The 477,707-nt window shown below is 43.7% G+C and overlaps 33 protein-coding genes and 2 long non-coding RNA genes across 64 annotated transcripts; 17 read left to right on the plus strand and 18 right to left on the minus strand.

Moving 5' to 3' along the window:
- The first annotated feature begins 5,728 nt into the window (after positions 1-5,728).
- LOC133169143 (procathepsin L-like) lies at positions 5,729-7,752 on the plus strand. 2 transcript variants are annotated; one of them, XM_061301076.1, is made up of 9 exons: positions 5,729-5,857; positions 5,976-6,080; positions 6,205-6,347; positions 6,417-6,614; positions 6,685-6,876; positions 7,049-7,214; positions 7,291-7,396; positions 7,480-7,591; positions 7,680-7,752. In XM_061301076.1, exons 2-8 carry the CDS (start codon positions 5,981-5,983, stop codon positions 7,577-7,579), a joined length of 1,005 nt encoding a protein of 334 aa, XP_061157060.1. In that variant the 5' UTR covers positions 5,729-5,857; positions 5,976-5,980; the 3' UTR covers positions 7,580-7,591; positions 7,680-7,752. The 2 variants fall into 2 exon arrangements, with proteins under 2 accessions (XP_061157060.1, XP_061157061.1); XM_061301077.1 differs by having other exon boundaries at positions 5,815-5,857; positions 5,971-6,080.
- Positions 7,753-7,809: 57 nt separating this feature from the next.
- Positions 7,810-23,411, minus strand: LOC133169147 (uncharacterized). The gene is made up of 4 exons (XR_009718374.1): positions 23,254-23,411; positions 21,375-21,437; positions 8,889-8,979; positions 7,810-8,813 (listed from the first exon to the last, which is right to left on the minus strand). It is a non-coding gene; the product is annotated as an uncharacterized LOC133169147 (long non-coding RNA).
- Positions 23,412-29,186: 5,775 nt separating this feature from the next.
- Positions 29,187-76,899, minus strand: qkia (QKI, KH domain containing, RNA binding a). 6 transcript variants are annotated; one of them, XM_061302127.1, is made up of 8 exons: positions 76,416-76,899; positions 60,861-61,003; positions 54,987-55,103; positions 50,975-51,118; positions 39,976-40,063; positions 38,439-38,879; positions 36,755-36,829; positions 29,187-34,979 (listed from the first exon to the last, which is right to left on the minus strand). In XM_061302127.1, the coding sequence occupies exons 1-8, from the start codon at positions 76,558-76,560 to the stop codon at positions 34,963-34,965; spliced, it is 1,170 nt and encodes a 389-aa protein (XP_061158111.1). In that variant the 5' UTR covers positions 76,561-76,899; the 3' UTR covers positions 29,187-34,962. The 6 variants fall into 6 exon arrangements, with proteins under 6 accessions (XP_061158111.1, XP_061158114.1, XP_061158113.1 ...); XM_061302130.1 differs by having other exon boundaries at positions 38,580-38,879; positions 76,416-76,898; XM_061302129.1 differs by lacking the exon at positions 29,187-34,979 and having other exon boundaries at positions 35,004-36,829; positions 38,580-38,855.
- Positions 76,900-82,557: 5,658 nt separating this feature from the next.
- pacrg (PARK2 co-regulated) lies at positions 82,558-193,217 on the minus strand. Of its 2 annotated transcripts, XM_061301873.1 has the most exons (6): positions 193,079-193,217; positions 192,492-192,589; positions 140,911-141,045; positions 113,930-114,101; positions 109,964-110,113; positions 82,558-83,221 (listed from the first exon to the last, which is right to left on the minus strand). In XM_061301873.1, the coding sequence occupies exons 3-6, from the start codon at positions 140,989-140,991 to the stop codon at positions 83,061-83,063; spliced, it is 564 nt and encodes a 187-aa protein (XP_061157857.1). In that variant the 5' UTR covers positions 140,992-141,045; positions 192,492-192,589; positions 193,079-193,217; the 3' UTR covers positions 82,558-83,060. The 2 variants fall into 2 exon arrangements, with proteins under 2 accessions (XP_061157857.1, XP_061157856.1); XM_061301872.1 differs by lacking the exons at positions 192,492-192,589; positions 193,079-193,217 and adding an exon at positions 150,014-150,140.
- LOC133169562 (uncharacterized) lies at positions 184,491-186,697 on the plus strand. Of its 3 annotated transcripts, XM_061301870.1 has the most exons (6): positions 184,515-184,619; positions 184,687-184,740; positions 184,846-185,130; positions 185,402-185,527; positions 185,632-185,659; positions 185,991-186,697. In XM_061301870.1, the coding sequence occupies exons 1-6, from the start codon at positions 184,574-184,576 to the stop codon at positions 186,115-186,117; spliced, it is 666 nt and encodes a 221-aa protein (XP_061157854.1). In that variant the 5' UTR covers positions 184,515-184,573; the 3' UTR covers positions 186,118-186,697. The 3 variants fall into 3 exon arrangements, with proteins under 3 accessions (XP_061157853.1, XP_061157854.1, XP_061157855.1); XM_061301869.1 differs by having other exon boundaries at positions 184,491-184,619; positions 184,687-185,130; XM_061301871.1 differs by lacking the exon at positions 184,687-184,740 and having other exon boundaries at positions 184,516-184,619.
- On the minus strand, positions 185,953-190,641 carry ptafr (platelet-activating factor receptor). The gene is made up of 3 exons (XM_061301867.1): positions 188,911-190,641; positions 188,521-188,566; positions 185,953-188,243 (listed from the first exon to the last, which is right to left on the minus strand). Exons 2-3 carry the CDS (start codon positions 188,533-188,535, stop codon positions 187,071-187,073), a joined length of 1,188 nt encoding a protein of 395 aa, XP_061157851.1. The 5' UTR covers positions 188,536-188,566; positions 188,911-190,641; the 3' UTR covers positions 185,953-187,070.
- Positions 193,218-193,249: 32 nt separating the features above from the next.
- luzp1 (leucine zipper protein 1) lies at positions 193,250-219,382 on the plus strand. 2 transcript variants are annotated; one of them, XM_061301862.1, is made up of 8 exons: positions 193,250-193,524; positions 205,453-205,510; positions 210,113-210,438; positions 210,505-212,698; positions 212,882-213,447; positions 213,516-213,677; positions 216,732-216,935; positions 217,011-219,382. In XM_061301862.1, the coding sequence occupies exons 3-7, from the start codon at positions 210,316-210,318 to the stop codon at positions 216,930-216,932; spliced, it is 3,246 nt and encodes a 1,081-aa protein (XP_061157846.1). In that variant the 5' UTR covers positions 193,250-193,524; positions 205,453-205,510; positions 210,113-210,315; the 3' UTR covers positions 216,933-216,935; positions 217,011-219,382. The 2 variants fall into 2 exon arrangements, with proteins under 2 accessions (XP_061157846.1, XP_061157847.1); XM_061301863.1 differs by lacking the exon at positions 205,453-205,510.
- kdm1a (lysine (K)-specific demethylase 1a) lies at positions 218,868-226,331 on the minus strand. 3 transcript variants are annotated; one of them, XM_061301865.1, is made up of 22 exons: positions 226,288-226,331; positions 225,675-225,711; positions 224,893-225,192; positions 224,613-224,781; positions 224,395-224,519; positions 224,224-224,304; positions 224,066-224,168; positions 223,867-223,973; positions 223,714-223,795; positions 223,514-223,608; positions 223,360-223,377; positions 222,931-223,073; positions 222,767-222,857; positions 222,558-222,692; positions 221,977-222,050; positions 221,783-221,894; positions 221,579-221,711; positions 221,327-221,514; positions 220,837-220,951; positions 220,573-220,700; positions 220,359-220,505; positions 218,868-220,270 (listed from the first exon to the last, which is right to left on the minus strand). In XM_061301865.1, exons 2-22 carry the CDS (start codon positions 225,702-225,704, stop codon positions 220,067-220,069), a joined length of 2,580 nt encoding a protein of 859 aa, XP_061157849.1. In that variant the 5' UTR covers positions 225,705-225,711; positions 226,288-226,331; the 3' UTR covers positions 218,868-220,066. The 3 variants fall into 3 exon arrangements, with proteins under 3 accessions (XP_061157849.1, XP_061157848.1, XP_061157850.1); XM_061301864.1 differs by having other exon boundaries at positions 224,395-224,528; positions 226,288-226,330; XM_061301866.1 differs by having other exon boundaries at positions 224,066-224,158; positions 224,226-224,304; positions 224,395-224,528; positions 224,613-224,778; positions 226,288-226,328.
- A 449-nt stretch (positions 226,332-226,780) lies between these two features.
- Positions 226,781-229,490, plus strand: tmem30b (transmembrane protein 30B). 2 transcript variants are annotated; one of them, XM_061302167.1, is made up of 8 exons: positions 226,781-226,882; positions 227,133-227,331; positions 227,425-227,532; positions 227,700-227,807; positions 227,959-228,052; positions 228,120-228,257; positions 228,316-228,507; positions 228,743-229,490. In XM_061302167.1, exons 2-8 carry the CDS (start codon positions 227,143-227,145, stop codon positions 228,919-228,921), a joined length of 1,008 nt encoding a protein of 335 aa, XP_061158151.1. In that variant the 5' UTR covers positions 226,781-226,882; positions 227,133-227,142; the 3' UTR covers positions 228,922-229,490. The 2 variants fall into 2 exon arrangements, with proteins under 2 accessions (XP_061158151.1, XP_061158150.1); XM_061302166.1 differs by having other exon boundaries at positions 226,795-226,882; positions 227,136-227,331.
- A 264-nt stretch (positions 229,491-229,754) lies between these two features.
- On the plus strand, positions 229,755-252,942 carry dync1h1 (dynein, cytoplasmic 1, heavy chain 1). Its single transcript, XM_061302165.1, has 77 exons — positions 229,755-230,134; positions 230,781-230,868; positions 231,013-231,186; positions 231,257-231,512; positions 231,580-231,766; positions 231,858-232,129; positions 232,217-232,444; positions 232,516-233,169; positions 233,275-233,697; positions 233,766-233,945; positions 234,007-234,156; positions 234,238-234,384; positions 234,448-234,588; positions 234,669-234,845; positions 234,938-235,048; positions 235,129-235,248; positions 235,329-235,568; positions 235,646-235,801; positions 235,881-235,994; positions 236,086-236,196; positions 236,283-236,492; positions 236,567-236,713; positions 236,779-236,945; positions 237,022-237,195; positions 237,579-237,933; positions 238,018-238,212; positions 238,298-238,580; positions 238,653-238,753; positions 238,847-239,006; positions 239,088-239,328; positions 239,397-239,580; positions 239,663-239,875; positions 239,963-240,201; positions 240,323-240,479; positions 240,551-240,775; positions 240,836-241,066; positions 241,146-241,286; positions 241,370-241,603; positions 241,688-241,894; positions 241,978-242,099; positions 242,308-242,473; positions 242,556-242,719; positions 242,817-242,946; positions 243,012-243,145; positions 243,220-243,334; positions 243,412-243,573; positions 243,663-243,877; positions 243,947-244,151; positions 244,228-244,401; positions 244,484-244,603; positions 244,683-244,803; positions 244,931-245,126; positions 245,771-245,888; positions 245,959-246,174; positions 246,273-246,485; positions 246,563-246,690; positions 246,789-246,942; positions 247,042-247,188; positions 247,257-247,407; positions 247,496-247,749; positions 247,820-247,954; positions 248,019-248,113; positions 248,198-248,372; positions 248,457-248,532; positions 248,612-248,772; positions 248,847-248,958; positions 249,071-249,255; positions 249,364-249,477; positions 249,550-249,720; positions 249,809-250,026; positions 250,125-250,228; positions 251,207-251,415; positions 251,555-251,708; positions 251,780-251,922; positions 252,003-252,171; positions 252,313-252,437; positions 252,523-252,942. Exons 1-77 carry the CDS (start codon positions 229,885-229,887, stop codon positions 252,649-252,651), a joined length of 13,923 nt encoding a protein of 4,640 aa, XP_061158149.1. The 5' UTR covers positions 229,755-229,884; the 3' UTR covers positions 252,652-252,942.
- Positions 252,943-254,770: 1,828 nt separating this feature from the next.
- On the plus strand, positions 254,771-264,230 carry wdr20a (WD repeat domain 20a). 4 transcript variants are annotated; one of them, XM_061300636.1, is made up of 3 exons: positions 254,771-255,051; positions 255,821-256,003; positions 264,198-264,230. In XM_061300636.1, the coding sequence occupies exons 1-3, from the start codon at positions 254,788-254,790 to the stop codon at positions 264,213-264,215; spliced, it is 465 nt and encodes a 154-aa protein (XP_061156620.1). In that variant the 5' UTR covers positions 254,771-254,787; the 3' UTR covers positions 264,216-264,230. The 4 variants fall into 4 exon arrangements, with proteins under 4 accessions (XP_061156620.1, XP_061156617.1, XP_061156621.1 ...); XM_061300633.1 differs by lacking the exon at positions 264,198-264,230 and adding an exon at positions 256,240-260,344; XM_061300635.1 differs by lacking the exons at positions 254,771-255,051; positions 264,198-264,230 and adding exons at positions 255,602-255,747; positions 256,240-260,344.
- LOC133168925 (MAPK/MAK/MRK overlapping kinase-like) lies at positions 260,034-264,591 on the minus strand. The gene is made up of 12 exons (XM_061300638.1): positions 264,185-264,591; positions 263,320-263,434; positions 263,162-263,251; positions 263,011-263,081; positions 262,863-262,941; positions 262,726-262,774; positions 262,414-262,592; positions 262,122-262,223; positions 261,835-262,023; positions 261,628-261,778; positions 261,367-261,558; positions 260,034-260,944 (listed from the first exon to the last, which is right to left on the minus strand). The coding sequence occupies exons 1-12, from the start codon at positions 264,327-264,329 to the stop codon at positions 260,864-260,866; spliced, it is 1,443 nt and encodes a 480-aa protein (XP_061156622.1). The 5' UTR covers positions 264,330-264,591; the 3' UTR covers positions 260,034-260,863.
- Positions 264,592-264,630: 39 nt separating this feature from the next.
- On the plus strand, positions 264,631-271,236 carry LOC133168921 (ribosome quality control complex subunit NEMF-like). The gene is made up of 32 exons (XM_061300627.1): positions 264,631-264,815; positions 264,931-264,999; positions 265,315-265,417; positions 265,548-265,673; positions 265,749-265,897; positions 265,992-266,059; positions 266,129-266,218; positions 266,286-266,359; positions 266,429-266,499; positions 266,572-266,647; positions 266,704-266,844; positions 266,907-267,115; positions 267,178-267,357; positions 267,420-267,483; positions 267,551-267,639; positions 267,719-267,822; positions 267,917-267,979; positions 268,045-268,157; positions 268,265-268,322; positions 268,385-268,443; positions 268,512-268,632; positions 268,693-268,891; positions 268,973-269,015; positions 269,093-269,142; positions 269,329-269,467; positions 269,749-269,826; positions 269,902-270,090; positions 270,274-270,309; positions 270,478-270,584; positions 270,657-270,700; positions 270,762-270,841; positions 270,907-271,236. The coding sequence occupies exons 1-32, from the start codon at positions 264,757-264,759 to the stop codon at positions 270,982-270,984; spliced, it is 3,129 nt and encodes a 1,042-aa protein (XP_061156611.1). The 5' UTR covers positions 264,631-264,756; the 3' UTR covers positions 270,985-271,236.
- A 1,474-nt stretch (positions 271,237-272,710) lies between these two features.
- rps6ka1 (ribosomal protein S6 kinase a, polypeptide 1) lies at positions 272,711-290,888 on the plus strand. Of its 4 annotated transcripts, none has more exons than XM_061300630.1 (22): positions 272,711-273,131; positions 277,151-277,195; positions 285,498-285,614; positions 285,701-285,782; positions 285,909-285,989; positions 286,073-286,152; positions 286,226-286,332; positions 286,406-286,443; positions 286,514-286,656; positions 286,718-286,788; positions 286,853-286,941; positions 287,131-287,195; positions 287,381-287,483; positions 287,556-287,686; positions 287,759-287,884; positions 287,957-288,046; positions 288,110-288,268; positions 288,363-288,524; positions 288,703-288,779; positions 288,863-288,980; positions 289,048-289,185; positions 289,311-290,888. In XM_061300630.1, the coding sequence occupies exons 1-22, from the start codon at positions 273,069-273,071 to the stop codon at positions 289,431-289,433; spliced, it is 2,208 nt and encodes a 735-aa protein (XP_061156614.1). In that variant the 5' UTR covers positions 272,711-273,068; the 3' UTR covers positions 289,434-290,888. The 4 variants fall into 4 exon arrangements, with proteins under 4 accessions (XP_061156614.1, XP_061156616.1, XP_061156615.1 ...); XM_061300631.1 differs by lacking the exons at positions 272,711-273,131; positions 277,151-277,195 and adding exons at positions 283,654-283,815; positions 284,604-284,657; XM_061300632.1 differs by lacking the exons at positions 272,711-273,131; positions 277,151-277,195 and adding an exon at positions 283,653-283,815.
- Positions 290,889-291,242: 354 nt separating this feature from the next.
- On the plus strand, positions 291,243-295,172 carry pole2 (polymerase (DNA directed), epsilon 2). Its single transcript, XM_061301099.1, has 19 exons — positions 291,243-291,378; positions 291,688-291,788; positions 291,849-291,924; positions 291,996-292,073; positions 292,155-292,248; positions 292,328-292,402; positions 292,617-292,700; positions 292,801-292,857; positions 292,934-292,982; positions 293,123-293,195; positions 293,296-293,468; positions 293,540-293,629; positions 293,704-293,758; positions 293,831-293,890; positions 294,054-294,131; positions 294,194-294,302; positions 294,369-294,545; positions 294,727-294,794; positions 294,866-295,172. Exons 1-19 carry the CDS (start codon positions 291,305-291,307, stop codon positions 294,882-294,884), a joined length of 1,590 nt encoding a protein of 529 aa, XP_061157083.1. The 5' UTR covers positions 291,243-291,304; the 3' UTR covers positions 294,885-295,172.
- A 758-nt stretch (positions 295,173-295,930) lies between these two features.
- On the plus strand, positions 295,931-306,851 carry cnksr1 (connector enhancer of kinase suppressor of Ras 1). The gene is made up of 21 exons (XM_061301503.1): positions 295,931-296,203; positions 296,805-296,962; positions 297,491-297,693; positions 297,772-297,856; positions 300,364-300,408; positions 300,490-300,609; positions 301,242-301,301; positions 301,431-301,499; positions 301,581-301,709; positions 301,824-301,936; positions 302,560-302,684; positions 302,784-302,959; positions 303,061-303,094; positions 303,156-303,331; positions 303,397-303,470; positions 303,553-303,624; positions 303,885-303,955; positions 304,054-304,115; positions 304,189-304,276; positions 304,350-304,531; positions 305,096-306,851. Exons 1-21 carry the CDS (start codon positions 296,152-296,154, stop codon positions 305,561-305,563), a joined length of 2,562 nt encoding a protein of 853 aa, XP_061157487.1. The 5' UTR covers positions 295,931-296,151; the 3' UTR covers positions 305,564-306,851.
- A 282-nt stretch (positions 306,852-307,133) lies between these two features.
- On the minus strand, positions 307,134-311,396 carry cldn23l (claudin 23-like). Of its 3 annotated transcripts, XM_061301260.1 has the most exons (4): positions 309,615-309,746; positions 309,242-309,291; positions 309,092-309,165; positions 307,134-308,860 (listed from the first exon to the last, which is right to left on the minus strand). In XM_061301260.1, the coding sequence occupies exon 4, from the start codon at positions 308,810-308,812 to the stop codon at positions 308,036-308,038; it is 777 nt and encodes a 258-aa protein (XP_061157244.1). In that variant the 5' UTR covers positions 308,813-308,860; positions 309,092-309,165; positions 309,242-309,291; positions 309,615-309,746; the 3' UTR covers positions 307,134-308,035. The 3 variants fall into 3 exon arrangements, with proteins under 3 accessions (XP_061157244.1, XP_061157242.1, XP_061157243.1); XM_061301258.1 differs by lacking the exons at positions 309,092-309,165; positions 309,615-309,746 and adding an exon at positions 311,128-311,396; XM_061301259.1 differs by lacking the exon at positions 309,092-309,165.
- A 150-nt stretch (positions 311,397-311,546) lies between these two features.
- On the minus strand, positions 311,547-318,331 carry grhl3 (grainyhead-like transcription factor 3). Of its 2 annotated transcripts, XM_061301257.1 has the most exons (15): positions 318,171-318,331; positions 317,117-317,294; positions 316,990-317,054; positions 316,412-316,667; positions 316,106-316,345; positions 315,620-315,731; positions 315,453-315,547; positions 314,684-314,842; positions 314,482-314,557; positions 314,281-314,402; positions 313,674-313,699; positions 313,361-313,446; positions 313,212-313,297; positions 313,066-313,130; positions 311,547-312,379 (listed from the first exon to the last, which is right to left on the minus strand). In XM_061301257.1, exons 1-15 carry the CDS (start codon positions 318,185-318,187, stop codon positions 312,262-312,264), a joined length of 1,701 nt encoding a protein of 566 aa, XP_061157241.1. In that variant the 5' UTR covers positions 318,188-318,331; the 3' UTR covers positions 311,547-312,261. The 2 variants fall into 2 exon arrangements, with proteins under 2 accessions (XP_061157241.1, XP_061157240.1); XM_061301256.1 differs by having other exon boundaries at positions 313,212-313,446.
- A 9,797-nt stretch (positions 318,332-328,128) lies between these two features.
- nipal3 (NIPA like domain containing 3) lies at positions 328,129-331,429 on the plus strand. The gene is made up of 11 exons (XM_061301580.1): positions 328,129-328,348; positions 328,518-328,586; positions 328,846-329,017; positions 329,160-329,219; positions 329,325-329,470; positions 329,557-329,653; positions 329,732-329,867; positions 329,951-330,039; positions 330,219-330,282; positions 330,391-330,485; positions 330,569-331,429. Exons 1-11 carry the CDS (start codon positions 328,313-328,315, stop codon positions 330,751-330,753), a joined length of 1,149 nt encoding a protein of 382 aa, XP_061157564.1. The 5' UTR covers positions 328,129-328,312; the 3' UTR covers positions 330,754-331,429.
- Positions 331,430-331,576: 147 nt separating this feature from the next.
- rcan3 (regulator of calcineurin 3) lies at positions 331,577-349,867 on the plus strand. 2 transcript variants are annotated; one of them, XM_061301581.1, is made up of 5 exons: positions 331,577-332,025; positions 332,639-332,901; positions 346,218-346,391; positions 346,644-346,815; positions 347,617-349,867. In XM_061301581.1, the coding sequence occupies exons 2-5, from the start codon at positions 332,695-332,697 to the stop codon at positions 347,769-347,771; spliced, it is 708 nt and encodes a 235-aa protein (XP_061157565.1). In that variant the 5' UTR covers positions 331,577-332,025; positions 332,639-332,694; the 3' UTR covers positions 347,772-349,867. The 2 variants fall into 2 exon arrangements, with proteins under 2 accessions (XP_061157565.1, XP_061157566.1); XM_061301582.1 differs by lacking the exons at positions 331,577-332,025; positions 332,639-332,901 and adding an exon at positions 337,505-337,725.
- Positions 349,868-350,912: 1,045 nt separating this feature from the next.
- ncmap (non-compact myelin associated protein) lies at positions 350,913-353,312 on the plus strand. The gene is made up of 5 exons (XM_061301311.1): positions 350,913-350,959; positions 351,142-351,238; positions 351,867-351,964; positions 352,042-352,126; positions 352,659-353,312. Coding segments are annotated over exons 1-5 (522 nt in total). The 5' UTR covers positions 350,913-350,958; the 3' UTR covers positions 352,900-353,312.
- Positions 353,313-353,697: 385 nt separating this feature from the next.
- tmem234 (transmembrane protein 234) lies at positions 353,698-360,769 on the plus strand. Of its 2 annotated transcripts, XR_009718387.1 has the most exons (7): positions 353,698-353,854; positions 354,148-354,299; positions 354,380-354,446; positions 354,647-354,739; positions 354,836-355,037; positions 360,160-360,273; positions 360,631-360,769. XR_009718387.1 is itself a non-coding variant. In XM_061301312.1 (5 exons), the coding sequence occupies exons 1-5, from the start codon at positions 353,842-353,844 to the stop codon at positions 354,925-354,927; spliced, it is 417 nt and encodes a 138-aa protein (XP_061157296.1). In that variant the 5' UTR covers positions 353,698-353,841; the 3' UTR covers positions 354,928-355,656. The 2 variants fall into 2 exon arrangements, 1 of the variants encoding a protein (XP_061157296.1); XM_061301312.1 differs by lacking the exons at positions 360,160-360,273; positions 360,631-360,769 and having other exon boundaries at positions 354,836-355,656.
- Positions 355,602-359,703, minus strand: dcdc2b (doublecortin domain containing 2B). Its single transcript, XM_061301306.1, has 14 exons — positions 359,533-359,703; positions 358,747-359,047; positions 358,588-358,639; positions 357,937-358,007; positions 357,743-357,874; positions 357,536-357,670; positions 357,355-357,394; positions 357,113-357,178; positions 356,904-357,045; positions 356,720-356,832; positions 356,561-356,629; positions 356,407-356,487; positions 356,237-356,323; positions 355,602-355,901 (listed from the first exon to the last, which is right to left on the minus strand). The coding sequence occupies exons 2-14, from the start codon at positions 359,016-359,018 to the stop codon at positions 355,842-355,844; spliced, it is 1,320 nt and encodes a 439-aa protein (XP_061157290.1). The 5' UTR covers positions 359,019-359,047; positions 359,533-359,703; the 3' UTR covers positions 355,602-355,841.
- On the minus strand, positions 360,274-361,998 carry iqcc (IQ motif containing C). The gene is made up of 5 exons (XM_061301310.1): positions 361,918-361,998; positions 361,305-361,448; positions 360,950-361,229; positions 360,707-360,828; positions 360,274-360,425 (listed from the first exon to the last, which is right to left on the minus strand). Exons 1-5 carry the CDS (start codon positions 361,957-361,959, stop codon positions 360,390-360,392), a joined length of 624 nt encoding a protein of 207 aa, XP_061157294.1. The 5' UTR covers positions 361,960-361,998; the 3' UTR covers positions 360,274-360,389.
- On the plus strand, positions 361,446-383,754 carry fancm (FA complementation group M). The gene is made up of 25 exons (XM_061301298.1): positions 361,446-362,945; positions 363,247-363,419; positions 363,563-363,640; positions 363,713-363,871; positions 373,011-373,142; positions 373,333-373,465; positions 373,537-373,626; positions 373,731-373,835; positions 373,917-374,095; positions 374,209-374,415; positions 374,529-374,769; positions 374,849-375,000; positions 375,206-375,367; positions 378,706-380,080; positions 380,242-380,333; positions 380,553-380,618; positions 380,688-380,777; positions 380,897-381,062; positions 381,151-381,257; positions 381,335-381,744; positions 381,831-381,921; positions 382,012-382,336; positions 382,413-382,701; positions 382,770-382,893; positions 382,980-383,754. Exons 1-25 carry the CDS (start codon positions 362,291-362,293, stop codon positions 383,007-383,009), a joined length of 5,631 nt encoding a protein of 1,876 aa, XP_061157282.1. The 5' UTR covers positions 361,446-362,290; the 3' UTR covers positions 383,010-383,754.
- soul3 (heme-binding protein soul3) lies at positions 364,639-370,525 on the minus strand. Its single transcript, XM_061301309.1, has 5 exons — positions 370,001-370,525; positions 367,189-367,283; positions 366,432-366,573; positions 366,179-366,362; positions 364,639-366,103 (listed from the first exon to the last, which is right to left on the minus strand). Exons 1-5 carry the CDS (start codon positions 370,221-370,223, stop codon positions 365,932-365,934), a joined length of 816 nt encoding a protein of 271 aa, XP_061157293.1. The 5' UTR covers positions 370,224-370,525; the 3' UTR covers positions 364,639-365,931.
- LOC133169269 (uncharacterized) lies at positions 376,299-379,468 on the minus strand. The gene is made up of 3 exons (XR_009718388.1): positions 379,327-379,468; positions 378,974-379,233; positions 376,299-376,751 (listed from the first exon to the last, which is right to left on the minus strand). It is a non-coding gene; the product is annotated as an uncharacterized LOC133169269 (long non-coding RNA).
- Positions 383,327-388,474, minus strand: LOC133169264 (mitochondrial basic amino acids transporter). Its single transcript, XM_061301308.1, has 4 exons — positions 388,334-388,474; positions 387,277-387,320; positions 385,506-385,589; positions 383,327-385,051 (listed from the first exon to the last, which is right to left on the minus strand). Exons 1-4 carry the CDS (start codon positions 388,365-388,367, stop codon positions 384,281-384,283), a joined length of 933 nt encoding a protein of 310 aa, XP_061157292.1. The 5' UTR covers positions 388,368-388,474; the 3' UTR covers positions 383,327-384,280.
- A 943-nt stretch (positions 388,475-389,417) lies between these two features.
- On the minus strand, positions 389,418-392,620 carry LOC133169260 (tryptophan--tRNA ligase, cytoplasmic). The gene is made up of 11 exons (XM_061301301.1): positions 392,527-392,620; positions 392,147-392,254; positions 391,815-392,040; positions 391,563-391,671; positions 391,355-391,474; positions 391,110-391,292; positions 390,926-391,026; positions 390,693-390,805; positions 390,363-390,536; positions 390,122-390,262; positions 389,418-390,049 (listed from the first exon to the last, which is right to left on the minus strand). Exons 2-11 carry the CDS (start codon positions 392,252-392,254, stop codon positions 389,891-389,893), a joined length of 1,434 nt encoding a protein of 477 aa, XP_061157285.1. The 5' UTR covers positions 392,527-392,620; the 3' UTR covers positions 389,418-389,890.
- Positions 392,621-392,683: 63 nt separating this feature from the next.
- On the plus strand, positions 392,684-436,878 carry wdr25 (WD repeat domain 25). Of its 2 annotated transcripts, XR_009718386.1 has the most exons (14): positions 392,684-393,144; positions 393,226-393,849; positions 396,372-396,519; positions 399,515-399,645; positions 399,838-400,008; positions 400,093-400,233; positions 400,803-401,056; positions 407,090-407,305; positions 407,409-407,534; positions 414,517-414,606; positions 429,521-429,634; positions 432,870-433,041; positions 433,509-433,627; positions 436,726-436,878. XR_009718386.1 is itself a non-coding variant. In XM_061301302.1 (7 exons), the coding sequence occupies exons 2-7, from the start codon at positions 393,268-393,270 to the stop codon at positions 401,022-401,024; spliced, it is 1,395 nt and encodes a 464-aa protein (XP_061157286.1). In that variant the 5' UTR covers positions 392,684-393,144; positions 393,226-393,267; the 3' UTR covers positions 401,025-401,517. The 2 variants fall into 2 exon arrangements, 1 of the variants encoding a protein (XP_061157286.1); XM_061301302.1 differs by lacking the exons at positions 407,090-407,305; positions 407,409-407,534; positions 414,517-414,606; ... (2 more) ...; positions 433,509-433,627; positions 436,726-436,878 and having other exon boundaries at positions 400,803-401,517.
- LOC133169259 (brain-enriched guanylate kinase-associated protein) lies at positions 402,959-416,219 on the minus strand. Its single transcript, XM_061301300.1, has 6 exons — positions 416,039-416,219; positions 415,270-415,431; positions 413,740-413,806; positions 407,850-407,957; positions 405,698-405,781; positions 402,959-404,665 (listed from the first exon to the last, which is right to left on the minus strand). Exons 1-6 carry the CDS (start codon positions 416,107-416,109, stop codon positions 403,157-403,159), a joined length of 2,001 nt encoding a protein of 666 aa, XP_061157284.1. The 5' UTR covers positions 416,110-416,219; the 3' UTR covers positions 402,959-403,156.
- A 68-nt stretch (positions 436,879-436,946) lies between the features above and the next one.
- LOC133169262 (protein delta homolog 1) lies at positions 436,947-441,260 on the plus strand. 3 transcript variants are annotated; one of them, XM_061301304.1, is made up of 6 exons: positions 436,947-437,088; positions 437,328-437,409; positions 437,522-437,579; positions 437,783-437,913; positions 438,303-438,444; positions 439,319-441,260. In XM_061301304.1, exons 2-6 carry the CDS (start codon positions 437,358-437,360, stop codon positions 440,109-440,111), a joined length of 1,176 nt encoding a protein of 391 aa, XP_061157288.1. In that variant the 5' UTR covers positions 436,947-437,088; positions 437,328-437,357; the 3' UTR covers positions 440,112-441,260. The 3 variants fall into 3 exon arrangements, with proteins under 3 accessions (XP_061157288.1, XP_061157289.1, XP_061157287.1); XM_061301303.1 differs by having other exon boundaries at positions 437,088-437,409; XM_061301305.1 differs by lacking the exon at positions 437,328-437,409 and having other exon boundaries at positions 436,991-437,088; positions 437,522-437,913; positions 439,319-441,259.
- Positions 441,261-444,303: 3,043 nt separating this feature from the next.
- dio3a (iodothyronine deiodinase 3a) lies at positions 444,304-461,814 on the minus strand. 2 transcript variants are annotated; one of them, XR_009718371.1, is made up of 4 exons: positions 461,714-461,814; positions 459,927-460,002; positions 444,811-444,915; positions 444,304-444,701 (listed from the first exon to the last, which is right to left on the minus strand). XR_009718371.1 is itself a non-coding variant. In XM_061301032.1 (3 exons), exon 1 carries the CDS (start codon positions 448,730-448,732, stop codon positions 447,944-447,946), a length of 789 nt encoding a protein of 262 aa, XP_061157016.1. In that variant the 5' UTR covers positions 448,733-450,546; the 3' UTR covers positions 444,304-444,701; positions 444,811-444,915; positions 446,293-447,943. The 2 variants fall into 2 exon arrangements, 1 of the variants encoding a protein (XP_061157016.1); XM_061301032.1 differs by lacking the exons at positions 459,927-460,002; positions 461,714-461,814 and adding an exon at positions 446,293-450,546.
- Positions 461,815-463,480: 1,666 nt separating this feature from the next.
- On the minus strand, positions 463,481-473,203 carry ppp2r5ca (protein phosphatase 2, regulatory subunit B', gamma a). Its single transcript, XM_061301031.1, has 14 exons — positions 473,008-473,203; positions 470,110-470,309; positions 468,631-468,741; positions 468,420-468,512; positions 468,145-468,275; positions 468,010-468,069; positions 467,806-467,914; positions 467,620-467,673; positions 467,362-467,532; positions 467,158-467,285; positions 466,822-466,923; positions 466,667-466,739; positions 466,032-466,148; positions 463,481-465,456 (listed from the first exon to the last, which is right to left on the minus strand). The coding sequence occupies exons 1-14, from the start codon at positions 473,099-473,101 to the stop codon at positions 465,322-465,324; spliced, it is 1,578 nt and encodes a 525-aa protein (XP_061157015.1). The 5' UTR covers positions 473,102-473,203; the 3' UTR covers positions 463,481-465,321.
- A 1,631-nt stretch (positions 473,204-474,834) lies between these two features.
- Positions 474,835-476,607, minus strand: LOC133169115 (serine/threonine-protein phosphatase 2A 56 kDa regulatory subunit delta isoform-like). 2 transcript variants are annotated; one of them, XM_061301034.1, is made up of 4 exons: positions 476,419-476,607; positions 476,270-476,330; positions 476,128-476,190; positions 474,835-475,242 (listed from the first exon to the last, which is right to left on the minus strand). In XM_061301034.1, the coding sequence occupies exons 2-4, from the start codon at positions 476,294-476,296 to the stop codon at positions 474,985-474,987; spliced, it is 348 nt and encodes a 115-aa protein (XP_061157018.1). In that variant the 5' UTR covers positions 476,297-476,330; positions 476,419-476,607; the 3' UTR covers positions 474,835-474,984. The 2 variants fall into 2 exon arrangements, with proteins under 2 accessions (XP_061157018.1, XP_061157017.1); XM_061301033.1 differs by having other exon boundaries at positions 476,270-476,334.
- Between the last annotated feature and the right edge of the window lie 1,100 nt (positions 476,608-477,707).

Genomic DNA, 477,707 nt, shown 5'->3' on the forward strand with positions numbered 1-477,707 from the left:
GAGTCAGTCATAGACGGATGTAACAGAGAATCCGGTCATTTTTCAAAATAAAATATTTTTTAAACTCCCGCAATGAAAACCCGGAAGTGCTGTAAAAATATATTTGTGCGGCCGTTCCTGTAACAGACACATTTATTGCATATATTGACACCGCTCCTGTCAAAGAGACATTTATTGCCTATATTGACATTTATTGCCCATATTGACATATACAATTGATAGTGTATTGAAAATTGGTGTTATTATTTGCAGCACTGTTCTTTGTGTTTTGTATCACCGGGCCAACGACATGACCCCTCCTTGTACGGACTTAATTGCCTTGCATGCACCTTGTTACCTCCTGGCTTCCCTCCATTGCCTGACCCATTTTCTCACCTCCCGCTGCCATCGATAGCAGGAGCTAATAAGGCAATTAAAGCCTAATTAAAGGAGTCTTCAGATGATGTTACTTATTTCTTTCTCTCTCTCCATCTACACGGACCAGTGCAACAACATTGAGAGGGAAAAAAATATATCATGAAGGACTAAAAGGTTTATTCTTCATTGCCTCTCACCTCAAGGTTGCTGGTTCTGTGTGTTTATCTAAGCGGCCCACTCGTCGTCCAGAATCAAAGCGCTCGGTACATGATGTCAGACGGGGTTACCGCGCTGCTCGGCACCCTGAATCAAAGTTGCGGATTAAAAAGGAAGATAAAGGTGGCGGTGCAAGTCAGATCATTTATTTGGGAGATAGATTTGTCCATGGATTTATGTATGTTGTCGTGTACCATCGCAAGGTGTTGTTTGTACACTGAAACAAAATCTTTGGCCCTAAATTAAAAGGCCTTTAGAATGCATTAGCCTTGTGGTAATTACGAGAAACTCGATTCGGAGGAAGACGCCGGCCAAGCTGGATGACTTAAACCGCAATGCTGGTAAATGGACTGAGAGTTAATTTAGTGAGCCGGAGGGTGAAACAGCCGTCACTGAATGGGGACGGACGCGCCTCCATTTGCAATCTCGATACCCTCACTTTGCTTTTCAAGCCTTTCAATTACATCGCTATTGCTAGATTATTAGGGGTTTTTTTTCCCCCTCAAGTGAGTACTGTTTTTAAGGGTAACCATAAACAACTGCTCTTTTGGGTTCATTTCAACATAGTGATCAGGCTCAGTGTTAGGCAAGATTTTCTTTTTAGTTTAGCACTTGGTGTGTATTTGAAGTTCAGCTCCAAATGTGTGAGTGTGTTCGTGACTGCGCGTGGAGTGGGCGTGCATCGTGATGGCGCTGCCGTGACTCTCATCCTCTGGGAGCCAGATGGAGATGGAGCGAGCATCTACGACCAACTCCAATTGACATGTCTTCACACAAAGATCTCAAACCGTCCTAATTCCTTCTTTCATTTTTACAAATCACTCACAAGTGAGACTGGTCGTTTGACTTAATGACCCTGAGTTCAACCAAATCTCAAATGATCAAACTTCTCCAGGATAGACTCCAACTCAGCCAGGACCCTGGACAGAATTTTACGATGTAACTCGTTACTATGGTAACAATAGTGGCCCTGTGATTAGCACGGTAGATTGTTGGGAAGAATGTTCGTATTGCGAAATGTTGGCACTAAGCCGCTAAGTGCTAACAGGCCGCCAGAGAAATAGCAGATGCCGTACAAATTGTTACCATCAAGCGAAGCTTTAAGAAATGACGTGCTCATAAATCTGGGAATCGACTTTCTGGAATATTCCCATTAACCACAAAAACAGCCTACTAATCAATCTTTCATGCTTGTATACAAACATGAATTAGACTCTTTTTTTTGCACCCCCCTGGTGATAAGTAGTCACTGAGAATTGCCTCGTTATTTTACAATCATTCTTTCATCACCTGGCATTTATGTGTCTGCTCCAATCCTGCTGAGTAGGTATTAGCTTGTTCCTCATTACTTTATAATTGCTGACTTTTTGTGCCCCCTCAACAAGAAATGAAAAATGCTGAGTAAGTTGCTTAAGCGTGGATTAAGTGTCACTCCTTGAAGTCCAATAGCCTGCCTTCCCTCGGCTCTGTTTTAGCTTGCAATCAAGTCGCGTACGCGACATGCTTAGCAACATGCTACATGCTTAGCAAAATTGCTTATTATTCTGTGTCAGGGCAAGGAACTTATTCATTTTAATCATATTTGCTCCGACTGGACCGAGCACGCAGGGCGTACTACTGATTGCTAACAAGCAAGATGGCTATTAGCTGGTGGTCAGTGCTAGCTAGTTTTCCGCTAGCTTGAATCCTACTCAACATTATAATTACCACCGTGAGTGACTCTGACATGTCACTTAGTTTTTTTGATGAAGCTAAACCATTTTTTTCTTTTTTATGTGAACTATATTTAGGATTTAAACTATTCCTATGGGCAATTCTAATGATTTTGTTGGTTCTCAACCCTGCTCTGTCTTTACTAATAGAGCCAAGTCAATAATTCATGTATGCATACTACATTCCAATTTATTTATTTGTAAATCAGGCTGTGATGACGCAAACTTCCAGGCCAGCCCGGTGTGCGCTGCAAAGGCCAATCAAGTGATCACACAAAAGGGGTTAATTACCATATTCACAGTAGCAAAATGGCTGCCTTAATTGCAGCTGTGTTCTTCACACCTCCTCATCACCATTTTCTTCTCCGCCAACAGCCCTTTTTTGTTATTCTTTTGCATTTCACTTCATTCCTACTCCAATCAGTCATCAGATGGCTATTGTGTGGATGCGGGAGGGGGTGTGAGAGCTTGCAGGGCTCGAACGAAGGCTGTCATCGTCGTGGCGATGCACACAATGAGAATATCAGACCGGCACACTTGGCTTGTCAGTCTTTCTATTTTGCTGCTCAAACGGTCCCCGTCGTGACAATTCTGTTTGTTTCTCGACATCTTTTGTTCAAAAGTTCATCTCCATTTTTCAGACGGCTCGCTTGTCACTTTGCGGTCCCTAAATTGTTCGTCTGTGAGCCAAGGAAACATAATAGTAACTTCAATTTGAAACCACAAGACAGCTCTGATAGTTCCAATATGCATTTATCGTCATAACCTTAAATGATCAATTTCCAAGCTGAATGTGAAAAGCACTTTTTGTGGTAAAATTATCGCATTTTTCAGAGTCAAGCAATTTGATCATTTTAAAAAATTGCTATTTGATATTATGGGGGATGTAATTAAAGGATAATTGAGCAAATGGTGTGAGAAAAGTTCCAGGACTTTTCTGCCATCATTACAAACAATCTCAGAGCCAGGTTTGCCGTCTTCCATTGTTGCTCATAGTTTGTCTTTTCTCGTTTGCATTGCGCCAACGATGTAATGGCATCAGTCACGCTTGTGGGAAGAAGGAAGCTGTGAGCGCAAGAAGGGAAGGAAGGAGCTTGTAAAAGAATACGGAATACTCAACGGCAATTTGCCGCGAGGAGCAGCAGGAGGTTTTCTCTGTCGGCTTAAACCGATCCACCCCGTTGTTCAATAATTCAAATTTATATTTACTTTTAAATTGGACATGGCTCATAAAACAGCAACTAGGTGAGTTTTGTAAAAAACAGAATATAAAGCAAATTTGCAAATACTGAATACACTGTATCCATTGTTTTTATAAATTAACAATTTGTTCACGTGTGCGGGCGCTTCGTTACAAATGAAAGCTTCCTGTCACGTTTTTTTACCCCAATTGTCATTAGCTAACGCTCAAATACGGATTTCTATGGTACACTGACAGTGCTAAACACACTAACCCTGCTTGCCTCATAAACAATAAGCGATTCAACGTGCCTTGTTCCCACTGACACTTTAATGGTGTGATAAATTCAGTTAGGAAGATGTGATTTAAAAAAAAACAGCCCGAGGATATTTACAGCGCGCCGCAGCGACGCGACTTATTATTATGTATTGCAGATAGATCTAGTGGAAAACAACAACAAACACGCCGTAGCCTTTTTAAAATGTGAGGCTGAATTAACAGCGGTGCACTTTGTTGTGCTCAGATTGTGAGGCCTACATAAAAAAGAAATTAAAAAAAACTGCTTCTTAATTAATAATCCTTGATGGGGCTTCTGGTGGCAAGCTAAAGGCTCATTAGCAGACGCTAACTAGTCCCTGGTAGCTGGAGATGTTGCTCTCTGATAAAGAATAGGCTTATTACATTCACAGGCAACGCTCACCAGCGACCCGCACGCTGACCTCGTTTAAGGAGGTCGCTGTTTAGAATACGTGTTGGCAAACTGAGGTCACGCTGTGGGAATTTTGTCGCATAATGCCCGGGCCCGATTTGAATCGTATGTCGTGGGCAATGGAAAGGTCTCCAAACAGAATAACTTGTGAGCTAAATAAAGGAGAGTGATGAAGAAAAAAAAATGACAGTGAGGTGTGGCTTATATGAGAAAAAAATATAGGAATTTGATAAAGTTCAGTGTTAAAATAAGCACTTTGTATACTACAATACTCTTGTAATTTCCTAAACGAAGAGTTTGCAGTACCTTGTTGATTTTGCGTATGAATTGTTATAAATCAGGATATTGTTCTATATTTTTTATTTAGAAAAATAAATAAATAAATAAATAAAAATATCGATCGTGGAGCACTATATCGTGATGTATCGTGAATGAATCACAGCAGGCTTTAAGATATCGGCAAATTTCGTACCGCGGTCCTTTGTATCGATATGATATCGTATCGTGACAAAAGCCGCGATTTACACCCCTAAAAATTCTCACAACCTTGCAACTTGACTCCCACAAAGTTAATGTTTCATTTTCACAATAGCAAACCAGTTCTCATGACAGTCATGTGCAAGTGAGAAGTAGAAAAATGATGTGGGAAAAGAAAAATGTATACTACTGGGGGAAGTCTCGGAATCCTGCAACTTTCTACATTGCGCCATAACAGTTTATGGTAAATGTTTTTTTTTTTTTTTTAGCAAAACAACAAGAGCTACAGTGTTGTACTTGACCCAATTCAACAGCCCATCTACCTTTCCCACACAGATATAAATATAAACTACACTATAAAATAAACTACCGTTATTTTCCATGTATAATGCGCCCCCATGTATAATACGCACCCTAAAAATGGCATGTCGATGCTGGAAAAAAGCCTGTACCCATGTATAATACGCACCCAAATTTTGACTCCTACTTAAGTCGGAAAACGTAAAATTATTTTATTTAAAATCTTTGGGAACAACCGGATGTTATTCTGCCGGTCAGTATCACTGCGCATGCGCTAGCAAACTTGATAGCGAAGAAATGTTTCGGATTTGTGTAGGGTACATTGTGACAGCAAACGAGCAGGTGATCGAGCAAGCGTCTGATACGAGAGCATTGTGTTCGTATGGAGCGTGTTTGAAGTGAACAGCAGAGAAGAAAGCGCATCTGTAATGGCGGCCTCCGTATCATATCCGGATTAAAAAAAAAAAAAAAAGTAAAACGTATAATGCGCACCCCAGATTTTAGGATAATAAATTTGTTAAATTTTGCGCAGATTTAAATATAAACTCTAATGCAGACTGGCTTTTTTTCTTTTTACTCGGCATGCCTTAGTAAATTGAAATGCCAACCGCATTTGCCAAAACTGAAAGTGAGAAAAAAAAGACAAAAAACAGTTTGGAGTCATAGTTCACTGTAATGACCGAAACATCTGCTGACTTTCTAATAATCTACTCTAGATTCCCCGAAAGAATTGCACAACAATGACCAGCTTCATTTCCCCATTTCAATGATTGATTTTCATAGGCTGCTGACAGCCACCAGACTGGACACACCGCAGGTCAAAAGTGAGGTATATAAGAAAATGTCCTGATGCCTAAATTGCTGGGTACGTTGCAGTTATCGACACAAACACACACACCGAGGCAGGTAAGCAGCTCCAAAAGCGCACACACACAAAGTGCTGGCGGGTGACCTTTGACCTAACATCGTCCTTTACTCCAGCAACTTAAAAAAAGATTTTTAATTTTTTTTCATTTCATGTCAGACAAGATGAAGCTGCTTCTGCTTTCTGCTGCCTTTCTGGCTGTGGCCAGTTGTGCGAGCGTCTCCCTGGAGGATCTCGAGTTCCACGCATGGAAGCTCAAGTTTGGTGAGGCATTAATTTGTCTTTACATAGCATCCAGCTACCTAAATACAAACCGAATCCAAAAATAAACTTGCCTGACACTCACATCAGAATCAGCGACGGTAGCTCTTCTTGTTCTGATTGGCAGGGAAGTCCTACAGTTCGCCGTCAAAAGAATCTGAACGCAAGGACATCTGGCTAAACAATCGCAAACTGGTGCTCATGCACAACATGCTAGCCGAGGAGGGCATCAAGTCCTACCGTCTCGGCATGACCTTCTTTGCGGATCTGGTTCGGGAAACCCGCTCGCCGCTTCAAATGCAAATTCTTACGACTAATACGTTTTTTTTTTTCAATCAGGAAAACAAAGAGTACAGGCAGTTGGTTTCCAAGGGGTGCCTGCTGCACTTCAACACTTCTATCCCACGGGAGGGTTCCACCTTCCAGTCGTCGTTCCACGAAGCTGACCTGCCACACACGGTGGACTGGAGAGACGAGGGATACGTCACCGATGTCAAGGATCAGAAGCACTGTGGCTCTTGTTGGGCTTTCAGCGCAGTACGTAAAATGTCAGTTGCCTCCCAGATTGCCTTATGACAATTAAAATTATTCCTGCCTCTTTGTTCAGACGGGATCTTTGGAGGGTCAGACCTTCAGGAAAACGGGCAAGTTGGTGTCTCTGAGCGAGCAGCAGTTGGTGGACTGCTCTGGTGACTTTGGCAACATGGGCTGCAAGTACGGCTCTACGGATCGCGCCTTTCAGTACATCCAGAAAAACGGGGGAATCGACACCGAGGAGTCTTACCCTTACGAGGCTAAGGTAAACTAAAAGCCTTCACGTTATTAGCGCAAAAAAGCTACATTTAGCCGGTATCAGAGACATTCAGAGAGTCCTGACCGGTCCACGGCGGCCATTGGGAATTTGGGCAGATTCATGAACGGCCGGTCAAATTTTTTAAGCATCAGCGGTTTTTGTCCCCTCATCAAAATAGGATGAAAAGTGCCGCTACAACCCGGCCAACATCGGTGCCACCTGCACGGGATACGGCCAAGTGAAAACTGGCGACGAACGCGCCCTGAAGGAGGCAGTGGCTGAGATCGGACCCATTTCGGTTGCCATTGATACTTCGCCTCACTCCTTCCAGCTTTACGAATCAGGTGACGGACATTAATGGGATCCCAGTGATACGTACAAAATACTTCGATCCGAGACTCTCTTTGCATTTGCTGACAGGCGTCTACGATGAGCCACGGTGCAGCAGCTTGAAGTTGGACCACGCAGTTCTGGCTGTAGGTTACGGCACGGACAACGGACAAGACTACTGGCTGGTCAAGAACAGGTAAATTACTTGCCAGTGTTATTGTTATCCAAGTCCTCGTGTATGTAGTTTATTTACATTGTTAATGGCGAAATATTTTCTAGCTGGGGTCTAGATTGGGGTGACAAGGGCTACATCATGATGAGTCGGAACAAACGCAACCAGTGTGGAATCGCGACCGCAGCAAGCTACCCCATAGTGTGAACACGTTTGGAGGTAAAAGAAATAAAATTAAAAAATTCCAAAATACTCCCAAGCGATTACAATTTGTCATTAATAATGTTTTGTTTTTTTGGATTCTCAGGGAAGGAGCCAGAGGAGAAGAAAAATCACTGTGCTCTATTAAGTTTCCACAAATAAAACCGCAAAGCCTGAAAGGATTCATTTTATTTGTCAAAGCCAATCGAGTTTGAGTGCTTTTCATTTTACTACCTGCTATCAAACTTGAGTGCATATCACATGACGTTGAGAACATAGAAACACGTATTTTTCAAAGTGCTGAAATGAAAAAGTTTGTTATCTACATGACACCGAGGAGGCTAAGTTCAAACTTACACTGTGGGCTTTACAAGTGGCTCCTCCTAACTCTGCCCCTAGTTGTCATGATAACAATATTTATTCTCCTGTTGGCACACTTTATGAATTTAAGTGGCTAAATTGACAAAAAGGTTTCACTTCAGTGGGTGTTTAACACGGATGAAAAAAAAACCAGCTAGTTGGGCTCATTCATAAAATTTCAAGTGACTTAAGTCCTGACCTCATCACCATTTTACAAGCAGTCTGTTAGGGATTGAAGAAGGATCATCAGTGACCCCATATTATTATTATTTATATTTTAAAACTACATTTTTAGCGCTATCAACGAGTGTAATAAAAGCGGCCCACTCTTCGTCCAGAATCAAAGCGCTCGGTACATGATGTCAGACGGGGTTACCGTGTTGCTCGGCATCCTGAATCAAAGTTGCGGATTAAAAAGGAAGATAAAGGTGGCGGTGCAAGTCAGATCATTTATTTGAGAGATAGATTTGTCCATGGATCTTTGGCCCTAAATTAAAAGGCCTTTCACTGTTTAGAATACGTGTTGGCAAACTGAGGTCACGCTGTGGGAATTTTGTCGCATAATGCCCGGGCCCGATTCGAATCGTATGTCGTGGGCAATGGAAAGGTCTCCAAACAAAATAAGTTGTGAGCTAAATAAAGGAGAGTGATGAAGAAAAAAAATGACAGTGAGGTGTGGCTGACCCGAAAGAAACTCTTTGACGGGGGGCCCACGTGGCGGGCGGCAGAGGTGCAGGACTGTGACAGCAGAACTGAGGGCTGTGTCATCCATCACTGTGGCAACCCGGGGGTGTCAGCGCCGCAAGCTTGGGGGCCGTGGCGGCGGTGCCGGGGCAGATGGGAAGGGAGGACAAGACCCAGTACCTCCTTCAGCGCCAGTCTGAGGTAGGACGGAGGCCAGGATGAGCACACGACACACACACAAGGTAAAATAGAGGCTAAAATGTGTGTTGACCTTCGACCTTCACTGTCTCTGTGTCCACTCCGCAGACAAAACTGTCTGGAAGAAGAAGTGCAGCACATCCATCATCACAACCCTCACGACTCTGCCGACAAAAAAAAAATGACCACAGAGGCTTGCTAGTGAATTAAATATATCATCAAGTACTGTACGAGCAAATAAGCAATGGGTAGCATCCCGTTCAATTAAATTATATCGGTGATTCAACAGTTCATAAAAAGCTATTGCAGTTAAACCCAAGTCCCTCAGGTGCAACCATTTTTTTTTTCTTCTTCTCCCAAGTAATTACTTTTTGTTTAACTCCAAATAAACAACACGGCGCAGCATTCGATTACTCCCGCGTCAGATGTGCTTGCGTCACATAAACGGGAACGTAACACTTCATTTCATTTAAACGCGTTCAAAGTCAGTCGCCGTTAGATTGCAAGGGGGAGATTAAAATGTAACTCAGTTTGTAGTCTGCGTGGGAAAAGGCAACCATCCCAGCGGAGAGCAACGTTGTGATATCACAAATTTCTTATAATCAAGTATTTTGCATTGAACCCACTCAAGAACAATTTACCCCAAAAAGTTACTGCATTGACTTAATTAACTTAAATGTATTTGGTGCCTTTTTTTGCAACCCTGCAGAACACTTAGTAGTATCAAAAAAAAAATGGAATTGGGAAGTTAAACACTGTGCAAAAGTAGGTGGCAAGCCCTGTGGAGAGCCTCCCAGCAACATCTAATGATAGACTCATCAGCTCTTCTACAACACTGCTTGTTCCAGCACATTTTAAACTGCGAGCGGCGACACTTTTTTTTTTTTTGCATACAAATATGCAAATATGTTTTGAAGTCCCTGTGACACACTTTGAAATGCAGCGACTGTTCAATTCCACCATTTAGCACACTTGAGTTATTTGGCCAGAACATATTGGAGCACATGTTGCCAACAGACACAGAGAAATACTTGACAGTCCATTAAAGCTCTTCACAAATTCAACAGGCTCCATTAGTGCAAAAGCAGGCTCGAGGCGGTTCATGTTTTTGTCTTTCTGGAAATTTCTCAAGGAGGCCAAGCGACACATTATGGATTGGTAGGTCACTAAATACAACAGCTAGGGGTGAGCAATCTTATTCCCTAAAGGGCTATGAGAAAATCTGGAATGATGGTTCAGGACCATGTTGCATAGTATATAAATATTTTTTGCAATGACTATTCGAATCCACACTTAATAAAAATTGCATGCAAGGCAAACAGAGTATGGGACAAACGACATAATGAGTTTGATTGATTGGTCCTCTTTGCTAATTGCATACAAAATGAAAACCATCTCCGGCTATTCCTGGGAGTGATTATAACACTTTGTGGGGCTAGGTGCTGGCTGAAGCATGAAAAGCTGTGAAGAAAGTCTGCTTTTATTGCGACATTAGTATGTGGCTCGCATCCTGCTGATATGCTGCTAATTAGCCTCAAGCTCACGACGGGCACGGTTCCAATTAGTGGTCGATGTGCCCTTTTCAGTGCACAACAGTCATTCCCGTGTGTGTGTGCGTGTGTGTGTGTGTGTGTGCAGTGACAAGCGGCCAGTTCCGGGATGTCAGCAGAGAGGTGATTTTTATTTTATTTTTTCCAGGGCTGCAAAGAAACAAGAGTGTCTGAGGAGCCGATTTAAAATGAAGAATTTGGTATACAGAATTTTTTCCCCCAGAATGTTTTAAAAATACACTGTAATCTATCAGTTATTATTTTTTCTTTGCAAAAAGTTATATATCAATCCCTTGCTGTTAACTTGAAACTCGTAGCCAAATGCTAATTATAGCATCACCTTGCACTGTAAATAAATTAAGTACAGAATCCCAATTGCAATCGATCTCAAGAGGAAAGTTTGTTTTAAAAGAAAGAAACACCACTGTGACACAAAACCTCAGAGATTTCCTGAGCTTTGCTTTTGCTCCTCTTCTTCTTTATTCTCGTCAGTGGTAGGTCAGCTCATTTGTCTTGAGGCCTTCTCAGATGTCAGAGCAGAGCGTGGCTCAATCGATCAAGGAGACCAACTGCCCTTTATATGTGTGTTGCCTGTGTCTTTGTGTGTGAATTCTTTACCAAATAGCTGAGGCTAGGTACTACAAAAAGTGATATCAAGCAACTTTTTTTTGTGTGAAGACTTTTTGGAGGACATTTGAGACCATCTGTTTGTGCCGTTTGGCAAGAGCACTGAGTAAAGACCCAGATTGCGAGGTTACCATCTCTCGCTAGTCATTATCCGGCTTGAGTAACATTTCTACATTACCGATAGATTTGATTTTATACTTCTGTTTGACAACCCAATCCGTGGACACAGCCGTAAGCGAAATGGATGTTTCGGACGATGGATCATGTTCGAACGTGGCCGCCGACTGTCATGAGAACAACTCCCTGGCAACTCTGATTGCAACTCATTGTGTCGATTTGAAGCCCATCCAGCAGCAGATGCACAGGAGGGGGGGGGAACTTCCTTGAAATAACTGATTTGGGTGATTGTGGCGCCTTGGCAAAAGGTATGCAGCCACTGAGTGCTTTCCAGATTAGAAATGTGGCAGGTGATGAGGCTGCAGGCAGCTCTTTCGCCCATCAAATCAGCCTGAGAGCTGCACAAAAATCAGGCGAGCCCCGCGGTGCAAATCACCACTGAAAACGAGAGCGGCTGACAAAGCGCCCGCTGGATAGTCAACAATAATAACACGAGAGAGAGAAAGAAAAGCAATAAAACATATTTCAGTATATTACTAAACACAGTTCAATGTTTTTGCTAAGACACCTAAAAAGGCAGCCTGGCCAATCAGAACAACAATTTGATATCTTACTGGTTACAGTACATAATGAATAATAATAAAAAAAAATACCAAGGCCTTAAATTTTCTTACAGCCAGTTGAAGTTTCCTGCCAAACTAAACATAAAACAATAATAGCACATAGAACAGAGAGAATAAAAACAAATGTTTATATCCAAACCATCATGTGTAGTTTCACATTTGACCACTAGATGGCGGCCCACCTATATTTGATTTGTGATGAAGTAAATAAACACAATTTATTTTCTATAATTAACTGGATTTATATCCTTAAAGTATTTGCACAATTTTTTAAAATTATTCCTGCTCTCTGTTAATATTACACTGTATGTGTTTAAATGTGTATGAATTATTTCAAAAGCTTGTTTGATGACCTTAAAAACATAAGTTCCATTAATAATCATAAAAACTTGCCAATGGGGCATTTCTGTATCGCTGATTTCACTTACGGATATGTAAGCCCTAGCATAGCAACAGTAACCAAGAAGTTTTAATGAAAGGCCAATTAAAGCAAATGCCTGCTGCCCTCAAATTGTCCGACATGTTGTTTCTGCTTTTTGCTTCAGCGTGATGACAACAAAGGCACACAATCATGGTCACGCTCACTCAAACTTAAGTGGCAATAAGATGTTAAAGCTTTTCAGGTGAACATTATTTTGCCGTCCATTATTGTTAAGGACATACATAAAGGAGCAGTGGGCGAAAAAAAAAAAAAATCTATTCGGAATGTTTAACCTTTCCAAACGCCTGCCTGGTTCTCTGGAGCGGATCGTACCTCCACTCTAACTTCTGTTTATTCCCGTCTTGTTCTCGTGACTGTTTTGGGGGGAGAGAGAAATGTATTTTTTTTTCTTTGACAGGAACCCCGTAACAGCTGTCAGAGACATTCGGCAGCAAAAAATAAATAAAAAAATAAAAATGCAACGTCGTCTAGAGTTGAAGTTGAATAAAAAAACTAAATACATTTTGTTTTTGCTCGCTGACTCGGGTAAAGACGAGGCATAAAGCAGGAAGTTGTGACAGAACTGGGCTGATTGAAGGTTTATGGGAAAAGCATTTCTTGGAAAGCTCCCAAATAGTCTTTTCAAAGATGCACATTTAATGAGGGACTTGAAAATACATTTAAACTTTTATCCTGGGCTTAGTCTTGTCTGATTGCTGCGACGCTTTCTCACACTGTCATACCATATGGTGAAATTTACTGACATCCTAAAATAGTCTAGACAAAATGTCCTTTAGAGATGACGGACGGGTGGCAAAATTTATTCTGGAAATTTCTCAATGAACTTGGAAGTCAACCAGGATCCTGCAATTATGTTCCACTTCTGCTGTGATCTTTCTTCATCAGACTTTATATGACGATTGAAGCTAAAGTTTGTTTCTTTTTGGCAAGTGCAGACTTTTGAGGCCCGTTACAGGAAATTGATGCGAGCGGGTGTATCATCAATGACAATTGAAAAAGAAGAAGTGGAAGATGAAACACCGCGAGGAGACGTGGTGGCACAGCAGGGCACAATGAGATGAAGAGGAGGCAAAGAAATCAAAAGTTGGCTTGGTTCTATTATACATGAGAAAATAACATGCGGCGCATAACTGGATTTTGACGGAAGCTTATTTCTCTCAAATGGTACAGAAGACCCTGTTGCCGTGCAGTTCATCACTGCACGGTAGTCACAAAAAACACACCAGTGCTTTGAGATACTAAAAATATATATTACCAACCGTTAATTCTGTTGATTTTGTAGTTCGTCTGCCATGTCAATCCTTCTAACCCAGTGCTTCTCAAATAGTGGGGCGCGCCCCCCTTGGGGGGCGCGGTGCTATTCCTGGGGGGGCGCGTGTGACCCTGGGGAACAGACTTTTTTTTTGGCAGTACTAGAATAAAGTGTAATTGCGAATCTTCACAGCAGGGGGCAGTGGCGCTCTCATTGTTACTTCTGTGACGTTTGCGACAGTACAACATTTTACGACTTACAAGACAAGTTAGGATAGTCACGGTGGGGAAGGGGGGGCGCGAATAGTTTTCTTCTTGCTAGGAGGGGGCGTAACAGAAAATAATTGAGAAGCACTGTTCTAACCCAATATAATGTTTAAGACGCCAGGGTACGTCCTGGTGGGATTAGCATGAGTACCTTCCACTGACGAGATGAAATGATGACAAAAGCTTCTAGTTTGAGGTTTTGCTGCTAGAATACCCCAAAAGACTGCGTTTTTTTTTTTTTAATCCAAAAGAACCTGGATTCTGATCATGTGTCAAAATCCATATTTAATGACATAAATCTGCAAAAAGGCAGCGAGTTGGCAATGATGTCCCGGGTCAGGTGCAGCGGGTGACCGGCAGATGGAGTCGGACCGTACCGACCTGCTGACCAGCTGCTCCTCCGCAGCGGGGAGGCCTCTCAATCCCACCGCCGGTCCGCTAATCCCTCTTCTGCCATTTTGGGCGACCTCGTCCATCGCTCTTCGATGTGACCAGGAATGTCTCGGAAAAGGAAACGGGTTGGATAGCAGAAGGTTGGCGCTTCAATCGCAGGCAGGAGTTGGCAACGTGATTTGTGACAGCGTGATACTCCCTAACACGATTTCCCGTCCGCAAGCCTCCTGCTGCGTCAACACTAAGCTCCTGCTGCCACCGATACGGCATCTTGATATTTCCCGATTTACCATTGCTCCGCGTACACCAACTCGGTCACCACTTTTTCACGCATAACACCTGCCTTCATGCTGCTTTGTTATTTCGCTCGCCTTAATACGCCTGTCCAGCCTCCCGCCGAGGCCTCGTATTGCAATCTACTCCACGGAGATGGAGCGTCAAATAAAAGTGCAGAAGAAGAAATGAAAGAAAAGAGAAACGAGTGAAAAATAATCTTGCTTTATAGATTTTTTTTTGTAATCTTTTAGCAAAATAGGTTGCGAGGTGATGACAAGCTAATGTTGCTCATGGTAAATTGATCAAACTTTGCTCCAGCCATACAAAAATGATATTTTACAGCAGACTTGCACTTTGTCACCCTTGTCATACTAAAAGTGCTGACACAACAGAAACAGCAGTACTTTTGTATTTGTTTCAAACGAGTCTCACAATGGAAATGAGCGATTCCGTTTTAGCTAAATATAATGGCGCCATGTCAGTGCTCATTAATAGCAAAGGGTGGCAACAATTTAGCCTCTGGTTAAACGTGTCTCCGAGCAAGCTTGAATGCAATCGGAGGCCGCGCGCCGCCTGACTGACCGGTCGGGTTTAATCGGCCATGAATGACGTGCGTGAGGCCCTCAAGACTGGCACATGCTAATTTAGGACCACACTAATGCACGCACGCAAGCAGCAAAAAAAATAATAACCCAGTTGTTAGCAAATGGGAGACGGACTGTGAATTATTATCACAACTGTCGTTTAACATACAAAAAAATCTATTTTGATCGAGAATAGCTTAAACATGGCTAACCTCTGGAGCCCCCGTACAACAGAACATTTTAAAATAGTTGAAGAATGACATTAAATATATTTTTGACGCTGCCAAAACTGCAACTGAGCCCAGGTTGACCTGAACACTTGAAAAGATAAGCATCTTTTACGTAAATTTTTTGAGTTATGAGTGGACGGCCGGTTTTGCTCTTCATTAGAGCCTAGCATGTGTCAGAATGTTAACATCATAAACACATGTTGATTTTTTTTTTTAATAATATTGCTTGAAAACCTTTCGTTTAATGACTCCTAAAAGTGCACATGATTTCAACTCTCTCTTGCTGGATTTATATTGCACTTCCAATTTAGTGCCTATATAGTTATTTTTATTTTTAATAGATTTATATTACCATTTACCCAACATCATGTTAAATATAATAACCCCCGAGGCATCGTTCGATTTTACTGCCTTTCGGCTTGTTTGTGGCCATCTCTGGCCAAGGACGGACATAATGTGTAATTTGTTTTAGCATTAAACTGATATTCTTTGCATCTTTCACTTCATGAACTCAAATCAGTTTTTGTCATTAATATAAAAGTTGTTTGAATATTTTTTACTTGATTTTGACCTGAGAACAGAAACAGTGAATATGTAAGTTTTTTTTTCAATTTTGCAAGAGGTCCAACTGACTTGGTGTGAGTCCCACTCACCTTAAACAAGAGCAACAACTCTTACAAGTCATTTGGAGGAGTTCACATCGCCATTGCACTCTTCACCTTCAAGTTGGAGAGCCTTTGAAATGAGAGGCTACTCAACCATGAACGCTCAGGCACCTCCAACCCATCAACGAGTCCATTTTAATTCTCAACACAGGTGAACAGAGAGGCACTTCTATTAAAATTGGAAATGGCACGGTGGAGGGGGGGGAGAAAACAAAATCACGTCGAGCCGCCAGCTCAATGTCAGGGACGTTTGGTGAACCGTTACCGGGGTTGTCAGATGAAGGGCAAACCTCACAGGTAGAAGAAAATAAGCTAAAGCAATGTCATTTTCCAAATTCTGCTAAAAATGCAAAAGGTCAGTCGTCGCTCCGCACAATGAATGCGCCACCGTTGGTGATTGCTTTCCATTCGTTCATTAAAAACCTAACATGCTTCAAGGCGCAAAGTGAAGATTAAGAACCATTTTCTCCAGCCGCCGTCTGCTCGCCGCTTCTATTTTTTACGCTCCGGGCGCACGCCATTCTGTTTCATTATTTAGTTTCTAATTAAAGCACCTGTAGTTATGCCCGGACTGGCTTCACTGTCCACTGGACGTGGCGGAACTCAGCTTATCTGTCCTTGCTCGAAACTTCCTGTGGAACATTCTCTTCTAAAATTGTCCATTTTTTGTATACTGTTACAATTCATATTTAAGAAAAAAAATCAGCCAGCCAACACAAACTAAACATGAATAAGGGGGCAAGCATCTCCCCAATAAATGACGTATCTCGAGATATGGGGTGGGATTCGATTCAATTTAGTGGGGTTATGATCCAATTAGATCAAAACCCATTCAAATCGTTTTATGTTACACCGCTAATATATACGGTGAGATACATTTCGATTTGATGATAAAGCACAAAAAAGCCAGTTTGGATTTTATCCTGAAGAGAAGAGCCACTCAGGATCCAAACAAATGAAAATCTCAGAGACGATTGACTTATCGGCATTTGTTTGTTGCAAGCAACTGGTCAGCGGGCACGGTTCCACACAAAGCGCGACAGACGCACGGATCAATGGATCATGTTTGGATCGTGCCGAGTGTTAAATGCTGACAATGTATCCATCGATTAGGCTCTTTCTGTAGCCATTGATGAGTTGAGCAATAGGAAGAGTAGCGGTAACCTTTAGATCGGGGATGGTGAACCTTATTCCTGTCAATTTTTATAAAGTCAACCGAGTACCATAAAAAATAAATGCAAAATATGTTTTTGAATTTTGGGGCTTATTAAAGGTTACTCCGAGATTTTAAAATCCCAGTTGAAAATAAGTCAGTGGCTACATGCTAATAAGGGAGACGGTCATTTTGGTTTGAGCCACCATTTTTAGAATGGCTTCCTTGTTATTCTTAGACCAACCAAATCACTTTTAGAAGGTTCAGAAACTCACCAAATGAATGATCTTTGTTAAAATGTACATTTAGATAAATTTAGGAAACCTACATGTAATTTAATAGCCATGCCGAACACACAGATGTACCAAAGGTTTTCATGGAGCCATAATAAAAAGACACATCCTGTAAATTCTCCAATTTTGGTTTAAAGCAGCCATTTTATGGTCGATTACGCCATTTCCTGAAGAGGAACTTGCCCTTGAGATTAGTCCATTTGCTACCAAACTTGAACAACATTTACGAGACAGATGAGTAATTCGCGACAGCAAAGATTTTTGAGTATTCAGCATTTCATTTGAGCCGAGCATGGCAGCAAAATTTGACGACTAGTCATAAAACTCACTTCCACAAGGTCAGGGTTGGACCAAATGTCTTGTGTGTGAAGAAGGTTCTGATAAGATTCACAGGCTGCCGCTACTTGCCGTAACTCCTTATTAAAGGACGACACTTGGTATGAGGCCTGGCATAGCCGATGAATATTTATACACAATGTAAGATTTGTCTGCAGATTATTATGCGTATGGTTTAATGATATCGGTGGACAAATGATGCCCCAAAGAAATTGTAGCTACAGGCATATGCAAATATGCCAACAGAAGAGCCATGTGTCTATGGTAACAATAAGAAAAAAATGAAAATCAGAGGGTGTCTGTAGATGACAAGTGAATGCTAAAATATTTAAGTGGCACGTGTTGAGAAGAACTGAATAACAATAAACAAGATTATAACGGACTGTGATGATGATACAAACAATCTGCTGATCCGACGAAACGGATGACTTGCGTTTCCGTCGTGCCTTCCTGGCATTTAATGTGCTGTCGCATCACCTTCCGCTAATGAACTTAAAGCGAAACCGTCAGGGACGTGACCAAACTTGATAGCCAGCTTGGAACGAGCGCAACCGCAAAGGGGGTGGGAAAGGTCACGCGTTGTCCGAGATGCTCGCTAATGATGCTGCTAACTGCCTAAATAAAAGGGGGGGGGGGGGGTTTGGTGCTGACGCCGAGAGTGAAACGAAAACAAAACAGAGGATTTGCTGTAGCCTCCAACTGCCTCTAATTTTCACTTCCAATTTCATTGTATTTTTTTTGCAAAGAGGATGAACACACCGTTTTGTAATTGAAATTTTGGTGAAATGTACAGTAATATTTTAACGCACACTACATACTGTATTGGTATGGCTGGATTTTTCAGCCCATGTTGATATCCCAAAAAATCTGATCTTTCCTAGGAACATAATCCACAGCGCGTTTGCCTATCAATGGCCTTCTGTGGTTTGGGAGCGTTTGTTTGTGTCGCCCTGGCAAATCGTCTTCCTGTCGTAGCCCCCTGATGATTTTCTTCCTCCGTGCATTCATTAACCCGCAACCACTTCCTCCGTCTGCGCACCCCTCTGACCTCCTTCTATTCTTCCTCTTGGCTTCCGTTCGCTTTGGCTGGTGTGAAACAGGAAGCGAGGCGTCGCGGGATGCCAGCATAGACACACACACACACGCACACTGGAAATGGGCGCCTGCAGGGATCTGTATGGCCTCTCAGATGCCCACAAAAGGGACGTGGACCCTCGAAAAACAATGGTCCTCTATATTCAAACATGCTCAGATGTGCCAGCAGTGGCCACCTGACCATTAAAAACACACACATGAGACAGGGTCGGCCCCACAAAAAAAATCTTATTTCAGCAAGAACAAAACCATGTCACAGAGATTTTAAAATATAGGGGGGGAAAATATATAATAGGTCTCCTTAAAATATGCTAATCAAATTTTCCGAGACGCTGCGGTGGCACACAAAGCGCATCTCAATTTGCACGCCGTTTAAAATGTCAAGTTGTTTGTTCATTTTCAAAGCGAAGCCAACCATTTGCTTAATTCGCCGCATGCTCTTTTGGTCACGTCGCAGCCGGCAGCTGACAATGACGTTTAATGCTAGCCGCAAACGTGAGGCAGATCTCTTTTTTGATCCATTTGTGTCAACCTCTACACTATTTCTATGTTGTGTGTGTGATGAATTTGATGTTTTGCCAGGATTTGTCAGGTCCAAAAAGCAGCCGTGTGAGGATTGATAGGGGTTATTGTTTGAGAACACATCATTCATCAAGACTTGACAAATCCATATCTGACAAAAAAAACCATCACCATCGTCACAAAGGGTCACGTCGACCCTGCATGCGCGCGTGTTTCAATCCTGATGAAATCGGAGGCACGTTTGTGTGTGTGTGTGCAGTCAGGCTGGCGGTGTGGTCGGGTCTCCATTTGGACGGCGAGGCGGATTGACAGCGGCGGATTGGACAATATTTATCTACAACTCCACTGAGGAAAATAGTTTGTCCCCGGTGACATTTTCATCGATTGCAACATGTATCCCGCAACAACTGAAAAATGTCTAATCTCAAGACTTGCGTTCTCCGTCTGGGTCAGGATGTCTGCTGAACAGGATATTCTCAATTTCACACATGGATCCACTTTTCCATATCTGATTGAATCCCTGATGAGTTTCTATTTGCAGGACGATACGTAATTAGCAAAATTTGCGTTAAACTCAACATCATAAATACATCAAAAATAATTTAAGTAAAGCCTAAAAAAAACAATGTGGCTAAAAAATGTCAATCTGGTGTTAAGCCCCGTCGACACATCTGTTAGTCAATGCGCCCCCCCATGAGGAAAATGTCTCACTGGACTCAAAGGTAAATGCCAAACAGATGTGGCTGCGGTCATGTGAGCACAAAATTTTAATCTTTTCAAATACCAATTGTGTTTGCCAAAAGGATCTTTGGTGACTTATCGAGAAGTGTCTTACGTAATGGGAGTGGATATTTTATATCATTATATATGTCAGACTTTGGTATCAGCTTTTTTTTTTTTGCGTGGGTGGGGGGTCTACCAGGGGGGGTTCCCAGCAGCGCCGCCGCAGGCCCATCTGTTCTCCATTGACGCGCTGACCCACACCGCAGCTGCCCTGTCACAACATTGTTATTTAAAGATACAGCGCGACCTGCCATTTGCAAAGCAGTCGCCCGAGGAGCTTGATTAAGATGGCGGCCTTGCCACGGCAATTGTAATGAATCTACGCTCATCGCCATTACTTACTGTAAGTCCGCATTGATCTGCTAGACTCCCTGAGAGGCAAAGATGTGGGAGGCCAGCGGGATTGAGGATTTGTATTCATTTTGTGCGTCTTGCAACTCAGTGGGTGGTGGTCAAGGTCAGGGAAGTCCTGCTAAACTTGATCAGAAGCACTGACCTATATTTACATTTCTGTAGGTTGTACTGTGAGCGTTTTTTCATTTATTTATTTAGGAGTCCGATTTTGGCTTTTATGTGCTATAATGTTGATTTTATCATTTACGTGCGGGGGATTATTCATAGATTTCCGTCTCTAAACTCTCCTTCACATCTCAGTGGAGATATTTTGGCTCAGTAAAAAATTGAAATCGCAAAGTAAATCCTTTGATGCTTGGCTGAAATCAAGTCTTTTGAGGTCAGACAAGACGACAATTTGGAAGCATATTATTCTGGAAGATTTTTTTCGTCCTACTCCAAATTGCTGAACTTTTGAAGCGCTCTAACTTCCAGGCAGCTTTATACAAAGTCTCCGGAATGTGATGTCATGGCCTCATTTGACTTCAATGCTACACTCAGTTCGTCTGTGGATGAATCCCCACGAAAATATCCTCATTCAAGGGAGAAAAAAACCCAGGCAGGGAGTAAAAACGAGCAGCGAGATGGTTTCTCCGCCCTGTAACAAATGATTGCATTTTATTGTCTTTCTCCAGCCATTTCCTTTCTTGCCTCCGAGTCATTGGTGAACTAAACTACCTTAAACGTCATCGGACTCAAATAATCAGTGACCGATGCGGACTGTAAGGTGAAAGCGTCTCCCCTCGGGAGGTCTCCCGCTTGCTTATTTTAGGCTTTTTTTTTTTTTTTTTTAATGTTTTATTGACAGGTTAGCGACAGTGCAGAGACTACTCTGAAAAGGAGCCACTGTGCTTATCTATGGAACATTAGAGGGCATGAATATAGATTTTTTTTCTCTCCATTCCTTCCACCTGGCTTGTGCGTGTGTAGTTGTGTTTGTGTGTTTTGCCCTGACTCACCTTCTCCTTTTGAGTCCATTCTTGCAATAATCACAGCCACCATTCATATTGGATTTCGCTATTCTGTGAAGGTGACAAGGGCAAGGCGTATAGAAAGAAAGTCAAAAAACAAAGGAAGAAAAACAATATTGGTGCTTTGCAAAAGACAGAGAAACATCAGCGGAAAGAACGGACCGACCGTCTCTTCCCCGCATTGATTCCCGGCGACAAAGATGGCGAGAGGGGTAGTATGAGGTGAAACTAAAGAAATACCCGACCAAAACGTGGCGAGCGCGGTGAAGCAAAACCTGAAGGGCGAGGGCGTAGTTGAGAAGAGGTCGAAAGAAAATTCACTGCACTGAATACTCGAGACAAGCTAGCGTGTGTTTGTGCATCCTTCAAGCAAGATTGCGGGCCTGCTGCGAAGGGCTCAATAATGAGGGGGAAATCGATAGACGAGTCTTCAAAAAAAGGAAGAAAAGAAAAATTGCAGGGTTCCAACAAACAGCGCAGTGTATCTCACAAGAAGAGATCTTTCGACAAATACCAACTACAATAACTTCTAACATAAAATGTCATATGGTGTTCCACAGGGTTCCATTTTAGGGCCCCTGCTGTTTTAATTGTATTTTCTCTTTGACGAAAGCATGGTGTTTCTTTTTAAATACGTCCTGCAAGGCAGAAAGTACACAAACGCATGAAATAGAACTCTTGGGGTTTGTTCAGGGCGGCTGCATTATTACCTTTCTTAGCCAAAACAACTTTTGGGTCAGAAATATAGACTTTTTGTGCCAATGAGATTCCATGATGTCACGGCATTGCCTCAGTGCGCTTAGATTGCTTTGATGTCATTGTTATTGCTTTTGAAACGTACGCGGAGGGAGCTCCGCTTACTCTCACTGGGAGCGCTGCAGTTTAATTGCAACCATGTGCCTGCGCTACGAGCTCGTAGCCATCAATAACCAGCTTTGTAACAAAAAGACAGCACAAATACAAATCACATTTAGACAAGAGGAGTGAAAGTACATGACTTTTAGTTAGAAACGGAGTCATTCCTAGCTGGGCCACATGTTCAGGTTTACCCAGAAACAGGTGGAGAGGAAGTCGGGTTGTGGGAGTCATTTCCCCTCTTGTCCAAGTTATTGATGACTAGTGGGAAGGCCGATTCGCTGCTTTCTAGTTCCATCTCTTGATTCCACATTCACTTGTAAGGTACTTGGGGAATGTCTTGCCTTTGAGAACATCGGAACTTTAGTCCCAACAGCAGATTTTTGTTTCTGCAGATTGCTACATTTCTAAGTATGTCAGAAAAGTTCCAGAACTGGTGTCACAAAAGAGGTTTTCCAGGATTCTCTGGTGTCCCCTTGATGGGTCCATTTGAAAGATGGAGATTCCCAGAAGAACTCATTTCTCCTGATGACACTTACCACAATAAGTGTCGACTTTTTGTTCGTCAAGTTTTAACCCTCAAGACTATAAGCTCACTGCCATCCTCTGGCTTTTCCTCCAGTGGAAGCCATTACAGCGACTTTCTCTAAGCGCGTTAGGCTAATTAATTTATGGCACGGCACTGTGACATCCTTTCAGCAATTACAATGTGGTCAAGTCGTTCTTAACTCAATTCATTCAGGTTTCTTGGGGACACGCAGAGGCAAGTCGAGGCCTCTGGAGAACCACAAAGCCATGAGTGCTAATGTGTACAGGAGGACAGTTTTAGAAACATAACCTGTGTCACAAGTAGCCATTTAATATTTTTCTCCTATATATATGTGTGTGTGTGAATTTCTGTATTTCCAGAGCATGCATGTAAGAAGGGCGGGAGAAACAAGTTGCAGTGTAATGGAAGTATTCATAGGTAACATTTTTAAAATATGGCCCGTAAAAAAAAATGTTTGCTTACCAATGCCGCAGTTACGGCATTACTCCCACAGGCGAGTCTTTTTCCTCACTTGTTGTGCAGAGCGCCGTCCGCAGACTTTGCGGTAATTAAAGCTGGATGGAGCCCTATCAAGTAAAGCCGCTTATGTTTAATGCAGTCGGCCATGCAGACGGACGAGGGTGACGGTGGCGGGTGGGGGAGATGGCACGCCGCCTTTGCACATATAATCCCCCCCCCCCCCCCATCGTCCTTCCCTTGTGTCCACATGGGAGAGGGATGGAAAGTGGATGTGGGGGTGTGAGAGGGAAGTTGTCACGCTCTGGCATTCAGAGAAGTTAAAAAGCATTTGATCGTGTGTGTGTGTGTGTGTGTTGGGGGGGGGGGGGGGGATTTCCGAGGGGGATTTGGTTCATGGCAGATAGACTTCATTGGGCAACGCCATTGTGCAAAACGCTTTGTGTTGCACAGATCGGCTACAGTAAGTAGAGCGACCATGCCACTTAAACACAAGTATACACACACTTAAAAAAACACACTTGTTTGTTGACATGGCTAGAATGTGAGGTAATCACAAAATAAAAATGTGAATCCCCCCAACATCCTTACCTGCGGCACCATTCCCATGATGTGCCCCCCTAATGAGCCAGGGAAGCTTGCCCTCAACATTTACGCCAACCTGAACACTTGAGAGGAGCTTTTTTTCAAATGCCGACTCGTCTTTGATGCTATCCTCTCACTTTTTCGGTGGAATATTTGATATTCCTTCCCTAGTGCGTTTGATCCGTGAGCTCAGTATTAAACTACCCCGGGGATCAATAACCCCTGCCTGGTCAATTCATTAGAAGCGGGCAGTGATTAATTAAGCTGTCCCGGCCATCGGAAAGCAGGAATTAACAGTTAAAAGAAGAAGAAGGAGGGTGGCGAAACGTGAAGCTCTGTTGGGAGGTCGACGTGTCCTTGAAAGGGGCAAGGACATCTGACGGGTTAGCCGTTGGCAAACCCTTACACTGAATTTATTGCATTGTCTTCAGCTGTCCTCAACAGATGGATCAAAAATGTAAAAAAAAAACCTGGTGTGACATTTGGTGTACCCAAATAAGTCATCATTTCCTTGACGTCAACGCGGTCTTCTCAGCACAAGCCGGTTTCAAGCTAGCACAAAGGTGCACGCGGCAGCGCTATGACATTAGCATAAAGTTGAAGGGATCCAAATTACGGGCCCTTTCAAAGCCTCGCCAGCCAAATTGGGGAGAAATTACGAGGTGGCTGTCGCAGAGGGCTGACGCCTGCATAATTGCAGCGTGCGGCCTCGCTTGGAACACTGAAGACGAGCGGGAGGAAGAGGCGGCGGTGATGCATCTCCACTGATTGCTGCTATTTAGCTCCTTCATCGTGATTGCGCTCACGCCGCCCAGGTGACAGGTAGCTGTTAATCCTTTCACGTGGCTCGTTTGTCTTTCCGCCGAGGCGGGCGCGTCTTGTCAACTCGACGCAAAGTCAAAGGGCTTCATTTGGACCGCGACAATAGGAGATGAACCACTAAACGAGTCCGTGGCGGTGTTTGTCGGTTAAGAATGCAAACGGTCGTTAGCAAAATACAAATAGTTTGTGACTGCCTCAGTCCTTTTGTTCCAATATGTTCCAGATTAATTTTGAACAGGGCCAAGAATATCACCATTACACAAATAGGATGATTTAGGTTAGAGTGGATGGAGCGCATCCTCACATGATGGCGCAGGACAAAGAGACAGGATATAGTTGTAAGTGCTGGCAGAATGTTTTAAATAATAAAGGCACATAAAATAGAACCTTCATGAATAGACTATTATGGAGACGTGAATGGAGGCTTTTTTCGCTTTCTGCCTCCGGTAAAAACCTACCCCCCCCCCTAAAAACATTGAGCGCATTTCCTTTGGGAAATAAAGTCGAGAGGAATGGGAGCAATATGGCCACATAAAACTTTTACTTTCTGATTTTGAGGCCAAAAATGTGACTGGATTGAGAGACTGGAACAAATGTAGAATGTACAGAAAAAACAATTATGGAAGATTTGGATGCTTTGCCAATGGTTTCCGTAACATATTTACGATTATGATTGTGCATTTATATGGAATGTGGCGATAGAAGCGTTTTATGATAAGCATTTACACGAGCGTCAGTATTTCAGTCTAAAGACAATCCAATGGGCAAAACATAAATAAAAAAGCAAATAGAAAATAAACAAGTAATAAATAAATACATTTTAAAAATTCATAAATTAACTAATTTTAAATTAATTTTAAAAAATTCAACATTATTGGAATTAAGAAAAACTTTTGGGAAATAATTTGAGGAAAATAAATAATTTTGAGAATGTCAAAAAATTAATAAATTGTTCACAAGGTTGAATGACATCAGGAAAGAGTGGACGGATGGACGGACGAACGAACAGATGGACGATGTAGATGTTGACTTGCTACCTGGGAAATGTTCTCCTTGTTGTCACCTACCCCTCTGGCCAAATTCAACATTTGCCCAGTTGATAAGCAGCAGTGACAGAGTGTGCAGCATGGCACCTGGCCAAACTAGCGTGTTTATTTTTAGCCATCAATTTTTAATTGAGTTTACTCTAATCTTCCGTCAGCGCCCGCGCATGAGTCTCGCCCCTTCAAGTAAGGAAATTAATTGGAGTGCAGATACTGTAAGGAGGCTCATCTTAATTGTTCGGGGAAAGCAGGTAGCAGCTCGAGTGTGGACAGGCACAAACACATGCACACTTTTACTGAGTCCCTCCTTAATGCATTTTTTCTTCAACTGCTGTGGGTGTCCCTTATTCATGTTTTTACATAATTTCTAGGAAACTTGCGCTGACAGCAATACGCTGCCTGTTCAAAATAAATAAATAAATGTTTGTATTGCACCAAAAAATACTTGAAGAAAAAATATAAATTAAATAAATGTCATCAAAAATGGAAAACACTAATACTAAAAATTCAATTAAAAAAATATTTTAATTAAATATATTTTTATCTTTTGAATGTAGTCATGCATTCACCTTTTAATGTTTTTGTAGTCATACATTGTATGTTTAAATTATTTATTTTTTGGATTCTGAATGTTAGCAATTTGATCCTAACCGTTATCCAGACTGCCTATTAAGCTCACGGACGTTTTCTACATTTATCCAATTAGTGAATGACTGTGTGCAAGCATATTATGAAGCTTTTTTCTCCAGCTTACAAACTTAATCATGGTCTACCTTTTTCAAATGCTTATTCCGAATACTTTGGAGGATAATACATCCGGCAAAATCTCTCCTGATAGAAAGTATCCAACAATAGAGCGAGCGGCCTTGGAAGACAAGAAGCTTTGCATTCACGTTGTCAACTCGCAGGCCTCGCAGACAGTGCACTGACTCGACATGTTTTTGGCGGGGCGCTTTAAGGCGGATAACGATCCATTAAGGCGACAAGAATGGAGGATGCGAGTAGGCAGCAAAGAGATAAGATATACGTGCATTTTTACAATCAAAGATGCTGTGCGTCCTGGAGATGTTTTTTTTAAATTAGAATTTTATTAAGAGTCTTTATATCATCTCGGCTAAGCCACCACGATGAGCGTAATCCTCATCCGAACAACACACCATCAATCTAGGCTCACGGAAGCACATGGAAGCATGTTGCCAGCGACAGGAGGGAAAAGTGCACAAATGATTGGATTTAGATTAGCGCGGCTCTACTTTAATGGCTTTGAAGTAAGACTACAACGCAAAAGTCGCCTGAGGCTTTTACAACACTGTGTGTGTGTGTGTGTGTGAAGGGAGAGAGAGTGCTATTGCTTCTTTCGTTCTTTGTCTTCTTAACAAGTCATTAAAAAATCCAGTTGTTACTTGTATTATATTTACTGAGGGAACATTTTATCAAGCCATTTGTCCATTTTTATGAGCAGTTTATTCTAATAAAGGTCATATTTAATCTCATGTATTTTTTCCCCCAATGGGGTTAGAAAAAAAGCATACACAAAACTTTTTATTGATATTCATGCAATTATTTTTCTAGTTGGCACGGACATTTTGAAAGAGTAAGTTAATATTAAAATTATTGTATTTGCTATTTCTTTATTTGTTTTTTATTTGATTATATATATTTATTGTTTAATGCAAAACATTTTTATTATTCTAACCATTCTCATTTGTTTTGAAAGGTACATATGAATTTATTTAAAATTTTTAGGTTATACATTTAAAATAATGTTTCCTGAGCTCTTTCAATGCCAACTTTAGGTCAGACATGCACACAGGACAATAAGAAACTTATATTATTCCACCAGAAGGTCAGTGAACAAGTGCTCTACAAGCACCGTAAAGGCCACTTGAGTGTCCAACCCACTCTGGTTTCAGATAAGTTACCCAGCCGCCCTCAAAGGTCATTTTACGCGAGTACGAGGAATATAAAAAGTTTGCAGTTTAGTGAAAACATCATTCAGCCTGTCTTTATATGTATGCTGCTAGCATAGATGACATTGTTTTAAGAAAATAGTCAATGATGTTTGGTTTGATTAAGTGCTTCTCCCAAAGCACGGTGGTTGGGAATCACCGGACCTGACAACAGTTGGCGGGAGTCCAAGTGATAAGATGGTCAATTCCACCGTGGCCTCTTTCTCCATGGCGGACACGCGCGAGGCACTAGCAATTATCTCTGCTCACAAATACTCTTTCTTCTCCTACGGGAGTAGAATGTTTGGCACCATGAAAAGAACATACCATAACCACACTGCAGTGACTTTTATCTAAGTGGAGTTACTGGAGCTGAAAAGGACAAAAACGTACGGGGTTGAATCTGTAAAAATAAATAAAAATAAATCAGGGCAACGTGGTGCTGCTTTTAATTATTGCGCAATGCCCGTCTTTCTCTTTGCTGATGCAAGTGATGAGCTCCAATATACGCGGCTGTCAGCTTCAATTAGACGCCTAATGTCTTGCAGTGGGCATATAGTATATACGTATATATGAATAAATATACATGCATCTATTTATGAACTGCTACTGATGAAACGAGCTACATGAATGAAGGTTTGACTGATTGTGATTGTCGCTACGTAGACAAAAAGTTCCCGGAAATAACTGCGGGATGCAAATGGCGGAGGCACACAAAGATAGAAGGAAACAGCTGCACTGTGATGAATGCCCCGCGTTCATTCCACAGGAAGCTGGTTCATCTGTCACTACTGATGCAACCCCTTCCACTCCAGCCTTTCAGACACACACATGCGTGCAAACACACACTCACACAGCTGGGCTCGGCGACAAATGCTCCTTTGATGAGTCTTTTTGCAGGCCAAAGGGACTTCCTCTCAATTTTTTTTTTTTTGCTTTTTCTCAATAGTCGTCTCAGTCCACGCGTGCAATCAAAGCCCACCAACAGCTACCCTAAGTCAGGGCTCTGGACACCTTTGCCAAATGGTCCCAGATTAACGGCCATCTACTTTTTTTGTGAAACGTTCTTCCGCTTGCAGACTTCTTATTGATGAATCGGAGAAAAATTTCCCAAAACGTCCAACTCCAGAATCTTCCCAAAACAGCTGTCGCATTGGTAGAATGGCTTGGTGTCCCAATACTTTAGTCTGAGTCATGGATGACGGCTTTAGCATATTTACCTTTTTATAGCTTCTTTTTTTTCTGCATCAAATTTTGAATTTTGGTTTTATCCATGTCCATATATTAAGGTTACCCAATATATTGTTTGAATGAGCATCATCCCGATATTTCTTGTCTTCTTGAAAATAGGTGTGTATCTTGACAGCTAGTAAACAATTGTCCAAATAAGGTGGAAAATGTTGACCTTCTCTTGCTAACTTACTTCAGCACCACTGAACATTTCATTTCCTGCTGTGTCCCGGAAACCAAATGACCTCTGTTGAAAGTCAAATTGTTACCACCACATTGTGGGAAAAGACAAAAAACACACAAAGTCCAGTTGAGCAGTCAGATGAAACACACATTATTCTTTATTGCACACATTTTTTTCCCTTTTTACTTTTTTTTGGCGGGGGTTGAGCAACAAAAAAGTTTCAATACATGTTTTATTTACCTCTTCAAAATTCTCAGTCTAGTCCCTGTATTGTCAAAACAACACAAAACAAAATCTACTGCACAATTTAAAAAAACAAAACATTTTAGTGCACGATTATACTGATAAGGAACTTACAGTAAATATATACCATAATATTCAATCCTATTTTTAAGGCATAACACTGGTGAAGCATAAAATGAAAATCCAATGGGGCTTATTTTTTTGACAAGTAGTTATTTTTTTGTCATTTTTTGTCGAGTGCGACCAACCTGCCGTTGAACTCACTGAAGGAATGTTTGTTAGCCAGAGACAAGGCAAGATGGACAGATGGGAAACGTTAGTAGGTCAAAAAGACACTCAATGCCCTGAGATGCGTTTTTGTCGCAAAGAGACGGACAGCGGCAGTGGAGGCGGCATGTCATTGGCTGACCATGACATACGCTGGTCCAATCAGAGAGGCACAAAGTTGGAAAAGCAATCCCTTCCTTGTGCGTCAATATTTTGTCATACTCCACAAAAAGGAAAAGGAGATAAAAAGAGACAAAATAAGCACTTCATTTGTCAGGAAAAAAAAGAAACACTTTTGCGATAGTTTAACGATAAGGCAGGAATATTTTGTGCTTTGGGGGACAATTTAGCACTTGAATGTAACGTGTATTGAATTTTGACTGGACTAAAACAACATTCAAGGTCATGGTTCTGCAATGGTTCGAATATTTTGAGTTTTGAATTCACCTTCCATTACAAAAACATCTATGTTAGGTTGATTGAAGGCTCCAAATAATCTAAATAGTGCCTTGCCATTGTCTGGCAACTAATACAGGCTATAAATTGGACGGACTAGCTGTCCTCTTGAGATGAAGGCACTATTTGAGGAAATGTGGCACCGAAAAAAAAAAAAACCATCAGATTTGCGATTATTGCCACTAATCCAGTCTTGACAGGAGTTCTTAATAATTCACTTAATTTCCTGTGAAGATTCTAACGCTGATGTTCGACGCATTTAATCCCTGTGCGTTTATAGAGGACAAACTGAGTGATCAAGTTTTTTTTTTTTGCAAGGATTTAACCCAAAAAGAAAAATGAGGTAACAAAATGCGTAGGCGTCCCTGGCAATGATAATAAGGATTAATAATGAAGTTAATCTTTTCCCGTGTGTGTCGTGACAATGTGTCGGGCGGCGGAGGAGGAAGAATTATAATGCCAGGGATGACGCAGCAGTAGAATGACACGCTGGCAGTTTGAGACAAGAAAATAAAAACACTTCCACTGGACAATAAATATAAGATAGCTGGAATCCTTATTGGGAGTTTAGTAAAAAAAAAAAAAAGAAGGCTGTTTTGATCCCAAAGTACTTCATAAACTCTCCCATAATGCTGGTTTGGTTTTAAGCTACGCTGGATTTTTGTTTACAAACAGTTGGAACATCAATTACAGCTTCAGGAGTTGTTTTTGGACGTAATGGCAGAAATAATTCATTCCCTATTTATGTGTGTATTTTTTTTTTGTCCAAGATACGTATGCGGACACATGGAGTGCAATTGGACTCAAGGACGGTTGAATTTCAAAGATTCGTCTCGATTCAGTGGGATTCGATACGGCTCAATTCGAGAGTTGCACGACTGACCTTATCTAGCATTTATATCGCCAATAAAATACGATTCAATAGGTTTCTTGAAATATTTTTAAGTGGAACGATTCGGTTCAATTTGATGCACTTGGATCTTCCAAAATAAAAAACTATTTTCCGATTCGAATCGTTTTTTGTTACACCCTATGCCTACAAAACTGCCTTCAAAGTCATGTGCGTCCAAATTGATCCTGAAATAGTTTCTTGGAAGCATAATAGGACTCTTTTGATGTCTTTATAGGCATGAGTTCTTATGACTTTTTTTTTCTCCTGGATATGTCGACCAAATCCAGGGAAACTGGATCCAAATAATCCGAGACTACACGACTGACCCTAAGCATTAAGCATAGAGGTATAAACTGTTCTATCAAGAACGCAAATGATGCAAAGCGCTCACTGGACAGCTGCAATGTCGACGTAACAAAACTCCCTTTGAATACTTTCATCTCGACCGTTTGAGATTTTGTGACTTTTATTGCCGGGCGGGAGGCGGAGCTAGTCACCGGCCTGCTACCTCGCAGTATTGCGTGAGACACAGAAGGACAACAAAAAACAAGAGTGGTCTTGAGCGGAGACAGCAGCGGTGTTGCTGGCGAGGGCAAAGGTATGAAGAGTGTCAGCAGATTTCGCCTTTCAGCACAGAGGTGAGCAATGCGTGAGGAGTGAGGGACGCGTATCAACTCGTGCACTTTCCAGTTAGATGGTGCTGGTGTCTTTGTGGGTGAAACCTGTTCTCATGCTAGCTTAGTAGGATTTCCAAAGACAACTCTTGCATTTGAGGAACATCTTTTACATAATAAATTTCAAATTAATAAAATTTTAGATCAAGGCTTTTTTTTGGATGTTATATATTTTTTGTGGGGGGGGGGGGGCAGCATTTCACTACAATCATGTGGATGACTAGATAATATTAGAAAATGGCAGTTTTTTTTTTCTTCTTCAAAGCCAACAGCAAAATACTGAAAAAAAATCTAGGACTGAATTACATTTGAGTTCCATGCAAGTTTAAATTTCTTTGACTCGTTTATCGGTTTTCTGTCAAGTTACATTTTTCCACTTGCATTCTAAATCGCCCGCAAAATAATCACGGGGGCAAAAATATACCCTAACGACAGGGGTCAAAGAATCGTCCAGATCGTAAGGTAACGCGCCATCATTTTGTACAATTTCCTACCAAAAAACCTCATGAGAACACGTTTGTGTGTGCACGTGTTTGTAGCGTCCACGAGTCACCAGTTGTAATTAATTCTGTTAGTCCGTGAACCAGACCGAGTCAATACATTCATGAGACTGGTTAAAAACACAAGACTAAAATATCAGCGCGTTAGTAAAATTCTTACTAAGAATGTTTTATTAAAATAAATGCCAAGAGGTTAATAAGGAGAAAAAAATAACAGCATACACCATGTAAAAACTAAATAGCAAGCATGTAAAATACTTATGACAAGAGAAACTAATAAAAGTAGCTCATGAGTTAAACAAGCTGGGCATGAAAACAAAATATAACACTTCCCGATGTGTAAAAGTGAAAGGGGGGTGAGGAAGGGAGGAGAGTTGGGCGGGGTCATAAAAAAGCACTCAGAAACATGATTAATACACATATAAAATGAGATTAGAAAAATACATTATAAACCTGTAACAATGGCTGTTAATTACATTATTATACATGTATAGTAGGCAGGCCAGAGAGAATACGTTTTGTTTTTGTCCCAACTTTTTCACCACCTGATGATGCACACAATTGCAGCGCGTAACATCGAGAGGGATTTCTCGTAATACTGTCAAATGCTTTACAGCCATCTCCACTTATATTGCATTTCAAATTTTTCAAAGAATAAGAGTAACACTGAAAATAAAACAATTTCATTGACCTTTTCGGCTCGATGAGAAAGCCATGAACAGAATTGGTAAAAATCAATTTAAGCGATCATTTCATATATATATTTTTTTCAAACGTCGCAACGGTGATTATTTATCATCAAATCGCGGTTGTTTAAACAAATGCTGCTAAACTTGAACAAATCATGGATGTATTTTTCTCAGCTCACGATGCATCCGACTGCAGTGCTACTATCGGCGGCGCCGTTTTTTTTCTCCCATAGGAAGTACGGCGCCCGCACAAAACAAAATCAAGGAGCTCAAAGCCTGCTCACACAGCAGAGTAAAGGGCTGTCGAGTAAAAAGAAAAAAAAATGTCAGGAAGACAAAAAAAAACATGGCACATATTTAGCTGAGTCAGCTAATTCGGGTTGCATAGAGTTAACGCGGGCCGCTGATGCCACGCTCCGCTCTGCGCCATCTAGGGTGGGTGCTGGCTTTTTTTTTTTTTTTTTACTTCTCGGAAAAACCGACACCACTCTCGATAAGGCACTTTTTGTTTTTATTTGATTCCTTCCTTTTTATTTTAAATAAAACTCTTTCCAGTCAAGTCCAGGCCAACGGCACTTCCTCGCCAATCTTTTTTTTTATTGTCTTTTTAATCAGATTTTGTATCTGCAAAGTATCAAAAGCTAAAATTGGCAAAAATAGAATTCCTTTTTTCCTCTAGTCCAGCACCCTGTACTGTAAAATTATCAATTGTTTTTTTTGTTCGCTTCTGTGTATGTATTTATCTATGCAATGGCGTTATGTACATTTTATATATATTTATATAGTGTATATATAAGACGTATGTATAAAGCAATTTGAACAGGCAGGCATGGCTTTCACATCCTATTTTTTTTGTTCTTGAGAGAGTTCAACAAAAGAGCTCAGAAGATACGAGAGATGTGACACATTGTGGATGCGCTTGCACGCTGGTGTGACCCGAAATGGCCGACGAAAATTGGCAAAAGGTGGCAGGGACCCTTCATCTAAATGATAATCCAAGGAGTTTTTCCTAGTATTATTTTGCTCCTCTGGAATAAAAAAATAAAATAAAAATATTCAAAATGCTAACTGACTGGCTTTAAAGGCAGGCACCGCAAATTCAAACCTTTCCAAACGTTTTAAAAGATGCATAATGGCAAATATAAAATCATCGGGAAAACCTTTGGCTAAATACGCACACGTAATACTTGTTTTTGTTTTTTTTGTCTTTTTGATCACAGCTCAGCAAACTCAATGAGATCTAGTTTGTTCTAAATACATCAGGCACTGTAACGTGGATGTAGTGTGGATGATAAACACCCGACTTTCAATATAGTAGAAAACAAAAAATTTTTAAAAAGATAAAAGCACACACACACACACATACGTAAAACCCTTCGTCCCAAGTTAGGCCCATCCCTGGCCTTAGCTTTAGCAGCCTGCGTCTTTCTTTAGTTTAGTAAAATAAAATAATAAAGTGTGAACAGAAGAAAAAAAAGACACATAAATTGTAACCCCAAAAAAAGGCAAAGAAAAAAAATGAACGAAAGAAAAGCCCATTGTTTGCAATCGTTACAGCCATGCGGTTTTCAAACAAATCAAGTCAGAAAAAGCTTCTTCTTTTTTTTGTTGGGCTGGGCGAGGGTAAAAGGGCAGCACACCCAGAATGTGTCATGATTACAAATCGTAATGACAATTTCAACAAAGTTAAGGTGAGTGTTGACATTCTCTTTCCTTCTGTTTCTTTTTCTTTTTGGGGTGGGTGGCCATTTTGTTTTCTTTTGAGGCGCATTGCCATCTAAAATGGTTGTGACAAAATATTGGGGTGGGGAGGGGCAATGAGGGGGGCGGGTGGGTTCTCTGGTTGGCATCTTATTGCTATTTAACATCAGTGCACATGAATGATTAACACCACAAACATCCCACCCGCGGCGTGTGACTGGTGAAGAAAAAGAAAGAGAAAGAATGGGAACGGAACTCAATGAACAGAAGAAAAATGAGTAGTACACAACTTCATGTTGGTGTGAAGTTTTTTTTTTTTGTCGGCGTGTTAGGGTTGGCGCCTCCCTTCTCTTTCTTTCTCTCTCTTTAGCCACTGGGAGAGAGAGGCTAGCAAAAGGCAAATTACCAGTTAACTGATCAGCAGGCAGGCTGGGGGGCGGCTCGTCATTGGGTGAAGGTTCAGAGGTCAGAAGGTTCATGTTAGTTGCCGGTGGCGGCTATAGGTGGTTAGGAACAAAAAAATAACAAACAGAAAAAACAAAGATAGAAGGGTATTAGTGTCAGCAGGAAGAGACTGGAATGACATCATCAATAAAAATGAATGCAATTTCTCTGATGTGTGGAACCCCCCCACCCCCACCCAGCGCCACCCATGAAAGGGGCGACCAATGCCCCACAAAACATAGAAGCAAAAGAGATGGACAGACAAACAGAAAATAAACGAGTGTATGAGGCCATGTCCACACGCAAACGGCAAAATTCTCATGTGTCATTTCCGACGTCACGATGAATGAAACGACAACGTATCGGCCGGTCAGGTGTTCACTTTGACCGATGGAAATGCTGAGGGGAATTTTAATACACAGCAATAAAGCGCTTCACGTAACACAGCAAGCAGACACCAGCTACCGTTAGCATCAAGCGTTGCTGTTATGAGTGAGGCTAGCTTGCCTTGGCTAACTAGCTAAACGGAGAGAAGAGACTTACTGCTGCCCACAATAAAGGGCCACTGTAAAATGTGCGGTTTTATTCTTTTGGGTGAGGTGGAAGGGAGTGGGGTGGTGGTTGAGCACACTTCCTTCCGAAGTACGCATGTGAACATGGCCCCAGTGTTTTTTTTCTGTGATTAGTGCAATATAAGCTAATGTTATAAGACTAGTGTTAAAAGTGCAATAAAAGCCAATCAACCTTTTTCCGATTTGATCTTTTCCTCTTTATTTAGCAGTATACTTTTATATAATATAAATATACACAAGAACCATAAATACATTTTGATATAAAAATTGTTCCTATATAAAATGACAGTACCTCGTGTACAGGTGAAATATTAACGCTATATCTCGCGGTACACTAGAGGGAATGCAAGCGACCTAAAGCTATAGGGCGTCGATGTGACTTTCGTAGAAAAATAAATCCCCTCCTCCCCCCCCCCAAAAAATGGCTACGTTGCTCTCGGGAGCGCAGTGAGGAATTATTTCCTTTGCTCCTTGTGAGGCCAGGAGATGCATTTTAGGTGCCAATCTCCCACTTTGAGGAATGTCTCGTATCATTGCCTGCTAAAGTACAACCTGTACTGGCTTCACAGCTGCATGAACCAAAAAGCTGCTAAGATCACTTTTTGCCTGAGCTTTGGAATATACACAGTGTACAAATCCTTTAGTAAAAGGCTCATTTGCAATCGGAAGGCATTTTTAAAAGGGGTTGAAAGCATTTCCTCATATAAGACTAACTCATTTTTGTTTTGGTTAGCAACCAAGACTTGAAATAAAATGTGTGTGAAGTTTTGCACAGGGCACGTAGGCGATAGTCGTCCTGAGATGGTGAAAAAGAAGGCATCTACTGTATAAAGGGTAAGGCGCTCATTAGGCCAATATGATATAACATATGTCCATCAATAAATAATGGCACTCAGTGTAAACCACAAACTCAAGGGTTTTTGGTAGGTCCCCCTATTTAGAGGGAGGTGTTTATTTTTGTCACTATTTGAGGAAATGCCCAATTTAGCCCTTTTCAAAAATGTCTTCTGCAAATAAGTTCTTTCGAAGTTAAGGACTGAATGTAAACAAAATGTGCACGCCACAATGCACCATTTAGCTGGTGCGCGGACATATACGGGGTTCGGCGTGGGGCGAGGGGAGGAAACACAAACACATACAATAATACAGACAACACAATAGAGATTCCCATCTAAGGCATCATCATCATCATCATCATCATCATCACTGAAATGCATCAATTGATAGCAAGAGTGTAGCTAAGAGACTAAACTGACCTCTGTCAGCGGTCACAATCCTTTGGTAAGGATGGACCCGCGTGTCATGCCGTCTCACTTTAGTAGCCATTGCACCTAGATTGTAACAGGTCCACAAGGTTAGAAACCATTCACGTTCAACATTCACATTATTCTTTGAACCGTTAGCATAACGCTGGGATAGTACAAGACAATACGACAAACCGGATAACAACACATATGCACGTCACATAGCTTCCATAGAAAAGAATACAGTAGAACAAAAGTAATGCACGTATTTTGGGATCGCTTTCAAATATTAAGTCGTTAAATTCCGCAGTGCTCAGAGTTCTCGGATGGGGCGGCAAAAAAAAAAAAAAGGGGGGGTAATGGCTGCCGGGTTGTCTGGGGAACATAATGCGGGTTTTTTTTCCCCGTAGGGGTCCTGATAGCGGATTTGGAGAAATTTGTCTCCTTATTTTTAGAGGTGGGGAAATCCAATCCAGCTCTGACAGGAATTGAATAGCGCAAGACGCCACGTGCCGCATGCCTCTTATTCATCCCAACATTGTCATTTTCCAATCAACCCAATGTGAAGGACTGAAGGACCCAAGCTTACATTTTTTTGGCCCAAAAACCAGGCTAAACTTTATATCCCCACCATTTTGATTTTGTTACATCATAAATTAGCATGTGCAGGGATTAAAACACATGCAAAATGCATGTAAAGAAATTCAGTGTGGCGGGTCTTGGCAAAACATCTTTGCAGCCACCTACACGTGTCTGAAGCGCCAAATGGCCCAACATTTCCCTGCTGTCCAACGGCGGCGAGATAGAGTAGTGGCTGGCGTGCGGCAACGTGTGAGAAAGGTGCGTGCGCCTTCCGCAACGGCCCCCCCACCCGTGTTGCTGAAGGCACCGATCGATTGAGCGAGTAAATAAAATGCACTAAGTCGCTGTAACCCTGCGAGTCAAAGAGAAAGATGCTGCACACGAGTCCCAGAGGCAGGCGCAACATGCAAAGGTTAGCGCTCCACACATCATAAGTGTGTCAAATTAAAGCGAGGGGTGTGGGGGGGGGGGGGGTGTCCTTGATTTGTTTTTGTTGTTGTTGACATTTGCCGTCACTGTTATTAAACGGCTGCGCGTGACTTGTCTCTTTGGTCACGCGCGTCATACGAGGAGGGGCTTCGTAGCGGACCGGACTACCGGTACCGAACGGAGGGGAAGCTCAGGTATTAGCACAAAGCTCAGGTTCACGGGGGGTGAAGCCGAAACAACAAAGGGAGGCCAAGGCGAAGAAGAAAATAAAGGACGACTGGAGGAATTTAATGAACATCCCCAGTGGGAGTGACAGAGGGACTATCTGCAGGCATCAAGGCCTACCAGCAGCACGGAAAAATCATTTCAGAAGCTGCAGAAATCCAAAGGGATCTCCTGCCAGACTGAATCTGCCTCCAGGCCAGTGCATGAAAGGGTTAGAGAGCGGGCTGTGTGTACGCGAGCTTGTTTCTGTCGGGCTGCCTCGTTTCAGACTTTGCCGAGTCCGCCTGCGTAAACCGTGCCGTACCTGGAAGCGCGGAGCGAAACTTAACTGTAAAGTAACCTTCTCGTCAAGAGGCTAGTCACCCCCCCCCCCCCCCCCTTTTGACCTTTCATCAAAATGTCCACATGAGCTACAACAGCTTCACCACCTTGGTTCCTCAGGTGGACACGACGTATTTACCTTTCAAAAAGTCTTGACCGTGGCTCACGGAGGATGTGTCCAGCACCCCGACAGCGGGGTAAAACAAGCCACCCTCCTGGCCGGGGAGGCTAAAGTGGGCCGTCGTGCCCGCCGCGCTCACGCTCCCCCAGGCCCGCTTACCTAGAACCCCGCTGTGCTCGATGGGGTACTCCAGCAGGGAGGTGGGCGCCAGGGCGTAGGGGTAATCGTAAGGTGTGGTGTAGATGAGCCCGCCGTCCGGCGTGGGCGGCACCAGCGTCGGGGTGCCGTTGGACAGCATGGCGGCCATTTGAGGGGGCCGGATGAGGTTCATGAGGGGGGCCCCGGCCGGAGCCGGGGGCCGGAGAGCCTGGGGCGGCAACACCTGACCCGCGGGTGCCGCTATGAGCCGGGGTCCCTGAGCGGCGGCCGCCGCCGCTGCAAGAGAGAACGCAAAGGTGGCTGCCATAAGCGAAGAGAGCGAAGGACAGAAGAGGAAAGAAGACAAGAGAGGACAGACAAGAGGACAAGCCAAGTGGCGTCGACGGTTATCACAGATGAATAGTGAAGGGTGAAAATATAAAAAGAGGAAAAGAAGAGAGTTGGCAGGGAGAGAGAGAGAGAGAGGGAGGGGGGGGCAAAAGGTCAAATTAGTCCATGCAATGATCATGGTGGTGGACCACAAAGCAAAATAAAATAACCCCTCACACCAAATGCAAAGCATACAGAATCACCTGGCCAGCAGCTCAAACATTTACAGAAAAACGCATGAAGAGTGACGTGAACATCACGCACACACACACACATTCGCGCACACACACACATACATACACACACACCCCCAAACTGAACTGGCAACTTAGCAGAGGTGATCATGATTATTACATACACATTTATTTTTAAAAGGACTTTCATAATAAATAGCTACTTGCAATTTCTCAACATAAATCAGCTTACAATTTTAGCATTTATTTCTGCAACAAACATGGAGAAAACGCATATACCGTATTTTTCGGACTATAAGGAGCACTTTCTCAAAAATCAACAATGCGTCTTATAATCCAGTGCGCCTTATAGTCTAAAAAAAAAGCGGTAATTATCTTCACAAGTGACACAAGCTGAAAGCACATTTTGGGTTATTAGCATGGTTATTTGATTGACTGATGCCTCTTGAGTGAGCGGATGCGTGAACGACATGGCCACATGCAGAGCTTGAGCAAAGTGAGCTCCAGCGGCAGGCACGCTGCAAACTTAAGGAGCAAGTGAGACACCGAGCGATCACGGATGAAGAAATAAAAAAGATGAATGGAGAAAGGACGGATGGAGGGGAAGGACAAAATGGAGGTCCTCCAGCTAATCGTGATGGAGTGGGTCAACAAATTATTTGGTCAGCTTGAGAGAGGTGTGCACACAAGCCATCTGATTAAACACCGATTTCGTGGCTGCTAATTAATAAGTCGTCAAATGAGTAAACGGTCTTAATTGAATGTGTCGCACGCAGGTAAAAATGTGCGTCCTGCCGAATGTCCATTAGTGGTGTTAATGGTAGTTCACTTACGCGCTTTGATGTTGCTGTCTCGGTATGTGCCGTTGAGAATGGCCAACTCCATCAGCTGGACCTTCTTCAAATTGTCTTCGCCCTCCGCCTGTGGAAAAAGGCATATTTTATTTATTTAGAAAAATACATATATGTGGAATTAACTGAAGGAACCATACAGGTAAAGCAAAGCATTCACCATGGCAACCATTTCACCAAAATGTTCGTGTGGGCGATGTTAAAAACAAAAAACGGTCAGCAGTTCTCAAGAATAGTTTGGGCAAACAGATGAAGACGAGCTTAATGTAGTACGATTGCATATTCATAAAGCACATCAGAAGGATAATTAGCGTCATTTTCCTGCCTCCCGTGTGCGCGATAACCAGCCTGGCGAACGTCAATTAATTTTGGGATAAATAAATACAAAAGCGCCAACCGTTTTCATTAAAATTAAGGGACCCAAATTATCCACGCAAACTAATTAAGATAACGCTCCTTCCTCCCCCAAACACCCTTCCCCCCAATTTCCTCCGTCAAGCCGGCGAGCACTCAACAACACTGTTGACACACAACTCTCTGCCAGGTAGTACGTCTTCATTGGAACACGGGTCAGGGTAAATTACCCGTCAAAATGGAGGCCGCGTCGGCGCTTAGCTGACCCCGGCTCGATGTATCGACCCGTTGCGACTTTATGAACAAACACATCGTTGTGAAAACTTTTTTTTTTCTCAGTCGGACAAAAAGAACAAAAAGTGAAGAGGTGACTTATGAGCATGTAAACGCGTCACGCGTCGTCACTGATGTTAAAAGGAGAAGCATGAGACAAGCGGGTGGACTTAATTCTCGGACTTGCAAACACTTTGGCAACAGTCTGCTGCTCTATTGAGGCGCTGATAAGGAATAAAAGGAGGAGGAGGGTGAAGAGCTAAGCCTTCCCCTGAGATTCCTCTCGAATGCGACAACAGTGAATGTACGCAAGGTTAAAGAGCAGAAAAAGTGACAGGTTAGTCTCTCTTGGCTAAATATAAGGCTGTGAGAAGTCACACTTTTGTGTTTAGTGGAGCAACACTTCCAATTAAAAAGACAAGGAAGTTCTCGATAGGGCCGACGCCTCGCTCGTTCCCCCGAGGGGGCTGCAACTAAAACCCTTCGGTTGGAAGACGAAGCTAAAGACGACGGACGGGATAGGAGCGCGAATGCTATTAGCGGCGACGCGGCGTAAATCACTTGAATTGAATTATGATCGAACGCGTCACAAAGTTGAGGGTGTCGGTTTCAATGTGAATGGCAAAAGAAAAATGGCACCCGGGCAACTGATAATAATATTATAATAATAATGATAGTAATAATAATGATAAATGATAATTATAATAAAAGATTTCCCTCCATTGCAAAAATAAAAATAATATATGTTGGGTTGTGGTGAATCCAACGGTCATGAAATGGGGATCCTTTATCGAGAGTTAATCACGCTAAGCAGGCATGTCCAATTGATGTTAGGCATGGTCATAATGCTGACTAGGTTCGCTTGTTATCAGCAACCCCGCCTCCCCTTCGAGGCCCGACCGAGAGTTGCTGTTCGACATGCGTTGTTGACAATAATAACAACCACAGAGCAGTAATTGAACAAGCGTCAGGTCATCGGCTACCAAAGTAAAATCCTCAACAAAGAGCGGCGAGCACCACCAAAAATCATTACCAATTACTTTTTGCAACCCTTGAAATGCGCATATTAATTAACAAGGCCAAACAACACCTGAAAGACTGCAAAGTAGACAACGTTTAATTAAAATTCATTACCTTTGTACACGAGTAAAGCACAAATTAAGGCGCCTGCTTTTATGTCTCTCTCGTGTTTCGGTGAGCTCAGCGGCAGGTTGCGGCTTGAATCGACGCACGGCGGGATTTGAATACTCGAACCGCTCGCGTTGTAATGGATTTGTGGCGGGTTAAACGGGGACAATTTTCTCCGCTTTGCCTAGGTGACTCTTGACACTGAAGAATATTTTTTCCTAGCCAAGCTACTTTGACCGCTGCAACAGTTTGACTTTTTTTCCCAGATGTCTTTTTAACGTTATTCCAGAGCTCAGTGAGTACACCTGCCAGCAGCGCAAGTGTTGGGAGTTTGCTCGAGATAGAAAAGATGACAGCTCGGCAATGTCTGCAGACGCCATGTGGGGCCCGGGATAATACGGAGCGGGAGCGAAGTCGGATCGTTTAAAATCATGTAGTGCTGCGAACGCTTTCCGACCGCAGAGGCCGCTTGGATCAATGTTTGATGAACGCCATCAGGGAGCACAGTTTAACACTTTAATCTTCCCACAATTAAGAGGCTCCTCCTCAACAGCTGTAAAACATTCACGCTAAAAGGAGAGCTCAGTCTGTAACGATGTGCGAGCGGGGATCCCCCCCCAGAGAGTAGCCGGAACTAGCGAGACTAGCCAGATTAGAAGAGGAAGTTATCTATTCGGATTCCTAACCTGCACACATGTATGGATGTACAAGCAACATTCACCCGTCTCTCTCCTGTCCATCAGTGATGGGAGGGGGGGAGGGGGGGATGCCACTCAATAAACCGGCTCTATCCACGAGAATCAGATTCAATCAATGAGGCCTATTTGTGCGATCAGCAGAGCGGTAAAAGCTATCAGGGAGGATAGCAAGACACGGGGAGGGAGAGGAAGAAGAGGAGCGGAGTGAAGGTAGACAGCAGTGTGATGAGATAAAGTAGGTTAGCCATGTCCCACTGCCTTCCTGACAACCTTGCAATGAGGTCACCACGTGCATGCTAAATTGTGAATGCTTCGAGACACCGGGAGCTTGAGTGAATGCGTAAAAACTAATTATTGTCGTGTTGCGGTGACAATGGTGTCTCACGTGTGATGGCACCAGAAGCAACACTAATCTTTTTAATAATGACTTGTTAAATTAAAGTATACAATTCACCCCCCAAAAAGTATTGGCGAACAATTGGTGATAAGTAGCGACCTTGATCGAAGCCAGACAAAAAACGTCCGACTTATCTGTAACAGCCCGACATACCTTCCCAAATAAAATCAAACTTGAAATCACAAAATGCAACAGATGGGTTATCTGTCTATTTAAAAAAAAACAAAACAAAGACCGGCACTCTAAAACGCTCGAGAGCAAGGATGCAAGGAAGGGGTATATCCTCAGCTGCTCTATTTGCCGACACAGCTCGGAGAAATTAAATAACGGGTCGGCAGGAAAAACCGTGAGAAAGTATAAATGATGGAGGAGACAATGCAGGAGGAGAGGGATGATACCCAGAGAGAGTACGAGACAACGCGGCGAAAACCAATTTGTCTCCTCCCCGGTGGGCCCACACCGGTGACGTCTCGCTTTCCATCACTGGCCTCGCTGCCAGTCACTGCCAATGCGCACGCACTTGACCGCATGCACATAATCTTGGACCTGAGCAAGGACAGGGGTCAGCCTCCCCGAACCGGCGCAATTACCTCCGAGGTAAACACAGTATGCCCCCCGGGATAGATTGTGAGGTGGAATGTGGGAATGGACGGGGAGGGGCCACCCTACGGGGAGGGAGGAGTGGATGACTTCATGTGTCGCCGAAAGGGTGGAAGCGGTAGCGGCGGCAGCTGTTTTTACTCCCGTCGCGTGCCAAGATGACTAATCAACAATTCCACACTCGACAGGAAAAGTGGCGCGCTAAAGGGGGGGAGGAAGGAAGAAAATGAGCACTTGTAATGAGCCTCAAAACATTTCAACACCAAAGTAAACAAAACGACGGAGCTAATCAATTTGAGGCGACCGAAGCAAACTGTTTCGGGGCAGACACAAAAACTGGAAGTGTTGTTTTTTTTTTTTTTATAAAACTTGCACGGAAACCAAAGTACAAAAAAATGAACGTCAACGAGGCTGTATTATGTAATCAAGGCCTCGGTTTATGATGGCCTTGATGGAACCTGAATTTCCTTTTGTTCCGATTGAAAATATCAAAGTCTTGTAAAAGCTCAACTTCCTTTTTCCAACACTGCGTGAAAAACGTTAATTGATAGCGTCTGTTCCTGTAACCAACAACCTATTTCAGACAACACGCAAAATTCTTCATTGTGTTAAAACTAAACGTTTGACTCTTATTAGCTCGCATTTAACCAATCACACCCACAGATAAATGGCTACAAGCAGCTGGGGGGGATTAACGTCTTGTTCAAGGACATTTCAACACACAGATTAACAAACATGCGTTATCGGATGTAGCTGACGTGTTCCCATCATACTTAACATGACAAGATTCAGCGGGAGAACATGGCTGGAAGGCCGACAGAATTATTCGTTTCCCAAATGTCGCGATCTCTGGCAAATCTCGGTCGTGACTCGATGCAAAGCTTCTCGATTTCCCCTTCACACCTTTAGCTCACTGGCGCAGTCTGAGACAGCTCCGTTAGCCACGGGCTCCATTAGTCATGCTAAACCGCCAACACCCTTGCTCATTAGCATAGACGCAAACTTGACTCAAGTCAGATTATTACAAACACTTTGCAGCTGCTCCTCCCCATTACAGTCAATCAAACGGCTTAGTGAAGTACAGTCGAAATTTCCGAGTTAGCGTTCGTGCTAACACTTCATTTTCTGCTACATAAAAGATTCTTTTAGCATAGGGCTAAAAATTCCGAGTGATGTTGTTTATTCTCAAAGCGGGCTGGCATTTCATGTAACATAACAGCATTAAGAGAGGATTAAAGTCCACATGAATAACCTTGAAAAAATATAGAGAGAGATTTACCAGCACGATTATTCCAGCTTGTGGAACTGCATGGGTTTTTGACAGATAATATAGCGGACTAAGATGATGCGCTTGTAAACTGTGTTGTACAAGCCGAAAAGCAAGCAGCTGTCCCTTGTCTCTTGTTCCCGGTTGACCCCTTCCAGCCCTTCTGCCAAATTTGTACCCTCGTGAGCTCCCTGATTCTTTCCCTCCTCTCCATTCGCATTTATCCCCGATTCGACCGGGCTGCCAGCCGGTGTATTGTTCTGTCACTCGCGATCCTTTAATGCCCTCCAATCGAGCGGCGAATATCTTGAGGGGATTTGGCTAGGGATGATTTGGCGGGGAGCTTTAAATACTGGCAGAGGATTTGCATCAGATTCCGAGATCCTGACTCAGAGATGATCACCGCAGCTTTAGCAAAGGACAAAAATGAAAAGTACCTCTGGCGAGAAGCGGGACTCTAATAGGGAACCTTGCTAGTCCTCTACTGTCAATTCCAGAAATGAAGTCTTGACTACAAATTTAAGTGGTGCCTTTGATTAAACACTTATCAAATAACGGGACAATTTTACATTTTTCTGAGGCCATCGTTGTTGAGGTTAACAAACATGGAGAAGAATGGGGTTTAGAAACTTAAGGAGCTAGCAGGTGCTAGCAGGATCTGAATTCTATCAGCAGACTTTAGGTCATCCGGAGCTAAGCTCCCAGCAATCCCATTTCCTTGCGTGAACACTGGTAAACATGGTTACTGGGGATACAGAGATCAAAGTATGCTTGCATGTGTGTGTTTAGACATTGCAGATGTTGAAGCTTGGCCTTCCTAAAACAAGCAACCCTGGAAGGACATCTGCTGCCGTGTCTTTCGTGATGCGTGGTTTTAATTGAGACGATGGAGCGATGAACAATGGAGCCACGGGCTTTTAGATTTATGCACACTCAGCATTTTGGTGACTGTCTGTAAAAGGGATTAGGAGGACTTTCAAAGTGAAGCAGAGATTGGCCTAGAGCTCACAGGGTTTTCTCTCATGACCAAAGGAGGACCAAGCCAGATTAAAACAGCCAAGTCTTGTTACCAGCTTCTTCAAACTGACTATTGCATTGGGCCACTTGAGGAGCCATCTGAAGGACAACCAGGCCAGGTGGATTAAGAACTTTATTTTTTTTTAAAAAAACAATGATGGAAGGCACCTTTGTGGTTGGGGGTTAGGAGACCGAGTGGGTGTGTGAAGAGAAATTGACAGGACAGTGCTGCCGGCGAAGGTAATTTAGCCACCGGTGCTCAGGACTTGTGTACAGAGAGCACGTGTTCACTTGAGGGAATGGTAGCAGGCTTGAAAATTTGAGTGAACGAAATGGAAAAAGAACCACGACTAATTCCCAGGCAGACATGATGGGAAAGATCAATTTACTACCCGATGAAAGTTGAAGGGAAAACAAAGAGCGAGATGCACATACGAGAAAGCAGAGAGAGGCTAAAAGTACTCCAATTTCGTGGACGGGGTTATCTCCGCAGGGGTGCTGGTTCTTAAGGGCGGGAGCCACCTGTCTGCCTCTTAGGAGGCCATTAAAATTCGATACAAGCGGGGATGGGCAGATGGAGAGTGTGGTGGGTGGAAATAGCAGGAAGATTCCTTCAGCCGACCAGATCAAGTCCCTCCTGTTGGATGTGGGTTGGCAACGACGGTATTGGCGTACATGCAACTTATCCAAACATGTTTATAGTTAGTATTTGTTACCTTTATTAAAGGCTGGCTAAGTACTAACCAAAAATTATCGGATTACTGGCAAACTAACTGTCAACATTGTGGAAGCTGCAGTTGAAGGTCCTCAGACTGATACAGTTGGAAGATCCAAAATCTGGGAGAAAAAAATATGCCGTGTGCAGTGTGATAAGAGAAGCGGAATAAAAACTTATTGTGACACAGAGACTATGGTCTCTTTTCTCTGTTTTAGTTTTATTACACAGTGGTTAACTTAAGGCTTTAAAATAGTGACAGCTTGAGCCTGGAACAAATTCTCACATTTCCTAAGGGAACATTTGTTGTGAGCGACAAGCACTTGGAGCTTCCATTTCTGGCCAGTCTTGTGGTGTCTGCACTTCGCTCTATTGCTCGCCTCGTACATACGTACGACCTCAAATATGAAAGCTGGATAAATGAGCCACGTCGTGCCGGTAAAACCATTACACACATGGTGACTACGCCTTGGTAAGCACTGAAGGAGGAACACTGCATCTTGTGGAGAGGTCGAGCAGTCGAGGAGGCAAATTAAAAGCGTGATTAACACGCACGCGTACACACACGTGTACTGTGCTGCAACGTAATGTAATGCGCCAGGTTCGTTTCTATCGAGGGAGGTGCAAATCACCTTAGGTTAATATGATCTGGCGCAACTCTTTTATTAGCCTGATGAAGGTAATAGTAGTCTGGAGGGAAGTACGATGCCAAGTAGGCAGAAAAGACCAACCCACAATGACTCAAGTTCTTTGTATTCATTAAAGAGGGATATTAAAAGGGAATGGAATATGTTCTATATTACTGTAATGAAAAACGGGAAACACAAAAAGTTGCCGGTGTAGTTAAGCCTCCTTGTTAAGGCTAAACCAGAGGATCATTCTGAACATGAATTGTTTACATTTGGGCAGCATGGTGGGTTAGCGGTTAGCACTTCTGGCTGTGCGAATAAGCTCCGCCTCCACCATGACCGTAGTGGAGATAAGTACTATAGAAATGGATTGGGGCGGGGGGATATTAACTGTTGGTTAAAAGTTAGCTGTACGAAGTCCATTTTAAGACACGGGAATGCACATGCCCGTCAGCCATCTTTGATTTGATTGATATAGTTAACAATGCTTTGCTATTGGATTTGATTCATTCCATTTGAAGAAACATACCGGCAAATGTGTATATATATATATATATATATATAGCCTAGCCTAACTTTCATTAAATTGCATCCTGTTGAGCGGGAAAACCTTTTCCGAGGATTTCCCATCATTTATCATCGAGGAAGCCTAGCTGTTGACGGGAGATCGATTACATCGCAGTGTACGAAATAGCCTCTTCTAATTGAGGTGGGGATAAGCAAAAGCTAAAGCTTGAATGTTTTTCGCCTCCTTCAAATGGATAATGCTCAAATATCATACATGAGGTATATTGAGAGTAAATAAAGGGAAATGACAGTGATGGCTTGGACCTAAGAAAGTAAACCTCATTAACTGGAGAGCTACACATGGCTGGATACGCCCAGATGGTGTTCCCTACTCATTTGTCATACACGGCTGACAGAGGAGGAGGAGGAGGAGAAGAAGATGATTTGAAAGCGAATAAAGACAAAACTCGTGATTAGCGAAGAGGAATATTCAGTACGGACTTCATTCACCCCGCATTATTTACTTCTCGACACCGTGTCTGCGATGCGAGGAATTCTGTAAAAAGTACGACTGAAGCAAACGCACTTTTATGCCATAAACCGAGACGATCCCGTGAATTGAAACACGTGAAATTCTAAACGAGGCTTATTTATCTTCATGGCGTAACAATTTAATCTGTCAGGGAGCAAAATGTGCCGCGCTGTGAAATTGTCTCCAGGGCAACATGTTTATATTTACATTTGGGGATTTATTCTCTGTTCCTTTACAAAGCGAATGATATGCTTTATTCGTCGTGTCGACATTAGACGTGAACATAATGCAAGTGCCCAATGGTGCACAATTATTATTTCCATATATTAAAAAAAAACCTTTTATTTTCCCTGAAAAATAATACATTTAGAGATGCAAGGTCGATTTTAGTGAGCTACTCGCAACACAATTAAGAGGAAAGTGCCAGATATTCAAGTTTTAATATCCTTTCAGCTTGTGAAGTCTGAACATGATTAAAGTCTGAAAATGCAAACTCCACACAGGAAGGCCAGAGGGGAATTCGCAAAATCACAACTGTGAGTGCACTGGCTCACCATTTTGCCTCGAGCTACCATTAGATCAAATTTAGGCGTAAGGTAGTGCCTCACTCTAGACTTGGACTGTTGTTTTATACAAGCGTGTGAGTGGAGGTTACCCAAAGTGCAGTGTGCCTCAACGAAAGACTCAAGTGTTGAGCTCGGCAATTTTGTCTAGGGTGTGTGTTTACGTGTGTGTGCGCATGTATGTGGATGCAGGTTGAGGGTGTAGCACAGGCAGGATCAACAGAGGAAATCCACACTTGAAAGAGAAGCCCTATCAAGCTCTCCCGGGCATCTCCCGACTGCCCTCCTCTGTCTCTCTCATCTCGCAGACGTTATCTTGACACCAGGTTTATGCGGGGAGGGACGTTCTAAAGTTCACGGGACCGAGGGCGCTAAAGACCACGACCGAGGGCAAGGGTGAGGAAGCACTAACATGGAACAACAGAATTTTATTTTATACCTGTAGCTATCACAGGTGTTTGGATTCACATTTTCATCCTGTCGATTAAAAATAAAATGAATGGATAAATAAATGTAATAATTGACTTTGCATTACTAAATAAAATGGGAATGTGAGGTGAATCTATTTTTATGTCAAAATGGAGTCGCCATCCACACGTTCTACAGTTATTATATCTGTAACCTTTAGTGTGTATGGCTTTTGTAGATGATGTTGCCAAGCGCGAAAGTGGCCATAAATTAACTTACCTGTTAATACGATACTAGCAATTATTGAACGTGCTAACAACGATACATAACCGATGGTAGGCGTGCTGTCAGCGGAAATATTACACTTTATTTTTCTTGTGAAGTGTGAAATGATGCCAAACAGCCTTTTTTTTTTTTTTTTTTAAACACACACTTGCCTCCTGGCTGATCAGTTTACATTGGGAGTTTAAAAAATGACAACTCCAATGGCTAATGTCCCTTCTTTCCTCCTTGGGTGCAATGTTAACACCTCTTTAAAGGGTACACAAGGATTGACATTTCTTTGAGATTCTATCTTAATTTATGGCTGAAGTAGCAATTTTTGTACAAAGGGAAAACAGGAGGCTAATGTAATTTTTGCTGTTCCCTAAAGCCTGTTCACTGAAAGGGAATAAAAGCACGACCTCATTTTGTTTCCTGTGTGATTTTTTTTCCTAAAGGGGAATTTTTACAGCGGCAGATGTGAGGAAGATGCCCTTCATTAGTACAATGCCCATGCACCAAAAGCCGCGATTCAATTCAGTTCGGCGGAAAAAGGGCCGTTGCTGCCAGCCAGCAGTGCGGACCACCCATCCACCCACTCGTGATGCGTGTCAACTGACACGACAAAAATGTGCTAACCCCCCCGGGGGAGTTCTAGCGGATATAAAACACACCGCGCGAACATACAGGGGGCATAGAAACACTTTTTCTAGTTTATTAAAAGAACGATTGACATTTAGTCCCAGTGTGTCGTCATGTGAATTAAAAGTAAATCGTATGACTTTAATATGGATTTATCTGATGGGTTTATTATTTGGGTAAAGCCAGAATGACCGAGTGGTCAACTGTCACCATCGAGGATGGCTTCATGCTTGGCTTTGTGGGGACTCACAAACACGTACACATTTGATAGTGTGCGCGCACAATAATGTTCAACTGTGTCAACATCTTGTGTGTGCATACACGCTGAGGAAACAAAACAAGTGCCTAAAGAAATAACTGGCGGCCGGGATGCAGACAAGCAGTCTTGACAAGAAAAAGCACATGAGGTGATTTCCAGGCTGGCGGGGCGATGGGAAGGCGATAAAAACCAACATTACGGACAGCAAGAGCCGCCAGCAGAGAACAATAGTCGTGGCAGGCCCTCGTAAAAAAATTTTTAGGCTTCTAGAAAATCCACATTTCTTAACCGAATAGGTCATATCCTGGCACACCCCCAACTTCCCGAGACCAGCAAGTCTCTCTGTGCCGCCGCCTGATGCGAAATCTGGGCCTTCAGCTGCCTCCTCCACCTGGTCACGGCAGTCGACATGGAAAACACTCGCCATTCTGGCGAGCGGCGGCTAACGGGGGGAAGCGGAGATGGAATGTGGCAGTCACAGTGGGGCGACTGCCGCGAGCGTTTTTTTTCCCCCCTATCTCAGTACTCGGCCAAGCTGTTCATGTGATCTATGTAGGCTTGCGGACAGGATGCTAACAGTGAGCGGTGTGCCATATGTACTTGTGTTGTTCGGACCAAGATGGCCAAGAATAGAAGGCGGGTCACGTAGGACTGTATCATCTTGTTGCTGATCTTCATTGAACTTAACAGAAAAACAAAACAAAACAAAACAAAAACAGAAGTGTACTTACAGCTGGTACGAGGAGCTTCTTCACCTCCTCCAAAGCTCTCTTCATTTTGATCTCAGCTCTGGTCTGAGTGTCTTCCACGGCGATCAGAACATGAAGGTCCTCGTTGAGGTGCTCCCAGTTTGGCTTTCCTTTGTTCTGCTCCTCCTGGAGAAAGAAGATAGACGCGTGAGGGAATGTGACAGCGTGGGCGCGGCGCCGCCGCCAAACGCATCAGAGGACGACGTGGTCCTTGTGAAGAGAGGCGGGATGACAGGAGGGCTCTTATAGTCAGCCATTAAGGGTTTGCTTTGAAGCGACATCCTTCTTTAGTGGAACACACACTTAACAGAGGGCGTGGGGGGGTGCCCCGTAGCAATTAACACCAAAAGAGGGCGAGATTTGATAACAGGTGGAACTACAAAAAATTAAATAATTGTGTGTCATAATTGTTTGATGCAGAGCAAAGTCAATTTAGAAACAAGACACTATTTTTTTTTTGTAAAATTCATAGACGGTTTAGAATAGCCGCATCTTGCCCACTCCACCTGAAATTGGGGCAATTATCGTCCCGATCAATCCAAAGCGGCCTTGTCGATCACAGCCGTTTTTCACTTTTGTGTTCCCCACAATGCACTGTGGCGAGGGTGGCGTCCCGCGGCGGACCTGACGTGATTTCAATGGAGTCGCGGAACGCCGAGGAGAGGCACTCGGAGACGAGTGCCACCCACCCGCTTTCTACTCCGCAGAGAGCTGTTGCCATGGCGCTGCTCTTTACCACGCACGTACAAAAAATTTCAATATTCCACTCTCGTTTTTCCCTTTTTCCACATGGGGCTGGGACTTGCACTCAGGCCATTATTCCACCATGGCTGTTTGCTTGTGGACCATTAGGGGACCCAGACTGAAAGGAAACTTGGCATATTCAAGATGGGACACGAGCAGGGCGGTTCAACTTATACTACAGCTACTCTTCTCCAAAAATCTTGAGTGCTTTTCAGAGTGTAATTGTCAAAAAAGGTGAGGTCAAAGTGTGCTTTCTGACAAAACGTGATAAATATGAGATTGGTCGGTTCAAGGCGGAAGTTTGGAATCACTGCGGAGACGCTTTGCACCAGGTAGCGACCTCCGTGTTCGAGTCTTGCGACGCTATTTCAAGTGAAGGTTAGTCCGACAATGGATTTATCCTGCAACGGTTTGATGGCATTTTTATTTTGAGTCAAATGGCTGCTCTAAATAGAGGCTAAAGGTCAACAGTATAAACAGCTGCAGTAGAGAGCTGAAGGGTACGTGGAAGGACAACAAGCCAGGCAGCGACATTCAGGAAGGATTTTTTTTTCTCCCAAGACTGCACTTCACAAAAAAAAGTCACACAGGTACCACAAAATGAGGAAAATATGGACACTTCACGAGAGTAGATATTAAATCTTACAATCAACCGTTATTTTACCGTACTGCTATGTCTGATGGAATGATTAATCGCAATTTATCAGTCTAGCCGACTTCCCCTCAGGGCAAGTTCTTCAGGACATGGCTGACAACAACAAACTAGGAAGACTACGAGAGTGTGGCGATGATAGCGACACAAGCGTCCTCTGAGGAATTGGCGTGCGATGCGTTCTGTCTGAACAAATGCGTGGCTAGGAAAAAGGTTGTGAGAGGCTTTTATCGATGTTAAGTGCAATCCGAGGACGAGTTATTATCCTTTAATAACTTCTGTCTCCTATTTAACTTGACTCCCCCCGAATGCTTTGCTGGTTTATCATCGACGCCATATTTGACCCTTCACCTCAACGACAATTGTGTAAACATCCTGCACACACAAAAAAAGGATGGAATCCAAAGCACCTATGTGAAATGTGAAAGAAATACAACTTCAGACAAGAGCATTTAATTTGTCTTTGTACTTGGCAGGCAAGGCAGATGGTGTGTGGGGGTTGAGCTAAAAGGCTGGCTTAAGACAAATGGGCCAAGAGACTAACTTAACCAAGGGGTAATATTTCAACACTTGTTTGTTTGAGGAATAAAGTGAAGACAGTCCAATCCCATTAAGCCACTTTCATCCACATTAAAAAAAAGAAAAAGAAATCGCGGCATACGGACTGGTACGCATAACCGCATTTCGCCCTTCACCTTCCTCTCGATTTTCTAGCCGAGCTGCTTTTCCATCTCTTGCCATTGTTCTCCACTGGCCCGTGATTCACTCAGCCTCCCTTTCTCTCGCACTCCAACACGGCCATGCAGGCTTCAGTGAACCCGCCCGCCAGCCAGCCGCCGTCAGCCGGCGCGGTCCAGGAGCAACCAGCTGAATTATTGAGAGCATAAAAATGCTGCCGCTAATGGATCCTGAATAAACACGCTGGCTAGAGTTGCTGCCGTGGCTTCCTGGGCTGCCACGGGGCATGAGGCAAACAATACGGGAGGGTTGAAGATGCGATGGAGGAGGTTACCAAAGGGGCCGTGGTTTCGCCCCAGACTGAGCTGTAATTAAGTAACACCTCCAAAGACTCTGAACCCCTCCCTGTAAAAAAACTGATCCGGCAGAATTTTTAAAACATTCTGAAGACAAGGGCCAAAACAGTAATTCAGTCCAGACAGATCTCAGTTTTTTACCCTTTTACAGTTCCCGCTTCTCCAAATAAAGTTTAAAAAAAAATAAAGACGACACTGAAGGGCAAGGAGAAATTTGTGTAATTAGATAAGTCGGGCGATCCAGGAATGCGATGCGCACTGGGAATTGTGGACGCTCCAGAACATGTTCGCTCCTCTCAAACTACTTGTGGATCTAATTGTGACGAGAGAGCCGAGTGTCCTTATTGTCTCCTCTTCTAATGAACACACTCCGAGGGAAATGAGCGCAGAGAGCAAAATTAAAATAAGAATGGGAGGTTGCCATAAAAATAAAAGAACAAGAGAACGAGAAGAGAAAAAAAACGCTTGCCGGGAGCTTCTAAGATTATGACTCAGCCTCAAATGTGCTCGTCTGCCAGCGTGAATTGTTTGTGCAGCGAATCGCCGTAGACTTTGTGTGCGCAGATAAGTTGTATTCCCACAATGAAAAGGGATCAAATACATTTCCTTATGTAAATGGAATACAATAAAGCATCCCCGACTGACAGCTCCAAACTAAAGAAAGAAAAGATGGAGATGTCAAGAATAGACTCCTCATAGAAGGGTATTTACTTAGACTTACAGACTTTATTGTCATTTTGTAGACACTCAGTGCACACGAAACGAAATTACGTTGCATACGGCTCTCAACAAAGGAATGACATTTCGGCTGGATAAAAAGTGACATTTCTGTATAAATATGAAATAAGATAAGATAAATAAGATAAATATAAAGTGCAGCAATGAAGGAACAAAAACTAATCCCGGAGGAAAGATTTTTCATCACAAATACGGCTGAGGCCATTCAATTCTGGGAAAAGAGGAAAATGCCTTCTTATTTCACCAAATGTGTCGCTACATCGTTTTTCAGGACAAGTCTGAATGGCTTAGGTCAACTTGCTTTTTTTGACCTGGGTCACAAATGAAATGTGGCTATGAAATGAATTTTAGAAGCCCATAACCCGATTGCAGAATAACGGGGTAGAAGTAAAAAAAATGGAAAAAACAGGGATTATGTCCAGCCCTGGGATGTCGGCACATAAACACACGTGGCATTAGCCCTTTATGCCTCCAACTTCGGCTCGGTGGTTCCCAAAATAGAGGCCGCCCCTGGCCTTGGCCGTCTGCCCGCTTTTCCGCCTTACTACTGCCGCCTCCTTTACTTTCCACTGCCTTTTGCAAACAGATCACATGTCAGCATCCAGCCATCAGGCATCCGGGTGCCGCCGCGTCGAGTTTCCGCGTGGCGACCAGGATGCTATCGTGCGAGGAACTTTAAAAACGTCATACCACAAGGAATCTTGACCTCAAACGACCGCGCAAAGCATGCGAGATCAAAATGTTTTTTCCTGTCATTTTTCCGATGCGCCAAGGGAGCGCGGCATGAAAAAATAATGTGGGGTAAAATACACCGAAATGCGCTTACCTTCTTTTTGTCTCTCATGGAGCTCTTGCCTCGCACCATGATTTTACATCCCGTTTCTGCTTCCAACTGTTTGGCCGTGAGTCCCCGCGGGCCAAGGATTCTACCCACAAAGTTATACTGCAAAAGAGAGAGGAAAAAGGTGTTAAAATATGTCAATTACCAAAAGCTACAACTAATAACACTGACTCAGCTTGCGAAAGTCACATGACCAAATCGAGAAATCAAGTGGGCCGTGAATGTTTGTGACCTGGGTCTTACCAACTCTGATGTCATTAGACTGTCATGATGACAGTCCATAGCCAAGAGGCAAAATGGCCGCCCCCATGATTGGAAAATTGTTCGAGGTGTAAAAGAGGCTTTTGATTACGTCGGGATTGTAACGAGTTCGGAGGTTAGATGAGGTTGCGTGCAAAATAAAATGTCTTCTCAAGCGCTCCTTTTGTGTTTTTGAATTGCTGTGTGACTTTGTACTAAAAGGAAAAGGGATAAACGGAGGTAATCCTCTCCACTTGGAACTGCCTTCCAATGGGATAAAGGAAAAATGTGTTGAAATAATCCAACGGGGTTCTGGTCCAAAATTAAAACGGAAAGAAAGGAAGCGTGCGCGGCCATGCGTGAAGATAAGATTAAAACGACGAGATGCAGCGCGGGCACGTTCAAATGTTGCTTTTAGTGCACAACGGCGGTGCGAGGAGAGCGACTATGCCACGACAGGGACGCCGCCCGCCGTTCGTCTCTTGAGCTACGGCGATGAGCCTTGACACGGACGCATTGAATTCATAAAAGGCAAGTCACACGCGCTTACTCACTCTGCTGCTCCGCAAAGTACGAGAGGGCCGTGAAAGGAGTCACGTTTAATTACACGGGGATTACACATTTAAAGAGACATGTAAACAAACACGGACGGGGGACGGTCAGGAATTCCCGTCTGCCATTTTGAACACGTCTAGCTGGAAAGGCGCGCCCCGCGGTTGCACGGGACATAGAACACGCGACTTTTCTTTAATCGTCTGGGTGACGAGTGCAATGGGCTACTTATGAGCATAACCGCCTGCTGAAGAATGCGTGCGGCCATGCGGCCGACACTACGCAGCACCCCCTCCTTGGAAGACATGCTGGCACAAAACAAGACTGTCTCAAACTACCTCAATGAATTCATATTTTATGTTGGAATGGGCAGAAATGGTTTAATGGTTAGACATTTGCTTATTGGCATTTTGTTTCTTTTGTAAAGACTGCACCACTTAGTTTAAAAAAACAAAATGGCACGCGGCTTGTCTGGTTTGTTCTGTACTGGACTGGACGTGTGTTCTGGTGGCCCCGGAGATATAAAAATAAAAACACGGACTTGGTTGATTAACACAAAATAAAACCTAACTTCCCTCTAAACGCCTTGTCTAAGAGGTTTGGGTAAAGAGAGAAACGACGTGTTGCTAAAGAAGCTAACTGCTAAAAACACCCGATTCTAAAGCATGTCGGCATTGGTTTATTGAGATCGTTCGAACTTTTATTGTCAACAATTTAGGAGCCTTTTGACAAGTTTGAAGTGGCCCGTGTTCTGAAGGACGCTTCTGGTGGCGATTTGATATACTTGATAAAACATCTTTACTGGTTGTTTAGCGACTTAGCTTTCAAGCGGCAGAACGGAAAGAATCCATGAAAGACTCAAATTCCCTTGTAGGATGTCGACAGTGACGTTAAATTGATGTACAAAGCGTGAATAAATTAACTACTTTAAATCACAGCGGACATATGACATGTTTAGAAGCCCATAAACTGAAAACGGTTGGATGGATTCAAAGCCCAAAGCAACGTGGAAAGAGCAATTCAATATTTTATGACGCCGGCTTCTCTCTTCCTTTCCCAGCGACACTCGGCGCTCTCCGAGGACACGGATATGTTGACGACAATTGTACTTGACAGAGAGCCCGTCGTTCTCATTAACATATTCATGACGGAGAAGAGCCGAGACAAATAAAGAGTGAAAAGGTTAAGGAGTGGATGACACGCAAGTGGAAAGGTAAAAGACACTAATATCTTTGTTTGGTTGCAAGCAGCTGAGGGAGAGAAAGAAAGAACAAAAAAACATTCCAATTCTGCATTCTTTTGGTTTGACCAGTCGGGTGTGGGCCGGTGTTTTTATGGAAACACATACTTGAAACATGAAACCGACCAGACAGAGGGGGGGGAAAAAAACCATCCCTCAAATGATAGATTCAACTTGTGGTATCTGTCACCATATTTTAGAACACGGAATAAAACTTGATGCTTCATCTATCTATGATAAGTGTCAACCAAAAAACGTATTTTGGTATTACATGAAAAAAAAATTGAGTCATCAGAAAGGAATCGAGCCTGGCAGGAATTCTACTCCCCTGCCGCCAATAGGAATATGACGGTTCCAGCGTCCTCTTTATTACACATTCCAACTCCTCTTGTTGCCTTACTATCATATTTAAAACGACAAAAACTATTTTGCTCTCGACAGAAACTCTACAAGGCACTCGACACGTGGCAGACAATACTTGAATTCACCGAGCCTCCTCACTTGTGCCTTTTCATGACTTCAAAGTTTCGACCATTTTCCAAAGCATACAAACAGAAAAAGCTCCTTGCTGTGCGCCTACAAACTGTGTGTGTATGTGAGACAAACACACACACAAAGCCCCCTTCAGGACAAGGGCTTACAATGACATTAAAGGGAGGGTTGTTTTTTGGGAGCCCCAGTTATCGCTACACCACAGGCGGGTTATGCTGTGTGCATATCTACGCTCGTGCCTGTGTGTGTTTGTATGTGAAACCGCAATGTGGCCTGAACTCTTGCAGACACCCTGAGCTGATTGTCACGGGTGTGTGTATGTGTGTGTGATGAAACAATAGCAGTTGGACCCACTATGTCCAGAGAAGCAGGACAATTGTTGCGTTTGTTTGTGGCAGTGTGCAGACAGGAAATGAGATCAGGACGAGTGAGTGCTCTCTGTGTGTGGGGGGGCTTAACGGGCTGTGCAGGGAATACCAATGACATATTAGATCGTCTCGTGGGTTTATGGAAATGAGTAGCGCTTCATCAATGTATCAGAGCGAGGTAGAATTGACACTTATTGCAGACAATGCTTCCTTGATTTCGATCATCTGAATTAGGGTTGCATGCGATACGAGATCATATTTCGGCCATTTTTAGTTGACGGCCCCCGATCGAAAGAATCGAAAGAATGAACGTATGGCTCCCATTATATTTTCCTTCCTGTTCTATTCATAGCTTGCAGCAACTGAGAAACAATACCCGAAGTCGTCGGGGGGTCACTCGCAACACAGAAGCTCACACGCCACCTGCTGGCTGGCTGCCTGCCCGCCTCCGGTCGCACATTCATCTTTTCGAAGCCACAATGCACAGCTACTGGCACGTTTCCGACAGGACGGAGTGCAAAATGGAGATGAAGGGTGGACAAAACTGCGGCGGTGTGAGCTACATGAAAGGTCTGAGGGCTCGAGTGATGGAGGAAGGTAAATTTTGTTTTGATTCCAACGGTGACATTTTTTTTTTTTTGCCTGAAAGCCCCGTAGACTTCAAAGCTCTCTTTTTAGCACATCCAGCATTTAACACCTAATCCGTGGCCTCCTTTGATAATTCTGTTAGGATTTATTGTGGGGTTGCAGGCATAGGGGAAAAAGGTAGAGGTGGGGGAAAAAAAAATGGGAAAGCGTTCAAGATTGACATCGGCTCAGGTTTTGGAGCGAAGAAGCGAGAAGAGTTCACCACTTGCCAAACTTTGACATTAAAGTAAGAGTGGGGGGAAAAAACATTAAGTGAACCAAATCTATATGAGCTCACTTTTTCTTTTAAAGGTGCGTATTCACTTTGTTTCACAATTACGTTTCAGTTCTAATTTCACACTATTTCTTGAGTGTTAAAACAAATCAAGATGTCCTTGTTGGAGTTTAACACCTGTGGTTTCTCTTACATGACCGTCAACTCCCCCACCATAGAATTCCGCAGGCGCAGAGGTGAGATGTTAGGCAGCGCGTTTGGAAGCCGGGTAATTAAGGTGGGTCAGAAGGATATGAGCTGTCAGCACGATAAGCGATGACACCCTCCCCATGGGAACAATCTTAATGACTTTCCCTTTGCTGGGATGTGGCCGATTAATTTCGCAGCGGCGACGCAATAAGGCCCAGGACGTCCGGTCTTCTTAATCCAACCTGGCCTCTGATGTTTATCGCCCACAACTGCAGTAGTTGTGAAGTTTCGATGACTTTCCATAATCCCCCAGATACACACACTTCATTTAAATGTTATTTTGCCGGGTGGATATTTTAGTCCCCTTTGACGCCGTCATTTGCGTCAAAAGATCGATTTGAACTGGGAATGGGTTACGTGTACTCAGCAATTCACTGCCTGAGACTTAAGATAATCAGTGGAAATATGACAGAGAAAGAGTCAAAGCAATCGAGTCTGTCCCTAAACGTTTTGAACCCGAGGCGACTTTTCCCTCAATCCGACTGGACGTCCACTGAACGGCTAATACGTCCAACAAAGGGAATAAACGGGCGCCGTGTTTAAAGACGCCCATCCTATCAGATGCCTGAAGGTCAGCTTAAATGACGTCGCCATCTGTCATTTGGCTTTCCCATGTGTACGCCAGCGTGCGCTGGGAAGAGAAGCGCCACGGCGGCGCCAGATAGCATTTAATTGAAGGTGGACGCAATCAGATAGCCTGTGACTGAGCTGTCAGTCAAGATACGGTCGCCACGGTGACGCTCAAAGCAGCTCTGTGCACCGCTGGCTAACTGCTTGCCTTTTAAGTACGGCGGATGAGAGAGACGCATGACTGGACACAAACGGGCAGACTTGGACTAGTGAATTATGTCAAACGGCAAACAGGTCAGGTGCTGTACAGTAAATAAACGAAGAACCTCCAAATTTTGTGAATAATAATAAAATCATACAAAAATAATTGATGCATTTGTAAAACCTACTCATACTTTTAAGATGTCTAACAGAAAAGTAATGGTGAGGAATGCGGAAGGTGTACCTCAGGGACGGTTTATAGGTACCCTCCAAGCGTGTGCCGTGTAATGAGCGTATTTATTTGGGCATTGTAAATGAATTTGTGAGTGTACTTTCAATGTGGCAATGGAAGCGAGGACGCGTGCAAGTGATGGAAAAACAACGATAAAGCTTTTGTGTCAGGTGAGTGAGAGAGAAAATGGCGTCACCGTTCTCCAGTTTGTTCCCCCAACGGGCCTTTAAGGATGAGGGGAAATCTGGTGAAGCATTTGGAAATTTGAGAGGTGGAAAATGTTCCCTGGTTCAGGTCCCAATCATCATTACTGTTTCCTTAAGTGCTGGCCAGACGGCGATAAGCATTTTTTTTTTTTGCAGTTCCTCCGCCATCTCTGGCCTTTCAATTTTCACCCTGACTCACACCCCAAAAAAAGTGATTGCTAAGATACTGGACATGTGGAATCTCAAGGTATATCCTCTAAGAATAGAACCCCATAATTCCATCAAGACCCACCGCTGATTTCCCTCGGTCCCAATCACCATACCTAATTATAACATCGCTATCTGCCGCTTCTTGGGGATGTAACGAACGCACGTGTGGAAACTAAAATAACAGTGACAAAGCATCGCGGCTGATAGCTTTGCCGTTCCTGCTGCGTGGTCTGTCCTTTTGAACGAATGTGCGTGCCTGCTGAGGACAGGTCATTACTGAATCATCTCAACCACCAGGGGAGGGGGGGGGCTAATTAATTTAGTAGCTTTCCTGGCAGCTTGCAAACAGAACGCTGACTTACCGGCGCTACTCGGTCAAATGAGGACCCGAAGCATTTAATAGACGCCTATACAGAATATGAGATGTTGGTACTTACGTCTGGGTACTCTTTGACAGGCACAAACAGTTTTTCCTGCAGGTAGACCATGGGTCCCATAGGCTCAGGTAGCTCCAGGGGGTGTCTGTCCACAAGGCCATTGACTGTATCGCTGTACATGTGTTTGCGCACTCTGTTGATCTCTAGAAGAGGAAAAAAACAAAGAATGGTCAGTCGAATGGATCTCTTGTATTGGTTCTTTTGGGGTTTTCAATGTTAAGATAAAACTTGATGAAGGAAACCAAAGATAAACAGTTTGACAGAAGAATAACCAAAGTTGGCCTGGTTTTGACTAGTTGCTGTGAATAATGGAGACAAGCATGCTGCCTAAAAGGCAGTGCAGTCAAATAGTAATCTGCAGGGGGGTGGTCGGAGGGGTCGGTTTATGTGGGCAGGTCATAGTGGTGGTGGAGTGGGGGTTGGTGTGTGTGTGTGGGGGGGGGGGGGGGAATCAATGTCTGTAGCCATTACTAAGTGACACACATTTTGGTCACGTGCTCGCTTGTTGTGCCACCATTTAAGCTAGGGGTCTTCAGCTAGTTTTGCCCAAGGGACCATCATTATAAGCAAGAAGCAACTCGGGGCGGACTATTATTTTGTATTTAGGAATCCTAGCTACATTATTTCTAAAAATGTTACAATTAATTGCCATTTCACGGACCACCTGCAATACCACCACGGACCGCTAGAGGGCCGCGAACCACCGGTTGATAACCACGGATTGAAGCCATTGGGAGTCGAACCATGCGGGATGTATGGAGGGATTGCGCACGGATTTGAATTATCACACGGAATGACATCAGGGCAGTTGAGAGAGCTCTAAATTAAAACACTTGCAAGGGAACTTGACACTTGGCTATATTAACATTTTGAAAAGCACCTCCAAGTCTTAACCTTGGATTGGAGCTCATTTGGAAGGTGGGTCAGATCTATATACAGTCATCCCATACGCAAGGGGACACATTTTACACATACTGATGGATACAGTCACATCGCTAAATAATCCCTCAACAACTAGCGGAATTACGTTAACTGCGAGGGGAATTCCCACTTCAAACCACGTGATTGATGGGCTGACGTGAACATCTGGCCTGCAGTTTTAGCGGACCACACCTTAGGGACGTATCAGTTTTGTGCCTTCGACCCTCCCATCTTAAGTCATCGCAGATTCCTATCGTCATCCAAAAAAAAGTCACAGAATTGTGAAACTAGTGGACTGAATTCTGCGCCGATTAATCGACTAATTGCATTTACCGTATGGCACCTGATGATTTTACCAACATCGTCGTCACAAACCAAGAAGCCAGACGTTTGTCGTTAGGACGAAAATTCTAAGATGTACAATTGGGTGCCGGTCCAAGGTTTGCAACATTATGTACGTCCTTGTTGAAGGGATTTACGACAAGCCTTCCCATAAAAGCGCTGACTGCAGAGTGGCCAAATGACAAAGCCATTTTCCCTGGCTCTTATGATTGATCGCCGCTGTGCACACGGTGGGACAGATGTTCATTCGGCGCCGCGTGTTTGCAAAAGGCAGCGCGTGGTTTCTTTCCTGAAATGAAACCGTTCCAAAATGTTTGCAAAAAAGCGGATGATAAAAAGAAAGTGATCTGTAATATTGACCATCGGCAGCAACATTTTATAATGGGAAAGAAAAATGTGAAAACAACCACTCGCACCTTCATTCCTTGCCCTCCCTCCGCCCGCTGTTTCTATTTCCTCCCGCCGAAATGCCACATTAACATAACGGGCCGCGCTAGGCTATCAGGGGAGACGTGTAGCATTTGACAACCTCTAATTTCAATGCGGGGAGTCCTTCCTGAAGCGCCGCACTCACCGCAAAATTACCCCACACCTCGCCGGAGTGGCAAAATCATTTGTCTAGCTGTCCGGCGTGGCAGAAAAGCCTGATTGTAGGAGAGGGAAAAGGGAGGGGAGGGGTCCAAAAGAGAGATAAAAGAAATATTAACAGACAAGGGCAGGCCATCTAATATTCTTCAAACGGCACCAGATGGGATCGCTCGGTGATACCTCGATTCTCAGACGCCTTAAAGCAGGGATGTCAAGCAAATTTTTGTCGCGGGCCGCATCATAGTCATAGTTTCCTTTGGAGGGGCAGAACCATTACAATATTTTAAAAATGAATGAAACTAAAAACTGCGAGCAATAACTTTTTTGATTTAGTATTGACACATGAAGTCTTCGCGGGCCGCATACAATGACGAGGCGGGTCATATCTGGCCCCGGGGCCTTGGGTTTGACACCTATGCCTTAAAAGGTACACGCTCCATATTATACATAAATGCGGGTTTTATAATGAACTGGTTTGGATGGATTCATTCCTAATAGAATTGATCCCAATGAGAAATAAGTAGGAAGCGCAACAGATAGTGCCCCGACTTTTTTTGAATTTCCGTTATTTGATTTGTGCTGTGGTGTCGTCTGCAAGCTGACTTTGCAAACGCGTTCAAAGATATTGCCTTGCTGTCACGAGTTGTCTGTTTAGCCAAAAGGGATGCAGGCAAAATGCACACAAAGTCATTCTAATTGTCCACATTTCCCTCAGACAAAAGGAGAGGGAGAGGGGGAATGAAAATCGCCCTTGAGAGTGGTTATAGGGTAACGAGGAAGAAGAAAAGAACTGCTGAGCCAGCGGACTGCAGCTGTATTCACAATTTATTCCTGCCGACACCCTCGACGTCTGCTAAAACTGCTCATTTTATTCTTATCTCTTTGTTTCTCGCAATCACTGCCCTATCGCCTCCAATCTGCGGCGACAAAAAGGACACGCCAGTCGGTGGAGTCGATCGTTAACTGCTGAAGAAACCGCTTCGTGAAATATTCTCAAAAGCTCATCTGTCGAGGGATTTTTGGCAGTCGACTATTGAGAGTTGGAATTTTGTGTTCATTCAGCCAGAAATGTGATTATAAACAAGGCCACATAGAAGAAAAGGATAAGATAAAAAAGAAAATTGGGTTAGGGATCTTTTTTTTTTTTTTTTTTTTTTTTTTTATAAACGCGCCGGTCCCTCAGATCTAATGAAAGTAAACAGCGTCGGGATGAAGTTGGCGGGCAAGGCGGAGGAGAGATCAAAGATGGAGCAAGTGATGGGGGGTTGGGGGCAGTCTGACAAAGGTAAACAAATTAAATTAAATCAGTTCCACTCGAATGAACGTGACTCCTAATTTAGAGCACAGCATTCATTAGGACAAAAATAAAACCCAACAGCTGCAAAGAGATCTAATGGTTGCATTGTTCATTTTCCAACGATGGGAAGATTTGAGACACATCTGTCTATACATAAAATTAAATAAAAAATGGAGTCAATCACAGACACGGGTGAGGAACACGCCTTTTCACCTAGACGTTGCAAAGTCTGGCTACGAAGGGGATCGGGATGTTTAATGCATCGCGGCACGGATGACTTTATCCCAGACAACGCTCCACTTGAACAGTTGACGAGCCGGGCGTGTGAAAGACGGCAATTTTTTTTCATTTTTATTTAATGCAAAGAGCAAAAAGGGGTGCATCGGTGGAGTTGACTGAGCCATGAAAACGGATGCATTTCTGGGGCTTATCATCTCTTCACAGCTGCCTCCTCTCTCCATCCAGCCTCTCCTTAGAAGGATTCCTCGCGTCCGCCCGCCCTCGTGCCTGTGTCTTATTTTTACTTGCTAATCTTTGATTTAACAGTAGACCAGACGCAACCCTTTGATGTTAGCACACAAACTATTCCGAAGCCCTTAATGAGTGTGATGTACTATCAGCGTAGTTAAGGCCAAGAAAAAAAAATTCCCACATTGGCTCGTAAAGTTCACGTCCCTGGAGCTGGCGTTTAGGAAAAAAAGTTGGCTTTGGCCAACTTTAACACCCACGTGCGTTTTGAAAAGTCTAGATTTCTCGGAATAGCTGCACCAAACAATTATTTGGTAATGTGACCAGTAGAGATTCTGTCAGCCACTGACATAGCTTTGCTAAACTGAGTCATCGGCAGAGTTCCTGAATCCAGAGAAGATGTGGATTGAAGCGCTATCGCCACGCCGGATGGAAAGGTCTAAACGGCTGGAGAAAGAAATGAGAGTGCAGTTTGCTGGCATATAGGGGGCGAGATTTATGTGTCAGGGATTCGCCAAAACCTCCAAAGTCAAGTCTTTAAGTACATCGGCCACTAAATAAAAGACCGGGCGTAACTAGATTTCCCAATGCGTTCCTCTGGGAGCTAGGTGAGGAAAGTAATAACGTGGGTGGGTACACAGCAAACAAGACAAAGAGCAAGTGCTCTCATCTGGCCTGTCTTGGTAATAAATGGACGCTTTGGAAGAAGAATGCCAATAACAATCAGAGCTAGCTTAATGTTTGTCCAGGTCTATAATGCAGATTTGCATTGAGTGTATACAAAGCGGGTGTGCGCATGCATATTGCAGCCAACTAGCTCCAGAGAGCAGCACGTTACGCTCTGTGATCATCAATAATGAGGTTGAAGCAGGCCGAAAAAACACACACAAACACACACACACAACACTTTGGTTCAGCTACAGTTCAAGCCATGCACAGGAATGCACACCCTGGTACCAAATTAACTAAATGTAATATATATAAAAGCAAACACCTAGCTTGACATTACAACACCCACATATCCTCGCTAATGAGCCGCTGCGTTTGAAGGCAGGGATCCCTCGAGACCAAAGCTAACGGGAAAAAAATGTGCCGAAGAGAAAATATCTGTTAAGCAAATATCGCGGGCAGGAAAGATAGAGTCACACCTCATTGCTTACTTGCCCACTAACCCGGGTCTCGTTGCGAGTCTGGTGACACGGAAACTGAAGATAATCAGATTAAGGAGAACCGGCTGATTTCTATCAGAGGCTCTTTCTCAATGAGATTTTGCAAGATTGAAGGCCTTTGGCTAGAACTTGTCTGTTCGACTTCATACCTCCATTCCGTGTGTTTAAACTGAATAGAGACGTGAAAACTATGTTTATGGGTTGTGTAAAAACTTTTATGGGAGAGGTTTAAAAAAAAACGGTACATTGCTGGAAAATTAGCCTTGAGGTCAATGGCGTTTTATGTCCATCCAGAGAGCAGAACAATCACGCCGCCGTGAATGTGTGCAAACCTGTGATTACTGACCTGCTGCTTGACCTGCTCGGTCAGCGACTTTAATTTTTTCTTTAAAAAAGGAAAAACACTTAAACGTACATGTTGAAATGAACGGCTTGACTTTACTCCTTTGTGATGGAAGACAGCTGTACAAAGGATTTCTTATGTACAAAGAGAATTTTAAATCAAAGCAAAATGTATCCTAAGGTAGCACTTGTGTGGTCCTTGGGGTATAATTTAATCAATTAACAATTTGCAAACATTAATCGTGTCATCGCAAACAAAAAATCAAGCAGCATTTCCAAAATAGTGCCGTTTTTTTGGGGCTGCAACTAGAGCTGTCAAAAGTAATTGATGAATCCACAACTAATCCATTATATAAATCGACAATTTTTCTAACAATCCCCTGGAGCCATTGTTTAACTTGGAATGGTCCAAATGTTCTGACTTCAGCCTCTTAACAATAATTGTTGTCTGATTTCTGTAGTCCTTCATGAAAGCAGACCGATTGTCTTTTGTGTTCATAATCAAAACAAGGCATTTGCAAACATCTGCTTTTACTTGGGAAAACCATGTTACAAGGAACTGAATCGGTTTCAAAATGTGAGGACATTAGTCCCACTCCTGTAATATTGCTCAATTGTTTGTTTTTGTCACTAAATACATACTAAAAACATTTTGCAATCCACAAATACAAAGTAGAATTGTATCCGATTCATCGATGAAATAATCCATTCTAAAAATATTCCAACATTACCGCACTCGCTGCAACTATGTAAAAATTTAAGAATCCGATACCGATTGGCCCATCGATTAATCAATTCCATTTGGATTAGCTCGGATTTCCTGCAAGAACCCAAATCACAGCAAAGCTACTCCGAAATCGTCATCCGTCAAAGTCTCATGGAACACAACGAAATTGATTGAGTTGTAAACATCAAGACATGAGGCATGGACAATTTGCTCGCCTATGACGAGCCCGCAGAGAGCTGCGTGGGTGTGACGGCCTGGCTCAAAAGAGCAATCTGCAAAGTCATTTTTAATTTATATAATCATTTCCGTGGGTGTCGGCGAGAGAAGTTGAAAAAAAAAGCCAGCCGGAGAACGACTTTTTGCAGCCGCGGTGACTATGCGCTCCACCGTCGGCCTTGTGCTGATTAAACAGAGCACATGGTCAGACGCGAAGGCGCGCTGGAGGAAAGGCAAAGATGATGAAAGACAAATACAACATGGTGAAATGCGGCGAGGAGGGCGCCCAACAAAAGCACATTTAAAAGCGGCGGAAACTCAAAAGCATGTGTTGAGCTTTCGTTGGAAACAAGTGCGTGTTTTGTTTATTGAATATTCCCAAGGCCCCCTGAAAGCAAAAAAAACAGTTCTCAGCAGCAAAACAAGTGCCTTGTCATTAAGACCCCCACACTAAAATTAGCACGTTTAATGATGCGTAACCTCTCGATGGGGGTTGAGTTCTGGCGGCTCAATGAGCCATGAGCGCCGGTTTTGTGCACTCGCCAGGGTTCTGCTATAGGCTGAGGTAAAACTGTCAGGGGAAGCTCAACTGTGACATCTTAATAGCTGCCAAAAAAGGCAACGGACGTTACTATACTACTATGTCATTAGAGCGACTTTAATTCCAAATGCTTCCTTATAACTTCTTAATACCTTTGTAATTACATTGCACATTTGGAAAAAGTCCGTTTGAGCTCAGCAAATATCTCCTCGCTGCACCTTTATCAGTCGCCAAAACACGCAGCTCGGCTCAAACGGTAACGCGCGAGATATGCAAAACTCAGACCTCACTCTGGAGAAGGGGGGGAAAAAAAACAGCTCATTTTTATGCTGCGCGAGTGAGCGACGGGGGAATCGGATGTCGTGCAAGTTTCGTAACCACAGCACTTGTCATTTAACCTCAGACGTGGGTGTAAAAATCATACTACTGTAATAGTAAGATTGACTAACTTCCCCTGCCAGTTGAATGGAGAAGACAAAAGTCAAGAAGCTCTAGTCCTTTACTTGAACCTACTACTAAGTAGTCAAAGCTCTTGATGTGTACACAAAGCAACAAGCTGCATGCAGCCTCGGGCGTTGGCTCGCAAAACGACCACCCCAAACGCACAACAATGGCCGTGTTAAATAAAGCACAGGATGCCTTCTGTAAGCCACCACATGGGATGTGACAATGCGTGATAAGGAGGAGGAAGAATAACAGGATGAAGACTCAGGATGCGCTACGACACGATTGGAAGAGCAAATCGTGGTCAGGAGACTCGAGTCAACCTCTAGAATGTTTTCTGACCTGGAGCACAAACAGCTGTAACGACGCCTAAACACGGTTGGGCCTCTTTGGTCCGACAACAATGGCCGGAAAGGTCTGGCGGTTAAAGGGGAGCAAACGTGAGAAGGAAGGAAAAGCTCAGACTGTGGATGCAGGTGGCCAAGATAACAACCCTGCTTCCTGTCCACAACCACGTCCTAATATGGTAGGTGGTATCGGTGTGAGTGTATCTGAGGTTTTTGTTTGGATTTCACAAATTCCATCGCAACAAATATGCGGCGTCAATCAGTCAGCGGTTGGTAACATTTAATTGTAATTGTAACATCAGTAGCCTGCCAAAAAAGCGCGGCGCCGAGAATGTGAGCAAACATGACGGAATGAGGAACGAGCGCATTCCCTTCATCCCTTCTCATTACGAGAGAATGAGGTCACTCGTTTACCACTCCGACGCTTTGATGCCAGGAAAAGGGAGACAAAAGCCAGCCGGGACTGTCTGCACCTTTTACGTACAATTTGTTGTCCGTCTGGTGTTTCTGCGACAGATACAAAATAACACGAGAGCTCCTGAATAGCGTGTCAACCGCCACCCATAGACAACATGCCTCATTGCTTATGTCTTTGTGGCCTTAGACAGAAGACAAACAAGTGACATTACAAGATAGGTGTGAGCTAGCTAGCGCCGTGTTTTGCTCTCCCCCATCCATCCGTCACCACAAGGCCTGTTGAAGCCTGCAGCTCCTGTCTGTCAGTTCCAAAATAACAGCTATTGCTCTCTGTGTGCAAAACTTTCAGCGCAGCATTTACAAACTTCACTGTGTTTCTTTATTACTGAACCAAACAACACTACCGCACAATATAATGTCAGGCGCTACATCTGTTTTCAAATCAACTTTGACCGAATTATTGGCTGGACTGAGTTTGGGATGGAAACATAAAACAAATGAAATCCTTTGACTAAAATATCAACAAAATGATCCCATACACAACAACAGATTAATTTGATCAAAGAGAATATTGAGATGACAACGCTGTAGGTTACAAAGCTAACAGAGCTAAACTAAAAGTTAGCATGTGTGTTGACAGTGGCAACATTATCCCAGGCAATTAGTAGTGAGGGACACGAGACTGGGAAAAATGTCAATAGAAATATATGGAGGTACCATACATTGGGAACAAGGTCAGGGATCACAAAATGGCGCCCGTTGGCACAAGCTAGCCACACAGGACTACAAAGGTATCGTTTATAAAGTGGGAAGGGGAAAAAAAAACCCCATAAATCTCTTTCACGCTCAAGGTTTCACCAAGCTTTGCGAATCCGAGCGAGGAGACGGCACACAGGATTGCAGACGGCGTGTTGTTCTCGAGCAACATTTAAGCCTGCGAGTGATTGTGTCAAGAGCTGCGCGCATCGCTATCGTCCCCGAGCACAGGCGGGCGAGTGCCCGGGCTGATGCGAAGCGACAGGCCACGTTGCGGGCCTTTAACGTCACCACTGGTCCTCCCATGGAGGAGGCGAAGGCACCTCGGGGGCGGAAAAGCTCGCACACAAGTGGAGAAAGAGAAAACATATGGAAGGAAGAGGGCAAAAAAAGAAAGGATGATGAGGAGACAGATGAGGGGAAAAAAGAGGGCAATGCGAGTGACTCGGGTTAGCGTGCAAATGTTAGGACAAAGCCAGGAAAATGAGTCACTCGGGACGGGGCAATTGTCTGCTCTGGAAAACGTGATGACCAAGACGGACGGAACGTGCCATGTGTGGAGCGGCACGCTGCCCACCGGTCTTGGCGGGTGCGTGAACACGACGCGGTAAATACAAACGAGTAGCAGGTGATGGGTGAGAAAGTCAAATAAGAAGTGACGGCAGGACTGAGAGACGAGTCCATCTCCGGGAAGACTTTAGCAGCCCAAGGTGTCGACAGCATCTGGCACCTTGACAGCTAGCGCCGGTGCGCGGCTGTAGCTAGCTGCCAGCGCTGTTTAGCTTCTTCTCAGAGACAACTTTTTGTCTAGTTACGGCGGAACCTCGACCGAGTGTGTAACCCGCTTTAGGAGACACGAACTGGTGATGGTTCACGTCGGGCTCGTGTGTCTGGCTGAATAATACACAAAAAAGCCCATTGTGTCTCTGCGGAGGAAGGCCGGGCTAGGGGGTAGCGTGCCGAGCTGAGCAAGGGGTCAATAACCTTCCCCATAGCAAACAAGATGACCTCATTCACATCACGAGGGGAATTCTTTGCCCCCCACCTTTCTTTATAATACTATCCAAGAGCAATTCATCGAGCTTAGGCTAAGTAACCCTTTTCAGAAAGAGTCGAAGAATTCTTTTTTTCAAGTCACAAACTGTGCTAAACAGGCTCTTTGTTTTGCCAATTAATGCCTCATTATACAAAACCCCTTCGCGTTTTTTTTTTTTCTGGTACTGCAATCTCTCCCGCCCTCCGACTTCTACACTAACAAAATTTACATACAGTCAATATTCAGGGTAAAGGCCAAAATTCTCATTTCGGAAACATTTGGAATAACATGAGTGTGAGTGGACAGAGTTACTTCTGCATTTGAATGCCCTGACTGAAAAAAACGTTTCAGAAAATAGTGACGCCGCCGCTGAGGCAGAGAAGACCCTGTTGCCGCCACTGAAACATTGCTGACTCGGCATCGTACGGGTGGGACGGTGGATTAATGACCTGCGTGAACAAAGTGTGTGCAACGGGAGAAAATCTGCTCACGCTTCCCTCTGGATACGACTGTTAGCGGTGTGTGGTGGTGCAGGTGTTAACACTGCCACCAGTCTAGAAAGAAATGCTGCACTTGCTTATTTAACAAGCAACTTAACTCATTCACTACCATTGACGGCTAAAGACGATCATTTGAACTGGGCTGGCAGTAAATGAGTTGGTGAAAGTCTTGCAGAAGAATTACGTGGACCGAAGCAATCCGGACTGTTACTTCAAATCCGAGATGCATTTATTGGCACGTATGAAGTTTGTTACACAAATCGAAATACCGCCAATGAAATCAGGCCGGGATTTGATTAAAGCAAAAACATGCAGCATATTGACTGAGTTTGTGATCTTGATTGATGGCAAAAGAGGACTGACAGCGCTACCGATTGCATTAAAATTAAAGCAATGGATTGCCCAGAGCAGAGAAACACGAGATGTGACATGCTCGCGTAGATTTCAGACAACCTGCTGACAAGCAAGGTTAGCGAGTACGCCGCCTCATATTCGAATGACGGCGGGCGACAGAGGAATCAAACTGACGCACTTTCCACGTCCCCCCCTTAGGAGAAGGTGACTGTCGCCTAGCGTGCTCCGGCCAGCACCTCACAAGAACAACACGGGCGGCGAAGGACAGCTAAATTATTCATCTTTGATTTATCGGCCCACCGAATGCGAATGAGACAACACAACGGAGGCTTCCGAACCGCAGGGAGGTCCGAGTACGAATGGCTCCGAGCCAGGATGAAGTGAGATGAACATGTATCTGCCAAATGTAAAAATTGAAACTGCTAGTGGAGTTTAAAGTCGCTTGCTGTGAAAGAGCACACATATATTTCCGCGCACATTAAAAGCCCAAAGTGAAACCTGCCACCAAAGAGAGTGCAGCTGTGCAAAATAAACAAATATAACAGGAGGGCAAGGCAGAAATTCCTTCGCCGGTTGCCAAAACTTGTTTGCTATTCCTCCACTGAAAGGACGCAGAGAAAATTAATGCAGAGCGGGATGGGCGGGTAATAACAAAACAGAGTGAGCATTCAGTTCAATTTTTTTTCCCTCTTGCCCATTTTGGGGGATAAAAGGGGAGGAGACAGAAAGCCCTGCCAACTAGTGTGATTTGTGTTTCCCGAAGTCTTTACACACTGTAGTGTATTTGTGACTTCAAAAAAAAATAACTGGAGAATATATGGCATAGTCAAACAAACTTGTGGAGGACAGGCGGCATTATTATGCAATCTTAATTAGTCAAATAGAAATTGCGTGGATGACTCCGCCGCGGTGGGAGAGGGCGTTTGGGGAACAGGCGTCACAGCTGGCTGTCTTCACTTCATCTCAAAAGAGGGCCAACAAACCACCTTCTCGACATATTGTGTCACTTCCTGTAGGTTTTTCTCGCAATGAGACGCAAATAAAACAGAAGAACTTTTCTTTTTTTTTAAAATACATGCTGACATGACATTAGCCAAGTCTTGCGGTGAAGCGCAAGTTGGATTCCTGTAATATTAGCCAAGATGGCTTATCAAACTTTTGACGTAAAATCTCCAGAGTTGGCCCGGTAGCCGCTACGCTTGTAGCAGAACAGTGTTTAGACGACGGCGACGCGAGATACTAAGCCAGGCAGTCCGAATGACGCTCAGCGACAGATAAGCAGGCCCCGGCACTCGTGGGATTGAAGCTCATGATAAGCGCTCGGAGCTGATGTCGAATGACTTTATCGCGCGACGCCCGCTGGGAGGTGCCATCGCCGATGGGGGCGCTCAGGGTCCTATAAGGGGCGGAGTTTAAGGTCAGGGAGGATGGTGCGAAAGCTCAACCAGGCCATGTGGCGGGGTCAGATCCTATAGTGGAGTCCCGCCTTGTGGTCTAACTGAACTTGGTTTAGCAGTGCAGGAAATGAACCCGAAATTCCAAAGGAAATGGAGTATAAAGGTAGAATGGGAGTCCATAATCCAGGATAAGGCAACTGCTCTCCTGTTGGTATTTTTCATTTTCATATCATTGCATCTACTTTGGCGTTGTGTTCGAGTCTGCACGCTCTGCGAAAAATAGAAAATGAAAACCACAATAGAAGAACTGAAAACGGAACTCAAAACTAAGGTTTGTTATCTTAGAAGTTCCACCATAAACAATCATACTTGTGTGTTACGCAATCCACGACCTTTGCCACATTTTCAAGCTTTTGGAATTCAACTTGTGAACTAATTAGGTTGACTTTTTAAAATATTGGTAACACAACAAGACTAAGCATAAAGCCTCCTTATTGCACCTCGACAATGGCAGCTCCGGCTCACTAAACCGGCACGCAGAATGGCGCTCGTTAATTAAATCCCGGCTTATAAAGCGGCGCTTGGGGAAAGGATGCGAGGGAGGGAGGGAGGGAGTGGGGGCTCTGCAGGGGATGAAACAGGTTTCGACTTGCGACGACAACCCGGCAAAACGCCCCCGATTGACTTGTTCTGTCAACCTCTGTCGGCGCACTTAGCGGCGAGGCGCTCTATCTTAATGGATCCCGCATCGATTGTGCGTCGGAGGTTAGCGAGGGTCTCTTCCTAGAAAATGAACTCTTCTATCAAAATAAAAGGAATAAGGGGCGAGTTTATAAAACCACTGAAGGACGTTTGACATTGCCCCGTTTGTCAAACTCTCCAAACAAGCGTTCCCGAAGGGACGGCCGCCGTCTAAAGTTGTCCTCCGACTGCCGACAGCTCCCTCTGGGAAAGTCGAGATGAAAAAAAAGCAGACACGATGGAGGAGATGCAAAGGCGGACGAGAGGAACCATGCGTGGCGACGGTGGCCTGTAAAAATCTATTAAACAAACACCTCGAAAAACAAGTCCCCCCCCGGAGACAGGCTTGCCTTGATTGAACACTTCAAAATCAATACAGGTAGATAGAAAGATACCCCGAAAACAAAATTCTTCCTGCCTTATGTTCTGCTAACTTCTCATCACAACATTGCCGCCTGTTAAACGGGCTTGTCTTCTCCTGCCAAGTGAAAAGATAGCAATTTGAAACTGTGTACTGGCCGGCGGCCTGTAAAGCTAAATAAATTTGAGAAACACCATAGCAGGTGTCACCTCAGGGAGACGAACAACTGGGAATGCAAAAGGGAGGTGTGGTGCCAAAGGGGGGGAGCATGACGCTGTCAATCTGCCACAATGACCTTGAGGCGCTACATACATGTCAGCAACAAAATGGGTGCGCATGGACGGGTGTCCGCCAGAGCAGGGCGGGGGAGAGGGTGGGCTCTGCTTTCCTTTCCCCCCTCCTTTTCACCGGAGCAGCTGTGGAGGCATGCGCTAAAAAATTGGGCAGGCGAGGAAGGGGAATTCACGCAGCTGTCAGCCTGGAATACTTCAGACGAACACTTTCAGAAAAACTATCCGACAAATTCTGTTTAACTGGTTCACCACGGGTGGGAGGGCGAGAGAAGTCCCCCCCATGTCACACCGGGACGGCAAGTCCGTCAACGAGCGGGGCAAGACAAGCAAACAGCCCCTAACGGGATCCAGACGTAGCGGCACCGGGGCGACTCTCATAGCACGCACACGTGATTTCTGGCGCTGGGGTAATATTTGGCCTGGTGCTGTGGAAACCCCTCGTAAACCTCGACACGACTTGGGGGGTGAGGGGGGACTCGGGAGTCGCAAATGTAGCGTCATTTATTTCTTGAACAAGGTTGAAATTTACTTTTTGGGTGCGTCCAGCGTGTTTCCACGTATGATGGTAAAATTCTGACTTTGTTTCAGGAAATGATACAAAGAAACCTAAACATGTATGATCATAAATGCATGCCAGGACCAGGAGACATTAAAGATTTTGAAAGTAGGTCAAGGCGACAAAGTCAGGCCCAAAGAACAACTTCTTTCAACAACTACTTGATTGATTTGGGAGGTTTTGGGATTCTCGGTAAAAGGCAAAGTCCGGGGAATTTTGAGGCACATCTGGACACCGTCGTGTTTGTTAAAAAATGGGGCGTGGGAGGTCTGCACCCCACTGAGTACTAACCAGCCGAGAGCAGTCCAGATCGCTTACGGTACTTTCCTGCTGTTTGGGTCACAGTATTCAGATTTAATTGAATGATTCAGGCACATTAAAAGTTTTCCATGTTGTTGTATACAAAGACAGAAACCTGATACACTCTGAAGAAAGACAGTATGAACCTTGTTGCGTTGTGAAACATGTACCCTGGCATTTTCCCAGCAGAAAGTCCACTTTTTCATCTAACTTTAGCTTATCATCCATCTTTCGGGGAAACGACAAATCTGTGCAGACCGGTTTAGCTGCTGCATACTCGAGCACCTACGCAATACTGGCAACGTCGAAACTACGAATATTTTGCGGAGTCGGGCGTGCAAAATAAACCCATAATACAGGGATTTTTGTGTGTTTTTATTTAATCGTCTGAGAATGTAAAGCATTTTTTAGATTGCAAATGTCACCGTCCCGTTCACTCGTGGGGCGGCTGTGGCGCTCTCTAGTGTCCCGTGCTCGGTTACATAAAACCCGCGTCGCCTTGCTTCTCACTCCGGTTTAGGTTGTTGATACTACCGACATAGTGGGTCTGATAATCCACTGTTGTGTGCCAAAATACAGATCTATACAAGATAGCAGGCGGGCGTTTTAGTGAGAGACAAAACAAAACAAAACGTGAGGGTGTTTTTATTTCGCCGACTGGCCGCAGTTAAACGAAGAAAATAAAAGCAGAAGTAAAACCATGCTTGGTTCCATTTGATTTCGTCTTTGGGGGACAAATGAGGGGAGACAGACCAAAGAGAAGTGCTGGAGGTTTTCCAAGCCTCGACTTGGCCATTGTTTGGGCAAGACGCACACGACATTCCTCCGCGGCTGGAGCTTGCCCGCTGGGCAACAACTCTCACAAGGTTCCAAACAACTTTTTTAAAAAAGAGGAAAAACATCGCACTTTACGTCCCTGCGTGGCCGAATAACCCATCATTTGTTTTTTATAACGCGTTTGGTGAAAAATGTAACAACGTTAAAGTTGAGTGGGGTGACTAGCTTGCCCCCCCCCCCCCACACCCCCCCCCCAAGCTAAAACTACTGGAACATGTGGAGGAACAAGGGCCCCGGCCAAATGAATAGCACGACGCCCCTGAGTGACCCAAAGTTCACATTAAAACCAGTCTAAGGTTGTTAAAACGCAACACGCGGAAGGTCGCGTGTTAAATAAGTGTTTTGAACCAGTTGGAGAAAGTTTTCGTCTAGTCACAAAGTCAACAGGACAGCCACTCGGATAACAGCCACTTGCGACACTTCTTTACAACATGTTGCAATAGTAGTTTATTTTAAAATAATCGTGGCGGAAACGAGAGGGTAAAAGCTTCATATAGGGGGGTGATTTATGTACGCTTAAGCAGTCGAAACGGTGCGGACGCCGGACGGCGCCTCCCTCCCTCCCTCTCCCTGGGTAGCAGCAGCACCACGCTGCTGTCGCTTACCTTCATCGAGAAGCCGCTCGAGGTGCGTGAAGATGCCGCAGAGATTGGGCAAGCTGGTCATGAGCTTCTTCTCGTTCAACAATTGCATCAAATAGTCGGGACTCGGCCTCGGTCGCTCCTTCACTTCGACCTCTCCGACCATCATCTTTGCGGCGGGGAGAGCGGAACACGAAGCACCGCCGAACACAGAATCCTTCTTTTCGGGGGGCGGGTGGAGGGTGAAACCAAGAAAAGAGAGAAAGGGAAAAAGAAAAAAAAACTTGCGGCTCCCGATCCCTCGCTTTCCTCCTCTCCTTGTGAGAACAATACTCTAGAATGTCCCCAGTTTCCCAAATTGTTGCAGCCTCTGTGCGTTCGTGTTGTTTGAGCGGCGGAGGAGGCGAGAAAAAAAACAACACAACGTTATTTCCTTTCGCTCGTGGAGACGGTGTGCGCTCGGGGACGTTCGATTCCTCCACTGTAAGTGCGAGGGACTGTTCCGCCGGAACGGGTCCGTCCTTCCTCGTCGGCGATTGGTCGGTGTACTTTCATTGGGCTAATGGCACAGCCAATGAGTGTCAAAAACCGAGGGCCCTGGGGGCGGGTCTGTCGCGTGGTGAAGAATGATTGACAGGAGCGAAAGCCAATCGCGCGTGCTGCGCAGGAATGCACGTCCAGCTCTAAGAAGTGTCAACAAGAAGGTCCAGGGTGGACCAAAAACTTTGTTCTTAAAATTGTTTTATTACATTTTGTAGATGTTTATAACAGTTACATTTACTTAATTTTAAAATCATAAAAGCTCACAATATCCTCTTTTAGCCAGGGTTCTACTTTCAAGGTAGAGTTTCAAGCAAAAGTCAGGGTTTCGAGACAGGGTTTTGGTTTTAGCTAAAGTGAAGGTAGTTAGTAGTTCTAATCATGGTTTCAAGCCAGTTTTTAAAACATGGTTAAGTAATTAGGTAAGCTAGTTAGCTGTCATTGTCAATCCGCAATGTCTATACAATCTGCATACAAATTGAAATTTACCTCTTCAATCCTGAAATGTTATCTTTTGTTATCCAATGTTTTTATGATATCTTATCGCTTTTAGGTTGGCTACATGCCAAGGAAACTACAGTATAGTTTGTTATCTTATCTATTCTATTCTTAACTTCCAATTTGTCTCCAAAGAAAGACTATGACTGTCATTAGGAACCAGCATTGGTGAAATAAAGATTTAGCTAGCAGGTAGTGTCATCCCAAATCCACTGAATGGCTCTGTGTGCTTGGCCACTTTTCACGATCATTTTGATTAAAATAAACCAACACATTTTGTGTCCTTGCTGACGTTCTGTGTCGCCTAATTACCGTCTAATTTAGTTTGTCTCTGCAAGAACGTCCTCGGGTATGCATTGATGGATTGCTGGAAATCCCACCCCGTCAATGTGATAGACCTGGCGAGGCCGAATCAGAAGAGTGCAGCAGTAAAAATCGTCCCTCAGCGCGATCGTAAAAATACATTCACGCTATTGCGAGGTTATGCGTGGTCATCTGCTCTGTCCTCTTGAGTAGCCGATGCGGCGCGATAACGCTGAACGATTTGGCAGCGTGGCATACCCATTTGGCACTCGCTTAATCTTTTTAGAAATGAATCTGTTTCCATTGATTTGGACGACAACGTTACAGGTTAGCAACGGGTCGGGTCAAATTACGTGCACAAATATGACATCAGCATGTGCGGTCCACGTCCTAACACGACGCCTATTGTTACCCAAGACTTGTACATCTTGTTATCCGTCTTGGGGCCCATTGATCAACGGCGTCGTAATCAATAGAACCTTTTCATCGTCCTGTCCTTGAGAGGACCTTTCTACGTATCCCCGGAAGATTAACATGCTTGATCAATGGGACAATCGCAAAAAAAATAAAAACAAAACACAAGCTACCTCTGCTTTCTCACAGGAAATTGGCCAATGTTTTTTTTATATAAATTTCATATAGGACACAATTTATGTAATCTGACTTTTGTAGGCCTGTAAATGTTATATTTGGGCCAAAAATGTGTGGTCTGTGTTAACACAGTTGCCTTAATGAACATGCCCTCCCTGCTACGATGCCCTTTAACTAGTCTACATATAGCCGAGTTATGTTATATCTGTAATTACCACTGAGCTTCATTTAAACCTCTACGAACAAGCCTGCCTCAGAAATGATCACATTTTATAACAGGCTACAAAGATTTGACCAGTGGATAGATATACAAATAGAGAAAGAGACCACTAAACAGGTAGATGGACCACTAGCTAGATAGCTAGCCCCCAATGTGTACTTCTAAGAGCTCGTCAAAAAACAAACCAAAAAGTTCTTGCAGACATCCAATTTTAAAAGGTAAAAAATCAAAGACTGCATCGAATGGAAGCTGAAATTTGTCGTGGGCTTTGAAAATGGTTTTAGTTCTTATCTCTAATGGTGCGCTTGGTCATTTGAACCTTGACACGTGCGCACGTGCTGATACTCGTACGTAAATCTTCACTGTGTGTGAACACACAATCGGTAGACAAACTTAAATGTGTGTGTCACAAGTGATACGAATCCCCACTCCTGCCTTAGTGGCGTCGTCGTTTTTAATAACACGCTTTCTATTCAATAATTAATCCAATTAATATCCAGATAATTACGGAACATGCGTCGAGGCTGTAAGCTCCCTGACAATGAGCTCACTAAAGTGCCCTGGGTTTTCTACTGGAAGCGTGCCAGCGGCGCTAGGTGCCTGGCTGTGATGCAAGATGCTTTGTGGTACCAGCCAGTGCCGCGGGACTCGAGTCTGACGACATTTCTGATGTGGCGCTCAGAGCCCAACAGGCACGTTTAGGAACAACAGCAGCTTTGTGCTGTTGTTTTTCACCGCTAACTGCTTTTACAACAAAACGAGACAGAACATTTAAGGGGAGTTTTTCTTTAACAGCCTCGGATTTTGGTCGTGAACTGGCTCTCCAGAACTGAAAAGTGCCACATGTCTCAAGGAGAAAGAGAGGGTGGGCTGGGAGACTTCTATCCATCATGTTACATTTGACACCTAGCCGCCGACTGGATTACAGGGTTAAGGAAGGCCAAATATGTTTTCAAGTTAAGCCAGTTTCATTTATGGGCCAGAGGAATGATTTATCCTGGCCAGGTAGGAATGCTCCCTCAGCAGCTTCCAAGGAACTTGGTGGAGTATTATGATGGCAAATTTCAGTTCATATCAGAAGCTTCAACGCCTGTGAAAGATGGCACCCCCCACCCTCTGTGTGAAAATTACATAGACAGAATAGGGAGTTGACCTGGATATGCCCTAGCTTGGAGGATAGAATCAGAAGCCCCTTTCGAGTCAAAACTGACACTGTTAAAGGGACTGGCAGAGAGAGAGCTGGCATCGGAGTTAGTATCGGCAAATTGGGAGGATCGAGTAGTAAATTCATAATAATTTTCGTGGTGGACTCGAACAGTGGCTCTGTGAACTCTCAAACTTTTGTTTATTTTGCACTCCCAACAGGGTCACACAACCGCGTGTTTGTGAGTGATAAGACTCGGAAGAGGGAGCTTCCGAATTGATCACGCCGGTCTGAGGGAAGATTGACCTGGCGGCGTGGTTTGCAATCGAAACACACATAGCACACCAACATGCACGCACACCTAAACACAGATGGAAGGGGTATTCACAAATACTGATATTTGTGGATTTATTGATATATCTACAAACTAAGTCGACAAATAGTTTCCATAGTGACAATCTCACAGTCAGTGCGAAAGCTGCAGAAGGAAAAGGGAAGGAAGCGATAAAAGGGAAGACTTTAGTTGCTGACTCGGCTTCTTCTTCTCCTAAATCCTTCTTCTAGATAGATACACAACAACATTGCCGTGTTAGTGTGTCGGTCACTGCCACTCTTTTGAAAAAGAAAAAGTTGGCTGCCACTTACAATTATTTTAATAATCAATTAACCTTTCGATTTTTTTTGTCAATCTTTGATATTTTTGGCTCATTATCGGAAAAGTGAGATTTTTTTCATTCAATTTGCTATCACTGTGCCAACGTATTTTTTTTTAACATTCTCGCTCATTCACTTTTTGCGAACCAAAAAGTTTGTCCTTGGCAGAGGTCTGCGGTGTAGCCAACACCATTCCAGTAGAGTTTGTTCTCTCCACTGAGCACACACACCAGACAAATATTACATTGGCGCTCCCTCTCCTCTCTCATGTGATTATATTCTCTCTCTGTCTTTGTCCCCTCTCTACTCTTTCTTCAATCTCATTTTCTCCTGCGTCAACACAACGCTATCAGCGTGTTTGGACAGCTTTGGCATCTCCGCCGGCCTGTGACGACGGAGAAGGACAAACTTGAGCTTTCGGGAACTTTGCCGCGTTTTCACTCCCGAATGACTCGCGCCAAGGAGAGTCAGGGGGGCGGGCGGCAGCTGTCGCTAGCGCCGGGCTCGCCGTGCTAATAATAACGCCACCCCGCGAGCTAAGCTAGGGGCCCCTGCGTCATCTCGACTCGACCCCCGGTGTCCGGTTACAATGAAGAGTGAGGATTAGACCAGTTTATGGATTAGGGAAAGCTATTTTACCCCATGAAGGACAAATACGTGCACTCGGGAGTTGACCCGACTCTTGGAAGTGACTGGACATGAAGCTTCTGGAGTCATGTGAGGTCCAGAAATCTGGCAAGTGGTCACTGCCACTCAGACGTCATGGTTCGGCTAATTTTAACCGCACAGTATGTATGTACGGGTGTGGATAGATTTGGATGACATTTGGTGTGTAGTTTCATCATGGCCCAAGGACAAATTGATTAAGGACTTGGATGCAGGTCAAGATTCAGATGCTTTTGGTTGGACCTCACCTAACTGAAATTCTATTTTGGTGAAAGCGCAGCTTCAATGTGACCCAAAGGGAAAAAAATATTTGGTGAGTGGTTTCAGACAAACAGAATCACTTAAGATTTCATTGATACAAAACAGGTCCACTTATTCCACCCGAATCCAAAATCCCCTTCAGCTGAGATAATAAAGTCTTATCAGCAACAGATATCATGTGCTGTTAGGAAGTAGAGCATGAAGCTAAGGTCTGAAAAATGGAGGAAGTCTGCACACTGAATGGGAAACCTTTCCTCGGGCATGTTCGGCCACCCGCAGCCCAGAAACGCTCATCGTGACCCCTCCTCCCCTACGGAAAAAAAAAGAGGTCACAGAATTTTAGCTCAAGTGTCCTGATTCGTATGCTAACTTAGCTTGCTGTCGCGAATGATTGGGTACATTTGCGTCAGTGCTCTTTCCAGTCTGCGGTTTCGGACCGATCACGCATCGATGCGTCTGGCGGCCCCAACAAACCTCATTGGTTGCTCGTTTCAATCTGGTTACTTGCATGAGCAACCACAACTTGCTGATGTCGTTTGGCGCTGTTTGACATGTGTGTACGTGTGTGTGCAGGCATGTATGTCAAAGAGTGTGCATGCTCATTGTCCCTTTTCCAGTCGGCCACCTTTTCCCTAATGAGCCGCACCGGCTTCCGCGAGAGGTCGAAATGGACACAGTTTAGCATGTAATGCCCATTAGCGGCTGTGATGTAACTTAATGGAGCCATCAGACTGCCCGGGCCCTTTAAGTGAATCGCACCGGAGGCAGTAGCTGGACATTATGGCTTTTGTGACATTGAACGTTAGCTAAAAGCAAAAAAAGTGACTTCAACATGTGAACCCGCTTGCTTTTTTTCTGAAGTCCACGTTGTCTCCTTTAGTGACTATCGCCAGGCCTGATTTCAAAACCAAATGTTTTCAGCCGGTAGTAGATAGAAAAAAACGTACGTATGTGTGCGCCCGTCTTAAATATCTTTTCGGAAGTTTCCACTGACATTGTACAAGTAGAAAAGTGATGTCAAGTATAATTCTTAAGACGCAAGGTCGTAGCGTGTGGAGTTAAAGGGAACGTCTCAAAGAAACTGCTGTTTTTATGAGCGCAACATTGTCCTGGAATGCTGAGGGCCGTCATTCCGGACGGTCTTTCCCCGGCATGTTGCGACAGATTCCGACTCCAGCTGGCTGCGTTGAAGAATGAGTGCAGTTGGACAGCATAACATAGCAAAAGAATAGCGGATGGGATTATAGTCGAGGAAGGAAATTAAATCACAATGTCATGATCTGGCCAACTGAATGTAAATAAACTTTTTAATAGACATTTTGCATTGATATTCTGACAGGACAAGGCTTTCATTCGGTTATTGCATAGCTACACAACATTATAAAAATCGTACATTCATGTCCATCAAGGTTAAAATGCGAATTGGAAATGTGAATGGTTTGAATTATGCAGGATTATACTCCATAGTCTCTATTTTGCTGCAGTGTTCTGTTGTCAATACCCTTAGTCTCCTCTTCTAGCAATAATTGCACCTTTGAAGATCATTTTAAAAATGACAAAAATGCAACTTACCCTGTTGCAGTACCTCAGCATTAGACTCCACAGTCTCCACTTTTGGTTTTGTTCTGTCCACAATCTCATCTTGGATAAAATGTATTAAATAGGCGATCCTACAAGCAGTGAGTCCTACTTTGAAGTGGAAACCTAGATTACATCAAACCAAGCCGAGCTGGTGAAAAAGCGTCAGCCCCGACGACCTCCTCCACCCCCCACCCCACCCTCTCGATCACCTTCAATTAATCAAGCAGGACTCATAGGTGGGCACCATATACTTGATGTTGATGAAGGCGTCCTCTCCGCCGTAACGCTCCAACACCTCCAGGGTCTCCTGAATGAGGTCACCAACGTTCTCTCTCTTCTGCTGGCTGTAGACGATGCCGTCTCCGGAGTTGACTGCGAGACACGAGAGACACACACTAAAATGTAGGCCTGACCTTTTTGTGTTGGCTTTTCGATCTCTCGGTGTGAAAGAGACTTTGGATTAAAATCTGTATTTTCACTCCTCGTCTCACCATTCTCTTTGCTCTTTTATTACATTGGCCTGCTTGGATTGTTTTGATGCTATTTCGGATTGCGCTAACTAGCAGGGTGCCTGCAATTCAAACGCACACACAACTACACTACCGTGTGTGAGTCGGGGAGTTGAACGCTGGCCCTTGCTTCATAATACGTGGCTGGCCACGAGTTACTCGGGGAGCAAGAAAAAGTGCTCTGTTGCCAAGGAGGTGGGGTAGGGTGGGTGGGGTGAAACATAGTTAAAGTCAAACACGTCAGTGAGGATTTACGTGGCCATCCAGAGTCAAAAGCCGTGCGGTTTCATGTTTCCTCCTCAGCAAAGTCTAATTAGGAGCTGCTCATTTTTCCATATAACAGGTGTTTTTCATCCAGGCCTGCTCTTTCGACTCGCTTGGGAGCCATAGCACTTTTACGACAACAAAAAAGAGAGATTAGCATGGAAAAGATACTTTTTGATTGGAATGAATGAGACATCAGTGGTTCTTTTGTTTTGAGGTCCGGCCGGCACAGTGGTTTGTGAGCATGGCATTTGACTATGTTGATAAGGCCAGTGTGTGTGTGTGTTGAAAAAATAGTTGAGAGTTGGATAAACTGGATACCTCTGGAATGTTTTTCGATAACAAGTTCCCTCAGCGCACTGGAACTCTGTTGTATGTTTAACTACCGTGTGTGTGTGTGTCCCAGGGGAGGGCCGTTTCCTCGCCATGTTGTGATTGGCTGGAAGCAGAGTATCGTGTTTCTGCCCAGCCCACAAACACTGTCGACAACGAGTCGGCACAACTTTGAGCTCAAGGGTTAGGGTTAGGGTTAGGGTCTGATATTTAAATTATGTGAATTTTTTAAATTTTAATAACAAAAGTAGATAAGATTTTGTTTAAACTTTGTTTATTTTATGATGAATATTAACAACAAACCTCTGCAGGCGGCCTCATTAAACTCCTCCGCCGTTGACTCCTGGCAGACAAATTGAACCCACAACGTCCATTTGGGAGCCATTGACACAGCACAGTAGAAAACGGGGGAAAAGGCCTGTCGTTTTTGTTTAGATGACATCCCAAAACAAAACTCAAAATAGCCCCATCACGCATGGATTTTTGACGTCTATAGCCGTCAATGGCAGCGAATGAGCCTTCCCGTGCTACTTTGAAATGTATGTCAGCAAACATGTAAAACGGTGATCCGTTCTAATCTTAATAAAATCTCCTCCCCATATGACACAAGGAAATTATCTTGACAGGAGTCCTCTGAGGAAGAGAAATCGGTCGATGACGACGAGCAAGAAGAATCCCCCGCTCGGTGACATTTGCGGCGCGAAAGCACTCGTTTTGTTTTCCTCTTTTGGGATAATCCCCAGCATTCCCGCGTCTTTAGCGCGTCGATGCCAGAGGAAGCTTTCGCGTGACATTTGGTTGTTTATTTCATTCCATCGACAAGACGCATCAAAGGAAATGTCTTTGGGAATGGACGGAAAGCAAAACACCGTCTGTGTGTGTGGTTTTCTCCCCATGGGTTCCTATCTAAATATTGATGACCCTATTGATTATTTTTTTGGGCCCCAAGTAGCGCTGATGCAATGTTGTGGTGGCCTCCATCATCAAAGTTGCCCATCCCTGCTCTCCTGCTGAGTTTGTTAGTCATGTGCACTCAGGTGACACACACACCGCACGGGATTTAGCGAGTTCAGCTCCAAATTCCCGAGCCGATTCAACGCGGTGCCAGCCAAGCGGCCCATTGTTCCTAATCAATTTAGCCTCGACTGTGGAAGTTGCGGGTGAAAGCAGCTTAGGGTGGAGGCCTCCTCGCACAATAGCGTCTTTGATGCCGACTGCCTCGTGCATTTTTGCTCGGGGTACGGTCTCGGAATAGAGGAATGCAGATTGCGAGCGGACGGGCTAGTCGGGAGTTCCAGGAATACTCTGAGCGTGAGGTGGGTTGGAACAGTACTTGTGTTCTTATCGCCAAAAAACACAGTGATAACTCAGCATGTCTGCGCATTGCTCAAGTCGTGCTGCTAATAATTGTTTTTTTTTTTTTTAAATCAACGCTTCATCTATCATGCACCTTTTGACTATTTATTGGAGAATGAATGTTTTTATTATTACCATTACTATTTTTCTCCTGATTTTCAATTAGAGGGGAATTAAAAAAAGATTTTTATTCAATCCGATTAATCAATACATTGAGAAAATAAATCCAGCTCTACAATTGCTGGACAGTATTGAGGATTTTTCAATTTCCTTCCCGATTTTCTTAAAAATATTTACAAATTTTCAAGTGATCTAATGTTCTGGTTCTTGTTCTAGTTGTGATGGGGGGTTGATGGTAGCAATGGAGGGCACGTGGTCAACAGCAGGCGTCTAATTAAAAGCGCCTCACAGTTGGGGAGCAGGTCGACCTTCCATACACACATAATCCGCCGTTGCATCCATGTACGTACACGTGTGATATATGGAATACAACCTTTTTGATGTAATACAAGAGTCCTATTCATTTTGGCGTATTATATTAGCCACCATGCCCGCCCTTTTATTTGGGACATTGTTATCGGTAGGAACTAAAAACAACGAAAGGTTTTGAGTGTGTGGGCAAACAAGATCAGGCTGCTACGCTCCCATCGATCGGCCTCCCGCAGGCCCGCTCGTCAACATGGCTACAGGAGAATTGAATTCCAATTCCACGTTTCCAACTGTTGCGGATTCCCAAACTACGAGGAAAAAAGACGACCTCCGGAATGTACAAACTCATATTGTAGATTCAAAACTACATCGCTACATCCATAGCGAGCTAAATAGCTAGCTACACAGCTGGCTCCATACATAATTCTGTCTATTTTAGAGTCCATTTTGCAGTTGATTCATCTAAAAACAATACACATCAAATCTTTCCCACTGTGTGTCGGCATCCGGGAGGTTGCATTCTTTTGTCAGCGCTGTCAGGTGTGAGTCAATGCCGTCAGATGCGATCTCATTACGCCAGTTTACCTCAAGGTTAGCAGTGGGCTGCGAGCGAAGCATAAAATCAATTGGCGCACCGGGGTGGGGGACAGACGCTAAAGGCCTTGCGCTGTCTTGCCATTCGCACATGAGTCAAACAAACAATGGGCGTGCTTAAATGTTATCGTGCAAACTTTTACAGGTCAAACAAAGCAGAAAAAAATAAATAAATAAAACAGAATAACATTTAAGGACACTGATTCAAATTTTCCGTTGAGCATGCTAATGTTCCGACATCGGCCCATGCTAACCATGACCACTTTTTGCACATCATTGTGAAGAGAGACACGTGGTGAAGAAATGCAGAGAATGGGATGAATGTTTTTCCAAAAGGAGTGGGAAGTGGGCCTCAAATGACACCTGTAAAGAAATGCAGAAAACAGATGGCCCCAACCGAAGTCAGAAAATGGAGTCCAAGGCGCTCGTTGTGATGGCGGCGGCGTGCGTCCAGCCAGACAATCACGCTGCGCTGTGCTCTTCTTGGAAAAACTGACCGAGTAAAACAAAGAGGAGCAGGAGGAGTGACGCAAACCTGTTGGACGGATGATTGAAAGTGATGCAGGCTTTTGACTCAAATTGGAGCGCTGACGAAGATGGACGTCCTCACGATTCTTTTCAAACTCGTGCAAGTAACAAGATGGTGTGATCATCAAAACAGCGCTTATTTAACTACTTAGGCTCACCCAAAATTACATTTGAGTTGGGGTTAGGGTAGGATTAGGATTAGACAATTTTGGTTAGAGTACATTTACGGTTAAGTTGAAATGACTTTTCTTGGAAGTGAAGCCCACATTTGAGTGTCCTCCCATTTCTTTTCAAAGTCATCCGAACATCAAAGTAAGGCGCACCGCTTTCGTTCCTCACTCCCAAAACGATGTCATTACTGCACATTCTATCTTTCTCTCTCACACACACACACCCACACACAGACACACTGTTGCGACCATCGACAGAGATGGGCCTTGTGCCCAGCTAATAAAATCACTTGAGTCTTCATAACCACTTTAGTCTTGGAGGCTAGCGTCAGTGCATGTGCACACACACTTATGCAGCCCATCCCTTCCATTAGCCTAATGAAGTGGCCGTAAGATGGATGAAATGACATCAAAGCTACCAATCACCATTTCACCCCACCCCCCCCAAAAAAAAAACTTCCTCTAAAAGCCCCCCCCCCATCCAGGACTCTGCACCAAATGGGCAATGACTATTCCAGCCGCTGCCCCCACCCTTCAAAAAGACTTTTATTGGTCTGCTTATTTATCCTTGTAATGCAATTGGCTGGAGTGGATGCCTATGGATGCGCAGGGCTACTAAATCATAGCAGGCGGACGAGGAAAGGCGCAAGAGAGAGCGCCGTTACGACAACTCGTGCTCAACAATGACAAAGACACCCAGAGAGACTCTGTCTGCATTCACATGAGGTGTGCGCACAAGCAAATCAGTTGGAATGGAATTTATTTGCCATCATTTGTCATTGGAACAATTACAAGTCTCCCAGGAGGGATTTCTTGAGTGGCAATTGTGTCGTTTCAGATGCTCGTTCGTGTGGAACTGTCCGAGGCGAGAAACCATTTTGAGACATTTTTTCCGATGTTTGTAAGCATAATAATAATATTAAAAGCAATCATATGAGTCCAGACTGGCTGCTGTTCAGAGGTCATCCTTATTTAAGTCAGTCCGCCCTGCCGAGGAACACAAGAGTGTTTACGGCTGCAAGGACAGGCGTCCATAAATAGTCCGTGTGTTTTACAGGCGGCGGCACGGCCCGAGGGCCCGTCAAGGTTTACGAGAACCCGAAGACTTTAAAAGAAGGGTGTTTAAGTGTGCCATTTACATAAAGAAGGCCGGCATGTGCGTTGTGGAGCTCAAATGGCAGCGAATACTGTCGTCATGTTGTCTCTTTTGTTGTTGTTGTTTGGATTTGCACAGAATTTAGTTGGTAATAAAATAGTTACATTTTATTGTTGATGTTGGACAATCATTTTGGGGCATTGGGGTACAACATTTATTGATTTACTTTCATTTGTTTATCATTTTAGATGACGTTAAAAACGTATGATAATGTTTTATGGGTTCGGTTGAAAATAAAATGTATTTCGTTGTTTTATTGCTTTTGATTGACGCGGACAGATTTTGGAACTTAACAGCTCTCAGACCTGTGAAATGCCAATTATGCAGCGATATAGCTCAGCTTACATAAATGTGGAACACTCAACAGCAGTTAATCCTAATATAAAAATGTATTTCCACTACATTTATCATTTTTATGAACAAGGGACTTTGATTTGGATCTTATGTGCTTATTAGGAATGTCACGCAAAGGAGAGTAACTGTGCATGGTGGGGGGGGGGGTGCAATGTGCTGGTGCAGCAGTAGCATTTGTTGTTACTCAGACACAAACACACACACACACACACACACATGTGCACACGTGCTGTCAGCAGACATCCGGCGTCACACGTACTGACTCATTATAGGCCGGAGGAAAGAAAATGACCACAGAGGCCGGCATCAAGGAGAGAGGAAGCAAGTGAAGGGGGCGCCAGGGATTGATGACGAAAAGGATGCAGTCAGCGTCAGTGACTGGATGCGTAATTAAGAAGAAGAAAAAAAAAAAGCCCATTGATGTCAGAAAGGGCAGCCGATAGGAGAGATTGTTGGCGGATAGAAAGTGAGCATTATTAGCGTAGCTTATTTTTGATACAGCTGTCGTATTGAATCTCATAAGATATCCAGATGGATTCAAAACCTTGGCCAGAAAGAATATAAATTATAAACTCCTACATTGGAACATTTACTCAAGCGACCAAATTAACACAGTTACACAATTAAAACAGAGTGACACAAATAACTATGAGCAGCTTCTTTTTTGTGTGTGACGCAAACCGTGCCCTATTTCTGCCACTTCCTGCGACAAGAAAGCGCAAACAATCGAGGCTGGTTCTGAAATTACCACCTGGTGAGCGGAGCATGGACAAATTTAGAACATACGCCAACAAATTCGCCGCCCAGAGTGGGAGGCAAATCAGAAAATTCCATTCGCCAAAGAGATGCTTCCAGTATTTTGGGATTCTTAGTTCCTTATCATTTGCGGTATTATCTCGCCGTGTGACAGAAGTCGGAGTAGATGAAGGATGGTCTCACAGGCACGGACAGTTTTGCTTGGCTGCCAAACTGGGGCAGAGAGAGAGAGAGAGGGAAAATTGAGAGGCGGGGTAAAAAGCAGGTACGAGGAGGATGAACGCGGCAAAGTCTCGGCTCGCCGGAGGACGCAATTTACGGCACCTGTTGACTTTGATTGATTAGGGCCAAAGGACGCCGCGTAATGGTGTGTGGTCAGACACTGAATGGAGTGATGGGATGGTCGCAAGCACACAAAATGGAGTGTGCCGAGGAGCAAAGGAGGGATTTGGGGGTCGGGGAGTCGAATGAATATAAAGTGAAGCCAGAGAGGACTAAAGACTTTCACATAATGGTCTCCCCCCCTCAAAAAAAAATGTAGGCCAAAAATGTGTGCTTTGGCGCCGAGCTCAGTGAAGACTTTTCCGTGTACGCTTTCACACAAGCAAAGTCATATCACCCGGACCGGTGTCCCACTCCAGGGCTCCATCAAATGATTCTGCGAGTCATTTTTACTCATCTCTACTCCAAATCTTCTAGCAGGATGCTGCAAGGAATCTCCTCGAAAAATCACACACTAAATCATCTCCCCTCTGAGAAGACACCTTGGAAAAACACTCTTACTGTTTGGGGTGAGGGTGGGGAGGGGAGGGGGGGTTTTCATTTCCGATCCAAAGGGCGAGGGTGGGCGCGCATCTGTGCTTTGAGAGGAAGCCTCACCAGGAAATCAGCATTCTTCTGGTGTTCAGGCTTTTGCGCATTTCTTGACAAAGTGGAGAAATTAGCAACAGTTTTGGAGGCCATAACAGTTTTGACGTTCTAATTGTATTTTTGACACTTTGGGATTGTTTTCTAGCCAGAAGTATTTAACGAAGACGATTCCGTGACTATTACATGATTTGGTTTGGTCATTCATCAAAGTATGTACCCTGAGATAACTCACGGAAATCTGTACACAGAGGAGAGAGAGAGTTCATGGAAAACTTTGGGGACATGATGACAACTGGAGTCAGATGAGAAAAACAGGATATAAAGAAAAAAAACACATTAAGTATATCAGAATAGATGGGTAGAACTGAAGAACCTTGAAAAAATAATGTACACACACAAATAAAATAAAAAAAAGAGAACCAAAGGAAACTAAAGAGACTCAGAGAAGAAAAACACCTGAATACCTAAAGAAAACCAGAGTATAAGTTTTAAATGGAGAAAACCAGAGTACCCAGGGAAAGCTAACAACGTTAGCGAATGTTGCGTTCTCGCAAAACGGTCGCCAGGACCTGTTGCAAGTCAATCGAACACGTTAAAAAGTTTCTTGCCACAAAAAAACAACAACACCTAACAACTCTAAAGCTCAACATTTGCGACCTTGAACGAACCTGAACGCGCATTTTGTTCCAACGGAAAAATAGAAGATGCTAGAAAATTGTGTGTTGCTACAAATTGAAGCGTTTCTGGATTCATTTGGACACTGGCCTTCACTGTTGATGTCGGGATTTTGGGGGATTACGTAAAGTGTGTGCGTTACACTCGAGAAGAAAAACATCAGATGTATTATTGAACCCTGCAAAGCTATTCCTCCCCCTCACTTTCCTGGGCTTTCAGTGCAATCAAGCCGAGACTTGAAAGGGACATAGCTCCTGCTTTTTCATTCTTGCTCTATGTTTTATTTGTTTTCCGGACGGATAAAGTTACAGAATCATCCAAGGCCGAAAATGATGGAACAGTGACTTTGGCATTCTTCAATTGGCTCATTTAAACCATCGCTCTTCCCTCACCGCTGTTGTTTTGTCGTGTGACAAATGGAGTGCGATGACACTTTTGGTGACCTCGCACAAATGATGGTCAACTTAATCCTCAGATGAAATACTTCACTTTGTTAAACGGCGCAGTTTAAACCCGAATAAAGTGAAGAATGAGGGCAGTGGAGAAAGAAGGAATTTTGTCTGAGCTCTGAGTGGCTTTTTCCAAGAGAGTGAGAAAATAGTACAAGGAGAAGAAATTGATGTTGTCATCAGTCGGATAATTTAGCTTTTCAGAATTGCAATGGAATCACTGGAGTCTGGGCTTGCTTCCAATTTTTACTCATCAGCCATGAGCAAGAAATTAAATTTTCTGTGCTATTATTATTGGATTTTGCTTCTTTGCCTCAGGTATTGTAAAAAAAAAAAGTTAAAATTAAAATGAAAATCAGAAACAATGGTAAATGTTGACTTTGATGCAATGTAGAGAGTTATTAAACTAGTACATTAATAAACAATGGATTCATAAGATTCTTGAATGTGGCATTAAATTTACATTCTAAATTAAAAAAAAAAAATCGATTTTCTAATTTTTCACCATATTAGCACATTGTCAGCATTCTTAAGTAAAATCGATGCTTCTCATCTTTTTAATGTATGATCATCTCCAGATGAGAAGAGTCTAAGAAGAGAAGCTGATTAGTCATATGATGAGAAGGTCATTCATATCAATTAATATTTTTTAAAAAATCCTTGATTGGTTGCCGTCCAATCCCGCCTGAATGTTCATTACCCGTGTGGTCTACATGTGGATTTTATGCCTTCGTGGCTTTCAGCGTCCGTTGAAAATCATTTTGATTTAAGAGAAGTGCTATAATGACACTCGCAGAAAGAAAGTGTCATATGTATGAAAAGTTATGCGCCAGATGTTTCCACAGGAAGTTGACTGTCGAGTAGAACCGGTTACTAATACGTATAGCGACGGACGGACAAATGCTGCCGCTTGAATAAGAAACATCAAAAGATGTGAAGGCCAAATTCACCCGCCAGAGACGAAAGGTGAAAAGAGCATCGTCTCCAGACTGCAGCCGAGGAAATTAGCAGCCCTAATATGAATCCCGCTCAACATGACTCGTGTCTCTATCGCCGCCTTAGTGTCAGGCGTCCAATGGAGACAGGTAATGCAGTTGATCCCCCCAAAAGATTGGATTCAAATATCAAATTCAAGGTATCTGTTTAACGCAGTTTAAGAAGCAAAAGCTCATTACCGGAAGAACTTGTAGCTAAGTTAGCACTGCAGTAGAAAGCTAGTCAGTCATAAGTCATGAAACAAGCCCGCGGAATAATCAATGGCCCAAATCAATTTGTTCAACGTCCAAGAGGAGTGGGCGGACTACAGAGGAGGAACGTGCGGGGCGGGCACTCTCACAGCGAGCGTCCATATCTCAGCCAAACACACGGCAACAAGCAGAGCGCCTGCCGGAGAGTGCACAGAGATGCCCGCGAGGGCAGGGACACGCGTTGAGCGGCGCTTCATCTTGCTTCTGCCAGATACTTTTTGGAATTACTTTGGACTTTTTTTTTTTTTGGGTCAATATTTGCTTATTTTACTCTGTTTATTTCATATTCCAAACAGGATGAGATTTCGGAAGTGGCAGAGTATTTGCACAGTCTCACTGAATATATATTATTATTATATAGTATATATACTATATATATATATATATATATATATATATTTTAAAAATAATTTCCGTATGTTAATAAATTGAAGTTTCTACTTGTTCAATCTCACTTGGAAAGCAAAGTGAATGAGTTGCAACAGAACGCTGACTAAACAGATTTACAAGTATCCTGTTACTCAGGTTGACAAATTCATTTCCGTGCAAACGAAATGAAAGAAGACTCCCCAGAGAATTCCCCAGGAAATTAAAAATGGTGTTGTTCAATGAAATAAAAGAACAATGCCGCAAAGGCAAATTAGATTCAAATCAAATCAAGATGTAATTAACAGTGGAGCAAGGTGGAGAAAAGGTAGGCTAGTCGTTTTGGTTTTTTTAACTGCGGGCAAAGTCAATAAAAGTAGGGAGGAAATAGTTAACATCATCTTGACGGAGAAAAAGATGGATAAAGAGGGAATGAGCGCGAGTGGCGGGTGAAGGCATGAGACGGCAGCATCCGCGTGGCATTTACAGAGCGGACCATCATTCTCGGCGCACGCTTCGTTTGAAAAGTTCACACCGCAGCCGTGCGCCGCGCTGACGACATTTGCTTTTACCGTGGGAATGAACGGCGAGCACAACAATATTTGCATAATGGGGAGGGGCTAACTTTAACCTGGGTTGTTGGTGGAATTTAAGAGAGTCTTAATGAGTATATTACCGGGGCCAATGGGGAGTCTGGCTTTGGTTACCATGACGACTAGAGGCGGAGCCCTGACTGATTGGCTGGCTTCTTTGTTTATTCACCATTCACATGCAATTTCTCAAGAAATGCATTTTTTTTTGTATTAAATATACTGCTTGTTATTTTTTTTCCAATAAAGAGTTCTTATGACTCACTAAACTTCTGTATTTTATAGTTGGCTATTATGGTGGGTACTTGGAGAACTAAGTACTTATTGGTGTGAAAAGTTGGAGTTGTTTACACACCATTGTGTGAGGCCGAGGGCGACGTTTATGACAAATGATTAGCGGCGCTCCTGACCACCGGTAAAACAGACGCGCTGATTGGATTCGATTGCGGGGAGGCCGTCGTGTAAACAACAGCGGTTGCACATTATTAGGAAGGTAATGTCCACGATTAAAATGCGTGTCTGTGTTTGCAGACAATACAAAATCAACAGGTCGCCTGTTAAGTCGGGTAATGAACTGCTGATTAGGGTCTATGTAATGTAGATTTCATTATCTAAAAAAAAAATCTGTGGCTCTTGTTGAAAGACATGCCACCACGTTGAGGATTTTTTATTTTCCACTTTTTTTTGTTTTGTGGGTTGTTGAACGATGTTGGACAGGCTAGCGAGTCGTACGTGGTATCCACAAAGGAGCTGAGCATCCAGAGCGTGAACATTTCCCTTTTCAGCAGTGAATTCTTGAGCGACAGTGACTGAAGTGCACGCAATTAAAATGAGAAAGTATGAGTGAGGCAAGAAAAAAAAAGAAAAGAAAACGAGGCTTCTTTCATTTTGTTGCATGCCTGACAGTTTGAAAATCTTGGCTGTTGCCGGATGACATCGAAAACGTCAACACCTTGTCAGGTGTGTACCGCGCAACTCTTTGGTTCCACTTGGGTGCCTTGCACGAGAACAAATACACACACACTCACACGCGTGTATACATACACCTATACGTGCAGACATCACACTTTCATTTTGTTTCTGTTCCCTTTAACCAAATTTTTTGCTTCACAAATGACTGATTTGTATTGATGGTATTTTTATGGACCTGTGCAAATACACGCAAGTCCTCGCAAAATAAAAAATGCCAACAAATAATGGACGTAGCAGATTTTGAATGTCATGTGACTCATTTGAATGGATGGGCCATGAACTGCAGTAAGCCAAAATGTTATCTGTCTGTTGACAATTGTTGACTCGGATTGGCTGCTAGTTAGCAAATCAGCACAAGAGCTTTCTTACGTTACTAAGTTACAAGAGTCAGCGTACCGCCCGATGATATTGCGCTGAATCATTGCCCCGAGCAACGTCAGCTTTTCAAAAGCTGAGGCAATCAGAGAGGTACTGGTCGTTGAAGAGAGTAGATGACCAGACCCCACCAAAAAAAAAAAAAAAAAGCCATTTGCCGGTGAAGACGAGCTCCTCCATTTTCATTAGCTGCTTGACTTCTAGATATAAATATATATACTCTCTATCTAATTGAGGTTGAAACCTTGCGCATTGTAATGGAGGGATGGAGGTAGGGAGGGGGGGGGGCTTTCCGGAACAATCTCTTTTCCCCAAATGACAGCCCTGCTATGCTTGTCGACTGTGAGCGTGTTGCTTCTATCAAACTAATCACCGCTCGCTTGCTTTAGAATAAAAGCAATAACCCCCCAAAAAAAGTCATTCCGTCAGTATCTCACACACCAAAGATTTCTTTGTTGGAGAGATGCAAGCTTTGAGATGTTATGCTTATTTTATTCCGAAATTAAAAGGTTTGTTAAGAATTTGCCTTATCTTGACTTCATTTTAATCCTTTTTTTTTCATGTCGCTTTCACGCTTTTCCCTTTAAATGATGCCTTACAGTTTCTGTGGCGGCGTGATAAGATGCTTGTGCATGAACCAGATTAAGACATCACTAATTTAAAAACACAAAAAAGGCCGGTAATTAATAGGTTTGCTATATCTCAATAATAGAATATTCTTAATGACAGGCTGCGAGAACTCAATTAGAAATTATATTGAAATATTATATTTTGATACACGGTAATATTATGAAGTTGCTTAAAAAGTTTTTATTTAATCAAGATAATGATACTGTAATAATGTACAGTAAAAGTTGATTTTTCTTTTTTTGTCCAATCAGATTTTATCCTCTATCTAATGCTATATAAAAGTAATTTGGAACCGATTAACGGCGTTCCCATTCATTTTTAATGGGGAAAGATGATTTGAGACTGTGTGTTTTTAGTTATAAATGCAGCAAGGGAACAAGGCACCACTGCATGTGCAATTCCGGTTGCTCCCACGCACACATACAGTGGGGGCACAGTCCAACACGCCATAGTGTGTGCGAGTAGAAGCCAGATGAGAGGCTGCGACCGCCGATCGATTCCTTTGCTGTTTTTCAAACAACCGGGGAGGGATGAGACGGAGAAGGAAGAAGGCAAGGATGCAAACGCGGTGGCCGGGGAGTGGGGTGAAAAATGACAAACGCTGACCGGAATCCAATTAAGTGTCATGACACACACAAATGTACAGAAAGCTTCCAAGGACACACACACACACACAATTCTCAGGGACGTGATGGCATGGCTACATCATTCCTGAACTGTACACTAGAGACGCAGGAGTACACATGTGGAATATGCGTCAATCTCCACATATGATGTCAACGTTCTGGAAGGTTCTGACGTTTTGCTCAAGGGCACGTCGGGAAGCAAAGGCGGTTGTTTGCCTCATAAAGATTTGTCGACGACAACCTTTGGACTAAAGCGGAGTAGAGTCGAGTAGAGAGTGAGAGTATTCACTGGGATTAGAGGGGATGCTTCGTGTTGACACAGAGCAAAGTGCCACGCTCACATCGCCGTGGAGGGAGGAAATCCAGAACAAAAAGGTCCAGGCGCAGGGTCACCACTGAGAGCTTTTTGTGCACAATGCAAGCAAACGGTGCACAAACGGAGAAAAACCCGCCGTGCACTGTGACAAATATAAAGGGGTAGAAAGCAGGACAGAAATGTCCCGGGCCGCCCACTGATTTAATCTCAGATGCAAAGAAATCAAAGGGTGTGTGTTGAAGAATTGGTTGCCACGGAGATTGCGACACCCTCAGTCAGAAACGACTACTTACCTCCAACAAGAACAACCGTACCTCGACTTTTAAGATTAATTCCTTTGGGGCCAAGCTCGTAAATGACTATCATCGCACGCCGGGTAAATTTCCTGATCGGAATAAATTGAAATGTTCACTCCATTATTGTCCACCTTGTTTGGTTTTTCAACCCCATCTCCAACTCCACTTTGATCTTTGGTAGGCCCATGAGTCCAGGACCTGTTCCTTTTATTTGGCCAAGGCCCAAAAGGCGTCTTGTCATAATTAGTGTGGAATTTTAAATGAGCTTATCAGGTCAAAAGCAGCTTAGTCCTCCAGGACCCTTAGCGGTCTAGAAATTAGCCGCGCTCGCTCGCTCGCAGACATAACAAAGACGGGCCCCGAATGCGCGACGCGCAGACGTACTTTAGCGAGCCGCCTTCAAAAACAAACATGTACAAATAGGATTAGCCTACATTTTATCAGACAGTTAGGTGGGGAAAGGAAATTATTAATGTGAGTGACAAAGGAGGGAACACAAGTGATGTGTAAGGATGTCAGGGGGATGAATGAGCAAGAGGCTGGAGGGAAATAAGAAAAGAAACAAGTCAGCAAATAAGTCACTTCAGTTTCGTTTGCTTTGTCAAGAGTACAATTCGCAACGGAGATTCAGACTGAACCCAAAGTCTAACCATACGGCGTCAAAGCAAACTAAAACTAATTCTAAACGTAGCGTTCCAAAACAAAGCAAACTAAATCAGGCTTACCGTACTGAATCTGAATCAAACCGTACTCAACCCAGACGAATCATTTACCGTAACTTGGACATCTATAGTAATCTCAAAACTGAGCTAGCACAAAAACTGGCATGATTTGGATATAACAGATTAAGATAGCTTCCAACAATCCAAACACAAGTACTGAGTGTTAAAATACTGAACTGCTAAAGCAACAAAAATAAACCGACACTAGTAAATATCCTCAAAAATCTCTCGAGAGTTGACGAGCTCGCCGGGGTTTAGGAATAAATCGATTTTGGATACCCACACATTTCACCGAGGCTAATGTCATCATCATATGACACCATGTTGTCACCTTTTTAAAATGTCAAAACACGCGTGCAAGTCAGCGGCTTATTTCTTGTGTCGCAACGCTCATGGTAGCGAGTTAATTAGGTCATGTGTCTTTATGTAAGAAACATTTACATAGCAACTCCGGCGTGCTCCCGTCTGCCTCTTCTTTACAGCAAAAGAAGGATTGCATAGAGCAGACACTCTTGCAATAGACACTAAGGTAATTAAGTCTTTTTTTTGTTGTTGTTGCTATTATCGCGAATTGTCCCTACTCGTTTCATCCTTCACTAAGCACATTGTAAAAGAACTTAAATCCCCAGTTTCAAGGTAATACAGGACCTTAGACTGACAAACACAGAACAGGCGGGATTAAAAAAATATATTTCCGTCTCGCTCCTATCAGGCGCTTTCTACGTGATTCTATCTCATACTATTCATCTCTTCATTTTTGAATCTCCGAATTGTGTAGCAATATGCTACAATTGCTACGAGCAAATGTGCGAACCACTCAGCCAACGTACGGAATGAGCTGATTCGATCTTTGTTAATATCATTTGTGGAACTTGAACAGCTGTCATGTCTCATTTTTATTAGGCGCCATGTAGAACGGCATTCCTTGTGACTCTAAATGAATGTGGCCTGGTTTGTTTCGTCCTTTGCGGCATGCGGCTGGGCAACATGCTGAATGTGATGGGTATTTCTTTTTATCTTTTTTTGCAAGGGGAAGGGGGGCGGGAATTTTGGAGCACCCAGCAGCATTAAATACAAAAAAAAAATTATATATGTACCCAAGATGGTACAACTTTGTCATTGTTTACTTTTTTTTTTTATTGGACCTGCCACCAAAAAGGTTGACTGTCAATGTTCGCTTTAGCACCTAAATGGACGATTAATCCCTTTTTATGTTCCTTGACGCCCATCTGACTGTCAGATGATCCGCGACACGTTCAAAGCCAGGAATAAGCTCAATTTCACAAAATCACAGCTCCTGTCTGGACGCCTGCCTGTCGAGAAGATTTCAATCTTTAATGCGGCTAATGTCAGACACAGAGCAAGGGAGAGAGTGAGAGAAAGAGCATCAGACATGATGGGGAGAAGAGAAAAAAAAAAATCGACAGTGACTGGATTTGAGGCGGCAACCATGAGAGACGAGGCGGGAGAGGAGGGAAATGTCACGGCCAATCTTTAATGAAGGGCCTGGCGGGAACTATAGTTAGATAAATTATTTAAAGCCTTTCATTTAGCACGCCCCCCTCACACCCCACACCAAAAAAAAGCAAAAAAAAAAACTTGTGCTACTGCGATGATGTGCGTGGAAACTGGTGAAAGGTCAATCGTGTGTTGGGAGCGCTTCATTAACCTCCTAGCACCTTCCCCGCCTCAATTATTTTTGTCAAAGAGCACCTAAAGGAGGCTCGGTGGGCGTGAGGAGATACGGGAGCTGCTGCTGTGGTCGGAGCTGATACCACCGCTCATGAGACAAGAGCTGAGGGGGCACGAGGGAGGGGAGGGGGGGCTTCGCTCACCTTATCTGGGAGCCCGGCGGCGTTCCGGAGCAGGTGGTGTGTCTGGGCAACTCGAGTCAAGTCAAAATCGCCGGAGGTGCAGCGGATGCATGACTGAAGCGGGCAGAGGGGAAGATGGTGGATGCCAAGGCCTGCGGAGTCCTCGACACTTTGATCCTCTAAAATGTTTTCTGCTCCCCGTCAGGGCGAAGAGGAGGTTGGTTTCGTCCAGCGACTATGGAAGCCCTTCCAGTAAATCATATCCAACCTGTCTCTTTTGTTTGTGCAAATCGATGGACAGATGGGATAGCTAGATGGAGTAGAGGCCATGGCTCAGGCGGTAGAGCAGTTCGATTCCCGCTCTGTGCCGTTGTGTCCTTGGGCAAGACACTTCACATGCCTTGCCTCCCGTTCCGCTCACACTGGCTGGGATTGCACGTTTCGGAGGGGCCGTAGGCGAACACTTCCGTCAGCTTGCCCCTGGACAGCTGCTGCTGTAGTTTACCCCCGCCAGAGTGTCAACGTTTGAGCGCATGAATAATGGATCCGACTGTAAAGTGTCTTTGATTGTCCAGAAAAGCACTAAATAAATCTAATGCATCATTATTTATAGATAGAGAGCTACAGAGCTAGCCAGATAGCTAGTGATCAAGCTAGATCGCGAGATAGCTAGCTGGAAAGAGAGCTAGCTAGCGAGATAGATGGGTCATTAATTGACAGTCAATCCCACACAGAACTCTCAACAGTCAATTAACGAATTATTATACAGAAGAGAAAATCTTATGTGAGCACTTTTTCAAGTCATTCAGCCTCAGACCTCATCTCTACAAAGAGATTGTTAATTGGTGTTTGGGTGTTTAAGCATTAGCAGGAAGGCTGCTTTTAATAGAGCATTCTCACACAAAATGCAATTGTTTCTATTCTTTTGCAAGCGGCTTGTTGCTAATCCCGCTGGGATTTGATCAAAAGCTTTGTTCTTTTTTAGTACTTCCCGGATCGCAAATGTCGAGATTTTAGGTTGTTGAAAAATGTTGCAGCGCTCCTTTGACACGGTATATTAACTTGTTTTAATGAGTGTGTGAACAGTTCTAATGGAAATAGCCTTGATTGAGAAACCCTGACTTGAATAAATTAAAGTATCTTCTCGGAGAGGTTTTAAAATGAAGGTTACGTGCTCTTGTGAGGATTGGGAACTCTAATTGAGACATACTGGGCATTTTTTTAAATCACAATTTGAGACCATTTTAGTGGACAACTGAACCAGTCCTCATCTGTCTTCTACACTTTTAGTTAAAACCCAAAGCCAAGTCTGGAGACATTGTGATTTTCTCAGTAACAAACGGTAATTATGCATGTTAGCCCGACGGATAACACCAAGATGATGATGTGAGACGTCTGTTCTGAGAAATGATTTAAGTGTTACAAAGGAGGTGAGAGAAAAAAAAAAACTGTGCAAAGTGAGCTTGATGTATTTAGGTCAATTTCACGTCCTCAACTATTACTTGGTGAAGCCTATTTCAAGAACTTGAGAGTGGTGGCAGTAATTAGAGGGTGATAACGGACACCTTTAATTTCTGAAATCAAGCCGATGAAATGAGAATAAAAGCCCACCCTGCGGTGACTGGCGCTTTGGCGAGGAATCAACACACGTTATCGCGTCGCCATATTGGAAAGCAAATCTCTGTTTACACACACATATTGGTGGTGTGCGTAACACGCGTGTCGCTCAATACTTATCATTTCTACCTAATGCAATAACATGATTCATTCATCCGTGAGCTCTCTGACACATCCTGGCGATGAGGAGCGTTTTCAGAGGAAGGGGGGGTCGGGTGCGATCAATATGCGAATCAGCTTTTTATTTTTTTTGATGGAAGCTGAAAATGCGAGGAGGGTTTGGAGTAAAGGTGACACGCGCTTAAACGAAGCGATCGATGCTCGATGCGGCTCCCGCCGAACAGCAGAGTCCAAAATGCCTTTGTTGAAGTTGTGTCAGTTGAAATGAATCCGAGATGCTTCACTAGCATGTTTCGCTAGTTCAATGTTTAGCCGCCAGCTTGATGACATCACGGCTAGCAACAGCGTTTGGTGCTGAATATTTCCAATTTTATAATACCCAATGGATGAAAGATGTGGTCAATAAAAATTGTCTCTCGGCTGTTTTGCTACGATTAGAAACTACGAAAGAAAATGTCAAGTCAGGTTTCTCAACATTGTTTTCTTTCCAAAACAAGCTAACAGCGCTGATGTTGCAGCAGTCTCAGCAGCCCGCATGGAGAGGAGTTACCTAAATGTTCCAAGCGCTCCTCGCCTTGAAGGTAGATTTAGCAAGAGGAGCACGGCGTAGCGTATGAAAGACAGGCCGGGCCATGTGCGACTGACTCTCCATTCTCGCTGGCTAAATATTTGATAGGTAGCGAGAGGGACCGAATGGCGGTTGTGGAAGCTCCTTGAGGAGAGTGTAAAGTGTCCATCCATGGGAGGGCTGAAGGTCAGGATGTTACAAGAGGTGGCACAATGCGCCGGGTGAATTATTCATGCCGTCGAGGTTAACGATAGAGCCGGTCCGGCCTTATGGGTGGTCTGCAGAGGAGCACAAAGCTTCTCGCGCTCCCGCCTAGGTAGGTGAAGAAGGTAGGCTGTGCTTATGTAGGATGGGACAAAAGAGAAGGAGGAGGCAGAGACAAGTCAAAGGGGAGACAAACCAAAAAGGGAAAAGATGATGTAAGAAGCATTTTTAGACAAATGGATCTCTGCTGAGGAGCACACCGAGAAAGCCAAAGAAGTGGAAACGGTCTTTTTTTTACCTTGTGTTTGCCATGTAGTATTTATTACAGATGATTTGCTTCCCCTCGAACGCATTTTAAAAGACACCTGTGATTACGCTTTTGTTTTCTTTCCGCTTCGCAGCTTTGCCGTCACTCCGATCGGCAGCTCATCAATAAATAGCCATCCGCTCATGATGCGAAGGCCTATTGAACAGACAATAGCTCCTCGAAGAATGCAAAGCGGAAGATAAACGCTGCTAGGGTCCCAGAACAGCGATCGACAAACTGGGACAATAAGTCCTCTTAAAAGAACCCAGTAGCTATTTATTGAATGGCTACTATATTATTGATTAGCTACCGACGTATCATAAAGCCAGACATGCATCGTGCTGCTATATGGGCTGAGTAACGATGCGATGTTTCGGAAAGCGAACCTGTACATAATACAGGCCACACTTGGTGCTACAACGGTGATGAAAAGGGGGAATAATCCTCACGATAAAGCGTATAAACACTGAGTCAGTGGTGGAGCTCGAGGGGGGGGAGTGAGGGCACTGCCCCACCTCCCAAGGTAGCAGTGTTTCCATTTGTTTGCTAACGTTGTGAACTGACTAACAGAAAAATGCTAAATTAGCTAATGACAACTCGAGGGAAAAAAATGCTACAATCATAATAGATTTTTTTCAGATTAGCCAAAACAAAAACAAGCTAGAATGACAGAAAAACCCACATTTGCCACATCAAACAATCCTCTCAAATATCTTGACTTCTCCAAATCAATTGCATCAGTGTTGCTAATGCTCCCCAGCTCACATTCCTCCAAGTTCCTGATGTCCCAGTTTTATCCCGCCAACACTTTCTACAATAAAATAAAATACAATTATCTGTTTCCAACAGCTACATCGAAAATAAATGCTCCAAAGGCAATATGATGAAGATGTAGAGCTCCTCCTAAGGGACTCTGAACAGGCCATCTGTTTATCGCACATGATTGTGAACCCTAAGTCCGGGTCTTGACATGGTCCAGGGCGGTCCAACATAACATCTGTTTTAATGGACCGCCTTCGACTTGGTGCCAAATGCTCAATTCATGGTCACTAATTACTATTGCAACAGTGACCTTTTGACTACAATAGCGAGACGGGCTGCAACAAGGATCAAAATGAAGATCGCAAACTCAATTAGATACAAGTACTTTACGATGATATGTTCCTTTTAACGTGTACACCGCATGATAAAAAGCGACGATATAATGTGTAAAGTTGAGGAATCCGAGACCGGCATTGGACAAGACTCGTAAGGATTTACGATATGTGCATTAAGGGGATTTTCAGAGGGAGTGTGTATGAGAAAGGGATTGGATTACATTCATCGGATGTAGTGAAGACCGTGACGGACTTTTGATGACATGGCGACATATGAGGGGGGTGAGGTCACGTCGATGCGAGATACAGTTGCAGGAGAAATGATGGGAAACATTCGGCGTGACCTGGATTTCTGCAGAGTTTGGTCATAAAATGTGAGAATCTGTCATCTAATTCTATTTATTTCCCTATCAGGAACAACACACCCAGTCACTATAGACCAGGGATGTCAAACTCATTTTTGTGTTGGGCCGCATCATAGCCATAGTTTCCTCCGGAGAGCTATTATGACTGTCAACGCCTTCTATTATATACAGCAAAGGCTACACAACAAATCGATAACTAGTTTTGAAATCAGAGACGTGAATGATAATAAAAATTGCTAGCAATAGCTCTATGACGATAATTTGTACTCGATGCACAATTTGTCTTTGCGGGCCACATAGAATGATGTGGAGGGCCGTATCTGGCCCCTGGGCCTTAGGTTTGTCACATATGCTGTAGCCGAATTAGTTCATACATAGCCGTAACAGATATTAAAAGTCCCCGCTAAAGTGAATTCCTTGATGTTTTGACATCCATTACACACGATTGAAGAATTGCTAACGATTAAAATTAACTTCCACTCCGGGAACTGCAATCATTTGCCTAAAAGTCATTCAAAAGCAAATTGTCCATAATCAGTCCCTTTTAAATGGACTAAATTAGGCATGGGACTTTGTGACACTGACAATCAGTATCAAACGCTCTATTCGGGTGCCCATATGGGACGATGATGAGTCGCCCGCACGCTGGCCAATATGCGGAGGTGCGTCACTTTATGGAAGCTGACAAGACAACCTGGCGCACGGTGCAAGCGCTCGTCGAAAGCCGGGAAGGACAAACTGTGTCTCACACGCAACGCTCGAAGAGATGTCAAACCTGACGACGTGCTCGAGAAGCGCACGCGTTCATAAATAAACATGCACACATGCTGCCATGGGTGGCAAAGTCTCCAAAAGGCAAATGGATGGCTGCTCAAAGCGTCAGAGTAGACTCCACGGATTAGTGACAAAGCGTGTTGGCCTAATGGAGATTAAAGCCAATGAAGAGAGGAGAAGCACCCTCTTAAAACCTTCACTTTCGTAATAGGCCACTTCTGGGATCAGAAGGAGTCCCGCAGAGACAAAAGTGGAAACGACATACTTCGGAAAATGAAATTCAGAGACTTCAGTATAGCGAGCGTTAAGCGTGCTCACTTTCAAAGGCACTTCGGGGTAGTTTTTACAGTGGTTCATGTCAGTTGTCACAACCATTAAGGCTTTAAAAATGAAATAATAATTGTGGTTGTATTCTTTTTATATTATTAAAAATATATATATATATTGCTATTATTCTGTGTTGGTTTGTTTGCATTGTGTTGCGAACTAACGCTGTTGTTAGCTTGATGCTATCACACAACGGGTATGAGTGCCAATCATTGTTTTACATTACTGTCATGCTTTCCGTCACAAATCAAAACAAATATACGGATAAGTTGAGTGATGAGTCAGTCCCTCCCTAACTTTTCAACTTTATTTTCTAAGATTACAAAAAGTCAAAAGTGAATTGCCAGGAAGAAAGAAAGAAAAAAATCGTATAAATCCAACAGTCCCGATGTTTGTCCGTTGAGTGAGGGGCGATTTAATTGCGCCGCTGGCCTGCCTCCACACGCCGCAGCAAGCAATCAAAGTAGTGCTTTGTCGGCCTTTCAAAGCTCCGGCACCCAGACACCACATTCTATTTCATTTCAAGTCTGCTCGCTGCCAGCCTCGGGGCTCCAGTTCGTTCCTCTGTTGCCATCCACGAGCGTGAATATACAAATTAATGAGAACGACATTTGAAAAAAGAAAAACATTGCTCCTAACGAATGGGCTAAAGTAATTATGCAAGTTGACAAAGAAAACAAAAAGGTGTTGTTTTTCTTTGACAAAATGAGACGCGTCCATCTCCGTCAGCCCCCGGAGTGAAACGTTTAAGAGGGTCAACAGAGTCGGACTGTCTGCGCTCAGATTATGCATGAATCTGCCCGCTTATCGTCTGACCTTTAAATTGAAGCCGCGGAGGCCCGAGGGATGCCGCTCGTACCCGATTGGACGTGGCGGACCCGCTGACCAAGAAAATTAACAGAGTCGGTAGGTGCGCTGAGCCGCAGGGCAGCGGGAATGAAGGGAGATAGTTGAGGAAGGGTTGATAAGAGCACACAACTTATTTCTGTCTCTCCAGGGCTTGGAACTACTAAAGTTACTGCCAAATCTCTCATCCATGTTCCCAACCGTCTCTGGTTGTTGCTTCTTCAACTATTTTCTTCTCGTTTATCCTCAAACAAGTGTTGGTGCTGTCTTGAGTTGTTACTTTACGCTGTTTTCGCTAAGCCCCAACACAATTTCCAAAGTGACTGTTGTTTTCATTTGTCTTTTTTTAAAAAAAAATGATTTTGCATCTTCGGATTCCCCAACCAGGTGTTGGATTTTGTGATTTGTTGTTTGGCCCAGTACAAATTTGGTTACAAGCTTAGCACATGAAGTAGCCTAGCATAAACGACTGTTGTGGCGTGCTAACGTTTTCATTCTGCTTTCTTTTTAGCTTGTTTGAAATACGTCGGTTTTATTTTCTCGTTTCAGTTTGTTTATCTACAAGTGCCCCCAAACATGTTCTGACATGAAGTCTTTGACACCATGCGAAGCCCAAATAAATAAAAATAAATTCGCGATAAAACACAAGTAGACAACCAGACGACTATCCCGATGACATGACTAGGTTAATAAAAAAAAAAAAGACATTGATATTCTCCAAAGCTTGAGAAGAGGTGGAGAAAGTCATTATGTTCCGTCAAGCATGCTAACGCAAGGGAGCAGCTAAGAAGCCACCAGTGATGTATGAGCTGGATTCTCTGGCTGTCCCCGGCCTTTGGCTTTGGGCTTGTTGCTGTATTTTTTTTTGTTAACGGCGAAGGGGGGGGGATGTCGGTGGTCCGTGATTGCCTGATAGATAGATATCTCCGACTAGAGAGGGTGCGAGGTGGAAGAGGCGACAGCGGTTGAGGATGAGGTGTGTGTTTTGTCATCCGCAGGGACAGCGGGGCTCAGCGCGTCTGTGGAAGATGATGGATTACATCGAGGGCCACGGGTTTATGTGTATGTTTTGCAAGGATGTATATACGAGTGTGTTCACGTTCCCTGGCGTGGGCTATGCAAACAAAAGAGAACATGCGAGCGAATTAAGTTTTCACGACGGCAACGGGAAAAGGTCATTAAATAAAGCAAATGTTTGCCAATGAGAATCCTTGGGAACTAGAACTCGAAGAACCAAGAAATCTGTGGGTTTATGGAACCACTGACGCCGTTTCGAGGCAATCCGCAGTTTTCTTTATGAAGCCATCCAAGTACGGCCTGTGAGTGTGCGATGCTCAGATAAAGACAAGGGCGAAGACGGAGTGGCTGACCCTGGCATCGCATCTGTCACCATCGGAAAAACCTCCCAAGTCGGACATGCACAGAGAGCTACTATCACAAGCTGTGCGCGTGCGGAATGCAAGTGCTTGAGACCTTATCATAGCTGGCCACATTCCTACAGCAGGAAGATAAAAGAGGCTAAATGAAACAGATCACCCCGTGTTTCTCCGTGTGTGTGCTACTGCGAGACTATGTCAGTGATGAATTGGGGTTTAAGGACCTACACCTTCCAGATAAGCAGAGAAAACTGCCACCGGGACAACACAACAATGCCACAGTAGCAGCTAAAACGTCCAAGGAGCACCAACGCCATTGAAAGCGTCCAATAAAAAGTAGAGGGCGCCTGATCTAAAGTTGTTGGGCCGACCAAGATTCCTGTTACTTTTATTTTTTTCATAAATGGCTCTCAGATGACAGATGGTCTCTAATAAGAAAAAGGCTTTCCGTCTTCTCTAAATAAAGACACACAGTTCTCACATCAGCAATGATATAGTGGTGGACTCCAAATCCGTCGTCCCGAATGTCAAAGGGATAAAATTGTAACGAAAAATGAACCGGAGCAATAAGAATGTGAGAAGAATCACTTGTGTGTCCATTCACCCGCCCATCCATTCAATGCTTTTCAACTGCTTGTCCTCTTCAGCCTCGGTGGGAAGATTGAGATTTATCCCAGATGACTTTGAGGGGTGAGGTCGGATACACCCATGATGGATACACCGTGACGACACCATTTTGAATCGGTAATGATAACATTGGGACATCTGCGTTGACATTCCCTAAGATTTTTAACCCTCAAGAGATCCGAGAGACATTTTTTGGACAAAAGACAATGATGGAGTTCTTGGAGTTTCACCTTATCTGACATTTTGTGCAGTTCTGCTTTACCCCTTTTCCCTTCCCAGGTTGACGTGCGGCAGATGAGTACCTTCCTCCTCTGAGCTCGGAGGAAGAATTTTCCAGATGAGCGAGCACGTCTCCCTCCACTTTATAGGAAATGTTGTTGCATTTCATTAGGGCCGGGATTCATCACAGCAAGCAAACAAGAAGAGCGTGCAAATCACACCAAAGGAATTCCGACGCCGTCCTCCACGCGGTTCTCACGGTTAATGCGCGGAAAGGCGCAAAGCAAACAAAAGACAGCGAGAGATGATTCGGGAGACAACAGGCTGCATGGAAGATGCGGGTGAAATGTGATTGCTTATTATTGTGCTCTTCAAAATGATACATGAGCGTGTCAGTCGAATGCCTGCAGTTAAACAGCTGGAGTGTTTTTTTTTTACTTCCTCACAGAACAATAGAGCTGTTCCCGGAACCGAGAGTCTGTTTTCTTATCGGGGGTCCAGCTCTCGAGTGAAAGGACACTTGAGAGTCTGTTTTTGGCAGTGGCTTAGGGTCCAGCTCTGACAGCGGAAAAATAGCAGCGATAAGGCCCCGTATACAGGGCGATTTAACGGGTCGCAACCTTGTCTCGGAGCGGGGACGACACTGTCGGAGTGTGTGAACGCGGCCTGGGGGGATGTGTCCCGCGATGGGATGCCGGTGATATCTGACTGTAGCCCTGACCCGCCACAGCAGTGGGTGTCAGCATATTGATTCATAGCCAGAACAACGGAGGAGGAAAATGGAAAGGGTCAGGCCACGGAGACGTAAATGGGGACAGACTGCGATTGTACGTTTTTTTTTTTTTTGTGCGTGTAGAAAAGAATCCAGTCGGTGGATGGTGGGCATTGTACGTGAAGTCAACAGCTGCATGAGTGGAGGAAGACAACAGCTGCATTCATGACAGATGCACAAACACGTCGACATATAGTGGACAGTGGAGCTCTTGTGGAGATTAGAGAGATGCCATGCAAGTTCTCGGAGTCAAAGTGTGGGAGAAGCAAAGGGATTAGTTAGTCCTTCAGCGCTAACAATGGCTGGGCCTGTGTTGGCGAGAGGCGACACGCTCGCTCGTTCCGCGACAGCCGCCGACGGTATGAATGACGTTGGGCCTCAAAGGTCTTCACTTATGAAAAAATTGCTAGATTTTTTTAGTAGCATTCATTCTTTTAAAATATTTAAAGTTTATACTAGTCTCTGAATTTGACATCCCTGACGATGAGCCATCGAACTGACCATACATCCATACATCCATCTATCCATCCATCCATCCGTCCGTCCATCTATTGTTCCAGAGCTAACTTTTCTACACTGTACACCCCACCAAACACTCTGACCTTGTTGAGCAGATTCGGTTCTGTGCGCTGGCAGCCGCACGGGCCGCTCCCCCGGCCCAAACCGAGAGCGGTCAATATCAGGGACGCCTGCCAGGTGAGAGGTTGGCTCAGGTTTAATTGTTGCGCAGACGAGCAGAGGAGAGGCCGGTCGCTGTAACTACCGGGGCCGGGCTAAACTATTCCTGGTGGGCTTCACTTGGCCGACCGCTGAGCCTGCGCGCTAGCGGAACAGCTCGTGCTTCAAAATGGTTTAGGGGATTGATTTGACAGCTAATTTACCGAGAGGATTTGCATAAGGCCTTGTGCTAATAAGGCGGGCTTTTCTCTCCACCGCCCCCCTTTTTGTCTTTCGCAGATATCTTTGAAGGCTCCTTCCTTCCCTTTCAACAAATGGTAACAGATTATGTACGCGAATTAGGAAGACAAGAGATTTAAATTGGATATCGATTAAGGGACTAAAGCCTTGTGTCTTCTCCTGTTAACGCCCGTGTTTAAATGATTGATGACAACGTCACGCTTTTACATCCGACCGTGTGTGCGTCGAGGTACGTCTGGGGTCGCCGCTACCTGTGAGCTTTACACGCCGCTAAATACTGACATTGCCGGCACAAAAAGAGACCCGCCGATCTGATGATAATCTGGCTGGGTCTTCACGCCATCCAGGTGGAGGCTTTCACCGAGGACAAATCCTCGACACACACTTGGACACAACTGGGATTCTTATCTCCGAGGACAAAGAAAAACATTTTCTCTGCCTCGTACTCTCAGTCAACCAAAAGGAAACACGGGAATTGAGCAATATCAGATTATCACAATATTTTCTTTCGTTTGAAACACCATTCTCAAAAACATTGTAAATATATTCAAACACACAAACGGGAAGAGTCGGTACTCACTGTTCTTGTTCTTGAAGATGTTGAGGATGGGGAGGATTTGTCGATAGTAAGGCACCAGAGTTTCTCCCACCGTGTCGCCGGACATCACCAGATGCTGCAGAACTTTCAAGGTGGTGCATATCACTTGGCGGTTCCTCGTGTTTAGAGCGTCTGGAAGCCAGAAAATAGTATCAATTTATATAACTTCAAAACTATTATGACCTCATCTATGGTGGCCAAACATGCTAGTAGGCTATACGAGCAGTTCTCTGCAATGGATGATCTCAATTTCTCAAGCTAAACAACCGAAAATCCTTTCCTTCCTACCTTGTCTGCAATCACTGAGGCCAAAGCTAATAAGAGCCAATCACAAAGCTATTTGGTCTTCAGCAGCACTTAACTCCATCTCCACCGACCCAGAAGAACAAAAGGCGGTGGGAGAGTCGAAGGGTGGGAGAGATCACTGGAGACAAACTCAGTGCGAGAACGAAACAACAAAATGTCAAGGGGGGGGAGGCATATCGAACCAACACTTTCATGGCTTTGCTGCTAAATATGCGCGAGAGTGTTATGATATGAAAACCCGAAGGGGTCCGGCACAAGCGGAAGGATTTGAGCCCCCTGAGTGATTTTGCAATACAAATTTTGCTAGGAAGATGTTTGCCATTACGGTTGAAGCGATTTTGTTCAACTGCTACCAAACTGGTATTATAAAAAACAAAAATTATAATTCTGCCCTCTAGGACGACATACGTTAGCCGACCAAATTATTTCTCGTTGGGGAAACATTGCATTGTCATTTCGAGCACACCTCTGTGAAGAGACTCCTTATGCATGCGTAATGAGAACTTGCTGCAAATGCATTACAGCTACAACAGCAAAATAAAAAAAAAGGAAACAAAATAAACAGTCAGGTCAAAATCATAAATAATTTATGGACTAAAGCTAATAAATCATGTTTGTGGACATGGTAGTTGCTCAAAGACGTAGCGTGAGATATTGGTCTAAGTATGTAGTAACATGTTCTACCTCAGACAAAATGGCCGCAAACACACAAAAGAGTCAAAGCAATATCCGCAAAATGCTATTACTCGATGAATAAGAGTATTTAAGAGGCAGTTTGGCTCATGATACCGGTTGACTTCTTGTTATTGTCAATTCAGACCTGAGTGAGGCTAAGCTGGACAGAGAATGGACGGAAAGCTTGATAGATGTGTTTGTCTCGTTTACAGGCGCTGTTTGCCTACTCTTTGCGGCCGTGGCTCCGCATGCCGACTCTAATCCTCAACGACGGAAGATGAGCACGTCATTAATTAAGACTTGCGGGCGGGGAAGCGTGGTTGTAATAGACTTGCAAATCTCCGACATGCTGAGTCAAAGCCGGTTGATGTGAGGCAGCGCATGAATGTGCCAGAGGTCAAATGGGTCAAGGTGAGTGGGGTCCAGAAAACACCAAACCTAAAACTCTATCTTGATAACATAAGATCAGATTTAATACTGTACAGGGAAGTTGTTTATTGACTATGTATGCAACAAGGTAGGTGCTGCTGTTTTGGTTAGCAATTGAATTGATGGAGACATACGGTATAAGATAGCAAATAGTTGACCGGAATGCTAGCTGCGGTTAAAAAAACCATCTTCATATAACATATGATCTTTAACAATGGATGAAAAATTTATATTGACTCCTCTATGCACGTGTCCCGATAGGCGCTGCTGTTTTGGTTAGCAATGGAAATCGAATGGGCTTATTTGAGGGAGGCTTTTATTTTCAATCCAGTATTTGCTGATGAAACGAGAAGTAGACAATGCAGAGTGACTGATTCCATCACCTCAACCTTGGCATTCACCCTCGCCCCCTCCCTTACCGGACGAACACGCGTGTAGATATCCGCCATCGTCGTGATAAGGTGGAATGTGCGATGACAGGAGTTTGAAACCTACATAACAAACGATAAAATTCTAATTACCAGCCAGCGCAAACAATTTTCCCTGCTGTGACATTTGGACCGCAGAACCGTTCAATTATTCATCAGCATTCTCGCCTTGCTAGAAGAGAGGTAAAAAAAAAAAAAAAATGTAGAAAGCAGGAGGTGTAGGAGGGTACTGATGTTTTATTGCGGCTATAAAACCTGCGTGTGGACATATCTGAATCGCATAATCGAGCATTCACGTCAGGCCCTGTTTCATATTTAGAGTGAAAATAAAAAAGCATTCACTAGTTACTGTGGAAAAACAAACCCAGTGTCATCCTGCGTGAATAAATCCCCAACCAGAGCAACACTCCTAATTTGGATCAGCACCAAACTACAACTTTGTAGCCCCACCTCCTGCTTTAAGATTCATGCATTATGCACATAACTTTTTTTTTATAAGATTTAAAATACATTTTGGATGCATATCAAAATAAAATCTTTTCTTCCCATTTTTTACCTTCAAAAAACATGGAAAAACGTAACGTTGTTGTCAACGAGTTATTAAAAGTACACAAACATGTTTTGTTTAGCAACAAAGCTACCTGATGTATTTATTTATTTATTTAAAAATATATCTAAATTAAATGAAATAATTAAATTAATCATTCATAACTTATTAGAGATTATTATCGTTTGAGGGAGGTGTTTATTTTCCTTCCGTGATCTGTTAAGAACAAGAATACGACTGGTTGTGGTCGTCTACCATCACGCGTTTGAAGATTTAACAGGAAATGATCACATAATCGCAGCTTTAAGGCAAAAGAAAAGCATACGGCGGTGGGAAAGTGGAGTCTTGGAGAAATCATGATATTGTAACGTCAGCCGGAGACTGCTTCATTGTGTATTCTCACCGGATGACCTGCATTCATCATCAAAATTCACCAGAGCCTGACGCGACTCGTGGCTGTGCAGATAAGAGGCTGGCAGCCACATTGAAGGTGTATTAACGTCAGCGAGGGGAAAAATATATATGTTGCCTTCTTGGACTGGAGACAGCTTCTTTTTTTTTTGGGCTATCCTCCTTTTCCTCCCTTGTAATTAATCTGAAACAGGGACACAGACTGCTGCCTCGCGGATGCCGAAACAAGGCGTGTTTTTTTTCCCCTGTTCTTTAATAACCAGGAAAGTTAATAAGGAGTGGGTCATTTAAAATTCCATTATCAACGCAAAGTATAGGCAGCGGCAGTCACCTTTGCTCGGGCTCCACCAAATGTAAACGAGCAAATCTGCTGAAGGTTTGCAATACATAGACTAATGTGTGTGCAAAGTGGGCGCATCCAGAAAGCCCAACGTGTGAAAAGACGGAACATTAACTACTTGATGCCACATTAGAAAATGGCGGCATCACGCCGACTGTCACAATTCAGTGTTTCAAAATAACAGTGCTGATTTTTATGCCTGATTGTCTATAGATAATACAATTTTTGGAAAATCAACACAAACTAGGCACAACATGAACCCTGTGCTTCACAGGCGGCCATTATGAGAGTGACACAGTGTTGCCCTATAAAATAAAAACCTGGATCCTTACAACCGTTTTGTCCACACACTCTGAACTACCCTGCCCACAAAGTTATATTGTCTATTTTGGAGGCGACCTTTCCCTCTATCGGACAACTCGAGCGTGTACGTGTGGAAATGGAAAACACGTGAGGGCGGCAACAACGGAGCTAAAAGTAGTAGGTGGCACAATTGGCAGCAGATTATCAAGTATGCTTTTAGAAACAGCTTGTTCCGGGTGACCCTCACAGTTCACGTAAGTATAGAAAAATGTGCGACCTCACATGGTCGACAGTCGCGCTAAGATTATAATATGAAATTGGGATCGGCTTCAGACCAGAGCAAGCTGATTAAAGGGTGATGCACCACATCAAAACGGTGAATAATTGATTCATGAAACGCCGCATTAAAGATGCAGTCAATTTTTAAGCAGATCAGCTGTCAGTCAGTCAGTCATGAAGAAATGCTATTTACTACACTAAGGCAATTTCATTTTTTCAGTAGCCCTTACTTTTGATAGGGATGATGAGCTGCGGGACGACTGGCTGGATCTTAGGTCCGCCGTGCTCCAGCAGGTCATGGATGCCCTGGCGAGCGAAGAACTCATACGGGTGGGTCGTCTCGCATAACCCGTCAAAAAGCAGCGGTAGGAAGTGGTGGTAGTCCAGTTTGTCGATCTCCACCTGATGGGCACATTTTAAAATGATCAAACGGTGAAACCACATTCAACACGATCGATATTAGTTGCATATCAAAAATTGACAGATGCAAACACACGGGCGACATATGCGCACGCTCCAGCTGGGGCCCGCTGTTGGGGATCAGCACACAGAAACATGCGGCCTTGTGTGAGTTGACACGCTAACACCTGTTTACACCATTTTGCAAGACAGACGCACGGAATGCAACACGATATGCCTTAATTAATGCCGTGAAGAGGGGAAAGTCAGCAAAAGGAACTATTGCCGAAATATTTCATATATTTGTTGCGTGAAGAATGCAAACACACAATAAGGACAAGCGGCAACAGCTGCACCAAAGTCCTTGAACGCGGCACGAGGAAATAACCCGAAACGCGTCAGTTGGGCCGTACGGCGGCTTCAGTTACCGAGTGTGTATTTTTAACGCGGCTTCAGCTGTGGCCAAGAATCCCTGCGGCACAATTGTTGGGCGCGAGGGTTGGAGGTGGAAGGGCGGATGCTGTTTTTGATGTGATGAAAGGCTATCCCTCTGCTGCAAAAGCAAGTGGTCCCCCTTGAAGGCCCAGAGGACAGCTGAATGAGCTATGAGTAAACACACACATGCACACGTACAAAAAAACGAACACACGCATATAGCCTGCAGGGTCACACTGCTCCTTGCTCGAATGTCACCCGGGCAATGACGCTTTCAAGTCATCGGGACTTCAAAAGCAGGGTGAGCAACGTCGCCCAACCCTCCCTGTTCACCGTGAGGGTAAACACCAGAGATGACGGAAAGCAGCCAGGATGGAGAGATGGCAAGATGGCGACAATGGCTTATTGCTTAGAGGCAATTTGCTGGCCAACCTTGACCTTTCTCTGCGCTTGGTCAAGACTGTCACTGTGAGTCAGGATGAGAACAAAAGCAAACACGAGTCCACGGAGTAGAAGTAGCAAGATGACGAAGCGAAAGCTGCTCAGCGATGAACCCTCCATTTTCTTTTTTAAAACTGGCAATAAGCAAATTGAGTCCACATTAAAAAAAAAAATGAATACATAAAAATGTCTTTTTGGGAGTGTTGGAACGGATTAATTGTATTTCTATTCATTTCAATGTGTAATGTTGACTTGGTGTAGCAAATCTTTGGAGATGGAACAAATCCAACTTTTAAATCCAGCTACCAATGTACATTTAAGATATATTTTATCTCTAGAATTTAGTTTGAACTTGAAGATGAGCTAGAGCTAGGTAAAGCCTTTGCGCTATGGCGGCGAGCTGCTCATTTAACACTCACGGCGCGTTAGCAAAACACTTTTAAGTCTCTGCTAGCATGTTGCAAAGCTGTCACGCTATGGGAATAATTGCTCAAGCGCCTTCTGAAGACACCTCTGGATCCGCCAATGCTCTTCATCAAAATCACATCAACAATCCACTCTGGGAGCATGCGCACATTGGAGTCGGCACGCGGACACCTTCGCGCGCTCTTAATCAGCAGCGCTTGACGGCCTCGTCTTGTATCCGCCATCGATCGTTCGCCCCAGGTTTGTTTGTCTTCACATGCCTGTGTGCATTTCCCATCGGAGTCCAGCGGGCGTCAGTGGAAGCGCTGCGGAGGTAGGTAGCGGCAATTAGCCACTGGACACACAAACACCTGCAAGTCCGCAGTGGTCAGAAGGCGCCACGCTTTCCGAGACGCGGGATGCCACTTTTAATACACAACGGCTGGACGGGATGGTGTACAGAGGCGTGTGCAAATGCGCGCGTGGGCGGGTGAAAATGCATCGCCTTGTCGCATACTTCTGCATGCATGTATGTGTGTGTGCGGCCATGCGATAAGCTACCGGCTGCTTTGCCAGAGTCGGCGTGAGTCACGTCTGTTAGCAAGGGAGGCTAGAAAAACAGGAACAAGTACATGTGTGTTTGCATTTGGTTTACTTAGTGGATCCTAATTTCCGCTAACAACCCAGCCTAAATTTGGATCTCTCTCATTATCATATAATCTGCTTTTTTTCATTACTGAAATGAATTTAATTTAATTTAATTTAATTTAATTTAATTTAATTTAATTTAATTTAATTTAATTTAATTTAATTTAATTTAATTTAATTTAATTTAATTTAATTTAATTTAATTTAATTTAATTTAATTTAATTTAATTTATTATGACTTCTCTTTCCTCTCGTTATGACCGATGCTAAATGTTAAAAAGTTACTTCCAACGTTATGATCGTGACTGTTTGACCCGGGAACTGTTTCATTCACTTTCCACGATTGCCTAGGAGGCAAAAAAACATATGAAATCCCAACCCTCATTTGCAGCCATCCACTGAAGTGTGCCACGAAAAGACACCTAAAAAGAGAAACGCATTGAAAGAAGCTAACAAAGGAGAAGCACTAAAAATAACAACCTCGACACCACGCGGATTCCCATCAGTCAGCCCTGTGTACTTGAGAAAACACCAATGAGCAACGCTGACACTTTTCAGAGTTCTCTTCCCAAGTGGGGACCTGAGAACTTGATACAGCTATCAATGTTTCTGTATATATTTGACTCCCGCCGCTTGACGCCAGTTGGAGTCCTGATTTCAAGTCTTGGCGAGAACAGTGCACGCTAACTTGATTTACAAAACTCATACTTGCATTTACACAACATGTCCGACTAGGTAGTTTCACAGCTTCCGTGGAGTTTGTCCCATTACATAAACAAGACACATTTCAAAGTGTCTCTGTGAGTTTTCATCGTGCGGCACATAATCTGCGAAAACCCCGGTGACACGGGCTGATCGGAGTCTCGAGCGGGGTCCTGATGGTGACAGTGATTGAAAGGAGCGTAAACAAGAGGTGCTTTGAGGGGAGCCTGAAAACAATAACTTGTAATGCTAGGAAGGGAAGTGGATGGATGGATGGATGGATGGAGGGAGGGGTGGATAGGAAGGAAAGAACGACTGTTAAAAATCCTGCTCCAGATTTCAAGGTAAAGTACCTTAGTGATAGTCACATTACGCTCGAGCAAGTCACTAACGGTGGCCATCAAGGAGCCCATCGGAGTGATTAAAGAAGCCCCGCCCTTGATCTCAGGTTCCACTGATTACAGCTCAACAAGCAACACACGGGAAGAAGCGAAATCAAGTCAACCGGAGTTAGGCGTAATCAACATTTTCCCTTCCAATCAAGCCCTCGAATCACTCGCTCTAATCCGCGGCCTGCCATTGACAAGTCTGATTGATACGAGGGCTTTTGTTATCTAGCTTTGGGGGTCTTGGGGGGGGCATGACAACAAACAGACACCGTCGGCTTATCTGCTCTTTCTACATTTGTTACCGGCGAGCCGGACGACTTGGAACCTCGGAGGCTACGAGCGTAGCCCGCCTCACATTTATCATGCGGAAGAATTAAATGCGGAGACGCCAAAGTACTTCCGCAGACAAAAGTCCCGGTGGACAAATGGTATTTTTTCCCTTTTAGCGATGGAAAAGGAAAATCTGTCATGGGTTGATTGTGACGAGCGGCGGTAGCTGTCGCGCGGATTTGTTTTCCTGCAGGGATGTGGTAATTAATGGCACGACTGGATCGGAGAGGCTGGAACAGCCATGAAGAAGGAGAAGAAAACAAAAATTAAATAAATAAAAAAAAAAACCTGAATAAGAAGATGAAGACGACGAATATGAAAATGAAGCTGAAGATAAAAAAGAAATAAAATAGACGAAAGAATGGAAACAGATGAATTCAACTTCCATGATTATCAGTGGGAAGTGTACGGATTATATGAAAAAAAAATGGAAACACACTGCTGCTTTTCCAGCAAACAGGAGTTACGTCACCCGGCGCGCACAATTGATAAATCTCACTGGCGTGGCTCAAAGCGTACAGAAAAATCATCATAAAACGCTCAAACAAATGTGCTCATTTCCAACGTCGCGCGTGATGAATGAGCCCCGACCATTTTGTGCATGCGGCCCAAACAATAGCGACCAAGACAAATGCACGCTCTGTTTACGATAACGTGGCAGATTTTCTCAGGCTGGGCGGAAATTACAAGATCGGCGAGGTTGGGGAGGATGTTGAGGTGCAAGTCCAGGAGAAATGGATCACTCCCCACCCGAATGATACCCCATTGGAAATATGTAATTTTGCTAATACACGCATATCGGAAGGTTTCAATCAATCCTAAAGGGAGATTTCGGGCAAGCGGCGCTATTTTCGAGAGGGGCAGCGGCATTTGTGTCCAGCCCGTAATGAGATGTTCTTGTTCCTGTGAGTGGATGAGTCTCATCCCGTGTTCTGGACACCTGATCAAAGAGGGCTCGCTAGCCACAATTCACGGATGGAAGCGATGGATCCTTAAAATGGGCTTGGCTGTGAATAAAACAGAAGCCGGAGCTAATTTCCCATCTGTCGGTTTTCGAACACTGACAGAGCCGTAAAAAAGTACATGTGAAATGGACCCCCGCATCATCCATCCAGTGACAAGAACAAAAAAACGGATGACAGCTGCATTCATCATTTTTCCTTAAGACTTTGACAAACTAGATCTAAAAGCAAAAAACAAAAAGCCTTTTGTTTCACACATCTGACTTCTGTCCGTGAAGGCTTTTTTTCCAGGAGATGAAAGGTAGCTTTAGAAATGTCACAAGAACTAAAGCCTCATTCCAGACACACTTAAATTGAAAGATTCATGACTAGGCACCATCTTGTGCGATCGTTAATCCAGAGCAAAGTAAAGTCTTTGCAACACATAAGGCGCCCGGTCCACACGTGTCCTTCCGCGTCCATTTGCATCTCTCTGAAGCAAAATCTACATCCCGACATCCTCCCAGCAACGTCTGCTGTCAGCTCTCTGGCCTCCAATTCCGGAATAATGTGTTTGGCCGTGGGCCTCGCTTCTGCTTCCTTTCCAAGTCGCAGTAAAAAAAAGAAAGCTCGCCTCGCCTCTTTCCATACCTGGCTCGGGTTCTTCATGTGTCAGCTTGAGCTAATTTGATGGAACACAACTCCATAGAGGAACGGCCACTCTTGTCAGCAAGACAAAGTGTCGTACGGAGACGTGTGCGCTACGTTCTTGGGAACGACATCAAAATCGCATTTAATCAACCATCACGATCCAGAAAGAACAGCTAAACATCAAATGTACAAGTTCTCGTTGGTTTGTCGAATGTATTGTATCTATTGTATACGTGGATTTTCGTTCATGTGCCAGAACAATCGTACCCACGCGTCCGCAACGGAAAACTGGAGCGAGAACGAGCCGGGAAGCGAGCAGCCGAACAGATGTAATTACAAAAGGCAATACAAGCCGTGCGTCTCCCAGTCTGGCTGACCCACATGTAGGAAGTAAGTCAGCGCTTATCGCCGCGCTCCAGGATGGGCCTCGCCGTTCCCGAGCTCCTTTCAGACGCGACACTGGGAGGATGATTGCGCCGGAGCTGGTGCTTAGGGTTCAGAGTGGAGTAGGCAGCAAATTTGGAAATTGCCATCGCGGTGAGAAATCTCCGCTTGGAAGATTGGACATAGATGTGCCAGATCTCGGTTTCATTCGAACATGCAACTCGGATTGCTCGACTACCCTGGAATGGAATTTTAGCTTCGACCGTACGTGTGATGAGATCAAAATGTCTTTTGACTTGGTGAAGCAGCGTTTGGCTCCTGGCCCAAGCTTGCTTTTGTACTTTGTGTTCCAATTATTTGTCAACAATTGCAAGGTTTGTGGTCACCAGGTGGCTCTTGTTTTGTGTAAGACCTCGTGCATGACGTTGCCAGAACATTTTGTCCTTGAAAATAAATGTTACCACTGAAGGACCAATAAAGTGTTGAGTGAATCGACTTTGAAGTTTTTGTGTATATGAGCCATCAATTGGCCTATTTTTTACTTTGGCTTGCCCGTGCAAAGTTCAAAATCAGCAGCACTAATGCTAACAAACAATAAAAAAGGCCATGCATGCGCTAGTGATTAGCATTCACACATTCACAACAAGGTATGAAGCAGCCAGGCTAACCGTTAGAGAGAATTCTCCCATACCATTGAAATGATTATTTAACAATAACTGGATCAATCGATAATGTTTTATTTTATTTGATTAAAGTCAAAAGTTACAATCAGCCTTCAAGGTATCAACATTGTTTCCCTGTGCTGAGCCAGCCGATATAAACACCAATTCGGCTGGAGGAGTAATCGGGATGAGGCGGGCGACGAGAAAGGAAGGAGGATACACGGCGGCCTTTGAATGAATTATGGTTCGTATTATTTCTTCCCGCTTTCTCGACAGGGCCGTCTATCATGGCCAGAAAGGGGCCGCGGAAAGTGGGCTAAGTGGTCATGGCCATTTTATTTCGCCTTTCCGAGCCGCTGGATGGATATTAGGATTTTACAGGCTATTACACATGGTAATTGCAACGCGTATAGAGTATTGGGTAATTTTCTTGTCTATTTTTTTTTTTTTAAATCTGCCGCTTCCTTTTCTATAAATACACATTTACAGTATGATGGTGTCATCTTCCAAAGGTTGTTTGTGGCATTTGTGGGAATTTGATAACAGCACTTGAGGAATTGCGTGGCTTAAACGCAGCTTTGCCTCTTTCCATGTTCATCCAAGCCAATTTAAGATGTGAGGCAGGTGAGGGAGAGGGCATAATACTTGCTCGGATATTAGAGCGCGCTCTGAAAAGCCGTGGATGTCAGTGGGGGACCGGTTGTAAAAAAAGTAATTCAGCTCATGTCTTGTAAAAAGTCTTCTGAACTTAATTGCTTGCTTTGGTATGTGACGGGAAAAATGTCACGTTTCCGCAAATTAAGTCAATTCCAAATGCGACAATTATGTTGGGAAGAGATTGTTAGACTCTAATTAGATCATTATTTTTTATTCTAATGAGTAGATTTTAATAGTAATTCTTGGGTCAAATAAATTGCTTTCTTGACATCTACTTAATTCTGCTGAGAACACAATCCACAGTTACATTGCGTTAATTAAAACCGCACTGAAATTATTAATGATGATTCGGGGGTCTTCGTTGTACAGGTCTTTCGTTGTACATGTTACAATGACAAATAAAGATCTATCAAGCTATCTGTCGATTTAATAACAATCATTGTGCCCGATTAATCACCATTTGTTGAGGGTTTAGGAATGTCAAGTTTCCACTACAACAAGGTAGGAACAGACTCCATTGTAATAGTAGATTTTAAGAGTTTACAAATTTTGGGGTTAAAAAAAAAAACAATTGGAAAAAAAATTAAGAATGTCAAGTAAACAGTCCTACTAGAATCTGCTGAGAACCGATTTCACTGTTTACTTTGGTTCAATCTTTGCACAAATTAGAACAAAAAAAAAAAAAAAAGATGGAAATCCACAAATAAGCCTTATTAAAAAAAAGTCATTATATTTGTGCTGCTAAACAGGTATAAAAGTTGTTTATACGATCGGCAATAAAACTTTTTTTTTTATTGAAGAAAACTTGGCCAATGACAACTGGAAAACAATCATCTTATATAACACGGCGGCCCAAAATACAGCCCCCCCAAGTGCGCCGCATCTCCAGCCAGGTTCTTATTACGCGGGCTTGATCCCATCGCCTTCATCCATTATTAACTGGCCAATGCAGCGAGGGCCATGTCGGCCACTTTACAGCGGTTTAAAAATTTACTCACTACAACACTAGAAAATTCCGAGCTAATTTGGGTCGGCGCGTTAACGGCGGAAAAGTGAATCTCAGGCGGACTTCAAATCACGTAAGGGCATTAAATAGGTCAAAAAATGGAGTACAGCATTTCTCGAACCCAAACGTTTTAACTCCAAAGACGAAATGTCCCTCTTAAAGGTCATGACCCAGGTCCTGACCCGAGGTGCCCTTTTTTAATTATATCCCCATTTCCACCAATCGGGTCAAGTGTTCTAGCGCAGCGGTCCGCCAGAAACTAGTCCCCTCTGACCTTGACCTTTTTCTAGAGCTAATAGAATTACACCACAATTAAATGAAACCCATACATGGAAGACAAAACAGGCGAATGAGGACACGGGGGTACCATTGCCATAAAGGCCCTGAAGATAAACACATGTTCCCGCCGTGTGTGTGTGGTGACAGGGTGAAAAAAAAGGCCATGGGCAAAGGAGTCAAACAGGCAATGCAGGCTCACTTGAGAATGTTTTGTTAATTACGTTTCGTTAAAATTAGCTCTCCTGCTAGAGTATGGCGAGGCCAGAGGGAACATGGGGGGGCGAAGATGGGAGGGGGGGGGGGTTTATTGGCAGACTGTAAGAGACTATTAGATTGGCTTGGCGACTGATGTCTTCGACCAGCAGCTAGGTCCCGCCACTCCCCCACCCCACCCCTCCCCCTTCTAAAACGCCACAAGGTAGAACATGAATTCATATACACCCCAGTGCCGGTTATTATCTCCCATTCTCTGCATTTGTTTGTAATTTATTTCGTTATTTCTCATCTGCCCTCAGTCTAGTTTTAATTAAATCATCCCTTTTTTCCTCTTTCGCTCGACATTAAAAAAAAAAAAAAACACACACAATAACAAAAGGTGCAATTTTAAAATACTTGTGACTTTCTCGCTCTCCGCACACGGATGCAAAAAGCAATTTATTGGACTCGTCTGTCAATCAACAATTTTGTTTTGCTTTTCTGGCAGTGTTTGTGGCTTCTGTGTGAGTACAATTACAATTAAACTTGTAAGTTTGGTGGCTTCTTGTCGACGACCTCAACATTTTTTATCTGCCTTTAGTAGTATAATGGAACAGTTTCACAAGGGCCTTTGGGCGCTAAAAACGGAGGTCGCGTTCAACATTAGAAGTTCGTCTGTCCGAGCAGGTACGTAAAGAAATGTGCCGCCGCGGCTTACAAGGTTGCGCTGGAGCAATAAAAGCTGTTTTATGTCAGAACAATCTTTGTGAGGACTTTGCATGTGATAGTCAGAAATAAGTTAGCCTCTACGCTACACCAAGCTTTTGAGAATTGTCACACTCCAAAGACTTTTTGGAGTGACCTCGCTACTCCACTTCCTTTTGTTGATGTCGGCGACGCGCTCTCCTCGTGATTGACTCATCCACTCAGATACACTTGCTTTTGCCGTGGCTGGACGAGGACAATTAAAAAAAAGGTCAGAACCGCGGCAAAGCTGACAAGCCTGTCGCTTCAAGTGCTCGGTAATTGGCTGGTGTGCGGCGCGGTGCGTTAATGTGTCGCCGCTGTGGGTGAAGCTACCTGCAAATGGAGATAGGAACGCTGTCTGGTCTCCTGGTGGGAATTTTTTTACGCTAAGCTATACATCCTCTAGATCTCCGAGCGCCTCTCGCCCAAACATCGTTAAGCGACCCTTCCAGCGAGCTGCGGGGAATTTCGCCCGACATGGCGGCAAAGCGATTCCCGGGCCGAAGCTGCGTTTTCCCGCAGCCCGAGGACGGGCTACCCGTCCTTTCGTCGAGCCTTTTGATCTGCTAACTTTGATCGCACGCCGCGTAGATGCCGCCAATCAATTCGCAATGCAAGCGTGCCCCAAGTACAGACTATGTTTTTCATATTTAGTTTCCTAAAACACAAGGCCGTAGCTTTGAAGGAAGGATGGAAGGAAATACTTTTTTGCACTACAGAGAAAAGTTGCTTAAGAACTAGAAAAAGTTCTTGGGGAGGAAAAGCGAGGCTCGCAAAAACAACGAAGTGTCCACATTTAGGGTCTTATTGCATCATGAACGGCGGGGGGGTTTGGGTTGGGGGGGGGGGGGGGCTTTGAGCCGCTGAGGCGAAGCCTCCGGGCTCATTATTCAAATTTCAGCTAATGTCGGATACCAAATATAGAAGTGGTGAATTTGCCGGTCTCACACACAAACTCGCAGTCGGACCCGGAGTATCAGAAGGCAACGAAAGCTCAAGGCAACTAATTGGCTCCCCTTTTCTTTTCTTTATGCTCCAGAAAAAGGACGACTGATCCGATCTGAAAAAGGCCCGACTGGACGCACTGCAGTCGGCACTTCAAGCAAATACAAAGAACCTTCGCTGTAGAAAATCAAAAGACAAGTCTCAAGTGTGTGTGTGTGACAGAATGAGGATGAGTTGAAGAGCACAGTCGTAGCGCAATCTGTGAAGGACGTCTACTGTCTGATGTGTGACGCTGGGTGGGGGGGGGGCTGACGCCCCCTCTTGCCCCCCCCCTGCCACCGCCACTGTAAAAACTGATTGAGGAACACATCACTTAGAGCTGAGAGCATATTCGCAGCACTCTACTTCATTGTGAGGGTGTGTGTGTGTACCTTTTAGGAGGGACGCAGTGTCTCCCGCCGTGAAACTGCTAGCCTTGATTATAAAAGAGGAGTGGCGCACTTCTTCTTTTATTCCTCCATCCATACCGCAAAGCCAATTTGCTAATGGATGCAGCAATCCTTGTGATTTATTGTTGTCCGTGGTGGTACGCTTTAAGTAAAACGCGCTGAATGATTTAAGTTTACAAGCTAAATTTACACTTGAAAGCCGGCCCACTCCGGAGAGAGCGCATTAGGAATATGCAAACTTGATTAGGCCGAGTATCTATTTAGTGGCGTTGAATCATGGCGGGAGCACTCGCACCGATATTGAAAAACGGTATAGATTTTTGTCTGCGTGCGGCTGTGTGCTCCCTGTCTATTTGTGGTTTCACTTTGTGAAATGAAAATGGAAAGTGTTTGTTCCTGGTGAACTTAGCGAAAGGTTAAAATGACTTATTAAAAGAATGACGAATCAAGGTTACGAATGGAATGCATTGTTAGGATTATTTTAGCGGCTGCGTCAAGAGATGCTAGCTCGTAATCACGTGTTATTCATTTATTTTCTTAAATGTTAAATATTAAACAAAATATGAAGTTAAATTGATTTAAAAACTGCTCTAATGTAAGTTTAATAACCTCAGACTTCGGGACTTCTAACACTGCTCTTGGCTGACTAGCGTCAATTTGAGGTAAGCCTAGCAATTAGCATGGCTTCTCTGTCTTTTCTTGTCATTCCTTCCTGAGTTGTCATCAATTTAACTTATTCGATTCCAAATAAAAGTTGAAAATGTTCCGAATTTGAAATCTTGCAACGAGCTGATTTTCTATAGGAACCATTTTGTTTACAAATAAGACCAAGGAAGTCAACCAGTCCATACCACACAATATTCTTTGTGTGTATATTCAGTATCATTTCCATGCATCCATCATGATTTTACTCGACCTGATAGTGAGGTATGCCAGGTTCATTTTTACACCCACTTGTGTTCCCAAGCCAAAACTGAAGGGTCAGAGCAACTTTGCTCATTTAAATTGGCGTTTGTCCCTGCCCGCTTTACTTTACGGGCGATCAACTAAGAACTGAAACAAGTGACTCCCTTCCTTTCCCCCTTTTATGTTGAGAAACTTCATTAAAGCTGAAGATACAACATGGGAAGCGATCTCCCATGCTTTTCCTTTTACAACAGACGGGGTGTCAAGAGGGGGGGGGGGCGGTATTGTTGAAAATAGGGGGCAGAAAAGTCTGTCGAGGCTTCATTTGGATGAGATATCATACAGAGCTGCACCTTGCGCCTATGCGGTGTGTGCCAGGGCTAATGGCGGGGTGACCTGCGATGGAGCTCTCTGGGAGCCATTTAAAAGGCGGGGGTGCTGGAGGGGACAGAAAGAGAGGATGGGCAGCAGGAAAAAGATAAAGAGAGGTAAGATGGGAGGAAGAAAGAAACGCCTGGCAGTAATTGTTCTTGCAGTGATAAATGGTGTCCCATTGTACAGTGGCTCTCCGTGTCCTTGGGAGGCAAAGGGATGACGAGGAGGAGGGGGAGATGGGGGGGGGGGCAAGCAAAGTAGCATTTAACACTGGCTCCAAACTGTCAACTTTTTTGCCAATGTTTATAGCACAAAAAAACAATGTAAAGACATTTGTTAAATGAGCGTTAAAAATATGTTTGGGGACACAATGTCGTTTCTGCACGTCTTTGTGTGTTGTAGGCGTAGTAGCGAGTGGAGTATAGTGCGGCGACGGCTGCTGCGGCTGCCCTTGGGGATGCGCTTGACGGCAAAGACACCTATCATAACGCCGCAGTAATATTCGCTTGACAACACACTCGCAGAACACTTTGTGCCCCCGGGGGACACCGTTTGTTGCCATTCCACAAGGGAGAAAGACTTTTATTGCTTAATGTATCTTCTTTTTTTTTTTTACCTCCACATTCCAGATGTGACATTTGTTTAGGTTGATGTGTTGAGCTAATGTGGTTTAAATGCTTTGTTAATTATAGAACAGGATGACTGGAGATGGCAAGGTCAGTTAATGCTACTAAGTGGAAACAGTAACAAGCATTTTCGTACAGTGAGCAGTCATACAAGACGTACTGATTTTCTTTTTCATTAATTAATGCAATGACAATGGGTTGAAATAAGTAAGTATTGAAATTGAAGATGGTATCAGTTTGAAATTGATGTATAGCTGCAATTGGAATTTATCCAGGGGCACAGCTAGACATTTTTCAGCGGGGTGGCCACGTTTACAAAAGGTCTTACTGAACCAACAATTCATTTTCTATAGATTAATCAATGATGAAGTGATAGACGGACGGAAAAAATATTTTATAATCTATCCATTCATTTTCTATAGTACATAGCTAGGTAGCATAGCTAGCTAGCTAGATACCAACAGTGCCTCTCATACATCGTGTTTGTATCAAGTCATCATGTAAACATTTTCCAACAACTGTTCCTCCGCCTGAGCCATGTAAGGTGTCTTAACGTGCACACGTTCCATCACGCCAACATCCCTTATTTAAGAAGCAGACTAATTCCCGCAGCCCAGTTAATTGGCATTCATGTCAGTTACGATAATTGGCAGTTGAGTCATGCCGCACAGCAGGGGGCAAAAAAAATAAATAATAAATTAAAAGACAATGACGAGCGATAACAAGGATGAGTGTCACGGGAAAAAAAAACTTAAAAGACTGCATTTAATACCATTCACAGTCATTTTGTTAATTTATCGATACTAATGTAATTAATTTCATCTAGAGTGAGGCGACCGTGGAGCGAACAAATGAGTAACAGTGGAAGAAGATGACTTTTTTTTTTGCTACACGCACAGACACTGTTTGGTAAATGTTCAACACTTCCTGTTTTTACAACAGCACATTCAATTGATCCCATAACCTCCCTCCCCCTAGCCTTGGGAGGCAGAACGCAGGTGGTTGAAAGAAAAAGGTTAGACTCATTATACAGATTAAACCTGTAAATGCCCTGTCATTGGCGTAATCGATGTGCCACTCCATTGTGCTGACTTATTGATCAGTCTCGTCTGGGGGGTCGGAAACAGTGCATCATTATAGCTTTGCCAGTGGAGACTGACTTTCCATTCAGAGGCTGGCTCCTACCTCAACCTGGTGGGCGGGTGAAGGATTCAAAGTAAGGGTGGGGGGGGGGGAGGGGGACACAGCGAGGAGCCAAATTAGCTTTAATGCGCTTGGCAGTTTGGGTGGAATACACAAAATAAATGGCTGGAACGTCTCGGTCCGAATTCGGTAACGGTACGGGGGACAGAGAAGGTTATCGGACATCGTTTAATCCCCGGGTTTTTAAGCTTACCTTATTTTACAAATCCTACACTTTCTTTTGCATGTTATTTTATTTCTTTCAGATTAAACGCTTGGCTGCCGTGAAAGAAATCCATTTCATCTAAACAGGACACACCCACCCATGAATATAAAGGAAGCCAATTTGCGGTTGGAAAATAACGCCGCCGCCCTCTGTCCTTGCGACACGGGTCTGACAGCGGAGGTGGCAGGTGCACTTTTTGGATTAAGAGAATAATTGGATTGAGAAAATACGGAAGTGCGATTGGCCGAGTTGGAACGCGCAGCTGCACACTTCAGGGAATCTTTGATTATGATTAAGGCCGATTACGTTGTTGCGCCACGTCAAAACGATTCGCCTCGATTGAACTGTCTTGAACAACTTCTTTCCGTGCCCACCTTTGGCAGGGAGATGTGAAAAAATAGTTAAGACTCGAGTGCTGTCTTGGGGGGGGGGGTTCCACTGTGACAAAAGGTGAAGGCATGAGGCAAAAATGAACGGAATTCGAAAGGGAAAATCTTTCATGCAAGGCGGCTCTCATTTCAACGTGACACACCTTCCCAGAGGCACAGTATTCTCCATCCATCTACTTCGCTGCTCTGCTCACAACAACAACAGGAAAAAAAAAAAATCGACAGGGCCCCTTCAAGTCTGAGAAATACGTCAGCGGTAAATAGCACTTGAAGGTGAGGGGCACTGGGCTGTGGTATTTTCCACAGGGGTGACACTTTTAGATTGCTCAACCTGCTCCTGATTTATCAACTAATTTAGAGGAAGTATGCTGCAGCAAGAAAACATTTCTGAAAGCTGATAGGACCTTTGATTAGATACTGCATCACCGCTTGTCTCTCACTAGCGATTGACTGCTGACTAAACCCGGGTGGCCCTGGGTCGGGTTTAGTTTTCCTCTGAACCGCGTAACTGGATGAACTGTCAGCTTCACTGGCTGTTACGAAACACGTCATCTCATAGGACTGCAAAATAGCTGAGGTCTTCGCAGGCGCAAAATATCTTTGGCAACGACAGGCCCCGGTTGGCAGCAGAAAGTATTTTAACACCTGACACGACTAAACTTAATTTGACCCGTTGCCAAAGCGATGGACTAACCTTGGGAGAGATATTGCAAGCTTATCATCACCCCCCCCCCCCAAAAAAAAGAAGAAAAAAAAAGAAGAGGAAGCTTCAAGAGTATGAGGAGCCACATTTAAGTGTCCATCACTCACCATCTTTTTCCTCACCTTGAAAAATGGATGGAAACAGATGACCGGGAAATTGCACCCTGTCTGACAAATGACAGGATGGCATCGCTCCACGGGCTGCCCACCAGCAAATCTACTGCCACTGAGCGAAAGGACAGAAACAAATCGCTTCCAGCCGCTCCAATTACTGCGTACGCTCATCTCGCTGGGGGGGGGGGGGGGGGGGGACTGCCGCTGCTACCGTCTCCGTAGGAATGGAAACACATTCGCGTATGAAGGCCCGTGATGGGGTCAAGGGTAAGACGGCGTAGCATTCCAATCAGCTTTCAGTCCTAATTGGTTATCTTGCTAAAGTGGGAAGTCATCAGACGGGGGGTGGGGGGGGGCGGTACGGTTAGGGCATTGCTGCATAATTCAAGTGGGTAAGTGGTAAATGACGTTACATTAAAAGCAAAAAAGAAATCGGCCATATAGATACTTAATATTCTAGTGAGACATAGCCAAGAGTTTTCTAGCCAAGAAGGTTTGCATTAAAGCGATATAAGAGGGAATGTGGAATCGACTACCAGCTTAAGTCACTTCAGGTGTAATTCATGACCACAGCCATTACGGGTATTAGAAAATGGCCGCCAGTCAGCTCGCGTCAAGTCTCGACAGGGGGAGTTGTGAGATGTGACATTCTCGGCGACTGACATTTTCACATCTTAACTCAAAGTTTACCGGCCGCGTTTCAATTAAATCCCGATAACATCCATTCCTAACCTTTGCTCGGAAACTTTGTACGATCTATATAATCCACAGAGTCGTAAGATCAACGACGTGACGGGGCCATTTCCCGGTGGACTGATGGATGAAAATGAATGGCGCCATAAATAAACTTTATCACGTCGAGCCATTATAAGAGACTGTCTAAATGATAGCTATTTCTTCCGAATAATGGCGACGGGGAAAGGAGATGTGAGATGAAGGTATGCGGCAATGTACTTTTTCATTTTCAACGGAACGAGACCGGCGTGTCATATTTCACTCGGTGACCCGGGGAGACTAATAAATGGCTTCACTTCCTTTGTCGCAAACCAATTGAAAAGGTGACACGGATTTCATCGAGGGGGGGGGGGGGGGGGGGAGAACGTCGGAATTGTAATGACACAGAAATACAAGGACGCCAAAAGTTGCAGTACGACAAAATGATGTAAGTAAAACTAGATAATAACCAAATATTCAAACGAGAATGTTGAATGGAAAGCCTCGTCTTGTTACCCTGACAAACATTCCTGCGAGAGCACTACTGTAGCCGTGAATTGCAAATGTAACGTCACATTAGGAGAACCGCGTGGGTAATGGTAATGATACAGCGCTGATAGCTCTCGGAATTGTGAGTCGTGCCAAGGGACACGGCAATATACGTCCGCCGATTTCTTTGCTCAGAAAGCAGAAAGCCAATTGTAGGATATCAGATGAGATATTTCCCGCGGTCCTCTCGCCTGAAAAAATACCGAGAGAGGGTCTGGGGCTTTCGTATTCCGACATGTACATTCTCCACGCTATGTGCCTTCATCGCATTGCTTTGGCGGAGGCCAAGGTTCAAAGACGGGGGGTTAAGGCCATTTCGTGACGGCCGGCATGAGAAAGTGATGCTCCGTGCTGTAGATCACAGTGTGTCAGAGCGCCAACTAACACTGGCTTATTGGGAAGCCGGCACGCTCTGTTTAACCTCAGCACCCACGCATACAGACGGTCTTACAGGATTCCCGTCCACGCCGGAGTCGCTCGACATCATCGGCTTAATTGAGACAGCTTCTCCCAAGACTTAAGAGTGGCTGAATCGCTACCCACCAATGCATGTAAGAAGACTGCTTAATAAAGCCCTTGTGTGTGTGGATGGTCGTCTTCTTTGCTCAACCTTGTCTGTCTTGTCTTTCTTCCACATGGTAGCTCACTGAGTGGGATACGCTCTTCATGCTAATTGCCAATAGGGAACTGATCTAGGGTTTGCTCTTCTCGTCTACTGGAGGCAAGGACTTCAAAACTGTGGCCCACCCAAGAGGGCTTTGGATCTGGGGGTTTGGGAAAATGTGTCAATATCATACCAGACAACAAAAAGGATTTGCAGAACAAGTGTGTTAGCAAAAATGCTGATGTGTGGATGTCAAAGGGTAAGCGGGGTGCTCTGGGGGGGTTGGATTGAGTATGGGAGCCAAAGGTAAATCCGTGGCCTCAGCTATTCTGAAAGCCCGACCTGCTCTGAGTTGACACGGACGTCCAGATTGCAGGCAGAGGTCGTCGCCGAGAGGTGAGGCGGAGCCGCGGCGGCCGTCGTGTAACAAGGTAATACTGCCGGGTCAGGTGGGACCCGGATTGAAGTCAAGACTTGCTTGCTTTTTCTTTTGCTCAGCGGTCTGAGTACATGATTGAGACGAGTGGGCGGGGCCAGTGTTAGCAAGCCATGCAAATTCTGCACTGTGTCCAATTTATTATTTTTTTTCACGTTCTCACTTTTTCCTGCCTTTTTTCACGTCATCCACAGACACACACACACACACACACACACACACACACACACAAATGTCCCTCGATCCATTCTCCTTTATCAGTGGCACGCTGGAAACAGCATTGAGATAAGGGGAAACGCCAAAAGCTGACGCGAGAGGTGTGCTGGTCGAACACCCTCGGAGATTAGTCATTGACACGTTTGTCAACTTAACAATGCTCCAAAAACGCAGCTGAGACTAGAAACAAAGAGATTGTTTAAATAAGGCTAAATAAAATAAAATACAGACAAAATGATTTGTCCTGTCATTAGACCAACAGACAACCTCCCTGAAAATGTAATTAAAGGATTTAGACAACACGAAAATGTATAATTATTTCTTGACAGAATATGGCGCCGAAGAAGTTTGCTCAAATCCATTCTAATTCAACTAAAATCTTTCACTTGGATGTTTCTCGAATTTGGTAGCTAATGGGCTAAATCTGTCGGAAAAATTCATTTCGGAAGGAAACAGAAATGGAGGAATGAAATTCCCTTTGCGCTTCTATGAAAATGAGAAATGTAACAATGTTACATAAAACAGCGCTCGCGTTATTAAAGCTTTTATGATGGTGACAGATTAAGCCTAAATTCACTTTACATTATTTCCTATGGGAAAAATAGTTTTGAAATGAAGTCGGCGGAGGTTGTGGTTTAATTGCAGCGGCGTACAGTGGCATTATTTTGTTCTATTTCTTGTGGCGCCAAGCCAGGTAACCAAACCAAGAAATGTTTTAGCTACACTGGCTATTTTAAAATGTCTACTGCTGATATGGATGGCAAATATTCCGCTGCAAATCCAAACTATCAAATCTAACCAAACTTTATGACTGATGACTCTAAAAATATTGATATGTTGCCACGAGTGTACAATAATGTGTCTTGAAGTCCTGTGAATATCTTTCTCCATTATGGCAACATGGCAGACACATCTGGAGGCTACCATTAGCAAAGCATGGCAGCCGCGCGCCGTAGCACACATTAAACCATGTTTACCAGCATTAAATCAAATGTGCATGACACCAAGCTGCTGTGAAAACAACCTCTATTTTTATGCTTGTTATTATCTGTTCTTGGGTGTGATGGCAAGAGGACAAACGTTTCCGTCTCGGAATGCATCAATTAGGATGCAGGGTATGCTAGCACCGGCTAATGACTCGTGATGCACCGTGTTGTCACTGTGTCCCGTCGAGACAATCACATGATTTGTCGTGAGCGGTATACGTCCCCGAGCGGTGGGATTCGATGCTTTTACAGGCTGACAAGTGTGTTTATTAATCGCCACACACTCGGATCTATATTCCACTTCACACGCTATCGCAACGGCCCCATGGGTGAACGTGTGACAGTTGATATGGAATATTAATATGATTTGTTGCTCCGCCGGGTCCACTGGTCTGGGCTCCGGATCTTCTTCCTGTCTGCCGCTACTGGCGGAGACCTCAGAGGGTAAGAAAAGGCTGAGGAACTGCACAGTCGGGCCACCCTTGGGGTATTCATGACGCGAGAGGTGTTATGTCAGTATTTATCGCACGTCCCTATGGCGTCTCGCCGCCTGGTAGTGGAGACTTGACTAGTGTTTCATATCGTACAATAGATGGTTATTTTTATTTTAGACCAAGATGTAATGGCGTTAAAATTGATGCTTGTGTGTATTTTTTTTTCCTTTTAAATATACTAACCCAAATAAAATGTCATCATATTATTCGATTAATCATTGGAATAATCGATAGAGTAATCTATTCTGGAAATATTCAATCGTCACAACCTGACGATATTTTAGACTAATACCCGAAATCCACTTACTAATTTTAGTATTATGGTTATTAGCGTATTTCAACTCCTATCGTTAAGTCTTTGACATTTATTTCTAGTGGCCCCATTTTAATAGGTGAGAAAATGGTTTGTTTACTCTCCTCGTGCCGTGTGATCGTTTACTCTTCTCCCCAATCGGGTTCTGTTCCTTTGCATCCCATATTTGGGTTTATTTTGTCCAATTTAATAGACATATTTATTTGAGCGATGCAAATGTACTACTTAATGTCGAAGCAGATGTGTGCGGTGCGGCGGATTTACGGCGGCTCATTGCTTACAGATGTATGCCAACTCCGTATAAACGTACATATGGGCCATTTGCGGAATGGCGTTGTGCATGCTTTGATAAATATAGATAGAGGCCCCGCTGAGGCTTGTTTTTCTCTTCTCCAACCGCCCAGCTAAAACAAACACACCGAGTGTTTTCTATGCAGCCACTTGGCTTTTTTTAAAAGGCACTTCAATCAAGGGAATGGCTGCGAGTTTTCCTATTTAAATGTTGCCGACTGGAGCCGCTGCTGGGAACGGGACTGGAGCGTGAAGACATTCAATGCGTCTCGTGAGATTTAACTGTAAGCCAATTAAAGCAACAAAATGTCATTGCAACTATGTGAAGGGGTTGAGGAGACTGCTCTGCCAGGTCAATTAGATGTTCGTTAAATTAATGCAAATGATGAATAAAAGTGGAGATGGCATCTGAAAATGACTCCGAAAAGAAAGATGGCAGGAAGGTCACGGAGGTGAGTGTCCAGGCTTATAATTTTTAGTTTTACTTTCATTTAGAAAATCTTTTTAATGTCGTTAATATTGGGATGTTAGTTTTTATTTTTTCCAAAGTCCTTTATTTTAGTTTAATTCTATTTTTTATTCGTTTTATTTTATTTATCTATTTTTTTTATTCGTTTTATTTATGTTGCAATGTTTGCTGAAAGATTTAGAAAAAAAAAGTTACAATCATGTATTATTATTTTTGTTATATTCTACATCCAACAATCCATAAACCAAACACATGTACAATATATTGCAATATAATCATATTCTCCTATAATGAGATAAAGAGGTGATAGCCTGGCTGTGTCCAAGTCACGTCAACGTACGTGAAAAAAGAACACATCGGATATTAAAAGACCGCTTTCGCCGTAAGACACAGTTTGAAGGAATCAAGGGTCGGCCACTTTTGCAACCCCATTTGAATATACGTGCTTGTGCACACATCTGATCCGCAACTATTCCCCGCAATTATTCCCCACTACTTTGTACAGTACATTAATCACAGGGACCCTTGAGCGCTCCTTGGGCTCCGAATATTCTGACCTTGAGGTTACGAGAAAGACATTAGTCCCGATCCATTCAAAGTATTGGAGACAGGGCGGGCGGGACGGGGAGGAGGCGGAAAAGCTTTCAAGGTAATGAAATTCGCCCATAATTTAAAGGAAAAGACTTGCAGGGACAAGCCTGAGCCGGAGTTGAGGGAAAAAAGAAAAGATTAAATTGGATTTTCCTTTATTTTGAATTATGCGTAAGTGCGGCGGGGGGGGTAGGCGGGGTTTCTTTTCCCTTCCCTTTTTCAAACAAAAGCAACGATAACAGCATTAACATCCAGAATGAATCGAATCATTTCCAATCCAATTAACCTTTGACAGAATGGATGAGTGGCCAGGAATGAGAATGAAGATTCCAAGGAGGGGGCTGGAAAGGGAGGCGACTGAGTACAAGAAGGTTTGACCTCAAGAGACTTTTGGCAGCAAAGTCCAAGGTGGATCTTTGAAAGACTTTTTATTATTGCGGCTTGAATATGAAAAATAGTTTCCTTTGAAAGCAGCCCAAAAATGTGCAATGATGATGGAATGAGGAAACGATAACAAGGGGCTCAGAGGACATCAGCATCCTCTCCCTCCCTCCCCTCCTCCGTTTTGTCTGTCGCGACCGCTCTGACTGATCGTCGGAGTGGTCCGCAGTTAACCCCACTTATTGGCGATGCTGGCCGCCGCCGCCGCCGCTCTCCCCTTCCATCTATTCCTTTCCATTCCTCCCTCGCTGTCTCACACACAGCAGCAGCCGGTCCATTAAGTTAATTAAAGGCTCCATTTTGAGCTGGAGCCTGCAAGCAAATACGAGTGCCAATCAATAGATCTCGGGCTTATTTTGTGGGAGGCAGGGAGGGGCGCGGCTGATTTGTTGCCTTGGCAGACGAGGCATGTCCCTCTCTGTCTGTCCTCTGTCTCTGTCTCATTTCCAACTGGCCCCTCCCCTTTCCAGTCTCCTGTTGGTCATCTATCACTTTGCCGTCCTGTCTCGAGCTTTCCACCGTCTTTCCCATCTGCAACTTTCCCCCCGAGTGTGTCGCCATCTGCACAACGGGCGGAATAGAACGAAATAGGGGCGGAAAGTTCGCAAATAAAGGGGATTACTGAAAAAAAAAAAAAGTATGATGAGAACCGGTTCACATTTCCAAGCCAGGACCAAACAAGCGAAGGAAATATTGATCCACATTGTCGGCAATCTATAGAAATAAAAGCTTCTTCAGTGAGCCCCTATTTTCTTTCCACCCCAAAAAAAAAGAAATCAATGTTTTTGCGATTGTCTCGTGCCACAGCGAGCGAGGCCCACAGGCTAAACAACCATCATTAGCATCACGTGGCGTCCGCCCGCCCGCTATGAATGATAGCGGCGGGTGGGCCCGCTCAAGATCACCAGACAAGTCCTCTCTGCTGGATCCCTCCACGGCAACAGCCTCTCAATTCCTGCGGTGACATCATCAGCGGCGAGTGTGGCGAAGCTCATCGCTCTTCCCGCCAGCCGTTTTGACAATTCCCTCTTTCCCTCGGGAGGCGGGCGACCCGTGCGGGCCTTGATGGCGAACCAGTGTTGTCGGAGGCCGCCGCTTTCCAGATCGTTCCCCCTGGCGCTTTCCCACTCCTCTGATCTCCACTCCCTCTTTCGTAGAATGAAAACCCAGGGGGGCTTGTTCAAATTCTCTCCTCTTATTGTCTTTTTTTTTTTCCCCTCTGCTGATGACACAGAACTACACCTTTCTTGCTCCCGAGAGTATCCATCCAGCATTCGGCCAGGGGGAATTGGTGAAAACGCATGGTTAACCCCATTTTATCCTGTCTATTCAAAAGTTCCCCCGACAAAGTCCTCGGATGAGAAATCACTCACATGGAGTTAGAGATGAGGTATGTGTGCATCCGGCACGAGTTAAAAAAAAAAAAAAAAAAAAAAAAATTGGGGGCCAGGCTCTGAGGTCACTTAAGGAGTCCCAGATTTAAAAACAAGCATGGTGAAGCAGCTTCTCATCCTATTGAGCTCGCTAGGACGTAGCGGGATAGCAGTACCGGAGGAAAATTGATTGTCCCTGTGACATTATTGAGCTTTTTTTATTTATAATTTAGAGACATGTTACAGTCAAAATATGCAGCCGTGCGAGATTTATCGCCGCGTAAATGAAATATTTGTCCGCAGAAGCGCTACAGCTGCGAATTGACACCAATGCGGACTGATTTAAGGCGTGCAATATAGCTGTCAAGAGAACACGTTATCAACAGGAAGGTATGGTGTATAAAAATGCAAATAGTGGCGGGGAGGGGAGGGGGGGTGTTAAGAGCTTTCCTCCGACGCATTTTCGGTATTGACCTCATCTCTCTTTGGCGTCCCCCTTCTTTGATTTCGTTTGCTTCCATCTTTCAGTCCGGTATCAAGCATGTGCTCCCTCATCCTTTATCACCCTAACCGCCTCATTTCTCAGAGCCCCTCCCACCACCAATGCCGCCACCGCCGCTGCCCCTCCTCCTCTCACTCTGTGTAATTCAATCATCACGAAGAGATGGATATTCATCCCCCAGGAGCGCTTATGCTCTCCATTTCCTAAAGCGCTTGATCAGATTAATTGATTACCCCCCCCCCACACACACACACACACACGCACGCATCTCTGCCAACTGCGGCTGTGGTGGCGTGCTGGCAATCAGGTTTTCATTGATATATATATATTTTTTTATGAAATGCCGTTTCGCGTTAGCCCAGACAGACCTCGTAAAAGCAAAAAAAGGGGCGAGACATAAAATACAAGCGCTGTAGGGTGGGAGGGGCCGTCAGGGTCGGGTGGCGGATGCGAGGCGGCCTGCGGGGACAATCCAGATTTATAAAGTGGGAGACGGAGATCAAGGGGAAGATAAAGCAGATGAGGCGATCAATGGAATGAAATCAACAAGGCTGTTTTGGCGCCGTACGGCTACTGAGTTGTCTCCGACCATCACCACCGCCGAACCGATACCAAATATAAATAATAGTTTCATATTCTTTATTAAAAAAGAATTAAGAATTTTTGCAAAGACACCGTAATGCAAAATAATGAGCGGAATAATTGACAGTTGCTTTTCTTGGGTCAAAGGTCAATAAGTATACAAATAAATTAATTTATTGATTTAAATAAATAAATGAATCAGCGTATTAGGCTAGATCTAACCTGTCAGTTCATGCCAAACATCTCAGATTTATTTTGACATTTAAAAAGGCCCAAACTGATCTGAAGCCAATCCAATTTTATTTTTTTCCCCCTCCCAAATCATGATTGAGTCCCTGTAGTGTTGTCGCTTTCCTCTTCCTTCCCCGGCGCCTCCCTCTGCCTCTCTCGCTATTTGTCACTTCAATATCCAAGTCGATTACGGTGTTCTGCCTTAACATACAGTCCAAAGGCATGCAACCATATACACACGCACACACACACACACACACACACACTTTGTCGCTAGTCTCTCTTATCTATCTACCGCACATGTTCTCTATACGTGTAAAGCTTTTACCTGAGCGTGCCATTACAGCTTTTACCGCTCGAGAGCCAAAGTGCCTTTCAGACACAACCTTTCTGTTTTCAACTTGCCCTTGACATTTAGTCCACTTGCATTCCCTCCGCATCCTTACAGACGCGCACGAGTTGTGAAACCCACACAAGATAGAGTAAACGGCACCGCGATGCATAATTCGCTGTCATTTAGCACTCATATATTTTTCTCTTTATGAGACACGGCAGTTTATCAGGAGCGGACGCGTCGTGGGAATATCATCGCAACGAGCATCTGATTAAAAACACTGCGAGGAAGATCAGAGAGGATGATAACAGTCCGGTGTGGCCTAGCGTGCAGTGAGAGAGGAAATATTTATGACGTAGAGTAACGTACGCCGCTGCATTCTGGTGCCCGCAAGCAGAATGGCAGGGAGCGGATTCTCGTGAGATTTTTCGAAGATTTGTTGGCAAGGAACTGACAAAGTATAGAAAAGAGCATGTAACTTTTGAGGTTGCTCTGTGAAACTGGTACAGAAGTGACATTCTCAAAATCTGGTTTGATCAATAAGACGGAAAATAGGCAAAAATGTTGAACAAGGCAAAAGCAATCGTTCGATATAAAAATTGGATAACAGTTACTGCTAAAAAGCAGACATTAAAAATTTATAAATTGAAAATATATCTAAACGATTGAACGACTGTCAAAAATATCTATCGATTAAGTTGAGAATCAATTAGTTGTCGATTAATCGTTTCACCTCTATATGAATTATATAAACCTGAAACAAATTGAATTAAATAAGATATTCATTTATCTACATATATACACCAGCCATAATTTAAAAAAAATTAAGAAAACAATTAGTTTTTTTAGTTATTATTTTTATTTTATTTCGAAAAGAAAATAGATGAATCTCATTTAGGATTAAGTGCTGGCAGTTGTGTTATATTTGAACAGTTGGACACATATAAATATGATTTATTGCACCCCGGGTATACGCTAGGTTAGGCTCGGTGCCTACTGTCACCTGAGCTGCGTCTGACATGTTGTTCTTCCTCACTGTGAAAGTCACGCTCTGTCTGCTTTTCTTCTCTGCCCCTATTTCGTTCTATTTTCTCCTTGTCTTCGTCTTCTCAACAGTTCACAACTTCACGCCTTCCTTTTTTTTTCTCACTTAATTTGCCGTTGCGGCGCGCATCAGCCAGGAAAACACTTCTCTGATCGACGCTAAACGCCCGCCGCGGAAAGGTTAATTCATATTTCAAATGCTAATAATAAAATATTATTCAAGAGGATCAAATTCTAATTAAGCTAAAGACTATAAATAAATAAATAGACTAAAAACCTGTTATTGTTTTTTCCAACTCCTTCCCCTGTCTTACTTTCCTCAAGACTTTATTTGCAGGGTGACTGCTCTCTCAGACCGGGATTGATCTGCAGCCGCTCTCTTGAACCGGTGCCTCCAGGGTGGCTCAGTGCAAACACAAGGAAGCCCCTTTCTACTTACTGCTATCGCGGCTACACATTGTAACCACTTTGCTAAGCACACAAAACTGCAAACGGGAGACCGGCTCGACCTGTCAGGCTTTCAATACAAACCTAGAAGGCCACAGAAATAAAAACCTTAGGTATTGAGGAAGGGGCGGGGGGAGTTCAATAAAGAACCCAATGAGATACGACAGCACGAGCCTTGCTTTGGCGCTGGCCACAAAACAAAGCGCAAAACAAATACATTACTTTTGACAAACGCACGGCTCATTTGAACATTTTACATCAATAATTCATGCCGCCGGAGAACCGTTTGCTCGGCGTACTTCTTTGATGCGCCGGGAAGGCGGTGGGGGAAGGGGGGCAGCGTTTGTTTGATTCGAACAATGCCGCATGCAATAACTGAACGTCATTATGATGGCAAAGTTATGGAATGACTGGCTGTCTGGGAGCGAAGCAGGAGCGACAAGATGGTGATTAGGAGACGGCATCCATCCCACACACGGAGAGCCGTTCAGCAGCCTAATGGCTCTGCGGAGGCTTGCACTATGATGCACGTACTCTATACGTATATACAGCACACAAATGCATATACAATCACATACTGTGATTTTGTTGTCGTTCTTGTTTGGCGGGCTAGTCCCCGCGGAGTGTATGATTGATGGGTTATGTGAGTTGGGCTGTGACACACAAGCGGGGGGGGGATTGGAGCGAGCGAAGCCACACTGCCTCCTACAGGACGACAGCTCAAACCGTCGATGTGACAAAGTGCGCAAGAGTTGAGTCAGGCAACAAGTGTTAAAAAAGATGACAAGTCGGCTAGAACAGGAAATAGGAGGGGAAGCATGTGGAATATTTGCTTTTGTTTTTCTTGCAGTCTCTAATTAGGCCTCTATAGCTTTCATACTTGAACCTATGTTGCTTCTTACTAAAATGAAGAAAAGAAAAAGGTTTATTTTGAACGGCGTTAATGTAAAAAGTCGGAGTTTTGGGCCAATGTTGTGATTTATTTTAGCCCGCTGAGCCTAATTAACATGACAAGCCATGCATTCCAAGAATACACTACATGGAGTTAATGAATTAGCAGCAAAATGTCCAGTCAAGAGTAAACAACAAATATGGCTGGCTGAGGCGCAGTAAATCAGAAAACTTTCGTTCGGTATTAGTCTTCTTCCAAATGTGGATTAAAAAAACAACAAGAATTAGTTAGTGCTTGACCGACCCGAGGTTTTCTTTTTGTAATTAAAATGAATGTGATGAAAAGTCAAGTCAAAGACAATTATCACTGCCATGGCTGATATTTTTTCTTAATGGTTGTACAGATTTTTACTGTACTGGCAACTCTGTGAGCCCCAGTACAAAATGGTACCGGTGCAAGAATACATAGTTGGGGACCACCGGTTTAATAGATGTTTACCAGGTATTATGGTGCCTACCTTCCAAGCGATGCGGTTGCCTTTGGTGTCGTGCTCCAGCGCCATGGGGAACTCCCCGCGCTCATAGAACTTCCGAAACATGGTCGGTTTGGAGGGTCGCTCGTGAAAAGCCCCCGCCGTCGGTGGGCCTGCCACCTGACCGCAAACACAAAAGCAGACATGAAAAAGAAAATACAGCAAGCAGACGGAGCATTGTTTTATGAAATTAGAATTGACTGGCACACGAATAGAGTCACTCCCACGGCTCTTTCTTTTGAGTAATTCAGGGGGGCGCTTGCGTATGCCGCCGTACGAAACACAAGTAGTGCATGTTTGTGTGTGCGTATGTGTGTGTGTTCGCCCTGTAGCCGGAGGCGCTGCCCGAGGCATTGTTAGCATCATCTTTTCTCTGCCGGCGCGGCTTGATATATGCTTTTACCGTGTCACCGAAAGACAATGGGAGTCCGATTACCTCTACCACACAATGTATGCCTTTAGCATTCCTCCCGACACGCCTTTTTACTACTTAATGACAACTTTGACATTATTTTGTCACATCAATAACCCTCAGAAAGACAGAATATGAAAAGTTGAAAATGCGATATGAAAGAAATATGCTGTATATAAATGCCCTAAAGGGGAAGTTAAATAATAACACATGGTTAGCTTCTTGCGCTAGCTAGCAACTAGCTAGCTGCAGGTTGTGAAGTCCCTACGACTTAATGACTGAATATTGGCGCCAACATGGAACACTCCTGCGCATCCCACGCCATCTGTGTCACACTGACCGTCATTAATCCGCCCATCGAGAAGTAACATTTTTTCCCAGAAGTGTAAACAAACGGGCATCATTAGCAGTTTAACGGTGATGTACAGATTTACATGTATTACACCGACGTCATACTCTAGTGTTGGCTATGTGTTGCGTAATCCAACACATATTCATTCTATATTTTAAAGAAAGAGAAGCTAGCAAAGAGAAATCACCGGGATGATGAAAGCTACAGTCAATGGAGCGCCACGTTGTGAAAAGAATAGTCAGTTCTAGACGTTCAAAAGGAGAGTTTAAAAAGGTTTTTAAAGCGCCGGGGGATTGCATTTCAGTAATTTTCACAACCGTTTCGAGACTTTATCGGGCAATAGTGAATAAAATGTTGAGTTACAAACGCACTGCAGGGGGAGATTGATCAAAAATGTCCAAAATTATTTGGGCTAGTTCCTGGTCGACATTAAGACCAAGTTTTTGCTTGTTCCGTTAAGATTCCAATTTACTAGTTAAATCGAAGATTCAGAAATGCATTTTCTTGTTGGATTATTTTTTATAGCACTAAATTCCTGTTGTCTGTCGTCTTCGTCATTATGATTGCATGATCAACGCAGCGGTGACAAAGCCCTCAAATCCAGGTAACTACAATGGCAGTCGAGGCATGCTGCATAGGGAAGCTAAAAATAGCTCAGAGCAGAGCGAGAGAGCAAGAGAAAGAGAGAGAGAGAGAATGAACCTAGACTGCACTGACTGGCTGAGTGGCTTTTATGGTCAGGAATGATGACGCTGCAGTCAATTCCACGGCCTGTGTTCATGGCTGAGGAATTACAAGCGTCACAGTTATGTTACTACTTTCCTTCTGATTATCCCACTCTACTGTCGTCTAACTAAACCACGTTCCGACGATTTTCCGACTTACACGACTCGTAAACCGGGGACCGCCGGTAGTGTCTAACATCTCATTTGAAGGGAGAGGAGATGCAAGGACCATACGACCGACCGCCACGATGGAAGCCATAAGCGAGCTTGCGATGCGAGTGCAGAGATGGAAGTTGCGTAAGGCAATAAAAGAAAGCAAAAGACCGCTCTGTGCGTTCCTGGTGCACACATCGGGGAGTCATAACAAGGCAGCGGTGGTCAGATGAGCTCCAGGCTGTCATTTCTCTCCCTGGCCTGCACTCTTGCTCCAGATCTGTTTGCTATCTAACGTCGTTGTCCAGCTCCGCCATAAAGAAGTCGCGGCTGCTGCGAGGCCCCCGCAGAGACAATAAAGGCATAAGCGTGCACGCCGCACACATGCTGAGCCCCCCCGTGGGCGAGATCCCGCAGAGGTGATTGAACACCGACGGGGACCTGGCGCTGCTGTCATTTATAAAGGTGTCACCGGGGGAGGAGGGAGGGGTGGGATGCTCCCACGAAAGCACATTAGTATGGCACCTTCATGGCTCACCCGCTCGGGGTTGACACATAGACCGAGGTTGGCAACGGAAAGGGGAAGGAGGAAGCAAAACGATTGGACCTCGATAGAATACAGAGACGGAATTGGTAAGAAATGTCAGAGAGAGAACAAAGACGCCAAGGAGCGAGGAAAATGAAAAATGGAGATCAGCTAAGGGTGACGTTGAAGAGTTGATAGCAAAGGGAGCCCGAGACGGGGAGGCGAGGGGTTGTGGGTCATCAATTCTTGAGGGTGAGTTCAACGTGGCGGGGGTTGCCGCGGCAATGTAAGCCATCCATCAACGTGCCGGGGCCTCGGACCGGTACGCTCATCTCGCTATCACCCCGAAAGGCCTCACCCAAAAACTTTCTCCTGATGGATGTACGGCGAGGATCTGCCTTGCAAATGACGTTCATCTCTTCCCATCCCTCTTGCTCTTTTGACACCGCCACCACAAATGGGGAGGGTGGGGTGGGGTTATAGACACCCGCTCAAGCTAGCTAGATTTCGTTGGCGTTCTCGGTTGAGAGGTTATTGAAATCTGCCTTTCCTCTGGGAGGGAGCAGAGTAGGCCAGTCGTGGAAGATGGAATAGACAGGCCCGGGCTATTCTGATAAGGTCAGCTTGCGCAGCATCTTGCACAGGCAACAAATTAGCTCGCTTTATTTGCAGTGGAGTGGGCGCCGGAGCACTGGCGGCGGCGGCGGGCCTGATCTCATGAGAATTTCATACTTTTTGTACAAAAAGTAATGTTGCATACTCTGTAATGAAAGATCTTTCATTTCCAGGTCAGTTTAGCATGTCAATCTTAGGCTAGCATAGCATTGGCTACTCTGTCTTTTCGTTTTGTTTGCCTGTGAATGGATGCCGAATAATACTTCCCATTTTATGCAATTTTAGCAGGATTTTTTTTTTAGGGATGTTGTTAGAATTGTCATACAAATAGCAAATTTTCTGATGTCCTGTGAAAGGAAGGAAGCTCTGTTAACGCCATCATGCCCAATCATCCAACAGCACAGTTTTGCTTACTCATTACCTCTGCAGGGCAAAAGACAAGGCTGGCTGGTAGCAAGCTGATCTCTTTCAGCAGAATAAATCTGCACCAGCCCATTAATCTCCCATGACTTAACAGCATGAAACGCCAGTGAGCTTTATTATGTGCAGAAATTAGCCGCCTTGTGAGGGGCAAGGTCGGACGAGAACAAATGAGAGCTCTCGGTGGCTCATTTTATGCCACGCTCACAACAGAGGGAGCACTTTTCCACTTGTCACTATGTCAAAGGCTTTGGAATCAACAATATCGCTCACATAAGCACAAGGGCGGCGCTGTTGGCTGCGGAAAGTGACGACAATGCAAAGCGGCGACACCGTTACGCTCCCGGTGCTACTACAAAGGCACCGTGATGAAACGGCTGACAGCTTACCTACTATTGAAGGCCTTGAAAGAAAAAAGGCCAGCGCTTCAAGGCCTGTAGAACGCCCTCTTTGTTTGCCATCTCCTCTACAGTTTAACACCAAGCCTTTGAACAGCCAAGACATGGTGCGCAAATGAGTGAGAGGCGCTGAAAATGCCCTCAGTCGGTATTTTCCATCCCCTCTGTGTGGCCCACTTATCAGCTCGGCAGCAGGGCATCGTGGGCTTACATAGACCCATTGGCTGATTCATATCACCGAACCACAGTCGAGATGATGGCATGCGGTGAATCAGCTCGGAAGGAAGGAAGGTAGGAAGGAGCAAAGCCGCACAATCTCAAGACAGGTAGAAGGAGAAATGGTGCATTGTCTTTTTGGCCGGGCCGTGAAATGAATGAGGCACGTAAGAAAAACGAAATCTTCGACCTGCTGCACTTGAAACTTCTCCGAGAGGAGAGAAAAAAATTATTGACACGCTCTAACAAATTTGATTCTCTAAATAAGCAGTATCCCGTCAATATACATCATCATAACTGCGTTGAAGTTATGGCCGCGCCGCCCGTTCAAATATTAATGTCCTTGCCGTGTGCCAAAACAATATTTGCCTGCAATGTAGGTGTTGATTTAGATAAAGAGACTTTGGGTGAAATATACGATATTTAGAGAGTGGCCAAATGATTCATTAGGTCAGACTTAATATATTCTAATCATTTTATATCTGCAAAGAAAATGTCCCAAAATGTTGTCCAGTGGTTTGTGGAGACTGCAAAATGAACTCCACTGCCGGTGTCCAATCACGTATACATTATGACCTTCTATTCCTAGAACTCAGCCTTGGTAGCTTGAAGGCCTGTCTGCTGGAAATGATGCTGAAGGTTTGCCTTCAGAGAGAGCGAGAGAGCGAGCGGAAAGGGAGCACATCTGAAATGTGACCTTTTGCTTAAATCAAACTTGGCCACGCAGTAGACTGAAGGTTACATCCAGTCTGCTCATGCAAGCAGACACACTGTGACTTGTTCTGCAAAAATATAATATATGCTTTCCTTCAAAATATACCAGTGGAGGTGAATTAGCGTTGATCTGCAAATTGAATGTATTGCTTCATTTCGTCCAGAAAAAATATAATAATAAAATGTTTACTACTGGTTGCACCAACTACCAATTTGTCCTATCTGTTATTAAAAATAAAAAAAAGTAAACATAACATTTAGTTTCGAAATACTCGGGATATAACTCCAAAGTAATCCAATGCAGTGCAAGCAACAAACATACAAATCTGCTTTTGCGCATTTAAATGCGACATCAGATATTTCTGGCTCCAAGACGAGTGGCACAGCTCCCAGTTGGGAGGAAGCGTTCAAGGAAATCCACCTCATGAAACAAGCCTTTGTTGTGAGGACCACCTGCAGGGATAATGCTCTAAATGACGGCCCACCCTTCGGATTATCCCAAGAGATAAAAAAAAATACAGCTACAATTTTAGCTTTGGAAAAAAAGAAAAACTCTCCAGTGGTTAAGATCTCAAACTGTGCTTATTGATGCAGCTTTTCGCTTTTAATGACAGAGAGGAGAAACGAAAACCGACAAATACAAATAAGCTTAAGCAAGAAAAATATTCGGGGCTATATTTTGTGCTAAGAATTGGCGGCTATGGAGCTGACGATTCCATAGAAAGGGACGCTTGTCATGTCAAGGTCACTGCGAGCTTACTTGGGTGTCATCAACCCCCGCTCTTCCAATTCATCCATGCGGCCATCCATCTATTCAATCGAGCCTCCGTTGTGTGCACCTCTTTGCTCTGCTTTACAGAGTGCCAATGTTCTGACAGTGAAAGAGGTGTCTAGACAACTTGTCCCAGCCTTTGTTGGACTCTCCTTCCATCCTGCACCTCCAAAGACACAAATGAATTTAAAAACATCGCTAACGCTAGAGTCAAACCATTTCAAATACTAACAGGAAATTAGCATTGACTTAGGGAGTGACATCTAAATCTATCGGACAAACGCATACACAGATAAAAAAGGTTCTGTGACAGAAGTACTTCCCAAGTTTAGTTTGAACATCAACATTAATGCTGGGTCACTGTCCCTTTTCGGAATCAGATTCACTTTTCCAATATCCATCCACGAATTGACGCTCATTTTCTCATCCAAATTTCCACTCAACTCTCCCCGAGATGGATTTTTGTTCTAATCTTCCATCTTGTCGGAATTGTCAATGTGACACTGACCCTCGATAAATCTCTCACTTATGAGATCTAAAAAAAAAGTGATTTTAAATTCTCATAAAACTCTGACACTTTTTTGTAGCATTAGCATCCATGTCAGCATCAATGTCACAACTTCGCAAAGGCAGCCAGACAGACAGGCCAAGCGACGTCAGTAATGCTTGACAAGACCGGAAGAAATGTGTGTCAAGATTGGCAGACGCACTGCCACAATGCTGAAGTACTTGGCTGGACTCAAAAGACAACAATGAGGGCTTCCACAAAGACATGCAAGACGGGTCCAAGAGGTTAGACTCCATCTCTGCCTTTGTTCTCTTCCACCGGAAAGGAAGAACGAGGAAAATCTTCAAATTGAGGAGGGAGAAAGAAGTAGCAGGAGATGGAATATAAATATGGGAGGGGGGGGGGGGGGGGGGTGAGTCATGAGAAGGTTGCCTGTCTCCTCCCCGCCGTGGCGGGCTGTGTTGATCAAACACTTGTTAGGAGAATTTGCGTCAATGTTTGCAGACAGCCAATGAGCAGAGGTAGAAACTAAAAAGATGCCAGAGCATGATTCGGGTCGCTTCCAACACAACTCATCTTCTCCAAGCAGTAGATTCCGTCGCTTTTGTGGAACACTCAAAAGGAGCCCGCCCACAGGGACAAGTAATACCGAAGGAGGTTGATGAGATTCAAATGGTCTCTCCTAATGAATCCATCCATCCAACCATCCATTTTTCCGTAGCACCTATCTTCTTCAAGGTCACCGTACTTGGTGGAACCTTTCCTAGCTAACTTATGTATCACTATCAATGCCGCCTATGACCAGTTTTTTAATGAAAAAAAAAAATCGACTTAAAGTAACATCAAGATGGATGCCAAGTGGCGAGACATGCCGTTGAAGATCTTTGGCATGTGTTGCATATTAATAGTACGGAACAAAGTGGGGGGAAAAAAAAAAGTCTGATGAAAACCCACTTAATTAATCACAATACAAACACTGTCAAGTGAGTCCAGCATATTAATATTGACTAAATTGTTTACCACATCGAGTGGAACAAATTTGAATGTCAAAACAAAATACAGGGCAGAAAGCAAATTGTCTTGACGAAGACGAAACGCATTGCGCGAGGTAAGTGGCCGTGTATGGGACGAGTGATATCATTCGGAATTTGTTGCATTCATCGGATATCGTCAACTCCAAATGAGTCTGAACATAAGGAGTCGTTGGAGCTGGTTTTTGGTATGTGCCAAAAAGAAAACAACTAAAAAACAAAATGGACGGCTCAGCATAATTACTCGGCTTCTAACACCAATCCCCCCTAAAGCGCAATAGGAGCCCATTAGCTGACACCATATTAAGCAAATTGATTTGAAGGTCAATGTCATTATCAAAATACCTTAAAGAGACTCTAACGTGAGCGCAAACTCGCTGATGGCTCCCGTGTGTTCCGATTCGAAACTGACAAGCGCCTTGATGGCGCACAGGTCAACGCGTCCTCTGCGTCGGTTAGCACATGACACGGGGCTAATTAACTCCAGAGCCGAAAATAAAGGCTCTGCGAGGGGCAATAAACATTCTCCATTAAAAGACATTTAATTAGAATGCAGACTACGAGGCCTTCAAGGAGAATGGAACAAACACAAAGGCCAGGGTAATTGTCCAGGGAGCTCTGAAGAAGGCAAACATAATAAGACACAATCAGCCAAGCGCTCCGCCAGTGGTCACGCTATGGCACAGTTCTCCACAGTATTTTTCCGAATTATGTTTTGCGCAACTATTCCAAAGGTCACCAACACGTCGAGACCGCTGAAAGTGCACGCTAAACATTTTTATAAGGGTGCTTGGGCAGAATCTTTTTTTCAGTACAGAGATAATATAGAATAAAACGACTATAGGAGTGAATGAGTTCATATTGAAAACAATTTAGAAAAAATTGACCTCGGTCTATTTTTTTTTTTATACATTTGAACAAAGGTGCGTAGACTTTTTTTTGTACCCACTGTAACAATGCAGGTGTTTGCACTGACACCCCCCAACCTTGCTGTTATTTCTACCACCTCAGTAGAAGAAGTCACAGTGAATAACAGCTTTGTTCCTCACAGTGTCTGCATCGCAAGGTGACGACCTCCCTCCTGGAATATAAACTGCATCGGTTTCTTCTTTTGTTTTTTTTCAGCGAATACATGGGGGGGATGAATCACTGAGAGCAAAAAAACAAAATAACAGCTAAGACTTTCAGTGACCGGTGTTAGTGATTCAATTTCTATGGCCGCAAATACTTTAAAGTATAATAAGCCTATGCTTCAAGTCCCCGCAGCCTTTCAAGGCTTGAAATGGCCCTGTCGTAACCTACAAATCACAGCTCGCCAAAAAGCTGCCCTCTCAACGGCGATGTGTCAGCGACTGCGCGGGAGGAAAACAACACAGGGGGCAGCAGATATGAGTCGCGAGCCACCGAGAAACTGTATATTTTATTTCCCGGGATTTAGCCCGTAGTGCGAGAGCATGGCGCTGGTTGCACATGCAGTCGATCCTTCTGGGAGATGGAGAATATTAAAGGGATTTGCAAATGGGGGGGTAAAATATGATGGCCCTGAAGTGCAAAACACAACAACAAATATTCTAAACAATCCTGACGGGTTAGGATTCACTGATTTTCGTAAGATTTGGCAGCTCTGCGTTATGCTGCATAAACAGCAGCCCATTTGTACTTTTGAGATTACGCCATGTGACCCCAATATGTAAATATTGCAATGGTGCGTCAACAACTCTGTACCCTTTCATGTTAATGCAACCTCGCCAAGGTTTTAGCACAGACATTTGCATTTTTCTTCAGCATGTGGCCCGTGGCTTCAAAAGGTACTATTTAAGCTATTTTTAAAATGCTATCAAACACACACATAAAACAAAACAAAATGAGGCATATTTTCAAATCAAGTTTGAGGGATAATTATGTACATGTACAATAATTATATTCAACTTGATTTGTTTTACTGTTATTTACAGGAATAAGCATGATCAAATGATTTTTTTCTGTATTTCATTTCACAATTGTTTCTTTTCCGACAAGTGGCTATTTGCAAGCTTCTGATTGGATGACTAACTACCAGGAATAAATTATTGGCAACGCGACCTAAAGGTAGATTAAAATTTATGCACAAATACGATTTTTTTTTTCATCTTCAATACGTCACTGCACGCGTCTACTTTTACGTTAATCTGAACTAGTGCTGTCGGAGGCGATTAATAACAGCTACTAAGTGGCCATGAGCCACGTCAAATGACGACGTCACTCACCACGGAGTTCTTCATGGCGGCCTTAACGGTAAACGCTTGAACGTGTGGCGTTGATTTCCCCCTCAACATATCCACGAATCGTCAATTTTATATTCGTTTTTTTCCCCGTTCGAATTACTCAACGTCGCCAATGAGGTTGCTATGCAACTTTTTGCAGACGCCACCGATGGTTGCTGCGTTCTTGTGCGCATGCGCGCTTCAGCGGGCCTTGTTACCATAACGACTGTCTAACAGGGTTAGAAAGAAAAAAAAAATAAAGTGCTGCACTTCATCAGCAGAAGTCCTCCGTGTTAATACGTCTATAATAGGTTGCACTTAATTATTCAACAGTGGCGTTTTGCCCCCATAACACATTAATATAGAGAGCCCGTAAATGTATTTGATATATTTTTGCGATCATTAGGATGATTTATTAGATCTCTGCTTAATCGTTTTAATCATGGTGGGGTCAACGTGGTGAAGCAGTTGTAGTGTGTTTGCATGCAAGCATTTACACAAGGCGGGTCAAATGATTTGTGGGATCACTCCACATGCTAAATGAATGTAATGGCTCATATTAAGTCAGCATTTTTTTTTTTTTCAACAGCAGGAGAGTTTAACGCTCAACTGAAGGTGACCTGTTTTAAAAATGAGCATTATAAAATGATGCAATGCCTTTTAATTCTTTCTGATTTGGGGAATAGCAGCACGGTGTTTGAGTGTGGGATAAAATGTGTATTGTAGTTTTTTATTTCTTTGATTTGGGTACAAAATAAACGCTCAATCAAGGCGGATCAATTTAATCGAATTAAAATTGAAATTGCAATGTGATTGAATGTAAGTTTAATGAGGAAAATAAAATCATTAAATTGTCTGTGCTGTGATTGGTCACTCTGTATTTCAGGGGGTGCGGCTTAGCGAAACTTGGATTGTCTACTTAGAAAACGACAAGAGCACTGCATCATTCCAATTTAGGGACATGGCACTCTTAATTCTCCAAAATATATATTTTTTTGCCTCAGGAGAACTTCTTGTGAGCTGGTGCAAGTATTATTAATCGCCAGCACACAGGCAATTTCTCTAAAAGCCCCTATTTGTTTTTTATGGCTCCTCGGAGAGTGGTGGCTATAGCAGCAACGGGCGGGAGACTGTAAACAAGGCATGCGAGGAAGAAAAGCGATGTCCCTGTCAGCCATCCGGTCTCTCTCTCTGCTTTCCCTCTCGGAGGATTACTGAGAGGAAGAAGGGAGTTTTCAGAGAAGCAAACTGGAACGTCAGCAGCCTGACTTCAGCCGGACTGAGGAAATTATTGTTCAAACGCCAGCGCACTATCTGCCTGCCGTCAGTGCAGGCGTGCAGGAGGCCTCGCGGCACAGGCGAATGAAATTCAAAGTCGCTCGAGTTTTGCATGCCTCTCAAAAGATGTGTGCTCATGCCGTGATTTGTGTGCGAGCGCCGCGCTTACTAATGTCAGGTTCGGGTCTTAAAGAAAACAGCTTCAAGGACTCACAAACTGTGCCCAAACCCATTTGTACCTTGTAAAAGTGACCTTAATTCCTTTGAGGATCATACGTTTTTAAACAGGTTGAACTAGGATTAGGATTTGCCGTTTACATTGCTACTAAAAGCGCAATCTGGATCATATCAAAAAGTGTTGCTAATACATCCTGTCATGCAAATCAGTCCAGAATATGAAGGAGATATAGACAACAAAAAGAATTTGGTATACGATATCCATGCTAGATAAAGCTTTGACATTTACACTGTCAGCAGTGCAATCTGGATCAGATCAGGATTAACATCAAGTGGATTTTGTTGAATCGGCCTTGATGCCAAAACTTGTACTGAGCTAGCTCCTCGGTCTATCGGGTGCAAGCACGTTCAAGCTCGCCTGCCATCGCTCACCGTGCAGGGAAATGGCAATTATGATATCATTAGGGCAGCAGCGTGTATCTGCATCACAGGGGACCTGGAAGGAGCGGGAGAAGAATCTCGGTAGGAAAAAGGAGATTTTGCTGCAGTGTCGCTCGTGCCCCCAATTAACACAAGGAAACAAGACAAGCAGCTTTCAGAGTCGGAGGAAACGTGGCCTGGGGACTTGTTGGCTTTGATAGTGAGCCACAGAAATTGTATACGACAGGTATTGACGTACAGTATGTCCCAATGTTGAATCAGAATTTTAAAAATCATTTTTGATTTTCTTTAGTGTGTCATTAAACTCACCTAAGCAACTACTACGGCACCTAAATTATGTTTTTGCTCATCTTAATATGTCCTGTACTCGAGATGGTCAACATATAACATAGCTCCACCCACAATGCAGAGTCTCCGCCTCCAAACCAGATGTTTGGCGTTTTTGTTTGATTTCATTTTGTTTCAGCTTTTGTTTGCTAGTTTTTGTCCACGATAATAAACTTTCTGCTCTTAACAAACACGCTTCCCTGGAAATTTTTGATACGCTCCTTTCGACTGCTACCTTTTTGAATATGGAGATTCCTCTGTTTTCGAAGCTCTCTCCAGATCACATGGCTTTTTGCTGTAAGATGCAACTCGGGCACCGTTACGGTTCAGCGCTTCAGTTGCATCGCTCCGTGTGTTAGATATGCTCGTCTCTTTCTCCCAGGCATGCTTTTGTGATGCTTGAAAAAGCTTTCGGTTTTTATTTATTGATGGACCTTATGAAAAGAACATGCTCTATGGCTGCCAACCTGCTGGCAATATCCTGTAAAGTGGTTTCATAGTAGGCATATTTGCATTTTCTTTGGCGAGTGTTGTTTGCGGCGCCGCTTACAATTGTCTTCGCATCATGGCAGGGGTTTACGGATTTTAGTCCTGAAGCTTCTGGAAAATAGTTGATGTTGAACTTTTTCTGTGGGAAATGTTGGGTTGAAACACTCACGGTGTTAGGCTTAGGTTAGCTTAGCAATTAGCATGGGTTTTTTTGTTTGGCATTCCTTCATTAAAATGTTATTTGTCGGAAGTGTAGCTAATTTGCCGCCACAAAGGGAATGACTACTGTCTTTGGAGCGAGTCCACAATGTAGCTAGTAATAGTTGCTGAAGCTCATTGCTAGCTAGCTAGCTGGTACTATATAAGTAACATCAAACTTGCCTCAACCTCAGCCACGCTTGCTAGGTGATCCGGGACAAAAAGCTAATTTTGTTTCGCAAACCTACAACGTACACTGAAGAATTAGCTAAAAATATATAGGTTCGCTATATTGCGCTGAAAAAATACATAAAAATGTATCGCATACCAAAGTGATCTGAACAACACTGCTAGGTGGAAATACTGATTTGATCATTTTGGCTTCTTTGCTCCCTTCCCAGGTGTCATCATCGTGCCACCTGCGAAAGCAGCAACGCTCGGCTGACCTCACAAGTCTCTAGCTTGCATTGGCACAAAACATCCTCAGCGACTCGGCTTCTTTTCCTGCAGCGTCCTGCTCATTCCCTCCACTCTGTCCTTTGAGTGCTCCTCTGGGTAAGATCAGTGTCACTCTAGCAAGCCGAAGAGGCGTCACCGCGTCGGCTTGGTGCAGTGCTACCGAGACCTCTCCTCGCCCGTGTCGATGCGCCCGGGGTGCAATCAGGGACATTAGCGAGAGCCACACCGGATCGTCATTAATCACGTGAATTTACTGCAGAGAATGGATCCTCCTGGAACATTGGAAACGATAAGGGCAATCCTTTGAAATATTGTGCATTTCTCAGTCTGAGTATATTAAATCGAAAAGCCAGTGCATGGAACGCTTAAGTACACTGTTGGTGTAGTCTTCTAGCTGGGGGACTACTTACTGTGGCCATGCATCAGTTGTGGGAAAACGTTATTTACATTTAGCCTAATGCAGTGCAGATGTTCTCCATCTGTACTAATACCTTTTTGCCCACGCTTGTCGATTTTTATTACCAGCGTGGCATTTCCGAAAGCTATTTTTGCAGATCATGTACACGCGCAGACGAAACTAAATTGTTAATCGTTTACAGTGTTTGATATTCTTGGACCCATCGAGTTATTTTTGATACTGTGTGTTCTCCTGAGCTGTAGCTTTATGGTCTTTGAATTTAAGTTTTAGACTCAGTTAGGGTTCCAAATGGAGTTATGCTTCCGTTTCTAATCAAGGATTTAAATGGAAAGCTTTTTGCTGATGATGCACCATCAAAAGCCAGTCATACAAACTGCAAATGACATAAACGGTCCAAAAACGAATCGTGTCTTTGCCAAATACGGACCAATCCGAATGCACGGATGGCTTTAAATGACTGGGCAGTTGGCAGGAATCCTCGATATCGGCCTGGCTCACAAAGCCGCAGCATATTGATCTTCATGCGTTATAGAAGCAGCTCTGAGGCCAGATGATATTGGGTAGGCATATTTGCTACACTCAGCGAATGCGCGTAACGTGCCCACTGGAGCATTGCAGCACATAATCAGTCCCAGCGATGAACATATGGATGATAACGTCGATAATGGCGGCGCAGCACTCAGGTTGCTCATTGTTTACACAATAATATTCGTTCCTGCTAATGCATTTTTATATCCTCCCTTCGTTTATTGGCACTCATGAAGCTGCTCTAAAATGAGGTAAAATTAGCCACTATGCTTTTAGCTACATGCCATTTATATCAGCAGCATCTGTGTGAGAAATGTCTGTTTTAATGACTATCACAAAAAAGTGAAACGATTATACAATTATTCAGAGTTTGACAGGCTGGCAAGAAATATTCTGCTGTTAAGCTTTAGCCAGGCCCTTTAAATGCTATTTGTGTTAGCAACATCTGACTAAGGTCATTTCTATGCTAATCTTTATCCATTATGCTTTTTAGCAACTCGCTATTTACTTTTGTGACAGATTTTCACCAGAACCATTATATAACAAAACGCCGATAACGTTAAACTACTCATTTGAAAACACAAAAGTTTGGTTCGTAAACTTTGCCGCTCATTTCTATTCCAGTTATTAGCTGTATTACTTTCAGTTCAACGCTATTTATATCAGGATCGTTAGTGGATACTGCACAATTGATAACAGTTCCATTTTTTTTCCTTTCACTTTGAATCAAACATCCTATCACCGTGGTAACACCTCAACTCTTTGGAGAAACGCTCTGGTGTCACTCATGGTTCAATGTCACATGACCCACAACGTGTGAACAGTGATACAAGTGAAGTTAGCGGACCGTGCCAACGTTGACGATCACCATGGTGAACATGGTGTCATTCCAGGTCGGGAAGAAGGGAGAGGGAAGGTTAGCCATCCATCAATGACCCAAAACACTATCCATCTGCTTTGAGTTTCTTTTGTAGCACTAACTAATCACTGACTATGTATGAATGGAAAAAATGGACCAAAAAATCAGTGTAAACAAACATACGAGAGAACGGCATGATCAAATCAACCGATATTCCCCCACTTGGAAAGATTCAAAGGCGTCTAGAAAAACAAACATTCGCCGTAATTAGACGAAGGCGGTTTACATTGCGACTGGCAAGTCGAAACGTCTAAACACCCCGCAGTTTTGCTTTAGAAGATTCCGAGTGAATTCAAACAGAGCCATGGGCAACTCCGCGGGTATGTTTTCCGACAAAACATCGCCCGTAACGATGCAGCCTGCTGGTTGAAGAGGTATCCCAGGAGACTTGAAAGCTATTTTCTGCAAATTCAGCACTTTTGCATTTGAAAGGGACAAGACCAGTCAGTGAGACTCTGCTTTTTTTTTTTAAACGTAACGTTATTGCCACAGATAAAATTCATTCACACATCTGTGGATTGGCCTTAAAAGACAAAAACGGGCAACACCTCCAAAACGCAGACTGACCAATCACAGTGCAGCAATTTTAAGAAACCATCGTGCCTGTGAGATAACAACCAATCAGAAACACGAGGAACAAGGTGTTTGCTAAATCTATGGCGGAATATTCCCCGGATGAAAAGAAATGTCTAGCCAGCGTGTTTAGGACTCTTTAAACAACCCCCCCCCCCCCCCCCCCGTTCATCTGCATACTACTCTCAATTAGCAGCAAGCAGAACCATCAGCTGTTTTAGCCTGAAGGGGGTGGGCCTAGAGCAGGGACCCTGCTCCAGAAAAAAAAAAAACAATAACAGACTGTGGCCAATATGTCATCCTCAAAGTCCGTGATGGTTTTAATGAGAAGCGAAGGGTTGAGGAAAAGCAAGACGACTTTATCTACCTTGGAGAGTTACATCGTAATGGAGGTCAGCGTGGACCAGCCAGCTATGTGTGTGTTGATGCCAGATGAAAAGTGAGAGTGGGAGTACACCTCCAAGGCCTGGCTTGTTTCTTTCCCTTTCCAACATACTCACATGGAAGTATGAGTGGCAGCAGAGGTGACTCGACTGTCTGCTTGACTGACTGTCTTACACGTGTCTTTCTTTTCCCATGTGGGTGTCGTCTGTCATTCGTAGTTGGTGTTTCGCCAGAGAATAAACAAGATAATATTTCGGCTTGGCGAAAACAAGCAGGGACGAAGAAATAGAGTCCTCCTTGTTTCGTCTTTGATGAGGACGAGGGCAATATACTTAAACGTATTTTTGGTTTTCCCCGCTAGACGGATTGATTGACTGACCACGACATTTTCGCATAAACATTTGCATTGATAATATTAAGTTGAATTAAAAAAAATATAATCAAATTGAATTTTTCCATTTTTATTCACACCCCTTGTATAGTGGAGAAATGCACGTATAGTCTATTTTATTCTATTTATTTATTATATTGTCTAGTTACTTGGGAAGATGCGGTGAAAATCTTTTATGATTCAGTTTAGATTGAGCGGAAACAATAACCCCCTCACTGGCACGCTAACAGCAACTTTCAGTTGCTATTAAAAGAAATGCCTGATTTTTTTCATTTTTATTTTATCGTCAAGACATTGTGTGCGTCAAAATAAGCTTCTTTTCGGTGAACGGAACCAAAAAGAAAGGACGGGCGCCAAGAGCGGCAGCGTCGGGTCTGGCTGAGCGAGCAAGCTAATTAACTTGAAAAAGCATAAACATGTAAATTGCAGTGTGCTACTGTGAGGATCTAATTAAAGCCACCGGAATGTTAAGGAACACATTTCGGATGAGACACAATATAGTATCGGGCTTCATGTGCACAACAATTTTGATACTGATACTGAAAGATTCTACGACTTATATCCACATGCAAAAGGTTGAAGATTTCCAAGGGCGTCCATTTCTACTTCTGTGATATGTTGATTTTCTAAAAATAGTAGGGCCACTCCCGCTGTGATTTAAGATGCATTAAGCCGCTTTTGATCACCACTCCATCTCATCCCATCATTGAAAATGCATATCAAACCCCAAAACACCGCAGCTTTCGTTAACTGATTCTGTTTTTCACTTTTGAATACTTAAGCTGTCGTGAGGCGGAAGCAGGCTGACGGCGTAGCTTTTAGCGGCGCAGTAAACCCGAATGGCTAACAAACAAATGGGCCGGATGATCGAATGTACCTACCGAAGGATAACATCTTTCCGCCGACATTTCAAGGGTTTTGTCCTCCTCCCCGAAACCGGAAAGCCAACCCCCCAAACAGTCTCAAGACGTTCTACCCGAAATGTCAGCCACGTTAAATCATACATTGATGGAAAATCTCTGTTTAGATTCAGGTTGGAGTCAGTCAAAAAATTCTGCTGATAAGCCAGAAAGCTGTGATGGACACAACACATTTTACAAGCAGCAGTAAATACTTCCTACTTAACACCGTTTCATCCTTGACTTCACTCATCCCTCCCAGCATCTTGCACTTTGTTAGCCCACTAAAAGTTTTATATGGGCACCAGAGACAGGCGCAGTGTCCCTTTTTTGCAGGCGCAGGAGTGACGAGCCACAGTAAACAAGTCTGAGAAAGGCGATAAATAGAGCCAAGTGGGACGGCGGCATCAAGACATGCTTGAGTGAGAGCTGGCGGGATGCCGGAGACGGTTATCCTTGTTGTTCTTTAGATTTTCATTCAAGTCATGATTGAGGAATTCTGCAACAAAATGATTTGATGCCATTTTTCTTTCTCTCTTTTCATTCTTTCAGCCACAAAACACAGACGTATTGTCATCTTGTCTTTCTACATGTGTTGCTGCACTATTTGTTTTAGAATATCCGGAGCTCGTGGTAACAATTACCGCATCGTCGATGCTCCTTTTGTTTCTGACATTTCGCATTGAGTGTTAGCATTAAGCTAGCCTTAGCATGAATCAACATGGTTAATTATCTTTGTTTGATATATACATACATGTAAATAGAAAATACTTTCTTATGATTATACTTTCAGAAGAAAACTTTAAATTTTGCGGACTAAAATATGTTGGTTTAGTTGCTGGGGTTTTTTTTCCTCGATTTATGTGTCTGTTTAATCTACACCTTGAATCTCACCTTCATTCATCGAGAAGTGAGGTTGTTATCATTATTGATATTTCCCGGACATTCACTAACATTCACACATGTTGCCAGGAGGTCATATTGATGTAACGACAGTTTCCCTAAGCATATTTATATTCATTGCTGTATGAGGGGGGGGAACTGTGTTTTATCGATTGAGCGAGGGCCAGCGGCCGTATACATTATAGGACAATCAAAAAAACCACTTCAGGCTTTGTTTACTTTGTTCCCCCCCCCCCCCCCCCCCTCAGATGAGTGAAGACTTTCTATGATTTCTTCTTCTGCTGCAAGTTGCGCCGGGGGCCAATCAGCCAGCTTTACATATTCATTGCCCGAGCACAAAATAATTTATTACAACAAACAAGCTATTAATAAAAAATCAATAAGAGTCTCCCAGACGTGCTGTGTGCAAAAGCGCTAATGAATTTTTAAAAAGCTCTTAGGTGGAACAAAGTGGAGAAAAAAAAATGGAAAAGAAGGTGCTTGATGGATCAAAAAAATTGTTTTTGCCTAGATCTCATAGTCACCATGAATTATTTTGTGCATGCGTGTGTGTCTGTGCGCGGCAGAGAGAAAAATGAAAGGCGGAAAAAAAGCGATTAGCATGCTCGTTTATTGCTCCTCACGTTGCATTTATGGCTGTGTTGATATGTGTTAAACATGTGCTGAGGCATTTCATATCTCCGGGGCTCATTTGCTTTTATTTGACCTTCGAGTGCCTTTTTGGCTGCTCCGTGTTAGCCATTGGACAAAATTCATTTATCATATTTATAAAATGTGTTAATGTTTCACACTCTTACCCTGTATAAGGAAAAAGGATTTCAGCATAAAGTGGATTGCTGAGGCGAGAAGCCTTCTCTAGTCCACATCAATGATTTAAAAAAAATGATTCACTGATAAATACATTTTTAATTGCTATACATGATGAGCATTTGTGACTTGAATTTTCATGGGCTGTTTATGTTGCAATTATATAACGTACAAAGTATTCAGTGTGCAGAATTAAAAGAAAAGCTAGTTTTACTTAGCCACATTCAATTTAGTAGGCATGTCTATCTTGAGTAGACCCACAAAATAAAATCTCTCAAAACCCAAAGAGATAAAAAAAATAAAAAAATCTGTGCCTTTGAGTGTTTCAAAAACCCATTTTAGGGACTCCATTTGGCCTGCATCACTGATTTGGATCTTCTCTTTGTGTTTGACAAGAAAAGCTCAAAGTGAAGGTGCCGACTGCTGCCACTGTATAAAGTACTTCATGATTAGTAAAGAGGAAATTGGTGAGTCATAGTTGCCCCGCCTCTCTTCCTTTTCATATTTAATCATCTCTACCGAGACCTCCATTCAAACAAAACACAAAAAAAGCTCGCCTGGAACCCGATATTAGATGTTCATCAACATCAACGTTGACCTTGGCCTTCCTCTGTCTCTCAAAGCCTCGAGGGAGTTTCCAAACTAGAAACGCGTGATGCCGAACATACACGAGGAGCACGCAAACAAACAAAAGAAGAGTCAGACAGATGGCAAGAGTTGCATTCTGTTAGGATTGATAGACTCCGTATCACCGGTTAATGATCTCCCCGGGGTGCGAGCGAGAAACGATCAAACTGGTCGGCGCGACGGTGACGCACACCTCTGTGACACGACACCGCCAAATCATCTCACCGTTTCCTCTCCCACTTCTTTCAACCTCCTTTTTGCATCTTCCTTCGGGGAATCCGTCGATTCACCCGTTTGTACCGGGTCGCCCACGCACGTCAGGGTACTCTTTTTTTTGCCAACCCGATACAATTTCTGGCTTTGTCCTCGTTCCTCACCGATGGGATTCGTCGACATCCATTCTCATTACTTGTGCAGAAATGACAGGGGAAGGTGCTTAAAAGCGTGAGAAATTATTGGAGATTTCTTGTGATGGGTTTTGCAGGCATAATAGGAAGCTCATTTGTTCGAAGCTATCGTGGGTGCGCTTTGCAAACAGCACGAGAAATTGGTTCAGTGGGTTATGCTGAGGCTGAACTGAATGAATTGTTTTCGCCTTCTCCCCGAGCAACGTGATTTTAAATGTGGGATGAAACACTGGCAGTAATTTAGTCCAACAGATATGTTGATTCAAAATAGACGTGATGAAAACCAAGGCTAATTTCATTTTCATTCGTTTTGCAGATTGTGATTGAAGTTGTAATATCATCAATCACTACTAGATGGTGTCGGAATTGCACTTACTGACATTAATTGTATGTCTAATATTTTTTGGGCGGATATGGGATGATATAAAAAACTGTATATAATATAAAATATCAAATTTTGCATGCGCTCTGTGACTGGTCAGTCAAAGGACACGGATTTAGATAAATATTCCCACATAAGGTTTCAATTGCATCAGGTGCAGAAAAGTCAGCTATGTGAATCGCTACACTCCAAAGGTTCCTACTTTTTGTAGCGAAAGATTCGCCTGGAAAGAAATGAGCTCCTTTTGTCTGTCTCGCACCGATTTTCAATTTATCCCCAAGACGTCTAGACGCCTGGCCTCACCCTCTCCTCACCTCGCCGCGGCTCTCAATCAAATGTACACAGTTGGGTCTTTGTTTTGATTGCCACACGGCCTTCCTATTGTCGGCCGGCGATATGAAGCCATATTGGCGTGATGGGTGCAGGTGAGCCGCAGCTGGCGGATAGAGAGAGGTATGTGTGTATGATAGCAAGCCGCAATCTCCTCTGACTGAATTGCACTGCAGATAAAAAGCAGCTTTTAAAAAGATTGCCGCTTATTGTGATGTTTTTTTTTTTTTTTTTATATTATACTACTTTTTTTTTTATTGCAGGCATACTTTTGTCTATTCCCATAGAAGCTTTTATTTGAAGTATTATTCCCAATATTTATACATTTCATATATATGTATATATACACGAATATCCTCCACAATAATACGCTCATACATCTTTTCTATGACAAAGGGAACAGTCGGCAACCTGCCTCAACCTATTTGTTCAGTGGCTGTCACATCCTGCTGTGCGGTCCATGTCCAGGACAGAACATTCCATTTAAAACGCCGTCAGACCCTTTCAAATAACACAAGAACTTTTTTTTTTTTTTTTAAATGAGCCCACCCACCACCAATCTTTATAGCTCTCATACTTTCACACTCCATTTTGCTCGCAGGCTCCACTCTCCCTATGCTGTCTAATGTCGCCCGCTTACACCCACTGGGCGACGTAATGGCAGCCATCGCTCACTTCTGGAGAAGAAAACTTTGTGCTTCACTTGTGTTGACAACCGCCATGAGGTTCCTGCTGTCTTGTCACTCAGTTCCTTTTACTCTTTTCCTCTGCTAACAACACTATAGGGAAATAAGTGCTCCTTATATTATTCGCAATGCCTTGTCAGCGGGTTTGCAAGGACAGCACATTTGCCTGATCATAAGGGGGAGCTAAGGTCGTATTAAAGAGGAGGAAAAAAATTTGGATAGTCGGCTTTCGGCTGAAATGTCAAGATGAACTTGAAGAGCAATGTTTAAATATCATTTCTAATTGAACAAGATTTCTTCATTGAGACAGAATCTTGTGAATTTTGCCAATCAGCTTCTTGTTAAGAGAAGTTGAAACATTGCGGAATAATTGTATTCACAAGTTTCGACAAGGTCAAAGGTTCATGAAAGCGGTTCGCACAAATACTGTAGCATTAAGCTAGTAGACAACTTGCTAAATTAAATTATATAGTTTGAAGATTTCTAATTACCGCTGCTAATGTCTGTGGCATCTCCTGACAAAGAGTAAATTAGTGGAAGAACAACACAAACGCTTGACACGATCACAAAGAACAACCGCAGCAGCGGCGGCGGCGGGCATACAGGCGGCGGAGACGGCCCCGAGCAAGTAGCATAGTTAAGAAGTCTAATTCTGCAATATGTCCGCTTCTCTCAATTATAATTTCGTCTAGTGCTGGGGGAATGAAGCGGAGATGCTTATTTGTGTAATCGCTTTAACTCGGGTTAGAGCCCCAGAGGTGAGCGTTGGGAGAAAAAAAAAACCCACCAGACGTTCATTATCTCTTTTTAGAAAAGAGAACCAAGATTTCATTACTTAATTACTTGAGTGTTATATTTGGCAGACTGAAAACTGTGTTGAGGGTGATACACTCGCTTTCCAAAACCAAACATGACAAATTAACGAGCGCAAGTGTCAAATGCTTGTATTAGCCGTGAAATAAAGTTGTTGGATATATTTGTTAGCGAAGTAATCAAAATGCTAATGATAGCGAGGGCTACTTAGTATCTGCTAGCAAACTAATAAATAAAGTCGCTGGATATTGTTGTTAGCTAATTAATCAAAATGCTAATGATAGCGAGGGCTAGTTACTATCGGCAAGCACACTAATAAGGTCAAGTAGGTACTTCTAAGTCCCTTACTTTTAGGACTTTTTTATTAACTTGGTCACTGAATAAATTAAACTCCTAAAGTCAAAGTACCACAGACCAGTTAAAGGTTTTATGATGATGAGTTTGAACTTTTCCATTATTCCTAACCGGTGAAATATGTCTGACCTTCCGCTGCATTTGAGTTCATATTTCAACAACAAAAACAGCCCTCACTAAAATGTAAAATTTAAAGCAGAGACGAGAAAAGTCGAGTGACGCTCACGGCTTCCGATCACGCATAACCTGTGTTCCTTCAACGAGATGACATTGAAACATCGAGAAGCATTCCCCCCCCCCCCCCCGACTACATCTGCCCTTTAAATCTCCGTCTCCAGGGTAACCGGAGCAGTAACTCTGGCACCTGTTAAGTTCAGCGGCATAGGCTCAACGGTTCACCTGCAATCACTGCCGTTTTAACGCTCTCCCGCCGTTTTCATATCCACGGCGTCTCGGCGGGCGGCGCCTTTTAATCGGACTAAAACCTATTGTGCTCGCGACGCAATCAAGCTGCAAATTAGCGTTCATTTTAACACGGGATAGTGTTCTGTTTGCTACACACACCTACTACATTCTGCTTGCTGCTTTTGTATTTCCATTCAACGATTATTCCTTGTGTCATTTCTTCATTTTGGTTTGTCAGAGACTTTTGTCACATGACAGCGCACAAAGTCGACACCAAGGGAAAGTTTTCATTCAGTGTTTATCTTCCGTGATTTAATGTTGAGTGTATTTTGCCGAGCACAACTAATGGTGCCTATTTGTGTGTGTGTGGGGGGGAGTCCCCGAGATGGTAACTGGTGTGGTGACCATAGTAACACAGCGGTGGCCATCTGAGGGGTGACGACAACAGGGACAAAGGGCGCTTTCTTCCCTCACTTGTGACAAAACAGATGTGACAAGATGGCTTCAACATTACCTCCTTCTTCACCTCTCACACAGCATAGACACTCGCTTGAGTTTTTTTAGGCTTTGAACAAATTTTCTCTTGTGTTTTTGTCTTCATAGTCCCACCTGGGTTTAAATGCAAAATGTGACATACGACGGCAAACGGTGGACTACTTGTCGTGTAGAATTTTGTATATGAGCGAGACCCACCCGATGTTAATCGCCCCATGTCCTCTCAGACACCTGCGCCGCTCACTAAAATGCATTTATGGAGCCTTCCTGTCACATATACTCGATCTATATTTCATAGGCATTTCAAGGCACTTTCAGATCCGCCCAAGGAGTGTTGTTCACCAGGAGGCATGCCACACTCTGACTTTTTGCCGTTCTCGGATGAGTCTCGCGGTCCCTCGAGCGTTAAAGTGCACTTTTATTTCGAGAAGGATGAAGAAGAAAAAAAAAGTCAGCAGTTTTATGGACACGGGAGATAGAATTCACAACATTGCATAATAAAATGCCTTGAAATATCATTCAAATAAAATCGGTATCAAATATTAGGAGATTTTTCATTGTTTTGCAGATAATGAACACTTCTCTGAAAAGGTTCCAGGTTGAATATTATTATTATTATAATATTATTATTATTATCAAACCGCAATAGCCCGGTTGTCCAGATTACTCACTTCAGAATGAAAACAGATTATATAACTATTATACTGAAGTCAAAGTATGCCAAGGAGAAGAAAAACAAATACACAAAGGCGCCTTGCAAAATCCTTCTTCTCTCTTTAACGCAACGCTAGTAAATGTGTTAATTCTACCTGCACATCTGCTCAACCTCGCCAAAACCTCAGTGGGGATGGTGCAACGCTGGGAGGTGTTAATAATATTTAATGTTAAACACCATCTGTCCGCCGCGCTCGCCGCGAATACCAATACGGGTGGCAAACGTTGCAATCAACTCAGCCAAGATGTCGGGAACGGCGAAGAAAGAGGCGTTGGAGCGCTGAAGTGATGTGAGCGGAGATGACTTTTCTCTTCTCAGGGGAGAAGAAAGTCCTAATGCCCTCCCTTCCCCCTCTCCCTCCCTTTATTCCATATCCCTCCATCTGCCCTGATGTGATAGCATCGCTGATATCAGTTTGGCTCTTCCCGCTGTGAAAAGTATCAGCGTTCTAGACGTGCGTGTCTCAATCTGAATCCGTCAGGTGTATATTTATTATTTTCCATCCTAACCCAATGAAAGCAAACGGAATCTAACTTGGAAATTGCTGCAGGGAAGCTCTGCTTGTGTTTGGAGCATAAATATAACAGGTGATCATTGAGGCTGCATTTGCATTTTAATTCATAGGTGGAAAGTTTAATCTTTTTTTTTTTCCGATCCCAGGTTTCTCCTCCCTTTAACGATGACACAAAAACATTGTTATTATGTTTCACTGAAACGCAACATGTGGAGTCCCTTAAGGCTTTTTACTCATTTACTCTTTGCGCACTTCAGTTCAGCATCAAAACATGTTTGACGTTGGCTTTCAGATGACTCCCACGTATACGCAACCAACGAGCACTTCTAGTAAAGTAGAGGATAACAAGTTCTGATTTTGTGCACTTTCATGCAGCCGCTACCACAATAGGGCTGATTGCAGCACATTCCAAAACCACACTTGGCCTTTTGAATCATTTGTCACTCTCACTGTTACATTTCTTTTTAATGTCACACTCTCAAAGTGGACAAATCATTTATAGGCTTGAGAGGCGCCCGTCACTCACAAATGTGTTTTTGCCTTTCCGCCGTGCACGCTTTGACACAAGAGGGCTGTTCGCCCACTGCTCATTGACAAAGCTGTCATCATCTCCACGAAAACACGATTTCAAGAGAAATTGTTCAAAGCCCGCTAATCTACGGCAATAACGCACATCCATTCGTCCCCCGTGAAAACATAAATGCTCGGGTTTTGGACAAAGTCCCTGCGCTAGCAAAACGATCTTGTTCTACACATTGATGGCTTTATTGATTCTAAAAATGGGTATTTCTGTCTGGATCTCATTGAAAACGACGTCACGCTGACACTGCTGACTTTGACCTTAAGTCGACAAGATTGCATTGATGGGACGCAAGCAAGGAAACACTCCACATCGGTCACGTCAAGGCCTTAAAGATTTTGGTTATTTGGCAAAGTTGTCAAGAGGGGCGGTTCACTCTGACACATTCAAATTTCACCCAAATACTGACTAGGTTTTTAAATGTTAGCTTTATAAACCACAATTGATCATTACCAGAGTAAAGAAGCTGAAGGTGAGAAAGCAAAGCTTAGTGTAGCTGAGATAAGTCAAGAGTAGCATGATCGTCGCCTGAAGGTCAAGGCGCAAGCTGGACAGGCGTGGGGGCTGACCTGATGTTCAAGCCCTATAAGTTAATTATCCCCTTTCACAAAGCAGATGTTTATAATTAAATTTACATGCGACGGTGGAGCGCCGGATGAAACAGAACGGATCTGTCAGGAGGCGTTCAGCAGCCGTCATATACGCAAGAACATAGAAATCTCATTAAAAGGGGAAGATGGGATGGGAATCCAGATGACGTTTCCTCAACACCTTTCCAATCTGTTTGTTGCTAACGTGTCTCATTCGCTTTACAGACGTGTTTTGTGTCATTGGGGGTTGGACCTGCTCCCTCTGGAGAAGATGAAAAGGAAGGATCGGACGCAGCACCCCGAACTTGAACTCGGCGGGTTAAAAACAACAACGCGTTCTCCTTCGAGATTCTCTGGATGGCTAACGCTGGGAGCTATTTCAAACATGCATCTATTAAAAAAAACAAATGCAAGTGGGCGACGTTTGCAGCTCACGCACTCTGAAGACGGGTTGCAAATGTCAACGCTGCTTTTTCCTGTCAGTCGGAACGAACGACGGCTTCATTTGTAGCCGGGTACATACGGGGAGGGAGCTCACATCATCACCAGCCAATATCAAAGTATCTGACAGAGACCTCTAATTGCGCTTATTTCCCACGAGGGCCATACGTCTTGTGCAGCTGAACGAACTTGAGCTGCAATCGTTGGGGAGCGAGGGAGGGGATGGAGCGCACCTGTAGGAAACCGTATCGAATCACGGAGCCGATATTTTTGAAAGGAGACATATTATGCCGTTTTTATCACCGTTTAACACTCAATCACTGCCAGTAACAAACCATACTTGTCTTCTAGAACCATCAGTAGAAAAGCTCCCAGATGTCTAACACATCAATTTACACAAAGAATTGGACCACATTTAAAGGAGGACTTTGCTGAAACCACAGCAGAATAGCCACCACCAGAAAAAAAAACTTTTTCGCAAACAACAGGGCATAAGACTAGCAAAGTGAAGAAGAGCGAAGGGCAAGCAGGAAAAAAAAAAAAAGTGACATCGGGAGAAGCCAGTTGAAATACGGATGTCTCCCGGGAACGTTCAGGATGGTTGGCAAGTATGGCGGCGCTTTAATGGGCCTCATTAGTAAAGCCTGCGATTTCTCCTTATTTCACGTCAAAACGGTACGTTGGCGAATGAACTGCGCCGCTCTCCCCCTCTTTTGTCCCGGATCAGGGATTTAATTAACTATTGACCGTGCCACCAACAGCAGGAGACGGAAAAAAAAAATGGACTGAACGCTAATGGCCTGAGAAGAAATCGCGTGCCTCCGAGCGTTCCTCCTACCTCCTGGCAACGTTTCAAATTTGTGGAGAAGCGACTCTGGCAGCACCAGAAAGCCCCCGCCCCCCCCAAAAAAAATCACAAAAACTCAATGCAGAGGAAATTACAATTTCTATAAGTTGTTTACTTACTCTACATGCTTTACACCATCACATACAATTAGAATTAATTGATTAATCGCAAATTGGTCACTGAAAAATAATCGTCAACAACACCGAGGCAAGCGTTGATGCAGCTGCGCCTGGACATCACAGCGCTCATAACAATAAGTGATTAAATCAAATTTAGGAGCATGTTCGAAATTACGAAACCATTCGTCTGGCACGGGCGGCCCCGTTTGTGATGGTATCGCTTGCCGAGACGATCGATAATTCAATAGATTATGCGCTCGCCTCGTGAAAAATTAAACGCAATCATAACAGCCAGAGGATATGCGTCGTGATCAAATGAACGCATTTTCTATCATATCGGAGCGATTATTTCTATGTTTAAATATTGTGCTCGTGGCAAAGGTGCACACAGCAGAATTGAAGAAAGTATGACAAAACATTTTTGATTTTATTTCATCATGACTGTATTTTTTGCGAAAGGTCAAATACTGATTGCGATCACGCCTGCATTGAATATAAATGCAATGAATGGAGCTGCTTTCGTTTGCCAGAAATTAAATAAGTTTTATTCGCTCCCACAACGGCGCATACACCCCTTTCTACCCGTGTCCAATTATTCCCAAATTTTACGTGCACCGATGCTTCTACTCTTGGTCCATTAATCTCCCCTTTGGAAAATTAATTACAGCAGGAAATTGAAAGTCACAAAGTAGACCTTCTTGCACTTCTTCACAGAGTGGCTTTAAAAGGATGTCTTTGCTATTTAGTCCACTTTGGACTGATGTGCTTTAAAGGAAATTCCTGATAGCGGGATTAGCGATACACAATGGAAGCGCGGCTCATTCAGCATAACTTTGTAATTGTGTTTTAAAACCGTTATCTCTGCCGTTAAATTGGTGGCCATACGCACACTTTGCGTTTTTTTTCTTTCATTGTTTTTTTTTTTTTTCATGATAGCACCCATTTGACATGCCCTGCATATTCGATAGTATTGGGACATTTGGGTATTGTGAAGAAGTGAAAATATACAGAAATATTAATTTCGTCACTACGGGTTAAGATAAAATCTAGGAAATGTCTCCGTGCGAAAAACAAATAGTCAACAGGAGCCTGTTTCGTGCTGAGCTTTATGACGCAACGCCATAGAGTGTGTTTTATGAAGCCTTAAGCTTTATGGATATTTAAGTCTCATAGCGAAAAGTCAACAGGATCTCCCCCGGATCACTCTTCCGAGATAGACACCCGACGTATCGCGCTTGTTGTCACCGAAAACCCGAACGCAAGCATTAAGCGGCGAGCAGGGCGATAGATCCAATTGTGTTTGAATAAAGGCCAGCCAACGCCATTCCTCTCAGCACATCACTTAACCTGTGTAAACACCGCTCAGAATAAATGAGCATTATCTTAGAGCGCGCGTAGCCGATGGAGATAACCGGGAGAGGGGGGGGGGGGGAAAAACATCCACTTTCTGGACAATGAGGCTGGCGGTAATGAGAATTGATATGTCGGTGTGTGTGCGTGCGTTTTATTTTATTTATTTTATCCGGCAACCTAGTTGCTTTGTGTACAAGGATGTTGACAGGTTGCGCCTTAAGAAAATTGATGGCTGGGCCACCATCTCAATCATCCATCTACCAGTCAACCACACAATGTCGTGACGGAGGACAGGTTAGCCTTCCCGAGTATGTCACGTCGGTGGATGGATGGAGATGAGGACAAGATGGACGGGAGGAGACGAAACCTTCGGAGGCCCGTGGGCCCTCTGACAATTTTACTTTGCGGGAGGCGGGTTGGTTTTCATTACACCTGCCCGTCAAGCCTGCTGCCAATCAGCCGTATGTAAATGTTGAATTACGTACATACTACGTGCTGAGGGTTAGCTTAGGTCCGCTCCGTCGCTGTATTCCGAGTGTAAATCAGAACCTTAAGCAGCCAATATCCTGAGCTAGCCCTTCCGCTCTCTCTTATCTCCCGAGCCATATATTGCTTCTCCCAAGCAACAATTTCCCCGCCTCCCCCGCGTGAAGATGGTCTTTTATTGCATTGTGAAATGCATGAGAAGGGCAGAAGGGAGGACGTGCGGATTTATTTGGAGGAAAGTCAGAGGAACGCTCTGTTGAGAGAAGCTTTTCAGAGTTTTTTTCCTTCTAAAAGCAGATTGCTGTTGGGGTCAAATGCTATTTGGTGTTTTGCATTCAAGTGTTTTTGTTCAGATGAAAGGATTGCTCTTTGAACTATAAATTTTAGCCTCGTTGAGTGGTACCGCTAACTTTTCCGTGCGGGTAGTCAAACTCAGTTTGGTGGACTTTCGAAACTACATTTCCCATTGAGATCAATTATATATGGAATCAATCCTTCCAGAATCCAGAGTATTAGTTCTTGCGTACTCACCTTGCTTATAAAATGTAGTTTTCTGTTATCGGTTTCAGGAACAGATTTTTTGGGTTGACATGATTTCTTACGGGAATATTTACATTTCGCAAATGGTTTCCGTATGTAAAACAAAAGGTCATATAGATAACGTATGTTCCATTCATTTACGATATGAGATGTGCTACGCTCGAATGGCCGTGATTAATTTTGTCGGGAGTTTGACAAATCGGCGCGTAAAATGCGCCATATTTCAGGAGTCCATTGTGAACGCAAGGCTGAACACGAGGTTGGTGTCGTTGGGGAAATAATGAACGTTTCGGGAACCGCAAATTACGAGGACTATTTTTCCCGTTGAATTTGTTGAACACAGTGATATGCAAAAAAAAAAAGAGAAGAATTCGTATGATTAATTCCATTTTTCACTCGCGACGGCAGAGCAGATTGGCAGAGCCCGTTTTGATCCCGGCGGAATCTCCGTAATCCGCTGCATTAGACAGCAGATTGAAGACATTTGTTGCGTGCAATCCTACGGATTATTGAGAGGAACACTGACAACAAAAAAGAAGCAAATACAATCCAAGAAGAGGCCTTTTTTTTTTTTTTTAGACATATGAATAAACATTAGGCTACTACCGCTAGCAAACACAATTATTGTTCAAAATGGACGGCGTGAATTCTCTAAATATTTTCTCATCCAAGATTTGCAAGAATCATGAAACGTTCGGAACACACAAAATATTCTCGTGTCATGAGTCTCACAAAACTACTTTTAAATAGCGCATGGTTGACACAGGTTTTGCAGTATTTGGAAAACAAATCATATTTCAAGGTGTTTAAAGGCTTTCACCTTACTGACACCGCCACATCATTTATATTCCGCATCATTTTTCAGAGCTGTAGCTGAAATTTGAATAGATACCAATTTGCATGGCAGAATCACCACGCTGTTTGCGTTGACGCGCCCCACACCTCGGCTCACCTCGCTAGCACACATCAGTAACAATCTTATTTACCGCCCCATTAATCACTGGAATTCTTGACACCGTGAGTGTGTGTGTGTGTGTGTATCAGTGACAGTAAACCTTCTTTGCATTATAAAAGCACTCAGGCTGATGACTCAAAGTGAAAATGCAAGTCTAACATAAATTATTTGGCTGTGCTTATTTCCATTAAGTATATGGATATGACCGATCTGGCCAATGTATTTCATTGATTACCTTAGATATGATCATAAAAGGAAGAGAGCAGGTCATGAATTATAGGAAAAAAAGCTCATGCTAAACCCCTGATAGCAATACGCGGTACAAAGTGGATGATGAACCTCCTCCAAATTCTTTAAATGATCTTGGCCAACCTTCAGTTTGAAAGTCTACACTATCGATGTGCACTCTTTGTCCATTTCTGTCCATCAAACCCACGGCGGTACCGAGGCCAGCCCTGACCTCCCCGCACCCGTATGCTAATTTCGCTAATGGACCCCCTTTAGCTGACCAATGAGCCATTTTTAAAACCATTTGTCACACCTGGAACACTACTTCTTCCACTGCGGCGCTTCCTCATTTGAAACACTGTGTCGCCTTCTTGTCTAAGGGAGACTGGCTGAAGGCGATAACTAATCCACAACAAATAAGTGCATGCTGGAAGCTAGCAGCGACGGGACAGGAGCTCAGAACAAATGGCAATGAATAAAATCTCAAAGGCAACGAGGCAAATGGGAACAAAGCACATGAAATAGAAGACAGGAAAGGCGCTAACTATCAGCTAGCTTTTAGGGTGTAGCTAGCTAGCTAACTAGCGCACTGTAGTTATAGAGATGGGCTAAGTATTGTGATAATTGATTGCACCAAATAACCACTCAAATTTTTAAATGACGAGGGAGCAGCGACTCGTGCGGAACACCAAAATGATGATCCACTCATCCTATCAAAAAGTATCATCTTTTACTTGAGTGATTCGTTTTAGCCCTATTTCAAAACCTCAGGGATGTGTGGTTCTCCACTTTAATCTGGATCTAATTTCACCTAGATTTGCATGCATACATAAAATAAAACATCTCAGGTCGAGCACAGTTCATTTCAAACACAAGGACACGCTCAAAATGTTTAGGTGCATGTTTTTTTTTCCCTTCCCATTTCCAGGCCTGCAGTTTATCTCCCTTTATATTGTGAAGAAAGTTGTTTTTGTGGGGGCACCGAAGTCAAAGACTGCATAACAGATGCAAAGCAAAAAAGATAACAGAACAACTTTTTTGACACGGTTAAAACTAAAAAAAAAAGAAGAAGTTTATCTTACACGAGCACATTGGTATAACAAATTACAGATCAATAATTTAGATCAGCAATTTGGGGGATAACGCCAATTTTTTTCTTAAAACGCAGAAGAATCCAGCACAATTATTAAGGAATTGGAAAAAGTTCAAATCTTACAAGAATAAATTATTCCTTTTCATGCTAGATTTTATTGTGTGTCTCTATTACTTTCTTGAAAGAGGCATCGAGGCCAAATAATGAAGCTCCTTTAGTCGTGACTGCACCTGTGCTCTCTGCAGGAGCAATAACCCTAATGAGTGTGCGCGTGTGCGTGCGAGAGGCCATGAAATGAAAGTAATTACAGCGGGAAACGCTTTTTTTTGTCTGCTCGCTTCCTCTCATCTCAGCTTTTCCGTGCTTCGATGCTTCTGCGGTGCGTTTTAGTTTACGTGAGCGTACGCGGGGCCCCGAGCTCTCTCTTGCTGGCTTGATTTTTTTGTCAGAGCAGCTCACACTCCTCTAATTCCAATGAGGCTCCTTGAATCAACTGGAGTTACAGCAGGTCCGGAGAAAGGGAAGGGAAATATACTTGCTGCCGCACGGCTCACTAGAATGGAACTGAATCGAGTCACCGTACAGGAGACGTTCTTTGCCGTTCAATAAAAACACACCGTCATATATTCTTTACCCTCTGCGGAGAGAAATTAGTGGCGTACTGATGAGCCGAGAGAGGAGTTGAGACATTATTATGAATCACACTTTTTTTTAGATAAATTGTTGCTGCAAAGAGGCAAAGACTGCAGAGACCTCAAGTAGGTTTCATTATAAATACATTAATAAATAAATCATCACTGACAAGTGTGATCATGGAAAGAATCTTACTTTGATTTTTCCTCATCTTGTGTACAATAAGCCTTTGTTTACAATTATTAAATTCTGCATGCAAGGACGGCGGGTTATCACATCTTATATCACCAGTCCCCATTCATTGTGTGACACCCCAAGCCTTGCACATGTTCTCTCCTCCCCTCAATCATTCAAAATGTTCCTTCTCTTGCAGCTTTTCGACCTAGAGATGAACAGCAATATTTAACGGCGGCTCGGAAACGCCGTCAAATGGTCCTTGAGTGTCTGACAATAACCACAAAAGCTCCAGAGAGAGAGTGAGGCAGCAAGAATGGAAGATAAGAGGGTTAACAAAGAGCCTGTCACAAGACGGAGGCACTTTTTCATTGTCTGGAGCATTTAATGAGCAGGAATTAAACAATGACAGTATGTAATAACCTGCGAGCGGGCGAGTTGATACTTGGCTTGCTTCGGCGCACATACGGGGATGCTCATTTGCAGCTTTTAATAGACTTGAGGGGCTTAAAAAAAGTTGAGAAAACATCACACATTTATCACCGGCAAAGGCATAAACAGGATGATGCCTTTAATCGTATCATTTCCGCAAATAGTGGTGTTTACTCAACTGCAGATGGTGCGGGCGTCTCTTGGGGGGAGGCCTTTATTTGTACAAATCGCATTTTCAATATACAATGCTTCCTCGCTATTTTTGTGCTAACTGCAGATGTATTGAACAAAAAAAGTTAGACGCAACTGAATAGTCTCTTCTTTGCATACCATCAGGGAGGTTGAGGTCTAATTATTTCTTGATTAAAATAACTCTTTTGCAATTTCCTGCTTTTAAAAGAGAATTGCGCATTCTGTATTTAACAAACCCATGCTAATGTCTGCTAGCTTAATGGTAGCGCACAATGCAAAATGCCTTAGATGGGATAACGTTTCAGCAGAAGTCAGCTAAACTAGACCAGCCCACCACCAAAAAAAAAAAAAAATGGATATAGCCAAATGGATGGTTAATTGGGGGCAGGGAATTAAGTGCTTACATTTGATATCAAAAGTGCTTTATTAGGAGGTCTGTTTCACTGTCACCATTTCGTGTTCCATTAGATTCTATTTTAGTCGACATTATGCCTTTGGTCCATTAACAAATGATAACTTTTGTAAGTGCTTTGAGTGCTTATGACTCATCAGTCTGCCATTTTAGTGGAATAAATTGCTCAACGAAAAGAACAGACAGTATGAAAAGGTTGATTATGATTCAACATCACACACACCCACTCCATCAAAGTTTGTCTTAAATCTGGAGATGGTTGAAACGCTTTAATTGATGTAAAAAAAAAAAAAAAAAGTAATGTCCTGATACGGCAATGTAAGAATGCTGATGCCGGTTTTCAGATATTAAAAGTTGTTGGAAAAATAGATACCTAAAAACTCCACTCAAGTGCAACGACAAAGTTTTTGTCCTCGGTTACATCCCAACACCAGCCGCATTAAACGCTCCGGCAGTGTGTGAAATTCCTCGCGATGACATCACGTTACAAACGACTCACAAACAACCCCAGCTCGCCACAGTGCCTTGATGAGTCTCATCCTCCACGTTTGATGCTCGCTGAGCTCTAAAACGGCCTCCCTACGTTGGTCGCCCCGCACGCTAGCCGATTCCAATTAAATGCCGGCGGTAAATAATATCGTCGCGCTGCAGTGCTCGCATGGTGCAGGAGAACAGGGTAACAACAGGCCCCCATTGAGGAAACGTCTCATGTTGGGGCGGGTAATTTTCGCCGGGGAGTATGCTGGGAAAAAGACACAAGGAGATGATGGCTTGTCCTCCATTGTTGGGGTTGAAAAGTATGATTAGACTTAAAGAGAGGTTTGAAGCAGAGGGGAAAAAAAAACACAAAAGCCTCATCTGTTGCTCTCTGCGGGGAGTACGAGAAGATTTGATGGACTCAATTTGAGTAGAAAATGATCAGTTGTGAGACGGTCGGGGGGCCGGCAAGAACATAAAAACGAAATGATACCAAACATTCATCCAGCTATGTTCCAGAAAGCAAAGATATAGGTTGAAAAAAAATCTGCCAGTTTAGGGAGAGTCTCTAAAAAAACAAAAACAAGTAGTTGTAGTAGTACAGCTTCGTGACCTACGAGAAAACTTTTGGTGTAAAAAAGCAGATGTTGGGGAATAGCATTAAATGCAATGGACTTCAGCATTAATCAAATATGGATGCCATTTTTTGTTGCCTCGCAGTAGAAAGTCAAAGGATGCAACAAAAACATTGTGACTGCAGCGCTGAAATGGGTCAAGCGGAGTGCAGTGGATGGGCGGTCTGAGAAAATGCTGGTTGTCCGGATACACAGCGCCCCCTACAGGACAATGGAAGATTATCACCTTGACGGAGCAAATCTTGCTTGAGGGGGAGGTGGTGGATCACACTAACAGGTTAAATGAAAACAGCATCGTGGAAAGTGTTCAGAGCGAATTTATGATTCACTCTTTTGGCCTCAAAAGGGAGAGCAAAATAATAGCCTGCCGCGCGTCCGTGCATGAGCGCACTAAACGGTTGGCTGGTGTGAGCGCTGAGGCAGAGTCAGTGACTTTCTACTCCTGATAATCTGGATTAAAAAACTGTGGGACAGCAGCATTAAACACTGCTGCCTGGGCATCACACAAATACACACATAGTGTCAAATGTGATCCAGCAGTTTTCATACGCACTTGCGTCACAGTTCAAATGCTTTCACAATCTACAAAAGGAGATTCCCGCTCTTGGGAATGTTTGACCGAGCATCCTGATTTGAGAACGTCATGGTTAAAAGTGGGCCTGCCCCGGTGGGCCTGAAATTTGATTGGATTTTGGGCAAGGGATGACATGTGTGAAACTGAGATGACTTTGCCATCCAATATTTTGCAAGGGAAGTTTCTTTTTTTACTTTATTAAACCCATCTGTTTGCTGCTACCATTTGATAATCTGTCTTCTATTTTAATCTATCCCAGTGCATCTCAATCTGTGATTATTATTCTACAACATTCGTGTGCAGTGATTAAAAAAAAAAGTTGCACAGATAAAAAAAAAAAAAAGTTTGAATGGTGGCAAAGCATGCCATTGTTGCCACTGTACTAATCTGGGTATTTGTTGTCAAAGTAGGACCACACAACACAACACAAGAGAGCACAATGGATGGCGGGCGACAGGAGATGTGCCACAATTTTGTCAAAAAGTCCAAATGAGAATCCATAGTGTTTACACTGGCACTGCAGGACTGAGGCGACCCCCCCACCCCTTGCAAAGAGGTCGCCATATCAGGCCAGTTGAGTGGGTCATTGATTATCTGTCAGTCGTGTGAGAGCTGAAGGCCCATTAAGTCGGGAGCGTCACAAAACATGATGACATGCATGCCAATGAATATGTGAGAAGACTTTTCAAGCAAAAATAACAAATTGGTCAAAAAATAGCCCCCCCCCCAGTCATTAACATAATGAACAAGACTAGTTCTAGAGAAACACACAAGAGCATCACGGCAGACTAACAGCATTTCCTTAAATAACTCATCACTCTCAATAAAAAAATGTCACTCCATCATCCTCAGCCTTCCATCTGTAGCAAAGCAAAACATTCTGGATTGATGGCAGTCTGTACATTGGCTGAGAGGCTGCAGGTGAAAAGCTGTTATCAGGCCAGGGCCGCAAGATTACTTCCAGCAGCTTGCCCTGCTGAAATCCTCCCAGGACACACACACACACTTACACACGCTGCATCCCATACCAACTCATCCTGATGTTGATAGACAGCCACACAATTGTTTTCTCTTTTGGCTCCGCTATATCTCACTTTGATTTGTCTATTCTTGATTTCCTCCAGGTCCAGCCTAAGTCAACAGCTTCGGGTCAACAATGTAAACTCACGAAAGAGCCTGCCGCTCTACTTGGAAGCATTCGTCCCCATTTATTTATTTTACGATTCGGTGTAGCCGCCACTTTGTTTATAAACGGCGGAGCTGCTCGTACCTGGGACGGCGGATGCACAAAAGAGATTCTTCCATCTCATTAAAAGTGATGAACAATCGCATTGCGATGACCTCGACTTGACGTGGAAGAAATGTTGTCCCGTACCTGCTCCCCCAGTAAGACAAAGCGGTGTGTTCAAGCTCTCGCTCCTATTTGAGCAGGTCTAAGTGACTTGACAGAGTGGCTCCAGTCGCTCGCCTTAGGCTACCGGTGGATTGTACGAGCCGTTTTGCAAGCAAAGGAGATAAACGCAGTCGGGTTGAAAGACAAAGAGCGGCGGTGGCTGCTGAGGTACTACCAAGCGTGGGTCGGTTAATGGATGGGTCTTTCCCGCAGTAATTCAAGACAATGCGGAAGTAATGTGGAGTTGTTCTACAGAGCAAACGTGGGGAAGCAAGACAGATGTCGGGCACGGTCAAAAACGAAGCAAGCGACGACAACAGAAATTTGTGTAAGCTTCCAGCATTTTTTATATTTTATAATATATTTAGAAATCGGTTTTCTGTCCCCATATCAAAGTCAAAGTCAAAGTCAAAGTCTGCTTTATTGTCAACATCTTCACATGCCGAGACACACAAAGAGATCGAAATTACGTTTTCCCTATCCCACGGTGACAAAACATATTACACGATAGACATACAAGTAAACAACGAAATATAAAAAACAAGAAGGCACAAACAATAAATAATAAGAGTAAAAATAAATAATAAATAAATAGATAAGACAACGAATAAAAGCCAGTGTGCATACAGACAGTAAAAGTACAGGACGCTACGCAGAACGGGGAAGCGAGTTCAGGATCCTGACAGCCTGGAGTATGAAGCTGTTTGAGAGTCTGGTGGTGCGGGAGCGCAGGCTTCTGTACCTCTTCCCAGAGGGCAAAAGCTCGAACAAAGAGTGAGCGGGGTGACTCACATCACTCACAATCGTGGTCACCTTGCGGGTGAGATGGGAGGTGTAAATGTCCTTCAAGGAGGGGAGGGAAGCACCAATAATCTTACCAGCCGTGTTCACTATGCGCTGCAGGGCCCTCAAGTTGTAGTCAGTGCAGCCGCCACCCCAAACAGCAATACAGCTGGAGAGGACGCTCTCAATGGTGCCACGGTAAAACGTAGTCATGACGGCCGGAGGGGCGCTCGCTCGTCTGAGTTTCCGCAGGAAGTACAGGCGGCGCTGGGCTTTCTTAGTCAGTGATGCGGTGTTGGTGGACCAGGAGAGATCGTCACTGATGTGCACCCCCAGGAACTTGGCGCTGCTCACTCTCTCCACCACAGCACCGTCGATGGTCAGCGGCAGGTGTTGGGTGTGACCCTTCCGGAAGTCCACAACAATCTCCTTGGTCTTGTCGACGTTCAGCAGGAGGTTGTTGTCCCTGCACCACGTGGTTAGAAGGTCAACCTCCAGCCTGTATTGAGTCTCGTCTCCCTTGGTGATGAGACCCACCAGAGTCGTGTCGTCAGCAAACTTCACTATACGGTTGTCGCTGTAGGTTGCAGTGCAGTCATGCGTCAGGAGGGTGAAGAGCAGCGGACTGAGCACACAGCCTTGGGGGGCCCCCGTGCTCAGCGTGATGCTGGCGGAGATTTTGTCGCCAACACGTACTACCTGTGGCCTCTGACAGAGGAAGTCCAGTAGCCAGTTGCAGAGATAGGTACTGAGGCCCAGCGTGTCAAGTTTGCTGATGAGGCGTTGTGGCACAATGGTGTTGAAGGCAGAACTGAAGTCCACAAACAGCAATCTCACATACGAGTCCCTTCTCTCCAGGTGGGTGAGGGCCGAGTGGAGGGCAGAGCAGATGGCATCCTCAGAGGACCGTTTGGCTCGGTACGCAAACTGGAAGGGGTCAATGGTGGGGGGGAGAACGGATCGGATGTGCTCCTCCATGACAAGCCGCTCAAAATATATAAATAAGAATAAATGGAACTCCTTGCCGAAGTTCAACATAGTTGCTTTGCTCCACAATGCCACCAAACTGTGCAATGAAATAATATTTTGGGCGTGAGCTCAAAATCAACAAACACCAACAATCGTTTCCGAATCGGCAACGACAAATCGGAAACATGACCACTGCATGTCTACCCTGAAGCCTCAGCATAGTAATTCTGGATCCCAAGTGCGTCTGATAGTGTCCAAAGACTGAGCAGAAGGAAAAGACAGATCCCGTGCAAGACAAAAACTACAAAGTCAGACGGGAGAGGATTGGATGAAGGGCAGGACGGAGCCATACGGAGTGACACAGTTCAACAGACGGGGAGCTATGGGAACATTTGGAGAATACATGAGGCAGTTATGAACCTATTTGGTTTCTCCTACGGGGGCACCCGAGTGTCACTAATGGCCAAGCAGGGGCTGGTAAACACATTTCGGTGACGACGCGACACTGCCGGAAAAACAAATTAAACTCTCTTCTCTCATTTCACACGCTCTCAACCCCTTTCTCCCCACATCCCTCCATCACTCATTTCTTTTCCACCCCTCTGCTCAGCTCGCCTCTTTGCCGTCTGTCTTCTGCCTCGCCTTCATTTTGTCTTGCGGTCATATAGCCCTCGTTTGTTCTGCGACTGGCTGAGGAAAATAAAAACAAGGCCATATGCGCGAGGAGAAGATGTGTTACTGCCCAGGACATGCCGGCTGCTTTAACAACATCACGGTGGGAAGGGAGATGCCGGATGGCTTCTGGCCGGGTGTCGGACATGTAGGCCAGTGTAATGAGGCTTGTGCGGACTCTTGTCCACAATGGACATCCGAGTTAACAGCTCAGAACTAGACAACACGGTGCACAATGGCGACATACACGTACAATTTAAGAAATGGTTTTATTGGCCTAGCCCAGGGGTGGGCAAACTACGGCCCGCGGGCCACATCCGGCCCACGGGACCGTTTAATCCGGCCCGCCAACCCTGAACAAATTGTATTATTAAACTTTTTTTTTTTTTGGTCATTTTGCCTGCAATGACTGCGTTTTCCCAGTAGATGGCGAAGCGCTCGCCTGCGCATTTACTACCGGAAGCCGTGTCAGAAAGCTCGGTGCACACTCACAAGTGCGTGTACGTAGTAGTACGGACTTGGCGCACTCTCGCTCTATTCGTATCAGTCCCGAATTTAGAGCGTGGGCTTTGACGACAGCATTCTTATAATTCGCGCGCTGAGCTTTCAGATGCAGTTTTGCGCTAAAGCCACCCACAAACCTTCCCCTGGAATCCTTCCATTAAAATGAGTGGCCCGAAAAAAAGAAGTGAGTGCCGAATGTTAAAAAAGAGTGGCCAATTTGGCTCGACGTACGCGACGTGACGTTCAGCCACATCAACATCAACCCGTCACAGATCAAGGTAAACGGACCAACACCTCGGATCTCGCCTAAGAATTGCCACAACAAATTTTACTCCAGACTATGACGCACTAGCAAAAAAGGGAGACCAACAACACTGTTCCCACTGAAAATAAACGGGAGGCTCTCAAGTTTATTGTAAAAAAATGCATTTTGAATATGATTTGTACACATAGCAGGGATTGAAACTAGCGACCATTCTCATTTTCAAACAATGCAGGATGCTCAAGGACATTGATGCACCACCTATTTGCGACTAATCTTAACCTGTAAACTTCTTAAGGCTTACTTTAAGGAGGTGTTTCCCGTTTCCTCACCTCTGTTACCAGGTGTTTGCGAGTTAAAACTCTGCTCTGATTTTCAGATACCCCTCACCGTGTTGCTGTTTTGATTACTTTATTTGGATGTATGCTTTCACCGATTCTTCAAGATGATATATTTGGTCAGAATGTTTGCAGTTTGATGTGATCTCATAAGATAAACATTTTTCATTAATCTGACCTGCAGGCACTGAAGTGATGGAAATTGTTATTCATAATAACAGTGTCGTATTTTATGAGAATCACTGATAGCAGTTTTTTAGTGAATTATTATTTTTTTAATGCTGTTAATAAATGCATTTGTTCTCAAAAAAATTGTTTGGAATATCCATGCTTTACTACCTACTAAAGGCCAAGATCTTTTATGCAATGACCTTTACAGGTCGCTTATATGACTTCACACAACGCCTACGTCCATCTGCTCCTGGTCCGGCCCTCCGGTCCAAATTTAGAACCCAGTTCGGCCCGCGAGTCAAAAAGTTTGCCCACCCCTGGCCTAGCCAGTTTGATGTCAACAATATGTATTGTCGAAATACGATCAGATATTAATAAACAAGAAAAATAAAATATTCGGTAGGACTGCAACTGACAAGTATTTCAAATATCAATCTGTCAATTATTTTGTCGATTAATCGGCTACAAAACTGGGGGTTTTTTTCAGTTTCCATCCCTTTCTTTAAAAACTGAACATTAATTTATGCTTTAATTGACTATCAAAAATCTTTATCCATTACGTAATTGATTCATTGCCGATTAATCGTCGCACCTAGTGCATTTCTCGACAACATCACTGGAAAGTCTCCTCCCAGCTCGACTAGATTGCCGTTCTTCTAGCGTCGAAACGTCTTGAGCGACGTTTTCAAGGCCTGCCGTGTTTTCACATTAGTGAGGCAACATTAAATCGGCCAATTTCCTGCACTTGCATACGTCTAATAGAAAAGAGCATATTAAAGCTATGCAGCGGGCACTTGGCTGCGGATTTCTTCACCTCAATCTAATTTAATCCACCCAGTAAACGCAGCACGGGTAGACGTTCCTCTTATCTTTGTTTACATAAAAGTAATGACGTGGATGAAGCCTTGGGCCCAAAAGATTCATTCCGATTGATTGCGGCGCCAGATGTAAGGGAGCCGCGACACAAAGAGCAACGGCGCTACTTAGCATTACAAATTCCAATGGCTTGTGTGAGGGCTTTGTTTTGATTCCACATTTACACTCTTGCTCTCCATTCCATGTCCCCATTTAGTTTTCCAATTTTTCCTCACCCGCTCTCCTCACATCACACCCCACTTGCATTCTGTTATCGGGAAAGGTGTTAGAAGAATTCGTTTAGCACTTACAGTGAGCAGTGTGTGTGCGTGTGTGTGTGTGTGTGTTACTACTGGGACTTACCACCAGTGTTAGAAGGGCATCACGGGTCGCAAATTTACTAAATACTTGAGAAAGTCTCCCTGACACTTAGATGTCGAAAGGGCAGCCATGTTGATTTCAATTTCGAAATCCGCAGTTTACATCTCCTAACTTTTTTGTGAATAGTGTAAATTAGCAATTCCACTAGTCTCCGTCTTTTCTCTTACTCGTATGCCTCCGACGGGGGGGAATAACAGAAGTGAAAACAATGAGCGTTATCACAACAGCCGCTGAATTCACAGAGATAAGAAAATTCATTAAGCGCTCGCGCGCTAATGACGCACGAGATGAAATTACGGCAAGGACAAAAGACAGCCTGAGCGACAGGAGCGGAGGGAGAGGAAGCCGAACGTGCGGGAGGAAATGTAACACCGGATTGTATCGTGGCATGCCGGCTCCGACGGGCCCGTCGACCTCTCGGAGTCGGAGAATGAAGGCGGGCCTCGGTCGCTTTGTCAACGCTCTTGTCTCTTTGCCTTTGTTTTGCAGTTGGTCTCCCGCCGCCCTCCTCGTCTTCCCTGTCCGTCTGATATTTTTCGCCCTGGGGGAAATCGAGGTTGAAAGTCACGCGCGCATGCTTGCGGTCGCTCGGTCGGCTCGCCCCGCCAAGGTCGCTCCGAGCGTGCGACTCGGTTATTCCCGACTACTGTGCCGTCGAATATACTTGATGTGATTTTTACTTTGGTGGTGTACCTAGTAAAATGTGAGCCTTGGTTGGCAAACACTGCGTTGACTCATAACATTACGAAGCGGAGGTTGATCCTACTGTCCGAAAACAAACCGTGCGCGGTCAAAGTGATGCACTGCAAATTCATCTTTGCCGCACGAAACCTAATCCAGAGCACGCTTAACATTTTCTGCGACACGAGCGCACGCACATAGATATAGTATATAAGTACCATCTGGTGCCCATTCCGCGGCCCTCTGGCTTCCATGTTGGATTACCCCTACAGTATTTACCTCTTTGCAAATCCAGCCGGGTATTTTTGATAGGGGCCATCTGTAATCTGAAGGTTATATTTGCATCGGGTGTGTGTGTGCGCGCACATGTGGTAATTTGTCCCCCGCTCAGCGTTGGGATGGTATCATCTTGCCCGCGACATCTGTTCAACACGAGGCTGAGGGTTGCACGGTGGGGTAGTGGGACGAAACAGGCCGCGCAAATGCATCCAGACGCACTCAACACTGATCATTAGGTTCCTACTGTTCACATAATTTTGACGGAAGCGTTACACTGTTCGAGGGGATGCCATGCGCATGATCGTGTCCGTTTTGTGCCACGATGAAATATGACAGAGCGCCGTGCCATTTCCTGCCTGGCAAAGAGAGTGCCCATCTGGATGCGAGCGAGTGCTGTCCGGCCTCTTGTTGTTGTTGTTCCATGCTGTTGCCATTTCTCGTGTCGAGCCGCTACTCGTTTCCGCACCGCGCAGGGTGAACGCGGGGACATGGAGGGAAATGGAGGTGAAACTGTTCTTTGTTTAAACTACCGAATTGAACGAGGATAAAACCTGTGTTGTTGTTTTCCTCAAACTCCTCTTACAACGTTAGCGTTACAAATAAATACTTTACAGATAAAGATTGCAAAACAAAGCACTACAAGTGTAAAGACCTACACAGAAAATACAAAAACATACAGCGGAAACTCTCCATAACAACCCAGGCTAACATATGCTAAGATCTTCCAACAGTCAAGATGAACAGTACTGCATTAAGTCATCATACTTCCTTAATACCAATTACTAGCCTACTTTCCTATTCGCCAGAGCAGAGAAGCTTTGTTGTCAGCGTTCTTATACTACCTGGTCAGTCCAGCAGCAACAACAACAAAAACAGAAAACCTCCCTCCCCTCAAGCAAGCCGAACAGCTCAAAGGAAGCGGACAGAAAAGTAAAGACTGCCCTCTGGTGGCTAAAGGTATACTTGCTCACTGACAAGCATCTTTGCTAAAGGAATATTTTTGATGCAGTTTTTTTGCTCTGATGCGGATTAGTAGATTATTTCAAATGAAATCTGATTTTAAAAAAAAAAGTATATATATATATATATAGTGTGATGTTCTCTGCGAGCGAAACATTTGAGTTATTATCTGACGACATCTCACATGCAGGCGCTGCTCCCTGCAGATACTTACGCTCATTAGCACATGCGAGGCATAAAAAATACATTTGTTCACATACACAAACGCCTTAGCGGCAATGTGAGAGTCAACAGGCATGACTATGGCACATCTGGGACAGGCAGACTAATGAACCAAACTGTAATGAGTCATGAAATAATGAAAATGAATAATGATTGTACATGTGTACACACGTAAGACAATTTCATGACTATTTGTCTTAACTTCACATTGTAATATGTCAAAAAATCTCAGCCATATGGGCGTAACAAGATAAACACATATGATGGGTCAAAAAGCTGATAAAGCCATTTTTTGTTTGATCACGGAACACGTGTGAGGGAACTCAAAACTTCCCCTCTTGTCCCTTTGCTCAACTCACTTCCCCCATCCTTACCTGGGATCCGACTCAGTTCCGATCGACACTTCCAACAGCATGACCCTGTCACGCGGCCTCTTCTTATGCTACGTCTTCTGTACAGGTAACATTTAACGGCATCGTACCATATAACGTTGTTTTTATACACAAGTTTGCCATCGTGTTGACAGTTGATATCCAGCCTGCTCGGACGGCCGCCAATACAAGCGCCACGATTGAGGACGGTAAACCTCATCGTAACTCGAGTGATATGGGCAATTTATTCTCAACGTGTCAGCTCAGAAAGCCGCATGTAGTAGTATATGGTTTGTCTTTTTTTTTTTCCTCAGCACAAGGCACTCTCCCTGCTCTGCAGTTGACAGCCACACCGGCCTTCCCAGTGGCGGAGGGTCAGAAGGTCAGCCTGCGCTGCTGCGCGCCGAGCTCACCGGCCTTTCACAACTGGCACTGGCAAAGAGAGGAGCAAAAGACGTGGAAGAAAGTGGCCAAGGGGGGCCAGCTCACCCTGAGCGAGCCACGACAGAGTGGACTATACCGCTGCTTGGCACAAAGCAATCAAAGTGAGAGTGTCAGTTCCAGCCACGCCGTCTTTATCATCTCCCTTCATGCAACAGGTTGGTGGCCCAATCAGGAAATGCACAATTCTATTATTAAAGAATTACAGTCTGGTCACATTTCAGACTTGATTTTATAATTTTCCATCAATTTGGTGTGGAAAGGCTGCAACTAATACTTGTATTTGATTTTACAGTTGCTAAACACATTTCAGCATTTGCGGTAACACCTTTTCTAGCCATGACCTCATTTACTTCTTCTCGGTCAAAATGTATATGACATACATTTGAACTTCCTTTTTTTCTTTGAACCATTTGTTTCTTTTTATAGCAAATATCGGAATAGCTGCCTTGGCTCTCTCTCTTTTGGCCTTGATAATGAATATCGCCATCATGTTTTGGCTGGGATGGCAAGGACTTAGAGACAAGAGATGCGCTGCTAGCACAGGAGCTAAAGGTACAATTTAGCATAACAGAGAATAATTTCAAAAAGAAAAAAAAGGCAATATATGGAATATATGGAATATATGGAATATACATAACTTTTTTTTTTTTTACAAGGTTTTCCAAGAGCCATAAAGGAAGCAAAGTAAGGAGCAAAAGTTTTTTTGTTTTGTTTTGTTTTGTTTTGTTTTTTATTCACATACAGTTAAAGTGGAGGAACCCAAAACTGTGTTTTGACTAGTTCGGCTCCACAGAACAGATTAAAGAAAAAAAAAAAAAAAAGCGAGGCTTCTTCCTCTTTAATGTATGTATTTTAATGTATTTTGGATTTTTATTTTAATGTAAATATTTTCACTATGGTTTTATTCAAAAAAACAAATCTTAAAATACACAACCCTGTGAAAGTTTGTGTGACAAAAGAAATGGGACCAAGACAAATTATTTAAAACGTATCTATGTATTTATTTACACCACAGCGGAGGTCTTCCTCACACGGTGACTGACGGACACGTGTACATGAATTACTCAAGCACCAACCTGACCTACACAGATCTGGATGCTACGAGTGTGACTGCGGACAGCACCTACTCAGTTCTGCCATGAATTGAATCTGATTAAGACGATAGATTAGATGAATGGGAACTCTAATTTATACAATCACTTGTTGACTAACTACTGTCCACAAGTTGTGGTTAGCGGAAGAACACACCGCAAGCATTTTGAAATAACACGTAGGCCCGCGGTTTCCAAAAGCCTGAGTGAGAACTTACAGTTTTGGTGGGAAATGCTGACGCCATGTAAAAATAAAAAGCTATATGACTAATTTGAGAACTTTTTTCAGTTTTTTTTTTGGTGGATTATCGTCAGACAAAGATTGAGACTTCCAATGACTCTCACAAACTTCTGCTTGCAAAACTTCTTCTTTTCTGTGTATACGTGATGCAGGAAGTCAGATTGGCGCAATTCAGTCTACGTATAAAAAAAGCAGTTGCTCTGGTCAGGAGCAGCTGGGCTTTCTCTGCTACTATTACAAACAAAACTCTCGTCTTAAATTGAATTAATTCAGTCCCAGAAGTCTAATCTCTTTAATTGATAGCGTCTCTCTTGGCTGCCTGCAGTTCACGCGGATGGTGGTCCAATCGGCTTTCAGCCTTTCTGGGTTGTCGTGTCATCCGAATCTCTGCAGGGCCTTCAAAAACAGGAATGTTTATCCGATCTAATTTATCAGACTGTTTTTTTAACCTAACAAGTTTCAAAATTGTTTTCACATGGCCACAGAAGAAGAGTCGCCGATGATGTAGTGGTCTGAGTTTGGTAGAAGCACAGTTGTTCCAGTTCCCACTCTGTGACGGTGTGGATGTGAGCGTGGAAGGTTGTCTGTCTATATGTGCCTTGTGATTAGCTAACGACAAGTCCAGGCTGCAGACCTCCAATGACTCAAAGTCAGCCGGGATGGGCCCGCCCAGGACAAGCAGTCCAGAAAATAGCTGTACGGCTTGGATAGACAACACAGGACCCCCTGGCGTCACCCAAGCCGTCACTTGGGTGTGTTCGAGTCAGTTGAGATCTGGCTGGATGACCTCATCGGGAAATCTCTGGCTCTGGTGCCGACTGTCTAAAGATATCTGTGAGGTAACGGTGTGGGAGCAGCTCTCGCCCCTTGCCAGTGTCTTGATGTGAGCCATGATGAACCGTCGAAATTTGCGAGTGGCAAAACAGTACACCACCGGATCCAGAATGCAGTTGAGGCCCATGAGAAGCAATGTGATCTGATGCGCATCATTGAGCATCTGCACGGTCTCGCCATCCCAGTCCACGTGGCCCCATCCCTTTTGGATCTGCAGCACCGCCAAGGTCCAGAAGCCTTGGAGTACGTGATGAGGCAGGAAGCACAGGACGAATACACCGACCACCGCCATGAGCATCTGCACAGCCCTGCGTTTCACCCCAGTGGGCCTCCTGGATGAGAGTGTCATAGTGGACTTCCTGGATAAAATCGTTCCGGACTTGAGCTCGGACTGAGGAGCGTTTTGGGAAAACAAAGCTCGGGCGATGAGAAGGTTACACACCACCACCAGTGCGAAAACGACAAAAAACAGTCCGATGATTGAGAAATGCGTGGCGGCCACAGCCCTTTTGGATGAGTCGTCCCCGTTGTGGTAGCCCTCGAAGCAGCGGGTGACGTTCCCGTCCTGGTTGGTGCCCGGATTGGCCAGGAAGGGAATAGCCATGGAGATGGTCGCCAACCAGATGACCACGCAAACGACAATTCCGCGGCGCCTGTGGTCTGACGAGGCCGCGTCTAGAGGCCGGGTGACCGCCCAGTACCGGTTGACGCTGATGGCGCAAAGGAAGAGGATGGAGCAGTAGGTGTTGATGAAGAACAAGGAGCCGGTCAGTCGGCACAGGAAGTCTTTGTAGACCCACGTGCCTTGGCGGCTGTAATAACCGATCCAGAAGGGGAGGGCGCAAACAAAAAGGAGATCGGCGATGGTCAGGTTGGTCATGTAGATCCGAATTTCCCCCATGGCTTTAGCTCCCCGAAGGCAGCGCAGCGCAAAGAGCACATAAATGTTGGCAAAGAGGCCCACGATGAAGATGATGCCATAGGCGGCGGGGAAAAGCTGATAACGAAAAGGCGAGTCCAGGAAGTTGGAGTCATTGCTAGCTGTAAAGCGCAGAGTGGTGACTCTCGCTGGGATTTCTGTAGTGGGGATTTCCATTTCGATCTACAGAAGACAAGACATCAATCAATCAGATATTCGACACATCGAGCAAATTTTGAAGGAAGTCTCGAGAAACAGATGAATTTGAATTCCAATTCATCCTCACCTTTCAAAGCCCAAACAGAAAGGGAGGTGTAACGAATCCTAATCGCATTTTATCACTGAGCTCCGCTTGGTGTGATTTTCACAACGGGTCTCTGATTACGTAACCGGCGCACGTCAGAGCAAACTTAAGATGAGACAGGAGAAGTGAAGAAATTCGTTAAAAAGGAAGTTTTACCATGGTTTCTTGCATGTGGCCCCAGTCGTGTCTGCTCGTCCTTCAACTGTGAACGAAAGTGAGAACGTGTGAAGCGGAAGCCAAGAGTTTTTGGTTATCTTGATAAAAATCAGTGAGTCAAGGCGCAAATATCTTACTTTGATATATGGGGGAGAAAGAAATCTCATTGCGCAATTATGTCTGCTTCTGGTTAGAGATCTAAAAGCATGCATTAGCTAAATCATTTTTCTCTTGTAGAAGTTTTCTTACGCTAATAAAAACTGCCAGATGTTAGCTGTTAAATATCAAATGTAATCAAATCCAAATGTACATTATTTCTTGACAAGTAATCTGATTTTAAAGCACACAAAAAAAAAAGATGTAGAAAACCGTCCACGGCTGCTGACTTACCTCACTTGGTCTGTCTTCTCTGTGTGTTATCGGAGTGTCTGGAAGTGTCGGTCAAAGACAAGGCGAGTGTCGACTATCATAAAGAGGGAGGTGCAAAATGTCTTCTTGGGAAATCCCGCATGGTGCAACAACCAAATTGAAGAAGACATGCCCACGCTGGAGACATCTGGGAGTTTTACTCTGACTTCATGTTCAAGTATGGCTTTTAATTTTATTGATGTCCACATTCCCCGATACCAGAGATTTCCCGGACGTTACGCTTATTTGAAATGTGATTGCTCCGCGGAACCCAAAACTATTTAAAACATTGAGATGAACTAGTTAGTACATGGAGTAAATCCAAGTGTGAAGAAAGCAAGGGTAGGTCTGGCTGCTCATGAAAAATTGATACAAACACAAATTTCAAATACATTGGTTTTAAATCAAGAACATGCTAAATGCTAAATAGGTGAAAAAAAAAAAAACGAGTCCTGCGAATGATCAGGACTAGAATGAAACTGATTAGAGAAGCTTGTTGATAAGAGTAGTTTGTGTGTGTTTTTTTGTTGTTTTTGAAAACTTTAGGGAAATAAAGTTTGTGTTGCAACACTTCCCTATTTGGTGTCATTTGAGTACTTAGTTTTTTTATACACTTAAAAAAAACAACAGGAAGTTTGCAATGTCCCTCACTTTTCCAGGCACTTTTAAAAGGTCGTATAACACTCACCTTTGACTCGTGTCCGTCCGTTTTATTGGAAACAAAGTTAATCCTTTTTTTTATATTGAACAAATGCATCCCAAATGAACACCTAATCTCCAGCATTTGAATATGTATTATTTGTTTAATTATGTGTTTATTAAATTATTGATCCCAGTGGATCTTTATGGAAGTGGAATGGGCGGTTGAAAGGGAAAGTGATTGTTGTTTTAGAACCACAAGAGGTCAGGCTAGGCCTGCTAAAGGAGGACTCCATCCTTAGCTGCATGAGTCTGCAGTCCTTTCTCCTCTGTGAACCGCAATGTAAATCTTTTATTGGGGCAATTAGCTTGGCAATCAAACTAGGAAAACAACATGGTGGCCGTGCATGAAGACAAAGGCCAATGAAAATACAAGGAAAGAGAACTTGAGGGATTTTTTTGGGGGGGGGGACAGTTGTATTATATCAATTCTCTTTTTAAGAATTTAAAAATGTAAATTCAATAAACTGGGATGGCCTGGAATGCTGCACAGTTTCCTCCCATGTATCAGCCCACATGTCCAGAGATGGCAAGAGGCAAGCTGCCAAGACCTTAACAGCTCTTTTATGGGCGAGCTTACATTTGCTTTAAAAGAGCTGTGTAGTCAGAAGTCAGGCATTCCTCTAGGAGACAGGAAGGGAGGGAGCCAAATGTGCACAACCCTCTATAATCCCATTAACACTTTTTTTTCCCCCTCCTCTCCTTGCCACCCCGCCCTTTATGACGCGGGAGACAAAATGGGTGCAATGATGAAGCTTTGCACAAACATGTCACCTGGCACAGCGCTCCAGTGTAAGATCTCTCTCAGGGAGATTTACTGCCTGCCAGAGGCGGAGTTTTGAGGAATGTCCCCCCACAGTGAGAAATAGTCGAGTATGGGAGGGTGAACTTTACAGGCAGGGACATCTGTACTTCAAAATAATATGAGACTTGACATGAGGTTTTGTTTTTGAGTTTCAGTCTATCAAAGCTCGTTGGATATTTCTGTCCTTTGAGACTTTTAGTGACGTTTAGAATGAAAATCTTGGGGATGGCACATGACCAAACCGTTATTGGGCATAACCCGAGCCTGGTCTGGGGGGGGGGGGGGGGGGTTGTGTGTGTGTGTGTGTGTGTTGCATATTAATTCATATTGTAATACATAGATTAATATTGGGCATAACCTGAGCCTGGTCTGTGCAACTGTGATGTCATTTTCATTTGACAGCAAGTGTCAAAATGGCTGCCCCTGAAATGGGAGGGGGGGGCTTGTGTGTGTGTGTGTTGCAGATTAATTCATATTGTAATACATAGATTAATATTGGGCATAACCTGAGCCTGGTCTGTGCAACTGTGATGTCATTTTCATTTGACAGCAAGTGTCAAAATGTCTGCCCCTGAAATGGGGGGGGGGGGGGTTGTGTGTGTGTGTGTGTGTGTGTGTTGCAGATTAATTCATATTGTAATACATAGATTAATTTGGTACTCAGTAGTGATGTAATTATGGAATTGATGGGCTTGCACTGGAGAATTTTTTTTTCATATGTTTGAAGTTCCACCCTTCCGCCAACACATGGCGCTGTGGTGAAAAAGCTCATATTTATCTTTACGGTATGTATTTCATAGCTAATACAATTCAACTTTGAAATGAACATGTACAGTTATATCCTTATTTGGTGTATTTTGTAAGTGAATTTGACAGCCACATCTCCATTCTTTTCTCCTCCCAAGAGGATGCAGAACCCATAAAAATGATTAGATTTGGCATTTTTCACAGTAACAGGTACACACTTATAATGTAGCCTGCCATTTTTTTTTCTTCAACCTTTAAAAACACATGAAGCGTATTTGAAAAATGGACAAAACCCAAGAATTTCTATTTAAATGTCATCAATTTTTACCTCCATAATAAGACCGTCGAACGAGAGCAACAATGCATTCAGACTGAAGAGACGCCAAACCAGTGATGGACACAATGCTGGTCGTCTTAGGATAAGTGCATGTTTCCCCACACGACATGCTGCCCCACATTTGGACTCATCTGGGTTATATGTGTTTAAATACCGCCCATAACCCACTCTGGGAGGACAGTGAATTAAGCACATTAATCTGCATGCTCGCTGCTAAAAGAACACAAAGTAGTAAAGCTACATAAGCCGTGGTGTAGCGTAAAGACCTTCATTGCTTTCAATTCTCCCCCCGCTGTAAATATGATGTCGTCATACTATCGTCAGGTGACGATCGCCCCCGCTGGACCCTCGTACTATTGATCGTGTGTGATTTCAGGGATGCGCACAGGATTATGCAGATTAGTCTGCTGCTGCAATTGTTTGCAATTGCATCCGGATAAGATAAAGAAAATGACTCCTGTGTGAAACACAAGAAAATAAAGAGAAGCAGAGGCATGTGCGTGCTCTCGACAAATTCTATTTGGAGTTGATTTTCGTGGCTGGTAAAGGGATGTTTGCAATTAGGAAGGATGTTGACTGGATTGCGAGCTCTTCCTGAATCAGGTGGGCCGGACAGTAAAGAGTGGAAGGAGGACTAAGTGTTCTGGAAAACATGTGTTGGCGCTTTACATCGTGTATTTGCGTTTATGTCGTTTGATATATGGACCCCAGTTCCCCACATGACAGAAACATGCTTGTGAACGTTCCCCGGAAGGATAAAACATGACAGATATGAAAATATCAAAGTATATCTCAACTTATGCAGTGAAACTGCTAAAGATGCCGGGCAGACAATTCAAGATTTGACATTTTAGTGACATATGCATGATTCTGGACTCATTATTTTTCAACATGGGGAACATTTGTTTCATAATCAGAACTTGGTGTTCTTGTTATATGGTGTCTGCTATGTCAAAAATGTAAAAACAGACTCACATTTTGCCACGCTTTCCAAGCTTGTGCGTCATTGCTCGGTTCACACCGGCATCCCAAAGATTGCACTTCTATGTTGACTTCTTTGGTATCTTCAACACCTGTAGAAAGACTTTTTATTTCTATTTCAACACAACAATCTCCTAAACCTTTGGGGGGAATGGTTATAAATAATACGAGTGTGTGCAGCCAGGAGAAATACTATTGGGAAAAGATAAATACAATTCCATGGAACAAAATATAAAAATGTTTTCAATGTAGGTCAGTGCTTCAGATAGTATTCAGAGGCCTTCCTGTCTCTGACTGCTCACCACTACTACAAATACATATGTGCAATGCAGTCTATCATTACATTTCTGCAGCCCTGTTATTCCTCATAACAGTAGATTTAAGTAGAGAGGGGAGCTTAAAAAGAGATTGTTCTTAATCTTGACATCAACAACTGCATTACCAAATGCTGTTTTGATGCAGTTGCAGATGCCCTTGTGACTTTATAGTGCACTGAATAGACATTTTGATCGTGCCACAACTTGCTCCTGTGCAGCATTGTGCCTGTACGAGAGGAAATATGCCACATTGGCTGTGCTCACCGGCCTGACTCGCTCTTGTATGCGTATGCGGAGGAACAAGAAGGCGGGGGGGAGAGGCGGGACCTCGCAGCCGGGGAAGGGCGTTCTCTTTGCGGTCAGAGCGGGCAGAGCCATCCCGAGGGGTGGGTCCTGCTCCGGCAACAGGAGGAGAGAAAAAAAAGGAAAACCCACCTTTGTCATTGTTGGGACGCGGTGGAATGTGATGGTTCTATCTCGAACGGACTCGGCAAGGGGATATCCGAGAGAAAAGGGCCGCTGATTTAAGGGGAAAGGGAAAGGTGGAATAGGCTCCGCAAGGCTCTCAGAAAGCGGGATGAACTTGTCTTCTCCTCCGCGGCCGCAGTGAGGGCAACCGGGGCCGCGTGAGCAAAACTCCAGCCGCCGGTGGCAGCTTTTTGTGGATTTATTGCTGTCTCTTCCCGATTTACAACGGAACACATTTTGAGGTACGGCTATATGTCCCGCTTTCATGTTTGTGTGGCCGGACATAAGCTAACATGAGCCGGGGCGGCACAAGTGTTTCAACTGCGGCAAGTTTGCCCCCCCTCCAACCGTCTTCTCCCTCCTCCGCTCGATTTTAGCCCAAAAAATGCTCAGGTGTTTCAATGTATCTTCGACGCGACAAGAAATGTCACTACACAACAGTTTTAACCGACATTTGGCGCTGTGATTGTCATATTTATAGCTATTTTAAAAGGTCTCACCGGGCCACGACGACGACGACAGGTCTCTCGGCTGAAGTTGAGAATCTCCGCGAACATGAACATGCCACAGCTGCCTGTAGTCACTGCCAAATTGCGTCCTGGAAACCGCTTAATCTTATCTGTATTTCTTTAAAAAATATATATTTTAATATTTATTTTTTGCTTGCCATATGTTCTTTTTTTTTCTTCTTTTTTTTTTCTTCTTTAAAAAAAAAAAAAAAAAGTAAATTGGTGTGGCAGTAAGCTAGCAACAGAGAGACTTTGTACCCGAACCAACCAAGTGATTGTTTGGGCTTCTCTTCCGTTCAATACAATCCAAATAACTTTAAAACACGTTTAACACTCCGAAATGTGTTTTTTTCTTTCTTCTAAAAGTGTGTTAATTGAAAGTAATGGCTTAATTATATAAATCACAGCAGGTAGCTGTCACACAGCAGGGCAGGCATCTCGTTGGGCAGCAAAAAAAAAATAATAATAATAATACCTTTTGGATTTTTTATTCGGCCTTGGAGACATTATCCGCTATCATAAAACGTGACTTTTATTTTTATAGCACCCAATCATATGTTATCTCAAGGTACATTTTGTGGATTAGGACAAGATCTACCAGAAACTTAAATAATATATTTGAGAAGTCCACTTTAACAGGTTGCAAACTTTAGCTAACACAAAGTCTCTTTATGGAGTGTTTCAAGTTGTTTATTGTTAAAGTTAAAGTCCCACTAAACAAAACAAAGACATATTGTATTCAAAACAAGCACATAACTTCTACTAGCGTAATGCTAACAGTGCAAAACTCCATAGACAATCTAAGGATTAGCATCGATGTTGCTGTGTTATGACAATTTAAGCAATAGATGTTTATGCTTTAACACACGCACACAAACACACACACATGTTTGTGTTCATTGCATGTGTTGTGCTATAGTGCATGCACTGACCCGAGGTGGCTAAAGGCAAAACAGTGCAATGTGTGTCCTGTTCTACCAATAGCGCAGTCAACGGTAGAATAGGTAGTTGTCCTGGCTGGAAGAATAATCTGCCAGGTGGGGCTCATAAAAAAACAGAACAGGGAGCGACTGGGGTGGTGGGAACTTGCCTTGACCTGTTTGCAACATGAAGGTGAGCAAGAAGAAGGAAAAAAATTACCAAAGACTTTCTGGAAAGGCGGGCTGTTGTTCACACCTGCTGAGACACGGCTTTGAAGCCGTGCAAATCTGCACGTATGTGTTGATATATTTGCACGTATGTGCGAAAAAAGCTTTTTGGTTTATTACATGTGGAGGTTTTGAAGTTTAAGATGTAACATATAAGGCAAAATGATCCAGTCTTAGGAATTTGTGTTCTAACTTTCGGCTCGATTCAACTCTTATGAATCACAATGACCTCAGTGAGTGAAAATCTTCACACCCATTTCGGAATATCCTTTCACACAGACTGTGTCCTGCCTCTCTTTTGGCTCTGATATTATCAATACATTTCCTGGTTGACTCGCCGCTTCCCCCAACTCCATTCTGTGTCTTCGCATTCGAACTGTCCTCGTTGGAAATTTTGATTCTGAATAGTCTTTGTACTTGGAGATTTAGTAGCGATAGTTTCCTTGAATGAACTTGTCTTGTTTGACCAAGAAGACAAATAGTTTGGACCACATCCTGGTTGAGAAGTTCTTTCTAATCATACCTCTCCCTCTTCTCTAAACTATCCCTTGCGTGATTGGTTTTCCACTCGCCCCATGACGGCCCCACAAAACTAGCAAGCATGGCCTGCTTTGGGTGAAACCAAAAACTAATCATTAGGGGTGTCCAATAAGTGTAATTATCAGCCTAGGCTTTCAACAGTGGCTAAATGACCGTTCCTGGGGATTAAATAAAAAGTATTGAGGATTTCTGTTAGGAGAATCAAACCGCCGGGAATATATCCAACCGGGCTTGTCAGCGGTTGCGGTCCGGCTAGTCGGCACATCGAGTTTTATTCATAGAGCCCCCTGCTGTTAGTGAAGCATGGTAACATTAGTGTGGAATTACATCTGACGGCAAATTACGCAAGTGCGTTAAAACAGCTTGGATTTTTTTTTTTTAGACGGAAATTATTACGGTAAAACAGGTGATGTTAACTAATAAAACAAGCAGCGGTATCAGAGTAGTTCCGGAATAAAAGTGCAAAGGTCAGTTGATTCTCAAAGCACATGCGGCGTAACCGTGATATTAAATGCAATGGATAGCGCATGAAGAATTAGGACCGGATGGTGCCGATTATATTTAGTGGTGGACCCGCTTTCAGGCCTACTAAACTTTCTCGCCCCGGAATAGAACGGCACTGTACATTGAGTGGGATTTTACGCATTACAAAAAAAAGCTTCCTCTTGAAATAGCAGCCAGAGAAAACTCGTATTCGAGCCTCCCACGACTGTGTGTCCTTTTCCAAGTGTGTGTTTTGTGATACTGCCATTAATGGGCTCAGTATCCGGGACGGAGGCTGTTGACAATGTGCAGGACAGCTGGAGTCATTGTCCATTAGCAGATCTGCCGGGAGATAAAAATGATTTGGATGTACAGCTTTGAATTTTTTTAAGCTATTCCGACTTTTTTTAATAAGTGATAAAGATGGCTGTTTTGGAAACGTGCCGTCACAGACCGATGTGTTTCAACAGTGTCCCATTTCTGCCATTGCTACTGAGGAATTTGTCCTTTGACTCCCAGCAACAATTAAAATATGACCTACATACTTTATATCTGCTACACCCTCATCGAGTTCTTTATCAGCGATCGTCCGTGACACTCTTGTGATTGCACTTGAACTCTGTGTACCATTACGAGAGTATCTGTCTATGCCAAAGCAATTTTTGAAAGATTCTGCTCCCGGTCGTGTACGTCTGTCATCAGGTTCTAAGAGCTAAGATGTCAGTCACTCAGCAAACAGTTCATGAGTACATTTCACATCTGAGATTTCACATACTGGCACACCCACAAAGCTCATTCCAGAAAATTGTCTTTGCGTACTGGCCGTTTAAGAATCCCATGTTGAAGTTGGACAACTCTCTCGCGTGTGTGAGGGTGAATGAAGCCCCTTTCGTTAGACCCCCCTAAAGCATGCCAACAACTTCCTCATTACGGGCAAAGCCGGTGGGCCCGTTTTGGTCCAAAGGAGGCCGTCGTGCTGGAACCCAGGCAAGAACTCCATCGTGAAGATCTGCATTGATGATTACTGAAGTTGAAATCTTCTTTAATTTGAATAGATTTTGTTTTAATTGAACTCACTGAAGGTTTGCCAAACTTCACTGCAGGCTAATTATTGCTATGCGCTTCAGACCTCCGCCGCAGATCTGCTGACTATTCTGAGTCATCAAGTTTAAGGAAAATCATTTGAAGCTTTCATTTGAAACTCGAAACTACTGACACGCCACCTCAATTGCTGCTTAAGGGGAAAATCCTTCAGTTCCACTGGGTGACACGCAAGCTAGCTTGTCAACTTAGCAATTATTTGAAAGACATCTGCTTTTCTTTTTGATTCAAGAATTCTCCTTTGCTTTTGAAATGTTCAATGGGTGTGGCATCAAGGAAGAAGCCAGATAGGTCAAGAGAGGAGATAAGATCTTATTGTTAAACCTTGGTGGAAGTCTTTTGATCGAGATGATAGCGGAGAGGTAGCACGAGAACAAATTTACGAGCCAAAGGTTTTGCATAATCCATTGCTGTTTTGACGCCACTTGGCACTTAACGGATGTCTTCCGTACTTTGATACCCCCATTTTGTGTGAATTATTCACAAGGATGTAACGACTACCCGAGCCAAGCTTCCAAACTGCTTCTTAATGCCATAATTCAGGTAATTTATGAACCCCAGTTGCCCCACGTTGTCTTCCACAAGGCTGCTCTTCCGTGGTCCATGTGAAGGTTCGTGAACTATCGCGTGTAACCTTAGAACATCATCATCTGGTCTTCGTTTAGCTTCCATCAGAGAACGACGATTAAGTCAGTGTCAAGTCCAAAGATGCTACGCTACAATGTCCTTCATTATTTATGGATGTGTTAGCTAATCATTAGCATGTATAGCTTCTGTTGGTCTAATATCTTTCAAACAATCATAATGTTTAGTTGCTGTATCTTTCAAACAATCATAATGTTTAGTTGCTGATCAAATTTTGTTCACTCGGAACGCAGTGGCGAGGTTTCTTCTGGCCATTTTATCTTCACACACGTGACTTTGTTGTTTTGCTGAGCCCAAATAAGAAAGTACCTTGATCTCTAGGTTTCGCTCTGATACCGGGCAGGCTACCTTGTTTATGGTTCCTAGGAAATAAGGAAATGGTTTCCAAAAGCATGTAGGAGGCACAGTGAGCCAACACGCAGGGAGGTGAGAAAGACGGGATGTAGGCGCTACATTTTTTATGATTTTGTTTTTTTACTTTTATACATGTGCTTGAATTGACCTTATAGAAATAGAGCCCTCACCATACTACCCCGCTTTCCTCGCCTACTTGGCCAAGGAGTATTTTTGGACATTAATGAAAAGAAATCCGAACTACCTACCCTGAAAAGCCGTGTCTGGGTCAGCTGGGTGGAAACTTGCCTTACTAATGTTCTTAACATTGTCTGTGTGATCCGTGTGTTGTTAAATGTGCGTGCTTTCAGTGAACTGTACAGCGCAGGAATGTTGTGGGTTTGGGGGGGGCGACTGGGTAGGCTTTGGACCTAACAGGGCTATATCTTCTAAGGAGAGGTGAGGTGGGGGTGGGCTAGGCGGGGTGTTCAGGAGCATATTTGGCATATTTCAGGAGCCATTCCAGTCTGGTTCAAGGTGCATTCTTCTTGAAGAGTGACCAAGCTGACAGACCAGAGAGGGAATGAACGTCACGCTCTCATTGTGATCCTGATGATGAATCAGACTAAATCACTAAGACTTCAAATCTCAAATTCTAGTATAGCGTGCGGTGTACTTTGAGATAACCAACCATCTGTCCTCCAACGATCAAAAGCCTCTTTACAAAAACCTGACAATTTGGTAACAAAGTAGATTTGACTTTAGACCAGCTCGGAGCAGGTCTAATTTGCGGCGTACTGCATTAGAATTTTTTGAGCCATGATACTGAATAATCAGTAAGTTGCTTAGTATATATTATATTAGAAAGCAGTGGGACTGATTAGTAGACACACAAGGAGATGATCAATGACATCATTGATCAGATTGTCAGATTGACTCTACAGCTAAACTCAAAATACATATCGGATTGGTGGGAAGTCTAAGTAAAATTAGGTTAAATAAATGCCCTTGTGCCACCTACAGTGGCCCAACATGTACTAAACGTCAGTAACATCCATAAATGGCAACATGTTCTTCGCCCAGCAGCTGCTTTTGTAAGTCTTGGATACCAAGTTTACCATTTTGATTGTTTTTCTACCCAGTACTATAATATCTCTCCTTCAACCTCCCCTCCCATGACTACAGTTACTGCTTCGCTCCTCCAGGATTTATGAGGCTTTAGTCTGTTATTTGCAGTCAATTGGCCACTGACTGACGCGACAGCGGTTGGCAGGAGTTTGTTGTGGAAGTCAGAACTGGTGCAGGGCTCAGCAGAAGTCGAGTTCATCCAGAGGTCCATGAATCTGTGTTTAAGGACACTCTGATGAGTGACACACTTGACTGTACAGATCTGAAGCTTTTGAATATTTTGTATTGTATGATGGAAACCACTAAGTGACATTCTCACAAGTGGTAGCCATTAATAAATGATCAAATAATGCTGTTTTTTTTTGTTGTGGTGGATGCCTTTTGTCCTCAAGCGCTGTATCAAAGTACATTGGTTTGTCTGATGTCTTCATCTTTTGATCTCAAAGGAAAACTATAAGTCAAGTGTGCCACATCTAATTCCTTTGAATGGAAACTCATAAAAATGACTCCAAACTATATGAGCACTTTTACTTCTCAGGGTTGTTGTCACGTCTCTAAATATGACATTTAATGTTTTGTTAAGTTTATTTATAAAAAAAACATGGAAGCTGAAGCTATGTACTACCTAGCTTAATGCTAACCCCAATCAAAATGCCATAGACCAGGGGTCTCAAACTCCAGTCCTCGGGGGCCGCGTTTTCCAAGTTTCCCTCGTTAAACACGCCTGATTCAATTATCAGGCTCCTCCAGAACGTGAGGACGAACTGATCATCTGAATCGTGTGTGTTTAACGAGGGAAACTCGGAAAACATGTAGGAATGCGGTCCCCGAGGACTGGAGTTTGAGACCCCTGCCATAGACGGATATCAATCTCATTGATTGTTAGAAGGGAGCCTGTGATTGGATCAATGACTGGCGATAGTTTCATTATCCCTGTGTGACTTCCAAAACTTAAACCTTAACACGGCCGTCATGAGTTTTGGGATAAGTTAGGTGAACCATACAAGGGAAAACGCAACACTCTGGTCCAGGTTTTGGATCTACAGGGGCGGTTATCAAAATGAAATTCCTTTTGCAGATTATTTTACTTGTGATCAGCAAATATACATGTTTTCAGGGAGAAGAATGTTGGGTCGCCATAGCAACCTGGCTATTAATCACTTCCCCTGTCTTTTGCTCAGCTACTGCTTTGTCTTTTGTTATTTTTCACCTCTTTGTGGACCCTTTCATTTCTCCGGTTTTCATGGAATTGTCAAGCAGGTCAATCCAGTTAACAAGTTCAATCAGAATTAGGAACAAAAATAATTCCGATTATTTCCAATCTAAATTCTGAATGGGCTAACTTTACGCATCAGCCGTTTGATCTGTCTCGTCCAAACGACAAAAAGACAGACAGTCTTGTGCGAGTCATAATGACGTGACAGCAAGTGTCTGAGGACTGTTTTCTCCAGCAACAGTTTATCTTGGACGCTTAGAGGACGGTTGTCTGGCAGACCCAAAACCACAGCGCAAACAGCTCATCAATGGCTCACGAGACAACAGCCTCAAGCCGTTGACAGCGGTTCAAAACGGCAACGCAATAAAATGACTCAGAATAAATATTCTTCTCTTCCTTTTCATAATAGCGCCCTTATATAGTTTGAGAGGCTTATAGATGGATTTAAAAATCCTTCATTCCTCCATTGGCCCATTTCTCGGTATGCCTCGATCACTGTGGTGCAGATGCTAGCAGACCAGAACCGCTCGGCTATTTCCAGCGCTCCATTTCTGCTTTGTTATTTTTTAATGATTGTGTTATTTTGGTTTCATCCAACTGTTTGTCGTAACAAGTGCTTTTGAAGCTCATTCTCACGATAGAACCAACGAGGCCAATAGCTAAAGAATGCGCTGGGTTTGTCTTTTGTATTCGCAATTCCAAAGTTGAGTAAGTCTCTTCTGTGATTGTATGAAAGTCAGCTATTGTTTGTTAGTCAGGTAATGTTGAGTAAGTTGTTTTGTTTTACCGCAGAAGCTCATACCGATATTTGTTGCCATCACCTGAGGCTGTTTCTACTTGAACGAAAAGCAACCAGGCGGACCTATTTGTATAAAAACAAGTTAATGATTGACTCTTTGTTGTCCTTAGCCGGGAATCACTTGACAGTTTAAGGTGGCTTTATCGTGAGATAACGCTTTTGGAGTTGCGAAAGGAATGCACAGACTCATTTGGTCCCAGGAGCCTCGCAGGAATCGTGTAACGTTCGCAGGTCCCTGAGAGGCTCATTTGTGCACTGTGGAACATTGTTGAATACCAGGCATATTTTATGATCCAACCTCAGCCCGTTTCCTCCCTTTCTCCAAGCGTCTGGGTTTATTTGTGAAGCCCCCCCCGCCCCCACCTCTTCACTTCTCCGTACAATTTAACTGCATTTATCCAGTTTGACTGTATGACTATAAAAGTTTGCTGAGGTCATCAGCTTTTTGGAGGTATGATTTATTGTCCATGAGTATTCCTGTAGGTGTAAAGATCACGGATGCAAGTCGAAAGCTTCTGGTTCTTAGTTTCTATTGCCCACTTTGTTTCCCTCCGAGTCCCTCAACTGGCAACAAAGTCGTCAGTCACCCTAATAATTTAAGATTTATAGTTTTAAGTTATCGGATAGTTAAGGCTGCTTGTCCTGTTGGCCTAATTAAAGGGCATAAATTTGCTTAGACTGAATGTGTTCCACATGTGCGACACATTTAATTAGCTTGACTCATTTTGGGGTCATTAAACATTCTGTTGCATGGGCGAAAGTTTATAAACTTAATTGACCAGTTATCATATTTTTTCTGTTTATTGTAGCTGACGTTCGCCCTACTTTCTATTTTTGAAACATTTGCAAGATGACTTGATCTTGTACAGAACAACATTTGTATTCGTATCATTCGCAAATATTCAGTTAGGCCCCCTACTGGCCAAACCCAATATTACATCTGGTGCATACTTTCACAACTCATCTTTCTTGTGCAACTGGTAAAATAAAATATTAAAAGTGGTTCTAATATAAACACCCACCCGTCTCATTCCACCCAAACCTCCGTTCCGCTTTTTCCCCAGGTGTGTACCAAGCTAAAGAATGCTGCTAAAGTAGTGCTTTAGCTAGCTAGCCGCATCCGCCATGCCAAGAATTTCAGACACAATTGACCTTAAAAGGAAACGATATCAGCCTATCAATTCTGCACCACCAGTCAAAGAATGGCTCACTCCCGCTTGGGCAGGGTCCGACTCGCGCAGCAACAACAACAGCACCAGGAAGTGCTTGGCAGCTGAACTTTGAGACTGAAGAGAAATAGCAGAGCAGCCATAGAAGTAGCTGGCAGCTTCTGTTTATTTTATAAGAGTCGACCAGAGTTAAAAAAGATCGCCTCCAGAGCTATTTTCAAGCTTTACGAAGATAAAACCGACATAAGAATCACAACAATCGTTGCACTATATTCTTCCGTATCTGGCCGGCAAAATGAAAGGTTGATCACAACGCAAAGGAATGCAGTCAGACGATAGCAGTTCGGGGTGCCACCATAAATGGTGATAATAGTTTTAGAGTGATTGTTATGCGATGGAATTGCATTAACATTAGCGACGTAGCAAAATTGACAAATACTGAGTTCGGTTGGAATGATCTGTCGCATGTACTTGGTCTGGTTTGCGCAACCGTTCCCTGGCGTATAGGCGGGATGGTGCTAGCGATAGCATCAATGTCAAAACATGTCCGTATCACATCAGTGGATTTCACAATGGTTGGAAACTTGGCTCAGGCCTTCCTGTACACTGTCCTCTGGGTAGTAGATGGTTGTTTATGTGCCCTGCGATTGACCGGCGACCAATCCTGGGTGTACCCCATCTTTAGCATAAAAATGTACTCGAATGACTGCGATAGAAAAATATCCATGTACATTAGCTGCGCTGTGAGGCGTCTTGTGTTTTTTCGGTGGAACAAGGAGAGCTCGAGGGCTGTTAGTCATTAGATATCACTACTGGTTCTGCAGGTTTACAGTCAAGTTGGAAGCGCCGAATGGTTTTCTGTGACAGCTTGTCGACCAAATTGTCGCTCCACCTCTCCGTTGCGTCGGAATGCAAATAACAGCGGGCGGAGGAATGCTGTTCAACACATGAGAAATCAACTCTCTCTGCTACTCCCACCTTCTCTTTTGCTCCTTCTGTCTGCGACATTCTGGACCTCCACTTCCTGTCTCTCGCCGTCCTGCTCCCCTCTGCGCGTTCTCTTTCTCACCCTCGTCCTCGCCTATTGCAAGGCATCCTGTCCGCTTTGTTTGACTTGGGCATTCCTTTCCTCCCCGAGCAGACAAAACAACCCCAGACCTCTCCGAGCTACACACACACACACACACACATATCCTGTTAATCACTCAGGAAATGGGTGCCCATACACACGCCTGGCTAGTGGAGGCCCGGTTGAAGTTTCAGGCCTTGAAAGTTTCTCCGGCGAAGAAACTTGAACACGATCTGTCCTATCGTGTTTTACCTTGATGGGAGTCCCGATGTTCACGACATACTCTTCTGCGCTTCATTTGAATCCAAATATTTTGGTTGAAAACATCCATTTTCCAATGAGGTCACTTGCTGCTTGACAAAATTCACTTGGCGCTTTCTGTTTTGGTCCAACGATAGGTTCAAATAATTTTTATGTATGAATATGCCACATTTAAAAGATAAAAAGTCAAGCTAACCTTTAGCATGCTGGCTAAAAATTCTATGATACTTCGGAGTCTCTATCGTTGTTCCAGTGCAAACGTAATGTTTTGAGATTTTGTCAAAACATTACATTAGATTCAACCACCGAAACATAAGCTCGGTCAGATGCCTTCTAATGCGTTGGCAATGTCGTTTCGCAAAAACCCAAAAGTAGTTAACTCTGTTCATTCTGCTCAGGTTTTCCGAGGCTAAAATCATCTTGGAGTTCTTTCGACGGCAAAATGAGTGGGCTCCAACGGCGCAATTAATTTCGCACAGAATTCCTGAACAATCAATAAATCAATTTGGCTTATCCCTGCTTTGTTTGATTTTTCCCGAGTATATTCAACAGAATTACAAAGATGCCACACATGGAATACATTTGTTGCATCAAAGCGTTCTACTCGAGTGTTTATAAAGAGACTTTTGGCTGCAATCAATGTTTTTAGTGAACAATTTATGAATGTACTACAGCGTTTTATCACACAGTGTGGAAAATCCCGTTTTGCGGCAAAGTTTCTCAACAATCCAATGACATTTTTCCACACAAGTCGGATACAGGCCGGAAATTTGGGCGGCAGAAACACTGACGTGGCGGTTTAGGGTATGAAGAACTTTGCAAAGAGTACCACGAGAATGCCAATAATGTTTGTTCATAAATATGTCAAGTAAATAATGAATGGCAAATATAATAATAAGGTAGCGTATGTAATGATGTTATATTGTGGCTCTTGTCGTTAACCAAACTAGTAATTTTAGTGATGACACTTGTAAGTAAGAAGTGTCCCACATTAAGACTTTTTAGGTGGGCCATGAGCCATGTTTTGGTGGCCCTGTTTATTCCTGATAGAAAATGACAATTTTCTATTTTTATTTCATATTTAGCATCTTTACATTGTATTTCTTAAAGCATTAGAAAATATTACTTATTACTTGCTGATCGTGTTTTTTGTTTTTTTTCCAGTCTAAAATCGAACCAAATATTTATCATTTAACATTTGCCGGTAAGGATGTAAACAGAAAAAAAAATTTGGTACAAAATTCAAAACATGTCTCTTTTTTTTCAGTACAGTCACGCTTCATTTTTATCGAGCTCAAAAATTTGACCGTGCTGTAATTTGAAGTTCCTCCGTCTGCCTCCACTCTCATCCTTTTAATTCAACCCAGACTGCTGTCTTAAATTGGGATCCTCTGCGCTTAACCAAACATATGGAATGCTACTGTAGTGGAATGCTTGTCTTCTGTGTCGTCTGTGTGCTTGCATGTGTGTGTGTGTGTTGAAGCACTCCAGAACTTCTCGGGTCGTTGTTGATGATGATGATTATGATAATAGCGTGTGTGTTGGTGTGTGCGTGCCAAAGAAGTGAATGGGGCCTTGTGTTGCCGTGGCCAAACATGGCTTGTCTGCTCATGCATGAGTCGATGGCAAAGCCCACAAAACACGTATCCACTCCCGGGGATGTTTGTTTGACTCATGAAGGTCAAACGCTAGCAAAAGGTGCCATTTTGAAAATTTGATCATTGTATTTTTGCTAACCACGTTGTTTGTTTGTTTGTTTCCAATCACAGAATGGCGCCTCGGGGAAGACTACTTTAACATGTCAGAGATGAAGGATGTTTGGGAGATGTGAGTTTTATCTCCTTCTACTCATCTGCTGTTCATTAAGAGAATAGTTTGATACTGAATTTCTCTCTTTTTTTTCCCTGTAAATAAATGTATAAAAATAGAAATTAGCTTTTTTATATCTTTACGTAAAGACTTTGGTGTCTCTTAAAAGTCCATCGAGTTTAACCTCCTTCTCCCCGTCGTCTTCATCCACCTCTTCCTCTCCGCTTTTTGTCCGAGCGTGTTTCCTGTCGGGCACAAATGCCGGCGCCAAACTTCCTTCCCCGGACTTTTGCGCAGGAGTGGCACACTGCTGTATTTTTCAACCACGCTACACGGCGCTAATGTGTTTCTTGGTGTCAAAAAAACCAATATGGAGGCCCTTTTTCTCTTTTACACAAACTATTCTCGAATCTAGTCGCCCTCTTTGGTGCGCAATCAGCCTTCCACAAAATTACAAACAGAACATGTATATATGAGCTGTGCCATTTGTCTCAGCTGTCAACATATAAACAGTTTCTTTTTTTTGTGGGCCTTGATAATTACTGTGATTACATTTCAAATGGGCGTCTGAATTAGTCACTTAGCAGCATGGCGACCTCAGTAAACAGTAAATTGAAATTAAATTGTCGGCCATTTTGTTTCCCCAGTTGCAATATCGTTACAATTGACTCCCATTGACAATTTTTAACCAAATACTTGAGTCAATATTATCGTCTGATATACGTCATCCCTTTCGCCTCCTCCCGCTCTTCTGCCGTCGCCTCTCGGCAGCCGCTTGCTGCATTCCTGCCGCAGTAATCCACTCAGGCAGCTTCCTACTCTACATTCTGCGGGCTGGCTTCACGCTCACCCCCCTCTCTGGCTCCGTGGCCTCCTCGCGTTTGCTTTTTCTCGTGAAGCTGACGCCAAAGGGTGAGGGAGTCCACTGAACAAAGCAGACAGGCAGAAGGTGCAAGGATAGCGTGTTAAGAAAATTTCACGCACATATACACAAAAAAGACACTTTTTGGTTCGGGTTTTTGGACAGTGTTTAGTTGAAGATCTAAATTGTTTAACCGACTAAACATTGAAAGTCTGAGGCTCCATTGTACGCATACTATTGGAATAATAAACACGCTGACCAGTTTTGGATATTTGGAGAGTTGGTGGTCCTCCAGGACTGCCTTAAACTGGAAGTTAGTTGAGACTGAATCAAGAACTGTTAGTTGTTGGTTATTTTGCCTTAACTTCTCGATTCAAGAATTGAATTTGGAATAATTGTCGCAATAAGCTAACATCTGATTTCTTGAGGTGTTCATTAACCTGCCGTCATCCGACTCAATTTTCAAAACAGGATTTCTGTCAGGAGACATTTTAACCACAGACGTACTTGACACTTGATTTACTGGCAGTTCCTTCACACTCCATCTTCCAGCACATCTGGGATGAGTGCGTTCAGAAAAAGTGGGGGGGGAAAAACGGATGTGAGGTAGCGCTTTGGCCGTAAATCTCTTTTAGCGCTTCGATAAGCTTGCTAATGCATTTGTACGCTCAGTAGCAACTGGTTATTTTTTTCCTCCTTTCCTGGCTGATTTGCCTCGTCGATGTCACTGACACTGCAGGCCTGTTTGGGAAATCAAAATAAAAATGTGCACGGTCAAATCACTGTTGAACTAGAACCGAGCGTGTATTAACTTCATCTTTACGACTCCCTGGCTCAACGTTTTCTCTGTCTGACTCACTTAAATCACACAGACGGCTCGTCGACACGTTAAGTGTCATCGTGTTGCCATGTTCTCTTGTCAGCATCAAACTGTGACGCAATTTTTTTTTTTTTCCACTTCGCACAGAAGTTCCGCTGACGTCCGCTGATAGCTGAGAATGCTTCGACAGCTGTAAATGTGAAATAGTAGCCAGTTAGCGGGACAGTGAGATATTTCCGCGCTGTAAAAAATGACAATGCCTTCATGTATGATCATTATGGAAATGTTAGAGCCATATATTTCCAAAACATGTTGGTCCAATTACAGTAGTCTCGTGTCATTGACAAAAAAATGCGTTCACCTCAAGAAACAAGCTCCGTGACTTTCCCTGTCCTCTATTCTGCTTAAAATGCACCGCAGCCTTTAATTTCTTTACCGATTTTCGTTGCGAGAGGCTGACATGACAGCGCAGGAAATCACAAGCCAAATATTATGGGCAGCCGCTCTTCACTTCTTTGGAAAAAATGCAGGCCAAGCACCAGCTCGCCACCATCTTGTGGCTTCCATTGCTCCGCCATCATCTCGACACGGCATGCGCACACACATTCTCAACATCCTGCACATGGAGGATATTATTTTGCTTGGACTTGTTATTAACCACCATCTTTTGGAACCCAGAAGTCGCTAATGTCAAGTGCAAGAGTGATTTTTTTTTTCCCCTTTCTGCCTCTGGTGGGGAGAACAGGATGTACGAGAAAGGCGGCTGGCAAGCAGGAAGAGTGGCTAAAGCCTTAATGATATGGTGTCTGATTGTAACCTTCGTGTGAGCGAAAGACAGAAAGAAAAAGAGAGAAACTCAACTTTCCAATAAGTTTTATTATCAACCCCCCCCCCTCCTTTCGGGAACATCAATATCCCCCCCCGCGGTACCTTTTATGTGTTTTTTTGATGTGTCATAGCCCAGTTTGGTCCAAGACTGTAGCAAAACATACTAAATTTGGAATCATGGTTCAACATTCCACTTACAGCTGAGGAAAGCAACTGCGGCGCTTCAAGTCTCCGGATGTTGACTTTTCTGTTAACCTCTCACTGTCGAAATGACTTCTTTTTTTCCCCCCTTGCTTTTGAGTTTCCTCGGGGCTGACTCGGGGTTTGCTTTTATTACAGTGTGCGAGTGTGTCATTTTAAGCTGTAGTTAAAATTAAAGGGATGTTTTGAAAATGTCAATAAGATAATAGTTTTTTTTTTTTAATGTGGTTGTCTAGAAGGCCGTGTAATTCCACCTTAATAATGATCAGAAAGTACCGATACCAGATCTTATCAATCCGATACTAGTATTGTTTTCAGCTGTGGAGGTTGCCGATACCAGCCACTGATATCAATCTGACATTAAGGTCATTCTCGATAGTAGGTGCTGCCAAATGTATTGGGCCACAAAAAAAAAAAAAAATGGATGAGTGGGCACAAATGGTCGGACTTTGGACACCCCCCTGGTCAAAGTCATCAAGCGTTCCCTTCTACCGTCATGAATGCGGCTAATGAGGGCCCAGCCCCTGTGATAATCATGCTTCAGGTATGTTGATTAGTTTGGCAGCGTAGGCCCTTTCCACAGTCGTTTTGCACGCGTCGCTGCTCATAAAAAGCCACCGTGCTGGTGTGCGTGTCAGAGGGACATGACGATGGCCTTTAGCGGAAAAGCAAATCTCAGTGGACAAGCTCATGCAAGACACGACGACATTATTGACAGGAGTATTTCGACCCCACTTTTGCTTCCCTTTACCTCGAGTCCTCCTCACGCCGTTATTTCCTGTCTCGCCCAAACCCCCAGACCTCATGAAAGTGCGAAATAATCAAAATAAAAGACTCTTTGCATCACAGGGCTTTCAGGAACGTAATCGGTGCCAGATTGACTTTTCAAAGTGTTTTTTTTTTTGTGCTGAACAAGATGTTTAATAAATTGTGTGGCGAGTACTTTTTTCCACATTAAACAAAACAAAGGAAAGTCCATAAAGTCATTTGGGAGTAAACCCTGATGACAACTTATCGCATCTCATGAGATGTGTTTACTGCCGTACTAGATTTTCTTTTAACAGTACAAACTGTTTTTTGTTTTTTTTTAAACAACATCAAACGCTCTTTATTCCAAGCGGTTTTCACACTCTTTGAACACGAACGAGGGGAGACACGAAGGGGAGGATTAAGAGCTGCCGACAAGTGATGATGTGTGCAGATGTTCAGTCCCACCCTCAGGCTGATCTCCTCTCATGGTCGATAACGGTGCCTGCTTAGCTAAATGAAACAGGATGGGGGGGTGCAGGGGGAGCAGGAAAGCCCACCACCTGAATCATTCATGAAACAAACTGATAGATGGAGGCTCTGCTGACAGTCGGCTTTTTGTTTGCTACTAATTGGCGTCATGTATGGAGGTCAAAGCATCCCATTTTGAAGCAGAGCTGATGTTCTTATCTTGATAGTGTTATTGAGAAATGCCGCTGTCAGCAGAAACACGCAGACGAGTAAAAATCAATGTCGGGGATAGCGGCGGGAGATTGTATTGTACACGATGTGTGAGTGTGCATGCGTGAAACATGTGCCGGCATATCCGTACTGACATGTGGAATCCCCACAGCTCCTTGTAAAAGGACAAAACAAGGTGAAGAGTGAAAATAGTGGTTCAATGATAAAGGAAAGAATTGCATCGTGTTATTATCGCGTTTGGCTAGCACACTGTATTTTCATTTAAAATGAGAAATTGCACATCTCCATTTTTGTTGATTGTGTTTGCGTCATTTTATGTCCTTGGTATAAAAGATAAAAGGATAAATAAAAAATAATTAGCGAGTAATGACTTTTTGGCCACGCTCTTCGATCTGTCACGCCGATTATTAAACGACGATCAGTGACTAAAGTGTTTTTTTTTTCTTCCTCCCTCCTATAGATGAAATCTAAACATCACGCTGATGAAACTTTTCTCGCAGCACCACTTGTAAAAAGAGCACAAAGAGATCAAAACCACTTTCACACTAGTTGTCTAACATTGAAAGTGAATTGATATCAACACAACACAAATGTGGACCTCTGCCAAGGCTCAAATAACCTGAAGAAAACACAAGACACTAGAAACACAATAAAAAACTAGCCATGTCTGACATGACACATCGCCATTTGCGGCATAAGCTACAAAGTCTCAGTCGACGGCTCGATGAATTGGAGGAAGCCACTAACAAGCTGCAGAAGTCCGAAGATGAGTTGCTCGACATTCAGGTTAGTAATGAGCGATATTTGCGGAACTGATGTACAGAAATATTTTAATCAACTCTTACCTCACAGGACAAAATCATCCAGGCAGAAGGTAGCAATTCGTCCTTGCTTGCCGATGTCGAGTCCTTGAGGAAACGCCTCTTGAAAATCCAAGGTAAAGATGAGGAGGTGCGCAAAGCCGAAGACCTCTGCCGGACTGTGAGAGAGAAACTGGAAGAGGAGGAAAATCTAACCATGGAGCTGAAGGCCGAGATCGAACATCTCCAGAGGAGGATGGCGGAACTGGAGAAACTGGAGGAAGCGTTTGGGAAAAGTAAGTCCGACTGTAGCCAGCTCTGCCTCAGTCTCAATGAAGAGAAGAACCTGACCAAGAAACTCTCGACCGAGTTGGAGACCCTCAAAGCACGTTTAAAGGAAATGGAGGGGTCTGAGGTGAAACTGGACAAAGCAGAGCAGACATTAGCAGCGGAACTTGACAAGGTTAAAGGATTCTGCCAGACCTTTGAGAATGAACACAAGAGGATACGAGAGAAACAAAAGGAAGATGAGAAGATCATTTTAAAGCTCACAGAGAAACTGGAGCGCCTTGGCATGTCTGTCGATCCTGGTTGTACAGACTTTATAAGATCAAGAATTGAAGAGGAGCTATCCTCCACCGGCATACACACCAGTAACTTGACTGGACGCAAGAAGAGCCTCGACTATAACATTGGCCTGCTGAATAAATCTGAAAACCAGAAGAACCTTGCAGGGTCACCTGAGGAGGACAATAAGGTAAAGGAGTTATCGCAAGAAGTTGAACGTCTGAAGAACCGCCTCAAACAACTAGAGATTGTGGAGAATGACTTGAAGAGCTCCGAGTCAAAAAACGGCGAGCTTCACAAAAAGGTCCAGATGGAACGAGACCGGGCTCGCCAACTGAGCGAGCAGGTGGAACAGCTCAGGACGCAGCTGTGCAATAAAGGTGGGATCGGAGGCCACCGAACTGTGGATAAGCAAGGCAACGGAAGTGCTAACATCTGCCCCAACAGCCCTGCCAAGCATCTGGAGAATGGCAAAGCTGAGAACGAAGAGCTCGCCAAGGGAACTTTCAGGCAAGAGAAGCCTAAATACCGAAGCGCCGCATCTGTCACTGAGCCCAGCTCGCCTAAGCACCGAATCAGGGAGCTATCTCCTCAGCACAAGAGAGAAACCAAGCTCAGAACTAAAGATCTCAGCAACTCCGAGGAAACCTCTCCCATGTCTCCTAACAGAGCCATCAGTTCTGCACACAAAAGTAGGAGGACACCCAAAACCCCCAATACTTTTTCCGATAACGGAATAAGAGAGACGGGCAGAGGAACCGAGGAAAAACCATACAAGGGAACAATGTACAGCGCTTTGCATACACCCTCCAGTGACGTTAAAAAAGTGTCCGTTCTTAGCCGCTACCCGCCAGCAGCTAATGACCAGAAGCCCCTGAGGACACCTTACAGACAGGGCGATGGGGACGGCAAAAAGAGCAGAATGGAAAAAAATTCAAAGTCATATGGAGGCAGCGACAGTGAATCAACCAACTCGGATGTTGTGCCTGAGAGCGGCACCCCCGTACCAGACAAGGACGCTGAGCTCCCTTCAGACCAGGAATCGATTGACCCACTTCAACATTCTGCGTCCAGGCTATCCAAGGCCAATGGATCCTACAAAGCTTACAGATCCAACGTCAATCAACTGCTGCCAAATGATCAGGGGTCTGAAGGTCATTCCTCTGCTTCAGAAACAGAATCTACCGGTTCGAGACCTTCTGAACCAGAGACGGTGAATGAAACGACTACTACAACTCCGAGCAGTAGGACTGCAACCTCGAGATATTCTCCATATTCCCACGTCAAAGACTCTCATTCAGAGGGTTCCTCCTCCAGAAGTTCCTTCGATGAAGAACTGAGAGCACATTTAGCTGAGGGAGGCCGAAACACCCCATCTGGTCTGGAAGTCCAGCGGGTTTGCAGTCCACGTGAGGCGCTGAGGTCAAAAGCAGTCATCAAACCAGCCATCGTTGAGATCGACAAGAAAGAGATGATGATTTCCGAACCCTTGCCCGCCAACGGCAAACCCAGGATATCCACCAAACCCGTGTTGACCAACACCAGTAAGATAACCAGCAGTATAACGATCTATCCCAATGACCCGACCTCCTCCAGAACCAGCAGCCGCAGCAGCAGTGTATCCAGTGAGCCCTTGTCCGCCAAGGAACGTCACACATCCACCAGTAACTTTCTCATCGGTAAGTTGACCACCATTCACTTGACCCCTCCCATCTAGTTTTGGTATCAACACATTCCGACATTCCCATTTCAAAATCTGTGCTTGATTTGGCAACAGAATGAAAATACTATATTGTTACATAAGAAATATGACGAATACATAATCAGATGACTCATCTATTCAAACTTCTTTCATTGGACAGGCCCAAGTACCGAGCACCATGGCAGCATTTCAATCCCTTACGAAATCTCCATCCCCAAGAGCGAGCTTACCATGCGGTCAAGCCAGGACCAAGACCCCGGAGCGGATAACCACAATGATTCCTCATCCAAGTCAAGGATTCACAGTTCCTCCAGAGTGGAAACAACCACGAGGCACACGGCCTACCAACACAGCAGCTTTAGCCACCCGTCTCCGGACACGACCTCTGCTGACCTCAACGATTCTTCTGCCTTCGAAAGCTCCAATAGCACCACCACTTTCACCAGCTGGCAAAACCAAAGTCATACGCAGCAAGAAGAGTCTCTACCAGACACGAAGAATGTAACCGTGAGAAGCACTTGGAAGAACAAAGGCCTTGCGTCGGATGAGAAGGAGAGACGAAGAAGGGGGGTCATGGACGGGGGTTCTAAGGATGAGGCAGAATCTACAACAACATGCAAGGCTTACCTGGCGAGAACGGTTGACTCTGATGACTCCCAGAGCTATGGATCTAAAACCAGTGGGATTGTTTCTGCTCTGAGGAGATCCAAGCCATCCCCTTCGGATGTAAGTTTAAAAAACGACAACAATCAAAGAAGCTGGTAGTTGGATGATTCCTTTTTTTGTCCTTGCAGATGTACATGCGGACTATCGACAAAGAAGCCGAAGAATCGGCGCTCCTTCGCGGCGGAACCGCCAAGACCGTCCCCGCGGACGCAGGAGCCTTCGGAAAGACTTTGCCTCACGCGCCTGTCACCTCTCAGTCCTGGAACCGTTCGTACTCGCAACGACCGCAGGTACAACTCCTCCCTCCTGATATTCCGAAGAGTTTCCACAAATTCTCCCGGTACTTCCATGTGTGTTCCCACACGGCACAAACAGAAGGGTGGGACGAAAAGTTACGCAGGGTGGAAATGAACAAGCTATTAACAAGTGGAAAAAAAGGCTTGAGAAACCTCAAAGAGTAGAAAATAGTTTTCCTGTATTTATCCGCGCCACCTGCAAGATGCGTGGCGTAAACATAGCTGTAGTTTTTGTATTTATGTGGTCTTGCGTGCAGGATTTTCTTCATGGGTGTAGACTACAAATGTCTGTCTGCTTATCGAGTGGCCTCCGTGGCTACAATAACATGCCATTCTGTCACATATGATAAAGTAGGCTGGTCTGGGAAAGAATTTTCTTTGCTTAATACCAAGCAAACATAAATGTACAGTAAGAGGAGAACCATTAATCGTCGTCAGTCCAATTTGTCCGACGATGACATTGACGAGGATTATCCATTTATGGATGTTGTAGATTGTGGCTGAGATCTGAAAAAAATACAGATCAGGCAGTTTGCGCCGTACTACCGGCAGCATAAACGAGACCACGCCGCTGGACTGCGGTACTGGAAACTCAGTCTGTCATTTTCAGCCAGACGATTCAACTAATCTTCCTTCTTCCCACCAACCCACTTTCAACTAATTGGCTATTCAAACCTTGGAAGGAATAGACTCTTCTATTTGTGGAATTCTGCCATGGTCAGGGTCCGCCTCATCTTCACACCATAGCCTTGACCGCAACTCTTTGATTGGTTGACAGACTTTGAGTTTGTCTCCTCTTTTTGACCCCCGTCTAACATCAGTCATCCTTGAGTGGTGCTGGTTACCATGGAGCCGGTCGGAGGATTTCAAAAAGAGCCCCCCCCCTCCCCTCCTGTCAGATGTGGTCATTCAGCAACGACCTGATCTACTCCCTGCCTCCTTCATTGAGTGTTTTTAGCATTTAGGGAATTTCCTAAAGCCATTTTCTTGATTTGCAGCCCCTTGTTCATCCTGATTTTTGGAGCAACAAACCTCATTTTGGTTAGCGGCGGTTAGCGACGCAAATTGACCAGAGTGCAAGAAAAACACGGTTCATATAGTGGTCATCGCTAGTCTTCTCTGATTTTTTTTTTTTTTAATAATGTTTGGCTTGGATTGTCTGCATATTTTTCGATGGTCTGTTCATTCCCCAAGAGGTTTGGATAAATACAGCTGCAGTCAGGACAGTGGGCGGTGGGGGATTAGTATGTGATTGCAGTGTCAAAGGTTGACAGCGGAGGCTTGTTTTATTCCGACCCCGTGAATGCGTCGTAAAACTGGCTTGATTGGAGCATAAGAAGCTGGTCCAAATCAGCGCCATCCCATTGTTCTGAGCTTTAGAAAACTCTACATTTAGTCTATGGTAGGGATAAGAAAATTGCAGATGTCAGCATGCTGGAGTCCAGATGTACCCCAACAAATCAATAGTCATTAAAGAGGAGGGGACACCACATTGCTGGGAGTGCTTGCAGACAGCCTGACCCCAACAATCATTGATTGTTCTTTTTTTTTTCCCCAAACCTATGCCATTCATGATGAAATATTTTGCCCTGGTTTTAACGGGACATACATTCCATTAAGTAGGCATCAGGAAACCTCATTATGCTTACATGAATGAGACCTATGTTATTCCAGCTAATGAGAAAGACACCAAAACCATCCCGTGTTGAGTCTGAAACCAGAGGCCAGGTCTACTGTACGTCTGGAATACGGCTTTTCTGTCCGACCGCAAAAAAATAGCTTCACGGTCACTCCGGATTAATCAGGCGTGACCACCAATTATCGGAAACATGTTACCTGAATTCTAGAATGTAGTGCATGGGAAGAGGTGATTTCATAGTTTGTCTTGGCTAGACAAAGGCATTCTTTTAAATTGCACGCGAGACAAAGGGCAGACGGTTTTTACGTGACGACGTAATTGGTTCTGCAGACAAAAGCCCGTACATTCATCTCGAGCCACAATGTTCCAGTCGACAAGTTTCCCCGATTACATCCACCCAATGAAACGCATTTTAGCCCCCCACCCTCGGTTTGGGAAACCCTGATTTAGGACAACCTGTCAGGGTCAAGCCTAACAAGCCAGACTGACGTCAGCGTTTTTCTTTATTGCCAATTTTCCTGTTTCAATTTTGCATTTGGTAGCATTCACGCACGTGAGCGGGAGCTGTTATGCCCGATGACGTCTGAACTTGTCAGCGGCTTTCCTCTGCCGGGACACATTAACAGCATTTATAGCAGGCCTGATGTTTCTCTTAGCCAAATATTGACTCAAAGCCACACGTGGACGTGTTCACACACTCGGCAACCTACTTACGTCTGACCTGGAAGAACATTTATTCTGGAAGACGTGACATTTTATGTAAAATAAGGAAAGTATGCGTCTCGCCGAGCTCAAGTGAACAAAAAGAATGTTGTTCGACGGAATTCCCCCGATGGCAGATGTGAAGCAGTTATCAAATCCCACCAAACACACAGCTGCCAATTTTTCACGTGTGGGGTCTCTCCAAAAGTTTATATAACTGACTTTTGGATCCATCCTTCACAAGGAAGCAAAACCTTCCTACCAATTTTCACTTCACTATTCCAAAGCCTGACGTTTTATTCCCAACAGCGTCTTGTTGCTTAGTAGGCAAGAGTTTGAATCCACCTTGGCTCGCAGCTTGCTGACCATACAAGGAGATGATTGCCACCCTCACGTTTCCTCCCCTCAGCAGGAAGTGACCGCAAGCCGCCACGCCCACTCTGCAAGCTTGTCGGGTGACTTATTTCCTGTCTGTTGCCCTCCGAGACACAGCAAAAGTCCAGCGGGGCTCTAATCGAAGCCAATTAGCTCCAATGGCTATTAAAAAGGACCTCGAGGCCATTCAAGCAGGAAATATAATCACAGTGTTGGAAATGACTGTAAAAGTCTCACTTTGCGAGGTCACTCGGGTTGAGATATATTTTTTGGTTTGTGACCACATTTACCGTTTCTCACCTACTCTCACTTGTTTATTTTTTTTCCACCAGGGTGCAAATGCCGACCTTCTCTCATGGAGACAGCACCTCTCGGCCACAAACTCCGTCCCCCCGGGGAGCTCCTACGAACGGACGGCCAAAACGACGGGCGTGTCGTCCAGAGGGGAGCAGTGGTCCGGTCGGGCTCAAGCGTCGGCAAAGAGCGGCGCGGGAAGCCGGGCGTGGACCCATCGTCAGGCGGAACATCATTAGCAGGTTAGCGCTTATCTTTCAATTTCAGCGGATTGGGTTAGACATTTTTTGACATGTTAACTTTTCATTTTCCAACAGATTAGGGATCTCCCAGCACCATCTCCAGCTTCTAGAACAAACAAAGACAAGACAACAATCACAGCCATGTTTAAAAACAGACACAAACTCAACTGTGACCTTGTTTGCACATTGAGACGCAAGTATATGTATACGGGCCGGATCCATGCCGAAGGAAGGGAGGGAGGGAGGGCCTCGCCACCGCACGTAGCCTCTTCTGCTTGTTTGGATGTATTATAGTCACCTCGTAGTCATGACAAAGGAGAGGTTCCAGCGAGGACCTTATCTGTCCCGGCCCGTCACGTCATCTCACAACAACTGCTGCTGCGTCATGCTGATACTTGACAAAGGATGCTGACTTGTCGGACCAAAAACAGGAAGCGAATTACTCAGTTCTGCAATAAAAACAGAAAAAAAAAACATAAATGGCTGGGGATCCCTAATATGGGAATATTGTCCTTGGTTCAACTCCAAAAAGCTTCACAGGAACTGAACAAAGTTTCATATCCTACCCAGAAATTCTCGTATTTCAAAAGATTCGTCCTAAAAAATGTCCCCCGTTCCGGAATCAAGACGGTAATTCGCTTCCTGTTGCGTTCTCAATTTTTTTACTTGCTCCTTTCTTTTCCTCATTCAAATGCGGGAATTTTTTTAATCACTCATAAACTGGATATCCCATGGTGCTTTATTTGCGTTTTTAACAGGCGACTGTCCTCATTCGGGTGTTTGAGAGACATTTGCATCTTAGGTTGAGAGCAGACACTACTTTGCACATCATCGGTGACCGGGGCGCAATCGGGTGAATTTCAGTCACACGCTGGCCAAATTTGTTTGAGTTAAAGTCAAACTTGCAATAAAGTGGAAAAAGAAGTCGTGTTTAGATGTCGTCGTAGGCTTTCGCAATACATCCAGACGCTCTAAAATATGCTAGCAGTTAGCAATACCCATCATAATTGTAAAATGTTCTCAAAATAAAAAATTGCAAAAACTCAGCATTTTGGCCAGGGTATGAATTATGTATGCAACATTATGCTTGTGATATAGCAAAACAATTACTGGAAATAGCAACAACAGCCATGCCGTAGACATTATTATCCGCTAGAAACCTCACGGACTCTATCGAAATGCAACGATGAAATGTTTAATCCTTAGCCAAGTGCAGTTTTCCTTTTGAGAGTTTCCAATCTTTGCATCCCATCCGAACATTCCTGAAAGGCGGAACTTGCTCGCTTAAACCCGGAGAATGGCAAACTCAAATGTTCATGGCTGGATCCAATCACGACGGCCGGACAGACATCAAATGGTTTTTGCTTTCTTTAGCGGTGTTAGCGGCCTAAGCTACTACGCCAATTGTTGACAGGTTTTAGGTTTGGTTCTAGTTTGCTTCTCCCAGAAAACAACCTCTGGCGTATGTACAAACATTTTATTTCGAATTCAACTTTCAGATTAGTGCTTATTTTTCCACCCTCTCCATTGTTGTTAGTGTTACTGGGTAGACTGTAATCTGCACTTAACCAGCACTTAACTTTAAGATCTGCAATGGATTATACCCCCCAACCCACTCCACACCTTTTAATTGTTTATTTTCGGGTTGTTGTTTTTTTTCTTTGCTGGTCAAAACCTGCTTTGTGTGTGCACCTGTTTGCTTTCATTTCACCAGATTGATGCATCAGAGGAATGAATTTTGGGCCCCCTCTATCTTAACCTGTGCCAAAATCATTCCGCCATTTTTAGTCCAGCTGGATCTCCATTTTATTTCCTGGAAGAAAAAAAAAAAAAAAAGATGTCTTATTTTGGAAAACTTAGAAATTTTATTTAAGGTAAAAAATCATGTAATTTTGTAAAGTGGGCCTTATTAATGGAATATATTTGTCCATCTTGGTTTCAAGAATATATATATATTTTTTGTTGTTATGACACACTCCTGGAGAGTTTTTTTTTTTGTCTGTGTTTGTTGTTTAAGTACATTTCTCACAACCTGGGGTTAGGGGGAGTCCCATTCGTTTTTGCCGCTAGCTTCTGGGTTTGTATGTCTTCTGCTGTTTGTTGTGCCGAAGAAAGAAGCGTGCACACAAATAGGAACTTTAGGACCGTACCATCAATTAAACCGGGGGGGGGGGGGCAAGGGGTAACTGTGACGTGTTCATTATTTGTGTAAATTCACGTCGTGCGCAAACATAAACATGTAATCACAATAAAAAGGCTTTTATTAGTTTGTATGAGCTGCCGAAGTTGGACGGAGGCGGCTGCTTATATATATTTTTTTTCTCCTCACCCTTTAGACTTAATCCATTGTGCATGTTTTAACTCTCCTGTGGCATGTAGGTAAGCTGCCAACTGTACAGCAAGACCATATGTATTCTAATAAAAAATAAAAAGCAACTCATTTGTAACACGCTGACTCTGAGCAAATCTGTGCTTTTTAATACCTTTTTGCTTTTGTTGGCAGCTTTTTTTGGTTGCGGAATGCAAAAAGTCAGCGCTTCGCTTCGGTCTCACACAGGTGTCCTTTTTATTCCTCTACAGGTTGCTCATTTAGTGTTTTTATGAATACACCCCTGATGATTATAGGAGTTAACACGCTGTGTGTATTGTCAGTCATCCATCAAAGTTGAACTGAATGTACTGCTTTATAGGTAATTAGATTTTTTTTTTTTAGCTGTTTTATTTATTTTAAATATATATATATATATATATATACATTACAAATGTATAGTTTAGAATTTATTTGAATTTATTTATTTTATTAAATATGAAGTTACTATATACTATGTTAAAAAAAAAAAAGATAACCAGAATCAGCATTATGTTCACATTTTAAAAACTGTTACAACTCAATAACAAAATACCAAACCAGCTACACTTGAATATTGTTTTTAGTGCAGCGAGTTCACATGTATCAACAAATGAAGACGAGACCGTGCTTCAAGGTTGAAGACGTTCCCCCCCCCTCCCCAAGTCTCATTTCATCATCCGGGCCGCTTTTCATTTGGAATGTTTACGACGGCTCACATTCACGGGGAGGGAGGTCGGGGGGGGGGGGAAATAAAGTCTTTGTAAGTCACTGGAGGAAAGTTTCAAACGCTGGCGGCGGCAGGCTGAGCCTGAGGTGGGTTGCTGGCGGTGGTGGGCGTGGCCTGCCTGGGGAGGGTGTACATGGCGCCAAGGAACTGGTCAGCGATGCGTCCGGCTTCGCGGAGGCCGCTGAGGAGGGCGCCGTGTACCGTGGCTGGATAGTTCCTGATGGTGTGCTCGCCGGCGAAGAAGAGTCGGGGTACGGGCTGGGATGAGGAAGAATAAGATATTTTTTTTTTTATAGAATGTTGTACAAGTAACAAGTCTCTGTTTCGTATGTAGGCGTAAGCTCACCTGAGAGGCTCCCGGGATGGCAGGACCCGGCGTGATGGGCTGCGCCATCAGGTCGTAGTCATTACCCGAGGAACCGGCCGCCACGTAGGAGTAGGAACCTCGCGCCCAGGGGTCGGCACGCCAACGCGTCACCACCGTCTCTTTTGGCTGCCACAGCAACAGACAAGGTTAGGGACACGGGAGTGTGTCGGCGTGAGAGTGGCAGGTGGTTTACCTGCGGCACGGCACTGCTGCCGAAGATGCCCTTGAGGATGGCGAGGCAGCGTCCCACGATGACGTCATCACTGATGTTTTCCATAATGCCGGCCGCCTCGCCCGCCATCAGAGCCAGCAAGATGGGTGCTGAGTCACATGGTGGAAAGTATTATGCAACCAAGTAGTGCTGATAAAGACTTCAATATTTATTTGGTCAACTTTCCAGATTCCTATCTTTTTGAATTACGAGCAGCGAGGACACTTGTGAGGGACGGACGGTCACCTTTGTAGAGGTTCCAGAAAAGAAAAAGCTCGCCCCGACTGGCCGTGGTGGAGCCCACGTGGCCGAACAGGTTGACGCTGGGGTCCCAGAACACTCTGTCGAAACACAGCACCACCTGAAAAAAGACGGAAGGTACATCAACTAACCATTAGGGGAGCGTGAAGAAAGTTGGCTTTGAGTGAGCGCCCCCTGCTGAGGACAAGGAGCGTTGCAGCACATTGCGTAATAAACACACTGCGGCAGATCAGGAGAGGACACGAGAGTGCTGAGTGGTGAGTCTCCTTACACCATCGTGTACACGCCTCTGCCAATGAGTCATGAAAAACAATTTCATAATAATAACGATATCAAGTTAGTGACTCGTTTTCTCCAAATGGCAGCTGCATTACATTTGTGGCCATCTAACATCAAGGTCATCGGTGCAGCGATCGATGCTAATCAAGTTCCGGGTGTCTCAAATGAGATTTCTTAAATAATTTTGAGGAAAGACCTTGTTGAGGTTTCCAAAGCCCATCCTCTGTATGGCGGAGGTCTTCCACTCAGGCAGCGGCGGCACAAACTGCACGGCGGGCGGCTGCTGCTTGAGCACGCCGAGCGGCAGCGTGCACAGCACTGCGTCACACTTGTAGATGAACGTCTGCGTCGCAGAGCGGGTGTTGACAGCGATAACCTCGCAGCCTGGAGAAGGGGGCGGCGTCAAATCACTCTGTTTCCTCTATCATGGCGAACGGGAGAGACTCACCTGAGGCCGTGTATCGAACCTGCCGCACCGCTGTGTTGAGTTTAATGTCCAAACCTTCGGCTAGAGCCACGGGCACGCACGAGTAACCGTTCCTCACGGTCAGGTGACTGCCGGTGAACTCAAAGTCGTCATCCTGCGGATTCAATCCCATCTGAGCAAAGCTCTAGAACATTTTGCCGTATGGAAAAGCAAAACGTGGCCTACTTGATCCCAGTGTTTGAGCGAAAGGGTAGAGAGGGGTGTGGCGTTGGCAAACTCCAAGTTGGCAAAGTGCCAGTCTAGTATCTGGCGGTCTCTGGAGGACAGGTAGACGTCACTGCGGACACAAAAGGAAAAAAGATGAGATGTCGCAACTCCTCTCAGCTCGTCAGTACTGCGCTAATACGGCTTCAAGATACCTGGGTGGGTTGGCCTCAAGTTCTTGGAGCTTCTCCTCCAGCTTCCCCTGCATCTCCTGCAACTCATCGTACTCCTGCACAAAGTTTGGACCTCTTTACCCAGTTGGTGCATATTCCACGCACACACGCGTCTTACTGAAGACTAAAATAAAAGACTTCTTTCTAAAACAAGGTGATTTATCTGCCCCCTTTCCAAAAAAAAAAAAAAAAAATCCAAACGCCCGTGTTAATAATACATCTCGGCGAGGCATTAAACCACTTAAACATAGCCTGTCTGCTTCAGCTAGATAGTGCTATATTAAAAGATTCCGGGCCGGGCCACGGGTAAAATATCCCTTGCTCCCAATTATAATCTTTAGGAAATCTAATTACGCCTCAAAGTAGCGGTAGACGGTATGTAACGTAAAGCCGCAGCGCCCGCTTTGGAAAGAGTCTTATTCTTTAACGCGGGTGCTCCTTCTTTGACCGGAACATTGTAATTGAAGCCCCGCTCCAGACGTCTTGAGTTCAAATGTCGCTTAGGAATCCAAATTCCCACAGGCTCACGACTCGGGAGGGTTTCGGGTTTTTTTTCTTCTTACTTTGCAGAGTGACGTCAAGTCTCTGTGTTTGCTCTTCACCAGGAACTCAGCGGTGATGTCCCGGGGCGGTTTGACGTCGCTGGCCTCTTTGAACTGCTGATGGAGCTCCTTCACTCGCTCTTTGGTGGACACCATCTGGGCCAGGAAAAAAAAAAGGGTAAGCGTCACAATTTAATTCCCAATCTAAAAACAAAATTCAAGTTGTTCACCTTATTGAGCAGATCTCTGAGCTCTTCTTGTGTCTTTACAATCTTGTTCCAGTGTTCTATCTGCTCATCTTTTACGTGCTTCTCCTGCAACCTGCACAAGGCAAACTCCAATTACATATGTGTGGCGTGGACTTTGCCATATTAAATATTTGCGCTGTACTTACTGTATAACCACCTCCAAGGCTTGTCCCAGCGAGACGGGCTTGTTGTTGAGAAAGTTAAAGTCCAGCTGGTGGCTGAGGAAGGAGGTGGCCTCCAACAGTCGGTTGAACTCTTGCTCCACCATCTCGTCTTTTTCTTTGGGCACCTGAAGAAAGAAAGAAAAAGCTCTTTAAAATATTTACATATAAGCAGGTATGTGCACTGTCACGATGCATATAGTATATCTATTTTGAAATCTTGGATATTATTCCCGTGTGCACTCGTCCGCTGCCAAACTGGAATTCCCCCAACTGTGGGGGCTAATAAAAGGCTTATCCCAGTCTTAACAGGAGAAGCCTGGCAAAGTGAGAAGGGGGAAATGCTGTCGCTTCCACAATGGCAGTCGGCACATGAAAGAAGGAACAGGATGATGCAAGTAAACCAATACATACACTCGTGCACCGTTCACCCTTTCGTTGTTCAGCCGTTGGAGAAACAAGAGAGGGGAGGGGAGGAGAGAGAGAGAACATGTTCAGTCGACAAAATAACAACGATACTACTTCAAAATCTTTGTTTCAAGCCGTTTCTCACGCTGGTCATACTCACAGCCTGTCCATTTGCTTCATACAGCGGACACTTCTGTTTGATTTTAGCCAGCTCCATGTTAACCTGCTTGCTGACCACGGCCATGGGATTCCCTCCTGAACAAGTGCGCAGACCAAACCGAAGGAATATTTAGAGACAACAGTACCCCCTACAGGTTGATAGAAATAAGAAAGAAAATGGTTGAGTCATACTGCACATACCAAGGCCTGTCACCACCATGGCACCTAGATCTGCCACATAGTTGCCCTTCCTAAATGTTGCCACCCTGCCTCCAACACGGTCCTACGAAGAAGAGTCAAAAGAAAATCAAGACATTGCGACCATCGGACTTGAGGATCGTGTAGCGTGCGTACCCTGGCTTCTAATACGGTGACATCCATCCCAAAGCTCTGCAGTTGGCGGGCTGCAGCCAGGCCGGACACGCCTCCACCGATCACAATCACCTTTCCGGTCTTCTTGGCTATAACAAAGCACGTCAGCATCTTTTTTTTTTTTTTAAACATCTCAAACATAGCAGAAGACTTGTTTACTTGACGCCATAAGTCAACTCACTGGGTAAAGGCTTGACCCTCTTATATATGCCAAAGTTGATGAGGCCGTGTCTTTCGAGGTAGCTGTGTATCCTGTGGACCAGCACGGCGTCACCTGAGAGCGAACCAACAACATCAAATCACAACGGAAATGTTGCGGACTATTATTCAAAGTGTCTTACTGTTGTAGGGAGCTTCAAGCTGCTGTGCGGTGGTCTCAAAAGTCAGCTGGATCTTTGGGTTGTCCAGCCACAATTGAAGCTAGTAGGGGGTGGGCGGGTTCAATCAACGAAGGAGTGACGTAGGGGATTTGGAAGATGAGGTCACTCAGGTGTGTGTGTGTGCACTTACTGTTCGGTTCCGGATGTAGAGGAAGACCTTCTGAGTCTGCTGGGGCCCGCTGATGATGTCAGGGAAGCACGCGGCCTCCTGGGATGTCATACGGTCATGGGGTAGGCGACTCTGAAAAGCAGCGCCTTCCACACCTGATTATGGACATAGTCCGTTAATGCTTATCGTTTTCAAAAAAAAAATAACGACAGCAACACTTGGGTGGAGTAGAGGCTCACCAGATGGTTCCTCAGGTTCACTGTCATTCTCCTCTTCTGGCGGAGGGGCCGGCGGCGGGATGACCTGTTTACGTTCTTTCTCCGCCTTGGCGTTCCTCTCCTCCTCGGAGTAATATTCGTCCTCAGACAGATTGGCCAGGCTCTCGTCCATCTCGCGGTACTCCACCTGCAACGGTAGGCACAATAAAAGCATCATTAAAACCCCCATTTCTACAACACCCAACAGCCATTTGGATCTTGCCGCCGGCAGCGCACTCCGCTAAAATTCTAAAATGTTTACCTTTTGTCGCTTGCGTCGACTCGTCCTGCGGACTTCAGCCGAGTCCGGGTCCAGCGCGCCGGGGCCTCCCGCCCCCTGTTGAGGCAGAGGGGCTCCTCCCGACTCACTGCTCGGGGACGATCTCTCCTTCTTCTTTATGTCTGCAGGACCCGCGGCTGAGATGGAAGCTGCCGACTGCGCATCAGAGCCTTGGGCCCTGTCGCCTCCCGCTGCACCCGCCGAAGATGAAGAGGAGGACGACGACGACCCGGCGTCTGATTTCTTACTTGTCAACATGATGGAGGATGTTGGAGGCCTCTCCTGGGGAAAGACAAACTCAACAATTAAAGGTTCAATTTGTAATGTTAAAATGCACAATAGTGGTTGTACACTGAACCCTCGGCCATTTGTGATTTTTTATTGACCCTAACACTATTTGTTGACAGGATCGCTGTTCTATATTTAGTAGTAAACTAAGAGTCCTTGGTTGGGTCATCTACTACTAAATTTTTTACTACTCACCCTCGGTGAGGGTTCACTGTACCGTAAAACAAAAATGAAGATGACAACTTGTGACTCTGTGATCAGCTGGAAAAAAAAACACACCAGTGCTCGCGGTATATTTCGGATCATGAATGGATGCTTATAAATACTCCTGTTAAGTCTTGTGTTACAACATGTTAATAACCAGCAAACTGTGCCCCCACGTCAAATGAATGAATTAAGTGGCGTTAATCGTGCGTGGATGTCATGGTTTTTATGAGGAAAAAAAGGGATGCTCTATGGTACAATAACTTGTTTACCCATTTCTCCGTGCACCTGGTTATATCCATTCAAACACTAAAGAGATGAGACAGAACCAGAATAATTGTGTTACGAATAAAAGGTGGCTTTTCACAAAACAATAACTTGGTTTAGTTGCAGAATCAGACGAATTAGATGTTACTGTAAAATTTACAGACATATTTTTTTCAAGCCAAACAATTGGAACACTCCTCCCATCCATCGCCAACACTTGCGCTTGCTAGCGAACACTGCGTTCTCTACGTTCGTGGGCTACAAAAAGGACATTTTTGGTCACACTGATCTTCAATAACATATTAATGAATCATCCACGACCAAATTATGTTTTAGTAAAACCAAGTGGATTTCAAACACTCACTTTGTTACTCAAAGATCATAAAAGAAAATCCTTCACGTTTTTTTTTGTTTTTTTTTTCAAATGATTAGCACGCTACATTAGCTGCTAACAATGAGCCCCGGCTAGCATTCACGTAACGGCAGGTGCGATTTGCAGGGAGAGAAAGACTCTGTGCAAATAATATGATGTTATATTTTAAGGAACATTACGAGTGATACATTAGTATTAATTGAGAAAGAACTGCACGAGTTAATTTTTATAAATATGAATATTACCTCACAATCCTCAGCAGATGTCAACACAAAGACCGCACAGAGCTGCTATAAAAAAAAAAAACTCGATGGTGAATGGCCTGTCCAACGGTTTGCGAGAACGTTTGCATTCATCTGATTGGCTAAAATATCTATCAGTCAAAACCAAAACCGGAAACACTACTATGCGTGGAAGCTGAAAAAAAGTTCTTAATTCCGTATTACATACAATTAACATGAAACATAAACAAACATTTAAAAAAAACACAAAATAATTAATCATCAAAACAAAAAAATACCGTCCTGTGGAAGGAGTAAAAATTAATTTTAAAATCAGTCACGTTTTACGAGCTTTAACAGCTTTAGCAGTAGATATTCAAAATAAATACAGATAATTTTCTTTCTGAAAGACAAAAAGAATAGTTTGCCTATTTTTTTATTTTACATAAGTCGACTGATCTCAGGTCTGTCCATGTTGACGCCTCTATGTCTGACGTCATAATGGTAAAAACAACAGGCGGGGCTAAAAAAAAAAAGCAGGAAGAAGACAGGTAAAGGTGAGCCGCTCGCTGTGCGTCGCAGGCCTACCAAAAAAGTCGTGCTTCGAGTCACTAATTATGTAAGTAAACGCTGAAATTCCTATTAGATTAGTTATTTATGCATGGTCTATTCCTCCTAAAATTATTCTTGTCTCTGGTATTTAATTAAATTGTAGTCCCCTCGTGTTACAGGAAGTAGAAGTCGTTGTGTTGCAGTTCCTCAGTTAGCAAAAACAATGTAAAAGTCAATGAAACAAAACATAGAGACAACATCTGAACACAGCTGGTGTAAGATATCGATAGGAATCTGATCAACGCTTTGCTCCACAGAAGTGAAAGAATGGTAAAGGAAGAAAATGAGTTGGTCAACCGGCCTGACAACACTGCCTTCACCCAGCAGAGGCTCCCAGCCTGGCAGCCCATGCTCTCCGCCGGAATCATCATCCCCGGGTTTATCCTCATCGGTCTGGCCTTCATCGGCATCGGTGTTGCCCTCTTGATCACTTCGCGAAGCATCCAAGTACTGGAGGTAAGAGACTTTTTGCAAGAAATGACTCTCCAGGTGTTTTTTTTTTTAAGCATCACGGGTTGAGAAAATGATAGTTTTCTCTTTCTCCTGCAGCTCGACTACACGGGCGTGGACCAGAACTCTCCATGCTTTAGGTGTTCGGACCCTGCCGTGAGGAACTGTAATTGCACGCTACAGTTTTCCAACAGCCGGTTGATTGAGGTGCCGTGGACTAATATACAGTAGATATAAAAAGTCTACACACCCACTGTTCAAAGTTTTGTGAAATCATTTTATGTTAGCATGTAAACTGTCCAAATGCTATTGAACAGTCCTCGTACTTTAAATGCGTTTAATTATTATTCATTTTTTTATGTTGTCTCTGACAGGGTCCGGTGTTCTTTTATTATGGCTTGTCCAACTATTTCCAGAACTACAGAAGGTACGGCGTCTCCAGAGATGATGGCCAACTTTATGGAGATTTGTCCTATTTCAAGGTTAGCTAAAACCCATGACAGATAGTTTGATATTCGGCACACCGTTTTATAGCCAAAATAATGTTTTTTTTTTTTTTTATATCTTTAATTTATTATATGATGCTTTCTAGTAAGCATTTGCGTATTTTTTTTTTTGTTTTGTTTTCTGAAGGAACCCTTTGATCAATGCGAGCCCTACCGATTTGGCGGCGGCAACAACCAACCGATCGTGCCTTGTGGCTCGATAGCAAACAGCATGTTTAACGGTACGTCCGCTTTATCCCGCGTACAAATATTTCTTATTCATTCACATTTTTCTTTGGTTCCCTGTAGATACATTCAGGCTGTTTCAGAACATAAACGGCCAGCGGCAGGAGGTGCCCTTGGACGGCAAAGGGATCGCTTGGTGGACTGATTACAATATCAAGTTCAGAAACCCCACTGTCACACCCCTGAGGAACGCATTTAATGGTTCGTTCCGTGTTCCCCCGCTGTGTCATCAGATCATCATGAATTGTATTTTTTACAGGCACCGTGAAGCCGCCGTTTTGGCCCAGACCGGCTTATGAGTTGGACACCTCGGACCTTGCCAATAACGGCTTCATTAATCAAGATTTCCTGGTGTGGATGCGAAGGGCCGCGCTGCCGGATTTCCGCAAACTGTACCGGCGGATCACCGCCGGCCTGCCAGCAGGAAACTATTCTCTCGATATCGCTTACAGTATCCTTGTCCATGCAGGAAAAAAAGAAATTGTTGTTCAAGGATTATGTGTTTGAGATACTAAAACCAAAACATGAGTGATGAGGTCTTTGTACGTTGAAGAGAGCAAACTAAACAGTGTGCTCTTGAAAGTGTCATGTGACATAGTATCAAGCGGGTCAGCCCAACCTGCTTGACTGGTTGGGCAAGGCTCTATTTTTAATTTGTATCTCCTTAACCTTCCTCCCCCTCCCAGACTATCCTGTGATGAGCTTCAGTGGCAGAAAGAGCTTGGTCTTCAGTAACGTGTCATGGATGGGGGGCAAGAACGACTTCCTGGGTATCGCCTACCTGGTCATCGGCACGCTGTGCATCGTCATGTCAGTGGTCATGCTCATTGTTTATGCTAAATTTAAGTTCCCCGAGGAGGAGTGAGGAAAATTTGCTGTGAGGCATTTTAAAAATAATTGACAAGTTTGGCGTCTGCAGGAGGAAAAGTTTAGAAAATACTTCACAGTTGTGTTAAAGGTTTTTATTAACAGCAAAACAAAAATGTTACAAATCTGAAAGCTCATTAATGAAAGCCAAAATTATAGCAACATTCATCTGGTTACATATTTACTCATAAATCTACTACAATGAGTCAAGTGATTAAAGCAGATTTGCACATAGCGAGAAATTGCATTTTAATGCAGTGCATTGACGTTTTGTAAATTCTGTATTCAACAGAGTTTTTGTCTCAGGTTCCTTTTGTTTTGTGTTTTTTCTGTAATGTATTTTAATTCTTCCGTTTTACACCCTAGGAATCCTTATTTAAAATTAACCACCATACACACATATTCACCCAATTACAATAACACATAAAAATGTAATACAACAGAGGACACTGATATTGTAAATTCAGGAAATTTAATTTTATTCATTGTTCTGTACAGCTTTTAACAGATTTTCCCTTTGTGTTTTGCTTTGTGTTACTATTTATGCAATAAAACAATACAAAAGCAGTCTAATGCTCGAACTATGTGTTTAATCTAGAAAACGTGGATCTAAACTTGAGTTTAAGGTATGAAAAAATGATAAAAATTAAATGTATACTATTAACGATAAAAAACGAGACCTCTCCCTTCTGCCCCCTATCGGTCACACGCGTCAACGAAAATTATCAGCGTCTACGGAACTCTGGGTAATGTAGTTTTAATTGGCGAGCTTGCATGTGAAGCTTCCCTTGTGAACAACAAGTACCATAATCCATCGCTCGAATAAATCTGACGTCCGAGGTGGTGCGATTTGACAGCGGTACCCAACACCCAGTCTGTGACTAGACGAACCCTCTGCAGCCAGTCGAGTTTCTTTTGTTCGTTATTCGGTGTTACCGGTGGTCCCGGACCGCTTCGCAGGATGTCAGACGGAGGCGGTGGCGACGACAACAGCGGCTCCATGGAAGTGTCGGCTGTTCAGACGGTTGCGGACGCCTCGGTGCTCCAGAAACACATTCGAAAGCTTGTCCCACTGCTCCTGGAAGATGGCGGCGAGGCCCCAGCCTCCCTGGAAACCTCCCTGGAGGAGAAAAGCACCGTGGAGCAGATGCGGAAATTTCTGAGCGACCCTCAAGTCCACACTATCTTGGTGGAGAGAAGCGCGCTTAAGGGTAAAATCTCTTCGTCATTATTGGGCGGCTAAGCTAGCTAGCCCGACTACAGCCAGTGGACGATTTTGCTGACATGAACTGGCACAGCTCTGTTATTCTCTAAAAGTCACAGATCACGCAAAATTCGAGCTATTTTCCCCCATCAGAGTTAAAATTTGAATTAATGTTAAATATTTGACACTAAATCTTTGGTATTAATGTGAGGGTTGAAAAAAAATCTGTGTATTAAATTCTAATAGTGCAGATATACTTTTATATCCATCTAAATCCAGCGCGCTTATTATAAATGGAAAGAAACGCTGCAGTCGTGTTTAAAAAAAGACATTGATTTTGAATGGAAACCAACACTGCACCACTATAAGTGCCATGAGTCTGCAACTATAAACTTATCTGCACATTATCCCTTCAAATGTAACTATAAAACATAAACAAGCGACCTTGTTGGGAATATAAACGGGAAGATCAGAATCACTTTTGCGAGTCATGCTGCCTTTTTTTTTTTTTTAAGTCATGTGAGTCAGCATGTATCAATGAAGACATTATATTCAGTTTCCTTCTGACTAAGTGGTCCTGTGCCTCAGAAAAAAAGGCTATTCATAGTATCGTATTACAAATGATCTGATTGAAAAATATAATATTTTTCCAGAGGATGTCGGCGATGAAGGAGAGGAAGAGAAGGAGGGCATCACTTATAGCATCAGCATTGACATACGCTATGGGCTCAAGTCCAACAGGTAAACCCACATTTCAAAAGTCAGTTCTGTTCATTTTGTCTTTTATTAAATTTGTTTATAATAGGAGTGAAAGTGTGTTCCCATGGAAATTCCCAACAATTTTTGGGAATTTTGCAGCCCTATTTAATAGACTCTGTCCTGCAGCTTGGCTCTCATCAAGAGGACGGGCGTCATCGATGCAGACAAACCCATATCGACCCAAGTCCGCGTCCTGACGCTGAGCGAGGATTCTCCTTATGAGACTCTCCACTCCTTCATCAGTAACGCCGTCGCTCCCTTCTTCAAATCATACATCCGTGAGTCCGGAAAGGCGGACAGGTAAATAATTCCACCTAATTCCATTGGATGATGCTCCCTTGTATGTGCTCATGGATTCATCTCTGCGTAGGGACGGAGACAAAATGGCGCCATCCGTGGAGAAAAAGATCGCCGAGTTGGAGATGGGCCTCCTGCACTTGCAGCAGAACATCGAGATCCCTGAGATCAGTCTGCTCATCCATCCTATCATCACAAACATCGCCAAGCAGTGCTACGAGCGCGGCGAGAAACCAAAAGTCACCGACTTTGGAGATAAAGTGGAGGATCCCACTTTCTTGAACCAGCTGCAGTCTGGAGTCAACCGTTGGATCAGGGAAATTCAGAAGGTAAGACAGAACCTTTTCTTCACACACATGCTAAGATGAACTCTCATTCTAATTCCTCTGCTTCCAGGTGACCAAGCTGGACCGTGACCCGGCATCAGGCACGGCCCTCCAGGAGATCAGTTTCTGGCTCAATCTGGAGCGGGCCCTAAACAGGATCCAGGAGAAGAGAGAGAGTCCGGAGGTTCTGCTCACGCTGGACATCCTCAAGCATGGGAAACGTTTCCACGCTACTGTCAGTTTTGATACGGACACTGGTGAGTTGATGGCATGGTTGAAATTTTGTTGGCACTTTTGTACCCAAGAAACAAATAATTTTTGATTTATGACAAATTTATTTTTTCCCAGGTCTGAAACAGGCGGTTGAAACTGTCAATGACTACAACCCTCTGATGAAAGACTTCCCCCTTAATGACCTGCTCTCCGCTTCTGAGCTGGACAAGATCCGTCAGGCTCTGATGGCCATCTTCACCCATCTGAAGAAGATCAGGAACACCAAGTACCCCATTCAGAGAGCCTTGCGTCTGGTCGAGGCCATCTCCAGGGATTTGAGCTCGCAACTTTTGAAGGTGTTGGGCACCAGGAAGCTCATGCACGTCGCCTACGAGGAATTTGAAAAGGTACGGGTCATGCATTTGAAGTGGTCACCTTAAGAATACATATTGCCGCAAATCACAAAAGGTTCACTGTATAATTTTTTTCTACAGGTGATGGTGGCCTGCTTTGAGGTCTTCCAGACCTGGGAGGATGAGTATGAGAAACTCCAGGTGCTCCTGAGGGACATTGTGAAGAGGAAGCGAGAGGAGAACCTGAAGATGGTATGGCGCCTCAGCCCCGCCCACAGGAAGCTCCAGTCCCGCTTGGATCACATGAGGCGCTTCAGAAGGCAGCACGAGCAGCTGAGGGCTGTCATTGTTCGTGTGCTAAGGCCTCAGGTATGCATACTGTCATCATCTTGTTATCTTCTCCAATTAATCATTTGTATCACCTTTCTGTGTATCTCCAGGTCTCCGCCGTGCCTCAGCACGCCCCTGGAGAGCCAGTGGAGCCTCAGGACATGAAGGTAGCCGGAGTCCTCTTTGACGCGGCCGACGCCAACGCCATCGAGGAGGTCAACCTGGCCTACGAGAATGTCAAAGAGGTGGACGGCTTGGATGTGTCCAAGGAGGGCATGGAAGCCTGGGAAGCGGCCATGAAGCGATACGACGAGCGCATCGACCGCGTGGAGACCCGCATCACAGCCCGCCTGCGCGACCAGCTGGGCACGGCCAAGAACGCCAACGAGATGTTCCGCATCTTCTCCCGCTTTAACGCCCTCTTTGTGCGCCCGCACATCCGCGGCGCCATCCGCGAGTACCAAACGCAGCTCATTCAGCGCGTGAAGGACGACATCGAGTCGCTGCATGATAAGTTCAAGGTTCAGTACCCGCAGAGTCAGGCGTGCAAGATGAGCCACGTGCGAGACCTTCCTCCCGTGTCGGGATCCATCATCTGGGCCAAGCAGATCGACCGGCAGCTCACGGCGTACATGAAGAGAGTGGAGGATGTTCTCGGCAAGGGCTGGGAAAATCACGTGGAGGGGCTCAAGCTGAAGCAGGATGGAGATAGCTTCAGGGCCAAGCTCAACACTCAGGAGATTTTCGACGACTGGGCACGCAAGGTACAAAGAGGTTGCCATTTAATCTGTGCAAAAAAATATATAATTGAGGTTCATAAGATGTGGTCTTGAAGCTGATACACGTCCACATTTTTTTTTCCATCCCAGGTGCAGCAACGTAATCTTGGAGTATCTGGCCGCATCTTCACCATTGAGAGCACCCGTGCCCGAGGTCGCACCGGAAACATGCTGAAACTCAAAGTCAACTTCCTCCCAGAGATCATCACCCTGTCCAAAGAAGTGCGCAACCTCAAGTGGCTGAGCTTCCGTGTGCCGCTGGCCATCGTCAACAAGGCCCACCAAGCCAACCAGCTCTACCCGTTCGCCATCTCTCTGATCGAAAGCGTGCGCACTTACGAGCGCACTTGTGAGAAAGTGGAGGAGCGCTCCTCCATCTCCCTTCTGGTGGCCGGCCTGAAGAAAGAGGTCCAGGTGCTCATTACAGAGGGTATCACTCTGGTGTGGGAGTCCTACAAGCTGGATCCGTATGTTCAGAGGTTGGCTGAGACAGTCTTCAACTTTCAGGAGAAGGTCAGTGTGAAAAAAATGATTTCTGAAAAACCTGACTGGGTGCTGAGAGTATTTTGTGGTATTTCCAGGTGGATGACCTTCTGCTGATTGAGGAGAAAATAGATCTGGAGGTCCGCTCTTTGGACACTTGCATGTTTGACCACAGGACCTTCTCAGACATTCTCAATCGGGTTCAAAAAGCTGTGGACGACCTCAACTTGCACTCCTACTCCAACTTACCCATCTGGGTCAACAAGCTCGACATCGAGGTAGGTCACACCTTTCGACTAGTCGCCAGTCAATCGCATTCACACTCATTTATTTGTTTAGATTGAGCGCATCCTGGGAGTACGTCTACAGGCCGGACTCAAGGCTTGGACTCAGGTGCTCCGCGGCCAAGTGGAGGATAAAGCCGACGTAGACATGGACACAGAGGCTCCTCAAGTGAGCCATAAACCAGGGGGTGAGCCCAAGATCAAGGTCAGCATCATAGATCATCAACTGGATTCTACAATTGCTGTGAACATCATCGTGATTCAAGATTTTTGTTTTCCTTCCTAGAATGTGGTCCATGAGCTCAGGATCACCAACCAGGTCATCTACTTGAATCCGCCCATTGAGGACTGCCGCTACAAGCTCTACCAAGAGATGTTCTCATGGAAGATGGTCATCCTTTCACTTCCCAGGATCCAGAGCCAAAGATACCAGGTAGGGAAGATTAAAAGTCCGTTTATGACAAGATTCCAGATTAATTGAATAATTCTTCGCCAGGTTGGAGTCCACTACGAGTTATCGGAGGAAGAGAAATTCTACCGCAATGCTCTGACCAGGATGCCAGATGGGCCTGTCGCTTTGGAGGAAGCCTACAATGCAGTGGAAGACATAGTCGGTGAGGTGGAGCAATACGTCAAGGTAAGAATTACCCACCCTGCTTGACGTGTGATGGCCAACCATTTTTATTCACGTTGTCATATGTGCTCGTCTCCTTCCAGGTGTGGCTGCAGTACCAGTGCTTGTGGGACATGCAGGCTGAGAACATCTACAACCGTCTGGGTGAAGACCTCACCAAGTGGCAGGCGCTTCTCGTCCAGATCCGCAAAGCACGTGGAACCTTTGATAATGCAGAGACACGAAAAGAGTTTGGACCGGCCGTCATTGACTATGGAAAAGTATGGACGACCTTGAATACGTAGTATGTAGCCAATACGTCTTCTTGCTAAAATGTGCTTGAATGTTTTTTGTTTTTTTTAATGATTGACAGGTCCAGTCTAAGGTGAATTTGAAATATGACTCATGGCACAAAGAAGTCCTCAGCAAGTTTGGCCAGATGCTGGGTCAGAACATGCAGGACTTCCATGCCCAAATCTCCAAGGTAAGCTATGACGAAATCTTTTTTTTTCTTTTTTTGCATCACCGAGACGTGACAAAAATTACATGACATTGTCATTTTAGTCCCGTCAAGACCTGGAGCAGCATTCCGTGGACACGGCCAGCACATCAGACGCTGTCAACTTCATCACATACGTCCAGACTCTGAAGCGGAAAATCAAGCAGTTTGAGAAAAATGTGGACGTGAGTAGATCTTTTAATTTTTTTTTATCCAAACAGCATGACTAGGTCACCCCGGTTTCAATTCAAATGCTCTTTTGCAGTTGTTTCGTAACGGGCAGCGCTTGCTGGAGAAGCAGCGATTCCAGTTCCCTCCGTCGTGGCTCTACATTGATAACATCGAGGGTGAATGGGGCGCCTTCAGCGACATCATGAAGCGCAAGGACACGGCCATCCAGCAGCAGGTGGCTAACCTGCAGCTGAAGATCGTCCAGGAGGACAAGGCTGTGGAAAACCGCACCACTGATCTGCTCAACGACTGGGAGAAGACGAAACCAGTCGCTGTAAGATGAAATTTGATAGTTGTCGTTTACAGCCGGCTGTGATTCAACCGCACACCTTCAATAATATTCTCCATCAGGGTAACTTGCGACCCGAGGAGGCTCTTCAGTCTCTCACCATCTATGAAGGCAACTTCGGCCGTCTGAAGGTCGAAAGAGAGAAGTGCGCCCGTGCCAAAGAAGCCCTGGAGCTCACTGACACCGGCCTGCTAAGCGGCAGTGAGGAAAGGGTTCAGGTAAGAGTCGAATAACCACCAAAAAGCATCATTTCATTTGTTAGTGGCAACCAGCTACATGATTATTTCCAAATCGTAGGTAGCACTGGAGGAGTTGCATGACCTGAAGGAGGTCTGGTCCGAGCTTTCCAAGGTGTGGGAGCAGATTGACCAGATGAAAGAGCAGCCTTGGGTGTCTGTCCAACCTCGCAAGGTAACAAATAACTCTGAAGTAGAAATCCCGGTTATAGTTCCTATTCAAATATTTTTTTGTATTTACATCTTTTTTTTGTGTGTGTTCATAGCTTCGTCAAAATCTAGATGCCCTTCTGAACCAGCTGAAGAACTTCCAAGCAAGACTAAGACAGTACGCTTCCTACGAGTATGTCCAGAGGCTGCTTAAGGGATATATGAAGGTCAAGGCGACTCTGAAACAATCAATAAACACAAATAGGACACTGGGTTGATTAAGTTGTAACCTTTATTTTGTTGCTTTGAACAGGTAAACATGTTGGTGATCGAGCTGAAGTCGGAAGCTCTGAAGGACCGCCACTGGAAGCAGCTGATGAAGCGTCTGCACGTCAACTGGGTGCTGTCGGAACTGACCCTGGGTCAGATCTGGGACGTGGATCTCCAGAGGAACGAGATGGTCGTGAAAGACGTGCTCCTGGTGGCCCAAGGAGAGATGGCGCTGGAGGAGTTCCTCAAACAGGTTAGCTCGCATCAGGCAGTGGTCGATTACATTTAGCTTTGGAGTATTTGGCTTGCTGATAAGTTTTTTTGCAGATCCGCGAGGTGTGGAACTCATACGAGCTGGACTTGGTAAATTACCAGAATAAGTGTCGACTGATCAGAGGATGGGACGACCTCTTCAACAAAGTCAAAGAACACATCAACAGCGTGTCTGCCATGAAGTTGTCGCCGTACTACAAGGTAAATGTTGGATGTGTTCATTGCCTGCAAAACTGTAGTCATAACAATGTTCTTTTTTTTTTTAGGTGTTTGAAGAAGATGCTCTGAGTTGGGAAGACAAACTGAATCGCATTATGGCTCTGTTTGACGTCTGGATCGATGTCCAGCGTCGATGGGTTTACCTGGAGGGCATCTTCACGGGAAGTGCTGACATCAAACACTTGCTGCCTGTAGAAACTCAAAGATTCCAGAGGTTAACAAAGAACCACCATCTCCTTCTAGCTGCCAGCAACTGCAATGCAACCTGACTCCAAAATATTTTTTTTCAGTATCAGCACGGAGTTCTTAGCCCTGATGAAGAAAGTGACCAAGTCTCCGCTGGTGATGGACGTGCTGAACATACAAGGGGTGCAGAGGTCCCTGGAAAGACTGGCTGACCTTCTTGGTAAAATCCAGAAGGCCCTGGGTGAATACTTGGAGAGGGAAAGATCTTCATTCCCAAGGTAAACTCAGTAGTTGAGAGACTTTTTTTTTTAAAGACTGAATGCATATTGTTGCAGTTCCACTTAGATCCTGCAGGTGTCATAAGCACACTTCCAAACTGTTGTCGCTTGTACAAACGTTCAAGAAGAAGCAGTTAAACTGCTAATGCTAAAAACAACACTATTTGACGCTGACACATGCAGACACACAGCTACGTTTGAAAAATGAGTTCAGCCCGTTGTTTGGTGGCTTCCAATCGGCACAGTGAGAAGGAAACAGGTCATAGATTGGAAAACCTCACTCAACAGTACGAGCTCCTTGTTTGTTTTCCCTTTTCAGTCAGTTGCTGCTAGGAGTTGAGCGAACATATCACCTAATGTCTCTTCTGAATCGCTCATTCCAGATTCTATTTCGTGGGAGACGAGGACCTCCTGGAAATCATCGGCAACAGCAAGAACGTGGCCAAACTGCAGAAGCACTTCAAAAAGATGTTCGCCGGCGTCTCCAGCATCTTGCTCAACGACGACAACACCGAGGTGCTGGGGATATCATCCCGAGAGGGCGAGGAAATCGTTTACAAGACGCCCGTCTCCATCACGGAGCACCCCAAGATAAACGAGTGGCTCACCTTAGTGGAGAAGGAGATGAGGGTGACGCTGGCCAAGCTGCTGGCGGAGTCGGTCACGGAGGTCACGGGCTTCAACAAGGGCAGCGCCGTCGACCTGAACCAGTACATCACCTGGATCGATCGTTATCAGGTTCAATATCGGGCCGTTTTTGAAGATTAATTTGCGTCAATTTTGAATCTGTGTAACTTTTTTTTTTATTTTGGCTTTCCACAGGCCCAGCTGGTGGTGCTGTCCACCCAAATCGCCTGGTCGGAGAATATCGAGTCTGCCTTGACTACAGTCTCTGGTGGTGGGGACATGAGCCCCATGCAAGGGGTGCTGTCAAACGTGGAGGCCACACTCAACGTGCTCGCTGACACCGTGCTGATGGAGCAACCTCCGCTTCGCAGAAGGAAACTGGAGCACTTGGTTAGGCGGAAAAAAAAATCTCATAAGTCTAGGTACCAGTTTTGAGTTTTTGTCTGACTTTTTTTTTTGTGTCCCCCTCAATCAGATCACCGAGCTGGTCCACCAACGTGACGTGACCAGGACTCTGATCAAGAACAGGATCGACAACCCCAAGTCCTTCGAGTGGCTCAGTCAAATGCGCTTCTACTTCGACCCCAAGCAGACGGACGTGCTGCAGCAGCTCTCCATCCAGATGGCCAACGCCAAGTTCAACTACGGCTTCGAATACTTGGGCGTCCAGGATAAGCTCGTCCAGACACCGCTGACTGACCGCTGCTACCTGACCATGACTCAAGCTCTGGAGGCTCGCCTCGGGGGCTCACCGTTTGGTATGTTTGCTTTTTGCTGCTTAAGCATTTATTTAAAATTCTGATTCCGTTAATAAGTCCGTGTTCTGCTAGGTCCCGCTGGCACAGGAAAGACAGAGTCTGTGAAAGCTTTGGGTCACCAGCTTGGTCGCTTTGTCTTGGTCTTCAACTGCGATGAGACTTTTGACTTCCAGGTCGGCCATTTTAAAAAAATATATTTTTAGTCATGCGGATGTTATACAAAGTATCTATACCTTTTTTTTTCTTTTTTCTGTCCTCTTCCTTAGGCCATGGGTCGTATCTTCGTAGGACTGTGTCAGGTCGGCGCTTGGGGCTGCTTTGACGAGTTCAATCGTCTGGAGGAGAGAATGCTGTCTGCCGTCTCCCAGCAAGTCCAGTACATCCAAGTGGCCTTGAGGGAACACAGCAACCCCAACAGGGACAGAAGTATGTCAACATACAAAATTAGTGACACAGGACAGCTTGAAAGCGGACCTCTGTAAAGCATCTTTCTTGTTATCCCTTCAGGTGTGCCTGTCACCACTGAGCTCCTGAACAAGCAGGTGAAGGTGAGCCCAGACATGGCCATCTTCATCACCATGAATCCCGGCTACGCAGGCCGATCCAACCTGCCCGACAACTTGAAGAAGCTCTTCCGCAGCTTGGCCATGACCAAGCCGGATCGCCAGCTCATCGCCCAGGTCATGCTCTACTCCCAAGGCTTCCGCACGGCCGAGATCCTCGCCAAGAAGATCGTCCCGTTCTTCAAGTAAGACCAGATTTGGGTTCGAATTGAATTCCCGAGAACTCTGTTGCTAATCTCCTCTTTGATTTCAGGCTGTGCGACGAGCAGCTGTCATCCCAGAGCCACTACGATTTCGGCCTCAGAGCGCTCAAGAGCGTGCTGATAAGCGCTGGCAACGTGAAGCGCGAACGTATCCAGAGGATCAAAAGAGAGAAGCTTGAACGCGGGGAGGTCGTTGATGAGAACGACATTGCAGAGAACCTTCCTGAACAAGAGGTGATGTTTTTTCTCCCCCAGATAAAAAATGGAATCATCATTTTTGGTGCCCACTGATGTCATTCTGCCTTTCTTGCTGTAGATTCTAATTCAGAGCGTGTGCGAGACCATGGTTCCCAAACTGGTGGCCGAGGACATCCCTCTTCTGTTCAGCCTGCTGTCTGACGTCTTCCCTGGCGTGCAGTACATGCGTGGCGAGATGACCGCCCTGAGGGAGGAGCTGAAGAAAGTCTGCAGGGAGATGTACCTCACCTACGGCGACGGTGACGACGTGGGCAGCATGTGGGTGGAGAAGGTAAGCGAAAAGAACGTCCGTCTGGTGTTCTTAGAAGTTCCTGTGTGGTCTTCTGACAATGTGTCCTTCAAATATTTTTGTACGTAGGTGCTGCAGCTCTACCAGATCACACAGATCAACCACGGTCTCATGATGGTGGGACCTTCGGGGAGTGGAAAGACCATGGCGTGGAGGGTGCTCCTCAAAGCCCTGGAGAGGCTGGAGGGTGTCGAGGGAGTGGCTCACATCATCGACCCCAAAGCCATCAGCAAGGACCACCTGTATGGAACCCTGGACCCTAACACCCGCGAATGGACTGACGGCTTGTTCACTCATATCCTCAGGAAGTGAGTTATGAAATATTTGGTTAGGTTGTAAATTAGCAAAACAATGTCATTTGAACTTTGACCTCCCTGAAGTACGTGTGACACCATGATGAAAAGGCCTGAGGATTTTTTTCATTGACAGGATCATTGACAACGTGAGAGGGGAATTGCAGAAGCGTCAATGGATCATCTTTGACGGAGACGTCGACCCCGAGTGGGTGGAGAATCTCAACTCCGTCTTGGATGACAACAAGCTGCTCACGCTGCCCAACGGAGAACGTCTCAGCCTGCCGCCAAATGTAACAGCAGCTACTCTTTTTCTTCTCATGCGTGTCAAATGTGGTGTTAACCCGTCTCCGGTTCTCTCCAGGTGCGCGTTATGTTTGAAGTCCAGGACTTGAAGTACGCCACCCTGGCCACAGTCTCGCGCTGTGGTATGGTGTGGTTCAGCGAGGATGTGCTCAGCACGGACATGATCTTCAACAACTTCCTGGCGCGTTTCCGCAGCATCCCTCTGGACGAGGGAGAAGATGAGGCCCAGCGAAATAGGAAAGGCACCGAGGACGAAGAGGAGACCGCTTCGCCCATGCTACAGGTGAAATGAGACTCGCCCGCCATGTGATGACCTCTTCACTGACACCTCCTTTATCTCCAGATCCAACGTGATGCCGCCACAATCCTGCAGCCTTACTTCACCTCCACCGGCCTGGTCATCAAGGCTTTGGAACACGCCTCTAAGATGGAGCACATCATGGACTTCACCCGCTTGCGTTGCTTGGGTTCTCTGTGTTCCATGCTCCACCAGGCGTGCCGCAACGTGGCGCTCTACAACAACAACCACCCCGACTTTCCAATGCCCATCGATCAGCTTGAGCGATATATGCAGGTCAGCCATCAATTTGAACATTTGTGAATGTTTTAGCAATTTAAATGCATTTTTTTACAAGCTTCTTGTTTATTTACAGAGGTATCTGATCTACGCCATTCTGTGGTCGTTCTCCGGCGATGGACGCCTCAAGATGAGAGCTGAGCTTGGGGAATATATCCGGCGCATTACCACCGTGCCCCTCCCCACTGCTCCCAACATTCCCATCATTGACTACGAGGTAAAGACTCCAAAAATGGTGGACAAGTCACAGCCCATTTCCCCATTTTTTTTTTTTAATCTGAATATTCCTTTTCTGCTCAGGTTTCTATCACAGGCGAGTGGCAGTCTTGGCAGGTCAAGGTGCCCCAGATTGAAGTCGAAACCCACAAGGTGGCCTCGCCAGATGTGGTGGTTCCCACCTTGGACACGGTTCGCCATGAGGCTTTGCTGTACACTTGGCTAGCTGAGCACAAACCACTCGTGCTGTGTGGACCTCCTGGCTCTGGAAAAACCATGACTCTGTTCAGTGCCCTCAGAGCCTTGCCCGATATGGAGGTGAGACGAAGTGAAATGTGTGTCAGACAAAAAGACATTCCATAAAATGAACAGTAAGAAACGTTCTTTTATTCACTTTGCCAGGTTGTCGGTCTGAACTTCTCCAGTGCCACCACCCCAGAACTGCTGCTCAAAACCTTTGACCACTACTGTGAGTACCGTCGTACTCCCAACGGTGTGGTCCTTGCGCCCGTCCAACTCGGCAAGTGGTTGGTGTTGTTCTGTGATGAGATCAATCTCCCCGACATGGACAAGTACGGCACACAGAGAGTCATCTCCTTCCTCCGACAGGTACAAAATGTTTTTTTTGTTTTTTTTAACAAACAGCAGCGCCATCGCTATGTTAACGGCCATGCTGTTGTTTACTTCTACAGATGGTGGAACATGGAGGGTTCTACCGCACCTCGGACCAGACTTGGGTCAAACTAGAGCGCATTCAGTTTGTGGGTGCTTGTAATCCTCCCACTGATCCAGGCAGAAAGCCCCTCACACATAGGTAGGAATTCTGATTGCGATATTTGATTGTTTTAAAAATATCTTCTTTTTAATTTAATTTTTCTAAAATTATTTTTTGAATTTTTTTTATTTTAAATATATAATTTTTAACTTATTATTATTTTTTCATATATATAATTGTTTAACTTTACAATAGTGGGTCACTTGAATTTGCCGCTAACTATTTTCCATGCACGGCATATTTCCAGGTTCTTGCGTCACGTTCCTGTGGTGTACGTCGATTACCCTGGCCCAGCCTCTCTCACTCAGATTTATGGCACTTTCAACCGCGCCATGCTCCGCCTCATCCCCTCTCTCCGAACTTACGCCGAACCTCTCACTGCCGCCATGGTTGAGTTCTACACCATGTCTCAGGTAAGCTTTGAAAATAATGGACACTTTGCATTAAGTCAAAGCTACTGTAAATATTCACTTTGTTAAATGTATCTGCTTTCAGGAGCGTTTCACCCAGGACACACAACCTCACTATATCTACTCTCCCAGAGAGATGACTCGCTGGGTGAGAGGTATCTTTGAGGCCCTGCGACCACTCGAGACCCTCCCGGTGGAAGGACTTATCCGCATATGGGCTCATGAGGCTCTCCGCCTCTTCCAGGATAGGTTAGTTGATGTCATCTTCAAATGTACCATTCATATTTCCCCATCTGACTTTTCTCATGTTATAATTGTGCTTGTCGTTCGACTCATTTCTTTCCAGGCTGGTCGGCGATGAAGAGAGAAGGTGGACCGATGAAAACATCGACATGGTTGCGCTCAAACACTTCCCCAACATCGACAAAGAGAAGGCGCTCAACAGACCCATTCTCTACAGCAACTGGCTCTCCAAGGTAAACACTGCACTTAAACAAGAATAAAATATCGAAATATAATTCTGTCTTTTGTTTAAATGTAGGACTACATCCCAGTGGAGCAAGAGGAGCTGAGGGACTACGTGAAAGCCCGTCTGAAGGTCTTTTACGAGGAGGAGCTGGACGTCCCGCTTGTACTGTTCAACGAGGTGTTGGACCATGTTCTGAGAATTGATCGGTGAGCAAACACTTCCCATTCATCACAATTTATTATCCGTAGGTTAAATCTCAAATGTAAATGTCCTCCTCTAGAATCTTCCGCCAGCCACAGGGACATCTCCTGTTGATTGGTGTGAGCGGAGCAGGGAAAACCACTCTGTCTCGCTTTGTCGCCTGGATGAACGGACTTAGCGTTTACCAAATTAAGGTTTGCGCCACAGAATTTTCAAGTTTTCCCATACTTGTGTCGTTGTGTTCATAGAAACAATTTCTGTGCGTCTTCAGGTACACAGGAAATATACCGGCGAGGACTTTGACGAGGATCTCCGTACCGTCCTGCGTCGTTCCGGTTGCAAGAATGAAAAGATCGCTTTTATCATGGATGAGTCCAACGTGCTGGATTCGGGCTTCCTTGAGAGAATGAACACCCTGCTGGCCAACGGAGAGGTGATTTTGCTAATCAAATTGCACCACTGATGATTTTTTTTTTTGCCAAGAGTTGCCTTTAAGAATCCCGAATGTGATGAAATCCACAGGTTCCTGGCTTGTTCGAGGGAGACGAGTACGCCACCCTGATGACGCAGTGTAAGGAAGGCGCTCAGAAGGAGGGCCTGATGCTGGACACGCACGAGGAGCTGTACAAGTGGTTTACCAGCCAGGTTATCAGAAACCTCCATGTTGTTTTCACCATGAACCCCTCATCGGAGGGCCTGAAGGACAGAGCTGCCACATCTCCAGCCCTCTTCAACAGGTGAGTGGATTGGAAATGATGAAATACACTTGGGAGGGACTTTGTTGGTAAACAACAATTTTCCTCAAGGTGTGTCCTGAATTGGTTCGGAGACTGGTCCACTGAGGCTCTTTACCAAGTGGGCAAGGAGTTCACCAGCAAAATGGACCTGGAGAAGCCCAACTACAAAGTGCCAGACTACATGCCCATCGTGTACGACAAACTTCCCCAGCCGCCGTCTCACCGGGAGGCTATCGTCAATGGTTGCGTGTTCGTACACCAAACGCTTCATCAGGTAAACCGGTCATGAATTTAGGAATTCACATATGTTATGTTATACAGTACGTAGTTGAAGTCAACACTTGTCACAGGCCAACAACCGTCTGGCGAAGCGAGGCGGTCACACCATGGCTATCACTCCTCGCCACTACTTGGACTTCATCAACCAGTACGCCAACTTGTTCAACGAGAAGCGCAGCGAGCTGGAGGAGCAGCAGATGCACCTCAACGTCGGTCTCCGCAAAATCAAGGAAACGGTCGATCAGGTACAAAGTCTGTCACCTTTGACCTTTGGTACTTGCGCCCTCTTCTGGCGAAACGATTGACGTCCCTTCTCCTCTTTTGAAGGTGGAGGAGCTTCGTCGCGACCTTCGAATCAAGAGCCAGGAGCTGGAGGCAAAGAATGACGCCGCGAATGACAAGCTGAAGAAAATGATTAAAGACCAGCAGGAGGCCGAAAAGAAAAAGGTAAGATTAACCTTCTCTTCTTCTTCATGGTATCAATTTTAATTTCGGTATTGAAACCCTGCGTCTCCTCTGATACTAGGTGATGAGCCAGGAGATCCAGGAAGCCGTGTACAAGCAGCAGGAGGTGATCAAGGACAAGCAACTGAGTGTCAAACAAGACTTGGACCAGGTGGAGCCAGCTGTCATTGAGGCTCAGAATGGTATGTGCAGCGTACATTGGAATTGATTGAATTTGGAGTTTCTTGAAATTTTTTTTCACTGCCGTATCATCCATAAGCACTGTACGTAGACTAGTGATAAAAAAACATGTTCATGTGATGTTGCTAGCCGTTAAGTCCATTAAGAAGCAGCACCTGGTGGAGGTGCGTTCCATGGCTAACCCGCCTGCGGCAGTCAAGCTAGCACTGGAGTCCATCTGCTTGCTCCTGGGCGAGAGCACCACCGACTGGAAGCAGATCCGCTCCATCATCATGAAGGAGAACTTCATCCCCACTATTGTTAACTTCTCTGCCGATGAGATCAGGTGACGGCTGTTTTGTGAAATTGTTTACTAAAGAGTTTTTTTTTTTTTTCTCTCTATTTTCCTTGACCCCACGGTGCTTTTGCATCGTCATCGAACTAGCGGTGAGCTCAATTAAACGGCAACATCTAGTCGAAGTGAGGGCTATGACCAATCCCCCGGCGGCAGTCAAACTGACCCTGGAGTCGATCTGCCTTTTGCTTGGCGAGGAGACCAGTGACTGGAAAAAAATCAGACAAATTATTATCAGAGACAATTTCATCGGCAGCATAGTCAACTTTTCCTCTGAGGAAATGAGGTACCGACCGGTGTCCCCCGCCTCTGTTCGCTTGCTATCTGATGGATGAGCAAATCAGTCAATCGGCACACCAATGAAGTGACACCATTTTGTCCCCCCCCCCCCCCAAAAAAAAGACATTCTACCATGGATGGGAAATTAAAATGACTTAATTTGATATTTTGCTGATGCTCGCCGTGCTCCCGCTCCTCCTCTCCTTAAAAATAGTCCATTAATTCATGTTAAAATTTTCCTGTGATTCATGATTGCAACACGTCCAAATTTCAATTACTAGTAAAGTCGGTTTACTTTTTTCCACTGGCCTCCAGTTTGGAGCACTCGAACCTAAAACCAACCGCTTTTCATCTAGTGACTCCATCCGTGAAAAGATGAAGAAGAACTACATGTCCAACCCGAGCTACAATTACGACCAAGTCAACAGGGCCTCGCTAGCTTGTGGGCCTATGGTGAAATGGGCAATTGCTCAGGTAACTAAACATAAAAATAGCAAAAAAAAATTTCAAAACACTTTACTGATGAATGCTGTCTTCTCTTTAGCTCAACTATGCCGACATGCTGAAACGTGTGGAGCCTCTCCGTAATGAGCTCCAGAAGCTCGAGGACGACGCCACGGACAACAAGACCAAGGCGGAATCGGTGGAGCAGATGATCAGGGACCTGGAGTCTAGCATCGCTCGCTACAAGGAGGAGTACGCCGTCCTCATCTCGGAAGCTCAGGCCATCAAGGCTGACCTGGCGGCGGTCGAGGCCAAGGTTGCCACTTTTCTAAATCAACCCCCACCCCCCCCCCCCACCCCTTCCTTGTCTGTCTATTTTGTTTCATGATTTATTATTTTTTTTAATCCCGACAGGTGAACCGCAGCACAGCCCTCCTGAAGAGTCTGTCTGCAGAGAGGGAGCGCTGGGAGAAGACCAGTGAGACCTTCAAGAACCAGATGTCTACCATCGCCGGAGATTGCTTGCTCTCTGCCGCCTTCATCACGTACGCTGGCTATTTTGAGCAACAGATGAGACAGAATCTCTTCACAACTTGGTCTCATCACCTGCAGCAAGCCAACATACAGGTATGAGGAAAATCCCCAAATATGGATGCTAGTGTACGTTGTCGCTTGATGATGAACAATCTCGATTTCTTTCTCAGTTCCGTACCGACATTGCCAGAACGGAGTACCTCTCCAACGCAGACGAGCGGCTCCGCTGGCAGGCCAACTCTCTTCCGGCGGACGATCTCTGTACAGAGAATGCCATCATGCTCAAGAGGTTCAACAGGTTGGTATAGTTTTGGTTTTTTTCTTCAAAAGTTCAAACATTTGCCCACCGCTGCTTTATAGCAACAAAGATTTTAAACTCATCATGGCTTCCTCAAGGTACCCGCTGATCATCGACCCGTCTGGCCAAGCCACCGAGTTCATTATGAACGAGTACAAAGATCGCAAGATCACCCGCACCAGCTTCTTGGATGACGCCTTCAGGAAGAACCTGGAGAGCGCCCTCCGATTCGGAAACCCTCTACTTGTTCAGGTAGAGAACTTGAATGTTTTATTGAGCAACTTCATCGTATTAAAAACAATTGTGGTCACTGGTAGGATTGTATTTATATTAGTTTTCTTTCCCTTCAAGGACGTGGAGAGTTACGACCCCATCCTGAACCCAGTGCTGAACAGAGAGGTCCGTCGAACCGGGGGCCGTGTCCTCATCACTTTGGGAGACCAGGATATCGATCTGTCACCTTCCTTTGTCATCTTCCTCTCCACACGAGACCCGACGGTAAGGAGGCAAAGCTAAACATATCACTTAGCTCTCACACATTCTCTAACTCTCTCATCCGAACGCAGGTGGAGTTCCCGCCAGACTTGTGCTCCCGTGTGACATTCGTCAACTTCACGGTGACTCGCAGCAGCCTTCAGAGCCAGTGTCTCAACGAGGTGCTGAAAGCGGAGAGGCCCGACGTGGACGAGAAACGCTCAGACCTCCTCAAACTGCAGGGTGCCTGACACAACCATGACATCAGGACATTTCGAAACCAGCTGGGAGGCTGAAACACAACTCATCGGAATCTCTCTTAACACCTCAGGTGAATTCCAGCTGCGTTTGCGACAGCTGGAAAAATCCCTCCTGCAGGCCCTCAATGAGGTCAAGGGGCGAATCCTTGACGACGACACCATCATCACCACGCTGGAGAACCTGAAGAAGGAGGCCGCCGAGGTGACCAGGAAGGTGGAGGAGACGGATATTATCATGGCAGAGGTGGAGGCCGTGTCGCAGCAGTACCTGTCGCTGTCGTCTGCTTGCAGCAGCATTTACTTCACCATGGAGTCACTCAACCAGGTCTGAACGTAGACTCCGAGCCGTTGAAGGCAACCATCCACTCACATTTTTTTTTAATGGTTTTCTCCAGATCCACTTCCTCTACCAGTATTCTCTTCACTTTTTCCTGGACACCTACCATACTGTACTGTACGAGAACACCAACCTCAAGAATATCAGTGACCACTCGCAAAGACTCGCTGTCATCACCAAGGACCTCTTCCAGGTATGACGTGGAGAAATAGACAAGAAAGGGAAAAAAAATGTTCACATGGACTGTTTGTTTTTAGGTGGCATTCAACAGGGTTGCCAGAGGAATGCTGCACCAAGACCACATCACGTTTGCCATGCTGCTGGCTAAGATCAGCCTTAAGGGAATGACCAGGTCAGTAGTAAAAATTGAGCTTGATAAGAGAGCTTCAAATATCAATGTAGCCCCTAATGGAGCTTTTTTTATTTCTTTTTTTAGCGAGCCCTCATACGACGCAGAGTTCCAACACTTCCTCCGTGGTAAGGAGATTGTGCTTACTGGCACGACCCTGCCCAAGGTCAAAGGTCTGACCACAGAGCAGTGTGAGGCAATGATCCGCCTCAGTCGCCTGCCTGCGTTTAAGGACTTGGTGACTAAAATTCAGTCGGATGAGGTGAGCAGTCTGAAATGCATTTTTTTTTTTTAAATCTACTCTTGAGGTATTTAAGCGACAGCCTTTTATGTTTTGTCACCTCAGCAAATCTTCATGTGGCTGGAGAGTAACACTCCGGACCTTGCTGTTCCTTACTTGTGGTTTGAGGAGCAGCAGTCAAGTAAATAATCCCCCCCCCCCCCCCCCCCTTAAGCCATCATTCCTCATGAGCTGCTCTGAACACTGCTTCTTCTCCTCAGCTACCATCGGCCAAGCAGTTCACCAGCTGCTGTTGATCCAGGCCTTCCGTCCGGACCGTCTGCTGGCCATGTCGCACACCTTTGTGGCAAAGGTGCTGGGAGAGGCTTTCATGAGCATCATCGAGCAGCCCATCGATCTGGCTAACATCGTGGATAGTGAGGTACGGATGTTTTCCAAACAGAATAGTCGCTTCTTCTCGGTGGGGTTGACATTCTCGCCTCCTCGTGCGTGCAGGTGAAGCCCAGCACGCCAGTGCTCATGTGTTCTGTCCCGGGCTATGACGCCAGCGGTCTGGTCCGGGATTTGGCTGCCGAGCAGAACAAGCAGATCACTTCCATCTCCATCGGTGAGAGCAACACACTTTTCTGAAACAGAAATCCCAACAAGCCATTTCCTTCCATCTATTCACATCAAAGCAATTTAAATTGTTGCTGATTAATATCTTCGATCATCCACAGGGTCGGCCGAGGGCTTCAACAAGGCCGACAGAGACATCAACACCGCCGTCAAGTCAGGCAGGTGGGTGATGTTGGAGAATGTCCACCTGGCCCCCGGTTGGCTGATGCAGCTGGAGAAGAAACTCCACTCCATGCAGCCTCATGCCAGCTTCAGGCTCTTCTTGACCATGGAGATCAACCCCAAGGTATCACACTCCCTCACACCATGGGAAACATTGGATTATTTTTTTTTAATGTCTTGGCTATTTCTAAGTGGTTCATCTTAACATTATCTCCCCCCCCCCCCCTCCCAGGTCCCAGTGAATCTGCTTCGTGCTGGTCGCATCTTTGTGTTCGAGCCACCTCCCGGTGTGAAGGCCAACATGTTGCGCACCTTCAGCAGCATTCCCGTTGCTCGCATGTGCAAGGTAACAAGCGCACAACTCCCCATTTCCTGCTTGATTTAGTTGAATCTATTTTTCTCCTCTGCGTTTGTACAGGCTCCCAACGAGCGTGCCCGTCTCTACTTCCTCCTGGCTTGGTTCCACGCCGTCATCCAAGAGCGTCTCCGCTACGCCCCGCTGGGCTGGTCCAAGAAGTACGAATTTGGAGAGTCCGACCTGCGCTCGGCCTGCGATACGGTCGACACCTGGCTCGACGACACCGCTAAGGTTTGTGCTAATTCATATACGTTCAAAAGAGGCCGGAAGCCATTTTGTTTCCTACCCCTGCTCTAAAATGACATTGCAACAACCGCAGGGTCGTCAGAACATCGCCCCAGACAAGATCCCCTGGGCCGCCCTAAAGACCCTCATGGCTCAGTCCATCTACGGCGGCCGCATTGACAACGAGTTTGATCAGCGCCTGCTCAACACCTTCCTGGATCGCATCTTCACCAAGAGAAGCTTCGACAGCGAATTCAAGCTGGCGCTCAATGTGGACGGCAACAAAGACATCAAGATGCCCGACGGCATTCGGTCAGTAGCTGTGCCCGCATTTCTGAACTGACTCAGGAGGTTAATGTCAGCCCACGTATGATTTTTTTTTTTTTTTTTCTTCTTTACTTTTCCTCCAGGCGCGAGGAGTTCATGCATTGGGTTGAGATGCTTCCCGACACGCAGACTCCATCTTGGCTGGGGTTGCCTAGCAATGCAGAAAAAGTCTTGCTCACCACTCAGGGTATGCCGCCAGCAGTCCTCATTAATCCTTTATTGGTTACAAATTGAACCGGAATACTCACAACTCACCTCTCAACAAGTTTATTAACAGTCTTTTTTTTTTCTATTCCAGTGTTGTAATGTTCACTGACAGCGTTTTATCATTCCAAGCAGGAGAGATGTTACACTTAGCCCATTTCTCTCCTCATCTTCCATCGGTCATCATTTATCTCTTGTATATTGTTGTTGTGCAGTTTGTGTCCCCCTTCTAATCACATTTACAAGGTAAAAGGAGTGCGTATCCTCACCCTCCAGCAGCTGTTATTTCACAAGCCAACATGTCGCTTTGCTGAGTCAAAACCCCCACCCACCCCCACCTCAGGCACTCTCACCTACCCTCGTTATGAACTCGCTTGCCACTTTATTGGGTACACCTCTTAAATGCTGTTGAATGAGACATGCCATGGGAATAAGCAAATTCATGAGTTGGTGTACCTTATAATAAGGCGAGTTGACTGGATATGCCAATCAATACTCCCCTACCCTCACTAATAAGGCTGTTGTTGTTTGGTACTGCCCAAAGCAAGATACCAATTTTTTTTGGATTTTTTTAATATCAATTGAAAAACTGCATGTATTTTTTTTTTTATGTATCCAAATGACGTGAAAGATTTCCATTCTGTAATCTTTTTAATTTATTATTCCAATATGTATGTCATCTTGACATAACTATTGGCACGAGGCACATTTAAGATGGCCACGATTTGAGCATATTTTCATAAATCATAGGACTTATATTTCAATGTTACACGTGTCTGATGTGTATTGCCTGAAGCCTTGTCATGTTGTCCTTTTTTTTGTGATTAACTCCGAAGCCATTATGGAGAAGAGCTTTTGTGTTGCACTTATTAATTTCTCCTCCCACCGCGACTTTGTCTCCCTACCTTCCTCGCTCACTCTCCCCCCTCCCCCCTCGCTCTTTCCTCACCGGGCTGCTCAGGCACTGACATGATGGGTAAGATGCTGAAAATGCAGATGTTGGAGGATGAGGATGACCTCGCCTATGAGACCGAGAAGAAGGAGCGCACGGCGTCCACCGCCGACGCCCAGCCGGCCTGGATGAGGACGCTGCACACCACCGCCGGCAACTGGCTGCAGCTCATGCCTCAAACCGTCAATCCCCTCAAACGCACGGTGGAGAACATCAAGGTAACAAGCCAAACGCACCAGAGGTGAAATCTGCTCTTCATTTCGGTGTTTGTCACTCGTGAAGCGACAAAGGTAAAACTATGGAACCAACTGGACGTAAAACTCTTCCTGTAACTTGTCTTTTTTTAAATTCCACTAGGACCCGCTGTTCCGCTTCTTTGAACGTGAGGTAAAGATGGGCGGCAAGATGCTACAGGAGGTCCGTCAGGATCTGTCGGACGTGGTGCAAGTGTGCCAGGGCAAGAAGAAGCAGACCAACGACCTGCGCACTCTGATTAGCGATCTCGTGAAAGGTATAAGGAACATTTTTAAAAAAAGAAAAAAAAGCTGGTAATCTTGATGCTCATTCTTTTCCACGTTTCAGGCATCCTCCCTCGCAGCTGGTGTCGCTACACCGTGCCCGTCTCCATGACCGTCATCCAGTGGGTGGCGGACTTCAGCGAGCGCATCAAGCAGCTGCAGCAGATCTCACAGGGTGCTGCCAGCGGGGGTGCAAAGGAACTGAAGGTAAAACATGATTGTGTTTGGAATGTGTGGAGAAGAAGGAGTCACTGCCCATCTAAATGTATTTCCTCCTCCTTTTCCAGAATATCCACGTGTGCCTGGGGAGCCTGTTTGTACCCGAGGCGTACATCACCGCCACCCGCCAGTACGTGGCCCAAGCCAACAGCTGGTCTCTGGAGGAGCTTTGTCTGGAGGTTAACGTCACCAACGCCCAGGGTGCCACTCTGGATGCGTGCAGCTTCGGCATCAAAGGTCTGACATGCCTCTTTTGACAAACACTGACCAAGTTTATTGTGGGGGGGGTATTTTGTTGGGGTTTATTTTAAATATTTAGTTTGGAATTTTAGGAAAGAAAAAAATCTGAATGTTCCGACACACAATTGTGCACTTTAGGACTCAAACTGCAGGGGGCGACATGCGGCAACAACAAGCTGTCCTTGTCCACGTCCATCTCAACCGAGCTGCCTCTCACTCAGCTCCGCTGGCTCAAACAAGGTGATGGTGAAAAGAGACACACGGTAAGGAAGAGCGCCATCTACAGGTACAAGTTGTTGTCACACCCCTTTTCCATACACACGCTCACCATCATGTTCTTTTTCTTAGGTCACACTGCCCGTGTACCTCAACTTCACCAGGTCGGACCTCATCTTCACGGTCGACTTTGACATCGCCACCAAGGAAGATCCGCATAACTTTTACGAACGCGGCGTGGCAGTTCTGTGCACAGAGTAGTCGTAGTCAGAAATCTTTGTCGTAAATCCGACCCATATAATCCTTCGTATGCGCCCTTAACCACACATTTTAGTTTGCACAAGTTAATTCGTGAACATTTGTGGACCAGTAGTAGTATTAGAAGATATATATATATACTTTTTTGTGCAAGTGTCTTGAAGGTTTTGAGGAAGTGGTAAGTTGGTATTTCATGTTTGGAAAGAGGACATTGGCAGAAAGAACGTGTTTTATATGAAAGAACAGGAATGTTGTTGTATTTTACATTGAATAAAGCTTGCTGAACTAAAAGTACCAATTTGTGTCTAATGTGCGACATTGCACTGTGACATCACACATCGACGCGTTCACGTTGAAGTCCAACAAAATAAGATTTATTTTTGATGAAGTGGTAACAAAAAAAGTGCATCAAGTCAAGAGTGCAGTAAACAAAGTGCATTTCAAAATCACTTGACAACATTCTTCTGATGCAGACTGCCCTCAATCTTCTTCTTCCTCCTCCATGTTGACAATGCGCTGCCTCTTTATCAGCTCCAGCTCATCAACTTCAGCCACCTCCAGCTTCCTCTTGACCATCACATCGAGATTACACGAGTCAGCCGTGCTCTCCAAGGAGCTCTCGGCCATCTGGGCGTCATGGTGGCGCACGTCCATGCCCGTTGCTACCGCTTGGCTGCCGGTCATCTCACACAGCCAAACCTCGGAGTTGTCCAAACACTTCATGTGCACGTCCAAAAGATGACACCCGCTTGGTGTTTCTGTTGCAGGTTTTACTGGTTGTCTAAAACCTGTGGACGGAGGGTGAAGAAGAAAATGCCTGCTCCGACATGAGAAGCGACCTCGTCCTCCTTTTCCTTGCAGCTTGGTTCGCCTGTTCGGGGCACTGGGTTCCATGTTGATCCCGTCAGAATCCTCTGAGCTTCCGTCATACGGGTCCAAAAACTACAATCAGCCATATATGTTGTTAGGGTCAGGTAGATTCACCTCTCATAGGCTCAGCTTTGGGGGCTTGGGTCAACTTACCAAAGAGTAACATCCCTGGCGCCCCACAGGCTCGTGTACTCGAGGCAGTGGCCGTCTTATGATGCCACTCTCTGGCGCGCTGCTTACACATTCCTGTCACACATTCATTATGGAATTTTACAGTGGTATATTGATTTGTTGTTTTTAGGTACTGCAATTTTTTTCGCTTTAACAAATTTTACAAAATGTTGGTGGCACTCCACAACAAGCAACAGCTAAGCAATTTGTGAACAATTCTTCCAAAAAGAGTTCTCTTTAAGCTATTTATTGCCACTTGTTTAAGTTTAACTTTGAAATTAAAAGAGAAAGTGAAATTGCATTATACCGCCCTCTTGTGGCCAAGACGTGTAAAAGCAACACGATGCTTATTGAACTTCTAAATCACACATTTCACTCTTTCTGTTGTTGCTAATGGTACCATAGTGCTGGTGTCTGATTTCGGACTAATTTCGGAGTCCGAATCAGTGCTGGATTCCACTTTACACATTTCCTAAAAACACACATTTCAATAGTCAACACGTGATTTTTAAAGAATTGAAAATGCTTGTCAGGGATAAGTGGTTGACTTGACCTTGTATTTGAAAGCGAGCTGCTCCATGTTGTTTTTTTGGCCACTGTCACTGAGGTCTAAATGAAGGGAGGGGAATTCACACTTTGAAGGTGCTGAAGTGACATTAAACTACCTGTGTTGAGGTTTTAAATTGAAGACTGGTCCATATTAAGAGTGTCATTACCTGAAATTAAATGTGGTCGTCTTCGCCTGTAAGCCATGCTGATGTTGGGTTAGGTAGGAGCGCGCGGGTGTCATTTAAATGATGATGTCATTATTGCCGTAATTTTTGAAGGTGTCGCAAAAATAACGTCACTGAACAACCTCAGAAACTTTTGTGTGTTGCGGCAGGTGAGTTAGTTCTTTCTTTCCGATAAAAGCACTGTCAAAATGGACGAATAAATAACTACTCCATTACTCCCATAGCACTTTATTTATTTATCATTTAATTATGATATTTTTTTAGTTGACAAAAAACATAACACAAATATCGGACAATTCAATTTCCATGCCTTGCTCTCCCGCCCTCCCCATTGCGTAAGATCCGGCTCGGGGGAAAGGGATGAATGTTAATTTCAAAGATGGCGGCGGAGGGAGGAGGGAAGGAGATGAACGAAATCAAAACTCAGTTCACCACCCGGGAAGGCGTCTACAAACTCCTCACACACTCCGAATACAGCCGTCCCAATAGAGTGCCTTTTAACTCGCAGGGCTCCAACCCGGTCAAGGTCTCCTTCGTCAACGTCAACGACCAGTCGGGAAACGGCGACAGGATCTGTTTCAATGTGGGCCGTGAGCTTTACTTCTACATCTACAAAGGCGTCCGAAAGGTACCGTGCCATGACACGCACACTCCCCGTTAGTGCTACAATCGTGTTGCCCGAACCCGTCGCCTTCCGCCCGGCCTCTTAGTTCAACTTTGACGGGTGTGTGACTTTCAAATGGAGCCAGCTGGCTAGTTAGCTTTGAGCTAACTAGTTAGCGGTGCGTCTGACTTCACGAGGTATTTCGAGGCTATATCTGTGAAATTCCCTCCGGTAGTATTAGACGTGTTTTAGTGGAGCTCCTTGTGAGTTTTAAAAGTCGCGGGGAATAGTTTGTGGTTGCCGGGGACGGTTCTGTACCACCTGTCAACGCCCCATGATATTCTGACAGGTGTCCACTTAACGCTGGAGTGAACGGAGTTAGCCGCTTAGCATGTAGCTGCGCGTCTTTCCTGAGGCAAAATATATCACTTAGCACACACATACGATCAGTTTTGACATTCCAAATGATCTAAATGCCACTCTTAAATTTGATGACTCCAAAAAACCCTCATGAAAACTGTTTGTGTTCCCTCAGAAAACAGGTCGATGTAAGGTCAAGGGTCAATTTTGAAACCGTAAGAGTCCAAGTCATGATTGGAAGGAAGGGTGGCAAAAATAAGGATGCACCAGCAAGCATCTGAAAAAGTTGTCCAGAATTTGGTCACTTTCTAGCATTTGTACAACATTAAACTTCACAACAATGGATCATATTAGTGCATGGTGAGGCTGACGAATGTGACCCGCAATGTCAGCTGACGGTCTTCATCCAATCAAAGCTTCCGTTTCTTCTCAGGCCGCCGACCTGAGCAAGCCCATCGACAAGCGCATCTACAAGGGAACACAGCCCACCTGTCACGACTTCAACCACCTCACCGCCACGGCCGAGAGCGTTTCGCTTCTGGTGGGCTTCTCTGCCGGGCAAGTGCAGCTCATCGACCCCATCAAGAAGGAGACGAGCAAGCTCTTCAACGAGGAGGTAAGGAGGCCTCGAGCTTGTCGTGCTTTTTATTTCTCTTGTCCAAGAAACATTGCCGGCATTATATGATGGGGATATTGTGTGCCGGCAATCGACAAAGGTGAATTGTATCGGTGTCTGTATGCGTTTACTCTGCTCGAATTTTGGGACCACCACGACCAGCTACAGCCGATTAAACAGAGACAAACCGATTTGTGATGTTCTTGTCCTGTCCTTATGGCTCCTCCTCCCATCAGAGACTAATAGACAAGTCCAGGGTGACCTGCGTGAAGTGGGTCCCGGGCTCCGAGAGCCTCTTCCTGGTGTCGCACGCCAGCGGCAACATGTACCTGTACAACGTGGAGCACACGTGCGGCACAACGGCGCCGCACTACCAGCTCCTCAAGCAGGGCGACAGCTACTCGGTGCACACCTGCAAGAGCAAATCCACGCGGAACCCGCTGCTCAAATGGACGGTAGGCGAGGGGGCCCTCAACGAGTTAGCCTTCTCCCCGGACGGCAAGTTCCTGGCGTGCGTGAGTCAGGACGGCTTCCTGCGCGTCTTTAACTTTGACGCGGTGGAGCTGCACGGCACCATGAAGAGCTACTTTGGCGGCCTGCTGTGCGTATGCTGGAGCCCCGACGGCAAGTACATCGTGGCGGGCGGCGAGGACGACCTGGTCACCGTCTGGTCCTTCCTGGACTGCCGGGTGATCGCCCGCGGCCACGGCCACAAGTCGTGGGTGAGCGTGGTGGCCTTCGACCACTACACCACCAGCGTGGAGGAGAGCGACCCTCTGGAGTTCAGCGGCAGCGACGAGGACTTCCAGGAGCACTTGGCCAACTCGGGGCGGGACCGCGCCAACAGCACGCAGTCGCGCCTCTCCAAGCGCAACTCCACCGAGAGCCGACCCGTCAGCGTTACGTACCGCTTCGGCTCGGTGGGCCAGGACACTCAGCTGTGCCTGTGGGACCTCACTGAGGACATCCTGTTCCCGCACTTGCCTCTTTCGCGGACACGGACGCACACCAACGTGATGAACGCCACCATCTCGCCGCCCGGCTCCACCATACTCCCTTCCGGTACAAACGCCACCAACGGAAGCACCGGCGGAGCCGTCACTCCCGCTGTGAACTCCGTCTCTAGTGCGATCCCGCGTTCCAACAGCCTGCCCCATTCCACCTCTTCCGGCGCCGCCACCACCGCAACCGGCGTGTCCAATAACGCGAACAAGCCGGGCGGCCTGATGGACGGCGCCATCGCCACGGGCGTCAGCAAGTTCGCCACGCTGTCGCTGCACGAGCGCAAAGAGCGCCACCACGACAAGGACCACAAGCGCAACCACAGCATGGGCCACATCAGCAGCAAGAGCAGCGACAAGCTCAACGTACTGACCAAGAGCAAGACGGACGCCGCCAAGACGCTGGGCACGCCGCTCTGCCCGCGCATGGAGGACGTGCCGTTGCTCGAACCCCTCATCTGTAAAAAGATAGCGCACGAGAGGCTGACTGTGCTCATTTTTTTAGAGGACTGCTTAGTGACTGCTTGTCAGGAAGGATTTATTTGCACGTGGGCCAGGCCGGGCAAAGTGGTGAGTTCTTTTTAACGCAGGGCCGACCCACGCGTGCGTCTCTCTGCAACTGACAAGCTCGTAGCAATTCCAAGATATGAGTTGCATATCACATGGCCTTCCCCCCCCCCCCCCCCCATCCCTTCCCCCAGCTGCTCCTATGCCAAATCGCTAGAAAGACGATCCTTTTGCGTTAGCGCATCCTATCGTGCGGTGTTTCCCAACCAGGAAAATCTCAAGGGACACCACCAAGCTAAAATGTCACCAAAAGTCCATTAAGTTTAATTTACACCAAGTTTAATTGTACACTATCGCCATGTGGTGGAGGAGGATTTAATTATTGTGTGTCTTCACCGACATGTTGGGTGACTTTCCGCACCTTGGTGGTTGGGAATCACCGCTCAGCTACTTTGCTCCGAACAATCTCGTATGCACTTCCGCGTGTGCTGACAGCTTAAGTCGTGTTGCAGTGCAGAAGGCGCCTTTAAAAAATAAAAAAGTACTTCCATCAAACCTCAGGCAGGGATGAGCCAATGAGGATTCATTTTTCACAAAATGTCCCTTCCAAATTTTCAATGCACAAATCGTAGGAAAAATATCTGACAAAAGAGTCGAAAGATGAATATATATAAAAAGAAATGTCGGTTATATTTTTAGTATGTGCTGAATGCCGTAATTATCCAAATGAAACCATTGACACTGAAAATGGTGGAATGCCATTGTCATTTCTTTCTGTTATGATTTGAGGATGGCAAGGAGGTCCCAAAAAGTGTTATGAGGCCTTGATTTGAAAAAAAAAAGAAATTATATATATATATAGATAGATAGATAGATAGATATATCCTTGCCGAAATCCTCATTTCAATGGCGAAAGTGAAAGTCGATCACTGTGTCCGTGGCTTGGCCCAATTTGGTGTTGAGCGCACACGTAAGGGTTGGGAAAATCTCTCAATCGGTTCCCCATGTTTTTTCTATTTTTATTTTTTCTGAACAACAAAGTATAAGTTCTAGAAAAGCTTTCAATCAGCAAATGTTTAAATGCAGAACTGTGAATATATAGGGGCTCACTCTATTTGAAGTTTTCACTACTCTGAAGCATTCAGATGGCATTAAACGGCTGCTTTTAATGTCAATCCCTAAATGAGCATATTTTCCCCCCTTTTTGCTGCAGTTTGTAAATTCTTTTTTTCCCCTCTTCTCCCAAATGGAAATCTCCAGGATTTATTGTCCTCCCAAATCCAGCTCTCCCAACACAATAAATCTGCTGCTAAAGACAAAACCCACCCACGCAAGACACTGTCTCATGCTGCTCTTCATTTCCTCCGGAGCGATGCAAATTTTCCCTCATTTTTGTATTTTAGTTTGTTTTTGTAAAGAAATCCCCTTTTGTCCTGCCTTTATTGTTATAACAGCAATGTTTCCCAACATCTATTGAGCTAAGGTGCCTATATCATGAAAAAGTATTTGCCCTGTTTTTTTTTCTGGCCTGCGGTTCTTGAGATATTATTCTGGGATCCTTTATGACCTCCTGGAAGAATCGTTGTTGTGCTCTTGGGGGGAATTTATATAGGCCGGCTGCTTGTGGGAAGGTTCATTACTGTTCCACGGTTTCTCCATCTGTGGCTGTTTAATGGAGTTCTAAAGCTTTAGGATTGTCTTTGTGTAACCTGTTTCAGACTGGTAGGTGTCAATTATGAATTCTTGACTGAACACATCTGGACGTAACTAGTTTCGGGTGTGGTCAGCAAAAAATGAGCAAGCCACAGTTACTTTCTTATTTAAGAAAGAGCCAGGTAGCTAAAAATCACCATTCAAGAATTGTATGAATACGGAAATTTAAAAAAAAAAAGGTTAACATTTCAGATTACTGCAAACACTTCACATTATTTTTGGTCCTATTAATGCAATTGAACAATGGTTGGGAATCAGTGCTTTTGAGCAGAGGTGACAATCTGGGATGCTTGTTCAAACACGTGGCTAGCCTGAAAAAATCTGACAGGTTAGTCGTTATATTTTCAAAAAAAAAATTTAATAGCAAAGGAAAAGGGTTGTCCACCCCTGCCTTAAGAGGAAGACTGCATTAAGGGGAAAAAGGTTGTTCAACTTACCACAATACTTTTTACTTATTTTTACATTCATCTCAAAGCTCATCCAGAGTGAACGGTTTTGTAACTATTTTCTTTTTTTGTCAATTTAATTTAAAACTAGAAGTGTAGCTTAGACTGCTCAGGGGTATTAGCATTGAGTGGAGCTGTCTTTTTTTTTTTTTTTTTTTTTTAACACTGGGAATCTTGCATCACTTACGTCTGTCTCCCCCAATGTCCAACCCAATGACTTGCACTGATTATTATTATTTTTTTTTTAGTACTATATTAGAACAAAAAAAGAGGGAAAGGGACCGTTTTAACGTCCTCGCCCCAACTCCTCCCACAAACAAGGCTAAAAACTGGATGCTGCAATTCTAGTCTTTTTAAAGAGAGAAAAGTTTGCACTTAAAGAAGTTTATTAGATGGGACAAAATGGATTTACAAGTTTTTGTGTTGTGCTCACAGATGGCTAATACAGTAGAGGAAAGAAGATTAAAAGTATCTATTGAACATTTATTTTAATATTGTGTTCAGATTGAAATGTGCTCTGTATCATAACTGTGTATATTGTAATGAATTAATTTGCTGACGGAGGGTTGGGGAGGCCAAACTTACCATTTCCCCCGTGGGAAGTTTTGTCATGGATAGTTATATTTCTAAAGCCTAAAGTATACATAATAATATTAAAAATAATCTTGAATACACTTTCTGATTTCCTTGTTGTCCCTCTGAATAACATGTAGTCATAATCATAAGATTTTATTATATTCCAAATTTTTGGTAGGTATGACTGTACGCCGTAAGCTGCTTAACACTGATTTAGTCTTATTTCAAACTTTTATTTCATATTTAATTGCATCTCGAGTGCAATAGTCATGTTTTTGTTTCTTGGATTTAATATAATTTTTTCAAAATTATGTTTTCATTATATTGACATTTATCTTTTAATTTAAAAAAAAACATTCTGTATAAATACACATGCAGTTTAATTCACACAAGCGCTCATGTCTTAAAGTACTCTTAAGAACAATATATATATTTTTTAAATTGGGTCTCACGTTTACAACAGTAAAGTGCAAATTAATGAGCCTATTGAGAGGCTGGCAAGCTACTTTCCAAACAGATTGATAACTGCATGTGTGTGGGGGTAAAGCAGGGATTAATAAATCACAATCATACGTTCATTATTCTGTGTGCAAACAAAATTGCTGTTGGTGAGGGTGTCAGTAGTCTCCGCCGAATTTCCTTTCCAGGGGCGGAATGAAGCCTGTCTTCAGCGCCGCTAGCTGGGACTCATGGTTGGCCTGTATGGACGAAAAACAAAATCAGTCTCATTGAAACCATATAAGGACATTCAGTTCATGCAATCAAAGGTAGATGTGGGAAAATATTCATCCTGAGTTGGAATATGCATTTAAAAAAAAAAAAAAAGAAAATCTAAGTACTGAGAGCACAAAAGTTGTTTGAAATGAAAAAAAATAAATGTATTTTTAGTAGTCAAGCCACAGCCTAAAACACTTTGTCACCATCTAGTGGTTTCTATATGATACTCCACTAAAAGTAAATCTTGTTCTTTCCTGGCAACCATGATTGACGGATCTTAGCTAAAAAATTAATATCTTTTAATAGTGGGGCTTTATACTCACTGTAAATTACTTATTCAAATCCTATAAATCTAGTAAAATCTTTCTTTGTCTTTTTAGCACTGGAAAAAGATCATGACTACCTTAGCCAATCTTGACTGGCACTTCTTCGTGGCGATGGCGGGCAGGGGCCCTCGGTGCGTGTGTTCAACAGCGGGCAGCGTAGAGCCCTGGAAGGAGCGCTGTGGCCCCGCGGCGGCCATCTTGAGTTTGGGCAGCTCGTAATGGCTGCCATTGCGTCGGCTGAGGGGCTCAGCTACGTGCTTTGTGTTGTGCTGGGGAGAGTAAGATGTAAAAGCGAGTTAGATTGAAAAAAAAAAAAAAAAACCTCGATGTGTACTCACAGTAATTAAGGGCGTGGCTCTGGCGTGGGTTCCCTTCATTTGTTTGCAAAGTCGAGAAGGTCGCCACAGGAGGTTGGAGGTGACTTTTTTCCCCATGCCTTCAAGCAGCCCACTTACTCCAGGAATACGCTCGTTTTTTTTCTCCGCCAACCTGACGGAAAGTCGGGTCACATAAGGAGAATATTTTGCGGTGACTGGCGTGCTTACCGCAGCTCCCGAAAGTACGCATGCCTCAAGACCATGGCGGCCGTGATGCGTTCGTCGGCGTCGTAAGCCAACATGTGGTAGAGCAGAGACAAAGCGGAGGCGGGGCAACCGGGCAGCAAACGGGAGAGTCCGCTGCCCTTCTTGTTGGGGAAGTTGAAGTTCATGGCTCGAGACCCGGATGCAGTGTGACTGGTGACACACAACGGACAGTGTGACTAAGATCTGCAAGAGCAATTAGTTTTCCTTTTTTTTTTTTTTTTTTTGCACAAACACGTGTGACAACCTACTCTTTGAATTTGCGCAGGACGCATTGCTCGGGAGTGCCTAACACGTCGTGGATCTTGGCGATCTGATCGAGCTCGTTGGCGCCGGGGAAGAGTGGATTCAACCTAAAACACAAATAGCTAACGATTAGCACTGACAGATTTTAGAAACACGAATAGTGCAGCAACGCATGATGACCGACAATATAACAATACTCACCGGCGTGTATTCTTTATCCTCTTTGCAAAGTTTCTCTTATACTGCCCCCAGTGGCCACATCTAGTAACATTTCAAGGTGGAGCTGGAGTCTGTTACCTCATAATCTCATAGAAGACACATCCAGCACTCCAGATATCCATCTTCAGGCTGTAGTAGCCGTAGGTCAGGAGGCACTCGGGAGCCCGGTACCAGCGCGTGGAGATGTATTCCGTGTGCGGCGGTTTGGAGTGTATGCTCCTGCACGAGCCGAAGTCGCCCAGCTTTAGAACGTTTTGCTAAGAAGTATAAATAGTGTATAGAATTATAATCCTGTTCATTTCGAATTGTTCCATCCATTGCAACAGCGAATGTTTTTTTTTAGCGATGAATTCTCAGAATTCTCTGAATTTTTGGACAAAATATTCTCACTTTGATAAGAATATTTTCTGGCTTCACGTCTCTGTGGAAGATCCCGCAGCTGTGATGAATAGAGTCGGACACAGTTTCAATGAATGGTTGTCAGTGAGTCGATACCGACAAACTGTTGCAGGCCATTTTGTTTGTACCTGTGCATGTAATCGAGTGCCTTGCACAGCTGGTACATGTAATGTTTGACCGTGTGTTCAGATGGCGGCGTCTGTTTCGCTGCCGGGAAACAAAACATCATTCGGATAAAAATATCATTTGATTTGCTTGGTTGAGTCAAACACGCACCTTTAATGAACTCATACATGTTCATCTCCATCAGCTCGCAGATTAAAGACACGGTGCCGATTTCGTTGGCGCTGAAATGGTGAAAGATGGAAAAAAAGGTCTCACGTGATTTGGCGACATCACGCGTGATAATATACGAGGAAGGACTCACTAAATGACTTCATGCAGATGGATGATGTTTGGATGCGGGCTGAGCCTCCTCATCGCCTGAACCTCTCGCAGGTTAATGGCCTGTTCCACACTACACAAGGGGGGGACATAAGATTTACTCATAAATGCATCATAATTGACTTTTAGTTGATGTCTCACCTCTTAATAACCTGGTTCATCGTCTTACATGCGTACATCTTGCCATCCTTCAGACTCTGAGTTTTAACCACCACAGAGCATGCGCCTTCGCCAATCTTCTTGATTATTTTGTAGCCTGGAACAAAATACAAGTGTTTTATTGTTTGCGCACAGCAACGGTAGGGAAGTGCCTGAGAAAGGTTGCTCATTAGACAGTGACTACAGTACGGCAATAAATTCCTCATGGACAATTCGGCACAGTGAGTTCGGGAATTGGGATATGGGGGCAGGGATGGAAAGCGCATTCCTTTGTTCTGGTTAGCTACATTTCCAGCGATCTATCCACTTAAACTACAGAATGCAATCACCAAATAATGCAATAATAAACTAAATAATTTCAATTTTGAACATGCAGATTATTAATAAAAAAAAAATGGCAATAAAAATAAGATATATTTCTCAGGTTGATTAGCATATTTGTTCGAAGCAATAGCAAACTTGAATTGAAGCAAGTGGATTCGAGTTAACACACAGGCGATTAATATAAATCGTAGGCCAAAATTCGACTTACGGTGCATTTCTTTGTCTCGTTCATATTTGGAAAGGCCTGTAACGCGTGACAAATATAATCTTTACTGTGATTGCATTAAAAAAAAAAAAAAAAAAAGGCGTTTTCGGTTAATGTTAGCCTCGCCGCACTTGCCCCAACTAAGCTTTGACCCGTTGCCTTGACAACGGAGCACGCCTTCGCCCTCCCCTCTTGACCCACCCGGCATCTGGCTGGAGATACTTGGGGAAGCACGACGGTTTTTAGGTGTGATGCTTTCAAACATTTCAATTAAAAGCCTCTGTTATATTCATTTGACTGCAAATGGTTCTTTCTCACCCCTTTTCCAAAGATGAGCGGTGACCGCTAGCTCTCCGGACACCTTGCTCCGGTTGCTCCAGTCGCTGTTCGCCGCCGTTTTGGACACATTCCGAAGGTTTGCCCTGTTTTTAACGTCAATGAGCCAGTCGGAGTAGTGCATCATGAGTGCACACGGACTTCTGCGAGGCCTAGCATGAGCTTAATAATTTTAGAACGTCAACAAATGAGCCAAACTCATGTCATCGCCGTCACACTCATTCATGTACAGTAAAGCAATTTCTGCTCCACGTCGGCTTCCGTAGGTAACTGATTTCTGCGTTTAAGCTCATTTGCGCAGGCTCTCTAAAATTGTTCGCTATTTCACTCACTCACTACTACCTAATCCAGTAATATAAATAAGGAGGAGTGATTTTTTTTTAAAATTTTGTCCATCCACGTTTTGTAAGTGGCATGATCTGCGCATGCGTTTGTGTACGAGTAGTGTGGCAAATCGTGCGCATGCGCACCTTCCACGGCATGCTAGACAGTGCGGCACAAGTCAGACTTAACATTTACACTGTTATTCCTTTTCTATGACTTTTTAAATCAACATGAAAACAAGGTTCACCACGGCAGACATCAGGGCTGCTATCGCCGAGATAAATGCCAAGTAGGTGGCGCTCGCTAAAGCCTCATCTGGGCTCTGCTAGCCAAAATGCTAATTTGTTTACATTCGTTTACGCGCTGTTCAGTTCCATTTTTATGCCTTTTTTCCTGATTGACAGCTACACGGGCATGAGAGTGAACAACGTATACGACATAGACAACAAGACGTACCTCATTCGGCTACAAAAGTAAGCAGCGTCTTCTTAATGCACTCATCACTCGAGTCGTGTTATTAGAAAGTTTACCACTGTACTTTGCCTCTGCATCATTGAGTGACGTCATCAAAGACTGAAAAGCAATGATGTCAATGATGACCAATGTCATTAATTTCTTCTGAGTTATGAGCTTGGCCGTGGAATTAATTAAATTCCTAAGACAAGGTTCTACTGTACACCTAAAATAAAGTCACCAGAGTGATTCATGGCTGACACTTGTTCAATTTTGTGCTTGTTGGCAAGCTTCTTTAGTGTTTTGATGAAATGTCGCTTTGTTGTCTTTAAAAGGCCCGACAGCAAAGCCATTCTGCTGCTTGAATCCGGCATTCGGATTCACTCCACAGACTTCGAATGGCCCAAAAATATGATGCCTTCAGGCTTTGCCATGAAAGTAAGCCCGTCTTTAAGTCAGTGTTATTTAAATAGCATTTTTGTTATTGTTGATGATTCTATTAGATTAATATGCATTGAAAAAGTCAAAGAAATACAAACATCTAACCACGTTATGCACATATTTGCAGTGTCGCAAGCACCTGAAGACGCGGCGTCTGGCGCACGTGAAGCAGCTCGGCATCGACAGAATCGTCGACCTCCAGTTTGGCTCCGATGAGGCCGCGTACCACCTCATTATGGAACTCTACGACCGGGTGAGAACACACTACTTAGTGAATATCATCATAATGGGATTGACAGCCATCGAAATGTTTCCATCTAATCTACAGGGCAACATCATCCTCGCAGACCACGAGTACACCATCCTCAACCTGCTGCGCTTTCGTAACGCCGAAGCCGAAGACGTCAAGATCGCCGTGAGGGAGCGCTACCCGGTAGAGAACGCCAGACCCCCGGAACCCCTCATCACGCTACAAAAGTAACACGTCCACACCCGTAGATCACTGAGTCCTGTTTATTAATCTAACTTCTTATCACTGTAAATTTTCTTTCTATTTAAACCTTCAATGTAGACTTACAGAAATCATCAGCAAAGCACAGAATGGAGATCAAGTGAAAAGAGTGTTGAATCCTCATCTTAGTAAGTAATGAAGGATGGAACAAATTCACTTTTACTTATTGCTAAAGTTTTGTTTCTAAACTTACGCAGCCTATGGAGCCACTCTCTTAGAACACTGTTTCATAGAAGCCGGAATGTCCGGCGCAGTGAAAGTCGACAGTCAGGTCGATGCTTCTCAAGGTATGGTCGCAAACTTATATATATTTCCAGTAAGAAGATTTATCGCGACTTTGTGTTTTGGTTTCAGTTGCACCGAAAATTCTGGAAGCCCTGCAACTGGCTGAGATGTACATGGAGAAAACGGAGAACTTTAGCGGCAAAGTATGACAAGGTTACTTGATTTGATGTTTTGAGGTATGAGGTTTGATGTGTTTTTGTTTTTTTATAAAGGGCTTCATCATTCAAAAGAGCGAAAAGAAAGCAAGTTTAACTTCAGTGAAAGCCAGCGAAGAGCTTCTCACGTAAGGGTTACAGAAAATGTCATCATTACTATACAGGCGTGAATTATTAAATGAAATTGTTTGTTCTGACAGATATGATGAATTCCACCCGTTCCTTTTTGCCCAGCATTTAAAAAGTCCCTACTTGGAATTTGAGTCCTTCAACAAGGTAAAGATCTCCTCTGTTGGTTTCGACTCGGTCTCCTCACGATGTTCCCTTGTCAGGCGGTGGATGAGTTCTTCTCCAAGATGGAGAGCCAGAAGATCGACATGAAGGCTCTGCAGCAGGAGAAGCAGGCCCTGAAGAAGCTGGAGAACGTCAAGAAGGACCACGAGCAGAGGCTGGAGGCCTTGCATCAAGTTCAGGTGAGGGAACGGTTCAAGTGAGTAGTCAAGTGAGTAGTCAGCCTTTGTGGGTCATGTGACAGGAAGTAGACAGAGTCAAAGGAGAGCTGGTGGAGATGAACCTAGCCGTGGTGGAGAGGGCGCTACAGGTGATCCGCAGCGCGCTGGCCAATCAGGTTGACTGGACGGAGATCGGCGTGCTGGTCAAGGAGGCGCAGGCGGCCGGCGACCCCGTGGCGTGCGCCATCAAGGACCTCAAGCTGCAGACCAACCACATCACCATGCTTTTAAAGTGAGACCAATACGTCTACGCTTATCTTAGCTCCTTCCTAAATGTTTTTTTCCTTCTTTTAGGAATCCTTACATCACGGAAGATGAACTGGAGGAGGAGGAGGAAGTGTTGAAGGAGGCCGTGCAGGAGAAGGGCAAGAGAAACAAAAATAAAGACAAAGGCCAGAACAAGAAGCTCCAGAGGAACAAGCCCATGTTGGTGGACGTGGACCTCAGCCTGTCGGCCTACGCCAACGCTAAAAAGTAAGAAGCCGCATTTCTGAGCTCTTAACCTCAGTCGTTGAAGCCCACATTTCTCCTTTCAGGTACTATGACTGCAAGCGAAGTGCTGAAAAGAAGGAGCAGAAGACCATTCAAGCAGCGGATAAGGTAAGAGCAGCTTTCTAACCCGGCTTTGTTTGGTGATGCCATTGAAAATTCTCTTCTGCCATTGAAGGCCATGAAATCAGCTGAGAAAAAAACCCAGAAAACCTTGAAGGAAGTCCAGACGGTGACCACCATTCAGAAGGCTCGGAAGGTCTACTGGTGAGACCGCCGCTTTGCACCACTTGTTTCGTGAGTCTTTGGCATCCTCTCAGTGGTGTGTTGCCTATTTTTTTGGCAGGTTTGAGAAGTTCCTGTGGTTCATCACGTCAGAGAACTACCTCGTCATCGCTGGGCGAGACCAGCAGCAGAACGAGATGATCGTCAAGCGCTACCTGCGAGCCGGTAAAGTCGAAACGCGCTTTGATGCTTATTTAGTGACCTTTTTGACAAAAATGGGTTCTAAAAAAACTGACAAGCGGGGGTTGCTTGTTGCCAGGTGACGTCTACGTCCACGCTGACCTCCATGGCGCTACCAGTTGTGTCATCAAAAACCCCTCAGGTCAGTCCACCGACATTTATCTCATTTACGATTGACGACTTCAGCTTCCTTTTTTTCTATTTCAGGTAATCCCATCCCCCCTCGCACGCTGACCGAGGCGGGCACCATGTCGGTGTGCTACAGTGCCGCCTGGGACGCCAAGATAGTCACCAGCGCTTGGTGGGTCCACCATCATCAGGTGAGTCTGTATTGTTTTTTTCTTTTTTAACATCCTGGGTCAAAAAAAAAATAGCTTAAGTAGAAAAGCTCCAAATTTCCTTTTGACACAACTTAATTGTTGTTTAGGTGTCCAAGACTGCGCCGACAGGAGAGTACCTGACCACCGGCAGCTTCATGATCAGGGGTACTTTCAGAACGCTCGTTTTGCTCAACAAAGATGCTTCTTTGACATTTTCTTCTCCTCAGGAAAGAAAAACTACCTGCCGCCTTCCTACTTGATTATGGGCTTCGGCTTCCTCTTTAAGGTAAAGCTTCTGCTGAGAGGACAAAAACACGCAATGATTCTGACCACAAGTCGACATCTGCTTCTCAGGTCGACGAGCAAAGCGTGTTCCGTCACAAAGGCGAGCGTAAGGTGAAGACGCTGGAAGAGGACGTGGAGGAAATGGCCTCCAGAACAGCCGAGATGTTGGAGGAAGGGGAGGAGCTCGTGGGTAAGCCCTGATTCTTCCCTACCGCTGGCAATCACAACCTGACGACGGGCGCTTCTGTAGGTGACGATAGCGGCGCCGAGGATGGAGCAGAGGAGGAGAAAGAGGAGCCCGAGGCGGAGGATGCCCATAAAAAAGCTGCGGAGGGGATGGAGGACGCAAAGCCGTCCGAGCCGAGCGACTCGGAGAGCGAAGAGGAAGACAACGAGGAAGTGAGCTACCCTGACACCACCATCGTCCTCACTCACCTGCAGCCCGTCAGGTACCACGACTGGAAAGTCATCTTAGCTTTCAGAAGCATCGAAGTAAGTCACTGATGGTCGTCTTTTTTTCCGCCCTCCAGGAGTTCCCAGAACATCACCTTCAAGAAAGAAGAAATCTCACAGGTTGGCATCTTTGGATCCTTTTTTTTTCTCCCCAGAATCACAGATCGCATTTAAGAACATTTATTTTGCCCCTCCAGGCCGATGTCGACGCGCAAGGGAGGAAGCACATGACTGCTAAGCAGAGACGGTAAGGCAAAGGAAAGCCTGTCGTGTTCCCCCAGAATATTTTTTGCCATAACTACGTGTGGCCACTATCCAGGTTTTGGATTGGACTCGATATTCTTCAATAACTCAAAATGACTTGATGGGGACATCGTCACTAAATATCGTTGACGTTATGGGTTTCTGTAAAAGACTTCTGTTGCCTTGCTAGAGATGATAAAAAGAAGCAGAAACCGGAAGTGTGCGAAGTGGAAAAGAACTCTGAGGCCACGCCCGCCAAACAGGATGTGGACCGGGGATCCAAAAGTGGCAGCGCACCAGCCCAGCAGCCACCAAAGAGAGGCCAGAAGGTGAGATTTTGGTCAGAAGAAGATGGAGGTTTAGCTGTCCAATACAATGCCTGACAGAAAATTAAAATCAAGTTGAGGTGATGCAGCAATTTATCATCTAATGAACTTTCCAATAATTATTTTTATAATCAATCAGGCCTTGTTTAATTTAAAATGATCAAAATTGTCAGAATTTTAATCCACGGTTATTATAGTTCATGTAAAGTGAAACAAATCTCGGAGTTATGCGGAAGCAGGGAGGAACATTGCAATTAGGAGAAATCATTCTGTGTTGACAACAGAACAAGATGAAGAAGATCAAGGAGAAATACAAGGACCAGGATGAAGAGGACCGCGAGCTCATGATGCAGCTGCTTGGGGTATGTGCCAAACACCCGTGTGCACTCCAGCACGCCACAACACACAAGTCATCTCAGCTGTCCTGCTCTTCACAGTCAGCCGGTGCGAGCAAGGAGGAGAAAGACAAGGGAAAGAAAGGAAAGAAGGGGAAGGGCAAGGAGGAGCCCCCTAAGAAGCCCCCTCCTCAGAAGCCCCCTCCCAGACCTCATCAGGCCTCCACCAAGAAACCGGAGCAGATGGCCGCTGAGGGCGAGGAGGCAGCTTCTGCGGAGCAAGATGACAAGGTACCAGCCTCTCTGGCCTGCAAGGTTTCCCAATATGGTCAACAACCCATTTGAAAATGTGCACTTTTCTTTTTTTTTCTGGAACCTATCCTCCATTATTCACAAAAAAAAACTGAATGTCACTTTTCAAATGCAGTTTTGTTACTCTTTTACACATTGCGTTGTGTGTCATTTTTTTTTCAGGAGGACGACATTGATGCAGACAACCCCGGAGCTGAGGTGACTGCAAAGCCCAACTTTTCTTTTTTCCACACCAAGTCCCAACAAAAGTGAAAAACAACTGACGTGACCATTTTACATTTCCATTGCAACAACCCTCGACCACCACAAGAGGGCGCAACCAGACTTTACAGTACATTAGCCGTTATGACAATGTTTGTGTTCCAGGAAGCAGAGAACCTTCTCACCTCCCTGACAGGACAACCTCACCCTGAGGATGTGCTGATGTTTGCGGTGCCCGTGTGCGCCCCCTACAGCGCACTCACCAACTGCAAGTACGTACCGCCGTCCTCCAGTTGACTCATTAATAAGTAAAGGAAGGATAATGGTTTTGTTCGTTTTTACAGGCACAAAGTGAAGCTGACACCAGGCTCTCAAAAGAAAGGCAAAGGTAACTATTTTATGGACCACAGATTAGATTGTGAGAGTACATGAATCATTGTTCCTTTCAGCCGCCCGCACCGCCCTTTTGAGCTTCATGAAAGCAAAGGAGACTTCTGTGAGAGAAAAGGACTTGCTACGCAGCGTCAAGGTATCAATTCCAACTTGCCGACGTAAATGCTGTTTTATTGCCGGAACTAATATTCGTGTCTACAGGACGCCGACCTGTCTAGAAACATGCCCGGCAAAGTCAAAGTGTCCGCTCCGAACCTGCTGGCTGCCAAGAGGAAGTAAGACGACGTCTCACAATAAAAAAAACACAATTTCATTTTACAAGATGGACTTTATTTAATGACCAAAATCATGCAATGTCGAGAAAAAACACACTTGAATATAAAACAAAAGGGTTTATTTTTCACTGGCCCCAACATTAAGTATAGCATAATGTTAGAACCATAAAAAAAAAAAAAATAAAGCTCAGTTTTGATCGACACTGCCGAGAGGTATTATTGTACGGCTAATAAAGGTTTTATTATGGAACACAAATGAGACTGCGTTTCAATCGGTAGGTCCAACCTGAACACGTTCAGCTTGAAATATGTACGATACAAATTCAGGTCCCAACGTGTTGCACAACACACCCAGTACTGCACTCAACAGATTCTCCATTACTGGAAAATCTCAGAACATCGTTCTCCTGCAGCTCATAACTCGGCGCGCTCCCGGCGTGACTTTTGATCATCATAGTGGCTTCTCCCCAGTCAGCAGAGATCGGCTAATTACACCCCGCTCAACTTTGGAGTGGCTAATTAATTTCTTCTGTACATCATCATAAAGCTCGGAAGTGCTTCTTGTGAAGTAAATTTGATGCTGTGAATTTCATTCTCTCATCCGTGATTTATGTTGCTGACTAGCAATGCTAGCACTTGGTTGAGCACTGGAAGGATGAGTCACATCTCTCAGGATTCTTCACTTCAAGCTGACGTTAAAGTGGGGGGGGGGTCATGCCTGGGGTTTCCCCTCTGAGTCATCACTGTCACCTCTGATGTCACTTGAGAATCACGGAGGTTTCCATGTATCGTTTTTGGGCCACTTTGTGTTCATTTTGTTAGATCCGTCACTACTGGTATACAAGGAGAGAAGAATTAATGCCTTACGCGGCACTAAACAACAAAGGCTTATCAATCATGGAGATTAATCAATAGCTCGATGTGCGGCGACTTTGAAGGAGCATGATGAACCTAACCCAGCCTTTCTGTCTTTTACAGTGGAGGTACATCGAGCACATTTCTCTTTGTTTGCCTCGCATTCATTCTAATTTAACCACCTCCCCCCCCTCCCAAAAAAAAAAAAAAAAGTCAGATTCATCCACAGTTTGATGCTCTCCAGTTGCCAATAGTAACCGGAGCCTGGCGCGAGCGAAACACTCTGCTGTTGAATGGAGCGAGGAAGTGTGGAGAGCAGAAGGGGTGTGTTATATCATAGAGGGCCCTCACGACGAGAGCTGTTGTCAATGAAAAGAGATGAAGCCCAAACACACTCAAACAACACACTGCATGCCAAATCACGGATAAAATTTTGAAAATAATCTTTTGTCTATACCATACATGCTTTTATGCAGACAAATTAGATTCGCCTTCAAAAACGTTATACATTAGGTAGACCTGCACAATAACAAGTATGATTAATATTCTATATTCTGCATGGCAACAAGTTTTGCCTAGCATTATTATTATTTATTTATAATTATTTATTGACATCTTGGGTAGATCCTTATCATAAGTTAACCAAATAAAAAAAAATCTCATCTTATTACCAGGGAATTATTTGATTTTAGTTGCATAAAGCTACCCTTGAACCCAATGACGTAGATGCAGTTCACTTTTCTGCCCGATGATGGCGACATCGGACGTGGGTGGTAGAGTAGCTAGGATTTAAAAAAAAAAAAAAAAAGAAAGAAAAGAAGGAGGGCAGGATGAATCTCGTCTTTGGGAGTGTGCCAATGACAATCTGGGCTCGGAGGCTGCGCTGAGCTATTTACTACCAAGACAAGAGCGAGAAGAGGAAGGAAGCCCGGCGTGGAGGACCCAAGGCTTCGATTGTGAAACCAATCCGGATTTGGTGTCATTCCTCCAGGATTGTTTTTTGTTTTGTTTTTTATTTATTTTATTTCTCCCACCTCAGTAGTAGGCTACCTGGATTTATTCGACTCTCAACTGGATTACCACTTTGGAGCGATCCGAATTAAATCAGAACGATTGCACCTGTTTGTCGAACCCCGCCACCCCGAGTGGTGCACGAGGACTGTGGACAGCACCGAACCGAGCCCGAAGCCCTTCTGAGAAGTTGTGCATCTTGACGGGGGCAAATCTGCAAGCATGCCGCTCGCACAGATTGCCGAGCCATGGCCCACCATGGAACTTGTCCAGCTGGAAACTGAGGTAAACCACAAGTGCGGAATTGCAACGGTTTAGTCAAGTTACTGTGGAATTTTACATTTGGATAAGTTCCTTGGAAGGACTCGTAACTATTTCGCAACCGGTTATCTTATCATATTCGGATGGGAGGGATATGTTCATACATGTAACATGCATGTTTGAGTCTTTCACCTAAATGACCATCTATAATGTGAGGTATGATGATCAATAATATTACTTTTACTGTATGATGCGTCCGTCCATTTACACAGGTTAATTTAGCTTCTGGCTGGCCACGGGGAGAACATGCAAACTCCACACAGGAAGGTGACTCCGGAATCGAACTCTGCACCTCTAAATTGTGAATCAGCGCTTCACCTCTTAATGAATACTCCAGTATAATTTCTTTTTAAATCCTCAGATTGACTCCGAAAGAGGTGATTCATCACTTCACCTCAGTTAGTTCCATATGTATCTTTATTTGGAAATATTCATTGTCACTTCAACTCAAGAGCATTTCCAAATCCAGATAAGTGCCTTTTACACTTCTCCACTCTGCTGCGGCTCCCCACCCGAATTGAATTTATCCAAGCACATCTGATGGATATTAGATTTGCGGATATTGTCAGATTCCCCCGAAAGATTATTCTTGGAAATCATACTGCATTTTGCTGTATTAGGGGAAAAGCACCTTTTGTTTCCTCCCGATTTCAAAGTGATTCCGATTCTCTGGCAACCTGTAGAATGTCATAGACACCATCCGATTGAACAGCTCCGGGAATCTGCCAAAATGTACGCTGGGCCAGATGACATGTAATATTCATGCCTTCTGTCTCTGATCTCTTTTGTGCACGGTATTACACAATGTCCTCAATCTTCTTTACCGTGAAAATTGATTTGTCGATTGAAAGCCTTTTGGGGGGGGGGGGGTGCATTCTGATCCGGAAGTTGATATCTTATCGTTTACCTTAGGTACCCTTTCTGATAGTAGAACATCCTGCTTTCACAAGTTGATCTCCATCATTGTTTTTTTTTAGCTTCTCTCATTAAAGAAGACATGCTGACTCATTTAAACTCGTTGCCCCCATTTATTATTATTATTTTTTTTATCCAGGCCAAAAAAAGACATCCTGACTCCTCTACAGAATCCTAACTTGCTAAAGCAGTTAATCATTACCATAAAACTGAGCACAGAGAACATCCATTTACTAGAGTATGAATCAAAAACTAAAATAGACCACCGAAAGAGAAATAGATGAAAGAAGGAGGAATGTATGAATTCATATCCCAAGTATCTAAAAATATCAACAACGGGAGTGAATTAATAACTAATGAGTGGGCTTAATGAGTTTTGATGAATCTGTCCATATTATACATTAGCGCAGTCAGCATAATGAGTCACCCTCTCCGTAATGTGTCGTTATCGTAATTTTTTTTTTTTTTCGGTCTACTTGTCAGCAACACCTCCGAACAGATGCTAGTGCTGACCCTGCAAAAAGTGTCGAGCGTAATTGCCTGCCTTTTTGTTGCACGATCGACGGAGGGAAAATGTGCACTTTTATTTCAAATGGGTCAAATAAATCGGATAATGAATAATTGCATTCATTATCACCCAAGCTGTGATAAATTTAATCACACCAGTCGCCGCTAATCATTGTGAACTCCATATCGGGGCCGCTGCACACTTTGCTAGCACCGGCAGACACCTCGGAGCAGAACGATCCCGTACTAATTGAGCATGATGGACCGGGAGACAGATGGGGCGAGTTGACCTGCTTCGCTATGACATGCTTGATACTTTAAGGTCTGGTCCAGGTCCATTTGTGGATCTGGAAGTTCCCATTTGAGTAGTTTTTCCCCCCAGTCAAGGATCAAAGTGGAATTTCTGGTGATACCAAATCAAAGAGCGGATTGATTTTTATTCCTGTGGAGAAATGACGTCTGATCTGAAGTGAATCAGCGCTGATAAAGAGGGAGCAATCATCCCCACCGCCTCCATTATGACTCAGTGCCACCTGCAATGGCTTCTGGCATTTGTCATGATCCTGCTGATGCATCCACACCAGATCTCCACCATCCAAATACGGAAACTTTCATTTGTACTGTAAAACTTTCACGATTAGTTACACCCGCTCTAAAAAGTGTAGCAGACACGAGAAGTGAAGCTATTTTGGGTTCTTATGCAATATTTTGTTTCTCGTCAAGTGTGTGTTTGCTATCGAGGCCGAGCACTCGAGCGTTTCAAGTTCATGGCTTTTATCTCCCGCGCGGGATTAAGTGCTGCTAATTTGGGCGTGACCTGCGGAACACCTGAGCAAGACTGTGGCGGTGAAGGAGAACGTTCGATAACCTCTCCGACTTCCGGGGCAGACATTCCGCAAAAGTAAATCTGGTGGGAAATCCTCAGCAGAAATTGTTCCAGCATATTTTGTTTTGCTAAATGCTAATGCTAAATGTTTGGAGGTCTAGTTTTCCTGATTATTGGTGGGAGTCAGAAACCTAAAAGCCCAAAAGTGGTAAATAAATATAGATAAGGTCCATTTGGTGAACTTAGCAAAGTGGTTGTCAATCAATACTCACCGAGATACCGGGAAATTTAGCCGGCTAGGATTACAAAGAGCGGCTAAAAAGATGCTCTGTATTTCTTGTTGCTTGGATACAGTGTTATGTTAGTAAAACAGATTTATCTCAGCAACTCAAACAGCGGAGCCGCCCTGAGCTTGTTGACTTTTTATGACCAGACAGGAATGAAAAGTTCCGCTTTGCCGCCTATTGGACTAACGTTTGCTCAATACGATTCCCACGCGTTTAATCGCGAGGCCTCCTCGCTTATTAACGTGTTGAGCCTTGTTTGTGTGCTTAGGTGCGAGTGTGTGTCTGCGCTCTCGTTGAGGAAGCTCAGGGGAGCGCCGGCGCCATTAACTGGGCCACTTGGATCGGCCAAGCGTGGCTAATGAGATTGAAAGTGTCGGAGGAACGGTATCGGGAGCGTGTACTGTACATGCATGAGCGGAGTGCTCGGCATCAAGGTTTCAATAAAAACTACCGGACCACGGCATGTTGAAAATGGATCCATAATTGCTTCAAATTGTTGATGATACACCAGTTTGTATTAGGAAACGTGGCCTTTGGTGTTCCCATGGCGACCTCAGATTACTCATTTTGACTTTATGGCTCTCGGAGTTGATATGACTCTTCTTGTTCAAAGTCCAATGAACAAGTTTGGTGTTACAACGTCGAATGTTATTAAAAGACCACAAGGCTCGACTGGGAAGGATCTCAAGTCGTTTGTGCCTGGAGGAAATGGCTTAAGTGACGTCCCTTGTACAGTAGTGTCTTGAATTCAATCTCAGGGTTGAAGTGACTTCTGTTTCTCTTTTACAGAAAGCTGCCAGTAAAAGTGGAATTTGTGGCATTCACCGGGGGGGCGGGGGGGGGGAGCACTCTTGGGAACAGAATTCCGAAATGTGCTTCTTCTTATATGCGGAAGCAGTTGGACATGTTTTCCCATTTCATCACCTACCCATAAAACCGTAAAAGCGTTGATTGTATTTTCACTCGTGCGGGAACTAAGGGGTCATGACCTATGTCCCAGCTCATCATGACCCATAAGAAGTTGACTTGACTCAAAGACGTACAATGGCACGAATGGTTCATTAGGAAAATATCCATACGGCAAATGAGAGTTCAAAACTGGAGCAATGCTGAGTCATCATATTTCCTGTGTATCGTTGTGCATGAGTCACCCTCTCAAGATGAACCCCACAAAGAATAAACAAGCGGCCTGTCGTCCCAAATGTGAAGAGGCAGCAAAGCGGCAAAGTCGCCGCTGAAACGTCACGAGTCAGCAATCTGTGACGTACCGTTATGTCTCTCTCTCTCTCGGGATAGCCACGACATCACTTCAGCTTATTCTAAATGTGACCGGACAACACGTCTTTGGCGTTTGCCCTTTGTATTTTTTATTTTTTTTTGTTTACATTAAAAATCTACTTGTGCCACACACACACTGATCATTTTCTAAACTCTGCTCTCTTTGACAGAATGGCCAGAGTACTGCCGAAGATGGAGTCACACCTGCTGTCAAGGTCGGAACACACACACACACACACTCAATTAAACACACGACTAATTCGACCGGGGACATTTGGACGGCTGTGTTTACATGGCCAGTTAGTTCTTGTTCCCCCCCCCCCAACAACAATGTAGACAAGCTAACAGTTAGCCTAGCATTTTCTTCTTCGTATCTTCCAGCAGTCTGCCCCCGGGCACTATGCTGCCTCTCACAGGTCACTGATGGTACTACAATAGGCATCTCGTATTTTAAGACCAGATTTTTATTTTTATTTTACTTCTGTGGGTGTAATTAGGTTGTAATGAGATGTATTTTATTACTCTCTATTACATGTTATATTTCAAACAACCGTAGTTTCGGCTGCGTGTCCCCAGTTTTCCCGTTAAGCGTACGATCACATCTCAAACGTGCACAAGCTTGCTCGTAAAGAATGGCTGAGTCAGCCCTTTTTTTTTTTTTTTAAACTCCTCCCCAGCCTCCATTATTATCTGGCCCTTTGGAACACGATCCCGTTTCCTCGTGTTCTTCTGCAGGGGCACCGTGCTCGAGCTGGCTTTTGTGTTCAGTCCTTGTGAATTGAATGGAGGCGGGGTGAAGCCCGTCTAGCATCCTTTCACGTTATAATGACCTGCGATGATTGGGGTCACCACACGGGGAAATGCGCTAATCCAAATCACAGCTTCGTTTATCACATCTGATACCTTGCTCTCTTGCATTGCAGTACGCCATCAATAAGATTCAATTACAACCGGAATGGTGCTTGTCACGCACGCGCTAATTGATTGGACAACTACTATTTATTCCGCTTCACTTTATTAGAATCCCGCATTCGATACGACTTTCTCCAATGCAACGGGATTGTTTTCCTGGAAGGACATTGACGTAGCCTTGGGGAAAATCCATCGCGGCGTTTTTATCGGAACTGCGCCTGTAATTGTTTGTTAGCACGTCTTTGTTGATGCGTTTCCTGCGACCACTCCGGCGATATTTCATTTCAAACGAGCTGCTGCGTTATCCACTCGCCAGCTTGTTGCTGACTGTCTTTTTGCTCTCGATTAGTTTTTTTTTTTTCCTCTCTCTTCAAACATCGCAGCACTGCAAGCGGGCATCAAATGAAATCAAGGCAGTAAAATTGCAACCAATTAGATGATGGCTCTCCGAAGGGTTCACGAGTATGCGTTTTAGCGTTGCAGTTATTAAAAACAGGAATTAGAAGCACTCTAATGACGACCGCAGACTTTTTTTTTCCGGATCAAGTGCGTCTAATGGGCTTCCTCGGCTCGTATGGATTCAGAGTCAACGAGCAGCATAGGCCGAGGCGTATCGATGGAGGGAATCATTTCAACTGTGGTGCCAGGGGAGGAGTTATTATTACCCACTTTTCTCCTTCAAGTGAACAAAATGTCTCAACCTCAGTCAAAGTTTACTCATTGATGTTTTTTCGAGTGATGAATGTTTAAACTATTGCGGCGCTCTTGTTAAATGAACTTGAGTGAGGGGAAGTTTTTCCACCTTCAACAGTGACGGATGCGACCAATAAACTACAAGAGCAATTTGGTCTATATTTCATTTGATGTCGAACACAGGCCTGTTGTTACATAATTGTCACCCCACTGCGGCATGAGCTCCTACCTTACGAGCCAGAGGGCAGAAATTAGAACGAGGTAATGCACCAGAGATTGTGGCTAATGACTTTTTATTTTTCCACTGCAGTTAGGCGCCGGTAGAATAGAAAGGGCACGATTAAAAGGAAGGTATGGTTCGGCGGCCGTACATGATGAGGTATTGGAAAAGGCAAGGGAGAGGAAACGGTAGGCACCTTTTCGGCCCACGTGGGAGTAATGGGAGTGAAGCGAAAAGAAATGCGAGCCTCTTTCACACGGAGACCCTGCAAAATTGCCGTAATGAGAGCGCTGATAAAAGATATGCCGTTTATCCGGGTTTCATTATTAAATGATCCAAAGTAAATAATAGACGGAATCGGACGGAAAAGTGTGCAGTGCGCCTTTTGACGGTCACGTCGAATTATGGAAACAAATTAGAAGATGGGAACTAACGCAAGCAGCCCGAAAAGCATCAATCGAGACCGAGGACAATCGTATTACCAAGCGAAAAGATGGGACCGATTCATAAAAAAGGAGTTTGATGCGGTTTTAATATGTGCTGAACCGGATGAAAGAAAAAAATAATAAAATAAATCTGCGTAACGTTATGAGATTATGCACAGCTACGTAAAATAAATGACTTGTGAAGAATTCCTAGAAAATCACAATGTATGGTGAGCTATTTTTAGAACAAGCCTACAGACTGCTTATGTGGCCCTTGAATATTACCCGCAGGCACCATGTTGGTGACCCCTGTTCAAGCCGACGCATTCCCCTGCGTGGCCATGTCGAGCTCATAGCAGCCTCGGTGTCGAGTGTTCCTCGACCCGATTAAATATTTACCAGAGGAGCGAGCGAGCGCGTAGGCGCCGCACTTGACAAGCGGACGAAGCGGAGCCTAGGGCGGGCGTGGAGTTCGGCGAACCAGGAAACGGCAAGGTTACAAATCTCCCCGCCTAGCTACGAGAGCGCTAAGCGTATGCTCACGCATGTGGTCGTCATGGAAACGGCCCTTCAACAAACCTGACCTCTCTATTGCCTAAGAGGTAGGATTTGCATTGAAGCCCCTCCAGCAGTCGTCCCGTTGTTATTTCAAGCACGCTTTAAAATTTTGCTGGTGGGCATAATGTTTTGGCTGGTGGGTGTATTTTACTGCAAGTTTCTTGTGAACCACATCTCTGTGGTTTCGGACTGCTTCTGCAAGAATCCAGGAATTCTCGGTGGGTCTTGTCGAGGTTACATAAATTCCACAGCACTTCCTGGAAAGCGCAGATGGCGGCCAGCTTGGGTTGCCGACGTCCAGCTCGGCCTTTTCCCGCCGGGCTCGCCACTGGGAAACCGTCAAACAAACCTGCGGCGAGATGATCGCATGTGCGTGTTGCAGTCACTGTGATTCCTAGCTAGCGGGAATAGAAGGCGTGTCTGAACAACCCTGCAGAACCAAACACGCCGCATTCCACGGGAAGGTCAGGGGGGGGGGGTGAGCAGGGGTAGTCACTGACTTAGAGCATCACTTTTGTGTTGCAATGTCCTCCAAAGCCTTTTTTTTCCCCCCCTTCTCTCGCCGAACGTCGTCACGAGCGCAACGATAAGCACCCGAACAGACCGCCGCCGATTAACTGCTTTTTATTTCTTTACGCGTGATAAAAATCGCGGGTGGTTGGCGGAAAACACAACCACAACGCAGTGGCGACAACAAGAAAAGTACTTCTCAGTACGTCAGCAATATCGGTCGATCTTTGCGTCGGCGATTTATAAGTATTATCTTGTCGGTCTAGATGTGTCGCCGCACCGTTTGTGTTGCATCGAAGCATTGGTAAGCTCGACACAATCTCGGACTTGTATACACAATTGTACTGTGTGTTTGGTTTGAAGGGCATAACTCTCGTGTGCGTCTGTGCGTGCTCTCGACTGAAGCGGACGCTCTCTTGTGTGCGCTTATCATCAACAGAATCTGCTGTTAATGGTAGAAGGTGGCTCTGCAGAGCCAAACGCGCCCACACGCAGAGGCGGGGCAATGGTTTATAACCCAATTACCCAGCATTGGCCCCCTCGAGCTTGCGGGAGACTCTAAATTCTGGTTTTGTTTGGTTGGGGTGGGTGGAGGGAGGGAATCAAAAGCATCGCTAGTATGTTGCTGTCAGTAGCAGTAGGATGAGTAGGAAGTACTGTGGGACGAGTTTGGGCAGTGTAATGCAAAAATAGAGACTCACAATAAATTAAAAAAAAAAAGACTCAAAAAGAGCATTAGTAATATTGGTAATTGTTTTTCTAATTGTGTCGTGATTGTTATATTGTCTGTTTACATGTGTTACTCCACCGTTTGTGTTCATATACTCCCACAATAAGCATTTTCAACAGAAAAGTTGGTTCCCTCACAAAAATGTTTTATAGACTGTTTTTAATTATTTCAAACTAGAAAATTCACCCGAACGCAGCATAAGATGGCCGCGAGTCGTCGTCTGTCAGCACGTCAACAATTAAAGATGTTATTCCTCAGCATCCCTTCAAATAATTCCAAGCATATTTCCGTTGCCTTCAGTAGCCCCTCCTCAATCCATCCTTGGTTGCCGCGAGCCGGCGTCGTCATGGTTACCGTGTCCTCAGCGTCGCCAAGCCCTGCAATAGTAGAAAATGTTTTTTTTACACTGAGTAGCTGTAAACCTTCTTGCTCATTCAGTTTCATTCATAACTCTTTTTTTCTTTTCTTTCATCACGTTTTTCAGATTTGGTTTGGTGATTATTCTCAAGCCCCCCCAAAACCTTTAAAGGCCACGGTGGTATTTGCTCGAGGCTATTAAAAGGTCCACTCGGGCAGTAGGAGAATTCGTCCATCAACGATTGGCATAAAAGCTTGCTGTCCACGGCCGTTTCCTGCGTAAAGACTCTGTCCTCGCAACCACTTCTCACAAAGATGAGGAACACAGTTGCCATAGTTTCACACTTCTCCCTTTCAGGATCGACTGAGGAGAACGTGACAACCGGTTGCCCTTGTCTTTTACGGTTCCTACCATGGCGGATGGCTGATTTCCCCGCCAAAAACACCTCCAAATATATTTTGGGTCAATTTTCCATTCCAGTCAATGAATTTACTCTGCTGCTACTTGTTTCGATTACTTTTCACTATTGTTGGACCCAGGAGCCAAATAACGGTTGACATGGTTACCGCGGCAACAACGGTGACCATTGTTGTAACGGGATCATAATGAATCGATTTTGTCATGTCATTTTGAAACAATGAGATTTTTACGTCACGGGATTTTTCAAATTCGATTCATGGATCAATAACAAAATAATGAACGTGCCTGCTATCTTAATTGAAACTCTAATACCACCACCGTCATCATCATCATCCTTCCATTCTGCTCAGGCTCATGTCAACTGTCTGACGTGCCTCTCATCTTACCGCAATCCTTGTCGTGCTATTAATATTCCAGATTGACCAACGCAGGATTTCCTGTAGCATCCGTGCTAATCCCGCACACATTTCCTGCGCCTTTTCCACGGGAATTTCTTCGCCTATACGTCCGTTTGCAGCTGTCACTCACAGCGAGCAGATGGAACATCCTGTTTAATGTTCAATCTTTTAACCCCGTGTTGTAGACGACACCAAAAGGGGTGAAAAGGTGACCTCGTGTTGCGGAAGAGCTTCCTGTGTGAAATATCCAACCAAGCCTGGAGATTAAGGAATCATGTGACCAAGAAGGTTATCTGCTTTGTCAGGGGTGGACTAAAAAGGCATTGGATTTTTTTTTTTTTTTTTTTTTTTTTTTTTTTTTTATGCAAGAGTACCTAATGAAGAGTCCCCCAAAGAGTAAAAACTGAAAACGAGACTTAGATGAAGTAGCGAGAGGTTTTATGTCTTAATGCAGTGCAAGCAAGCTGTGTTATTTGGATCCTTGACTTCTCCTTGCAGTTGAAGCCTCTTCTCAACCGCTCCAGGCTACGCTTTTATTAAAGCGCCTTGATTTAATGGTTGGAGGATTGCATTTGGTGCACTTGTAGCGTCTGCCCCGCCTCTCCACAAAAAGGAAAACAAACGTTAGAACTGACATGTTCCGGTGCCAGCCCGCACAAGCGTCGCATCCAGCAGATGATCTTTCTCAGAACTCGACAATACTAGGTCAAAGTCAGCACACCTAGATTTACTGCTTGAACAACTTCACCCATTGCACGTTTGGATTTAGTACCAGCAATGTGGTCCGCGAGCCGTAAATCTGGACCGGATCAGAAATGGTGGAATGAGACACCAAGCATGAATCTGGGGGGGAAAAAAAGGATCCTGTAATGGCCTCTTGGCTGCTCTTTGTTCCAACTGTCACCAGTTGAAAAGATGCAGGAAAAGAGGAAGCCGTGTCAAGACAGCCGTGGATAAATGTTGTAATTGTGTGTTATTCATTGGACTACTAGGCTGCGAGGTGACAATTTTCTTCTGTGCCGGGATGAATTAGCATCTACACAGACTGCGAGTGTATATAGTGAACATGCCCTTACTTGGCCAACCTTGGCTCTGCATGACGGCGGCTCCTCTTAAGTGTCTGCCACTGGCCCCTTGTGTGTATTTTTTTCTTTTTTTTTTTTTCCTCACAAGTTAGCAGGTCTCCTCTAGTGTCCTATACTTTGGCTAGCTAAAGAGGGGAAGACCACCCCCCCCTTTTTTCTCTATATTACTTTATTTATTTTTTTAATATTTTGCAAGTGACTCCGCTTTCCAAAGAAAGAGCAATACAGAAATTTAAATTTCCCGCATTTTCACTGTAATCTTCCCCTTTGTGACCAGTTCTCGTCAATGTAGTCACACTGTACTTCGGTGGTTAAAAACCTCACTTCCCATTTTGCTGTGTGTGTGTGTGTGTGTGTGTGTGTGTGTGTGCGTATGCAAAGCCAGTGAGTAACACGCATCGAGCATGTTGGCTAACTCAAAGTAAATCTTGTGCAGTCGTAAGCCGGTGCGTGCTGGCTCCAAGTGACATGGAAATATTTGGACATGTGGAGGTTATTATTCCGCACCAAAACACGCACGAGAGAGGCAAGTGGCAGGTTTTTGTTGATTTTTAGCATGTTGAGCGTGTCAAATAAATCTGTTCTATGTTTGTATGTCTTTGTGTGCGGCCATCTAATTTAATTTCAATGACTTTTTTTTTAGCTAATTAACTTTAACATGTCAAATAGTTTAGCAGACAGGCAAGGATCAAAATGAACACAATAAACAAATAAATTAATTTATTGTTGTTAACTCGTATGTCCATTTCTCGACTTCCTGATTCACAGAGGATGATGTAAGGACTTATTGCAGAGGCATCCATTTATGATTATGGGCTGGAATGTTCCTTTCTTAAGCCAGTGAGGCAAACGGGAAAAAGTGTCACTAAAATTCACCCCAAAAAAAAGAGATTTATTTCAAAATTGACACCGCAGAAATCGCACAAATGTGAATTATACTTTGCTTTCACGGAGAGCTTCAGGTATCGGAGATTTATTATTGCCTATCAAATATTTCCTTGGAGCCCAGTCACTATTGTGTCTTTGACTTTGAAAGGCCGCTCTTTGAATAGCGGCTTCTGCGTGCAGGTTGAGCTTTTGTAGCCGGAAGGAAGTGAAGTCAGCTCAAGGAGAGAGAAAGAGAGAAAGGAAATGAGAGAGAGGGCAGAGAAAGCCACTTCCTGTCCTGTCCTGACTTGTCTGGACTTGTCGTATACCCCCCCCCCCCCCCCCAACACTCCGTCTGTCTCCACGTGTGTGTGCTTGCATAGTGACTAATCTAAGCCAAACAAAAAAAAAATAATCATGTCAACTCTCCATTCCAACACCACTTAGAAGGAGTCTCGTATCACGTGGATAGAGAAGGACTATGCCCAAATGAGTGGCCAGGTAAGTCACTCCCTGCTACTCCTCCCAAAATGAGACATTTGTATGAATTACATCTGGCCTGAATTAAAATGACATATCGCCTCATGTGTTTCATTTGGTTGTGCCGTTTTGGGTGCAAGAGTGTGAGAATGAAAGCAACCGCTTCCTTCCTGGTTGCCCGCTTCGGATTCATGTTCCACCTCACTCAGTCAGTCAGAGGAGCACAACAAAAGAGTCAGCAAGACCCTTAGAGTGTCACCTCTTGGGACATGGGACCCGGGGCGAGATTTAAATTCGCTCGCTTTCTCCCGTTCTACCTGTCCAAAAAACCCAAAGGCTTGGCGGCGGCTGCTGATACTTTGCCTGCTTTGAAACGCTGGACACTGGTAACCGTGACAACACGTCATTTAAAGTTCAGTTCGATACGTTGTTTTTGTGGTAGTGCTTGTATGTTAGCGTCGTGTCTACATTTTGTAATATAAATGGCATTTTACCATGTATGGGTATATTTTTTCAATTTGATCTTTAATCCGTTTTTTTAATAGGTTCAACAAAACTACCGTATTTTCCAGACTATAAGTCGCAGTTTTTTTTCATAGTTTGGCCAAGGATGCGACTTATATGTGAAATTATTAACACATTATTACTTAGGTTTATTTATGGTAACAGTCTGAAAAACATTGGTATCAAACATGAAAAAAAAAAACTTTAAAAACAACTCATTATTTTTCACACCACTAGAGGGAACCCCTTTTCACCCACAAGTCAATCAGTACCTCACTTTGAGAAGAACAGGTCGGTGAGTCACCAGGAGCATTTTGGACATTTGCCAAATCCGTGTTTCTTTCTTTTTGTGTATAGGACGATGGCGAAATCAAAGAAATCAACATCACCCATGTGGTCAAAGAAGGTTCGGAAAAAGCAGACGCATCTCACTTTGAATTGCTCAAAGTGTTGGGCCAGGGTTCCTTTGGGAAGGTAAAGCGTGCAAGTTGGAAGCCGGGTGTATCTTTTCATCCTCTGCAGTCTTTCTTCTGACATTGCTCGTGTTTCACATACTTGAGGTGTTCCTGGTGCGCAAGGTGACCCCTCCTGATGACAACCAGCTCTATGCAATGAAAGTCCTCAAGAAGGCCACACTCAAAGGTAAGAGAGAGCAGCTTGTGAATGAACGATGGAATCAAAGTCAGAACCGTGTAAACAATGTCCTCCGGCGAAAAAAAACGACCGCCATACCATAAAAGGATTTTGTTTTTCTTTTCTCCCTACCAGTGAGAGATCGTGTGAGGACCAAGATGGAGAGGAACATCCTAGCTGATGTCAACCACCCGTTTATTGTCAAGCTGCACTACGGTTAGTCGGCTTAATTGCTCCCGTCACCTCCTTCAAAAAAAAAAAACAAAAAAAAAAAACACATTGGTATATTCTCTTCGCAGCTTTCCAGACTGAAGGGAAACTCTACTTGATCCTGGACTTCCTCCGAGGAGGCGATCTCTTCACCCGACTGTCTAAAGAGGTGAGAATTCCCTCGGCGTGTTGATGCTACACGTTGCGTTCTCATGCATCATAACCGACTTTCCATCTCGCAGGTGATGTTCACCGAGGAGGACGTCAAGTTTTATCTCGCAGAGTTGGCGCTGGGCCTCGACCACCTCCACAGCTTGGGCATCATGTACAGAGACCTGAAGCCTGAAAAGTAAAAGAAGTGCTTCCCAAATTGCACATTTAAATATGGAAGTATGGTAACATATCCTACATTTGTCGTCTAGCATTCTCTTGGACGAGGAAGGTCACATCAAACTCACAGGTGAGAAAATAGCAAGTAGATCAATAATTCCTGGAATGCTTCGTCAAAAGTCTCCTTTGCTGTCTCGTAGATTTCGGTCTGTGCAAAGAAGGCATTGAGCAGCATGAGAAGGCTTACTCGTTCTGTGGCACGGTGGAGTACATGGCACCCGAGGTGGTCAACAGGGTAGGACACACCCACAGCGCCGACTGGTGGTCGTTTGGAGTACTGATGGTAAGGAAAGAACTTTTCTATTTTGAGGTAAATTTTTTAAAAGTCCTGTTCTCTCCTCTAGTTTGAAATGTTGACCGGGTCGCTGCCATTTCATGGGAAAGATCGCAAAGAAACAATGAATATGATCCTCAAGTAAGTGCAAATGTTGACTTGTACTTTGGTTGGATCACTGATGATGACCAATTATCTCTTGCAGGGCACGTTTAGGAATGCCTCAGTTCCTCAGCGCAGAGGCCCAGTCTCTGCTAAGAGCTCTGTTCAAGAGGAACCCCAGCAACAGATTGGGTCGGTTATCTCCTTCACTGCACCCAGTTGAGCAACACAGTTGGCTGTCATCACATTTTATAGAAGAAAAAAATTAAAATACTTACCACATAGAAGAATGTTAATAACCCTGCCAAATTTGAACATGTAAAAAAAAAAAAAAAAAAAGTATGTAATTAAATTGAAATTGTTTCCATGGGTTCACTATAGGATCGGGTCCAGATGGAGCAGAGGAGCTCAAACGTCACGGATGGTTTTCCAACATTGACTGGAATGTGAGTGTTATTTTTCTGTCTATTTATTTATTTATTTCGGGGAGTCATCCAAAAAATAATTTCATTACTATTAATTTTATTGTTTTATGGTTGATTTGTTTCTTTTGTATTTTTTTTTTTTACCAATGAATTAGAGTACTGTATTACTTAATTTTTTCATCCCAAACTGTTTTCACCTGTGCCAGAAACTATTCCGCAGAGAAGTGAAACCCCCTTTCAAACCAGCGGTGGCGCGTCCCGATGACACGTTCTACTTTGATTCCGAGTTCACTTCCCGCACCCCAAAAGGTAATAAAAGTCAGGAACACCTTGGAAGTGTCAACACCTAAATAAATACACCATTCAACTTTTCATCCTCAGACTCTCCCGGCGTGCCGCCAAGTGCCGGAGCTCACCAGCTGTTTCGAGGTTTCAGCTTCATCGCGTCAAGTCTGCTGGAGGAAGAAGGTTCAGTGGAACCCGTGAAGCCCCCGCCGCACCCGGTGGTCCAGGTAAGCACCTTTTTTTTTTTTTTGGATCTGTGTCAAAAGGTCGCGACAAAAGTATTTCCTGTCCACTTGCAGCAGCTACATGGGAAGAACTTATTGTTCAGCGACGGCTACGTCTTGAAAGAGGACATCGGCATGGGCTCCTTCTCTGTGTGTAAGCGATGCGTCCACAAGGCCACCAACACGGAATACGCCGTCAAGGTACAAGCAGGTCGCCGAAACACCTGGGTGACCTCAGACAAGGCCTAGAATGGTGTTTTTTGCGATGGACAGATGATTGACAAGACCAGCACAGACCCTTCCGAAGAGATCGAGATCCTGCTTCGATACGGACAGCACCCCAATATCATAACGCTGAAGGATGTGAGGAAAGCAATTGAAATAATCAAGTCAAACCTCGGTTGACTTCCCTCGGGTCGGTTCCAGGTGTACGATACCGGCAAGCAGGTGTTCTTGGTGACGGAGCTGATGCGCGGAGGAGAACTGCTCGATCGGATCCTCAAGCAAAAGTCCTTCTCGGAGAGGGAGGCCAGCGCCGTGCTGCACACCATCACCAAGACTGTGGAGTACCTGCACTCGCAGGGGGTGAGGGTGCAGCATATTTAGTTATCGGCGGCCATCTTTGTTTTGGTTCTTTAAATGTGATGATTTCATGACACATTTACTGATGGGGTCTTAGGTGGTGCACAGAGACCTGAAGCCCAGCAACATCCTCTACGTGGACGAGTCGGGGAACCCGGAGTCCATTCGGATCTGCGACTTTGGCTTCGCCAAACAGCTGCGCGCCAACAACGGCCTACTCATGACCCCGTGCTACACCGCCAACTTTGTGGCTCCTGAGGTGAGCCTGGCACATCTAATGGCATATTTAAAATGGTGGAAATGTTTGCCGTTTTTTGGAGAGGACAAAGAATATATGCCTGTTAGTATTGCAATTTGGGGGATTATTGTACTGGAGAACAATATTGATGCTTTAAAGCGCACATTTTTCTTCTGCTCAAATAATTTGTCGTCGCTAGGTGTTGAAGCGTCAAGGTTATGATGAAGGCTGTGATATTTGGAGTTTGGGAGTACTACTGTACACCATGCTGGCCGGGTAAATAATTACACTCTTAAAACTGCGTTGTATAATTCGTTTCCTTCCTCACGCCGTCCTGTTTTATTGATTCCTTTCTCTAGTTTTACTCCATTCGCTAATGGACCTGAGGACACTCCCAATGAGATCCTGAACAGGATAGGCAACGGTCATTTTAGTTTGTCTGGAGGCAACTGGGACACTGTGTCAGACGCCGCTAAGGTGACTTGTGTAACCTTATTTGTTCCAGAGGGCTTAACTCTGACTTAAAGTGTGTTCCTTCCTGAAGGACCTGGTGTCCAAGATGCTCCACGTGGACCCACATCAGCGACTGATCGCCAAGCAGGTCCTCAGGCACCCTTGGATCATCCAGAGAGAAAAACTCCCCAACAGCCAGCTCCCACTCCAGGACCCGAAATTGGTCAAGGTATCAGTCTCGCATGACAGTATCCAAAATTGATCCAAATCAGTTTTGAATTTACTATTTGTTCTTTTTTTATTTAAATCTAAAACTGAGAAGGCAGGATGTCAGCACTGTTATTTTCGTCACAGGGCGCCATGGCGGCCACGTACTCGGCCCTGAAGAACTCGCAGCCCACCCCCGAGCTCAAACCCATCGAGAGCTCCTTCTTGGCCCAGCGGCGCGTCAAGAAGCTTCCGTCCACCTCCCTGTAGACACATTGTCTCGAGAGAGAAAAAAAAGCCACCCGACCAACCAACCAGCTCGCTCGGGAGGGCGCTACCAGCCAAGGAACCCTGACTGTGACCCTGAACCCCCCTCCTTCTGAAAGAACCCATCTTGTTGTGTTCACTTTTGTAGTGGGGCTAGCCAAAGATGTACGGGGAGGGGAGGGGAGGGTGATTGTTTGTAATCTGTGTGCGCGCACTTGTGTTCCTGCACGACCACCATGCCACACAAAGCCCGCTCAGCCATCACTGGACGTCGTCACTTTGCTGCACGTTTATTTGTCTGCCAGTTTTTGTCCGTCTGTACGTGTATGCATGTGTGTGCGCGTGCGTAAAGATAAGCTTTACATTAGCGGCTTTGCGCCGCTAAATCCGTTTGTGCCGGCAGCACGGCGGCCGCAGTAGTGTCCAAAATGCTGTTCAACAGTCAACGTCGGGGAGGGTTAGTCATGTGAATAAAAGAAACAAAACATATGAAAATATATATTTCTGCCATTAAATGCCTCTTTTGGCTTTGGGACAGCCAGAAACATGGGGATTGTTGGGAATTTTTTTGTTCACGTCAATCTTGTTTCTTTTATAGTGTCAGTTGCATGACGTGCAGTGTGTGATGTTTCTTTCTATGTTTTATTGGACAACACATCTTCTGGTGGCTTTCTGTGAAAGAGACTCGGCATGTTCAAACATTGGCTTTTTGTCCCCCCCCCCCCCCCCCCTCCATTACATTTTCAATGCTGTTTCCTGTGCTTGGCTGCTTTTGGTGTTAATTTTCGTCCGAGGAAAGCGTCGCTTGAAAATAGTGCAAGACAAACTTGAGCACGTTGCTTACGTACGTGTTTAAAAAAAAATAATAATAATAAATAAAAGGTCTCGTAATGTATTGACAAGGAGGCCGGGCAGACTGTTCTCTCCATTGAATCAAGCCAGTTTTATTTTACACGGGGTCATAAAAAAATGGAGATATTTGACTTTCAGGTGAAATTTTCAGGGTGAACCTGAAAATGGGTTTTAGGAAAATTAGGTTGTCATGAATTGATCGATACTTTTCACCTGAAAGCCGAAGACCTCGAACTTTTGGGGGATTCGATTATGTGTCAAGTTACTGCCTGTGAGATTGCATACACTTTTCCACTTATGATTTCCAAATGACGTGTTAGCTTCCCAGGGTAGGTCCTGCTTTCAGCTTGGTGCCTAAAGGCCTACTTGATGAGGAAGGTGTCGAAATGTCTTGCATAAAAGAAGGGAAGAGCTGCGAGGCTGTGAAATTGTCCAACCGGCTGTCTTACCTCATAAGGGATCATCAAGTTCTATCATTCTTTTGTTTGTTGTGATTGAGGGGAAAAAACATTGTTCCTTTGACTAAACGTGGTGTGTCTTATTATATGATGAAGATGAAGATTTTTATATCTTACAAAATATTAAAGATTCTGTTGCTACAGTAAACTGTCTCATGGAATAATGTATAGTTGTGCTTGTACTGGTCATGTAATTTTCGTCCTTTTCATGACATTGTTGAGCTCAGGATGAGGTGGCAAGGGCATTTTTTTAAGTTAATGAAATTTATGACTGGAAGTTGCCCATAATCAATTGGGGCTAACACTTTTTTTTTTTTTTTTAAAGAAAAAGGAGAAACTCGAGGCTTTTTGAAAATAAATATATTATCATGACATTTTACTCCAATATTTGCTTGAAATTTCTTTTATGTAAATTTTACTTTTGTATATCTGCGAAAAATTCATTCTGATTCTGACTTTGTTTTATTGTTAAAGCGCCTTTCGCGGAAGTGACGACACGAATACGGAAGTAAAATATTTGGCGCCAAAGCACGAGCGGACAGACCCACACCAGCCAAGTAAACAATGATGGATGCTGCCCGGAGAATAAAGTCCAGAGTTTGTACTGACTTCAAAATGCGGGGATTTATTCTCCGACCGTATGTATAACTAAATCATTTCTATTTTGATTCTATTAAGTCGATCTTGTCTAGTTGTGTCATTAGTTGTGACGTTCGTGTAGCTGTCAAACTAGTTTTTTTTAATGAATTTGGTAACTTTGCACAACCAAATGTCAAATAATTGCTCATAAGTACATTCTGTTGTTACTTTATTACCTAGTTGACTTCAAAACAGGAAAAATGCTCACTCAAATTGACACTGTACTGGTTGTCCATTGGCATTTTTGCCTTTTCTTGCTTTTTATTGTGCAAACATATTAATGTGCACATACTTTGTTGTTGTCAAAGTGAGGCCACCAAGTGCCTGGTCGAGTCCCTGTTGTCTGTCAGTCCCACTGAGCTGGATGACATCATCGAAAGGGTGCTGGATGCTGTGGAGAAGCAACCATGTGAGTTTGTGCGAGCGTATAGTGTATATCGGTTGTCTGTATCTGTGTTTTATCCAATAGTGACTTCAAGCACCATCGAGCTATCGGTGGTGGAAAATGCCGTGCAGGACTGCTTTCAATCCTGCGATGAAACCATGTAAGAAGCTCAAAAAACTTTAGAATGCTTTTTTTTTTTAAAGTTGGAAGGTGACTTTGACTCTTTTCCAGGCCTAACGTTTTCAACATCATCGGCGCCTTTGACGTGCCCAGATATATTTACAACGCGGAGCGGAAGAAGTTTGTTCCGTAAGTAAATTACTGTACAGTGTCGTATTTGTACTTTGCACGTAAATATATATTTTATATACTCTTTGATTCCATCGGTAGCCTAAGTATGACCAACCATCCAACTCCGGGCCTGTGCGGCATCGCCAGAGACAAGGCGGAACTTTTTCGGGAGCGCTACACAATTTTACTGCAGGTCTGATTGAATTTTTTACGACTGTCTTTGTTTTGAGAAGTGTTCTGATGAAGTGCTCATATTTGAATTTGGTTTACAGCGCACACGTCGACACGAGCTGTTCACTCCGCCTGTCATAGGAGCTGCTGTCGTGCACAATCAAAACAAATTTCAGGTAACCTCGTCTTCGCTGTCCAGCTAAAACCTCATGTGTCCAATTTTAGTTCAGTCTTTTCTTCACAAATAGTTTCCATGTGTTATTAATTCTAAATTATTAATCAAGCTCAAGTTTTGAAAACATTGTGTGGGTCTCCCAAATCCTCAAGATGTTTCTTTCTTTTTATTATTATTATTATTATTTTTTTATTATTATTATTTCTTTCATCCAGCTGAAGACCATTGAAGCTTTGCTCGGCAGCACAGCCACACTGGGGGGCGTGATCGTTCTCGGAATGATCACGCAACTAAAAGAGGTGAGGCGGCAGGCCACGTGCCTTTTGGGCCATGTAGAATCACAAGTATACATTCATCTTTTGGATTTGTGTTTTTTTTTTTTATTTTGTCTTTTAATAGGGGAAATTCTACCTGGAGGATCCAACTGGGACAGTAGAGCTCAATATGTCCAAGGCAATATCCTTTCCTTTACTTTTTGTGTTTCAATTGAACAAAAAAATTCGATTGAGTTTTGCCTTAATTCATCTTGCACCAGTTTCATAATGGCCTTTACACTGAATACAGTTTCGTATTGGCTGAGGGTAAGTCGAGTGACACGCTGTACTGAGTGTTCCTAATTTAACGAAGGTGGAATCCAAAGGAAAAATTTAAGGAAATTATGGTCTGAAGGCTTGTCGATATTAATACAGACCGGGCTCAATGTTTCGACCTTGTCTTTCAGGCTGGTACGAGGACTCGGTTTTCCACGTCAATGGTTTTGGCACTCCGCCCATAGAACCTTCATCAGCCACACGGTATAATTAGTTCCATTTTTTTAAATCTATTTTCTATTCCTTCTGTTGTTGTTTTTTTGATGTGAGTTACCATTGTTCGTATCCTAACGTCTGCCACCAGGGCGTACTTTGGCAACATCAACTTTTTCGGCGGTCCGTCCACTACATCGGTGAAAGCGTCGGTCAAGCTCAAGCAACTGGAGGAGGAAAACGACGACGCCATGTTTGTACTGGTTTCCGACGTGTGGCTGGACAACGCGGAAGTGATGGAGAAGCTCAACCTCATGTTCTCAGGTACGTGTCTACCAGCAGCTCCGCTCTAATGAATGACTGACTCGAACCGTGTGGACAATTTGTACCACCAGGTTACGCGGCAATGCCTCCCACGTGTTTCATCTTTTGTGGAAACTTCTCTTCTGTTCCGTACGGAAAAGGTCACGTCAAATCACTCAAGGGTAAACTCTCCAACTCTTAACAATCAAATGAGAAATGAGAAAGTCTCACATTGCTATCATTATTCTCTTTTTAGAGTCGCTGAAGGTGTTAGCTGACAGCATATGTGCGCATCCTAACATACTCAACAAGTAAGAGTTTGTCATTGTCGTTTAAATTTGAATGAGTGTTTCACTGCCATTGCCCTCTTCTTGAACCTGCAGTAGTCGTTTTGTGTTTGTTCCTGGCCCTGAAGATCCAGGCCCGGGCTCCATCCTACCACGGTAATATTTATATTGAAGAATAAATAGACTACAAATCTCCTTTGTTGACAAATTTTTGTTATTTTTTTTTACGTAGTAGGAAAGGAACTCCACATTTTTTTAACTTGAAAAACAACAAAATGTTGACAAAAACTCTCGACTACTGATTCATGTCTTCGCTCAGACCTCCGCTGGCGAATCACATCACCGAGGAGTTCAGACAGAGGGTTCCTTTTTGCGCGTTCACCACCAACCCGTGCAGGTAAGTCAAGCTCTGGCAAATGAATGTGCTTTTGCTTCAATACTGTTCATGGTCTCTTTCAGGATCCAATACTGCAGTCAGGAGATCATTGTCATCCGTGAGGACTTGGTCAACAAGATGTGCAGGAATTGTGTGGGCTTGCCTAACAGCAACCTGGATATTCCCAATCATGTGAGTGTCTTTCAAAAAAGAAAAAAACAAAAGTTGTCCCACTGTTGACACTGTTGTTGTTGTCAGTTTGTCCGGAGCATTCTGTCGCAGGCTCACCTGGCCCCGCTGCCTCTTTATGTCACTCCCGTGTTTTGGGCCTACGACTACGCCCTGCGCGTGTACCCCGTTCCCGACATGGTGGTCTTTGCCGACAAGTACGACCCCTTCAGCGTCACACACTCTGAGTGCCTTTGCGTCAATCCGGTATGTAACATACTTCCTTGACCCCAGTTACTAATTTCCTATTGGTTGAAGCTCTGGCGCTACTAATTGGCATCTTAGAGCGATTCAGAGAGCTCAAACAATGCTAATAGATTATTTTTTGCCAAACAAAAAAAAAATTGTGAGTTGTCATTAATGTAAACTTTATTCATCACTACACCAGGGCTCTTTCCTAAGAAGTGGTTTTACATTTAAAGTTTACTATCCAGCCAACAAAACCATTGAGGACAGGTAAGGACCGTTTTGTACATTTATTTAAATGGATGAATAAATTAGGTGACTGTTATTTTATGTCTCCACAGCAAACTTCAAGGACTATAAGCAGAGATATATATTTTTAGTCTGTACATAAAGTTTTATCGAATATTTGTTTGTGTGTATGAGCAACTGTCATTTTATTTGTAGTCTTCATGGATTTTAATGCTTAATTTTATATTCCACAAACACAATATTAATCAGAATATTGTGTTTGGACTAGTCCTGTGTAGAACATATTGAGGATAAAATGTTTGACTTGACTTTCTCTTTAAGTGAATAAAATTGCAATGTAACCAAGATAATGAGGTGATGTTATGAAAATAAAGTTCTAATAATTATTGAAAAGTAAAACTGCGCTCTACAAAGAATAGTTAATAGTTATTAATTTCGAAATAATTATTCCCTTTGTAGTTATTTTAATGACTAAATTAATTCATACTCATTGAGTAACATGGGGAGATCCTCAAAAGCGAAACGTTTTTAAAAAAAAATAATATTTCAACAATTTAGAAATATAAACAAAATAGATATTATAAAATACAAATTAAAGACGCATGACTCAAGTGTTGCTTAATTGCACGTACAACTTTATTCAAGACTTCCTACAGGTGAACGAAGGAGGGTCATACTAGTGATGTGCATTCCAGTTCATTTAAGTGAACAGGATCCTTAGAATCAGTTCACGCAACAGATTCGTTCAAACAAATCGTTCAATGAATCTGCCTAACATAGTTCACGCCAAGAGACGCAACGTATTCACTGACTGATTCGTTGATGCACAGGAAGCCAGTTCACTCATTGACTCGTTCGCGAACGGGAAAGTCAGGATTCATTCCCTCACTGATCCGTTCTCGCGGTGAACTGGAAATGCGAATCACTCAGTGAGTGATTCGTTCATTCACAGATTCGTTCGTTGGTGAACGGGAAATGCAATTCACGACTCGTTCGTGAACGGGAAGTTACACTTTCTTCTTCGTTTTGTTTTACGGCGAGGTGGCACCAGCTCCGATGGGCATTAACGACACTATTGTTGGCTCGTGAGTTAACGAATCACTGTATGAAGTGATTCGTTCACTCTCGTTCACTGAAAAGATCCGTCATTCTGAACGAGACGTTCACTCACGAACCAACACTAGGTCATACCACCATTGGTTGGCAACGAGAGGGAGCTCAGGGGCTTTGCCACCTACTCCCACCCACCTGTACCTGAACAAAGGCCACACGTCGTCGTCGTTCGACTCGAGAGCCACTTTCCCGTCTTCCTCCAAAGAACAACAACCACGGCCAGGTAAACGTCAGCCAAGGCGGCGGGGAGCGAGTGGAGCCGAGCATGGAGCCGATCACGGCCTGGAGCGAGGAGACTGTGTGCCAATGGCTCCAAGGTGAGCCCGATTCTCACCACTCCCTTTTACACCAGTTGTTTTTTTTCCCGTTGCTGTGATCGCTTCCGAGCTACTTTGGAGTCACAAATCGATTGTAAACACACGGGAATCCTTTGGGAAGTGAAAGGTGGAGGTGGAATGAGGAAGTGGCCCGGAGGAGCCATAACAGTCATGTCATCAGTGTTGTGACTTGCTTCCCCCCCCCCCCCCAATCAGACTTTTCTTTAAAGTTTAGAATGATTAGTGCAACAACAGCTACACATACTTTTGTTTAAAACTCTCCTTTTACTATAAAATACAATACGACAGTGACACTATTAGCTGTTGAAATGACAAAGTAGCTTAATTTCGGAAATATTGTGTGTTTTTATCTGTCCCAATACTTATGTACTTTTACATAAATATTTATTATTTTCTAGTTAAATAAACGTCAGAACTTTTCAAGGGTTAACAAAAGTTTTGTTGTGGTTTGCCAATACAAATTAGCGTCAATGCATGTCCCGGCTTGTTTTGTTTTTTTGGTTTTTCTTTTTCTCCCTGCTAATATGAGGTTTCAGTATGAAAAGCCTGACTCTTCCCATCTCCTACTTCCAACTGCCAGGTCTGGACGCACCCTTGCATCGCTACGCCTTGTCAGAGTGGCACCTATCTGGCCTGGATTTGCTCCAATTGACTTCAGTAGACCTGGAACGGCTGGGAGTGTCCAAGATCGGCCACCAGGAGTTGATCCTCGAGGCCGTGGAGAAGCTGTGCTCCTTGGTGAGGCGGGAAAAACACAAATCACGTGTATTTTGTGTACAATACGTAACCATGGTGACGGAGAGGCGAGGGATGTTTGTCTCGAGGGCATTGACGAGGACTTCTGTTCGTACCGGAGCGCCGACACAATCGTTTACAGTCTAATGTTGGATTCACAGAACGTCGTGTTCTCCTTCGAGCAGCATGGGCTGAGTTTTGTCTCGTGTTGTTTGTTTCATTCCTAGAAGAAAAAGTCATACACTTGTGAAGGAGGTTTATATATAACACTCAAGCAGTCGTGTGTTTGAACTGAGCAGGCTCAAGCTGCTTAAACCTGTTCAAGAGCGTCGTTACGTCATTGCGGCGTGGATAAGACCATGAAAAATTCACGGCCACTTCTAGGAGTCCGGATTAGTGCCACTGGTTGATATGTAACAACAAAGCCCGAGTAGAACAAACCTCTTGACCCCTGTCGAGAGCGGCCTGAATGCAACCAATCGCGCTCAAGCTTTGAATATTGACGAATTTGACGTGAATCGTCCCTGTCAGTCATACGGCGACGGTGGGGAAACCCTGCACGGCCTGGCGGAGAAGCTGCGAATGTTGGCCAACAACTTGCAGATGGGCATCCAGGGGCGTTGGCGCCACAACAGCTACGACGGGCAGAGCGCCACCAAGCTGTCCACCGGTGTATTGCACGGGGTGGTGGAGCTCATCCCTTCAGCCAAAGGACTTTTCTGCTTACTGAATAGGTCAGTAAGGAGTTTCAACATGTTGTGCTCTACGTTTTAAAAATGTTGACGGTGTGCAACTTGATTGTGTTTGGTCAGGTATAAGCTCTCGCATCTGAGCGGACGCAAGACGGGTCAAAAAATCGTGAGCCGTTGCAAAGAACTCGGGGCGATCGTCCAAAAGGTTGGTATATTTTTTTCCCCCCATCCATCCAATTTCTCAATGATGTGCCGGAAGTTGCTTCAAAGCTCTCGTCTAGATCGGTGTCGAGGAAATATGTCAGAGTGATGCATCTCGACCGAGAGACAAGCTTGAGAGCTTGGTTTAACCTGGGTTGTTAGTGGAAGTTACAATACACTTTTTTTTTTTTTTAATTACTTTCCGCTTCTCTTGTATGCACAATAGAAACATGTGATTTTTTTAATACTAAAGAGGGAGACTTCTTTCCACTCAACATCTCCATATAGAGGAACTGCAACTTGCTGAACCCAAACAGGAGCACAATCTCCCTTTTATGTAACCTGCGTTATCTCGACATTCCTGGCATATTTGAGGCCGCTTGTACCTTAAAGACCAAAGAAGGAGGAGGGCCAGACAGTTGACACAGAGGGGTTTTCTTTTCAAGGAGAAATTAGCCAGCGAGGTCCTTAAAGGCTGAATGTCAAACGCTAAGTAGACGGGATGAGCTTGGATGGCTGACTTATTGACTGATACTGTCGTCAAAGGAGGAGGAGGAGGAGATTACACAGTGACTCCTGACCAACTTTTGACTCCCTGGGGAGGTTTTCTATCGTGAACACAGCAGCAAGAAGAAGAGACGTGTCGGACATTTAAGCCTGAAAGGCATTGGAGATCGAACCAAAAAGGGAAACCAGCATGCCATTTTAAAGGAGTTTAAATTTAGGACCTGTTTTGGATTGCAACCCGGCACAGCAGGTACTGTTACTAGCTCCCTTAATCTGTTGCTATACCTCTTAAAATAGATCGTAGTCTACTTCTGCTCTCAGTTGACAAAACCTGGATGTTGTCATCGACTATGCATGCGACTGATTCATTTGAAAATGATGATGCAGCTGATAAGGAGGTGATGAAAAAATGATGTCAAAAATAGGAGCACGAGTGTCTGAGCGTCCGGTGATGTGGAGGAGAAAAATGGAGCTGACTCAGAGGATGTTTTCCACTCACATGTTGGAAGTGATTGATCGGCAAGATCACAACTTGATGATAACAATCAACTTGATAATGGCGCCCTATTGTTCGCTCACTTCCTGTTTTGGATTCTCGTGTATGCTCACGGTTTAGGTGATTACTTCACGTGCTTCTCGTTTCTTGAGCTTCGGAACCAGGTTTGTCGACTCGGTTTTTGCGGACATAAAAAAAATAGCCACAGGTGTATTTTTTTGTGTGCTGTGAAAAAACAACCAATATTACTGTCTCCTACTAAACCACTTATATGTAAAACTTGTTTGTGGGACTGGAACAAATTAATGGCATTCCCATTCATTTTCATGGAGAAAGATGTTTTTAGATGGGAGAAACCTGCGAGACAAGTTTGATATTTTTTTTACTATTGCAACGTGATGCTGATAGAGTTCCTCCACATATGTATCACATGACCTCATCCTATAAGCGTTACAAACAGCAAAATATTATATCAGTCACGGCTCTCACAAGAGTCGCTTCTCACGCTTGACACCAAAGAAAGGACTCTTATTTCCTGTTTGGTCAAGCTTTAGCGCGATCATGCTTCCCAGCGGCCCGAGGGCCACCACGATAGGAAGTCAGCTGGTCTTAGTTTTGTTGCGTGTGGTCGCTGGGCTCAGCCAGCCTTGAGCTGAGGCGGCGTTGAAGTCACCCAGGAGGGAAAATCACAAAAGAAGGGGTGAAGGGCTGTGTGAACTTTGAACTGGAGGCTTTACGTTTGAGGTATGTAAATCTGATGGTGTGTTTTTTTTTTTTTTGCCAGATGCTCGGGCTACTTATAAGAATAATGAATTCAAGGTTTAAAATTGGAATCGCGTAACCTGTACTGAGGTTAAGAAAAAGGAGAAGCTGCTTGATGCAGCAGTCTTTTTATAGTTGACCTGCTGGCAAATAAAAAAATATTTGATGAATGTAAACTTGCCCCAGGAGGCTCAAGAGACTCTTTGCACAAAAAGGAAAAAAAACAACGTAGGTCGGCAAGTGTTTTGCAGATTTCAACTGTGAATTAATCTTGTGCCAATGCTTTGCCTTATTTTCCCCCCATACTCCTACATAATAGCTTGTCTTTGTTTCCTTGACAACCACGGAGAGATCAGCTTTGGGCCACACACACAGAGGCATACACTCACACACAAAGCCACACAACCCAACACAACACAATACCGTCTCCTTTTATCCATATCATCAGAGGAGACCTTGATGAAGAAAATAAATTCAAAACTTTCTTTTTTATAAGTGAGGAGTATGACTATGAAAAGGCAAATATTTGAGATTTTATCGCTTATGTTTGAGTGCAACAAATGTCAAAGTTGTCTCTGTGTTATTTTATTTTAAATTTCATTTTACCGGATTGATGATGTGAACAGGAAATGGCCTGATTTTTTTTTGGGGGGGGGAGCTTGTCCCATTTCCGCTCGCGGTCGATATCAATCAGCTGTATTAGATGACATACATATTGACCATGTGACATTTTATCCATCCCATAGAAACGTACAAGTGTCTACGAGAAAGAGAAAGACATCATCTCCGTGGTAGGTCACTTTAATTTCCTCCTACTTGTTTCCACTGCAATTATATATTTTTTTTAACGCTTCCATTTCTTGTGGCTTAAGTGCCGTCAATTAGTGTTGGTGTGCGACGAGATTCTGAACAGCAGTCCGGAGGCTTTGCTTAGCAACACCACGCAGCTTGAGAGCGTCGACCTAGTGCCCGTTTCACCGGGAGACCAGCTGGTAATGTTCTCATCATTCTAATTTGAACCCATTTGAATTTTCACATCCCATCGACACTCCAAACTTTCTCCTCAGTCTTGAATCTTAATTTAAGATCTTCTTTTTTCTCCAAGGTTGTTTGTGCCTTATGATGAAGTCAACGCAACCATTTTATCTCTCTTTTTTATTTCTTTGCCTCTTTTAGCAACTTCCTCCCGCATCCTTTTATTATTCAAGGAACATTTCAATTCAGCCCGTCTGTACCACACACTTTTCAAAAGCAGCCGTAAAAAAATTGCAGAATATTTGTCTCGTATTATTTTACATTCTCGCCATGTTATCAATTATGTTTGTTTTCTTCTTTGCTTTTCCGTCATAAAGATCTCTTTGTGAAAAGAAAAAAAACAGTTTTGTCACTTAGTGTATATCTTCTCTGTGAACCGTATTATTGATCGCGTCTCCATGGCGGGATTAGTTCGCTCCTATGGCTGAATATAATGAATCAGAGCTAGCTCGTGGCTAATTACACAGCGAGCCGTCGATACATCTGGAGCCAGAAGTCGATATTTCACGCAGCGATGACAGAACAATGCTCCTGTGTGTATGTGTGTGTGTTATTTTATCTCCTCCCTAATTGTCTTTGTTTGTCTCAGGGCATCGAGATAACATCCATTGGCTCCAACAACCACTATGTGACCGGAACTGCAGCGGAGGTTAGACTATGACTGCAACTTAAATCACAACAATCAGCAAAACAGCATCATCGCAAAAACATTTTTTTTTTTCTAATGATCTACATGCTTGGAAAAAAATGGTGGAAAAATGTGCGTATCATTCTTTAGCCTTCTTCAAGCGCTGTTGCAAAGATCTTGGCTGGAGATGAAGTCATCAAAGTCAACGACCAGATAGTGGTGAGTTCCCCCCCCATTGGGAGAAAAATAAACAATCATTCATTCTTTCATTTATCCTCCGAACCACTTCTATTGCTTTAGGTGGGCTGGAGCAGGGCTAACCTCGTAAAGAAGTTAGAGGAGAATCCCAGCGGCGTCAATCTGCTCATAAAAAGGACTTCTGGTTCACTTTGTCGCAGAGGTCCGGTCCAGTGCTCTTTGCCTGTGCAGGTTATTCAAGGACTCCTTCACGCAACAATAACTTGGCACTGAGACCCTGCAAAAATATCAAACATGGAAACACAGCTTACAATTTTGTCTTTGTGATGATTTCCTTGTATCAAGGAGGAGGACGACTACTACAAAGGGGAGAGTTCAGACGAAGAGCTTGAAGAGGACAATTTGAGGCACTCCATTTTCGAGAGGGTAGCAGCATCGGTCCGGTCCCTGTCTTTCAGGTTACACTGACTTTTTAATTTTTTTTTATATTCTCGTAGAACTACAATCCAATATGTATTTTTAACCAGGTAGCTAACATCACATTTTGGCTTGACCAAATGAAGCTCCTCCCAAAATTATTTTGCTATTTGTTCAGTCAAGTAATTAGCCGGCTAACAGACTTATTACAAATCTTGTAACTATTCAAGCTATCTAGCTTCTAGGCGTATCCCACATGATGTTCAAAGCCAAGTTTCATTCCAGACAGTACCGACTTGCGCTTTCCTCATTCCAAGACAACCTCCTAGCAGCGTTTTATTCTCATTAATCTGCCAGGACAAGCAGCAGCCTGGACACCGTAGGTGAAAGAAGAGTGCAAATGCCATAAACTCCACCCTGCACACACACACACACACAGGAAGACAAATAGCTGAGGGAGTTAGCCATGCGTTCCCGGGAAAATAAATTGGGGCCGAAAAGGAGGAAAGAGACTAATGGAGCAAGGGTGAGATGTGATGGAGAACAGACTCCCTGATAAATAAACCATCCTTGACCTATAACGTCATCCATCCATTTGAAGCGTTTAGCTCCACAGTGCCATCGATGTCTTTTGATGTCAGTTGCTGTGTGTTTCGTCCCGCAGGAGAGCCATTCAAGGGCCCGAAGTGACGGCGGGGGAGCAGCCTATGGGGCAAGAGGAGTCAGAGCTGTCTGCCAACAACCAGGTCGAAGGCAGGCTCACCCCGCAAGGGGCTCTCTCGGTCTCAGGTAGAACATTAGGAACCTACCAACGATTATCCTTCCTGATGTTCTCCAAGTAGGTCACAAAAAAGTCTGAGGTAATGTCGCTACGTGTTCCTTTCACAGGAGAGTTTGAAAGTCTGGCCGGTTCGAGAGTTTCCCCGGGCCGCGCCCGGATAAGAGAGCGCTCGCCGTCACCGCGAAGCGTTTCCCCGTTCGAAATCCATCGAAGTTTATCACTGCAGGCCCTCAATCAGGAGAGAGCCAGCGTCAGTTCTTGCCCTGAAATGGTGGGCCACACCGTAAGGAAATGACATCACACCAGACGTTAGGACTAACCAATTCCGGGAGAAAAAAAAAATGCTTCGAGTAATTAATCAATACATTTCTGCTCTGTTCTCAGGGACACCAAGAGACAAAAAAGACTTCTCTCAAAGGTACAACGTGAGAAGCCATTTTCTATCATCTCGTATTACTTAACGGATCATTTTGTTTCAGGAATGACGACGGCCCTCAGTCGACGCCGCGTGTCCTGCCGAGAAATAGTCTTGCCCGACTGCGACGGCTGGCTCTGGAAGAAGAGGAAGGAAAGCAGCGTCTTCATCGCCCAGAAGTGGCAACGCTTCTGGTTCGTCCTCAAGGGGGCGTCCCTCTATTGGTACACCAGCCAACAGGTGAGTGTCAGTCCGGGGAAACGAGGATGGAGGCTTTCCTTTTCTTTTTTTTTTTTTTTTTTCAGGATGAGAAGGCAGAGGGGTTGGTCAACATCTCCAGTTACACCATAGAGAGCGCTGGCGAGCACAAAAGGAAATAGTAAGGACAAATATGATGCTTTTGTTTTGGGATTCACATACATTGGGATTAATTCAGTCATTTTTTTGCCCCCCCCCCCAAGTGTGTTCAAAATGCGACACCAGCGATTTCACAACATCTTTTTCGCCGCCGACAATGTCACCGAAATGAGCAAGTAAGTTGGGCCTGAAATGAATGTGGCAATCATTAGAAAGATTACAAAAAGTTACTTTAATGGTACAATTGGCGTCAGTTCTTTCCGTGAGTACACACTGCCCCCTGCAGGTCATATCACACATAACACCCACCATTAGCCCATTTCCGAAATTTAATATATAAATTTTTAAAGCATAACAGCTTCAGTCGGAATTTTATACACATTTAAAATGTGTTTTATCAAATATTTATTATTTTGAAATATGTTGTTTTCTATAGGTGGATAAACTGTCTCATCATGGCAATTCAAAAGCATAAGAAGCTCAGCCCGGGCCCAGACAGTGAAGAAGGTACCGACCGACTTAATAGCATTTACATTTTTAATGCAGTAATGGAAAAATAACTGTCATTTAATTCTAGTAAAAAACTGACTATGTTTATTCACCAGAGTGCTACAGTGAGACAGAATCAGAAAACGAGGGATCCCCTTCACCTCGCAGGAGACATAAGGTCAGTGCACTTGCAAAAGGGAACCCTCATTTATGAGCAATTCATCCTCATAGATGTTGATGATGTGCGGCAGAAAGTACAAGCCAGCACCCTGCCGCGCCCCAAGCGCAAAACCAACATTAAGGTGCCATTGCCAAGTCCATCAACAGGGGGCAGCAAAGGTGCGAGCATCCACGCGTTCACTCCAGCTCCTGACTAAATGTTAACTAAACTTCCCATATGGTCGTTTTGCAGCCGCCCCAGAAGATGAGATGGGCAAGATGTTGAACAACATCAAGGAAGGAGGCGTGTCCCTCATGGGCCAAGAGCAGCCGCTCACGCACGACCACTTCAGGAGGTCGTTCATCCGGCGCAATAAGAACCCCGTCATCAACGAGAAAGCGCACACGCTTCGGGCGCTGCAGAGCACCTTGAAGGTGAGTCTGCTACATCAAGTTTTCTGGAATTGGAATGGAGTGCAAAACATGACTACATTTAAAAAATAATAATAATAATTTATAAGAAGCAACATGCCAAACATAACATTGACTTTGATGCTTATATTTTTTTGGTGACATTGCAAACTGTAAAACAACAACAAGACTGGGAAAGGGCTTTTGGATGGTTTCTTAATTATTTATATTCACAGCTACAGTGTACAAAAAAAAGTACCCTGAACAACATGACTTTTGCCAATTTCTTTCCCCATCACAACACATGCTTTATTGTGACACTGTCTACATTGTACAAATAAATCCTGGTTCGAATATCAGGTGTCTAAAATTGTCCAACTCCCAACATTTTTCTCCCTCCTAATGGACGTGTCATGTCGACATTGGGCCCCTAATCTTAAAAAAAACAAAAACTCTTCCATGCCCAACTAGGAACTGTCCTTTTTTGACACGATAGGGGTACGCTTTGGATCACTTGTCCCTTCTCATCGACAGAAAGACTGATAGGTAGTAAATTCGGTGGATGTAAATCCCTTTGTCGTTCGTTAGGCCAAAGAAGCTGAATTACAGCAGATCAACAAAATTCTGGACGGTTCCGCCGTGACGGCCTCAAAATATCGCCAGTGGAAGGAGCAGAACGAAGAACTCATTCATGAAATCGAGAGACTGGCCTCTCTCAGGACCTCCAAAATCGGGGATGCGGACGCCGCCGCCGCCACTGGCAACGTTGCGGCGCGAGTCGCGCCTGCCGATGAGGTTGCCTTGGCAACGGTTGCCACGGAAACAAGCACTGCAGAGACAAAAGGCGCACACAGACTGAACCTCGGCGACGGAGAGCAGCTGGTGGACGCCGAGCCTTCTGATGTTCTCCTGGAGCTCCCACTGGGCTCTCCGGTGGAAGAGAGCAGCAGTCCCGGGTTGGAACTCTCACTGGGCTCTCTGCAGGAGTCCATCAACAAGCAGCTGAGTGAGATGAGGGAGAGCGGAGAGGCGACCGACAGTTATTTCTACATTTGAACGCATCTTCTGTGTGTGCCAATACACATGAAAACCTTCGTCAGCGTCAATACAGACCAGAAAGATTGACTTTGAGATCTGTTTATGCTGCCTGGAGTGGAAATGCCGACATGCAAATGTGTCACAGTATAAATAACACAAAATGGTGGTGACAAAGTCAACCCGCAGGTGTCAGTTTGAAAATAATAAGACGATTTTCACAAAGTGAGGACTTGAAAGTACAGAGCTGTTTTCAAATGTAGGGAGTTCCTTACATTCTGTTCTATTGTTGTTCATACTTTTAGGCTTTTCTGAAGTATGACTTCTGCAACCGATTAATGGTGTTTCCATTCATTTCAATGGGGGAAGATGATTTGAAATACAACTGTTTAGGGTTGTAAGCGTTGTCGTGTAACAAATTAAACTTGTAAGTCAAGGCGCCACTCTAAGTTTATTTTTTTGGGGTGTGATTATGAGACAGCTTGATGTTTCTAAATTGGAAGAGCCTGGAAACTTCAGTCTTCATCCATTTGTTCTCATTATTTCTGCAAGAACAACTCTTGGGGATTTCCAAGAAAATATTACTGTATCTTTGCAAATTTTACAGGCTCTACTTACGTACATGTGCCTGTGAATTATTATTTTTTGTTAAATTTTAGACCTTGACTTGCCATAGTACAAGTTTACATATTGAACAAGTTGCCAATCAGTATAAAAAATATATTTAATTTTTTTTAGGTAAATATGTACCATAGGAGATGCCTTTAAAAAAAAATGTGATGTGTAAATAATTTTTAAGATATCTCCTGCAAGTTCCCTGTTAATTGACTTTTGGAATTATTTGCACAGATAATGTACTGCCAAGGTAGTGCCTTTTTCCCGTTTGATTTTTAGAAATCACGATACAAAAAAAGAAAGAAGTGAAACTATACAATCATTAAACAGAGTGAAATACGTCAGGATTTTAACGGAGACGCACAATTAACCATTTCACAAATTTACATTATTGCATAGGAAGTTTTCAAAATATTCTTTATTACAATACCTAATTATTGATTGGCCTTGTGGAAAGTATTTCCCTCTGTGTTTAACAAATATCTCTTGTGTAATACAATTTTTGAATTGAACTACTTTATTGAAATAAATGAAATTTTCTACAACATTCAAATTTATTGTGATGAGTTTATACTGAGCTGAGCTTTTGTTTCTGTCCCATTATTGCTTGTGAAGTAGTGACGTGTTAAAAAGCTCTGACTGGCTCATTTTCACTGAGTCATCATAATAATAAAAAATGAGTGTCATGATCACCCACATTTGTCAACTTGACTTATTCCGAAAGATTTGCATTCTCCTTTCTTTTCTATCGACTTTTCTAGGATTTTTTTTTTACATGTACTACAAGTGGTTATGCATATTCAAATGTATTTTATGACTTTCAAAAGAGAAAATATGCAGTTTTTTTAAAGCCCTGACAAATATAAAAATAGTGCTTTGGTGCCACATTGTAGGTGGGCGTCAGTTATGGTGCTCGGAATTGTTGACGGTGAACGTGTGGTCACAAAAACAAGAAGGCACGATCAGTTATCGTACAGTTTTTTTTATTTATTTTTATGTTTATGACCTAGAACTTTTTTTTCATAACAATATTCATCATTATGACTTCAACACTGTGTTAGTGTAGCATAGTGATCGACAACAAAAACACTTCACTGCACATTCCGGTTGACCAATTCAGGGGGCGGAACTTCGTCACACACGAGACACCCTGTTGTTATGATCAGATGCAGCGTTATTTTTTTTTCTTCTTCTAACAGCGAGACTGTCAAAGGCGGCACAAGAACATCGTCATACAGCAGTCATATCTGCAGCGAGCATCTGAAGAATGCCATCATGCTCACACTTATACAACAGTTAAGCGAGGCAATGGAGAAGTGTCTTTGTATGACGCATTGTTTCAGAAGTTCTTAAACTGGAGACGAGCACCTACTGGTGAGCTGTAGCTGTTTTAGTTTGGAAAAGTTCATGAGCCAATTACTTCTTATCTTAGCTTTGGGCCAATTTAATCTCATGATTGGCACATATGGCATCACAGGATGAATAAATTAATATTTTTCGAAGAAAAGGTGTTTTTAGTTTGGCGTACTTGAATTTTTCGCCTTTTAGGGTGAAACATCTTGCTAATATGCTGTCTTTGTGCTCAGGCCAAAGGCATGTCTCACTTAATGCTTTAGCTTTGGCGCCATCTGGTGGTCAAACTCGTATGTCAAACTGAGGGGAGGAGCTTCATTTAGTCAAGCCGTGCCTATGTCTAAAGTAAAAAAAAAAGTGCTTCATTGTGAGGCACCTATAAGCAAATAGAAACCTTTGTTTGTGGACTTTGACCTTTGCCCTAATGAGTGTGTTCCATGGAATTCTGGTACCTGGACCCAAAATGTATGAGAACCTCTGTAGTGGATTACCATTATGTGTGAGTTTGAAAGTCACAGTCCTATTCTAACAGCTGACTTCATACATGTCAGATTCGGGCTTGCTGCGAATCTCTGAGCACGGTTGACAAGCCGGGCAGGCTGCAAACTCCGGGCAGGTTCTGCATCTCGGTCTCTTGAAGCTCAGCGCCAAGGCACCCCCTCCCAATATCTGTAAGCACGAACCCAACCACCCAAAGTAGAGCGAGCCGGCCGGACGTAAGCTGAGCTGAGGCAATCTAGTGTTGTTCAGGTCTTGCTTGGTGTCCTCCATCCCCAGCCTGCGTAAGTTGTGGGTGTAGACCACCAGGGCGGTGATACTGAGCAACCCGGCCACCACCACTAGGAGCCCACCTGTGGCAGCCACGCCTCGTAGCGGGAGATCTGTCCAACAGCGCACCCCGATGCAGGCCAGCAGGATACCGGTGCCGCACAGGAACAAGGAGGTCAGGACCAAGCCCTGCGCCAAGCGAACCCGACGGTCTCGCTCATAAGAACCCGCCACCGGCCAGCACTGCTTCAGCTCCGAGTGCTCCAGCTGCAGACAACTCTCCCATAGCCCATCTGAGCGGATCAGCAGGAGACTGTCCATCATTCCTGGCCTGACCCCAGGACTGTGGCTTTTCACCACTGTCCTGAGAAAAACAAAACCAGGCCTGGCCAAGTCCAGACGTGTGTGGCCCTCTCTCCACTGAGGTGTGATAGCAGCAGTGAAGAGGAGGACTAGACCCAAGGGGGCAAAGACGATCCCCATCACCATGGACGCCGGAGTCTGCATCACCATGATTCCTTGAACGGTGCACATTCAGACGTTTATCGGGAGAGACGAAGTGACGGAATGCCGAAGAACCATCTGCTCCGGAAAGGAAAGCAGCTTTTATCAGTGGACCTTTAATCAATAGAAACAATTAGTACTCGGGTACTTCCTATATACAGTACATCTTTCAATGTGTCATAGAAAAATATTATAGGAACCATTAATAGAGTGACAGAAGAGATTTTAGGCAAATAAAAATGGGGAAAAAGTAGAGGCCCTACACATGAGCCTTGGGGTACTCCACTCTCAATGATTACAAAACCTTACTGGTCAATGTGGTCACTGGTAAGTCCGGTCCTAGAAAGACCTTATTTGAATCAGGTCTGCTGCAGCAGGAAGACCTGGAAAACATTCAGGACAGCGTCTCCCTAGGACTGGACTTGGTCTATGGGATATACCAAGAGATCAATTCCTTACCTCTGAACGATGTCGCTCGTCTTGTCAGGCCGACGACTTTTCATAGCACTCTAAGAAAGGAGAGAGTAGAATGAGAAATTGAGACTGACTCAGGTGCTGAAAGCGGAGCACGCAGGTTTTCTCACTGCCTGTTCTTGTTGCTAGGAAACGTCTTGTAACGAACATGGAGCCTTTTGTAATCGCTAAAGCTTGTTAGGCTTCTTTCTATGCACTGCCTGATTATATGCCCGTGATGTTTATGTCTTTGGGTGTTTTATGCTTTCAATGTATTTCACTGCTGGCCAGACACAAGGCCTTGATGAAAGGTTACGCAATCAATGCCAAGTCAGGGTTATATTATGTACATGTGTCTTTGACGTTTTGGAGACCTTACTTGATTTGGGGTCTATCTTATATTGAGCGGGTTAGGAAGTCATCAGTGACGTCTTTTTCCCTGACAATTGATGCTCTGGAATACCCTTGATGATGCTCTGGTCCACTTGAGTATTAATAATGTCAAGCCAGTGCCGCCTACGTGGAGAGCAGAACGGAAAAAAAATGCGGGGACAGAAATGGGACTCGTTAGCCATAATATCCTTTTGCATTTTACACAATTGAAGCGACAAAATGTACACGGAGCAGCGGCTGGGTTTTTATTTATGTCTTTTACTGGCAGGACAAAGATGATAAGAATGCTGAAGAATTGGGCGGTTGACAATGAAATTATTTTTACAAGAAACATTAAAAAGTTGATGAGACATTTATTGGAAGGATTAATTACAGCATCGCCAGACTGACGCTAGATTTACTCTATGGAATGTAATTTACTTCCGATGAGGTCAAATTAAATCCACAGAATAAAACTAAATCTTGAATCAGATGATATTCTAGCGGTAAAATGCTTTATATTATTACTCCTAGATTTGGTAATTAAATAAAACACTAGAAGACAATGGAAGAGTCTAATATTCCCGAGAGTGGAAGATTTCAATCAGCACATGCCTGTGTGGTGAGGCGAGTGTGAAATGTACTGCGTGTTTGTTTGTGTACGTGCGTAAGTAATTACAAACGTTCGTTTGCGCGATGACACGACGGGAAGTTGGCAGCAGGAAATTAAATGTCACTGACGCGAAAAGTGTCAACTGCCCCCCCGCATCAATGAATGTGTCGTTGTTTTGACAGGAGGCGCCTGCATGCGTGTGACACCGCTTTTGGCAGTCACTGAAAGTTGATAAAAAAAAAAGATAGATGGATAGAAAAAGAAAGAAATATTATAAAAAATGAAATATTTAAGCTAAATATTACTGAATATATACCAAAATAACAATGGTCATATAATAATGCATCGAAACAATTAAATATATACATGAAAATGATACATGGAAATGAGTATTAAATTAAAAAAATAATACATTTATTGTTATATAAAAATAAAAAATTTAAATCTATTTGAGATGAATCTTAAAAACACTGTGTGACAAAAATATAGAATGTAAAAAAAAAGCAAATATTTAAGAATAAAATATAAACAAATGGGCAATAATAAAAAAGATACATGTCAATATAAATATAGTAATTATAATAAAAATCTATGAAAAAAATACACAAATCAAAATGAAATTAAATGAAAAGTAACCAAATAAAACACAATATAAATTCTGTAAAACAAGTACAATTGACAGACAAAGCCACGTAAAGACGGCTTCACAAACAACATCTGCGCCAAGCGAGAATAAACCAAACACAATCTCGTTCAAGAAAAGAAAAATGGAGGTGTCTACAGGACAATGCAAAACTAAAGACCCTTGTGATGAATGGAAATAAACACACTGTTGCCAACCCAAACACATAACACGTGTGCAGGGAATATGACCACACACACACACACACACACGAGAGGCACTTGCCATTCAGCAGCCTCCCTGAAGATCACTTGCTTCTCTCAGAAGAGCAAACACGGCGCAGATGGTTGAAGCATCTCGTCTTTATTCGTCTGCTTCCCCTTCCTGTCTCCGAGCTTGTGTTTGCGTCCTTCCTTTTTTCCGCTAGCCCCCCTCCCGTCTGCTTCTCTGTCTCACCTTCTGCTCAGTGTCTGTGTCGTATCGAGCAGTCTGCCTGACGCTGCCAGTGTAACCAAATAGGGGGGAGTCGAGCGAGCCGTCTTCTCTCTCTCTCTCTCTCTCTCTCCCCATCAGTGAGTCGGGGGGGCGGGGGGCAACGTTTATCATCATGTGCCTGCTGAACAATATTTCTTCAAACAGCATCTTATTAGTCTTAACTCGAGGAGAAGGAGGTGACGCGGCAGGAAAACAGGCCAAACAAAACATTTCATACAGTTGTTTATTTTCTGACAAAATAATTGGCAAGATATGACCAATGCAACAATTTTGCTTGTACGATGAAATATTATGTTCGCTTTGAAATGATGCGTAACTTACAAGGAAGCACAAAAAAAAACTCACACACAAACATTCATATTACATTCATACTATGACTTGTACTGTCTCCATCAAACAAACGGGAAAAGTTTCGGGGCTAAATGATGAGCAATACTAACTTTGCGTGTGGTTTGATGGAGGGAAATGTGTGACGTTTGTTTCTGAATTAATTTGTGGTGAAACTAACAGGAAACCTACGAGGTGGCGGCAGTTAAGAAACATAATCAGTAGGCTTTTTGTTTTTTTACGTGATTAAAAAAAAAAAAGAATTACAAAGCCTTGGTGACAGGTATATTTAAAAAGAACGCCGATAGCATCCTGCTAATGCTATTTGTCGGAGCGCCCTGCAAATTAAGTTCATCTGAAATACATTGAATCGTAAAAAAAAATTGTAGTTCATAAAACAGTCATAATAAAACTTATTTACATTACAAACTCATATTTACAAGTATGACATCATAATTGCTTTGGAGGGAGGGGGGTTAGCATTATTTACAAAATGGAGATATTTACGTCTGAAATTGTTACGGTCAGTCCATGGCCGGCTGGCTTTGTTTTGTTCTGATGGCGTAGTGCTTTAGGAACGTAGCCACGATGGCGTCATCATACTTCGATGAGAGTGACCTGGAATCGACCGCTGACCACTTCGGATATCTCGATGAGGAAAGCGGACTGATTGGTGTAGTGTTGGATGATGACGTCGTCCATATTGACGTAAATTCTGCACGGAAAAATTTATTCATTCATCAGTTGCGCAAATGAAACATTTGTTTGCACATTAGGAAAGTAGGTCACGCAATCGTCCCACGTCAATAACGCGCAATCGCGTACTGTCCCTTTAGCGTCGTCTCGGAAATCAGTCCGATTATTCTCCTTCCCTGACTCAACCACCTGCGAACCCTTTAAAGACTATAATGAGTGAATTAGCGGCGTGCTCATGCGCTTCGCCTGTAGGCTAGAGACGAAGAGGGAGGGGAATTGCTGGAGAATGTAACTTAACCTGTTAGCTTGGCTTCTGGGCCCCGCGGTGACAAGTGGCAGGGAAAACAAGAAGGGACACTGTCTGCCTTTTCTCAAAGCGTACGCAACTATTTATTCTTTAACGACACCCGTGTTCTTTTTTTAGTTGGGACGGTTGCGTTTGTCAAATAGTATTACAACAGTGGAAAAACGGCCCGATTCGCGGGATAATGGAAAGGATAACAATCGGCGTGACTCATCTGCAGGACTTTTGGAATATTTATATCCTTCCATAGTCATAGTTTTTTTCCTCAAAGGGGGGGAGAGTTGCAATTAACACATTCCTTGAGGCCGGGCCAAACCGAACAACCAACCGAGCCGGTCTGCCGGCTTGAGATTCCGCAAAGGAACTCATCGTAGAGTCAAAAAACACAAAAGGCTGCTCACCCTCGTTTGCATTTCTTGTAGATTTTCCCAACGGTGTCTTCTTGCATGCCGTACTTTTCTGAAATCTGAAGACGGAAGAAGAGTTCAGTGTCTTCCGAAAGCCAATACGACATTTGGTCAATTCGCGATAATCCGAATGTACTCACAGCTTCTCGTAGGCCCGACACCGTCGGCGTGCTTAGCATGAGCGCGTCGAAAACCTCTTCGGTGGCTCTCCTCACGTACAGCAGAACTTTTGGGGAAAGAAATTCAAGCGTAAAGCGTTGACTCGTTAGCTTGATAACCGTTTCCTTACCTCTTTGGGATTCATCTCTGCGTGCTTGCTTGCTAGGCGGAGAGGTGCTCTGTTCTCTGTCCGAGTACAACCTCTTCATAGAAGTTCTGAAGAAAAACAAAACATGTCACTCAAGGGCGTTTGCATATCGGGGTGCAACGATCAGTTAAATTCGGAAAAATAAAACGTGCGTGCTCGATTATCTCCTTCACTACCATTGACGGCTATAGACGTCAAATATCTAATTGAACTGAGCTGAGATCTTTTTATTTGTTCTTAATGGTGTTTTGAGGGGGCATCTGAAAGATAGGAAGTGACTTTTTTCCACGCTCACCTTTCGCTCTCATCCATAGGCGTGGCCTGCAAAAATAGGACACAAAGATCCGATTAGACGTCTGATAAAAACATTGCTTCATAATCCTCCCTCCCCTCTTTTGTAACGCGCGCCCAAAGGAATGTTATCACCGCAAGGCTTCGTTTCCCATAACCTCCACGCTCAGCTAGAAAACAAAGAGCAGACGCTGCTCGCTGATTTGTCTGAAGATGCTGCTATTAATGCCTCCGAGGTTTTGGAAGTCACGATAATGCATAAACAAACGAGTCAGTGTGGGAACGCCGACTTGTCCGAACAGCGCCGTCGTGTGTGAGAAATAAGATGAGGGTGGCGCACGGGTCTTGCGAGGTACTGATGTGCCAGGTGTGAAGGCCCACATGGGCTCTGCAGCGACTTGCGCCCGGTTTCGACTACAATTAGCTCACCTCACTTTCACTATCCCCTCCCTTTTCCCACACCGACTTTTCCCACCGCATACTTTCTCACACTTTTTTCCCTCTCGTGCCTGAGCTGTTGTCTTCAGGGATGAGCGATGGGTCGGGAGTATGACTCACTCCAAAGGGGAGGTAACTTTGATTCATTCAAGAAATACAGTCGGGAAGCCTACCATGCGCTGTAAGCTGGACAGATGTGCTTCTGGGATGAAGAGGACCGGCTGGGTGATGCGGTCATCCACAGTTTGGAAGAAAGTGCAGTCGCAGCCCATTGAGCTGCTCACTAAAGACTTGGCTGAAAGAAAAAAAAAAAAATCATGATTTGATTTGCGAGGCATAGGGTTAGCTGGAGGCTAACGTTTAGCAACACTCACCGTTGGCATCATTGCTCGTTTTGCCCCTCCTCTTGCTCGTCTTCCTCTCCTCATCACGCATCTTCCTCTCAGCCCCCTGAAGATACGACAAAGAACAGAAAAAAGTTGCTTGTATTTCAAATTTTTGCAATTTCATAAATTGGGGCAGTCGGAAGTGAAGGTATACACTTTATCTCGAGCGAGATTGAATGTGACGAGATACCTTATCGCAGAAAATCTTGACTTGGCAGGCGGCTCTGTGTATGAGCTGATTGTTCCCGGAGCTGAAGTCGTACGTGTCGATCTGCAGGTTGAGAGGGAGGCCCTTCACACCTTTTTGCGATGAAAAATCGGTGCTTAGCGAGTTGATCCCGATAAACACCTGCAAGGAAAAAAAAATGTTTGCGTTAGCTTTAATTTTTAGTTTCATCGTATCTTGCTCGGGGGCAGGTTTGAGGCCTCTGGATTATTCTGATTGGTCATCTGATGCACCTATGTATTTATTTATTTATTTACTTATTTGTATTTTATTTGTATTTTATTTGTATTGTATTTGTATTTTATTTGTATTTTATTTGTATTTTATTTGTATTTTATTTGTATTTTATTTGTATTTTATTTGTATTTTATTTGTATTTTATTTGTATTTTATTTGATTTTATCTCCCAGGGTAGGAGTCAATCAGAGTTACTCACACATTTTTTTATTTTTATTTTTTTTTGCGGGTTGCTTGTATAACTCGGGAATATCGTCTTCCTGATTCATTCGACACGCAGCAGGTTTTTCACCCACAGCCGCACCTTGAGCACCTTTGGGCCACAGGGAAATGAGGATTGGCCCTTTGCGGTGGTGACAGTGCCTCGGGGCCAAAACGCATTTCTTGGATTCTTACCCTCCCTCCTCAGCCACTCCTGTCTTTCTTTTTTTTCCCCCCATTCTAAATCTTTCAACTTTCCGTCTGTCTTTATGTTTTTTTTTTTGTTTTTTTTTACCTTGGCTTCTTCATGGGGATTCCAAACGAAGGAGAGGGCGTTGAAGGCAACCTCCTCAATGTTGCTAATGCCGGTGAACACCTCTTTGTAGTCCGCTATGAAACAATATGAAAAAAGTGAGGTGAGGCTTAATGAGTATTTGTTTGTTTGTTTGGTAGTCAACCTACCAATGTCAATGACCCTCTGTTTGACAGTCGGCTGACGCGCATGCCAGTGGTTCCAAAAGCGAAGCTGCATTTCTGGCGTTTTGTCATTCTCAAACACGGCCATCACCACCGTCTAGCGTAGGAACAAACAATAGAAAGAAAAACACGTGAGCGGAGAATCTAATGTCTGCTGGATAGCAAAATCATTCGTCACTCCAACGCCTTTGTCATGGTTTATTTACTTTGACTCGCCACGAGATTCTGTATATTCCTCTCCACGTACGTGCTTGACAAAGAAAAGATTGTCACCGTATGTTTTACAAACAAAAAATACCACACCTTCCTTTGCTCCTAAGCTTTGCTAATGTTATTTTTGCACACACGTAAAGTAGCGGCATTAACTATGAATGTCACGATTTGTCTTGGCCTAGTGTGAGGAGGTAATTAGTCACCCAAGAGCCGGTTCCTTGGGAGGGACACTTATTTGGGAACAATCTGTCTTCGTACCTTGACTTTGGTCGTAGTTACGCAGGTGTTGTTGTCCACTCCCTGAAGAGTGATGGGGTAGAACTGCCCCTTATTCAGGTAGACCATGGGTAACTCGTTGGATTTGAAAGAGGAGGCCGCGGGGGCACCCAGGGAAAATTGGAAGTCGCTTCTGTAGGTCTCAGGTGGAGAGCCGGAGTAGGAACCCGAGTAGACGGGACTGGAGTGGTCCTCGGGGAAGGGATCGTTGTAGGTAAGAGTCTAAGAATGGAATATATAATCCTGTTAGAGACTGCAAAGGAAATTTTGGCGGGTCGTGAGGTTTACCTCCGCGTTGGGGTCCGGGAACGCGCTACTCTCGGGCCACTTCTGCAGCAAAGAGTCGAAGATGATATTGAGCTCCTGTTTGTCGCTCTCGGCCGCCACGCTGGTCAGGGTGGCGTAGGTGTCGGCGTTGGAGGGCAGGGAGGCGCTCTGCTTGGATCCTAAGACCTCAAGGGAGTAGCCGGTGGGGACGTTCTCTGAAAGGATCTTCATGACGTTGCCGGATGTTTCCAGTGAGATGAGATCATTGCTTGGAGTCCTGCAAGGGGAGAGAGAGCGGTTGGTTTAAGATGCTAGCAGTTAGCCTAGTAGCACTTCATTGGTTTCTGCAAAGAGTTGTGAGTCAGGGGTGGGTACTATTTGTATCTTAATCCAGTTCTTGTTTGAGTTTCTCCGTGGGGTGTTTAACATGTTGAAGGGGAACACTGGAGGGTAAGGGGCTCAGTGGGGACACAAGGAGGGGAGCGCCATTGTCTACTCAAGTGTTGCGTAACTCTTGAAGCAAGGCAAAGCTGATGATGGATTTGAGTTCGGACCGTGTTTGACTTGAGGATTACCTCTCACCCTCTTTTTTTTTTTACCTTTCTGTTGGTTTGAAGATGCTACTGTTTCGACTGCAGGCAGGAGCTTTCTGGTCCTTCTGGCTCTGGAGGGTTAAAATGACAACATGATGAAGATGAAGATTCTGGAATGAATTTTGTGTTTTACCTTGCACTGTTCGTAAAGCATTGTTATAGCCGCCAGGTCGTCTCCTGGGTGGAGTCTGGGTTTGGCCAGGTTCTCCTCGGGCATGGGACTATCCATATACGGCCAGGACTCCATGGTGTAGTTTGTGTTGTAGCGGTTATAGTTGAAGTTCTCGCTCTGAAAGACCACTCCCAGAGTTCTGCGAGGAAGAAGCCATATTTTTAATGACACACGGTAGCTGAGCCCCCGGGGCAGCGCAGCGTCTCGCCCCTGAGCTGCGTAAGGTTTCGATTGCAAAACCGCAGAGCTGAGTAACATCGGACAAGTGTCTCAAAAGCCGCAAGACCACCCACCGACAACTCCCTCCCCAGCTCATTGACAAAACATCCCCGCATGTTGTACTTTGTGGTTTCCAGTGAAAGCAGACCAAAGCGCATTCTTCAATCCTACACAAACATTCTCTATTTGTCGAACTCTTAAGAGAGATGCTTGCGGTTTTCACCTGCAACCAAACTCTGGATTTAAAGGATTGGATTTGTTTGGAGAGCCCGAGCGCGACGTCGGATAAATATCCTGCCGTTCGCCAACCAAATGAAGGTTTACCTTGGATAAACACGGCAGCTAAAGAGCGAAGCTGCTCGCTGCTTTGAAGGTTTCGCATCTCGATGCATCTCAATTGCACCTGTTCCCGACTTGCAAACCACCATTTATCCACTGTAGAAACCTCCATAAGGAGTGGGGGGGGGGGGGGGCTTCTTGGGTTTCCCCTTTATGTAATTCAACATGCAGTCATTGCCCAGTGTCTCCATCCAACACCTTCAGAGGAGATTCCTATTTCCCGCTCTTCTTTTGTGCAGCGTGGCCTCTAGGTTAGTACGACAAGCGCAAACCCAACCATCCCATAATATCCATATCAGTTTTCCCAGCCAAAAAAAATCACCCCTCTTTTAAGTCAAGCATCTTTCACATGGGGGTCTCGTTGCAGATACAAGGGGAGGGGTGGCAGCATGGAATCCAAAACATATCATTTAACCTTTTTTGTGGAGCTGATGTAAAATATCGAAACAGGACTTACTCAGTCTCTTTGGTCATGTCTCCAGTCCAGGTGAGCTGGAATAGATTCCTTTAAGTTCGTTGTGATTGACTTTTTTTGAGAGCCTCGAGTGACTTGAATGTTTTGATTGCCTCCTGACGCAGCCCACATTTCATTTATACCAGCGGCAGCCGTCCTCTGCTCTCCTCCCATTGGTTGAAATTCCTGAGACAGGTGTCGGATAGGACAGGTGTAAGATTATTAACCCCCTCCAGACCAAAGATAGAGAAACTGCCTTTGCATGTGCGGCACTTTGCAAGACAATCTGAGGTGCTCTGAATGTCAGCAACGGGGCGAGATTGGGAAGCGCCTTTCAAATGTTAATCACTTTGCAGTTTCATACAGACGTTTGATTGGTTGGCTGTCATCGATGCTTTAAATCCAATCTTAAATTTTTCCAAAGGTTTTAAAGCATGCAGAAATGTTTTTGTTGTTGTAGCAAAGCACTTCTCACTATTTTCTTTTCTATACTAACAGACACTCACACTGGCATTGGCTCAAAATCAAATTGTAATAGAAGGAAGCCTCCTCCTTATCCCTGCCCGGCACACCTTCATTCTTTCATGCTAATTATTGAAAGGAACTTGATTAAAATCCTTTCTGATGCATGAGCGATGTATTGTGAACTTCGAGCAGCAATGGGTTTCTCATCCTAGGCGTCAACGACTTTCCCTTTATTCGGTTGAACACGTAAAAGTTCCTCGCTGTCATTTCCTCCATGAGCACAATCCAAACACTTTTGCAATGAAAACTTACAATTAAGTCTTGAAATATTTGACAAATTCTTTATCTGTCCTATGTCCGTATTTTTCTCCAATAAGAAATCATACACATTTTGTAATTTAAGGTCAAATACCTACATAGTGTTTCATAATCTGTTTTGCTTTCATTTCCGAGTGTGTGAAAGTTGTTAAAGATGGACGAGTAGATACGAATTTTATTTTTCGTTGAAACTCGCATCTGCAGTGAGAAATCACGGCCATGCATCGGTTCAATATATATCCTGTATGCATATATGTGTGTGCGTGTGTTTGTGTGTGTGCGCATGGGTGTGGGTGTGCATTCAGCCGAGCATGGCGGCACACAAACAGACGTTGTCATGATGGCGCTTACGCGCCATCGCCACAGAGAAGGGCTTCTCTCAACACCTCTCCTCTCCTTACCCCCCCCCCCTCACCTTACTACTCTTCCTTTCGCTTCTTAAAAGAGGCTGCTTGTGCAATGGTGCACCACATGGTAGGAAAGTAAAACCTTCTTTTACATACTCCCGTCCATAAAAAAAAAAAGAAGTAACGTTTGGTCGGACAGCAGGGAATCTCCAAGCCCCCACCATCACCCCCAAGCCACCTCTACCTTCTAACCTTCAACGTCCCTACCCCTCGGCACCAGGAACCACTCCCAGAAACTCTACATTGCCCCAAAGTGACAGATCATTATAGATTGAGGTGGGCCGCATTTCAAACCAAAACAGATTTTCTCTTATTTTTTTGTGGGTCTACTCATGGGAAAAAAAAGCCTGCCAATTTTATTTTGCAATGTGACACATGTTTCAGAGCCGTTTAACCTACTTGAACCTATTCTAGCTAGATCAAGCCAAAATGTTCGTTTGTTTTAAGTATGGTGTCTTGAAAGTTTTTGGTGGGTCTGCACATAATAGACAAGATGTACAAGTGAGATTTCTCTAAATATCCAAATACCAATTTAGGATGGCCCTCAGAGGTCTTAGATAAGTAAATAAAAAACGGGTTTCCCAACCAAGATATTGTTTGGGGGGGTCTATTTAGGACCACTTCAAAGTTTAAGTGCCCGAATTCTTTATTGGCGTCGACCGCAGCTCAGGTCACGGCTCGCCCCAGGCAGGGGAAAGCTGCGTCAGAGAAAATGATGCTAACGTTGCTTAACACGCTACTCTGAGCTGTGCCTGAGGGCAGCCATTGAAAAAGCATCTGCGTGCAATCTCCGGGAAGAAATTACCCCAAATCTTTGCAATATCAATATGCATATTGGGTATGCATGATACAAAAATAATTAGAATGCAAAGTTGTATGAAACTAAATCTATAAAAATCTGATTCAAGTGAAAAGTCAAATCATTCGAGTGCGGCAATTATATTTTTATATCAATAATTTAAATTGAGCTGAATCCATTAATTATTATTTAAGGAAACACTTTTGAATCAGCTACAAGGAAACAGTGTGCAGGTTAAAACTTTCCTTCCTGAAATTTTCCATTTCAATAGTGCACTTTTTTTATAACTCTATCATGAGTGGATCAAAAGGCGCCGCTCGGATCACATTGCGTGATAAATAACACACACACACACACACGCTCACTAACACACAGGTCATCAGTCACACTAAAAACAATACGTGCAACGGACACTCACAAAGCGATAAAAACAAGCGATAATGTTGTTATTTGTTCACATCTTTGTTTCATCAGCCAAACATAGTCAGTGATGTCGTCACTGATATACTATTCATCCATTCACAAGGCGGAAAAAAAAATAGTTTCTTTTGTTAGCTTAAAAGACACTCGTGCCAAACGGTAAAACACAGGCATGTGTGCGGTTTGTGAGACCGACTCGTAAAATATACAGACGCTTTCTCTTTGTCAGGGAAGCTGACTGTTGTTCCACCCAAACAGAGAGATAGCAGTGGTTGAGCTCATTTGCAAATCTGGTTTCATTCCACTTGGCCCTGCAGGCCACAAACAAAACGCTTACCGTTTTTTTCCGTGTATAGTGCGCAATATTTTACTAATTTATTGTCCTAAAATCTGGGGTGCGTATTATACATGGGTACAAAGAAAAAAAAAAGTAATTTTTTTTAAAAAAATTTTTTTTTTTTTTTTTTTTTAAATAAAGTCATGGTACAACAAAACCAACAACAGGACTGACCGACAAAGTCGTGGAACAAAAAGACAGGGTGACATTACCAAAGACAGGAACAGAATGACAGTAACACATGCAATGATCCAACGGTGAGCGAGGGGCAGACAGGACTTAAATACAAAACACGTTACATCGATTGAGGTGACACAGGAAGAGCGGGGTGACACGAACAGAAACTATGGCAACCTAGACACATAGCAAAACTGGGGACGAGACATGACAAATCTCCCCCGAAATAAAACTCACCTTTCTTCTTGTTTGTTGTCAATCGCGCATCGCATTCAGCCATCCTGCCCAACACACTTAGTAAAATTCATAATTGACGACACATCGTTTGATGCGATGGTGCAATCCTCGATGGTGTGTTATTGTCAAATATTGTTTGTTTTTTAATCTCCATCGCGGACCGGACGTCATACGGAGGCCGCCATTACAGATGCGCAGAACGGTTGCGCAAGACACGTCAGCTATATAAAGAGCGAGAGTTCAGTTCTCCACCTATTAGTTTCAATTCACAGTTTAATTAGCAGTTTCAATCAGCAAATAACAAAATGCGTATTACAGGTAATATTTTATTTCACAACACTTTGCCTTGTTCCTTTCGTCTCTGCTGTTCATTTCAAACACGCTCCATACGACCGCAATGCTCTTGTATCAGACGCTCGCTCGATCACCTGCTAGTTTGCCGTCTGTCACAATGTACCCTACACAAATCCGAAACATTTGTTGCGGCTCCGAGTCACGACGAGGGGCAAGTTTTGGTTTCCAAGGGTGTTTTTATTCCTCTTCAACGTCTCTCCCATACAGAGCCGCCGTGTGCGCACGGAGCGCGGTGGTGCGTTTAGGGGCAGTCGGAGAAATCAACGCCAACAAAAAAAATGACATCCAGCCTAGTTAAGACCATACCAAAGACTTTAAAAATGGGACCCATTGCCTCCCTGCGTGTGTGACGATCTTTGGGACTTAAAAAAAAAATAAAAAAAAATTAAAAAAAAAATTAAAAAAAATTCATAAAAATTGGGTGCGTATTATACATGGGTACAAGCTTTTTTCCAGCATCAGCATGCCATTGTTAGGGGTGCGTACTATACATGGGGGCGCACTATACACGGAAAAAAACGGTAGCTGCTAAAGCTAATGAGCTTTCGGAAATATAATGCATAATTACTTTAATCATGTCCCTTCTTCAAAAATAAATTATATATTGCTACTCCTACTTGAAGATTCTTGGAAAACTAAACATAAAACAAACTCAATTTTGGGCTTTGCGTTGAATCAAACCGTATAACTTTGCATTCGGAAAGTCTGCTAGCTTAATGCTAACAGAAATTCCGCGCAGCGGGTTTTCAACTCAAGTTAACAATGACGCAACAGCCGAAACACAAAAATAAATAAATATCAATTCTGAATGATTTCAAACAAAAGTTATGCACTGTGACTTTATTTAGGAAAAACAAACAATAACACACTAAGCACGCACGGACCGACCAACCAAGACAGTGTTTTCTTAGTGGTAATACTTAGTAGATGACAAAACAGCATTTAAAAAAAAACATGTAATTGTATCATATAGTATATGTAAATATAATATAGCAGCTATCATGCAACCTGACTGATGCTACAGTAAGTGCTCGTTTCCTCGAGTCCTCTGTGACCTGCAGAAAAACCGAGTATAATGTTTTGGATACAATTTCTTCCGGGCAGTAAAACCACGTGCGGGCCATGTGGGTCTGCGGCGGATACATTGCAGCTCATATTCTCCTCAAGGAGCTATGGCAACACAGTGGGACACGCCAGAAGTAGCTATTTCAATTTCATTTGGGGCCTAAAGACTCGGAAAAGCAAAATACGGAGATTGTCAAGGGTCAAAAGGTCACTCTGGACACGTGTTTGAGGTCCTTACAGTACTTGTTAATCGAGCGAGTGAGTTTAAATCAGACTTAAGTGTGATCCGAGGATGATGAGGGTAGCTTCAAGGATATCTCCCTGGGAAAACATTTATCGCACGTCAATGAGGCAGGCAGTGATTCTCCACGATAAACATCTTTTTTCTTCTTCAACCTCAATCACCTCTCCAATTGCACCCCCCTTCACTTCCCTCCTCCTTTTCCTCATCCACCATCCTCTCTCCATCCGTGTTCCTCCGCGGATGTTCCCGTGGGATAGTGGAGGAGGCGAGCTTTCCAGGATTGTTGTTTCATCACGTCAAATAAAAATCCTGGAACGTGTTCAGACCACCACAATGTCTCGACACTTTTGCAGGCGTGCCCGTCATGTGCACGCTGGCAATTTTATTTTGTCTTACGGCATGATTTCATTTCCCATCAATCACTTTGTTCTTTCTTTTTTTTTCCCCCACTTTGAAACATTTCTTGAATAAAGTGCATGTGCTAATTAAAGTTGTTGCTCAGAATGAACACAATTTTAATTACTCACAGTCAATCTAATGCAAGCAATATAATGAAAACGTCTTAGGTGATATATTAACATATTATAATGTGTGTAATCAAATTAATGAACATTATAGAAAAATTAAAATAAATATAAAATAATAATAAAATAAAATAAATATATATGTGATAAAATTATATAATAATATTTTTAAGAAAATCTAAGTGCCTATTAGGGTCAAACAGAACAATTCTATCTTATGAAAAAAATTAAATGATTCTCACAGTAGAAGAAAGAAAAAAAAAACTTGACACATCCACGTGTGATACTTGCGCATAACCAAGAAGAGCCTTCCACTCCCTCCCTTTTGCTTTCTCTGTCTCGTGCCCAGTTTCAGTCTACAAGTCCCAACACGCTAGGGAATTAGAAGAACCGCACACTCCTTTTCTCCACAATCCTGCTGAACGATCGTGGCGTGCCCTGCTCAAGGGTTGAAGCAGGGCATGTTTGGATTGAAGAGCTGAGTATTTTTATTTTATTTTATTTTATTTTATTTTATTTTATTTTATTTTATTTTATTTTATTTTATTTTATTTTATTTTATTTTATTTTATTTTATTTTATTTTATTTTATTTTATTTTATTTTATTTTATTTTATTTTATTTTATTTTATTTTATTTTATTTTATTTTATTTTATTTTATTTTATTTCATTGAGGGTGAGCAGAGAATTTATGGATGAAAAATGTGAAATTATTTTTGATATTGCCTCTGAAAATTCATTTAAAAAAATAGAATACAGTTTGCTACTCTGCACAATGTAAAATTGGGTCATCGTATCGAAAAATTCATCGTTCATTTTTCAGGGACATGTTTTCTTTTCTTTTTTGTATTCACAATTGCCAAAAATAAAGTTCATCGGGATACTTCAGTAGGATACAAAAATATTCTGCAGCTGCAACCAATTCATTCAACTCCTATGTTATATTGTCATTATTTTATTGTTGCTTCAGGTCACTGGGATCAACCTTCAAAAAAAACGGCTCTTCAAAATTAGACAGTTGCTACTCAAAGAAAAAAATGTTGAGCCCTGACGGCACCTGTGCACCTGCAATTGTCTTGAAAGAGAATGCACACATCAGTAGAAGGGAGGGAGTCGGGAGGAAGGGGGGGAGACGAAGGCCCATCACGCACGCCTTGAAGACAAATGCTGCGTGTCACCCGTTTAGAGCAATGCAAATGGTGCCAGAAGTGTGAACGGATGAGTGGAGGTGATGTGAGAAGGAGCAGATGAGGAGGGAGGAGGAAGAGGAGGAGGAGAGGAGGGAGTTGCCTCCTGCAACAAGTCTAACCTGAATCCAAAGCTAACAAGATGCGCTGATTGCAGGGTGCTGAAAATATGAGGGGGGGGGGGGGGGGGAAGAGAAAATTAAACAGTCTTTTGTTCCACTCGCTTCTCCTAAACTCTCTTGCTCAGATTTCAGCACTTGGTGTTGCTATTTTGTCTCGCACAAAGACAAACAGATAAAAATGGATCAAAACACGAACACAGAAGTCAGGCAATGACTTCAATTACAACTAAAATTTGCTCCATAAAATTATATTCCTATATTGCCAACAGTATAGACTTTCTACATTTCCCACAATGCATTGCTGGCGGACATATTGAAAGGCTAGCCCCGCTAACATAGCATCATTTGCCATCAGTCATGCCTTGTTTGTGTCTTGGCCGTAATAGTTGGGGTTAATATTATTAATATTAATATTATTCATCATCTTTTATGACCTTTTGAAAGATTTAATGAATGTTTGGACTTAGAACAGGATTGCATTAGTGATTCTCCAAGAATACAAGTATGCTAGCTCATCAAATTCAAAACAAACATTTAAAACACAAAATACAATCAAATATATTCAGAATGTTGCATGAAGCCTGTTTACAATTCTCTTAAGTACAATACAATTGTTACTTTCTAAGTACTGCATAGTTGTATTTCATTTTCAACAACAGTGCTAATGTTCGAACTATGCATAACGTCAACCAGATTAGTATGTTGTACATTTTATGTTTCCTGGTTGTAAAGACTACACGCAATGTGAAAAGGTATTCGAGTTATTCACAAATGACACTTGCAGTTCTTCTTGTCAAAATCCCTGAAGCAAAAAAAAAATACAATAAAAATCCCTAAATGAGAGCACATACACAACATTGACGGCAATGCGGGATTACGATTAACACGCGTTTGTTGCCAAGTGATTATCGTCAGATGTTTCGCTGCTTTGCTCAGAAATGCTTGTGTACTTTCCCAAAAGTTTAATGTGGTTCACTGACAAGTCATTGTCCTGTCATTGGCTGATTGACACATTGATAAAAGAAATAACTCCTTCAGGGCAGAACAATCCTAATTTGGATCAAGACATGAAATGCTTTATCCAAATTGCTAAAAATAGTCTTCATAAAATGTATTTCTTTTTCATGGTCATGTGATTCAAAATAGGATTCAATATGAAATGGAATTTATATTTAGTTTTTCAATGTAATTATTCAAGTTTTCAAAATCAATCAACTTATTTTTGTTGCATAGAAAATTGTAGTGACTTGGAGTTGCTGAGTCTGACCATTTTAGCTTAAATGCATAAATCAGTAAATAAGAAGGACTTTAAAAATGAGTTTTAATTGGATTCAATCGGCCAGTGGACCAAAAGGTGCAATTAGATGCATTTTTTTACTGACTTTAAAGTTGGAGATGACAAAAAAAAGAACTATCAAATGGAACGAGTTGATGAGTCTTTTTCAACCATGCAAGCCGTCATATTTTATAGCACCTTGTCATTAACATGTGCAGCCATTGTTAAAAGTCCTCCTGACGAGTCTGCACACGTTACGGAAAATCCTGCTTTTCCACCGACACTTTATAAGAACTTGGCCGGGCTTCCGGACTTCCTTTTTGCACGACACCACGCACACCCACATGTACGACTGATCCCCTTCAATCCGTCTTTACGACTAACGTATGCGCATTCTTCAGTCATTACAAATGGATGCCGGTCCGTTTGCTTTGTAGAACAGGCCTGGCGGTTATTAAATAGGGCTGCCACGCTTGCCACTAACGTTCACGCATTCCTCGGGAGATGGCAGATGGCGGCCTGCGCATGACGAAGAACACGCCACCAAGAAATAGGGTCTTCTGCCCCCGGGGTCACTTGACTTTTAGTGTGCATAGCACCATTTTGGGCGGAAAAAAAAGACGCTAATGGTGAATTAGAGGATGCCGTGGCTAAAAATGCTCATTGTTACTTATATCAGAGGGCCCAAACTCATTTAAATAATATAGGGCCTCCTGCAAAAAATAAATAAACTCACAATTGCTCATATTTTATTGTATCACACAATTGCATCATTTTTTTTTCATAAAATGATTCATGTGTGGCCCTCAGTGGACTGCACAAAAACTGAAATGGAAAAATCCTCCACAGCTCATGAGTGTGGAACAGGTCCATCCACTAAAAGCAGAGATGACCTAATGTGGTGAGGCCATGGGGAACACACCTTTGTCACTCCGAAAAAGCGGTTGATGTTTAATTTCTGGTACGACGCCGCATCGAAGGAACATTTAAAGGGCACGGGCATTTACTGCAGCTGCAGCATGCTTTGCATTACTAAGACAAAAGAAAACTAATCAGGATTCCTTCATGATGAACACAACTATGAAAGTTTTCTGGCTGCATCATTGCCTAATTTTCAAATTAGATATTTTTAGTGACGGTATAAGTTCAGTATAGTTTTTTAACCCCTTCCCATCGGTTTGTAAAAGTAGGTTTTATGCTAAGTTGAATGAGGAAATAAAATAAATTGCATTGTGAATGCGATGGCAATACAGTTTTTATAAATAAATAAAATAGACTATGAATTTCTATTTTTCCAAAGGAAACTCGACTGGCCTTTGCCATATTTCTTGGCAAATGGATGTGATGATTCATTGTGATTAATATCTTCTTTCACAGAAGGAGGTTCCATTCAAAAGGGAGTTTACACCCTGCCACCTATTGTTAGACTCACGTTTGCGTAAATGCTAAATTAATCAAAACTATTATTTTGAATTTTGGAGGGATAAATGGGACACTAGATTGAGGTTATTTTTAAGGTAAATTTGCACGTTTATGTTAATAGATAAAGTGATAATTACGGAAAATATGTCATTCCAAGAACCCCCCCCCCCCCCAAAAAAAACCAATCCTTGCAAAAAAAAAACGTAGCCTTTATTATTTAAATTTAAATTGTCCTGAGAAAAAAAAAAGGAGTGATTCGGATGCAAAATAGCTCTTATGTATTATGCAAAATAGCTCTTGAGCACCATCACCATCACCTGATAATCAATTTAGATTAAATATGAGAAAAAAGACATTTTGAATCATCAAATGTTGATTAATGTAATCACAGACATATCTTAATACTACCTCTTTAAAATGAGTGAGAGCACCTTTTCGAGTTTGTATAACGCTGTTCGTATTCTCGAAAAGTCGTATGTCGGGGCAGTTCAGATTCCTGCGAACCGTGATCGTTTCTGTCATTTTTAGCACAATGGCGCCATCTACCGGCTTTATGCAACACTACCATAAACTGTGGTCACGTCATCTCACGTCATATGACGCACCCTGAAATGGTTGTCAAACTGGTCATTGAAATCCGGAAGTCACCTTCGATTCGCCATAAAATAACAACTACGTTCGGTAATAAATTGTAGTTTTTAAAAAAGGAAACAAGCCACAGCATGAAATATCGTACCGTAAGTTTGAGTGTTTATTCGTAAATGCTGAATCGCCAACGAAGGCTGAAAGGATGGACGTCAGCAGAGCAGACGAAGACTCGTACATGGTATTGTTCTATTCATTACTATATATATGTACTATGTGTATGTATATTAAATAAATATTAAATTTTTACACTACAGGCAGCGTAAACATTTTCTGTGCGATTTTTTTAACGATGTAAGGACTATTGTAAATCTTGAAACTATTTGTTTTTTACACATTTGTCTTTGCAGAATAACCTCATTGGGACTTTACTTGCTATATTTGGAAACGTACTTGTCAGCATCTCCTTAAATATTCAGGTACAGTGAGACTTTTTGCTACATTAAATATCTAATATTTTGTACATCTTAATATTTTGACGGCCTGGACTGACTTCATCAGGAATGAATAATGACTTGAATTTCTTGACCTTTTAATTGAGATTATTGGAATTTGGTTTCCAAACTTTTGTCTGGTACTAAATATTACAGCAAAATCAGCACTATATTTGACCAAATGTGCATTGTACTGTTCAGTGCACCACAGCCCATCAATTGTTTTTGTTGTTTTTGCTGACAGAAATATGGCCATGTGACCATCATAGGAGCCAAGGACCCCCAGTTTTTCTACCACACCAAAACTTGGTGGTTTGGCTTTTTTCTCGGTATTTTAGGCGAGGCAGCCAACTTCATGTCCTACGCTTTTGGGCCCCTCAGCCTCGTAGCACCCCTCAATGCCGTCTCCTTTCTGAGTGAGTAACGTAATGAAGAAAAAAAACTACAGGATTAAAAGTATAATATTATGGAATCTCTTTATATATCATCATTTAATTTTTAGAATTGCATGGTGCATGAAAAAGATGATAATGTTATCCATTGCTTTTTGTGTTTCAGCAAGCTTCATTTTGGGCTTTATTTTCATGCACGTGAAATCAAAGCCGAAGGACTTTGCAAGTAAGTGGAACATTGTGTTTTCAATTTGGAATTTATCTGTCAAGAGTGTCAGCAATGCACTTTGCGTTCATTTGCCCAAGATAATGCAATGTGACATGTTTGCAGAGAGTCACGGGCTATCCTTCCTCGGCGCCATCTTATCTGTTGGAGGGGCGTACCTCTTTGTGGCTTTTGGACCAAACTCGCATGAAAAACTGACAGCCGAAGTCGTAGTGCATCACCTGGTCGGGTGGCCTGTTCTCTTATATCTGGTAAGTCCGAAATATCTTTACATGAGAGTTCTTCTCCGACGATAGAAATCAAATTTATCGTGTGTTCTTTTTTTATTTCTGGGCAGGTCCTGCAGATCATCACATTCTGCCTGCTGTTATATTTCTATAAACAGAAAAATGCAAATGCCCTGGTTATCATCCTGCTGCTGGTTGCTTTGCTGGGTAAAAAAAAAAAAAAAAAAATCTGTTATCATTTGTTGACAGCATAGTTCCTCATTTTAATCCGTTTGTGGTGCGTAGGTTCAATTACGGTCATCTCGGTGAAGGCCGTGTCCCACATGTTGATATTGACCCTCGAGGGCTCCATGCAGCTTGACTATCCCATCTTCACCGTGATGTTTGTGTGCATGGTGTCAACAATTATCTTTCAAGCCAGGTGAGTGGCAACTAGTTAGTGGAAATTAATCAGGACTGAATAATTGCATATGTTTTCCCCTATTTATTTTTTATTTTTTGCAGTTTTCTTTCCGATGCTTCCAAGTTGTACGACTCATCCCAAATCGCCAGTGTTAACTACATCCTGTCCACCGCTTTAGCTGTCTTGGCAGGTGACTCACGTGATGTTTGTTTTGCGTGAATATTTTTGTTGACTCTTCGCCGGCGGTGACGTGATAAAGAAGCAGGTTTGGCGAAAAGCGCCGTGTTTGTTAAGCCCCAGGCCAAATTTTTTTTTCACTCTTGAGTCAAATTGCTTGGAAATGCTTTCAGAACAGAATTTTTTTTTCAGGTGCTGTGTTTTACTTGGAATTTAATCACGAAGACATCCTTCACATCAGCATGTTCTTATTGGGGTGAGTCTGGAAAACAACCCAGCAACAATATACCAGTGTTCCATTAGATATTTTTAACGTACAGTATTTCAGTACCTTTGTAATTTCAAGACTTTGCGTCTTCTACAGAATTGCGGCATGCTTCCTGGGTGTCTTCCTCATCACCAAAACCAAGAAGAAGAATAACACCTTTGAGCCTTACGTCACCATGAATATGAGTAACGGTGTGTAAAAATTGCATGTACGGAATGTTGACCAAACACGATGCTGTGACTGATTCTGAATCGGGTGCGTTGTTCACAATCAGGGGTACCGACCATCCACAACAAGGGTCCAGACGTCCCGGCTGGCTTCACCGGTAGTTTCTCTTACGGTGCTCTGGTTAACAGTGACGGAATGACTCCTAATCAGCCCGTCAACAAGGAGCAACCCACCACCAGCTTCAGACCCACGCGGGCATCTAATGGACCTCCTGCCAGGAAGAAAGATTAGCAACAAGCTTTTACATCTTTAGGTTGGTGAAACCTCCAAAGTCAAACTCATTCCGTTGGAAGTGAAGAAAATTTCCTATTTGGGTGTTTTGAATTATTTGACCAACACAGATCCATAAGGTTAAAAAAATGCAACAAACAAGTTAAAATATGTAAATTGATTTTGATTATTCCTTTTTTTTATGAAAAAAAAATCGGTTGGGACTATTAGCCAATTAACAAAAAAAGTGGAGGGAGGGGCTTGACTTGGGAGCTTTCACTGTATTTGTGCCTGCCTATTTAACTGCAAGGATGGCCTTGACAAAGGGAAAAAAAAACAAGCTCAGGACCAGCAAAACAACTTTTAAGGGTTGGGATTTCATAGAAATGTGACATATGGCTTGAAACTTACTACCTGTAGCGTTGGCAATATTAGAGCAGACGTCGTACTGTTAAATGCAGACTGCTGAAGCCTTAAAGCCAATGATTGCTTTAAATTGACGATTTACTGTAAATAATCTGCCTTTTGAGACGTCTCCGCCAGCGCAGGCTTCACTCCAGTTTTACCTCCTGTTTTGGGGGTTGTATTACTACCTTTTTTTTTGTGAATGGGTCCAATGCAAATGCTTTAATTTATTGTATTTATTGTGCCTTAAAAGGGAGTAGCTCTACACTGGATAAAAACAAATACAATCACATCCGAGTCTACTTTTTCTATATGACAAAAAATAAAAGCAAATTTATCCTTTTCCTTAAATATTTTATTTATGCTTATTATTTAATTGGCCTAATTCTTAGGTTTCTACATAACTCCAAAAATAATACAATACAATACAACTTAATGTATAAAGTGCATTTCACAACAGGTGTAGCTGTAACAAAGCGCAAAGTTTAAATATAATAATAATAATAATAATAATAGTAGTAAAAATAATGAATAGAATATGCTATTTTTTTTTATATTTGGCACTAATGTTTGTGTGTTTCTAAGTATTTAAACTACACAGCTTAAACAGACACCAGTTGCTGCTCGTTAACTTCTGAGGGGCGGGGCATTATTTCCAGCTCTCTTCTTTGATTGGCTACCTTCAATCTCCACAGCCATCTCAATGGCTGAGCTCCTGTTAATGCTGTTAGGTTGCGCCGCACTAATCCCCAGCATAACAAACATCGCATTTGACAGCAAATTTAATATTTTTTTTGAGGACAATAAGCAGCATCACGTTGGGTGCGTCTCCTCAAATCCAGCGTTAGGGTCCTCCCGACATGATTTATCTTCACAAACGGTAGTCGGGTGAGTCGTGTATCAACCGGCATTTCTAGATATAGTCTCGAAGCAGTATAATATTGTGTTCTTTTCATGTTTGTGTGAATAGATCTGTCGTGAATCGAGTTGACATTAACATTTGTCGGCGTTTGAATGACGTCTTGACGTAATATTGAGTCTTTTCTGTGTCCTTGGGTGTCCTTGGATGCAAATAACCTCTACGCCTCTTGCTTCCTACGTAAAATGCATATTTCCATGGTCAAATATTTGAATATATATTATCTTCCTAGTCGTATTCAAACCATATGTTTGAGGCTTGTTATGCCTCACAAGTGGATGATGTTATTTGTTTCATCAAATATGCCACTAGATGTCGCTGTTGGCCCAGAAATGGCTTATTTTAGTCCAATCAGTGGCGGTCCAAGTCGATTTAAAAGACACTGATTAGATTTGGACATTACTTTTTATTTTAAATGAATCATGATCCAATAAAGATACAGAAGTATATGATTATTAATAATCAATTGTTTTGTTTTTACTTGGTTCTGAATAAATACAATTGTTCATTCTACACATATATGTTATTGTGGGATGCTTTACTAGCTGCAATAACATGTCCTCTTCTTCTTCTTCATTAAAGGATAATTATTTCAAATCCTTCCCGTTTGTGTGGCCCACCCACCAACAAGGCTCATCATGCTGCGAGAGAGCTCCAAGGCGTGGAGCAACGGCTCTGAGGCCTACAGCAGCGACCCGGATGAGGAGGAAGAAGAAGAGGACATGGTTTTTGGGGAGAACGACCAAGACGTTGTCGGCGAGGAGATGATGGACCTGAGCGACCTGCCCACTGCGCTGTTTGCGTGTGGCGTCCACGAGACGGTGTTCGAAGATGACGTGGACAGGGTGAGTCACATGATAGCTCCCTTACTAAATTTGGGTCATTGCACTTACTTTATGTTGAATTAAAAAAAAAAAAAAAACTTTTCTACCCTTTTACCAATGATGCCGTTGTAATGATCGGCATGCTTCTCATCACTCAACTTAAGTAAGCACTCAGTCCAACACAAGTCCTCTCTGATTGCACTTTAGCAACTCTTCTCTGCACGCTTTCTTTGATCCCATCTTTACATATTTATGGGCAAAAAAAAAAAAAAATCCCTTTAAACCAATCGCTCATTTTGTCGGTCTGCCGTTTTGCCTCCCCTTTCCTCTGCCTCATTACGATTCCAACCGCCTCTTTTTAAGTGGAAATGCCACCCTCGCACCCTTCAGTCGGAGCGTGTCAATGGATTTCTCTCCTCCGTGCGGTTCAATTAAGCCAGGCGCGCTATAAATAGACATTTTGACATTTGTTTTCAACTTTTCAAAATGAGGACGGGATGCTTTGGAAAGGGAAGAGAAATCACAGCACCGACTGGTTATTCTTATTAGGCTGGTTTTGTTGTTGTTGTTGTTGTGTCTGTGCCAATTGATTGTGCGAGCACATAAACACACAAGGACAGACAGCATGTGGTCGTTTTACAGCCAGAGTGGGGAACCCACATACGGCCCCTCGAGAGCATTTGATGCCAGGCGCCATGAAAATTTCCAAAACAAACCATCTAAAGGGCACATTATGCAAAATTCACTTTTTAATTGCTTCCTCCCACATTCCCAAAATGTGCATGTTATGAAGACATTTTTTTTTTTACACTAAATCCACTTAATGCAACTTTTTCCCATTAGTGTCAATGTGTATATTTTTTTTCATCAGTTTTGCACTGTGATCACTAAAATAAGAAAGGTACATCTGACTGGCATCAAAGCAATCTATATTTTTTTGTTTGTCTTTGAGTGCCTACATTTTTTTCCTTCTCATGTGCTTTTGCCGGAGGACAGGCTGCTTTTGTGATCACACACTGTGTGCTTCCTTACAAAAGAGGAGGAAAGAAGCAGGCAGCCGTAAGATAGGATAAGATGCTCTTGGCTGGCTTTCTTCAGAGTAAACTAAAAGAGGATTTTTTTTTTTTTCTGCTTTGTTCACCTAACTGTATGAAAGACGGAGAGGCTCGTTTGAACTGAGATCTTTGTCCATCGTATGATGGATGCGTGTTTGAGATGGACAAATTAGAGTCTGTAGAGGGGAAAGGTCAGCTTGGCCATTACACTGTCACTTTGTCCCTGGCACTGATCGCTCAGTGGACATGAGGGCCAATCACTGCAGGGAAATGCTGGAGCTGCTTGGAGAGCTCTTCAGTCTGCGCCGGTGCAATCAAGCACAATGACTTAAAGAGTCCATATTGGCAAAATGGCCACAAAGATGATGCGTGACCATCCCATAAAAACAAGTTCAAATATATTTTTCTTATATAAACGTCGTTTGTTTTTGTCCGCCCCCCCCTATGTGATGTCATTTTACATTTCCGCTTTTTTATATGGCATGTTTGCATCTGTCAGACTGCTGGCCTTGGGGATAGAAGGTGTTGATGGTTTGCAACGTACATGAGGGAGCGTGGTGCTCTACAACTGAAGGTCAGACATGAGCGAACGCCGCTGCTCCCGTTGTAGCTTCAATATTACAACGCAAACATCCTAATGTTCTTGCATCCAAGCTTAAGAGTGTCAAGGAAATGATGTCTGCTCTCCGGGAGCGATTATAATCCGTCTTGTGCACGGTCGCCTCCAGAAAAAGAGACAGCTCACCTCTCCACCCACCCGGCATCTCGCTGGCGACACAGCGGGTGATTATAAAATCGTACGATTCAAAAATGTCACGTAAGCCTCTGTGTGCAGTTCTATTTAAATCAGGATTGTTCCGCCGCCGCCGCCGCCGCTCAATCGGCTCTAAAAAAAGATTCGCTCCGTGGGCGTGTTCAAGAATAGAACATCGCAGTAAACCAACTTGGGAGTTGCATAAGGCACCCGGACTATTTGTATGCGAGAGGATCCGTGAAGTTGATCAGTTTGTGTTCAGGCCACGTTGAATGACTTCACGGCGCTTATTCATGCTTAACGCCCCCGTTCAACTGCGGCTCAAGTGGGCGTGTTTGGAAAACTCGAGCGTACATTCCGAATCTCGCGTCTTTGTTTGCTTCCCTTTCCCAAAATGACATCCATCTCTCACAAAGTGGACGCCGAAGCATCTCAGACAGCCTCGGGTCCATTTCTAACCTCTTTTTTTTTTTCCCCTCCTGCTTTCTTGTTATGTCTGGCTTTCTTAGCCTGACCTGTTTGGAGCTTTGACCCAATTTAGTTTTGATTTTTAAGGAATCAGTGGACGAGACAGCCCCTCCTTATCTTCTGTCCGTCCAAGTCACACAATGATGCCGGCTCATCCTCACTGCCCCTAAGCTGTTGTGCTGGGTTAAAACAGCTGCTGTTGCCACATCTCACCCGATGTGAAAACAAAAACGTTTAGAATATTCATTCAATTCTTTTAACCATTTGAATGTCATATGACACTCGGATATTTGTAGTGTTATTTTTTGTCTTGCACCTTCCAGGACCTCTGTCTGTATTATTTTCCACCCTCACACCTTTCATATAGCTCTTCTGTCTTTCTCACCCATGCGGGTGTTTCATTCTGGCCCGTTATCTAACCCCCCTTCATCCCCGCAGCTGCCTTGAACGTGCACTGCTTGCTTTATAAATAGCTTGGCCTAGATTAGAGCAGCCGCATCGGCGCTGGCACCACGCAGGAGCCGGTTTGGCACCCCGCTTGGCATAACCGTGTTTACGTATGTGTGTGTACATGCAAGGCCGGCTTGCGAATGACATGACATTGACGCCTGCGCTGCGCTAATGCGGCGTGATTCTCCACTGCATTTGCAATGTCAGACATCTATTTCGGGGATGAGCCTTGAGTGCGTCCGGAATCCATCAGCACTTACTTTACATGCTAGGTGGCTAACTCTCGTAACGTTACAAATTTGAACTCGGTGTGCCCTCATGTGTGGAATACGACTCAAACTGCCTTGTACCCTTTGGCACTTGACTATTTCAGCTTGGGAACATGGCTGTACCTTTATGGCCTTGGGAAAGGTACAAACTGTTGCCTTGGACTGTAATCATTTTCTCACATTAGTGAAGAGTAAGCCTCGAGGGACAGAAATAAGTGCAGTTGAAGGGGAGGCTTCAACTATTAATTGCATTTTGTTATGAGGGTGGTCCGGGAACTAACTTGCATCTCAAAGCACAGAAAAAAAATTCAATATGCAGTGAAGGCAGTAAAAATGTAAACAACTTCACTCGTTATGTTCACAAGTATCAGTCGGGATACAAGTGCATCTCTAATGAGGACAGGCGCTATTGAAAATGGATGGATGGGGGGGGGTTATTTTTAATGAGTTCCTTAATGAGTGAAGTTTAAAATAGTATGGATTACTGTTTTTATTATTTGGGTGTCACATTTGTCCTCCCACAGTGCACCCTGCATGGACATAAATAGCCTCAGCACCTGCAGCTTTTATATTAATGGCTTAAAGGGGAATTAGCTGCCTCACTCGACGCTGCAATTATTACCAAACAAGCGATAGGGATGATGAGAGCGACGGAACCAAGACATTACGCAACCGAGCGGCTGTGGGATTTTTGTAATGACCCGTGCTGAACTGCGGCGGAAAGTGTCTCGCTTGTGATTTAGGAAAGAAGCGCCTCGCCGGTTGCTTTGTGAGTGACAGCGCCGTGGGATCGCACAATCCCCAGTTAACATCGCTGCTCGTCAAGTTTTTTAATTTAATGTTGTTTACCGTGCTTATCACCTGCACGGCCATAACATGCCCGTGCGAGCAAGCGGCTGACACTTATGTCATTTTGCTTTAATTCTGAGATACTATTACACTTCTGTACTTAATATCTGTTTATAATCCAAGGCACACATAATACAGCAACAAAGAATAATGAAAAGAGGGAACTTATGAAACATTCCAGGAACCTAATGACCTAGACACCCAGAATAGAACTGAAAATTGAGCTCCACCCACATTTAGTCCATCCTCGATCTGCGGGTTATGGTTGACCTCCGAGCTTGAGTGGCATCCATAAAACTTCTCACTTTCCTGCAATGCAGCATTAATACAAGCAAGACAAGGAGGTACACCTGAACAAGGCATGGAGAGAGCTGATTGGTTGACAAAAGGAAATAAAATTAGCATAAATATGACATCATATAAAACTATATGGCTTTTTAAATTTATTTCTATATTCTGGCATTCATCTTGTGGTGTCTTCTGGCTCTTTTTGGTGTGTTGGAATGCAAGGGTTAACATTGACGCACATGTAGCAACTGTCTTCTTTTTTTTTTTTGCCCCAAGTAGCTTTCTGACCCGACTTCCATTAATGTAAAAGAGGTGAAAAGAGCGGAATAAACCGGACTTTCTTTCTGCAGTGTCCCTCTGCGCGGTTCGCTTCACTAGTGGCGTAAACGTGAGCTGGCTGATGACGTCAATGTGGTACTGAAGGGAGAAGAGGAGGAGGGAGGGGGGGCGGGGGGTCTGTGCTGCAGCATCACTCAGCAGCTCTCGTCCAGTCCACGTTCACGCGCTCTCTCAGTCAGCCTCGTGGACTTTAAAGTTGACCGACTGCAAGCTCGCGCGGAGCGCACACAGAGAGCCACTTCTTTTTTTTCTTTTTCTCACGCAAATCCCACACACGCGAGGGGAAATGCCATCGATAAATATGGAACTGGAGATGGTCACCATCATCGCCTGCGAGGTAGACGTCGAGGTGTTTACGTCACAGAAAATGCAGGTAGGCTTTTTTTGGGAAAGGGGGGGAGGTGATCTCCGTCGCGTGGAATGCGGACGTTGTGATGTAATTTTTTTTTTATCAATGGGTGCAAGCGGGTTACGCGCGGCGCGCACGTTGGAAGACGTGCGCGCTTAGTGTCTTTTAATGCGGTAATGAGGCGCTGATTAATGATGCGCCAATCGAGAGAATGCGCAGCGCAACCCGCGCGCTCTTGGAAGGTCGGCCGTGGGATGACTTGAGTCCAGGCGGGGACACATGCATGAAGTGATGGAGCAGATGAAGGCGCATTGTCCCTCCCCCCCTTAAACTTATCAGCATTGCAGGTGCACTTCTTTGAAATACAGTCATCGGCCACAATATTAGGTACACCTGCAATCTAGATGTAAAACAAATAAGGATCATTCTGAGTATTTCTTTCACAGCATTGTGTTGAGAGATGTTTCTAAATTTTTGTGTAAAGCTAAGGAAAATTTTAGAAAGGTGTGATGCAGTGCAGTCCAGAGTATAAGCGGAAAAATCAACATTGTTTTCAATGACTAGGTCGCTGATACTGTGGATCACAAGTTGGCATTTTGATACAAAAGACAATCTGAATGGACAGCAGTGGCGGGTTCGCCTCGCATCTCTGAGGTTCTGGGTTCGAATCTAGGCTCCTTCCTGTGCACACTTCCCCCCCCCAAACATGCATGTCACGTTCACCGAAGAGGTACGAATACGGTTGTGAATGCTGATGCCGTGTTGCTTTGTGAAAGTGCTGCAACTTTGTTGAGTTCTGTTTTTTTTTTTTGTGTGTTACTGCTCAAGTTGGCTATTTAAATGTTTTTTTTTGCAGCTCCTTGTCAGTCACGGAACAGTACGACAGTGCCCATTTGCTGAGTTTGTTTTTGTGGAATCCGTCGTCTGGTTTTTCTCCTATTATCAGAGTCGAATCACTTGAGTGTTTTCAATGGCCGGTGCTTGTCGGCCTGTCTGAAGCTGAAGTGTCGTTCTCTTCTAAAGCTTCCTGTCGGGCGATTCTTATCGCTCGACCTCTGCCATTGTGACCCTGAAAGAAAAAAGACGGACGTGCACAACAATTAAAAGAGCAGACGGAGAAGCGCTGACTTTCGAAAACGGCACAAAGAACACGGTTAATCCTGTTTTTTCTGCTACAGGGAGAAGGATAGAGTGCAAAAGTAGATTAAATTCAGTTGGTGTAATCTTGTTTTGTTTTTTTCCCTATATTATCACTTATCTGATGTCCCTGATCTCAAAAGATACGAAATAGCCAGACAAGCTCGGAAATAACGATTGCTGGACTGATGCTGGGTTATTTATACACGCTTTAGGCAAAGATTGAGCAGTGCCAGTCTCCTTGTAAAAAACCTTTTTTTTTCTAGAAGATTTAAATGTATCGTTTAGATTTTCTGGTCCGATTAAATTTGTGAGCTTAACCGTATTGTCTTTTCTCATTGGTCACAAAATTGGGAAAAAGACAAAGACTTGGTGTAAGGATTCAAGCTTTGGACATTTTTTTTCTTAAAATATTTATCTTTATGCTTTTTAGATTCCAACAACAGTTGAATCGTGGCTTTTTCACCGCGCCAGATTTCATTTGGAACCATACCCCGAGTTTAATTGCAAGCCTGACCAAATGAAGGACAAACAAACGCAAGTTTAATTACAACGGACAAAAGTGCCCTTGTGTGAATGTACCCTTTGTTGGAGGAAAAGCATCAAGCTCTTGGCTAGGTCCTCAGCTGGTTACATGAATAATGAGCCCAACAGAGATGCCAGTAGGTCGGCCCAATCATAGAAGAATAGACGTACAATTCTGCTGGGAGGCTTTCGGTCCACTTTGAGTCCACGCTGAGCAAAAACAAAGGCCGCATCGTTACCGTGAGGGTCAATGAGCTCGTTTTTTTGCGGCGGGCATTGTCACGTTTGTTTGTGTCCAAGCCGTCATCACCTGGAAAGTCTTTCTGGCATCAGCACAATGCAGCAGGACACAAAGTAAAGGTCACAGCATGAAGCGAATCCACGTTCACGCATATTAGAGCTTAATCCTCCATTCTGTTCTCTCCTGTTAATTACGCCTCGTTCCAATTAGGGAATACCAATTTGTCAAACCAGTATTTATTCGCTGAGTAACGGCTCTGCATTGTCATTAGCCGTGCTGGTTAGCGAACTGAAGCTAGTAGCTAGCCAGAGTGGTGCAAGCTAGCATAGCGCAGAGCCGTCTCAATTAGTAGCCAAGTAGCATGCTAGGCTAGGCTGATTTGAGCTTTTCCAACTCTTATGATATTAAGGCATTTTTGGCATAATCTAGAAAAATGATCATGTTTGGTCAGTTGAGTCTAAATTTGTACTTTTGGGCAAATTTGTGCCATCTAATGGAAATACCTTCAGAAGTCATAATACCATTTTTTTTTCATTATTACAATACTGGCCCTCTGTCGACTTTCCACCTGATGGAAAAAAAGTTTCCCCAATTCGGTTTTATTGGACTGCCTGCCCTATTATTCTTCCTTTCCTGTTTGTTTGAGTCATTAAATCACACACCAAATGGTTGTTTCTCTCGTTAAGTGCTTTCTTGCTGCCGCCCTGTCACTGAAACGTGTTCCTTTCCATTAAACAAGATCCAACGCAACAAGGTTGCCAATTTTATGACCTGTTGGCAAACAGCTGAGTCGTTTCAATCAAAAATAATTACCGCAGAGAATGCGTTGCCAGCGGTTACACCGGAAAAGTACAAACACAGTGACATGCTTATATACTGTTTGAAGAATTTTCCAGCGTTCCGCGTCACTTTCCACTTGTCCTAAGCTGTCTTTGTACGTAGGCGCATAAAAATACGTCGCGGCTTTTGTCGTAGCAAGGAACAATCTGATGACTAACGTGCTATTTATGCTTCAGCGGGATGTCTGACATGTTCTGGCTTTTGTCGTCTGGCCACCTTTTTGTCATCACCCCTTTCATTTGTGACTACGTCCAAAAAAACAAAACGTCAAGCTCCGCATCGTTTCATTGCGACGCTGCGACCATTCGGAAAATCTTCCCGTTCTCGTCGTGTAAGCGCACCATCAAATTGGAGGAGCTGCAACTGATTAAACTGCCACATCAAAACAACAAAAGCAGGCATTAAGATAACATAGGACGATAAAAACCACGGGAAAGAACGGGAGAATTACAGATTTTTGCCAAACAGCAGAATGTGTACTCATTCTCTGCTAACATTTCTCGCAATACGACAATTATATACAATATGTGTGTTAACAGTCAAGGCCAGACATTTTGTTTTTCATCCATCAAGGGTATTTAATTCCGAGCAGCAAGGTGACTATATTAATCCAAAGTCAACATCAATGTCAGAAGGTATCGATGCCGCTCGCAAATAGCCGCCATGGAGTGAAAGGACACTGGCAGGTCGCTCGGTCGTCACTGATTAAAACGTGAATTAGGTCACAATGTTAATATGATGCAGGAGCAGCAGGTGACCGCAGTCGCATGGAGGAGACTGCGGCCCGGATCAGGTTCCGCACTTTTCGGAAACCAGAGCCCGTTTTGGTAGGCTTGAACGATTCAAGGCCCGGAGAACTGCTGCGCCGTGTGGGGGGGCTCAGGTGCGTCTCGGCGGCCGGGCGGGTTGAGCCGAGCGGCTCACGTTGGCTTGAAACTTTAGAGACGTGTCGCGGCTCGGGTGACGGCGGAAGGTTAGCGCTTGCGCCCGTTAGCGTGATGTAAGACAAAGGACGAGACAAAGGTCGGGTTCCGCTGCCGTCGTCGTTTTTCTGTCGTGCAAAGTGTGACAAAATGATTTTGAATTCTTTTGTAATTACTGTTATATGATAACCGGGCATAAAAAGACAAACATCTTCCAGTAATTCCTTTCACACTGCAACCGAAGTGTTGTAAGAAAAATATGTGTGACACTCTGCGGCCTATAAGTGGTATTGACCAGGAAAACACAAAAAAAAAACTGAAAAAAAAAAATGACGACCAGATTGTCAGTAATACGATTAATGTCTCCCTAGTGCAGCAGTAATCTGATTTCATTCTTCCCATCTCGCACAGACCGTCCCAATGAGAACGTCAGCGTCGATACGGCTCGCCGCTCGGGGTATCGACCTCGCCGCAATAAAACACTCGGCCCATTTATCGGCCCCGCTGGTGCATTTGAAGCGATCACAAAACATTTGAATGCTCGTAGTGCATGGAGGCTGTCAACACTGATTAGAAAAGGAATGCAATGAGTCAAAATTACCCCATTACCTCACTTTCCGTTTGCTTCTTAAAGGTAATTAAAAAAATACGAAAAATACATTTTCATAATTATTTCACTGCCACGTTTTTTTTTGCGTACCCTTTCTTGACTCACCCTGAGGCTCTGTGACCTACATTGTTGGTTTTCACCCACATCTCAATGAGGCTCTGGATTAGACGGCGCTAAATCCACGCACGTGTCGCAGATGACTGATTTGCCAAAGCATGGGGGGGGGGGGGGGGGGAACACGGATAAATCCTCTATATGTCCCAATTAGGCTTTGTTAATCTCGTCGTACCAAATGGTGCAATTCCAACGGAAATGTGGATTACAGTCGAGGATTTAAGCGAGTTTACGTGGTGAAGAATATCGAATATTCAGCATAGTGCTGCTTTATAGTTTCTCACTCATTTTGGTATTTGTTTATTGTAATAAAGATTAAAAACGGGACCTTAAAAACAAAAAAGATCGGATATTAAATCACAATATGGAGATTTGGTAACGGAGGACCCGCTCTAACATCTTCTTTGTGGTTACGTGAATTTGGGTTTGTGTTTCCGGAAAGGTGTTTGTCAGTGAACCCGACACACGTTGGAAACCCGACGCCGGCTTTCCATAAGAACGCTCGCAAAGCGTGATCTTACCTTGCACTTATTTCAACCACTTGATTGATCCATTAGCTTGGAGACTGTGAGGTCACTGTCTGCAACAAAATGAGATCCCCCAAATTGACAGCCACTAGATTAAATGTACCGTGTCTCAGCCTCGCCTTAATCCCGCTTTCACGTTTTGTTATGATGTCGTCAGATATGAAACCTTGTCACCGCGCCCCAATAAACCTGTTTGGACCCCTCAGTTGATTGAGTGTCAGAAGAGCGCCAACGTTGTGAGTCATGCGCGATGAAAAGCTTTCCATTACTGCCAGCGACATAACTGGCTCGTTACCCGGAGGGGCCAATGTGTTGACGGATGGCTCGCCGGGGTCATGTTTTAGTGACCTCATTTGACTTTTTATGAGCTGCATTCACAGAGCCAACGTGCTGCTGTTTTATTTGATTTGTTTTTATTTATTTGTATTTATTTTTTAATTTTTTTTCAAATTTATTAATTTTATTTTTATTAACACAGGAAGGAGTGCACGCAGAAGACCCAAATTCGAACCTGTGTTTTCTGCCTTTGAGGCAGCCTGGTTAGCCATTAATCCCGCTGTGCGTAAAATGAAATTACGTGCATGTAATAACGTATTTTATCAAATAATACACGGTTAAAAGAGAAAAAAAAAAAAATCTATTGCGGAATAAATCGTTCTGCCAAAACGAAACAAACGAATGCCCTTAGCAAGAAAAATGAAAGTAGAGACCCGTCAAGCTTAATCAAAACAAATCGAGACTCGAGTTTGTGAACGTGCAGTTTTACACATTTGAGCTAGTTTTTGCAGCAGCGTGTTTGAGTTAGATTGAGTGACATGAGCTGGGGAATTAATGACTAATCTCTGGGAAAAATTTGAAATGCCATCACGTTTCCAAACTGATGTCATTTGAGGTGACACATTGCTGCCTGGACAAGCTGCAACAGCGGGTGTCTCTCACCGTCCCATAGCCGTCGTCACGTTGGTCTTTGGGAATTCATCCCGTCCGTGAAAGCCTTGCTTGTTACGTAAAGGTGACTCAGAAAGGCATGCGCTCAGCGCTATTGACAATCCTGGCAGCTTCCATCTCGCCAGTTTGTTTGACATCTTGTCCTCACACCCTGTCAAGGTGGAAGGAAATGTGAAAAGTTCCAAATCCTTCTGGAAAAGCCTACGAGAAGATCTGAAATTTATTGGGTGTTGATTTGAAGCACATTGAAAATGTGTGCTAGTTTAAATGTGATTTATTATTTCTGAATCCCAAGTGCAATCACTTTATCTCAGTTGATTATTTTGACTTCCCCTCAAAAAGAGTGCCTTTATTTATTTTATTACGAATCATATTTGCCAGGCAGTTGGGATACTTGTGAAAAGTAGGACATGCTGTTCTCACCAGATTCACCCAATGTCCCGCCGCTAAGAGCAGCAGGTGCCACATCATGTTGTTCAGCTGCCGGGTTTCACTTGCGTACAAATACAAGGCTCAAAATAAAAATAAAAATCCTTTGAAGAGTAATTTTTGCTAATTAATCATGTCATTGGTGGAGCAATTAATTTTTTGTAGGCCCCAGGCACCCAAAGTAAGTAAAAATATAACAAATGAACAATATTTGTTGGGTTCACCAAAAACACTGGTTTCTCAACTAAGAGCAGAGAAAACAAACTTTACCGGAATTTTACCGAACCTCTTTTTTGTCCAGCTATTGAAAAAGTACTTGATCAATACACAGTGGCAGTAAACGGTTGGATTTCAGTCACATCAAGCCAGGAGAGTATGCAACACGACGCCCCCCGTCTCTCCTTTTCATCGCCGCCGTCCCTCAGGATGCCTCGCGCGTTGTGATCACATGAATTAGTGATCGGCACGCTCACTTGTTGCGAGCCGCTTGTGTTTCTCAGAGTTAATAAGACCCGTTTTATGATGGGTCATGATTGTCGAGCTTGGCCCACCTCGCCCTTTGTGCCAAAACATCCATTTAGCTTGACAGGGTGCATCGTTTATCACTAATCACATGCGGCATCTCATGACTCATGCTGGTACTCATGTAACATTGCGGATAAGAGCTTAAGTGGGCTTCGGGCCGAGCCGGCACACCTTTGTTGAGCTAATTATAAGTGGCGATGTAAATAGTTTGTATCGCCGCTTGAAATCGTGCTTAGAAACAATTGTCATATATCATAGCAGAAAGAGGAAGTCAACCTCCCAATTTTTTTCCTAATATGTTCTGTGCAGTCCAAATAGTCGAAAAGGCTGATGAATGTTTTGTTTGTGGACTATGAATTAAAGTCCACCAGTTTGTATCCGTCTATTTTTCGCTACTCGCTGTCAACTGAAAATGACATCACAGTAGCCAACCAATCACGGCTCACCGGTTTTCTGTTTGTGAGAAAAGCAAGCAATGTTTTTTCATGACCATGCGCTTGCTATCCACAGCTTGCTGAATCATTACACGCACTGCGGGTGTCAGACGTAGTGGTGTGATTCTTTTTCTTTTTTTTTCTTTTTTTTTCTTTTTTCCGGCAGGCGACATTTCGGAGCCGTCTCAGAGCTGTTTTTCAAAGTGGCCAACTGATACGCTGACATTTCACTGCTGCCTTCATGTGTTATCTGCTCAATGTGTTTGTGTTAGAATGGTGATTAGGAAGTGTCTCTTAGTGGTTATTCAGTTTAAATCTGTCTTTTAAAAGGTGTGGATCGTGATTTATTAATCAATACGACCATCAATCTGTAATAGAAATTCAATTCAATTATGAGTTGGTGTTTTCACAATTTTTTTTCACCATATTAGTGGCTAATTTTCTTTTTGACAAGGATGTCGCTTTGTAAGCGATAACCCTTACTGAAAAAAGAAATCTTGATATCCGCCGGCGGATATTGTGAGTTTCGTCGGGTTGTGATGAATTCCCGGAGAACTATTTTCAGTTTGTGTGGAGACTGAAGGGACTGACTGACTCTCCGCGATAGAGCGCATTTAATTAAGATTAAAGTCAAGATTCCACACAGCAGCTGGAGGAGAAAACAAACGGGAGCGACACGGACCACCTCCGGGTCATCTCCATCCACCTGAGTGCATTTAAACAGGAAATGAAAGCCAGTTAACTGAATGTGCCTTAAACGGCAGACCAAATTATCTCATTTTGTGAGACATCTCTGCAGGGAACCAAAGCACCGGCGGCAAATTTCACTTTCTAATTTTTTTTTTTTGGGGTGGCTGTGATGGGAAAAGGTTGTTTGGGACAACAAGAGAAACGTCGCTGATTCGTTGCAGGCGATTCGGCCTCCCAGCGGCGACTTCTCTGTCGCCCTCCCGCTGAGCTTCCTGATTGAGTTCTTAGCCAAGCGGGTGTCTGCTGAAAAGAACACATACATCGAATATATCAGGAAACGGCATTGGGATTGCAAAAGTGACAGGAAACTGGAAATCACATTACTGGATGAGCAGGAAAGAAAATGAAGGCAAGGCCGCAAAAGTCACGTCTGAGTCTCAGACAGCGGCGCTGATGAATCACTGAACAATATTAGCTCAGTCTCAGGGAAAGACGATACGAAACAACTTATGTAAATAGCACAACGCGTGGTGGAAAAATCCATACTTTAAATATTTTTTTTTGTTTTTGCAGGAGAGATTTGAGGCAGCGTTTCGGATCTACGACGAGCAGGTCACCTTCCAGTTGTTCAAAAGTTTCCGGAGAGTCCGGATCAACTTCGGCACCCCCGAAGCAGCCGCCCGGGCTCGCATCGAGCTGCACGAATCCGAGTTCAACGGCCGCAAACTCAAACTCTACTTTGCCCAGGTGAGCTCCAGCTGAGACACGTCGCTCGAGAAAAACGTTGTAGGGGTGTAACAAGCAGGGCCACGTCATCTGTCATCAAACGACTTGTTATGGCCGCCGCTGCTGCGGATCTCGGCGTGTAATTCTAAGAGGATGAAGCGTTTTGGAGCAGAGACAATTTGTTGTTACAGCTAATAAAATGGCAGCAGTGAGATAAAAATGGTCATAAGACTGAAATCGAAAGTGGCATCACTCGGTTGTCATCATTGCCAGGTCCAAAATGGCGAGGAGGACATCGACAAATCCTACCTGGCTCCCCCGCAGCCCGTCAAACAGTTCCTGATCTCGCCGCCCGCCTCGCCGCCCGTGGGCTGGAGTCAGAGCGAGGACGCCACGCCGGTCATCAACTACGACCTGCTCTGCGCAGTCGCCAAGCTGGGACCCGGTGAGGAGTCGTTAACGCGGCGGCCGTTTTCGGCGTGAAATCGTTTGATCTGAAGCAGGCCTCGTTTGGAATGTCAGCACAATACGAGACATGAGTCACATTTCGGATAACAACCTTTACGAGAAATGCCAGCAAGCACAAAGGAAAGCTTCTCTGTGCTTATCTGTTATTACTCTTTCATTTCCGTTATCAGCTAAACATTTTTAAAAATGTCATCACATGGAAGGTCCCTCCAAAGACACTCTTTGGACAATGGCGTTGCTCTGTTACCATGGCAACACGGGGAGTCAGGAAGTGGCTTCCCTTTCACAGTCCAGTCAGGTGTCAGGTTTGAGCCCACGGCGCATTAGCGCCCTCTGTTGGCTCAATGTGGTGATGACACATTGTTGTCCTTCAGGGCCAATTTCCTCTGTCTCATCTTATCGCCGTGGTAACTGCGATGCAATCTGGAGAGTGTTTTTGTTCATCCTGAGTCACCTGTGCTTGTCACATCAGATTGAAAACGCACTTTCATATTATTTCATATTGTCCAAAGTGATGATATTGAACATTATTATTGGTAGTGTGCTGAGTTCATACCATAATGCAAAGCTACGTTATTTTGATTTTGCAAATAGTGGCACAGTTTTATTGTGCTAATGAGTTAATCAGTCACATTTTTAGCAATTGCAGCCTATTTATAAAATGATAAAATGAAATAAAATAAATTAAATAAATTAAATAAATTAAATAAATTAAATAAATTAAATAAATTAAATAAATTAAATAAATTAAATAAATTAAATAAATTCTCTGTAACAGGTGAGAAGTATGAGCTGCACGCTGGCACGGAGTCCACTCCAAGCGTGGTGGTGCACGTGTGCGAGAGCGAGACAGAAGATGACGAAGCGGTGAGGCCCAAGCAGGAAATTGTGCAAACCAGACGTCCCGACGGCCCACCGAAGGTCTTCAACTAGATCCCGCCACCTGCTCCTACAGGCCGTTGTTGACCTGCAACACAACACGCCCTCTCTCTCTTACTCTCTCTGTCACTCTCTCTCTCTCGCCCTCATCGTTGCACTCACAGAGAGCGCCGCCGCCATCATTCCAGCTCAAAAACAGACAAACATTGCTCCAGTTTTTGTGGGACAGCGGATGAGGCGGCTCAGTGGGACTGCAAGAGGACAAACACACACATACACATGCTCACCACATTCTTGTGGTAGCGCACCTTTGATTCCGCCATGGACACACACACACACGCGCACACACAAACACGCTCGTCACGCGCATCGCTAGTCCAGTTAGCGTGTTAGCCCCCCCGCCCACATACTTCATTTAGCAATGACGTGTGTTTCGGGGGTTATTTGCACTTTTTTTTTTGCTCCTTTTTTCCACTCATGTTCATATCAACTCGCATCAGGATGCATGTATATAATCTACGGCGTGAAACAATACTAATAAAGTGAATATTTAATGTCACACACATTGCACGGAGCGCCATATGTGACTAACAAAAAAAAAGTTATGGCGGCTGACTATCTCTCCCGTTTTTTTTAGTTTCATTTAACAATTAGATGTGTGTTCTTATTGTGCACTTTTTGCATGCTTAAGACGCAGACGTTTGGTTTTGTGTTTGCATGCACAACTCAAAATGGCGTCATTTTCTTCTCCTTTATTTGACTTTTTCACACTCCTTCCACGTTGTTGACATTTTCTAACGTTCATTCAGGCCGTGAGTCCTTTTTGCAAGGAGAAATGCGTCCTCCCGCTTTTCCGTCCGGCTTGTACATAGCGCTTGGTGGTTGTAGACGTTTTTTGTAGTCCAAGAGGGAAAGCTGCCTGATGAGATGTCACAAAGCATTCTCACGTATTTCCTTCAACAAAAGACAATGACAGTAAATGCGTACTGTCACTGAATGCATATTTGCCCATACAACTTAAGCATTAGCTTTAGCATCCGTCTTAGCCTTGTATCGTTTTGTTTTACGGAATCACGTCTTCTCCGTGTCCGCTATTTTTGTCGGCTGATGCTAAGTGAACTGTATAAGATTACCGCTAACTGTATTTTTGGAGGAGCAGTCGAAAGAACAAGTGGCACCGCTAACCATGTAGTTAGCAACTGAACTGTGGCTAATGTGGCGTGTGATTCATGGTTGCCATTTGTATTCATTCCACTAAGCACTGTAAGTGCAGTAAGCATACACATACCGTTCCCCCCCCCCCCCCTAAATTCGGCATGCTCGTACCCTGATTCAAATGTTAACAGCAGCATCAGTGCGAGCGTACGAGCTAACCATGTTCATCTAATGTTTGCACGTTTGCCAATATTCGTGAAACACATTTACGGCCCGCAGTCCGTAGGTTGCCCACCCTATCATCACATTTTAGATGGTCAGATTGAGCTTTTTAGTAAACGAAAAGATGCATGACAGCACTTTAACTCTATCTTTGTGAGCGTCTCCTTTGCACCAGTTAGGAACTTTTGTTCATCTGACACCTTAACTGGCCTTGTGGCGCTGTTTTTTTTTTTTTTTTTCTCTCCATCTCCTTGTGTGACAACATCATGGCTTATTTTCCATTCATCCTCTTAGTCAAGATATGTGACAGCAAAACAGAAAGCAGCTCAAAGGGCCAGCGACGTGATGACTTTTTTGTACTCTTTGTGCTCACAGATGTGTGTGTACGTGTATATTTTTGTACATATGCCAAATTTTTATGTTGCTGAGGCGCAGTCCCAGCACTTTGCGCACGCTCGCGCTTTGTCACGGCTTCTCTCGGACGATGTTGACAATGAAGAAGTGCAATGATCATTTCAGAGACACAATAATTAGTTTGTCACTACGTTATTGTTTATTTTATTTTTTTGGGTTGAATATTTTGGCTGATGTGACTAATATGTCTTGTACGGTTGGAATATCCAGAGAACAAAGTAGCAAAAATGAGCAATAATTTACAGTTGTTATAATACCGGTATGTGTGTTTTCGTGTTCTTTCTCTCTTAACGGTATCTGCTTCTATTTGTGTAGTATTGTTTCACTTAGAGAACATACATAAATACTTCTTCTTAAAAGCCACGTCTCGTGTCGTTTATAATTACCCCGATGTATGTTTAATCTGCTTTATGACTCTAAATCGACCCGGATGTTTGTCTAAAGGTGTAAAGGTTGACTACCACAATCTTTTTTTCTTTTCTAAGAAGTATCATGTGATTGTCTTCGTGGCATTTACTTTACGACTGCAAAGGAAAACTGCTCCCGTTTATCAAGATGTGCTACAGTGACTTCTTTTGTGGAGTGAAAGTTGAGCTCCATGCAGGTTTTTAATCTATGCTCTTCTTATGTAAGACTGCCACAGTGACATGGGAACACCTGGGAATGTTGAACAATGTGTTCACTTCAAACTTGCTCAGAAAAAAAAAAAAGCTGCCTTAAGAGACCGAGTGATTTGTTGGCAACGTTTGGAGGGGGGGGTTACCAGAGATAAAATTTTAAGACACTTCCAGAACTGTGACCAAGTCTAACACACCTTTTATTTCATACTACATTTCATTGTAGTTAATTTTTAACCACTCGTGTAAGGACAGCTGGATTTGTGATAGGCTTAATGAAAACCAGGTCAACCTGAATGGCACTCAATGGTGTTGAGCTTTAAAACCTGCCGAAAATCGATGATGGTTGTTTTAAATCCAAATTAACACCACACAATAGAACAAGTCATATGTTCTGCTTGTAATGCATATCTTTATTTTTGTTAGAAAAATGTTATTTTCTTCATTCTATCGTTTTTTTTTAATTAATTGACCGATTAATCGATTAGCAAAATTGTATTCATCCAAATATAGTAATCGACATCTGCCTCAAAGAAATTTCAAATTGGTTGGTCCCTAATTTCTCATCAAAATTGCAAGACACAATAGTTACAATAATGCAAGTAGCGGTCTTTTGTGCATCCTTAGTAGAAGTATTATGAATGGGAAATCGTGATAATAATGGAGTTTAATGTTTCATTCAGGCACACCCAGGCGTGAGACTTCCCGCTGATTCCACCACTAGCGTGGCTCCTATTGTTTTTTTTTTTATCAGGCACGCCTCAAAGCTGAGCAGGAGGACCTGAAAAACCAGGTGCCTTCCTCAGATTACGACCGTCAGTCCCAGCATACCAAGTAAGAAACCTCCTCTTACTCACTCCAACACAGAAAGTGAGAACAGCATCCCGCTTGTTTTCAAACTCTTATCCCGCCGCTGTCTTTCGTGAGACAGGAGACTGAGGAGGCGATGATGGGCACTCTCTGACTTGGGATAGGACTTCACTCCTTTATACTTCACTATGCTCTCCTGTGTCCAGTGATTTTGAGAAAGGGGAGGGTGAGGTGGCGAGACGTGCGGTCCTCATCCTTCCACCTGGAGAAACCTCGGGCTGATATCACAGCAGAACGTCGGTGGTAAGTTCCATATTCTTTGCTGATTGGTCATATATTGTTTATCCTCTGCGAGGATCTAAACCATCTACACTGTACAGACTGTATGTCTTATAATATTTTTATACGTTTTATACATTAAATAGAAGCTTCTGTATGCAGCCCCTGGAATGTAACATTTGGTATGTGCTGCTTTAGAAGGATTTTATATTATTATGTTATTAGGATTTATATAGGTTTTATATTCCCACCCAATATTTGGTAAGGAACAGCAAAACGAGCTCTCGGTATAGTATTCTGAATAATAATGATAAAATAAACTTTGAATTAAGCAGGTGTTAATTGCATTGATGTCATTTGCAGGCGTACCAATTGTAGTGTCCAACATATTAAGGGTGAAGGTTGTAAAGTATTTTTTTGCATTTAAATCTCAAGTCTGTCAGAGATTAATCACGTGAAATCTCTTTCAAACTATATATCTGGACATAAGTGTGCAGCGTCACCTGTCAACACTGTGTACTTGCGTGTGAGAGAATGTCTGAGTGAGCAGGTGTCCTCCGCTTGTCAGTCAATTCACACTTTTTCATTTATCATGAAAGGTTGTGATTACTACCTAATTGTGCTAAAGGGGATTTTTTTGTTGCCTCTGCAGGTTCACGCTGAAAATGCAAAATTCAACCGCCTCACCTGAAAGCAACACGACGTCACCTTCCATCATTACCAAATCCAAAGAGCAAATCCTCATCCAAAGTGAGAGTTTTCCCACGATGCATTTCAACGTATCCACGTCGTGCCGCTAAAATCACATTTGTTTGTTTTTTTCCCAGGTTCTGGTGCTATGATCGCTGTCATTGTCATCGGTATTATTGTTCTACTCACCATTCTTCTCTTCATCTTGAAGACGTACAACAAGTAAGGCTGCATTCCGTGGAAATGTTGCGAAGCAGCTATAGGAAATTATTACAAACACAAATTAATGATAGGTTCGAGAAGACAGACAGACAGACGGAGGAGACATTTTGTTGTCTCTTTTAGTTTCCTATAGAAAGCTATAGAAATAGGTCCCAGAAAACAACAAACTCATTTTATTAGCTTGTTTCAGGTTTTTAGGTTTCTCAATTTTGGTTTTAATTATTTCATTAGTCCTTGTTAACTAAAATAACCCTACTGGACACTCGTAAATTGAGGCACCACTGTTTATTGAAAACATACAGTACCGTAATTTTCGGACTATAAGTCGCACCGGAGTATAAGTCGCACCAGCCATAAAATGCCCAAAAAAGTGAAAAAAAAACATATATATGTATATAAGTCGCTCCTGAGTATAAGTCGCCCCCCCACCCAAACTATGAAAAAAAACGCGACTTATAGTCCGAAAATTACGGTATGTTTTGTCTTCATGTGGAAATGTCGTCCTTATTTTTTTTATTTATTGTGGAATCAGGCGGACTCACCCATCCCGACTCCTGGGGTCCAACGGGGGCTCCAAACCCCAAAAGAAGACATCGCAACCTACGGTTCCAATCATTCCCATGGGCCAAGTCGGCTCCGTGTCAGGCAACACCCCCTATTCGAACTCTGACTCATCATCATGGACCAGAACGGAATTGAACTCTGCAGACCGCATAGAAGAAATGAGCACAGCTACAGCGGTTAGCGTCCATGATACTTCAGGGAATACGTGACATCCACTAAAAATATTGACTGACACACCTGCCTCTATAGATGGGATCTTGTGGAAACATGACCTTTTTATGGTTAATCTGAGACTAAATGTGAACAAAAGACACTACAAGAGGATGTGAAGTGAGGCGTTCTTTTGTCAAAGTAGTCAGTGTTTGTGTTTGCACTACCATTCCACACTTTATTTCTCACCTGTATCTGTTTGCCCGCATTTTTTTATTTTGTAAAACATACTGATGTCAACCAATTTTGCACTTAACATTTCATCCATAATTGTAGTGTTTGTTGTCTTTAGATGATATTGGAAATGAATAAAACTGAAACTGGATGTTCTGGCATGGCTTGCTGTTTGAGCTGATGATGGAAAGAGTGTATGTGTGAGTAAATTGAGGTAATATTAAATGAATTTATATAATTTCCGTGATGTTTTTGTCATACTTTTTTTTTAATTAATTTGAACAAATTTGAGCAAATCTGATAGTACATACTGATTTTCAAACAACAGTGTCAAACAATACAATATATATTTTTGCGCAGTGTATTTTTTAAATCATTATTTACTCCTTGCAACTGTGTTACTTTCTTTGTAAGTGCAGTGTTGTTTGAAGTAGTCATGATATATGTATAGCTAAATATTTCTCTAAAATTTAAAGAAATGATTGATGGTAGAGAAATCTGTGTTATGACGCCCCCTAACGTTGAAAGGCACAACGACAGGGGAGCGTTCAAGAAGCGTAATATCTGGGATCTGAACATACCGAATAAATTGAGAAATAGAATACTTAAATTTTCTGCTGTTTAATATAATAAGTCGTTTTGAAACAAATAATAGCACTGAATTGAATTTTAATGAACTTTCAACCCTTGTGCGAGTGTGACTAAATTTAACGAACTTTACGGTAGGGGTCTTGAACGCAACTCGCCATCAGTATGTCAGGTTCATAATGGTGACCGTAGGTAAGCGGCTAACTCATTTTACTTTTCGAAATGTCTCCGCGCGAATATAACCCGAGTTATACGTAGGTATTATTTCAACTGTAATATTTATGAGATAATTAAATCAATAATATTCTGTTTAACGTTGTTAAATTAATTACCGGCTAATTATATACCAGCTAACGTCTTAGCCTTCATGCTAAGGAAGTTAGCATCCTCCGCCGGAACTCATCAATTCATGTCTAGTGACAAAATGTAACAAGAATAATTAAACAATTTCGTATTTAAATGACCTAAGGTGTGTTGTACATTAGTGGAAGTGCTGAGCCTCCTTTTGGTTTCCGTGCTGTGGGGCTGCACCAACCCTTTCCTGAAGAAAGCCACTGAAGGTATCGAACATGTGTCCAAATCCGGCAAAGTTGCTCAGTTTCTTGCTGAGCTCAAGTTTCTCTTCCTTAATGTCAAGGTAACACACTTTCATTTCTCTCTCTTTCTCTCTCAATTTTATAATAACATAAATGCCCCTCCATCTTTTCCCATTGTCAGTATCTCATCCCTTTTGTCCTAAACCAGAGTGGTTCTTTGGTTTACTATTATACCCTTTCTACAGCAGGTGAGACATTATACTGTTTTTGTTGTTGTTGTTGTTGTTGTTGTGTATTTAATTTGAGGTTAAAGTCATAATTTTGTTGGAATAATTGATATCATTTAATTTTCATTCATTCATTCAAAGATACATTTAGCTGTTATTTAGCTTCATCTTTTGGGGGGATATTTTAGCTATTATAATTAATATTCATTTTCGCTATTCAGATTTGTCCTTGGCTGTCCTTGTGTCCAACTCTCTCACATTTCTGTGGACTCTGCTCACTGGCAAGCTGCTGGGCGAACATTTTGGAGGCAAACGTGAGTACAGTCTAATCGTGATGCATTAGTTTGCTTTTCCAAACTTCATCAGCCTTGTTCAAACTTCTTTATCTTTATCTATTTGTGTCTTTTCAGAGGCTGTTGCCGGAATGTTCCTCACTATGGTTGGGGTCACTTTGTGTATCATAGGCTCCATGGATGGTGTTGGCACACAGGCTCAGTCCTGATGACCTTCCAGAATGTATAAAAGCTGGGATGGGACGACCGCTTTCTAGTGAAATGCAAATCGAAACGGAATCTGTGCCTATCCTAAGATCATCGCCTCAATTTATCTGTGGTACGTTAAAATAAGCTATTCCTTTATTTGTCCACATGATGAAATTCCAGAGAGATGACATGAAAGGTATTTACTTAATGTTGAGGAAAAAAAGTGCCCTTTTTCAACTTAGTTGATGTCGGTCAAAATGAGGTCACTGTCCGTTCATCAAGGTAGTTTGCATTCGAGCAGCGTGCCCAACCAGAACCATACTTCTAAGCCCAAGCAAACAAGTGAAGACGTGTTCCGTTGAGTGTGACAGTGCGGTTGGGTTCACGCAGGGTCCATTCCCACAACTTGACCAGATTTATGGCGCTCCTATAGAAGACGTGTCCAAATGGGAGTGTGGGAGTATTTTTGTTCTTTACTGATGCTTGACATTTGCATTGAAATAAGAAAATAATTAAAAAGGACGAATCACGTACTTGATAACCGAATTAAAAAAAGGACCTGCACTCGGTTGTTCATATGCCAGGATTTTGTGATCGAAAAGTAGTTTCAGAACATTTTCCACTATTAAGCTGACCTTTAGTGTACAAAAAACATCTGAAAATGTTTAATTATTTTCTGAAGGGTGGGTAAAAATATGTGTGTAATATAGTGTGGCTGCATCCAAATAAATCTCCCAAAAAACACTTAATTGAATACCTTTTTAATTCTTTTGTAAATGGTTTTATTGCATGAACTAAAACAAACACTTCCCGACGTATTTGTTCTACTTTTTTAATAGACATTTTCTTCCTGAAAACAATAATTAATTACTTGATTCTTTTTTTTTTTTTTGTAATACAGTTTGATGAAAGCAAAAAAAAAAAAAGCAATTGTTTATGATGGTTCTTCAGTTAGACCTTCTCCCTGGTGGTCTTTTTCTCTTTTTGGACCCTCCTGTTAAAAAAAAAAAAAAAAGTAGATTTGTACCACCATCATGACATTAAAACATTCAAATAAATTAGTGTACTAATATCATTCATCAAAAACGAGGCAATGGTTTTAGTCTTACAAAATATAAATACATGAAAACCAAAATGTATAATGAATTATTCCTTTCAGATCTATCTCGTATAAAGGTTTAATAGCAATTGGACCTTGATACTTTTTTTTTTTAAACAAACAGTCCTTGAAAATGTATTAAAGTTAAGTTAAAGACAACTGAAATCTACTCAAGCAGTGATTCTTTCAGACACCACTAGAGGGAGCCGGGTGGTACATGTTAAACTTGCCTTTTCCTCTTGATGGTCCAAAGTATTTCCCTGAATTTCTCGATGAGAATTGGGAGTGTTCAAAGTCATCTTGTTGAGCACAGGCTCCTTTAAATAGAGACCCTCACATTAAACCCACCATACAAGAAATTTGCCCCCCCCCCAAAAAAAAGTATAACGTGTGTGTGTACCAGATTTTCAATGTTAAACTCCTCTTCTGTGCTTTGTATTATCGCCGTCGTTTCCACTTCATCTTGCTCTGACGGCAGTAACTATCAAATAGCAAAAGTGCGACACCTTGATTGCAAAACCAGAACTTAATAATGGAATGCTTCTTTTTATAACCTTCAGTGTGCCATTCAGAGTGTCATATGTGATGTTCAGCTCTTCATCCTCCACTATTTCTGCTGCTCTCTTTAGCGCAAAAGACAAAGTCACGGTTCAAAAAAAAAAAAAATTCACCTTGCAATTTAATATAATGTGACCAAATCATATATAGCAAACCTGATCAACAGGAATTTCTGTAGCTGTATTCTCGTCCTCCTGCACCTCCTCTGCTCCTCTCATCTCCTCCCTCCGCCTCCGCCGTGCTCCCGGCTTAAAGACGCCGCGAAAGACTTAAACAAAACCCCAAGGGTTAGATGTAGCTGAGTAAAGACCGTGAGGATGTTTAATGGTGGGTCCAGACCGGGTCCGTTACTGTGAGGAGGTCTCGGAGTTCCTCTGGCTTTTTGAATCCTGGTGTCGCCGGCTCTCAGGTCCGTCAGGTGGTGCTCCTGCGGCGGGGGGGCAGCTTCATAACCCGTCGACTTCACCCTCCGCTCGTCTGACTGATAGGAACAGCACAACAATTGATTTGGCATCACGATTATCTTGAAATACGCTAAATTGTTTTACCTCTGGAGAGTTGAGCAGAGCGGAATCGCTACATTGGTCTTCTGGACCGCTTCCTTCCTTCCTGTTCTACAGAAAATAACATCAAAATGGACTGACGGATTGACATTGACTTTCTGGAGAGCTACTTCAGTGAAGAAACATAATGACAACAATGGAAGCGTTAGATTTCAATTTAACTGAACTGCCGCGGCCCCGACGCTTTTGTCTCAATATTTTGGAGAAAAGTAAAAATTGATATTCACCACATTTCTCCTCAGTGTCCGTCTCCTTCCTGGGTAATACCTAGAAATAAAGGCAAAGCAATGTCAAGTAAAGAATAATATCCCAAACTTAATTAATCAGTTTAAATGTCCTGCGTTCATAAATCCTAATAGGCAATTAAATTTCTGCTACTGATAAACTTTCAACATTAGAGTACAGTACCTCTCTGTGGCTTTTGAGACCAACATCTCCATGTACGGAAGCTTTTTGAACTTCTCGGTTCCCACGGCAACGTAGCAGCGTCCGGTTTCCAGCTGCCCCGGCGAGGTCATCGTGACCCCTTCCACTGAACACAACCTGACAGTCGCGTAGCGGTCACAATGCTATTCTGCCCACGGGTTTTTTTATTTTTTTGTATTTTTACCTTACCTTCGCACAGCGCCTGTCCGTAAGCTGACCTTCTCTGTGACCATGCTGAGAATTTGCTCCAGGTCTTGTTGCATGCTGCGGGGAATGATGAATCGGAAGGGTGGGCATAGGAGGTCCCCATTGCGTAAAACGCTGAAATATTACAAACAGGCGTCACGCAAATACGTTAAATAAATGCGTGTTTTTGTACTTACTGTATAATGCAGGGCACTGGAATGAACTTCCTCCATTTGGCTGACACATTTGGCCTCGGGATTATTTTTGCCTGTGGGAGACATTTCGCTAATAAATCGTGTTTCCACCGTTTACCATTAGACTGTCCCCTAGTGGTCAAGTTGCATAGTGTTTCTTTTTTGTGTAATTTTGCCTTCAGTCATCACTTAACAACTAATGAACTAGCTAAAAAGCATGTCAAGCATTAATTAAGTGAACTGAATTGGGTCCAATTGAGTCCAAGGAGGTATGTGACGTTTACATCACGGAAAATAAGCGGCTGTTTGGACAGACATGCACTGATTAACACGCTGGTCATACTGTTAAGATTAACTTTCACATGATGCAATGCTTGCTGCAGTTCTCCACAAGACCAGGCATGCAAGCCTGCAGTAAGTCACTTACACAGTTACTCGTTTAATTCAGGCCATAGAAGAAGTAAAAGTAGCAGCGCTTCAAAGTGGGATTAATCAACAATCAGAATTAGCATCCATGAAACAGTGGGTCTATTTTTTTATCATGACTCGGTAGGAGGTCCACTGGTGCATTCCTGTAGTTGGACTCACTTGGATCAATAAGTAATGGACTGAGCAGGGAACACGTTCTTCAATAAGAAAGATGAGCCGGCCTACCTGTGTGTCTTCACGCGTCGCCGGCTGCTTTTTCACACCCGTGTGTGCGTAGCTGCATCATGAGAAAACACGCATAAAAGCACATAGAACATGTTATTGGTTAAGTATAATAAAGTATTTTTTACTTCCACCCCCAAACTGGCTACCGGTGCTACTTACTCCAGTTTTTTGAACTTCTCAAAACCGGCGGCAACATACTGGGCCCCCGTCTGTAGGTCCTGGAGGTCAGCGACCTTGTGGCCTTGCCTGGGGGTGTACAGGGTTCTGACGGCCAACGGGGCTCCGATATTATGGGTCACCTCATTGAGGAAAGCCTCCATGTTGGACACCTGGCGTTGGTTGATCACGAAGCGCCGGCCGCTAAAAAAGGGGTCACCGTTCCTGTACACCACCACGCTCTTCACCGGGGGTAGCGCCGTCGTGGCCGCCATCTTGGCGCCCTTTTAATTCTACAAAGCTGCTACACACACAAACATTTAACAGTGTAAATCCTGAAGAACATTCAAACATCCTAAAAATATCCTACTCATCCAGCACATCTTAGAAACTATTCCCCAAATCCCCCAAATTAGAAAATAAATTCCCCAAAATAAGAATGACTCAAACCATTCTAAGTCTCACATTTTCAGCATTATCTAGTCCAAAATTCCCCATCCTTATCTATTCCAAAGCGTTCAGCAAGCCCTATGTTCTACATTCCTCAAATTCCACCTCTTTACAAGGAAATTCCAGAATTTAAGAGATTTTACAACGACCTTTGACATTTCTTAACCCATTCAAGCCAGTCCAACCGCTCTTTCGGGCCATATCCAGACCATTCATCACATTCCCATATTTCCAAAGCCGTACTGTTTAGCGTCAGCTATTCAGAAGACATTGGCTACAGAAATGACATTCTCCAATCAAATCTATACATTCATGAACACACACTCTGCAGATACACACCACAAATTGAAGATAGAGATAAATCCCCTCTGTACGGTTCTGGTGGTAGTGGCACATCTACCACGTTCTTCGATTCCTACTAACACGCGCACATACACACACACACACACAACAGGCGACAGCCTTGTGTATTTCCTGGTTGCCATGACAGCGCGGCCAGCAGTGAGTGGCTTCGTGGGCCAAACCACTGGCAGCAACCACAACAAAAGGGACAGAGTAAATGGGATGGTCCTGCCGCATGTGGGAGGCTGATCCATTATGATTGTTTGCATTGCTTACTTAAAAATAAATACACAACTAATTTCAGTTAGAAAAATATTGTAAAACAAAGGAAAACTAACAATTACAATAAAAAATGTAAAATGGATGGACTATTGACTTAATTGGATCTGAAAGATGTTGATAGATGTTAATTATCAAACGGAAAACAATTGTGCAATTTCTAAAATGCCTCATTAGATATACTTTATTCACGAGTACATTTCCCATGATTTTTTTTAGATTTTGATTTCATGAAACTATAATATTATGAATATATTAAAAATGTGCACAGCAATGTTCCATTTTTAAATATTGTATTTTGATCGGATTGTTAACTGTGCAATTCAATCACTGTTCACCCAACAGGAAATTGGATCATGTTATTGATCCGCAAGCGAGACATTTTCCTCTACAGATTGTGTTACATCACAATCAAACAGGAGTATGTGACAACAGCAACAGATAAAAAGAAGCACCATGGTAAGAAAATATGTTTATTCACTCTTTTACAAAACAATGCAAAATATACAATTGGCCTTTCAGTTTAAGAATTGCGTCGACAATTCATTGACGGCGTATTAATATGCAGGTCCACTTCAGTGCATGCTCAGTTTGTCCTTCAGAGTCAAGTACTGCAGGGGAGATCAAAAGACAGAAAAATAATTCAGCTCATTCATTTTGAAATGAATAAATATCTACTGTCTTCCCTGCAAAAGATTGTGTGTTCCACTGTATAACAGCGAGGACAAACCGACCTTGGTGCGAAAAAAAGGCCGCTGGTGGTCATTAAATAAATAACGCAACTGACTTACTGAGGCACCATAAATGTCACCGTAGTAAATCTCCAGCGTCGGCCTCGTGGTGGAAGGCCAACGTTGATTAAATGAAGGGAAATACTACATCAGCGGCTCACCTTTTTCCTGCTGTCAATGGCCTGCTGCAGCCACAGCAGCTCCATGGTCAGGGCGTCTCTATGGCAACGCAGGGTCTCCGGAGTAGCAGGCACCACCTGGGCCAAGCGGTCCCGTGGCGAACCTTGAGGTGACAAATTATTTATGCTATTATATGGAGATATTTTACAGTTTATTCATCCCCCCCCCCGCAATTTATTCAAGTGTGAGTACTTTAACCATCTCTGCAAATGACACAGGGTTACCTTTAAGAGGAAGACTATCCATGCTACTCCAGATGGAGGTGGAGTCCAATGTGCTCTCCGGGACCTCCTCAGAGTTCATGTACGGACCTGCCTCAAGAACATGGCTGCTTTGTAAACACCCCTCAGTTTGTTGTTTAACCCCTGAGTCGTATTTCTGCACTTCCGTTGCCTGCAGACGATGACTACTCGCTTCAGACAACGGCACTACGTCTCCCGCTCCTAGATTCTGCGAGCGGGCTCCAACAGCTGATCCTGGAACTTTCCTGGGGAGGGGCTCATCCTGGTAGAAAAAAAAGAAGGCATGAGAAAGGTGCAAGACAGTGGACAAATCAGAATTTATTACAGGTAGACTTGCCGTGCCTGTGAAGTAGGGGGTGGGGATGATGGCATCCCTCCACCCCAAGTGGGCTAAAGTGCCATCTATCTCTTTCACGACCTCCTCAAAGTCCACCCGTGCATGACGCAGCTCAGCTCTCACCAAATGCCCGCGTGCGTGAGCCTGCGTGAACACATAGAACAGCTGGTCAAGCTATGTTTTGAATACAAGGTGTAATTCTCCTAGTTTTATGTTTAGTATGACAGTAAACTTTAACTTAGAATAGCATTAAACAGTAAATAAGGAGGAGCTGCAAGGAGGTTAAAGGTCAAGGCTCATGAATTTTGACCTCCTCACAGGCTAACGATGACGTCACGTCAGGTAGCCTGAAGCTGAGCAGCATTGTTTGTTTACGGTCGAGGTGCCTGCCTATTGATAATCATCACATACATATGCATTAGTACATCTAGCCAACAAATCGACTAAAACTACACACATGAGCCCGATGCTAACAACAGCTAGCATCGTTTTTGGTTTGCCACAGCGGCATTGCCAAACGTAGCGGAAAGGTAGTGCCATGATCGCCGCCGTTATAAAAAAGCTTTGCTGCTTTATCGTACGCGAGCAGAGAAATGAGCAACGAGGTTATTACCTGCAAACGAACAAGTGTACGCTCCCAGTCAAGCCCGTGCATCACTATGGTAACATGACTTGCCGGTGGATAGCGGGAGCTTTGAGTTTACTTCCGGTGTCATGTTAAAAGAATAAAAGTTATGTTAAAATAGTAAAATTGCGCGGACGCCTAATCAGTGTTAGAATTGTTTTATATTTTGTCATATAGTAATTGTTGACCTTACGAACCAAAATAATTTATAAAACATATAACCGGATGTGCTCGAGAGTATCAACCTTTATATTCTGGAAAACGTGAACCGGAACTAGCCAATTGTTTGCATCTTCTGATAGCAATGGCTGTCTCACTCGCCAACCTCCTAAAAGTTTTATTTAGGACATAACTCGAGGAAATGAGCTCTTCTTCTAACCAGAGGACATTATTTCAGACGTGGGGTGCGTCTGTTACTCCAACTAACCTCGTTCGGCCTGCAAATGAAAGAAAGAAAGTCGCTGGTTCGCGCAAAGCGAGCCAAAGAAATCTTGCCCCAAACCCACTCTGGGCTGAGCTTGGACCAAGAGACACTCAAAAAGAGAGAAGTCAAACTGCAGAAATTCCCAAAGCTTCTCTTGATGATGAAGACGACGACGATCTCATGATTATTGCTGTCACTGAAGCCGAAGAGAACCTACAAAAGAAGAATGTCAGCTCACTCCAAGATCAGATGCACCTGCCTTCTACTCCATTATTTGGGAACGTCACTTATCCAGACTTCCCTGGTTTTGACAGCTCCTCTGCAACAGTTTGGATTTATCCTACTAATTTCCCGATTAGGGATTACCAGCTCAACATATCGAAGGCCGCATTGTTCCAAAACACATTAGTGTGCCTCCCCACAGGTTTGGGGAAGACATTCATCGCGGCAGTTGTGATGTACAACTTTTATCGCTGGTATCCAGCTGGGAAGATCATCTTCATGGCCCCCACCAAGCCACTGGTGGCGCAGCAGATTGAGGCTTGCTACAAAGTCATGGGCATCCCTCAGGGTCACATGGCTGAGCTGACTGGTACAGCACTCCCCTGCCATATTTATGCTTCACTATTGATCAAGTTGTTTTCATGTGTAACATATTCCAAGCATTTTGGGGGAAAAAAAACCCACCTATCCACATTTTGGGTGATTTCTGGGACACCCGCTGAGCTGCCACAAATTGGCAAATCCCAAAATGGGAATTGGTGTCAAGGAAGTACGATTAAACCCTTCATCACAACGGGGAAACAAGCCCATATTGAGTCCGCGTTTAGCCCAGGTCATCCCAGGAAATTACAAAAAATCGAAGTAATAACTATCGTCTTGTGTTTCCACAGGCACCACAGCGGCCCAGCAGAGGCAGGAAATGTGGCGCTCCAAGCGTGTCTTCTTCCTCACGCCTCAAGTGATGATGAATGACCTGTCCAGAGACACATGCCCGGCCCGGCAGGTCAAGTGTGTGGTGATCGACGAGGCCCACAAGGCACAGGGAAACCATGCCTACTGTCAGGTACACAGACATTGGACGTCACGAAGGGCTAGTTATAGTTCAACCCTCCTGCCATTTTTATAGAACTTTCACCAGTTGGGCAGATGAAGTGAATGTTTGGATGCTGTTTCACTGAAGCAGGCGCCATGTTCTTGTTCATTCAGGTAATCAGACAGCTCAGCAGTCAAACTCAGCAGTTCCGCGTCTTGGCACTTAGCGCCACTCCAGGGGGGAACAAAGAGGTAAGGTTTCAATCCTTGTCATTTCACAACCCATTGTGACGCACATAATAACCAAGTGTTCTCTCCTTGCAGTCGGTGCAGTCCGTGATCTCCAATCTGCTCATCTCCCATATCGAGCTGCGCTTGGAGGAAAGCCCTGACATCCTGGCTCATTCGCACCAGCGTAGCGTGGAAAAAATGGTGGTGCCGCTGGGGGAGGTTCTGGCTGCTCAGCAGGCTCGCTACTTGCAGGTAGGTCCCCATGCCACTTGTCATATTTGTGTGTGTGATGACCAGAGTGTCATTCAGTGTACAGTACTTCTATTTTGGTGTTTTGCTGCCCTCTAGTGGTCACTTTCTGCATCGTCCGTAGTTTTTAATTGACTTTGCAGTGGTTAGATGTGACGTCATGGGAGCATATAGCCTCTTTTAGTCATCAGGTTTACCAGTAATCTTGTAGTCAATTGATTGATTGATTCTATTGTTGTCTTTCCTTGTGCCGATTAAGTATCGGTTTCGAGTCCACCTTGACGGAAGCCGTTGTGTGCTTTACGGTTGAGTGGGGTGTGTCCACCTTTTGTTGGCAACATTTGATCCAAATAAAAGAGCGGGATTTCCCTTTAGGGACATGTGGGTAAACAGGACTTGGACTGCACATTTCACTTGTACAAAAATTCCACTTGAGCAAAATGTGATTGAGACTGTCAGAGGTGTGCATTTACGATTGTGTTGCAGTTGTGTAAAGGGTATTGTGACGACGATGATGATGGGAAGTGTTTATTTTACGTAAATTACAACATGTTTACTTTTGTCCTCCGTTGCTAATGTGGTGAATCTGAGCTTATCGCCAGTGGTTTCTATCTCGCTTATAGCGTGTTTTGCCCAATAAAGTTAAATCACCAATATCAAGTTAAAGCCACATTGAGTCAACTCACATGGTACTGTGCTGTAGAAAAAAAATGTTACATAAACATGTAACAAAGAAATGACATAATATGGCATAATACAAAACAGACCTGTTTTGATTTTTCAAAGACAGGAGACAAGCCCATGTTTATTGATGAAAATAAAACCACAGTAGCACTCTGCTGTTGCACTTTTATGTTCACAGTACAGCACACAATTAGCCTTTTGACTAAAATAAGCAAACATGGAGGTTGGATGTTCACACACGACCAGGATCACAAAGGGGGAGTAACACTCGCATTGTGTACCCTGACTTTGAATCACCTCCACTCACAGTCACAATGTGAAAAAGAACATCTTTGGATTTTTGTTAATAGACACTTGGGCAAACATGTTTGTTAATGATAATAATTTTTGAGGAAATTAAAGTTTCCTTATTCTATTTCATAGAATCTCTAAAACGTAAAATCTTTTAAGCACAGCTGGTGGATTGGTTAGTTTAATCTGAAAATATAGTGAAAATATACACGTACTCTACAGATATTTCAGCACCACTTTGCAGGGGGAAAACATAAGCAACCCTTCTCCTCGTGGTAACTGTTGTTTTTAAGTGATAGCGATTCATATTTTTTTCATAGAACATTACAAACAACATTCCGCTTTCCTTATGGTCTAAGATGTCAGCGCCACATCTGGTTGCAACCTTTCTACTCATCGGTGGTGGTTGTTGCGGTACAGTAGTGAGACGTACACACTAACACAAAATAGCATGTTTGCGGGCAAAAAAAAAAAAGAAGATTCCCGGGTGGAGAAAACACGAGGAATGCGATGTGTTTAAGTGCTTCTGATTGTCGTTGAGCAGTAGAGTTTGGTTTGTACGCACGCAGACAATGTCTTCCATTCTCACTTTGTGTCGACTTTCATTCAGGTAGTTTATTATTGGCATTATGAGCGAGCTGTATGCTGCTTCCCCCCACGCAAGCGCTGTCGAGTTTAATGGAACAGAAACGGTTCACCGATGGGTTGTGAGGTACTCTGTTAATGAATCCAATCATCTCGTAAAACCGTTTAACCTGCAGTAGTCCCGAGATTTGCACAATGAAACAAGTGCGTCAACACTTACACATTTGACTTCACAAGTTAGCGAGCTAAAATGCGACAAAGAAGCAGTGCTACGGACAAAAACGAAGCACGATTAGGCAGTACGTCCACGACTGAGGATCATTTAGCGGCTTGGATACAGCACCTCCAAGGGTTTGACTATAGCATGAATGTGAAGTGCACCGGCCCGATGGGGCGGCGACTAAGAATGGACGATGTTGCACCTGAGAGCTGTGAGGAGTCTTGCGAGGCTCAAAACGGTTTCGGGTGGAATGCTGCCGAGAACCTCGTTCCGCCTTGCCCCGTCAAGCGCGTTCCAGGAACCAGATCTCGTTCTGGCGCTGGCTGTGCGCCGGGTTGGTGTAGCCGGCCACAATGAAGGAGTCGTTCACGCACACGCTGGGCGACTCCAGCAACTCGGCCATGCTGTTGATCTGATCCACGATGGTTAACTCGTTTGTGGGGCCGGAGAAGGGCCTGCGGTAGGTAACGTGACAGAACATTGACGCAAATGTTGATCGTTTCCTACAGTCGAAGATTGCCCATGCCCACCTTGTGTACACAACAGCCGCGGGCCAGATATCGATAACGATGTCGCTGTCATGAGGTTGAGGCGGCTGCGCCTGGTGGTGGGTGGGCAGGTAGTATGCGACGGTCACTTCCTGGGCGATGGCCGAGTGGTTCTGGTCGGTGCGCACCACGGTCACGATGGGCAGCGACATGCCCAGGTAGTCGCCTACACGGAAAATACAATCTCGTCAGCCAGCGAAATAGAGCTTTTGGATCAAGTTGTGTTGAAACTCACCTGAGGAGTTCTGCTGGCAGATGTATCTCATTATCCTCATGAAGCCGTAGCAGATGCTCTGTTCGTACGTCTCCTCGCTCATTGTTATGCAGGCCCAGTGGCCCTTTTCATAATGGCGCTTCTCGTATAGCAGCTCCCCGCACTACAACAGAAAAGCTATTATCACGTCCGTTCGGTAATTATTTGAGATTTGTTTTCATTCATTTCACCTTTCCTAACTGCTGACGACACCGAGTAGGAAAGCCAATCACAATGACCTAATTTTCTTTGCTCAAGTCCGGTGTTGTCTGAAGCGGGCAATACTGGACATATTTGTTGAAAACATGCAGACAGCTCATTAAGATAAAAGGTGAGATTCGGCACAGGTAGATTGAGATTGTCTTGGGACAGCGACCGTTTCTTATTTTTAATTCACCATCTTGGGCTGGAGCGCCGTCCGTCACTGTCCTTTGTTTAAACGCAATTCTCCTGCCATGTTTCAATGTCCTAAATTAACTCTAGTTAAACCAATTAGCCAACTTTATTTATATGGTCCCCGAGGGGCTTTAAGTGGCTTACTGCATCAGGAACACGACCTCTTAAGAAGATAAAAGTCGGAAGGAATGCATTCCACTAAATGATTGTAATAACACTATTATAATTATGATAATAGCAATTATTGCAGTAGCAAAAAAGAATGTGTTAAAAAGATATTGTCTTTAGTACCTTACAAGCTTGTTAAGTATTAGTTAAGTTGGTGAACCAGTCGGACACATACCTTCTCTTTCCGTGACAGGAGGGTGAAAGGGATGTGTTCTCTGTTACTGCGCCCATTATTATTGGTGGTTAGCTGTTGAATGGGTTCGGCCATTTCTGCGGGAGCAAAACGACAGAACACATTAGTCAGCCAAATTTCAAACTGTTCCATATTCATGAGCAAATAAATGAACCTTACGGCACCTTTTAGGATTTGTTTAGTACAATAGTGACTTGTCGTCTGGATGTTTCAACAACGCTAGTTCAACGTTGCAATTCACTTTGCATTGATGCTGTGTGTGTTGAATACCTTTAAAATTAAATCTTGATTTTTTTATATATTTTTTTAATATAGTTTCTGACACTGGTAGCGGGTGAAAGTTGAAACTTTTTCTGAGCTCGGGACCGCTGTTCTTATTCCTTTATTTCGACAGTGGTTTGACGTATCGACTTCTCCAGGCTTAAATGAGGAAAAACACGCGGGGTTCACATGGTTTGTGTGTGTGTGCGTGTGTGTTGTGGCTGGCCTGAGAAGGCTGCCAGATGGGCAGAGTACTGTGCCAAGGCATCACGTGGAGTGATGTTTATTAGAGGTGACGCAAAGACACTGATTAAAGCTGCCCATTGCCAGCTATGGACCGCAATTGACGCACAAGTCCATGCCGTGGCCACGTATAAAACGCCGTAGTAATGATTAAAAAAACTAGTCCGGTTCACCGACTGACCTGTAAGAATTTAATGATGAGAATAGAACTCCATTGCCTGAAATGAAAAATAACAATGTACCAAAAAGCAAGGACCAATTCAATCGCATCAAATCAATATGTGGAGAGGATAACTAGGTCACATGGATCTGCTGCATTAGCGCCACCAAATCAATCGAAGTGACAATAGCAACATGTGTTTTTCGGAAGAAATCCATGTGTGTTTGACTCAGTCATGCTTTCTCAAAGCCATATCATCTGTTGCTATGGCAGCAACTCACTTGAGGCACACGCTTTGCTTCTTTGGCTTAAAGCGACGCTCACGTCACATCCAATTTAAAGCTAAGCGGGTGCTCAACTTGACTCTGAATCAAACCGGAAGAATTGAATAGACGCTTTCTCAGTTCAATGGCAGACTAAACTTGATCGAAGGGCATCCAAGTGGCCTTCTTAGTTGCAACTTCCTTTTTGGCAGATTAATAATGTGTAACTATTAGGGACACATTGGTCCACTAAAGTTCTCAATGATATGCAAGTGTTATGTCAACAAGTCGCTAATCAGGTTTTTAGCTTAGGGAGAAACATCTCCATTTGCTGCCTTCAAAACAAGAAGTTCTGCTTTCAACCACACCTCCGCAGTCACAGAAAAATGAACCTGCATCACTTTGTTTTAATAAACCAAGTGATAACTTCAGATGGTTGTCTACTGGTACACCATCATCAAGAGCACATCGAGTTTCGATACGTTCCTGCTGATTTGCATTTGAAATATCCCGTGCATGTTTGCGGGAGATCATGACAAAGCCTGCATGGCAGACATCTGCCTGAGCAGTCAATCCAAGCACAGAACGTTTCGCCTGTCCTCTGTGCTGTATTTACATGCAAGACTTAGCGGGCAGCCACGTACTGAACCAGTATGCGCCCGAGGTAGATAAGCTCTCCCTGAAGCAGAAAGCTCCAGCAAGCCATTTTGTGCTAAATCCGCAATTAGTGCTGTGCTCAGAGGGCAGCGGACGTGCGCTGGTGTGTTGTTGGGTTTCTCACTGATCAACAGCCAAGGACTGTCTGGCAGTTTTTTTTTTTGTGGAAAAATATTTAAGATTCAGATGATACTTTTCAGACTTTGTATTGGGATTTGTCATGTCTGCTTAAGGACATGATCATCAGTTTTACCTGAAAATTCAAATCTAGTTCAGCTTTGCTGATTACTCGCACAAGAATTCGTGATTGTAATCAATGGACAGGTTGACGTCAAACGTAGCCCTAACCACAGGATAATCAGGTTGATAAGCTTTGGGACATCTGAGAAGTCGGACCTTTTGCTGAATTGCAAATGCTAGATTGTTGGTTTGTGTGTAAACATTCTTAGGTTGTAACAGTGCACGATGCCGTGCACTTTTTATAAGCACTGATACAAATTTAATGATCATGTTAACACATAAAAGTGCCAGACACGGTCACTCAAAACAAAACATTAATACTAAAAAAATAATATTGATTAATGTCGATATTATTAGATTAACATTAATTCATATTACTTAATTTATTCGTTAATATTAATAACCAGGAGGATATCGTGAAGTGCAAAAGTAAAGGTCTTGTATCAAATGCGAGTGTTTTGTTGTTTTGAACAAGACGACTCAAGTGGTAGAGAAAACTTCGATTGTGTCAAGTTGCTTCCCTACAAAAAGGTTACTGCAAAGATTTTATTGGACAGTAAAATGAATAAAACGAGCCCCAAAACTTTACTATGATGTTTTAACACCACAAGAGGTTCATAGACTTTGTTTTAAAGTTAAACAACAAAGTCTTGCTTCCAAGTGTGACTCCAGGCTACTTTAGAGTCTCATGATCGCAAACTATTAGTTAGTTAGCCGCTTCTTCCACTCCGTAATAACACGTTAATATGCGTTCAAGTGCAAAAAGTCGCATTTTAACACAATTCACAATGCATTCCGGTCATGTTGGAACATATTGGTGTGAAGTTGAAGTAGATCAACTTTACAGGCCGTCACTTCACTTGTTGTTTTCACCTGGCTGCAAGGCATGAAGCTATAGCTAAGCTGACCGTGTCAAAACGTTCCTTTATTGCCTCTTTAAAGTAAGTTACGGTTTGTTTTATTTTTTTACCCTTTGCAACTTCCACTTGGTGTCCCCTGGCTACGTCCTGCCAGTAGTGCAGCAGTCGGTCGTCGTCCTCGTCCTCCAGGCTTCCGTTGCCGGAGTCGGACATCTGGTCCTCGGAGAAAGACTCCAGGTCCTCGAGCGTGATCATGCCGCCGCCACCCCCGCCGTCGCTCGGGCCGTTGCCACCACCTCCACCGCCATTCATTTGACAGCCACCTCGGTCCATTTTTTCGTAGCGACGACAAAAAAAAATCTCAGGAGTTGTCGGATAACGTTGCGCTAAAATGCAAAATCGGACGATTTTTTTTCTTCCCCCTTTTGTGCAGCGCGTGTCCTGTTTAGGATCACGGCCGCTCGTGCGTCAACCAGTTGGAAACTACGCAACTGTTCATCGACACACTTAGTCATTACAAAGAATAATAAGGTCGTCACTACATTGTATAGGTCGTTAATTTATAATATATGTTCCTTAAAATAGTGACCGCCCTCTTCTGCTTTGCTTCTACAGAGGGAAATCGGTGAGTGCGATGTTTATAGGAGACGAGGCACACCACGTGACTCCTAGCCTTACCACGCCCTCATCTATGCGCTTCTGCCGAGACGATAAATAGTGCCTACCGAACAACACGGGCCATTTGAGCATCTGTCATTTTATTGAACAAAGTGAAAGAAAAAAAAAACATTGACCACAGGCTAGAACAGGGGGGTTAATTGTCACAGAGCCACGAAATATCTGACATTAAAGTGAGGATAACCAGTCATGCATTATTATTGTAATTGTTGTTATTAACCTGTATATTAACAAATATGTAAGTGTGTGCGTGTGTTGTGGTCAAGATCGTGGTATCTAGAAGTACAAGAACAAGACTGAGACCAATCGTGAGGGTTCCAATAGTAGTGCGTGTACATTAAAATTAAAGGTACCGTTTGTTATGGATTCAAAATTTCATGTACACTTGGCTCACAGCTAATGAATGTTATCTGAAATATTTTCAGTATTATTAATAGAGCCTTTTTTTCTTTCTTTGGGAAATTTGCTTGGAAATTAAAACAATTTAGTCAGCTGGTGTCACAAAACGTCCGCATTGCACTTATGAGGTTCTGCCAAATTGTAATATTTTGGAGTGGCTGAGAGCGGACAATCGAGTTCTTTGTTTGAGCATAATAAAGTTGAACTTGAGCAGGCACTCGGCAGGATTTTGATCAGTCTGATTTGCGGCGCTGCGACAACCAGCCACCATGTTGCACACTTCCACATGCACGTAGGGGGGGGACATTATATAATCGTCTACAGTCCGCGGGGGAGTTTCCACGTACAGTAAAAATGCGTGTGCGCGCGTTTACTGTAATAATCTTTGTTGCGGAGTTTGTTGACACGAAGCCTGACAATAACTATAAAGATTGATAACTGCGGCAAGATAATCATTGGTGTGCCAAGATGAACATCATCAATGTGACGGGCTTCATTGTACGAGTGAGAATGGAGAGTTTATTTATCTTTTTAGTTGACCTTAGGAACTCACGCACACGCACGCACACACACACACACACACACACACACACACACACGCACACACGCTTCATTGTTGACATGTGGAGTTCAGCCATGAGCAGGTTCTGTTATTAATAGCAGCCCACGGAGAAGCTTTTTTCGCACATTCTTCACGTCACGTAACTCCATGCCCCTCAACCAATCAGCTGCAGCCCCTACACACACACACACACACACACACACACACACACACACACACACACACACACACACACACAATGCAATGCTTTTCTGTTCGCTGCCCCCATTGCCAGTCCTCCTATATTTTTTAACTCGTATCGACTTTTGTCCTATGTTTTATATAGTCCATAAATGAATCACGTTGGAAGAAAATTAATCATGTAAATCTAAATAAATCATTTTGACAGTTCCATTTTTTTCCCCAGGCGTCAAATTGGATATTGAAAATCATTTGTAAAGAAATAATATGCCAGCACACAGTAAACAAGGCCCAATCCCAGTAAAATGTTTTACTCCTGTGTACGAGCAGATTAGATGTGATATATTTGCTGCTGGTTTTCGTGAAAGGTCAAGGTAAATTAATGGTTGTTATTCAATCTTTTGCCTTTGTTGTGTAAAGATAGCATCTTGATTGAGCCCTCTGACAAGCATGCTGAGATTAAGCCCAAATGGGGCAAGTGGCTCAGTTTTATCATCCAAATCAAAATATGATCACTATCCTGCCATTTCTGGGAAATGCACAGCCGGTAGTTTTCACCATCTAGAAAGTCTACACACACCTGGTCAAATAGCTGATTTAAATCATTGAAATCATTAAATCACGATTTATATGACCTTTAACCTAGAGGAATAGCAACTTATTTTCTGAGACAAAAAGGATTTTACAGTTGGACATTTTATTTTGAAAAAAAAAAATATATTTTTTACACATATAGCCCTGGAGCACGTTCAATGTGAAAAACAAATTCTATAATTTTAGCGGCGTCAATTTGACATGCAGTATTTATCCATTCAAGTGGATAATGCACTGTGATTAAAGTGTGTATGACATATGAGACGATTCAGTTCCTCATCGCATGTAGCTGCTGCACTCCATTTTAGTGTGTTACCCAGTATGTGTTGAATTACTTCGTTTCTAGGGCAACATCTCACCATTAGCCAAATTGAAATTCTAGCGACTGTCCTATTGCTGTGAATAGATAGTTTTCCGTGTGACACATTGCTCATTATCTGCTTGATTTTATTTCAAAATGAGGGCAGTGGAAAAAAAATCTCCTGTCGCCCAAATGCTATTAGTTGTCCATTGTTGGAAATTGAATAAAATTGGACAGTGTAAGATTGCGTTCGTAAATAAGAGAAGCACATGTGTGTGTGTGTATGATCAAGCATGTGTGAAATCACTTCCCTGCTTTGTCTCTTCTTGTCAGTGAAGAAGCACTGGCAGGAAATGGCCAATTATGCTGACCTACATGTTGCTTTCTCTGTGTGCGTCTCCACCAGGTGCTGGAGAAGTTCATGTCTCGTCTGGTCCTGAATCGAGTGATGGCCCACAAGGATCTTCAGAGTCTCTGCAAGTACCAGCTCATCCTTGCCAGGGACCAGTTCCGAAGAAATCCCCCAACTCATATCAAGGTAAATAAAGCAATAAATTTCCAAGGTAAGTTACAATTAGTAAGAGACATCGGCATCATCACGAAACGTTTTCTTCTTCTTTTTTTTTTTTTTTCTTCCATTTATTTTCAATGATTCATTTTCGCTGAGGTCCTGCCAGTTTGTTTTTCCCGCCACAGTCGTCTTATGTACCCACATGTTATGCCCGCAGGGATCACAGCAGGGAATGCTGGAGGGAGACTTTGCCCTTTGCATTAGCTTGTATCATGGCTACGAGCTACTCATGCAGATGGGACTCAGGTCGCTCTTCTTTTACGTCCAGGGCATCATGGATGGGTCCAGAGGTAATCCTTTTGCCAGAAGCGTTATCGTTCCATTGACGTTTGTTGTTTTAAATCTCTTTCCTCTGTTTTAGAATTGTCCCGAGTCAGGAATGAGCTGCAGAGGACTCCTGTTTTCATGGACCTTTATCACGAGATGGAGGCAAAGTTTGGGAAGCCAGCTGGTATATAATAGAGTTTTCTCTTTGAAGCATATAACACTGGATGGATGACATTGTCATGGCTTTTTATTTGAATAATTACATCTTCTAATATTTCACACCCGTAGGCTCCGATGAACCTTTCATTTACGGTCACCCCAAGCTGCAGAAACTAGAGGACGTGGTGCTGCAACACTTCCGCTTGTTGGTCCAACACGCGTCCGACACTAATGGTAATTTGCTCGTGGCATATCAGTTCACCGATGTGGCAAATTTATTTCGGCTCTGTTTAATGCCGTGAAATGATCTCCCAGGTTCGGGTGCGCAGGAAGCGAGCACGCGGGTGATGATTTTTTCGTCGTTCCGTGATAGCGTGCAGGAGATCGCCTCCATGTTGAACCGCCACGGCCCGCTGATCAGAGTCATGACATTCATGGGGCAAGCGTCGGCAGGGAAAGGAGTCAAAGGTTTCACTCAGAAGGAGCAACTGGAGGTGAAGACCTTCTCTTTTCCTTTATTGTCGGCACATCTCATCCAATAAAAAGCACGTGATGTTTTAAGGCATCAAGAAGAAAATATAAAAATATCTCTGTTTTGTACGAATAGGTAGTGAACAGGTTCCGTCAGGGAGGCTTCAACACGCTGGTGTCCACCTGCGTAGGGGAGGAAGGGCTTGACATCGGTGAGGTTGACCTCATCGTGTGCTTCGACGCGCAAAAGAATCCCATCCGCCTCGTGCAGCGCATGGGCCGCACTGGACGGAAGAGGCAAGGACGCATTGTGGTTATCCTGGCGGAGGGACGCGAAGAAAGGGTTTGTATTTTAGTCTTGAAGGTCAAAATATGTTCCATGTAGATTGCAGTAAAATATTTGTGTTATTTTTCCATAATGCATTAACCCGACCTTAAATTTGCTCTTCTTCAAAGACGTACAACCAGAGCCAGAGCAACAAACGCACTTTGTTGAAGTCCATCGTGGGCACGAAAAGTGCCTTCCACATGCACCCCAACAGTCCCCGCATGCTGCCCGACTGCATCACCCCCACTTTGCATAAGATGCACATCACCTCTGGCCAGTTTGACCACCGGGACAGCAACAAGAAGTCTTCAACGGTCCGCCGGTCCTTCGCCCAAGATCGGGCCTCACTCATCCACCCACAAAACCTCCGTGAGTGATTTTTGGTGATTTGAGCTTCTGCTGAAAAGTTTGCAGTTTTGAATTGAGTGTGGGGTTTTTTTTGTGGCAGTTTGTCAGGAGGGAGCTGCTTCCGGTGCTTTCTTGAGCAACACAGAATATTCTCTGTGGGTGTCCACCATGAAGCTGGCTGAAAATGAACCGCAACCAACCTTGAGGCAATCATCAAACTTCATGTCTCTACCAAATTATGGACCACCTCCGGTATTTTTCTTTTCATTTATTTTTTTTAAACTCTACTTGTGAGTAACCCAACTTGACGTGTTTTTGTCTGGAAGCAAAAATTTAGGAGGCGAGCATTAGACGCCGCCAACAACAGGCATCGGTGTTGCAGCGTAATAAGCATTTGAACACAAACTGTGGAGCAACACATGTAGACATACAATAATACCAATTTTATATTTCAAAGGAGGACGCAGCCAGAGACGCGCCTGGGAGAGAGCTTTCCCTTTCGGAATGGCGGCACTGGCAACATCGAGCATTTCCAACCCATGTGGTCGATCACTCCCTGCGCTGCCAGCATTTCACAAAAGTGATGCAGCTCGTCGACAGCATGCGGGAGGAAAACGAGGTGGGTTGTTGCGTGAAATAGTCCTTCAAACAATAAAACATTCGATCTCGTGACTGTTTTATAAATCCATCTTGTGACATTGAGGCATGGAGAATCAAATATTTGTCTTACAAAATCAACTTGTGTAAGTAAGCTGGGGGTAGAGCAGAGTTGCGATAGTATTTATATATCTTTTTTTTTTTTTTCTTTCATAAACACAAACTTTTTTGAAACGCGTCAGCTGAGTTCCCTCAGAGCGTACGGGTTAAATTTGGGTCATTCTTCTGACCTGGAAGGCAAATTCTTGGCTTGACAAATGGGTTCTGTGTTTTTTCCACATCTTGATTCAAATGGTAATAATGAGTCATTTGTTTTTTTTTACCCCCCCCCCCCCCCCATTCAAGTAAACAAACTTATGTTTTTTTGGACAATTAGTTGCTTTTACTCGTGTGCTAAAAGGCATGTGTGGTCATCAGAGGTACTGCTAAAAACTTGTCATCACATTGTTATCGTCTTACATGACACTCGCGGCATACTTGAATCCTTGATAATAGCTCGGTCCTGAAATTCCACATCGGATTTAACCACACGGCTGCTTTGTTACTCGCCCCACCCGATGTTTGTTCAAGCACCTCGAGTATCTCCAATTGCAGTAACATAACAGTCCAGAAGATCGGGCCATCGTTAAATCGGCTGGATCGGTCCGAATTCCAGAAATCGGGTCAGGGATTATGATAAAGCCCACTTTTTTTTGTTCCCATGGCGAGTCTTGTCTAAACAAGGGATTGAAGCAAGGTAGCCCCACCTGTCCAAACAAAACGGTTAGGAGTGTCTGGGGAAAGTGGCACACTTCCATTTAGGCCATCATTTTATGAGGAAAACTATAAAGGCACACAGTTGTGAATTGTTCCGTTTGTGGGATTTGGGGAGTAGAATCGAAAAAAGCAGGTCATTTTCATTTAAAGGAAATGATCATTTCCTGAATATTTATTCTATTTTGCTTTGTGTTTAACTGTGATTAATAAAAAATATCCCCAGCAAAGATAACCGTGGCTTACTTCCACAGCTGGAGTTTGCAAGGCCTTCTGACCTTTTGCTCCAGAAACACTATTGCGTGTCCAAAATGTTCCAACTTTTCTGATTTGCCCACTTTAAATCCCGCTGACACACTTTGCTGCCTCGCTCTTTGAAAGCTTCCAGAAGTTGTTTTTCCAGTCATTTTCTGTCTGGCCCGGGCCAAGAAGCAAATAGCGCACGCTGCTTTCCTCAACCCGCTGTCGCGCTCTTCTTTGTGATGAGGAGACGCAGGTCGTTCAGGCAGACGGGCCTCCTCGCTTGTGGTTATGCAATCCTCCGAAGCGTTACATAAATCCAGGAAGCTGGATCTGGGTCAGGCTTTTGTAAACTAGATTGGGATGAGAAGAGAAGGAGATGGAAAAAGCTCAGGAATTTGAGAGAATTGAGATTTTCTGATTAGCAATTTGAAAGAATGACATTTTAAAATGAGCATTTAATTGTATTGTGTTAAGATCATTATAAAGTTATTTTGTTGTTAACATGAATTGAGGCAATTAAGTGATTACTTTTAGCACACTCACACGATTGTTGATGTTCAGATAACAACAATAACAATAATAATAATTAATACTACTAATAATTTTAAATTATATACAATTCTTAGAAATTAGCCATTGGAAATCAGATGTGTCTTGGAGATGCTCCTGGAGCCTTCACCTTTCACATGCTTATGTCTAACAACTCGTCCCCACTTCCTCCGGTTTTGTTTACTACTGTGTTTCCAACAGCACAGTGATTACTTTATGACCGACTGCTTACAAGTTTGACGACAATTATCAGAAGACACACCTTGCTTAAACATGTCTTTATCGGAAGAAATATTTCTAGTCTTTCCTAGACTGGTTTCCCCTTCAGGACCTGTTTCATTTTTCGTTTGTTTTTGTTTTTCCTGAACCACAATTCAAAAGCAATGTTTGATTTTTCAATAATTCGAATTTAATTTCCATCCAATTTAAATTTACTCTCATAATTAGCAATTCTAACAACTTTCCAACAATTTTACAGTGTGTTATCACCGCCATTAAAAGATGCCGGTTTACGTTCTCGTTAAACTTATTTCAGCCCCATTTCTCTAAAAAGCAAAACAAAGAAAGTATTCTGACCATCAATTAATTTATTTAGCTCATTGTGTGTTTGTGATAATTGTTATTTATATTCATAGATCGGCCACTCCATTTTACAACATACCAGCACCGAAAAATGTATTAATTTAGACTGCAAGTGGTAGAAAATCCATCAAAATGATGCAATCGAGTTAAAGGTGTGATAAATCCGACGTGGTATGTTGTGCGGTTTGTGTAATTAGAGCGTTACACAAGCACTGCCATTAAAAGATGCCGGTTTACGTTCTCGTTAAACAGATTCCAGCCCCATTTCTCTAAAAAGCAAAACAAAGAAAGTATTCTGACCATCAATTAATTTATTTAGGTCATTGTGTGTTTGTGATAATTGTTATTTCTATTCATAGATCGGCCACTCCATTTTACAACATACCAGCACCGAAAAATGTATTAATTTAGACTGCAAGTGGTAGAAATTCATCAAAATGATGCAATCGAGTTAAAGGTGTGGTAAGTGCGATGTGGTATGTTGTGCGGTTTCTGTAATTACCGGGTTACACAAGCATCACCAACTGAGAGTTGTTAAAATTCTTCAGTGGGCGGGGATTTAATCTTGGATTATTAGTTCTGGCATGTACAACTTTCCAGAGGATGGGCATTACAAAAGCAAAAAGATACCTCTGTACAATTACTGCCCATAGTCTTTTAATTACGCCCTTTTGCTATCTCAATTGGGGAAACACCTAGCAAAATTCATTGAGGACATCAATCCAAACAGGAAGTAAGCCACGGTTGACGTTTACTGGTTTTAGAATTGATAACGTCAACCTTTTGACCATCACAACCTCGCATTTCCAAGGCCACCTTTTGATTTTGCTCTGTCCTCACGACGGGCAGCTTCCTCCTACTCTTTGTCAGTCGATGGGCGCCCTGCTGCCTCTGGGGAGGGTGCCACTTCCAACACATTGCTTCCAGGTGGAGTGCTTTGACTGACAGATTTTTGGCAATAACCCCGTCAGATTTATAAAATCCGAGTCAACAACACGGAAACGGCGGCCTTATGTAAAGAAAGAAGTCATTTCAGTCCGATCTTGTGTGCGGCTTCACCTGCTTCCTAGTTTGATCGTTATGGAGATAGCGCACGTACTAATAAAGTAGATGGATTGTCAGCGTGGCCAAAAAGTCCAGAGGTTGACTGTATTCACGTTTGCTTCTCCGCAGGGCGACTGCGCTTACGAGAAGGAGTTATTATCTCACCTCAACAAAGCTGACACAGACGGCCGTCGAAAAAAGATTCAGAAAAACACCTGCTCCAAGACTAAGAGGAAATCAGTGGCTGCTTTGGAACGCCAAGAAAGGAACAAAGAAGAGAAGAATGCACAAACGATAGTCGAGAAACTAAAGCCTCGTGTTGATCCGTCAGTTGCACCTCAGTTAATCAACGAGGAGCCGGTCCTCATTGTTGAAGATGACAAACAAAATGATTCACCTAAGGCTGAGGAGGTGCTAATCAATCAGGATGATGAAGATGCTGAACTTCAGGCCATGTTCTATCTCCCCAAATGGGATTCCTGGCCTTCCGCTTCTGTCATCCCGGGAAGAGACCAGAACCTAAACGCCATCCGGGACAACGTTGCCGAGCTCCTGTCCCGATCCCCGCCGCCTTCCGCGGATTTAGACACGCTCACGGTGGACTCGATCCGCCCTCCTCATCCCGATCCTCCTCAGCCGTTCCACGTCAGCTTCGCCCTGGATGTCGATGAAGATGATGAAGTCATGGTGAGTCATTCTGATAACGCGGGGTCAGATATTAACGTTCCTCCGGGAGATGAGGAAGAATACCGGAAGCAACTGAAGTCTGTCAGTAGTCCAACCTGGGATGAGGTCTTTGAGGATGGTGGCGCCAATGAAGCTAAAAAAGACGAGCAGAGCGCAGGAGAGGAAACAAACGCGGACTCGAAAACAAATGAGCAGGCTGCGTGGGAAGACCACCTAGATGACAGCATGGACCTGTTTGGTGACGATGAAGCCTTCCTGCAGATGACTATCGCAGACATCCACCCCCCCAAAAATCATGACACATCTCGGACCTCGCCCAGTGTGGAGGACATCGCTACCAGCGCAGAGGTTCCCTTGGAGACATGTGACACAGGAATTAAACAGACAGTGGTGTCAAAAAGTGTAGAGTTGTCTGACAGCTTGGACTTTCCTGTCAATTTTGACCTTGGCTATTCCCTGGAGGACTCAGAGGAGGAAGAAGACGCCATGCCATTGAACACCAGCTTTCCACGACCTCCAGCTTCCTTGCAGGAGGCCTCGCCATGTGTAAACATCCATTCGTCAACACCTTACAGCTTTCACAGGCCTGCTGCACCTTCATCCCACACCAAGTTCCCTACACCTCAGATGCTCTCAGAGAGGAAAACTACTCATCTCGCGTCGCCGTTGACGTCCACAGCGGTGGGCCCGGCGGTGTCATCGGGTTCTGCTGGGCCTCGCGCCGTTCGTCTCTTTCGCAGGAGTCTGAAACGAAAACGACCAGAAGATGGCCCAACTTCAGCAGTCGAACCAAAGGACGATTCTGACGCCCATCGAGGTTTGTTTATTTATGCTAAAGGCTTGGACGTTTCCAGATACAATTGCCAGGGGTGTGTAGACTTTTTATATTCCCTGTATATGATCCCTATTACATGATGTGGCGGTTGTGGTTGAAAGCTTCTATTTTTGTCGATGTACAGATGTTCTTTTTTCTTTTAGCGGAGTGCATTTTAGACAGCGATGATGACGTTGTTGTCCACAAGAGAAGACAAGGCAACAAGGTCAATCCTTTGTCGTCGCCAGAGGCAGCGGTGAGAAAACGCACGCACGCACACAACTTCATTCAATCGGTAAATGTGGTTCAAAATAGGTGCAAAGAAGCAGAACGCAATGAGTTGAGAAACATCCAGTTGTCATGGCAACCGGCATATTGGATAACTCAGTGGTCAGAATGTTACGGCAGAGCAGGTACTATTGATGGCTTTTAATTTACGTGTCCTCAATGTGTATTTTTTTTTGTCTTCTACTAGTCCAACATCGTGGCTGATGCAGACTCGCCACTTGTGAGGAAGAAACGTGTGACGGCATTAAACATAGTGAGATAATCTTTGTTCGTCATGCCACGATGTCAATGCATTCAACCCTTTTGTCACCCGTCTCTCCAGTCTGAAGCCGACGATGACGACGATTTCCAGAGCGAGCGTGCGCCCGCATGCAAACGAGCGATACGGCCAATCCAGCAAATCAACACCAAGGTTTTACTCACTTTTGTGGAATAAGAAGCAACCTTCAAATGTCACCTTTTGCTTCTTAAATGCCATCTTTATAATTAATAGCTGTGTCGACCCTGGCATTGTTTGTGTTTCGCTCAAAGCGCAACAAATGTCAAAAGGGACGTGAGTTCCTGGATGAAGAAGCGGTGCTGTCGGAGGACGAGGAGGGCGCGGTGGTTTCGTCCGACGAGGATGACGGAAGAGAGCAGAACCGCTCTCTCGATGGCTTTGTGGTGGACAATACGCACTTGTCTCAGGGACTAAATGGTAGAGTGGCATGTTTACTGACTAAATACTTTCGTTGCCTTAATACTTTTGCGCATCCCTTCTGACACTCTCGTCTCTTTTCCATCAGACTCTGAAATGCGCGGGATATACTTGAAGTCTGTGCAAAGCCCAATTGTCGGTGGAAGGTATAAAATGTCCTACAAAAATCTTCATAACCCAGACATCTTCTCCCAGGTACTACGGCATACTCGACTGTGTATTATAATGACATCAAATAGGAGAGACGCGTGACTATAAGATTTTGTTCCCAGGTGCCCGAGCAGGACGAAACCTACAAAGAAGATAGTTTTGTGGTGGGAAGCCAAGAGGAAGAGGAGGAGGAGGAGGAAGAGGAGAGCTCTGAGGAAGCCGTGGAGCTGATGCCGGAGGACTCGTACGTGGACGGGAGGAGGCAATACGCCACGCGGCGCCGTGTCTTTTTGCACAAAGCCAGAGCAAACACCGGCGCTTCGACGAGCGTGGCCGGATGTCGGGCGGAGCCGAGGAGCAAGCGTGGCCGTGTTCTGCGCTTGGTAGATTCAAGCGAGGAGGAAGAAGGGGTAGATGGTTCGGAACCACCCAAGCTTATAAAACATTTGCCACAACGGAAGTCCTCCTCTTTGACTTCTTCAACCATATCCAAGGTTAGCCCGGGACAGAGGGAAGAACGGCAACAAGAGAGGTAACTTTTGGAGAACAGTGGTTAAATCACCAGAGGCAACAAAACACTACATTAGCAAATCATGTAATGCTTGGTTTCTCCTGCAGGGGTCGCCAGAGGATAGAAAACCAACATACCCTTTCTGACCAGCTGGACTTTGAAACGTCAAAGTCACTTGATGCGTCCAAACAGCCTCAGGTTAAAAAAAAAAAAAAAAAGTGGTCCTTTGCTGCAATCATGTGGCATCAATAGACAAATACATTAACGTAAACTACACTATACATCCAGGAGCCTCCATCCACCATCCCAGATCCTGTCAGGGCCGGTCCGTCCATCACAGAGACTCCGATCTGCATCCTGGTGGACAGTCGCTGCCTCAGCGGCAGTGTGGAACTCGTGACCAGCTTACGGCAGCATCACAGCGCCACCGTCCACGTGTGCTCTCTGGACGGTAACTACTTTGTCGTCAGCGCCCGCATGGCCGTGGAGAGGCACGGCCAGTCGGATCTAGCGTCCCTCCAAAACCGCAAGCGACTGGCCGAAAGATTGAACAGCGTGCAGGAGCACTTTGAGCGCATTTGTTTGATTGTGGAGAAGGACAGAATCAAGCCAGGTCAGCCCCATGAGTGTAGTTTTGGTTTCACACCACTTATCTTTTGGGAAAACGTACAACAATGTTTGTGTTCCAGGTGAGACGACCCGTTCCTTCCAGCGCACGCGCTGCTTCGACAGTACCCTGTCGGCCTTGGTACGGACCGGCGTGCGGTTGCTGTGGAGCGACGGCCCCCAACAGAGCGCCGCCTTGCTGGTCGAGCTGGTGCGACTGGAACAGCGCAAGGGGCATGCCGTCGCTCTGCCCTCCTCGGAGCTGAGCGGGCGGCAGGACCTGCAGTTCTACTTAAGCCTGCCCTCCGTCAATTACGTCCACGCTCTCAACATGAGCCGCCGCTTCGGATCCGTGGCCCAGCTCGTCAATAGGTAAACTGATTAGCCTCCCGCTAGCACTCGTGAGGTGTGTCTCAATTTTCCCGTGTTCGGTTGTGCAGCTCAGTGGAAAGCCTGGAGCACGAAGGCGGCATGAGTAGAGCGAGGGCCGAGGAGATCTATCGCTTCCTGCGCTACAGCTGCGATTCCTTCCTCGTGGACCAAGCGGGAACGTCCCGGGAGACGGTAACGCACACCATCAGGATCTGATTGCCGAAAGGTGTCATATTTATATTGTTACAGCTGCTGCTTTTTGCTCTAAAACTGATCAGGTTTTTGCACCTCGAGCTTCAACCGGATAAAGCTCAGAACATTTGCACAAACCCACCCATGTAGAGTAACGTGCGTTCTATTTATTTTTAAAATGTTGGGAGCAGCTTGTGCTGAAAGGAAGTCAACATTTGGCACAAGGATATTTTGTCTGGACAAAAATATGGATGATTATGTTTACAGCTATCCGAATGTAAATTTCAGTACATTAATAAAAAAAAGTATATGTTTTACAAAAACTATCTAGTGTACCATATGTATGTAATGTATTTTTATTTTTTTTTGTGTGGTTTTGGTTTTCTTTGAGGGTGTATCGTAAGCACATGAACGAACAAAAAAAAAAAAAACATTCAATAAGGCCATGTGCCTTTTATTGATAATCAAACAGATGACAGGATTTCAGCACAAACGACATTGTAACAGAATTTGGATTCAAAACGGGCATAAATAATCTAGTGAGAGAAGAGTACCAAAATAGGTCATACTTTCACAGATATGTGCTTAATTTAACACATTCATCACACTGCTTTGATAAATGTTTTGTAATAGTTTTGGGTCCAAGCAGATTTGTATTTATTTTTGGAGACATTCAAAACCAGCATTACATACACATTCTCTGCATCGGCCATTTGGTTTCTAATTCACTGTGGTGGGACGGTGATCATTTGGTATGGTCAGGTACACTGAAAAAAAATGGTCACAGAAAATGGACTTTACTGTTATCGGACGGTCAGCTTTTTTTTTTTTCTTTTTTTTTTTATGTGACTGCATCACTAACATCTTCCTGTTTTCTGTTTCAGTCTGAAACCGAGTCACTTATTTCTAACAATTTAACTATGTTGTCCTGGGAGGTTCAAGTTGAGGAATGGAGTAAAATGTGAAAGACACCGAAAATGACACCGCTGAGAGCTCAAGAGACAAATGTAATATTTACATGTATGTACAGCAAGTGTGACAGGTTTTCCATGATTGTCGGAGGTGGGAGTCTCAATGCTTAAACTTAGGTTTGCCTCGAGTGATCCACCTCTGGTAACCATTAAGAAAAATGAACCAAAGTGTCGTGTAGACAGCTAGTTGAAGATTTACCAGCAAAGGTAGGACAAAGCAGCATTTCAACCTATTTACGGTGTACTGCTGTAACGTCTGTTAGCTCTCCTTTAATGACCGTAGAAAATGAAGTATACAAAAACAGACTACTGTATATATGTACAAGTGCAGTTTTATCTGACTAATGGATCATTCTTAAATATAATGCCTGTCTGATATGCAGCTACAATCACTTTTCTGCTTAGCGCGGCTGAGCTCAGATGCTGCTGGCCTGGGTCTGCGGCTGCAACGGCGGCATGGGCGCCGCGTGCGGCTCGGGACCCGTCAGGACGCACTCGTCGTCCTTGCGCATGTAAAGCAGGAAGAGAGTCACGGTGGCAAAGGTGGTGGCGTTGACCGGGAAGGCCCGGAGCAGCGTGGAGGTGAGACCGCGCGTGAACACCCTCCAGCCCTCCTTGCGAACGCTCTGCCGCACGCAGTCGATGATGCCGTCGTAGCGGTGGACGCCGCCCACGCCGTCCGCCTGCAGCCGGGACTTGATGACGTCCACGGGGTAGGTGGAGATCCAGGAGGCGATGCCGGACATGCCGCCGGCGAACAGCAGCTTGGGGATCAGGTAGGGGTCCTCCGGCTCGCAGCTCAGGCGGCGTGTCAGCACGTCGTACGCCAGGAAGTAGACGCCGAAGCCGGGGGTCTCGCGGATGAGCGTGGTCACCATGCCGCGGTTGATGCCCCGAATGCCTTCCTTGTTGTAGATCCTCAGCAGGCAGTCCAGAGAGTTCTTGTATACCTTCCTTTTGGATTTCTTCTCCCCAGTGCCTTGCATCTGCATGCGAGTTTTGGCCAGCTCCATGGGGCAGCAGATGACGCATTGGATGGCGCCCGCCGAGGCGCCCGCCAGGAACTGGTTGAGCGGCGTGTCGTGGCCCAACTTGCGCATGGCGTTGCCCTGCACGCCGAACACGATGGCGTTGATGAAGGTCAGGCCCATCATGGGAGAGCCCAGGCCTTTGTACAGACCCAACGTCTGTGGAACAATGGCAGCCGGTTGACATTCAAGGTCGTCTCAACCTGGTAAGAACATCTGTACTACCCAACATTGATAGCAACCAAAACTCCCAAAAATAATAACTCTTGTTTTTAATACATCTAGTCCCACTTCAAAAAAATTTTTTCAGCACAACACAGTGATGCACAGAGTATAAAAACCACCTCTGTGGGCTTAACGTTGTCAAATGTATACGAGTTGAGCTGACTCCACGTGGCGCTTTGAACCCAGCGTGACTTGTAAGACTTAATTTAGACTTCTGAGAAATGAGGTTCCAGTGGTAAAGGAAGAATCTCAACACCCTTTCACACTGAATGTCTCCAGCGTGCTCTCTGACGTGGCTCGTCCCAGTGTAACCGGACTCCTTGATTGTCAGGGTGGACTAGGAGGCAGAGTCAAGGGCTGCGGCGACATTCTTTTGAGTTAAGCTTACCGACTCCTGGCGCACGATGGACTGGAAGCAGTGATATGTGCCGCGGTAGAGAGGCTTGTCTGCATTTTGAACCTGAAGCCGCACCTGAGAACCAACAGACTTGTGTTAGCGTCACAATCGTGATGTCATAACATCACAATGTAAAAGTTCTAAAGGGAAAACAAGCAGGCATAAAAAAATACTGAATATAGTTACGCATACGTGCAAAATGAGGATTTGTGTGTGCGCGCGTGTAAGTGTGTGTGTGTGTGTGTGTGTTTTTTTTTTTTTTAGAAGTTGTGTACAGCTTAAGACAGGACAAAGAGCAGGGGTGTCCAAACTACGGCCCGGGAGGTATTAGTGGCCCTCGCAAATACTAAAAATGGCATGATTTGGGTTGCAAGCGATCAAATGTTTTTGTTTTTTTAAATTATCCGATCGGTTAATCGTCGACTAAATTTTACATGTGAATGTAAGCTGCAGGTGTTGTTTTTGTCAACCGGTGGTCGCCATTCTCGCGTACTGTAGTTGGTTGACAAATCTGTGTGTTGAAATTGAATTTTCTTAATGTGTGCAATGCTGCAAGAGAATTGGTTTTACAACCAAACAGTAATAACATTTATTTAAGTAACACAAATAAAAATTTCAGAAGCACAAAAAAAAAAAAAGGTTTAATCCAAAGCCAACGTGGCATTCATTGTTTTTCAGTGTGCGACCCTCGAAGGAAAAAGTTTGGACACCCCTGACATAGAGGGAGAGAAAGAAAGACCCGGACTTTACTTACTAGGTCCCAATTCCGTCGAAAGGTTGTTTATTTCTCTCTCTCATCTACAACACAGTGACACTGTTGCTGTTAAAGACAGCCCCTGCCCTCCACCAGCACTCCGCCAAGCACACATATTGACAGCAAAGTACACAAGAGCGCCAAACACCAGGCACGCAGATGCTGCCATGTCATCCAGTCACATTAAACAGGAATGTAACTTTTGTTTCTGTCCCAAAGTCACCCTTGCGCTGGCTTGACTTTCGTTTCCTCATTGCACTCAAAGTCGAGTCACAAAAACAATCACACAACTGTAAAATATGCAGGCTAAACTTTCTTTCAGATGTTTGTACTTAAGTCAAAGCCATGGCTACAAAATACTTCTTTGGCACCGTCGTTTGGCAATTTGGGCCTGTCAAGACATTCCAGAAAAGCAGAAAGTCTGAGTTCTCAGAACTCTGATCAGGAAAATAAAAGTCACTGGAATGAAACAAACAGGGAAGTCCAAGTTACAAAGTCGGGGAGAAAAAAAAATAAAAATACATGCCCTGATTTCACCAAGTTTCTTCAATCTCTTAACAGAGACTGACAAATATTTTGATATCTTTCTTATAACCTACAGAGAAAACAGAACAACCACACAGGGCGGAAACTGGTAGAATGGAAAAGAGGCTTTAGTCAGAGCAATACACAGCAGAGATGCGCTTCAAAGAACACTTGCCACTAAATCGTCCCGACAAATTAATCGTAATAAACAAATGAATTAATCACCCCAGCCCTGTTTTGGCTTCTTTCTTGCTACGAGCACAGTAGCAGTAAATACACAAGGACTAAATGTATATCTTTACTATTGACTCAACACAATCTGTATGCTTTGGAAATTATTTTAAACATTGAAGCTGTCAGTACATGCTCACATACTTTTTGGGTGTTTACTGTACAGTACATCCACATGACTGTGTACACTGTACACATGACAAACCAGCCTTAAAGGACAACGTGGCTTTAAGCTACAGATGACACACCCACCTTCACTGTGTCGAACGGATGTCCAACCAAAACACCAGCAGCGCCTGGAAACACAATTTAAAAAACGATTTAATATTGTTTTATCTATCCGTATTTATTACACATCAATTCCCTCTGGGGTATATCCTGATCTGATGCATTAGGACATCCGTATCAAACTCAAGGCCCGGGGGCCCAGATATGGCCCGCCATATTATTTTATGTGGCCCGCGAAGACATATTTTGCATTAACTTTGTGTCGTTACTAAAATTACAAAAAAAAAAAAAGCTATTGCTTGCAATTTTCATTACCATTCGTCTTTTTAAAATATTTGAACCGTTTTTACTAGTCTCTGCTTTTAAAACTAGTTATTCATAATTTTGTGTTGAAGCCTATACTGTATATAGAAGACGTTGACAGTCATAATGGCCCCCTGAGGGAAACTATGACAACGATGCGGCCCGTGACAAAAAGGAGTTTGACACCCCTGCCTTAGGGCATTCCAACTTTGTGTGTGTGTGTGTGTGTGTGCACAATTGCTAACAGATGATTGATTTGATCAGAGCGCAAAAACTGCAAGTTTGTGCGTGTTTGTTTTAATCTCCCAATTCTGAGATTGCCAAACTGCGAATTGCAAGGATTCATTTCATCGGCATTAAAATGTTAAAGCAAAAGTAGAAAAATACTCATAGATTTCCCCCGATGTCTGTTTTTTACTTAAGTGCAGTCATAGAGTGGCCGTACTGTATTCACTCAATAATAATAATAACATGATACACCAAAATAAAGGCGTAATAAATCGGAGGAGCCACTCCCGTTGAGTGATAGTCTTGGAATGTAATCCGATGAGTCACCCCCACGTAACGTTCATGGAATTACTACACAATCGATCTAATATTTGATCATGGTTTAATATCGTCTCTCCACATGAGAGAACGTTTCTGATTATAGGAGTAAAGCAAAGCTAGCACGGTTAGCATAAACCTGTTGACCTGGCTCGCGTGGCAGGCTAGCGGCAGTGCCACGCTTTGGCTAGCCGACCGGCCACCTGCACAGCGGCACCGCTTTCTTTCTTACCTCCCACGCAGCCCGCGGCGAAGTCGAGTGCCATTCCCTCGAATGTCCAACTTGTTCGATTTGTCACGCTAAGTCGACGTTGAATCTAATGCACGGATTTTACTTTCGCCACGAAACGCGTTTCCGGGTGAACGCGAGCAATTGACAGACGAGTAGCCCACCCTCCTCCGGCTAAACTAGCTCTGTCCCCGTCGGCGTCGTGATGATGCCGGAGCCACGCTAGAAAAAAAAAAGGCGTACGGGGATAATAACGTGGAAGAAATGTTTTATTTTGCTGCCGACTAAACCTTTTCTATTTCTGTATCTCAAGGGGAGGAGAAGGCGGGCACTGGGAACGCGGACGCGTGTTTGCCCTTTTTAAGATGGCCCAATCGTAGGTCTGAGAGCAAGACAACTCCCCTGGCCCGCATCGGCCGCCCCTCGCTCGCATTGGCTGCTGCCGCCACGTCCGCCCGGCTTCGAATCACAGGCGTCGGGGTAGAATCAACAATGTTATCACGGCGGACGTCATCAGGACACTGTACGCGGTGAAATATTAGGCACGGGGTCAAATATAGGTACGCAACACTCGTGCTCACACACGCACACACACTTATTGCCAAAGTGCATTGTAATATACATGTTTATAAATACATATGTAATGCAACAGGTATAATTAGTGTACTACTCTGGTTCCTGCTTGGGTCAGTCTTTGTTTTCTCATGTGGAAATGGTTCACTGGGATGGCGTTAGACTAAATATTTAAAGGTCATCAGGTTTTTGGCATAGATCTCTGACTTCCCTGGCTTGAACTTTGAATCAAGTCGCTCAGTCTGTTATGCCAAAGCAGAGAAATTTAAAAGTATAAAGACGGCAATTTTTAAGTGTCCTGTATGAAACAGTCAAGCGAGTAGTTGTAGTATTACAAGTAAACTTGCAATTATATCACAATTAAGTCATATTTTTAATTGTAAAAACAAATGGAGCAATAAAACTTTAACTTGTAACAAAGTCTGATTTTTAAAAAAATAAAAAAGCAAGTGAGGCATGTCGGGAGTAAAACTAAAATGGATACAGATTCATCTCTGAAAATACCACAACTGTGTCAAATAAGAACTTTCTGCCATCTTTATTATATTAATTTACAGCTTCTTTGCAGTGGTAGGAAATTAATAAATATTTCTATCACCACAATTATGTTGCTTCACATCAACCAATTGTGGATGTGGCAGTTTTCTTCTTCACTTTGTCATTATGCAACCATTAAAGTAAACCAAACTTCGGCATACACACACTGTGGAATTGAATCCTATTGCGTAGGCGATTACGTGCCCCAGAAAAAAAGACGTTGACCTTTCTATATCTTATAGATTCGATAGAACCTCAAAGCACAAAATCCTTAACATTATGTGAATAGTGTATTATATTTTTTATGAACTTTTTTCAGATTCAAATTAAAGAGATGCAGTGCAGGCATGTCTTCTCCAGAAAAAAAAACACACCCTGGTTTCCCTTCCCCTATTTAACGACATGAGTTTTTATCAAGATGCATTTTTTTTTATTCTTCGATCAAGCGAGCTAGATGTTAAAATTTAAAGGCCGGGGTGTCATGAACCGCATGACTGTCTCGTCCGTGATTTGCTTGCGTCGCTCCTGATGCTCGGTGATGATTGGCTGCAGGGTTTCGATCAAAATCTTCTTCAGTTCTCCGGTTAAGAGAGCGCCGCTCGTGTAGTCCTAAACACAACATACGTGGTAAATCCAGAGAAAACGGAGTATAAAACTTTTCCATGTCGTGTTAACTCTCACCTGTCGGATCTTTTCCAGCTTTTCATCATCTTCCAAAAAGAAAGTCAAGTACATGAAGGAGACGTCCACGTCGACATTGCCGCCGTACTTTCGGTGCTCTTCTATCGTGTCTTTCCCCCCCGAAAATGCATACTTGTTGATCTGTGAGCAATCACAATCAATAGTTATTTAACTGCAATCAAGCGTATTTATTTTTGAGTAAAATGCACGCTCAGAATAATCTCACTGAGCTCACTTGTACCTTGTTCTTGATTTGTTTGGCAGTGTCGGTGAGAAAGATGGACGAATTGGCATCGCTGGCGCTCATCTTGGTCTGCGCCCCCTGCAGGGCAGGGAAGAAAGTGGAGTGCAACAGGGCTGGCTTGGGGTAGCCGATCCTTGGTGCCACGTCGCGGGTCATTCGGAAGTAGGGATCCTGTGAGGGTGAACAAAATTGCTTAACAAAATGTCTTCGTCAAACAAGTACAGTAGTGCCTTGAGACTAATTCTAAAAAAAATATATAAAATTAGGGCAGATTACTCATATCTCAAAGCACCGCTGTATTTATTGAGTGTTGCTGCAAACACTGACCTGGTCTATGGCGCAAGGGATGAGACATTGAATATCCTTTTTGTCCCCGAAGATGTGCGGGAAAGAGTTACTGAAGGAAGGGGCTGCCTGGACGGCTGGGAAACTGATTTTTCCTGGCGAGAAGACACAGACACAAATGATAATGGATTGAGAAAAGTCATTACGTAATCTCTCTGAGGCAGGTCAATAACATTTATCTTCACTAACAGCTTTCTTTGTTCCCGCTGCCTCACCGATGCAATCGCTGTCTGTAAAGCCAAAGATGCCTTTGACTTGGTTGAACGTCACATGTTTTTGGATCTTCACCACATTCCTGTAGAACTGCGATGACGCGCTGTGGTACAAGAAGAAAAACACAACAGTGAAGAAACGCATGCCACGTCGGGACAAGATGGCTGCCTGTCGTTCGCTACCAACCCCATGTAGTCGAGGTCAGAGAAAATGAAGGTCTTGTTGACGTCGAAACCGCACGCAATAATGTCCTTGGCGTTCTCCATGGCGTACTGGTGGCACTGCTCCAGCGTCAGGTCCTTCCACAGGTACTTCTCATCGTCCGTCATTTGGACCACTAGAGGGATGTCGAACACATCCTGCAGCCATCTGCAGCAAGAATCAGTGTTCATTTCATCTTCCAAGTGCAACTCAAATGCTGCTCAACTCACTTGGTGAAGATAAAAGGGATGAGGTGGCCAACATGCATGGCCTGAGACGAAGGCCCTCTGCCGGTGTACAGGAAAAACGACTTGTGCTTCTCATACGTGTCCAGAACTTGATGCATGTCTCTGTAAGTACAACACAGTGTAGGATTCACAAAAGATTCTCCTCAACTTTGCCTCAAGGGATGAATTGAAGTGTTTAAAACTGACTGACCTGTGTGAAAAAAAGATTCCTCGACGAAGAAAGCGGTGAGGTTTCTGTCCGGTCACTTTCTCTATTCTGCCCACCAGCTCTTGGTCGATTTTACTACTACCAAAGCGCACTAAAAGAAAGAAGACAACATTATCTTGTACTTTTTTCAATGTACATTTCATAGCCGTATTATTAGACGTTAGTTTCTTTTGAGTGTGGCCCTTTTGTACAATCTAATTTTTCTTTCAACAGAAGACACTAATTTGATCTCACCAATGAGTTTGTCATAATCAACGCCTTTCGCATTGTTCGTGGAGACGCTCCAAGGGTTAACTTCATCATCACCATCAGCAGCAGCATTGCCATCTGCCGTCAAGCCATTTTCTGAGCTAAGTGAATTTTCCGATGGTGGACATCCCGCTTTGTAGTCCTGACCCGTCACCTGTTTGTAGTCCACTTTCAATTTGAGTAGGAACTGGACCGCTGCATCAATTTCAGCCTGGAGAAGACATTAACAATGTCTACAATCATTGAAAATTAAAATGCCAAAGCTATATATACTCATTATTTAAATCTTTGTTATATTTGGGTTTATTGGCACCCACCTTCTCAGCTTTAGCCGATTTTAAGCTCCTGACTTTTTCACCCTGTGCTGTCAGTTGGTCATAGAGATCCATTGGACTCCTGGCCGCATCTCCTTGACAGTCTGTCATCTTCACAAAATGCGGAGCGTTAAATAATCTCAAGAGCAGCTACAATGCGTTGAAAATAAACAATGACTCTTTAATGTGGTAGCATTACTGTCGCACCGACAAAAGGGAAACTCCCACATGAGTTATCAGCTTTGAATTTGGCTCAATATGTCGATAAAGGTCACTATCACTATATACTGCGTCGATAAATATAATTAATGTGCCAATAAATACACGTACAGTTCATATTTGGGCGTTTTAAAGAGATTAAGTCAATTTATTCGTGCACATACCGTATAATTGCGTTACACTGCTGGTAGCTCACTCATTCAACTTGCATCAGCGTAAGAGCAACTTGTTCGGATGAAATGCTTCCCGAGAAATGTATAATCAAACAATAGTTCCGTTAGTAAACTCACGAGCTTATTGTTTTTTTTGGAAGACCTATTTCTTTTACCATTAATAACAAAACATGGACAGTGTTTTAGATCTGATTTTATGTCCAGCATAAACCTAACATTTATTGTGGTTGTGGTAATAACGGGGACATGTTTAGACAGTAGGACCCCTTAACCGGAAATTGTCCTTTTAAGAAAATAAAAGTACATAGTTGTCGGCGGAAACAGTCAAATGATACTTCCAAAAATATATTGAAAACGGCGATTTTAAACACTACACGTACGTGTTAATGTTTGGAGGAGGTTAGAACACGTTTAAATAATTTAATGTTTTAATATATTGTGTAAGTAACTGCACCGCGGCATGACTGCAAACGAATTTGCGACGTCGACGTTACGACGGTACGTAGCTTTGGCTAGCTAGCCGTGTAGTTTGTCCTAATACGTTTCTCGAAGCTTCTGGATATTAGGACATTGGTGAGCCTTATTTATTTTATTTTTTTCATTACAAAGGTAAGACACCCCTTTACTAATATATTTTGGGGAACTGTATTATTGTTTATAATTCATCTTGTGTGTGTTGTCATCCAGTAGATGTCGCTCTTGGAACGTTGTTGAACCGACAGTAGTGTTAAGATGACCACATTAGTGGCATATGAGGATTCTGAGTCTGAGGATGAAGTTCTAGACCAGAAAGAAAGAGCTGGACCAAGACAAAAAGTGAAAGACTGTCCTTCATCAGCGTTGAAGTTGAACTCTGACAGCACACGGTTGGAATGCCACCAGAATGACCATTCTTCACAAAAGCAGAGCTGTTCTTTTAGTTCACCTGTTGCTCTTCAGCACAACGCCACTCGACTTCCATACATCCCACCAAGTGTTCCTGATAAAACCAAAAGACCTTGGACTGTCCCGCCTGGTGTCCGACCCTATATTCCCAAGAGGCAAAGACTTGTCCCGTCTTCCGCAAACGAAGAGGAAAACCCAAAAGGGGGAGTTCACAGCAAAGATGTCCAAATTCTCTCAGCGGTGTCTCAGAAAGTTATGCTGCATCTTGCTCACACACCTGCTCCTGCTCCTGCTCCTGCTGCTGGGATACCCAAGAAGCTTCTGCTAAGCCTTCAAGCCCACCAGGGTGTGGTCAACACGGTGCAATGGTGTCCAGTTCCTCAGAGAAGTCATCTACTGCTGTCAGCCTCCATGGACAAGACCTTTAAGGTACAGTAAGACAATACATTTAGATGTATACTGGCAATAATAGAGTTGCAAGTAATGTACTCAAGTACTTTTATTTCAGAATAATATGACTCTAGTGAACGTAAACTAGTCCTTCAATTAATTACTTGAGTTAGAGCAAGTAGAAATTAAAGTGGGGTAAAAACCTCTCAAGAACAAACTGGTATGTTTATTTCTGAATGCAGAAATTCAACTATTTTAAGCTGACTAACCCATAAAACCAAAACAAACAAAAATAATTATTATTATGATACATAAATTAATTTACTGCTTGTTTGTTTGAAATAATTTGGAAGTGGACCTTGAACAACAGTAATCTCATTAATCTCACAATTGCCCTCTTGATATAGAAACACAGCACACACCACTTTCTGTAGAATTACATCGGTCACTGTCAGCCCAATGTATGTCAACACCCACGGGACTTCCTATATTTCAAATTCCGACCTCACATTCCACTTCTTTCTTTTCTTTTCCGGAAAAAGGAGCTGGAAAGGTCAAGTCCGAAAGCATTGCATTTGCACCCCCATCGTCAATTCTCAAGAGAGCTTAACAATAGCTCTTTGGCTAAAATATGCAGCAGACCTTTTGCATATTAAAATGAGTCCAGCGGCAGCATGGAAGCATCTTCCCCATTGCTAATCTTGGCTGACTTTCTGTTTTGTATGCAGGTCAGATTGCGTCTCAGTCTAAGGGTACTTAACCAGGCATCTCATGGACGCCAATAGAATGATTTCCCTTCTCACGTTCTTCCCATATTATTAAATAAATTAATTTAAAGGTAGGGTTGTAAACGTGAAGGCAATCTTTTTTTTTTTGGTGGAAACCCACTCTATACTCCACCCAGCCACCAGGGGGCAATGTCCATCCGCGACTGATCCTATTGCCCTGGTGTCGTAGAATCAATGTGGTTATTTATAATGTGTTATTTAGAGCATCTGGATGTGCATTTAGCAAGTGCAGTTAACTTTCCGCAATAAAAACTACAATCAACTGACAGTGAGGCCAATTAAGCCTTGTAGTGGCAGGTAGGAATTAGCAATTACATTTCCTCATTTGCTGTGACCAGCAGCTATTGTCATAATTATAAGTCTGGCGTTAATGAGTGGGCTCCATTTGTTCTTCTCTATTCTAAGTCTGTGAAGTCCTCAGCAGCTTGTCTTTCTTTAGCAGTAGTGCCCAGACCATATGCAATTAGTCACGGTCACCATGGCTACGACAGACGTAAGGCAAGAAGTTTTATGTAGCTAACAGAAATGGTAATTCATTTTTTAATTACCCCGAGCCATTTAGAAAGCAGATTAGCCAATGTGTCATTCTGAAGTATTCGCTGTACGAGTCGGGATGTAGAAAAAGCAAATGACCAATTTTCAGGTCTCACACTTTGTGCGATTATTGTTAGGCTTTAATTGGTTCATTATTTTGTGTTTTATTCATGGTGGGTAATGGTTGTAGAACATGGTCACTTCTTAATATTGTAATTTTATGCTTTCTGGTGCTGTGTAGAGTTGATACAGCAGCCTTGAGATGGCAGTGTTCCCTCAAGCCCCAACATCATGCGGTGCAGTTGAACTTTTGAGTTGGAACACAAGCCCTTCTTCCATAAATAATAGGTTGTTGTGAAAAAAACAAAAACGTTTCAAATAACATTTTAATGTCATCAAATTTGTGCGTAGTACAACTGTTCCATTTTCATTTGTATTCCTTTTTTGACGTCAAGGTTACTCTTCTTTGGTGGAGTCCCCGATAAAATCCAAAGATAATACGATCAAGGCTTGTGGATCGTGCACGGGGCAATTTCTTGATATTTCTAACAGTTGCATGCTGTAACTTATCTTTCTAAGCCATCCCTGGAAAACTCCACTGAGTACCTGCATCCCTTTCCCTTCAGTCTCCCACAGCGCTACAGTCGGCTGTCTTTCTAATGCTGTCTGAAGAGCACGTTTAATAATGAAACACAGAGACATGCCTCAAGTGACTCGCAAAGCCGAAAAGAAAATTCTCCCATCGCTAAGTCTTACCTCATTTGAGCGGGCACCTGACAAGACCACCCACTTTTGATGTCAGGCTGAGCTGTGGCCCGCCAGACTGAAAATCAGCTCCAATAAGCAGCTGATGACACGCTTGGCACACTATCGACGCGGCTCCTTTTGCCAAAGAGTTAGAACCTCAGCGCGAGCACGCCGCCGCAATTAAGAAACACAAGAGATCAGCACTTGTGTCATACATCACTGTCTCCTTTTGGGACCTTTTTTTTTTTGCCCTCCTTACTTTATCTGCAGTCTGCTTTCACATTTCACGCCAGTTAGGAAGCAGAAGAAACTATAAGAAAGAAAAAAGAATCTGGGATAAAACTGAGTCCGTTTTTGTCAACCCATAAGAAGGTTGACATTGAATATTTTTTTAATATTCATATCTCCACTAAGAACCACCGCTTTAGTGCATGCATCCGAGTTACTGTTGTTTTTCTGATATGTAGCCCACTTTTTTATGATGCCTTTCAGGTGTGGGACGGGGTCGAGAGCGGACGATGCCTGAAGGTTTACACCTGCCACTCAGGAGCCGTGCGGGACGCACACTGGAGTCCCTGCGGCCGCCAGCTCCTCACCGGCTCCTTTGACAACTCCGCTGCGGTTACCGACGTGGAGACGGGTGAGCAGCACAGCACGCAAACTTGACGCTTGGTTCACCCCCGTCAAATATGTGTCGTCACCGTGTATGATTGTACAAATGCATTTTCATGGTGACATTTACGAGAGATCAATATTTTGGTTTGCTAACCCTCTTCTAACACAGGAGGCTCTACTGTAAGTAAGAATGGTCCAGACGTCACCCCTCGTTGTTCGCCTCGCCGGCGTCAAAACTTTGCCACGATGACGTGCTTCCGTTTGTCCTTCCCCTCTCAGTGTGTCTGTCAATACCGCCAATAAGGCCGTAGGATAATAGCTTGGCCTGCACATTAAGCACACAGGCAGCTCCAGGAAAGGAATCAATAATTGATACATCACGGCTGGAGTAACCGCCATGACCTTACCGTGCCTCGCGGGCCACAGCCGTCAACAAACAAATGTTTATTTAGAGCGAGCGACTCCTCTCGGTTTTGTCCATCCCGTCCGTCCATGCACCGAGTAATCATTTCATTTGATATTCTGTTCATTTTCACACACTTTAAAAATTAAAACACTTTTATGGCAGCCGAGGGTTTTATTTGTTTGAAACGGTAGCCGCTCGCGCTAAATGAAGCCAATTCAATTTCGCCGCATATCAGTAAGGGACTTCGGGGATTCCAGTCTTGTTTCTGCACAATTGCGGTGTAATTGGATGTGGTGGCTAAAACCCAGGCTTCGACTCTTTCTAACGCTATCGCTAATCCGACTGCCGCAGCGGCCCTAGCCGCACACGTAATTGGCCCGCTATTCATAAAAAAAAAAAAAAAGAACCCACATTTATACTACACAAAATACGGCTTTTTTATTAAGTTAGCATCATTAAAAATAATACATCTCCTACCACGTATGCATACAGTAGCTGAATTTTATACATTTAATGACGAGGGTCTCTGTTCAATCCGACTTTCTGTGAAGTCTGTGCTTGTTTTTCAGTAACTGGTGAGATTTCAGTCATTCCCCCCAACCCCATGATGTGTGAACCCCCACCCCTTGTGACTGGCGTTTTTGAAGAAGCACATTTTCCTCAACCATCCTATGTCCAATTTCATTTGCAGAATTTCCACCCCTCCCGTTGGGAGTAGGCAAGCTTTCACAGAAGCACTTGACAGGAAATGCAGGGAGGGAAGACCGCTTAGGAGCCCTAATGCTCCCAAGAAAAAGAAATGGGAAAACGCCTTGATTGAGAAAGGGTCTAAGAAATGAGTTTCTTCTGCAGGCCATTAGGGTGAAAAGGGCAGCTGTTGAGCTGAACCTTGGACATGCTCCTTGGCAGAGATTGACGGAGGCAAATGTGCCAACCCTCCCCCAGTTGCTTTGTAGCGTGGTCTAAATCAGTCTTTTGAACTCCATGCTGCCGGCTTGATTCATTTTCTCCTACTGTACCTAAAGGCGCTCGAAAGCGCTAATTCGTTGGAATAATTCCGCAATCAACAAATCTGTACCGATGTCAAAAAATGTTAATCAGTAAAGCATAATTCAGTTGCATGCAGGCTGTTTTTTTTTTTTCTTTTTTTCAATTTATTGGTTGATCTAAGTTATCAAGGTAGCGTCACGACTTCCAAGTCTCCAAATATCATCCACTTGCTCTCATTCATAGCAGGTGATTTATTTCTCATCTGCCAACATTTGCTCTGGCTGGATGAGCATAGCCTTGAGTGCTACATAACGAGGGACAATCCATTGAGCAGCAGCACATGGCGATGGATTTACTCCAAATGCCACCAGCAAAGCATCTGTGAATGTTGACCGACTTTGCATGCAGCGTTTTTTTACAATAGTTACCTGCTTTAAAGATACAATGTGAAGAAATGAATAAGCTGTTGCACCCCGCCGCGCTCGGCAATATCCAGCTGCTTTGGCGAAGACCGAGAAATACGCTTTTTTGATTGAGGTCAAAACACCCAATGGGGATATTTGCAGGTGGAAAGACAGAAAATGGGAAAGGATACAAATGAGTCTTTTAAAATGTAATGACACCACGGTTGTCGTGTTTGTTGCCTCGTTTAAAACCCAGTAATGTGTCAAACCTGCGTCGTGACACCCCAGCGTTTGATTAATGAAGCCCAATAGCCTTCCCATCCCAATCCATCGCTCCCAATATGTCGTCCCCTATGCTCTCTTTTGAGATCTTTTCTTAATTAAAATATGACATAACATGTCACTCTTCAGTATGACCAGGCTGTTGATGAGCAAAATACGGGTTTTTAAATCTCCATCCGCAAGATGCGGCCAAACCAATTAAGATGGGAGCGAGTCAAATTCGCCTGTGAAAAAAGTGGATGGACGCAATCGAATTTGGCAGCGTCAGTCCACCGTTAAGAATGAACCGACCGTCCTCGCCGTTAGTTTATTAACTGCGTCACGCTTCTGTGAAGGCTCGATAGGAATATTCCAGAATACGCGTGTAATGACTTGAGTTTTGCTTTGTTAGGGGCTCACCGTCGGAGGCTGTGTGCTTCTGTCTTGTTTGAATTTAATGAGGCGCTGTTGAGGCCTGACGTGGACTGCCTTTAACATAATTTGGATTTGGGTGCCTGGCACAAGCACAAAATATTAATCGCGCCCACTCTGTAATTATGTCTAAGCCCCTCTGCTGTATTGGTTCTGTTTTTGGGGATGCCATTTGATCTATTCATTTCGATATTGAAGTTAGAATTTGACTTGACTTCCCCTTTGAACACATTTGACATTTTTGTCATTTTGAATGCTTTTGAAGTCATGTCGTTTAAGAGAAATATCGGGTGAATCTTTTTTTTCTTTTTCCGTTCCTCAAATTTTGTGAGTTCTGAATGGCTTGAAAGTGCTTTTGAAGCCTATTTAGTTTCCATCTGACATACTAATAATCATCGAGTTTGACTACCTCCTGCATAATTCAAGACAACCCCCTGCTGATCAGAGACGTGAAGATATATTATTAAAGTCAAACCGCATTGATCTTGTTCCGTCTTCTCCCCCGCTTCTGTTTCTTTTGTGAGCAGGCCAGCGCATCATCAAAGCGGATAATCAGTTCAAGGTGATGTGTGTGCTTCCGCATCCCGCCAACTCCGAGGTATTCCTGTGCGGAGGTTACAGTTCAACGGTCAACGCCTGGGACGCTCGCTGCAGCAAGGTCAAACATATTAACCTCCTTTCTGCACATCCATCATCTTCACCTGCTGTGCTTTGACCTTCTCAAATCAAAGCCAGTCAGGCTCTGAACACGTTCTGTGCAGTCTCACACATAAATAAGGAAGTGTTACATTGTATTCAAGTGAAGTCAAATAAAACATCGCAAATCATCGTTTTTTTTATTCCCCTCCAGGTGGTTAAAGTATACAAAGCAGCAATCCAGCAGACCTTGGCCATTCTCTTCCTGAGAGGCGGCCAGGATGTCATCACAAGCTCCGATTGCGTCAGCAGAGACTCGGCAGACCGCACCTTGATCGCTTGGGACTTCCACACTACCGCTAAGATCTCCAACCAGATCTATCATGTAAGTGCAGAAAACCCCACGCCCGCTGTTGATGCGTAAAATTGGGGTTCCGCTGGATTAATTAGATTTCCTACTGGTGTCTAGGAGCGCTACACGTGCCCCAGCCTGGCTCTTCATCCACAGGAGGATTCCTTTGTAGCCCAGACTAACGGCGACTACATGGCTTTGTTCTCCTCCCAGCGGCCCTATAGGATGAACAAGAGGCGTCGTTACGAAGGACACAAGGTCAGGAATGACACTGGCCTTCAGGGAAGGATTAGCAGGGGCGTTCGCTCAGATCAATAGTGAAAGAAAGTCATGTTGTTGGATGTGCAGACGTGCAATTAAATTAAAATAAAATCTACCTATAGTGCTTTGCTTTCCAACACTAGCACAATAAGTGCTATTTGATATTTCTACATGCGTATTAGTCGTGGATGATGGATGACCTCACATGCAAAGCAATGCATTACATTACTCTCTTACATTACACATTTTAATTGTATCGCACCAGGGGATACATTAGATAAGATGATGAGATCTCAGCATGATAATGGTGTCTTTTAATTTGGATTGTTTTTTCCCTCCCCCCCCCGTAGTTTATCATTCAAGAGACTGTTGCAATTAAGCTAAAGTTATTATTGCAACATGATCATACTTTTACGGTAAGTGGAGGATGGTTGTTGGACTCGCATGTCACAGCATTTAAATTCCAATGTAATCTCACTAGACAATAGTGTTCAATGTCTATTATAAAATGCATCGCAACACGGAAGAAAATTGAGGAAATATAACGTATGTCTTGCCTCTCTCAGGTCGAGGGATATGCGGTGCAGTGTGAATTTTCTCAGGACGGAACAATTCTAGCGTCCGGCAGCTCCACCGGCTCAGCCCACTTCTACGACTTTCACAACGCTCGGCCGCTTCGCTCCCTGCGAGCGCACAGCCAGCCGTGCCTGTGCGTGTGCCAACATCCCGTCCTGCCAGCCACCGCCGCCACTTGCGACTGGGCCGGCGAGATCAAGGTCTGGCACTGAGGATGAAGTCAAAAATGGAACTTTAATGTTAGGTAGGTGAAGACAATAAGCCAAACTGGATTTCTGGGGCACACAAACACGACGTGGGCAAGTCATTATCTTGAAAAGCAAAATTCTCTTGGTCTCTTGATGCGTCTTTGTTCTCGGCAACTCTGATGTGACATTTCCCTCAACGTCTCAAGCGGAGCGAGACCAAAGTAAAATGAATCGCTCACATCTGTCAGCGCTTTGTCCGAAAATCTCACCCGTCAACAAAAGCTCAATGACGTGCAAAAGCTTGTGATCCTTATTTTTGAATCGAAGCGTCCTTAAAATACACAATAGGCCCGCCTGACATTATGGAATCGCATTATTAATCGACATTGTTGGTAATTAGCTATTTGACTTTTGGTCCCACTGCATATACATGATTTGTTCGTATAAAATGAATAAAGCAACTGGATTCCCAACACTCATCTTTATTAAATAAATACAACAAAAATAGATAATCATGCATCAGACAGACATGTTCACATTCTGTTTTTAGCGGGACCATTAAGGAGGTAGGACTGCACAGACCCACTTGAATTTCTTGCTTGGGCCGATCAACACATTCCATAAATATCATAACCACTGAATAGAAAATAGTTGTATTGTTGTGTAAAGATGCAGTTTCCCTCAGTCTCTTTCTGTACATCACCTCAACAAAAATAACATAATCTAATTTGTACAGTGGTTATATTCATTTTCCAAAATTCAGTTACAATACACATCGAAATAAAGATTGGAAATTTTGGCAAAAATATAGTGAATAAGTGCCATTTCTGTTGACAACAGTTGAAGCCAATGTTTGCAAAAAAAATAAGAGGTAGAAACGTATTAAAAATTCAGTTCTTTTTGATGATCTCCTCGATTTCACTAAAATCATTCCTTCTCCAATTTTGCTTTAGTAGCTTGCAAAAGGGAAAAAAAAAAAAGAATATGAAGAGCAGTCTAAATAAATAGTGGCAGCACATTTCCGTGTCTGTGATGATCCTCTGTCATTTTGATGGAATTCACTCAAATGAAAATAATGACTTCCAAACTCAACCTAAGAAGAAACCGTATTAAAATAATGTCTTGTCATCTCATTATTAAGCAAATGCCAAAACGTATAATGCTTAATTGGGAGTCTTAATTGGCACACTCGGTCGCATCAATGCTTGAGTCCTATTTTTCTTATTTTATACAATTCCGCTTGTTTCACATGTCATCAGTAAATCCACTTGAATGTGAATCCATTGAATTCTTCCCCCAAAACTCCCAAATGATATAAAACAAACCAAAAGTGATGTGGAAGATATTCCAATCTTGTTCCTATTCATACAAGAGGCTCACTCCCTTTCCCAAGACACCGCCTTTTTTACAAGATAAGACATTCCTTTATTTGTCCCATATACAGTATGTACACTCGTTAGATTCTGCAAAGTTGTGCCCCACTAAACGGAATTAAGGCAACTTAGCCAGTGTCCTGCTACGTGGATAATGATTGTGCAATACAACATCACTTTTATAATTAAAAAAAAATAATAGTACAAAATCCAGCTGAGTTTTTTTTTTAAACTCTTGCAGCTTGCATCGGAACCATTGTTTTGATTTGAGTCCAGTCACTTCTAATCCATTTGAGTAACTTTCTGTGGTTTGCTATACAAGCTCACTGTTGTTGATACAATAAAATTGGAAAATAGTTATGAATAATAGTATCCCATTACACATGCTTTACATTTACTTACTATTTATACTTTTTTCGAAGAAGAGTTAAGTTTCTTGCTGGTTTTCCTAACAGTATTCAGTATCAAAGTTTTAGCACAAAGCACAGTACGTCCATGGTCTGTCTTGCTGAAAATGGTTTCATTCCAGTGACTCCAAAAATCAACAAAATGAATCGTCACTGAATTGCTACACAATTTGTCGCTAGCTAGAAGCTACACTTTAATATGACATACGATAGAAAAGGTGTCGCAGACTCAATGAAACATGCCTTGGCTAGGATACATGAAACACTGAACACCCTCGTCACACCAAGTATGCTGCGGAGAACTTTTGAGACGGTACAGTACAGAAGGCTAGTAATCATCATCGTCATGCATAAAACAAGCTCCTTCCTCGGTGCTTCAGTTGAGCAGCGTGCCGTAGAGCTGAGCCTTGGTCAGACTGTCCTTCCTCGTCAGCCCAGTGCTGCCAAATTTTTGGTATCTCGAAGAGGTTTTCTTAGGGAGCGCCGGGCCGACAGCGCTCAGTGCGGAGCTGGAGCTCGGGCGTTGCCGAATACTCGGCCTGGGGCTCGGGTAATGCTGAAGACTTGAGGCTTCCAAGGGACTTTGGTGTAAGGACTCGGCCGAGCTTGCCGCACTCAGATTGACAAAGTCCTTCTTGACACGCTCCTTTGAACTTCCTGAGAGCAACGAGCTTTCTGGATTGCCGTCCTTGGCCCTATACGTGGTGGAGTTCTTTTTCTGTTTACGAAACTCCGCCGGTGGATGTTTGGGGCTGCGACTGGGGGAAGGGGAACCCAAGGCGAAACACTGATCCAGCATGTGGCTGTGGAAGACGTCATCTCCCTCTTGGAAGCTGCTGTAGTGAGATCCCTTGGCCTTGCTCGACGGGCCCATGGCGTAGTGGCACTCTGAGAAACTGTACGGCGAGCTACGTCCTGTGACGTTCCGATAGGAAGACGAGAACGTGTTGATATCTTCCACACTCAACTGCTTCCAGCGGCCGCTTAGCTCGTCTTCTTGGACGTGGATATCGGCCTTGCTTTCCAGGGTGGTACCTTGTACCTGACCCAACCCGGTTGTAGATCCCATACTGTGAGACGAGGCCAGGCGAGGGGTGCTGGAATGGTACGGTTCGCTGAAGCAAGAGCCGGTCCTCGTGTATGCCGGCGAGGTGCCCTTCTGCGGACTTCTCGAAGTCGCAATGTGCTGGATACTGTTGGACTTGGGGAAATCTGAGCCGTCTTTATCGTAGGAAGACATGCCTTTGCGTTCGTACTCCCCGCTACCGCCATCCCGCCAGTCCATGTACAGACCTTGGTGGGAAGTGGATAAAGTGCTACTACCAGTGCGTACACCCCCACCCGCTAAGCCACCTTTGTCATCTGAGGCGAGGCTGAAACTCGAGTAGGAACTGGAGGCAGGGAGGCTTCCGGCGCTGAAATCCTCATGGCGGTGAAAGGACAACGGCGGCTCATGATGGGCGAAGCCACCGGAGTGGTAGGCTTCCTCATCGGGGTTGCTGTCTGTGGAGTTTTGGGCATGGAGCTGGAGCATAGTGGTCCCATGGAGGTCGATGCTCTGCCGGCGATCCGTTTCCTGCCAACGTTCGGGACAATACAGGGCCGTATCGCTGCAGTACAGGTCGGAGGACTTGTACGCAACTCGGCGGTTGAAGTGATCGTTACACCCCGGTTCCGCCAGGGAGTCTCCATCCTGCGGGTGTGGACTCGGGGAGCGAGTGACGGGGCAACTGTTTCCCGGTTCTGGTTTTTCCAGTAACTTGGCTATGATGGTTGTGGGCACAGCGTCAGAGTAGTTGGAGTGACACACTGTCATGGTGGCTTCGCTACCCTGATTATGTTTCTTTATGTGAGAACTAACGCGTTCCTGGAAGTCCAGTGGCAGCTGAAACACGGAGAGACAAAAAAACAAGATTGAAGCAGATGATTCTAACACTCTTTGGAGAATACAAAGTGAAATATTTTGTCATTATTTGTAGAGGTGAGCGTAAATGGTTCTCTTAAGGATATGTCTATTGCGTCAGCCTTTAGGAGTTTCATTTTCTTCTTCTGTTTCAGAAAGTAATTCATTCTCGCACAGTCCAGGCCTTCTCGGGGGACTCTCGCTGTTTTGCCCTCTCCCAAATGAACTTGTCAGGAAACTGCTGAACACAACATCCATTTATTTATTTGTTCCACTGTTTCCCAACACAATTCTACCTCCTTCTTTCAAACAAGGCTCCAGATTCCCATTAATAATTGCAGATATATTTTTTTCTTTTTCTCTGTCTTGCTATGTCTCACTGTCAATTACCTGTGTGGCTATTAAATTTAGCCAGTTAGATGTTCCAGTCATACCAACTCATCTTCTTATTCTTTCATCTTCTAGCGGCTTCTCAAGAAAAAAAAGCGCCCTCTTTTCCACTTTTATTCAGTGTCCCTTTTCCCTCACTCTGCCATCAAACACATATCAGTTCCTCAGGGAACATCTTAGATTCAGATTAAACCAGCGCTCTGAGCCTTTAGATGGAAATAGACAGAGAGAGAGAAAGAAAAAGATAGATTCTTTGTTTGGAAATAGAAGCTCGCCTCGGCATGAAATAACCTGCATCTTATAAGTGTGGCCTATTTTTAGCTACTGCCAGTTTCCAGGGGGAATACAGATGAAAAGTAGGTGTGGACACTTGGAGAGAGCTAGCTCAGCGTTAGTCGTTATCTGACTCAAATCTTAATTAAGCCACTCTGTTTGGATTTCATAGCCGTAACTCCACCTTTGATGGTGTGAAATCATTTACATATCTTCTTCATCTGGATATAGAAAATGGATGGATAGATAATGGCTCACAAACACCTGTAAAACGATTGTGTCATTAAATTGACGTTCGTTGCGACGTTTGGTGGTTCCAACACAACGATTAAATGGAGTCCAAGAGCTCACCTCAGACATCTTGTGAGCTCTGTAATGAGATTTCGAGCACTGCAGCAGCTGGGCCGCCAGGTTGCAGTCTTTCCTGTACAGGTCCTGAAAATCAGACCCAAAGCTCCATCATTCATGCGCTACCAGACACAGCGGGATTTTGAGTTCATATTGCCACAGGTTCAAACCTCCAACACTTTAAATTACCGCTTTCTAATCGCCATTTAATTATTTTCTAATTAAGGGAGACCTGGGTGGGAAGAAGGGCTAATTATAGGTGCAGTGATGCGGTGTGATAGTAAGTAGTAGACCTCACAAAGGGCTTCCTGGGCAATGTAATAGAATTTGTACATACATATTTTATAGCAGAACATTGGAACTGACTGGAGAGCATCTTAATCATATTTCTGTTCTCCAGCCATAAATTGGACAGCTGTTGTTGTTTAGTACATAATATACCGTAATTTTCAAACTTTAAGTCACGTTTTTTTTCATAGTTTGGGTGGGGGGGCGACTTATACTCCGATGCAACTTATAGTCCGAAAATTACGGTAACTGAACGGAATGGCCGTCCATCCGTCTTCGTTCGGCTTTATGAGGGTGAGCTGGAGCTTCTCCCTGCTGACTGAAGTTTGGTACACCATGTAGCGGTCGGGTTTTGTTTGTGTGGGTGGTTAGTATTTTCTGTAAAACGGTAAAATCAGTTCACTTCGAAAAGGTCACGGTCTTGCCACTCCATACTGTATCTCGAGCGTGTCGCAGCGCTGAGATTTTTAATTTATTTATTCTGCCAAGGGGATCAAAGCGTTCGCTTTGACAGCTTTTGACTCCCCCGCTAGTTTGCTGCGACTTTCATTCCAATCATTTTAGTATTCCATCTTTTGCTATTGCCGGGGGAACGTCAAGCCGCCCCTGTGGATTGTGGAGACGTTTCAAATAGTTTGTTGGCGGTGTCTTAGTTTCAGTCGCTTCATAGCTAGCTAACACTATTGAATATCCCCGAGGGCTGTGCAATTTTCTCGAAAGGGAAAAAAAAAAATCCATCTTGAGCCACCGTTATCCATAATGGCACCACAAGCCTTTGGAATATCTCATGAGACAAGTAAGCATAGATTTGTTGTTGTGCGTTTTGCCAGCAGTAATGTACTGACGGCTAGAAAAACCACAAATGGATGCGATGGAAATGCAACATTGCCGTTGCATAGCGACAAATTCCTGATGCCAGAATCTTTCGTAGCTGCTCGGTACAATACGGTCACATTTGACAATTAAATGATTAGATTTTATCTTTTATTATCAAGAAAAAAAAAAACCACACCATTCCATGTTATATTATTAAAGATGGCCTTAAAAAAAATAAGATGATTGATTGTACTATCCTGTTTTCCCCCTTTGGGTGTAATGTGACAGCAGATAGCAGCAAGACCAGCTCATTAGCAGCGACGGCTGTCTCACACCAAACGCCGAGGGTTCAGAAAAAATGAACCTTGACTCCAATCAGCCCTGCAGGAAATGGAGAAGGATTGTCCAAATCCTCTTCTGCCACTCAAAAGGCCTCACGACTGCCAGAGAGCAAAAAGAGAATATCTAACCTGGCCTCCAGTCCTCGCAGAGATCTTCATTTCAAAAGTAAGTCAGGCACATTGCCACGTGCGTCCCCCTGGAGTTCATCTCCAGGATGCCCATTGCTAAGAGAATATTCACCCTAAAACAATTCCTCCATCTGCTGTAGCTTCTTAGAAATCTCCAAGATCTTGTGAAAATATGAGACTTGACTTTTATGATGAGTCGCCGCTTCGAGCCAACGTCCACTAACAAGGCTGGATTGTGGACCAGGAATGGAAGTTAAAGCACTTGTGTGAGTATCCCAAGTTATTGTTTCATTTATGTGTCTTAAGTCAAATATAAACTTCAAGCTAAATTAAAAGCTTTGTTTTGGAAAAATGACAGATTTTTACATATTCAGTGTATCCCTTATAATTATTATAATTTTTTTTTGGCCAAGTTTTCTCCAATATCCATTATCTAAACTTTACCTGAGTCAGCTAGTCCAGAAATGTGCGTTTATTGTAATCTACTCTCCAAGCCAGTTTTAAAATATTCTCTTTTGGGAATACATTTGTACGCAGACAAGGCACTTATTGTTACATGAAATGCAGGCGGGGATACTCACGTTGTCCTCCTTGAGTTTATTGATAGTGAGTTTGGCCTCCATGAGATGGTTGTTGAGGACGATAATCTCACGGCTGAGGGCTCTCTTCTCCTCTTCGTGGTGCTGAGACTGAGGAAAGAAAATGTCACAGTGTTAGGGAAAATGTTTTATAAATAAATAGATAACGTGTTAAAAAGGAGTATTATGATTAAGACAAAGCAGGATGTCTTTGCATTGAAGATGCAAGAGGAGAGAAGGCCCAGAAGAGAAATGAGGACATCCTATGAGCGTCCTATGTGAAGCATCTGCCAGCAGCAGGTCTTAATTAAAAGAAGATTACACTCATGTATCTATTACACTGATGCAGAAAGAGGACGGAAAAGGATACAAATGAGACGCTTCCATTTTTGTCCTGATGGAATGAAGACAGAGGAGCCTAATGATGCTGTTTGCTTGTTCCGAGTAGCCGAGCGTTTTTTGTTGCGGCGCTTATTCATATTCACCGCATGGTCCTCGTAGACTCCAAAGTTTTCTATCGATTAAATTTCCAACTTTTGTTTAGGAAGGCCTTGGTTTGAAATCCCAATGGATTTTTTTAAATTTAAATGAGACAGGTTCTTTCGCCCAATAAGCATACCAAATAGAGAACATTTATATGAAAATCAAAAAATACATTTTAAAATCTGCGATATAATAATCAATGCGTTAGAATTATTATCTATATTATAATTGATAACCCCTTCACTGCCGAAGACTTGAAGGGTTGCCACTAAATGAGTTGTTTAAAAAAAAAAGTCATAAAATCTTTGGTTCACATAGATTAATCAAAAAAAAAAAAAATAATAATAATAATAAAGAAATAAATAAATACGTATTTGAAAAGAAAAGACCAAAAAATTTGAAAGGATGGAAACCAGCAACCACTGAATGGAATATTAACAAGTGAGATTACCCCCAACTACTCGTTTGTCTCTGTCTCTCTCTCTCTCTCACACGTACAGGACTGCAGTCAATCTAATTCGTGGCAATTAATGTCAGTTGAAGCAATTGATATTCAAAAGCAATCCCGTCACCGTGTCGTTCATCAGCTCCAAACAAGCAGACACTCTCCCGAGCTCATTACGGGAGAATTCACTTGTGTTGGTTGACCATGTTTCAGCTCAAATGTTGTGCCGCCTTCTCATTTGATGGAGTATTATTGCAGTCGCCATGTGTCCTCCCGAATGGAGACGCGTGTCGTGCCTTAGCTCATTATGTACAACAGTGTGATGATGGCAGAATGGCTGGTGTGTAATAATGCGTTTTAGTTGAGCAAAAACTTTGAATTGGCAATTATACGATACAAATCACTAATCAGTATTTCCCATTTGCTGTTATAATATTTCATATATAGTGTCCCTCTTAGTTGAGATAGTTTACCCTCGAGAAATCTCAGAAAGTAAATTTCCTAATATAATGATGTTCTCTTCTCAATTTGCTCACATTTGTTTAGTTCAATATAAAACTCCAGTGGAAGAGTATTTAAATCTTTCTGTCTATCATAGATCAATGAAGATACGGTACATTATTTGTAGTAATAATTAATAACTTTCTCACCAATTAAGTGAGATTGGGTCATTTTCAGCAGAAAATAGCAAAAGGGATGCCTACTAAAAATGTTTTTAATTGCCTCTAGATGCCACAGGATGGTGGCAAAATGTGGTTTTTATAATGAATATTTTATTTTTACAATATAATACAGTACTGAATATTGGCCTTGTCGCAGTAATTCATTCAAAGATACTGCATACACTCTACAAGAGCAACATACTTAAAAAAAAATATTAATAATAATAATCAGCACCATCCCCTATTGCACTTTGTCGAAAAGATGTGTATTTGTATTAATTAGTTGTCACAAAGCCCGCAGAAGAGTCACAGCTGCTTGCCTCCTGTCACAGCATCACATTGTCACCAATCTTTCGGGAGCTAAATCCCCCCCCCCTCCTTAAAAAAACTTGATATGCAAATACTTTATTCATATTTGAGGGAGATTGGCCTGGGGGGTGCTTTGTTTCCCAAACACACGGGGGCTTCAGAGACTCACTGCTGACAGCCCAAATATGCAAATGTCCTCTCGGCACAAAGATAACTACCCAACCTGCCAGCGCACATCGCCACAAGCCTCTTGCGCACACACACACACGCACACAAACAAAACACAACACGCAGCTTGTTTTGGCCTTGTGGAAGAAGTGTTCAAAAGTGAAGTGGATTTAAAAAGTCTGTCACCTCCAGTGCTTTCACTTCTTCCACCTTAGATTCCGGCTTTTCACCGGACCACAAATGAAGTCCAAATCTCATGAGATGCAATTGTCGGAGCCTTCACGGAGGAGTGCAAAATACACACAAAAAAGAAAAAACGCCGTGATGTACTTTTCCTCATTAAAAAGGATTTTCAGATCAAATACCACCTCTCTGTGCATATTGTGAGCTTGGGAAACAAAAAGTTTACTTTTGTATTGCGGTCTTTAGAATTCAGAGATTCTCAACCACTGTGCTGTGGGGAATTTTTTTTTAAGTGGTCTAAAAAATATAATTTACTGCATTTCTTTGTGGTACTGGGTGGAATTTTTTTTTGGGTACTTTGTATTGAATGTTTGAGAACCACTAATTGGGAATGAGAACCAGGACTTAATTTGAGTAGAGAGAGATTCGCATCTTGTGTTAGCATTAAGCTAACCAAGACAACGCTATGTGTTTATGTCAATACACATGTAATTCTCTTAAAGTGGTATTGACATCGTGTTTCTCGTGTTGCGCAACAGTGTCGAGGCCTGTTGTCTGTACATCTGCCGTCATTGCCATCAAACAGTGGGCATTTTCTCCGACTCCTAATTACGCAGGGAAAGCGGCAGCATCGCACTGTTGTAATTCATGAAACGATTTTTCTACATTATTTACTTCTGATTCTCACTGTTTGTGTTTTGAGCATTCATGGCTTCCAGGATTCTTGATAATATAAATGCAGATGTAAGCTTCATTTAAACAAACCCCGCTGCGAACTGTGTTTGTCGATCTCCGAGCGTTCCGCTTTGGAAGCTTTCATGTCGTTGATTAAGAAATGCGTCTCGGCGCTTTACATCGGGTGACGCGATTGCCCGAGAAAGTGCAGCACAGTTTTGTGAAAGACATGCTAAAGGTGATGGATTAACTGCATCAAGCTAGTGTGCCAAGCAGCTGTCCATAAAGCTGATGAAGATCTTGAGAAAAGAAAAAAAAATGCCCATGTCAGCTCCTGCCAAGGTCTCTCACTTTTAAGCCCCGAGCCTTCCTCGTGGCTCATTGTGTTTCCAAAAATAAATCGACCTCTCAGCCAGGCACAAGCAATTTACTTCAGCCACTTCCTTTGGCCTCAAATTATAAAATGAGAAAAGTAACAAACAAGCTCTCCACCCACTCTTCTCCTTTTTTAATAAAAAAAGATATGTACAGTGGTTAAGCCACCTGTTCAGCAATTAAAAAGTTAGTTGAAAAAGAAAATTAGCTTCCGCAGTGAATAAAAATTTTATTGTGGTGGAGGGCTGACGCAAGAATAATTTCCATTATTTCCTATGAGGAAACCTGACTATCATTCAAAAATGAAAAACCAAAAAGAATCGCCCTGTTCTGCTCATTTTGCGCAGTTTGTAATACCTTAAATCCCAAAGTTACCTGAACTGTGTGTACCCTCTAAATGCTATTCAAATGAATTCAAATCCTGTCTAAAACCATTTGGATTAAAAATCCCCACTGAACCAATTGCACAGCCAGCCGGCGCCAAAATATCCATCGAATATTAACGTCGGCTCGCTTTCACTTGGTTAAAAATAGTCTTTCACTACTCCGCAATGATAAAGTGCATGGCAACAGCTAAAGGTTTCCATTTGTCTTCAGCACGGAACGTGCGCAACAAATCAACCCCCCCCCCCCCCTCCATTTTGTTTTTTTGGCATCTCCATGCCAGATTGTGTGTTGCGTTTTGCAGCGGCTGCACGTTATTTGAATACGCTCCATTGCGGGACAATGTTGGGGCGACTCCCCAATGAGGTGAACAATAATCTTATTAGGAAGAGGGAGACTTTGATTTCCTGCCAGTGGCCGAGTGAGCGCCTGTTAGTTAGACGACCCTGCCAAAGACTCTTAGGAGGATTACAGGGAGAAAACAATTATTCGCAGCACCATGGACAGCTCCTTTTCACAACCCATGTGGTGCTGTGCTTTTTTGAGGAGAGGGGGGGTGGCCTAAATTGGCGGTCCAGTTTTATAATTGCTTTATATACATAATTCACATTCTTGTGCTGGAAGAAAGGCTTTTAAATAATGCAATGGTTACTTCTCAACCATAACGTTGGCGTTGTTTAATTTAGGCGTGATCATTTGTCATCGCACTCAACTTTAGATACAACTGAAAACACAATGAAAACTCTCTCATGGGAACTGCTGTTGGCCACAGCTCACACCCAGTCGCTCACATATTTGATATATTTTATGTGTTTAAATACTTTTACTGTATGTTATTAAAAATTCAACACCTAAAATGTCAGTCGCTGGCGCATTCATCGATTCATAGAGTCTCTTAATGTACATGTTGAGCTGGAAGTCCGGGCTCTGCATTGTTTCTATTATATTTCAGCCGAGCAAACATTTTCCGGGTAATTTACTCTCATAATTCATCTTCATCTCAATCTGAATCCTTGCAGTGTTATCTCAAGCGCCGTGAGGACTTCTCGGTCGACCTTGTCCGCTCTCTCGCGCCTCTCTTAATTGTACCTCCGATTTCATCTTGCCTTTTGTGGAGGACATTTTTTGCAAAGAAACACACCCCGCCTCTCGTGATGTTTTGCGTGGCGTGACATCAAACCAAATGGTGATGCCGCAAAGCCCGCATCCAAGGGGGTGGGGGGGGACGGAGAATGAATGCTGTTTCAGACAGGTGCTGTGAAAAGATGACAGTATTCACCTGACTGGAATGTAATCATGTGTGTGTGTGTGCAACGGAGTAGATGAATAGGCCCTGATGGGAGCAGGTTATTATTCTTGCCTCGACAAGAAGGATTGCTTGAGAATAGCTCATGCCGTCATGGAGTCTGCACACGTTCTATTTGCAATGCTCTTCTGATTTTGGAATTAATATTGCTGCCTTGGTCGTAAAGAAATCGCCCACGCATTTGTGGTTTGATTCATTCACAAATTTACTAGTCATGTTTTTGCTGATTTTTATGTAATACTGTAAGATACCACAAGATGGGGCCAAAGCTGTGGAACTCTCCTAACTTCCAGTAATAACCCAGGCTGAAAAAAATATATATAAAAAATAACCCAACGTGCATCATCGATTACAACATTTTTCAGATTGGCAGAAATACATAATTTCATGTTTTGCCCTCCAACACATTTTTCTGACTCAAATGAAGTACTCTTCAAAGATGTGTTGCTCCGACAACCTGGAAAATCCATTTGATCCATGTTGCTTCTTTGAACAAACGAGCCTTTAACACGATGGACTTTCAGACATGAAAGTGAGGACAAATCCAATGACCCCCGTTAGCCCGCTTAGCTTGTCAGGGGTCAATATAGTACCTGCGACCGGCTAATCATTTCCCACAGTCACTTTTTCCATTACGCTGTGTGTGGCGGGACCCCCATGGATCAAACTCATGATGAGATTCCGATCCACTTGAATCGAGATACTCTAGCTTGTCGGGGCCCTGTCTCATTATTTTCACTGATAGCTTCTTACGCTTCTCTCCTCCTAATGTGATTGGCTGACTGAGCGTAGCAGCAGTTAGCCGTAATAGTTTTCAAACAGATTTATGAGACGTGGTATGTATGTATGTATGTATGAGAAAAGACTTCAAGAATCCGAGTATAAACAACGTCAGTGTCTTACCGTCCTGTGCATCTTGTCCTCCAAATCCTGATTGATCCTCTGCAGAGCCGCATAGCTGCTCTGGATTCTAAAACAAACAAAACAAAACAATTGCACCGTCTATGAATGCAACGCACAACATATGACGCGATGCTAACAGTTGCTGTACACGACTCAACCATCTGCGCCTACGTTTGATTTTACAAAGGCAGAACTTCAATTGCGGCTCTTGCATGGAGGAGATTTGTGGCATACGTTGCATTATTGACTCGTATTGAGATGTAAAAAGTGAATTGATGGTTTGCTCGAGTACGAACCGAGGAGGAATATGTGTAAATATTTAATGATCACACATCAGTAAGATTGTGCAGAGCTCTGTTTTCTTTTATTATTCTCTTAAAAAAAATGGGCCAACGTTTGACTCTTTTTATGTCTCTGCTCCATTGCACGGCCGCTACGGATTTTTCTGGGGCCATTCTGATATTAATTCAAATCTATAATGACTGAAATAACTTGTGGTTTGCTGTCACATTTAATTTTACCACAGAGGCTGAAACAGCCCATTTTTTTGCTCATTTTTTTGGGGGGGGGGGGGGGAAGCGAATGTTTGAATGTCATTATCTTTTTTATATTTTAATGCTTTAATATGTGAAACAAGGGCAGAAATCAGCCAATTAGTATTATGTGCTGATTATTTACCCGATGCTTAATCTCTAGTAAGCACAGTCTTAATAGAAGAAGAAGGCCCCACTTTGTCCTTGTGATCTTGACCTTATTTTTATTTTTTTCTCTCTTTAGGTAGCATGATGTTGTTTATGAATCCATGAATCAGCCGTAGACAAAGATGATGGAATAACGACCAGAGAGAGCTTTGAGAGAGTAAAAGAGGTGAGTAAATGAACACAAAGTAGCGGTGGGCGAGCAGGCGGGGACGAGGTGTCACGGTTGAATTGATGGAGATCAAACAAGTGCGGCGAGAGTGGCCATTACCACACTGTGTTCTCATTTGCGGCGAGTATGAAGAGGCTTGCGACTGTTAGGCTCTTAGTGCTCCTTGTTGCCGGAAGATTAAATCGTATAATATTATTTCCAACTCCCCCGATGATACCATCTAAGTAGCTAAATTTAACATACAGCCGAGGGGGGAGCTCTTATCTTGACTTCCTCTACTTAAGACTTCAATTAAATGAAATGTACCAAGTCCTCTCAAATGAAGCACCTTAATGCACAAGAATATCTTGAAAGAATGCTGATAAACATCCATTAAATGTTCTTTATAGGGGACAGGGAAATGTAGAAAAGAAAATATTAGAATGTGAATGACATTTTCCCATTAGCATTTAGCTAGTAGCCTGTTCTCAAGGCATCATCATTTTAAAAACCAAACATTTTTATTGCTCTTATATTTGCTTTGGACTCTTTTCTCCAATACTTTGCATAGTTGTTCATTATTTGTGTCGATTATTAAATCAAGGCCAGTTTAGCCCAAAACTAAAGCCAAGACCTAAGCTTTCTAGAAAAAACGCAAACTACAGTAGGCCTTGCACGCACCTGCGTAGCTTCTCTGTAAACTTCTCCAGCTCCTCCTGGGCCCGCCGCAGTTCCGTCTCCAGGTACTGACGGGTGGAGTCGAACTCGCTTTCCACCATCTCTAGCTTGTGCGTGGTGTATGACAGGCGCTTTCGGAGGTCCTCTTTGTGGTCGTGGAAAGAGCTGAGGGGGCCAAAGCGTTAGTCGGGTAGTTGTTCATTGAGAAGAGGCGGTGGAGTCAGCATGTGTGTTTGCTTGCGGAGGCACTGTAATTCAGTCTGGAGGCGAGAGCAGCGAGAGAGGTAGCATGCAGGAGATGGATGGATGAGGAATACTAATCGGGAGGCATTCACAGGAAGCGAGCAGTGCTGAGAAACAAGCTCCCAGAGGTGCAATGCCGATTTCCTGTGCAACAACTCTCCTGTTGAATTTCTTCTGGAATCGGGCTTTCTCTTCTTGATGCAATCTCCTAGTAATTAATGGCTGGCCCAATATTTGCCCCAAAATTCCGCACGGGTCGTGACACGTAGTGCAGTACCGTAAAGCACTGCGAGTGGCGTCTGTTAATTTGCTTTAATTAAGTCAGCAGGAGCGGCCGTTGACGTTTCCGCGCTTTGGCGGCTGATCCACGACGGGAGGCGAGGCTGGCAAAGGGCTATGAAAAGATGCCACGTTAGCTTTAAATGGCTTTTTAATGGCGGCGAATCACGATGAATTCATTCCCATCAGTCCCAGTGAATGAAATGGATCCTCCTTCGCTTTAATGAGGAACATGCTTGACTCGCCTTACCTTCTCTTTTGATGTTTGCAACCATTTCTCTGGCTTTTGAGGGCTGTTTTGCCAATGTATATCTTTTTCATAGCTTTTGAGTCTGCCTCGGCTCACGTGCGTGACATAAGTTGCCGCCTCCGCCTCTGTTGCTGTTGTTGCTGAAGCTGCTGCCGAGATTGAACTCTAACCATAAAGCAAATCTCTTTAAGTTTTGCCCGGGGAAACAGACTGGAGTTGGCTATCCGCGGTAGACCCTGGCGAGAGAGCAGAGGGGGGGGGGGGGGGGAACAAACAAAAACAGCTTTTGAGGCGACGCACACTTGACGGAACATTTTGTTTTGTTGAGCAAAGGGTTTGAGTGCATTCGGAAAAAGCCGCAATCTTACAACTGAGCACGGCGGCGGGAAGTTTAATACTTCATGGATAATATTCATGCTATAAGACAAAACATTCAAACACCTCATAAAAAATATCTCCACTGTATACTGTAGAATTTGAATAGCGCCAAATACTTTTCAGTTGATGCTTGACTCATATTCCATCCATTATATGTCAAAACTTGTTGACAAGATGTTGAACTGAAGCTGACCTAAGCTAACCGCCGCAAATGAATTACAAGAGAGAAAAGACATTTTTTTCCCCTTTTCTTCAAGTTACAGTTTCATGTAAAGAGGCACGCAGCCTGCAGACATATTGAGCTATCGACTAGCTGAGCGCAGAGGTCATTCCTCAATACATCAGTGCGATGATGAATGCGTGTGCGTGCATTTGTTATCCTGCCTTGTGCAAGCCAGATCACCCAATCTAAAAAAAAAAAAAAGGAAATGGCCTTCAGGTAAACCTTTGCCGTTGTACGTGTCGCTCTACACCGCTGCGAATTATGAGCTATGTGATTGGATATGGTCCATTCTGTTCCGAGTGTGACATATAGATCATAGCCGAGAAATCAGTTCCAAATACCTCAGCTAAACTGTCACTGTGAAATATTGTTGGCCAAGGGACTCAAGTGACTAAAGTAAAGATAGATTGATATTTTTAGATTTTTTTCATCCAAAAATATATTTTAAAAAAAAATTCCCCAAAACATTTTTAGATGGGCGCAAGTAGAAAGGGCCGTTGGCGCCGTTGTGGGAGAGACCACACCTCACTTGTTTGCCATCCCTTTTAACATGGGTCAACATGGCGGAAGGACTCAGTAAAGTCAGGTTCATTCATTTGATGCAATTTTTTAAATAATCGTTGGTGTGGTAATCCCAAATTATATGCGGTGTAAAATTATCTGCTTTCCCAAAACTTCCCAATAAAAACGGTCCGCTGGACATTTCAGCGAGTCTCCAACATCGTCTCTCGAGCCGCAAAGTAAGCATAAAAGCATAAATGCAAACCGGCGTCAGCCTGCGGCACTACTTTTATCTCCTCCCGCAGAGTGTCAGCGTTGGGCTTCGACGCCAAACCAAAGTTGCACATTTTTCCGGCCTGTCGCTTTTCCTCAATGGCTCGGTGAATTATTACTTTTAATCTTCCTCCGACACCGGCTGGGGAAACAATGACTGTTTCTGGAAGCGCTGCTAGCGCCGCTCGCTATATGGTTTTTCTTATCTTTGAGGCAGCGGCGGCACCACGACACATAAAGTTGCTGAATTGCACAAGAGGCATGCTCGCGCACACTAAACACACGCGCGCACACAACTCCCCGCGGTGCGTATCATCTCCCAGGGGGATAAACGACAGCTTGCTACCTCAGGTGCAGTTCGGCGAGGTAAACACGCCGAGAAACAAGTCTTAAATCCTCTCCAAAGTTCTGATAGGATGCTTCGGCGCAGTATGTAAATCAGTCTCGCGCTTCTGTCCTCAATTATTGAGCGCATTAAGACGGCAAGTATGCATGCAAACACTTCCAAGCGCGACAATCGGCACATGGCTGCTTGTTTTTCTTGTGCGCTGTACTTGTGTAATCTGCTTCTGAGCTTGTCGTAACTTCCGCGACGAGTAAACAGTAATTGAGAACCTGCCACCAGAGGTGACAAGACAACACACGACTGTACTCAAGAGTAAAGAAAAAAAATGTATTTCCTGTGAATTATATGCAAATGAGCGTTGACTAAATTAGCTACTGACGACGTCTCCGATTAAACGTCCGCCTGTGTTGTGTTGGCGGTAAGCATACCTTTTTGGATTGACGACCAAAAAGTTCAAATTTAGATTAATTGGCCTATAATCCATTTTCCCACGTGTGTTTGAGAGATTTTGTTTTTACTTTAGTTACTTCCCATCATCGCCTGCCGGCGGTCTAACTGAAAAAGAATAAAGCAGAATGCAATTTTGAAGCCAATAAAGGCCACCGGCATCTAGCTTTGATGTACAACGCTGAGCCTTTGCACCGGCCGCAGGTTGATTTACTTCTAATGAGCCGTGGGAGAAGCGCAAGATGCTCTCCTCTGCCGTGACCAAATAACCATTTAAACATTAATGGGGCTGCCAAGTCCAAAATCGGCCATTATGTCAATAGATCGCGTGGCCAGTGGCGCCGTGTCCACTGCGAGCCGTCAATCTTGAAATTGTAGCATTTGGCGCTTCCTGCAACCCAAAATGTTTTCGCGTCTTTATTTTAGTCGAAAAATCTTAACGGCACAAAATGTAGAAAAAGTATCATGTGGTGCCCTGAGATGCGAGTTTTGCAACCGTGCTTAGAACGCAAGTAACTGCTTTCTTAAATAGTCTATTCCCTTTAAAATGAATACAAATATTATTGAAAAATTAAAGTTATAAGAAGTAGTAAACGCAAACATGTCCGCGAGATTTTGTGTGATTGCTACCAATCACATTGACCGTGGCACGAAAAGCTTGTTGACTCAGCATATCAAAAAAACTCCACTTTGGAAATTCAGACTCTGACGCCAGTTTGATTTAGCAGCCACATTTTTTTGTGGGCACGATGATCAAGAGTGGACCCACAAAAGAAGTCTCAAGAAGGCTTGCTTGAAAAGTCTCAAGAAGTCAGCCATTTTGGTTCATTACAGCAATTTTCCAGAGGTCCTTTAAAAGTCCAAGAGATTTAGCGAATTTCTATAAGCAAAGCTAAATTGCGTTAATTTGGATCTTGCAATTTCAAGAGATTACTTTTGCATTCCCCAAACACCCCGTCATCTTGCAAGCGAGTTGTTTGTACACCAAAATGGACCTTTGCCTTCTCTACTTCCCAGTCCAAACTTGTATATTTGCTCTGATGCAACACCGCAGCAACACAAAAGTCCCCGTGGCAATAATCGTGGCCACAATAAGGCTCGGCTCGCAAGATTTAGCCGCTTAAGAAACGATGGATATAATTCACAGCCCAAAGCCGACGGCTTTCATTTCAATCTGCATGTCAACCGAAGCGTAACCTTCAACAGGCTACTTTTGAAACATGCATGATGCTCATTATCAAAGAATCTCTTCGGGAGGCCCGACACGCTGCACTTGATTTAACTTAGAAGTTGCGTCCGTGTTTAGCGGGGCCCCGGCAGCTAATATGTTTTGAATTCACTTTAGGCCGCGTCACCGCTCTGCAGTTTACCGACAAAAAAAGCTCGTGGGATTAAATTAACCGATAATGAAGAGCCTCCCCTGCTGACTCATAAAACTCCCCCCACCCCACCCCACTCCTGCATATATCCTCTAGCCCTTAAACAGCACGTCGGAAAAGAGCGGCGTACTCTTGATTTGCGCGGATGGGAAAAGGAGAGGGCGCGTAATGAGCTTAGGAGGAAGGCGGCGAACGCTCGCTCAATTTGATTTGATACGAGGATATCGGGAGACGCTGTGGGGGAAACTTCCCGTGCGTGATCGTTTTTTTTTTTCAATCATTTGGGGTTCACCGATAAATGGCTAATGCAAGATTTCATCGAGTTTGTTAGTCAAACAAATTACACAACAAAAGTAATGCTAATTTCTATGGTTTCAGTCATAAGTGGCGACCTGCAACTTTTTACCCAAACATAAAAACCGTGCGGTTCTGCTAGCCGATTGCTTTCTGTTCGCCAAGTCGAAGCGACAGTCACAACTTATGTTGCATCTATCGGGTCCGTCCAATGGAAAGTGTTACAGTCGTTACGACGGCCATCCCGCTGTGTTCTCCTTCAGGCCGTCTGTGTCTTTCTTCCTTTCTTTGTTGTTATCATCACACCACATACTGACAATCTGGAAGTCGGCCGTGTGTCGCAGCATAGGACGCCGCCGCAAGGGGGAATGGTGGCAAATTGTGTCCATGACGGTTGGAACACAACGCTATGGCCCTCTGGGCTGCGGCAGACTATCCGCTATTGCGAACCGCGTGCTGGGTCTTGACGGACATGTTTGAGCGGGTTTCGGCAGACAGACCCCCCCCCCCCCCCCCCAAGGGTACAATAAGGGTGCGCCGCCACAAGGAGCACTTTCAGAAGATGAGAACGCAAAGGCGGCGTTTTGACTACGCTACAATCGAATGGTTTCGCCGTGAACCTTTTCTAATCTTCAGTGTGTCTCGGACGTAATTGGACAGTGGAGGTAAACGGCCGCGGGCTCGCACAGCATCTGCTCGTGGAGCAAGGCGACAGATGAGCCAACTGTGCTGTGATGTCTCTTGATGGCGCCATTTTAATTGAATCGGCTTTTCTGACCCTTTGTTTAGTTGCTTGGTAACTCCGTGAAACGGGTGGAAACACATTGACTATGGAACTTTACAGATCCTCGGCGCCACAGGCTTTTTTCGTTATCTACGGTTTCTGGTCGTTTGATCTGGAGTATGGTTGGTGATCCCATCCTTGGTTAGATGTGAATCGATATAAAATTCAACGAGAGAGTCATTAGCTGTTTTTGGAACACATCTCAGTAAGCTGTACAAAATTCTGGTCGTGTCTTTGAAAACGTCTTAGAGGGGCAAAACCACCGCAGACAGCAATTTCAGCAACATGTACAAAATGTTCCAAACACCAACGGCGTCCATTTGCGACCTGCTTGACACTGGGGTTTTTTTTTAACTCGAGAGCAGATGATTGTGTTTACACTCGATCTAACAAACTCAGAGCTCCCGCGCGGAACCAAACCTGCCAATTGTAAACAAACCACAAAAAAGTCCACTGTATGCGACAGGTCCGTAGGGTGACTCACTTTGTCCAGGCTGTTTTGTTAAAAAGCAATTTAGAAGTCACCCCACATGTTGTGGCGCATTATGTGTTTGGCGGGAAGCCTCGTTACTGTGTGAATATGAACACAGATGGCGATGTCTCACTTGGCTGGGTTCTGCGTGAAAGGCACAAGCCGATCCATCCCTTCTCTGTCACCCCCCCCTGAGCTTCCCATTTTCCAAAATCTCCGCGGGACAGAGGACGTGGTCAAAACTCTTGAAAAACTTCTTAACGTAACTTTTCTCCCGTGTGGTTTGTGTCACTTTTACTGCACAACCCAACTTGGACTTTGCCGTGTTTTGTCAACATGAGATGATCGCAATATATTTGGCATCGATCCAGTTTGGGCCTACAAGGGAGCCACAAAACGAGCGCCGGTGATAAGCTTTACTTTATTATCCATGACAAGAATCATTTGAGGCAAGCGGGGAGGGAGGAGAGCCTCGCAGCGTGTTGTTGTTGTTGTTGTTGCCGCCGATGCTGCCAGACGTTTGCTTGGCCAGCCTTCAATACAATCGAGTGTTCAGCCAACAGATTAGTCCGGCATCTCCTCAAAGGTCTTACATCCAAAAAACAGAACGGCTCGTTGCGTTAATGAGCCTCCATGCGGTGATATTATGTTCATTTCATACCTCATTAAAACGATCTAAACAATGGAACGTCCAAAATTAAATCATCACATGAGTCAACTCATTAGCAAATTCTCAAATTAAATTATTATAATTTCAAAAATTATTTTTAGTAGTCATTTAAATTTTTTCAGAAGCTTCATTATTTAGGCGTAGGCTTGGTCTGATTTTTTTTTTTTTTGTAGATCGTGCCAAAGAAATTCATTTGGTTGTTTTTCCTCTGACGTGGTGGTTTCTGGTCCATCGCATTAGAAGCGCAAGATGGGACCAGAGTCAGCTGATTTTTTTTTTTTTTAAGAACATTGATCGTATCGTGTCACGTAATGATTGTTGACCTCTGTTGTAGTTAATATGCGATACACGTTTTCTGCACATTTTGCGAGCAAAGTATGAAGTTTGCTTGCTTTTGTCGAACCCTCACATCTCCACAACGGATCTTTCTCTCTCACCAGCTGGAGGTTAAAGCAATTAACTTGAACATGTCATGATGATGCTATCACACACACTTGCAGGCAGCGCGCTGAGGAATACTTAATGATCACCCCCGTGAGAAAAATCCGATCGGTCACCAATACAAGTGAATAGACAGCCAAGCAACACATGGTCACAACCATTGCACCCACCAGTGAGGAAAAAAAAAACATTAGCCGTCTGCCGTCTTACCGTCTAAACGCCTTCCGCCTCATTTTGGCCGCATGTGGATCCCTCCAGAATCACATGCATTTCCTCTCATTGTGACTGAATCTTCACTGGACATGCACACGGAGTGAAAGTGAGGACTGAATGGGAAGTGGAGGGAGGAGGTATACGTCAAGAAGGGGAGGGCTGATGATGGAGAGTAGAAGAAGTGGGGGCGAGGAGAAGAAGAAGAGGAGCTAGAGGTGCTCGGTGACACGACCAGGAGGAGAGGCGGAGTGAAAGTGTCTAACCTCGTGTCACGTTGTGTCTCTCCATCGCAGTCCTGGCGGGAAGAGAAGAAAAAGAGGGAAGGAGCGGGTGCAGGTGATTGCATTTATTTTTCAGGCAGATTTATGTGCGGGAGCTCCTCTCGCGTGGCGTTTAACGAGCTCTCATGTCCCGTCAAACAAACACATCCGTTATCCCTCACCTTACAGCGGCGCCGCACTAAATGACAGATGGGCAGCATAGGGAAGGAAAGAAAAATGCCGCACGCTGCAGAATGGGAGAAGAAACCAAGGGTGGGAGGACGACTCGCATCAAACGGCTTTTGATAATACATAGTGGAAATGCGGTAAACCCCCGTTCATCATGGGGATATGTTCCCGACCCACCTGAAAATTTCTAAATATTTATGCGTCATTTACTTAACGGTGCTCGAAAAGCAGTTGACTCAAAGACAAGACAATTAAAGAAAATCAGTTAAGTCAAAAATAACCAGAATCGGGTCAAAAATGGACAGACCCAACTTTTGGGTTTATTAAATATTGGGAGGTATTTCTAGGTTCCTATGTACTCCACAGCAATCCAAAAATTGATGAGTTCTATGCTTTTGCATGAATGGACGCGAACCCACTGAACTTTATAGCATAGTTTGTTTAGCTTTTAGTGCAGAATCGTATCTCATCAATGCGTCAAAGCCGACACGTGCTGCCAGGCTCCAAAATAAATGCACAGCGTTTACTAGCGCATCCACCATCAAACCTTCTCAGCTTTTACGATCATCATCATAAGGCGGCCAGGAGGATCTCTTTATTTTTATGTGCGTCATATCTCGTACTTATCGTCGGTATTTAAATTTAGAGTTGACTATATTGGGTGGGGTGGTGAGCGCGAGTGAGGTGCCACAAGGTATCTTACGGACGTCACAAACAAAACCGGATGAGTCATACAGCTCCTGAATGAGGCGGCGCTCGCTAATCCGTTCTTTCCGTCACAGTGTGTGTGTGTGTGTGTGTGTCGGGTGGATGGAGAGAGACCATCAGCATGAAGGGAACGCATCATTAATTTTTGCAAAAAGATTCCAAATGCTTTTATTTGCTTGTGCTTTGGGTCACTTTGTAATACCCATTCAGTGTTGCAGAAAACCAAAAAAAAAAAGAGGGAAAGATGGAAGCCATGACAATCATGACATTTCTGTGAAATCAATCTTATTTCTTTGCCGGTGAATACAACACGCCTGAGGTGAATTTGCAGCAGAAGGTTGAAAATATTTTCAATATTGCATGCCACTTGTCCTTGCGTTCATCTCTGCGTTGGTGGAAAAGCTCTGAGGCTAGCAAAAGAAAAATGTTAATGCATTTAAATGGGAATTAAAATGAGACCTTTACCGTGGCCCCTTTCACAAACAACCCGCCATGCGAATGTCAATCGATTGGGCTGGAGATTCAGTCCTAACAAAAAAATGTTTTGACCTGAAGCAATATTTGACCACTCCGCTAAGATTGCAAGCTACACGTTTCTTTTGCGTAGCTATTCTTTATGATGTGATTGTGACAATACCCAACTGCTTTCCAAACCGGACAAAGGTTACTCACCGTGATGTTAACTGCTCTGGGCAGCGAAATTGACCTGTAGGACATTCTGGGAAAACCCTCCGTCCACTTGAAAATGGGACACGGGTTACTCCTTCCACCCGAGGCCCACCTTGGCTCGTAACTGACTTTCTTATCCTTTTCCTTCCCTTCCGTTTCTTTTATTTTATCATCTGCCAAGGCTCCATTTCTCTCCCAAAGACTTCTGTCGTCTCTATCGCAGGCTCTCTCCGGCGCCTTTTTCAGGTGCGTCTCATTTCTCTCTTTGATCAGAGTACCATTAGCCATGAGTTCATCAAGTTGCCTCACTCTGTCAATGTCCGTCTCCAGATAAAGCCTCCCGGTGGAGGCCTGCGACTGTAACTTGGTACAAAGCTCCATGCCGGGCTCTCGGTATGAGGGATTTTCCGTTTTTATTTTCCGCAACATGTCCGACGGTTCTAAGACCTTGCAGCTGGGTAATGTCTTGCTCCAATGGTGAATGGAGCTTGTGATGTCCTTTGAGTCGTTTTCGTTAATGGTCTGGAGGTTGGAGCTGGTTGGGCTGCACCAAGAGCTCGTAGGCCCGCTCGGGTTCGTTGGAGGCGAATGAAACGAGACCGCCGGGGTTTGAGATGACGGGTAGCGGTGTCGCAAGGTGGATTGTTGCAAAGAGCTGCTGTTGGATTTCAGCACCCTGCCTGTCACCTCGTTGAGGAACTGCGAGAACTTGAGCTTGTCCTCTTTCTTCTTTTCTTCTTGAGGAGTTGAGACTGTCAAGGCCTCCTTGTTTGGACAAGCAGAGTTGGCGCCTTGGGCCCCTGCGTCTATCATCTGCACTGTGTTGGTCTTCTCCAAATCAACGTTAACTTCCATTTTCGGGACGGGACGTGTAAAGATTAGATTTTGGTAAATGATTTCAGGCTCCACCACAGCACTAGCGGACACCTGCTCTGTGTTGCCATCCGATTGCTCTGTGCTACCATGCTTCGAAGATGACCGAAGCAGGCAGGTAGCTCCTGAGCTCCAACTGTTGGTGTCCCAACTTCCATCATCGTCACTGGAGCTCCCGATACCGCTTTGTAGACTTGGGCTGGTACTCCGCTCACTTGGGCCGGGGCTGGAATTGTCGAGGCTGCTGAGCGATCGCCTCCTCAACCGCGAGAGAGATCCCTTCAGTCTTGGTACGGAGAAGTTTGGAAGGGATCCTTGGAGGCTTGGTAGTGATCCTTGCAGGGAGGTGACAGAACCACACATGTGTCTTTTGCGGTCTTTTGGTTTGGTAGCATTGTGGAGACTTGAGAAAGAAGCTCTAATTAGTGGAGATGACTGACGACGCAGCGGCGGGTCCTCTTCGTGGTCGCTATACGGGCCCGAAAAAACTGGGCAAGACGCGGTGGAAGAACAAGAGCCACGATCCTGTCGACTCGACGCCATTCTGGATCTCGGTCGTCTTTCCAAAGTAGCCATGTTCTTCTTTTTTGCCCTTCTTCTTGCCGGCTTGGGTGACAATTTTTTTATCGACTCAAGTCTGACACCATCGTCTGATATGGACACGCACAAGTGAACCATGTCAGGCTCGGTCGCGCAGCGTTCCGGCAGCTTTTGGTTCGCTCTCAACTGCCTGTCCCGATTGTCCAATGCCAGGCTCTCGCAGCGTGACACACTTTCACTTGTTCTGCCGATTACCCAATGAGAACACAAAGTGGTTTGAGTCTGATTGGTAATTTCACGTCCACAAACCTACTTTCATTTGCTGTCAATCGTTTTTCTCCTTTACGATCAACGGCTAGCATCCCACGGGCTACCGCCGCGGGCGTTATCCAATATGAAATGTGTATCGATAGGGCTGGCACTGGAAATTCAGGTCAGTGCTATTGAGCGGCGCTACCATGTGACTTTTGGGTTTGGGAGCACCAGGCCAAGCTTATCAATCGATAGCTGAAGCGCAGTTTGGTAGCAGTTATCAATCTATTTCTGATCTTTAGTGGCGTCTGTTAGTCTCCACGTTTTGTTCCTGCTTCCACACTCCACTTGTCAAAACATTTAAAGCTGTGTGAAATAGATATAATAATAGTTTAATCAGATGCTGAAACACAAGCATCCTCGAGCTTTTGGGATAACACTGATTTTGCTAATAAGATCTCTGCCGACTCATCGCATCCTGCGAGCACGTTCCGATTCCCCAAAGCCGATGCAGACGCAACGGAAAGATCAGATGCTTCGTTTCATCCCCGCCAGCAGTACTGATAAACTCTTCAGAGAAATCTACTTTAGTGTCTCCCATGCACAGAACGTGGCTTGTTATGTTTGCTGTACATTTCAAAGCTTTTTGTGAGCAAACGCAGCAAGCACAATGTGACATTGATTATTTGTAGCGTTAAAATACAAACCACGGCAAGAAAATCAAATCAATCCAGCACGTGACACAAGACTGAACTACTTTATAATGTATCTTTGCCTCGTTTACTGCTAAGGGAAAGACAATTCAATTTACATACATTAACACGTGCATATCCTCTTCGCTTATGACTCCCCACTGCTCCCTTCTCCATGGTGTCAACGTTAAATGTTGTCATAGAAACAATGAATGTAAGTCGGATCCATCTGTCGACTTGTGTTAGAGGTAGTACACGTGCTTATTGTGTGTTTTCCCAAGCCCAAAGCATTATTATTATTATTATTTTATTTTAATAATTATAATAATACCCCCGTGGGGACAAAGCAGTACAAAAAATAGATGGATAATAATAATCATTTTCAACATCAAATTTGACACAGCTTTTTCATCACAGAGGGAAAAAAAAACATGCACGTCCCACATTCACACTAAGTCATGCAAGCAACGACGTTCTCGTCTTCATTGTTTGCATGTGCAACAGCGCCACCCAGTGGTCGTTTTGTGCTAGACAAAAAGCAAATCCAGTGCAGTCTGGGCCAACCTGACCAATGTGAGTCGGATCGGGTAACTCCTAGACTCCCATGACATTCCCGGTCATGGTCATCTGGTCATTGACTGAAGCTGCTCTCTGTCAATGAGGTTGGTCTCTTCGGGAGGATGGAGGGTTACCCTGCAGAACTAAAAATAAAATCTGTCAAATGAGGGCCCTCTCCCATCCAAGATCTAAACAGTGGATCAGGCAAACGAGGTTGCACCACAGTCACGCAATGACCTTCAATCCTAATCCTCCGACTTCTCTAGCCCTTGAATCTGATTGGAGGGTTGCTAAGATTGCGGCTACGTGGAGGTGCATCTTCACGTTAATCAAAGTCACACGCGGGCCTCTCTAAAGACCACCCCTTGTAATTACCCGGCGACCATCATGCTTGACTTGAGGGATTTCCGAGAGGCACACTTCTTGCTAATGATTCATGCCATTAATCACATTTGATCCTGAAGGAAGACAACAACAATGGCCCGATATTCTTTGTCTCACAGTTTGCCTCATTTACATACATACTAGTGCACGTGGGCGCGCGTGTTTGTATGTGCGTGTGTAAATGTCACAGCCGAGGCTAAAAATATGCACAATTTCCACACTTGCACACAAGTGTTAATTAAAAAAAGGCTGCTTCAAAAGAGACTCCTCGTTTCTCATTGCTTCCATTGAGATCTGCGCTGTCAGAGGTTGACATATTATTATTTTTAACATCTAATTTTTTATAATGGTTAGAGACACCACTAGGGGAAACAAAAAGTGTCTTAGCCAAATCTGTTGTAGTACCAAGGTTGACCTCTGAGAGGTAGCCTGCTGCCACAAGATTGCAGGGAAATACAAAGAAGAAGAAAGAGGACACTTAATTGCTTAAGAGTCCTATAATAATTAAACAATATTGATTAGGATACGTTGTGATGCTAATACACAAACAGAGGACAATGAAGCAAGCCTACAAAAAAAAATCAGTCGCCTTTATTTTGCACTTCTGGCGATGCTTGAGTTAGAAGTCTGAGCGGGATTCATGAATATCAATTAGGAGATCACACGAGAGAGCAGGAAGAGTGTCAGAAGCGATGGCAATGAAGACGACGCTGCCAGCAGAGTCCAAAGCAGACAGATTGTTTCTTTCCGCACCGCCGCCGTGTTCGGGCTCGAATGCTCATGGGAGTTCCGAGATTAAGGATGTTTTCATAGTCCTCACAAATTGCGTCCGCCTGGCAAGGATTTCATTTGCCCAATAAAAAAAATCAGCCTTCTTATTGTCACTTGCATCCAAGTTCTGGCAGGAACACTAAATGTTTTTTTTTCTTTTGCAAAAGCAATTGAGCTGTGGCAAGCTTTTTTCTTTTCTTCCATCAACATGTAACACATTCTTGTTTTTGTTTTGTGTTTTTGTGGATGATAAAAGAAAGCGGCCGGAAGGCATTGTTGTTTTGTTCTCAGCAGTTTGATGAAGAGGGTGGACAGTAGGTTCTCGTTATATTGATGCGCGTTTGCTCAAGTCAAATTGGAGGTTCGGGCCTCTGTTGCTATAGCGACAGCATATTGAAGGGAGAGCACAGAGGGACCAATTATATTTACAGGACGTGAAGAAATAGCCAATTTATTTGAAGGGAAATTCATTACCAAGTTATTTTTACTGTTTTGTAATAATTACAATTTCATTAATAATTTTCCCCATCTTTTTTCTGTTAAAAAAAAAAAAAGAAAAGACACGCAATGACAGCTCATTAAAACATCAGTCAGTAATTATGACAATTTCACGTAAAGAATTGCTAGAATTAATCGCCACTGCTCAAAGAAAGAAAACAAAAACGATATCAAAGAAATTTCACGGGGGTTCAATTTCCTCAAATGATCTGCGCGGTTCATTGAAAGTCATTTTTATTTCCACCACTCGTACCGTTTTTATTCACCCACAACAAATGATGTGCTGTGAAGCGAACCGATAATCTGCTGCTGTTACACAAGTGCAAAGCGGAGGGAGAAGGAAAGGCTTGTGTAATTATTGCAGCTTTTATGAAAATATGTCACATTTTGACAGCTATAGAGGGGAAGAAACATGAGCCTAATTTAACATTTCCTTGTAGGTGCTTCCATAAATGATGGATGATTGAATAGCATCACCACCAATAATTTACAATCTACTGACGACAGTAAAAAAAAAAATTTAAATAGACCCAAATGACAATCAATCTGCTTTCATGACGGACGACAACAAAAAAGAATAATTCCTAATGAGAAACCTAAATCAGAGATTTCTTAAGATCAAAGATGAGTCTAATAAAACCCATTTTGTTTTCCTTCTTGTTTTCAGATAGGCCTGATGAGTCCTTTGTCCTTTCTATCCTTGATGACAGATCAATGATAAACATCAAGTCCTCTGCTGTCACTGAGCCAAAAAGGAAGAACATGGTGTCACTCCAGGACAGTAAGTGTGAAAGTCATGGTGAGGTGGAGGTCTGGACAAACAATCTAAAGTGCACTTTATCTTCAATGCGTGTGAATCACCAGGGAGTCGGAGTGTTGTTTTGCTGTAGCCAAAAGCCACTCACGAGAAGAAAACAGATCACCTCGCCGCAACAATTTTATTGACGTTGCTCCATGGATTGAAAAAAGAAACCTCGAACCCATTTTGTTTCACTGTAACGACCCCTTACCATTAGCTAAAAGCATTAGCTCCTGATAAATGCCAACATTATAGGCACAGGAGTTATTTTTTAATAGCGCGTTTCATACACACGATGTGCTTCATATTAGTCCAAAAAACATTTACTAAAGGCAAACAAATTTAAGTCGGTCCATCCATTTTTTTTTTTTTTTTAAATCACGATCACAATGCTATGTTTAGATAACCACATAGCTTTGCAGTCATCATTTATTGCCGCCCGGCGAAAGAATATGAGAGGAAAGATCTTGATCTTTCAGTGGCGGCTCTCTCCGGAGTTGTCTGACAGTTCTGTCATGTGGAATTATGAGACGGACGATCTCATTAGAAGCCAGGGGAGATCCTCGCCGCTCGCACGCTGCGGTTGTTTGCCTCTCATGTCAAGTCAGCCCTTAATGAATGGATGTCTTTATTAACCTTTGTGCTGTTCGCTTCCAAAAAGCCTCCGTGCGCTTTCTGCCTGTGCGGTCGTATTATGTATTGAGACTAAATCGGCTCCTTGCTGACAGCGACACAGAGAGGTGAACTATCTATAATAACCAGAGCGGCGATAGCGCGCTGACTCAATTGAGAGAGATTCGGAAGGGAAATACGGAGCTTAAAAGGAGCGAGAGGTGTGACGGGAATATTTGTGATGAACAATGGCGACACCTATAAACAAACATTTTAGTCATTTTAAAAAAGAAAAAAAAAGAAAAGAAAAATGAAAAAATATATATTGAAAAAAAATTAAATATTAAATGTACAGGAAAATAAATGAGGGAAAATTCTGCATTCAACTGCTCGCTTGCTCACGTTTTGGCGTTCATCATATTACGCAGATGTTTTTCTCTAATCACAACAACCACTTTGCATCCTCTTCCCCGTCCTTTGGTCGCTCCCCCTCCTTCCTCCTGAATAGGTTGCCTCCTCTCGCGCCACTTTGCATCCCTTTTCATCCTCTCCCAATTCATTAAGTCCATTTTTTTCCACCCCGTGACGGCCCCTGTGTGCGCTTAAAACACATTTTTCAGTCAAATGAAATGAGCAATCAACGGGGAGGGCGACAGACAAAAGCAGACGGGGAGCATCAAGGTCAGACCGTGAATATTATACTACGGAACCGGTTTCCTCCCCTTTGCTCTCTCTCTTCGGCAAATTACGCATTGATCACAGCCCGAATCAAATCTGCTCGCAAAGCAGAAAGCAGAACCTGATTGTTCAGCGTTCTGATTTATTCATTTCATACGAGTGCCTGGTTGCCCAAAGTGACATTTCCTCAACATGAAGCCCAAAGCTTCATTCTCAATTCTGTGCGCTTCACACCGTTGCATCATGGGAAATGGGATCCGACGGCGGGAAAATGGGCTCATCAAGTTGGTTACAGTCGAAGGAGCACCGACACTTTCATTATCTGCTGCCAGCGTGTCAGGAGAGAAAGGGATGGAAATTGTTGCAGAGGTCACAGTGATGACCTTGACGCTGGCCACTTGTTGTGTAAATCATTTAAATTGGACTTTTGAAACGGACACATTTGCTCTATTATTTTTATTTGATCCAATTAAATTGCCCTTCTTTCACTGTAGACTGCCAAAATTTCACATTTTATAGGAACAACACCAACAACAACAAAAACCACATCTAAAAGACAGACCCTGAAAAGAGAGTCACTGCAAGCAAAATAAGAACCAGCATCTTTCCAAAGGACTCTTTTATCCATAGCTGCCAGACACAAGAGGTTCTCCTCTTTTTTGGGGGGCCACATGTGACATGAATAATTGATAAGCAGCCCTTTCAGCGCGTATCTGTCCACAGACGGATGGCGTCGCCTCGGCACGGGCTCGCGTGAAGGGAGGGGTGCAATTCAATTATACCTGCAAAGGGAGATTTCACTCCTCCGTCGCTGATCATGTCAGCTGCAGATAATCAATAATGAAAGGTGGCCGCTCAATTATGGATGACAATCGAATGCACTCAAAAGAAACTGTTGACGTTTGAAGCAGACGTTTTGTCCTTTTCCAGAGGTCCTTCGAAGACTTGGAGATTTTCCCCACTAATGGGCTGAGCATGGTGAATTTTTATGACTCGTCATAAAACACGAAATTCCAATAATTACGCTCCCCAAGGTCACAGCTTGACCAAACATCTCGCGTATGATGATGATAATCCCACTCTGGAGAAATTCCGGGGTCTCGCCTCTCGCCGCTTTTTTTAATTGAAGTTTTCGGAGTCATTTGCAGACATGGAAACAAAACAAGAAAATGTCTTATTAATGGACGCTCAGCCATGTTAAAAGCCGTCTCGTTTAGGCAGTAAAAGGCTCCAGCCGCATTGATGAGCGCCATTTTAGTCGACAAATTACGGCCAATTTGTGTGAAGAGGCAGCACAAGACTGATTGCAAGCATCTTCCCACACAATTGCGGCCAATCTTACACACATTTTCCTCACTCCCTCTATTTACTTATTGATTTGTTTCAAGTCGGGACGAATAAAAAAAAAACCATAATCGTGCTGAGACTTAAAGCTCTCGTTGCCCCCCGCCTCGCAGGAAAGCTGTTAAAAGCGCTTGGTAATCACCTCAGCAATGCCGATTGTCTGCTGAGGTGCGACATTAAAATGCCCCTTTGCAAATTCACCAAACCGAAGAAAAGTGCAAATTTGCTGCGTATATATATCTCGTGCAGCGTTTCTATTGTCTTGCTGATATTGGCATCTTTGAGTCATCTGAGACTAGTACAACACTGCCAGTATCCTGTATATCTGTTTTTCTTCCTGCTGTCCCTGTAGGCTCATTTATGTTCAACTCAAGAGGTGATGCTTTGCAAAGATAAAATACAATTCCACTCCCGAGGTGTCACGTACCCCAGATCAGATAAGCAAGAAAGGAACTCAAGTAAATCTGTTGGCAACGTACGGGGGGGAAAAAATGTTGACACAATGTAAACGATATTTTGCAGTGTTAACAATTGTTGCCAGTGACTTCAACCACACAACCTGCTCACCAGCAATCTGTTTCAGGTTCTTCGATGTGTCTGCAACAAAGCTTTACCAGAGTCTGTTTCCTTCGGGCGATGTTGCCATGCCAACCGCACGCTCATACAACCAAGTGAAATGTGAATTCCAAAAGATGTCAGACACATTCTACACTCTGCTCGCTTTATTCCCCCTCATCACAAAAAGCTTTTCAAGTGTAAGTTACAAAAATGAACTTAAGCAGCGCAACTCAAAAAAGAAATCTAACACAAGTCAACACATTTGAGTATACAAAAAATAAAATAAAATTGCGCCATATAAGCACAAAACTCTCGAAAGAAAATGGGCCCCGGAACTCTACCTTGGGGAATCTCATCAATCATGTCATTACTTTTAAACCTGGCAACATAGTTTGAGTTTAACTTGAACCCAGCGAGCCATAAAATGACAACCAGCCCTTAACTGACAATCATGTGGTGACTTTATACTTTTACGAGTATATCAGTGTGTTATTCTCACTGCTGGATACCGTAAAAGTGACATTCTATACCGCCTAAACTGCCTCTGCTATATTTTCTCTGCATTCCCTTGGTAACACTAAAGTGAATGTTGCATGGACTGGATTCATTTTTCTACTTTGACAGTTTCCTCTCAATTTCTTTTTTTTTTTTCTTCTTCTATCAGTGTTCCCCGAGTGGCCATCAGTCTCATCCATCTGCTTCCAGCATCTTCATCCTGACGAGCGCAAAGCCGTCGTTGCCATGGAGAGGACGGACAGCACGACCTCGGCTAATTAAATTTAGGTAACATTTCACAACGCAGCGGCTCGCATCAGCGCAGATGGCAAATGGCGTTCGGAGTCATTGAGGTTCCTACGTGGGAAGCCTGTTGGGTACTTTGGACCTCTTAACATCTGGCCCTGTGGATTTAATGTGACCATCAATGTTGTGATGTGTACTGATGATTTTTGGCAGTTCTTTGCAAAAAGGCTTAATTGGTTCTGCTGGAAACATCCATCTTGGAGTCAAAATTGGAAATTATAAAGCACAGTGATGCATTGTTGTAAACAAACAAAAAAAAAATGGTGGTCTTTAGCATTTCAAAGGATGGAAGAAAAGTCTTTTTGATGAATTGCAACATTTCTCTGCTTCACCGATGATGTAAGAGAAGTGCAAGATACGTTCACAAAATGCTGCAGGACAAAAAAAAGCCTTTTTTTTTCTCTTTTTTTTCTGAAATAATTCTCTTTTTTTGTCATGTGTAGCAACTCACACACGGTTTTTGATGGTTGCAAACTTGCCATAGCACACTTGACTTGAAAGCAAGGGCAAAAGAAATTGTGGGACATTGTGCTGTCCCGGCAAAGCTACCAATGAATGGCCTCGAGAAAAAGCGATTGGAAATTGCGCTGAAGGGGACCATCGGCTCGTTCAGATAATTCACTCAAACTACTACGCAGCAGAATTTTAAAATTTGTTTTTACAGTGTAACTTTGATTGCTGAGTACGCAATTTGTTGTCGTCTCTGACAGCAAATATCTGTTTTCCCCTTATGCTCCAAATGCTGCCAATAACAAAAGTGACACCGTTCTGCACGCTCATGAATGATGGAGCAGTTTGTCAGGCGGCCATGTGGCCTCAGCGCCGACCGATGGTATCGGGCCTCGTTTCCAGCTGCTCTAGTGTCCTAATGGGACTCGCGCTGCAAATGACGGAGCACTTTTATCGCTCACCTTTTCACCTCGCTCGCAATTAAATGAGCCACCTAATCCCACCAAATTTACGTATTTACACTCACGGACCACTTCAATAGAGACACCAATCTAATGAGACTGGATTCAAGACTTCCAAACTTTAATTAATGCTCAATGTTAGAAAGAACACCTCGCTGACATTGAGCATTCCTTCCAAATAAGTGCGGTAATCGAGAGTTTTCAGCATGCTAATTGCTTTGCATTTTAAAAATGATGATTGCGATCGACATATTCATCATTGCCTCAATACCCTGCTGTTTTTGTGCAAGATGGTGTATCCTGTTTATTTAGCACGTTGGACTGAAATGTGGCTGGCCTGGCTGTATTTGTTGACAGGCTTGGGATTTGTTTAATCATATCGCTGCATGCTGATAGAGCTTCTCCCTTCTCCTGCCCCCGTGCTGAGAATTTCAATGAATTCTGTGAGTCTGACTCACTCCCAGTTTTTACTGTGCAGATTTTAAATAACCGCTTGTAATTTGATTTATTCGATATCTTCTTTGTGCACATCTAATCTTTCTGAATGTTTGGAAGTGAGAATTGCTTCAAGCTGTCAAAAGTGGAAATATCTACTCCCCAGCATGCACTTTCTAGCGACTGGGAGATTTAACAAATAGATAGCGTTTTGGAAATTGTTTCTACACTGGGAACACGATTAATTTTTGAATATTTGACAAATAGTAGCTAGATAACAGAGGCGGTTTGATTTTCAATGGCTTTTAGACGGGAATATTCTCGAGCACAGTAAGCGCTCTTTTGATTTAAAAAGATGCGAGAGCCTAGATAGCAGAGGCGTACGTCTATCTTCTTGAGAACGAAATGGGAGCAGGCTCTAACTAAATAAGAAGAGTATGTGCGGTGTTCCTCTGGGTATAGTTCTCGGGGCCTTGTTTTTTTTGGGTTTTTTTGCATTTAATATTCACCAATATTCAATATTTGACCTCTATATTTAAATGTGATTTTGTCATTCTTTGAAATGTTATTCCCTGTTCATTTTTTTAATTTTTTTTTAATCTACGTCTGACTAAGCAACATCCTGAATGTTTTAGTCTTAAACTTTTGTTCCAACCAGACCATCTGCTCATCCTGATTTACACGACCCGAACATAAAATTGATAGATTAAATGAGATAAATGCCAGATTAGAGCCGGCTGGTAAAAAAAATAAAATATAAAAAATCGAAGGACGACTCTCCTTCCCGCTAATAAAGCGCAGACTGTAATCTGCCAGGCACCCCCTGTGGGCAACAAGATTTTAATGTAATGCTCAGGCCCACCGTCCCAGGAGGATGGACAATAAGCGCACAAAACAAATTGAACCGAGAGAACGCATCAAATCTCAGGTTATCCATCTCTTCTGCTGCTGGTAGCCCTTTGCGGACTGGAGAAGGGCAAAAACACATTAATCCCGGGGATTTTCCTCTTTTTCCTCTCACAAGCAATTTGATAGGGATAAAAGAAAATATTGATTTGGTGCTATTTGGATTCAAATGAGAGTCCCCTGCTTTCATTGTCTCAGTCTAGACAATGAGGCACACATACCTGGTGGAAACTCAATGCCGCATGATTCACTCCAGAAAAAAACCAAAATCAAGTTGAGTCTTAATGCAACAGGCGAGCATGACTGAATGAGCTCCGTCATCATAATTAACATTATATTCTCAAAGGAAAATAGCGCCATCCTTGGCAGCCTTAAGGGTGAGACAGTGGACAGCAATGAGCAGACTAAAAATAGACGGACATTATTATGGATAGCAGATGGGCGCTGTGTGTGCAAGCTATTTTGTTTCACGATACAATGAGGAGCAAGTGATAGCTTGTTGCTTTTTGGTGACAAAATTGTTTTGTATCTTTCTATCGATATAAAACATATAACTGTATTCTCAATCCCAAACTATCTATTCGAATGAATTCCTCGTGTGCTTGCTTCATCTTATTATTTTATTGGCATATTGGGCAGGTATAACTGTGCCCTATGAAGGCTGCCTAGCAACAAGTGACCATCAAATGGAATATATTTGAATGTTCAGCTAGGCTGCCAGAATTGAGGTTAGACAAACATTTGAAATGATGTTTCCTTTCGGCGTCATTTATAAATTTGTATTGAAGTCGTGTACTTTTACTGATACTGTTTTTATTTTATTTTCAGATCAAACCAATACCTTGGAAGTCAGAGGCATCATCACAGTGGTGGCCCTTGATTGCATGAGTTCCTTCTGCCATTAGCAAGAGGTCGTCACAATCATGCCGCCTTTACGCACACTCTCCCTTTTATGAGGTAGGAGGAGCTTGTGGCACGGGGATGCTGCTCAATGCAGCAGTCCCGTCAAAACCTCCGGGTCCCACCCCCCCATCCATCTCCTGCCCCCACCTTTTCCTCCCGCACCCTGCCTCTCCATCGAGAGCAGCCCTGTTATCACTTCCATCTGCGCGCCCTGGCTCTTGGCTCTCCCAGCCCCGACGCCTCTGATAAATATGATCATCCGAGGACTGCATTCCGCTGCTACATAAGGTAAGATGATTTGTGTATCAACCATCGGAAAGCTTTTTTGGGGTTGAAGTGAAGCTTTAAGAAAGAAGTGCCTTCTTCTCCCTTTGTCTAAAATGCACGCATGTGCTTTGTGCATGCAGACGCGTTCGGGTGCGCCGCTCCGATCCAAAAATGATGGGCAAAAAAAAAAAAAAGCGTGTCTTCAACTTGTAGGATGTCATCATTTGTCAGCTTTTAACAAGAGTGCTTGCGTTTTGCAGTTTGCGCTTGTTTGCAGGAATTTACTCACAATGCATCTCACGGCCGTGCTCTTGTTTGTAGCCGTGACGGGCGTCGCTGGAGGTAATGCCGTGAGACATGCATCACGTTGTCAACTCTGGCAGCTTTTTTTTTTTTTTTTTAAATTCAACAGCAACATGAATAAAACAATACGTCTCTCTTTCTCTCTCCTGAGCTTGGGGATGCAGCTGCAACGCCGAGAATGGATTTTGTGAGAAAACTGGAAAGTGCAGGTAGTGATTCTTGTGATAAGAAAAACTCATATCCTGTGTTTTCAATACATCACTGGAGCGCTCGGGTATTGTTTAGAATCCATCAACTGCCTTTTGTTTATCCACATAATGGATTTTCTGGCCATCATCAAAGCCTCATCTCAGCACGCTAGCATTAGGATTGTTCCCCTTTTTTTTTTTTTTTTCTTCTCTTCTTTTCACAGGTGCAAACCAGGCTGGCAGGGAGACCACTGCGAGCGCTGCATCCGTTTCCCGGGCTGCCTGCACGGCTCTTGCGAGAAAGCGTGGCAGTGTGTGTGTCAACAGGGCTGGGTGGGCAGCTTATGTGACCAAGGTGAGCCCCCACACACACATTAAGTAACACACACACACACAGCAGCAGACATGCCCACAGCATGGAGTGAGTCACACTCAGCCCCGGGGGGCGGACGTGAAATATACTGTCATGTATTTTTAGATGGAGAGGGGGAGGGTGCCTAAAGAAGGTTGCTAAAGGTGACCCTCTTCACTTGTTAACAAGGTACTTGAGCGCACGTTCCAAATTATACAGTGTATAATTTCGGCGTTAGAGCCACGAATGCTGCAGTGGAAATAAAGGACACGGGGAGAAACGTTGCCAAGCACGTGGGAAGAAAGCGAGAGGGAAGGAATAAAAGAGGGGGGGGGGGGGGGATAGAAAGACTTGTCACAGCTAAAAAGATATTTTTGTGCGTGTCACCACAGATACTCGCCTATGCTCGTCACGGCCTTGCTCTGGGAATGCCACCTGCATCGAGACCGGAGAGGGGGGATACTTGTGCGTCTGTCCTCAAGGTTTCACCGGACCAACCTGTCAGCTGAGGAGGAAAATCTGTCACAGTGATGGGTATGACAATTGATTTGTCCCTTGAACGCAACCGTATTCCACGATGAAGACACACAAATTGACCTCAGCGACTAAGCATCATAAAAGCGGCGCTTTAAAGAGGACATATAATGGGAAGTTGACTTATTCATTGCTTGTTTACAAATAGCTCCGTCTCTTAAGGCCCGCCGGCGTGCCCATCAAGTGTGAAATTACACAACCAATTAATTTTTGTGAGTGGCTCACATCAGAAAATTGTTTTGGTGACGCCACACTGTTAAGGGGGGGGGGGCAGTCATACATGACAATGAGCGGCCCCCCAGCTGCTTTGACAGTTTAGAAAAATCAATGTTTCAGTTTGAAGCGATATAATTAGTGATCCATGGGATATTTTCAGGAAAGGGTTAGGGTAAAAAAAAAAAAAAAAAAAGTGTTACAATGGCATATCACGTATCCTTCAATATTTTAAAGTCGTAAAAGAGCTATTTTTGTTTTGTATTCAGGGAGGTTAATCAGTCGATATGAAATGACAAAAAGATGCAAGGTATTCATTCCAGTCAACATTTCAACAAAGACGAGTAGATTTGAAATGACTTCTTTTTTCCCCTACCTGAAGTTCAGTATTGTCGACAAGTCAAGGCGCATCAAGTGAGCCGACAGATGTGACAAAATGAACAGTCGTCTCTCGCCTTGACACAAGCAAGTGCAAAAATGATGGGATGACAAATAAGACAGGTAGAATGGTGACATGGACCTCTGGCCTCTGCACCCTCGGGGTTATTACTAGCTGGATTCAAAATCAATACCATCCATCCGTCCAATGAGTGACCCAATCCACTGTCAGTGATGACCTTCATGACCCTGTGAGCGTCATCTCCTCTGTTCTGTCTTTCAGCTCTCCTTGCCAGAATGGAGGTACTTGTACCGAAACGGGTGACTCCTTGGAAGCCCACTCCTCCTGTTTGTGCCCCCCTGGATTTTCCGGAAACTTCTGTGAGATCACTCCTGACGTCTGTAGATCTAACCCGTGTCTAAACGGCGGCAACTGCACAAACCACGAGGCGACCTTCACATGCTCCTGCCCACCAGGCTTCGTGGGGCTGACTTGCAACGACACCGGCTTCTCTCCGTGCGCCGCAGCGCCCTGCGCCAGCGGAGCCACGTGCGTTAGCCAACCTGACGGAAACTTCCGCTGCCTTTGCCCCAAATGGTTCTCAGGCCCGCTGTGTTCCACACAGCACCGGCCCAAAGCCAAACCCAAACAGCCCGCCGCCAAGCCCATGGACCACAAGGTGTTTTCGCTGACTCCGCAGCACTACTCGCTCCCCGCCCACGCCTTCCACAAGCTCCTCCAACCGCCAGAAAGGGATCTTCTCAAGATCACGCTTAAAGAGACGGTGCACCACTCCCCCGGCATGCTGTCCAGCCACGGTCAGCTTGTTTGTTTCGGCATGCTGGCCCTGCTCACCTGCCTGGTCATCCTGGCCACCTCGGCCATCGTCCTGTTCGGCCGCTGCGAGGCGTGGCTGGCCAACGCCAAGTACAGCAAGCTCGTGAGGCAGCAGAGGGAGCACCTGCTGAAGGAGGCGACCGGAGCGAGCCACGAGGAGACGGAACACTCGGTGAACATCATCCTCCCGGAGAAGATCAGACTGAACAGCTTCGGGAGAAACTATACCTCCATCTGACCTTAGAAAAGTGTTGCAGTGAATGTCAAGCAGAAGCGGACCTTGAATGTACAGTCGAGCACAAACATGACACTGGATTGTGGGGGTTCTCAAATTGTTTGGGTCCAGGGACCCTTTACAGGGGAGACATTTTTCCAAGGACCTCCCTCAAAAACGTCAATAAACATAACCGCAGTATGCCTCAGGAATCATTCAGCTTTTGAATGTTTCAATCTACTGGACAGAAATGAAAGGAAGTAACTTCAATTGAATTAATTATAATATTTGCCCATCATCAGCTGACATTATTTTTGTGGACCCCCAAGTTACAACTCGCGGAGCCCTGGTGATCTGAGGACCCCAGTTTGAGAACCACTGACGTGTGACATTATGAAAAATGTATTATACCAAATAGCAACGTGTTCTGTGCCGTTTCACTATGATATTAGTTCAGTATATGCAAATGTTTTCATACCATATGGACCAGTGTGCATTGTCCATGTTGATGAATGCAAAAACGTGTTGCCAAAAGATAATAATAATGTTCTACTTGTGCCAATAATGAATAAAATCAAACAACGCGCCATGCTTAATGGTGACCAGAATCCCAACATCCTGGTTTAAATGTAGCTAACTAATGATGGAACATTGTGATTTCCTGAGAATGTTGTTGAAGTGCTCGTATAAAAATGTAAAGACTTGAAGAGATTTTTAAAGATGAAGTGCATATTGTATATTTATCATTTTATAACCTTGTTCAGTATTATTATTATTGATTGTTTTGGAACCCATTTGAAGTATCTGTGCGATTTTACTTCTGAATGAAGGTAGGCTCAATCTTCAAAATGTCCTCCAGGCTGACACCTTTCAAAAATCGTATATGTAACTATATCGATGACTTGTAAATGTGCTGATGCTGTGTGTCATTTTGTGAGAGTCACACTTGTGCAGCAGTATGGAAAAATATTCTGATTTATTAGCTGGTGACATATGTTTTCCTGTTCTTCAGAACCATTCCCCTCTCATAATTTGTTGAAGTCACACAGAATTCAGCGGCATCAAAAAAAGAACAATATATAAGTGTAAAATGCTTCAATAATCAACATATAAGAATAAATCAAAATAAACTGGGGTGACATGCCAGGAAAAAAAAACAGATTCAATTGGAACAACAAATATAACCATGTATAGTAAGTTTTTGAATGAATGAATGAATGAATGAATGAATGAATGAATGAATGAATGAATGAATGAATGAATGACCATGTATAGTAAGCCGATTCAAATCTTGACCGCAGGCTTATAGGCTTTTACTCCACTTGTCACTTTGGTGCCTTACCTTGTTACTTTGTCTATCAGATCTTCTAGCTTGTCTCAAACAAGATTATACTGACGAATAACATTAAGCATCGCGATAAGATATCAAAACAATTACAAGACAGGTGACATGTTATTGAATAAGTAGGCACTGCCCTCTACACGTCGTATTAAAGTCGGGTTCCAGTCTTTGTCTCCCTCTAGTGGACAAACCTTGACAAGTCACCCTGAGGGGAAAAATGAAATTTTGTTCAAAGAATTCTTAAAGCCTCTTAAAATGCTGCTTTACAGGTTGAGGAAAACCATGGAAACTTTATATGCATATAAAGACAAGGTTGAGTATATTGAGAGAAAGGCACGTTAAAAATACTGTGGACTTAACTGAGCATGTTACGTTGAAGTTTCAGTGAGTGAATGTCAAAAACGTCATGGTGTAATCTGCACTACAACCACAAGACGTCGCTCTTTCATAGTCAGTGCTCAATGCTGGTGTTGTCGGTACTATATTTACAGATTAACAGTAGAATTGAAAGACAACCACTGAATGGCTTGTTTATTTTTTTAACAGATGAAAACTATATGATTCTAAACAGTGTTTGGTCTATGAAAGAAATATTTGATGAATTAGGTGAATTGCACAGGGGCCCATACATACAGTATCACCTGTGGGAACTTTATAGAGCGACCACAGGAAACAACATGGCAGAATTGTTCAAGGAAAAAACAAAACTAGTTGTTGACGATTGTCAGCCATTCATGAACGCTTGATACTGAGCCCCAAACATAACTTTAACATGTAGACAGAGAGCTTTTTGTGTACTGGGGCCCTCACCACACATGTTCATCTGTGTTCATATGACCTCCGGAGAGGGGGCCCTCCTCCTTCAAATGGCTCCTCGCCAAGTTATGAGCAGCAGCAGAGCAAGCAGAGCAGCACACGTTAACCCTTGACCCTTTGACGGATGAGGCGCAACGTGCGTGGGTCTAACGTGCAGATGGAAAGAATCCAAAGTGCTTTCCTTTGAAGGGTGAGCACATTATATCCAGTTACGGTATTCTTTTTTTTAGGTTGGCACCCCACACTCACCTCAAATGATTTCCAGATGAGCAATGAAGCCAGGACACTTAGCTCACACTCATACAGCATCGACAACAAAATGAGACATTAGTAAGCGCCCGAACATAAGCCGTAATGTTTTCATCAATGTTTTAGTATGAGTGAGCTATTTATGTATGTATGTATGTATGTATGTATGTATGTATGTATGTATGTGCGTGCGTGCGTGCGTGCGTGCGTGCGTGCGTGCGTGCGTGCGTGCGTGCGTGCGTGCGTGCGTGCGTGCGTGCGTGCGTGCATGCATGTATGTATGTATGTATGTATGTATGGACGGACGGACGTAATGGCCTGTTATTAGGTACACTTGAAAATGGCGGTGTACCTAATGGAGTGTCCGTGTGATTCCCTCGTTAAGTGCACCTGCGTGAAAAGTTTTAGCCCCTGCAGAGTATGAAAAGAGCTAAAAGTTTTCACGCAGGTGCGCTTAACGAGGGTCACTTAGAAAACATATTGGAACGCGGCCCCGAGGACTAGAGCTTGACACCTGTGACCTTTGACCATGATATTTCCCTAATAAAGTGGCCTGTTATTAGGTACACTTGAAAATGGCGGCGTACCTAATGGAGTGTCCAAGTAACGTCACAGATCCAACAGCCAATCATAAAGTGGGGGTGAGGGCGGGTGTGGCACCATCTAGTGTCCAAGTGACGTAGGTACACCTGTAAATGGCAGTGTACCTAATGGAGTGTCCGTGTGATTCCCTCGTTAAGTGCACCTGCGTGAAAACTTTTAGCTCCTACAGAACGTGAAAGTAGCTAAAAGTTTTCACGCAGGTGCGCTTAACGAGGGTCTCTTGGAAAACATGTTGGAACGCGGCCCCGAGGACTGGAGCTTGACACCTGTGACCTTTGACCATGATATTTCCCTAATAAAGTGGCCTATCATTAGGTACACTTGAAAATGGCGGTGTACCTAATGGAGTGTCTGTGTGATTCCCTCGTTAAGTGCACCTGCGTGAAAACTTTTAGCTCCTACAGAACGTGAAAGTAGCTAAAAGTTTTCACGCAGGTGCGCTTAACGAGGGTCCCTTGGAAAACATGTTGGAACGCGGCCCCGAGGACTGGAGCTTGACACTTATGACCTTTGACCATGATATTTCCCTAATAAAGTGGCCTGTCATTAGGTACACTTGAAAATGGCGGTGTACCTAATGGAGTGTCTGTGTGATTGCCTCGTTAAATGCACCTGCGTGAAAACTTTTAGCCCCTGCAGCGTATGAAAAGAGCTAAAAGTTTTCACGCAGGTGCGCTTAACGAGGGTCACTTGGAAAACATGTTGGAACGCGGCCCGAGGACTAGAGTTTGACACCTGTGACCTTTGACTATGATATTTCTCTAATAAAGTGCCCTGTTATTAGGTACACTTGAAAATGGCGGTGTACCTAATGCCGTGTCCAAGTAACATCAGCTCCAACAGCCAATCATAAAGTGGGGGTGAGGGCAAGTGTGGCACCATCTAGTGTCCAAGTAACGTAGATACACCTGTAAATGGCGGTGTACCTAATGGAGTGTCTGTGTGATTCCCTCGTTAAGTGCACCTGCGAGAAAGGTTTTAGCTGCTACAGAACGTGAAAAGAGCTAAAAGTTTTCACGCAGGTGCGCTTAACGAGGGTCACTTGGAAAACATGTTGGAACGCGGCCCTTTTCCCCTTTTCATGATGGCAGGGGATTGCCTCCTCTGACCGCACGTCCCTGGTGTATGTAATCTCTATTTCTGTATGTCTGTCTGTCAAATCTTTTTTTTATCTATATCGCTCTCTTTCTCCATCGAAAAATGAAAAACTTTGTATATATTTTTATTGAAAAATGACACAAAAAAAATCAATAACAAGCATGACATGTTTAATCAAGGAAGTAAATAGCCATACACTCAGGCCTCTCAATTAGTCCCAACTAAGTGTTCTGTTTTTGCTCTTGTCTCTTTAGGTGCTCCTTATTCTCTTCATCGCTGTCGCCGTCCTGTCCAGGATGCTCGGGCATCTTGGCTGCTTCCTGCGTTGCTTCCCGCTCGCTGGCTTCTCCCTTAGACTTCACCACCTTCTCGCTTCCGTCTTGGCTCTCCGTCTCCATGGTGCTCTGCTCTGGGATCACGGCCACCATCTCTTGCTCTTCCTTGGGGCCAGGAGGCGAGCTCCCTGCTGACTCGGCTTGCAACGGAGGCTAGGCGAGTTGCTGTTGCTGTTGAAAAGGAAGAAAAAAAGTTGTTGGATGGCAGAAGGTGGCTGCACTAACACATTCCAAAAACTAAAATAAAATGGGAGACTTCATAATAAGCAGTGGATGTTACCTGTCTGTACTTGGTCTGCATCATGTGCATGTACATATTGTACACAAGGTTGGCCATCTGAGGCAGGTCTTGGACCACCTGGCCCGGCTGATCCGAAGTGTCTCTCTGAGAACAAAATGCAAAACATCAAGAATCCGTCAGCAACACAATGATGCGTATATGTATGTATGTATGTATGTATGTATGTATGTATGTATGTATGTATGTATGTATGTATGTATGTATGTATGTATGTATGTATGTATGTATGTATGTATGTATGTATGTATGTATGTATGTATGTATGTATGTATGTATGTATGTATGTATGTATGTATGTATGTATGTATGTATGTATGTATGTATGTATGTATGTATGTATGTATGTATGTATGTATGTATGTATGTATGTATGTATGTATGTATGTATGTATGTATGTATGTATGTATGCATGCATGTATGTATGTATGTATGTATGTATGTATGTATGTATGTATGTATTAATGAATGCATGTATGTATGTATTAATGAATGCATGTATGTATGTATTAATGAATGCATGTATGTATGTATGTATTAATGAATGCATGTATGTATGTATGTATTAATGAATGCATGTATGTATGTATGTATTAATGAATGCATGTATGTATGTATGTATGTATGTATTGATGAATGCATGTATGTATGTATGTATTAATGAATGCACGTATGTATGTATGTATGTATGTATGTATGTATGTATGTATGTATGTATGTATGTATGTATGTATGTATTAATGAATGCATGTATGTATGTATGTATGTATGTATGTATGTGTGTATGTGTGTATGTGTGTATGTGTGTGTGTGTGTGTGTGTGTGTGTGTGTGCGTGTGTGTGTGTGTGTGTGTGTGCGTGTGTGCGTGTGCGTGTGCGTGTGTATGTATGTATGCATGTATTAATGAATGTATGTCTGTCTGTATTAATGAATGTATTAATGAATGTATGTATGTGTGTATGTGTGTATGTGTGTATGTATGTATGTATGTATGTATGTATGTATGTATGTATGTATGTATGTATGTATGTATGTATTAATGAATGTATTTATGTCTGTCTGTCTGTCTGTATGTATTAATGAATGTATGTATTTGCAATTCTAGTAATGACACACATTTAATGCACAATTTCTCTTCGCGGGCCACATAAAATGATGTGGCGGGTCGTACCTGGCCCCTGGGCCTTGAGTTTGACACCTGTGGTCTACATGAAACCTCCTCTAACATTTATGTGAAAGGGGTTACAACGCCAAAGCAGATGTTTATAAACCTCAGGGGCCTCCTACGTATCAAACCTGAACCGACTCAAGGCTGTGTTGTGCAGCGGGGTGGCTAATTATCATTTCATCTACATACTTGATGGTCATCAAGGAGGTGGTGGAAGTGGTGGGGTGGGCTGTGTGTGTGTGTGTGTTTCAGAGCACAAAGCCCCCAAAACATTTGTGCCTATATATCACTCACAATAATAGGATCATGTGTGATTATCCTGATTCAGTTGTAAATGGTACAACAGCTTAGGAGAAGGTGGCGGTGGAGAGTGCGGCTTGCTCGCTGCAGATATACAACTGGCGGGAAAATCTTCATGAGGTACTCCTGCACAGTGCAATACAGAGGTGAAGCCTTAATAAAGATAATAATGCTCACTTTTGCGGTATAGTCGTGCATGTGTTCTTAATTGTGGTTTGCAGCGGTGCAGAGCTCCACTGCCTCATGCTGTTTCTGGTATGCTGGGCTGCTTATTTAACTTATTTTGAGAGGGTCAAAACATTAGGAACAGAACTGGCGTGAAAAAGCCTCCCTCTGAAAATGTATTGATTTTCATAAGTGGAAAGTAAAGTATTGTTTAACAATAATCTAATCAAAATAGAATATTTAGTTATTAGAATTATGAATACGTTTTATGCTTCAAAATGTTGATTTATTTTCATGAATTGATTTCAAAATATCCACTTTAAAAAGCAACGTATTTCTTTAAAAGCATTTCAGAAAATTTGTTGAAAATATGTATTTGTCAAAATGTTTATTTCAAACAGTTTCTTTCAAAACAAGTCTTTATTTTGAAAATACAAGTATTTATTTCAGAAGACTTATGTAAAATACAATATGTATCGATTAAAACAGCAACAGTTACAGCAGTCACTTTGTCTTTATTTAAAAAACATTTTATTTTGAATGTGACTATTTGAAAAAATATAATGTATGTAATGTATCTTCAAATCATGTATTTGTATCTTAAAACACATCTTTAATGAAAATACAAATATTTATCTTGGAATACTTTGGTTATTTATTTATAATTAAAATAATACTGATGAAAAATAATAATTAAGATACTTTAATTCATAAATGTGCATTTGTTTAAACATTTTAGTACTACTTTGATCAGTCTGTCACAGATTGCTGACATATTTGCCAAAGAACTCTTTTAAAAATACACAAGCCCAACACCCTCAACCACGACACTTATTATGGAGAAGAACTCTTCCACATTGTCTGTACCCCAACAAACAACTTCAATAAGTGAACCACACAAAGAACATTTCCACAGGAAAGCATGCCGAAGCCAGTTTTGTCTTAAAATGCAGGAAATTGAGGAATCGTCCTATGGTTTTCTGGTATGAAACTACCCAGAAAAATCGAAAACATTCATTCATAAGTGGAAAGTGGCAAGATAAAGATTCGAACGAGCAACTTGTCAGCAAGAAAAGGAAGACAATTATTACAAGAAAAAATGAGCAACAGTTTGTGGAGGTAGATGAAGACATTTTATTGTATGAAAAAGTATACGCATAAAAGCACGTACACACACGCACGTACACACTGTCTTTACGTACGTGGGGGGGGGGGGGGAGCAGCGATATGGACAAGAGTGCAGCAATCGAAGCCCCTCGGGATCTCATACATCAGTACCGGTTCTCCGGACGGACGCCGTTTCAGAACCGAACTTCACAAAAAATACTGAGGAGCGCATGCAGCGACGCGCACTTGTCCATGTCGCAAGTTGAACGCAGACCAACCTTACCGGACACAAACAAAATACTATACTAGTAGGATTGAAGAGGAGTTGTATTACCCAAAATGTGCAGCGTTTTACTAGCAGCTCGACATGCGCCTACACATGAATGACCAGACTGCTGCCGCGCACCAACCTCTCCCGGTATCGCTGCAGCCAGTCTCTGAGCTCCGAAATCCGGTAGCCCTCGGGTCCCCTGCCCCCCTGGTAAACGATCTTGCCCTCCTGCAGGATGTAAAGTCTATCGAAGTAGGCGCCGTAGGCGGTGTTGCAGGGGTTCTCCATGCCGTCGACCACCACCGGGCAGCCGGGCGCCTCGGAGCGCATGAGCTGCGCCGCGCGAAGCCGGTCCTCCAGACAGCGGTGCTTGGGGATCTGATAGGGCGCGTCGGTGCTCACCCAGCCGTCCGAGGGGTGCGCCTCCTCAATGTACACCAGCACCGAGTCGGCGATGTCGGCGTGGTCCAGCACCAGTCCCTGGAACGCCTTGAGACGCGCCATGAAGGGGGGTCAAGTGCAGCTCCCGAAGTTGAGGATAAGCGGTCTCCTTTCGCGGGCGAAGTCCAGGATGCGCCCGCACTGCTCGTCCTCCAGCCGCACCACCTCCGTGTTGGGCGCGCCGCGCCCAAGGTGCGCCGCCTTGAGGAGGTCCAGTTTGTGTCCGTGCCACACCGCCTTGAGGGAGTCCAGCGTGAAGAAGCAGTTGGAGTCAGCGATGCACAGAGGAGGGTCCATCGCGTCGCTCTCCTCCCGCTCCTTCATCCGGAGGAAAAACCTCCTCCGGATGCAAAGAAAGTCGAGGAGCCAGAACATGAGCGCGGCCATCAGGAAGCGAGGCAGAAGCACCAGGCACACCAGCACGTTCTTGATGGCCTTCATGGTGTTCATCGTGCGTGCGTGCGTTCGTTCGCCCACCCCCCTCCCGCCAACCCCCCTAATATTGTGCGCTCCTTCAAGTTGGGTGACTTGCAACTTCCCCTCTTTTTATAGCAGCTACAGGTCTCAATGACGCACACCCCGCCTCCTGCATGCGCAGCGCGGCCGAGGCCTCACATGGCGGGGATTACCTTCTGTCAACTCCGCTGCTTTGAGCTGCTGCCAGACAACAGCAGGCAAATGATGAGAAGCCATCAAAGTGAAAGTGGATGAAATGCATCAAGTGTGACATCAACCTGAAAGGCCACATTTCATCTGTTGCGACAGCGCCATACTTGCTTGCAGGGTGCAGCAATCAACGCGATGGGTGAAGTTGGATCAAGTCTCTTGCAACGATACGTGCAATGAAACAAACTATCGTTTGCCTCGCTTAGAGAAAAGTGAGCCTGCCTTTGGCTCTTTATCAAAGGACAATTGAACAAACACAGCAACTCAAATCATAGAGGGAGGGGGGCCAATTCAGTGGACATAATAGATTACAAAAAATATTTGCTGGATGATCACATAAGTGTAAGACTAAGTAAAGCACTCTTGATATATAATTGGTCTTGACTTAGGGAATAGGGAATGTGAAATGCCAAACACGCTTCACACTCAAGTTTATATATCCCAATTGTCATTATTGATTTTTTTTTTTTTTTAAATATGTGTCGCAAAAAAAGCCCAAAAAAAATCAAAACTCACAAGTTGATCCTCTGTAAAGTCACGCGCAGACTTTCAACTAGTTTCTGGATCGTGCAACTTCAGAAGAGTTCAACTTTCCGCTGTTCAGGTCTCCTATCAATTGATTATTGATCATCTTTTCTTTTTTTTTTTTGGCTTACCCCCGTCACATCTACCCCACGATTTTGGACTGCGAATTCTTTCATATCCTCAGCGTGTGTGTTTCTTGTGAATGTCAACTAAAGGAACATTAGCATTTCAAAGCGATAGTACAGAGACACACACATACACACGAAAGGCACAAACATTTCCTCCCAAAAAGTCTGATGGTGTTATACATGTTTTAAGAGCTTAAAGCCAGCATCAGGAATTATTTTATATTTCTATGACCAAAAGAAACAGTAAAAAAAGAAAACATGTCATAATTAACAACAGTACTGTGCTTATTACAAATATTTTTGGTGCCACATAAAGGCACAATTTTTTTTTAAATTCAATTACGCTGTGGAGAATTTAATATACTGAATTAATCCTCTGGAGGAGACACTGATTGGCTGGTGTGGTCTAAGAGGCCAGATGAAACTAATAATTAGACCTAAACACAACAGGACTTGTCGTAAACCAATGGAACCATCAAAATAATTCTATAAAACTTTACAACTGAAATAAAATTTCAACTATCTTGCACACGCAAGAACGCGGATCAAGGGCCGTTTGTGCCGCTTTCAAAATTATAACGTGTTATACTCTTACCATGATCATCAAATTGGATTTGTTTTTGATTTTTTAAATTGCAGGATGACGTATTTTCGCCAACGTACAATTAGCAACCCATTCTTATAATACTTTGCTATGTGAACTTTAGTCATAGCTAGCCAACATCTGTCCAAGGCCCACCCGCCTGAAATTGGGAAAAAAAACCAATAATAAAAGATGACAGTTAGTGAGTCAAACCCACACATTGAGCGAGCGAGCGACATGCTGTGGAAACTCCGACCCCATATCAGCTTTCGAGGCTCAACATATAGTATATAAAACCATAAAGGCATAGTGGGCTTAAGACAGATCCTTCGCATCACATGCTCTCCTTTTCAAGCTGCGCTGGCTAGAACATGTAAAGGGCTTAGTATAGCTGTTGCAGCATTTCCCCTCATTTAGTAGCTGATTAAGATTCAGTTGTTAAAAATATGTCCAGCTCATGAATCTTGTAATTGTTCGACAACCAACGCCTTGAAGGTGCCGAACTGGAATAAATGAATAGAACGCTTTGTTACTTCTCTTAGGTTGGACACAACACTCCTAAAAAGGAATATTAATCTGTTCATGTAAAAAAAAAAAAAAAAGAGAGACATGAAGAAGGAAAAGATGGCAGAAGGAAGAAAGGTCCTTGAGACTGGGAAAGACAACTGTAATGACTCCAGCAGCTGACCGGAACACTTCAGACTTTTGTTTTTGTTTTTTTTGATGGACATTTCAGAATACTGTAATTGTTTCATCCCTTTGAGTCTACTTTCACTTCCTCTTCAACATCTCCTTTCTGTATCATCTATATCGTTTTGTGCCCTTCTGCAAAAAAAAAAAAAAAAAAAACAGGAGAAAAAAGGTTTCCCACATGCTGTGACCAAATTTGCTTTGAGGAATTACTCTTTTGTTGTCGCGGCTGTGAACCCAAGAGGCGTATTCTCTAACCTTCTTACTTTTGCCTCCTGTAAACCTTGCTGGAGTTCTTGGCAGCAGCGGCTTGTGGGTTCATGTGAGGACAATGCAGATCTGGGAAAAGAGCTTTTTTTCCTTCTTCTCTCACTGGCTGCTTACTTATTGAAGTGGCAGGGTTCCAGAAACCACAACTGATGAAATATCTTAACAACCTGCCAGCAAAACAGATTTTTAACTAGCTTCAATTCTGCCACCCCGCCCTTTCAAGTTTCACACCTTGAACAAAAATGAAAATAGCACATAAGAATCCTGGAGTTCACTTTCCACGACCTCGGCTAAATCAAAGAGCGCTAGAGGTTTTTGCGTGCTTAAGAGTATTTAACATTCCATCCCACCATTTTGCCAATGATATCATTCGTATAACGATACAGCAGTAGCGTGATAATTTTGTCGTATTGCCGTAACACCTCATCTTTGGCTCATTTTTCTTTTGTCTGGTCTCCAAGGGTTAATGGCGAGTGCTCGCACAAGTCTACAGAAGAAGTCTTTGGCCTTATTTGAACTCCTCAAGTGGTGGCGATGGTGCGCCTGTCGGAGGCTGTCCTCATGTGGCTTCTCCCACTGAGGTCTGTTTGAGCTTATTAGTGTGTGCCCGTCTGGACGTTCATTGATGCCAGTCCTCGGGACAGATGGTGGGAAGATAGGGTGAGTGAGTGAGTGCGAGTGCACACACACACACACACGCACACACTCTGTTGTACTTCTGCCAAAAAACGGTTTGTCGTTGATCTATCGAGTGATGCTATAGTTGTTTTGGTCGACTGTGTGATTATCAATTGACAAAACTATCCTTTCTTTATTTGCATCAGGTTATGAGTCTTCCGGCTCATTTGGAAAAACATATTTGGTAACTCAAATGCTATGAATAAACATTTTTAAATTGATCTATGACGTATAAAATACAAATGATCAATTGTAGTAGTCGTCACAGTGGGTTGATTTGATTAGCTTTCAGTTATTTCAACCACATAGAGAAATGATTTATTTTAGAATCAAAGAATGGAACAAGTGAAGGCTGATGATAACCGAAAATAATACATTTATCTGTATGAGTAAAGTTTTGCATTATTCGTCATTCTACGCAAGCTATTGTCATAGTCTTTCTAGCATGACTTTAAACTGCTTTTTAATTTTGCTTGCTGACAAAAATGAAAAACGTTGTTTTGTTTCGCATGAACTTTTTAACTATAGCCATGTTTTTTGTTATTTTGTTCAAATAAACAATACTTTTTATTTCAAAAACACAATCGTAATTGACTTCTACAGGTAAAGAATCAATGTGAGCATTGTTGGGAAGTGTTGTCTCTCTAAAAACGTAAAAAGTTAATCAATGCGAGGTTTACTTGTTTACCAAAACCTGATTCCCCAAGAGAGGGACTCAAAGCTCCGCTGTCCTCATGAGGTCATTGTGCACTCAACGGTGCTTAATAGGATGTGTTTTACTGCCTTGAGTTGTCTCTGCGGGATACTCGCTGAAGTACCGCTCCAAACGTCAACTGGCAGCGTTTGGGAAGCGAGACGGGGCGGGGCGGGAGGGTGAGGTGAAACCTAAAACGTCTGACTCAGTCAAGCAGAGAGAAAGGCCGAGAAAGTTCGTGCAGATGCTGCTGAAAACATGCGGTTATTTTATCAATAGGATCTTGTTCTTAGAAAAGATCCTCTTCACACATTTAGGGACAATTTTCAATGCTCTATTGATTTGGTGCTTCTAGAATTTCCAACTATTTTTTTTTCCAGCACGTGCAATGTTATTGATCAAATCCGAGCAATGTGCGTTGGCTGATTAAAAATGATGATTGATGATTAAAGATGAACCACTATAAACTAGTCCACTTTTTTTTTTTTTTTGAAATATCATTTGGCCATAAAACAAAGTACAGTATTTGACGTCAGAAGGATGGGTACATTCCATGTCAACACACCTTTTCATCACTCTGCTAGGCTTGATGTTTAGCAGATTTGGGACAGCACTGTTCTGTGTTAGCATGGGAATAGTTTTGGCAGCTGGTGAAGTTCATCTCCTGCATTCCTGACTTGGTTAATTATCCACATGATAAATTACTTTCATGCTGCGTCTACTCGGCGGCATCAATCATCGGACATGATATGGTTTATATCCAGGCCTTTAAAAGCCAAAAACAGCATAATATATCAACATATACTACACAGTGATTTACTGTTTCCTTCAAAGTCGCATATATATAATAATATAATACAAAAACAACCATTGTGTCTTTGCAGCCAGGTGTCTTGAGGAAAAATATTTTAGGATAGTATAGATTTTCCACAAACACCAGACCATGTATAGCAACCCTAGGGAAAAAAATAAATAAAATAATTTAGCCAAAGTCCCTAGCGTGGATGGGGGGGGGGGGGGGGGGACGTACATATACTAGACCAAGATGAAAAGTTTTGGAAATCAACCATAGTGAACTCCCTTGGGAGAGGAAGCAAAGAGCCCAACAATGAGCTATGGACAAATAATTTTAAGATAATGCTTCCAAGTTTGAATTTCAGTCTGCTAAAAGGTGGCGTCGACCTCCTCACCCTCCTACACAGCAACCAGAAACTTTCAGATCATCCTGATGGTCTGGTTACATAACGAGGGCACACATGTCTACTTTCAATTTGCTTGTCTTTATTTCCGTGATTGTGGAGGAGGTGAGAGTTTTTTTTTTCTTTTTTTTTAATGGAGTTAACGCCTACCTACATAGCAGCTCATGTGTTGGAGCGAGGAAAATTTAAAGGGAAAGTGATCGGGTTGACAACTTATTTTGATTTTATGATTATTTCGCAAGAGTAAAATGGGAAAACTGTCTCGTGTGGTTTTTGCATAAAAGAAAGCTCCAAGGAACCGTGAGGAGCAAAAGTTCTAAATGGCAAACTATCAAATATTTTAGGTTTTGTGTGTCAAGGGTGAATTGTAAGTCAATCTGGCCTATGCCTAAAATGAAAGTTAAATTATACAGGAAGTGCTAACTTTGGTTTTCAGACCTACTTTTCTCAGTACTGACGGAAGAATGTAACCTCGCACGGCAATCGTACGCACAAATGTTGGCAAGAGTCATAAAAAAAAAAGTGATGGAAAAATTGCAAATTCACCAAAGCAAATCAGGCCGCGGTTTATTTTTGTGGTCGAAAGTGAATTTTTGCGAGGCAAACACTACAAATGATTTTTGTAACCCTGAATGAAAGCGCACCAGTGCAAATATATTTTGGCCCATTCTTTGAGCGTAAACTGTTCCAGCTGTGTTAGGATATATGGATAAAAGATATATGTTTGAGCTGCTTCCTGAAAAATTGGCTCCAGAGTCCTTTTTTTTTTTTTTTTGAGAATATGAGACAAAAATAAGCAAATGATTGTACTGCGTCAACGTGATGCGATAAAGTGATTCTTTTGAATTTGCTTGTGGCTTAAAGTAAGTGATTATCACCTGCATCATTGTTTTGGATTGAATTCAGTGGCGTTAAGATGTGATGTAGCCACGTCCTTGCAGCGTCGTTGGGATTTATCGCTGTGACGCAATGCAGTATTTTGGGTTCCCTGCTCCTTATGCTCTCTGAGCTAAAGCCTGCTTTTTTTTTTTTTAAACATTGCATCAGGGTGGCTTTCATTAGCGAGTAAATGACTTTTTTTTTTGTGGGTGTGCAAATCGGAATTGGTATATTTGTGTGTCTCTGCTGTGGATTCCAAATGGAATTCCGCTCACACCTTTTGAGTCCAACTTATCGATGTCACCAGTCTTAACTTGTTGACATTCTGTGAGCAAGCAAGGGGAGAAGAAGGAGTGGGGGGGGGCAGGGGGTCTAATGCTGAGCAGAACGATACAGAGGGGAGGCAGCTGCGTATTCGCCGTTTCATCTCAAGCCGAAGTTCAGATGAGGACACGCGCTCACACTCACTGCCTCGGGATGAGCCACATTTATTTTGGAAGGCAGCAGACAGGAAAAAAAGAAGTGTGCATTTCAGTCATAAAAAAAAAAAAAAAAAACCCGCAACGACATCAGAAAGAAGTTCTGCAATGTCTCAGTGAGGCTAAACCATCAAGCTGAGCTGCAGTAGTTAAGAAGCAATAAGTACAGTCCATTTACGCATATGCATGAATTGGGTTCGATACATAAATTGGTTCTGTCCATTTCAGCGAGACGAACCGCACTGCACCAAAGTTCGCAGGGAGCATATCATCCAACCGTCTCGCTCTGTTTGTATGGTGCACACCAGGGACTCTCGCTTGACCAAATGAACAATCCTTAAAAGAGCAATCACACTAAAGTTGGTTTTAAGCAAACCTGACAAGTGTGAATTTAGTCACACGCTGACTTGACTCATTTATCGACAATAGATTTCCTGACACTTCCTACCTGTAGTCAGAATCTTTCGTCTATGTGGAGCGAGATCTCACCGCAATTGCAACAAAATAACTGAAGTCATGACCTGATGACATTGCTTACATGCTTTGGATTGTTTATTATTTTGAAATGCTTTTTTTTTTCACTCTTTTGATCCAGGCAGTGTTAGTGCTGAACTGCATTGGAATTATTTAGTGTGGAATATTTACTGGTGGGAGCAATTCACAAGACTGCAGCACTAGTTGACCTAGACAATCACAATGGGCTTGGATCAGGACATACTTTGGCTAAGAGATGGGAACAGCAGCTTATAGAAGAAACCTTAGACTTCTCTTCCCCCCCAGCCACCAATTCTTCCAGATTCCGAGGCGTACTCTGAGGCCGAACGATTTATCGTTTTGGGATTGAAATCTCAGACAAGACGATTTTGTGATGGTCATAGCTACCTTTTTCTTTTCTTAAGGCGCTTGCATTTTTCTCAATTGCGTCATAAAATTATTTAAATTAAAAAGCTAATTTTTATTTATCTGTTTATTTAGTAGCTGTATTTTGCAATTGTATTTTATTTATTTAATTAAAGTCCTATTATATTTGAATTAAAATGCAAACTATTCCAACATGAAGACCCCGGGCCAAAAGTGGTCCGAGACTGATATTGAGACAAGGAAGAACTCTTGAATGCCACATCGTGGTTGGGATGTTCTCACAGTTTGCCATGGCCATGTAGGAACCATGAGGGAAAGATTTCCGAGCTCCCATATGGAGTAACACATCAGAGGCGAGGAAAATCGCTAAGAGAAAGAGTTCATCAGAGACAGGGCAGTGGTAATTGCCTTGACGCTTAAATAGCGAAAAGGCTACGTGCCAGGGGGAGAGGTGGCCCCGAATATAATGGGAGGCGTGTAAAGAGAAGCAGGACGTATGTAGGGTTTGATGTGCCGTGCATGGGAGCAGGCATCCTTGCTTTCTCAGTGTGTATGACTATTTGGAAACATTTATTTACCCCAATCATGTTAAAAATATATGAATGGCAATTTTATTGACATTTAATGCAATTTGAGAAAATGCCATCCTGGAGCCCCCCCCATCTGTACTGCATTAACTATTCCCTCGGGTTTTCTTAAACTTTCTATAATTGTATCAACTCCCTTGCGGAAATTGTGTGTGTGTGTTTTTAGGGGGTTAACTTAAACCAGCTTTCTCCCGGCTCTTTCTTTTGAATATCAGCCCGAATGCTTGCCCTCGGTATAATCAGTTGAAGGGTTGTTTTGTGAACGAGAAACCACGGTTGCCTCTCCCACAAAATAAAACATTAAATGAGAGGAAGAGCAAATAAAGAAGTAAGCTAATTCATTTGCAACAGCTGACCTACTTGATAGGAGAGTTTAAGGAGGCATTTGTTGTCATTTGCTCTTTTTTGTGCACATCCTTTATTGCTGTGCTCCTCAATGGCTCACAGTGAATTAAAGCGGAAAGAATAATTGATGACTAAAAGCTTTTACTGTGAGGTGAAAACTGCCCAGCAACAGAGTGGTTTTGCTGGAACAAAAGGGATAGGGGGGCACGTTTTTGTGATTTGCAGCAGCTGTCAACTATATGAAAGGAAGAATTCCCTAGAAACTTGGAACTTTTACGGGAAGAACGCTAGACACTATGATGACTCACTTGAGTTGGGTTGAAGTGGCTCTGATTTGTATTTTTTTTTTTCTTTTGTATGCACGAGGCTGCTCACTGGCTGATTTGTTCGGTGTGCTCCGAGTTATCTATTTATTTTCTCTCGCAATTACATGCCTTCACCTGTCGTCTCCTGCTGTCCCAACAAATGGGAGCTGATTTAGCGTACACCCTTGAAATCTGATTGGCATTAAGAATGATGGCCTTCTTCTTCTCCAGTCCAAACAAAATCAACAAGACATTCATGGAGGATTTTCACATAGTGATTAGATACATTTTATTTGTTTCATGCTTTGAAATTAAAATTGTCACTCTCGGACGTTTGTCAAATATTCCGATAGTTTCTCCAGTCCAGATGTTGCCGTCCGTCCCTGTCCTATTCTAAGAATGGTGTTAAAATATTTGGCAAGAATAAAAAAAATAATAAAAATGATCAAAACCACTGCAGTCCATGTGAGACTGGGTTTCAAATCAAGAGCTTAATGTAATTCTCTAGCCCAACAGGATTTGTGTTAGTTCCAGAGGGGGTCATTGGGGTTAAGAGCTGTTAAGTAGTAGTGTTTAAATCCTTCCTAAGCCTAACCACCACAATGGCGGGCCCCCACACTCCTCTGGACTCATTTCACCTCAGGGTGTGGCGTGGATAACCCGGAAGGAGGATTGGACGCAAACTCCATTTTTGTGTAAATGCATATAGGCACCCCTGATGAGACCCCTAGACAGACAGGCGGTAGAAGAATAGAAGGTCGGAGGTCCCAGGGTCTACAAACTGACTTGCGTAAGGTGCAAATGTCTGCTCTGAACCCTTCCAGATTATCAAGGTATATTAGTTGTGTAATATAAGAAGAAAAGTAAGATTTTCTTGAGCATGTAGGTCGCATTTTGTATTGGTATGAGACCATCTTGTTGAATATCATCTGTGGCTTTTTTGTTTTCTTTTGCTATTGTTTTATATTCTGCTGACTCGTCAAATCGCAAGTCTCGGCCAAATCACTCACTATTTTCGATGTGGACCGCCCCACCTCAAAGCCATTTTGGATTTATCAAGAAAGCCAATGTTGACAAGACTGTGTGTGGAAAGTACACCGGCAGCGAGCACAAGCAGCTACTTAAGCACTCGCCGTGTGGTCCGTCTCCCTGCAATGAATTGGATCGTAACACAAGCGGCTTTGAACACATCCTGAACGTATAGTTGGCAGAGTACATCGATCTATTTTCTCTGAACCGCTTTATCCTCACGAGGGTCGCGGGTGTGCTGGAGCCCATCCCAGGGGTCTGCGGGCAGTAGCTGAACTGCCTGCCAATGACAGGTCAGATATAGACAAACTAGCATTCACACTCACATTTATCTTTAATTTCTTGGCAAGTTACACACTGTCCTATCACGGATTTTTAGATGGCTCCTGTCCTGTCTTTACAAGAATTTCTTTTTACCAATCAGAACCACACAGTGTCTGTCCGAACGCTCACATTATTTTTAACGCTCTCTAAATAAATACAAGCTTCTGTTCTTTAGCAACAAATTATAATGGTTAAAATGTGACTACTGAATTGCAATCGGAGCTTTCTAAAGGTTGTAATTAAAAAGGTAGCTATTGTGTCTTTTGTTGGGCAACTTTTCGAAATCTTGGATCTCCCATGGTGGTGATTATGTGCCCGGTGCAGAATTACCTTGGATGAACCCAAGTATTTGGCTGTGGGTAGATGTGGGCGAGAGACAGAGAGAGGGAGAGGGGGAGAGAGCACACTCTAAAGCGGGCCAAGCAGCAAGATGCTGATTTATAATTAGAGCGAATGTCGGTCCAATACCCCCGCTGTTCTGCTGATGGCTCCATTGCACCGAGACGTAGCATTTCTGCTGCGATCTTAATTTGAATTCTGCAGCTCGACAACACATCTTTCTTTCAGAGTGTAAACATGGCCTTGGATGTGGCACATAATGAAGACTTTTGAGCACCACTCTTTAAATTTTGGCTGTCCTATTCCGTACCCTGAATCCAATTGAATATCAAATTGAGATGGAATGGAAATACGCAAAGTAGTCTTCTCAGGCAATGGAGAACGAAGACACTTCTGGATGAGAGCATATTGAGCAAGTAAAGTATAAAATGAGCTTTAACAGATTAATTGATGACGTATTTATTTTTTAAAAAACATCAACACTAGTTGGACATTTGTTATGAAACTAGCCAGAAAAGAGAATGCGTCTATTCTGATAAGCACCTATTTAGAAAAATAAACGACTTAAGAGGGAAGCAAGCAAAAAGTATTCTTTTGAAAGTTTTAAAAGGATTCCGCTTCATCATTCAGCCGGTGTTCACCCCGTGAGAAATTGCTGCCCTGCTTTTTGGGCAGAATTACATCACGCAGTTGTGTTATCTTTCATTTTCATCAACGGCCTCCCTTTTGTCTGCTTCAACAAATAATCTTGTAAGATCCTTGACTAAAATTCAAACATTACGCTACCACTTGGCTCGGTCTGAGGAATAATTGGCTCAATACACAGACAGTACTGCAACCAAAAAATAGTGCTTCTTTTTAAATCAACATCCATGCTGAATCGAAACCCTTACAACAAAAATGCCTTTGAGATTTAAAAGATGGACAGAGATGGTTCCCGACTAAAGTTAAGCGGAATCTTAATTATGTGCTTGATACCCGGGCAAGCATAACAACAACAAGGCATCCACTTCAACATACAAACCGCCAGTGATTGATGGTACGGCAACTATTTCACACTCACCGGATGCATTTAGAAATCCAGCCAACCGCAACACCACCCAAGAGGCCAGTTTGCCTTTCACATGTGGTCACGAGCGCTGAAAAAAAACAAAAAGTTTCAGTCACATTTCAGTCATCGGCGTCTTTGAAAATCTCTTAACATCTCTGTTCTATTGCCAGTACTCCGGCAATTATAGTAAAGAATGTGGTTATGTGGGGAGGAAAAAAAATGCTTTTGAAAGCCAATCCACGATACTACAAAAAGTACGCTCCGCCATTCCACTCGCAAGAAAATGGCATCGCTTAGCACGTAAGGACGAAATCATCAAAGTCCGTGACTCACGAGGGAGTGAAGCTTATGGATGAGCAATGCCAATGTTAATTTGTTTTTTTGTGAGGTATCATTAAATTTAACACACCTAATATTTGACGGTGTCAGTCTGGGCATCTTTCCTTCTCATTAATTTGGATAAATATTGTTCAAGGCAGTAAAAGTGTACAATGAATACCAACCCAGCTAAGTTTGAGTGAGAGATCTGGTCGCCATTCAAACATATGGACAAACAACGTTCACATTTAGGAGACTTCAGAAGAATATTTCAAATGCTCTTTGAGAATTCCTGACTCAAAAGAAGAGCCTATCAGAGCGGTGTTACCTTGCAAATTCATTCCAGAAGCTTTCCAAATTACAGTTCTGCAACATTTGCCAAAGCCCAACAATCCTAATCGGAACTAGAATCAATCACAACCAAATTGTTCGCCTTAATCGGCTCTCTGAGAGTGTTATCTTAAAAAAACAAACATTGCTATCTTTGAGGGACGATCTCTGTTCAATTAGATCACATTAGAAAATGCAACTTCTTTACCCGCTGTGGCTCAAGATTGAAGACAAAAAGGCAATTCTTTAGCAAAAGCGCCCCCATTGCACAACGCGTTGCTCTCTCGACTGTTAGTGATGTGATGTTATATAGTACAGAGCATATGCAGTAGCATATAGGAGCCATGGCAGGGTAAGCCAAGGACACAAACCCAACCGGACCAGTCAGAAAAACAGCTTGCTTGTGGGAGGAGAGCATGCCGTATAGTCATTAGTGCAGCATGCTGGACATTTTGTACAATACAGACTCAATTCTTGTGTAACATGCAAGGTTGAGGTATTAAATGCAAATCTGTTCCAAGTAATGAATGCCGAGATCTGTAAGTCGACAAAGGTGCAATCACCGAACCATTCGCGCTTACTTTAACAGCATTAAAACTCAATTAACTGTAAATTAGGCACCTTTGTTAAGTGTCATTCAAGAAGATGTTCACGCTTTTTTCAGTGATAGTATAAATAAAGGACGTAATATTTTGTAGCTGCCTCATATATAGGCACAAAAAGATGAACAATTTCATCTTTCAAAGGAATGTTATTTAAAAATGAAAAGTTTGCAGTGCAATGCAGACAGCATTGATCACTTTTACCTCCATATTGAAAAATACATTTCTGCTCACATTTCTTGAGAGCAGAAGCAAATCTGCCTCAAAGTTTAATGAAGTAACAAACTAATTGATATGCTTGAGTCAGACATTTTGGAGAGAAACACGTTAACTATTTACCTCGACGATAGATTAAATGATTATGCAGAAACGTGCAAACAACTATGACGGGTGGATAGCTATTAAGCCAGCTAGCTCGCTAGTAAGCCATGAAATAGCTATCTAGCGAGCTAGCTGGCTGTAATATGGATAGTACAAAAAGAGACGAGAGCTGGTGAAAAGTGCTGATTCGATTATACTGCTGCGGCTGCAGGAAGATGTTATACTTACCATTGCTACCAAGGCGGCCGGCTCCTCTCGTCCTCACCTCAGTTGCCCTCGGCACCGTTCCATGCAGAGCGACACTACCCCCTGTCGAGTGGCGGCGGTACTGCATGAACCGTCTGCCTCGACTGAGGGCATTTGAGGTGAGAGACACGTCACCAGTCCATGTTACAAATACAGCTCTGGGAATAATTGAAAAGAAACAAATATAGGATCATTATATATATATTGATAGAGGACAATTGCTTTAAAAAGGTTCTGAACATCAGTTGTAGCCTGTTTTTTTTTTTCTTCAGGGCGTCCACATTACAAACACAAGCATGTGGACATAGTTGGATGGTGTTCTTAAATACGTCAAGCCACAAAGACCTATTTTGTCCTCCATCCCCAGAAGGGCATAAATCCACAATGGTGGGAGTCGGAATACATTTACATGACATTACATTTTGGTTTCAAGCCAAGAACATTACCAAAGGAGGCACTGACAGGCAGACTGTTGTCGCCCTTGGGTCTCTGCCAAGGACTGAATTTAAAGGAAAATAGTCACAAGGTATTTTAGTGTGACCCTACTCCTCTTTCTAAATGTTTTTGTTTATAATATGCTGTGAGGCTTAATAAACAACCAGTGAGCCCATTTGTGGCCCCCAAGGCCAGAATTTGCATACACCTCAATCGAATCAATCAAAAGAGTCAACTGAATCGTTTACTGCGATTAATTTATTATACAAGCACTGTATAAAACTTCATGTTATCATTGATGACAGGTGTCCACCACTTAAATCACTAAAGGGGATCTGAGGGTATGTTCCCTCCGACAAAGCCGGAGGTGAAACGACTAAAACGTGTCAATTCCGTCTGTCACATTGGTGTCAGCTCAGGACAAGAACTTCTTTTGGAAAACACCAAATGTCTGTTTTCTCTTAAATCACGCCCCCGTCATCCGATCCGCAGTCGGCTGTGATGTTTCCCTGTGAAGATTTTAATACTGTCACAGCAGTGGGAGATAAGCTAGTGCAGCCAACTGTTACACAAGTGCTGTAGTAAAAAAAAAATGAAATGGAGTCTATTTACATTAGCATGCAAATATTCAAGATTAGAATTTCTAGCAAAACCAACTTTTCTAAATATCTCAGCACAGTACTCACAGTCGTGACTTAAAATTTGAAGGCTTCAATTGTTGGAATTGGACATTTTGAAGGCCTCAAAATTGCACAATTGTGAAAGACTGCATGGCTGAATATACAAGCGGTGCAGTCGTCTAGTTTCTAAAAGGCCAATCTTCAGTCATTAGAGTCACAGTGGGAATGTCACGTGACCAAAGACAGTAAATAGGTGAGTCGTGATGTTCTTATGTTCTTTGACGTCAATTACAGTCCACTGCAGGGGAGGTTCTGCATAAAGTATCAGCCTCTTCGGAAGGCTAAAAAGAAGTGTATTACTCATCTATTTTCACCAACCTAATATCAATTAGATTACAGTGTTGAGAAGACTCATGAATGAATGAATTCTGAAATCCACAAAAAGATGTCTGTCAAAGATGCAAAAAATAAAAAAAGATATAGATACCGGTCAGGAAAATTGTTTAGATTAATAAAGTCTTGATGCAGTTATTTCAAATAAAGGTTATGCCACCAAATTGACACTTTTGCTCCCCCTTGTGTTTGGAGCTTGTCATTACAACGAGAACTGTTGCCGTTCGACTTATTCGGAATATCACATCATATTTATGTTTCAGTCAAGTAAAGCCAACATTGGTGCATGGTTGAAAATATATATATTCAAATAAAATCTTTATTCATTCTATGTCGTAGTACACCACTATACAGTGATTGGAACACATGAACATGGATTTGGTAAAAATATGCGCACTTTTCAAAACCATCGAGTTGCTGGGGCAAAAGGGAAGCAAGGGCGGGATAAAATATGTGCCAGATTGACGTTTTCACTTGCTATGGAGGTTTTATTCTGTACAGAAGGACAATTTGTACAAAATTGATCTAGATATATCACACTACATGAAACAAGGTAAATCATATATACAATATTAAATGAATCCATATGGTACAAGTCACATACAAAAGGACACTTAAGTTATGTTTTAGAAATAAAATGTTAAAATGAAAAGATCTGCAAAAAGACAAGCCAACAAATAGATTTTTATTCACCTCTCTTTGTCCAACGGACCTTCTGTATGCACTAAAAGTAACTCATAAAACCCATAAAAGATCATCTTTCCCAGCAAGCATGGGTTATTCTTTTTTTTTTTTTAGAAACAAAAAAAAAAAAAAAAAATCAAGTTTGGTTGAATGGCATTCCTCCGGAGTAAAAGGTACATGTTTGACATGGTACTTTTCAATTTACAACTTTTTGCATTCAAGCAAATACAGTATTAAATACAGTTAAACGAGCCAAGTCACTATGTCAGTTCGCTGTTCAGCATGCCCCCCCCCCCCCACACTTTTTAGGCTGGGACAGCCCAACTATTTCACCTCCAGGGACGAGACAACTAGCACATCAAATATGACGAAATCAGAACACGCCTGACGCGTTAGTTGAAACAACAGTACTGATTCTCTAATGGACAAACGGTGGTAAAGCAAACAGAAGGTTGACGAGAGGGATTTTTGGTATTTCTATTTTAGTATTAAGTGCATCTATACATAGCTAAATTACTAGAGCTTGATTTGAATAAATTAGAAGCTTTTATTAGTCAATTGTGGAGATATTTGACTCGTTTGTCCAAACGTATCGGGATCTATCTGAAGTCACATTCAGCAGTACCATTGTTTGAACTGAGTGGGCAAGACGGTCGACCGGTTTTCAAACTTTTGCCTATGAACACAACGTATCAAGCGTACATAAACAGTGGCAAAATGGCACATGGAAAAGAAAGAGAGAAAAAAAAAAAAAACAACGGAAAGTGACGGATGTCCACAGGACACCATCATCTTTCCTCGCTGCCTACCTGGACATTGCAAGGCGACTGACAGGCCTGAGTTTGGTCGTTAAGTGTGCTACACTAAAAAGAAAGAAACAAAAAATAAAACCCGCTAATGACCAAAACCAACCAGTTTGAATTGGAGATTAATAAGAAAAACACACAGTCTTGGCACTGACAAGCTGTCCATTAAAAGACGAAAGAAAAAGTGACAACAGGAAAGCGTCATCTTTCCTTTGACCTTTCTTGCCTTCCGTGCGTTAGAGAATAGAAATCCATTCAACTCTTCCTGCAGCTCCACATCCCGACAAAGTATATATGGGAACCTGTCGCCGTATCATTGCTCCCCCCCCCCCCCCTAGGTTCCACAGTTAAGCGTGAGAGGGGCACCGAAGGTCGCGGGAGGGAATGACACGGAAGCAACTCCGTGGGCTAAAAGACACATGGACACAAATGGACGTCCTTCTCCAAAAAAAAAAAAAAAAAAACCTGAGAAAGCAGAAATCTGAATACGGAGCTTCTGTAATGGTCACAGGTCTAGTGTGCTGCACCCAACGGGGCTGCCGGAATGAAAGAGAACTAAGGACATGGGTTTAAAAAACAAAACGACACAGTGACAACAACAAACGATGGATGGGGTGACAGGGTGTCCATGGCCGTGGAGGGGCAGTTGGATCTAGAGTCCGTCGCGGGCGGTCAACATGTCTTCAGCTCTGCGGTGGGTCTCCAAGGCTTTTGTGGTGTAGATGTCCTGAGGCAACTCAGATTTGCGCCGCACCATGGGCCGTTCCTTCCACTGGCCGTGCAGTGGCTGTCGCACAGAGAGAAAGAGAGAGAAAAAAAAAAAAAGGAGTCAAGTCTTCTTTTCCTCATGCTGAACCTCAAAGTTGGAAAACTGCAGCACCGATTGAATTCAAAATGAAGCTCATTTCAAGACGGACTAGCAAGCCTCTGAGCATGAAGCCATAACGTTTTTTACAATAATCTTTTATGCTGAGGCACAAGTCCAAACACAGTATTGTGAGTAATATGTCTGTGTAATATGAATTAGGCAGGAAAATCTGCCCGTTTTGTCAGCTGCCCCTGAGATGAAAATTATTATTTTTAAATTATACTAAAGGCAATATTACTCAAAATGCTGTGTTTAAGATAGGGGGGGCATAAAACAGATTGTAAAAAAATGTTTGAGCGGAAAGCGCAAAAGACTTGAATAGATCTTCAACACCGTGCGCTGTCAATGGGGATCTTTAGCACACAGCCAGATTTTATGCAATTTTGCATATGAAACGCTTTGCCCTCTGTTAAGAAAATATTTTGAATAGAGCAAATGCGGTATCGAAAAAGAATGTCAAGAAAGGAATCGAGACAGAGAGAAGCCAGGTTTACCTGAGTTGCGCCTTCTTCAACTGTCTTTTTTAACCTCTGAACATCTTCTATCAAAGGAACATCCGTCTCCATTGCTACTGGACTATTGAAGTCAGAGGGATCAACAAGCACAGAGAACTGAGTCCAAAAAGAAAAGGGGTGGGGGGGTAGGAGAAAAAACAAAAGGAGGAGGGTGAAAAAAAAAAAAAAGATGTTGAATGGCATGCAGAGAAGAACGGATCAAGAGGTTCGACACAAATGACCAGCTTCATTTTGATATTTAACCACAAGATCCTTATTTGGAGTTGCATTCGTTTCGGAAACAAGCACAACGTAGCAACTACGGACTTACCTCAAACGGAAAAGAAAGCTCTAAAAGCGCTTTGCACATCACAAACTCTCAAAACGTGACATAGGAGGAATCTTTAAAAACCTCAACAATGCTTAGTGTCAATTTGGGGTGTCATTTACCTTGAAATAATCATAGCCAAAAAAAAGGTGCTCATCCCTTTATCTTCACTCAGACTTATTATGAAAAGTAACCAAACGTACTGAAGGCTTTGAAGACCAAGTGCAGTGCAAAAAGGCCCTTAAAAGGAAATGAACCCAAAAGGACATTTTGGCCATGTGCAGCAAGTCACGTTTTTGCATCTCACCTGCGGATTGGACTTGGCGAGGTTCTCGATCTTGATCCAAGCTTCTTCGCGCTCCTTCGACTTGGCCTTCTCTCTATCGGGTCAAACAGTCAGTTCTTATTATCTCGGCGCTTTATAAGGTTGAAAAAGCAAAGACGCCAGTCTGCGCCGCCTACTTGTTTTTCTCGGCTCGGAATTGCTGTGTGCAGTCGTCAAAGAGCTTCTGATTCATCTCCATGAAAAGCTTCAGAGCGTTGTAGATGAGGCCGTGGATGGTCCTGCAGTCGCACACACAGGTTGACTTAATAAAATGGCAGCTATTCCTGGCAAGGCTCAGTTCCGAATACTATAGTATTGTCAATTTGTCACACTCGTGTTCACCATGTGACATTTGCCCGGGCATTGTTTCACACGGGTGTTATGCGGGGGAAGACGCTTAGCGCAGTCCGAGTGCAAATGCATCACTCGGGTGTCAAAAACGAGGAGGAAAAAAAAAAAAAAAAGCCTCTCACTTGTTCCAGTGGGTCTTGGAGTTGCGGTACAGAGCGGGGAACATGATCGGGAGAATCTTGGCCGCGTTGTCGCTGATCAGACTCATGATGTACTCGTTATTCCAGTAGTACAGCGCTCGCTCGGCCACCTAGAGAGTGTACGCCGGATCTCAGCGGGGCGCCACAAGAAATAAGAGGGACTTCCCGGGAGGAGCTCGGCGATACCTGGAAATGCGGGCTGGACACGCATTTGGCCAGCTGGCGGAAGAGAGGCTCCTGCACTTTCACAAACTCGGACGGCTCGATGACGTCCAGAATCTCCTCGAGTTCGTTGAGGAACATCACTTCCTTGGGACTGTGAGTCTTTGGCCAATACTTGAGGAGCGCCATGACCACCTATCAGGGGTACGAGAACAAAGTTACGAATCAGCGGTTTTAAAAATCGACCACAAGACACTCATATACCCAAGGAGAGAGACATACCGGCTCAGTTAGAGTGCTGTCCTTTTCCAAAAACTGCACCACACAGTAAGCCAGCTGCAAAAGAGATAAATATTTTAACACCTGTAGTGCATTTGCTCTCATTTTCCTTTTCAGCACAGCATTCAACTGTTACGTAACAGACAGCAGACACACACACACACACACACACACACACACATACTGTACCTGCGGATGGTAGACACTGAGCGACTTCACTTTGTGTAGAGGTAACAAAACCTTCAACAGGAAAATCTTGTGCTCTTCTTTTAGAGGTAAGGCAAATCCGTTGATAATGCTGCCAAACAAACAAACCCGCTCATGAACATCTCCTGAGCACATATCGACGACAGCCGCCGCATTTCTAAATATTGCGAAATCAATGGAGCAAACCTTCCAAGTATTTCCAGTAGTTCAGCAATACCATTGTGATGCTCCGTCTCATAGATAAACCTGAAAGAGCGAGGGAATATTTTTCAGCGATTGCAAGACCGCTTAGCTCGAGAATGTACAACAAATTGCGCCAACCTATAGAAAATGTTGTTGATCTGCTTTCGGATGTAAGCTCTCAGCCCGAGGAACTTGCCGTAGATCCTGTGAAGAGTCGTTTTGAGGAAGTCCCGCTCTCTGGGATCTTCGCTGTCAAATAGTTCTAGAAGCTTCAATTGGAAAAGAGACAAGGCAGACATTACACAATACATTTTTTTTCTTCTTCTTCAAACTGATTGATTTGCCCATCGTGGTGCCAAGTTGTTTGTCTGCATTGACAAGTGCGTGCGAGGAGCGGATTCTCCTTCCCTTACCTGCATAACAAATTTCTGGTCAATGTATTTCTTTGCTATGTTGGGCTGAAAGTCGGGCGATTCTAAAAACCTAAGGAAAAATTCGTAGACCAGCTGCAAGGGAAGCAGAGAAAAAGCAGAATTAAGAACAAATGACGCCCCGTGCTGCTCATTAACCACTTCTATAACTAATTTAAGTTATTCTCGTTGACTCAATGAAACGAATAACAACCTGGAGGTGTGGCCACGCCGCCTCGAGTGTCGGCTCGTCCTCCTCGGGATCAAATTCAGCTCCCGTCGGATTGGACGAAGGAGGCAGTGTTCGAAACATGTTTACGGCAAACTAGAGGCAGACAGAAATGGAAGAGAGCGTACACATATGGGATTAGACGAGGAAGCGAGCTGTTATGAAACAATTCCTGGACTGGAATGTTATAAATCAGGCTGCGCCTTGAACAGAAAAACCAGACGTCGACACACACAAAGCGGCCGCATAATGAGATTACATTCAATGGTAACTGTTTTTGATTTGTTATACGCCATGCCACATTTGGGATCTGGATCAGGGCATCTTAAAAAGACACAAAAAAATCCATGACTCAGATTGTTTTGTGAATGGATTTGTGCTAATACGAGAGCGGCACAAATGCAACCTTGAAAATCACCAAAACACGCCGATTGGTGACGTATATACGCCCACCCGACAAACATTTTCTATAAGAGGAACCGCAGAAAAGCGGCGACTATTAAATATCATTAAACAACATCGGGCCAGGCGGATGCGCAGGCAGGATACAATTAGCCCGGTGAAAGCGCCAACGTGCCCAACCTATATCTTCTTATCTACCAGTCCAAAGTCAAGTTTTATTTTTAGGCTCCTGTAACTATGGGCTGCAAGGGTTTGCCTGACAATAATGCAGTGTGCCTTTCGCAGTGTCAACTGACTCTCCCCGTGGGCCGCTGTACCCGACCGGGCGATCATGGGACGGTGCAGGTGGCCCATTAAGACACTGCGAGCCTTGTTCGGCGGGGGCTGCAAGGTAAGAGTAAAGCTTGTTGTGCCAGCGCCGCGCGTCAAAGACGCACCGAGTTAAAATAGAAACAAGAAGAAAAGGTCATCCACGTGACTGGCGCCGACTTCAGCAACGGAGCATCTTGTGTTAATAGCGGTGTCTGTGACAAGACATTTCTAAAGACTATCTATGGAAAAGCTGAAATAATGACCACAAGCAACAGACAGACGCTTATGCTCCAAATGTCAAGCTCGGCGCTTCCCTTGTGAGCAGGGAAATCCCTGGCTTGGGAAAAGTCCAGTTATTAGTATTAGCTCATCATTATAGCCGCTCGGTAATGGACAAGTGGCTGATCCTCTATACTTGATTTTTCAAGCAGTTAAGTACACTAGTTCAGATAATTGATTGACATTGTTGGGTGAGCGAATAAAGCGACAAGATGAACTTTGGCCCTAATATGTTTTGGTTTTATTGATGATTATTTTTGGAGGAAAAAAAGATGCGACTGTGCGTTTTTCACTGTCCCAACGGCTCATTTAGCATCTCTTGTGGACACTGCCTCAGTTAAACTAATGTCACTCAAAAGAAAAAGCGAGCCAGCCAGTCGACCCGGATTTTCTGACCGAGTTTCACCCACATCGTCATCTTTGGACATAAACAGACACTTGCCCCGTCCCTGCCTAATCAGCTCTACTGACCATGTGAACCACCTCCGGGTAGATGGGTTCTGTGATGACATTCCTATTGTGGGTGATGTACTCCACCATCTCGCTGAGCGCCGCCCGCTTCACCTCCTTCCATTTCAGGTCACTCAGCGGGTCCGACAGGAAGTCGAAGAGGACGCAGCACTGCCGCAGCTTTTGGATGAAGAGCTTCTCCTGCTCGGCCGGGGCCACATCTGCGGGAAGAGTCCGGGCGGGAGAACGGGGTCAAACATGGCCGACTGACAGGGCATCTCGACATACAGCTGATAAATGAAACGGTCGGGGATGACGGAACAAAGGGAAGCCGTTCCTTAACGAGCGAGAGGGCGAGCTCGAGCTAGGCGCGACTCTCAAGACTGAATACTGAGCGAGATGGAAAGCGGCGAATGAGTCATCAAGATTCAAGTGTTGGCACTATTTGAAACCCAGGCGTGGGGGGCGGATAACGACAGCAAAGAAGAGCCCGGGTAGACATCAAGTGGAAAGATGTGAAGGCGAGAGATTTGGGAAGTGGGTGAACGGTCACGGCACAGTTACTCGGAGCACACGAGAGAAGGGGAAAAAAAATAGCGGTCACTATTAATGGTACGTGGTTATTAGAGCACTTCCTGTTTCACTTCATTTCCATGTGTAAACAAACAAGCAAGTGAACAAATGCCAGGCACAGTAAAAGTTGACGTTGAAAGGCCAAGTCAGGCACTCGAGTCTGATTCTGTTCCGCATCGCTCCTGTTACATAAGTCGTATCCGATTGAGTAATAAACTTTCGGCGCTGTCCTTAAAAATACTTATCGGCTTGTTATGTAACAGGAGAGACTGCATTGTGATGGCAAAACTGACAGGAAGCACAATGTGACTTTTGAATGTAGCCCACAGAGCGCCGTGAGAGCACAATATTTTACCGCGGCGCACAGAACAGCAGAACGCTTTAAATGCCGGATGCATGTGCCCGGGTAAATTTGATGGCTTCATCAACTCATTTACGAGCCTGTCGCGACGCATTACCCAGAGCGGGTTGTGCTTAACCTTAAACAGGACTGCTGATGCCGTTTTTCTTGGAAGGCGCTCTGAACTTTTGAGCCCAAACTCTCCATAGTTGTTTTTTTTCCTCGCTATCTTGCGCTCTTATTTCTCCCCTTTGACCAATTGAGCACTGCGGAGCCTGATTTTAAACAATTTGAATCGGAGCAAAGACATTTTTGTCCGAGGACATGTTGGTTCTTAAATTCACAGGTGGTTAAGCTTTTTATGGCCAAGTGGCTGAGGAGGTGTGAATGGAAACAAAAGGCAGACATTCAGAACACGGCAAAAAGAGATCTGCTTTCAACAAAACAAGCTTACTTTTTTTACAATACAAATTTGAAAAGAACCCTTTGCAAAACATTGCTCGTGTGCAAGGGTCGTAACAATAGAGACAGAGGCTTGTGCGGCTCAATAGAACGTAAATCAATAATTGCCCCGAGTTGCAGCGAAGGCCGCTTCGTCGCAGAGTACAGTGGGGCCTTTCAAAGTCGAGCGAGTCCTTTGTACAAAGTGTGAGAGGGCAAGTCTGGTGTTGCTGCGCCCAAAGAACGAGATGTTCACATATGAGAGTGGGATTGCCAGAAGAATTTCAGGGAGTTAGGTAAGGATTGAAAAAAAACACTCCATTTAAAAAAAAAAAATTTTTTCTCAAGCATAAATCATAGAAACTACTTTTTTTTACAGAGGCAATCCCTGTAAATTTAAAGTACAAACTTGCAATTTCATTCCACGACAGCAATGTTTTGCCAACTTGCACCAATCATTGGCGCTGTCCTCAGTGCAAACAAAACACTGTTGCCAAATTCACTTCCTTGTTTTTGGTACGAAGCAGGCAGGTACGCGCAACTTCAATGTTAAGTCATTGTGGGGTCTAATCAAGAGTTAAAAAAATTTAAAAAAAGAAATCTGTCGTAATGAGTAATGCAGAGAGCTTACATAGTGAAAGATGCACAAAAAGATCTATCCACTCATCTGACAATTCACATAACAGAATATAACTAGACACTGCTTTTCTCCAAAGGTTTTGTGCATTCACAACTCGAGATTGGCCTGTATAGTTTAATATTTAGCTAAAAGCTGCTGGGATAATATCGGGCCTTTTGGGGCACAATAATAATCACAAAAATAGCAAGCAACATCCTTAAAGGACTGAATTATAAACTGCATGTAGCAATGATATGCGTTAACCTACAGATGACGCAAACATAAATCCTTGAGCCTCCAATTAATCAAATCAAAGATCCACCCTGTTTTACAGCTTAGAATAAGTGCGTGGAATTCATAAAACTCTTTCCTCAATATAAACCCCCCCTGATTTTCTACCATTTATTTCTTCTGCCCAGAAAATTCACCGCAAATGTGTTGCACACTTGATTCCTTGACACTTTCGTGGGAGTGAGAAAGTAGAGTGTCCTTGAAATCCATCTGAAGGGAAAAATAAAATCACACACACTACTCTGGACAATTCCTAAACTATAAATTCTAGAAATTCTGTTAAGACACCAAAGATTAAAGTGGAGACCTTCTTAGTTTTATAACATCACTTCCGTTAGCGTCACTGGTCGCTGCTGGGGGATGGGCAAAGACAGTGTAGCTAGCTAGTTAGCTAGCGTATAGGGAAAAAAAGAAAGAGCGTTTATCGTTGCCGCGTCGACTACAAATCGTAAACGGTAGAAGGTTAAGGGGCCTGCGGTACCGATGACTAAACCGGAGCTGATATGTGGTCTTATTTTACGCGGCGGGGCTAGAGTGTAAGCGGTGAAGGAAAACCGGAGCACAGCAACGAACGCGCGCACACATACATACACACACACCTTCCCCCCCTTAATTCCCCGCGACAATACAGGAAGAATAATTCATCCGTACATACCTCTGAAGTGCATTAGGGCCACCGGCTGAAAAGGCCCGTTGGAATTAGGCGCATCCACGACCATTCTGTCTGCAGATTTATTGCATGTCAACATGTAAACCTCAACCAGGAAGGCGATCCACTCAGGGCGAGAGGCCAGCCTCCATTTTAGCACAAAGCAGATCAGAAAATGAAGCTCTCTGCCGCTGGAGGGAACTGGCTACTTTGTGACGTCACATAAACAGGGAAGACGCCCATTGGTTGATTTCGGCGCAATAGCGAAGGGGGCTTCCGCAAGGGGCGAAGACGATTGGCTGAGAAAGAGCAAAGGGGCGGGATATGTGACGATCATTTATTTTTTTATTTGCCCTGGCTCCGCCTCTTAGTTGCTCGTCTCTGGTGACGCTGCTTGCCAGGCAGCCAGGCCCTTGCACACATCAGAGAGCAGAATCGATTTGTGTGTATTCCACACTTTGTCCCAATGGATGGACGGCTATATCATCTGGTTGGAAATTTTGGAGCTACAAATTATTGAATAGTCAAAGCGAACTTTAAAGAAGCAAATACACTATCTTTCCCCCTCTGTCACATCTGCTTCATTTCTGCTCCGTTTGAACACAACTGCACTTGAAACTATGAAATTAAGAAAAACTTGACTTGTATGGCACATACAATAAAAATTGCATTAAAAATTGTGCAGAAATAAATGGCACTTTAACATTCAATGCAAATGTAGTGCACTAAAAAGTTAAATACAACTGAACTGTAACTGCACGTCAATATCAATATAATTTCATAACACCTTCGGTTTGTGCCAATGGAAGAGGGGGAGGGGGGGGGTATTGCACTTCTGCCTTTAAACTGAGTGCGGCAGTCTACAGTAGCTGCAGCTGAGCCATGAGTCACTCATGCTCATGAAACATGCAGTGTTAACCTACTGACTTGTTTGGCGATGACAGAATGCTACATGAAACCATTCAATACATTAGAATGTTGTGTGATAACCTTGGAAAAAAGAAAATATCATTGCACTTGTATGGCTCGTGGGTTAAAATAGTTTGCCCACCCATCAATCAAGTGTGAAATTAAGCAAAATTGTTGACATGTTGACCACTCAGACATTAAAAGTATCTCAGAGACAAGATATTAGTTGCAACATTGTAAATGGGCTTTTATCATGACTTTACTGCCGAGCCCAAGCGGCTCTTTGTGTGGTCACGAGTGTTATTTGTGACCACATTCAAGGCTTTTCCTCCTTATGAATGTGTTGTTGTTATTTTTCCCATCGGGAGGATTTACAGGTCAGATTGTTGCTTGTGTGCCTCCTTTTCACAAAGTGTTTTTAGGACTAAACATTTTCCAAGTTACTTCTATTTTGGACTACATACACAAAAATAAACAAAAAAAAGAAGAGTATAAGTTTCCAGAAAACCACTTAGACCACATCCTACGTGTAATGCCTTGTGTAAACAAAGAAGCTATGAAAAATAGATGTCAATCGTCAAACCTCAACCTGATTGTCTTTCCTTAAGATTGGTCCCAAAACAATAAGCACAAGTGGAGGTAATCAATACCGTGAATTAATACACTGGCGTGCTTGCTGACTTGTATCATTATTTAGATCGCAAAGTGCTTCTGCATAAACGTGGAAGGCCTTTTTAGCTCAGACAAACTGCCAGACTTAGATCAAGTCAGCATTATATTGTGATGGAAATATCCCTTTTGTTCTGCGGCTAAGTCTGGAGATGAGATGCAGCTAGCATCATTTGCATCACAAATAAAGTCAGTGGGTAGCAGCCTATCAATTATGTAGTGCGACCTCAAGGTTAAAAAAAGGTGGTTATGAGGATCTACCTGTGCTATAAATTGTTAATATGATTGCCTTTGTTGATGTAAGCCAAACATGCCATCCCTCAAAAAAAAAGGTCAATAAAAGCCCTCAGAGGAGGAGGAGGATGTGAAACGTGAGATAAGGAGAGAGTGCATATCTAATGAGAATCAAGTACCATGTGGAGAAAACCCATGCATGCTTGAGGACCTGAGGAAGACCTTGTATTGGATTCGATGAGATTGCACAAGTGTGCCTAATAAAGTGACTGGCATACCTGCGAGAGCATCCAGTTTGTGCAGCTCTCTGTTGGTGCTGAGGGCAAAGCACGAAGAGCTGAACCTCTTCTCCCTCCTCACAGCCGTGTGTGACCCCGGCTGCTTTATCCTCATCAGCTGAGTGGTGGGAGGTACTTTTTTATTGGAAGCCTGCGGAAACAAGCAATCAGGGAGAAAGGGCACGAGGTAATTCAATGTTGATAGGAAGGACGGGGAGGAGGCGAGGTGATGTGCTTAAGGGTCAAGTTCCGCTTGCAGTCAGATCGGGTGGTTCTTGACGGGGGGCAATCGGATCGCCGGTTGCGGTGTTGCATCTCTGGACGCAGTTTGAAATGACCTCGAGCGGGGTAGGCTAATCAAGGAGCTGACAGAGCTGTCACACGTGTCAAACACACGCTTGATCAATCATATCTTAAGATGATCGATAGAGCTCCATTGATCCATCCATTTTTTCTATCACACAAGAGCTTTTATTTTTAATTTTATTTATATTATTTTTTATTCATTTTATTATTTTATTTATATTATTTATTTATATTATTTTTTATCCCTAGCAAAGAAGTCTATGAGATGTGTTATACTGGCACACAAGTCCCCATATATGTATGAAGATATGTTTTTTTTTTTAAATATGACATACTGTAATTGCAAATTATGCTGCGACTCTGCCTGATGGAAGTATAAAGTCATAGGATCATGTTGAGATGTCACATGAGAAACTTTCTCAAGAACAAAATATCACTGAACACAGATGGCTGTGAAATGTGCCATGAAAACAATTGTTCCAAAATGATCATTTAAACGAGCCGTAAATATCTGTGGGATGTTTTTCCACGAATACAGGAAAAAAAAATGTCAAACTTGTATCAAATTTAAGACAACCCGAGAAATAACTTTGAAACTGTTGGCAAAAACTGTACACTGTGGTTGACCCGTCATAACTGCAGCTGTGCTATTTTGTATCATGTGCTTTTTGATAATTTATTGCTAAATGTTTTTAATGTTAAGTCTAAAAAAAAAAAAAAAAACACTTACATCATCACTTGCAGGCCCATTTTCACTTGCAGATTTTTTTGCCTTTCCAGACTTTGTGGAGTCCTAAATTAAACACAAAAGCAATTCGACTCAAGTAAGCTGACAACTAAAAAAAAAGATAATAATAAATAGTATACCTTACCTTGTCTTTTTTGCTCTTCTGAGGCATGATGGAGGCTTGTGGAGTGTCAGCAGGTCGGAATCTTCCTATGGACACAAACACTTGAGAAACCAGCACGCATCAGCGTCTGTGTGTGTCTGCGTGACGGAGACCCGAGAATATCCACACACCATGTGACTGATCCCGAGCTGGCTCAAGGCTGCTTGCAGACAAAAGTGGCAACGAATTGCAGTTGAAGTGAAGAAAAAGTCATTTCATGCTGGAAAAAATAGCTGAATAAAAAATAGCCAAAACAAATATGCGGAAGTGGGCTAAGCAGCTGATCGTGCACGTTGGAGGTGACTTGACAAGTTGACACACTTTCGGGGCCGGTTGCTTTATCTATGAAGTGCCACAAGAGGGCGCTATTGAATCAGGAGTAATTGAACGATGTATGCAAAGCGACAGAACAGCACTATGCTCATTGGCGAATATTTTAACTTAAAAGCATATATGTGACTAAAAAGAACAAAAATATATAGGTATAATTAAAGCAAGAATAAATACAAAAAGAAAATAAATGTGGAAATAAATAAAAAATAAATGTACGAGTACAATTAAATATCAATGTAGATGTATTTTAATTTAATATATTTTTCACGTTTGTTTTTATTTTCACTTCTTTTTAGATGTATTTTAATTAAAATGTATATGATATTTTTCGCATTTGTTTTTATTTTCATTTTTTTAATTTGGCAGTTTTGGCCCTCTACATGCACTTGCATTATACGTGCACGTCCACAGGAGGGCAGTGTTGTAATGTTTCTCACTTGACGGATGAAAGCACTGATGATGTGCTATTTATTCCCTTTCTCAGGCAAATGGATTAATTTCCAGAGGAGCAGAGACAACAAATACGTCTTAAAAAAATCGGAGTTCTTCAAATAAATGAATGAATAAATAAATAAATAAATAAATAAATAAATAAATAAATAAATGAATGAATGAATGAATGAATGAATGAATGAATGAATGAATGAATGAATACATAAATAAGTATGAGCAACCAAAAGGGATGCCTGTTTGGACTTTACATATTGATTTGAGCAATACCACCCATGTGGATATTATAGAGAGCGCAACGGTTCTCTTTTATGTGTGTTGTGCTGTTCTCGGGAATCCATCTTTATCTTGCTTCACCACCAGTTCATCATCACCGCAACGTTATTACTCGGCGATAGGCTGCCTTTCATTTCCTGGCCCACCAACATCAGTGGAAGCAGCAACTGCATGTGTGTGTGTTGTTTGTGCATGTGTGCATTGCGTATGAACATGGCTGGCTGGAGGGAGGGAGGGAGGGAGGGAGGCCTGGGCGTGGAGCAACAATATGTGCTGTCTTCCAATAAAAGGACATTAAATGAAGTAGAGTTGCATAGTTGTTGTAATGGCGCATATCAGTGATGTGAAGCCAGATTTGCTC

Source organism: Syngnathus typhle, linkage group LG16 (assembly GCF_033458585.1).
Source record: "Syngnathus typhle isolate RoL2023-S1 ecotype Sweden linkage group LG16, RoL_Styp_1.0, whole genome shotgun sequence".
Lineage (NCBI taxonomy): Eukaryota > Metazoa > Chordata > Actinopteri > Syngnathiformes > Syngnathidae > Syngnathus > Syngnathus typhle.

Coding starts and splice junctions, on each gene's coding strand:
- LOC133168925 (XM_061300638.1), bottom strand. CDS start 264,329: ATGATGCACTACTCCGACTGGCTCATTGACGTTAAAAACAGGGCAAAC. Junction 263,082..263,161: donor CATCTGCATGAAGTCATTTA/GTGAGTCCTTCC, acceptor TCACCATTTCAG/CGCCAACGAAATCGGCACCG. Junction 262,942..263,010: donor CATGTATGAGTTCATTAAAG/GTGCGTGTTTGA, acceptor GTTTCCCGGCAG/CGAAACAGACGCCGCCATCT.
- dcdc2b (XM_061301306.1), bottom strand. CDS start 359,018: ATGGCGGCCACGACGGCGCTACCCCCGGTGAAGAGCGTGGTGGTGTAC. Junction 357,395..357,535: donor GTCTCAAAAGCCACAGAGAG/GTACTGTACTCT, acceptor CTTTATTTCTAG/GTATTACCCAGGAAGGAGAC. Junction 357,046..357,112: donor CTCTGCTCAACTCTCCAGAG/GTAAAACAATTT, acceptor TGTTCCTATCAG/TCAGACGAGCGGAGGGTGAA.
- LOC133168921 (XM_061300627.1), top strand. CDS start 264,757: ATGAAAACAAGGTTCACCACGGCAGACATCAGGGCTGCTATCGCCGAG. Junction 267,484..267,550: donor CCATTCAAGCAGCGGATAAG/GTAAGAGCAGCT, acceptor CTGCCATTGAAG/GCCATGAAATCAGCTGAGAA. Junction 270,091..270,273: donor CTGCGGAGCAAGATGACAAG/GTACCAGCCTCT, acceptor TTTTTTTTTCAG/GAGGACGACATTGATGCAGA.
- cnksr1 (XM_061301503.1), top strand. CDS start 296,152: ATGGAGCCGATCACGGCCTGGAGCGAGGAGACTGTGTGCCAATGGCTC. Junction 301,937..302,559: donor GTCCGGTCCCTGTCTTTCAG/GTTACACTGACT, acceptor TTCGTCCCGCAG/GAGAGCCATTCAAGGGCCCG. Junction 303,095..303,155: donor AAAAAAGACTTCTCTCAAAG/GTACAACGTGAG, acceptor ATTTTGTTTCAG/GAATGACGACGGCCCTCAGT.
- LOC133169262 (XM_061301303.1), top strand. CDS start 437,181: ATGCACGCATGTGCTTTGTGCATGCAGACGCGTTCGGGTGCGCCGCTC. Junction 437,580..437,782: donor GAGAAAACTGGAAAGTGCAG/GTAGTGATTCTT, acceptor TTCTTTTCACAG/GTGCAAACCAGGCTGGCAGG. Junction 438,445..439,318: donor AAAATCTGTCACAGTGATGG/GTATGACAATTG, acceptor TCTGTCTTTCAG/CTCTCCTTGCCAGAATGGAG.
- LOC133169143 (XM_061301076.1), top strand. CDS start 5,981: ATGAAGCTGCTTCTGCTTTCTGCTGCCTTTCTGGCTGTGGCCAGTTGT. Junction 6,081..6,204: donor CGCATGGAAGCTCAAGTTTG/GTGAGGCATTAA, acceptor TCTGATTGGCAG/GGAAGTCCTACAGTTCGCCG. Junction 7,397..7,479: donor TACTGGCTGGTCAAGAACAG/GTAAATTACTTG, acceptor AATATTTTCTAG/CTGGGGTCTAGATTGGGGTG.
- ncmap (XM_061301311.1), top strand. Junction 351,965..352,041: donor AGAGCAAATCCTCATCCAAA/GTGAGAGTTTTC, acceptor TTTTTTTCCCAG/GTTCTGGTGCTATGATCGCT. Junction 352,127..352,658: donor ATCTTGAAGACGTACAACAA/GTAAGGCTGCAT, acceptor TTGTGGAATCAG/GCGGACTCACCCATCCCGAC.
- rps6ka1 (XM_061300628.1), top strand. CDS start 284,906: ATGGGACCCGGGGCGAGATTTAAATTCGCTCGCTTTCTCCCGTTCTAC. Junction 286,444..286,513: donor AGGTCACATCAAACTCACAG/GTGAGAAAATAG, acceptor GCTGTCTCGTAG/ATTTCGGTCTGTGCAAAGAA. Junction 288,981..289,047: donor CTGTGTCAGACGCCGCTAAG/GTGACTTGTGTA, acceptor TCCTTCCTGAAG/GACCTGGTGTCCAAGATGCT.
- dync1h1 (XM_061302165.1), top strand. CDS start 229,885: ATGTCAGACGGAGGCGGTGGCGACGACAACAGCGGCTCCATGGAAGTG. Junction 244,152..244,227: donor TACACCAAACGCTTCATCAG/GTAAACCGGTCA, acceptor CACTTGTCACAG/GCCAACAACCGTCTGGCGAA. Junction 244,604..244,682: donor AGGAGGCCGAAAAGAAAAAG/GTAAGATTAACC, acceptor CTCTGATACTAG/GTGATGAGCCAGGAGATCCA.
- tmem30b (XM_061302167.1), top strand. CDS start 227,143: ATGGTAAAGGAAGAAAATGAGTTGGTCAACCGGCCTGACAACACTGCC. Junction 227,332..227,424: donor GAAGCATCCAAGTACTGGAG/GTAAGAGACTTT, acceptor TTTCTCCTGCAG/CTCGACTACACGGGCGTGGA. Junction 227,808..227,958: donor GAGATTTGTCCTATTTCAAG/GTTAGCTAAAAC, acceptor TGTTTTCTGAAG/GAACCCTTTGATCAATGCGA.
- tmem234 (XM_061301312.1), top strand. Junction 354,300..354,379: donor TTCTCTTCCTTAATGTCAAG/GTAACACACTTT, acceptor TCCCATTGTCAG/TATCTCATCCCTTTTGTCCT. Junction 354,740..354,835: donor CGAACATTTTGGAGGCAAAC/GTGAGTACAGTC, acceptor GTGTCTTTTCAG/AGGCTGTTGCCGGAATGTTC.
- rcan3 (XM_061301581.1), top strand. CDS start 332,695: ATGCTGCGAGAGAGCTCCAAGGCGTGGAGCAACGGCTCTGAGGCCTAC. Junction 332,902..346,217: donor TCGAAGATGACGTGGACAGG/GTGAGTCACATG, acceptor TTGTTTTTGCAG/GAGAGATTTGAGGCAGCGTT. Junction 346,816..347,616: donor AGTCGCCAAGCTGGGACCCG/GTGAGGAGTCGT, acceptor TCTCTGTAACAG/GTGAGAAGTATGAGCTGCAC.
- LOC133169264 (XM_061301308.1), bottom strand. CDS start 388,367: ATGGCACTCGACTTCGCCGCGGGCTGCGTGGGAG. Junction 385,590..387,276: donor ATCCGTTCGACACAGTGAAG/GTGGGTGTGTCA, acceptor GTTGGTTCTCAG/GTGCGGCTTCAGGTTCAAAA. Junction 385,052..385,505: donor CCATCGTGCGCCAGGAGTCG/GTAAGCTTAACT, acceptor ATTGTTCCACAG/ACGTTGGGTCTGTACAAAGG.
- LOC133169259 (XM_061301300.1), bottom strand. CDS start 416,109: ATGAAAAAGATATACATTGGCAAAACAGCCCTCAAAAGCCAGAGAAAT. Junction 407,958..413,739: donor AGGACAAGATGCACAGGACG/GTAAGACACTGA, acceptor TTCTTTCCTCAG/TCTCAGCACCACGAAGAGGA. Junction 405,782..407,849: donor ATAAACTCAAGGAGGACAAC/GTGAGTATCCCC, acceptor TCTGATTTTCAG/GACCTGTACAGGAAAGACTG.
- LOC133169115 (XM_061301034.1), bottom strand. CDS start 476,296: ATGCCTCAGAAGAGCAAAAAAGACAAG. Junction 476,191..476,269: donor AGAAGAGCAAAAAAGACAAG/GTAAGGTATACT, acceptor TGTTTAATTTAG/GACTCCACAAAGTCTGGAAA. Junction 475,243..476,127: donor ATGGGCCTGCAAGTGATGAT/GTAAGTGTTTTT, acceptor TTGTTTCCGCAG/GCTTCCAATAAAAAAGTACC.
- LOC133169562 (XM_061301869.1), top strand. CDS start 184,574: ATGACCCTGTCACGCGGCCTCTTCTTATGCTACGTCTTCTGTACAG. Junction 185,528..185,631: donor TGCTAGCACAGGAGCTAAAG/GTACAATTTAGC, acceptor TTTTTTTACAAG/GTTTTCCAAGAGCCATAAAG. Junction 185,660..185,990: donor AGAGCCATAAAGGAAGCAAA/GTAAGGAGCAAA, acceptor TTTACACCACAG/CGGAGGTCTTCCTCACACGG.
- kdm1a (XM_061301864.1), bottom strand. CDS start 225,704: ATGGATATAACCAGGTGCACGGAGAAATGG. Junction 224,305..224,394: donor TCTACATCCGGAACCGAACA/GTAAGTGCACAC, acceptor ACCCCCTACTAG/CTTCAATTGTGGCTGGACAA. Junction 224,169..224,223: donor TTGAAGCTCCCTACAACAGT/AAGACACTTTGA, acceptor GATGTTGTTGGT/TCGCTCTCAGGTGACGCCGT.
- pole2 (XM_061301099.1), top strand. CDS start 291,305: ATGATGGATGCTGCCCGGAGAATAAAGTCCAGAGTTTGTACTGACTTC. Junction 292,403..292,616: donor ACAATCAAAACAAATTTCAG/GTAACCTCGTCT, acceptor TCTTTCATCCAG/CTGAAGACCATTGAAGCTTT. Junction 293,196..293,295: donor GAACCTTCATCAGCCACACG/GTATAATTAGTT, acceptor GTCTGCCACCAG/GGCGTACTTTGGCAACATCA.
- iqcc (XM_061301310.1), bottom strand. CDS start 361,959: ATGCACGGGCTTGACTGGGAGCGTACACTTGTTCGTTTGCAG. Junction 361,230..361,304: donor CCCCCTACTTCACAGGCACG/GCAAGTCTACCT, acceptor TTTTTCTACCAG/GATGAGCCCCTCCCCAGGAA. Junction 360,829..360,949: donor GGATAGTCTTCCTCTTAAAG/GTAACCCTGTGT, acceptor TGTCACCTCAAG/GTTCGCCACGGGACCGCTTG.
- nipal3 (XM_061301580.1), top strand. CDS start 328,313: ATGGACGTCAGCAGAGCAGACGAAGACTCGTACATG. Junction 329,868..329,950: donor ACAATTATCTTTCAAGCCAG/GTGAGTGGCAAC, acceptor TATTTTTTGCAG/TTTTCTTTCCGATGCTTCCA. Junction 330,040..330,218: donor CGCTTTAGCTGTCTTGGCAG/GTGACTCACGTG, acceptor TTTTTTTTTCAG/GTGCTGTGTTTTACTTGGAA.
- ppp2r5ca (XM_061301031.1), bottom strand. CDS start 473,101: ATGTTGACATGCAATAAATCTGCAGACAGAATGGTCGTGGATGCGCCT. Junction 467,286..467,361: donor TGTCCAGCCCGCATTTCCAG/GTATCGCCGAGC, acceptor TACACTCTCTAG/GTGGCCGAGCGAGCGCTGTA. Junction 466,740..466,821: donor TTCCGAGCCGAGAAAAACAA/GTAGGCGGCGCA, acceptor TTGACCCGATAG/AGAGAAGGCCAAGTCGAAGG.
- pacrg (XM_061301872.1), bottom strand. CDS start 150,082: ATGTTGAGGGGGAAATCAACGCCACACGTTCAAGCGTTTACCGTTAAG. Junction 141,046..150,013: donor CCGCCATGAAGAACTCCGTG/GTGAGTGACGTC, acceptor GTTTGCGGTCAG/GTGGCAGGCCCACCGACGGC. Junction 83,222..109,963: donor CATCTTCAAGAACAAGAACA/GTGAGTACCGAC, acceptor CGTGTCTCGCAG/TCAACTCCGGAGACGGCATC.
- qkia (XM_061302125.1), bottom strand. CDS start 76,560: ATGATGGTCGGAGAGGTCGAAGTGAAGGAGCGACCGAGGCCGAGTCCC. Junction 55,104..60,860: donor CTGTCAAAGAGTACCCAGAC/GTAAGTACCAAC, acceptor TCTCTTTTGCAG/TATAACTTTGTGGGTAGAAT. Junction 51,119..54,986: donor CCATGAGAGACAAAAAGAAG/GTAAGCGCATTT, acceptor TTCTTTCTCCAG/GAGGAGCAGAACAAAGGAAA.
- soul3 (XM_061301309.1), bottom strand. CDS start 370,223: ATGGACCGAGGTGGCTGTCAAATGAATGGCGGTGGAGGTGGTGGCAAC. Junction 366,363..366,431: donor CTGCCAGCAGAACTCCTCAG/GTGAGTTTCAAC, acceptor TTTTCCGTGTAG/GCGACTACCTGGGCATGTCG. Junction 366,104..366,178: donor GCGGCTGTTGTGTACACAAG/GTGGGCATGGGC, acceptor TACCTACCGCAG/GCCCTTCTCCGGCCCCACAA.
- fancm (XM_061301298.1), top strand. CDS start 362,291: ATGAGCTCTTCTTCTAACCAGAGGACATTATTTCAGACGTGGGGTGCG. Junction 373,466..373,536: donor CATCATGGATGGGTCCAGAG/GTAATCCTTTTG, acceptor CCTCTGTTTTAG/AATTGTCCCGAGTCAGGAAT. Junction 381,258..381,334: donor ACCCAGACATCTTCTCCCAG/GTACTACGGCAT, acceptor TTTTGTTCCCAG/GTGCCCGAGCAGGACGAAAC.
- grhl3 (XM_061301256.1), bottom strand. Junction 313,447..313,673: donor CCTATGGATGAGAGCGAAAG/GTGAGCGTGGAA, acceptor GTTTTTCTTCAG/AACTTCTATGAAGAGGTTGT. Junction 313,131..313,211: donor TGTCGGGCCTACGAGAAGCT/GTGAGTACATTC, acceptor TTCCGTCTTCAG/ATTTCAGAAAAGTACGGCAT.
- wdr25 (XM_061301302.1), top strand. CDS start 393,268: ATGACCACATTAGTGGCATATGAGGATTCTGAGTCTGAGGATGAAGTT. Junction 400,009..400,092: donor TCTCCAACCAGATCTATCAT/GTAAGTGCAGAA, acceptor ACTGGTGTCTAG/GAGCGCTACACGTGCCCCAG. Junction 400,234..400,802: donor GTCGTTACGAAGGACACAAG/GTCAGGAATGAC, acceptor TGCCTCTCTCAG/GTCGAGGGATATGCGGTGCA.
- luzp1 (XM_061301862.1), top strand. CDS start 210,316: ATGTCTGACATGACACATCGCCATTTGCGGCATAAGCTACAAAGTCTC. Junction 210,439..210,504: donor ATGAGTTGCTCGACATTCAG/GTTAGTAATGAG, acceptor CTTACCTCACAG/GACAAAATCATCCAGGCAGA. Junction 213,448..213,515: donor CCAAGCCATCCCCTTCGGAT/GTAAGTTTAAAA, acceptor TTGTCCTTGCAG/ATGTACATGCGGACTATCGA.
- LOC133169260 (XM_061301301.1), bottom strand. CDS start 392,254: ATGACAGACTGTCAAGGAGATGCGGCCAGGAGTCCAATGGATCTCTAT. Junction 391,475..391,562: donor GGAATCTTTTTTTCACACAG/GTCAGTCAGTTT, acceptor TTGTACTTACAG/AGACATGCATCAAGTTCTGG. Junction 390,263..390,362: donor CCAAACAAATCAAGAACAAG/GTACAAGTGAGC, acceptor GATTGCTCACAG/ATCAACAAGTATGCATTTTC.
- wdr20a (XM_061300633.1), top strand. CDS start 254,788: ATGTTAATTTCAAAGATGGCGGCGGAGGGAGGAGGGAAGGAGATGAAC. Junction 255,052..255,820: donor TCTACAAAGGCGTCCGAAAG/GTACCGTGCCAT, acceptor GTTTCTTCTCAG/GCCGCCGACCTGAGCAAGCC. Junction 256,004..256,239: donor GCAAGCTCTTCAACGAGGAG/GTAAGGAGGCCT, acceptor TCCTCCCATCAG/AGACTAATAGACAAGTCCAG.
- cldn23l (XM_061301258.1), bottom strand. CDS start 308,812: ATGTGCACCGTTCAAGGAATCATGGTGATGCAGACTCCGGCGTCCATG.